Source organism: Vidua chalybeata, chromosome 1, assembly GCF_026979565.1.
Source record: "Vidua chalybeata isolate OUT-0048 chromosome 1, bVidCha1 merged haplotype, whole genome shotgun sequence".
Taxonomy (NCBI): Eukaryota; Metazoa; Chordata; class Aves; order Passeriformes; family Viduidae; genus Vidua; species Vidua chalybeata.
Genome location: NC_071530.1, coordinates 43,123,630 through 43,531,242, shown reverse-complemented (window position 1 = coordinate 43,531,242; position 407,613 = coordinate 43,123,630). Strand labels below are relative to the sequence as shown.

Below are 407,613 nucleotides of genomic sequence, written 5' to 3'. Positions count from 1 at the left end.
CTAGAAGTCTCAATATTTTCAGAGAGCAAGAATGTTCTTGAGCATATCCAGTTCCATCAAAATTTGTTCATGAAGCACAGAGAAGAACAGAGGAAATTATGATCTCATAACTTGCAAGCCAAGCCATTGAAATTATAGCCTTGTGAGAAAGAATGTAAATCAGAAAGAATATTTAATTTTTGGTTTTTTGTTTTTTTTTAAAGCTTCCCATAGTCCAGTAGTACGCTCTTTACCATTTAGAATGACTGCTAGCTGAGAAATGCACACTAACCATTTATGAATTATACAGCTGCAAGGTATTATCACAAAAACTAAAGAATATTTTATTGCCTAATAACATTCCTCACCACTAATTCATCTGTGAACAGATCACTACCAATAACAGCAGCAATGAAAAGGCTTCTGGCTGAAAGATCTAAGTTGCATAATATGCGAAAGCTATGTTGCTTTTATAACAATTTAATCTCAAGCATTATCTATATACCCCCCACCCCAATAATTGCTTAAATGCCCTATATGCATGATGCACAACTGGAACATATTTTCATGGTGGATTTTACAAAAATGTATTTTGGTTTCATAAACATTCTAAAGTACAACAGAATGCAATTATCTGATTGCTGGAAGACAAAAAATTCCATGTTAGTTCAAGAGCTGTTTTATTGAGCTGTGTTCAGTTTTTCAAAGCATTCAGAAGTTTCATTATGAGATTATACCAGGCACCCCTAGCTCCAGCACCATAGCACTGAAAATGGGATGCCTGTCACCTGCTGCTTTCAACATTTTGGATGCTATCCAAATCACTATCATTTAATCCTGTTCTCCAAAGAAACTGTTTACAACTATTTCAAAAGTTAGTGTAGCTTTGTGTGTATGTGGTTTGTAATATTCACATCTTACTAGGCTACTTAAGCTGCTCTCTCCCCACCCCGTGTCCCTTTTTTTGCTATGAAAAACTGGAAATTAACTATAGTGACTTTCCTTTCAGCTCACTTCAGTCAGAATACCTAAAAGTCATCAGTGATGGTATTTCAGCCTATATTCCTATGTGTAGTTTTGCATCTTGGTGTAACTTCCCTCAGGAAAGCGTGGCACACAAAGCCGCCCTGTCCCTGCATGGCAGAGCTGGCATGTCACACACTGATGCACATGATGCGTCTGATTTAATTGACATTTGGACCTGAAACTCCTGATGGAGCCAGGAAAAGCCTTGATTCTGGGAGGTGTGCCTCCTCCTCGATGCAGACAATCTCAGATCTGAGAGGTCATGCACAATTACCCTGGAGTCCTTGACTCTGAATTTCCAAAAAACATTGTGGAGCTCGTGAAGAAAAATGAAGTGATTGAACCCACAGAGGTGGGTGGTATTCCCTATAGGCATATTCTCACCTTTATTGTTCACAGGCAAGAGGTCTCATAATTTGTATAAGATATGTTTTAAACTCTCTGTGCAACATCAGTGATCACTAGTGCTGGTCTGAAGGAGGGTGGGGTATATTCCTAGGCAACACACCCTCTCCTTAGAAGAAGGCTCAGAAGAGATGGGCACAGGTGCTTATAAAGCTTGTGGTATGAGCTATTTAGAGTGATAATCAGATTACATCCACATTAAAAACAGAAGGAGGGTGTAGCATATACTGCAGTAGTGCTAAACTGCATTGCAAGCCATGGACATAGAGAAGCTGATACTTTGCATTTTCCCCATTAGTGAATGACAGCTACAATGCAAGATGGCCGGACACAGTGAGTCATAAAAAGAGCATCTGTCAGCATGATTTTCGGCTCTTTCCCATTTCCTGTAATAAGCAGAAGCAGTACTTTGGAAATTTCTGTTTTCTTTTGAGTTGGTAGATATTTTTTCTTAGATCGTTACAGTTTCACCTTCATTTCCCTCATGCTGTTGCTGGTTTCGTTTTTATGATTATGACCAAATCATTGAGTCCCTTACAAATTTCTCAGTCTTGCAGGGATACTGGTATTTTAGATTCTGGTGATGAAAGAGTATTTCACCCTTAATATCCAGATCACTGGGTCATTTGGCTGAATTGATGGAAACAGAAGTAGATGAATGTGAGAAAGCACAAGCAGCAAGGCAGAAAGTTAACAGGAGTAAGTTAACACCCCTTCTAGCATCCTTTTCAGGCAGTATGCTATCCATATTATCTTCCCACTCTTTTTGCTTTGCTTTGACACAGATCGTGACCATCAAGTGGTATATAAGGCATATGCTGTTGTTTTTAAGCATAAGCATATGGACAGTTATGTAATCTTATTTAGTGCTAGTTTGGTTTTTTTGGCCAAATTCCTCTGAACTTCTGCTGTCCTATTTTTAGTGTATGGTGGAGAGGCATGTAACAAAAGAAGCTCAAATATATTCTTATTTATACAACTTAATTTGTGGAAAATACAAATTATTATTGTACTATACTAAAAACCAGTTTTGGATTATATGATTTAATCAGCTTTTTGATAAATTACTTAACAGTGAAGTGAAATTAGCTAGTGTGCTTATTGAATTAGTTGGTCAGCAAGTAAGTGCCATCCACTCGAGAGGAGGTTAGACTAAGTTTAAAAATGCTTGAACTGTCCTTCAATCAGGGTGATGTTATAACAGCCATGAAAAGAGACATGTTCACTATTATAAAACCACAGAATTGTTTTATTTCTGCTTCTGGTCCAAATTGCAATTTGAGAGGAGGAATATCTTCCACTATAGGAAAGTCAAGAATAAAATTCATTAATATATAAGCCAATTTCATAATTGCGCAAGCTTTTTACTGACGGTTTTCACTCACAATCTCCAAAACAAGTGGTTTGTTAGCAAAAAAGGCACTGAGCCTTTTTTTTTAACTACTGATCATGTTCAAACTGAATCTTTTTATGAAGAGGTAATTATTTTCATAACACCAGATATGCTGATTAATTATTTCAGTGTGAATCTTATCATCAGAAGTGACCTGACCCTTACAAGAAAACTTTTCTCTGCACAAATAAGATTGCAGTCAAGTAATGTATAGAATACTCTATACAGAAATAGACTAAAACTGAATTGTTAGTTTATTTATTTGAATAAACTAACATTTTGGTAGTCATTAAGAGAAAATGAAGCATTTAATTAATTTATTTGCTGTTATTTTCTTATGTAAAAGTGACTAGCAGTTATATCTTTGAATAAATTTTTTTTTTTTCTCTGACCAGTGCTTAGAGAGATGGCATACCCAGTTTTTAGGAAAACTAATGTAGCTTTTGACAGAAGCACAAAGTAATGACTTGGAACATGGCAGACAAAGGACAAACTGTTCAGTTGTGGCCCTAAATTTATTTTAGTTCAACCAGTAAACAGGGACGCAGCATGGACTTTGCTGATTAAAAGCAAAATTAAAAAGCCTGAAGCTGCATTTGACAGTGTTCCAATTTGTAAACAGCTCAACACATGGGATTCTGTTTCCTTCTATTTTGTGGCTTCCGGCATCCCTATGCAGAATATTATTGTTTCATTGTGGGTTTGTGTTATTTTCTTCCCTCTAGGAGAATGTATTTCTTCTTCTCGATTTCCTGGAGAGACTTAATACCCCCTGCCCAAAATTCGAGATATTTGCAGCTTACCGTATTGTTCCTTATTTCACTGCTCCTGCCTTTACCATCTAGAAGGACCTACCTCTTCCAGCCTTTGCTTGGGTGAGTGCTCTCAGTGTGAGGGATCAGAGTCAGTGGAACTATACATGTGTGATGAGTAATCCCACAGGTGAGGATTTCCAGGAGGTGGCTTCCAGGCAAGTGTTTTGCATATCTTCACATTTTCTTTTCTATTTTAATCTCATACATACCCTTGTGTGTCCCTTCTTTGTGTCTTGTCTGAATAGGCTTCAAGCAGCATTGCTCTATACTGCAGGAGGCAACACAAATTAATTAATTTCTCATCATTAACTTAATCTACCTCAAGAAGTGCCTTTTTAAAATGTGAATACTACTATTAAAAGCAATATAAATCTGTTACAACAATAAATTTGCTTACAATATATCACTGTTTTTGTACTTATATTAGTACAAGGTCTTGAAGGAGAATTTGGACGTAGGAATTTCCTTGCCATGAATTATTTCTCAGATTACTAAAGTCTTAGCCATTAATAGCTTGGGGTTTTAAAATTTTTATGTTTTAGATTTTCCCAGAATTAAAAATATACAAAGTTTCAAACTTGCTAGGCCTTGAACATCTGTTTCTAGAACAAACATGTCTTTTCTTGGTTTTGATAGAAGGCTTGTATCTGTGTGTGGCAACAGCATTGGACTTCAGGTAACAAAGTGTTGAAAAATCCCCAGCTGAAATTCCCAGTGTTAGACAAAGTGGCCAAATACAATGGGTTGGATTCATCACTGTAACATCACTGACTCCTCAACAAGAGGTAAGAAAATGCAGGTGGAAAGTCTGTGGTCAGCAGGCAAATTTAATATAGCACAGCTAAGCCTGTAATCAACAGCAAACTGATCAAAGATGTTTTTCCTCTGTTCTTCCATTTAAGGTGTCTGTTGTATTAGCAGGCTATGGGAATTAAGAACAGATCAAGATGAACACAGGCTAAGAGAGGTCAGAAAAACAATCATCTTCTGAAGTTTTGTCATTGATTATGACTGAGTCGAAGTTCTTGTCTGTGAAAAAGAAGACCACGGGTTAATCCCTGAGTGTAGTAGTGAAGTCTGGTATTTTCTGGGTCAGAAAGATCTGTTCATTTGACACTAACTTACTTATCAACTTTCTTCATGTTGTCTAGAAGAAAATTGTTAATAGTCTTTTCTACTCCTTTAAAATAAAAGTTAGTTCTGGAACGGCAGAACTGACCTTTTACCATCCAAGATGTCTTTAGCTTCAGATTCAGAAGCATCAGAGTGGGCTAGATCCGTTTTAAAACAAACTTTCTTATGATTATGAAAACAGGATTTCTTACGATGTGGGAAGCTGCAAACACCAAGATCTTGTCTAAGCAGTAGGTGGCAGACTGCTCCCAGTAATCCTTAGGAAGCTGTGACTCAGCTCTTCTTAATGCCCATGGGGCTGCAGTTAAAGGTGATGAAAAGAGAGATGTAAAGGTGGGGAGACTCCTAGGGTTCAAGCAGTCGGCGTAATTTCACAGAGCATGCCGGGGATACTCAAGTCAGCACTTGCCAGGCGAGGGGATGTTGCTCCCACACTCCCTGTGTTATCAGTTCCTAGCGTAACTGTGGCTGTTACCCTGCCCTGCAGCAGCTGGGTGACCTCGATCTTGTTTTGGAGGATTTGCCACTGTTGACAGAAAGCCAGCGCTGTCATGGCTTTGAACGTCTACACAACAGTCTACCTGTAGATTTGTCACCATTTGGAAATCCCTTTTAACTCCAGAGACCCCAAGGAATTTTTTTAACCAAAATAGAGTTTAACACATGGAATTATATATCTGAGGATGTCTGTGGATACACCACAGCCTCTACTGATTGCTACCTACACAAAGTAGTTTCTGAACAGTACCCAAAAAGACCCAAAAAGCTGGGATCCAGTCTTCTGACAAAACTTTTTTTTTTTTTTTTTTTTTTTTTTTTGCTTACCCCTTACCTAAATGATGTTAAGGTGGAACAAATCTTTTCTCTTTATAGCAGATTTTATTTTGAATTTAAATTCACATTGAGAAGTTTTCCCAATGCCCTGCTGCTAATAATTAATGTATTTAAGGATGCACCTTATGCCTTGCCTTTTGTCTCATGTTTCAAGAGAAGCCTGTGGCGGTTACACAAACTGCCTTCCCCATCACACTTGTTTCTCATACCATTATGTTGCTGACTGTCAGATTCTATGTAGTGTATACCAAGACATTTCATTACCCACCTAGTACTAGGCTCTTGTATCAAAATAGAGGACTGTCCACAGACTGCTGGAAATCACACAATCCAATGGTTGGTAAACACTTGGGGGAGCTGCCCATCCACTCTGCAAAAATGTTGGATCTGATTTATGGAATAATTTGCTTAGCATTCACCAGATTATTTAAAACTTGTTTTGTCACCAGACAGGATTTGAAAGTGAAAGAATTCAAAAAAATAGATTTTCATACTAGGAAAGGCATTATAAAAGTACAAAATAACCAAACATTATGGAATTTATATTTTTATTAAGATTATGCTAATTTAACTGTGTCTATATTTAAGCTAACTCTTGAGACTTTAGGCTCTGCTGATGGTTAGTTGGACATCCCATGGATATGCAGAATCACAGTCCTTTCCTGCTCAGGCTATGTTACATTTCTACTGCATGATTTGGCTAGACTAAGATTATGACATTCATCTTCAAGATGATTTCTCTTGCTTTTATCTTCCCTAAAACATGATGGAATTTCTTTAGAAATCATACATGATGATGAGTTCCTTTCTATGTGTCATGTTAGCTTGCTATCAGTTTTATATTAGTTGCTTAGTGTATAAATGAAAGATTGGTTTGAGAACGGGGTGTTGTCCAGCTATGCACACTTCCCCTCCTTCCTCCCTCCTATGCGCTCTTTCAGACTCGAGGGAAATCAGGAGTGATCTTGTCACAGTAACATTTACAGGGGCTCAGTGATCATGTAAACACAGAGTGGAAAGCAAAAACATCTCTGAGAAGAACAGAAAGAGTAACTTCAGGACTTCTTGACAGAAAAGCCATTTTCAAAATTTTTATATTTTATTATTAGAAATCTCCCAAACCCATACCTATGACCATTCCTATAGTATTTACAGTTTTCTTAGAATTTACTTGAAACAGATAAGAGTCTGTAACATTCTTCTGCTCTGCAATGCAGTTCTTTTAAAGTTTGTCATTGTTACTTCAGGATACGCAGCTCTTTCTTGAATAGTCAAGACCTATCATCATCAAGAGCCTCATATTAGACTTTGTGTTTTCACTGATGACAAATGTAGACTACATTTTAAAAATACATCTTAAACTAGAGAGATACATCATTATAAATAACGCACTTAAGAAGAGTCAGAGGATGTCTGCACTCTCCAAAGTGGCAGTTACTTCATTGAACTAAAGAAGGAAATTTGTTTTGAGTGCTCATTCTGCTTTCATATGGCAAGCTATAGTTATGAAAAATCTCCTAACATTTTGTTCAGAGTTACTAATTTGAAGCATCAGGTGAATAAATATTAAGTAATTGTACTCTGGCCTGCAATTCTTCAGAATATAGTATTCTTCTTAGGGCTCAAGTCAGGCAGTCATTAATGACTACAGCACTTCATAATGAAGAGTGGTCTTTACAGAGGGTTGGCATTCAAACTGTAGTGAAACCTCAACCAGACAACCAGACCAAGCAGCCCAGCTAGTGTTTTTTTTTTAATAATAATAATATTGATATTACTGAATGTATAATCAGAAACGGAAAGAGATAAATCAACAGAGATTATGCTTGGTGCATACACTGAGGTTCAGTGTGGTAGTTAGAATGAGGAGTCAAGGGGATTAATGGCTCATTTGGTTCACATACATGACCAAATATTTTGGTCATTAAAATATGTAAAATTAAGTTTATAGTACTTACTGTATTGTTGTCCTTCACCTCTATCCTATCAGTAACTCAGAGGTGAAAGCAAATAGCTTTACAAGAGAAGACAACTAATTTAGCAAAAGGAGACTTCTATGTGTTTATCTGAAGAGTATTCCAGATTACTGTGCTTTTTCATCTACATCTTCTTTTACCGAGAAAAGAGGAGTCTCTTTGTTGTGGGTAATGGATTGATAAAGCTCTCTTCCACCACCATATTACAGAGGATACAGAAGATTTTAATGTAATGCTGCTTGTATCAGTAGCAAATTATATATACAAGTGTAACATGCTAGGTCTGAATTGTTCATTTGACTGCCCTGGAGGAGTTGGCCTGTACTGTAGAAGTATTTCTGTATATAGATTCTAATAAAACAAGTGAAGAAACTGTTGTACAACAAGTACAACAGTAATTCACTAATCACATCTATTTTAATCTTAAATGCATGTGTTTCAAAAATTATGAACAAGGTGTAGGCTTCAAATCTGCTTCAGCTCTTGCTGCTTCTTGAAGAGCAGCCAGGAGAAACTGTGAGAATGCCTTAGAATGGAAAGAATGAAGGAGCTCCACTTCCAAGAAGTACTGGCACTGTCCTCAGACAGCTCAGTAGTTGTGGGCATTACAGAATTTTGTTAGTCTGCCTGTTATTATTGATCCAAATGTTGTCAACACTTGTATATTAGAGAATGGAGAGCTTACCTGTTTGGACCTTAAATTACAGTCCACATTTATTCTCATCTTTCTAAAGAAAAGACTTCATTATCAGATTGCCTTATACAACTTTTCTTTCCATAGTTTTAGCTTATAGGGTAGATGACCTAGGAGAATTGCTGTGTCCTCTGAAGTCAAGGGCTCACTGTAGGAAGAGAGCAAGAGATTTGGTTGCTGTAAACAGAGCACAAAGAAATTACATTTTTTTGGACATGCACATGACTGCAGCTAAATATATACAGAGATGAAGCCAGGACAATTTCTTTTGCCTCTATCTACTTTGAGCTGATAAATGGCATTATTCTGCTCTCTACAGATTTGTTAAAAGACCACTGGAACCTCCATCTGCAGGATGATAAAAATTGATAATAAACTGAGTCTCAAGAGAAAAGGTAGCTTTCTACAAGAAATATTAACAGAAATTAGCAAAACAGGACTTAGTCTTTTAAACTGTTTTTCCAGCTGACCTGATATCCTACACATGATCTTGCAGGTCTTTCCAGTGCTCTAATCCCTTTGCAGGTGAAGTTGCCTAGTCATAGAAGAGACCATGTAGTGTAATAGTTCAAGTGATACGCTCTTATTTCAATATCAACTCATATTTATCTATCTGAGTATTAATACTTGGCAATTTCTGATGAAGAAGCATTACTGTCTAAATCAATAAAGTTAGCTGTTTATAGGTAAATGTCCATCTTTCATCCCCATCTTTATAAGAAATGTAATAATCACTACAGTAGTTTTAACTCTTCCATGCCAAGAATACAATCCTATGCAGTATTGCCAACACCACCTCGGCATGAGTTTGTGTGGGCCAAGGTTATGTGCCTAAGAATAAGCATGTTTCTACTCTCATCATCACTCTTAAATTCCAGCACAGAAAATCATTAATATTCTTTGTAGAGTAGAAGTTTTAGCTTTTTTTTTTTTTTTTTTTTTTTTTTTTTTTTTTTTTTTTTGTGGAGAAAAATTTGGAAACATAATTCTTGTATTTTGGGATTTAATCCAGACTTAAGAACTTTTGGACTGAATAGATTTTTTTTTTATTCAAATAGACTGCATTTGTCATTCTGCTTTCTTACCACAGGTAAGAAAATACATTACAGTAAGAGGAAATAATGTCATTTGGATCCAATATCTCTGCATTACTGGTACAAATGAACATGAGTGCTCCTGGCTGAGCCAATATTACTCTGGAAGTCAGATGCCTATTCTGTACTGACCCACTGTGGTCAATATTCAGCCCTGTGAAAAAAGAGGTCCCAAATAAAATCAATTCAGTGAGAGGAGGTTGTTGCTGAGTGAGGTGAAAAGTGCTGTGTGTGCACTACTGTCTACCATACGCACCAGAAAACCCTGCTGCAGAGCATCTAGTTGCTACTGTAATTATTGTAGAGACAGATGATGTCACTGCTAGAGGGCAAATTGAAGAACTCCATGCCATCAACTTTATTCATACCAAAGCAGAAGTGCTTTAAAATCTGTTCTTACAGAAGCAACAAATCTGAACATTTACTATTGTTTGGAAATTCTAGAGGTACATTGTTTTTCAATAAGATAAAATGGCAAATGTTGAATTGTTTCTTTCAAGTACTTTATTGCAGTGCCACAAGTTTCTTGGAGACAAGATATTTTCTAATCACAAACAGTCTGCAGATTATACTAAGCAAATTGTAAATATGGCTGAAAAAATAAAAAAAAGCTTTAAACTTGTCTACATGTACAACCTTTTACTCTACTGGAGAAATTTTACTTGATTTAAACACAGCAAGACAAACATCTTTCGTATAAGAGAGATTCAGGGCCTACTTTACTAAGTTATTACATCTTTAATATACCCTCATTAATTCTGAAGTTAAATCATCTGAACCTGTCATTACATTCTCTGTAACCTGTGCTCACTGGATTCTTTCTAAAAGTGCATATGCTTTTTCAAGTATGACTATCTGTTAACAGAAAGGTGTCCCTACAATAAAACTCCTTCCTGACAGCTCCTGCTGCAGTAAGAATTGCCTTATCTTTTGAAATTCATTGTTACAGTTTAAGCTTGGGCAGCATAAACCATAAAAGATGTCTCAGACACTTCACATTTTACTTTCTGTCTGAATCTACTTCTTTTTGTTAGAAGCAGTCTTGGAAAAACATGTCCCATTCTGCTTCTTGAGGAGTGCAATTGACTAATTTTCTAATATTTCAAAACTGGTTCTTACTGTGCTTTATCAGTCGATACATCTTCATTTGTCAAGCATCTGACTTCCTCTAATAAAAAACATAATTTGTCCTTAAGTGAGTTCCAGCAGCATTATGGCTGTGGTAACGTAGAAGTCAGTATCAGGTAACCACTGACTGTATATATATATATATATATATATATATATGTATGTATGTATGCACATACAGGAGCCAGGATGAGATTTGCAGTTTGTTCTGAACTTTTCCCCACCACGAGTACACTTCTAATAGTAACCAAGCCAACTCAGGCTTGTTTCCTAGAGTTGCTTTACAGTTGCTGCAATATTCCTTCAAGTTTTTGCATGGGGATCAAAATGACTAGTTACAGTCTGAAGCTTGTACATCTAAACCATCTGATTTAGGAACAGCCTTTCATCTTTTTGACAGCTTTGCATCAACCTGTTATACAATAAAAATCCTGAACATGGGAGATTCAAATCCACCACTTGATTATGATATTTCCTAAAATAGATGAAATGGAAATGTCATGGATACTACTAAAAGCTTTTTACTGAGTGAGAAATAATTTTCAAAAGCTGGACACTTCAGTAGCTGAAGTTATTACAAGAAATGCAATGTTTGGAATGTGCTATATTCCCACAAGCATTTGTTACTCTGACTTATGCTATTTAATATATGATATTTAATATCACTATATAAAATTATATCACTTTTCAGCTGTAATATTGAGGGCTGATCTCTAGATCACTGTCTCAATGATATCTTACTGAGGCTTCTGGTCTCCATGTTGCAACCCACAGAATGTGAGTGAAAGTCAGTCCAGAAGCAATGTATTCACATTGCTGTGATGCTATGTCTGAGTTAAGAAGCTCCATCCCTCAGCTTTCTCTCTTTCTGAATCTCAGCAGGACACATTCGCTTCAGCACATTATATCTGTTGGGCTGACCCTGCTGCTGCCACCTGTTTGTATGGTTGTCTTGATTTTTCAACAGACTTCTCCAAGGTATTGTAATTCACAGTAACATCTGCAGGACTACAGGATGAAAAAGTCTTGATTCAGTCTTGAAGCATATGACAATAAGTACCATTTTATACAGCAATATTAGTTCTTATTATGCATATAGTTTGTGACACTCAAGAGCAGTTACAGAAACACATTCCCTGACATTAGAAGCTCACAATCTAAACAAAATATGTTGCACAGAAGAGATCAACATACAAAAAGCAGAATCGTTTTTTTACATTTACTGTACATCTTGCTAACATATAGGATTGTGAACGGAGCAAGGAGTTATAGGAGTTACTGTGATTTAAAATAAAAGATAATGAGGAGAGTGATAGCTTGAGGAATTCTTCTAAGAGTGGCTCAAAGAAATGCAGAGCAAAGGATCATTCATGACTGGGAGCTCAGAAAAATAGGAAAACAGTGTAGCAACAGAAAATAGATTTTAATATATTTACTTATTATTTTAATTTATTTACTTATTAATATATATACTTATTGCTGAAGTTACAGACACTGACCAAGATGCTGTTGCACTAAGCATCTTCCTTAATGCCTGGATATGTGACAGAGATTATCCCAGTTCTACTAATTTCAGTAAGAGCTATAGAGATGTAACTGCTTTAAAGAGCAGGCTAAAGACCATTATTAGCTGAAGGCCAAGGTCAAAACTCATGCATAAATTTGCATTAATATGTACAGGAACAGTATGTCCAAATGTTAGTATAAGTCTTTTTCATACAGTAATTGCAACTTCTGCTCACTAAAACTATTTTCCTGTGCATCAACAAAATAGCAATTTATAGGAAGTAAGGCAAATATTACAGAATGCAGTTTTGAAGAAAGACTTGTTGAGCAGCAGAGGGCTAAATGGTAATAGGCAGTATAAAAAAAAAGCATAGGCATTCCTTCACCCCACTGGTTAATGTAAAATTGATTAATAGTAGTAGTAGAATAAAAATATAAATTGGAATAATTCCATCCATCCAGTAGTTCCTAAAATAATGTATTTCTACAGTATTTATCACTGCAGATGTGTAGAATTTTAGGATCTAGGCCACAGATACCTCAGTTGTTCAGATTTATTGAATATGCTTTGGAGATTATTTTGACCACAGCAAACTGATGGATATCAGCAACTTCAAGTATTCCTTGATGTCTAGCTGTTCTTGCTTTCACTTCTTTACCTCGGTTTTAAATATCTTGGTAGTTGTTTCTGCTCCTGCAGCGTCCATAATGATAAAGGAGGTAGAGCAGTACAAGGTTAAAAATGGACAACAAGCCAACTGCAACATTAAATCCGATAAAAATATCTGTGAAGAACAAAAAATAAATGAAAAGGGAGTGAATGAAAGACATGTATGTATACCATTTTATATGCAAAGCTAACAGTCTAATTACATATATGTACAATGGAAATATTTATGGCAAGATCACATTTACTGACATATGCAACATAAGAACATATACTTCAATACTAGAAATTTATAGATTGCTTCCTGTGCATAGGTAAATCTTACTTCCATGTTTCCATGGGGCAGGAGGGCCTATGCGTAGTTAATGAAAAAAGAAAAATAGTTTCATCAGGGATCAGCAAAATGGTGAATACATGCAAGATAGGGGAAATAATGGGACTATTGAAAAGTAACGTGTATTGCCTTGCTCTTCTTCTCCCTCCCAGAAATAATATTCAGGCAGGAAGAGGTTATCAGCTCTCAGCTGTTACTAAATCATGGATTAGCTGCAGTCAGTACAACTGCAGAAATACAGGTGCACAAATCTTACCATGCATTTGCAAGCTATTTTTGCTTTGCATTTGCAGAAAGTCTGATGTATCCAACGTAAACAGGACCCTTGTATAACACCTACATCCATACTTCTCTTATATGTCTTCAACAAGTGGAGATCTAGTTTTGACCATGGCCTTTAGGCAGCACCTTTTGTGAATATGCTAATTTAACTTCTACTGACATTCCTTGTCCATAATAAATCTGGCCCAGACTTAAAGGGAAATCTATTGATTGTGTGAAAGGTACAAAGTTTGAAGCCACTGATAAAATATCTGCCTCCATGTCTTATGTAGAAAATACTGTTACACTACCTTTCATTTTGTCTTTCTTCCCACATTCTTTTGACCAGTTTTCTGTAATCACAGGAGAAACTAGTTCAGCAAACTTCTCAAGTGGACAAGAAGAGGTGCACCCTGGCAAAGTGAGGAGATAAGGATCCTTTGAAGTGTCGTTCCGATAATGCATTTCGATGCTATATTGCCTGATTAACAACATTGAAAAGTTTTTTTAAAAAGGGTTCTTAAATAGAAGGTTTCCTACTTTGAGACAGCATGTTGGAAACAGGCTCTAACATCCTACTCTAGAAGCTGTTCTCCAAGAGTGGAGGCTTTGTGAAAGACATCTGCAAAGCCCACTTTGCCAAAGCTGGTTATTTAACTGCACAGATCAACAATCAGCTGAAAAGGTCTTCCTGCAGGCTCCTTGAGTGGCACCAGCACTGGGCTCTTCTAAGCCAATGGGCTTACTGTGGGAGTTATGTCTTGGAAATGTTCGTGCTATCATCTGAAGAATCAGGAAAATTTATTTTACCATTTTCTTCCCTCTCATAAGGCTTGTTTTACCTCTTCTTTTCTTTCAAAGCATACATGCACATCCGGAAAATGTAATTTTCCCTAGTTTTAATATGACCTTGCACCTATGGGCTGTTAGTGAAGTATCTATTTAAATCAAAATTGTATCTTCTCACAATATTTGAGAGAAAATGGTTTTGGGGAAGAGGGTAGCAAATTCTAAACACTCTTTCTTGCATCAATGAGATACTTGCCCATTGCTTTCTTGGTAGAGTTCAAAAAACTGGCAAGCAGCATATGGTGGCAGTTTTCCATTGAAAATATTGAGAGCAATCTGGAGGGCCCCAACTGTGGTGTCATGCTATTGGAGAAAAAAAAATAATTTCCATCCTTTACAGTCAATTAAGTCAACTAGCATTCATCCAGAGTTACGAGACAAGAGTAGAGAGGGAGTGGAAATCAAGATAAAAGAAAACCTGTGTAAATTTGTATATACCGAATACATAAAAATGCGTTCAGTATATTCACCATTGGGAAAAGCATGTTAACTGATTACTACAGAGAGCAGGAGGCATTTCCAAAGAGTTACTGCAGTATGTGTCTTACACCATCTGGCAGGATTTTGGAGACAGATACTGAGGGAAAGCAAGATATGGTTTGAGTAATAAATCTAGTTTTCAGTCCATTTTCTCATTTCCTTCCTTCAGTAGTGTCTTTTGCTCCAAGGTCAGATTAAGGCAGTGTACAGTATTATCATCTAGGGCATTTCAAGTGAAGGTACAAGTACAGGTAGTATACCAAACAAATAGCTGTGTGCAAAGACTATTCTCCTTTCTTCCATTTCAGAATTTTTTCTATTGTCCCTTCTATTTGGACTCATACAACGAAATCTCAGCTTGGCGTCGATTTTTATGGGATCTATTACCCACCCACATATAGTTTCTTCATATACCCGTTATCCCTGTTTTTGCAGGGATCATAGCAAAAGGAGCTGAAGGCAGGAAGTCCAAACACTTTGGAGTATAAATTTTGCAAGCATCTTTAGGTATGTATATATATATATGCTAGGCCTATTTATATTATAGTCTAGCAGCTATGGTTTAATTATTATTCAGGTTCTGGAATTTTATAGGCTGATCAGTTTCAAAAATAGCAGTATACTTGAACTCAGGGTATTAAAGCAGAAGTGAAAAATGTGGATGTACTGCTCTTTCCTCTTCAAAAAGAACATGATAGTACTAGAAGGAAGGACATAATGTAGGAAGGACAGTGACAAAGATTTGAGGTATCAAGTAGTTTCTATAGGAGAAAAGATTAAATAGGATAGGACTCTGTCTTGGAAAAGGAAATATGGAAGAGTAGTGACAGAAAATAGTAAATTCATTAGAGACCCAGAAAATGTAACTAAAAGAGGAAGTACTTTTTTTCTTTAACACACAAGTCATTGTCACAGGATGTTGCAGACTCCAAAAGTATAAATTAATTAAAAAAGTAATTGGGCAAGTTGATGGAAGACAGACTGTCAAGAGATACTAAACACAGGGACAAAGTCTGTTTCAGGCAGTCCATAAGACACAGATTGCTGGAAGGTTTTATTGCTCTCTGCTGGCTTTATTCTCACATTCATCCCTGCTTTTGGCCCTTTTTAGAGACAGAATAATGAATGAGCTAAGCAGATCTTGGCCTGATGAAAGTGGCCCTCTTCACCCTCTAAAATAAATAAAATAATAATAGTAGTAATAAAAAACAACCCAGAGAGGAGAGGTTTGGAGCACAGCTGAAGTTCTGCTATGTGCCAGTATCTTTGGAGCACTTCAGCAAAGATGCAACTAATAGAAACTGCACCATTAGGTTGTAGGAATAATGAATGATAAAATATATTGTTTTCTTTGCCAAATATAGTTTAACTAAAACTGAGGTGAGATCCATGCCTATACTTCGTTCTTGTACTGATTGGTGTTTAGCTTGTTAGCTGAATTAAACTGTAGTATATTATTCTTTCATTTAACTTTCTTTACTGGTAAAATTAAAGCAAGATTTATGAAAGATGAAAATACTCACTGCAGAGTAGACCTCCATTTTTGTTGGTTTTGAAGAACTGGCAGCTTGTTTAATACTGTTTAAAATAATATTCACAAGGACACCTTAAAAAGATGGGGGAAAAGGAAGTGGAAAATGAAGGTATAATGTTTGAATGGAAATAAAAAAGAAAATATTGTGAGGATCAAATGTAACACATCTACTCAGGCCTCGTACTCATTTTTTAGTTTACTACAATTTTGTAACTACAGAGAAGATATTACAGAGGCCCTGATTCATCATCCAGGTCAAGTGAAGAGGCAGGATTCACAGGAAATCATCTAGAACCATCCTGAGAACTGGTGGTAATGACACTTCCAGTTCTGTTATGCTGAGATCTCTCCATTCTTTTTTGGTTTTTTTGTAGTGTTGGAATAATGACAACTGTGCTGGTCTCTTCCTCTCTACATGCCAAAGAAATATTTTAACTATTTACTTCCAACATGTTACACATTATTGATTCTTTGTCTTTTCCAAAGATCTTTTGTACTTCTTCTCCAGCCCAAAGGTATTCTAAAGCCAATGGTTAAGGGCAGCAGAAATTCCCTGAAGCACAGTTTATATCATTGTAAGGAAAGAGGATGTAACTGGTTTGCCAATGAACATTAAATAGTCCTGACCATGTGATATGGGCATCTGCCAGCTAATAGGATTTACTGCCGATTGGAGCCTGTAATTACTATATATTTGATCCAGTGATGTGTATGCCTAGGTGATGGATCTGCTAATAATTCTTTACCTAGATCTAGGCTGCAGAGTAGGTGCATTAGAAAGCCTAGCTTCAAATGTTCCAGCCTGCAAATATTCAAACTCAATTGTTTGGATTTCCTGCTCATGGATACCTGGGGATCATATGATAAATTTCAGGGTTGTGTCCTGAAGTAGTGTCAGAATGTGCAGCACAGTCTATATGCCCCAGTTTTGGAGCTAAGCAGTAGTTCCCAGTTCTTGTAGTTCTTGCAGTATAGACATTACTGGAATCTCTCAGCTTCTATTCTGATCAGACTGTTTTGGAGCAGCTTTATATCACTTACAGAGCTACAAATGTGTTGCCAGTGTTTTGACACAATGTATAACCAGTACATCAAAGGGGAAAAAGCTACAGTAAACAATTAGAAGAAATGTTGGAGAAACAATTTAATCTAACCTACTATAAGGTAAGTATGACCATAACCATGAGGACCTGATTTATTCCCTTCGTTTTCTATAATATTTCTAAAAAGTCCTAATCCCTTAAAAGATCTGGAAAACCTGAAGTTATTAATTTTTACACCTTGTTGCAGTATTTTATCCATGCAAGTGCCAATGTTCAGCACATATTTGAATACTTAATATGGCATCCAATATCAATAGTTTCAAATCAAGGGTTTGTTTGAATAATTTTGCATCAGTAAAGTGACAGGATGTTGAATTATCTCCTCCTTTCTTAGAGCTATGGAATTTTTTATTTACCTCCTTGTAGTCGTGATTTCTCTTCTGTTTTATAAACCCCAAATAATGAGAGTAAGGACAATTCTGCCAGTTTTTCCATCTTGTTGATTACATCTTCAGTGGCCCATACAGGGAGAGTGTAATTGTGAATACCCTAGTGACAAAGGAAAACAAAAGAATGTTTATAATTCACTGGTTTCCATCATCCTATCATCTACCCTCACACTACTTAATTTAGACTTTCTGAGGCTGTCCTGCAATTCTCTGCACAGTATGGTTTTACTCCAGAACATGCACTGAAACACATTTTGTGGGAATGGGGATTGGCCTGAAGTGAGTGAATGGGCAGAGCAAAAGCACTTGAATGAAGGAGATTCCTTGTAGATATAATGTGTTCTTGCTGTACATGTTTTTGGTGGGAAATATTGCAGACATATGTCTTCTTCTCTTCCTTTCTCTGGGTCTTCAGGTTATAAATATCTAATTTTTTTCTGCCTTCCATACAGTTGTCCAGTTCTATCACTGGGTAACTAGAGACAAGTGTCATTCTCCAGTCACATAACAGTGAGAGTGTCTTATCATGTTTAATTACCTCAGTTTGTAGAGGATATGTTCAAAATCCTTCATGCACTGCTGGTAGTGACTCGGGTCAAATTATCCCATGCTTGGGCTTTTGGGCTTTTTTTAACTGATAGCAATCACTGTCTCAAAAATTTTTAACTGATAGATCTTTCATGATCTCTTGTGTTCAAAATTTTAAGTATTTTGATGTTTACCTGACAATAGTTTAAAGCTAATAATTTAATTTCTCTGTAAAAAGTCACAAATCTATTATAGCCATCATGCTGAGTAATTTTATTGGGAACAGCATATTGGGAAGGGGAAAAAGGGAATAATGGGAATGGTAACAGTTCTTCAAACACAAAATGGAAGTGACAGTCTCCCAAGCTTATAGACGATGTTTTTCAGTTATCTTTTACCAAAGCACTAAAATATAACTTAGATTCAAATTAAACAAACAAACAAAAACCAAAAAAAAAAAAACCAAAAAAAAAAAAAAAAAAAAAAAAGAAAAATAAATGTAGGAGACAATACAACTCATTCCTGTGAAAACACATTGCCATGGTTTAATTGAAGCCCAAAGCTGGAATTGTATTCCTCCACGGCATCTATTGATTTATTATTACCTCACAATGTAGAGTATCATATGTATTCCAGAGCTGGAAATTGTCCAGTATTTTAAGGTGATTTAGTTCAAGCCCTGTGTTAACTGCCATTGTTTGTAAAAAATCCTGTGGAGAAAATGTGAAGAGTAAACCACAAATGCTCAATACATATGGAACATGCATGCAGATAGATTCACTAACATGCAGCCTTTTCCACAGAATTTTCACAGAATCACAGAATAAGCTGAGTTTGAAGGGACCTGTAATGATCATTGAGTCCAACTCCTGCCCCTGCACGTGACATTCCTAAGAATCGCACCATGTGCCTGAGGTCATTGTTCAAATGCTTCTTGAACTCTGTCAGGCTGGTGCTGTGACCACTTCCCTGGGGAGTCTGTTCAATGCCTGACCACCCTCTGGGTGAAGAACCTTTCTCTAATATCTAGCCTTGTGGGTGCAATAGTCTGGTCAGAGAGAGAGAAAGCTAGATAAGCTTTCCCATTAATCGGTCTGGGAAACTCTAGGGAGCTGAAGAGAAAGAATTCTAAACAATCTGCACCTGGTGTTTTGTAATAAGCTGTTTTGCCCATAAGGTTGTTTACAAATGGATGTCTTCTTAATTAGCCTATCATGTGAAATGTATTGATCAAATGACCAATCAGGTCCACCTATATCGGACCAGTGTTTAAAATAAGTGGTTTCAGTAAAGTTGGGGCTTTTGCTACTTTGCCTTCTGATCTGACTTTGTGTCATCTCTGACCCAATGCTGACATAACCTAAACAGGGATTTAATTTTTTTCAATTTGTTGTTGCATTTTAACAAGAGGAAAAAAATGCAATTCTATAACTTCTACAACTTAGTTACCTTCCTTTTTCTCACATCTTGGGTTTGTTTGGATTTTTGTTTGTTTGGGGTTTTTTTCTCTTACCATATATGGTTGTATTCTACTTTGAAATTCTTTTGATGTTTGTGTTTCATGCTGAAGCTCATCAAAACGAGGACAGTTGGGCAGAGGAAAGTTCAACCTCTGAAACATGAAAAGAAAAAGTTAGAATAGTTCTAAAATTATCAACACCCCTCTGTTTTTTCTGTTGCTGAGATTAATGGTGTAATATTTTTTAGACAGATTCATAGTTGTGCTAGACCTACTGAATAATTTTTTCGGTACTTTAATCATGAATTCAGTTGACATAGGTGATAGACTGTGGTAACTTGACTTTTCAATGGCTATTTGTTTCTGTGATAGATTGATTTCCCTCAATTTAACTGATTTTGGCAAAAAGAAATGGCACGTATCTGTCAAGGGATTGCTTTGAGCAATGGGTCAGGGTCCATGATCAGAAATTTTAAAAAGCTACAATTTCCCTCTCATTTTCTGCATTTCCCCAGATGTAACTTAACTCCACCTGGTACTGGAACCTGAATTACCTCTCCATCTACACATCCAGGTCTCATCTCTTAGGAGATATCCAGTGGATTATGTTAAGCATTTTAAGTACCACTTAATAGAACTTGAAACAAGAGTGACAAATTGTTCTCCTGAAATATCAAAAAGCTAGGGGCCTAAGGGCTCTGCTCTTCTTTAGGGAAATGGTTCACTTTTAATTACTCCAAGTGCGTGCATTATGAGGTTACATGATAGTACATATTTGATCTGAACAACATGTAAATACATGCATCCTTCAAACCCTGAGCTCTGGCAAATATGGTTTATATCAATTGCAGAAAGACAAATGATCCCTGATACAGCATAACATGTCAGTGAAAAGCCATGGTGAGCAAAACAAGCTTGTGCTGGATCAGCACTTTCTGTCACATCACTAGAGCATTTTTGACTCAGCACAAGTATTATCCTCTAACATTAACAGACTGCACTTCCACCATGTTTCCAGTGGGACACTGGCAGCAGCCACCAACTGACCCTAGCCCACTTTCACTTGGATAGATTTCCAAGGGTGCAATTTTTCTGTAACAGCAGCACACTGGAGGATGAAAGCTCAAAGTTACAATATGAAACTGGGGAATGTTGTTTAATTGCACAATAACAAATATTTCTCTTGCTGTATGTCTTAATTATCCCTCTCTAGGTGTTATTAATTAAGCCACTCCCTTTGGCTTCATTAAGCAGTACTCAGTACTGTTGCCTGTCAAATCTTGATAGACTCAATGGCTTAAAAATAAACTGTAATTATGTTTTTTTTACAGGACTGTACCTGGCTTCAATTTCCCACTTTGTGTTGCTTGAGGCTTGAAAATACCTTCAAACATCTGCTTGGTTTAACAAGAGAACAGTGTGTTTTTTCCAAGTGCTTTGCATTATAGAAGGCATTTTGTGTTGCTGCAGAGGTGTGTTTGAGAGAAGCATTAATACTCACTCCTGAAGCAGCCACAGAAGTGATGAGGCACTAGAGACTCCTACAAATGAGCTTGCCTTCCTCAAACAGGTTATTTCATTGCACTGTGATTCTCCTAAGGGCTTTGAGGTATTATATGGCCAGAACTCTAACCACTTTGATGGTTTTTTTTTGTCTTCTGGTGAAAGGACTTCCTCTGGTGTCTCGTATTTAAATAACAATGCTTTTCTGCTTAGGAACAGGGTTAAGCTTCTGGCTGAATCACACTTGCCTAATCCAGTTTGTGGGAACCCTTTCTCTCTGTACCTGTTTTCAAGCATGGTCTCCAAGAATGGAGCAACATCAAAGAGAGAGAGGTGTGGCAGCCCCCTAATGAGTGAGTCCATCCTCTGATGTTGGTGACAGGCAGTTATGTAATGGGGGTTTGTACAAATTTTCTTAAAGTCTGTCCTCAAAGCCAGAAGTAAATGAGGCTTTCTGTTATTACACTCACAAGCTTTTTATCCTTGTTGGCCACACTGTTCCTTTACACAGTCCTTGGAACAGGAGTAAGTGAAATGAAAATCAAAACCTGAGCCAGTCAGAGAGAGCTACATGAAGTAAAACTTCTACAGGTCCTATTATTCATGTAGGTCTACTCTTACGATCTGCGAGAGAAGTGCTAGAGTTTCATTAAATGTTTCTATAGCACTGAGCATAAAAGAGCTCTTGTCTGTAATTAGAATGCCTAAGTGCTACCAGAATACGAAGGTAATAATTTTGAGGTCATTAGAGTGGCTGGTAGAAATTCAATTCCTTGAATAAACTATGGAAAAAACTTGCCAAAGGGTTGAGTGGTGATCTGCCTAGTTGAGTGGTGTTTAGAAAAGCACTTGTTTTCTGTAAAGATTTAGGGCAACTTCCCTAGAATATTGTCCAAAAGTGTTTTGGTCAGGAGAAATAACCTTGGAGAAAATGGTTGTGTGTGTGATAATTCAGGTATTCTGCAACTATGGAAGGAGGATTTTCATGTAGCTATTAGAGTTGACCTATGACATACTTGTCAGCCAGTAGCTGCATTTGATATTTTCTATTATATTGAACTCAAAAAGCTTAAAAAATGCTTTTTAGCTATTTTCCTTTTTTCTGTTCTTTTGCTTCTGTGAAAGAGTAAGACTTTATAGAATGCTTCTAGCCAGTACTCACCTGCTCTGCTGTTTTTTGAAAAATGTGGACTGGAATGGGTTGCCAGAGAAGCTCAGGGTTCCAAATTTGGCTGCTAGTTGGTGGAAAGAGGCCAGAAAGATATGATTGGGCACTCATAATGGTGCGATCATAATCTGTACTTTGGATGTAAAACTGAAAATAGAATGACAAAGAATTAAAGACAAAATGGAAACTATAAAATATTAGGGAAATTTTACCCAACTTGTCAGTACTGACATTTTGTTTTCAGTTTTATATTTTTGCATAAAGTCAAAACAGTGAAACCATAACTCAGCTTTCCGGGGCCCTATTGCACTTTCACAAATGGAATTTCCAAGGCATCTTTTAATTTGGAATCTAACCCTCAGACTGAACTGAAAGAATAAGAAAACATTATTTCAAAGAAGGATATTTTCTATCTTTTGAGATTCAGAGGGACATTGATACATGTAGACATGGGGATGTGATTGAAATGAGTATGAAAATGTGCTTTTATAAGTCAATAGTTCTGCTATGCCAGAGAAACCTGGTGCTGATAGATCTACTCTGTACCTCTTTCCGGTTGTATGTGCTGTTCAAGAAGCTGGAATATCGTTTCCTCATGTACTGTCCAAGTTCAAATAGCTGCTGCATTCCAGTCTGTAAGGCAAGCATATGGGTGACTAGTAGATTAAGGTAACTCAAGACTTTTAATGTAAAAGTCTCTCTTTTTTTTTTTTTTTTTTTTTTTTTCTGTGTGTGTGTTCAGCAATCAGCTTTTAAGTGATCATTGTGATCATTAACTGTTTGTATAATGTACTGTTATTGTGGTTTAACCCTAGCTGGCAACTGAACACCACACAACTGCTCGCTCACTCACGCCTGGTGAAACTGGGGAGAGGATCAGAACAGTAAAAGTGGGAAAACTCCAGGGCTTGAAGACCGTTTGATATGAAAAGCAAAAGCCACACATGCCAGCAAAGCAGAACAAGGAATGTATTCACCACTTCCCATGGATAGGAAGATGTTAAGCCTCCAGGAAAGCAGGGCTCCATCCCAGTTACTTGGGAAAACAAACTACATCAAGATGAATGTCTGCCCCTTCCTCTTTCTCCACCCAGTTTTATATGCTGAGCATGGCATCATATGGTACAGCAAATCTCTTTGGTCAGTGGAGACTTGCTGTCCCAGCTGTGTCCCCTCCCTCCTTCTTGTGCACATTTAAACAAACTCAGGGTAGTACAAGAAGCAGAAAAGCCCTTGAATCTGTGTAAGCCCTGCTCAGGAGTAACAAAAACTTCCCTGCATTATCAGCACCATTTTCAGTGCAAATACAAAACAGAGCCCCATACCAGCTCTCAGCCAAAACCAGAGCAACTGTGTATGTTGCAGGTGATCTAGAATTTTTAATAGAAATGTTCACTTATGTCTATGAAGAAATTATATGTTCTGAAATGGCTAAGATTGCAACATCTGCTACAGAAAGGCAATGCCCCTGATTCTATACAAATACTATTTCCACAGATCTGTAGATCTGTAGACACCAATCAACATTGTCCTTGATAATGTATGTCATTTAGTGACAGCTGAGGATGATTGACAGCCTAGTATTTATCATTGTCATTGCTCTGTTATTTGTTCAGCCTTATAAATTTGTAGCTTATATTTCATGCCTTAAGTAGCATTCTTCCCTCTTTGCCTTGATGTGCCTGCTGTTGTCTTACGTTGCACACTGTCTTTTCTGTTATTTCTAAAGCCTGAGCTGAACTTTTTAGCTTCTACCTGTCGAGAAGTACATTCTTACTACTGTTGCTAAAAAGATAGCAAAATAGCAAAAAGCTCTCAAAAAAGTCAATACCAAAGCAGGAACATCCTAGTACATAAGATAGTAATAAGATAGTAATGCATTGTTTCAGTGTGTGAATTTTACAGATCTTTCAAGCCCCCTTCAAACATTAAACACTGAACTATCTCTGCTGCATACTTCTGCACCATGACAAAATGTTATTAGGAAATGCATTGGTTTTCTTTTGCTCCAGAGCTTCATATGTCAAATACAGTCAAAGACCTAAGGCTTGATGTTAAAATGCCCGAGCAACAAGTATCTTCTGTGCATCCTAATGAAACTCTGGACTGTGAGTGTCCTTGTTAGAAGACACATTGTCCCCAGAAGCAACCTTCTCCTGCAAGTCTTCTCTTGTTTTGTGAATTGTTGGTTGTCAGTCCAATGATGAGATGTGGACTTGTCACTTGACTTGGTGGGCAGGTGTCATGTCTTTGCCCTGTCACAGAACTCAGTACTTAACGGTCATTAGAACTTCATCAATGTTAACAGTGCAGTGTATAAACTTGCCATTTGTTTGAAAGCAGACACACTATCAAGAAGTTGCTGCTTTTAGGAAGGTAATTATAAAGCTATGATGAACAAGATTTCAATTTAATAATAGCTAAATGAATAACATTGCAAAAATGTTTATGAGTTACTGGTATTGGTATTTGCTAATAGCCACTATCAGCACCTGGGATTTGCTAATGCTTTTGAGACACACACACAAAAAATATCTTCCCACTTCCTCTTTTAGTAGCATTTTTAAGTTCTTCTAAGAAAGTCAACATACCTTGGTGAGCTGTCCAAATCCCTGGGGCCATTCGCTTTCTTTGTGTAGATCAGTTGGAAAGTTAACAATTGGTGATCGGTCACCGTGTCGGAAAAGCTGACAATGTAAGCAATAAAAACCACTTTAGTTCATCACTCTTAATGCAACTTTCTTATCTAGCTAGAAGTCAAGCATGCATTATACTTCCAATGTCATTTTTCAATTGAAAGTATTGGAGAGTCTGCAGAAACCTGATCAAGTAGGATGTGAATACATTCTTTAAAATCAAGATTATGTATAATTATATAGGAATTAAGTGGGCATAAGCCTGATGATTCTTCCTCCTAGGACATTAAATTAATCACCCAAAATGTTAATGCTGGGACTGTGTTCATAGCTAGGCATCTAGACAGGAAATATGACTGAATTTTGGAAACTCAGTACTTCTGAATATTAAACCAGTTACTGATGTGCTTAGATTCGTATTTAATTACTTTGTCATAGACACTTGAAATTTTTTGGTAACTGTTTTTTCATAGCAGTATCTTTTAAAGTAATTCTATATATATATGGATCTTATGATCAGTTTCTCAATCATCCTAAAATATACAGATGGAAGAATATAAGCATTTACATTGTTAGCTTAATTAATACTTACTTTATTAATACTTTTACATCTATCAAATTCAGTGGGAGTGAAGTTTAGTTGCTTTCCTATCCTGGACACTCCAGCACGGTGAGTATTAGCGTGATGCATATGATTTTTAATCAGAAAAATTAAATGAACCTTTTTGCATTTTTATTCCAGCATACAAAGGAAATTACAGCCCTAGATTAAATGGTTCTGAAAAACTGAATTATCCCCTCCAAACACATGCTGTGTGAGCTTATAAAAATTAAACCCACAGAAGTTTCATATGAAATGAAATGCTGGAATACAAATTCACAGGGCTCCAGACAAACTTCCAGGATGCTGACCCAAATTATTGGAAAAGTTACCTTTGCTTATCAATGTTCCCATCACCAACTTCATTCCCGACTTAGCACAATAAAATGACTATGCAGCATCCTGGTATATTTGTTAATAAAATGACATTTATGCCCTAATACCTCAGTGGTACATAACTTGTTTATAATTAATACTCTCCATTGCCTCATTAAGCCACATCATTCTTGCCCAGACATCAGAGAGGGTTGTACTCACTAGTTAGTTTGCCACTCCCACTGGGAGGTGTTTTTTCATGTTTATATATTTTTCAAAGTAAACACCAGCAGTGTGACTTAATCTTTTAATTACAACACACACCCTTTCCATCAGCCTAGTGCACAGGAACCTGTGCTAGAGCAGGTACTTCAGAGATGGAAAATGCTCTCCATTAAAGGCAAATATAATTGGATTTCTCCCTCTGTTCGCTTTCTACAATAGACAACAAAGTTTGCTAGAGTATAAATTACCATTAGAACATGTAGAAGACTGCTTATTATGCTTTTTGTTTTGCTAGTTGAATTTCACTATGTGGCCAACCTAAAATGAATATTTTGCAACAAATCAAGGAGGCTTTTCACCTTCATCATCGAGTTTGTTGTTTGGGGTTTTTTTCATTATCTGTGCATTTTTTAAATCCTATTTGAATCTATTTTCTTATGATTTGGAATCTCAGTTGGTTCTTTATAACAATTTCTCCATGCACCTATAGTGAACAGGAGACTAAGTAAAGACCTAGATTGTCTGGTGGCTGGTTCAGTTGAGTGCAAGAAAAATGAGTGAGAAGGACTTTTGTACTACTGCTCATTTCCTTATGCTGATGTACATAGGTGTCAGATAGGATTCATTAGTTTTTCTGGACAAGCTGGTACCTGTGTCAAGAATGAAGGTTAAATTCCCAATTACAACATAGCTGCATCCTCTCTTGTTAAATTATCCAGCTTCACAGAAAAGCATTTTTTTGGGAATTGACAATTGTTCAAACTAACTGACATGTTTAAATTACTAATTTTTATGTATATTTTAGGCAATACTTAACAATAGATCAACACTTGGCCAAAAATATGCCCTTTTAATTAGAGAAAAATTACTGACAACGTTTTAGATTTTAAATACTGGTTTGTGATATTTTATGTTCGATGTACAACATAACCCTGAGCATGTCACAACGGTCACTGTCTCAACAGTCAACCCCTAACAGCTTCCAATAAGCCAGAACAGAGTAGCATTTTATCTGAATAGAGGTTAGTGTGCAAAAATATCAAGATCAAAAGAGATAATGAATATATGAGCAGGAGATATAAAGTAAAATATTTTATTTCTTTGTAACCTTAAGAAATTCAAGGAGTGGAGGTGTGCTCTTCTAAAAAGAAGCCTAGTTTCTTTAAGTCCACACAAAATAGGAAATAATTCATACTTGAGCTCCTTGTTCATATTTCTCCACCTTCATTGCGCAGTGTCACATAAATATGATATGAACACTAAACTGGAAGCAGCAAGAAGGGAAGAAACACTTAAAAAAGCAGAACTCCATTTTTAGGAATTGAAGGACAAAGCTTCTTAGCCAACTGGTTTGTATGTGCTCAAACCTCCTTGCTACTTCTGAAAATGACCTTGCTTCAGCTGCAAATGAAACACCATATGAACAACCACTTAACCTGAAAGACTAACTTGTTCACTCACAGTTGCTTCTTAGGAGATTTTTTCTAAAATTTCAAACTATGTTTTTCATTAGAACATCTGATAGGGAAAGAAAGTATCCCTACAGACCTTACTCATCAGTATGTGTTTCTCAACACTTGTAATGTCTACTTTGTTAAAAATGAGTTGATTCTTCAAATTAATTTTTAAAAATGTGTGCTGCAGCATTTATTACTCCTGGCCTACAGATTGCCTTCCTGACCTTTCAGGAGGCACAGAACATGGCAGAATGAGAAAAGAGGAGCAAGGAAGCATCATAAAAAGTGAAAAGACACCAGAAATCAAGAAGGAAGGGATGGTAAGGGGAATGTACACAAGAAGAGCAAAGCAGATCTGTTTGGTATATTAATTTCGGCACTCCTTTTGAAGTGCTTCACCTCAGTTCTCAAAAGCAGTAGATGAATAATTACCAAATTCATTGCCCCCTCCTTCCACTCTGATAAAGCTTGAATCTTATTTCAGATTGTGTCTGGGTTCATTAATTCACTCTTGGTAACTTTGTGGGCATGATCACTTCATATGAAAATGGTCACATGACTCAGACTTTGGCCAGCATTTGCTTCCATTGTTGTCAGGTGAAAAAGTCATATTGGAGACAAACTGATGCAGGGGAGAGGCTGCACTGAGAATATGGCATGTGTAGCATACTCATGTATATATATATATAACATCTTCATTTAGAAATGCCATGAATTACAGTGAAGTATCTGTCTCTGAGTAACAGTGAGCCTCTTGCAGACACTTTTATTGACAGATTTAACTTTAAACAAAAATATCTCTTACTTTGAAGCCAGCAGTAGGAAGGAAGGAACAAAAGTGAAGTGAAACCATCATGCTGCCAGTTCAGGGAAACCAGATGTAGAAATACCCAGCATGTTTAGTCAAGGTTTCAGATGGCTTGGCTTGATTTGAGAAATCACACTCAGAGGTAACATGCTCAGTCAACGCTTCCTATCCTGAGTTACAAGAAGAAAAACATGATGAACCTGCAATGCCTCAGAAACCACACCTCTTTGTATATATGACAGGTGAAATGTGTGTGTGTGTAGAGGCAGAAGGTCCAGGTTGGAACTTCTTTAAACAGAGGCAATAAATCAGTACTTCATTTCAACTTGGGTGCCTGATTGTCCTACATATTTTCTTCTTTATTTAAATTTAAAGTTTATGTTTTTAAATTTAAATTCTGCCTTTAATCTTAAATTCATTGCACAAGACTTATGATAAAAGCTAATGTTTGCATATAAGCAAAGAAATTTAAAAAGCATTTTGACAAATAGGCTTGAATTAGAGCTTTTCAGGGAACAGGGCTTGTGGCCAATAATCAAAATGCACAGAATCAGCACAAAGTTGGAAGCTGTGAGGAGAGAGGGAGACACCTTCCCAGGCACAGCACAATTCTAGAAGTGAGAAAAAGCAAACATTTATCTGTGTTTCTTCACCCCTGCAGGTGTATTTTATATTGTGCAGTTCTGCTAAGAAAGTTTTAAAAAGTCATTATGACATTTTTCACACTGCAGTAATACTCCCAGGTGAAAACATAGTAACTTACAGGACAGCTGGACAATGGCAATTAAAGTATGTCAGAAAGGTGCCTTTCAGATTTACCTTGGCTGTAGCAATACCCTCATTATATCCCATTATATCAGTGATATATTCTGGGGTCAATTCCTGTGCTATACATTTATACTAGCAATTCTGTTTCTGTGAAAATTCAATCAGTGAGTTCAAAAGGCAAAATTCAATAGAGCATATATAAACCATGCCTTGAGAAAAAAAGATGTATATTGTAGTAAGATTTAATCTGTTGTAACGTTTTATGTGATTGGTCAGCCTAAGCAAAAGTAACAGGATTAAAAGGAAGACATCTTAAATGAAATTTACCTACTATTTAATGGTTATTGTGACAAGCTACCCTAGCTTGTTTTTTTTGGTTTTGGTTTTTTTTTTTTTTTTTTGCTAGGTGGCTGCACAGTTATGGTAAGCAGATGATTTTGGATAAGAAGCCTCTCTCTCCATAATGGTAAACATTTCCAGTAACTTTCTGCAAAACCATTGCTTGTCAAAACACAATAACAGCAATTCAATAAAAATCTCATTCCTTTCAAGGAGTTAATGCTCCAAGGCTTGCTGTCTACCTGATTTCATCCAGTTCTCCCTGTTACCATTGAAAAACCATGTAAGTATATTTCTATATACAGAATGTTACTGGAATTAGCGTCAGGCCCCTGCTATGTGTGGTGTCTCAGCAGGAGTAGGAACTGGTTTTTCCTGTGCACTCTGGCCTTCCTCCAAGCCGTGCATGCACAATGCACCCAATGTAGCTATACATTAAGTACTTTATCTACTTTTCTAGAGTCAGAAGATATGTTTTGAACACAGTACTTCTGTCTTGTACCTGTATGCACACATAATGTCTCAAGTAGAGAAAGGCTGAAGAAGATCTTCAATTGCCGGTTTATAAAAGTTCATTCCAATCCCCTCAACTTTGTACAGAAAATTCCTTTGGACTAACTATTCTTTATTATTATACTTTTATTTTAAAAAAGAATGAAAAGGACCATGGCTCAACCTTCATAATCCAAAGTGTTACATTGAATTAATGTCTCTTTTTCTAGAGGTATTTGGGAAAGTGACATTGAAGTAGTGTTTAGCTACTATAAAATAAGAAATGGCCCAGCAAAATAATTATTACACTCTGTTTTCAGCCTAACTGAAGTTAATACAACATGTCTCTCAAATCTCCACTTAAAAATGCCTATTTAGTTTCTCAGTCTACTGCTGTGACAATTCAGTTATTGTGAAATGGAAAAAAATTATTTTGTGTGTTTATGTGTGGTAACTTCTGTTACATGATAAGCTTCAGCTTCCAAGCATAGAAGAGGTAGTCCATAATCACCAGCTCTCACACTATGCATTGGAGTGTCAACTAAACTAAGGAAGAATAGATAAATGTGGACTTTGCATCTCTTAACTGCTCTGCACTATGCATCTACCACAAAGTCAGTTATCTTGAAATAATAATTAGGAGATTAGGAGATGAAAATTTGGAGATGAAATTAGGAGATGAAATAATTAGGAGTTTAGGAGATGAAAATTGTAATAACTAGAGACATTTTTATCTTTCTTTATGTGAGGTCTTTAAACTCAGTCAGCAGAAGGGCAGCAGTACTTATTTCTAAGTTTGAAGACAAGCAAAGAAACTGTACACCTTGTCTGATTCAACAGATATGTAATTCTGTCCCTGTATTCCCCACAACAAAACAGAGAACAAATCTACTTACTACAACCACAAACTTCAGTTCTCGTGCTGCAGTAGTCTGTTGAAGCAGAATGAGAATAATGTGAAAAGAAAAACACAGGATCCTAGACAAGCTGGGAAGCCGTATCACACCCATCCTGACAGAAGAGGAAGGAAAGACTTTGTAGCTCCAGCAGCTGCTCAGTCTGAACTGCAAGACGTCAGGCTGTACCTCCAGAAGGGGTGGAACTGCCGCTGGTGCATTTCAAATCCAAGAGGAATGTTGTGTGACTACGCAACAAATTGCATCGCCCTTTGTTTTCAAATTACTGTTTACATTCTTTTTAATCAAATCATAATTCAGTTCCTTTTTTTCCTGTAATATTTTTCTCTTTTGGAGTGTGAGGATGAAGTTAAAATACAAAGGAATTGCTAAGCATTGCTAATGTTTCAACCTACCTGTTCTGTTTTGACTTTTCCGTGCCTGAAATTTTTCCAAACTATAGCCACGAGGATGAACCATGAGCCAGGCAATACTGTTTCTCTTTGCTGCTCAGCTAGCCCACTTTTCAGCTTCCTTCTCCTCTTTTTTTCCCTCTTCCACATTGTCATTGTAAAATCAGAAAAATTATTTAAAACAACATTTCATGTGGGTTAAAATTGCCAGTCCCTCAGATAAAATACTTGAATAAATTTTGTGACAAATATCTTCTTTAAGATCCTTGCTGGGCAGTTATTTGCTCTTCAATTTGTGTGTGTTATTTTTCTTTTCCCTTGGAGTATTCCTATACTTCCCCTTTGGAACTGCTCATGTCAAGATCTTTTTTGGCCTGAAGTCTTTAAGAAATTTCTTGTGAACAAGTCCTGGATCTCACATTTTTATTATTACTGATTAAAAGCACTCTTTCTGACAGTATCTCAGTGGCTTTGAGAAGATAGCTCAGCTTGTCTCTGCTGACTTCCTCTCTATAAAATAATGAAGAATAATACCTGTAGACTTGATTTCATAAACACTTTTTGAGTAACAAATTAGTTTGCAGAGATCTATGAGTTATTTAAATGCTAAAACCTTAGGTCCTTTGTGATTGTCATTCCATTCCTACTGTGCCCAAACCTGTCTCAGGGTCTTCTGCTGAGCTCTTTGCAGCAGCATTTTCTACAACAGGTGCTTCACCATTTACCAGAAATTACATCTTTAAGGCCCTAAATCCCACTAAGCCTCAGGTATCCTCTCCTCTGAGTTGTGTGAATGTCCTTATGTATCCACATTGTCTGATGGATGGGACCGGATGGGAGAAGTATGACAGCTCCCAAACTTTCCTGTCTGTCTTCTCAGTCCATTCCCAGTTTTCAGCAGTTGGACTTCTTTCTTCCTCCACTGTTACGTCCCCACCCTCCTTTTTGATCTCTCCTGGTGTGATTTTTGCCTATGCAAAAGGTGTATGAGAGTTATCTATACTTCATAAATATATAATATGTTGTCTTTCTGAAAATAAACATAAGCTGATCATCCTCCTCCATTATTTAAGAGTGTAGGTCATAAAACAGACTGTCAGAATACTTTAATATGTCTCAAAACTCAAGAATGGATCTCCTACTTTTTAAATCTATGTAATGGGTGCTTTCTAAGCTATTTGATCAAGGATCACTGTTGGCTCTTGGAATCTTTTCTCATCCTTCTTATGACCTTACCACAAAATTCATAACTGATTAGTTTTTATAAGATTTGCTGGTTTATTGTGTTTAATTGATAAGTGACTATGACCACTGTAGTCTCACTATTATGGAACCATTCTAATGACTTCACTTTAGGACCTGAACTCAATTTTATTGGGGCGAGGAGGGGGATTCTGGATGGCATCATTCAAGAATGATAAAAAATATTTGACAATGTCATTTTATAGAAAATCTTTGCTAATGTCTCTTAAAAATGATACTTCAACACAAGACCAAGGATATGGTAAGTAGTAATGATTTCTGTGGTTTCACTCTTCCCTTGGCATGCATACTTTGTTAGGGGGAGTATTTTGTGCTCAAAATAATAGGTACCACAACAACTTAAGTAAATGTTTACACATTCCAAAATGGAAAAATATCCCCATTTTTGTATCATACTGGTTAACATAGAGTCATGTAGGAATCCTGTGTGCAATCTGTAAGTATGTTGGTAGTATGTATTCAGTTTGGAAATTTCCGTGCATTTCTGGAATTATCTCCATTTCTACTGGGCATTTGGCAGGTATAAACTCAGCATATTCTGCAGTAACTAAATCCTGGCACTTTTCAGGAAAAATTGCTTCAAAATAATAATAATGATAATAATAAAAAATCCTTCTTAATCTATTTATGGTTGCTGAAGCATTATAATGCAAGCAAACCTAAACAATTTAAATCATGTTTATGTTAATTTGGCTTATTGTCATAAGTTCTAATTATGACATTATGGCATTAAGTAGAATTAAACACAATTATCAATTTTAAGTGCATGTACCTATCTTAAGGCTTGCTGAAGCCTTGATTTTCTTTGAAGTGGCTGGTTGCAAAAGAGCCTGTGCTTTATTGTACATGGGGGTTACCTGAGGTAACCACTGCTACTGGTGGAGCACAGCCACAACCCTGAAAGGGTGGAAGTCACTGCAGTCAAAGCACCAGGGATGAAACTGCTGCCAGCACTCATGTACCAGGCTGCTCACGCAGGGAAACAGCTCAGGTCCTGCTACTGACTGCATGTGCACATCAGCATTTAGCAGAGTTTAGATTTATCTCAAATCTATCTTTCCAAGCTGCTTTTTTTTTTTTTTTTTTTTTTTTTTTTTTTTTTTGGCTGAAAAAGGGAAAGAAAAGATTTGGTTTCAGTAAACAAAGTGAAACATTTTCCAAGCACCATTCTGAAACACGTAAATGAGACTGTCTCACAGCCCTGTGAGACACAGCCCTGTTTTCACCCAATTGTGGGGAGTGGGAAGGGACAAGGGAGTTAATTTGTGACACAGAAGGAATTCACTTATTTGTACTGCTGACAGAACATGAACCTATATCATAGACTACAGAGAAAAATGTCCTAAGCCCAAAGTTACTAATCTAAGGTGGGTGGGGGGAAGAAAATGTCTATTCACTGTCTATTCACTGTCTTCTGATAATTTCTTACTTGTCCCAAGTTTGTAATATGCACCTGGTTACAGGGCACTCAGAGAATTTCTTCTTGATCTTATGAGATTAAGATGTTTGCTTGAGACAAGAGAAACCTAATTTGCTGGTTTTGCACAAAACAAAGTGACCAGCAAATAACTAAGAGACATAAAGCACTATTCCTCTTTTCTTTCCCCTCTGAAACTCTGCAGTTTGGTGGTGATTTTATTTTCTGGAAGAGGTGGAGACAATTCCTTTTGCTAAAGGAGGGATTTGAACTTGTGTTTGCTACATCCTGGGTAAGTACTTTGAACATTAAATAAAAAGAAGAAAAACCTACTTTTAGTACTACTAAGTTAGTTGATTAATTTGATCAGAGTATGGGTTGTTTCAGGTTTTTCTTCTTTCATTCATTTTTGATAGTCAGCTCAGTAAATAACCCAAAGAGAAACAGAGGTGATGAAATGAATGAAATGGCTGGCTGTCCAGTGCCACCTTTCCCAGCCAGCACAAAATTACTGTTGCTTTTCTGTTGTTCATTCCCCATTTTGCTGACACTGCTTCAGCATATGAAAGGAAAAATAGTGATCACAAGTTATATCCAGCTATATTACAACATCTATGACTATTCAGGTTATTGAAGCAAGTCTTCTTTAAAATATGACTGTCTGTCTAGGCATTGTTTGTGAAAGAAGAGAGGGAGTTGCATAGCCAGGTGATCCTGCTTTTACAGCATATTTAAAAAATAAATTATCTAAATAATTCCAAAGCTAAACTGCATGGGGTTTTTACTCATTTTGACTCACTTTTTCTTTAAGAGGAACTGAAATGAACCTGTTTATGACTTCATGCCTGCAAAAGACTCTAAGACCGATTTTTCAAATTAAATCAGCTGGTGAAGTTGTAGGAAAACATAATGTAGAGCAGTTTATTATTCATTCACTGGCTTCCCAATTTATATTCCTACAATAGACCTGGGCTTTATGTTCCAGCCTTTATAAACACTGATGCTTATTTTCCCTCTGAGTTAGCAAGGTATAAAGGAAATCTTCCTTTCTGTGTTTCTACAGTGATAGTCTTAAGAACAAAAAACATTACAAAGAATGTGTGTGATGGGGTTTATGTTCAATAGGGATAGGGGAAATAAAATAATTTAGAAATGTCTTAATTTGTAAATTAAATTTGAAATTTATTTTTGCTCAGCAGAAATTAGATTTTCAAGGTATATACATTGGGGCATGTAGCATGGAAGAAGACATTGTCTGAACATGTGATGGAAAAGGGGGACCTTAGATTGCTGTACTGTAAGCAGTGACCTCACATAGGATGTACTTCCATAACTGAACTGAAGTGCTGAGGCCAGGGTCTATTCAGGTCCATGATCCCCCAAACCAGACAAATCTCTGGGATAAAGGGTTTTCATGCAGTTTTGAAAGTTTTTGAGACATGGATTTGGGTTAGGAAGGAGGGGAGGAACTGGGAACTGGAGACTAAAAAGAATAATGAAGAATGTCTCAGGTCTCTATCACATTTTCTATGTAAGCATTGTCCAGTTCAGGAAACTAACAGAAAAGTTACCCTTACCTTTGCTGGGAGAAGCATGAAACTTGCCCTTTAGAGCTCTTGAACTTTCACTTTGAAACATCTGGCAAACAAAACGTTAAAAGCAACTCAAGCACCACAATTTGGCACAAGTTCAAAAAAAAGAAGAAACAGGAACAGGTTGAGAAGAGAAAGTGCCTAAAAATTTGGTTTTGACAGCCAAGGCTACAATCTGTTAGAAGTCTAACACTGATAAAGATGGAGTCTTGGCTTTTCCTTTGTGTTTGCTTTCGTCTAGCAGGTTTTTTTTAATTACTTCTTAGGAAGGGAGGTGTGATGATCAGCATGGTTTTGAGATGAATAACTTAAAGAGCTTGCACTAACTTTCCTGTGAGGGCTGCCAGACCTGGGAAGACTTTCTTCTGGTGTCTATTATGGGACATTAAGGTAACACAGAAAAAACAAGCTTGCTCTTCTTTGCATTAAGAAGCAGGTAGAACTGGTTGTCTCATGTTGTCAGAAAACATTTTTACCATTGTTTGGATGCTATGGTAAAATGGGTTGCATTTTTTGACTGGAAATCTAACTACAGCTTTCCTGGTGAACTATATTTCCTATGGTGGCTTAGGATGAACAGAAATTGGGACCTGCTGAGAAGAGAATAGGGCATTTACAGTGAGAATTCTGAAATTTAGATTCTTTTTGGACAGAAAAGGGACATTTTTATTATTTTGATTCATTTTTATCTTGTAGAGTGGCAGTTATCTGCTTATGCGGTATAGAATATACTTCTCTGATTTAGCATCCATTTTAAAAGCCTGATCTGAGGAAGAGAAACCAGAATGGTGACATTTTCTGCACCTCAGCTGTTGCTCTAATTCTCTTTGAAATTATCTGTGTGCAAAAAGACTGCTGACAGAAGGTCCTGTCCACTGCGAGAAAACAAGCAAAAAAGAAATCCTAGTTCTTCAAGCAAAGACATATCCACTGTTTTGTTTGTTGTTAGAAAACAAATAGTGAAGGATTTCCCAACATGTTCTGCATGTTTTAATGAGCATGCAGGTGGTTTTTTTTTTTTTTTTTTTTTTTTTTGTGTTTTTTTTTTTTTTTTTTTTTTTTTGGTTTTTTTTTTTTTTTTTTTTTGTATTGCCATTTTTTGTTCATGTCAAGAACAGTATCTACTTACAATTTCCCAGGAGAAAAGACTTTATATGATCAGATCAGAATATACAATCATGGTAAGATAACCAAAGGAAGATGTTAAAAAAGCTATTTGAAACCAAAAATTATTTTTCTTCCAAAATTAACACTTGGCTTTACTGTCTTTTTGGAAAGAATATCTGAAAGACTTGTTGGGTCAGCCAGTTGTTGCTAGGTGTTTCATGGTAGCTAGCCTGGCTGGTTTTAGGCCCCTTTTAGGTCTAGATTCACAGTCCAAGTTTTCCACAAGTCTCATCTTCCTTCCATGTAGAGATGGGATATTTGTGCATGTAAAAGGTAGAGAAAAGAAGGAGAAATCTCTTTGATAAGTAAGCAGGCATTATCCTTATTCTTGTGGCTTCTGAGATCTGTTTGTGTAAAATGATTCATTGCTTAATAAGTGAAATAAAGTCTAAGGACAGTGGAATGACTCCTCCTTTTAGGGTCTACATTTGAAGCATTGCTTCTGTCACCAGTTCTGGAAGTTCTTGTCTCATTCTTCAAAAGAGGGCAACACTCCTTCAGAGGTATTTCCCAATTTTGCTGTAAATCAAGGCTATAGCCCTTCAAAACACTCTAACTATCATTGCATAGTTGAATTAGTTCTGACAAAGTCCCATTGTAAAGAATAGGTCTTGAAAAATTCCACTGGTTTCATATTGCACTTGGGTTTTACCAGGTGATAAAGTAAAGCAAATATTCATGAAGAATAAGTCCTTGCTTTCTATAATTTTTGTTTGTAGTATTAAGGAATATTTTCTTTTGGTAGAGATGAGGAGACTCAGTTGATCATGCTAATGGAATTGGAAGAGAAATGTTGGACCACAGTCATATCACAGTGTGGGAAGAGTTCTTTCATAAAGTGAACCACACTGAAAGTAGTGGAGGGAATACCTAAAGATAAGACAAAAAGAGAGACGCATTGTTAGCATATGGCATTCTCCAAAAGCATGGCAAATCTGTTAAAGTACCTCAACAAGTAAGCAGTTCAGACTAAGTGGAGAGGAGTTAACATATTTGTTCCTGTTTTAATGGGACTAGGAAAAATCTGTTGAAATGTTAAGTCAGTCCATGCTGAAATCTTCCTGAGCACCAAAAAAGCACAGGGAGAGCTCACAGTTTTACCTCCTTCCCAAATATGCTGAGCTTTATTCATTTCCTATGTTTCACACTATAGTCATTGAGCTGTGGAGGAATTTAAGTCTGATTTAAACCATCCTCAAATACTGCTATTGTATTGTGTGACCTAGAATAACAATACTGCCTAACCCCTTTATTTCCGGGTAGTGGAGACATAAATCCTCTCCAAAAAACTTAAATTAAGCTTTTTATAGAAACATCTGTATGTTTGCAAACTGGAGTCTCCCTGTAGACTAGCTATTTATATAAATTACAGTTTTGCACTCAGTCACACTCCTGAATTTTATTTAAAAAAAAAATCACATTTCAGGGCTTCATAAAATGCTTTTGTGCATGCATAATCAAATTAATAATATATGCATTAGCAAACAAAAAATAGTTGAGATGATTTTTGACAGAGTTGGAAATAGCTGAAATCAGGGATTTTGCAACTATCTGTGTGTTGAGGTTTGACACTGGCGCAATGCCAGCACCCCTATGAAAATACACTTTCTTAAATAAATGTTGTGAGATGCAATCAGGAACAGAGCAGATCAGATTTAAGCTTAATAGCAAAGGGAAAAAAACCTTATTAAACTACTACTACTATAAAAGACACACACACTAAATATAGGATGAAAACCTTCTAAAACATTTCTCCTCTCCCCACCCAATTCTTACAAAACTATAGTGAGACACAACTTGGACTTTAATCAGGTTCTTACTCTTCAGTTAATCAATACTCAGTCTATAAAGGGAGAGAGGAGCCTCTCCTGTGCCATAGACCCCTCAGGAAACACTGTTGCTACCTCTTGTGTTTTCATGCCACACATGGCAACTGCCTGGAGAAAATCTGCTAGTGTGACACTTTTTTCCATCTTCTTCTTAGTCAGAAGATATAAGAACTGGGAGTTCTTACTTTTAACCCCCTGTGTTCTCACAAGCATGTCCATGCCTTCAGTAGTCACTCTAAATGCTAATATCCAACCCTGACCACTGATTAATTTGACTACAAACTTCCTGAGAAAATTCACTTCTATGTCAAACCATGACACTGTGTCAAGTGTAATTGTGACCTGTAAACTGTGCATCACTCTTCTCCTTAATTTAGCTTCCTGGTGTTAAAAGTCAGCTGTTCCAAGCCGTCCGCATTCATTGAGAATTGGTAGTGCACAGTGGTTTAGCACAGGGTAGTCTGTCAGCGTGCTGCACTGTGCAGCCTGTGGATCAGTGTGTCTTGGCCTTTTCCCAAGTGCCACTCATGCACAGCAGAGAATTTAAAATTGCCTGCAGGAAAAGTGAAATTAATGTTTCCTAAATTAGGCCAAAAAATTAGGATATGGCCCCAACAGTTCCATTCTGAACCAGGATAAAATAGTGGAAAGTGACAAATTTTGATATGACAATATAGAAAACATTTTTATTGGAGTATCAGGTTTGGTTGTAACCTCTTTTGTGGTCCTTTTGTGTTTTCAGCACTCAGGGTTGCTAATAAAAGCAGTGATGCTGGATTTGGTGTAAAATACGTGAACATCATCTAACTTCTACTTCAGCAAAATGTGGCTACTGAAGCAAAGTACAGTCTTTGTGTTAAACTTAAAGGCTAAATATTTGTGCCTTTATAATTGTAAATTTTTGATACATTATAATTTTTTAAAATTTATTTTTCTGACCAGTTACACAGTTTGCTTTGTGAAGAAGGGGGATTAATTTCCACAAAACTTAGATTATTAAGCACTGCAATATAAATATGAAGTATTTATCATTATCTTCCATGACTATGTTAGTAGTGTGGCTGGAAAAAAAAACTCATCAGAAACAACCTCCCCCTTCCTTTGCCAAATTACCTTTTGCAATTAAATGTGGTAATTTCCTGAGAATTTGTGAGCAATGACTATAGTGAAGAAATGTGTTTAGTGAATCATTACTTGCTAATTTTTGTGTATTCTGGCCAGACTATCTCCACTCTATTAATGGATTCAAGATATTTAACAGGAAATTATTTTCAAGGAGATGAGTTGGCTGGTCTGCATTCTTATAATCTCCGACAATTCAAATTCTTCTTGAGATCAGTGATTCAGAAAGCCATATGGGATTTTTTTAATGTTGGGTACAATATTTGAACATTAGAAAAGTGAGGTTTCTTAAGTTTTCATTTCCCTTAAGTAATATAGAGCTAGATAAAAGACAGGCAATGTCATTTTCTGCTTTCTTGTTCCCTCATTCTGCAAAACTAAATATTGTAAGTGGTCAAAATGGAAATTTAAACATCCTGATATGGTGATATAGACAACTTATGAGGGAATGAGTTAGTATACCAATGTGTGTCTGTATACTTTTGACATTCTGGTAAGTACCAATCTGGTATGCTATTCAATATTCATCTGTTTTGATTTCTGAATGCCTGCTAAAATCAAGAGAATACATAATTGTTTACCATTGTTAATCAGCTTGGACAAACATTCTGCATGCAGTTAGAGAAGAAAAGGTGACTGTTTTAAGTCAGTGCCTTTATATGTAGTTCTTCAGTAACTGAAAGTCTTTTTGACTGTACTAAACCAAACCAAAACAAAACACCCCACATGAAAAACAGCACCCTAAAGTCAGATCAGCTTTGATTTCATTTTACTAGAAAGTTGGTCTGCAATAGATAAATGTATTGATGAAGAAGAAATGACAGCCATGGGTACAATTCTCTTTTCCTGGATCTGTGTATTTTTCATTTCAGAACAGACCCTTATGAAAATGATTGTCACTTCAAATGAGCTGTTGGCTCAAGATGTAATCCTGACTTTACTTTTGGGTTCATGTGCCCAAAGCACTTAACTTACCTCTTTTAATGTCCTACATTCTACATTCTCTTGTCCAATAGTGTACGAGGATGGGAGAGACCAGATGAGTAAATCTCTCCAGGGGACAGCGAAATTTGCAGCCAGGGAGGGTGAGGGGATGAGGCTCCCTCAAGGAATTATTCCGGTAGTACATTTCTATGGTGTATTGCCTGTTTCAAAATACAGAGGGGACAAAATAATGTTAGGTGTGCAAAACCACACAGCCTTTCCATGCTGCAGTTATTGTACTTGGGGACAAACTTTTAGCCAGCTCTTTTGTCTGGTTGCTAATATGTTTATGTTTTACTAATATAATTAATACTCTGAAGAGAACATTTTAAGCAAGGGGGGGTCAACACCAATTTGCATGTAGTTTGCTGTCTTTGCTAAGGAGTTAAATAAATAAAAAGCATGGAGTAAAACCTCTCATAATTGTTATATATATATGACAGAACCATATATATATATATATGGTTTTCCGGCTTATTCCGCTACTGACTACTAAACTGAATGCAATTACAATAATTAAAATCAATGTGTAATATTTTCCTGAATAGTGAACCTCAGGTATCCAGTTTAATTAGCCTTAGATATCAGAAAATTCCTTTTTAGAAAAAGTACATGTTAGCAGTATAGCTTACAGATACTTGCCCATTTTTTTCCTGGTAAAGTTCAAAAAAATGGCAGGCACTGTGAGGAGGCAATTTCCCATTGAAGACATTGAGTGCCATCTGTAAGGCAGCAATGGTGGCTGCATGCTGTGAACAGAGGAAACCTGTAATTAAAGGCCTGTTGAAAATGATTACATGAACCTATTATTTAACAATATTTCCTGCACATTATCTGTCCACTCAACATTAACCTCATTAGGACCTCATTAGTACTTGCCCTCTGCACTGTTGAGCAAATACTGTCCCTTTATGGCTATATAAACTGAAGCCCTGCATGTATAAAGTATACATATATGTAAATATTTAAGAAGTCTTGCAGCTCTTACAAAATTAATAGAAGATGTTAAAACTTCTTTTAAAATAACTAGTGGTTTTTCCTGATAAAAGTATTTGAGATCAGATCAGTAAGCTCTTTAGCTGATATAAATCCAATAGGTCATTATATAAATGCAGTTTAGAAACAGGAGCTTTTTAGTGAGGGCAATCCAAAAATTTCCTTCTCCAATGACAGCATTTGTACATTCTAAACAAAAATATAAGATCACAATTGAGTAACTGCCTTCATAAGGCCTTCTAAAATAACTGTAACTTAATTTTTTTTCTTTTTTTTCCCATATGCACTTGAAAAAGATGACTTGCAGGAAGAAGGAGATTTTGTTTTAAATTAACTTTGTGACCCAGGTTTAATATAACATGAGGCATGATTTTTTCAGTTCCCTGCTCAATCAAAACATTATTACAATGAAAAAACCATGACATTCGGTGGAAAGTGGAATGCTTCAGGTTTCAAAGTAGTATCTGTTCATTAAAAATTTTTAAAAATCTGAGGATCTTTAAGGTTAAACAAATAAAAAAAGTGATTGTAGCTGTATTTCATGAAGGAAATAAAATTTCATGGCTTTCACTGCATTTAATAACTGCAGACAGGAAACACAAGAGAAACAGAAAGCACTCACCGTGGAATACAAAACCATTTTTTGATGGTATGAAGGCTTTCTAGCATCTAAGATATGCTTTAGAATAGTTTTTAAAAGAATTCCTGAAAGAAAATGGGGAAGCCGTGAGAATGAAAGAGATGCTTGTGTTAACATCTGTATTGATTGTTGCCATTTTAGCAATCTGTCACTAAGTGCACCAGATTTACTCAATTGACTTAACTGGTAATTTGTGCAGAGAGCCTTGATTAATAGTGACAGTATCTTTCAAATGAACTGTGGGCCTATTTTACTTCTGTGTAAAATGTTTTGGGGATCCCTAATAACCTCAACAGATTCAAACAGTGCATTCACAGTTACTTTGTGCCAGCAGAACAGTGCAAAAAGAGCACAGTAATGAATGCTACCCTGTTGTCTATGTAGCTTGAGTGATTTCCTGCTTTCCAGAGAAAAAAGAAAGAGCATATCCTCTTGACTCTGGGGCTTTTTAAATTGTGTGGTTGTCTGCGTTTTGTTAATGTTAACTGCTGAAAAATTGTAAGACAAACTACTGGACTTAAATCAATGGCTGTGCTAGTATGTTAATACAAGGTTGGCATGTCGACAAGTTAAAACCCTAAAAGTAGAACTGTACCAGCTAGCAAATTAGACAGAATTAGTCTTTAGCTTCTGGCACATTTTTAATAGCAATTGTTAGTAAAACAAGGGCAGAGGTTGAACTTTGTGCAAAGTTTTGCAAGTTGGAGCTTTGAAAAATGCAACAAATTAATTTATGCTTATATGTTCATTTGTCTTCCTAGCTCACAGGACCTGCCTGTACACTGCCCATATAAAACAAAAAGGAGGCTCAAAAGATGACAGTGGATGAATGGAGGAGAATGAATGAAAAAAAAAGGTATAAAATACTTTCAAATTTCTGCCATTGTTTTCTGAGCAGAGTAAGGTTTAGAAGGAGTTTAATAATCTCATTTTAGGATTCTCAGTAATGGAATATGGAGACTTAGGCAACAAAGTCACCATTCTAGACATTACTACAAATAATATTTCTTTAAGTAAGGTACACGTGGAGGCTTACACTAAGTTCAGATTTGATTCAATTCAACAAGAATCTGTATGTTATACTGAATTTCTTATACAGTGTAATCTAAATGATACCTCAATTACAATGTTAGATTAGGATATTCATGATTCATATGCTCACCATCTCCCTCCCCATTAATCAAAATTTTTCAGTGCTGCCCACCAATATCCCCATAATGGCATCTTTCACCATTCTACCATAGAATCAGCAGCATTGTTTGTCATAATACCTTTTCTTCTTTCCCACCCTACTTTTGGTTTTAAATGGGGTAAGAATTCAGCTTACCTCCCTGCAAACGTGATTTTTGTATTTGTTTGTGGAACCCAAATTCCGCCTGCAATAACAATTCTGACAGCTTTATCAGCTTGGTCCTGACACCATGAGTAGCCCAAACAGGTAAAGTGTAATTGTTAATATCCTACAGTGAAGAAAGAAAACATGGTGATTTTCTTACTGATTCCTACTGCTAACTGCTATTTATTCTGGCACAAAATACTTCTCACAACAAATTCTGAATGTTTCACTCCAGTAACATTTTCTCATTGTAATAAAATGATGACTGTATTTTGCATTTAGACAGCTGTAGCATTCCTATTTATAGCATCATAGTGCTTGGAAGAAATTTGAAGGGCAGTTTTCAACAAGAAGTGGAATACTTATTAATAATACTAAAATGATGCAAAAAGCAACTGGCATTTTTTATGTTGTCAGGTGAAAAAAAATCATTATATGGATTTTTTAGTCATGTGCTGGGATATATTTTTACTGAAACAAATCCTATATAAACATCAGGATTTTAAGGGCTGGTATCTCTCAGGTGTGACAGGAATACAAAGATCAAATAGGAACATGTATAGCTGTAGTATGGATGTACCATAGTATGGGGTTAGATATATAAGAATGAGATATAAATGAAATTTGTACCTATTATGGTCTATTAGATACTGTCACAGTCATCAAGCTAAAGTGGAATGGATTAGTCTTTCTTTGGGGATGCAGTCCAAGGTATATTAGTGATCACAGCTGTGAGTAGGGAAGATATGCACAACACTCCTGATTTGCACTACCCTGAATTCCTGTTTAAACAAGGCTGGTAACTTTCCTTTAGAGCAATGTAACCTTTGGACTGAGCTCACCAAAAGGAGTGTTCTTGTAACAAGTGAGCTCAAAGGAAAATGTCAACTACTTCAAGTGTTTGTTTAAACAAGAAAACAATAGAGCATGCTAGGTTAAACCAGCTCAGATCACAATGTTATCAATTTCTCTTTTAATAAGTCTGATTTATGTCTTAGGGAAAGAATTGGATGGTTGCATGCTATTTAAGACAAGCAAACACCTCAGTCTCCAAGTTACCTCAGAGTCAGATAACACTTAGCTGAAAGTAACAAATACAGATGTGTGCTACTGTGGTTTCATGAATTGTATTAAAAAACTGTGTAAGCATGCTCTCTCTGTATGCTTGAAGAATGAGAGAGGCTTTTCTGGCAGATGTCTTAATTTATACCCTCAGAGTCCTCAGTCAGTAGTATCAAAGACCAAGGCTCATCAAATGTAACACTAGAAGGAAAACCACAATTTATTTATTTATTTTTTTTTTAATTCCAGCGTTTAGCTAGATTCTTGATGGGAGATGTGGGTTTTGCTTATTTGTCTGATGACACAGACTCTTGGTATGATTTAACTATTGAAGTAGAAAGTTGTGGTCCTGCATTTGGAAAACATGGAAGGGTGACCTCACTGAAATTACAGTGAGATGTCCCAACATGTTAACATTTCATTTAACTTAAGGCCCTGGCTAACATTCTGATCAAGTCTGCTTTGATCAAAGTTGGACTTTTGCAAAAACTGCAGGAATGAAGGTAAACTCACTAGTATCACACCCTATAAATTATTACATGTTGCTTCTGAAATCCACCTTAAAACTCCCTCACTAATATCCCAGTACTGATGACCAATTTATCATTAATATTTAAGTTTATAAATAGTTATGCATGAAGGTAGCAAAAACTGCCTTAAAAAAAAACTTTTTAACACAAGATTCTGCATTTTTGTGTCAGCTAAGGTAACTCTAGACCTTGAAGTGGGACTTCTTGCTAAATTAAAGGCAGTTAGGATTTTTTCAAATCATGATATTTCCAGACTGTGGAACCAGATACCCATGCCAGTTTAGCACCATAATACCCCTTTTGTTATACAATGCATGCTCTTTTGTGATACCTTTGATTAGAACAAGCTCCCAAACTTGCACAAATAGCAATTTGTGTCATTCCAATGGCTGCTTAATTCCTGAAAATACTCTGTCCACTACTGGCCATGTACAAATAATGGCTTCTCTTGCTTATACAATTTGCATAAAATCTTTGTGGAAGAATGCTTATGTTTCTTTGCCAGCAACATATTTTTATCCCTGTGTATCTCCTAGTGGGGTCTGGGGGAGTTACAAGACAATTTTATCCAAAGGTATGCTTTTGCCTAATTCTCTATATGCAGTCACTGACTGGATCTTGAATATGAATAGGAACACTAGTTTGTGTTCCTTATAGTGGTGGATGACCCAGAGCAGCCTCACACACATAGTGTTTACAGGATTTTCATTTGTAAATTTGACATTAAGTGAGGGTTTCTGAGAAAGAAGCTGAAAACATTCTATGTTTAAAAATTTTAAGAACAGATCTATGACCTTTTTATGACTTACATTAAGAAAATAAACCCAATAAAAATACCAGGTTGAAGGAGGTATAGGAATTTCTATTGCACTCAAAGATCTTAAGGGTCTTTTCCAACCTAAATGATTCTTTGATTCTATTTACCTCATATTGTAAAGTGTCAGAGAGCTTCCAAATCCTTTCACTTGTCAACTTCTTCAATGGATATCCCGTATGACTGGCTAGAAACTTCAAAAAATGCTGGAATACAAAAAAACCCAAACTTGTAGTACTGAGGGCATTTTTACATGACTTCTACACACTGCCATACTAGTACATAGGAATTTTTAGAAAGAAGACAGTCTTTGCACTTCGCACTAAATCAATGAACCATTGCCTAGATGTAAGAGAATTTGGCCTATTCATTTAGACAAGGTTGGTGATTTTAGTTCAGATTTGAAGTATGGTGATTGTTTATGCTTGGTGGAAATGTTTAGAAGGAAGTAGAGGGAACACAGATATATGAAGAAGTCTGGCAGAAATCCAAGAAGTACTTAAAGGAAATGTGATAAACAATTATTCTGATATTGGTACTCAGGAGGAAAGGCATAATGTAAATTTGATAAAATGGGAATTGTGATTTACTTGCATATAATACCCAGATGCAGAGCCACAAATGGATGACTGAGGTCAGTGGTGAAAGATAATAGAAAAACAGGTGAAGTTCATAATGTCCTTTTGAAAACATGTGTGAAGAAGAAGGTTGCAGCAGAATAAACGTGGTTATATAGTCATGCAAAGGTTTTGATGGTGGAGAAAGAAAGGAAAGGATACCATATGGAGACAGACACAAAACATAAGAGAACACCTAAATTAAGATTTTGGGTGGGAAACATGAATAGGTACTTGAGAAAAACACTGAGACTGTTATAGAAATTCTGGGGAATTGAGCTGAGAAAATGTATCTGAACTCACAGACTTATATAGGGAGAGATGTCAGAGGAGTTGCTTTACATGGGAGTAAACAGAGAGAGGTATTGGAATAATTTAAGAGGCATTGACTCTGATTTTGAGTTTCTGTTTTGTCTAGTCTCCCAGAAACTAAGTTTTTGCAAGTAGGTCAATAATTTATCTTTTCTGTGACTTGCCATTTTCAATTGTCGGGAATAGCCCAGTCCAGCTGGATCTGTAATGTTGTAATTGTTTTTTGGGTATGTTGTCTACACCCACTCTGAAGATTAGAGATCTGAAAGGAGCATATTAACTGATATTTTTTAAACCTGTATGTCAGATGATGTTGAAGAAGTGATACACTTTAACTGGATTTCCAGAACTGAAAATACTTCACCTTGTAGTGCTTGAATTGCCTTTGGAAATCCCTAGTTGCAAAGGTTTCTCTCAGAAGCTCCTTGTATTTTGGGCAGTGTGAGAAAGGTAGGTATAGCAACTGAAAAGAAAATTGCAAAATCCTAGTGAGGCAAGGTTCATCTTGTTCTGCAATTCAATATACCCTTGCAGGATTGCTGTTCTGATTGGCTGCACTAGTTAGGACAAGCTGAAAAATAATTTAGCAACGCAGTTTCAAGGATATTCATCTTCAGGACTCTAGGAGTCATACTGATGACTACATACAAAATAATCTTTAAATGTTCAGAGGAGTAATAGCTGCAGTAGTTCAAAGTTAAAGGATTCATTTACACAAGATGAAATTCGTCCTTTGACAGAAGACTAAGACAAACCCTCATGAACTCCTTTGTTCTTAGCTTCTCCAGGGATGATTTCATTCATTGTGTTCAGTCTTTCTTTAAACACACCATCACATTTTTACAAAAAATTACAAAGCAGCAGCTAGACTGAAATAGGAGACTTTGTGCATACTCAGCTGTATTGAGTCTATTTAGCACAGCTTCATTTAGTTCAGCTAAATTGTAGAAACTTGTGAACTTTCTGTAACTCGGTTTTGTCTTTCATTAATCTAAGATATGTGAAGGTTACATATGACTGGAATAAATTAAGAACTTGTTATTTCAATTACATGTATTTATATATGCAATTCAGTTTGTTCTTGTTTTCTGTGTTAAATTTTAAACAAAAATTTAAATTTGACACTGATATTATTAGTGCTTTTCCCTAATGTGTTGTTTTGTCCTTTTCCCAGTAATGTAGCTCCATTTATATAGTCCCAATATTAAAAGAACTTTGAAAAGAACTTGAGAGATTCGAAGGGAAATTAGCTTGGAATGCTTCACAGCAGTTCCTCAATCTTTTTAGAAATACAATCTATGTATTCCACAAGATAGGAAGGTATTTGTGAATTATAGCCATAGGTTCATAAACAGGTATGATTTCACCAATAAATGATGGGCACTTGTTTTGTGTTGTAGGATACGTGTGGTCTCAGGTTTAGCCTGTATAATGAATAAGGATAAATAAAGTTAAAACACAAATAGTTGAAAAAAGCATGAAAATTATGCATATGTTCATGATTTTATGATTTGTTTGAATAAACTTGCTCCCCTAGATGTGAAAGAGGTGCAGCACCTGCTTGCTGAGTTTGCCATCTGTGTTGATACTGGCCAGGTATTCTTGACTGTCTGCTGGGATATGTCACAGGTGGGGACCTGTGACAGTGTCAGAAGCAGCTCCTGACTGTGCCTGGCTGTGTGTGTGAAGAGGAAGACATGTGTCCACACCTTCCTGCTCTGATCACCCTGAGGTGAGAACCATTGCTCCATGACCTATCTGACGTGATTCTCTTATCATCATAGACTGTGTTAACTAGACTTGTAAAGCCCACACAATTTATCTTGCATCACAAGAGCAAGCCTGCTCTCACAAACCGAGACTCATGCTGCACACTCCTGATCTTAACATCTATCATAGATTTTCCACACACAGGAGATTCCAGCTCCCGTCAGCTGCACAGCTTTCCCATATAGGACAAGTATATGCAGGCAGGCTACAGAGCTGCTATCCATAGTATTCCTTACAACTCCAAAGTGAGGATCTGAAGGAAGGGACATGAAAAAATACATTGCCCTATGAATTCATGCTTAAAGCTCTGAGTCCTCCTTCCTTTCCCCTTTTACTTTTCTCACCAATCCTTGAAGTACATGCATTGACCTGCACAGTGCATGAAAAACAATCCTGTAACTCAATTCTCACCATAATGTAAGTCCCAGAATGATTCTTTTGTCTTTTCTGTTGGCTGTGGACTAAGCAATACTGAAGCACTACTGAGATTAAGTATGTTTTTTCTTCTTAAACAAAGAAAGTCATGTTTGTGTTAAATTTAGGACTAATCTACTTCTACAGTGATTTACTCACCTTATAAATTAACTCTTTTACTCTATACCCAGTACTCCCATTTTCCTTCCTCTTTTGTTAAGATCATGTTTCTGATATGCAAATCCATTCCTGTGAAAATACTTGCCAACACTTCTATTCAGCTTATTAGGCCTTTCCACACAATGCTTGTAACAATGTTCTTTTCATTGCCTTTACCATGCATTTTTTGCTGTACCTTCATCTCATATCCTATGCACTGTACTAATGATCAAGTGAAAGCAGATCCCCCTAGTTTATACTCACATTATCCTGTGACAGTGGCATTGTGTGAACTGGAATTGGCTGCCAAAGGATTTTGGGGTTCCAAATCTGATCCTGTGTTGGGGGGTACAGTCCAGCAAGACTTGCCTGAGCACTCATAAGTGTGTGATCACAGTCAGTGCTTTGAACATAAATCTGAAGGAAGAAAAGAAAAAGAAAAAGAAAAATTTTGGATGGTAATTTCTTTCATTAGGTTTACTTTATTGTCTTCGTGGTAGGAAAAAAGGGGGCTGGTACTGGGGAAGTTGTCATTAAAACGGAGTGGCATGAAGAAGGACTTTGAGAAAGAAGGAGGAGGGAGAATGACTGCAGCTGGAAAAATATTTTGCTGGACAGCTGAGCTGCAGCAGGGTAACATCTTAGAAATCCTAGTAGACAGCATGAGTTTGACTCTATTTGACCCTCTAGGCTTTGGGACATCGTATGTGCACTGAAAAGCTGGAACCTAAATAAGAACTGAGTTGTATCTGCATTCCATGTGGAAGTATTTGACATAGATGCTCTCCTATACAGCAGTGAGGGAGCTGAACCTGATGTGCAGTCTAAAAAGCCTTTCATGTGGTTTTCAGTTAACCACCAGGAAAAAAGCTGAACTACAGTTTCAGGGATACTTTGGAATTACATTGACTTCAACTGATATTAAATTTTCTCCAACTGCACCATGTTTAGCCTCTTATGCATCCAGGAAGTCCCATTAACCACCATGAAAGACATCTTCCTGTCCAGATCCAGTACTTGCCTCACACTGCTTGTATACAACGCTCAGGAAATGAGAGTATCTCCTCCTCATGTACTGGCCAAGTTCATACTGTTGTTGTATGCCAAGCTGTAGAGGTAACACAAGAGCATAAGTGGTTAAAGAAATGTGCTATGCATCCATTTCCTACAACCAAAAAAGAATGCAATAATATTTGATATTATTTTAATAAAGATGTTTTTTCTTTTTCAAATTGAATTAGGAAAGAAGACATGAGAAAACAGTAGTGAAGTTGCTGCATGTATGGTATTGGATAACGTTAGATATGACTCCTGGTAGATGCAGTTTTGTATTTTGCTCGGTGGAAAGCTATGTGTATGTTTATCTGAGCTAGTGAGACTTAAAGCAGGCATAGAGATGTTCCAACACCATCTGTCTACTTTCTACTCTATTGCTGTCTCAGAGCTGATTAACTGGGAGTGCAGACAGAACAGCCACCTGTCCATGGAGATACATCCAAGATATGAATCTCATGGAGTATCACCAGCGACTCCTTATGGGGGCTACAGTTTTAGCCTGGGCAAGATCTAGTTTTTCAGAATAGAAGTCTTGAAGTAAAAGTCCTCCAAGCCTTAGGGCATTTTGCTGCAATAGCTAATTATTATCAACAGTCTGAAAGATTTGATTTTTGATTCTCGCCTATGTTCCCAACTTTTAGTTGCTGAATCTTGTTACACTTTCTAATAACATTCACCATCACAGATCTTATTCATGGTTAAATAATAATCCATAAAATGGAATCAAGCCATATTATCTCTGTGTTAAATTAAACTGATGACAATTCTCTACTCTCAAAGCAAAACAGGTTTTCCCAGTCCCAACATTTTAGTAGCTTGTAGCTGAAGATCTTTTCAACTTACCTACATAATTTTAGTGAACACTCACATTGTCAGTGACGTGTGAATCACTGAATCATGAAATCAGTTAGGTTGAAAATGACCTCTGAGATCATTGAGTCCAACTTAGTACCTAATGCTACCATGTCAACTAGGCCATGGAATTAGGCACCATTTCCACTCTTTCCTTAAACACCCCTTGGAGTAGTGACTCCACCATAATCACACACAGTGTCCCTGTAATAGTCTCTATATTGCCATCTTTTTACTTGTACCTGGTGTTTTCTAGCCTATATTTAAATATATTCCAGTTTGTTCATGTAACCATTACTGTACACTGGGATCTCAAGTGTAGTGATTACTCATTGCTTCCTAAAGCAATTTTCTAAGTTGTGGGATCAGGGGATAATTCAGGCTGGAAGGGGCCTCAGGAAGTCTCTAGTCCAACCTCCTGCTCCAAGCCAAGTCAGCTAGGAGTTACTCAGGACCCACTGTGTGTGCATGTGATCACCTCTTTCTCTTGCTGGAATTGTGCATCCAGTTTCCTAGGGTATATGTGTAGTTTAGGCTTCTGCCCCAACTTGCCTAATATGCATGTTGTTAAGTCCTGACTCCTGGGTGTTGAAGTCTTCTATGCCTTGGAGCAAGCTGCATGGATTGCTGAACTTGCATAGCATTTATATGCAATGATTGAGTCATCGCTGAGTTGGGAAGCTGCTCTGTTACTCCCGTTTCTTCAAGGGAATTGACATGAGCAGAAACAGGCCTGATTTTGCTTTGGAGACCAGTTTTGCCTCCTAAGAATAGTGGGGAAGAGGAACCCCTCAGACAGTTTGTTCTATTCTGATTTTGGTGGAGACCTGGCAAGTTCTTTTTAGAGAGGGACCCAGTGGACATAAGGTGTGTGTTCCTAACAGAGAGACACACTTCACAGTCTGCCTCCCTGTGGACTGTAGCCATTTGTCTGGGACAACCAGACTTGTGGCACTTCTAAACTACTTCAGGGAGACTGCCTGGTTCTGAGTGCTGGGCAAATAACTGGCAGCTTTTTCCATCCAAATAACATGTCTTGGGGGAAAAGGAATGAAGCACAAGCACGCAGACAGAGTGGGTCCTGCCAGTGGGAGGGGAGAAACCACCCAGTGTCCAAATAGTGCCTTACAGTCTGATAGTACAGTTCACCTGTGGCTCCATTTGTGAGAGGTGGCAGCTAATAGAAGTTACAGTCAAGGCAAGCACAGTATCTGTCAGATACAGTATCTGTGGTTGCTGCAGCTATTTCTGGTTACTACCAACAGCTGATTCCACAAATGCCTGCACTAAAATAGCTGAGTTTTAAGTCAACTTTCTTGGGCATAGCATAAGAAAAGTTTCTGCTTGTACTGATCTTAACAGTTTATGAGTAAGGAAGCACTCCTATTCAGCAGAGATTGAGGGAGAGTTGTGTCTGTAAGCACGTCCATCACCTTCTGCTACTGGTGGTTAAAGCTTCCTGTATGGTTTCAGGTGAACTGAGATGGTCACCAGTGCCTGGCTCCTCCCAGACTAGAAGATCCTAGTCTGCAGTCGAAAAGCTCTGCTTATGCTGACACTGGACCAGAACAGGCTGACTCAGTTTCATTCAAAATTAGTGAGTGCTGTTGCTGTAGTTTCCTCATAAGTTCCTTGGCTGTCCTTAAGTGGCAACTTAATAAGGGCTTTCCCCAAGTGAAAGCAAAGTTCCAACCCCCAAATATCAACACAACATCTTCCAATATTTCAGTTCTTGGCCCAGGTAAACAAACTCACCTTGGTAAGTTGGCCATATCCCTGTTGTCTTGCAATTTCTTTGTGCTTATCAGTTGGGAAAAACTCCTGTGGGGTATGATCACCATGGCGAAATACCTGATAAAATAGATGAAATTGCTTTTGTGTTACTGGTAATTTTTTGTGATGACTATAACTAATTGGTGTAGTTGCAAGCAATATGCTATGACAGTGAGTACTGTATCTGACAGATGCTAAGTATATTAATGATGCTTGCCTTAAACCTAGATAGCAACATTTCTTGTTTCATTTATTTAGACAAATATAACTGGTTCTTTTTTAGCATTTGAGAATAAATTAGCTTAAATAAATTTTTGCAAGTTATAAAAACTACAGGATACCCTATTATATTTTATAGAGATTTTATGCATTTTAGAAGGTATAGACCATAATATTAAATAAACAGAAAACAAACAGAAGCATGTAGGTAATTTTGTAGAAATATTTGAACATTAGTATTTTGGTATGACTAAGCTGGAATTTAAAAGGGAAAAACCAAAACTATTACACGAAGTAACAGCTCTGTGGATGACTGCTGTGGAGTTCTCTTACTTGGCAGAAATTAGCCTTAAAAAGTCATATGTTGGCTTTTTCATCACAAGAGGTGATAGAAGTGTTATCTAATATGTAAATACAGGCTAAACTGTTGCTCTGAAAACATTGAACCTGTTTACATAAAATAAGTATTTATACAGATACATTGGATTTTTTCATTCATACATATGCTTTGCAGCATAATTCCTGTAGATATGAGCCATATGATTCTAAAATTTTAACACTAGATTTTTTAAAAATTTCTTAATCTAAGCAGGGAGAAATTAAATCAAAAACTGTAGGGAAAAATTATATAAACTATTTATATGTGTGTGTAATGTTCAGAATAAGATTCAAGCTTCCTGCAAACAAATGGTACATCATAATCATTGCAAATAGCATTAGCTTCACAGCACTGGTTTCTGTGCTGCTTGTTCAGTGTCACTGTACACTTGTTTGAGTTTCACATACTGAAATTTACTTTGCATGTTAGTCCATTGAAACCACTGGAAAAATGGAAAGTCTTCCATCGTAAAGAGGGGTTTTGCACAGTTGGTATTTAGTTATGAAATAGTCTTTTACATTTTAAAACAGAATCCTGTGTTATTTTTCTCTTAGTGCTATAAAATAAGCATTCTGCATCCATCCAGAAAGTAACTTCATCTAGGAGTGCACAAAGGAGACAAAATTATATTTTTTTTATTATTTAATCTTATCTAAAATTGAGACCTTATTTAAAATTGAGATTTTTTTTTTTTTTTGGACAATGCAATAATGAATTTTGAATATGGAAGAAACATTTAAATATTTGGAAATGTGCCCCCTCCTCCCTACCCTAGAGTACAAAAAGAGTAGTGAGTGACAGGTTTTGAAGAAATTTCATTTGCCCATACTTACTAGGGACACAAACTTCAGTTTTCTTTTAGCTGTTGTTTGGTGAAGAAAGATGCAGAAAAGACAGAACAGGAAACACAGACTCCAAATTCCACAGACCAGCTGCCTTGCTCTCATCCTGAGGGTAGCTTTCAGCTATTTTGCACACCAAGGTCCCTGGCTGGATATGGTGATACAGTAGATATATGGCTAAGAGGGGTGGAGTCAGTTGTGCTTAGTGAAATCTGAGAGAGGGCTGTGAAGTTTCCTCTCTCCCCTTCTAGGGTTAGTGCTTTTCAGGGAACTCATGAAATTAAAAGTGTATTTCTCATTTATACTCAATTTCCATGTCCCATGGAGTGAAATCTCTGAGCCCTCTAATTCCTGCCCCTGGCAAGGCAGGTGAATGTAAAGAGCTAGAAGTTTCCTTCTATTATTTAACTAGGATTTAGTTATGGATCAGTCAGCCTTCCCAAATATGAAAATGCTGTGGGTATCTTACTGTATGCAAAAGAGCTATTAAACCATCTGCATTCCTAGGGCTCACAGTCTTCGCTGAACACTTTGTACTAGAAGGCAAGGAGTAGTGCTAACAAATGTCATTTTATAAAGTATCTCTGGATTTTCCATGGATTTGGCTGTGGTTTGTAGGAGGAATAAGCAACAGAAGGTTTTATTGCAAAGGAACAGGAATAAGCCTAAATTCATTGCAAAAAATATAAAGATATATGAATGAACTTTCAATCTCTTTAGTAGATTGACTCTGTCTCTAGTGGCAAAGTATGTGACACTGTTTCCTAGAACTATCCCCCAGAATTTCATACAGTTAGTTAAATTTTAAATTTTCAAATTTCTCTTGATGCAAACACTGTCATTGTTATAGTGTGTATATATCAAGAGTTGTTCCTGTCATCTCCCCAGTATATTTTAAATAAGAAAAAAAAAATCTAGCTCAGAGGCACCGTTGTGAGAGACAGGATTGATCTTGCAAGTTATTGATTTATTATTTATTATGTTCAATCCCATTTGTGTGTTAATGAAAGTCCTGTTAGTATGTTAAAATTGAGGGTGATTTCTTACTCATCAAAACCTCTCTGTAAGAATTTGAAAGAAATTACTGAAAAAAAATTACTATGTTGCTACCTAAAAAGGTTATATAATCCCAAACTAGTTTAAGACACATAACAAAACTTTTTGTCTGATAATTAAATATAGACTTCTCTAGGGGGATCAGTTCTCCTTCCTGAGGTAACAATGTTGTATCTTTCACATCTGTCAGAGCTAAAGAGATTCCTCTGTGAAACATCCAAAGGTCATACTTTCATTTCTGCTTTTATCTCTGACAATTTTAAGAGATTCATAAATAGAAAAATGTGATGGGGAGTTACCCACATTTATTGATAAAGAAAATGCTTTTTTTTTTTTTTTTTTTTTTTAATTTGGAGGCACCTGGGGGGAGATATGGGTCAACTGATTAACCTATTCACAGCCTGTACATGTCATACCTCAAAAATTTCTCTGAAGAGTCTGTGTTTTGCTGTTTCTAGAGAACATGGCATCAGACACTACTCCTAAAATACACTACACTGCAAGACAAGATTTTAAAATAGACCGACTCAGAAAAAATAGGCAAGTTTTCAGAATTGCAAGGCTCCATTCAGGTTCTTCATATACTGCAGATATGTCTGGGAAGAACTGCAGATCTACAACAGGAGCATAAAGACTTAACTTTAATCTTTTCAAGCATCCATTGTCTCACACTTTATGTGAGACTTCTGTAACTAGGAAGGTAAAATTACTCTTACTTTGATGATAACAAAATATTAGTGTAAATATTGGTGTAAAAATATTAACAAAATGTGAAAAAATATTAGTGTTAAAGCTGATACTTTCTTCCTTTGACGTGATCTTGATTCTTCTATTTCTGTGAGAAGAGACACGTAAAGGGCTGGAATTGTTTTTAAGTAGACCATATTGATTAATTCTCTTCTTGCTGAAGGTCACAAAGAGAGAATGAAACACTGTGCTGTGCCATGGTGAGAGGTGTGTAAACTCTAGCTGTTCAAAAGTCAAGGTAAACTGCTTCTTTAATATGCTTGCAGCCTGTGTTAAAGCAACAGCTGAAGGTGGAAGAGGAGAAGATAATGATAAATATAATATAAAAAGGTAATAACTGTGCCTCTCTCACTTCCTTGGGAGTACAAAGGACAATATATGAGATGTAGATCACATGCCTTTTTCTTTATATTGATGAAATATTTATGGGATCATGATAACATAATATTACTAAGCAAGTAAAAGTACAGCTTTGTGTTGTGTTCTGTAGTGTGATATCTGAAGACTGTGTTAAGAGATGCTGCTAGATCTTTGACATTGTTGAGGGAATGCAAATGTTCATTAACAATATTCCAGTGCATTAAAATTGTTTGATAGTTTAACTGCTAGTATTGTATTTGAAAGTTTATTAATCCAAAGAACAAAATTTGACCCTCTACCCCCAAATTACAATATGAAGAATCTTTTCCAGGCTGTGATGTTCATCCCTCCCCCCACTTTTAAGTGTAGGGTTAAATCTGCCTGGTAGGTAAATACAGAGTAGGATTGGACTTGCAGCTTGAGATGCTACTTCTTCAATTGACAATGGAGAAGGGTCAGAATTGGTTGAAGATACAGTAATAACTGTGTTAGAAGAAGACTCCAGTGTAGAATTATTGTGGGGAGGAGGCAGGTGGAGGAGGATTTCAACCTGCCCACCCTGCTTCCCCTTCTTAACCCTGCCTGAAACAACCCCTTAGTGGGATTGTTATTCCAGCCTCTGGTGTTGAAGTCATGATTCTATAGCTTCTGCACAGTTTTGATGTCCATGTTTGCTTCCATGACTTTTCCTCATCTTCTTTTCTTAGCTACAGTCAAATCAAGGCTATACGTGTCAAGAGAGTCCAAGGTTTGCTCTGGTTTACCTCTTTGTCTCCTGCTTACATGCTTTGGTTAAATTATGAAGACAAGTGATGGTATCATTTCTTGAGCTGCAATAAACAGTCAGAACAACAAAATAAATCCAGCTCCAAGCCACTGGCTTAATAGGTAAATAGATAGGAATCAGCTGCCTTTATTTGGCTAATGCTTACATAGACTTCTTTGGTCCTTTGTGCTAGGAAAACAAAGGCATGTCATGTCACCATGCCTTGCCTCAGGCACACACTACCCCTGCCTCCACATGAATTCTACCCCAATCAGATACACATTTTCTGTTAATGATTTCAGTGTTGGCATGCAAGAATACTCATTCAATAATACTCTTTTCTGCACATTTTCAGACTGAGTTAGAAGCATGTCCAGCTGCTTTGAGGAGTTGAGTTATGAGGCTTATTATGAATATGAACAAAATGGAGTACCTTTGTCCTGCAAATAAAGTGGTCTTCACTGGTGCCTGGGGATCTTAAGAATTATGCCTGATGTCCTTGTTACTGCTGGTAGAATACATCACTTATTACCCCATATTCTCTGATCCTTCCTTGAATTGCAGCAGAAAAGAGGAGACAGCAGTCAGTGTTGGACTTGTAAGAAATCTGGCTGTGGTTGCTCTCAGGCCATTCAGTGTTCTTGGCAATTGCCTTCTTTTTGGGATCAAAGATGCACTCTTGATGTCATCTAAGACAAAGTACTTTTTTTGCATAGTGGCCAGCTTCTTCTCCATTACATTGATGCAAATATAGAGTAGCTGTTTAGAAGCTGATGAACTTATTCCAGATATATTTTCCTTTTTGTTTGCATAGCTGTTCTTCCAGTAATGATGTTCTCAGAACCTTCATCTGAAGTTTTGCTGGACTGTAAAACTCCCTCCTCTCAAATGTGAGCACTTTTTCTCCAGTTCTTTATGACTCACCAACTTTTGTTCATACAATATACTGACATGGAGGAATTGCCAATTAAGGTGCAGTTTAGTAGTTGTGTTATTGTAATATCAGAACAAAGGGGTTTAGCTGGCAGTATTCCACCGAGTGGTGGTTCTTGTTTTGGTCTTGGGCCACCAGTGAGTCACAAACCTGAATTTTGTACAGTGCAAAATTCCATCATTCTTTTTTTCCCCAAATTCTGTGAGCAAATTCAAGTAACCTTACTTGAGTATAATGGATGGCTGTATCCCATAACCAGACTGCCACTGCAGGAAAGAAGTAAGGGTGGCTAGGAGATGGAGGCCTTTACACTACTGACACTATCTAGTTATTTAGACTTGCTAATGAGTTGTATGGACCAGCAGGATCATGTTGTTTAGACAATGAGAGATGAAATATTACTTGTACTGAAAGAACATTTTGTTCCAGCCAGCCACCGCCACAGCTGTCTAGCTTGGGCACAAAGCACAAGTGTTTCATGCAGGTGCTGACATCAGTCCAAACAACCTCCCTGTGTGTAATCAAGCATCAAGCTATTGTCCTTGTGCACCTTAGAATACCTGAGGGTTTTGGGTTGCTGCTTTCTTTAAATTTTAATAACTATATTTAACTTTGAGAGAGGCTACAATAACTATGATTAAAGCAATTGTTCTGCTCAGCTGGAATGATTTCTGATCATGCCCTAGCACAATGCTGCAAGATTTGAAATGCAAATATGTGGGAGGGAGTAAATGTTCTCTCAATAACTTTTTTATTTCTATTGGAATAAAAACCAAAAAGTCCTTTATAAAAATACCAGCTGAGGTCAAGTATAAGCCAACAATTTCTCATAAATATTGTCTCTTTCTGGTAATCAGTGTCATTGACCCCTGTGAATGATTTACTTTTTGATACTTAAATCCTGAATTAGTAGTGAAGAATTAATAAATTAGCTGTTCCTTCAGAGCTAATTCCTCCCCCTCCTCATTTCTGTTCTGTTCCTGTACTGTTATCATTTTTCAGAGTCTTTGGATTCTTGGAGGTTTTGGTTATATTTGTTCTTCTTCCTTTAAACCAGTAAAGAATTTTATGGTAGGACATAGGCTTGCTTTCATGGCACATTTCAAAACTTTTTTAATCAGATGTTTTCTTGAGAGGCTGGTGATTTATTTAAGTATTGCCACAAAAGTTTTCTGAATGAAACTGTCACAACTGTTAAAATGGATGACTGTGCTTTTATGTCACTACAATGTGTTTGTTAATACTGACTAGACTGGCTGTTGGTGGTGTGTTTCAAAGCTCTCCTTGGCATTTCCAGGGAAATTTGCATTCACTGTCAATATGGCTGCTAGAAACAAACTGTTTATTTTCCCTTTAGGTCATATGTCCAGTTTCTCTCACTTTAAATTGAACTGAAATAAATACTGCATATCAGGGTAATAGATGTTGAAACTTTCCTTTAATTTAGAAGTAAAAATGAGTTTGTTCTGTCAGGTATCTCGATCGGCCTCAACAAAGTACCTTGAATAATGTCCCATTTTCTTGCCTACTATAATCTTGTGTTGTCCATATTTGTCTTCACAGACACATCCATAAAAAGCACAAAAGGCATAAAATTGCCTTTTACAGAAATATGGGACAAACTATCCAGAGGACAATAACTAAGATGGAGAACAGACAAAATGCTACTGGCAATCACTCTGTTGTTTTGTTTTGGGGGGAGTGGTAATAGCTCCAAGGAACCAATTTTTTTTTAAAAAAAGAAGTGCCAGTAAAAGGAAGATGCACCTAACATCATGCAGGGAATTGACCAAGGCCTTTCTGAGCTGCTGCCACTGCTGAGACAGATTAATGTTACCTTCAAATACCAATAATTATTGGAAACAACCAAGCTACTCATTACTTAACAAATTAGTTGTTAATTATAATGTGAGTTTAGTTTTACAAAGTGTAGGTTTATTGGTTTGATTTATAACATGTTGAGCTTTCCAAGGAATTGGGAAAAGCCCTACACAAAGTACATTGCAAAGTACAAAGCTTTGATTTTTTTACCCAAAGTACATTGGGTAACTGTAGCACAATCCAGGCTATTCCAACGCCGTAACAGACTAGGGCTTTGGTGGAAGTTATTTGATTAGGTGAGAGCAAAGAGTGGATAAGCAAATTTATGCTTCAGGTAATGGGAAAAAATGCTACCCAAAGCAATCCTGTGTTTAAAAGGTACATGGTTAGGTTCATGTTCTGATTTACATCAGTAAAAGGAAGATGGTAGCCCACAAAACAAGCTTCCTTTTGATTTACAGTTTGCCAAGCAGAAGAAATTTGGTCAACATTCCACATGTGATTCTTCTCATGCTTTCCACACATGCTGAATCGTGAATAATTTGTAGCATATTTTCAGTTAAACTGCGATCTCTTCTGCCTGGATCAGAGTATTGTTTAAACTTTATTTAAAGGAAACAATGAGAAAATGGAATAGCATGAAATGAGGGTTTATATTAGTGCAAACCAAAGAAAACCTGTATGTCTAAACATACATGAGAACCAAGAAGTAGTACAATAGCTTGAAGAATATTTGCCTTTATCTGCAGGCACCTCAGATAAATATTTTACAAAAGCATATTGCCATCTAGTGTTAAACTCTCTTCTGTTCATGGCACTTTAGGCCGCTGTAGCTGCAGTAGGTTCCTGATGGACACTTTTGTGAGAATCGTTGGAAATCACATAATGTGTTGAGAAATGCAGAACAGCATTACTGTAGCCAGACATTGAGAATACATGGCCACATTTCCAAATTTAAATAAAGATTAATTTCAATCATTTTTCACTCCTATATTCAGGTTTGCTGGCAATATATATGTACCCACCAGAAGTTAAGAGTTTGTTTAAGTCATTGTCTGGTTCTTCTTTCAGCACTGTTAGAAGTGGTTAAAAAACAATGCAGTGATTTTTATATACTTGTGTTATTAACTCTTCAATAATTTTCTCTTTGTATATTTTCATCTGTATTGTTATAGGCGTTCAGCGAGAGAGAAGCTTTTGGATTAATTTTACAAAACGTGAGAATTTGAGTGGTCACAAGGATCAATCTGGGGTAATGTAGTTTCTTCTCTTCCTCTTTTCACATAGTTTGTTGGGGATTTTTCTCCTCTATGCCCCTCAGTTCTTGGTTTTACTTAATGTGAAAGAGAGAAATTCTGTATGTTTTATTATTGATGTTATTCAAAGAAGACATAGCTTTCACATCTCTCTTTCCATACTTTATTTTTGATTTGAACTCATTTGATTCATAGCAATGACTTTCAGATAGTCAGCTGAAGATTAGAACTTTATCAGCTGGCTAGAAACACTTCCTTTTAAAAAGAACTTTTACCTCTATGACATCCTGCTTTATAGTTGTATAAAACTCCAATCGTACTTCAACGATTGAAGCTGTAATTTCCTATTTGTTAAAAAAAAATAGCATTTTCATCCAGAAACATATAAAGAAAGCTCCAGTATATCCAGCAACACTGCCTTCTCTGTTAAGACTTTTTTTTCAGCTGATGAGAGGTAACAGTTTTAAACCATTCAGACTAATGTTTTTGCATGGAACCATTTGCTGAAAGTTGTCAGGTAGGCAAAGAAAAGGAAAAGGGAGAAGTTTACTGTACATTTCCTTTTCAGAAAATGGGAAAATGAGAGACACCTTCAGCAGAGATCATTATGCATTTCTAATTGAGTTACCACCATCTCTAAACCCATGAGACCATCACAATGTTCTAGGACATACCTGTGTTCTGTAATAGCTCCAGATATATTCTGTAAAGTAAATGACATTACTATGGAATTACACCTGTGGAACATTGCAGAATGTGATGCAAGTATTGCAATGTACTTTCAATGCATTTTGACTTGGCTGTTTTGTGCTTTGGATAACTGAATTTCCCCTTCTTTTCTGGTCATCTGTGGGCAGAGATTGTTGCTGCCTTGCTAAAAGTAAGGTAAGAAAAGAGATGCCCAAACTCTCAGTCCCTATGAGCCATAGGCTGAGATTTTCCTATGGCAAAGAGGCAGAAGATGCATATCTAAGAGACTTGAGAGTTCTGAAAGTATTTCAGAGGGAAGGGACAATATCTTCATTCTTAGGATCACACACTTTGCTGGAGGCAAAAGTAGAAGAAATATGGAGCTGTTTCTCAGCACTTTTTGTGCCAGAAGCATTGTTGGTTTGTTTCTTCACATAGTCAAATATTTGGACAAACTTGCACCCTTTATGTTCATTGCTGTTGATTAAAATAAGAAGTTTTGACCTGGGATGTCTTGTTGCTAATAAATATGTTGATTCCTGAGGACCAAAACATTTCCTCCATGTGAACATAGTCCTGCTGCATGAAGAGATGTCAGTCACATCAACAGTGTGAAAGTACATTGGAAACTGTGACATCTCCAACTGTGAGGCTGTGGGGAAAACTGTACCATCTACTCAGGAGAGAAAGATTGTTAAATAAACGGCTATTATAATAGCCAAGGAATTAAGCAAAGGAAAGGTTATTTTAAGCACTTGGTCTTCATAACACTCTGGCCAGATGAATGGCTAAGAGTGTATTTTGGTTAGACAAAATTAAATGGAAATCATAACAGCTGTTTAACAAAATACTGAGTTCCCATAACTCCATTTTCATAGGAAAAACTCCAGCTAAGTGACAAAAAAAAATCAGAACCCTTGAAGTATGAATTTTTATAAAGTATCAATTTATCTGTGAAGACAGCTATAAACTTAGGTTGGATACCAAGACAGAACAGGTGGGATTTGTGTGCTATAAAATTGCTGCATACAGGGAGTTTGTGCAGTACTTGAGATCTTCCTCTTTATATTAGTCAAGGAATTGTTAACAAAAGCTAGATGAGAAGGTAACTCATAAGTCAACTATTCCATCTTACCGTTTATCTGATCTCTGTTATTCATCCTTTCACTAGTTGGTAGTAAAATTAAACTCACCCCAAAAAAGCAGTTTTTGGCTACTTTGCTGTTTGTGACAGCAATCTTTCCTAGAAAAACCAAGGACCTTCTTCGGATAACTAATATGTCATGGAATTGAGGAAGAAAAATACTTGTTGCAGCAAACAGTGCATTTGTTGTACTGTGTCTCCTTCTCAGTGCGTATTTCTAATCCCATCTATGAGCCAGCTGTGATGTCTATAGACACGTGCTGTGCATGCCCACATACACATACACACATGCATCCAAATAATTGGTCTCCAAAAGTTCCAGTGACCTACCTTGCAAGAAATTGTAAATAGTTTTCTATGCTTTATAGTTTTGCTGTGTAAATAGTTTTGCACAGAAACATCTGATGATTACTTGCTTCAGCTCCTGACATCTCTGATCTGTAAAACATGTTTCTTTCTTCTAGGTTTCTCACTCAAGGAAGATCATACTGCCTATAATGTTCTCTTTATGGCTAACCAAAGCCAAGTCAGATTTCTGTTGTTCTTGAATTTCATTGAAAGTGGGGCTGTGCAATATCAAACATGAATCTTCTCTCTTTTTGATAATTACCATGTGTAATACAAAAAAATTCTATTCCATTCATATGTCTTTTTTGAGTCACAAGTTAATTAGCCAATGCATAATTCAGTGAATTAATTTTCAAGTTCTTAAAAATATGCATATTCTGCTGTACTTCCTTAAAGGTATATTTAGGTCTAGAATATCTTCACTGGACACATACAATTATAAAAGCACGTGTATTTCCTGCCATAACAAATGCAACCCATTAACAAAAAGATCTAGTCTAGTTCATCTGATTTTACCCTTTGGTCTTTTATGCTTCACATCATTAAAGTACATGCAGTTGTCTCCTCTTTGCAGTATTAAAAAATACTGCAAAGTCAACGAACTGTTCATGTTTTTAGAATTATTTTCCAGTATTAACATTCAAATAACGAAAAGAAGAGCAAGCAAGCATAGATTTCCTGTCAGTGTTTAAATTACATGAAATATTCTGTACTAATTTATAAAAGATTATATGTGGATCTCAGTGATTAAAGTAATTTAGATAAATTATATAGTGTGCTACTATCTGATCCAAACAGTCTTCTTCTTTTCATGATTTTTAGAGGAAAATATTAGGATTTCAGTTTTGTCCATAATATATGCTTCATATAAATGATGAGGGTTACTCTGGGAGAAAATCTTCCTTTGAATTTGCCAGCATAAAATAGAAGTATGTCTAGGGTAAACTTAGAGGACAGCAAAGTACATACTTGTAGTATAATGTATAACAGTGAGTGTTTGATTGAATGTTTTTAATTTCTTACACAGAGCGGCAGCATGACAACTGTGTTACAGTGCAGGAAATGGAAAAGACTGGTATGAGACAATCTGTGAGGGAGGAGACAATGAAGAACCACATTCTCTAGTAGTGCTGTTTTTTGGATGGAAGACTACTACTAGGATGACATTTTTTTCATCTCCTACTGCATACCAGACTGAAAAGTCCAGATGGCAATAATATTTTGCAAACTGCTTTATGTTGGTCCTATAATTGAACCAGTGTTTCCTTTCTAAGTTATTTCTTTTCTTTTCAAGAATAGTGCCCTTCCTGACTATGGCAGAGTATCTGACAGGTTCTAGCACTATAGAAATTGCTGTTGTATTCTGTTCTCAAATAACAGCAGCCTTCTGTATGGCAAACTACTCAATCCTCGTTCTTTTCACAAAAAAAAAAAACAAAAAAAACCCCAAAAAACTAGCAAGAATGAGAAAGTACAAATCTCTCTTGAGTGCTGCCCCTTTCTGAAGTCCTTTCAATTGTAACCTTTGTGATTTCACGCCATATGTGACCACTTCTCCCTGTGTCAAATGGGAGCCATCCAACAATCTCATCTTTTTCACAGCACCTCTGTAGTAATTTTCAGCTTTTTGTAGCCTATTCTGTGTTAGTACAACTCACATCTCAAAGCACCAGCTCGACCTGTGATTGCTTTTCAGACAAATGTTCTATCAAAATGAAATGTGTAGTTTCCAGAAGGTAAACAAAGTAACATCAGTGGCTGTCTGCTGGACACTTGCATGGACCTTTTATCCACACCAAGACCTACGCACTTTTCACATCAGCTCTGAATTGTGACTGAAAGCAACAAACTTGTGTTTGTGTAACAAAAATTGCACAATATTAGGAAAAGCATCCAAGCTGTTGTTCCTCAAACCATCCCTCTTTTGAAGTCCATTTGATACAAAAGGACCCACCTTTGTAACTTTTGCATTGCCAACTTTCCATTACATACTCTGAAAGATGGAATTGCCTGTACAGTAGCTCTGCAAGCCAGAGTGGTCTGATAAGATTGAATCAGGAGGTTAGTTTTTACAACTCAGTAGCATTACATGGCCAGTCTCTGGTTTTTTGGTGAAAAAAAAAAAATTAAGGAGCAGGTCCTCTCTTCTGTTTAACTACTCTTGGCATGCTCTGTGTTTTACAATCTAATGCAGTGTTGCTTTTGGTTCATGCCTTTGGTTTCACAGCTGATGCACTCAACAGGTAAGGTTTTCACATGAAATGAAGCTAACTATTATTCAACCACAACAGACTGCTCTGAACCACATCAGACACTGTGCCATGGCTCTTTCTCAGCCTTGGAATATAAATTCTCATATCATACCACCTGTGGGGCTATTTCTGGTCAGCAATATTGGTTGATAACTTGAGGGCAGAAAGAATGGATGGAATAGCACTGTGGTATTTTCAGGCAACATTTGATGAGAACCCAGAGAGAGCTGAGGGAATTTTTATTGTCACTCTCCAAGTGGGAATGGAATTACTCAGGGAAACTCAGCCAGAATAACAACAGTTCCTGAAGACTTTTTTTTTTTTTTTAATTTCAGCAAAAAAATGTGAAATGAAGGTACCCAGACAAATAATGAATACAGCACCCAGAAAAGGTGGCCTCCATGACAGATCACAGTCTTTTTTTAAAGCTGGGTAGTCAACACTTTTGGCCAAAGTCTCAAAAGAAAAAAAATATATTTAGTGACTGTAAATGAGCTGAGATTACACAGCTTGGTCTGCTTCAACCTCACAATCCTTACTCCTAAACAATACTGAGTTTTTCTCCCTGTCTAAGTACAACTTTAGCGTCTATTTCTGAGCATCTGCTTCTTTCTTTGTATTCAGAAAAGACACTACAATGCTTCCTAGCTCATGCTCGGCTGCCATCTGGAAATATCTCTGTTCACTGAACTGTTTTATCTGTATTCATCGTTGTTTCAAAGCTTTTTTCTCATTGTTTATTGATCCTATTAGCATATTTTTTCCAGCTGAAAACCATCAAACAATTACTATGTGGAGATTACTGTACTAAAGAAATTGTCTCCTTTTCTAGTGAATTGTAATACACTATTTGTCCTTGGGTGTGAAGCATTAGTTAGCTGGCAAATGGAGTCCCTACAATGTATTTTTCATCAGGTGATACAGTAATGGACATGGAGCTGGGTTTTATGGCCACTGATATAATTTTCAAGCTTCCCAACAGCTACTAACTCAAACTTTCTCTCTTGAGAGCAGAAATAATTAATCCAGGTTGTAAGTAAATACAATTTTAATTTGAAAAAAACACGGTTGGTCCTCCCCCTCATACACCTGTGAGTAGAAGCCCTGGAGGGGGTACAACTGCAGCATTTCTCCAACATTCCCATATTACATTTTAAAAAGCTTTTCAAGTGATGATCACATCAGGATTGTCAAATTCCCATCAGACATGAATCAGTTCCAGTTTCTTCACAAGAAAATGAAGGCAAGAGAAGAGGTGATTTGTTCATGGATTCTCAGGAGATGAATAAAAAAGGTGGGATTTCAAAGCCCACAGTTCTGGCTCTCAGTTCTCTCTCTCGTTATAAAGCCTGTGTTGTGGAAGCTGGTATATTCTTTATACCACATTTTTCCCTTTTAAACCTACCCATATTTTCACTTGCTGGGAACATGACTTGTTTTCAGTCCTTTGATGGCACCAGAGAGAGGCCAAAAAGTTGAGTGATATTTCAATAATGAGATATGTCCACTGCTTTATAGTTATTGTATAATACTCTGAATATGTTACTCATGATTACATCTCATCCATGCTGTATTTTTTAGCTTGGTTACTTTGACTGTCAAACTGGGTAACTGAATTAATTTTTACCCTCTAAACAATGATAACTTCATCCCCCTGAGCGGTTCCTCAGACTGTTTCCAGCTGATCTTGTGGGGTTTCTGTTTGTTGGTTTTGACTTTTACATATATATCTCCACACTGCTCGAGATACAGCTCTTTTGTTTTCTTTTGTATGGCTGAAGTACACCTAGAGTGTCTGTGAACAGTGATATTTTTATCACGTAGGAGATCCACTAATTGTGCTTTTGCAGAAGTTGTATGCAGAGCTCCCCTCATGTCCTCTCACTTTTTTCGAAGACTTTTCAACTCTATACAAATTATATTTCCTACCTGCCTCTTTTAAAATTTCTTTTTGCTTCTACATCCCATCTTTCATTTGTTTCATTGTGTTCTGTTCAGCAGGATGTATTTCAGAAATATTGCTGAGAGTAAAGTACAGCCAGATTAAAATCTAGTAGCGATATGCCTTATTGTCAAATGGCTTGTGTAAAAAATCCAGGGGCAAATCCCACAATCAGACCTATATTAACACAACTTCTTTCAAGACTAGCAACAATTTTTGCTTGGAGAAAGCGGTTTTAACTGTGGTCAGGCAATTTCCAAATTATCCTTCTTTTCTTTTATATTTTCCCCAAAGGACCTACTTCTCTTCACGGTTTCATAACCAGACAGACAGCTAAGGGGATATTTTTTTTGTGTAGTTTTGCTTGCTCTGCCATTGCTCCTTCAGATGTACCCTTGTTTATCCCACTAAATCATCCTAAGACACACAAGTCAAGAAAATGGATCATCTTGGTGCTAAGGAGGCCTGTTTCAGATGGCTGTAATATCCTAACTGGCAATACTCCCGGAAAATGAAGGGGCTCTTTTCTACTGCATATTAATTATTTTTACACAGAAGTGTAGCTTTTCCCATCATCTGTTGTGAATACATCTAAAAATACAATTCTTGCAGTTTAAATTATAAAATATTCTATTGTCAACAAGGTTTGAAATGCTTTACCTAACTTCTGCCACCAGGAAGAATTCCTTCTTCTCCCCTTCTTCTTGACTGCTGAGGTGAGAGCTTTCCAGGCAATAGAAACCAAGAAACATGGTGTGGGATTCTGGACTAAGACATTTTAGTTTCTTTAAGTCAGCTGGTCCAGACCTCTAAAAAGTATTGGTAGAAGATTTGAGGAAGTCATTTAGCAGGGTGGAACTCTGGAACACCAGGGTTTGAGATAGGTTTTTATTTAAGATCAGAAATTCTACAATTCTCACCAAGGCTCCCGAAGTTGCTGCAGCAGGGATGAAGTGCTGACCAAGTTGAAATTGAAGCTTCTGGGTGTTTCAGACACAGCTCTAGCACTACAAGCATTTTCAATACTAGGTAATTCCATTGTACAGTGAAGTTCAATGCACAGTCACAAAGCCAGGGAATCCCACTTTTGGTTTTCCTGAAGTCCAGTGAATCCAGGATATCCTGGCAAAGCACTGCAGTATCATCCCAACATTTTTTTTTTAAATGAAATCCTATTAATTCTATTACATACACACAAAAAGTAACCCTACAACAACTACTATCACTAGTGTTATCATTGGAGAGGATTGTTGTTAATAAATGATGAGGGTTCCAATGCCTACCACAATAAACTAAGAGTGGTAGAGTGATCAGTCCTGCACTACTTTTTTTTTTTTTTTTTTGCTAAGAACTAGAATGCAGTATATATTTTCAGTAGCTAACCCATACTTTCTCAGGATAGCACAGAGTGTCTTCCATACAGGTCTTTTCTGATTGACTTCTATCCTCCCCTGTTATCCTAGTCGCTGTCCATAAGATGTGCATCTATAATTTCACAACCCTTTTAATGCCAAAACCTGTCCAGAATAGTTCAGTGAAGAAGCATATGTTTCTACTGTGTCTGAAATTGGCTTATAACACATTACAGTAATGTCCCTTCAAGAAATAGCTGGTGGAAGACTCTAATTCTTTGTTCTGCTTTGTGGCTCTCCTAATCTCTGACATTAAATTACTCAGGCGAGATGTTTCATTTGAATATCTATGGTATAAATTACCACTGTTGTTCTTCCCTAGCATTTGCTTGACAAAATAATTACCAATAGAGTTTTTTGCAGCCTGTGCATTTGTAAGGCTGTGTAAGGTGGCAGCTGAGGGTTCAGCTTGTATGAATGTGCAATTGACCTTGTATGAAAATGGCACACAGAAGATTCTGAGCCATTGCATTTGGTTGTCGCTATGAAGCACCTGCTCTTTGTATTTCTGATTCAGTCAGTGTAATGGGCAGGATTTTATCTAAGATAATGTGATATCTTACTCTGGGAAGCAGAAGAACTGGAGAAGGGATGTAATACTGGAAGAGACTCTGCCTCAGGTTCCTCCATTACTTGATGCAGATGTGTGGACAGGGCTATAATCCAACTTTATTCCCATAGAGTGCTGGGCTAAATTACATTTTGGAGATGTTAGAACTGGCCTAACTCAGCTGCTGTGGAGAGCTACATGGAGTTATACTAACACTCCACTTGTGAGTGGCACTCACCAGTTGCTGGTACCTGTGAAGCCTCCTTAGCTTTTCTGATATATCTGCCACATAGGAAGGAATCCTTTAGACAAGGAAAATGAGAAAAGGAGAGAGGATGCAATGTACCTCAACATTGGCTCAAGTTCAGAGAGGCATCTTCTTAGCCAACACTCATGATTCATAGATTGTCCAGATACCTCATTGCTTTGCTGAATTAGGACTATCATTTGTCTACCTGTTTCTCAGGAAAAAGAAGTTTGGAAATTGTTGCATATATAGTTTCCCTGCTGTTCTGTTTTTTTAGACTGGGAGAGGGGAAAGTTTTCAAGAATGCTTTTCTTCCCTGCAGGTTTCATCATCTCCTGCTTATTTCTCAGCTGAAAGAATAATCTGTGAAATCAATTGGTTCCTGCAGGAATGATTATGCATCTCAGGATGATTTCAGGTGGGGAATAAATGAAAAGATCAGACACTTCTGAAAAAATAAATAGCTTGTAAAATTTCAGATGTCTTTGGCAAAAATACGTATGTGGCATCATAAAAAAGTATTTTCTGAGTGTAGCACTGCCTTCTAAGTTTTACCCAGAGCAAGAATTACAAATACAAACATAAAAATCATAGAATGCATAAACTTTTACAGTGAGACTTGAAGTGCTGAACACTGCAGAGGCAAAGGGTTTGACTACTCTGACAATATATATTTTTTAATGGAAGTTTCCTAGGTTGCAGCTGGTGTCTACTGCTTCTCCTCTACCCACTGTGTAGCTGTAGAGTCTGACTATCTCTCTACTCTCTCCCATCTGACAGCTGTAGGCAAGGACTCCTCAGGTCTTCTCTTTTTAAGTCTGGACAAAACAGGATCCTGACAGATATCCATCCCACCTACCCCAGTCTAGCCCAGGACTCTCTCTGTTCTAGATTATATTTAACTGATGCTAAAAATTCTCTGTGAGAACTAGTAGACTTTCTTTATTTCAAAGACTGAGCCTAAAGGTGAGAAACTTAATACTCTTTTAATAGTCTCTGTCAGCTATTGTATTAGAATGCCACCTCGGAGAAAGTAGAAGATTTCCATTTACTTCAGACTATTTCCATTCAATACCATAGAAAGTAGCTAAAATTTTGCTGCTGAATTTAGTGGGTCTAGGATTAATCATACATAGTACAGAAAGCTGATCTGGATGTGTTTTATATGTTTCTGAAAGGCTACCAGTGGGTGGCTTGAACTAGAACATTCTCAGATCTAATGCTCATTTGGATCAGGATGTTAGAGTCAAAGTTTAGGTGCTAAGCAAATGTAAATGCTGTGAATTTTGGCATAGATGTTGCTAGTTTGTCCTGATGTGCTACTGCTTATTCATTCTTCTCACAGAAATAAATGGTTTGGGCAATTCTGGGCTGTTAAATCAGCATTGTATCTTCACAATATATGGAAAGCCAAAAACTTTGGGAATTCCAGGTTTTGTATAGAAAACCCATGAAAAACACCAGCTGTGCACTGCTGATTTGTAGCAACCCTTTTGAGTGAATTTCTGTCCAAACAACATGCAAAAATCCTGGAAGAGTAGGCAAAGAAGGTTTGCCAAAGCTAGGTAAATTTGGACAAATGGTAAGTGGTTGTGGGTCAGTCTATCACCAGAGTTTGGATTGTGCTTCAAAATGAGCTTGAAAATAAATGGGGGGTAATATTTCTTCTAGGTGTGTAAATCTAGATTTTTGTATAAACTGAACATGGAGTTCAAGGGAAGAAATACTGTCTGATTTCCATATGAAAGACCATACACAACAGATAAAAGTAAGCCCTTAAAAATCAAGACACATTTTGTGCCCTACTCTCAAAATGCTAATACATGAAAAAGAAATGAAAGGTTGAAGTAAATTACTTTGAGTGTTTGGAAGAAAGCTTTTCTTCTTGTTGTCCTTCTTTGAAGGGTTGTAGTTTTTGTGTCCAGATCTGGACTTTCAAATTGTAAATACATGTGTAGATATATACAGTAATACATACAATGCAGTAATGTGGTACTGTTGAAATGATAGTATGGATCCCAGAGTCAAAAATATGATCCTTATTCTCTGTATCCTGGTGTTTCACCATATAGTTTTTTAAGAAGGTTTTTCTTTTTTCTGAAAACTACATGGAACGCTACCACTGGATGTTTTTAACTTTGTGGCAAGTTGCCAGTAATGATTAGTTATAGGCAAAGAAAAGGCTGGGAGGTTTTAGCATTTGGTAAGTGATGAGAGGATAGAAAATAACATTGGTGTGTCAGGGCAGAGACAGGGAATCATAGCCAGGACTAATGTTCTCAACTGCTCTTTATGTGAGACATCTTAATTACCCCCTTGCTTTCTGCATGATGAATTAACTATCCAGCCCACATCCTCCAGGAGAAGTCTGTGTGGTGACTAGGATGACTCTCTGCCCATAACTTAGCTCCCTTTGAGTTGATGACAACTCTCCCTGAAGCAATTTTGTAACACTGAGATTTTAGGTCTAATACCTGAAACTGGCAATTTTGGTTGGTCAGGAATAGTTATAGATATAGTGTGATACAGTTTGAGTTGGTGATTACAACAGCAGGCCTGGCACAAAGCTGTGGGAATTCTGAATTTGGGCAACAGCCTCTAGAGAGACTGGTTCTGAGGGAAGCATCTTGGGAGAAACCCTCCAGCAGGGTTCTTCCTAAGGAAGTCTATCGATATAAGTAGCCTGAAATAAATCTTTATCCTTCTTAAGAGTTTTGACTGTCTCTAAAAGCCTGATCTAAATGGAAGTCAGTACTGCTGATAGCACATTGCACAAGATGCCACCTGTTTTGTACTATGTCCATCTTGAAGGCTGCAAAGTGATGTTCTCTTAGGGATGTAGGAGTAGTGGTCTACTGTGCATGAATCTCAGCCTGATGTTGCTCACTTTTAAAGATGCTGCTTATTACCAAAAATAGTAACAGTGGTAATGATCAAAATTATAAATGTATAAAGTCCCTTTTCTGTTACAGTCATGATTTGCTGCCATCTGGATTTTGTCACCTGCAGCTTCTCATAAGAATCATGCATTTAACACTAAGCTTGTCCTCAAAATATTTTACCATTGATGTGTTTAATTAAGCCTGGCTGTATCTGCAGTACAGCCTTTACCCATGCAGTGTTTTGCACAAGGATTTTTTTTTTTTTTGCTTCCTGCAGCCATACATAGCCTGCAACCTTTCCTACATGGTATCTTCATTTATCTTTTATTTCTGAAGGTTTATGACTTAGTATTTTAAAGAGTCAGTTGGAGTGCTTGCTCATTTCTGAATTGGCTGTAACAGCTTTTGTTTCTCTTACTAAATTCTATTTAACAATTTGGAAGTTTCAGTTTCTGGCAGCAGTGAATTTAATTAATGTAAATACTTTGATACTTTCCCTTTAGAATTCTTTGTTTTAGTTGGAGCATATAGATGTTGTGTGGCAAAACCACTATGGTTTTGTCAGTGTGTGTTTTTAGCATAGTGTAGAACAAGGAGGTACACAAAGCTATGAAGGTGCATATTTCTCTGTAGAGAAGAGCTATTGAAGACTTTATTTTGAGCTCAACTATTTAGGGAAAAGAATTCCTCCTCACCTTCTCCATTTTTATCTCTATGTTAGGTTTTGTATTGTTACCTAACCTGTCAAGCTAGTTTTGTATTAGAATGAAGAAATGCACTAAAAGGATTGTCATGTCATTCTCCTAACATAGGAAAACAATGTTTAACCACAAAAATTCAAGCATCAAAGGGATCAAAAAGACAGATCAGAAAAAAAGTGTTATATGTTCTCACATTCATGGGCTTCTATTACTGTTCTTTTCTTCTAGTTCCCATGAACATTAATGTCAGAAGTAGGAGTTGCATGGATGGATAACACAGGCTATATTCCAACCCTATGGAAATTTTTTTTTTCTAAAGTGGTACTTGAGAGGATGCGGCTGTTAAGGATATTCCTGTTAGGAAGATGTGTAATGTTTATGACAGGAGGAAAAGGCTGTAAGTTTTTTTTCTGTAGGTATCAATATCAAATATTTCATTTTATTTTTGAGCTAGTATGGCCAAGAATTAATGTTCTGATGAAATATTTGCTGTATTTGTTATATCCCTAAAATGCTATTAAGCTGTCATAGATGACTACAGGATGTCACACAGCCTTTATATTTTACCCACTGGCTTTGGCTGTTTGGGTTTTTTTAATATAGCTTATACTCTTGAATGCTTTTACCTGTCATGGTTCAGAGCTTTGATTTTAAAAAATATTTAGGAGACTAGATGCCTTGACTTAAACTTTTTCAAACTACATTAACAGGAAATAGATCTTTATAAACGTCAGTTTTTTTCAACAAGGACTATTTTGAGTATAGCCTTTTAATATTTCAATACTTTTATCCTGTGGGAAACAGGCATACCAACGTATGTAATACAGTTCACTGTTAAGTTTGGAGAAAAACTTTAGTTTTCACTTTTAAATAATAATTTATGCAATCCATATTCTTTCTGGAAGATTTTTAAAGACATTTTAAATGCTATGTGCCATAGATAAAAATTTGGAGATTGTCACTGCTTCACTCAAATGTAAAAGGAAAAATTATACAGACCACTTTTTGTTTGTTCTTTTAATGTTTCAGCTTATTTCTCCATGTAAAAACAATCTGGAAAAATATTTTGTTAGAATGAAAGTTTTATTGGAATCACCTTTAAAACTTAGACAAGGACCCAGAGTTCTCATGGCCTTTTACCAAAGTCAGATTTGGGACTTTTGTATTTTGCCAGTCACCAAGCAGTAGCCAAAACTGGGGAGCATCTGTGTTTGCTTTTTCTTGCCAATCTTCTGTATTACTGCGGTAGTTAAGGAGAAAAATCTGAAATTGCAAGTGTAACTTACTCTCTGTCTCCAGAGAATTTTACCTTCTGTCCCCCATAAATCAATTTATAGTGACATGTCTTGCAGATGGTCTGTCAGCGGCCAAATATTTAGTGTAGCTGTCCATTTAGCAGACATTTAGGTTGCAGGATATAATGTCCAGTTTTGTTTGCTAGACATTCAAATAGTGGAACCACTGCTTTGATGTATGGTTGCATAATTTTATGGAAAGAGGGAGATCAGTGCCATTGCACTCAGACAAAATATCTCTGTCATTCCAGTTTTAGGGCTGTAGCCAGGTACACAGTGATGTTTAATTTCCCTGGTGTTTAGGAATTAGCACTGTGTATTTCCCTTCTAAGATTATTAACATAACACTGAGGAGGGACTCCCTTGCAAGCTGGGCTGTCAACAAAGGTAATACAGACTGTGACACAAGCTGGAAAGAAACAGCACTTATCACACAAAGAGGGAAAAGGAAAACAAAGTTAACTGCTATTGATCGCTATGGCACAGGCAGATGTTAAACGTACACAGCAGACAATTACAGCACAATTAGAATTATAGAGCTGGCTTCTCACCACAGTTAAAGGGAAACCGGGGCTGAGCAATGTGATAGGAAGGGGAACTGTTCTCTCCTTTTGTCTTGTGAAATGTTCCTTTTGCTGCTTCCATGGATTCTTTAGTTGGGTAATTCATTTGCCTTTAGTAGAGATGTTAATTCTGTGAGAAATTCCATGCTTAAGATGCAGAAAAAGGGTGGACTCTGAAAACTGGGAGAAAATATCAATGTCTCAGTTGCTATTAACTGTTGCAGGTCTTCTGAGTTCAGTATCCTTCTTCAGGCACCCTCCACAAATCTCTCTCTCCCAGTTTTTCAGGAGACTTTCTGGAAGAAGTAGAAAAGACCTGGATTGTACACCTGTGCTGGCTTCTCAAACCACTGCTCGGCTCCTTCCCAAATGAGCTCTGAAGACGGAAATCTAAACTCTTAATGAAGGTACTTAGCAGTACAGAACAGCCGTTTCTAACCACTACCTGAAGACATTTTTATCACTATATTCTGTTATGTGTAGAAATGTGTTTCATTATTTTTAGTACTGAAATATAACCTAATAGATCATCTTGTAACTTCTCATCCCCTTGTCAGTATCACCAGGCAGGATCTGGGTTGCTGACTGTGTGGGTGAAGGGAAGATGAATATTTTTTTCATAAAATTTTAAGACACTGTTGAACCTAGCGTTGAAAATTGAATGAAGATGAAAGAGTCTTGAGAGTGCTTCCTCCAAATTGTCCAACTGACTCCATACTTATGAAATATTGCTATTTGACAGCCAAAGAGTAGTTTCAAATAGTTATTGAACTTAACTCTTTCTTCATATGGTCCTTTTCTAGTTGAGGGTTACTGGAACTTTTCTGTATGAAAGGGCAAGAGCTGGAGTTAATGTAGACCAGAGTTTAAAATATACATATATACATACATACATACATATGTATACACACATGTGCAAGTGGACATATATGTACATACATGTGCAAGTGTACCTTCTAGGTTCCATGAGTAACATTTTCATGAAAAAAAAAAAAATTCACCTCCTTAAACTTGGCATGACCATACTCGCATAAGAAGTTGATGTTAATTAATGTGTGACTGTAGAAGGGGGTACTTCTGTAAGATGGACTGAGATGATCTCTAAACTAAATGTATATGTTAAATATGGCCTCAAAGTCCAAAGAATATGACTAAGGCTGCAATTTCTTCAGCTTTCTATGTTTCTTCAGTTTGGTGTGATGAAATTTTGCAAGGCTGGCTAATTTCATGCATCTTATCTGTTTTCTTCCACCTCTTCTTGCAAGGCCCTTGCAGAGAAATTTTCTTAATTGATTTTAAGGATATGCACTCTTCAGCCCTTGTTGCAAGGGCTGGTTTGTTTTCTGTCTATATGGACTACCAGTGGTTTTGCTTTTTCATGACTTCTGTGTTTGTCCTGATTGGCAGAATGCATTCCTTTGGTGTGTAATAGGAGTGAATAACTGTAAACTGAAGTCAATGAATGATTGTCCTACTCCCTAGGGTAAGCTGGAACCAAAATTACCTGTTTTATCTTTATATGTTCAGTCTTGTTCCTATGGGATACTGCTGAAAACTAATACATAGCTTTGGTTTCAATGGATTTGTTGAGTATGTTTGTTAAAATGAACATTGTTTCATATTCCCATGTTTTACATAAGAATATCTTTATTAATTTGATTTTCTTTAAAAAAATCAATTCTGTTTAATGAAATCTGAATTTCCTTTGGCATAGGGAATTTGAAATATGGGCAAAGTTTCATCAAGATAAATTAGAAACAGATATTCTCCCAAGCTGCAGATCTCCTTCTAATATTGAGACTGCATTAGATTGGTCCTGAGCTACACTGTGTATTTATGAAAAAATCTGTAGGTAGAGGTGGTGTAATATGTACTTTTACTTTAATAAATTTTCAGGGCTCTTATTTGGGCATAGGTGGGCATAGAGGTTTTTTTGCTGAGTTTAATGTGGGGGTTTTGTGGCATTATTTTGTTTCTTAGGATTTTGTGCTTTGGTGGTTTTGTGGTGGTGTTTCTTTTTTTGGGGGGGCAGGGAGTTTGTGTGGGTTTTTTTGTTATTTTGTTTTGTTATTTTATGGACAATTTCACATTCCTGGTATATCATTGAAGTTGAAATAATGAGGACCAGAAAACTCTGCTTATTTACTGCTCAGAGCAGTAATATTAATCTGAGAATCTGCATTATGACACACAGTGATGCAGTGGAAGCTCCATCTGCATTCAGCTTTCTTTAAAAGTTTATGAGGTTGTTCACTGAAATACTGCATCCTTGGAAAAAGAAGCAAATAAATAGATTTGTATGGTTAGCAGGTTTTGATTTTGCAGATAATCTGTCCCAGTCTTAAGTGAACAAAGGTAGAAAAATGAACTCTGGCAGCAACATCTATATCCACAAGACATTCCATGCAAGAGTTTGTAAAGGTCACAAAAGATTTTATGCCCAAGACCAAGTTATTCTTTCTGAAATGCTACTCTGTGTCTGGACTTGACTGACTGAAGAATAATTAAAAAAAAAAAAAAAAGTGAATTTACTTGCTATAATTATATGAAAGAAAAATCCTGCTCAAACTTTGATTTGTAAGATGATGACTCTTATGCAGGTATTCTACTTCTTAACAAGATTATATTCCCCCAAAGCCTGGAATGTGAATATGTCATTCAAATGGATCCTCTTGATTCAAAACAGAAAAGGGATGGTCCTGACATTTAATTTTTAACAAGAGCCATGTATCACATTCACATGGTGATAAACCCCTTTCACAAGCTCTCAGATGGTTGAATTATTTGAGTAGTTTTAAGATAGGAGTGCAAGTCTAGATCCTGATATGAGGATACCAACTTAAACACTTTGGGGATTTCCTGAGGAAAACCAAACACTCCTGTCTGAAGGAATTATAGGGGCTGAAATGCTTTACCCTTGAGATTTTGCACTGCAATTAATCAACAGCATGGGTATATCTCCTCTGCTTTTGTGATGATGAGCCTTGACAGGTAAGACTTCTGTGGACAGAAAAATTTCACTTCTGTACAGTCAGTCTGTCACATTTTGAAGAGCACAAACTTAATTTTTAAAACAAACATCTGGAAATAGAAATGTAGTTTAGAAGAAATAGAAATATAAGGTCAGAGGCAACAACCTTCCCCTAGCAGTCTATTCTGAGAGCCCAAAATTTTTCAAATATTGAGTTCACTCTGACAAGAAAAGCTCCAGATGAATTTTCTGATAAGGTTTTGGGAGGTAGAGACCACACTAATGTGATTCATTGCTTGATCCAGAGTGGCTGGCAAGCTGAGGGTGAAAGTTCATTCTTCTGTAAGTCAGTGTGGAATATGTGGTTTGTAAGGTGACTGGGGCACTCTGCCAAGGCTTTCCTTGGTAGGGGTTAATATCAGTTAATTACTATTAGAGGGCTACATGAAATAATTTCTTAAATGCCTGGAAGTGAAGCTGTGGTTCCCATGAGTCAATGTTACATATGAAGCTTGAGCAGCATCATAGTCCTCTGCCAGAGGGAGGTAGAGTTGCAGGGAGATGAGAATTATTGAAAATAAGAATAGAGGATGTGTTTGTAACAGGATTTGTTTGTAACAATGGCTATGAAGAGCAAATGAGGTTTAGTACTTACATGGGACTGTGCTAAATGTTTGATTTGCTGATGGTCAGAAAAAGATTAGAGTTGCACTAGACAGGAATGAAGACTATTTTCATGTTGTTCTATGAGATTCAGCAGTGAAGACAAGACTGGCATTTCCAGGAGAAAGTGTTGTATCCCCATTATGGTGGTCACTGCTCAAATTAGTTCTGTTCATGGAAAAGGTTTGTGTTTGAAGAAGGAACTGGCAAAACAACCAGCTTACATGGACCTTGTGTGAGTGGTAAGGATGGAAATGCCACCCATCATGCTAAGTTTGTCCAATGCTTTAAGATACAGCAATGAACTTGTAGCTTCTTTTTTCCTCTAAGATGTTCCATGGGACTGCTAATAGGAAAAAGTGAGCACCATCTTTTATATCATTCCAATGAGATAACTGGGCATATCAGGTATAAATTTGGTAATTTTTGTGTCCTAGAAATAATTTATTACACAAGAGTCCAGATATCTGAGAATGGCTGCTAGAAATTTCCAGAACCACAGATCTATCAGATATACTGCCTAAACCAAATGCTTGTGTCACATTTTACTTCAGAACAATTAAAAAGAAATGTTTTATATGTGTATAGGGACTTATGGCAAGATATAGAAGGAACATCGCAGGTGGCTGTTTGATGCTTGCTTACTGAGACAAATTAAGTTTTCACTCACTTTAAAATGATCAGGGATTTGGGGGTATCAAGTAAAAGTACTTTGGACCTTAAAATGATGTGATGCAACTTATTCCTTGCAAGAAAAAGAACCAACAAAGCACTTCCAAATAGATGCTGACTGCTGGTGGGGACTTTGGGAAAAAATGCAGCTCATCACTGCTCAGCCTTTGTCTTCTTGATTTTAGTGAGTAATTAAGTTGGAGAGGCCCTTTTAGTGATCTGAGCTACACATGAGAGATTCATAGCCCAAAATTCAATAGTGTGTGCTCTCCTGCTTCCTGACTAATCCTGTAAGGTACTGTGGGTTGAATAGATGATCTAATAAGAGAACATAACTGCAGTCAGCTAACTCTCCTATAAAAATTAATAATGAAAGCTCACTGAAATAAAGAGAAAGAAACTCATTTATGAAGGAATAATAAAATAAAACAGCTAATGTGGAAAGTTGCCTGTTGGAAAATCAGATTTTATAAGCAATTGTGTGAAGTATAAAGTGTGTGTGCTGGGCTGCATGCGCCTGTGATTGCTGAGTTTCTCATGACTGCTCCACATTGACAGCCTGAGAAGATGGCTTTATGCAGCACATCATTCAGAAAGTTTGAATATAGGAACATTTATAAGCATCTGAGATGCTTCCTCACTGTCCAAGGAAGTTTGCAAAAGAAATTATTACCACATACATACAAAGTATAAACTCTCCTTCTATAGTAGGAAAGGAAAGGTAGATGTAGAATTGCAGAAGCTGGCTTATTGGGTCAGTTACTAAATTGTTCCTCTATAACTTTACACACAGTGAAAAATTTTCAGTCTTCTGTGGGGAAAAGGTACATATAGAAGATACTTTGCAAGCTATGGAACTGACCAAATATATCTATGCCACTCTGGAAATATTTGCAGCCATATATCACTTCTTCACAAAACTTCCACCAATCCTTCCCCTTTGTGTGAAGTGGAAACATCACTTCTACCCCAGCACTTTCTCCTTACTCCAGGACTTAATCCTTTATGCTTTCTCCAGATCTTCTCTCCTACTCCTCTCAGACCCCTAATGCTGTTTCAAGCCAGTACAGAAACAAAAGAAAAAAAATTAATTAAATACAAGTTGCAGGTCATTCCTCACTGCAGCTTCTTTACCTTCTGCTTTGGCAGCAGCATGATGCTGCTCTCCAGCAGCTGGCAGTTTACCATACTGCAGCTCTGCAAAATAAATCAGGGGCCAAGTCTGATCAGCTGCTTTTAAAAAGTTAGGAATTTATTTCCCTGGAAGGAATTTCAGCTAGTCTTGTAGGACTGCCTTGTACCAAGATGCGCCAAGGCATTATGAACTTGGCAACTTCCTAGTAGCAAATTCAACTTATGATATTTTGTTTTGGTGAAGGAGACTGGAAATTTTTGCAGGAAGTTTGCATCTGCAGTCACCCTTCTGGGGTGCATTATAACTTACATGTCCCTTCCACATACCTGTATCTCTTCGGTCCTGTGTTCTCAGTGCATCTGGACCAAGTGCTCTTGCTCTTCCTGGGGAAAATCATGCAGCAAGTAGCTTCCTGAGTTGTGAGGATACCTGGGCAAAATATCAGAGCCTTCTCTCATAATAACTCAGTTTGGGCCACATCTTTAGTGAGGAACAATGACAGAATGAAAACATTTCGCCTAATTCACACTTAAAATCAATTTGGCAAGTATGTCTCCGTTACAGTCATGTGTAACAAAAAAACTGAGTGTGGAGGCATCACTGAAATATTGCTGATTTCTTATTTTAGACTTCAAGGCTTAGGGTAAGGTTTTCCACTATTTTTGAAGTGTCCAACACACAGGAAATTGGATTTGAATATGACAATAAGATCCCCAATGGTACATAAAGAGACACTAGGAAGGCAGAGGGTGGTTCATTTGCTGGGCCAGAAGTCAGTCCTACAGCTATCACCTTTGAAGCAAATTCTCTGCTGTAGTCTCTCTTCTCCCATCAGCTGGATGAAAACCTGTAACTCTGAATACCAAGAAACAGAGAGAAAATAGAAGAATCCTTTGTGGCTGTTGGCCATACTCAGTTCTAGTCATCTGTAGGATGTATTTTTATCCAAAATGGCATCAGACAAGGTCCAGCTTAGTATAATCACATTCTATATGGTAAGGATCAGTTACAGAAATCCAGTCTCTTATGTTTTCAAAACTACAGTGGAGGAGTAATAGGTTCATAATGTTTTGACTCCTGACATTGTTCATATTCAGATTATGGAATATCCCTATGACTTATTTTGCAACTATTTTTTTCTGAAACCCATCCTGTTCAGAAGCAGATTGCTATGCCAGGAAACAGCAGTGTTGGTGTCCCAGAAGGTTTGTAATTTTGTGTGCTTCTTATGGGAGGAGCCCTGATTCATCACTTGCCACCAACCTGGAGCAATTTTTCATCTGATTCCTGGGTTCTATTGGTTTTCCACACAATGGGCAAAACTAATTTTTATTTTAGCTCCAGGGTGTCTGTGAAGGTTTGATTTGGGTTAATTAGGAACAATATATTAACTTCAGCATTCAGAATTGGAGTACTTTGCTAGGTGTCATGTGCCTGCCAAGGCTCATTCTTTTTCTGTCAGAAGAGTCTTTTAGCCAATTGCTTTGTTAAAGGATGAGATTGGAAGGCAGTAGACTTGTTTGTGGTGCAAATGCTCAGTCCTCTAGAAGCCAATCAGCCAATCAGGTCACAGGCAGCTATTTGCTTTCTACAGTCCATCACAGTTTAAACAGGGTTTGAACCAGCACTGTTACTCGGAAGGGCTTTTATGTCATGGGCAGATTCTGCTCTTTCCTTTTACTGAAGAAACTGAGAAGTCTTCAGCCTGTGGCAGCTATTTTTCTCACAGATGTTAACATCCATCTTGTAGTGATATCCTTCTAGGATTTTATTTTATTTTACTAGAAGATTTTACAATCCTATGGGTTGTTTTTGTTTTGTTTGGGGTTTTGTTTTGTTTTGTTTTGTTTTGTTTTGTTTTTAAATTGCAGAATAATTACATTTGTGTGTGCAAAGGGCAAAGCTGAACTTGACTGTCTATTGCATCTGGTCTTAAACAGCAAAGGCAGCGCTGCCATGAACACCTTTGGCACAGTATTAGTTGCCAATCCCAAGACCATTGGGTAGAGAGACTACACTCCTCCTCTACTTCTGTGTGCCCCTGAAAGTCCTTAATACATGTGTTTTCCTTCTTGGTTTATATTAAGATCTGTAACATGAATCACAACACAGTCCTGGTGCCTGTATTATACTCCTACTGCACACACCTACAACTATCTCACCACAAACCAGCTCACAAATTACAGCCTCTCTCTGCTACTTTGTGATACTGATCCTGGTATTAGAATGCTGACTTATTAGCAGACTCCTCTTCTCTCTAATCCACTAACAGCAACCACACTAATAAGCGCATTGCCTGAGGTCTGACTGAACACAGTCAACTCTTCTACTGAATTCAGGGAGGGCAGGAGAAGGTTTAAGGTTGATAAGAAATTAATTTCCTTGGAAAAAAATCAACCATGAAAGATTTTCTTTCTTTTAATTAAATAATGGGTCTTAGGCAGAGACTGTTAAATCATGCTGTTTGACTTGTTTATTTATTGTCACTTCTCTTGATATTTCCCTAAAGACATGCTGTCTGGGGAGAAAAACATGTTCAGTTCATCATCACTGTCTTCCTGTGTGGTAAGGGAAAACAGTCATATTGTATCATCAAAAATAGCATTGCCTGACAACCTTTAAAAATATACATCACACATCACTAGCTATTTTAAATATCTGGCTAAAGGAAGAAAACCTCTCCAACACATCTCAGTTATGAAGTATTGACACATTATCATTTTACATGAAAAAAACAGAGCCTCATTAGCAGAAACTTAAAATGAAGTTACTAAGCATTTTTAGCCATTTTGAACAATAGAATAGGAAGATACATTAGACTACTTAGATACTCTGAGGAGGTAGATTTGGGAAATGCCCACAGAGAAATTATGTGAATCGATACACTGGGTACTCACTCCATCCCCTAGAGAATATTGCCCAGTTATTATATAAGCTCAAAGCTTCCATTAATGACTCAAGATCAGACTGTAACACTAAGCAAAAATCAGTGCTGAAGGGAAACCATACAAATAATGGGTTACAATTCTGGGCCCCAGCATCATTCTGAAGCGCTCTCCTCTAGTCCAGGATAGTTATTTAGCATTTGCACAGAAATGAATTGTAAAAATTGTGCCAGCTCTTGAGGGCAGATTTTGCTTGCTTCAAACTTGTCTGGATTATGGAGCTAGTAGAAGTTTCAGCAGGCAGGATAGCAGTAGGGAATTGAACATTCCTTTTCCTTCCTCTATTCACTCTTCAGAGAACTGACCAAGTTGTGGAGTATGAAAATGTGCTGCACCTTTTCATCAACCACACTAATATCATTTCCATCTCAGGCAGTACAGGACTGTCTGCAGGTCACAGTACTATTACTGGGGGCAACACCTCAATTACTATCTTTTGCTCAACAAGAAGACCCAAAGTGCACTTTAGTCGTGGAAAGGGATCAATTTAAGCACTTCTGTGTTTCCTTTTGAAAAATCTTAAATTTACTGCATTCATTCTTTGCATATCCTTACTTCTAATTTTTGCTCTGATAGGGTAGTGATGAGGTCACCAGCAGTCTGATATTTGTTAACAGGGCAGGGGCATATTCCCTGTGGGCTCTGAGTTCAATTTTACCATCAGTTCCAGGAATGCTTAAAATGTCCCTCAGTGAGGATCTGACATCAGGGATCTTCTGAGGGTGTCCATCTTATCTGCATTGCTCAGAAGACTGAAACATGTTAACAGAAATGTGCCATGGAGTAAGAAATGTAGAGCTTTCACTCTTCTGAACTTTTATTCTCCGTTAAGATTAGTATTTTATCTGTATATTGCCTACTTTTTCTTCAGTTAAACAAAAATATATCTTGTTGATGCTATGTTTACCAGCAGACACATAACGTATGCAGAGTGATTTCTGGTCATCTTGCAACTGCATAGTATGGAATAGTAGAGCTTTTTCAGAGTTCATGACAATAAATTTCTTTTCTGTAGACACTGTAGTCTCTAAAACCCAGATAAGCCCTACACTGTGAATTGGGAAGTTCTGCTATTATTCGTGATGCTTTTGACTTACTGTGAGACCTTGAATCCTCTATGTTACCTTCCCAGATACTTTTTGTCTGTGTCTCTGAAACCTTTGGAACACAAATTGTCCTTAGAAATAAGAAAAAAATTATTAAAAAAGCAAATCTATGTATGTGACAGCTTTGCATTTGCAAGTAATGACATGATGTTGCTTTTTTTCTCATCTTTGAAGTTAATCTGTGGAAGTGAAATAAATAGAATTTACCCTGTATACATTACAGAATATAGGAAAGCCCTCTGAGTTGCATAGCTCCATCCTGGAATTACAATAAGCATTTGTGATGTTGTCATGCCAGTGAATATTGTGAGAGTTTAACGATCTGGTTGACATCAGGTGATTTAAAATTAATGTTCTAAGTAACTTGACTAAACCTTAATAATTTACCAATGAAACAGCCATTTTTCCTTTGGGAATGGCTAAGAAAAGGAGCTTCCTGTTTCAAAAACTGAAATTCCAAAGTAATTGAAACTTTGCATCGTTGTAGAATTAAGAAAAGCATTGTCAATTTGAGAGAAAACATATTCTCTGTGCTTATTCATCCTCCTCTCTGTTTCTGGGAAGTGAAAATTTGCTGTTGTGTCCTGTTGATTTTTGGAGAGCATGCAGCAGAGGTTCACTGTCAGCATGAAAAAGTTTAATAGTGAATAGTAAAACAGCATAACCTAATCATGCTTTACTACTGCTTTGTGTCTCTAGATTTGTTTTCTGGACAGACTCAAAAAGTGCTGATTTTGTGCCAAAGAGCTGATGTGAAAGGTTTTCCACTTGCTAACGGTATCCTACATTTTCTTTCTGTTTGCAGAACTGTGTGATGAGTTTACAGGAGGGTTAAGACCTCCCCAGCAGAACTGGCATAAATTATTCCTTTATAGTAGTACTGGAACGCTGCTGCATGTGAACCCTCCAGATAAATGTTGTAGTATCTCAGAACATCTATTTCCCCACAGAAGGAGAAACATAATGGTTGTGAGAAAGGGGATATGTACTATGAAGTGTTCTGCACACAGAGGTCACCATCCTGAGGTAGCTGTGCCACTGCTGCTCACTTTCACCAGTTAGGCATGCCCCGGGACAATAATAATGTGCAATCAGGGCAGAGCTGTGGGTGTGACAATACCAGTGTGTAAGTCCAGCCAGGAAGAGCTAGCAGATCATTATCTAATGTCATGCGAGGAGATGGGAGACTTGTTACTTCTTCACCAGAAATTTGTCTCTGTGTTGAGTCCTTGTATAGCAACCTTTTCTAGGGTTAAAATTAAGACATGAGGGTTTTCTACTTAGATTTCTGTAGCTCTGAGAATGGGAATTGCTTTATACACTCTGGTCTGAGCGTTATGAATAAGTAAATACTTTGGTTAGTGCTGAAAAAGAAATGTGAAAGTGAGGATGTTTCAGAGTTACCCTGGGGGTCTCTATTCCAGCTCCCATCTGCAGAGTGCATGTTTAAAAGCTCTGTGAGAGCGTGGCAGACACCCGTCCATTCTGACAGCTACAGACAGACCACGGCACATGGTCTCAGCTTTGTTCTTTATACTCTGTTGTGTGTTTTCTTACATTAGTACTTGGTCACATCTTTATTTCTTGGGGAATGTTCTTCCAGATTCCATGTTAGAATGTAAGTATCCTTTTTGCTTGCAGATGACGTGCCTATTGATATGGAGAATGAAAAAGACAATAAATGCACCATCTGGGCAACTGGGAGACTGTGAAGACAAAAGTGTGATACATTTTGAGTTCCTGAAGGGTAATAGTGGTTTGGGTGATTTCTCAATGGCAAGTTGTTTTCGTTTTCTTTCCTGTTGTTACCCTTGTTTGAGAAATTGTGAGGCTTAAAGTATTACTGCCTAAAGTTTTTCAGAAATGCAGAAAGTTGTCCAAGTGTTCCTGCTGAAAACTCAGACTGAAGGGAGTAAACTCTTCCCTTGCTATGCTGTAACTGGTAAATAAAATAAATACAGACCTGTCACCTTTCCAAGTGCTTGGGTTAAGGGTTAGTCATCCTCTGCCCCCAGATTTACACAGCAATTTCTTGTTGTCATGCTTCAGAAGTGAAGGAATTTCTGAAGCAGCATACCTCAACAGAAAAGAATACTTCAGCTGAAAAAAAAAAAGTGTTTGGGTGGCAGTTCATTTGGGTTATGAACTACTTGTGGATAATGAATTAATCTTTCTCTAATAATCAATTTGTGCAACATCCAGGGGAAAAAAAAAAAAGAAGACTGTGGATACCTTCTAACTGTTTTGCCATTTTCCAAGAAATGCTTCTGGCAAGATATCAACAGGAATTAATAAACATTTATAAAACTTGAAAGCAACAGCTAAAAGTGTTTGATTCAGAGGTGGTAAGTACTTGCCTGCTGCCACCCTAACTGGGTGCTCTCCAAGCACAGGCAGGCTGTACAGAGCAGAGAGCCCCCTTCGATGGAAAGCTGTGAGGGACAGCTTTGGCAGGAGTATGGAAGGCTCACCTTTCACAACGTGCTGTGTAACACTGATATAAAATGGCTCCTGTTAGCAGGCCATCAGGCAGGAAGGAAGATCAAAAAGCACGTCTGGCAATGTGACTGATGGGCAGTACACTGGAGATGAAAGACCCTGCAACTCCACTCTCTTGGGAAGAGTCACTGAAAAGAAAGCAAAAGATGGATGGCCTGGGGAGGAGAGCTCCAGCAAAGGTAGGAATGTGCTGCCTTCTGATTTCACACAGCTGTGAGCAGAGCCTGGGATCTCCTGCGTAAACTGCTCATGTTAGTTGTTGGTCAAACTGGAATCCGGAGGGTTCTTAGAGCCGGGGTTGGACATGGTCAGACAAAGTGGGGACTGCATCACAGATGTGGCTGGTGTGGTGAATGCGCTCTTTCCCTCTCATGGACAGAGGGCATGTTCCAGCTGAGGGGTAAATCCTGGATGAATCAGGACAGACAGTGGTCTGGGCTGTTGAACAGTTGTAGCAAACTGTGTTTGAATATTTGCAATTGTAAAAACACCAAATGGTTGATCATCTGATTCTGTAAGGCCTGTCATGGCTCTTACTGAGACCTCTGTCCTGTTGCCCTTGCAGTGAGGAAGAGTGGACTTTAGAGTGCTGGGAGGGAGGCCAAGGTGGAGTCAAGAATAAAAACTTACCCAAACAGGAGCAGAAGAAGAGATGATGGCTGCAGTATCTTCATACTGCTGTTATCCTGGCCCCTTTTATGTCTTCCTGGTGACCCATATTTATTTCTGTCTGTAGCTTGGGCAAATACTTCACTTATTAATTCCCCTCCTTGAACTTCTCTAGTTCTCAACATTCACAAATAGCAGGATTTTTTATTTAGCCTCTCAGTATCAGTGTTACCAACTCTTCCAATGAGTCTGACGTATAAAGATTTTATAGTGGTTACTGTCAGCATGCAGAAATGCCAGATACTCCCTAAAGGACAAGGACCTGAGGGTACTTCCTTCCTAGGGTAGCAGGACAGGAGGGTCCATCCTCCCATGCCAGAAGTGAGGCAGCCCCAGCCCTGGGCATCAGGGATGGGATGGGATGGGATGGGATGGGATGGGATGGGATGGGATGGGATGGGATGGGATGGGATGGGATGGGATGGGATGGGATGGGATGGGATGGGATGTGGGCCCAGCTCAGTGGGGGCCTTGACCAGCCAGAGCTCTGGAATGCCAAATACCAGCTCTGCTGCTTCACTGCTGGGGCAGGGTCTGATAGTCCTGGGCATGCTGGGCAGTGGTCACAGTGAGACAGAGACAGCCAAGGCTGGTGATGGCCTCAGGCCCTGGCTGTTACAGTGGGTGGCCTCCAAGAACCCAGAAAAACTTCAGCAGCTGATGTGAGTGTGTCTAGAGAATGGCATACGAGAAATAACAGGCTCGTTCCTAGCTAATGATGACCCTTGAGGACAGTGTGTGGATAACAGATGATTCAGGATTCCCTCCAGTAAGCAAGTGCAAATCTTTGGACAGCAGCTGCTGAACCCACTTATTCATCACTGATGTATTTGCTATGGGAAATAAACACTGTGCCTAGGTAGGAGTCAGTAAATAGAATCAATAGTGTTCAGTAGTTACTGCATGTCGTAAGCTACATTTTAATGGGAACCTTCCTGGAGAACACTTTTTTTGGAGCTAAGCCAATTTTCTGCTCAGGCACAGGAAAGTAATTATTTTTCTAATTGGCTTCAGCAATACAGCAGATGCATACAAAAGATAGTTAATAAAATTATAAAATATGTCATTAATAATTATTTTGATTGTCCTGAATATTGTCTAGATAGGAAAATAAACCCAAGCCTAAGGCTAGTGAAACAGAGCTGGAAGAGTTTATAGCCAAGGGGGTGAGGAAAGAGACAAACAGAAAAGTGGAAGCCCAGATGATGTGCCAGAGGTAAGATTCATGAAGAGAGGCAGGACACACACACAGAGAAGATAAAAAAGAATCCTAGAAAGGACAAACCCATGAATTTCTGATTTTTTTCAGTCTTCCTGCATAGACCATCAGAACTGTTCTGAGGCAGAGCTGTGCACAAGCCCTTTCCATTTGGTCATGAATTAAAACTTCAGCTAACATTTTTGATTTAAGCAAGGTATTATATAAAAATTATTTTAGAATGTCTTCCCAGGTAACAGTTCAGGTCAGTCAGGGTAAATTCTTGGAAATATTTTGTTAACTTGAAAAAAAAGTTGAAAAGGGACACAACAGGAGATAGCTTGTTCTCATTAAAACTCAGGTATAAATCACAGTGCCCTTGAAGTTCTTCTCATTACCTTTAACCTCCATCTTCAGCAAATATGCAGAAAAATATCAGCTCAGCAGTGTTAGTCACAGTACAAAAGAAAACCTTTCTGTAGAAAATCTAAGGATTCCTCAACCCTTTTATTTATGACGCAAAATGGCTGAAACATTGAAATATCACAGACCCCATTTTTGGAAACCCTGTTATAGGCTGAAAAAAACACGTGCATGCACAGCAGCCTGAAGAGGATGACAATCTTTCTTTTTTTGTTTAATACACTTGTGTGTGAGCTAAAGTCAGTGAGGATAAAAGTCAGCACTTTGGGGAAAACCTTAAACACCAGTGTGTGAGAACTTTTCATGCTGAATCAGACCAATGCTTCATCTTGTTCTGACATCTTATCTTTGTGAAGGCTACCAGTGCCTTGGTGGGCAGGTGATAAATGTAGAATAATCTGTGCATAGGCAGAATTTCTTCCTAATCTTATCAGAGAAGGTTTGGGATTTGCTGAGCTGTATGAAAAGTTGTAGTCTTAAACTATTTTAAAATAGTCATAAGTTCTAAAAAATGCAGTTACAAATATAGTGGGTGGGATTTTTTCAAGTCCTTGTCTTGTAATGTGATTTGTTGTGACTGATCCCTATTGAACTCTGCATTGAATTCATCCTTGTAATCTGACAAGGCAGGAATCTCCCTGTAAGGATCACCTTATTCTGGTTTCACTCAGCATATTTTATTTTCTATTTGAAATTCTGTGGCTCACACTTGTTAAAACACTAATTCTGTTGCTGGGAGAGCAGAAACGAGAGAAAATGGTCTGCATCCTGCTTCACATGTTAGTAGTTAAAATAACTGCAAATAACAGATTTCAAGCATCCTTTTGTGTAAAATGGTTTTGGTGTATATTTTCATCACCCCTGAAGGCCTCTTCCACCCTTCTCCCTGTGGTAATTATTTGTCTTAGCACTAGCCAGAGCAACTGGCAGAATGGTTCAGGCCTCTCTGTTAACATCTGACACCTCCCTCACCCTGCCCTTGCTACAGTTCTTACTAACACATTGTGGAAAATACATTGTGTGCATGCACGTGTTTTTGGTAATTCCCTGCCTCTCTTCTGAAAATCTGGGGTTTATGTCAAGCCAGGTCACTCATATTGCCTGAAATGTTCACTATACACTTCAAAATGTAAAGTTTATCCTTTTCTTGAATAAGGAACAGCTGCTTAATAGTAAATACTTCCCTAGGCTCAAAACCTCTGGGTGAGTTGAGACTGCTTGGCTGTTTGTGGAGTTTTTGTACACCAGGTACTGATCAGGGAAGGTTATTACCAGAAGTTATGGGTCTCCTGTTGGCTCTGACACTGCTCTGTTAACAAATTCTTTCGCGTTTTAATCTGTGCCACTGTTTTCCCTCTCACGTCCACCTTCTGTAGTCATCTTCTTAGACAAAAGTTGCTTATTTTATTCCCGTAAAGCCCCAGCAAAGGGGGCTTCAGTTTCAGCTGGGTTCCCTGGCTTCAGCAATTAATTTTACCAATTTATGCTTTGCAGACGTGGAGCTCGTGTCCAGGCCAACTTCTGCAATAATAAAAAATGAACCTCAAGTTTAGCAGAATTAAATCTGATATTATAAGGGAGGGAAAACTAGTTTTTCATTAGTCTTGAATTTCTCATATAATTCCTTCTAATGCATTTATCTATAAGCTCCTGAAGCTGCCCGTTCAGCAGCTTCTTAATTGGAAATCTGCCTTCTCTTACCTGTTCCTGGACACCTGCAGTCCCTTTAAAAAGTGAGGAGCAAAGAGCTGAAGCATGTGTAATAATAACACTTCAGATGACCAGACTAATACCACTGCACAGTACGGAAATGAAAACTAGACTGTGGCTGCTTCTGGGTCAGCTACTGAAAGAAGCAGGAAATCATGTCATTGTGACTAGTCTGGGAATGCTCCCTGCCAGCCATCAGTGATTTTAGTTCTGATTTGCTAGTTGCAAGGGTTGACGTTAAAATTATGTTCTTCTCTACATTTGTCCCCAGCTGCTTTGCAGGGAATCTCAAAGGCTTTCTAAATATGACAGTGAAAAAGAGAAAATACTGCAGGATATTTGTCCTTCTCTTCCAGTTGAGAAGCCAAATATTTTCCTGTTCAGAGTCCCGTCTTTGTGGCCTGTCTTTGTTTGCCCTGGACATGCCAACTGGCTTTCCATAGCATGAAGATGGAAGCAATGGTTTCCATAATCATTACTGATAAAAAGACGGCATTGCTTAATTGCATGACTAGATGACTAGAAGAGAGTTGTAGGAGAGGTCATTTTGGCCTAGAAAAGCTGCTTTTGATGTTTAAAAAAGAAAAAAAAACCTAAGAGCATGTAGGAACAAGTTAGATAAGTTAACAATTATTTTTCTGTGGTGGAATACTAAAGAATCTCATAAATAAAACTGGAATTCGTCATTAAGGTGCATTAAGGTCTCTCCCTTTTCTATTAAAAGCTGTACAGAGCAATTAGGGGTCTTAGTTTTGCATCAGAAGATACTGAAATTATGTTTTTCCTCTGTTTCTTGCTAAGAGGATACTAAGAGGATATGTGAAGAGGAATTTTCCATTGTGATGGTGAAAAGCTGATTTTTACTTTCATAAAGTACTACCTTATTATAGAGAACAGGCTTAATGATGTCTTTAAATGGTGAAAATAACAAGTTATTTAAGGGCTCTAAATGTACTTCTATTGGTAAATTCCCATTCGGTACAGTACCTCCTTATTCATATTCTCATAAAAGCCAATAAAAATCACCATCTGTAGGATACAGGGAATAAGGGATATTAAATATCATCCATGGTATCAGGGCTTTAAGTGTTGTCAGGAACCATGGCACCTAGCAAAAACCCACCTCTGACCTTGACAGCAGAGACTGTAAAATAGAGATTTTATTACTGAAACACAGATAGTCTCCTGCTGTGTGTGAAACTTCAGCACAAAAGGAGCTGGGTGTTTTTAAGCAAACCATTTGTAACAGAAGATGCTTTTTCTCTCTCATACAATTGTTGAGAGAAAGCAACAGACTCTTACTGTTCAACAAGCTTTAGAGTTTTTTGTTCCAAGGCAAACAGCATGAGGCTGGCATAATCAATTGCTATTTGAGAGAGTGATAGAAATGCACATGCTACACAGTAACTAAAAATCTGTCCATAAACAGCCAGATTGGCAAATAGCCAAGCACATGTGGGCAACAGCATGGCCAAAGTGTAATCCTTACCCTTTATTAACTAATGGACCAAAAAAAACCAGATTAAATTGAATCTTTGTTCTAGGTGAAATTTCATGTTTCATTCAGAAAAAATATTATGATGGACCAATTATTCTCAACTTGGTTTAGGTTGGAACCTTTTCTCATTCTCAGCTATTGTGGACTGCCAAAACACAGAAAAGGCTGGTAACAGGAAAATTATATTAACATATCTTTGCAAAATTATCACTAAAGAATATTAGGTAAGTCCTACTATAATTTGTCCCATTTTCACCATTGCTATAAGGAAAACTTTATCCAATAATGCAATACCATTTTAAAGCATTATGTCTCTCTCTAGATGCTGTGATCTGTTTTCATTTTCCCACAATATTTAGTCAGCTAGGTTACCTTTTTAACTATCTTTTAAATTCCCACACATTAAATTCAGACATGACCAACAAACAGCAAACAGCTTCCTTTTGTACACTGTGAACTTATATCCACCATCCCTTCCCACATTGTGGAAGTTTGGTTGTGGCACCCTGACCAATGCCAGTTTGCAGTGTTGCCAACATCATACTTATGGGATAGGTATTGCACCACCACGCCATTGGCCAGTGAAAGACTATTTTGGCTGCCTGTATTGAGCTTGAAGATCCATGTAGGGGTAAATGGAGCCAAAATCGCGATCCCATAGTGACAGGAAGGAAAAGCCTCCTCTAACTACTTGTCTGATGACATGAAAACTCATGAAATATGGGAGGTGTGGCACTATGGGACTTGCAATTAGGCAAGTCCTTAACATTGTCTATCTGCAATATGCAGTAGCTGCTGCTGAATGTGTTTTGACTATAATTACAGAGCCTATAGAGAAGCTATAGGTCCCCTTCTGTAATGGACTCCTTTCTTTCAGGCAGTACTAAGTCTGAACATGGCCACGAATCCTACAAGTTGTGCAAAGTGAATGGTTGTCTGCTTATTCTGATTTCTGCTGAGCTTCAAAAATTAACCAGCAGGTAAAGCCAGAACCACACAGACAGGTACTGAAATCATAAAGCTTGACATTGCACTTCATTTACAGTTGCATTGCATTGCTACAGGATGCTCTCTGGCATCACTGGTGGCCACTGTCATCAGCCATGAGAAGTCCCCTGTCACTTTTCTGGAGAGGATGAGGGAGGATTCAATTTTCCTTTTTAAAGTTTTGGGCAGTGACAAATGTTTTTATTTGGAGGCAGGATTATTTTTACTGTTTTCTCTGTTGATCAATTTGATGTCACTAAGCAGGACTGTGAGACTGCACAAAAGGGATGAATCCACCAGGGCAGGGAAATAGTACCACCCATGGCAAAATGGCATGAGGTTCCCCTAGCAAGCTGGGTAGGTAAAGGTGAGGTGATTCTGTGTGCTTCAGAATCTTCAACCTTATAACTTTCTTTGATTATTTTCCTTTTTCAATAATTTTTTTCGAGAAGGGAATCTTTTAGAGGAACAAAGATATCTTTGTCTTTTTCACATTCTTTCACTTGGTGTCAATTCCCAGAGATGTCAGATAGCTCAGTAGGTGACACTGGAGATAATATGGTCTTGAAAAGTCACTGGAATCAATTTCTGCATCAGTCATTGCTTATGATTGTCTTGCTTGGGATATCTCTTGTTTCATAGAAGCTGCTGGGCACTACTCAACCAACCACAGTCATGCGATGGCACAAGTGACAGTGACCCAGCAGTGGCAGGCAGCAAGAGATTGTACCACTTAGCTTTCTTTTGCTACAAAGCACAGCCCTGCCTTCAGGCTAATGTGTACTTTGTCTTGTCACGCTACTCAATACCACATCCTAGTGTCAGCAATGGTGCCAGCTTTATTGCTGTTCAGTGCTACAAAGCTGTGCTAAGGGACCACTGGGTGATCATGGATTGAAGCCAAAAGAGCCCAGTGTGAGGGTTCAGATAGTGCCACACATCACACAACTGCCTGAACTATTTCTAAAACCTTTGGGATACGAAGTTAAAGCTGTAGCCCAAGTAGATTTTGTTGTTGTTGTTGTGGGTTTGGTTTTTTTAATATATAATTCCTGTGTCTTTCTCATTTCCTCTAATATGTTTAGTAGCTCTGAATCCTCTAAAGGCAACAATGTGCTGGCAGAGGCTCTTGGGAACTGTTGGTTGAAATACTGCTGCCAACATGGATGAGCGTTTTAGGATAATTTCCTGGACTGGGAGATCAGCCCATCTCTGAATATGATCAAAGCTGCCAATGTGTATCTATTGTGCCTATCTATGACACACATAAGGACCAAATACAAAACTAAGAATAGCATCACTGCTGTCAAGAAATAAACCACTCATTCTCTGTGATGACTATTGTACACACAGACTCATAACTCTAAATCTCATGAGAACAAATCTTGCTTTTTTTTTCAATACTAACTTTGTTTAGAATAAATTAATGGAAGGAAATGGTAAACTGGAATTGATCCTCTATCAGTACAAATCAGAGATGAATTTTAGGGCAATATATGGGATTTCTTTTCTTGGAAATAGCCAGAAAGAACCCAGTTTTTCAGAAGGCAGATGATTTGAACTTCAGAGTTCTTTCACATACCTAAACTTTAATAGACAAAAGGGTCCCACCTCACTAGTTGTAGAGATCAGGTATTCAGTCTCTAATGAAATTAATCCAGGCCTTCTGCAAGCAACAGTGTCAATGAAGTTCCTAAGCAAAATCACATTTTCTGGCAAGAAAGTCTGATGTAAATGTCAGGTGAGCAGATCAATGTTTGCGGCAACAAACACAAACTTAGATAATCTAAAATGTTTTCAAAGCAGAGGAAGGAAAAAAAAGAGACAAAAAAGAAAGAAACATTTTTCCTGATGTATTTTTGAAGGTCATGCTTTCCTCCTTTTACAGCTGATGGTGGCTGCTGGGCACAAGTTGACTAAGGTTGGTTGTGATTATGGTCTCAGGCAGTGCAATTTAGTCATATGGGCAACTGAGCAGTACAAGGCATGATCAAATTCTGAAAAAAATGTATTCTAAAACGAGCACAAGATTCTCTGCAGGTAAGGCAGTCATTTCCTCAGTAGTTAGACCCATAGTACTTGAATGTTTCCAAAATGTATATTGGCTTGGGAGTATACACTGACCTGTCTCAGTGTGATAAGGTCTTTCCAGATCCATATAGGTACTAGAAACAAGCATGACAATTGTAACACAACAGTTTAAAAACACTGAACAACTCTGCTCTGGTTACATCTGTAGCCTTTGTTATCCTGGCTACACTTAACCCTTCTGCATCCTGTTGGGCAACTGTGGTGATTCATTTTTGTTCATCAATTTGTAAATGACTCCTTCAGGCTTACATGAAAAAGTATGAAAGTACTTTTGGTGGTGATAGAGTTCCCATTTTGCTGAAGCTGTAGAAGCTGCGAGTTTAAGCCCTGCGTGTGCATTTTCCTCTTGTGATAACTGTAACCTGTACAGAGCTTGGCTGCGAGGTTTAATAAAGGTTTATTTGTCAGAATTAAAAGGGCTGATGGAGTGATGTTAATTCTTACTACTTTAAATCATTCTTCTAATTTAAAGATCTGCTGATTTATGTGAACTTCTTAGCAGCACTTTCACTGTAATCTTTCTGGCAGTTGGCAAGCAGGAGTATCATCCCTCTCCTCTTTCCTCGGCGTGCCTTGGTCCACTGAAGACATTCTGATGCCACCCGCAGGAGGACTCAGGTACTTTCAGCAGTTCTGTCCTAATTTACAACAGCTCTCTGCCCTTTTAAGGGTGATTTAGCAATACAAGCCGGTAATATTAGCAAGCAGAGGGGACGTCGAGGCATCTAGCTGTGTGGGCACATAACTACAGGGTGATATTCAAAGCCCTTACTTGATCAGTGCCTCAGAATGAGAAGTATTATTTTAGTGCTGGAGTGTAAGATAGAGAACAGAAATCTCCCTCTTCCTGTTCATCTGGACTCAGACAAACACAGATGGAGGTTAGACCCTGCTCCTTCCTTCTCACAGCCCCCTACCCCAGGTTACCCCAGGGGCAGGCTCCAGCCTACAGCTAGACCACAAATATGTTCTGTGAAAGTCCTGCCAAAGCCACAGATGCATGAGGCCTCCCTTATTCCTGCAGGGCATCCTGTGTTTCTGGCTGTTTTCTAGAGAGCTGAGCACAACATCCAGCATCCTGCTGTGCAGGAGGCTGTGTCCCACTACCAGGAAGCAGTGCCAGTGTGCTGTCCTAGCTCCCAGCCGTGACACAGCATGCAGAGTCTGGGAGCCAAGGAGCCTTACCCAGTAGTTATTCTGGGACAGCACAACCTGCCTTTGTATTAATTCACAGAATTTCCCTGGAGGTTTCACCTATGCATATCTGTTCAATATGGTCCTGCTGCTATTAAGCTAAAGACTTGGGAGATCCAAGGAAAATTAAGGGAAATCTTGGCTTCCTGGAGAACTTGAGTACCTTTATGGTTATGCTATTAAGTACTGGTGCATAAGGAAAAAAAAAAAATCACAGCTTTACAAAACAGTAACAGAGAAGAGGTAAGCAGAAAAGACAAGGGAAATCATAATGTTTATTACATTTAGATGAGTTTAGATATATAGTTCTCACTGTACCATAAAAATAAGTTGATTTTTGTGAGTGCAAAAATAGAATGACTTTTGATCTTAATGCTGTGAACAAATTACTGATCAGCGGGATTTTTTTGCATAATATCCTCAGTAAAGTGCAGCTTTTTGTTGCACTTTATCAGCAATATGAAAAAATATCAGGTTTACATTTACTGTGTATAGTTTTAACATTTGCACCAGTATAATGTTGAAGTCTCTAGAGAGTCATGGGGTTCTGACAGAGGACTTCAGCTATACCCCAAGAGGTGTCTCTTAAAATTTTTAATTTAGAAGATTTGCGATGAGTGTTGCTGGTTTGGGCTAGCAAATGTGTTTGCCTGCCTGTTCTGTGTTTCACACCTCACAGTGTCAGGAGCAGTAGGGGTTTGACAGCTCAGCAAAACCTGGCATCAAATTCACAGCACACACTGACTGCTTTCTGTTTCTCACTCCTTTCCTTTCCTGAAAAATTTGCATCCCTGGAGATACCTTCTTTTCAAAATATTTTGTGTTTATATCTTTATGCCTGTTTGGAGGAAAATGGGATGAAACTGCATCATCTATCTCTTAGTGGATATGCTTTGGGAGTGCTGTCATTTTGAAACCATGCCTCAGATAGGTCTTCATCAGATTCTTGTGAGGTAGGGAGGGGGATTTGATAATAGAGATGGGGAGCTATGGCACAAAGATGCCACATTCTGCAAATATTTGGGCACTTGTTTAACTGACAAGTATGAATCCAATTCCCTGCGTAATCTGAGGATTTCTGGGAAGCCAGGCAAACTTTTAACAAGAACTCACTTCGGCATCACCACAGTTGCTTGGTAGATCAAGAACTGAGTGACTGCCATGGGTGGGCAAAGTCAAACAGTGAATCCTGATATCCCAAGTCCTTGTGCTGTGTTTTAACTGTAAGAACTCCCTTTTTCCTTAGTTGAGGCCATCTTATCCCTTCTCCCCGTTAGGACATTAAGGGAGGCACCGCAAAGTCAGCAAGAGCCCCGATACCAGGAGAAGCAATGGTCCCGTAGCAGCCATCCAAGCTTGTTTCACTCAGGCTGGCACTGCTGCCTCCTTGTCTTGTGGGGCCCGATGCATTTTCAATTCTGCCGGCATGTGGATGTTATAGCCCGAGTTTACCACAAGGTTTAACTCACTGGAAACACTGGTTGGACTTACTTACTGGCGGTCCCTCAGCAGTACAAATCTCCTGCCCGGATGTGCTGAAGGGGCTCTGGAGAAGAGCTCGGGGTTCCCCGCACGGAGGGCAGGAGGTGCCCGGGAGCCCCGGAGCGTGCCCAGCGCCGTCGGTGCCCGCCGCTCCCCGCAGGGGGCGCTGCCGGGGCTCGGCGCCTCCGGCGCGGCCGGGGCCGGGGCGGCTCCGCGCGGGGGCAGCGCCGGGCGCGTCCCGCCCTCCCGCCTCCTCCCGCGTCCCCTCCCCTTGGCCGCGCTGGTGGAGCCGCCGGGCTCCCCAGCTCCTCTTCACATGGGGCTTGCCCTGCCGGCGGGACGGCGCTCCTGCTCCCCCGCCGACCGCTGACAGGCACCCGGCGCGGGAGAAGGGGGCTCGTCGCTGCTGCCGCCGGCGGGTAGGTAGGGACGGGCGGCTCACCTGAGGGGAGTCGGGGAGCGGGCGGCGGCGGGACGGGCGCGCCGGGCTCTGTCGCTCCGGCCGGCGCTGCGGGCGCGGAGGTAGCGCACGTGGAGCGGGCGCCTCGCATTCCGCCCGCCTCCCTCCGACCCTCGGTGCCGCCGCTCCGGCAGGGTCTTCCCTGCGCGGTTTCGGGATGCTCGCGGGAACCCCGCCGGTCACTTGCGGGCTCATCGCGGGGGGATTCTCTTCCCGGCTGCCGCGGGGAGCGGCGCAACTTCAGGGAGGAACCCGGGCGGGGACGCTGGTCTTCCCCGTTTGCCCAATGGGGATGGTGTTTAATTAAAGAGCCGCGGATCTCCCTCTGTCTATTCCATCTTTTACCTGTCAGGAGAACAGGTCCGTTATTTGTGAAACTGTTCTATGTCAGTTCAGGTGTTGTTACTTTTTTCCTGTACACTACCAAATACAGTTGGTAGATTAAAACACAGGACGAATTCCTTATGCCGGTAAAGTGAGCGCTATGGGTTTGCCGAGTTCATATAATCTGATGTTCTCATAGCTCAAAATAAACCTTTTCATTAAAAAGGAGAAAACCGGAATCAGTTCTCAGAGCTTTTGATTGATTAGAACTCCCTCGTGGAAATCAGCGGGGAGTTTTGCCTGATTAAGAGCTGTAAAATTGTCCTGAGGTTTGTTACACAACTGACTGTAGTTGTGCAGTATGGGCTCAGTTAGGTAACTTTGCAACTGGATCTTGTTTTCACTGGTACAGCTGAAGTACTTTCAAGTCAAATTTGTTACATTTCTCTGTTTTAAACCCTCTCTGCTCGACGTGTACAAGGTAGGGGGAGGACTGTTTTACCTACCTTAAAGAGTAAACGTGTTAGGTAAACAGGGAAGCTGGTGACATCCTTTGGAGAGATAGCAATTGCAATTTAGAAATGCTCCATGTGTTTTGCTGGCAGTGCCAGGTTAACTGCTTTCATCCTGAATGTGTTTTATTTCACTTGTGTTGCAGTTGAGCCTCAGATGCTCTATTTAATAACCAGGGACTCCGCTGTAACAGAAGGTGTACAGACATGCATGTAATCATAGCCTCTCCAGCAAAGAGCATGCTTTCTGATGTGATTATGCAGAAATGTTACAGAAAACAGAGCATTGCTCCCAGAATAGCTTGGAGGTTTCAATTTCCACACATGTGAGCTGACTATTCAGTTACTGCTGTTCTGTTTTTTCTATGCCGCCGAAATACCTGACAGTAAGCAGTTACAGAATCCAGTCACTTGGTTGTGGAACTTTTCTTCTTGCTGCAACTGCAAGAGTTTCTGTGAAATTATGGTTTTTTTTTTTTTTTTTTTTTTTTTTTTTTTTTTGTTTTTTTTTTTTTTTTTTTTTTTTGTTTTGTTTTTTTTTTTTTTTAAGGCAGGAAAGTAGGTAGAATAAAATGGAAACTTTCTTGACCTTCAATAGCAGCAACATAGGACCAGACTTGGGGAGGGTGGAACAAGTAAAACCCAACATTTTTCTTTGGGGTTGTAACTATTTTCAGATGAGAAAAACTCCTTTGGGATGGCACTTTTCAAGTTTGTTCTTGGTTCCTTGAAATTTCAGGTGATGTAGGTCTGATTGATCTAGCTATTCAAATAAGGAAAAGGTATTATATTGTGGTCTGTGCCGTTCAAATGCACATTACTGGAAAGCTTCAAATAGCCTTAAAATAGTCTTTAGTGGAGCAAGTGTATTTGCTATGTTTGGGACAATTGCATTTCCATTTAAAAGAACGGGGAATGTTTCTGAAACGGCGTAACTCTGTTAGCTTTGGTATTCAGTACTGGTGTTCCCAAACTGAGACCACAATCCAGTATGAATCTTTTGCATGTAAATTCAGTGTCTGCAGATACATGTGTTGGTATTGCTAAGCTAAATTGGAGGTTGGATACCTAATATCTTTAAGGGTAAGTTTATGGAAAAAACTCAGGCATGTGATGAACAGCTTTCCAGAGCTAGGATGATGGAAAACAAATTGTGTATCACTGAAGTTAAAAGTATTCAAGAAAGCTGTTAATAACATTCAAAAGGAGATCCTTAATATGCATATGAAGAGCATTATCAGTTTGTGTAGCTTGGTAGCCAGCATGCAGCTGAGCTATAATGCTTAACTGTCCATCTCATAATCTTTGGGCAGAGATTTTTCTAAATCAGGGTGTTTAAACATACCCCAGTATGAAGCACTGAAGTAAGGTGAATTATGGTGGACTAATTCTGCTCAAGAGATTGGATATTCGCAACTTGAACAGAAAAACTATCTTCTTAGCAGTGTGCCAAAGCCTGGAGCTGTCCGTACACAGAGACTCTAATGGGGTGCACATTGTGCTGTTCCATGTTCAGTGCTGGTTTAAAGGAGACTTTTCTATAAGCTATCACTTATATATCACAATTGTTGATTTGCCTTCACAAGGTGGGCTAAAAAGTGTCGTGGATATGAAGAGATTAAGTGCCTTGCTGAGTTTGAAAGAGCAAAACACTGAGGCCAGATTGAAAAAGGTCTAGACTGGCAGTTCGATCTGGCTTGTCTGCCTTGTTTGCTATAGATTGTTTGAACTGCTCTTTCTAGGTATTGCATTCAGTGGTTGGCTGACAGCATTCTGAAGTGTTTTTCTATTACATTCCTTTCTATCTCTTTGCGTGCACATGATATTTGGTAGGCATTGGTAGTTTATCATGCTGTCATAGCTTCCCTTTTCCTGGGTCTATTATTTTATTGTTTTAAAATCCTCTATTAGACTCCATGCAAAAACAACACCATGTTAATGGATGGTTAGAGTGGTGAAATTTGAATGTGAGATAGCCAGTGGTCAGCATTATGGTTCCTGTGCAACCATTAGTCAGCAACACTTCACATAAATATCCAATCTAAAATTTAATATCAACCGCTGTAGTGAATCTCATCTGAAAGGTGACTTTCGGTAAGCAGGAAGTTCTGACTGGAGGATGAAGGATACATGTCTACAAAGAGCTATGCCAAGGCTGATGTGAAAATGGCAACTGGGGGTTTAAGCATTTGTGACTCAAAAGTGTAAGTCCATTTTTGCTCCTAAAAATTGCAGTGTAAAGCTTTAGGGTGGATAAGTATCTTCAGTCTTTTTGCAAGATGCCTGACAGCAAAACCTGCAAAGTAGCTGGTCTGAGGAGTTCTGCTTTTGTCTGCCCTTGGAACTGAAGTGTCCTTTGCTGGTGCAGTTGCCAACGATGCTAGTTGTTGGTAGAGAGAGGTTTTTATTCAGTTTATATTCACATTTGAGTCGCTAAAGACCCTCACGTTGTCTCCAATTAATCAGCCAGCTGTAGTTGCTGACTTTAAGCAAATGAAGTTGTGTTAATTTGCTCCTGCTTGCCCTTTTATGCTGCAAATGCTACACAGCTGTGAAGTTGCCATCTAGCTTTGACTCGGGACACATTTTTCTTCCAAGTGGTGTGCAATCCTCAAACAGCCTGGATTCTCGGAGAAAGGTAGGTCTAAAAGTGGCATTTGTGGCCCAGAAAAAGTGTTACACAGAGATAAGGGGAGCCACATGCATGCTTAAAGTGCATGCCCAAGTGTTTTGGTGAATAAGCTGGAATGCTTTGCTGAATCACAGCTGTGAGGGTGCAGAAATACTAAACCTCTAGCGTCGGCTGTGGCTGAGTGCAGTGCTTGGAGTGAATTTCAGGGCAGGTGCTTGGTTACCATTCGGACAGTAAAAATTAACCAGGACTGGGACTGTACATTCTACAGACAGGAATGGAAATGTTACATTGTGAGTCACTTTACTGGGAATTTTTACCAGTACTTCTCCCTTTCTCTCTGATACTCAAATGCTGAGTAAAAGCTGGTGCAGTAAAAACCCAATTTCCATTGATTTTTTAAAGAAAATGATTATGTGAAGGGTGTGCCTAAGCAAACTGCCTGGGAAGCTCCACTCTCAGCCTGCGGAAACGGTGGGATTTGCCCAATAATGACGTTTCTGTGTCAGTCCCTGTTAACTGATTCCATACGCGGCACTAGCGCTAAGTATAGAAGTCCCGGTACTGACCCGGTCTTGGTCCCATTAACCCACCCGCGACCTCCGCGGGCGGCGGTGACGCTGCGGGCGGGGAGCGGGGCCGGGGGTCCGGGAGCGGGGCCGGGGGTCCGGGAGCGGGTTCGTGCGCTCCCGGCGCTCCCGTCCCGGCGGGCGGGGCGGAGCCGCCGGGGGGCGCCCGAGGACCGGCGGAGCTCGCGGGGATCCCGGCGCATCCCGAGACACCCGGGCCGCTCCCCCGGTGAGGGGCATCCTCCCCGCGGGATGCCGGAGTGTGTGTGGGGCGGGACGCGCATCCCGAGCCACTTGTTCCGCTCCCCTGTTGAGGCACATCCTGCGCTCCCTCCCGTTCGCAGCGATCGCAGCTTTACGTGGGTCATACTCTGGTGTCCTGCGACATCAAAGCCCTTTCTTTCATTGTGAGCCTCTATGTATAGGAGCTGGTCTGAGCAGAAGGAGATTCCTCTCCTAATTTAACTTGCTGTCCTCCCCCCGCCCTATTGTTTCCACTAACCCTTCCTACTCTGCCAGCCCTGGCTCTCCAAAGCTGGAAATGAAATGTCTGCCAGCTTCTTTGGTAGCCTGACTGAAGGCTGTGCAAGAAGCACCTCGGGATGGGGCACTAAGACGAGTCTTGGCTAGACCAACCTTTTCTGGCTAAGTAGTGATTCTCGGCTGTGAGACTTTGATTTCTCATTTCTTGTCAATATTGTGTGATTGACACAGGGGGAATATCCACAGCCTTATTTGCTAGTGACTGCAAAGTGGCTCAGCAAAGTCTGGAAGTAAGTGGCTGTTACAGAGAGCTGGAGTAGTACTGAGTAAGATTCCCTTTATTTGAACAGGGGACAAATGGAAAGCAGATGAGCCCTAGGTAAGAAAAGTTTGTGTAAAAGACTGAGCTGGGGAACTGTTTGGGCAATTAATCCATGATTTTCTAATCTACTGCCTTCTGTAATTTCCTCCTGTGAACTGATCACTAAAAGTTGCTTGGATTGTCAGTCATCAGGCAGCAAGGTGTGCATCTGGAGAGGGTAAGACACCCTTCTCACAAGGCAAAGGTGGAAAAAGCCAATAATTTGGCTGTAGGTTGCAGCTTGGACAGGGGCAGTCCCAGAATTAATTTCTGACTCTTTTTTGACTGTTTCCTTGAGAAAGTTTCTCCTTTTGCATTATGTTGTCTAGAGCCTTCTGGCAAGACTGTTGCCTTTAGTAATGCTTGCTGCTCTGGCTCAGCGTAATGTGAAGGACTAGGATTGCTAATGTTAGTTGCCATCTAAAAGAACTCTGCCAAAATCAACTGAGTATTGTGAAAAATGCAGAACTGGCTTGTTGAATTAAAAATATCTTGTACAATATCTGCAGCAAGGTAATAAGTGTACCATTATGTGAGGACTGTGACTGGCACTTTGAAGTCATTGCCAGTAAAATCCTCAGAAATGTGGAGAAATGAATAACCTGCAGCTAACAGTGTGCTAAGTAATGCAGTCAGCTGTTTCTTATTTGGTTTTACACTAATTGCTGCTGCTGTTACCATTGCATTTGTGAGTTGATAGAGTTTCACATCATTTGTATACTCCTGGTGCAAATGGTGCCTTGATACATCATGCATTGATAAAAGCAGATGCTTTTATTTGGCTTTTAATTTATGGTGCAAGTTTTATGGGATCATTAGAGTTCACTGAAAAAGATAGAAAATGACATGGGGATCTTGCCAGACATTTGGCCAGGCAGGCTCATCTTTGTATAGTGATCAAAGAAAGGAGGAAGAAAAGAAAATCTGTTAAAATCCTTGAAATTATTTATTTGGAGCGAGTGTGTAGATGAGGGAGGAGAGTTAGTGAAGGGAAAATAGAAAATTTGAATAGCCTGCCTGTCAGAATGTTTTAAGTAGGGTCCAGTCCTCTGTGAGGGATTGCAGGCAGCTTGTAACTGCTTGGGGATGTTCTTTTTAAACTCACAGAAAGATTTTGGTTTTAAGCTTGCATTAAAGATTTGGGCTGAGGCCCAGCTTTACTTGCATGGAAAAAACTGAAAAAAATTGCTGCACTAAAGCTTAATTTTAATTTTTTTTGTGTGTGTGATTTTGGAGATGTATAAAATACAATGTCAGCTCTTTATGTTGGGGATGACAGTATATGCTGGAGGTGGCTACAGTCAAGTAAAAAAAAGATCAAGCAGAAACCTTTAAGGCACCTGTAATTTTCTCTGATTTTAGGAAGAGTCTGTTTGGCCTTTCATCTAAGTTAAGTGGTGCCTGACTATCTGTAATTTTAATTTTGCTTCTCTTTTTGACATAAGCAGTCATGCTGACTTCGCTAGAGATTCCAAATAAATATTTCTGTTAGTTTTGATTTTTATATCTTAAAAGATCATGTGCAACTTATAGGAAAAATGACTGCATCAATCCTTCCTTTTCCTATCCATCAAAATCTTATCTTCTGTAAGAAAAAATTGGGTTAGGACAGCAGAGTAGTCAGAAATGAAGAAATTGGTGAACTGTGTTAGAAAGTCACTTTTTCTTCACATGATCAGGTACTTTTCATCAGTGCATTCATAACCATAGAATTTTTTAAACTATTTAGTGAATTTGGTTGGCAGTGTGGATTGTGTTAGATGGAGCTCCTGTTAACCACCCCCGTGGGAAGAAGTTAATGCATTTTCCAGTAATGTTCCTTTGGCCACTTTGTTCACCCTTTGCTGTGCACAGATACACATAATTTTAAAACTCTTATTTACTGACTGAGAAGTGTGGTAGGTGACTAGCAGCCAGGCAAAGCACTGACATACCATTCTAAGACAGCTGCTTCACAACCTCACAGGACAGCCAAGGTTGGAAGGCACCTCTGGAAGTCATTTGGTCCAATTCCCTTTTTCAAGCATGGCCACTTAGAGCCAGTCACCCAGAACTGTGTCTAGGTGGTTTCTGAATTTCTCCAGGGAGGGAAACTGCAACTTCCCTGGGCAACTTGTGCCAGTGCTCAGTCACCCTCACAGTGTTTCCTGATCCTCAGAAAGAACCACCATGTTTCATGTTGTGCCCATCACATCTGGTCTAGTCACTGGGCATGACTGGAAAGAGGCCAGCTGCAAACTCTGTGTGCCCTCTCTTCAACTATTTGTATATGTTAGTAATTTCCCCCCTGAGCCTTCTGTTCTCAAGGCTGAACAGTCCTGGTTCTCCTTCCTCTTATGTGAGGTGCTCTCATCCCTTCATTATCCTTGTGGCCCTTTGCTGGTCTCTCTCCAGTATGTCCATATTGTTCTTTCACTGAGGAACACAGTTCTCCAGGTGTGGCCACACTCAGCCTGGCACCATTGCTGGCCTGGCAGACATTGGTATTGGGGAAAGTTCACTTCTATTGTGCCTTGGATGGACTGATTTTCAGTATTGCTGTTTTTTTCCCACAGCTTTTGTGTGTCTTTTTTTTTTTTTTTTTTTTTTTTTTTTTTTTTTGAGTCCTTGAACTGTTAACAGCTTAGGATCTTTCAAGGATCTTATGTCTAGCTGCAGATTTACCATTCCTGTCTATCATGGCTCTAGTCTGAATATTGTTGCACAGCTTTCTTGCAAGCTGGCAGTTTTCTTAGTTTCATTCAAGGTTACACAGTTCTGCTATGTCAAAACTAGGCCTTGAATCACAGATAGCTGAACCCCTAGGAGGAGGATTCACACAAAGCTGAGGTGTGAAATCAGTATGAGCTATGCTGTGCCAATTCCCTTAGGGGGACACACAGTGAATAGTAGCTGCAAGGTTATTTGAACTACTTTCAGAATTACTGGATGTTGTCAGGAGAAGCCTTGTAACTTAAGCCTCCTCTGTGCTGGACTTTTACCTGTCAGTGTGATATTGTATGTGTTTTTGACACTAATGTGGTTTGTAATTGGCTCTTTGCCTGATCCTAGACAGAGACAAGTGGTGCTGATGTGGATTGCCTATGGTCAGGAAAACTCTTATTTTTTGTGCCAGGAAAGGTTTATGTTAAATATTAGGAAAGATTTCTTCACTGAAAAGGTTGTCAAGCTCTGGAATAGGCTGCCCAGGGAACTGATGGCATCACCACTCCTGGAAGAATTTAAAAGACTCATAGGTGTGTCACTAAAGTCCGTGGTTTAGTGGTGGACTTGGTAGTGTTAGACTAACTGTTGGACTCAATGATCTTAAAGGTCTTTTTCAATATAGGTTATTCTATACTTCTAAAAAAAAAACCCACGAAAGCTATCAAAAAGAGGAAATAGAGGTGAAGCTCAAGATATTGACAGGAGTTGTAAAGGAGTGATGGACTGAGGGTGAGAATCAGGATATGTGCCTGCTATGTTATATGCAGTAGGTAAAATTAGAAGTTAAAAATAAGAACAAGTTTTATGAAGAGACTAGATGATACTTTTAGTATCTCACAAGGGATAGAAGGATCAAACATTACAAGTGTGTTTTAATGAAAAAACAACTAGTAAAGTTCTCACTTTCTTAAAATGCAAAGCAAAACTTATATTGCATTCACTGGTGCTAGAATTATTCCTGTCTTGAATGTCAGGAAAGGAAGAGAATATTGGGAAAGGAACTAAATATTTTCTTGTATTTGTAAGTTCACTGACTTGGAACTTCTGTTATTTACAGTAGAAAATCAGGTCAAACACTGGGAAAAACTTTCTCATTGGAACAGTAGTGCAACAGAAAAAAATTCTGAAATAATTGAGATTTCATTCAGTTAAAAGTTTGAAGAGTAGAAAGTGTCTACTGTGAAGTTTTCAGATACAGTTAATTCAGTTTTGGGGACAAATGGTATTTCAGCCACACCCTTTATATTTTATGAAATCTTCCAGAAAGTAGACTTTCAGATTTGTTTGATCCTTTCTACACTGGAGACGTAGCTTTCTTAAATTGTTGATATCTATGCAGTACATGAAGGAAGCCAACATGTTTCTGACAGAAAATCACATGAATTAACAAACTTAAAATAATGGGGTTTGTTTTGTTGTTGGTTTTTTCCTTGAACTAAGAGCTCTGATACTATGCAGATGGTAATGGTCCTATTTTGTAAACTGGCTATTTATTAGTGCTTTTTTGATCTATTTGCTGTTGCAATTTAGATATTTGACTACTTGAAGTGGCTTCTATGACTTGCTAATCAAGTGCTAGTTTGACACCTTGGAAAAATGTCACCCACCCCTCTTGCTGCTGGAGATATGTAAAGTGTGATGTGAATGACTTCCCACTGCTCTTTGAGGAGGGACAGATGCTGTGGTAGCTTCCCTGAAGAGATGCCACTTAAAGCTTCAGGCATGGTGGCATAAGCATTCATTAGATGTTATCAAAGTGACTGGCACATCAGTCATCCTCGACTTTCTGCTTTGTTAAGGATTATTTTATGCACTGGAGTGTGGTGGTGATTGTGTGTGGTGTGGGGGGAATTTGTGTGATTTGTTGTTTTATTTTGGTTGTGGGTTGGTTGCTTTTTTTGTGAAGTGTTTCATTTGAGAGCAGTTAAGTTGCAGAAGTTTTTACAGGATGGTTTCTGCTAGTTTTGTTTTTCAAAGCAATCAACTGACTGGATGACAAGACTGTAGGCACACTAAAATTCTCTTTTTCACTAGGATGTAATGCTGAGGAATGACTTTTCCCCATCCATGATCTTTACTTCCTGCTGTAGCAAAACAAAAATTTGCAGGAATTTTTGTATCCAGTTGAAATTTCTTACAGCAGTGTTCTTTCCAGGTGTTTCCCTAATTAGGGGTTGAATTTGTCACCTAAGTAAACTGATTTGGTTGGTTTGTTTAAAAATAGTCAAGAATATCAGATAAATTTGTTTTGAAGTTCTCTAAAACCTCTTTTGAAGCAGCATCCTTTAAACTTTTTGGAGTTAACTGCAAAAAGAAGTGTACTTGAAGACAAGCAGTGACTCTCAGAAGGGTTGACTGGAGGAGATTTAAAAATTAACTATTCTAATCTGCAATGGATATGGATTTGCTTTGAACCAATATTTAACTGGTGCTCACAAAAACTAGTTTCACTGTGAAGATATTTTTTTCCTGCCTTAAACAAATCTTTAATTTCTGCACCTTGATACTTATGATGTTAATATATTGATTTGCTTTCCTGTCCTATCAAATGACGCCGGTCCTTCTTTTACTGGAATAAATACGTTCCTGACAGTTTTCTTTCATAAACACTACCTACATGGCATTAAGAAGGTCCAAACCCCGTTTGTACTGTGTAAGTTTAAGATGAAGCATGATTTTTACAAGTGAAGTCAAATAAAGATATTCTGTAGGAATTTAGGATGATAATGTGCATAAAGCAGAGTTTTGCATGACTTGAATTTTACTACCTTCCTTCCTACTATTCCTTTCACTGTGGGAAGTTAGTCCGTAATAATTCTCGAAAGTGAGTACCCAGAATTAATTTCCTTATGTGCACTTATGTCTTGGTGATGTTTTATTATGGAATAGTTATGCTTAGCTACCCAATTAGCAGGTGAATAATTCTTTCAAGCTGTTGCATCCATTTCACTGTGACCATCTGTCATGCTTTGACATGGAAGTGAATTTTTTTCCAGGAAGTTGGGTCAAACCAATCAGTGGTCAGGTTTGGATATTGGCACCTGGAGTGACCACTGAAAGTATGGACACGCCTCTGAGAACACAGGGGCTTAAAAGCAAGAACTCCCAGCAGAACTGTCTCTTTGGTTCCGCTTGTCAGAGAGTGCAGACTCTCCCCTGCCCAGCCATGGGCTGGGTGGGGGAGGGGAAGCCACGCGGCCTTGTCCAGGTAGGCCGAGGGGCTGAAGGTCTGGAACCGAGCCAGCTCCTGCGGATGGAAGGGTGGAGAGAAGCGGAGATGCCTTTGTCCACCCCCCCCACAGAGGGAAAGTGACAGAGAGCCTGACGGCACCTGGAAATTTGCCAGCAGAGGAGAAGGAGACAGGGGGGGGATGATGCCCAGCGTGGGAGATGGGAATGCTGGGCAGAGATTTCAGCCGTCCAGGGAGTCTGAACTTTTAACCCTTTCTGGGAAATAAGGGCTTTGTAAAATATTACTCCTCCTCGATTTGTAGTGGAAGAGAGACAGTCCGGAACCTGAGATGTTAGAAGAAGAAATATTTAGGTGGGAGGAGATGATGAAGTAGCTTTTGGCTGGACTTTTCTTGTTAGCCATAGACTGAACCAAAATCTCCTGCAATAGAGACTGCATTTTAGGGGGATGCAGTGGTGACCCAAGGAGACCTGCTTCAGCTTCTAACAGCACAGGAATGGCAAGAACAGAGGAAAGCTGAGGAGAGAATGGTGATGCCCTCTGTCTTCAGAAAGAAGATGATCTCTGTTCCTGGACCCTTGGCCCCAGGGGAAAATGGGGGGGACTGTAGTCCCAAGACCAGAAGCTGAACTGTTGTCTCTTTGGGTCTGTGGCAAAGCATCCTTAAAGGAGCCCTATGAGCAGTCTGTCCATGCACGGTGGTGAGAGCACTGTGACATGGAAAGGAGAGTGTCACACTGGCAGATTTTCTCCGGGCGGTTGCCATGTGTGACAGGGAAACACAGGGTGGCAGCTGTGTTTCCTGGGGGGTCTGTGGTGCAAGAGAGACTTCTCTCTCCCTTGATAGACTGAGTATTGATTATCTGAAGGGTGGTAATTTGATCAGGAATCCCGGGTGATGTTTTCATGGTGGGTGTTTGGAAATTAGGAGGAGGATTTAGTCTGGATTTAGTCTGTGTGTCTTGTGTAGTAGTAGTTTAATAAAGTTTTTTTTTTCCTTTGTTATTAAGCTTGGGCCTGCTCTGCTCTGTTCCTCATACCATCTCACAGCATTTATTTGGGAAGGTGTATTTTCATGGGGGCGCTGGCATTGCGCCAGTGTCAAACCATGACACCATCCATTGTCTGATGCAAATTTTTTCAAAGAGTGCTGTTTTTAACTGTGACTGGAGGCTAAGTTGGGGTTGAATGAAATAGCAAAGAGAGAATGTTAAGGATTTGATCAATTTGAAATGGTCCATTTCTCCTGCAGTTCAAGACAATTAGGAAAGATGGATGCAGCAAGTGACTTGCAGTGTAACTGATCTCCTTAAATTCACTGACAAAATAAGGGCAGAAATTTTCACAGTGTGTAGGTTTCCAGCAGAACACACGAGTTCTGTAGAAGTGGCAGTGACCAGTGATTGCTGAAAGATATGGGAAAACAAAGGAGAGAGAAACACTAATGTTTTCATGCAGCTGTTGCCAAGAAACTTCAGTTGAACATAACCTGTTATTGATTGTGGTTTCCTTGGCTTAGTGATGATATATACATTAGACCACAAATTCGGTTTCTCTAAAGTGGCTCTCATGTGACCAATCCCTGGCTCTGTTAATGAAGAATTTTTGTAGTCCGAATTTTGTGTTGGGTTTTTTTTTTGTTTGGTTGGTTGTTGTTTATTTGTTTTAAATTGATTATGGATGCTGTAAGCAGATGGAGAACACCCAGTGGACTTGCAGGTGGAAAATAATGTAGAAGGTCATGTCACTTGTGTTGAAGTGAAGGAAAAATTAGTATGTAGCTAAAAGCTTATGAATGAGCCAGTGATGGGTGTTAAATGCTCTTATTAGCCATGTGTTAGGAGGAAAACAAAGAAGATGACCTCTGTGGAAAAGGTAATTGGCTGTCAGTGTAAAATGTCTTGTGAGCCTTGTAAAGAGTGAAGCAGTCACATTTGGTTTGCTTTGTTTGTAACCCACCAAAGTTTGTAACCCACCAAAGGACAGTGAGCTGCCAGGATTCCTCTGCAGAAGAAATGGTGTGTGAGCAGCAGAAACTTTGGAGCAGAGGAACTCAAAGATGTTGATAACTTTTTTAGTTGATAAGGGTGGAGATGGATGGAGCTGCTGAGCACTTTGCAGGAAGTCCTTCTAGAATTGTCTGTTAATCCCTACTTGCCCGTGCAGTTGGGCTTATGTAGATGATGAACATCTGAAAGGGCCCCTTGTGACAGCTCCCATGGTGAAATCACTTGTGTTACAAGAACGTGATTCATGAGAGCTCATGTCATCCCTTTCCTGTTCAATGATCTCTTTTGCTGGGGTTTCTCTTTAAGTGGTGTGGGTCAATGCTTGGAGCTGTGTGACGATGCTGGTGTGAGGTTCTAGTAATAAGGAAGGCTGGCCATACCTGTTTTAAATAGTTTGCTAAATCATATTTGATGCTTGCAAGCATCCATGTATGTTTTCAGAGATGCACTCGGACTTTAAATAGAGAAGATTAAATAAACTTTGAGCATGAGATAGCAGTGTAGGTTCCTCCAGCTGTCACTTGGCCCTCTCTCTGTGCTGTGCTAGTCACCATCCACATTTTAAGAGAACACAAAGGAAGGCTGTGGGGTCTCAGACCACTGATTTGGTGACTTTTCAGAAAGGAGATGACTGGAACATTTCCCTATTGCAAGTAAGAAGCAAAGATGCTTAAAATCAAATCAATCTCAAGGAAACATTTTGAAGCATTTTTCGTGACAGCTCATGAAGAAGAAACATTAGGCAAAATATTAAGAGCATTTTCTTCATTAATTCTTTCTTGTAGGGTGTGGGGTTTAAGGATTTAATGTGTCTGGGATACTTTGAAAATGGAAAGTGGGATGGGAAACACTATTTTCTAGTATGTTTTTTCACTAGGGGTTTGTTATTACAGAATTACAGCATTTGCAGAGCCCAATTTTGTGACTTTACTGGGGTTTTTTCCATCATAAAAAATGCTCACAAAGCACCAAACAGCACTGAGTTGGGTAGATGAGAAAAGAAAGCAAACCAAACAAACTACAGTGACACAGTTTAATATTTTACATTGATTTGTTATCTTGTTTTCTTGTTAGTGGTGGAAATGAAAAAGCAAGCTGTGATCAGTGTCTCAAAATCAAATGTAAACATCTGAAAATGTTCAGATTTTTTTTGTGTTCTATTTAAACAAATTATGTATAAAGATTTTTGACTGAGTTATTTTCATGTTTTATTCAGATATAAAGAGGATAGGCTTTTAGTACTCCTAAAATATCTAGCTCTTGGTTCTACTCAGCTCTTACTGTTAGGCCTTTCTAAAACGTACTTTAAGGAGTTAGTGGCTCTCTTTAACCTTATTGCTAAGATAAAAAAACTTTTAAAAACCCCCAGAGTTGCTTCTAATTACTTCATATTAGCGTAATAACTCTTATTTTTTCTGATTTTAAAATTATCATAGGATCATAAAATAATATGGATTGGAAGGGACCTTAGACATAACCTAGTTCCAACCTCTCCATAGGCAGGAACATCATCTAGTAGGTCAGATTGCTGAAGTCCCCATCCAGCCTGGTCTTGAACACTTCCAGGGATGGGGCATCCACAGCTTCTCTGGATAACCTGTTCCAGTGCCTCACCACCCTCACAGCAGAGAATTTCTTTCTAATATCTGAAAGAGCAGAGATTTAGGTTAAAAACCTGTCCCCCTTGTCCTACCACTATCTGCCCATGTAAAAAAATTTCTGTCACTCTTTTTTATAAGTCCTCTTTAAGTACTGAAAGGCCACAATTAGGTCTCCACGGAGCTTTCTTTTCCCCAGGCTGAACAACTTGGTTTGCTGAACTTCTTCATGAGGTTCTCTCATGAGGGCCCACTTCTCAGGCTTGTCCAGGTCTTTCTGGATGGCATCCCATCCTTTTCTTTCTCTGTATCAATTGCACCGCTCCACTTGGTGTCATTTCCAAATTTGCTGAGGGTGCATTCAGTCTTGCTGTTTCTGTCATTGATAAAGATGTGATAGGGCTTAGATCCCAAGACAGAGTCCTAAGGAACACCCCTTGCCACCAGCCTCCACTTGGCCATAGAGCCATTGACCACAACTCCGGCTGCATCAGTCCAGCCACTTCTTCATCCAAAAAAGTAGTCCATACTTCAAAGCCATGTTTCTTCAGTTTGGAGATAAGGATGCCATTTAGGGACTCTGTCAAAAGCTTTAAAGAAATCCAGGTAGATTGCAATGATTGGCCTTCCCTTGTGGACTGTTGCCATCACTTCATCACGGAAGGCCATAAGATTGGTCAGGCATGATTTGACCTCAGTAAAAGTGTGCTGGCTGTCTTGGATCACCTATTTGTCTTGTATGTGCCCTGACATTTCTTCAAGGGGATCTGCTCCGTGATCTTCCCACGCACAGAGATGGGTTCACTGGTAGTTTTCTTTCTTCCCTTTTTAAAAGCAGGAGTAGTTTTCCTTTTTCCAGTCACCAGGAGCTTCACCTGAGTGCCATGACTTTTCAAATATGATGGAGAAGGGCTTGGCAACAACACCATCTAGTTCCCCCAGGACTTTGGGATGCGTCTCATCAGGCCCTGGGGACTTGTGTCTATTGAGTTCCATCAAGTGGTCCCAAACCTGCTCTTTGCTTACAGTGGGAGGATCATTGCTACCCCAAGCCCAGCCTAGAGGTTCAGCGACTAGAGAGGTATGAGAAGCTTGAATTATACTTCCAAACCATTGACCTGGATTGAAGCAGATGTGCTTCCTGGCTTTTGTTTGTCAGGAAACATTTGTCTTTGCTTGCAGGGTCAGGTGAATAAAGTATTTGATTTTTAATTGGTCACTGAACCAAGTAATCATGAATGCTTGCTTTGTTCTGACACAAATCTTCATCTAACTTGTTACTTATTTTGAAAGAACAATGATTTTTTTTTTTTTAATTTGGGAGGGTCAAATTAAATATTCCTTTCCTGAAAAAAATAATTTATTTTCTGAAGTAGCTTTCATGGCAGCAGAACATATAGATGGCTTCAAAAGTCAACAGCAAGGATTGCTGGTCCTTAAGTGCATGGGCCAGTGGTTAGAGGACTTTCTGTGGGTAAATGGAAACTTTCCTTTTTCTGTAAAATGTTTGTACTTGGAGCTGGGCCAGAGGACAAGAGAACTGCCTGGATTCCCTGCTCAGCTGGCCATGGCAGGAAGAGGAGATGCAGTGCCTCAGCTTCAGCCTGGTTTCATGTGGTGTTAGAGTACATCTCTGGCAGGTTCACACTGACTGAGGCAGCATCAGTTAGCTGCATTAATAACACTAGTGTTTGGAATAGAATTGTGACTCAATTTTTAGTGGAAGGGATTTAGCAAAGTGAGTGGAAATTATGAATAACTTTGTGTAACAGAGGAACTGAAGCTCTGGGTTATTGGGTTGTTTATCTGAATAAACATTTTTGGTAGCTCTTACCCCATCCTATCCAACTTGTTTGGGAACCTCTTGCAGGGTATTGCCAGCTGTCAAGGGAAGTGGTGACTCTCAGCTTCTTTTGCTTTTGTTCGTGTAGGGTATTCTGGGAAAGCAAGGCTCAGGTATGAGGTACATCTGGGCAGCAATGCCAGGTGACAGATCTCCCTGTCATGGTCTTGCTTACCTGAGGTGTGTATCTGGGAGCTGAATTTAACTCCCTGGGAAGGAAGAGCCAATATGAAAGGTTGAAACGGGAAGAAAAGGAAGGGAAGATGAAAAAGAAAAACTGCCTTTGAAGTCACACTTTGAACCAGCCCCTGAATTCTTACAACCATTGCATAAGTGTGGCTCCTCTGTGCTGTGGTGAATGACTCATAAACATTGCTGCTGCGCCTTTTCAAATCTGTGTAAAGAAGGGAAGTAATGCTGCTCCAGCTCTGCTGACTGGGAGCTGAGGTGCAGCAAGGTTATAGGATTTGTCTGTAAGCATACAGTGAGGCACTAGAAGAGGGATGTCTGGACTTCCAGTCCAGCACACACACTGACACAAAATGCTAAAAAAGCATTTTTCAGTATTTTGTGCATATTGGACAAAAAGAGCAGAAAGCTTGATCTCAAAGTTTTGATTAATTTCTATTCAAACAAATTAAGTGACAGGCAGAAATAGTTGCTTGTGATATATCAGTAGTGCAGGTATTCTTTTAGCCCATGCAGAGGCCTTTGTGGAAAAGTTATTGTTTACAGTGAGATTTAGAGCTATTTCTCTTCCATGAGCTATTTACTACTTCAACTGAACTAACATCTATTAAACATTCATTCTAAGTACAATACCCTCAAGAGTCAATTTAGGTAAACTGCAATACCTCTTTCTAGGCTAAAAATTGCTCTGTATAATGCATGTAGAAAAAAATCCATAAAATTATTTTTCCTGCTCCTCTCAGTCTTTATTATAGTTTGAGATTATTTTTTTATGAGGTAGTAGGGAAGAAAGCTCCTTTGTCAGCTGCATAAAGGGACAGTCAAATCTTTTATGTGTAAGGGGTTTTTGAAATGATGTCTTCAATTTTCTTCTCTTTTGAGTTTTGGATGTTATTATGACTGCAAACTTTCACACTACCATTGTCATGAACAATCCTCTTTAGAGCTTTAGCATCTTCCATCCTGGCAGCCAAATGGATGTGTAGAACAGTGCTGAAGACAGTGACTTAAATCATGTTGCAATACACAGCCTGTGTGGTATTTATTTCAAATACTATATACTATTTTAAAAACATTGTGCCTGCAGCAGTGGATGATGTCTGAAAACTAGCGTTGCATTTGATTACTCTTTGAGAAGATAAGCAGCTGCCTTGGGTTGAAGGTAAGAAAAGATGCTGCTGAGCTGAAAGCTTGTGGGGGTAGGAAGGAGGGTGATGCACGTGAGACCTGCCTGGAGGTGTGGGCCTTGGTGGAAAATGGGAGGGATCGAGCTCATATTCTGGGTTGGGTGTGGGTAGAGAGTATCTGGGGTCTCCTAACCTCACCCCAGTACCATTGTCCCTCTCTCCTAGAATTGAACTTTACTGTTCCTTTGGTGTTACCAGGTGTTAAGGGATAGGTCATTAAGTGGCACAGAGAACTGGTGCATGTCAGACTTGTGGCGATATCAAGGAATGGGACAACAGCCCAGTGAAGTCAGGGAACATTTTTTCCTTAGTCTCTACTGTATTTTTTTATGAGATTATACAAAGATTTTAACAGATTGGGTATTCCCCTGTAGTGTCCTAGCATGTTTTTTTTTATGAGGGTGTTTTAAAGAGACAAAATGAGAAATATAATTTTGGGACTTTGTGCAAGGATTCTTTGTTCTTTTTGCTGCAATAGTTGTCCATTAAATATTTACCTGTACTTTATTTACCTTTACCTGTACTTCAGTGAGTTCCCTCCCACCCTCCTCCTAATCAGCTCTTGCCAAGCACAGGAAGGGGATTCAAGTAACCAATACCAGGATCTAAACTTTGGATCAATGAGGGCTCACAACTTACTGTGAGTCAGGTGAGCCAAACTAAGTCTCCCTGCTTATGCTCTGAACTTCTAACTTGGCTGACTAAACTAACTCCAACTAAAAATCATTGGCTGCAAAACCATTATTCATTTTTGCACTGTTTGAAGTTGATGTCATCTGCCGGTACCTTACCAGCACCATGTTTCTGTACAGGTCTGCAAGCAGAACAGATGTGTTGGATTATGCTAGTCTGCTTCAGTCTATATCTGTTAGACTCATTTAACCTGCTCTACATGGGGAAGTGGGTTTGAGTTAGCTCACTGACTTTGCTGGAAGGAGATTAGGGAGTACTTTTTATCATCAGAGCCATAGGGAAGGGACAATGACAGGAGCACAGCTACCTACAGAAGATAACTTGGTAGAGCCTGTGATTTTTTTGCCAGTTCATGTACCTTGCATCCATACAGGCTGAAGAGGTTAAAATGTGTAAAAGCTCAAGTTGGTCCAAACTCTGCTAACAAGTCTGGTTTGATTTATATCTGTTACAACCATAGTAGAGGAATTTTTAAATTTCCATGTTAAATTTTTAAATGTCCCAGCAAAGTCTTTTCATTGTAGACAAAGGCATAGTGTTGATTGTTCCACTTCATCTAGCTTTGATTATTTTAGAAAGATCTGCTTAATAAGAATCTCCCCTTATCAAGTAATGTAGCTTTAGCTTGCTATTCTGAGTCCAGCTGAACAAGTTTAAAACTGTTTTCAAGCATGCAAATCTATGTAAGATATTTATTTCTGTAAAAAACATCCTACAAGCCCAGCCAAGCCAGTTTGGGACCATAGCTTGAGAAACTGTTAATTGCTGGTGGGTTTCTGTGTAGTATACTGTCCTTGCTGAATTCTGGCAGTCAAACTGCAGATTTTATTTTATTTACTACCTGTTGTTTTCTCACATGATGCTTTTGCCATCTTTCTTTATAAAATACTCAAATTGAACTCTTGGAACTCTGTTTTCCCAGCTTAAAGTAATTTTTTTATCTCAATGGGAATCGCTGGCACAGCATTTAATGCCACATAGGAGTATAGCTGTAAAAGGTTTTTCAATCTTTTTTTTCTTCTTCATCCTCCCCCTTATAAGTATAAATTAATACTTTACTACATTGTAAAACAGCAGCTATTTGGTATGTTTATTTCAAATAATTTCTTAAAATTCCTAGTTGTTTCATAATTTCATTTTTCTATACATGAAATAGATTATTAAAAAAAATAAATTACAGCAAGAAGTGAGAATGATAGATTAATGGAACAAGACTTGAGAAATTAAAATTTCATCTCCCCAACAGAGCTTCAGTTAATCACCCTATCCTATTGGTGGTTTCTGTTTGAGGTTTTTTGTTGCTATGTTTTTTTAATGACCCTGATGATTAAAACCATTGACGAGGGATAAAACACATCCTTCAAGTGACATGTTGAAAAGATGGTTCTTAATTTTGGATCTTCCATTTTGGAGACCACTTATAAGTTTACCAGTTGACCTCTCAGTCAAGTGGTATTTCCCACCCAGTACTGTATGACAACAATAACTTTAGCCACAGTGAGCAATTTTCCAGTTAGTTTTCCGTATGTGTCTATGAAAGGGTGTTAATACAAGTGATGTCTCAGAGACCTTAGAGTGTTTTGCAGTCTTTTGTGTGCATTATATTAATGGAATTTTTTTAATCCTAATGTCCTGGGGTGACATCCATTCTATATCTAATCTAGGAGTTTCAGGATTAATTTTTTTCCATTCTTCACAGTACCAGACAAGATATTCCCCTTCCCCTCCAGAAGCGTGCGCAGCCTCTGTATTGCAGACTCTATTGGGCTGAGAGTGCTGTATTATCTAGTACCGCAAATAAACTTCCCAGGATGACTTTTGCACAGCACTCTACCCCATTCTACAGAGTAATGCAGAGCTGTAAAATCAGCCATATAAGTCAGATCCCTGAGAGGTGCATTACTTTAATACTTCAATTTGCCATGAAAAATTGCCAATGCATATTTCCAGACCTAGTAATTCCTTTAAAAATTGGTTTCTCATTATCTACTTAGCTAAATAGCAATTTTACCCTTTTCTGAATATAGATCATTAAATTAGAATAGGTTTAACATTTACCTCTTCCTGCATCCAAATTCCTTGAGGCTCAGGAGACCAGACCATGCCTGATGGAACAGAGCAATTCGGTAACTTGATTAAAAGGACTGGGCTGCTCAACAAATAGGCCCTGCAAAGGTCCTGTGTTGAGGCTTTCATGTGCCAGCCTTTTAATTTCAGAATGACATTCAATAAGGGCAATAAATTAACTAATCAAAAGGACTTGCATGAGTGAGTTAGAGGTGCCTGAACTTGAACTGAGAAAGCAAGCACATAGAGTGAATAGCAAAGATGATATTCTTGTTCTCCTTTAAAAGGACTCTGTGTGCTGGGATGCCCATCATATCAGCACTTCAGAGGCACCTCTTGTGGAGGGAAACAGGGTTAAAACTAGGACTTTCTAGGAACTTCCTTCTGCTCTAGCATTTTCAAGTATTCACACCAGTATTTCCAGACCCCCATTTTCACATCCCCCAGTTCACGTTTCTAGCTTCTTTCTATTCAAGATGCCCTGATAAAAAGGCTGCAAAGTAACCAGTGCATTGCCAGAGCCAAAAAAAAATCAATTCAAGCATGACCACTTTGCCAATCATGTTACTGTGGGAATTAGAAGCAATTTCCCCATTGTTATTCTAGAGGCAGTGCAATTCCCTAGTATTAGGAACTGTGCATTAGTAACAACATTTACTGGACTAGTCACATAATACTCCATCATCATTATCTAGATATGCCTTAAATGAGAAGGGATGTGATACCAGCACTTGAGGCATTCAGAAAGTGCCATTCAAATACTGCACAGAGCTCAGGAAGGGGTTTTGGACATACAATGGGCATTCATGTTCCATGCTGACAGAGTCATCAGGGATCAACCACTGTTCTTTTGCACCCACCTCTTCTGCTGAACAAGGGAAATAGCAGACCTCCTGGACCATAGGCCAAACAAGAACCAGGGATAAAGGGAAACAGAAATAATTGTGAGGAAACATGGACATTTTTCAGACTTGGAGGAGTAATTTCTGCCTTTTAGTTAGTTGGTTTGGGTTTTTTTTTTAATAAATAGCAAACCCCTACACTTCATGAGTTACTGTGTTTCACTGCAGGATTGCTGAATCGCAGTTCTTTACTGCTCTGCATTGCAGCACCTTCCTGTGTGCCACTGGCTGTCCCACATAACCCCAGTGAAAAGCCCTGGGGGCAGCTGTGTGCCCAACTCTGCCTGCTGACAGCCAACACACGTGCTCCCTGCTGCAGCCTCTTGCACAAATGCACAGGGAGCTCCTGGCACCAGCAAATTCCCTCCAGTGCACAACACTGATGAGCCTTCATGTAAGCATCAGTGACCTGAAGCAGAGCTGTGCCTCGACATTAAAAATTCATCTTGCATGTATTCTGTCTTTTAGAATTAAGCCTTTTAACAGCTTTCCCATCTCCATTTCTGATTCATGAACAGCATCTGACAGGTCTAGGATACTCACCAAAACTGGCAAACTATAATCTTGCAAATTAAAAACAGCCCTTCCTAAAATTGCTTTTTCTTTTTAAAACACCCTCCAGTCATAACATTAATTCAGCTACTACGCGTTGCATACTGTTTGTATTTTACTTATATCCATTAATGTAAAGGAGAATTAAATAATGTACAGGAGAGGCTGGAAAAAACATTCTTTGGACTCCATGCTCTTTTAAACAGCCTTTCCTTACAGATGACAGATTCAGGTCAGGAAAAGTCTAAAATGGGACACTATTGCCACAGATAACACAGTGAACAAGTATTTAGTGCCCTTCTCCACCCTCACCACAACACACCCTCAAGAAGACCTGATTTAAACACATTTGTTTTCATTATGCTTTGGAAACTTTTGACTCCCCGTAGTGTGTGGCACAGACCCGTAAACAAAATGCTGACTCTCAGGTAGTCACTCTTGACTTTCTGTAACCAGAAAAGCAAGGGGAGTGGAGAGGCGTTGCAGAAACCCTTCTGAAGTAAAGCATCTAGAAAACAGGGAGGAAATAGATATATACATTTACATATATCCAAAAATCTCTTGCCACTTTACAAACTATCCAATCATCCTATCCAATTTTCTCTAGACACAGTAACTGGAGATACAGGCTCTTCGATCTGTTTCTATGGCTGCCAGAGATGAGAAAATTAATAGTTGTAGAAGTCTTTTTCTGGTTTCTTATATATCATTGTTACTATATCATCAGATCTTCCTTAGTCTAATACCTAAGCAGTGCCAGGTACTGAGCTTCTCATTCAGCCGCTTCATTTGCTCCCAAGAGCTACAAAAGTCTGGTTTAGCCTGTGAAAAACCAGGAGGCACGTTAATTGCACCAAAATCCAGATATTATTCAACCAGAGGAGTGCAATATAACAAATGTAACACTCAACATGCACAGACTACGCTCCCCCTGAAAAAGACAGCAACTTGAAGTGCTGATCCAGCACCCAGCCCTTGCCTTAAGGACAGAGTAGGTCACTGTATACAAGAAGTTTGTTACTCTGCATCAGAATCTCTGAAGTTTAGAAGTGAGTCTATGATTTATCATTGAGTCAAAGGACAAACTTTTTTAAAAGACAGAAATTATGATACAATTTAAAATGACAAGTCATTGCATCTATAGTAAGTACATCTAAAGGTTACATGCTCTCCCTATTGAAGCAAACACAGTAAGGCTCAGGCTTATTGGGTATTCTCAGCTGTTTATAATCATTTTATAACAGTTCAATATTTTCCTTTTTTGATATACTATGAAGTTGAGATTGTTTTTCCAAGAGATCTACTTAAAAACTTACAGATTTTTATAACGTATTTCATGAATAGAAAAATGAAATTATGAAAGAATTAGGAATTTTAAGAAATTATTTTAAATTAGCATTCCAAATTGCTGCTGCTTTACAATGTGCTTGCAGTACTTCTTAAGGGGGAAGAAAAAGAACAGAAAAAAAAAAGGGGGGGAAGAAAAAGAACAGAAAAAAAAAAAAGTAATTAAAAACCTTTTACAGGTACACTCCTATGTGGCCTTACATACTGTGCCAGTATTCCTGTTGAGATAAAATCTACTTTTAGCTGGGAAAAATAGGGCTCCTAGAGTTCAATTCGAGTATTTTTATAAAGAAAGATAGATGGCAAAAGTGTCATGTGAGAAAACAACAGGTAGAAACTAAAATAAAGTCTGCAGTTTGACTGCCAGTATCCAACAAGCACAGTATAGTGCACAGAGTAGAGAAGAACAACAACAACAAAAAAAAATCCACCAGCTGTTAGTGAAAAGCTAGGCAACCAATAGTTTGAGGCTGTCCCTAACTCTTTAGGTAGTCTTGTCCTTAATTGGAGAAATAAAATAATAATAAAAAAAAGCAGTCACCTGAAGCTGATTGCATCAAACTTCTACCAGCATTGAGGTATTCATCAGTGCACCTTATGCTGTGACCCTAGGAGGAGGTAAGAGGCAGGTACAGGAGCAAAGTACCTTAACTGTAATTTTGACATCCTCTGATAGAAGTTATTTCTTGTTTAACTTGGAGGATGAAAGTGAACAATTGCAAGCAGCACACAGTTTGTCTCCATGGCTCCTTAGAATTGTTTCATCTTGAAGACTGCCATTCTTTTGGGTCACTGTTCCTGTTCTGAAAGGCTTAAAATAGTCTTGAACTTCCAGACATCCCAGATCAGAAAAGGAAAATGAAATTAATTATACCAGGAGATTGTTTTGTGTTGCTGAATACAAAAATCCTTTTAGGAACCCCTCAACAAAAGAACACATAAAACATGGAGGAGCTCTACTTAAACCTGCTGTGGAGTGTACAGTCCTAGCTCTGTGGTCTTGATAGATCAATCAATTAAAGTAATAACTTTTTAACAAGAATTTAATGAATAAAACATCTATATTAATATTTCTATTTAGGCCTACCTAAGCCCTAGTTCTTGCTCATTCTCAGCATGAGTGCACAAGTCACATCCCTCTCTAGAGTACCTTAAACAGAGCTGGCAGAAATCACCTTCCTAATGCCCTTTGTGTGACAAAGGCTTATCATGATTTTCTCAGTTTTTACTGTGAGGTCTGGCAGGAGAGAGCTGGCAGAACAGGAAGAGTATTGCGTCCTGAAAATTAATACCATCATCCTTCCTGAAAATGCTTTTATGTGCAAAATTTGGGGTTTGCTGGTTGTCCAGCAGCCCTTCTTGGATGCAAACACCCAGAGGAACATTATGGCCATCCTAGTTTAATTATTTAACCTAGGACAATAATTAGGCTTTGTGTGCTTTAAAAAATCTCATTTTATACAGACATATGTGACTGAATAATTTATAAGGAAAATAAAAAGGAGACCTCTGCAAATGGTTCCACACAGGGCAAAGACAGAAGTATCTCTCCTGTAGAGACTGTGTAGGATCATTGTCATCTCATGACAACCAGTGCAAAGCTGGTAAAAGCAGGGAAGTACTTAGCTATGTCCTATGTATCAACATACATATTCTCTTCCCAGTGCTTTTTCAGGAATGTGTCTAAGCTTGACTACAGTAAAAGCACTTTTCTCAGTAATGTTGTCTTGATGTGATTTTGTAGCAAAGGGCTGAATATTCCAGTTATTGTTATTTGTAGGTATAATGCATTAAGTGTTTTCCAGGACAATATTAAATTAAATATATGGTGGTCACAGCCTTTGCTTTACATATACTTGTATAATTTCCTTATTACCAGAGGTCAGTTGTCAGCTCCTCCTTGGTGGGAGTAAGACATTGTCATAGGAAATTCAAACACCAGAAAAAGAATCAATAAACTTGTCATATTGTAGTCTGAATTTTTAATAAAAACCACTGGGAGTACTGTGCAGTGCTATGGAACATATTGTGTAGAGAAGCTAGATAAGAAATATTCTTAATTTGAAAGGAACTATTGATCGTTCTGAAGCACACTCATTTCTTGAATGCTGTTCCTTTGAAGACACTGAATTTCTTATTGAAAAACACTTTTGAGGATCATGGCATTTGCTTGATTTTGTTTGCTTTGTTGGGAGTTTTGTTGGGGTTTTTTTGGGTTTTTTTTTAAATACCTTTCCTACTGTCAAATGCATGAGAGATTAAAATTTATAGTGGAATAAGTTAAGGCTGTTAATTAGTGAAATAAGGGGATATAAGGCTGATAATTAAATAAGGGGATGTAAGTCTGGGTAGAGGCCCATAATCAAGAGATGGTGGGAAATGATGAATAATATTGCCAAAGGTTTCCTGAACAGGGCAGGATCAGTTTGAAAGGAGCAATTTTCTAAGCATGTTTTTAAGGGCAAATATTATAAAAAAAGCATGCCATCAGTCACAGACTGTTTCACATTCAAAATTATTCTGAAATTTTAAAACTAGGCTTTTAAGCTTTTAAAATATTCCATCCTTTGGGTCTGACTAGATGACCTCCTGATATCCCTTGAAGTTTTAACTGGCTCTTCACCTTTTTTTCCCACTGGCCAAAACTATTTGTTAAATTTAATTTCAGATAGTTTTGTTTTCCATGAGATTCTGTTCGTGGGGAATATACTGCTTATTTTGAGCAGGTGGTTGCTTTTTCCTCCCTTGTAATAACAACGAGTGTGAATGGAAAGGTGCAAGTTGAAGGAGGACTGCTAAAAACAGTGTCAATACTGGGGGTGTATAGTCAGAAGTTAAGATGAAATAACACTTGCATCAACTATGAACTGTTGTTTGGCACAGCTTTGCTTGAAATCAATGGCAACTACATCAGCATTTTTTTGTCTTTATGGTTTTTCATATTATTTCAATTTATATAACCGACAAATTCACTTAAGTCTAGCAGAAATCTTCTTGTTTTTAGAAAGTACAACTATAGTGCAATCTCCCTAATTTTGTCATTTGTTTTTGTATTAAAAATGTAACCCCACTGTTGACGTGTTATCAAGGTTTCTTCACTTAAAGGTCAGCTCTCCCTGGACTCTCCTTTTGTCTGGAAGATGGCATATATTAAAATTTTATAACAGTTGCCACTAGTTTCAATCCCACAATCTTGGGATCAATGTGGTTGTTCTTCTTCACAGCATATCAAGTGCAACAAATGCCTTATGTGAGCAATAATGAAATTGGAATTAGGCTCTTCTAAGCAAGACTTGTTTGCATAAATGTTTAAACCTGGTCACAGGAGTGCTGGTAAGGCTTCTTTCACTTCAGATGAAAGGAGCTGCCTACACTTTCACATACAAAACAGCTGATTTTTTTGAAATAAGGCAGAGCAAGGATGGGTGCACCTGGGTGCAGGGCTATCATTGTAACCATGATTTTTTTCACTGCTCTTTGCACATAAAGTAAAAAAATAACTAATCTTCTCGTAGTGTAAAAGCCACAGGTGTTAGGAAGGGGATAGAGATCATCCAAGGAAATGCTTTCTTTGATTTGTGTGAGGAGACTGGCCTTGGTAATCTAAGCAAGCTCTGTGTGTTAGCAGTTTGCCAGGAGTGGACTTGAGAGCAGATGCCAGAATCCCACTTGTCCTTCAGCCGCTGTAAAAAGGGTGCAAACAAACACTTCTGGCTGAAAAGCTGGCTTTCAGGTGTTTCCATCAGAAAACTTTAGATAAGGTCAAGGCAATTATTTTTTTTCTATAGACTAACTTCACTGTGACTAACACAATGGCCTGGTGCCTCTGGAGACTATTATGCCCCTGGACATTATTATGTGGATAATAAGATTAGCTTAAAAGCTTGGAGAGTCACTAAATACATATTTTCAGTGTGGGAAAAATTTTTTCTCAAGCAGCATGACTTTTCATAATTGATTGCATATTTTAAAATGTCAGGCAGCGTCCTGCTAAGTTTATTGATGAATGCAATGGCTGAAATGTAATATTAAGGGGAAAAAAATAACACAGCATCTAACAAACAAATCACGTTTTTCTTTTAAATCTCGTCTTGTCACGGGCTCTTTGAAGGATGCTGCAATACATCTTTGAGAACGAATATTACAGCTCATTGAATATTTGTGAAGGATTAAGATGTCTGTCCTCCTGGCCAGCTCTTTAACAGGGAGGATGTTGCCAGGGCCAAACCTCCATGATGAAACTGTTTGGATGAGCTGCTCCCCTTCACCTTTGTAAAGAAGCCAAACTGTCAAATACCTTAACACTAAAAAGATTTGTTGAGATATGCTGTGATTGTGAAGGTTTCAGATAGCTTTTATCACCATCATTTGATCTGATGTGTACCCCACTGGGACTGATTGATCATTTGCTGCTTATCAGTAGAGAGGAGTGTGATCTGGACTGAGTGGTACTGATTGAGCTGCCAGGTGCCATTACAGAAACCTGGGACAATTCCAGCATTAGGTGATCCTGTGGTCTTATACAATGTGATTGCTTGACTGAGTAGGTCAAGTTATTTACCAAGTTATTTTTGGTTTGTTTTGTTTGTTTGTTTGTTTGTTTTTTGTTGTTTTTTTTGTTTTTGTTTTTGTTTGGTTTTTTTTGTGAATGTGTGTGGTTTGACTTTTAGTTAGGGGATGGGAAAAATAGTATATTAACAGCTTTCTCACTTCACACAAGTGTTAAGTTTTCCCAGCAAAATAAGCAAACATGGGCAAGTGACTTCTTTCCAGTCCTTTGCTTCTGTGTTTATACATAATTCTAGACATGCAAGCTTCTGTTTTTGTGGATAAATTATTAATTAAGAAAACCCAGAGAAAGACATGGGCATTGAATTTAGAGGTTCATTTCTTCAGAATATGGAGAACCTTTACAAAGTCCTGTACAAATTGATGAGTCATGTGAAATTATTTCAGTCAGTAATGTTCAGAAGTTCATCTTGGTGGATACTGAAAGCAAGTATAAATGTTATTTTGAAGAATGAAAGCACTGATAAGCTCCAAGAAGTTGGTTTTCTTCTAATATATTGGGTGGTAGAGACAAATGCCTCTCTTAATAAAGGCATAATCTGATGTTAACCTAAAACTTAATTTGTTTTCTTCAGAAAACATTTATGCTTGCCTTGCTGCAGGTTTCACAACACTGTCTTCATCACATAAGATATTAATGAAGCTGGGACACTGTTTTGCATCACTTTACACTAAAGGTACACTAAAGGTACTCAACTTTTATTTGTCCAAGTCTCAGTTTTCTACTTGTCTGTTGTTACCAATTAGTTCAAGTTTGTCTTTTTTGGCAAAAAGGACTGAGAGCTGTGTTTGAGAAGAGAAACTAACAGATTAACTTCTGGGGAAAGGGCAGCTGTACACTAGGCAAGGAAGTGCTAGGCAACATTTTGGTTGTATTTGGAAAGAGCTTGGGTGTGTAGGTGGGAACAAAGGAGAGATTGGTACTGTGGTAAGGATGAGGTCTGAGCTCAAATTCATGAAATAGAGTTCTAAAGAGTTAGATGGGATGATGATCGGGAGCCTCTTGATCAAGATGATTTTGGTGACAGGAGCAAAAGGCAAGGAAGGATTTCTTTTTGAAACAAATCAACCAGTGTGTTGTTCTCCTTCCTCCCAAAACTCCACCCCAAAAAACAAATCAAAAGATCCCCAAACCAAAAGAACTATTGTGGGAGAGAGAGTAGACTGGAAGCTACTTGAAAAAGGAAATTTGGTACAAGGTTGGTGATATTAGCTCAAATAAAGAGCAGAAATGGAAACTGAACTAAGAGTAGAAAGGAGACAGGGTAGGCAACAAACAGGAAGGATGCATAAATGAGCAGAGTATCAGTGCTGCAGTCTGGAATAGGACCTGAGGTTTCTTTTTTTTTTTTTTTTTTTGTATTGCTCTACATCTATAATTTATAGCAGAGCTGCCAATGAACAAATCCTTTGCTAATGAAATGCTTGCTTCCTATCACCTCTGCAGCCCTTGCTGTGCTTTCTGGTTGAAGAGCTGATGCATTAATAGTACTTGCTGCCCAGGTCTGAGTACTGTATGCCCTTGCCAGCAGCCATTGCCTGGGAGTAACTGCTCTCCTGACAGGAACTGAGAGTTGATAGGTAAAGTTCCTTTGTACAGACCCCACTGTCATGGAGTGTGTTTTGGCACAGCCTTTACTTTGCTACGGCCTATAGCAGACAGGAAAGTCTATTGCTGCTGTGAGGTTTCACTTCACTATGAGCAGGAAGTATCTGGGTGATAAAAACCACTCTGTCTTGTTGATGCCTGTGTTTTGAACCAAGTGTTTGTTGGATGGATTGTCTGCTTATGGTTGGCTTTCTGAATAACTCTGGCATATTTCATGTGGTAGCTCCGTGCTTTGAAAAGCAAAGCCAAGCCCTCAAGGGTCAGGAAATGCCAGAACAAAATATGCTATATTAATTATTTAATTTAGCCTTCTAGTTTGTGTGTGTTGTGACTCTGGTTTTTATGAAGTGTTCATATGCCCTTCTGTGACAGTACTGCAACAGGAGAGTCTTTGCCATCTTTGATGGCAATTCTGCCACTCTTTTTGAGAGCAAATGGGTTTGTGGGTGACTCACTCCTTAACTTGCCTGTAGGAAAGGTCAAATGCTGCAAAAGCAAGAGAATACAGGGACTCCTCAGCCTGTGATGTGAATGACATCTTTACGTTGTCTTCAGTAGAGTTTAGAGTGGGCTTCAAATTCAGACAAAATTTGGACTTGAATTTTTTCCTTTTCCAATGACTTCATTGATAGGAAGACACATAAAAAAGGGATTTCAGCACAGCTCCCTTAGTTTCAGAAACTTTTTTCTTGCTTTTTTTTTCAGACACATGGTAATATAAAGCAAAGTTTTATATTAAAATATATTATTTTAAAATCTCATGGTTTTTTTCTTTTTTTAAACATTTGGATGCTTTGTTGTTATTTGATGCAATTATTAGACTTTTCCTTAGGTGAAAAAGCCCCATAAACAGCAAAGATTTATGTTCCAATCTAGTAATGCAATTTAAAGTGATGTAAAGGATCTAAAATTAGGTAAAAAAAAAATCAATTCATTTTATAATCAAGGGAATTGCAAGGAACAAAGCATTTGGTAAGTAGTATAAGCTGTGTGTAATTGTGATGGAAGATTCACAGTACTTAAGCCTTAGGATTTCACTTGAGAAAATGTTCAGGATCTTGGAAGTCTTTGTAGTTTAATTAAAACATTACTGGAGTAAAAAGAAGCATAAAGTTATTCTGAGCTTTTCAAAAACAGTTGCTTCAAGAGAGTCTTTTCTCTGACACGTGCTTACTGCTTCCATATGTGTGTCCAAACTCACTTTAAAGGTCTGATCTGCTTTCTCGGTGTGCAGCAGCTGTCGTGGTTTAACCCCAGATGGCAGCTAAGCACTACACAGCTGCTCACCCCAGTGGGATGGGAGAGAGAATTGGAAGAGTAGAAGTGACTGAAACTCATGGGTTGAGAAGAAGACAGTTTAATTGGTAAAGTGAAAGCTTCACACAGAAGCAAAGCAAAATAAGGAATCCATTTGCCATGGGCAGGCAGGCAGACGTTCGGCCATCCCCAGGAAAGCAGGGCTCCATCACATGTAATGGTTGCTTGGGAAAATGAACCCCATCACTCCAAATGCCTTCACCTTCCTTCTTCTTGCCCCTGCTTTATATGCTGAGCATGATGCCATATGGCATGGGATATCCCTTTGGTCAGTGGAGGTCAGCTGTCCTGGCTGTGTTCCCTCCCACCTCCATGTGAATCCCAGCCCACTCACTGGTGGGATGGTGTGAGGAGCAGAAAAGGCTTTGACTCTGTGTAAACCCTGCTCAGAAAAAAAAAACCAAAAAAGCCCCACAACCTCCGTGTTATTATCAACACTGTTTTTGCAAAACAAAACATAACTCCAACGTGAGGAAAATTAGCTTAATCCCAGCCCAAAAGAGCACAGCACATCTGCTGGGGATAAGGCTCTCACATAAATCACTGGAACACCTTGATGTATGAGGAAAAACTCTGTTTTGGAGAGCAATTAGAATCCTGCAGAAACACTGAAGAAATGCTCCTCCATAGCCATAAAATGATATTAACTGAACAAATAGTTTTGAATGGATACTTTATGTGATGTCTCTCCCTGTGTTTGCATAATATCCATAAAGAAAGTGATAATGTGCTCAGTGTATTTGCTGTTCAATGAAATTTAAGCAGCAAAAAACATTCTTCCATAAACATTGATTTCCATTTTTATTGCATACTTGTGACCAGCCAGTGGGTGTTATTTCTTCTTTCTGGTTTGACCTTATATGGCCAAAATCTCATGGAAAGAGAGTTTTCTCTTAGACTGGCATAGAAAATACTGCTTTTAAGTTCTGTTACTTGCTGCTCTTAAGGGAAAATACGGAGACATTTCTTCTCATTTTTGAGTGAAGACAGATGGGCCTGGTATAATTATGGTTACCTGTAGTAATCATCACCCTTTTTGGAGCAGATGCAGACTCTGTCCAGGGAAATTTACAGAATACATTTGACTCAGCAGTCCAGATCTACTTTCTTATTTGTGTTGGAGAGAGAGAACACTCGGGCCACACTTGTGTATGTGTTCTCTTCATTCCACCTCTCTTCTGGTAAATCATTCTAGACCAGCAGACTCCACTGGCCATAGTTGGCAGTAGGAGTGACATTGCAGTGCTGTCAAAAAAAAGGTTGGGAAGCAGGCCAAGGTGGAGCTGGGACAGAAGGAATGTGATAAGTTTGGCAAAGAAAAATAAATAGAAAAGGAAAGTCAGAGACGGACACTTTCTAAAAGGTTTTAATGAGAAACCATTGCTTACTGTGTTTTTTTGGGGGGAACACTGGCTTTCTGGCTTCTCAAGAGCTTCAATCCTGCATGTTACATGTCTGAGCTCCTTGTAGGGAGGTGTTGGGGACAGTAAAACCTTGCTATATTCTTAACTAATCTCTAATGGTCTGTGTCTTTTTCTTACCTCTCTCATGGCTTTTGTGGTCCTCTTTGACCATGCTCTTGCCACAGTGTCAATAATCCTACTAAATGCTATAGAATAACTGGTCTAGGTGGATTAAAAGGTGCATTTTGGGTAGTTTGTGCTTTTCTAGTACAATATACCTTTGGAAAAATACTGCCTGTATCAGACCTAAGCTTTTGGCTCTGAAGGTGACAAGGATTTTGACTGTGGACTTCCACAGCCACTCCAACCTTACCTTCACTCCAAAAGGAGTTGGTCCCTTTTGATAATTGGCAAGATGACCTGTTGTGCCAAATGCCTCTTTTTTAACCAAAGAGCATGTGGGTACAGCTGCTGTGTTGGCAGTAGAGGATAAAATGAGTATTCCAAATCTTATCCTTGGGAAAGAATATTGGCTACTGGAAAAAGAATAGTTCCTCTTCAATTTCACAGGAGCTTGTTCAGTCACAGCAACTGTGTATTTAGACTTCATATCCTCTCTGAAGATGAGTGTTATGTGGGGTTTTGGTTTGGATCTTTTGTTTTGAGGTAAAAAGGGGAAACTGGCTTTAGCCTTACCTTTTGTGAGGTTTGTAAAGACTGTCCTGTTTTTGAATAGGCAGGGTCATTGTCTATCTTGTGATTACTTGGAGGTCACCTCTGAGTCCCTCAGGCAACAGGTTGATAAGTGAGCTTCATTACTTTGTGTGGGGACTATGTTTTGAATTGGAATTAGTGAAGTAGGATTCAGTGCAGTAATTTGTACCTAAAAATTTGCTCCTCTAAGGTGGAAGAGTATAGGAAATCCTACACATTGTTTGTGTAAGAACAAACTGTGTGAAGGACAATGTGGAACTGGCCTTCCACCTGATGATGTTTTCCCTTATTTTAAAATGTAAGTTGTAGGACAGATGCCTGTCTTGACTCCCCATGATCAGCAGGGAGACAGCTGGCCAGAGGTGCTGCTTGCTCTCTCTGGGTCACTGGTAAACACGGTATTTACAGGCATATTTGTGGTCTGCCTGTAATCAGACCGAGATATGTGGGCATTTGTGAGCTTATCTGAGCAGTGGTAGGAATGAACTGGACAGGCAGAAGTGAGTGCTAATAGTTTTGTAGTGCAACCAAGCACCAGCTAATATGTCTCTTATTTTCCACACCCTTTCCACCATAAATTGCATTACCCAAATGTTTGAATTCTGATAGTCATAGTGCTATATGAAGCCAAAACTTAATTATCTGAGGAATTTGCCTGTCTCTGTGTGGTTTGACCTTGAATGACAGCTGTGTGGGATATTTGAGATGAGTGGTAAAGGAAAATAAAGTGGAAAGCTTACAACTAGGAGGGCAGAGACTAGAATGACATAACAAAATATAGCATCTGGTATAGCAGTGGTTTCCTCAGCCTAGCCTTCCATCAGACCAGGATAGAAGCAGGAACACTCCATCCTTATTAACAGGTAGGAAAAGTGAGGAACAGTGTGGTCTTTGAGTTATTTGCTGTTTGGAAATGTCAGGTCCTTGGACACAGAGGTTGGTGCTTGAGAAACTGAGGTGCAGTTTGGCATTCTGCATTGGGGTAGTTTCAATCAGCTTGCTCTTTGGGTAGTCTCTTTCACCCTCTTAGAACAAAACACATTGTATTATTCAAATGCAAAGTGCTCAGTTTCTCTTGATGTCAGGTTCTGATTTTGCTGACACAGTGGTGACAAGTACTTGCCAGTTCAGTGCTGGGTAAGATCATGTCAGACAGCTGGCTAAGCCAGGCTAGATTGAAATGGTTTCTTCATTTCCTGTGAAGAGTTGGGTTTACTCTCATGGCAGCTGGCTGACTGCTGGCTGTTAGGTAAACAATGCAGTTTTACATAGTCATGTGGTATTTTTACACACTATTGTGTATTTTACTGTAAACAAAGAAGATGTCAGAGTGACAGAACAGGGATGAGTTCCTCCCACTTGGGGTCTGTGCTGTGTCAGCTTAGGAGTTTTCAGCCTGTAGATGCTTGAGGGGCAATATCAAGGGTTCCCTGACTTAAGCGCATTATAAATGAAGGGTGAGCATTTCCTGAAACACACTACTGCAAATGGCACAGCTTAAATAAAATTATTTTATACATGGCAAAAATCGAAATGCCTGAATAGTATGTGAGAAACTGAGTGATATTTGAACAAAATATTTTGAATTTTCATGCAGCCAGATTAAAAAGATGATTTTGTGGCCTTTAACCTTTGGTAGACTAAACATAGCATAATCAGAACTTAAAGCTGGTTTTGAGGTATCATTTTCTATTTTTTTCTTTGACAGAAATCTTTTGTGTGATCCTCTGTCTAATTCTAAGGATAGTATTCTCTGTTTGTAGATGGGGACAACAAAATTAGGTTTTGATGTCTTGGAGCTTTTATCTTAGTGTTAAGGGAGTTTGAGGCTATTGTTTTGAAAAGCACAAAGCATGAAGCAATTTTTAAAGATAAGAAACTGAAGATGAGACTATTGGAAATAAGGCAATAGAAAATACAGCTTCTTCTGTGAGCTGTCTCTTTGGTTATCCCTTTAAATACTGGGGAAAAGGCAAGGACAGCATCCAACAGAAAATACAAAATCCAGCAAAGTTAAAAACTGCTATATCTGTGACAATTAAGAAATCCATTATATAGATAACAGATTAAGAGGCTTTACCAGAGTCTGTTTCAATAAGTTTGTCACCAAACTACTTTTAATAAAATGTTTTCTAGCAGACTGCTAAATTTGACATAATAAGAAATACTAATTGGACTGGACAGCAGATAGATAAGCTGAGGAAACAAAAAAGGTTAGTACCCTTAAAATTGCACAGCAATTTTAGTTAAAACTTTAATTTGAAAATATGGCAAACAGAAATTAGAATCCATTTTGAACAGTCAAGAATTAAAAGCGACTTTTAATATTTCATTTTCTCAGTACAATCTTTGAATAAAATACTGAGGGGGGGGGAAATCTCAAAATACCATTTGTCTGAGTTCAAAATGTGTTCACTGACTGAAAGGACTTATTCAGGAATTTAAAATACCAAGGAGTGAAAGATAAGGTTTTAAACAGTCCTCCCTATTTATCACTGTATTCTATTAAGCCACATTTCTGCTCTGACACATCGTTATAACAACCAGACTAAACTTGAAATAATTTGTATAACCTTTCTTGAATGTCCCTTGAAGGAATGCATGGGAAGTACTACACCCCCATTAAAGATGCTTGTCTCTGTATTAATAGTTACTCTGTAGGCAGTGTGTAAGTGAGGTGTTCAAGAGCTTGCATTTTTTTGGTGGAGTTTGACCAGCCGAAGTTGTCATTGCAAATGGCTTTCTGAAAAGCCAGTTATGGATGCGGGTCCCACTTGGAATATGCTGCTTGTTTAATTGAACTATGGTCTTCTACAACCTGTCTTCTGCCCATACCATGCAGGAAATTGCAGTGATCTTTTTCCTTTTTAGTCCTAAATTATTTTAACTGAGTTAACCAGACTTTCTGACACACTAGCTAACTCAGTCAGTGAAGGGAGTCCTGGAAGGGTCCTATCTTTGTTCAGAGTTAAAAGGTGAAGGCTAAGGGAAAGTGATCTTAATGCTGTCATCTCAGAAGATGCAGCCAGGGTTCTCTTGGAGGAGTAGTGGTAGGATGTTTGGCAGCAGATATAAGCTGTAACAAGGAAAACTAACAATAAATTGTTGTCAAAGATGGTGGTCAAATGCTGGAAGAGAGGCTCAGAGAGGCAGTGGGATCTTCATCGTTGGAGACTGCCAGAGCTCACATGAACAAGATCTGCTTTGAGCTAAGGCTGGTAAATAGAAATTCCCAGAAATCCCTCTCAACCTAAATTACTCTTACTAGACAACTGGCCTGTGTTAACTGTACTGAAGACCCAGTGCAATTTGACTGCAGCACTTGTCAGATGTTGAAGTGACTGAGAATTAAAGAGCTCCTTTGTGGTATCACTGGGGAACATGATGTATATATTCAAACTGATCTGAGAATTTTCTTGGGCAACCTATTTCCCTTGAAAGCATAATCTTGGCAGAGGTCTGAAATGGTCATAGGTTACTTAGCATAGATGGAGAATACATGGCCGCTCGGAAGCTGAAAAACAGAAGGAATGGAAAAAAGCAAGCTGAAACTTCACATATAGAGGTAGCTAAATAAGAAATGTTGCAGTAATCATTTGACTGCAACAGTTTTCTTAGTGTGTTGTAAAATGCCCATGTTCTTGTAAAAGGTAAAATTAAAAGCCAGGACATGTAGGAAAATTAATTCATGTCAGGCTTTCTAGCTAATAGTAAAAATCTCAAGAGAAGAACTGGCATTTTCCTACAGCAAGCATTAAATATTTTCCTGTGTTATTCCTACCTTCAATTAAGTTAATGTTTAAGATGCCTCTATGTGCTTCATTTAATAACATATTACACAAGTGAATCATTTGAAGAATTCTTCAGTGAAATATGGAAATAATTTTCATGTAACATCAGCAAGTTAACATCTTATTTTGATGTACTGCTCTACACTTAATATCCCAGCTCAGTCTTTGTGGATGTATTTACTCCAAAGTTGAAGCAATTTAAAACACTAAATGGTGTGACTGTGCATTCAGTCTCATTACAGACTTAATGCAACAGCAGTCAAGCACCTCATTATTGTATAATCCAATTTTTGTAGAGGGCAGAAATTATAGGTAAAATTTACATGTTGACTTCAGAGCATGAAGAGTGTCATCCATCATTCACTGGGTCAGATCTGAATTGCTGTAATCTTTGTAATTGGAAAAGAATGCTTATGATTGGAACAGCAAAATTCTTGTAAAAGTGCATATCTTTTCAAAATGTTTTAGAAATTTTTAGTGCATCTTTTCCACAGGTATCCAAGGGTGGATTTGATACGATAAAGAAGTTACAAAGGCATCTGTCTCTGAGATTTTGATGGACATGCATTGGGTAGGCTGATTTGTGAGGACATGCATTTACTATAACCCATGTTCTCTATTATTAATTTGTGTGGGTTTTTTGCTTCTTTTCCTCTCCAAGCACCTCTAGCTAACAGGGTTGCTGACACTAGAGAAGAAAATAAAAACCAAATCTTTTACTAGTTAAGAGGAACAAAAATTAAGATCTTTGATTCCATATTTATGAAGGCCTTTTAAATTTCTTAATTTTGGAGTTACCCTATACTTGTGTACACTTTAAAATGTTCATGCATTAGACCAGTAATTATATGAAATTAGTAAATTATAATTCTTTTTAAGTTATGAAAAATATCTCTGTCTATTGGATCTATTTGCACTGCATCAATGCAGATCAAGAGTAAGACATAGCTAAAAGGGCATGGGAAATGCCTTGTATCACTGAAGAATTCAAAGATTGATTTGAATACTCTTTGTTGGTACAGTTGCTTTTGGGTTACTGCCAACATGCATTTTCCTAATTCTAAATACATGCAGGTATAGAAGAGCCCAATGGCTATCCATTCAGAGTTAACAGAGATGTAAATATTTGAGTAAGGAGGATGTTGCTTTGTTCTCTGAGCAACAATCATGTTTTAGCACATTCTAAATTTTGTGGCATCTGTCATGGAATATTTGGGACCCAGTTTAGTTATCAACACTCCTTTTTGGCATGATGGGATATCTACTGAGGCTAGTTCTACTCCTCTGTGCTCTTAGGAAATATCATGGTGACAGCCTTACGATTCCTGATGTTCCTGATGCTTTGCAACTGTCTTTCCACAAACATTGTAAGAGAGTAGATAGGGCAGGTGAAGGAAGGAGTTAAGAGTTTCACAAGTCTGGAGAGAAAGCCTGGAAATGACTTTCCACTCCCAATTCATACAGAACTATGCCTTAGATAATTTGACCACAGTAATTGCATTTGTAAAGTGGAAACATCTGTCTGGGACATCAATACCAGTCTTTTGTGTCTCTTCTCCCTTGAGTGCCATCACTGCTGGCTTATGGGCATTCCTTTCTCTCTGTTAGCAGTGTGTGGTTCATGGACTTTATTGCACTTTGTATAAATTTGTCCTTTAAAGACAGATGAATGTAGGTGAAGTCCTGTGCAATATGCGCCCAAATCTTAGGGGTATTGCTTGCCTAATGTGAATTTCATAAAATGTTCTCCTACTAGGCAATGATGTCAAGACCAGCAGGTCTTCCAGTGTTTTTTGTGTGTGGCAGTAGGATTTCCATCAATATTGGTTATGTGAGTTCATTTTTTATGTGCATCATTTTAGGAACTGAGAACCCCTTCCCTCTGCCTCTAACTCTGCAATCACTATAAGAGATTAATTGTTCATTTTGCCCTTTTTTGTATGCTATCAAAGACTGAAGGGGACTTGCAGATTTCAAAAGGAACACAACTCTTGTGTATACTCACAGCTTCCTTTTAGGAGTGCTTAAGGGACAACCTCATGTCAGACAAAGTTTTATAAAAGACATTCCAAGTATCTTGCTTCTTCTCATCTTTATTGCTGGTTGACAATATAGATATTTCTCACACCTCAAGAATTCCCAAGGGAGAGAACCTCTTGAAAATTCTTGGTGGCTTGGATTTCTAGAGCTTGTTTTTGAAAGTGTTATTTAGCCAAAGTCTTGGCACTGTGTCAGAAGGAAGTAGGTCTCCTATAACATTGCTGACAAAGCTCTGTTGCTTCCAGGGCCCAGGTTAGGATCTCTGTGAGGCTGCGCTGTGTCCTGACGCGTTAGGACCCATCTGTGGTAGCTCAGTAGAGCGCAGATCCTGGGAAGCATGGACACGCCAGCAGAGGAATGGCACGGCACTGGCACCAGCGGTACATTTGGCACTGGTAGGACTTTTTGCTGACAGCATGCTGCAATTCTTTTGTGAATCAATTTGATACCAAAAGTAGCTACTGGCTTATTCAGAGACTGAGTCTATCATGGTATGGTGGTGTTGTGATTACAAAACACTTGCAATATGGAATAAGATATAACTTCCTAGAGGAAAGTCAGAACAAACTAGTAGAAATTAAACTAGGAAAGAAATTAACAGTCCCCATATAAATATAATTTGGCTGTCATGGCTCTTCTCATGCCTGCAGTTGGAGCTGCAATGTGATCGTATCCCTTGTCGATTTAGCTGAGACAGTGGCAACATGTGCTTGGCCTAAGTCTCATGGGTGACTCTTCAAATACTTGATCAAGGATTTTGGAAAGAAAATAGAAAGTAAGTAAATGACAAGAAGGCAGGCAAGGCTCAGAGTCTAACTTAGCTAGTGGTACAAACCCCAGTGTGTTGTCCCTGAACCTCTGTTGCGAAGGGAATGAACTCCGTACTGGCTCCAGCCATCAGGTAAAGGTGTTCATTACCCAGAAACCCCCTGAGGGTGGGCAGGTTGCTCCTCATCTATCAGCATCCTGGGAGGCCATAGGAGTTCTGCTTGTTGCTGAGAGAGGGGTCAAGCATGTTGGAGGAGCAGCTATGAAGCGAGAGAACAGCTGCTTGCAGCACAATCCATTGCTCCCTTACTTCTTCTCCTGCCCTACCTGACGGAGCAACTTGACTTTAAAACTCTGTCCCAGTTTTGAGCTCAATGTGGCCCCAGTGTAATTGATAAATTCAGTTTTTCTCACACTGCTAGGAAACTCTGAGCCAACTTACAGCAGGCATACCTTCTGGTTGTATTGCAAATGCAAAAACTAAACAGTAAATGGGAAGTTTTTCCTCACTGCTCTTCTTGATGTGCCTGTCTTTGGATCAGGAGCAGGAAGCAGCTTCTCTTGTAAAATCAATTTCGTGCTGCAGAAAGAGCCACTATAGCCATCTGTTGAGGAAAATTAGCAGTTTGCAATATGTTACATCTGTAAGCGTATAAACTCTTCCAGGCATTACGTGTGTTTATACACATACTCTGGTGTAATTGAGTATAGCTGAGGAACACAACTTGCTGCTTCATTCCCAAGTAACAAGCCATATGACGAAAGGAAATGGCCCCAAGTTGTACTAGGAGAGGTTTAGAATGAATACTAGGAGAAAAATTATTCACCAAAAGGGTTGTAAGGCATTGGAACAGGCTGCCCAGGAAAGTGGTTGATTCAGCATCCTGGCAGATACTTAAAAGATGTGTAGATGTGGTGCTTAGGGACATGGATTAGTGGTGGACTCAGCAGTGCTGGGTTAATGGCTGGACTCGATCTTAGCGGTCTTTTCAATGTAAACAATTCTGTGATTCTCCTCTAGATGATAGGCAGTATGCTTTTCCAGGGTGGATAAAGGGTAACTTTAATTTCAAATGTATATTATACAAGTGCAGATGATAAGGCAAGGATTAATGTAGTAGAGTATGCATCTATCTTGTTCAGAATTGTCTAACTATTTCGAGAATTATTTTGTCTCAAATGTTCTGAAGGTTCTCAGTTGGATTTATTTGATATCAGAATTTTGACTGCTGCACCTCAGAGTACTGGGATTATTTGATTTTGTTCCAGGCTTATCTTTGTTTGAAGTATAGCAAAATATCCAATTATTTAAGATTCTTGTATAACTATGTTGTAAAGCTTTGTTTCTAAGGTGCTTTTATTTTCCCTCTAATACCAATTGGGAGAATGAATTTTTAAAAAGCAGCAAACATATATCCTTGTAGTGCATATACTTCTGTTCCTGTGTTTCATTTGATATATCACTTAGTGCAAGCAGCAAGCCGAAGTGACAAGCCTAAGAAAATTGTAATGGCTTTTAGTCATAAGCAGTCAAATAAGTATAACATGGTAGTAGCTTTGAAATTGTTGATTAGAGAGATTCAATTACATTTCTCTGATTTTCTAGGCTTACATGTCACTTATATTTGCCAACTGCTTGCATATTGTAGGTTTGGGTATTTATGTGTGTGTGTAACTCCACAGTGTGGTGGTTGAAGTGGATTCAATGGTCCTGAGCTTTTCCATGTATTCATGCTTAATCCCTGCTCTTACAGCTGCCTGTGCTTCAGGTATTCTCTCAAGAGTTGCACAGACTCAAGCCAGAACTCTGAGAACCAATACTCAAACCAGCAGGCAAATAATTTATTAGTGGAACCCTGAATTTTTCTGGGGTTTCATATTATTCAGTCCTGCTTATAAATCATCAGCTCCAGCAGTCATGGTATAGAACAGTGTGAACTTTGCTGGCATTTCTTTCTCTTGCTTTTTAATCATATTTTTAGCTTTTATAATGGTGAGAAAGGACTGTAAAACATCAGTTCTAATTGCTTTGTAAATAGAAATGAAATGAAGAGCAAACCCACTTCTGTTCCTGTTTTTAAGGGAAAATATGCCATTTTCATGATTTGGAGGGAGAACATTGGGACTATTTCATGCTTTTGTTTGACAGTATTGAGTTGCAAGTGAAGGCTTTGGATAGGCCTTCCTTATTTAAGGAAACAATAATGGATAAGAGGACAATTGTGTGTGTTACTGTGTCTAAGCATATAGATGAGCCAGTTTGTTTTCTCTCTAGCTTCTACACTGTTCCAAATAAAATACATTCTGTTATCCTGTTAAACCAACACACTGTCTTAGAAGGTGCCATTTTATAAACAAGACCAAACACACACCCTCTGTGGCCAGCCTGAGAGCCAGCCTTGCTGCAGGAGAGGCAGACTCCTTTGTGACTGGTAAAAACCCAGTGAATGAACCAGCCTTTGGATTCTGTGGGGGAAAAAAAAAAATCTCTGCTGCTTTTCCAGTAAAAAGCATTGAGACTGCTTTCTAGTAGGGGAATTGTCTGCATTTATCCCTAGGAAGGTTATTTTGATCTTGTATTTGTTCAGTCTCCTGTTTTTAGTATTAGTGAATTTTTGATTTCTCTTCCCCTGCATGTTTTACAGCATTGTAAGAAGGAAGACAGTGGTAACTCTTTGTAGTAAGAGGTGACTGATGGCGTTAGCTGCATACTAAAGGAGCCAGGGCAAATCCTAGATTTTCTCTTCCAGTGGAGGATAATAAAATATATGTATTTTAGCACTGACTCCTACAGGTGCTTTGCATTGCACTGAGTCTGACTTCAGTGGGTGCCACTCAGAACATCCAGAACCAGGCACATTTGAGCATCTCCCAGTGCTCCAGTTATTGTGGGGATTTTGCTTCTCTTAACTGAAATGGGGTTATTTGTATAGGTGCAGCACACTTCTTACAGTGTTTTGTCATGCATTAGATGTCTCAATTTCTTTCCAGTGACTTTCACTTTTCCCCTTATAATTGAAACAGCTGGTTCTATGGTAATGAGTCCCTTTGAACTGTCAGTGTGTGTATATTTCCATTTACACTGCTGGCACTTTGTTCTGAACCTTCTCCCCTTCTGTCCAAATAGATTACTTGCATTATCAGATCTGTCTCATCGTTCACAATAGCATTGCTGTGGATTCTCCAGATCCCCCTTCTTTACTGAGTTTATTGCTCATTTTTTAAAGGCCTCTGTCAAACTCTGGTAGGTGTAACTTTAAATGAATCTTCGTTAATAGTTGTCAGATAATCAAAGAGGAGGAGGAAAAATTGTATTTTTAATTGCACAAACTATCCTGTGGAGGGGTCTAGCTAACCTATTGACTTTTCATTACATAATAATTCATATTCAAATTAATTTTGGCAGCTTGCATTTTGTTTGTATTATCTATGATCATTTAAAATTCTGTAGCAATTTATAATATAATTGATGTTGACCAGGATAATTTTTTAATGCAAACAGGAGGGGAGTCTTGTGTAGTGATTTGAGATATGGCTGAAAACCAGAAGTCTAGGAGCGTGGTCCAAGATAAGTAATTGAATGACTCTGTTTTAAGATAGCACTGACTGTTCATGAGCAGTTTCCAGAGATGCACAGAGAAAGGCCAAGGCAATGGCCACAGGATCAACAAAGATTAGACATAATGAAAAAACCTTAATACATATAATAATAAAGATAGGTCTGCTTTCCCTCTCATGCTGGGGTCTCTGTTCAGAACTGGGCAAGCCAAGTGTCTTAGTGAGCTCCTGATTAAGCACATTGAATATTAATTTAATGAACTTGCTGAATCAGGAACTTCTGATGAATTCCCACCTTTCCTCATTTGTACAAAACCTATTTACAGCTGAATGCGAAGGAATGGATTTTCTTTTCACAACCAAGGAAGCCTTGGTGCCAACAGCTGATGCAGTAACTATTAGAGACTGGGAATTCCCAATTACATAAAATTTCTTAAAGAAAAATAATTACTTATCTCAATTACTGTCATTCCCTGAAGGGATCCATGGCCCACATTCTGCTGGAGCTGAACAAGTTACTAGACAGAGGAACTTTAAAAAACTCTTCTACTTGAACACCCAGCATATTTTCAGCCTTTTCTATAAACTTGTTCTTACTGTATTTTGTTTAACTTGATCTGAGTTTTATTAATTTTAAGCTTCTAACTGTACACTTGTTTTTTTAACTTCCTTTTATTAGACTTTAAACCCTGGAAGATCCAGAAACTGTAGTTACGAAGCTTTCTGTCTAGAGAGTTAAACTGTTCATGTGTTTTGAATACTAAATGTCTCTCCCATTTATAATTTATAAGTGTAAATACGTAGGGAGCAGCTAGTGCCACAACATCCAGTGCCTTTAGGGCTGCTCTCTTTTGGAGGCACTTATTCAGAACTCTTATTTCATGTAACTCTACTATCAGTATTTCCCACCATGTGCACATACTGCAAACATAATTTACCTTTCCAGGAACAGACTCTAGCTGTTTACTTCTGTAGAAGCAGACAGATGCTATTAGCTCATTTTCATTTAATGACCAAAGTGGCAGTAAAATAATTCAGACACAGCTCTCAACATATGATGATGGGAAGCCTGCAACCCATAAATTCATTTTGTGTGTATTTTGGTCTGGAGTACAGGTTTCTAAATAACAAGACCTTTCCCTAAATGCAAAGCATGTTGGTTACTGCTTTTAATCTCAGCATCTTTCTCATTTGCTGCTCACTTATTACCTGAACTGAAGGTGAGGCTGAGTGCGAATGTTCCCCTGATTCTTCAGAAGGGCCTGTAGAGAGCAATCTCTTCATTTTTTCACCCAGACAGCTTGCAGAAAAGCTTTTTGGACACTGTGTGTGTGTAGGAGGACAAAATGACACTGTGGGCAAAGGAGTAAACTTGAAATCAGAATTCAGATAGCATCTTAGATTTATTTCATGGTGAATCTAAGGAGCCTTGTTCTGAGTTTGTGGTGAGGTTATGTGGATCACCATTTTGTAACGAGTTGGATCTGGTTGTGTGAGCTGAATTCAAGTCTTTTAGCTCCTGGAGAGAGGCAGGCACTGGTTGTGTTCTGTGTCACAAAGATCCTTACTTCTGCAGGTACTAGACAACTGAACATTTTAAAGCCATTTAGTCCCCCTGAATAGAGAAAGATGTAGCTGTCAAATGTGTAATACTGATTTTCATTGTAATCCAGTTATCTAGGCAGGCACAACTTTCTGAACTCGTGTGCTACTAAAAAGTTTATAATTTCATTCTTTGCTGCTTAGTCACACAGTAGAAGAGGTTGGAAAGGACCTCTGCAGGTCATCCATTCTTAGCCTGCACTCAAAGTAGGTTGCTGAGGGCCATGTCAAAGCAAGTTTTGGATATCTCTAAAGATGAAGACTCTACAAGTTCTCTGAGAAGCATGTTGCAGTGTTGAACCAAACTTATAGTAAAAAAATTCCTTTTTTTCAGTCAGAATTTCCTGAATTTCAGTTTGTGCCAGTTGCCTCTTGTCCTGTCACTGGGAACTACTGACAAGAATTTGGCTTCATGTTTCCCCATCTCATCATATGAATCAGTAAGATCACTTTGACCTGTGAATCTCTTTAAAAAGGTCAAAAGAGCACCTTAATTTCTAGTAAATGAGCTCTAAGTATGCCAGATATAAAACATGTTTGAGAGACTGGAGACAGAGACCTGTCTTCAAGGTTCTCACTTTTTCTTTGTAGCCGACACATTCTTTGGTGGGTTTGGTTTGTTTTAGGGCTTTTTTTATTGTCTTTTGTTTTCCTTTGTTTTTTTGTTGTTTTTTTTTTCCTTTGGTTGTTTGTTTTTTGGGTTTTCTTTGTAGCCTAGTACATTTCAATTTCAGTGTAGTGCAGTTTTATTTTTTTCCAGTTGGTCCTGTTCTCTTGATGTTTCACCATGGAGAGGTGAAAACAGAAGGCCTGTTTTTGCTTCAGTCTAGCACTGGCTAATAAGTTTGTGTGGGAAGCATATGATCCACCACTTTCCTGTTTTCCTGAATGAGAGAGAATGTATGCAATGATGAAATGAAAACTTTACAAATATGTGACTTATCACTTACTTTTTGTATGCGTTCTGTTGCTTTCCTCTACTGGGCACAGCTCTTGTTTAGTGAATATCAAAGCTGTGTGGACATTGAAGGAATAGCAAGGTTCTAATGAACTGAAAAAGGAAGAGTTTGTAGCAAAGAAAAATGAATAATTTTTTTCCTCCATCAATAATGTACATAGTTAATTGACAAAAAACTTCTTATGCAATCTAACTTCTCCATGTTTGTGCAAAACAATACAATTTTTAGCAACTTTCAGTGGGCTCAAAATCTATTTTCCAGGCCTCCAGCTTCCTGGTGATGTGACATCAGCACAACAGCCCAAGCTGGTGATTATATTAAAAGAAGAATATAATGAGACAAAAGAATAAGGCTGTGCCTTGATCTTTTCCATTGATAAATTTAGAACTTGCAAAAGCTGAAATAATAGTTGTAGTGATAAAAAGAAATATAATTTTTATACTTACCTGCTGTTCTGAAAAACCAGTGTATAATTACTGTAGGAGGAAGAAAAATACATCTCTCCCCCTCACTCTGCTACTTTTTCCTCTTCTCTTCAGTGGTGAAATCATCCAGTTTAATTAAATCACCAGCCTATTTCTGCACAAAGGATGACATTTTATTAATGATGTATGATGCGTATGAGACAGAATTAACCCAATTTTCAAATAGATTTCAATTTGGAAAGGGCAACATGTAAAAATGTCTTATAAATGTGTGGGATGAGCTTGTTGAGTAGCTTTCTGAAGGAGATGGGATTACAAAATGATGAATGATTAGACAACAGTCTCTCCAGTCCCTGGCTTTATAACGTAGCCCAGTATCATTACCTTTTCCATGTATTGTTTAGTTTTGCCTATTTTCTCAGTCATGTTTCTTTCCTAGCAGTAAATCCAATGAGCTGTAGTTTAGATGACAATATTTACAAGTAACTTATAAATAGGAGGGGCTGAAGGTGACTGTTTTGATCTTAGGATGTCAGGCACTGTGTTTGTGGTGAGGCTCACATTTCAAATATGCCTGTAGAGCCTGAGGTTCAGAGAATGGTTGGGGTCCACTTCTATCTGAATGGGGTAGTCACAGCAGATAAACGTTCATATAGTAAGTTGTTGTATAGATTTGAAAAATTGTAAGTTGTTAACAAGCTTTTATCCCTTCTGTCAAGGGAGCAGATAATCTGCCTCATCAGACTTACATTCCTGAAACTTGAATGAAACTCTATTGCCAACTCCCCTTACTCTGAATTGAGAAGTACCTTTCTAATTTTACCTTTCTAATTAATAGGAAAACTGGATAGGTGTGATATTGCAGGTTTTGAGTTTATTTTTAACTTAGCAGATTTGGGGAAAAAACTTCACTTTCATTTCCATATCTCTGAAATGTAATTTTTATCAAAACAGTTCTCAAAAATCATTAACCTCTGAGAACAGGGTGTTGTGGAATAGACAGTGAAAAGGATTGAAACAGATGGCTAAAATGTCTTACTGATAAAATGGCAAGACAAATCTGCCTGCTAGAAGTATGAGATTCATTTTTTTTTTGTGGCTCTTATGTATGAGATAAAGTGATGAAGGCACTAATCCATGTATTAGGAAGCAAATTTTTAAAGGGTCAGGCTGTGAAACTTAGAGCAAATATGCAAATTAGAGTGTTCCCATAGTCTTTATTAATGCAAAAATGGTCATATAGGGATTTTTGGTAAGCTCTGTGTTAAAATATTTTTGTTGCTTCAGTTGAGAGAAATCCTTGAGCTACATGATTGGTGGTGGTGTTCATAATGAAGTAAGGGTTGGAGGTCCCTGTAATTCCAGCTATCTGTGCTCATGTAACTCTGATTCCTGACCTGAAAGTGCAAACACTCCACAACAACAAGTCGTGGCAGAATAAATATCCTGCCCTTCTGTATAGAACATCAATCTTGGCTACTTGCTTAGGAATGGAGGCAGGGAAACAGTGAAATGTATTTTGGAATGTAAGGTTGGTATGAAAGGGGCCTTCTATGGCATTTATGCCAAAAGTTTATTTAAGAAGTGTATACTCTTTAGAAGAAATAGAGGGAAATAAAAGCACATTGCAGGAGTGCTGAACAAATTTAATTTACCCTTGTCAACATGTTATCATAATAAATACAGAATTACCATCCTGTCTATCTGTCCTTTGGCCTGGGGAAATGTGGCTCTTATAAGCAGGAGCAGAGCTGGAAGTTGAGATCAAAGTTCACCCCCAGAGTTCAGAGGCATGGTGGAAAATTTCGTTCTGAACTTGGCTTACTTATATGAGATGATTATTTCTTTTTCCTCTAGGTATTCCTTTGATTTTATTCTTTCCCCTCATGCTCTGGTTCTCATTCACTGTTACTGTCTAGAATTGTCTTCTGTGTGGAAGGAAGGGCTGTACCTTGTGTGCACCATCCTTAATAGATCTTTTCTCTCTTTCAGAACAAGGAATGAAGAAAATGAGCAACATCTATGAATCAGCAGCCAATACCCTGGGAATTTTTAACAGCCCATGCCTGACTAAAGTGGAGTTGCGAGTTGCATGCAAAGGCATATCAGACAGGGATGCCCTCTCAAAACCAGATCCTTGTGTCATCCTTAAAATGCAGTCGCATGGCCAGTGGTTTGAGGTGAGTGTTTAATAAAATAAAATTAATTCTTCTGGCACTTTAGGATGGCATAGACAAATGGACGCAAAATTGAAATAGCAAGAGCAGTAAAGAGAAGAGGCAATTTGAAGCCTGTGGCATAATCTTGCAAGAGTGAAGGGAGATTTTCCATTAACCCTAACACAGTTTGAATCAGAAACTTTGAACTTCTCTTTGGAATCTAGATTACAAATCAAGATGAATAAAGAAAGAAGCATCATAAAACTTTTCCCTTCAGGCCTTACTTTTTCATAAAAGCTATATAATAGCACAAATAATGATAGTGACCACGAAGCATTACAATATAAAGAGAAATACTGTGGAAGAGAGGAGCTGGCAAAGGATTTTGTGACAGAGTAGCTTGATTTGCAAATTTTGAGCATTACAATTGGATTCATTGTTGCAATTAGTAAAACTAATGCATTTGCCTTATCAATTTGCCTTGGATTGCAGGTTGCATGTTTGATTAAAATCCTGCTTTGTTTAAAATAATGGAAATAATTTCTTTGATAACTGGAAACATGATGTATTAAAGAAATTCAAATTGTAACTATAAAACATAGAATGGAATGTAATATTTTTAATGACATCTTGTTGGTTATTTTACTTGAAATTATAGTTGAGTGTTTGTGGTTAATCAAGCTAAAAGGTGTGACTTTAAAAAGAGAATAGAAAGTATGTAAGAGAAAATGAGGAATTTATTAAATCCAGTTAATTTTGAGTGCATATTCATCCCTCTCTTTTCAAGAGTTTTAGCATTCAGCATAGGATTGTCTTATCTATGAAAAGATAAATAATAATGGTGAGCATATGTAGAAAGCAAAATCTTAAATTCAGGCTGAAAATATAGCATTTTCAGCCAAGTTTTTCAGACTTTGAGGAGTTTGTTCCATTTATTCCAATCGTTTTGACCTATGAAATTTCTCCATTTCAGACCAGCACAAGCCTAGGAAAGTTTGATGTTTGATGGTATTCTTCTTTTCTTAGTTTGCTCTTGTGGAACCACTAGACATATCCCTGGTAGAAAACCAGACTATAAATAGAAATAAAACTCTCACCATTGTTTCAGTGTTACAAAATCAGTGTGTCCATGTAATTGAAATTTAGGGTGATAAAATAGTTAGCCTAAAAAGGGGTAATTTTAGCTCTCTGTGTAGGAAAAAGAATTTAGCTGCACTGTGTATAATCACACAAATAGTAGAAATTAACCAAGCAATGGATTAAAGGTCAAAATAAGTGAAATGCCCCTGTTTGGAAAGGATCAATGAAAACTTTTATACTGTCTCAGTTCCCTGAATAACTTTGGGTACATTTACATACAGTATGTCTATGGCAGGGTAAGTAGATTTAAATTATATATTCTGATGTAGTAATGGAGATTCCCTTTATTTGATATGTTTTTTAGTTTGGAAAGTGATTGTCTGAATAGAGTAAATCTTGCAGAACAGATCTGCCTGCTGATACGATTCTCATCTTACGTCAGTTGCTCCTACTGTCTAGTGAGAGTCCAATTAATTTTATTATGAAAAAAAACATGTATTAGTTCATGTTCCTATCAGTGCTGCAAAGTGAATGCCACTCTGCCATGATGAGTAGTTTCTGGCCAGCACCTTCTTAACAGAATTTTTAATTAAGTTCCTATTGCTGAGTTAAATTGAGCAGAGTCACTCAGGTATAGCTGGAGGCATAATTTGGCTGGAAGAATCTTCTGCTGATGGCAATCAATGATCCAGCAAGACCTGAAAAAACAGACAAAGTAATAAATAAAAAATAATAAAATCCAGTTACCAATGAAGTGAGTATATTCAACCTAGAAATCGCTAAATGGCAACCCAAAAAAAAGGAGTAGAATGGAGGAATGTGGATGCAGTGCTTTCATAAATTATCTTGAATTTTCAGATACCTTCCAGATACCTTGGAGATCCAAACGTGCTGTAGCAAGATGCAGCATTACTGAAATGTACATACTGGTTGCGTACTCTGGTTGTGTGGAGGTTTTGTCAGCACAGAGTAGCTGAATTGACGGCGTCCAAAATACAGGTTGTGGTCTGTGTAGATTGTGCTCTTGCACATAAGTGCTTTTGAAATCCATGGAAAGTACTGAAGGCTGGCTCCATGGCTGCTCATGGGCCAGATGCAGCTGAAGAATGTGGGCTTAGCCTGATGGAATTGCACTGTGCATGAAGTTAGAGATTCTGGGATATAAGGGAATGGAATGTAATATTTTTAATGACATCTTGTTGGTTATTTTTACTTAAAAGGTATAATTGAGTGTTTGTGGTTAATCAAGCTGAAAGGTATGGCTTTAAAAAGATAATGGAAAGTATGTAAGAGAAAATGAAGAATGTATTAAATCCAGTTAATTTTGAGTGCATATTCATCCCTCTCTTTTCAAGAGTTTTAGCATTCAGCATAGGATTGTCTTATCTAAGAAAAAATAAAAAATAGTAATGGTGAGCATATGCAGAAAGCCACTCTACAGGTGCAGACGATCCCTGAAAGTGAGTGATCTGTGCACATTTGTCTCTGGGAGAATTTTGATAAAATGTCAGCCTGTTGCTGAGGTATTTTTTTTTCAGTTCTGCAGTTCTGTGTGTGTATATGTGTGTGTTTGTGTAAATTATGCCACCCACATATGTAAATATAGAATGAAAATGTGTTGATGCTCTTGTAGAGTGGGTAGGTGCGGTTTCCAGAGATTGGAAATGACGTCTAAGTATTCTATCTTCATTTTTTTTAAAACTGTAGTTTTCCTGTTTTTTTTAGGTTTGGGGGGTTTTATGTGTTTGTTTCCCAGACACAGAATTGGTGAGGTTGGAAGGGACCTCTAGAGGTCACATGGCCCATGTGCTGCTCAGGTGGGGATACCTAGAGCCTGTTGCCCAGGACTGTGTCAGACAGGTTTTGAATGTCTCTAAGGAGGGGGATTCTGCATACTCCCAGGACAACCTGTGCCAGCGCCTGATCACTGTCACAAAGTGAAAAATTATTTCCTGATGTTCCTATGTTTCAACTAGTGCACATTACCTCTGGTTCTGTCACTAGCCACCAGTGAAAAGAAGCCTGACTCAGTTGTCTTTGGTCCTTCCCTTTAGGTATTACATTGATAAGATGCCCCCTGAGTGCTCCAGGTGTGTCACCTACAAACTTGCTGTAGGTACATTCTGTCCCACCATCTAGGTCATTAATGAAGATCTTAAACAGGATCCAGTACTGACCCCTGTGCCCCACTTCTAGTCTCTGGCATCCAACTAGACTTTGTCTCACTGATAACCAGCCTCTGAGCCTGGCCAGCTTTCAATCCACATCACTGTCTGTTCTTCCATTCCCTGAAGCAGCAGCTCCTCTATGAAGAACTTATGGGAGGCAGTGTCAAAGGCATTACTGCAGTCCTGGTAGAAAGTATCTGCTGCTCTTCCCTCATCTATCAGGCCAGGTAGATCTATTTCATCTTAGAAGTTTGTCCAGTTGTTCAGGCATGACTTTTTCTTGGTTGACTACTCGTGATGATTTTCTTATCCTTAATGTGCCTAGGATTAAGTGCTGTACCAACTTCCCAGGAATAGAGGTGAAGTTGGTGGGCCTGTAGTTCCCTAGGTGATTTGATGAGGGACACAAAACTCCTCAGTAGTGAAACCATGGGGAACTTGGGCAAATACTCAAAGAATTCTTGGTGCTGTCCCCCATTCTGGGACAGATAGGCTTCCTGTTTTTTTCTTCTTATCTGGGGAGATGTTTCTCTGTAAACAAGCTGGCACACTCTCAAGTGTGCACACACCCCCCACCCCCTACATTTCCCTCTGTGTGCATGTTGGTGCTGGCTGAAAAGCACTATCTCCACCAAGCTAGAATGTAAATGATCAGCAGTTTACTCCCTCTCACACATGAAGCCTAACATGACAGCGCATGATACAGCATAATCTTAAATTCTGCTGTATTTATGTACTAAAAGCCAATTTGCTGATCCAGGGCTGAATTTTAGCTCTTCTGGCCATAAGGGTGGTGCACATTAGGCAGGTGCACATTGCAGGGTGCCCAAATGTTGTATTTAAACTGTTTTTTTAAGATAATTATTCAACTACTGTTTTTCCGTCTTGATTTGAATGTGTTCAAGGAAGTTTAAATACTGTACAGTTTCAGATGGTGAATGACAGAGGTACACGACGATAAATTCCTTTGTTACAATGATGATTTTACCCACCTAGAGTGTGAATGTCCATGTGTAATAAATGTTAACTGTTAACTAATGTATAGCATTGGAGACTTCAGCTGAGATGTGCTGGCACTGGCATTCTCACTAATCCCTTATTCCTAAGAAAGTAGCTTGGCCCTGTTCAGAGATGACCTGCATATGGCAAATATCCATAGCACATGCTATTTTGAAAACTGAGTAAGTTGCAGAGCTGTGTCTGGTCATACAATGTACATGAGATCAGGAGGTGTCACACAGCCTGACTTAGCCAGATGGAATGTGGTTTCTGGAGCTATGAAAAGAGAAGAGGAGCTTAGGAAGGCAAGTAGTCATGTTTGGGAATCAGGGAGGGCTTCCTGTTCTGGCTTTCAGCAGCAGAACAGAGAGTGTCTGCTGCCTTGTGGATTTGAACAGCCAGCTGGAGGTTTTGTGTTTTACCCAAAGCTTTTATTAAACCTCAGTAACTGCAGAGCAAATAAAGCAGCACCCAAAGATAACTTGCACTTGCTAAAATTCATAATGATGGATTGGGTGAAATCATTAGAATAGATAAGTTTGTCTACTGAAATATTTTTTTTTTTGTTGAAATATTCTCTGAAGTCACAATTTATGGAAAACTTGGTGAGCTTTGATAAAAATATGTTGATTTTCTTAAAATAAAAGTTATTCACTTGTAATTCATCATGATGTTTCAAGGATCAGCTTGGCAGGACTAAACAAACAAACCTGAGTTTTCTATGTTTCCTTTTCCTTTCACATCAACCTGCACATCCATCTGTATTTGCTTTTCCTCTTAGTTCTGCTCTCTCTTTTGTTTCATCTCTGAATTCCAGCATCCTTCTTCTTCTCTGCCTTTTCACGTACCTCAGCTCCCCATTTACGTTCCCAGCACTTGCTGCCATGTTTCCCTCCTCTTTGTATTGGAGACTGGGGGAAATTCCCTGCCCCTTCCTAGCATGGGTGAAGGATCTGAAGAGAAGATCCTGAGGCAGACTTCAGTTATTTGTTTCCATAGATACCCAAAAGTAGCTTTCATGTTATCCATCTGTGGCTGTTACAGCCCACTGCAGAAGCCAACAAGCCATGAAATAGGGGAGTCTGTGGGATGATATATTCTATGACTATACCAAACTGTTCAAAAATAAACACAAAAATACTGTGAAGAGACAAAAATCCCCACAAATGAAAATAAATATAGTTTTTAGTTCATTTTGATGAACAGGTAATACATGAAGCATTTGGATTGAACTGGAAGTTTCAATGATCAGAAAGAAGAACTAGCACCAGCAGCCATACAGAATGAGGCTTGAGGCTGTCTAATCCCATCGTGCATCTAGTTGCTAGTTGGTGACAGTGAAGAAATATGGGATCAGAGAAATGTAAAAGTATTTCTCTAGCTTCTTCTTACAGCTCTCAGAGATCTGCAGCTCAGGGAGTTCTTAAACAGGAGTTTATGCCTTTGTAATTGTAAAAAAAATGTTGGTAGAATAACTTCCATAACTTAGTTCAAATAATTTTAAAAGTTTTGTATGTAAGATTTTAGGATATCCTGGGACATAAGTGTTCAGCAGCTTAAGTGGGAGTTGAATAAAGTAATATTACTTGTATTTTTTGAATTTGCCTCTTGCTGATTATTTCAACTTCCTTTTTCCTGCATTAAAGGAGACACTGAGAAAATCCCTGTTCATTTTCTCAGTGCCATTTGGGATTTTTTTCTTCTGATTTTTCCATGACTGTATAAAAAGGAATCCTTTATTTTGAAGATTCAGCATACATAACCTGTCATGAAACATGGATTTGTTTGGGTAGTTATTTGAACTATGTTTATTTCAGAACATTGCAGAGATGCAATCCAGTGTTCCATTTCCACAGTGATTTCTGAGCAGTGATTTGGGATTTATTCTCTGCTTTAAAGAACTGCAAGGCTTCATGGTGGGCTTATTGGAAGTTTGATGGGTTTGGGTTGGTTTTTTTTTTAATAATTCTCTAAGTGCTAGAGCAGATTCTAGATACTATTTTTCTGACTTCACTCTTAAGATTTCAACTTGGTGAAGAAACATCCTGTATGAAATTAATTGTAAGTAATGGGGTTACAGTAAGATGAACATACCATAATAGGAAGATTTTTCTCTGACAAAGAAAGGAACTTACAAAGTTCTGATGAAATGTTTTATATCAGATTGTGCCAGATTTGGTGGCAAGGAGATGCTTTCACTGAATGGAGATTATGAAATTAGCTCTTCTCTTTGTGAAGGAGCTTCTGATTCATTTGCAGATTTGGGAGTTTTTCTTTTCTGGATGTAGAAGAGGACTGATAATTGGAAATGCTACCTGCAAGTTCTCTGGCCAAAGCTTAGATCAAAGTCTTTAATGAAATACTAGATCTATTATAAAATTGAATTAATGCAGATCATGGTTGATAAAAGCAAATGGGGAAGAATTGAGTCTTTAATTGAAATGATCAAGACTTTCATCAGGAGATAAAGGCAATGGGATTTTTTCTAATTAAGCCACAAGGTGGCCAAGGTCCTACCTTTCCTGACTCAGGGCTGGCAGCCAAGTTGATTGGCTCCTCCTGCCCAGATCATTCAGGCCTTCAGAGCACTTGGTCTTGTATGAGTGTAGGTCTATGCCCTGCACAACTTGCAGGCGATGATCTGTGAGTGCAGCTTTAGATTAGCGAACTTTGGACCTAGAAAGAAATGAGAGCAGTCCTGCTGCATTCACTTCCCAAGGGATGTTCCTAGAAGACGATGCTTAAGAGTTTTTTAGATGCCATTAGACTTATCTTGTTTTCACTCATCACACTGAAAGCTGTGATTTTATTTACACCATAGCATTGTGCCTGTGTATATGCCTTTGTGGTTTATTTCATCCTCATAATTCAATATCATCCTTTTCTTTCTCCTCTTTCATCAAGTCTCTGTTGATGCTAATGAATGTTCCTTTGCTCAAAACTATTTGGTAACCTCTGTTGCTGCCAAGATTTGCTTTTACCTTCTGTTTTCTGTTCCTGGTACATTTCCTTGAAGTCTTTTTGTATGGTGTGACTGTCAAAGACAGCTCATCTTTTTCAAGCACCACTGGAAGTCTGTGGGGTCAGGCTGCAGGCTAATTGAATGTTTTATCTTGGTCCATTCTCAGCCTGAAATCATATAATCAGATATCTTCCTTTCCAAGCCTTAATATTTTGGAAGCACACTTGCTTGCAAGGGTTTGCCTGCTGAAGACCTCCTGTCATTAACTCTTTCTGGAAAAAGAAAAGCTCTCCACACGGAGGGAATCTGCTACGTAGTTTTTCATCATATCCAAGAGAGCATCATTCATAATATTATCTTCATTCCCTGATGCACTTGGTACATTTTTACAAATATATATGAGTAAGCTCAAAACCTGGAACTGTAATTTATATTACCCTTCTTGTTAAAAAGAAAGAGAACTCTCTCCCAGGTCTTTGCAAACTGCTTATGCAAAGTTGGAAGTCTGAAAACTAAAGGCTGTAACTTTCTTGTGTTGGCAAACATTTGATAAGAAGATGGTACTGGGAATTTTTTTCCTCCTGTGCCTAGTTCAGAAATATGAACATCATTAGGTTTGATGGTATTTTCTTTTTAGATCCCAGGTAGGAATGTGTCTATTTATTTGAAATCCATTTTATAATAACTCCCTCTTGGTTTTATCTCATCCATCACTGATGCTTTTTCTTGAGCCTCCTCCTTGTCTCAGCATTTAAAGACAGCCACAGTGCTTTTTTCCTGTCTTTTTTAATCAGCTAGTCTTTCAGCTTGAACTCATTTGAATCAGACAGATTATCTCAACTGAGAACAAATACTGTCATGTTGAGTCAATATATATGAAATATCATATTATTCCACTAGCTCAAACATTGTTTTCTGCCTCTATAGTGCAGTTTGTGAAATGTAATGCATGTGCAAAAGAGAGAAAGTAGATGTCTTTGTTCTTATTGAGAGTGGTCATATTTGAACTGGATGATTCCTCTCTACCAGAGCTGGAAGCTGGCTTCTCTGTCCAGCTAAACCTCTTCAGGTCCCCTGTCTACAAGCTATGGAGAGTGAAGAGTTATTTTCTCATAGTTTACGTAATTGAATAAAACCAAGTGTACTCCTGAGAAGTCAGGAGGGAGTGCTTATGTATGAGAGGTGGTAAAAGCTACATGGGTCTCTCCCTGAACCTGTGGCCTGGAGCATCCTTTCCCAGGAAGATCTTCTTTTGGGGCTGATTCCCAGGAGCCCTCTGCCCAGAAAATCAGCCCTTAGGAGAGCCATGGAAATGAAACGTGGGATCATGTAGTCATTTTTCTATGTTAGGAAATAGCTACAAGCTTAAAAATCAATTCAATACTGCACTAGCTCAGGGGGAAATCTGGATGACCCATACTTGTCTACATCCTATTTCAATGTCCAGAGGATCAGGGATTATGGAAATGTTTGAGGAACTCTGTTCTTTCCTGGTGAACAATTTATTTATAGCCATTCCTGCAGCAGATGTCTTCAGCCAGAGTGTGTCTGTGTTTGCAGGTAGCACTGTGAACTTATCTTGCCTTTTGTACCTGTGGAGGAACCAGGCTGGGTGCTCTGGTGTCAGGTTTCTCTATGGCCTTGCAAACATTCATGTATTGTTGCTGGTAGAAACATTTTGAGCAGTTTTAAGCTATTTGAAAATTTTGCCTTCATCTTAACTTTTGAGTAATTGGATTGCAGACATGAAATACTAAGAGAGAACTGAGAGGACTTCTCAGCTGCTCTTGTATTTATGACATTTAAAATGTTGAAATACTATGGCCAACAAAATATTTTACTCTACATTAGTAAAAGTGCTTTTTTTACCTCATTAACAGGGCAGCTGAGTTATTTCCTCTTCCCGTGCAGTTTTAGATATTTCTTTGCTGTTAATGTACTTTCATCAATGTTTCTAATCATCCTAAGATGTTCTTGTAAATACTGCCTTTAGCCATGCTGTCTATTTGATGGTTCTTAATTCATGCTTCATTAACTTTTCACAACTTTTTCTCAGGACAGTTTTCCATAAAAGCTGTGACTCACACAGCATTCTCAGTTATACACACACACACACACACATATATATACACACATATACATATATATAGATATATACATGCAGTCATATATATATACACCTATGCAATAAAACAAGATTTTTCTAATATTTACTTTTTTTTTAACCACGTCAGGCCTTAGAGTTTTGTTGTATGAGTAGGGTAAGGGAAAAAAAAAGAAAGAAGAGACCATTAAAAATGCTTTCAAGATTATCTAGGGAAAATATCAGGAAAAAGAAGGTTTTACAGTACTCCCACTCCTTCTTAACCCTGAATAACTGTTTTGGTAGGAATGTATACAGGAGGAATTCTATACTGTCAGCAGCTCAACATTAAAAAAAAGAAATTCTTTTGCTCTCTTCCCCTGCAGTTTAATTATCTATCAGATATGTAGTATTTTGAACTTGGATGGAGAGTCTAAGGCTGCTTTTATCATGGGCAGGCAGGTGAACATTTCAGATTGCCTCAGTAATATGCCTTCCTCTCATGAGCTATTTTTTACAGATACACAAACTTCACACATCACCAGGACAGATTTTAAGCCTGGTTTGACTTCAGTAGTCTGACAGACTGTGATAAACCTACAGTAAACAGGAATCTTTGGACCTGCTTTGTAAGTAGATTATTCACTTGATTGATTCAGTACACTGATTCTTAACCTGTAACATCAGAATGGAACTGAGAAATTGTCAGCAGCGTGAGCCTCTTCTGTGTTTACTCTGAGGGGTTTTAGGGTCTAACACAAATTGTTTCCTGAAGGAAAAAGCACTTATGAAACTCTGAGAATAAGTGATTTAGAAAAGCAGTCTGAACTACTGCAATTGTGTTTTGAGAAGACTTCTATTCAAATATTGATTGAGCAGGGATACTAAGTTCATCTAGCTGGTTTGACTTAAAACCATTACATAATAAGGGAATGTGCTGTTGACACAATTTGATGGAGTTCAAGTTTATGTAAAGGAAAGTAAAAGCAATTTTTCTGGAACAGCTGTTTATCATACTCCTTCATGTTTGGTACTGGTTTAAAAATATATTGTACCAGTTATGTTGTAACCAGGCCAGAATACAGACTCCCTGAAATCTGAATTGAAATGTCCAAACTACATTTTTGTATAGATGCACTGACCTCATCTTTTAACAGATATTCCAGGATTTGCCTGATTTTTTTTTTTTTAAACTTTTTTCAAAAATGGGATGGATTGATTTTTTTCTTCCTTGCCTTGAAAACTTTACAATTTTGTATGTAAAAACAGGTAATAAAGCATTGTATCAACTACGAGAATTGTGATTTCTCGTCTTGCTTCTTTGCCACTCTTAGTGTTCTCCAAAAGAAGATCCTAGATGTAAACTAGAAAGACTAGCCTCTGAAGAAGAGGAAGCCACAGGGCTGAAAATATCCCATGCTGGCAGAGGGCTTGGAGTGGCTGCTACCACCACCATGCCATTGCTGCTGACAAAGCAAGGCAAAATTCTACCAACCCTGTCTCTACAAAGGTGTTTATTTGCGAAGAAAATTTTAGGGCACATTGAACAATCCATATAAAGTCCATAATATTTGGGTGTGGATTGTATAGGTGATCTGTATAAATTTACCTGCCTTTTGTTCAAAATGTCACACTTAAAGACAGCAAAATGAAAATATGTGACAAGCCAGCTTGTCTCCTGTTGGTTGAACAGTCTCCTCTAGAAGAACACCTAAGTCATTGGAACTGGAATCATTGCTGTAGCTCCCTATGAATTTTTGTGTTCAAAAGGCCTAGAGTTCAGCCACTTTTTAGTTTGAAATTAATCATAAAGTGTTAACTGCAACTACCTGAGATAAATGTCACAATTTTGTGAGATACTCAGTTTTATTCCACACCACCAACTTGCGATGTTGTGCTTTTGAAGCAGAAAACTGTCCATTGTGGTAATCTGGATTTGACATGATACACTTAATCAGAAGGATCTGAGGTTTGTTTTTCAAGTCGATTTCAATTAAAAAAAGAAGTAAATTAAAAATACTAGGTTTTGAGGCTTTTGTTTTTCAAATATTTGCAAAAACTCATCGCCTAGCTATGGCACCAGCTGGCATGTGTATGCTATTGGTGTGGAACCGGCTGCTGGTGCAGAACCAAGTGATGCACTACATGCCTTCTGTATGCCTCCTCAGAGAAACATTAGGTTGATCATTGTATCTTGTTGTATTTAACTTTAAATGCTGTTTGAGGGCTGATTAGTCTGCTGTTGCCTTTTAAGTGGAGTAAACTTAAAAGCTTATGCTGTGTCACTGCCAAATGAACTGGACTAGCTTCAGCAGCCTTACTCCCCTGGCTGCCCTTCAGGTTCCACATGGATGCAAGAACTGTTCTCACTGACAGCGACATTTGCTGTTTTAAAACTGTATTTGCAATTCTCCAGCTTAGATTGGGCTTTTCAGCTGCCATGTATGTGTCTTCCCTATTCTGCACAGGAATACCCAAGATAAATTCCCGTGCCTTTGTTTCTCTGTTTGAAGTTATTGGCATTATGTTCATTGTCATCTGATGTTTCAGTACTCTTTATACAGTCCCATGTGTGCCTAATTTTGTTGAAGGCCCGGTGCTTGCCTCCTTGCTTCCTTGATTCTTTAATTTAAATACCAAAGTAGATCCTTGACCATCTTTGCACTAGTCTTAATCCTTCTCTTACTAAAGATGCTGTCATTGAATATCCTGAGTTGTAAGGAACCCACAAGGATCACCAAGTCCAACTTCTCACTCTGCACAGAACCTCCCCAAGAGTCACACCATGTGTTCAAATGCATTGTCCAAATGCTTCTTGAACTCAGGCTGGTGCTGGGACCACTTCCCTGGAAGAGCCTGTTCAGTGCCCAACCACCCCTTGAGGTAAAAAATGCTTTTCCTGATATCCAGCCTAAACCTCTCTGGACACAGCTTCATGCAATTTGGTAAGGAGTGTCCATTCTTTCTTCCTTAGGTAGGTAGGACTTACTTGTTTTTTTTGCCATATAAAGCCTTACAGCTCCACAATGATATAATGTCCAAAATATTATAGACAAATTTTCCCTTTTCATATATATAATTTATATTTTTCCCTAGGAATTTATTGAGATTCTCTAATAATATTGGAAAATATTAATGATAACTAACCATGTGGTGGAGAGCGAGATTTATCCTTAACAAGTTAAAATTCTACATGCAACTCTGATTCCACCCAAACCTGTTATTTTTGAATTCAACTTGCTTGTAATGCTATTTTGCAACTTCTGGAGATTTTTGCCCAGCTTTTGATTGGTTTTGAATTTGCTGCAGAACATTGAATTGCTGTATTGACACAAAAAAATAAAGTGTTCACAGGGCTTGCATGCTTGCTTTTCAATTTATACTCTAGACTTGGCTTTTCAAGTTTGATCTGATGTTGTCTTGATTTAAAGTAGCCATGTCCTGATCTTCAGGTGCCCCTGCCTTTTGTGGGAAAGAAGGTGGTTTCAAGTCCCAGTTTTAATGGAAAACAACACACTTAGTGTAACTCTTCCAACTTGGTAATATTTTGGTCTCTGAGTTGTTATGATGGAAACATTTCCAATCACAGAGTTTAAGAATGAAAGAAAACATTATAACACCTTAAGGAACCAATCAAAATTTTTCTTAATAATTTAGAGGAACTGTACATATAATCTCCTAAGCTGGGCATCAGCAATTTATGTTTGTGTTATTTTCAGAAGGGCAATACTATAAGGAATACATGCATCTTTAATTTTGAAACAAGAAAGTCCGTAGTTTTGGATACATTTTAATTGTATCACTTGGGAATATTTTTAAATAAGATTTTGACATAATGATAAAGTTCACAGAGTTTACATTGTGATGCTATGCATCTTTCCATCTGGATATCCTCTTTCAAAGCAGCCACGTGCTCTTATCCATTTAACTGGTGCACAGCTGATGCAGGCTAATTACTTTTTCCTCCTTTTCATTATATCACTCTGCTTTTTCTGCTGATTTCAGTTGGAGTTGGAGGTCAGTCTATTTAAAGAGCCCACACTTTTATCTCGATGTCTCTTGTGAAGCGTTGTATAATTTGGCTACTCCTGGGGATGTTTGTGGTGAGAATACATAATTTACTGACCATCTGCCTGCCTTTCCCTTCATTACAGATGTGGAGAGGAAAAGCTGAAAAGAAGGCAGTGATGCAATACATATGTAGAACTTGGTTACTGACCAAGTTACATACTGTGATTGTCATTCAGAAATCCTCTTTCTGCCAGAAGTTGGTGCTATTATAAGAAATTCAAAGGAGGGCTGCTCTGTGTCACACAGTACTGAAGAGAAGTATTTATGAAGGATTTGTTTATTCTGAAAGCAGTTAGTTGAGGTTTTTCATAATGTTATTGTTGATTTCCTTAGAAATCCATATTGCCTTCAGACTGTATTCAAACCCCAGGCTGCATCTTACTTTGTGACCAGTATTCTTGTGTGACAGCTCTGGGGGTCCTCGTTCTTCCCCAGCAGGGAGCCACTGAAAGTCCTAGATGACCTGGTTGGAAGGGCTCATTAGTTTTGTTTGGGTATGGTATGTATTTTTGAATGTGAGAAAGTGGAGAACAAGACAAGATGGAACAGACACTAATGTAGAATCAAAATGAGATTGTATCTAAAAAACAATAGCATGGAAACTTTAATACAGCTTGGAGAGCAATAGGACGATGTTCCAAGAGAAGCCTAGAGAATAGACTTTTGGATCTGAGATTATTTTATAGGACATCTATGGCTGTGAGGAAGGAAGATTTTGTTCATTTGACTTTTTTATGAATGCTTTAAAATAGTTGCATTAAAGCTTCCTGACTCTAGAGACTCTTAGAAAGCCACTCTGCTCTAGAGAGCAAGTCCTGCGAGGAGGGGCTGAGGGCACTGAATTTGATTAGACTGGAAAGAAGGAGGCTGAGAGGACACCTTATTGTTCTCTACAGCTACCTGAAAGGAGTTTGTAGAGAGTTGAATGTCAGTTTCTTCTCCCAGATAACAAGATGAAATAGCCTCAAGTTACACCAGGAGATGTTTAGGTCAGTTATTAGGAAAAAAAATTTCACTGAAGTGGTCATTGAGCATTGGAATAGGCTGCTCAGGGAAGTGATTGAGTGACCATTCCAGGAGTTATTTAAAAGTTCTTTAGATGTGATGCTTAAGATTATGGTTTAGTGGTAGACTTGGCAGTGCTGGGTTTATGGTTTGACTTGGAGATCTTTAAGGTAATTTCCAAACTAGATGATCCTATGCTTCTATCCTGTTTTCATTCTCAGTGGAATAATCTTATAGGACTCAAGTCTTGGCATATAGATCAGTGGGATCATACTTTACTGAGGTTTATACCTGGATGGATGCTCTCGCTGTTGATCCTTTTTGCCAAAGTGGCAACACCTCCAATCAGTCATGGTGTGTCTGCAGAGAGATGTTTTATGCAGCAGATTGCAGTAGGACAATAGTGACGGACATAGTCTTCACCATCCCTTCTATAAGTGATCTCTTAAACTCTTCAGGGACCTTCTATCTAACTTCACAAATTGCAGCTTTATTCTAAATAATATATGTATGCAAATTCAGACCTTAAGTAGTCCTTTTGCTGAGGTGATGATTTTGTCCCCAGTTTCTTGCCATGCTGTTGTGTGTATTTGTAAATACTTAGCTATGAAGTCTTAGGGGCGGGAAATACATCTTCTATTTTATTTGCAAATAATAGTAAGAACCTTCCCAAAGTCTCTAGGTGCCATTGCAATAAAATAATTATAACAATGGGTCTCTGAGTGGTAGTAAGTCTGATATAGTTGAAATGAACTAGTAACTTACCTTGGAGTGGAAGTTTCTTATTTGAAAAGAAAGCAAAACACTCTTGGTCATTTTTTGTTATCTATTGCTTAGAGAAAATATTAAACACGGCTTACCACTTAACTTGGCTGGGGCTATCTTCATGAAGCTTTTTTTATATTTTATAAGCAATTATCCTGCAAAATGGAGTGTTTTGATTTAGACATGCTTTTAAAAGATCAGCATTCATGGCACATGCAGTGAAGAGCAATTTAAAATTAAAAGGCCGCTTTAGACTTTTAAGAGCACCTGGATCTTATTTTAGAAGCAATTGGAACTCTGGGCCAGCACCTTGTAGGGCAATTTAAATTCTTCTTTCTTATTATTTTATTTGAGTACTTGGTAAGGAATTGATTTGAACAGCATGATGCTGAGCTCTTCAGATTTTGAAGTACTTCCAATTCCCAGTCACATAGAGCTGCACATCATGATCTGCTCTTAGTTCTATAAAGCCAGGCATCTTAAGAATATCACCCAGACAAAGAAGTGAATCTAGACTCTTTTGATTTATAAAACATTTGATTTAATGTATTTTTTTCTTTTTTGCTTATGCAAAAAAGTAGTTCCTTAGGTCAACAGGAAGACACACCTTCACCCTAATGATATTTTTGGATAGCCCTATACAGATAGAGGGATATAGTGGTGCTTTACTCATATAAAGTGACACAAGACAACAGTGTCCTTTCTTAGCTTTATTTTCAAAAGTATGAAAACATGGCAAGATCCATTCTCAGCAAGATGTAGTAGCTCTCCTAAATACAAGAATTAGGGATTTTTGTGCCTGCTCATGGTAACAGATTACAACTAATTGTGGTGGTGCTCAGAGATGGTGTGGGGAGGTGTACACCAGTACAGAAAGGTTTTATAAACTAGAGCTGTGAAACAGTAAGCATGGCATTAAACAGCATCACCCTGTACAGGGTGGATTTCTTGTAAGAGGCTGGAGAAAGCTGATATTTTTTTTAAAAACTCTCAGTGTATTTTTGCTTTGGGTTGAGATAAAGAAATCATAAGATACATTAGAGATTTCACTGGAGTGTGGAGGAGGAGAATGTAAAGTCTGAATATTTTGTTTTCTGTCTGAATCACTAATGTGCTACTAGTCAGTTTAATTAGAATAATTAGTCATGAAATATATAATTGGTGTGAATCTTCCTGCAGATTATATAGAGAGCTTTTGAAGAGGAATGTGGTTATTTGATACTGATCCTGCAAACATTTATGCATGCTCTTAGCTCAGCATGCATGAATCAGTGTCATCCCATTGAGTAGTGAAAGGAAGCTCTCCTTTAGCAAAGGGGCTTTCTGAAATTGAAACCTCAGCAGTGAACAGCATTTCTCTGTGACCATGCAATTTGTGGAATGCCCAGTGTTTTAGGGATGCTTCCTGTGAGGGACTGCTTTCCCCCTTAAGCAGTTGCTTGTTATTGAAGGACAGTAATGATGATTGATCAGGTGGTGGCATGTCCTCTATGGGTCTTTTTGTGTCTTGGTCTCTAAAGGGTTTCTCCTGCTGTGTCCTCTCTGTGAGGTTATTTTGGCACCACTGTGTTGTGTTTCTCCTGCTGTGGAGAAACGACCCAGTTGTAGTAACCACAGGGAAGACTGTGTTCTTGCTTTCTTGTGAACTATGCTGGATTATTTCCTGGAGCAGGTTCAGCCTGTGGCTGTGCATACACCTTTTGAAGGTTGTGAGAAGTGAGGATGGGAAGCTGGTGGAGTTATGTGGAAGAATGGGCCAGGGATGGGTTAGGCTTGCCTGGGTTTAGGTTGCTTTGGTTTTCCCTGTGAAAAAACTTGAAAAAAATTGGGAAGTTATTGTACATACTGACAAATGCTACCATTTGATCCCCCTTTTCCTCCCCAGAAGAGTGGTTTGGTTTTTGCTTGGGTTTTGGGGTGTTTTGTTTTTTATAATAGGTTTTACTGTGGGTTGTTTTGTTGTGGTTTATAATTTAAGTACCTAATGGTACCAGTTTTAGGTTCTTCCAGTTTTTTGAGAAAGTAACACTGGGAGTCTTGTTCTCCTTTCCTTGTTTGTCTCTTGTGTTAAAATTATTTTTTATCCTGAGATTATATGACAGATAGCAAATTTAATGCTAAAGAAGGCCCTGTCAACATATTTAGGCAGCCCTGCTACATGTTTAAAATTTTTTGTAGCACATTCTAATGTGCTTTGGTGTAGTTTGATAGTCTAATTGACTGTAACTGTAGATTCTGTACTGTTCAACTGTTTGCAGTTTTCATTATTCTTGGCCAGAAATAATTGAAAGCTTATGGAGTTTTTTATTATTTTTATTGTACTTTGGTTAATTTCAGATATTTTTTTTTGGCATGCAGTACAGGGTGTAACATAAAAATATATGATTCAGCAAAAGCTGTGGAAGGATTTCTGTTATTGTGGTGTACAGAACTGCAGATACTGCAAAAAAGACTGAAATAAAAATAATGGAATGTGGTATATTTGCAGAGTAGGACTGTGTCACTTCGTGGACTTACAGAATTAACTGTGATGCTCCCTTGAGTATTCTATGTGCACTGGAAAATTTAGTGAAGATATATCAGGTACCCTTTCCTATCCAGAAAAGCAGAAACCATCCACTGTTTGATAAAGTTGCAGCTCTCCTTCGCCATTATCAGGAACTCGGTCCCAGATGACCTTATCATTAGTTCAGCTCAGGGCCTGTTATTTCCCAAGGGCTGGTCTTGCCTATTTGGTGTTAATATCTCTTTTTGCTCCAGTGCATCCCCCAGCGCACCAAAAACCATCCTTGCCTTTGAGACTCGGTCCTGCTTCCAGTTGCCAGTGGCACCTCCAGCACTAGGAGACTGCAGCAGTGATTTGGATCTAAAATAATGACATCAAGAATGTTGTAGATAGACTGAATTGCCAAATACAATCTCTCCTTATTCTGTCACAGAAAAAACCAAAATATTGTTTTTTATTATTCATGTTCTTCTACTATGACATTTTTACTATTAACTGTGTATTCATAACTTATGTAGAGAAAATGTTCCTGAATTGTTGTGTTGTCTTCTGGTTTGGTAGTGCTGGCTCTTGTGCCTTTACATATTTGAAAGTCCCATGGTATTGGCTGCTTTGCAAACTTTTTGTTCTGAATCATGAATTTAGCAAGCAAATATCAGTGAATTTCAGATTAATTAAAACCAGTGTCAGACATGGCTTCAAACTCCTTAAGTGCAACAACAAAAAGCACATTAAGTGATACATCAAATCTGTGTCATGATAAAAATTTTCTGAAGTTCAGCTATTGTCTTAAGGATAGATAGCACAATATTTCTCTTCTGGTGGCCAGAAAGTTTAAGTAGTTCAAATTAGCACTTTTCTCCCAAGTAACAATTGCTAGGACAAGAGGAAATGACCTCAAGTTGCACCCAGGGAGGTTTAGATTGGATAATGTTAAAAAGTTGTTCATCAAAATGCATATTGAGCATTGGAACAGGGTGTCCAGGGAAGTGGTAGAGTCTCTGGAGGTATCAAGGAGACCTGTAGATGTGATGTTTATGGACACAGTTTAGTGGTGAACTTGGCAGTGCTGGGTTAACAGTTGGACTTGATGATCTTGAAGGTCTTTTTGATCCAAAACAATTCAATGGTTATATAAATTTATCTTCTGTATACTCTTTTGGATCCTGATCAGGCAATAAACCTATAAGACTTTGTATTTTAAAAGTCTGTGAATAATATATTGGTTATATGTCAAATAACCATCAGTTACATTCCTGTGCAAACCACGTCTTTTCTGTCCTGACCCTTCTCTACATCTCACCTTTGTTGTCTTTGCATAAAACAAACAAAATTAGCTGGCCAAACTTCTCATATTGTAAGCCTTATACAGTAGTGTCAATTTATTTCCATAAAACACCCTGCATATTTGTGATGTTGTATGTGGTTAAAAAGACCAATTCATAAAAACCAAAACAAAACCAAACAAAACAGAAAAACCCCACAGAGCAGCAAACCCTTTATAAAATTCTAGTAGATCTGACAAGTTCTCTGGGGTTGTCACATTAAAAATTGCTGCACACTACACAGCCCAGACTGTGCTGTAGTACAGAATAAGAGCTTCAGTTCCTTCATTCTGGTGAATGTTGCAAGTCCCATCGCTCAGAACTGTGCATATTTGACTTTGTTAACTGTTTCTTCCAGACAGCTGCTCAGAAACTATGGACAAAGCAGCAAAAAAACCCATGTAGATGTGCAGAAAGGAGAGGGAGCTGTAAGTTTATATCAACTCAAAGAACAAGAAAATAGAGGAGTAGAAAACAGATTTTTTTTTTCCCCTGCATTTCACAAAGCATTAGCAAAATCTCTGAACAGGGGGAGACAGAGACTTGTGAGGAAACTGCTATCTTAAAATATTTGAAGGAAAACTCCAGCAGCCATATGTTATAACATTTTGGCTTGAAGTGTGTTTGACTGTTTTTTATAATTTTATATAAATGTTTGAAAAATGTAATGAGAAAGTTGTCATCTCCCTTTTACAAAAACAAGGCATGCCCCCTCCTGTCTAAGCTTTGGCCAGCTTGTTCTGAACTAATTCCTTCAGCCATTTTAGGGAGGAGGGTAAGCATCACTCCTTTGTACTTGTGGATGAGGAACTGAGAATTAAATAGGATTGAAAATTAAGGCTGGTCGGTGGCAGAGCCTGGACTCTTGAGTTCAGTGCCTTGACCCAGAAGGTTTCTCATTCTGTTTATCTGCCTAGCTTAAGAATCTCTTCATATAACATTTTTTTACAGGTTGATTTATACTTGTACCACTTCTGTTAGGTTTAACAGCATTATTGTGTTCTTTATATAGATGTAGAATCCAAAAACAGGTGACCTAAGTCAATGCCCAAGGTTATACAAATATCTATGGAATAAAAGGGACTGCATAAAACCTACCTAAATCCCAAGTAATAACCTTAACTTTTTAGGCCTTATCCATTTGCTTGTGAGAAAGCCAGAGACAAAAACAGAGGGAAAAGAAAAAGGAAAAAAGAAAAAAAGGAAGGCAGAAAGGAGTTATCTTTTTTTCCCCTGGAAGGCTGGCTTTCTGTTTTGATTTCAGAAGCAAACAGCAGCCTTTTTCAATGCTAATTTTATAAGTGGTACTTTTTTCTGACAGAGAAATTCTCTAATTTCACAGAGGAGTTACATTGAGAAGAAGGAAGAAAAAAAAAAAAAAAGAGATAAAAGGGTGAATGCTATGAATTGGATTCTCCCTCTGTTCCCCAAGAATTTCCTGCTTCCACCTGCAAGTGTTGTGACTTCCTTTTCAGTCCATGGCTTTGAAATTGGCTTAGCAGGATGTCTTTCTAGGGATGGGTGTTGTGTATTCAGTCAGAGAACAAACTCCATGCTGGGAGGCATGGGGGAGCACATAGTGGCATTTCTAGCAATAAGCATGTCAAAATAAACAGTCTCACTTTTAAAATATGTATCTTGAATGTATTGCCTCCTAATGCATATTCATGTCTTAAATGCAAATATCTCCCTTTTCTGCACATATTGTGGATGTTTGCCCTCTCTATTTGGGTTGTATATCATATGGCATGTAAATAAGAGATGACAAGTTGTGTAATAAGTGGAGGAGGGGAGGACGTAAAGGGATTTGATTTAATAAGAAACATGCATAATTTACACACAGCTCTATTCCACTCTGCTTTTGCATATTTTAATAGCAAATCCTGTGGCTTTGTGCCAACAAGTCTTAGAAATAATAGTCTTTTACTAGCCTTAAAGGTAAGATTTCTCAGATGAAGTCCACTTGATAGAATAAGCATCCTGCAGTGGTTTTGCTTTATACTGAAGTTTGTAAGTGCCCTTATTTCTTTGCAAGGTGAAGACTGTTTGGGTAATTACATCTAATAAATACAGTATGAGCAAGAAGATGAATTTCAGGTGCTGTTTTTTTCACACCCACAAGTTAGAAACACAGAGTATTTTAGGATGGATTTATGTCTCTCTGCCCTGTAAATGATCTAAGCTGAAGGCACAAACTAGTATTAATATGCTGTGGTAACCAGATATCCATAGCTGTTTGCCCTTGCAATAGTGGGGGCATAAAACTAGAGGATGTTTTCAGAGTATTTTTTTTAGTTGTTTTTTATAGTCACTCAGGAACTGGACTTGTGAAATGGGTTATTTTGACACTGTGGTTAGAGTCATGAGTGCAAATGCCAGCTAAGCATAGCTTGATTTGGCCTGAAGGAACAGGTAACTCTCACCCTGAAAATTTAGATGTAAATAAACACATGGCTATGAAGAAAGCATCTGCCACAAGAAGCCCAAATGTTGAGTTGCTTTCAAGAGTTTCGGTATGGCTTCTGTACATGTGCGTATCCTTCTGCATATAAGAATCAAAGTGAATGGAAGTCCAAAGTGATTCTGTGAAATGCCTGTGAAATGTCATTTTGAAAAGCTTCACAGTCAGTGAAAGGCTTCATGGAATGCCAAATCCATCCCCACAACACCAGAGGGACTTGTCTTATCATCAAGGAGAAGAGAAAGAGACAAAAGTGCTAGAGAGGTTCTGAGGAGTGGCATGGGGCTATACACAGGGTAGATGAGGTTTCTTCATGGCAAACTTAAGCTACATCTGATTTTTGTGGAGACACCCAGTGCTTGTGAGAGTGCCAAACCATGCACTGCTGTGCTGGCTCCCTGGACCAGCCCTCCTGTGTCATATGCTCTGGAATAGCTTGCCTGTGGCTTAACACCGATGTCTGCCTCTGTTTGTGGGCTTTGTAAGCAGACTCAGAATTTGCAGATTGATTTCCAAAAACCAGAGAAACTGCTCCATAAGCTCATCAAACTTGTCCCAGCATTTCAGGAGCTGCTTCTGACCTGGGTGAAAAATGGATTCTACAGTAATGCAGACCCTAAAGCTTGAATGTGATTTTGGATCCAGATTCTGCAAGCGTTTTTGGATTCATTATCTAATTTTTAACTTTATCTTTAAACACGTACTCAGCTATAATTACTATAAAATTTCTTTTTTTTTTTGTTTCTTAAACCCTATCATATACATGAGTATTTCAGGCAAGTTGCAGAATTCAAAAATATCATTAGGCCACTGAAATGAACAGCAGTGCCTCAAGTTTGTCATGATATGGTGAGTGATACAGCTGAATAAAAGAGCTTTTTACTTGAAGATAGCAGTTCAAGGCATGCACTTCAGTGCACCATTCTGCCACTAAATGAAGAATTATTGGAGGAGTTTCTTTGGCATTGCAGTTCTGACTGGTGCAGGCCTTCATTTTACCTCAGGTGTATGTCAGGTGTCTGGTGCAGTATCCTAAGGCACATTCCCTGTAGTTGTGTCCCCTTTTTATACAGGGTGATGAGGAGGGAGAAAGACAGTTCAATATGTGCTCCCAAACACCTACTTTTATGGGTCCTTGATCCATATATGCTACCTCTGGGTCCTAGGCTGAATCCAAGGCAGATGAGAAAAATCCTGTTGGTTTTTAGAGGCAGTTCAGCCACATTTAGTCTCAGGGAATATTAGATGGGGAGGTTTATTTTGTTGAGATTTTCTGCCCATATTAGTAAAATTTTTCAAAATCCTTGTCTCTTGTGTGAATTCCATTAAAAGTTCTAATAAACTATTTTAATGGGGTGGGGGAATCTTTGGAGGTAGTGTTGTTTCTTTCTTCCCACTCCCCAAACTAGATACTTATGAGCAGAAGGAGAACCAGGCATAAGCAATGAGTAAGGTTTGTCTCCTTCCCATAAATATGCCTTAGTGATGAAGAAGGACAATTCTTGTCAAAAATAAGTCTCTTACGATGCCCATAAAGCTCTTTGCAATGACACAAACCATTTTATGATTTAAATTATTGGGAAAACCAAGATGCCCATTGCTCCAGATACTTTCATTTCCATGCTACTTCTGTAAAGACATTCAGCCTTCAGAGCAGTATGTTGTTTATGTAATTCTCAGCTGGGAATCACTAAACAAACTGAAATGGAAATAATTAGTGGTGATTTTCTCCCCCTCACTCTGTATTACCTTCTCAAAAGAGACTGTGCAAAACAGGCAACAAAGAAATTCTGCTCTCCAAATATGTAACAAGGAACTGGTCTCCTGAAGGCTGTTAAATAAGTATGGAAAAGAGTAAAATTTACTTTTATGAATGATGGAATGGATTTCTGAGCAATGAAATACTACTTGTCTCTCAAAAACATTTTACCAGTTTTTCTGAAAAAATACAGTATGCATGAATACTTATTGGAATTTTATCTTAAAAGTGGAATTAAAATTGGTGTGAATATGCGGGGGTAGTGTTACAAGTGCAAGTAATTGTGTCTTTATCAAGTGTACTGGCTTTCTGTATTTTCTATATTTTAGGGCTTTGTACCACTTGAGTTTCCTAATCATCTGTTTGAATAGATAAAAAAATACTCTGGGAGATACAAAAGCTCTGGTTCTCCGGCTACCTCGCTCCCTCAGCATTAGAGAAAAGTAATCAAACATTAATTTCTGATTCCCAGTGCCAACAGAGCAGAGAGGGACTGGATGCTTTGCAAGAAGTCTAGTCAGTTAAAGGGCAGGATCTGAAATCGGTAGATTTTGCTCTGGAAAAAATTGCAATGCAGAATGGCATTTGGCTTAGGAGGAGGGTGTTCTCCTACTGCTCTCCCATTGTCATTTTGGGAAGGTTTTTACTTAGCAGTAAGTGTGATGGTTCAGAGGTGCTGAAATGCCTCTTGCAGGACAGACAGACATGCAGGAGTGGTCAAGCTCTTCCGTTGCTGGGGGTCTTGTGTCTCTGAACAGTAGTGCAGGATGGCTGCAGATCCTGAGGCCAGGGAGGATCAAGGCCAGCTAACACAACCAGCAGCTATGAGATGTCACCTGTATTGGATAACAACCTCTCTTCTTGCTGCAAGGGTGTTCCCTGTAGAAAAATAACCATCAAGTCCTATGAAAGGTGTATGCTTTGGTACATCAGCACTGTCTGGAGTTAAGCTGATCAACAGGTAAAAATACTGTGGTGTTCACCTAGTGGCATCCACTCTGCTGAAGCCTCTACACAGCTGGGTGCTAGTAAGTGTACAGATGGAATGACCAAAGCAGCCTGGTGTTTGGAATTGCACGGAAAGGCAAATAGTCAGTTAAGCAGTTAATTGGAGCAGCTGATGGTGGCAGACTTGAGCTTCCTGCCCTTTTATTATACTGTACGTATGCTGCTGTGGTTTTTTACCTAGCAACTGGAATTCAGATGGTTCTACAGCCTGATAAAATGTCAGGGACTTTTTTTGTAAATAAATACCCATTTAAACTAAGCTAAGGGAAAATATACAAGTAGTGGGTGAGGTTTTGTGAGGTTCCACAAAGCCAAGTCCAAGGTCCTGCATGTGGATTGGGGCAGCTCCCAGTATCAGCATAAGCTGGGGATGAGCTGGTCGAGAGCAGCCCTGCACAGAAGGACTTGGAATGCTGGGAGATGAGAGGCTGGATATGAGCAAACAGTGTGTGCTCAAGGTGAGGTTCAACAGGACCAAATGTACTCTGGGCTGCACAATAAGAAATGTGGCCAGCAGGGTGAGGGAGGTGACTCTCCCCCTCTGTGTTGCTCTGGTGAGACCCCACCTGGAGTACTGTGTCCAGCTCTGGAGTTCTCAGTACAGGAAGGATATGGACGTGTTTGTGTTTCCCCAGATGCACAGCCCCTTCTTTACCACGTGTGTTATTTAAAATCTTTGGATTACCACAGCCACTGCTCAGACACCGAGGTGCTGGGCGAAGAGATGGGAAGGGAGAGAGTGGAGCAGCTGCCTGCTTCAGTGCAAATCCAGAGCATTACAGCTGCATCTTTTGTGCTGAAAGAGCTTGAGAAAGCAGTTTGTCAAAGATGTATAATCTGTGTGGTGTAAAGTCAGCTGCTTTTGTTTTACAAGGGTAGAGTGCTTCTCTGGACTCCTAGTCTGAGGTTTGGTTTAACCAAGCAGGTTGCAGTAATGTGGGTAGCAAACTTCCCGGCTTCTGGTCCAGTGCCTTGTTGCCATTAGTCACACCATGTGTAGCTCTGCTGTTTAGAAATCCTAACTACTGTTTGGCACAGTGTCTTACCAAGAGGATGCATAAATCTAATAAACTCTCAGTCCCCTAGGAAATGAGACTAATGGATGCTTTACATTTACGTTGCAATATTGGTATTTGTCAAATTGACTCCTGTTTGGCTTTCAAATCCTTAATTTGGGTTTTATACTTGGTTGCTGTTAAATATCCTTTTATCACCCCAGCAACACTGTCAGACTGATTTCTCACTTGTCTCCCTCTTACTGACATGGAAATATAAGTTCATTGATCTATTTATCATTCTTTCTTGAACAGTTTCCCAGGATGTATTCTCTGGAAAACAGCCAATTCATTTTACAATGCTGTAGCTACTGGAATCTAAATGAATATGAAATAAAATTCTACCAGATTATCCTTTCTGCTGCAGGAGATTCCTGCTACAGGTAGAGTTTTAATGGTTCACATTCAAAGACATCTGTGTTTCTAGATCACTGCATCCACTTCAGTTTCAGAAGTTCTATGGCTGAACCTCAGTGCCTGTACCTCTATTCTGAGTTGCTTTGAAACAAATGTGAAGTTCAGAGTTCTATGAAAACAGGCCAGAGGTCAGGAGAAATGGGCTACTAGGTCCTTCTTTCGGTGGATTTAACCACCTTATCACTGTCATATCTAACAGAATGGAAAGGCAAAGGCCAATTTAATAACAAAGGGCAGCTAATGAGGAAAAAGGATGTTTTGAGTCCCACAGGAAAAGATTCCATAAAATAAATTGCTTTTCTTAATGCCCAGCTTTAATTTCCTGACACAATGACTGTCTACTTTCAAAATTATTTTCCTTTCTCCACTTTGTGTGGAGAGAGCAGGAGAGAATATATCCATAAGATCACAAAATAGGGTAAATTTAGAACTGTTGAACAATGTACCTATTCTAAAATAAAAACAAAATCAACAACTCATTATTTTTGAAGCCACCATTACTATTTCAGATTCCAAGGACTGATTTATTCTTTACAGACTAGAGCTTAGTAAGGCAAAGGATGGGCAAATTCAGCTCCTACTTGTCTGGTGTTCTGGTCAAGCAAGATTTAGCAATAGCTGGCATCTTTGCCCAGAACTGACTTTAGCTTTGCCTTTTCATTCTCAGCTGACAGAACATTATGGTTTCCTGTGGGTCACACTTCCCTTTGCCTTTGCTGTTCTCAGTGGCAGCTATTCAATTTCCAATTTGACAAGATGAACGCCACTTGAGTTAGATATCACTGCTTCTGTGCCGAGAAGGCATCACAGTTCAGTTCACCACGGTGCTTTTCACTGTGCTCAGCTCACTGGGAATGCTAACAGCACACTCCTCTGTTAACAAAATCACCACTGGGACTACAAACACCTTCTCATGCTTCCATGCTTAAAGCTTGTTCTCAGCTGCTTACGATTTTGCCAAACTGCTTCTGTTTGTGTTGACATGCTACAAGATAGGTATAAGCCTGCTGGAGAATTATTTCATGTGAAATTTTAGACAGATCCCAAAACCAAAGTTCAGGATCAGACCTGAGCCACACACCATGGAGTTAGCTGCACCAGCCTGAACACAGTGACTTTACCTAGAGCTCTGCTCTCATCAAACCTTCTGCTAGGGAGAACCAGTTATGCAGTATGCGCTGTCCTGCCTGTCTTTGAAGATGCATTTATTTTTTTGGGTAGGGGCAATGCCTCCCACCAGCAGCTTGGTGAAAAGAATGCTCTTTGCTGTCTCTGGGCAAATGTGCCCTTATAAACTAATAAGTAAAACTTATAAGCATGTTCTAAACAGTAAGCTTATGTTTAGTCAAGATTTATTAGATTTTAGTGGATAATCTTGTCACTGATTATAAAGAACATAAATATACAGCTTACAAACTCCCAATAAATTGTTAATGCTGCCTTGAGAACCCAGTTTAAATAATCTACAGTGAATAAGATAAAGGGTCACACATTGAACAACCAGAAGAAAGGAAGAAGACAGCTGTTCATTGAGCATCTTCTATTCTGTGTGCTGAATGTTGCAATGGTTAGGATGTGGACATGTAATTGAGGGCTGTATTATAAAACATGTAGATAAAAGGCCAAAATTAGGGTTGTACAGGCAACCTTGAGAAGCAGAGAAGTCTGTTTCATCTAGTAACTTTAATAATGCTTTCCTAATGCAAGGTTTGTGTGTGTCTAATTAAGCTGTGAGACAGTGCTACATAGCACTTAATATGCAATAACATTATTGCACATCATTAAATGCTGAGCATTATATGTGGTGTGCTCCCATCAATTTTTCCTGCTGTGTGAGGGCAAATATTCATTCTGCATCATATCAAATGGAAATACCAACAAAAAGAAAATAACTAAATAGTTATGTCCCTACTACCCTGGACCTTCAGAGAGCTAATTCAAGTCTTTAATTTTCACCAAACTTGTAGGAAGTCCCTTGGCTTGAAGACTTCTCTTCCTCTTTCAAACTTGGATTAAGCTTACCAGAGTCCTCCAAAGCTGATCAAGAGGCACTTGCAGAAAGGGAGAAGGCTGTGACAGCAGCCAGTGTTGAGTGGCCTTGGGGCTCCTGTGTAGCTGCTGGATGTTCAGGTTTGTTTCTTTTCTGACTGTATTAAACTCTGCTCCTCCCTTGCCCTCTCCAGACCTGGAAGCAAGGAGACACTGATCCATCTCACTCCAAGGGTGTGAGACACACCAGGTGATGGCTCTCTGGCGTCTCCAGAGGAGATGGTTAGAAATCTATCTCTCATGCAAATATTTAATTGAACTATGTTCATTCTCAGGATAAATCCCACCCTGCAAACACAGGATTCCTGACTTCTGTGGCTTGAGGCATCATCTTTGGAATGAAGAACTGAAAAATTACTTTCCGAATGGGTTTAAATTGTTGTATTTTCCCCTTATCTGCTGTATTCTCAGTACCTGATTCAGGAAGATGTGTTCTCTTTTAAGCAAATGTCGCTTATTTCTACACTTCGTAGCATGGTATTTAAAAACACAAAAATAAGAATCTGAAGAATGTGTGATATGATAATGGATGTCTTCTTATTATGTACCTCACACCATCAGCAAACAGACTTTAGTGTAAGGGAGAAAAGAAACTTAATATAATTTTATCTTTCTTCTGATGAGTATTCTCCAACTTCTGTTTTTTTGGGTTTTTTTTTCTTTTTCCATTCAGAAATGGCTTTATTGCTTTAGACATTTAAACACTTAGAAATTGCTTCAGCGCAATTTCCAGGCAGTCATTAAATAGCAATAGAATATCAAATTAACCTTAAAATAGCCCTCAAACTGATTTAGGAAGTCAGGAACTGTTTGAGAGATATGCATTAAAATGCAGTGGCCTTGTGTTTTTGTGGAGAAAAGGAGTATTTCAAGAAACTATATTTTTAGTAAGGTTTTTAAACCTACTTTTTCTGTGTTTTTAATCTGTATCCTTCATATGTACAATTTTTGCAAACTCTTTTATTTCTAATTATTTGGAGTTATTTCTTCAGCATGGTAAGAGAAAGAATGGTATAAACAGAATTAATTTTGTGACTTGAAAGTGAAGGATCTTACCATTTCAGCTGTACAGTCTGACCACCTTTGTGATGCACACAATGGCCTTTCCTTGATTTAAAAACTTAGCTTCTCACACCACATAGCACAGGCTTCCTAAACATCTGAGCTGCTCAGGTGAGTAAAAAATAAGCAGTAAAAATTGAAGTAGCATTTAGGAGAAAGAATTCTTGAGAGCCACAGATGTGACTGGGAAACACCGAGTGTGGTTTTGATTATGTTTTTGAGTTTATGGCATTTTATTGCAGGACATCTTATGGATGCTCTAAGATCTTTTCTTAAAATTAACTAGCTTGAGTCATACCATTTAAATCCTCATTTCATGGTAGGTAACTGAAAGCTGGGATCCACTTGTGAAAGCAATGGTTCATGGCAGGAAAGGGGTAGCCTTTCATTCACTCCTCTTTGATCAGAAATATCACATATCAGAGACTGAGTGCCACTCTCAAAATGCCTTATTTATTGAATGTGGCAATTATTCCCCAGTTATGTACTTAAGGGTTGCCTCTGCATGCTTTGGGAAACAAAGTTTGGTCACTGTAACTGAGCCAGTCGTAGGTTTGTAAAAATCAGCATCAGAAGCAGTGGGGTTAAAACCTTCACAACGTGTCCGCTGGTTTTATCTCACTTCACCTGGTGATGTTCTCACACTGCCGTGCTTGTCCCTCCCCAGCACTGCCAGCAGACTGCTGGATCCTGCACTGCAGCGTTTTCTATTTCCTTATCTTTGTTTTTTGGTGTGGTACTTTTTTACCTACGTTTTGATGACAGTGGTACAATTTGGGTGGTGAATTTTAGTGGTATCTCCTGAATGAATGCAGTACGTTTCATTTTTATGAAAATATTTTCACTGGGATTAACCATCAAGGGCTTAGCCACTTTGGATGTATTGCCTAAACTCTGTGAGAATATTAGATTAAAAAACATAAAAATTGCTGCTTATGGCACAAATGACATACATGGATGAATGTTTTATTCACTCCTTTTCAGTACAGTATCAACCACTTCAGTGTCTTGCATATTCAGCAGGTGTGCTCCGTGACTGATTACTCTCGTACTTCGGAGATTCCTCAGTAGTCTAATGAAAATGTAAATGCACATCATCAGCAGTTTAAACTCGCATAGCTCCCCTGCAGCAAGCAGAGTCAGGCCAATTTCTATCAGCTGAAGAGCAGCCTTGGAATATCAGCAAGTTACAGAGTGGGATGCTTTGTAGTTTTGCTGTTATATGAAGTACATCCATAATGTAATTACTTTCAACTCCAGGTTCCCCAAATGGCTTCATCTCAGAAAATGGAGAGGATGCTGACCATTCTTTTAAACCTCAGCTGGTGAGATTTATTGGTGAAGTCTTGCTTTTGAGCAGAATGCAACTACCTGATTAATTACTGCAACTCTTTATTCATAGATCTGCTCGAGAGGGAAATCAGCAGAAGCTTTGCCTAGCTCCATGATTTTTTCTCATCCAGTAGCCTGCTGAGAGAATTCGGGCTCTTGTCCACTTACTGTCAAAAGCCTTTTCTTCTCTGATAAAATGCATCTTGTGACTTGAAAAGGAAAATTGTCTTTTAAATTTTCTTGAGAAATAATTTAGAAAGAGCAGAGGCACAATGAGAACTTGACCAAAGGGCTGCCTTTTGAGGCTGGAAGTAGATTGCTAATACCTTTAGATCACTGCAGGCAGAAGCTTCTGCACTCTCAGGCAGTGCTGGCTTGCTCAGGCAGCAGAAACAGCAATCCAGCAGATGGTGTGAGCTCCCTGGTAACTGAGTGTTTTGTTCATTCAAATACTCACCTGTTGCCTGTGTCTAATGAAATTTCCCTCTCTGACTGTGTCTGATTCTTAAATGAAACCTAATCTGCCAATCTCTGACACACAAAACGTGCTTTGACTGTAGCAGCAGAAATCACTAAAATACCCAGCACTGCCTGGCTTAGTCTTAGTTGTGTGTTAAAGAAAGCACTTCTCTTTGCATAACTGTTGTGCCTATTCCTTCCACATTCTGGTAAGGACAGAGGGATGTCTAATATCCCCTAGACGTGAGTTTAGTTATGAAACTGAGTAGTTTCTAAAGGTCATCCAGATTTAGTTCTGTTCTGGATACCTTGCAAAGGATCCTTTTGTCTGTCCTTCTCAGAACTTGAAAGGTCCTAAGATCATGTTCATTTTCTGTGCTCTAAAAATCGATGTATCTCTCACCTATTCCTCAGACCTTCCGTGATGGAAATGCCAGAGCTTCCCCGGGCATCCTATTCTAACACTGTTTCTCTTAAAGTTCATTTTATTCTGCTTTCCATTACATTTAACCTTGGGGTTTTCTGTGCAGTTTCAGCACTTAAATCCTCTGAGCATGAAGAACAGAGTGTTTCCTCCTCTTTTTGAAGTAGCTACTGCTCATAAATTTTTGTCAGTCTTTTCCAGACAGTAAGCCCAGATTTTTCAGTCTTTCCTTTTGTCTTCCTGAGCTGTGATCAATCTTCACTATTCTGCCTGTGAGCTTACTTCAGGTGGTCATCCCTACTTTGCAATGCAATGCACCAAACTGAGCAGCGGCTCCAGAACCTTTTTGAATTTGAGTGGAAAGATTTACTTTGTGCGTCTCATAAGCTCTACCTCTCACTGCTGTAAAATTGTTTTAGTCTTCCCAACTGTATGATGAAACAGTTGTCATGTGTACAATTCTGATCTACAGATTGTCTTTCCTGTAGCCATGTGTTTCCTCACTTGCAGTGATATACCTAATTATTTCTGCAGAGGTATAGAACTTTTTGCTCACAACATGTTAGAACATGTTGCTCACAAGCAGCATGTGCAATTCAGCCTATTCTCCAGTTTGCTGAGAAATTTTGAAGTCCTGCTTTGCAATATACTTAAAGTCCCTCACAGCTGAGTCCTATGTAACAAACTTTTTTTTGCCATCCTTCAGTTCATTAAGACAAATGTTCAATTTGTCCACACTTTGTACATTTCCCTGTGGAATATCACTGGATGCATGCATCTCTCTTTACTTTTGATGAGCTAAGTATGTTTTCTTAATCACCTTTTCCAAACATTTATAGAGCATCCTGATATTTCCAGCTTGTTTTAAAGAATTTCACATGAAATCAAAGTCAAAACTATTAATAAAGTAATAGCACAGCTATTGTTTTTCTCGATTCCCCGAAGGCCATTACCTTGTCATAGAAGGAAATTAGATTGGTTTGATGGGTCTTCTTCCTGACAAATTCATGTTGGCTGTTACTCATCTTCTTTTTTACAAGTAGATTGATTATTTATTCTTTTACCGTTCATGGACTTGATGCTAAGGTGTTGGATTTACAAGTTTGTGGCTCCTCCTTTAATTGTTTGCCATTTTGCATTCTTCTGGTGTACCCCGGAGGATTTCCAAGATAAATGCCAGCAGGTCATCTAGCAGCTCTTTAAGTATAGCCAGACCAAACTGAAAATGTCTGGTTTACCAAGGTATTCTTTAATCCTTTTATTTCCTGATTTGAGTCTGACATCTCACCATCTATTGCTGATACTGAGTATGAGAGCTAATTGATTTTAAATAAAAGGATTATGCAAAAAAGGCATTCCAATTTCAGCTTTCTGATATTGCTAAGAAAGGTTCCAGTTCCAATGAGTAGCAGACAGATGCTTTTGTTGACTTTCTTCTTATATTAAAATACTGACACTTTCTTGTTATTCCTGATGTTTTGTTAATTGCATCTATGGCCTTATGTTGCCTGGCTTTGAAAAGTATCAGCTCATACTGTACTTTTTACCTGTCCTCGACAGACTGACCTGGTGCTTTTATAACACCTAAATTAGAGGTACAGCATGTGCTCAATGCACAGACAAATCTGTCCTCTAGCTATGTATGCTATCTTACCTCCACCAAGAGGATGATTTGTATTTCTGCCATTACTGTGCTTTCTCTGAGGAAATGCCACTCTTTACTACCCTTTTCCTTTACACCAGCATTCCTAGGGAGCTGTAGTCACACCTCCCTGTGTGCTGGAACTTGCCTTTCTGAATGTCATTGATTTTTAATTTGCTGGTTCCATCTTCCTAAGCCAAAGATTTTGAACTCTGTTGTAATCACTTATGGCTTTGTTTGAATAAAGAAGAAAACACAAAGGTACAAACATCACCATTTAAGCCAGTGTATTCATATTTTGGAGATATGCTGATTCTCTGTGTCTTTCCTCAGCCTGCCTTCATCTTTGTGGGTTCAAGGGTAAAAATCACTGGTTTGAGCATTAAGGTCAGAACCTAAAACCCCAATAAGGGCCTGTTCATTCAGAGCAGCCAGTGACATCAAGGTGTCCCAAACTGTGAAAACTATTGGGATTACATCCCTAGGAATGCTGTGCTTACCACAGAGTAACTGCTGTGAATATTGGCTACTTTCCTCTTCACTGACATCAAGCCATTTTTAAAATAAAAGCAAAACCCATTAGTTGTCACTTGGATCTTTTCTCAATTAGAGAAGTTAACTTGTCTGTATCCAAAACCACCACAAGCTTGCTTTGAAATTTTGGGAAATGTGTAACTGTAATAACTTAAAAATAGGCTTTGAAATTTCATTTTCTCTTGTGGCAATGTTGGTTGCCATGGAGTTCAAGTAATAGGTTGTGATGTTTAACACTGAATTAATTACTACTTCTCACTCACAGAGAACATCTAATTATACATATTCATGAAGAATGGTGTTTGGCATTCCTGAGAGAGAAAATATCTTTTTTAATATTGTATATGCATACTTTTGTAACCAGATGGGATCTAGTAAAAGCATAATCTTATAGCATTTTTTACCAGTGTTTTTAATTGTTTCCTGGTTTACCAAAATTTGCAGTTTTAAATATTGTCTTGAAATAATTTCCTTGCAATATGAATATTTATATGCAATGAATACAAGCATTTGTACCAAAAAGTTTAAATGCACATATAGATTGAATGAATACCTAGGATAACACACACTTTTTTTTTCCAGTGTTGAACCTGTTTTCTCCTTAGCATAGGTAGTTGCATTTATCTTCAAATAAGTCATGTGAATGACAAATGCAAGTGGAAGGAATGATGAGAATCCTTGCTGTCTTTATTTCATCTGATTTAGCCTTTTCAAGTTCTCCATAGAAAATAATCTGATGCTTAAAGATAGATTTGTTGCTTTTAGATAGCAAGTCACATTTTAGGATGGATGCTGTAGGTATCTTTGGCTTTGGTGGGCTAAACTGAAAATCATCCTAGACAAATTAAATTGATTATCTGCTTCTGTCTGATAAACATCTGAAAAGGCTTTTGTGAAAACTGAACAAATAACGTTAATTAAGTATTACTGATGTTAACAGAACAGAAAGACTGAGGTGTTAAATCACCAGTGTTCTCTTAGCCATCTCTAGTATATTCTGGTTTTTAAGAGTGATCATCTGAGCTGTGCTTTTTTTCAAAGTAAAAACTATGAAAGTGGAGGTTGCATGAGTAACAGTCTTTTTCTTTCTATAAAGCCTCAGTCTTTCACATTCTGGCCATTGGTCTGGTTGAAATTAATGAGATCCATGCTGTCTTTTTTTATACCTCTAGTGGCAATAGTATGCTTATGGTAGGTTTTTTTGAAGACCAAGTACCTTTACTTTTCCACTGAAAAAACAGTGAGGCAGTTGGCTACATTATCAAATGTTAAGGCAATCGACTATACATGAACTTCAACAGGTGCAAGGGAAATGTAATGTGCTGGTGGTGGTTTTACATTCTTTGGACAGTTAGGGTAATTCTGAGTTGGTTTTACTTGTGCAGAGAAGGATTAGGTACCACTGAAGTGTTTTAATACACCAAAACTTGTTTCCTTTTCCATTTTTCTGGCAGGCAAAAGACATTGACAATAAAGTGAGTTAAAATATCAAGAATGAAATAGTGATACATGAAAAATTTTGAAGGATGCTTACATTTACATGAAAACGTCTCCAAGAATTATTTCAAGAGAAAAGAAAATAATAAATGTGCAATAATGAGACAATTAGTACCTTTAAAGTAACTACAATATTTGTGTGTTTGAAACAGCAATTGTCAACAGTTGGCAACCAACCATTTTAGTTTTCCCCATGGCTTCCCATAAAAAACCCTGGAAAAAACCCTTCACAACACAAAAAGATGAGATTGAACTGAGTTTGCTAATCTTATTCTGTTGGCTGCATAAGTTTTATATTGGAACGTCTGATCCCTTGTGTCATCACTGCATGTGACAGTACTTGGACTTTCAGCTAGCCTGGAGTCTGGATTTGATTGCTGTCTAGAAAATCTGACATTCAAAATAGTTTTCCTTCAGAACTGTTGCACCTTCAGCAGTTTTCAGTGACAATAATGAGTAGCATTATACTTTCTTTGGTCTTCTTCACACAGACTAGTTTACTGTCTTGTCTTTGAGTGACAAAGATGAGGCAGAGTCAGAATAATGAGACAGAAACAATGGTTACAACAGAGTACTCCATTACGAAGGTTCAGAGTATGTTTCATCCTCTTGTTGCAAGGAGTGTAGGACTGGGGAGATGAAAATTCAGTACTGCTATGCATGATACTGAAGTTAAGTGTAATGATAGACTAGTGCAGTTTTAGTTGTAACTCACGAACTCCTGAGAAATACAATCTTCTGTTTTGCTCAGGCAAAGAAGCTATATCCATTCTCCAGAAACTGAGGGAAGACTCTACAATCCCCTACAAGTCTGATTATGTATCCAAAGCACAACTTTTATACTGCATTGTAGCACTAAGCAGCACCATCACCTCCAAAGATGGCTTGGATTGGCACAGTATGTGATTAAAATAATAAATATAGAAATGGGTTTTGACTCTGCTAGTCTTAGGATTTCTCATCACTTGCCATTCCCATCCTTCTTGTCTTGCACTGAATGCATTGCACTGTCTGTCGCTGTTGCAGTTTTAGGGCTGTACGTCTTTGGTACCTGATGTTCTGGAAAAAGTAAATCTGTCAGCTGAACATTTTTGATCTGGCCATGTTTCTGTGAAAAAATGTATGCCAAGCTTGCTCTCATGAGTCACACTAGGATTTGTAACAGGAGGCATTTTTCTTCTCTCAGATTTGAAAACTCAGTTCTTTCTGTGTTGGCACTCTAGGAAAAAAACTGTGTTTCAGCTCCTCTTCCCTCCTGGGGTCATGATATGTACATGCTTCCATGGATTTCCCAGACCTTCTGCCCTTTCAGTGTTTCAGTATTGTGTTTTGGCATTAGGTGTTAACACACATGATTCTATTAAAGCAAAGCCCATTTTTTACCTTTTCTTTCAGCCATTCAGAGGAGCTCTGTCCACCCTCTCCTTGCTGCTCCTCTGCTTTTGCACTCTGCTTTTGTGTCCTGGCTCCCACTGTTCAAACTAGTATGGCTCTAAAAAGGAGCTTAATGTCTCCTCAGACTTAACAGCTATTGTGCCACAACTTTAACAATTTTTTTTACGGTTGCTGGTCCACTATTGTCCAACCCACTGAAGTGAATTTGGATCAAAATGGAGTGATTTAAATGGGAAGGTGAGTTGGAAATGTCACTGTTTCCCTAGCAAGAGAGTTGTCAGCAGTTCAAGTGATTATGTACTGCATCCATAATGATGCCTTGGACAACTCCAGTCTTTGTCAGCAATGGGAGCTGACGTTGAAGGTGTGATGTTGGCAATAGCTGTGTGTGGAGCTGCTCCAGGAGTTGGGTGATATGTCTCCCTATGGGAGGACATAACATCCTTCCTCTCTCATAGAGAGCTCCAGGAACTGCCCCACTTTGAGTAGCTTTCAAGGAGTTTCTGGCTTCGATAATAATCGGCAACAAAATTTGCGCTTTAGCCGCTCAGCTTAATCTGTGTTATTCTTTTGTCTCTATAGATTTAGATTCGTCTGCATATTGATACAAATTTTTCACATTTTAAGGTGTGCCTGCACCAACTTTATGAAGCTCATTTCAATCATTGAGATGAATATGCACTGTAAAACTACCCTGATCTTATTAATATTTTAAAGTGATGTCAGATTTCAAATTAAATGTCACTTGGCTGTATTAAAAAGAATGGAATCCAGCCAACCTGAAAGTTGTCATTAGTTTCCAAAATGCTTTTAGGAAGATGAATATATGTTAGAAAATAAAAAGTGTAATTAGAAGAGGAGCTCTGAAAAAGAGAGTAGTATTTAATATTTAAACCAATAAGTAGTATAATAATATTTTCTGCCATGGACATACTTTTACTGCATATTTATGAAATTAAAATTATATCACAGTCAAATAATTTCCTTCCAGCTTTGTACACTTAAAAGCAAGAGCAAATCCTACTGATTAATGCTGGTAAAGGAAAATCTTTGTGTGAAAAGTATTGCAGTAGGGCAAAGTTATGCAATAATGGTGGGTTGTGTTTACCCTGTGCTATTTTACTTTTTGCATCCTTTTCTCTCCCATCCTAGTATTAACTCAACTGGAAGTCTTACTACTAATTTAAAGAGACACTGCAGATAAAAACATTATCTTCCTTAAGGGGATCACGTACCTTTGTATGCGTTTTTTACTGTGCAGTGCAATGCCCCTGGCATCATGTAAATTTTGGCACAAAAGCACAGTTTTTGGGGTAATGCAGCCTTTGCATCTGCCTGGAGTTAGGCTTAGAAATGACAGTCTTGTTTCAGAAAAGCTTTTTGTTTCTCTCAAAGGGAATGCAGTATGAGTCACATTAAAAAGTTATAATTCAGATTGACATTTTCCTCAAATGGGATTTGCCGTAAGCCTTGGGCCTAGGAAATCCCAGGCTTCTTTGGAGCTCTGAGCTTGGGTGATGGGTCTCCACTTGAAGGCCTTCAGCTCCAAAGTACTGTGGCTGGCAGTATGCTTAGTTTTTGTTGCTTTTCTAAGGTAATTTCAGGATAGAACATTTTTAGTTTGCTTTGGGTTTTAGTGATGTCCAGAGTGAAATGAATATGGCAATCTCCAGTGCCAAAACACCATGCTGGACCTTTCCTCACTCTACTTAGATTGTACTGTGAAATTCAGAGACATCCCTACTTTAACCACCCCAAGGGTATTCCAGCTTTTTGTGAATTGCTTGCCTACTGTTTTCACTGTTCCAAAATATTGCTGTAATCAGTCATTTATTAAAAGAAACTTTTTTGCCGTTTCTGAATTCTCCAAATGTCTCCTGATTCTCTCTAGCTCCACTTACCACAAGTGTGCTAGTATATACTCACCAGTTTGTTGCATTCCTAAAAGCATTTATTTTTATAAGAGCCATGCCAGATAGACTTAAATGTTACCTTAGAGGAAGTACAGTTTGGGGAGGGGCCTCCAGTGGGTTTCAACTTCTCCTCTCATTTTGCTGCTAGACAAATGTAAAAGCTGGGATAATTTGCTCCTTTTTCTTGTCTTCTGGTACGTAGCTGCCAGTTCTGTTCAACTAGCCTGTGATAAGGAGACATACAGGTTTAAAACAGATTGGAATAAGAAGCAAGGTAGCCACCCAAGCCAATGAGCTCCAATACATCAGAACAACACTACAGATTTCAGATCTGGGCTATCATACCTGTACACATCTCAGATTGGGTATCCAATAGGTTGGAGGGCGGAGTGTTGGGTCTGTGTACTGCCCTCATTTTCCAGTGTAAATGAGACTCATTTTTCAATCCTACTCTCCCTGACAGCTTTTCTGGCTTAGCAGCAATAGCTTAAATCTGCAGGGAATGACAGGGACTTCAGCATGAAGTAGCAACTCAGACCTGCTCTTGAATTTCTTCTCCATGGTGCTGGTTGTGGCTGCAGGTACAGCTCACTCCATTGCAGTCAGATCTGAGGTGTCATCCTCTCGGAGAGAGAGCTGACCCTCACCCACCTGCCTTGGCTTGTGGAGCTCTATGGCCTGAAAGAGAGGGGAAAAGGAACTGGTAGGATCCTATGATGCGAAGGTTTGTAGAAATCAGTCCCCTGCACAGGCTACTCTTCTCTACAGCTCCTCGGACCCTTTGGACACTTGGAAACTCTTTACTGGTATCGAACCTTAGGTGATCATTGCAGGCTTGAACACTTGGTGCTGCAACCAATGCGTTACAGAAGGACTCCTGACCAGGGCATGGCATGGAATTCTTTTGATCAAAATAATCTTTGAAAGCTGAAGATAAGAGATTTGGCTCTTGAGGCATGCTGGTTTTGCTCATGTCGGGGCTGTGAACCCTTCCCCATCCTGTGGATAAGTTGTCTTAAAACAAAGTCACAACCATTTTGACTTGCCTGCTCTTGAAATCACCAGTGATCTGTGGCATGCTACCATTCAGGGAACATTCACTAAATGTGCTAATACAGTATTTAAATTATTGAGTACTAGAAAGTGCCAGGTCAGAGAGCCTCTGTGACATGAGACAGAAGCTACTCTGAACTGGCTTTATTAGAATTTAATGGAACAGCAGGTGCCACACAGAATAATGCTTATGGTCCATTTGCTTGGAAATGTCCAGTTTTAATGTTGCAAGGCTACAATTTCTGCAGCTTCACCTCCCTGCCAGTTTCTGCCTTCAGGTCTGAGAATACCATATCACCATCCCTTTGAGTCTCAGGTCATCCAGCAGGTATTCAGTGCCACTGACAGCTCTAGGAAAAGATGAAATAAATATTTCATCTTCAATATATTAAAAAGTAATGCAGTTTATAACAGAGTTCTGGAAGGTGCTCAGCCATGCTGGAGTCAAATCTGTGATTCCGAATTAGACTTTTTTTATCGGTTTGATTTGGCTTTTGAGAGGAGAGGAGCTCAGAGAAAACTGTGAGCACCTGTTCTGCACATCTGGCCAAAATTCACACTCCAGAAATATTTTAGCGGTTTTTGTTTGGGATCAGAGATCTTTTTCAGGATATATATTTTTTGATACACCTCTGCTCTTGCTATCTGCAGTGTTTGATTTATGGAATCTCTGCAAAGACAGTTTTATGAGATTCTTAGATTAGAGATTGTTTGAAGGAAAAAAGCATGCAGAGAACTATAAAATTAGGAAACTGATTTAACTTCTATCTGAATGAAAATACCTCATGTTTATATAATAAATATTTTTAATTATTTTGCTCATCGCTATTGATATTAATAAAACTGGAGGTTTTTGTAGCTACTGCTTCTGTAAGCTGCCTCTAAATAACATATATGCCTAATTATATTCATTTAGAAGAGAAATCTATTTCAGCTAATCATCTATATTTAGTAAAAAGATGCACTAACTTTTAACAGCTGCTTTTTAAGCCACACTGATTTCATTTGCACATATCTGTTATTTTGTTTGGACTTATCTATATTATTACCAGGACATAAACATATTACTGAACGCGTGTCGGACTGCATTGCTGAGGAAAGTCACTAAAATGCAAATCAGAAGACTTGTTTAACTGGGGCTTAAGCAGAAGCTGAACTATAGTTGTATGGGATTTTAGAGTGGTTTCTTTCTTGATTTAAGGCTACAATCTTAACAAAATCTAAAGAACTGAAAGCTGCAGTTACTTGCTCATTTTTACATCATCTTTGATTCAAGTGTTTGAAGGCTAATGGGAAGTGTGTGCTGTGAAAACCTAACAAAGAGGTTACATGGCATAAATTTAGCAAGTGAATTTGCTTTAAGAAAACTGGAAAAGTAAAAAGATAAGGGAATGAATGCATATGAAATCTTTCAGGCAATATCTTTCCAGGCTGCCTCAGAAACAATTATTACTAAAGCAAACCAAATAAGATCAATTTAAATTCAAAATGTGACTTGGCTGAACCTTTTATAGCTTGATTTCATTTGTACTCAGTGGTGCTTTGAGAGAGAAGATGCCCAATTGTGTCTTCCTATATAAGGCACTAATCCAGATTTTCATTATGTAGATTGAATGGGGCTGATTTTTTTTTCTCTTTGTTCATGTGGATTATTTTGTTTCCAGCTTTGACCAGAATTTCTTTGTGATTTATCAGATACATCTATCCTCCCCCCCTTTTTTTTTTTTTGCTAAATCCAAGTGAAACTCTGAGCCTTTCCTAATTACTCCTGTGCAGCCCATGTTCTACAATTAAGGCAGTAGAGCTTTAAGAGCACAGCCACTTAGCAGAGATGCAAAGCAGACCTGCCTAAGGTGTTTTTCTGCTGGAGCCTGTATACTTTTTCTTCTGGTATACCAAGGTGACAACAGCTCTTCCTTGAATACACCTAGAAGGGGCTTTTTGATGTTAAAAGCAGTGTGGTTTTTTTCACCATGGTGTTGGCAAATATTGCAATCCAATTCCTGAGAACACAGTCTGAACTGAAGAATAATTCATTTTAGAATTAAATAATGCTTTTCCCCTCAACTTCTTTCATAAAGAATTTAAGTATGTATTTAAATCTCCTGGGTATCAGCTGGGCTTGAATATATGCTGTACAGAATCAAGACAGATTTAGGGGTGTGCTTGAGACTGAACTTACTTGAATAAAGTCCTTGCATGCTGCAATCCTGTACCATTTTGTTAATCAGATTATATACTGTGGAGTGTGCCTAAGTGAGTTTTCTAGTGTATTTGTGGTCTATATCTGTAAATTAAACTGCAGTATAATGCAGTATGGAAGGAATGTGATAGACTTTGCTCATAAAGAAATGGAAGAATGCAAATTATGAGATTAGCTGGTGTAAGTGTTCTAAGTATCCTTGTCATTACACTAAAGTTTCTATGAGTAGGCCATGTAAGTAAGAAAGCAGGCAATTTTAAAATGTTTTCATGTTAAACTAGATAATTTACGAAAGAAAGTGTAACCATTTTGCATTTCTCTTTATGACTGACACTATTCTGAAGGATTTCAGCAAGTCTTCCAGTTTGGTGGGAAGCATCTCTTAGGTGCGTGCTTTTGTTGTACCAACTTTTTTTTGGTGAGAAGTGGGACCCTGCCTTTTTAAAACGGCGTTGTGAGGTACAGAGGAACTTGATGGAGAAGCATGTGTGAAGAGAGAACTGTGTTTATGTTTGCATCTCAGCCGACTGAGAAATCACTTGAACAGAAGAGGCTGCAAAGCCTCATTTTGTTTTCTATTATGTTTCTTTTAAATTTTTAATCTTCTCTGTATTCTCCTGAGAGAGACCTAAGAAGTACAGTTGTGAGAACCTGTTTGACTATGGCAGGCATTTTTTCTTACCTTTTCCACTGTGTTTTATGTGAACCAATTCCTTTTGGCAGTCACAATTACTTCAGCCCAACATCAAGTACCCATGGCTTCCTAGATTTCAAAAGCACAGGTATCCAAAATGTGAAATCTCCATAAGTGTGCACATGCGATTAATGTATGTACATACACAAATCTATGGAGAATTCACAGTTAATTTCCAAGTGTGTCAGTTCTAATATATACCTGTATATGCACTTTATGCTCATGAAACATTTGTATACATAATTTAAAAAAAAAACCCAACAAAAATGAAGTAAGAAATACAATTTAGGCAGGTCATTTATTTTCCTGCAGTGGGATTTTGCAATGGAGAGTGGTGAAAAGCACCTTCCTGAATTTTACAGCCCCAGCTCTCTGTCCCTCCTCTTTCAATTGCTTCCTTGAATTCACATACTATAAATACACTGTTCATTAATTGTCTTTTTCATGGCCTTGGATTAAGTAATGTGTTGTTATGGTTTTTTTAAAATTTGTCTATTCATGTGTGGTTTTGGTTGGCATTGTGCCATTTCACAGCTAGTTTGCCTGCAGTGGCTGCCATATGATGATGGATTTAGCCACCTGTGTAGCGCTGCAAGTGATATTGCTGTAACATATGTTTGCTCTTCACCCCCAGTGAAACCATTTCAAGGCAAAGCAGTGTCAGTAGGGAACAAGCACAGGCCAGATCCATGTAACCTGTGTTTTTCCTGAATAGCTCTACCATCAAACATCTTCCAGAGGGTACAGCTAATGTTGCCCCTTGGCTGGCAAAGCCTATGCAAACCCAGAAAATATCCAAAATTACTTATTAGCAAAGAAGAATTTTGTTGGTAGGACATTATTTGGTGGGACTTGGGCTACATCTGTGTTGCTTGGAGGTGACACCTGATAAGGTTAAATCAGCACAAGGTCAGGGCAAAGACCCATCAACAAAGGATTGAGGGGGGAAGGTCTTAGACAAGAATCAAAATTTCCAGAAAGGTGTATTTAACCTTTTTCACAGAAAGGTTTGAGCAACTCTGTATGTGTCTCAGTCTATGTACACCAACATCCTTGTTCCCTCAACAAATTAAACCGCTATATAGGAATCTAGACCAAGCTGGAAACAGCCACCATCAGCATTCTGTGGTTGCACTCTGTTGACAGCATTGTATGTGTGCCTGTGTAGCAAGAAGCAGCATGCATGGGGAAGGCAGTAATAAACCAAGGGGGGAGATGCTCAGTGGTTAAAAAGATAGCTCTTGGTAGCTGAGATGGCTTGCAATCATGCATTTATGTGGGACTAAAGAAATAAAGTCCAAATGTGTGTGCAGGCAGTAGATGTGCAAGGGGTGTGTGTATGGGATGGGTCTGTGAGACAGGGGAATCCATTCTTGTCAGCTCTGTTGCTGGCTAACACCATAATAGAAACACTGGAACAGACGTTTCAAAGCCAGGAGAAGACTGGAAAGCTCAGCACCACTTGGTGCCCTGATTTCCTGAGTGACCTGGTCCCACCACACCACTACTCCAGGGGACTGAGAACAGTGTGCTGCAGTTTTAGGAAAAGGTTTAAGTTTTGTTGGAAATATCTCCCAACAAAACTGAGACCAAGCACATGTGATCTTACATAACCTCGTGGATACTGCTCCAGGTCACACAAGTAGAACTGAAAGGTCACACCTGGCTATAAATGCATTTGAACCTAAGCCAGAAACTGCTTTATCTGCCAAGCCTATGGTACCTCTCCTCACTAAGAGAAACATGCACATTATCCTGCCAATAAATTTACCCTGAGAGGAAGAGACCTGTAGGCCACAGCTCTTCCTGGTGACTCCACTGAAGCCTTTTGAGTAAGAGGCTCTGTTCATTTGTAAATGCAGTGACATTTTGAGCTTTTGTTCAGCCAAGGGAAGCTCCCTGGGAGGCTTATGGCTGAATGATTTCTTCCTAGAGAGCACTAAATGAGGTTAAATCAATTTCATCCTGCAATGGGAGGTGAATGGAAGGAGGAGGAATAACATTTCTCCCTTTAGCTCTCACAGAAAAGCAGTTTTATTTACAAAACCTTTTAATTATATTTCTTGATTTTGTTTTCCTCAGTCATTCACATTTGCAGAACTGGGAAATCTTTTGTCTTGAAATTTTTCCTCTTGAAATCTCTAGTAACAAATGTAATGCTGACTTTGATAGAACCTAAATACCTACCAAGAATATTTATTTCTCATTAAACCCCTGTTACTGTTACTGAAAAGTCAGCAATCAGTACTTGGAAGTTTGGTAACATGGTGATTTTTAGTATCTTTTATAACAGTCACATATGTGAGATATATTTGACAGCTGATGAAAACACTGTGGGAGTCAGGTAGTACCTTTGCTAGATTGGAAGAGTGAGGACAAATACCTCTCTTCCTCTCCCTGACACCCTGCCTTTGACTCCTTGACACTAAAAAGGTTTATGTATATTTTATTTTACCTTGCTGTTCTTTGCATTCAGCTGTGATGGGGTGGGAGGAGAATATTGTGTAGCTGAAGTCTCACTTCAGACATGGATGTGCCCACATGAGTGGTCATGGTGAACCTGTGATTCCTGTGTATTTTTCCTCCCTCAGTGTGGGATGAGTAAGATGTGAAGAGCGATGAGAGATGAATAATGGCATGGAAAACAATAAGTGAAAACTTCTGAGAATGCTTGGCTCTGCCCCACTCTGTGTTTTGGTTGCTTCTTAATTGTTGTTTAAGCAGATGAATACTTCTCTGAATGAATTTGAAAATTCCTGGAAGTCTTCATGGTGGGATGGTAGCACACTTGAACTATGAAGAGCAGTACCTGGAACCCTGTTGGCATCACATGTCCATTTCTCTGAAATTACCAATGTTGGCTGGTAACCTGCACTCTGTAAGGACCCTGCAGTGAAGTTTGCCCCTGTAAGAAAGAACATAGTTTTGAATAGAAATGTTAAACAGGAGAAAAAAAATTATTAAGTATGGTTTGGTTCAGGGTTACTAGAAGCTTCTTCTTCAATTTCTGATTGAAATGCTCAAGTCCTTTGTAAATAGGACTAAAGTATTTCTAAAAGCATATATATAAATATGGAGATATAATTTTAAGATGTATAAAAAGCCCCACCTCTCAGTTATCATTTGATAAGTACAGACTAGAAAATATCAGTTACTTTCATTAGCTTCCTAGCCCAATAACCATGTAACTGAGTAATACTGAGGCTGTCCTCATTTTTCTTAAAAGAGTCTTGCTTTCCATATTCCATTTTCTCAAAGCTTCCTAAGAAATTCAGGGGTTTTATTTGTATTTCTCCTTGTTCACCAGCAACAGTCCACAGGAAAATTTCTTAGAGGAAAAATATTTCAGGTCAGGAGGAAGGGAAAGTATGGACAGATTCCCTCAAAGGATCTCTACAGTTCTAATGATTCTTGCTTAGTATTTCACAATGTCCTTATGTATGTTTTAAGATTCTGGAGGCAAAATTCTTCATGTGCAGCATGATGGCTCCGTTGCAGAGGAATCAGAAGCTCACAGAAGCTACACCACAAATTTCCTGGAGTATAGCTTATCCACAAGTGTTTTATAACCCTAGAGCAATTCTGGCTTTTGTTTTAATTACTCCATCCAAAATTAAACACCCTGTTTAATACTGGTGCTATCCCTTGATGCCCATGATGTTCATATCTGTATTTAGGTCCAGTTCTTTCCCTACTGAATGATACACATCACAGTAAATCATTGTGGCTAAATTACTTTTGTAAATATTTTTTATCATCTTCCTTAAAGAATAATGAAAGCTATGAGCCATATTTTAAAATTTGTGGAAATTGACTTTATTATGGTATGCTTAATATGTGCATGATTGATTTATTTTCCTCTTTTCCCTATGAGACAAGACATGACACTTAAAGCAGAAAAGAACTTAAACACAGGATTGAACAGAAAGGTCCCTGTTATTGCAATGTCAACCCATTTAAAAAGTAAAACAAATTGGATGGTCTTAGGTTTATTGCAAGTGGGCTATGGAGTTTGGTTTATGCTTACTACCACTTCTTTAGGACAATCATCATCTGCTCTTGAATGTTTTACAGAAAAGTGATGTGGTTTTGTTTCAGCATCTTGCAATGCCACTCTTCCCCTCCTATAGATCCTTCATATTACACAGACACTTCCTAAAGTACATGAGTATCAAGGCAATAGGATGCTCCAACCATAAACAAAAAATGGGAAGAAAATTTCGGTGTTTAGATGCGATGTTAGTAAACAATGTGTATAATTAGCAAGTGTTATATTGGATGGCTAATATCACTTCTGTTAGCAGTTGTTCAGGAAAACATTTCAGAGCAGATTCACACTCAGGAAAGCAGATTTCAGAGCACATTCTACATATGTGAAAATCTAGAGACACATCTAAATAAGCTTCCATGTGCATATGGATTTACAGCAGCTCTTCTGCCTCTCCTTACTTCTCTTTGCTGTTACTTCTTAGAGAGAAGTAGAGCCTGTGGTGTGTGCTCAGAGAACTGTGGTGTGAACAGCCTTGTACACCATTTTGGCTCTGGACTGCCCAAAGCGCCCCAGACCAGTCAGGATATGATAGGATTCTGCATTTCTTTTCCCAAACAGAGTTAGATATGTTTGGATACCACAGCTTTATGCCAATAACAGATCCTACAAAAAGTGACCAGTGTCTGCCCAATGATGGGCCTAGTTCAACTGCTTGTCTCCTACAGAGGCCTGAACAAGAGACAGGGCAAACATTTAGTGGTCCTTTTTTTGTATGGCTTCTCAGCATCCATTCCTTAGGAACTTGTAGGCCCTCTAAGGTAGAGGCTGAATTTCTTGAGGAGAACTGCCGTTTGGCTACCCAGCCTCCTCAGATAAAGTAGCCCAGGTCTTTGTGGCATCCATCACAGGCTGCCCAAGAATCCAGTTCTCTGTTTCACATGAAACTCTTCCATTAGTCATGAGGGATTGAATTTTGGGGGAGCGGGTGGGGATAGTAGTATTTGCACACAGTTTGGAAGTAGCATGAATTAAAAATGTGTTAAGTTGTAAATAGAGGTGTTGACAATACGTTTGGCAATAACAGATGTACTTGACAGAAGGTGTGGGTAGCTGTTTAGTGCTCAGGAGGAGAGTGTTCAGCCCCCCAGCTCTTCAGGAGTTTTATGAAATACTGTCAAAACCAGTCCAGGTTTGAAAAGCACCTTTCTGACTTCATCCAGGAGGACGTACATGCAGGAGAGTGTTTGCTGGATTGAGTACTCTATCACTGAGCCACCCCTGTTGTAATACACATCTGCTGAGAACACGACAGTGCTGTGTGACAGACACTGGTGGTTTGGTTTGCTGTTTGTCACAGGATGCACCTAAAGCCATGTTCAACCAGTCTATTCTTGTAACTGAAGAATGCAACATCAGAGACATCATCTTGCTGCTTGTTGGCCACTTCTGCTAGTGCTTCTGAGAGCCTCCCAACCATATGTGCACTCCTGCACACATTGCTTAAATTTTCCATATGCCACCTGACAAGCTATCCAAGGCACTTTATACCACCTTGAAATAACTCCCACTTCTCTTAACTAAATATGTCATCTGGGAATGTTTTGCCCTTCAGAATATTTCACAAAGGCTTCAGACCTTCTCATGAGATCAACAGTGCCTTTCCTGAAAGATTTGGATTTTCAGGTTTCTGTAGTACACAGTGAGTAGTCTGCCACCATCACAAGCCAACAATATCTTCCAGTCTTTTTGGCCCCTTTGATCTTCTGGGACTTTTTCCATGCTATATTTCCAGCATTTCCATAGGTAACTACAGAAGCAAAAAATCTCTCAGAAGGGACTATGTGGTATCTTACTTGGGCACTGTATTGGTTTCTTGTTTTTCTTGTGACTCTAGGAAGTCTGTCTCAGCAGATAACATCGACATGGTCCTTACCATCTGATTCTCAAGCCTCTGGATGGTTCACCATGACAGTCACTTATGTGATATTGTAGCCAGAGAAATTGGTATTTAATCACCATTTCAACTTAATTTTGAAATCTGTGCACAGGACAGACCCTGTGCAATTTTCCCTAATGGATCCAGGGCTTCATCCAAACATCACCAGCACAAGTTTAGATCTCAGTTTTTAACCCAGGAACATCTCGAAACTGAGTAGCATGACAAAAACACCCACTTCAGAAACTTGCTGATATTTCTAAATATGTTGGGTTTTTTTCCTTTCTTCTTTCATTCTGTGATTGGTCTTATAGCTGAGGAAAACTGCAATGTACACTTTCATTTGGAGCTCTTTACATAAGTTACCTTCTAAAAAATAACCTGACCCCAACCTTTCATTTTCTGAGACTAGCCTTTTACATAGCTGTGCCACACTGTGATATATTGAGAGTTTGAGTGTACAGTGTTGTAGGTTTGTATTGCAGGGGTGAAAAATCCAAGATCATGTTCTAAAGAATTTGTAATTAAGTGAGGATTTTTGACTTTACCTTACAGTAATTCCATGCCACATTACAATTAAGAAATCAATACAATTAAAAATACAAGTGTTCGCTACAGAATATAAGCAAATGAAATCAGTGCCCCTTTTCATTAAGGTGATTGTCATGATTAAGACAGATGCTGAAAGATCTTCTGCCTGGTAAAAATTCCATAGATGGTATTACAGTGTTTTTAGAATACAGGTGAGAGATTTTTAAAGGTTAAAAATTAGATTAAAATTCCTGTTGCCTCCATATGGCGTAGGAACAGATGTCAAGAACCGTAACTTTCTACCACTAATGAAATCTGTGGATTTTTTTCTTGTATACGCAAGTATGTTTATGGAAGTCCTTCAAAAAATGCCAAAAAAGGCATACCTCTACCTGCTGAGAGTATCTAGGTCTTTTTGAGTTTCTCTGCTTCACAGACCATGATAGTTGGAGTGCTGAAGCCAGGGTCCACATACCCTGCCTCGCTGCAGTAGTTTTCAGCCCAAATGATGTGTGAAAATAAACAAAAGCAAAGCTTTCCTGATAGAATGAGCAGTGTTCAAACATTTAGGAAAATACTTCTGCCATTTTTTGTGGAGCTTTACTAAACATAGGCCCAATTATAGCCGTAGCGAACAAAAATAAGCTTGATTTAAACTATTGAAATAACTGTTGGTTTTTTTTAATTTCAGAAAGGTTTTAAAAATTCTACCTAGCAATAGCTAATTAAACAGGATTCATATGCTATTTAAACAGCAGTACTGTAACTGTTAAAAAAGAAGACTTTTAAGAGTTACATTGCTACATAATTAAAGAATTATGAAGTGCTCCAATTCACAAAACGCTTAGGTGCTTCATTACCTTTTTGCAGTCTGCTCGTCCATTAAAATAGGAGAACTCTGAGCCTGCATGAAAGGAGGCACATAAATGCATTATTGAATCAGGGTTAAACTAGCAGCATTACCTACTATGCCATGGAAATTTAGTTTCTGACAAGCCTTGCAAAGTCTGGAGGATTTAATATATACGCCAATAAACAATTTTCATTGAATAAATAGAGCAGGCTATGAATAAAAATAAAGGACATTTTTGGAAAAAAGGCATGACAACAAATCTGCTCTTGTAGTATATGTAGAAACACTGAAAAGCTTAGCAATGATTGAAGACCATCTTTCTGCATTGTGGATTTACATATGTTCTGAATATTCATGTACCAAGCATGGATTTACTGGCAGGGAAGCAGTATTAAACATGTTTAAACAGTTTAGGCCCTATTATAACTGATGTGTGTGATCTACAGTTCCCCATCAGCTGACAAGGGTGCAGCTGCATGGATGTCCTTAAATCTTCCACCCCTGTTATAAGAGTGCCTGTGAGGAAATAATCTGCTCCTGAATTACATTATAGAAACATCCCCACCATATCTTAAAAGAGCCAGTTCTTGCCTTGAAGAGTCTATGAAGACAAAATAAAGGCTGGGATCATGGGAAGAAATGAAGCAACAGATAGAGTTTCTAATTCATGTGTCTTGTTTTATAGTTTTTGATTTAAAATGGGTTGATTTTGTTTTTTGTTTGTTTTTTTTTTTTTTTTAATTTCATAAACAGTGCATATACCAATATTCATTCTGCAGAGTTGTGGATGCAATGTATCTGATTCATCAAAGTTGTTTGCACCATAAGGATTGCAGCTTGTTATCCCTAATGGAATCATGGCTGAAGTATTTTCTTCTCAGCTATTCTCTGTGTTTTGGTATACCTGTCCCTTAAACATTTTATGGCAGGAGCTTGTACAGCCATGTTTCCACAATTTTGTATTAACACTTAGATTTCTCTGGAACATCATTATGTAGTTAATGGAAAAATCCCAACTTTTTTTTAGTGCTGAGCTGGATTAGCAGAAGATTGTCCTTCCTTGCAGCAAGACTTATGCTGAAATTGAGATAAGTGATTTACATTCCAAAAGGTTCATTAACCATCAGACTGCTATGGATTAGATTACTAATGGCATCCTGATGGTTGCATGCAACTTCTAGCAGATTTTTTTGGTAGCTAGCATTAAATCAATTTGAATTATAATGAGGAGTCACTAATACATATGCGTTTTTCAGCAAGGCTCCGTAGCTGTAGTGGCTGCCAGCTCTGTTTTTTAATCTTCACTAATGGTTTTATGCTCATCCAAGAAATTGTAAGTCACAGGACCAAATAGGATGCTATGCTCTGGCAGTTCATGCCAGAGTTTCAAACCTGAGATACCAAAACCTAAAAGCATTAAATCCTTGCCTTATTCCCTAAATGTGACCCAACCAATCATGGCATTACAGCAGGAATTACAAAGTTTGACAAAACCAAGTTCACGCATTTCAGGGCATTGCATCAACTTTCCCAGCTTATGAGATATTTAAAATGAAAAGGATTAAGAAAAATCAATGTTACCTCCATTTTAGTTTTTTGTTATCATCCAATTTTCAAATTACTAGATAATTCTCCTTATAGTTCAGAACTTTTCCCAAAACCACAAAGAAAATAGCTTCAATTAAGAAAACATTAGGTTATTTTTGCAGTGGGGATCTTATGAGAGGTGCCAAAATTCATGATTCTTGCAGTTAGAAACACTGCAGGATGGAGAAAGTTACTCTAAGTTTTCCATGCATTTATCAATTCCCTGGCCTGTCTTCCATCACTCTCAGCAGCCTTCCTGCACAAGTTGGTGTAACTCTCAGGACAAATTTCATGCAATCCTCTTGCTTTTCTAGCCCCCGTGCTCCCCCATGGCTCACAGGAGCTACATTCTCTTGTGGGAAACCTCCAGGCTGGGCTGTGCCTGTCCCACTACTCACCACTTTATATCTGACCTTCAAAAGTGCTGAGTGTTTACAGTCCTTGCTGGAATCAGTTGGAGCACCAGGAACACAGCAGCCTTAAAAACCAGACCGTACAGATCTTGATGGGAAGATGCTAAAACAAAGATGCCTGAAGTGAAAGGCCACTGCTAAATACATTTAGCCCTAAAAACATTGTTTTGTGCAAATGCAGGAAGTGATGTTAGAGACAAAAATCAAATCTGCTAACTAGTAGAAATTTGAAGTCATTCTTTACCAGTAATAAAATAAAAGCAAAACTAGAAGTCTGAAGTAGACAAAGAGGGGTAAAACCACAGGACTTGACCTAAATGAATAATTGATTGGTTGTACTATTTTCTTCCTGTTTTTCAATGTGTCTAGATGAAGAAAGACATTCTCCTTGGACTACTTTCTTCTGAGTAAACAGGAGGATTCTCCTACCAAAAAATTACAGCAGGAATTTATTAAAGGGGGTAGTTCTTGATTTAAAACAAGTTGGCCTTCCGGAGATGCAGAATGTTTGAAGACCACTTCTGTCTCTACTGTATTTGAATACTGACATGGTTTGGCGTGGTTGGTATCTACTGCAGTTGTTCCTCTCTATTTGAAGCTGAAGAGATCAGCATGTCTGTAGTAATTCTTCTTTCATACCGCCATCTTATTATTCTGCAGGAATGCAATAAGATAGCAGGATGAACAATACTCCACTCCTGGTTATATAATGGGAGTTTTCACTTTTCTCTAGCCTTTTTTTTTCCTCTAGCCATGGTAGCTATTCACCTGTTCTTCTCCCCATTGCATGGCACATCACTCTGCTAGATCACTAATGTCACTGCTTCCACCTGGCAGAAACCAAGTCCTGCTTTTGTTTCTCAATGTGCAAGAAGAATGGACTCCATGTTTTAGGCTGAAGTGCTGTGTTGGGATGAGTCATTTAGTGCAGGATGTTTGGGAGTCTTTCAGGGCTGTCACCTGGAGCTCCAAACACATGGCAGATTGATAGGGAATGGATTACAGGCTGGATTTCTTACACATGTAGCTTGCAAGCTCCCTGAATCCCATCAGTGATCAAATTGCCTAAAGGCTGTCTCAGTGATACCGATGTGCAGATTATATTCCTACAGCAATAGGATCAATGCAAGCTGCACCCTGACATGCTACTCCTGGTTTCTACTGCATGGTTCAGCCAAAATCCCTCTTGCACTCAGTTGTTAAAGGGAGAGTTTTCTTTTGACTTTTGCAATCTTTATATGGTGCTGAAGGATTTCCCCCAGCATATCAGAGTGAATCTAACACCAGATTGGTTTGGGTAGGAGGCAGCCTGATGGTGGTTTTCAGAAAAGTACATCCTAGTGATGATACATGCCTGAATCCACCCTTTCCTTGTTTAAGTCTAGCCCTAATAAGCCCAGCCTTGTGGGCTGCACAAGGCTCTGAGCTGAAACTGTTACCAAGAGCATCCTCCAGCCCAGCCTTTACAGTTTTTGGAGTTGGACTGTTCATACAGAAGAATAATAAGTGCATTGCTCTAGGTCTCATAATTTGGAACAGAATGCAAAAGTGTGTTTTCTCCCCAAACATCTACAACAGAAACAATTTTCTACAGTGTTCCAGGTCTAAAGACAAACTTTGTCAAGCTTTATTTACGTTTCTCCTTTCCATATCAGTTTGTTAATAGAAAATCCATGATGTGCAGAGAAGGTATTGAGAAGTATTCTTATCAAAGGGAATTTTAGAGGAGATATGTGGAGAGCGGGTATTAAAGTATCTTTTTTTGTTAATTATGGAAGCATTGGAAAAATTGCCCAAATACACCAATTGAAAAAAGCATGCCTGAAATATATTAGCTATGCTCAAAGGCCAGTTTATAAAATGCCATCTATTTTATGCAAAGAGACAAATTTAACACTACAGATATATAATAGTGCTGCTGATTTCTGTTGCTTTTCATTTCCATTGTTTAGTAAGACATGAAAATACATATTTGAGTTTTGTTGACTTCAATATTACTGGTATCAGGAAAAGACCTCAAATACACAGAGAGAGAACTGAAATCCAATCAAAGCTTTCTGTGGCTTATTACAGTTTTACAGCCCCTAAAAGTGAAAGAGTCTCACTGCCAAATGTGGTAATTCTGTGAGTCAAGCTTAGCATTCTCTTGGGACAAGAATATACACGATCATATTTAGCTACACTAATTTTTTGCTCTTTTTTTAAAAAGGGGATAAAAATCAGGAAATTTTAGCCAAAATGGCTCTTGGTGATGCCTTTGATCCCTGACACAACTCATAGATTTTCAGCAGTGTCAGCAAAATCAAATTTTAGGACCCCATGCATAAAGACCAAATGGCTTATGAATTACTTAGTAACTAATTTGGCACATTCCACTGCAGTGGTCTCCCAGAGCAGAAGGCAGAGGCAGGAACCTGTGAGGGCTGTGAATAGCCTTGGGCAGGACTGACTCCTTCTGAGCCACCAGGTTGTAACCCCAGGTGGGCTGTGCATGCACACTGTGGGAACCGGGATCCTCTTTCATGGTCTGAGCACACTGAACTGCTGGGGTGTGCTGAGTGTTTTGTCTCTATTCTCAGAGTCAGAGGAGCCTGGGCAGTGTTTTCATTTTGAAGCTGTTTTTTTTTATGTCTATGTGTCTGTCCCTAAAGCCATCCTTACACGGCCCTCCAAAGGGAAGCCATGAACTACACATGGACAAATCTCCATCAAAACCTGCCTTGCTACAAGGCTACTTCTTCATAGCTTCAGTCATAGCTCAGTTTTAAAGTCTACCAGGAGGACCAAATCCTGCTGGCACTGCTTATTTATTGTGGCCAGTAGTATGTGGAGTTTCACAGGGCTTCCTGGGATTATCATGGGGTTTGTCTGAAGGGTGCTTAGATCTGACTGTTCTGTGATATCTTTGCTCTAGGTTTCTTGCATATCTGTATTGACCACCCTCCTAGTGGACAGTGTCTTGCACAGGGTGTTGTGCTCTCTTTGTTGGCTGTTCCATTCTAAGTTAAAACCCCTGAGTGCCAGGGCTGAAAGATCTCATGGTGGGATATACAGAAACCGAATCCTGGTGAAGCATGTATAATTTACACCCATAAAACTGTACTTGCAACATGTAGAGCATGATAGTAGGAAACAAGAGTAGATACATGGACTACTTGCACTCAATGGAAGTAATGAATGACTAACACTTGTCTTTTATGATCAAATCTTCTGCTCACTAGTTGAAAAAAAAGTCCACATTTTTCATCCCTGCTGTTGCCAGGAGGTGTACCAGGCTGGATTTGGTATGCTCTGAGCATTTGTACCTCTGCACAACTATGCATATACTAGTCAATTTTATAAATCACAGTGAATTTAAGAGGGACATATTGTGTATGTGTGCTGCATGTGATGTATGTGGACATATTGTTTACAAATAACTCTTGGAAAGTCATAACACTTTCCAGGAGTACCTGAAGCCATTACAGGAAGCAGCTTTAGCTGCTTATTGTCTGTGGTGGTTATGTAGGCAAGTCAGATGTAGTAAAGAAGATCCCTGTATGTAGTGTATCCCAGGCGCCAGTCATTCTCAGGGAAGGGAAATTTGTGGTCATCTCAGATTGAGCTTATGCAATTTTGTATAGCATGCATGTATATGAGGCTTCATTACAATGTTCTTGTTTTTCAGAAACCATTTTGAATTAGATATTACCAGATACTTACAGCAACCTTAACTCACTGAGATCCTTGCAGTACAAACCAAACAGGTCCCAAGTCAGGAGTCTGATAGGATGTTGTCTGCAAGCCTGTAACACAACTCAGCTAAACTTGCTCTCTACTTCTAATTAGCTTTGTACTATTCAATACCAGAATGTGTGCTTGTCAGTATAACTGGGAGAAGAACAATGCCCTACTCTATTTTCCTGGATTTTGCAGTAGTTCACAGAAAGGCTTCCACTGATGTGCCTGCGTAGTGGATCAAGCAGTTGGGAAGCCATGGCTGCAGCAAATGGTAACCCTTTTGAGAAGCTTCAAAAGATCCATGTGTAAAAGAAAGAGTGAGATACTTTATGATAGACTTCAGTTACAACAAATCTGTTATTTTTCTAGGCTGTCATTCGAACACATGGTCCAAATTCCCCAGCTGTCTGTGACAACTCAAACTGGTTTAAATGGACCTTGTAAATTGTTATTTCTGGTATAGGAATTCAGGAAAAACTGGTAAAGCACTGTGTACTTTGTGTAATAGTACATTGCCTTTCTTCTGTAATGACTCCATGATATAATTGATTGAGCAGTTGAAATACAACATTAAAAACAAATTATCAAATCTTTAATTATGAGTGCTTCATTAGAAAATTAATTTTCTAATGCCTGTATCAATTGACATAATTCATTAACCCATCTGAGAATCTATATTAGTTATGCTTAACTTACTTGGGTGTATGAGGCAGGAAATCTTTCTCAAGATAAATAAATTATCAAAATACATTTTATAGTCAGTTAATTAAAGAGGAAATTACTGAAGCAGCATAGACTTCTTATGTAGTATAATGTAGCCCTACTGATACTCAGGAAGCAAAGATCATCCCATCACCTGATGTTTCTCTGTTCTCAATTATGTGTAAATTATGAGAAATTGTATAATGTCAGATTTCTCCCCTGATCAATCCTGTGCCACCATGAACACTTCTCACTTCTAAAGGTCTCTGTGCAGGCTTAACTGCTGTTCAGCAACAGCAAATGTCTGCCCTGCTGTTCCAATGGGCTGACACTAGAACATATTTGTCAATCTGCTAAATCTTTTGTCCTCCAGGACATCAGGAAGAGAAGAAACATGACTGTAAATGCTGCAGAAGACTGGAGCCCTGTATGTGAGATTATCTGTCTGTACTAAAAATTAATTCTAGAAGTTAGTTTTGGAGTAATGAAAGATGGAATTAGCAAATAAATGCTTTGCATCCTGGTTAGAGTAAGTTTAAATTAATTTCTTTGTAGCCTCACGATGTAGCAGAATCTAATTGTGTGAGTACAGTATTCTGTTCATGAATTGAGGATTCCCAAGCAATAGCATTTGAAAAACTCAACCATCAGGTGCTTAGCAAATTTTAAATCATAGTCCATTTTTTGCATTTTTTGTTACTGTCATGCAGGCAAGGTCATCTGTTGTATTGTGAATGAAAATAATATTAAAAACAATTTCATTTTACAGTAAAGAACTTAAAAATTAGCTTATCGAGAGACATTAAAATATCATCTGTAAGGGGGAAAGTAGCTAAGCATTTGACACATAAAAACTCTCCCTTCTTGGACAGAAATAATCAACAAAACTGTGTTTCTCCATAGAAACAGATTTAAAAAGAGTAATCAAATAACAATGAAATTGCTTCAATGAAAACCTGTATTCCCAAGGCTCGCTTTCTAACCTGTGAGGGAAATTGTGTGGAGAAGATATGGCTGAAGAACTTCTAAATGGCTGCATAGTGCTCTGACTTTCAGACAGCTGCCAGGCACTAAACTGCTTGCTAGCAATTCATGGCAAATTAGGAGTGGAGCTAAATGGTAAAATATGTGAGTATTTTTGTTACCACTTCGAAGGACCAGTTTTGTCTTCTGCAGAACGCCTGTGTCCTCAGTGACATGTAAATTAAGATTTGATTAAAGCTCTTAGCATCAAATGAAATTTGTGGAATAGTAAATGGCAATCATCATGGTCTTTGAATAGCTGGGCTGTATCTGGGATATCAAGTAAAGAAAGACTGTGGCTTCAAGGCTCAGCTTGGAGGTGGCATTCAAGAGTTTTCAGTGAAAAAATTAATTTCTCTTCTTTCTTATGCCAGTGTAATCACAGCCGAGTGAATTATATCACCTTATCCCATAAGTTGATGCAGGTCATTATGCACTTGTGCTTGTTAAATATAACTTATGCTTACTTGTAGTTGTTAAATATACAAGGAAGCACAGCACATGGGTATCTCCTGCCACTATGTGATTTCTATTAGGTCCTTCTGTGTTGCTTATGATGGGGTCAGGATGTGTTGAGTACCTCAGAAGATGCATTCTTTCATCCCAAAAATTCTATAGTTGTCAATTTTATGTGATTGTTAAGGCTCAGAAATCTTACCAGAGTAAGATAAAGGGCGTTGGCATAATCATTGCTTGTCTCTATTAAATGACCCTGCAGGAGGTAATCTGGTGCAGGAACTCTTATTGCTACCTGCTGCAAAACACAGCTTGATGCATGGCCATGGTCACTCTGGAAGGTGTGACCTCCAGAATATCAGCTTCTGTAGATGCTGGCCTTGTGCAGAGGGAGTCAAGGAGTTTGCTGGGCTTCCTCACTAGGAAACTGTATGTGCAGATGCTCAAGCTTTTTATAGAAGATTATAAGAGAAACTAGTTATTTGGAAGTAAGCCTAAACTTTTCAGTACCCAAGAGGGTATTGTGTTAGGTCACCTCTTAGTGATAGCTCATAGCTAATTCATAATTCTTCATGGCTTAAGCAGGGATATGGAAAAAAGGGCCCTCTGCTGAGGCATGATCATTACTCTCTAAAGTGATAGTGAGGGCCAAAAGACTGCGACCTCTTAACCCCTGGGGGGAGCCTACCCTGGAGGCTAAATCCTTGTACTGCTTTGCAGGAGCTTCCACTGCTTGTCAAGAAGTTTCCCAAATCTATTATGCATAGCTGATTTGACATTCTCTCTTCAAACTTGTTCTTCTTATCTCTAGCTGGACTCAAAATGTTGCACAAAAGAATTCAGAATTACAAGTGCTCCCCTGTTAAATGTAAGATAATGTAAAATATCTTATGGAAAAAGGCAGTGCTATCTCTCTACCTTATCATGGTCCCTTCACTTTTCAGTCCAGTTAATCATTGTTCATTGGAAAAACCTTAATTGATGCTACATTAATGGTGTGCTCTGAAGAGACACTGTGCTTTTCAGGTTCACTGAGATGTTCTGCAACTGGCTTTTCAAAACTGGCTTGAATATTCACAGTGCAGCAGCTGGTGCATTGTTCTTTATAGTCCAGGGTCATTAGATGGGGAAAAGCTTCATGTTTTACAGTTTTTCCCCCCATGGAAGTTCTGCAGTTGGTCTCAGAGAAGTGGCAGCATTTATGTTTTTCTTCAGTTGAAATGTCCGGGCTGGAGTTCTTTGTTATTCCAGGCTTTATGTCAAATCTAAATTCACGGGAGGCAAAGTAAAGTTGGCTCACATGTTTTCCTCAGCATCCCTGAGCCTGGACTGGCCAGCCCACAAGTTCACCACCCCCTCTGTCCATGGGTGCTTCCCAGCGCAGATCTGGCAGACGGAGCAGAGTCAGAGCGGTGTCGGCAGCTGAGCTGACACAGAGAGAGCCCAAGAGGCCAGGCTGGCTCAGGGGTCAGTCCCTGATGTGTGTGTGTGCCACTGGGGCTCACTGGTAGCCCAGCCCAGCGTGACCCCGAGGCGCTGCTGTGCCGCTGGCCTGGTGTCCCTTCCTGCCCTCACACGCCCTGTGGTGACGCTGGTGTTGTTGGGGCTCGGCCGACATTGCCGCGCCTCCGGTGCTATGGCACTGCATTCATGTGTCAAGAAAACAAAAGCTGTATGTGGCATTTTAAGGCGTTCTTAGCCAGGAAAGTTAAAGTCATGTGGTGGGACATGGTTGCAATGTGTTTCTCTGGGAGATGTAGTATTTTATAATGTATAGAGAAGAGAATGCAGAGGGAGCCATGTGAAATAACCAGTGGCCTGGTGGCTCAGATGGTCCCCAATGGTGTGAGGCATGAAAGTTAGTGTTTCTGGTCTAAATCAGAGCAGACAGAGTCTGGTGTCCAGGAGCAGCCACTGGCTAATTTTCAAACCTTTCTAGGCAAAATTTTTGTCAAACCTCTGTTTAACCTGACTTCTTGTTTAACCCAAGTTCATGTTTGCACTCTTTCCCTGTAATACGCCTTATCATTTCTTTTCTTAAGGGACACAACAACTATGACTCACTCCCTGTGATACAGCTGGAGTCCCAGTAGCCATGTTACCAGAAAAACAGTTAAAAATCCAAGGAAATTACATTAAAGTCCAACAAGATAACAATTTTAATATGTTTGCTTTCATAACAGTCCATACAGTGTCTTAAAATTACCACTCTGGCCCAAAATATTTGGGTTTCATGACATTAAGCTGAGAAGACTTGGTGTTCTCTAACATCCAGAACTATTTGAATGAAATGAAAGTATTCCTTTCCAGAGGAGAGTAAACTAAAATCAGGTAGCTAGATCAGTCACGAACAGTGTGACTGTGCATTAATGCACTAGCAGAGCTCTTGCTTTTTTTCTCTTGTATTTGAACTTTCCAGAAGGACAGTGAGTGGGAGGGATACCTATGCACTTTTCCAGTATTTTTATGCAGCCTAGAAAGCTTAGGCTTACCAAGGAAATCAGTGATGACAACTGCACATGGTCTGAAAACTAAAGGGGACTGCTGTAGCTCCCTCAGAGATCTCTTTTGTTCCAGAAAACCAGTGATTCCCTTGGCACAAGGGCTCTCAACCAATTTCGGTCCTGCTTTCATCATACCGGGGACTGAGCAGCATTCTTTCCAATCCCGTGAAACTCCCCATTCTCTTCCTTAACAATGTCACCACAATTTGCCTGGCACTAGAATTGACCTGTATTGCACCCATGGGGTTTTTTTCATGTTTTCTAGCTGTGAGAGCTTGGAGTTGCTCAGATGAGACCCTGAAACCTGCACGGGCTTCAAGTCTGACAGGGTTCAGTACCGGCCCTCAAGTGCTGGCACTGAGTGACTGTGCAGTGACTGTTAGAGCTATTGTGAATGTTGTTTCTGAGTGAATGAGACAAACCACATGCAAGTACCTATCAACAATCTCATTTCTCTCTTCTTTTAAAAGCTATGAACATGTAAGGCAACTCCATCTGTGAACTTCTGGCAGAATTTTTACTTAGTGTATATAATAAATTATCTGCTTCCTGCTTCAGAGCAATGAGAAGTAACTGAGCAAGTAAAAGTAATCAAGCAGAGGCTGGTCAGTGGCTGTCAGCAGAGAAATGGGCTTTCTTAATGATGAACTTTTCAACTAAGAAATTACAATCCTGGTTTTCCTGTAATTTCAGTTATCTGGGCTGTTTCTATGTATTAGTTTTCCAGTGCTGGAAAGCAGGCCTTCATGGCTCTGACTTAGGGGGTTATAAGCTATCTAATACTTATATAGATACACAAATAAAAGAAATTAATTGCAAATAATTTAAAGGCCGTTCACATTAAATGCTTCTCTTCAAGCCAGCCTGTGGCAAAAGGTTTCTGCTGACATTGAGAAGATTTTGCTCAGGCCTGAACTCTACAGCCTGAAAATAATTAAGGATCTACTAATTTCATTCCACTGTTTTCAATCATCAATTAAACTGAAAATAAGGGCCATAAATTATGGTGACCTTTTCAATAACTTATCATTTGTGGGATAGAAATTTGAAAGCAGTGCTGTGAAAGCAGTGCTGTGAAAGTAGTGCTTGAAAGCAGTGCTGTGAAAGCACTGTGAATAATAAAAAATATATTAATAACTTCCTCGGAAACCAGCAAGCAAAGTGTAAATTGCTTTCTGCTTGGTATCAAATTTTCATGTAAGGTACTGTATCATGGAAATTTTCAGTCTTGTTAAGATTCAGATGACCTAAAAATAATGCTACCACTTCACCTCTGGACTTTTTGTCATCTCAGCTGACAAATGTGATTTTACTAGATTTAATCAGCATTTTATAATGACTTCTGTAGAAAATAGAGCCTGTTGGTTTTCCCTTGTTGGCCTCTAAAATATATAAGGAACAATGGGTCAAATTGTTGGACTAAGAAATTGCTAAAAATGTAACAACCACAAAAAACACATTCTGGTGGCACGCACTTTCTCTATTTAATGGAATTCGCATTTTTATGGCTCTTCAACTAGGTTTTTGCAATAAACACCGAAGGAACTGCAGCACCCATATTAATTTTCAGACCATCATTTTGTAGACCAAAGATCTTCCTTAGTTCATGAAGCAGCTATACCATTTTGTAAGCCTGATTAAAATTTTCCTCCTAAAATTGTCATTTTGGTGAGAACACAGTGAGTTCTTCATGGCCCTTGGCTGCTCTTCACCTCAAAGATGCCGAGAAACAACCAGTGAAGATGTGTTTCTTTTGTGCTAGTTGCATGTCTGCTAGAAATACAGTGGAGAGCAGATAGGTACCAATTATCTATGTGGGACATGGAGTTCTCCACATCACTAATCTGTGCTAAATACTCAAGCATGGCCTCGAGGTGCAGAGCTTTGAGTCCTGTAGACAATTCCCCATTTTCCTGATTTCCAAGAACATAGTGAGAAAGTTGGTTTTTTGATCACTTGAAAGCTCTAGATACCAGGTGACACTAAGCTTCTATGTAATCTTTGTTCATCCTTGTATATGCAATAGCTTAAACTTCATCTAATTTTGATAGAAGATGATTAAAAATCCCCCTTGGGCTAGATCTTTTCCCTTGGCTTCACTTCTCAACTAATGGTGGAAGATGGAGTGGAGATCCCTAGTCGATACTTCAACCATTGAATTACTTCTTTGTCAGTGATTTTTTTTCTAGGATAAAGAACTGCTTCCTCAGTTCTCAGAAGACACCATATTTATCACAGTTTTGCAAAACTCACTGCTTTTCAGCAGCTCACAGAAAAAAAGATATAAACAGCATAAGAAACCTGAATTTTAGTATTTGTTCATCTGTCCTTGTGCCTTCTTTGATTTGGTGCTATCTGACTGCAGGGACAGTTTTGCAGTTCTTCAGCAGTGATGGTAGGCAAACAGGGAAACAGGCAAACATTTCTGACAACTGTCCATCCATGTCAACGGTACAAAGAGAAACCAGCTTTCAAACTCAGCATCCAACTCCCTGCGAGTTTGACAAGAGGATTCAGAAGGCCCGTTTTCTTTCCTATATTTTAATTCCTGCTGTTGAGATGGCACTTTGCACTGTGGATGCCAACTTTGGTGTTTGTATGTCATTCATAGTTCCCCAAGGGGAATCTCACAGGGTGGCTGCATCCAGATGGGCCTGCCAAGTAATCCTGGCTACTCAGCAGGGTGCCACCTTCTGTGAAATGACAAGGACCTAAAGAGATGAAGAGGGAAAGCAGTGTGAGTCCATCCCAGGAGGTGAAGATGCAAGTCCTTTTCTCTGTTTAAATTGTCCTTGAAGGGAAAGTGCAGATGAAGCTGCACCATGAAGCAGATGTTCGGATCGTGGTGTCGGATGAACGCTGCTCTTTTTAAGGTCAGTTTTACCTCTTGAAACAGCCCAAAGGTGCATGTAGCTGTCAATTGTTTCTTTTGAAAATTTGTTCTGCTTCAGTGAGTTGGAGAAATTCCTTGTTCTAGCAAAGTCCCAAAATAACAGATGGCTCATATGTCAGGCATCAGCAAATCCTGAAGTTGTGGGCATGACCCCTGTCCATGTCCTGTTGAAAAATCTGCATCTCGTCAGGATTAGGGTTTTCTGAAACAAGAACAAAAGTGTAAGTTCCACTCACTTACAACATACTGTTGTTGGATTTTAAAGCTGTCTTCTCCAAAAGTAATGGAGATTTAGTGCTCTTCATTATGTTTTAGAAAACATTTATGTGGAGAAATTGTAACTTCCTGAGTGCTGAGTTAATGAGGCTGGGCAAAGCTACACTGTGTTTTCTTTAAGCATTTGAGCCTTCATCATCCATATAAGTGAAAGTGCTGTAAGTGATTTTGGGTGACAGCAGGACTAAGGGCATATGGCTTGAGGCTTACATCTTGTCAGACTGCTATGAACCCATATTTTGGGTCAGCATGGAGGATGACACCATATTTTGATTGAAATTAAACAGGTCCTGCAGGTATTAGGGTAACTTGTAGACAAAACCAGGTCAGATTGTTGTTTTTTTTTTTTTTTCTTTTGTTTTGTTTTGTTTTTGTAAATGTCTGCAGCCCCATAGATCATGAACTTTTTGATAGTTATCAGCATGAAAATGCACTTGGCAATAAATAGTATTTTCACCAGTTTTCATTAAGGTTTCACACTCATCCAGCATTTCTAAAGAGAGGCTTTATGATTGAATATGAGAGCAAGAATACTGAAGAAAGAACAGCCTTTAAAAAGTGACAGGAATCAAATGGACATTAAACCTTGTGTTTATGCAGCATCTCCTAACCAGAGTGTTCCGTGAGAGCTGGGGAATTTTTTGAGCTGTTCTGTTTGCCACTGCTTCTTCATCACGAGTCACTCCAGCAGGTTCTCAGTGTTCAGCCCTGCTGCACAGTAATCAAAGCCAGGGAGTGGAGCTGGGCTTTCCATGCTGAGAATGCTTCCTGACTATCTAGTGAAGGAGTAGCTGTGATGTATGCTGACAAAGCAGACCAGGGCCAAGGTGGTCTAATAGGGGTTAATGCTATAGCTGATGGCTGAGGGAGGCACAAAGAATTTTGTATTGTTTGTGGAGCTGTTGGCATTGCTTCTTTCGATACAGATTTTTCTCATGTAATCTCATGCTCTGACATGTTGGCTTGATGTATCATCTCAATAATGTGGGAAGATGGGGAAATTCAGTAAAATGGCTATATTTCAGTACGATGTCTGTCAAGGGAAGGATGTCCGTCAATCACAGGCTGAAAAAGCAAACAATGTCTTATCTCTGTGTGAGACTAAAATTTTTAATGTCCCTGTGAAGACCTGGGCCTCCATTTTCAGGCACTTTACTCCCTTGAGCAGCCACATATTTAACCTGTGTTGACTGCAAGTGTAAATCTTGATGTGTTTCACAGTGGAGAACCCTTTCCAGCAGAAAGGAAGAGATGAAGTGAAACTAACAGAAACTTCAGTTACTGCCTGAGATCTGCTGGACCAATGAAGCAATTAAAATGATGCTATTGAATTGACAGTTTTTACACAAGGAGTAAGTTTAGGAGATTGCTGTGGCTATGAAAAAGATTTAAAACCATTAATTTAAATATTTTGATTAATGGGTCTGATGGAGCACTAGTTCGTGAGATAAGCATTGTTCTGAAATGAATAAGAACACTTTTCACTTAGGTCTCAGGAATGTCTCAGTGAACTTATTAGTCATCATTATCTAACATAAGAAATATTTCTCTTTGTAGCAGTAATAGTGATTTGGAGTCATACTGATTGCTAGTGGAGATAACAAAACATTTTTTGAGATAGACCAGCATCTGAATGAAGGTGGCTGGTGTCCTTTCCCACCTTATATTACTCTTATTATTCTCTGCATGACTGATGTCAAACCCATAATTTTCAGGTAGTCTATGCAAATTTATTAAGAATGAATATGTAAGTAAGGTTGCTTTCTTTCCTCTTTGTGATGGTCTCATCCTGGCATAGTTAGAGCACATTGACACAGCTGTGTGAGAAGGCAGCAATGGTAACACTGGTTTGCATCTGTTCCTTGAGTGGTAGCATCTGTTTGATGATTAGCTAAAGGATTTCGGCTGTCAGAGCTGTCAATCTGACACCTTTGATGAGCACTAAAATAAATCTGTTCTACCAGGAACTGTTCATTTTTTAACCTGTTTTTGATTTGCTTTACTCTTTGTGTCCTTGCTGATAACTACTAGAAAGGCTAATGCATTATAAACTCTGAAAAGTGAAGCAAGCAGCTGTCATTTTTTTGCCCAACAGATGTTCCTGATCAGGAATCAGACAAAGAATCTCATCACTCTTCCTCTGAGCAATTTAATTTGTCTGTTCCATGGCACACCAGCCACCTCCTATCTAGTCACTGATGTGCCCAAGTCCTACTTAATTTCAGGATCAGTTCCTTTAATCTTACAGAATTATTAAAGTTTTTTTCTGTGCCAGGGCAAAGAGAGTAGAAAAAAGGAAATTGCTTCATTGCTTATGTTGTCATCAATGATGCATCATAATGAAAAATAACAAACACCTATTTCAAAAATAGGAAACCCAACTACTACATCTTAAGAGAACTAGAAAGTAATCTATAAGCACTTTTTTTAAAAGAAATAGCAATATAGATTTAATGATGTTTCTTTACAAGTTTTAAGACTCCAAGGTAGGAATAAACACTGTGTAACCCATCAGATTCTTATGATGTAAATAAGCATGGAAAAATTTATATATTTTTAAGAAAAGCTGTTGCTGTGGATCCAGTTCTCCACTCTTTAATCATGCAAATTGTCTGAAATGAGTAATTACTGACAGTGTTACTCTCTTTTCCATTTACTTTGATGAGACTGTATCACTCTGCTGCTGTTTTGTAGTGATGGATGGGTACTGCTGGAGATGTAAATTCTGTAGTTTATTTCCCAGTTATTCTGCTAAAGACTTGCTGGAAGGGAGAGGCAAGGGAAGGTGGTCTTGTGCTTGTGGTCGGGCCAGCACAGAAAGGGCAGCTGCTGCTGACAGTACAAACAGGACTGTCCATGGCCACAGTCCCAGCTGTCAGTCCTGATAAATGAGCAAAGTGTATTTCAGGTGCTCATGGTTGTCCATCACTGGTAGAAAGAGAAGCAACTCATGTGACTTCTTTTTGACTTGACAGGTTGACAGGACAGAAGTGATTCGAACCTGTATAAATCCTGTCTTCTCCAAGCTGTTCACGGTGGACTTCTATTTTGAAGAGGTGCAGCGATTGCGGTTTGAGGTCCATGACATTAGCAGCAATCACAATGGGCTGAAGGAAGCAGATTTCCTCGGTGGCATGGAGTGCACGCTTGGACAAGTAAGTGTCAGTGCCATTTTCCTCCTTGTTGCTCATTTTTTGTATATATATGAAATATGTTCTTTGTTGAGTGACTGATGGGTGAGATTTGTGGCAAAATTATAAATTGGTGCTTTGAATGGGATAATTGAGAACTTTTGCTGGTTTGTTTTACTGCTGTAGTACAGCTTCAAGTCAGCCAGTGCTTAGAGGAAATGGAAGATCAGTGATTGGCTATGGACACTGAAAGCCCATGCTCGTTGGGCATTGGAAAATAGACTGATTTTGAAGAAAGCTATTGTTCCTAACATTGCATGGGATTTAAAGCAAGTTCCAAGTCCAAGAAACACTTAGAAATACACTTTATTCACAGAGGGTAGTGCCTGGTGATGTGGCAAATAGAGAGATAGGGTTGGATTCATGTCCCTGACTCTCAGTCATCCAAAAGTTAGGTGTCTAGACTAAGTTACTCTTCTGATTTCCATCTTTAGTTCAATGAAGAGAAACAGACAGTTCCAACTGTTGATTCATTCTGCCTGACACCTATCCTAGATTAGGATAAATTGTCTTTAAGAGATACCTGTCTTTCCTCATCAGTTGTCAAGAGAGTCTAGACAGCTGGCTTAGGGGAGATACTTAACTTTTTTGATTACTAAATTTAAGGGTGATGAGTCCTACCCACAAGATCAATATCTAGATATCATCATAGCCAACTCTGTGGTGAATTCCCACACTGCTGACTAGTGGCACACTGCAGTGTCACAGGCATAATTGTTTATTTCAGACTGCCAGAGTTTTTGTCATGCAGGGTTTCATAGCACAGATTTCTGCTCTGTCCATAATGGCAATGCCAAATTTCACTCTGCTGAGTGTAAATTTGTTGTCCATGCTGTGTGCCAAGAGCGGGAAGTGCTTTTGTTTAGATTTTCCTTTGCAGTGCTTCCACATAGATTTGTATTATGAACAGGACAGGGTGTCATGGAAGATGCTGCAAAACTTTGGTTCCCTGTTTTCTCACCTTTTGTTGCTCATCACTCAGCCCCAGCACACAGGAATCACTTTGATCTTCTTCCCACAGCTATTGGGCCAAACATGCTGGATGATGAAAAGTCCTCTCAGCAAGAGAAATAATATTAAATATGTGCATTTGCTAAATTGGAAGCTCAAAATAAAGATGTTGGTATTTAGGATATTTACAGTGCACTAAAAAGTCTGTTCCTTTTGACAGAATTGTTGTGGTCTTGATCAATGAAAATAAGCTATCCTATAACACCAAGGGGAATGGGAAACAAAGCAAAATGTTATTATAATGTTCTTCTTGCTTAATTGGCTTGAAAAAGAAGTGGGGGGGGGAAATGTCACTGCTGCTGCCTGTAGCATAAATATCTTTATAATGATTTGATTGCTATAAATAGCACACACTGGGTTGTTTGCAGTGTAATTTTAATGGTAACCAAGAAAAAATAACAGTGTGAATTCTGTTCACAGTAATATAGCTTGGAGGACTCTGATCTCATATATAGTCTTTTTTTGGTGGTGTTCCTTCTTCCCCCTTTTCTAGTTTTTTGCCTTTATAGAATTTTAAACTGATTTAGGAAATTCCAGAATAGTAGCATTGGAATTGTCATCCAAGTCAAGCCTTTGTGAAGACTCCAAAGTTGACAGTCCTACAGCACAGGCTGTACACATGGAGCTTACACTCTTGCTTAGCTGTATGGTGTAATTACAGCATTCTTTTAATGAAGATAATAGACCCATGGCTTTTCTTGAGACAATTTTGACATGAATTTGTTGTCTACATCATTTTAATCCCTGAATAGAACAAAATGTTTTGTAAGAGTGTGTGTCAGCCTCCCAGCTCACTTTCCCAGTGCAAGTAGGTCTTACTGAGACATCCAGTAAGGCTGTAGATTTTTAGGTATAGTCTGAAAGACTGATGCCCTTCCCACCCCCCATAGAAGTGCCAACCTCTATTACTCTCTTCTAGGTAACAGTTGATGTCTAAGAGATTCAGTGCTACCTGTACCTGTTTGTAGATCATCACTTAGATGTGTGGCAAACCTGCATGTTTACCCAAATCATGTAATTCTTCTATCAAAATCAAAATGAGTATGAATAATAACTGCTGGGAAAGACAATAGCATGGTTATACAGTAAGTTCACAGAGAGGAGTGAATTTTATCTTTATTCTGATCTCAGTCTCACATGTAGCCTATCCAATAGGTACAAGTTTGTCAGAAATTTGGGGTCCTGGATGTGAATGATGAAAAAATGCATTCCTTTGGAAGGTTTCAATAATCTCCTTCCAAATGCTGTAATAAATCTGTGTCTTCCATGAGAGTGATGAGGGCAGTGTCTTATAGGCTGTTAGATCCTGAGACACATACTGTCTAGAGACATCCCACTGGATTTTCTTAGAGATTTATTATTATTTTCTTATAAGATTTATTTATACTGCTCTTGCCAGGACAAGACAGTACTGTGCCTCTACTGGTAAAATACTGTGGTTAGCAACATCCTGGCTTGCAGTCATACCTGGATATGAAGAGCAGATTCATCAACAGGAATTTCTTATGCTGCAACATTTTAAACATGGTAGAACAAATGGTTGTGGGTAGATACCTGATGAATGTAAATACATAAATGTCAACATGCTAAGTAGAAACATTTCCTCAGAGCTATTTGTTTTGTCCATCACACTCAAAAGTTTCCCTTCCAGACAAAACAAGAGCAGATTATCTCTTGAAGGGTTTGACAGGAACAGGCTTAGCATGAGGTGTTTAGGGATTTTTTTGTGTGCGTTTTTAAGAACTAAAAATCTGTTCCTTGCACTGAGAAAGGCTCTTTCTACATTAGTTTCCCAGCTTCTTGAGTTCATGGTAATGTGCAGATTGGCAGAATTTTAACAAATATGTTCTCCACAGTCGGAATGATAACCAGATCAAACAAACCCTAAAATATTAGAGAAGGAAGGAAAGTCGAAAGTGCAAACAAATTTATCCCAGTTAGCAGCATAATCTTAAAATATGGTCTGCAATTACATGTAGTTTATAAAACTGAGTTTTTCAATGAACTTCACATCAAGAGAATATACCATACTCCAAGCAGTTGTTTGTGTTGTACTGTTTAAATAAAGTGACATTGTTAAATGGTAGGTTAAGGTGCATAACTAAAAACTGTAATTTTTTAAAATATGCTATTATTTTAAATTTTTCATTCAATTTCTAATTAAATGCATAAAGCTAATATCTAATAATACCCAGTTTTATAGTCATATGACAGCTATTTAATAAAGGAAACTGTACCATATTTTGCTTGTAACCTCACAAAGATTATTCTTATTTGGGAGCATATTTGTGAAATTAGATTCATAGAATCCCAGCAGGGTTTGGTTGGAGGGGCCCTTAAAGACCATCTAATTCCAACTCCATGGGCAAGGACACCTTCCACTAGACCAGGTTGCTCCAAGCCTCATCCAGCCTGGCATTGAACACTTCTAGCAATGAGGCGTCCATAATTCCTCTGGGCAATCTCTTTAGTGCCTCACTACCCTCATAGTGAAATTACCTCCTAATATCTAGTCTAAATCCACCCTCTTTCAGTTTAAAGACATCAGCCCTTGTCCTGCCACTCCATCCCCTTGTAAAAAGTCCCTCTGCAGCTCTCTTGTAGCTCCCTTTAAGTACAGGAAGGTGCTGGAGGCTCTCCCCAGAACCTTCTCTTCTCCAGGCTGAACCCCAACTGTCTCAGCCTGTCTCCACAAGGAGAGGTGTTCCACCCCTCTGACCCCCTCTTCATGGCCCTCCTCTGGAGACCCAAAACTGGATGCATTGCTCTGGGTAGTGTCTCTGGAGCAAATCCTTAGTGGGCTTTACTTGAAGTGTGACACATGGAAGTGGCATAGCCATTTTGGAGTGTGTGCTCTTCCTGTTCATATCATAAAGTAATTTAAGTGAGGAGGGATCACTGGGGTCTCCAGTTCAATCTGCTGCTCAAAACAGAGCAGGTTGCTCAGGAGCTTCTCCAGTCCAGTCTTGAATGTCTCCAAGGATGGAGTTATCACATCATCTCTGTGATCTCTATCACATCATTGTCTCAGTGTTTGGCACCCTCACAATAGTGATGGCTTCCTGTGCATAAGCAGAGGCATAGTGAACCCTCACTTCCACATCATGTGGAAACATTTACAATTACTTTTAGTAGTCTTCAAATGGCAAAAGAAAGCCTGAATTTGCAAAGTAAAAATAACCAGAGTTGGTATGGCTTAGTTTAAGCTGGTCTTGCTTAGGGAGGAAGGCAGTAATACCAGCCTTCTTGAGCTGCTGCTATAAATGACAGCTTTCAGTTTGGAGTGGGAGTGTTGGGGTAGAGCAGTGGTTTGGCACTGTGTTTTCTGCTTCAACAGAAATGGCTTGGGATGCTCCATGAGGCTGAGCATCTGCCCACTAATCTTCTAACTCTTCTAACACTCTAAATAGTTACTGTTCTTTGCATAGGCACTGGCAAGCAGGGGCACCCATACACAGCTTTGTAGTGATAAGCAGTGAAATCACAACCAGTAGTATTTTAATTGCCATCTTGGGCCACCATTCTATAAAGGTGATCTCTTGTTTTCTTACAGGTGCTTTAGATGCTATGAATCAGTTCATGCGACGTCATGGTTTTACAGATGTCTGTAACTTTGTAGAGTAGATTCTTCCCTCTTTCCACTTCGTTTTTCCCCTTCCCTGTGCCTAGGTAAAGTGTTGAGGCACTCCACTCACCTAAGCTAATAATTTCCAACTGAATCCTCACCAAGTCTCTGAGGGTTTTGTACTTCTGTTGCTTTTTGGTTGCTTACAAAATCTGTAATTGTTTTGCGTGTCAGGAGATAGATTGATTTTTGTTTAATGGGTCAGGGTTTTATGTACGTGAAAAAAAAAGCAATGGGGAAAAATATTAGATTGAAAAGCACAGTCAGAAATTTAACAGTCTGATTTTCATGGTATTCAGCTGGGATAGTGTGGTGGTTTGACCTTGGTTGGGGTGCATGGTATGGAATTAGGATTTGTTTTGGGGGTGAGCTGGCCTCCCAGGATCTTGTCCACCCTCAACTCCTTGATGATGTTGAGAGACAATGCTGATGCTGTGCCCACCCTGCTCAGCAGTCGCCAAACCCTGGTGTGTTATCCACACCTTTCCAGGTACCAATGCACAGCACAGATCTGCTGTTGAAAATGAACCTAAAACAGACAGCAAAACCCCAAATCCAGGTCCTGTTCTGTTTATATGTTAGTGCCTTCATATGTCATGAGCTTCTAAAGCTCTCTTATTGGTATAATTCAGATTTATATTCCATACATTTTATAGAACATTGAAATTGCATCATATAGGACAGTAAGGGCTCAAACCTTCTAATAACCAAAGTTAATTTCTTAACTACACAGTAATTATCAGGTGGTTGGCTTAGAAAGACCTTTTTTCCTTTGAAGTTTCACCCAGAACTTTTAGTCTATTCTTTAAGAGCTCACAAAATCTATTTCAATGAATAACTATTTTCTAATGAGAACTAAACAAACATTGCCAAGACATTTTTAATTACTGCTCAGCTGCACATACAACACCATTAAATTATGGGAACCAGTAAAGTTTTTCTTAAATGCTGCGAACCACCCCAGCTCTGTGAGTTGGGTTATTCTCTGTGACATATTTTGTGGGAATAGCCTTTGTGACTTTTCTTCCATTACTTACTATGGTTGATCTTTGCTATTTTCAAATTTGGGATTTTATCCCTTTTTTGAATGTATAGAATTGATTATGTTAAAATATTGTTACTCCCTTATTTGCTCAACTAGTAGCAGAAGAAAGCTGCAGAGATGTAAATCTTTTCATGTCAAGAACATTTTCAAGGATTATTATGAGATTTAATATTATCCATACACCCAATTTGTGTACAAATTGGATTGAAAATCTTCCTTCTCAGTAATGAATATAATTGTTTCTCATGTGTTTTTCATAATATATGCCATTAGCAGATTATGCACTTGAAAAAGCTGACTGATTATTAGTTCAATTTCAGCCATTGCAAATCCCCTTGCTCTTGAATTAGAGAAAGGCTAAAAGAGTCATGATTGCACCTGAATTAATTAAAACTGAAACAGTTTGCATGAGAATATTTGTTTAATAGACTGTTGACTGCTTCTGTGGTGCAAAAGACATATGACCAGCTTTTTTCAAGGTATTTGAATTCCTAAATCTCATTAGATTTCTGTGTGCCTCCTTAGGTATCTAGGTACCTTTAAATACTTGGCCTTTGATATCCTCCAAATGAAGTTGCTCAATTCATTAGTGGGATGAATAACATACTTTATTAGATGTGAATGTCATTTTCTACCAGTGCTGACTCAGAGCAGAAGGAAATAATGAATGCAGCACTTTCCCTAACTTTGCCTAACCCTTTCAGAACCTCCATTATCCACAGGAAACTCTTGGTTTGCCATTGCAGCATGATCTCTGAAGCTGCAAGATTTTCTAGATGAATCTTGCCATTGTTAATAGAATTTCTTATACAGTTTGTACTGCTTTGTTTTCACATGTTTTATCTTTTTGTATGAATTGCTGTAGCAGTCTTTAGAAGAGTAATTTAGATTTAGTTTGCTATTATAATGAGATATTACTGTGACTAATTCTAAAAGGGCTGCTACTCTACACACTAATTAAATTCAAAGACCTTTTAAGCTATTGATAAGATATTTCCTGTAATAACATTATGCCTCTTGTGATAGGCATATCTCTTTTTCACAGTGTTCTGTTTTGATTGACTATTTTCAGGTACAGGTCTTTAACAAAGACAGGGAGAGGTATAATTCAGCTGTAAATAGACTCTGAGCTGAACAATACTATAGCAAACAAAAGAAATCTTGAAGAGTGATGAGTATGGTACAGAAAGAATCATATGTACAGAAAGGCTGATTATAGCACTAAAACTGGCTCTACGAAGGAGCAAGAATTCTGTGAGCAGTTAGACAGAATGAAACTTTCTTCACTGTGGACCTATACATCTGAACTTGATCACTTGAAGGGATTTCTCAGTATCTGTGACCTATTCCCCAAAACTTTTTTTTTCCATGAGAGTGGAATACAGTCTCTGACATTTACATAACATCTGGTCTCTCTTCGTGTTGAAATGTAGCATGCTTGATGCATCTGCAACTGTGTGCCATCATTCAGGAAAACTATTTGGTGGGTATGAAAACAGCTGGGGGATAGATAGTAAGATAAACACAAACGCATCAGAGTTGTATAAACCTTGCTTCGTCACAAGCCAGGCTGAAGAGGAATGCATGAAGAAGGAGAGAGTTTTTACACTGTGAGGCAGAAATACTTCTGCTGCCTGTTCTTAAAATTGGTCATTCATTATTCACCTACACAAGTGAAATGCCATTAAGGTCTGACATTATATTTGTGAGTGTTTAGAGGCTTACAGTATCTGACTTGAATGGACTAATATTTTAATTTACAAGCTTCAGAATATATTTTACAAGTGTTAAATCTTCAATCATTTGTCTAGTCACTCTAGTTGCATCATTCCACTTACAGCAATATCATGAAGGTATTGCTGTCCTTCATTTGGGAGACTTTGTAGCAGTGAAAAAAGTTCTTTAAAGGTTGTAGTGTTATACCAGAAGAGAAGAGCTTGAGAGAGCATGTAGCATAACTGGCAAATACTTTTGATATGGTTATGTCCCAAGTGTTATGTACCACAGGATCCTTCTTTTGTTGTGCATCAAGGATTAAAAGGATTTTGTGAATACAGTCAAGTTGTTTTGACTGTATATATTAAAATCCCCACTCAAACTTGGCAAGATAGCAGTTGCTAGTTTTAGTAGTTACCTATTAAACTGCTATTGTCTCAACCCGTGAGTTTTTAGCACTTTTACTCTTCTGATTCTCTCTTGTATGTCACTGGGGTGGAGTAAAGCAGTGGCTGTGTGAGGCTTGGCTGCTGGCTGGGGTTAAGCCACAACACAAGGGTTGGTGCAAGATTTGAGACATGTTTTTTTGAAAGAGTATGATTGTTACTTTTCTTTCCTTGATATATCCACATGGTTCTAGAGGATGCTGTTAGAAAAACACTCTGTTTCTATATGTACCACTGCTGTTTGGTGGGAAATTGCTTCTCCAAGCTTGAAGTGTGTTTACCACCAAGGGCTCTGCACTTAAATATATTTGATCATGAAGATTCAGTCTGTGAAAAAGGCATTTGGATAAAGGGAAATTTGCTACTAAACTGTGACTAGGTGCTCTTTGCAGTCCTGAAAAGAGTTAGGTTGGCTAGAAGTTGAGCAACTATGAAAGTATATTTAGCAGGAATAACACATATGGGAGAAGAATTAACACAGAGGTGCTAGGAAATAAAAGTTATTTCTTTGGCTATCCCTGCTAGCAAGGAAGAGATACAAAGACTTCTTCAAGTTACCTTGAAGTTGTGTACTGTTGTGATTGAGGGAAATTTGTGCTTAATCTCTGTGTCAATAACTAAATCTGGGGTTCCTGTAAGAAAGTCCAGTGTGCAGAAAAGGACAGTCCAAATAAAGAATTTGAGACACTTGACCTCTGGTTCACGGTGGCACCTTGCAAAGCTGAATTAATGTTGTTGAAATAACTTGGTTAAAAAGCCGTATTGAAAACTTGTTGTTGGCTCGATTTATGAGCATTGGGAATTCTGCACGATATTATTGAAAGTTATCCCTATATTTGGTTAAGAATAGGGTTAAGAATTTGGTTAAGAAAGGACCACCTAGAAAAAAACATTTTAAAAGTTTCTTAAGTCATTATATTTCACTGCTCATCTTACACAGTGCTGATTAGTCACGACTCAGGCAGAGGAGATAGGAAACCTTCATCAGAGTCCTTGTCTCTGAGTGATTGCTGAGCAATGCTCGGTACACAGCTGGTGTCAGCGCCTTAGTGCTTTTATCTAAAGTCTTGCATCTGTTCATACTTTTAAAATAATGAAGGAAAAAAAAAGTGCAAAGCCTCTTTTAGCTATTTTAAATTGGAAATAGGATCAAATGGAGATGTAAGTCCAGATTTCTCTTCAACAATATTGAGCATCTGTCCTTTACCTGTAAGGGCTTGTATGTAATAAGGAAAATTAAGATCATCTTCAAGGAAATTTCTCAGTCCCGTCTTACCACAGGACTGACATCCCTTATCACTTCAGACCAGAAATCTATCTGAGATGATGTTCTGTTGAGATGATTGCATATCTGATAAATAGGAATAACTTCATGTTCATATGCTCCCTCTCAGAAACATTTCCACCTCATGCAAACATACTAGTATGACATTTGTACTGGACATGTGGTGCTCTTAGGCCAGAACTGGGTAGTAGTTTGTATGTAGCTGAAAATGAACTTGATCTTTTCAAGTCTCACCTTTTATACCTCTGAGTTCTGGCCCTTGTATGAGCCCTCCACACTGAGCACTAAAAAGGATTGTTTTTGTTTAACCGCAGCTGGCAACTAAAGCACCATGCAGCTTCTCGCTTACACCCCCTTTGCCCTGTGCCTGCCACACTGGGGAGGAGAATAGAGAGAAAAGGTGAATGAAGTTCATGGCTTGAGATAAAAGCAGTTTAATAATTAAAACAAAATAAAATTTTGTTGTTATTATTATAACAACATTATAACAGCTGAAATGAAAAGGAGAGAGAAAGAAAAAAATAAAACCCAAGAGAAAAAAGTGATGCATAGTATAATCACCACCTGTTGACTGATGCCCAGCCCCATCCTTTAGCAGCAATCAGCAGCTCTCAGGCAACTCTCCCCAGTTTATATACTGAGCATGGCAGTCTATGGTATGAAATACATTTTTGGCTAGTTCAGGTCAGCCATCCTGGCTATCTTCCCGCCTTGCTTTTTGTGCACCTCCTCTCTGGCAGAGTATGGGAGACTGAAAATCCTTGATACGGAGTAAGCACTACATGGCAACAACCACAACATCAGTGTGTTATCAACATTATTCTCATACTAAATCCAAAACACAGCACTGTACCAGCTACCAAGAAGAAAATTAACTCTATTCCAGCATGAACAAGGACCATTTTCTACATCCATTTGCTGACTGGTAGGTCATGTTTCTAATAAAATGTTTGTGAAAATACATGTTCTTGAAATCTAATGAGGTTTTCTAGGGCTCAACTGGGTTCTACTATTTGTGTTCTAGAATGGAGAAAGACATTTACTTTCTGCACTTCTTCACATGAGTCTTGGAAAAACCCTTTTTTTTCTCTGAAGCAGAAGTTTTAAATTGCAATGTCTTGAAGTCAGAGTCAAGCCACAGACTCCTGACAAATGAAAGGCCGGTAGTCAATTACCTTCTTGTAAGACATTTTGCCAGCTCAGCTATCTCTGTAACTCTGAACTAAGACTAATGCTTGCTAGTCCCTCAACTTATCATTGTTTAGGACTTGCTGTCTGAAAATCAGGTCAGCAAATGCTTTCTATAATAATGCTCAGAAGAAGATTTGCATTAAGACATTAACAAAAATATGATAGGTAATTGATGGCAGGTTCCCTATAAGTGGTTCTTTAAACCAGCGAGACCCCCTACCCACTGTAGGGGATCCATGCCCCCTACAGTGCATGAACAAAAAAGTCAAATTACTGCTATGGGAAACAGACTCCTTTACGGTTATTGCAATTACAATTACAATTTGAGGCAACAATGTTGGCACATTGTTGCCAGATGGAGGATTGGTTTTAGTGGCCGCTTAATTAACAACTGGTAAACATTTGCACCCAAATACACATATTTACATATGCAGAGTGCTTACTGTGTCAGAACGATGCTTCTGGCTTACAGAGAGAGTGTCATTAATGTAGCCTACTAATGAGCATGTCAGAATAAATTATCCTTTCTGGAACTTTGAGCTGTCTATTTGCCACCTGCACAGGAGCTCCCGAGCTGTGCAATGCCTCGTGAAAGCTGTGACCCTTCAGAAAGCAGCAAAGGGAGCTGCAAAAGTTTGGGTAGCTCAGGAGGAGAATTCCTGCTGTCTCTAAAAAGGCTGCTCTAGGACAGGTTCCCACCCAAGTTCTATCTCATACCATGGCTATGTATATGTAAGAAATCTGAAAAGTTTCTGGTGGACAATACCCACAGCTTTCAGTAGAAAAGCTTAATGTACTTTATAAAGTTGCCTGAGCATCTTTGGTCATGGAGATAAATAGGCTCTGCTCCTGAGCTGCCATAATTAATTGTCTGGCTGGTACAGATCCATAGTTTAATTATATATTAAGAATAATCTGTCATATTTCTGTAGTACCTCCTATCTGAGCATCTCAAACAAGATTTTTTTGAATTGTACCTTACAGTTCACAGGAGTGCAATGATTTGTACTTGAACCTATTTAGATGGCAAGAAGATAAATGTAGGAATGACTTAAAGGGTCACCGCAAACAGTATTTCCAAGATTCTAGGGAAGAAAAAGAACGGCCTAAATCCTAGCAATACTGTCATCTTACTTGCAGTCCTGTCTTTTGATGCCACTGACCAACACTAGAGTTGAAATCAAAAAGTTAGTTTGGAAAATTGAATGAGATGTTGGCAACAGAACAGCGTTATGGAAGGCAGCCCAAAAAGGAGAGTTAAATTATTCATTTAAGTAATAGCCAGCTGCAAAAAAATGCAGCTGGCAATCTGAAATGGTCCTATTATGAACATTAGTTAACAGTATCATGGTGTTCTTAAAATAAGGCAAATGTAATTCTGGAGTTTATCAGCCTTGCAATGAGAAGCTCTTGCTTCTCATGGGAAGGACCAAGGCTATTATACCTAATTTTGAGCATTGTTCTAAGAGTGTTTAAGAGCCACTCCATGAAGGCTCATCAGAAAGTAAGGAGAATGGTTTGAAGGCTAGGAAATTTGGTCAAGAAGGAAAAATAGGACAAACTCAGGTTATGTAGTAAAGAAGACTGTGGGGAGTTGATAAGTCTTCAGGTGCAAAGATTGCCTGAAAAAGGGAAAAAGATTGTTTTACCTATTTGTGGAACGTTAGATGGAAATAATGGACTTAAACTGCAGAGAATCTGATTAGCTGTTAGGAAAATATATTGACATTAGAATAATGAATACAATAAATTTCCAGAGGAGAGTGTTTCTCTTTAAGTTCTTTAAGAACTGATTAGAAATTCCCCTGTCAGGTATAACTGCAATAGGAACAAGAAGCTGGTCACAGTGATTCCAGATGTGCTGTCCTGTCATTTGCTGGTTCTCCTGTCTCACATTTAATGCCTTTTTAAAACTTGCTTCTGTCTTGCTGCTTCTATTACAACTGTAGCTGAGGATAATCTGAGGTGCAGCTTTTGATTTTCTGTTCAATTCAGCAAACTGATGAGCAGGACAAACATGTTTCCACCCACTGATGTTAGGCTAAAATGTGCATCCTGTTCACTCCTGTCTCACAGCACATTTTTTGGCTGGCTGTGACTTTGCGTTACTCAGAGCATTTCAGCTCTGGCCATTACCTACTGTTGTGGCTTACTGCTGAAATTTGTATGATGCCCAGGACTCTCATGCAGGGTATGGAACTCTCCTTTTCACTTGGTGACTTCTTTTCTTTTACAATTAATATTTTGGCATATTTGCCAGAGATGTCTATTTGTGGATCATTTAGATCAGCTGTCTGGAAGAAGTTGTCCAAGTGCTGTTAGATGTGGAAAGGTGGAAAGGACTACTTTTGGTATAAAAGCCATATTCAAGAGGTTAGGGTTTTTCTTAAGATACAATCTTTTGCTCACTATCTGCACAGCACAATTGTACTATAGTTTTGTCAGATTACAAATAATACTGTGACTTCTAAGCAGTGTTTTGATTTACCTTTACATTTGTCTACATTTTGAACTTTTCCACTTAATAAATAAATTAATATACCATTAGCTTTACAGGTGACTAATACACTGGAACATCACTGTAGCTTAGCAGTTCTGCATTACTGTAAGGTTCCTTCCTTTTCTAATACTTTTACTGGTCTGCTTTAAAATGTTTCAAAATCATAACGGGATGCTAGTTATTGTTGATATGGCAGATAAAATCTTTTGTCAGTGTCCCTCTGATGCCATTTATTTGAAGTATATTTATAATTTGGTTAATGACAAAGTTCATTTATAATGCTGAGTTCTAGGGGAAATTTGGTATGTGGTAAGAAAAGGAGACAATTTTGGGACTGAAATGTGAGACAGCTTGCTTACTTCTGCCCTGAGTTTAGAGTTGTTGATATTTTGAGGTAAAATAAATTCTTTCTCATTGTAAATGGACTTCAGTTTCCAATAAAATTTAATTAGTTGAGTTTTGGAGATATCTCTGATAGATTTGCTGTTTACAGCTGCCTTCTTATTGTCTTTTTAGTCCAGTTAAACCTTACTTCTGTCCTCTGTCACCATCACTGCAATACTTGAGGAAAATCTACGTGTTTCTCACTATTATGTTCAATGCAGTGAATTGTGTTCTCCCCATTCTGCTCGACCCCAAATGCTCTTTTTGTCCTTCTAGTGCATCCTGTGCAGGCTTCCTGGGGGACCTTTCTTGTTGGTTGTGGTCTTACTGTGTTAATTCTGATCATGGATTGAGAAAGTACCTTGATACAAAAGGAAAAAACAAAAAGAAAGCAACATAAAACTGAAATGACAACAAACCATGTATTTACTACAGATTCTAATTATTTTTCCCTTTGTTTCTATTTTCATGCAGATTGTTTCTCAGAGGAAGCTCTCCAAGTCCTTACTCAAACATGGCAACACAGCAGGAAAGTCATCTATAACAGTAAGTCAGTCTTAAGCATGCTTTTGTTTTCCTGTTATTTGGAAATATCTAAAGTGACTAATTCTCTCTAAAAGCATCCTGCTAAGCCACCAGAGCAACCCTTGACTGAGAAATGTATTTAAATTGTTTATTTGATGATTTGCACTGTTTCTGACAAATGCTTGTTTTAAGGAAATGGCAAAATATAATGTATGATTTGTAAAAAAGACACAATACTTACTATTAACTACTTTTACGGTACTTGGATGACAGCAAGTAACTTCTGCTGCTTGAATACTTTTAGTTGAAGGACTAAAACCTTTAGAAATTAATTTATACCTGCTTTGACACATCTTTCTTTTCCCTTGGGCTTTTTCCAGTTTCTCAGGGAAAAAAAAAAAAAAGTTTGATGAGATTAGTTTTAGATGTGTTGTAATGCAACTAAGGACTGGATTGTCATAGCCCCATGTGTATCTTGAAATTTGAAAATCAGTGTATTACCTCTCTTTCATCTTTCTCTGTGCTGGCTTGCTTGGGAGATCAATCTTGTCTGCATCGAGCCTGGCATGGTTGTGACTTTTGCAGCTCTGCATTAAGATGAAGGCTATAATAAAATACTCTGCTTTGAGGATATCTGCTCTGTTGCCTCATGAGATTGAGAAGGATTTTTTTCCTTAATGTGTGATTTGCCAGATGGTTTTCTTCTGGCTTGATTGTTTGGATTTTATTTTTCTGCCTTCAGACGCGAAAAAGACAGCAGACTCTGAGGTACTTTCTGAGAGCCCAGGGAGTTTGATTTCTTAGATATCTTCCTTTGTGCTTGGCTGGGAATTGATTTGCTTAAATGCATACAGTAAACTTGGTTTTGGTCTGGAGTTGGAAAGGAGTTCCCCACTCATCTGGCTGAATAGAACCAGGAGAGAGTTTTGTTCCCTAAATAACTTGGTATGGTTTGCCTGCTGGGATGATCAGGGCATACCTCATCTCACCCATCCCTGTGGTGTTCTGGACCTCCCTTCTGTTCTTCTTTGAGGAGCACAAAGTAGTTTAGTCTTGTGAAAACACAAATGCTCTAGTACAACTAAAATTATTAGGCTTGTTAGGGGAGTGTTCTGGCAAAAATTAAATCACTGTGAAAAAGAGAAGATGAGAGAAAATTAGTTAATAGTCCCTGCTGGCCTCACACTGGGTGATAACCATGAAATATGGACTTTATTTACATGCTTTGGCTTCTGTTCAGCAGTTCTAAAGAGCAAGTTGACTTGAACAGGAGAAAACTGAACCCAGACAAAAATACTGTGTGAAAAGTTTTTTTTGTCTCAACAGAATAGTTAAAAACTGATTAATTATCATTATTTCTGGACCTGAGAACATACCAGGTGTCTGTCAAGTATGAAAGTCAGAAATTCTAGATTCCTAACTCATTCAGTGTAGTGAATTATGAGTTTTTCAAAGTATTTTGAAAGTTCCTATCTTAGCAAGTTTTGCTGGAATTTTATTTACCTTTTGACTGTGTAATATCTCATCCACACAATCTTATAATATGGCTGTGGGAAGCAAACAGAACATTGTTCTGCTTCTCCAGCTGGAAGTCTGTAAACCTTTAAAGAGCAGGTTCATTATTTTCAGTTAAAAATACTTGTGAAATTTGGTGTGCAAATCCCAGACAGTTTAACCAGGTCTTCTGAACTATCAGACTGCATGGAAGAGAAATGTGTCAGACTCCATGGGTCAAATTTCATCAGCAAGCTGATGTTTGCCTGGAAGATGTGACACACCACATATGTGCCTGTGTGATGGTACTTTAATGACCGGTTAAGCATCTGTGCCCCTGTGTGGCGGCCTGTGAGTGTTTTGTTTGGAGAAACACTAGAGCTCGCTGCTGGGAAGTGTCACAGCCAGAATAGTCTCAACTCAGGGAATTTTACTTAATTTAATGAATTGCCAATCAAAGTAAACTTTTAACTACTGAGAAACAAATAGGACCAAAAAAACTGCTAGGGAAAATACTTTTCCTGCCCCTCCCTGGTACTCAACTGCGGTAAGTGCATTTCTCTCTCTCTCTCAGGATTTTTTTATAGAGGTGTAGAGAGAGAAAGAAAGAGAAAACAATTTCTTTGTTTTTCTCATGTGGATTGTGTTTGGAGAATTATTTACTTAGGGTGATTGCTTGATTGGATTCTGGTGAGGATTGTTTGAGCCTGATGGCCAGTCAAATCCACCTGTGTCTGGATTCTGGCGAAGAGGGTCATGAGTTGTTAGTTAGATATGGTAGTTAGAAAAAGTAGGTTTGTAGTTTTAGTGTCTTCCTTTATATAGTATATTAATGTATTATAGCATAGTTATAATAAAGAAATCATTCAGCCTTCTGAACTGGAGTCAGACATCATCATTCTTCCCACTGGGTTTGCCTGCATTTTACAATACTCAGCTTCTCTTCTAACACCTCTCCTGCCTCCTTCATAGTCTTCAGTCCCTTTGCCTTCACTTCATGTTGTGCTCAGTCCCTTTGATGAAGTGCTGTGTGACACAGGTCAGGATCAGAAAATAGTGGGGTTTTTTCTGCTCTTTGAGGTTTTTTCACTTATTTTCTTAGCTCTGCTCTGGACTTACACACACCCTCTCTGCTTCAGGATGGGTCTTACCTGAGGGTGTACACAGAAGAGCGTCCTCCAGCATGGAGCACCTCCTTCAGAGAATGAATCTCCAGCTGTGTCCCCACAGCATGGCCTTCTCCATGCCTCCTCCTGGATCTTCTTTAGGGTGGCAGTGCAGGCCTCCTAACTCTCCTTCCTTTGTGTCTCTTGCATTTGGCAGCTGCTGCCCTTTCTGAAATAGACTCACAAGATGTGCCTTATGCACCTTTGATGGGTTGATGTTTTGGGGTGCAGTCAGTAGCTGCTGCCAAACCAGTTTGGCAAATTTTTGGGTTTTCTCAGCAGCTTCTCAAGGACTTGAAGTGGTGGAGACAGCTAGAGCCTATCTGGGAAGCTGGCATGGCTGCCTTGTGTGTGGTCATGAACATGAAACACCCAGAAAATAGGTTATTTTGGGAGATTTAATCCATGGGGAGAACATTTACAATGGGGAAAAAGTTTTAAAGCTGTCAAATAGAATATAATGTGGTTTATTTCAAAGAATATTTTTCAGTGAAATATCCCAGGTTTGGTTAGTGCCTTCACCTCGCTGAGGCATTTTAATGGCTTACTTAGGAAACTAGTTTAGTTGGTTCTGTTGGATTTTTTTACAGCATTGCACAGCACAGAGACTGGCATCATTATTGATATAGCTTAGATCATCTGAAAGAATCACACTATAGTATATTAGGATTACTTTCTTCTGACTCTGTCTACAGTAAATTGTTTTGCCAATATGGCTATTGCAGAAAAGCTTTATCAGGAGAGCTCTCCTGCTGTAAATGTGCCTTTCATGGCAGCTAATGACAAGTGACTTCACTCTTTTTTTCATTTATCTTGCCAAATGATGCTGAAGTGACATAAAGATAATTGGGCTTTAGACCCAAGTGATACAACTCTTGTAGAGCATTTTTGTCCCCTTGGACACTGTGAGATTGTGGAATTCTCTGTTTTCCACTCCGAGGAGGAGTACTTGGTCAGAGGAAAGGGATCCCTGGTGGATGTGGATGTCTGCCCATTGGCAGGTGATTGACAAGGCATAGTTGCATGACACAAAGTGATTCAGGTTTGTGGGCTGACTAAGGTGATGTCTTTCCTGATGGCAAAGAGAAACACATTAACTTGTTCCACAATTCAGTTTCCTAAATGGGATCTTCAGTCTTCACACACTGAAAAATGGCATAGTATTCCCCTTCCATTACACCATGCACAACTCAAGTGTAGCTTTCCATTTAGGTAATCGCTGAGGAATTATCTGGCAATGATGACTACGTTGAACTTTCATTCAGTGCACGGAAATTGGATGACAAGGTAAGCTGCTTGATATTAACCTTTCTGAAAGATATAAGAATGCCTGCAAATATAATTTGATGAGATTTTCCATGACAGATATTTTTTACCTTGTGTTATTAAACACATCAGAGTTTTCAGACGAGTGTTCACATTGAGGCTTTCCTCGAGTTGAAAGTAATTAAAAAAAAACTCAAGGGAATCTAATTAAAACCAAGACAAGTTAATTACACTACAACCAAGACAATTTAATTATGCAAAATGCCACAGATCAGAATTGTTTAGAGAAGTGAACTTTCTGTGAGTAGTCAGTGATGTTATCATTGAAGTTTCCTAAAATACAGCTAGAAAACTTCATAACAGCTCAGTCATGATACACATTTTGCTCAACAAAATGTAGCTCGAATGTGAGAAAAAGACTTGCATATTTGTTGAAAACTTTCTCCCTCTCTAGGAAGAAAACTCTTCACTGACTCAAACACTACTCAACATTATAAGGAATACCTCTTTCTGAAAATATGATATTGTTTAGCAATTTACACATAATAAGCATGTCAACTCACAACCCAAGAAAACCTGATGTCTGCTTGTACCACTCTCTGTGATTTCAGTGTAATAGCAGGCATAGAATACTTTGAGGTATATAGTCCCTTCTTGTATATGAAGGTGCTTCTAATTAGAAACATATGGCAGAACTATAAAAAGGCTTAGGATGGTGATGCCCCAAGTGTCTTCTTGTAAACATCTGATGTGAGAGTAGCTTAAAATAAAATCAGTGAGACTACCTTTGGATACATATACATCAGGTTAACAAAATTGGGTTGTAACTTATGAAAAATATTTTCACTTGAAACTACCAGAAAATCTCAGGCAAGCAGAAAGTACACTGAAAGATGAATAGTACTGGCATATAACTTTAAAATAATCTTTATAAAATTTATAAAATTTTACTGTGCTCAGGATCATTAACAATCATAAATGATCAGGACCTGAATTTGCTTCTCATCTGAAAGATAAATTATTTCCTCTTTCAGAGTTGCTGGAGTCTGAGTGGTTTTGAGTTGCATAATTTATTTAGGTGTCAAAATGTAAATTTAACAACCTTTCTTCAGACAGATATCTTTAGAGGTAATTCCCAAACTTGTACACAAGTTTCTCCTGTTCCACATGCTGTCATATCTAGGAAAAGGGAAAGGACATAAAAACATAATAGGACTCTACTTAGTTATTGCATTCCACAAATGCAAAATGTAATCCGCATTAAATATTATGACTGATTCTAGCTCTTGTTGGTATAAATTAAAAGGATCCTGCTGGAGTGCAATTCTGAGCCAGGTCAGTGTTGTCTGGGCAACAGTTTTAGAGAGTGATTGAGGGATAAGGTGAGAAGGATCAGTCTGAAATATTGCAACGGTGTTGTCATTCTTGCCATTTTAACATGTCCAGTCAGGGTGGGCTTCATCTAATAAAGAATTCTTGGATGATGCAGTGTGCAAGTCAAGCAGTGACTCATCATGTCTTATCTGAATCCAAACTCCTGTCTGCAACTGATGAAAATCTCTGGAAATCTATTGCATTGAAAAAGTCTTTCAATTTCCTCTAGCTAAAGATGTAGCTCAATACCTGGCTGAAACTTGATTTACTTCCTCTATAATAAAAGTGTACAGCTTATAATGGACTTTGACATCATTAGATGCAAGGCACTATTAGTAATTATTTTTATTAAGGTTTGAAATTACTTAAATTTCACAGTTCAGCCACTGGTGAAAAAGACTGAGTGCTCTGATGTCACAGAAAGGAAAATAAACATCAAAGAATTGAGAAGAGCTGATTTTGTAAAATCCTAAGCATGGTATTGCATGCCTCTCCTCACTCAGAGAAGTGAGCGCCTGAGTAGAGATGTAACATCAGAGAAACAAAATGAGGGTTGAAACTGGCCTTGGAATCGCCTGAAAAACAGAGGAAGCCTCTGGAAGCAGTCATTTGTGCTCTGCTATGGGGTTACCTTTGTAAGCCCAGGGGTTCCTGCATTGGTAGCTGTGGGAGTGGCAGAAGACAAGTAGAATCCTAATGCCTCACAGCTTGTGGGTAAAGGAAGGGGTGGGGATATAATGTATATGGTCTTTGGATAAAAAGAAAAAGAAATCCTTTCCATCCACTACCATCTTGAATGGACAGGAATATTCTTCCTTCATACCTTAAAGATCTTTGAAAGAGGATCCAGACTGGGGTCTTTAAATATATGTATTTCCTACATTAAGGAAAAACGCTCGAACAACATATTTTTGGAAATTAAACAAAAATTGTTGATAAGATTTAACAGGCAGGATATGTTTGTTGCATGTTTTTTACTCTCTTGACGTAAAACTGCAAGAATTTTAGAGAAGCTACAGAACAAAGCCGAATAATTTTTCCTACTGGAGTGGCTGAAACATTTGGTGAAAAATTATGGATATAAAAGTTTCCTTTAGTTAACTGACTTCTGCAGAAATAATGGTTATATTTTTATTACAGTGCTTATTTGGAAGGTATAACTGCTTTTTCATGTTTTATTGAAGCCCTGTCAGCTCAAATGGCACATCTTTGTTTCAAGAGATCCACTGAGAACACTTCACTGTGGAACAATAACTTTTGGAAAGGTTTTATTGCATTAATAGCTGTGTCACAATTACCATAACAAGCAGCTACATTTTTTATGATAGCTATAATAAATTATGAGCACTGAGGCAGGCAAACTGCTTCTCCTGTTCTGAGAGAAGCAGTTACCATTGTTTGGGAAAGATTATCCAGCAAATATCTGCAAAATACAAGCTAATATTGCTTTTTTATGTAGTTCCCTGGTATTAAACTGCTACCAAAAAAAGCCTCATCAAATGCCCTGTTGAATAGTATTCAAAATTTTAGTCTTTTGACTGCTTCAGCCCTTTTTTAAGGGACTTTTGACTTGATCCCCAAACCTGAATTTTAAAAATTGTTGGGCTCTGAAAATGAATCTACTAAAAATGTGTCAAACTAGGTGCTTAGAAACAGATACATCTAAATTTTTAAAGTTTAGGCCATGTACTTGTGGTAATACTGTATAACTGCTGCAAGAACAATGTGCGTCATACCACCAGCAAATGTATTACATTAATCATTTAAATATTATTAAAATAGCACAATATATTGCAGCTATTCTTCTTTCAGAGGATATTCTTGGGGGATAATGCAAAGCTATTAGATTCAGCATAACAACCAAAAAAAGTTAATTGTGAAAGCAAATGTTTCTTCAACTTACCATTTCTACGTATTGCAAAGCACTTCCAATATAGAAGGATTTTTTTGTTCGTACCTCAATTCTGATAGTAATTAAGCTTTGTTTTTGCCTTGGAGGGGGACTAATATAAACCACCATCCAGCATTAAAATCTTTCCTTTTATGTGGTATTATCTTGGCAGCAAAAACCAGAAATTATTTCCTTTGTGCTGATGTGCTCTTGTACCTTTATGATCCTCAGCTAGGAACAATCTTGTATTTTGAGCCTTAAATGAAATCTTGGCTTCCTTTCTGAATTCTTTTGCACACCAGGGTGTGTTCTTTGGATGTATCATTTTGAGGTACTTTCAAATAACTTATCAAATTTGTGTTTGATAAAGAAACTCTGAACATTAAGCTTTTACCCAGCTTCAATCAGAATGCGTATGTGTGAGAAGAGGCAGCTCAGTCTTTTTTAAGCCTATGCACTCTGGATTTTTGCGTAACCATGATTAAACCAGCACCTTCTATCTGTGCTTGTTCTCTTTGCTATACACTGGTAATCTGGCAGAATTTGATCACCAAAACCCCCCATATCCTAGAAGTTTCAAATTTTGAGTGGCGTCTAGATACTAAATCTACATCAGGACCTTGAGGCAAAATCTAGAGTTACTTAGTTGAATTTTGCACTGGTTTTACAGTTTTACAGGGTTTGACATAAAATGGCATGTTTACCATGTAGCTGGAACAAATAGCCAAACATACAGCTTTGTTGTTCCATGCTCCCCGTGAAAGGATTTAAGAAATAAATCTTCATGTGCTTTGCATCAGCTGTTAAATGAGCCACTAAGTTTTCTCTAGAAAGTAAAGAAGCCGATCAATGACAAAACAACACTCTCAACACAACATTATGTCATTTTTAGGGGATGACAAGATTTTAGGTTTCTTGAACTTGCTTGTGGTCCATAGGGACTCATTTTCTTCTTCAGACATTCAAATTCAGGTGTCCCTTTTCAAAGCCCTGAATTCTTTATTTGGAACTTGTGGAATTATAAAAATGCCCTAAAAATAAATTTTACCAAGCCCAGACTTTGGCTAGCATCTTATCCAAAGTTGTTCCCAAACCAATGGTCTTGCAGCTAATCAAAAATAGGTATGGTGTACATTTGGTGAGGAAAAATTAGTAGAATTATATATATTAGAGTAATTTTTACACTATCATAGAAACACTTGGATACTGAACAGAATTTCTCACTTCCCCAAACTGACATGGGGGTCTGTGGTTTTGGATATGTCCTATACAGAAGAATACTATTCATATGCACAAAGTTAATCACGTGGCTCTTTTGAAGAAGAAAATTAAGAAGGGACTTGAAACTATAGGAAATGGACTTAGTGCTTTTAAACCGTACTCTTTCAGCATAGCACAGTAAGAAATTTGAAGGTTTCTCCCTCCTGGGTTAGCAGCCAGTTACTCTTCTCCCCCACAGCCAGCATGTCCAGAATAAATGAGATGTTGAAACAAAAGAGCCTGTGACAAGTTCAGGGTTGTTAGCTGGATACAAGACTAGGAGAAGGTGTTCTGCAGTGTGTGAATGTGAACCTTGGTGTCTGTCACAGATTTGCCTAGAGATATCCAGTTATTTCCTGCATTACACTGCTCTGTTTGTCATTTTAGCACGGGCCATATTACCACACCCTGAAGAGGGCTTACTTCTCTAACCACCTCTAATCCATTTTGACAGTACTTGTATTAGTTGGTAGCAGCATAATGTCTTGGCCAATTAACTTCTGTTTTGAGAGGGTAGGTGGACAGTGTGAAATTGAATCCCAGTGTGGAATATGCTTCAAAGTGCAATGCGTTAGAAAACTGGTGTCAAAAGACCAAACAGGCGTGGAGACAGAAAGAAACAAGCTAGGTGGATGACAGAGCTAATGCTCAGGAAACTGGGCTGGGTGTCAGAACGGAAGAGGTTGTAAAATGAACTTCTACAGTTTTGCATGCCATGATTAAATAGTCAAACTGAGAACAACAACAGTACCATGGGAATCCTTGTGAGACAAGGACAAGAATGGAGTATTGCTGAGAAACACCAAGAGGTCTCACTAAAACTACTCTGGCTCTTCCTTTTCATTAGCAGTCAGGGAAGAATCTAGTGCATTGTGCCTGAGAAGCTCAAAGAAAAAGAAGTCTCAAGAGTAATGTGTCCTATATTTTATTTTAGGATTTTTTCAGCAAATCTGATCCTTTTCTGGAGATTTTTCGGGTGAATGATGATGCAACCCAACAACTTGTTCACAGGACTGAGGTAAGGAATAGAGTTGAATTAATTTTCCAAGGACATAGATGGGCTGTCAGGAGGCATAGTTTATGTTTCTCATGTCACTAAGGGAAGTGGTTTTAAATGTAGGTGTGCAAACACTCACACTTAAAAACACTTCCTAGTGTTACACTCTAGTGTTGTTAACTAATGGGTATCAGGTCTTGACTTATGCACCTTACAGTAAAGGAAGATGAAGCCAAAGGTCGAAACCTAATTAAGCAGATACTCTGTTGGAAGGTCAGGAGATATAAATACAAGATTTAGCCAAAACCAGGCTATACACTGTATAATATTTTCCCATTAATACTATGTTGCTTCTTCCTCACCTCATCTCAGGGATTGTAATCTGGGTGCTTTACATTTGTTTCCTATCACCCAGTGACATTACTGCTCCATGGTAATGACTGGCACTGTCTTAAAAATGGCATTTAAGTGTACAGGGTGGAGCTGTGGCAGGTGTTAGGGGTTATAAACCTGTTATGGATTCCACAGAGTTTTCCTAGCAAGGCAAACAATGTGCATGTAAATTGATGTTGCCATCCCCATTGCCCAGTCTTTCATTGCTTCCAGTTCAGTTCTACAACCTTTTCCTCATCAATTATCTCCCACTGAGGTGTGGCAGTGCTGGAGCAATATCTGTAGCATCATCTGTGGGTATGTATGGGTCCATTTGCCACTCCTGCTCCTTCTGGGGGTTTTCCAGAGGAAGAGTGTTAGAAACTGCCAGCTGCTCAAGGGCTTATATCTCATTGGATGTAGTTCTGAAAACTCCAGCTGAGGTCTGCTTTCTTTTCTTGCTGGTGAATATACTGTATTGAGAATTGTGCCTCTTGTTAGCATTCTGCTGAGAGACGTGGAAATGTTAAGGGTTCTCTTTCTTCTTTTCACTTACAGGTTGTGATGAATAACTTAAATCCAGCATGGAAGACTTTTAAAGTGTCTGTAAATTCTCTGTGCAGTGGAGACCAGGATCGCAGGCTCAAGGTCAGAAGTAATTCCTGCTTTTTTAATAGTTTTACTCATAGAAAACAAAAGTTGGTCTCTCTTTTTCAACTGTGGATTGCTATTCTGTGCTTCCCTCTTCTTTGATGGAAAAGATGATCACACAGCTGCATTATGATTACCATAATCAAATTAAGGATGCAGAGAAGTGGTAATCCACTGTCATCAGTAGATTAGGCTCTATATTTTTTACAGTAACCTCAAAAAATGATGGGGCTGTTTTTCCCAATCAGTTGGATAATTTAAATCCAGCTTCATTTAACTGGTGAAAGTATACTCAGGGGAAGAGGCAGCCCTACCACAATTTTAACTACTATTTCCTCACTTCTATATCTGGAGGCTTTCTGTAAAAGAAACACTGAAATATGAGATTTTTTTATTATACTTGAAGAATAGGATGGCCACAAAAAGACATGTGCAATAGAAATAGAAGTGTTTCTAGTCAGCAGAAAGACAGATAATTGGGAACCTGGAGCTTTGTGTAGAAAAAATAATCTTCTTCTGGCTAATTTTGCTTAAATCAAATCTTTATCCAATTGTGTTTATCTTCTGACCAAGTTTAAGGCTAATACTAAATTAAAAAACGTCAAACAAAGAGCACTGGTCCCCAGTGTCTATTCAGACTTTTAGACCTGATGAAAGGATATTGGACCCAAAAGTGTGACTAATTTTTTTTCTTACTATACCAAATTACTTAATATAATTTTATTTTGTCCTTACAAACATTTCTTTTTTCATCATTATAGCTGCAAAACCCTGCAGAAGGGGTCTTGTCATTTTTCACTCCTTACTGCAGGATGTACTGTGCAGATGGAAAAAATAAAATGCTGGTGAGGATATGTTACAGTGCACATCACAGATATGATGTGCACTGTAACTATTTTACCCTTTCCACATATCTGTGGAAAGGGTAAAAAAGCAGTCTTATGAATGCTTGGGTTCACAAAATTAGCCCTGTTATTATGGAACAACATATAAATTTGAGTCAAGAGATGGATCAGATTTCTGCTACTGAAATGAAAAGCAGAATTAGCACAGCACTGCCTTCATCACGTTGTGTACATGTGGTCTTTAAATCACTTAGGTGAGAAAACCTAGGAAGAGAAGCAAACAAAATGAAGTCTAGGATGTGAGAACAAGTGGCAAGTCCATAATGGTACAGAAATGAGGTTCCATAGGGAGAAAAATGTGCTTATCTTTGAAACTGAGGTGAGAAGGTATAAGAAAGGCTCAGATTTCAGTGTGGGCAGAAGAAGATGGGTCTGGGAATAAAGGTGGTCTTTTGAGCTATGAGCAGAGATTGTTTGTAGACGTTTTGTTTGTAGACAAGCTGCCAAAAGACAGGCTGAAAAGGGAGAAGTGAAGAGGAACAAGAGTGGTCCCTTAGGACTGCCTGTAGAGAAGATATGGGAAAGTCAGTGAATGAATAGCTGAAGAAAACCACAGCAAGATGGGTCTTATGAACCTACTGAGAATTTTCAAAACAGTCTTTTTTTCCCCTCTTTTTGGGAGAATTTATTGTGGTTTTCATTAGTGTATGCAAATGTTTCCAGCCCTGCTTTAGATATTTGAGTATTTGCCTAAGTCTACAGTTCAGCCATTTGCAGAAAAGCAAAAAGTACTAAGATTTGCATCAGATCATTCATGAGTACAGGAATATTTTAAAACTAATTATGGCTGTAAAATAATAAAAAGGCTTGATACTTATTTCAAATTCAGGCCCTTAATATCTTTTGGTGAGTGTAAGATGAGACTGTTATGGTAGAGCAGCCACCCAAATCACTTGTATTTGAGAGACAGCATGTAATACTTGTCATATAATTATTTGCTTCTTTTATAGATGGTCTATAACCTAGGAATTGGATGGCAACTGTAATAGAAGAGTGAAAATGATAAGAATTCGAGAGATGAAGTGTTTGTGACTGTTATAGCACTGTATGACTGTTCATGCTTTGATTTACTTTGATTGACTAAGCATTCCACTCTTTGCATTACCATATTTTAGAAAATTTGACTTCAGTTGCTTTGTTTCACTTCATAAAGTATATAGCAATATGTTACTGCTAAGTGTTGGAAGAGTTCCCTGTGCCTTATTTAACGTGGGGGAGATTTGGTGTATTCCAGCTGCCTTGCAGAGCACCAGCTTCTTGCCAAGATTGTTTGATCACTGTGAACAGTAATTGCATAAGGCTGGGTAGTTTTGTGTCTCTTCCTGCTGTTAGTTTTTAACATACTCTGAAAGCATAATCGAAGTTAATGCTTAAAGAGGCACCAGAAGGGCTCAGAGGGAGCTATCAGCTTGTGGGAATTCCCAACTGCAGGCACCTTGCAATCATGCTTACTTTTGGTTTACCTCTGTAGGCTATTTGGAAGCCTGAAGTCCTGGCCCTTTATCTCTGCCACTGAATTTACTTGGGTACTGAGCCTAGTGGTCAGATTTTTGTAATGGGGAACGAGGATTAAGATGGGAAAAGTACCCTAAAACAACTCACAGAAAGTCATTCAACGTACAGGAAGTTTGCTCTTCATAAGTCTTGCACAAAAAGCAGTCTTTACACTATCTGAGCATTTGAAACTTTCTGATTTAAACTGACTATTTAGAAAAGAAAGACAAGATGAGCAAGGTCACTAAAATCAAAGCAACAAATAGTTAGTGCTGCCAAAAGTCTTTTGCTAGCATTCTTTACAAAGTCTGTTAATTTTAATTCCTTATGGGCTTTTAAAGAAAAAACTAATTTTGCTTTATTTAACTGTGATGCAGAGAATAATGAACATTTTATTCCTCTCAGGACATCTTGTAAAACTTTATTACAATTATTGCTGCTCTAGGTTTTATTATGAAAAAGATATATTAGATTTATGAACCTATTGAGATTTTCTTCCCAGACACTGAAACCATCCAAGAAGTCTGGTCACACTTCAGTGCCAATCATACCTTCTTTTAATGCTAACAGAACAGGCAATTAGTGTATGCATTGAAGTGAACAAAATACCTCTTTGATCCAAAAGTAGTGCATTGCTTTTCTGATATGTAAAGATTTTCATATCACAACAATATCTACTGACAAATCCGAGTGAGGATTGTACTCCTTCTGAGGACAGATTTATCCTAGTCTGTTCTGCTGAAAGTCCTGTAAATTTTGAAACTTTGGCATTCAAATCTGGTTTCAGCACGTGAATTATGTTGTCGTCAAAAGGTTTATCTGAAATACAAGATTGTATTGTGCCTACTTTCTGGTAGGGATCATCTACTGCCCACTCATTCTAATAGTTGCAGGGTTCTTCTTTCTCTAGAGAAGTCCTGGGAATGTATACAGAAAAATAATCTCTTTTTGTTTTGGTATTAGGTGCTTGGGAAATAAACGCCTAAGAAGGTGCTTATTAGGCAAAGGCCAAACAGGGCATATAACATACAATAATTCTATCTCCTGCTGAGGTTGTATGGAGAACCTCCCCAAAACATGTTATGTTCACAAGGAAAGTAGGAACTGAGGAAAAAAAAATCTGGAATAAAAATGATGCTGAGGTGAACTGATAAGCTACTAGGAGAGTGGGAAGCACATGTCATATCTATATAAAAAGCCCTTTCCATCTTCCACATACATAGGGGAAATTTTCAAAGGAAGCATGCCCATTAGGTATCTTTCTACCTTTCAAAAGTCTATGTTTCAATCATATCATTGCTCTCAGCTTGTTTACTGTTTCATCCCTGCGTGGCCCAGATGATGATCACAGTGAAATTGGTGCAGCTGTGAGTGGGACACGCAGCCATGGTTACCAGGGCTGTTCCATACACTGGGTTATAATGCCTCTCTCTGGGTGTGTGAATGGCTCTTTGCAGCCTGAAGCCCCCAGACAGTACTGTTTCTTTTTTTGGTAGCCATGGGAAGGTTGCCTCTTCCTGTGCACTTCTAATGAGTTTAAAACTTGCTTCTGTCCTTCTTCTCCATTTTCTTTTATGTCCATTTGACTCCCTTGGCTCTGTCCATCTGATCTGTTGGAGTAGCTGTGTCTTAGCACAGGAATTGTTTGGGTTTCTGCCAGGAAGTCTACTTCCATATGCTTGTAAGCCCCAGTGTACCTATGATGCTCCTAGTCCTAGCAAGGTGCACTCAGGACTTTAAAGGTCATTTTCAATTTATTTCCATATTAAGATCTTGATAAATAGATCCCTTTCCAATGTGAATTTTCATAGACTATGAATTTTCTACTTTTTTTTGGTAGGTCATTGTTAACAAGGTCTTCTTGAGAGACCTGCACTTTGCTTAAATTAGTAATCTATGCAGTGCTGTTTCTGCCTTGTTGATACTATCATATAATGTGAATCTCATTACAATATTAATAGAAGAAGCTCCACAGCTTACAAGAAATATCTTAACATTGTTCTAGATGTAAATAGATAATCACTTGATTTTAATTTTATTAATTAATTAATATAATTGCACAAGAATTTGTTATTAATATAACAATCTCTTCCTCAGTGTCTGCTATTGCATTTTTGGGGGTGGAATGTTGAGTCTTCTTCAGACAGTTGTAACCTTCTGTTTCCTTCTGATTTCATAAAAGTGTTGACTCTTTCATGCAAAATGATGGATCATTAGGGGAAGAAATTGCTTCTTATAGATTGCCAGGTCCATTCTGAGTTAAGGAAATGCAAATAGCAGTGGATATTTTGATATTCTCTGAGTTATTGCTGCTGTGTTCTCTAGATCAATAAGTTTTCAGTGACCTTTAATACTTGACTACAGCTCTGCTTATACAGGTGTATTATAAACTATAAAATAAACCCTCAGTATCTCTGAAAGCCACTAGTGAAAGTAACTGAGCAGAACCTGTGAAGGAGACCAAGTAAAGCTTAAAATACAAGGAATAATATAGTCAGACAAATCCATTAGTGTTTTTATTCTTTCACAGTTTAGCTGTCAGAGTGTTTGAAGCACTAGTGTGGAAAGATACAGTTTGTGGTCAACAGCAATAATTTCTGCAGGATTTTAAAAAGCATGTGGCTTAAAAGGCAATTCCAGCAGTGTCAAATGATGATTGGAAAGGCATGAACTGAAGGATTTTATACTGTTCCCTAAGAGAAGGCTCATTTATTGTTGCTGTTTTCTTTGGGCTTTTAATTCCATGTAGAAAGAGACTGGCACCAAGAACAAATTACAGCACAGGCTAGATTTACTGGTTATTTTCTTGATTGGGTGATTTCAGTCATACTTGATTAACTAAGCAGTTCTACATTTTCCCTTCAATTTACTCACCAAATTAATGCCAGTGGAGCCAATCATTCCCTGCTTGCTTACCGTGGTGTTGTTGAAGAGGTATTTGCAAATTGAGTCCTTTTTGTAGAAAATGTTCAAAAATAAAGAAGGGGGACTTAACCTTTACATGCCTTTAGTATGAATCAAAAGATACTTTCAAAGTTCTTTTTCAGTAAGTTGTTTCCTTTTCAGTAGGTCAAAGCATTTTGCTGGAATCGGTAGAATAATTGTCTCTTTCTTGGGGAATGCTGCTCTTTCTTTATACACTGAATAATATTTAATAATAATAATAATGATAATAATAATAATAAATATATTATATAATATATAATATTATATAATATAATATTTTATATATAATTATATATATAATATAATAAAAATAATAATGTTTGTTTGTTTGTTTTATTAGTTGCTTCAATGATGTTATTGTGTTGTGAATTTTCAGCAAAATTCCTCTAGAGCTAACTGGGCAGCTGATAATTTGGGGTAATAAAAAGTTCCTTCTTGGTGCTGAAAAGAAAAAAAATTAGGCTTAAATATTAGGATGAGGTGTATACTTAATAAGCTAAGAAAAATATTTGTTTAAGTGCATACAGCTTCATGAGCATAGGAGTTTTAATACAGTCTTCAGAGAGAATTATGTATTATTTTGAGGATTATTATAAACTTGAACAAAACACTGTGAAAGGCAGTGTCTGAGACCTTCTTGCATAAATACCATCAAACCTTCATTTCAAGTAAATGTTTCTTTTCCTTTTTCTTTCATATTTCCCTTGCTTTCTGTACATGAGGTGAGAGAAGTGCTACCACAGGCACAACAATGATTATTAAAAACTTTAGGTTTTTACACAACTCACCCTGTTGTCTGTTTGGGTTAATCTATAATTTAGCAATCAGTTTATGATATGAGTGCCTCCTGAATTCCCTAATTGTAGCAGTGTGTTTGGAGCCCTAATTTGTCTGAGTGTGTCAAGGACTGATCAATCTTCATAAACTCGATGCAGGTGGAGTGTCAGATTTAAGATGACCCCTAAACCAAAACTGATTAATCTATGTGTGTGTGATCTCAGTTTACAGATTCCTTTTTTTTTTTTTTTTTTTTTCTCTTGTTGTTCCTTAGTTGTATTCTTGATAAAGCAGCTGAAGATGCTGGGGGAGAAAATATCATGTTGCAGTCAAGATTTAGGAGAGAGAAACAGACTCAAGAAATGAGCTTGATCCCATATCTGTTGAAGTCAAGTGAACTCATTCCAATGACTTTAATAGCCACTAGTTTGTTCTCCATTACAGGAATTGCTGGATACATAGAAAATTAATTGTCAGATTAATTAATCTAGATTTGGGTTAATTGATGTTTGTGAAGTGTTTTGAAGATGAAAGAGCTCTCTAAATAACAAGTGTCATTACAATAATTAAGTGTCCAAGTGAATTGCACAAGGAGAGGTCATCTGATACACTGTGGTTTTAAAGAAAAGAGGTGATATTCACATCTCCAAGGGCCTGGGTGCTGAAAAGGGTGGCAGAAGGTGATAGAAGGCTGAAGAGCTGGTATATTTAAATAAAATGGGCAGGGTAGCAAGGGACAGGAGTCTTTCTCCCAACCATTGGATGACTCTGACAGACAAATTTCAGAGTTCACCCTGTGAAAAGAGATTTTTACTTCCCATTCCTTGCCAGAACCACCAGTTGCATGACCTTTTGGGGAGAAATGAAATTTCCCCCTGACACTACAAGGAGAATTCATAGTCTGAAACAAGGGCAGAGAGGACAAAAACAAAACCAAAAAAATTTGTGTGACTATGTTTGTCTGGATTAGGGGATCTGAGGAGTGTTTTCTCTGTTTCTCTTTTGCATATAAGAGGATTGCCTCCAAATAATTTGTACATTGCATTTCTTGTGAGCTTCCTTCAAATTGCCTACTGCCTCCATGGTTCCATCCCAAGACAAATAAATACAGGCTTCTACAGCTTTGCTATGCAAGTCATCAGTATGAGAAACATTTTGAAGGGCTCTTTCTCATTATCTTTGAAACCGAGTTTTAATCCTCTGAAATGAAGCAGAGGCTCCTATAAGTGCTGCTGACTGTAATCCAAATCAGAGGTCTGGTTCCCTCAGAGGGGAATAGCTGATAGAGCACTGGTCCCGTCCCTGGGACCATTTAAAATGAAACAAAGCATAGCTCTGGTAATGAGGACCATTCCATACTGGAGGGTGGGCATATGGGATGCCAATTAATTAAATGACCTCTACATTCTTCCCAATTTTCATATCTCTGTGTTGATAGTGCACTGAACATCCTTATAGATCCCAGAATTAGCTCAGAGCTGTTTACTGTGTAAGTTTAGAAACAAGTGTTACCGTTTTGAATTCAAATAATAGACTGAAGCTCTGCTTTCACTAAAACAGATCAGGATTAGGCACAGCTGTAACCTTGTAAAGCAGCTGAATGCTGTAGTGAGAGAATTTTAAGTCTTGTGTATCTTAAAAATGGAAGTCTAACCAGTTTTTCATATTCTTTTTTTTTTTTTCATTTCTTTCTGTTGAGATTGGAAAACATAGGGAAGGCAATTTCTAGACAATCTCATTTCAGTCTCTTATAAAGTAGCAAAGCCTCACATTGGCTGACATATAATCAACTTACGAAGGCCTTTGGTTTCTCTCCAGATGTATTTTTTACTGTGCAAATTGAAAATGAGACACTCACAGAAATTCTTTCCTTGTTGTTAAGTCTTGTAATAGATGTAATCATTGCAATGGACTACATACTTTAAACAGAAAGATTACCGTAAAATTCTACTTATAAATTGTATTTTATAGTTTATGTGCTAACATACTGCCATGTGAAAATGGCTACATGGTGCAGAAAATAAAATATGTGTATTTTAAATTGTAGTACTCTCAGAGAACCTAGCAGAGTCAAATTTTAGGTAAAATAATACATTTGTTTAAAAATATTAGAAGGAGTATCTTCAGGGGCCTAATTATAAGTTGTTTGTGATATTCAATGCATCACTAGGGCAGAAATAAGTATTAAGTGTGTCTAAATGCAAGTATTTTAGAAGATGTCTTATTACACAGTGGTTACTTGAAAAGTGTGAACTTTGTCTCAAACTGAGGATATGTATTTAGCCCTTCCGTACCCAGGGATCTCATCTAACATGCATTCTGTTAAAATTTAGATCTGCATTTTTAGTTTACCAAAAACTAAAATGTTTTCTCCCAGCTAGATCTTATACACATTTTGTAATGTGTAAGTATATGTGTATAATGTATATACACCTGACATAATTAGTTATGTTTTGCAATAAAAAATGCTTTATCTGCCTTACCAAATCTAAATTAGTTACCCTAAGTTAAGCACGGTTGTCATGTCTGCTGGTTCTCCCAACAATTTTGAAATTGCTCAGTGGCAGTGCTCTACAGGATTCCATGAAAAAAACCTGCACTCCTTGTGGTAATACTAGAAGAAACCACAGCTCTTGGGATCAGAGACTTCAATGTGTTTATGGGTAGATGTTGTTCTGTTAGTGTGTTACAGCTGCTAAAGCACACCAGGAAGTTTTGCCACAGTGTTTGCTTTCATTAGCTCAGAGCTTTGAGCAGGATTTGATGTTAGGATAAGGTTCCTTTGGGACACCTTCATCCCAGTACCCCTCAGACAGAATGAAATCAAGAGCTGCTTGTTCACTAGGGACAGTGGAGTTACTTTAATGACCTGCTCACCAGGAGCAATGCCGCAGCTGTGTCCTTCAGGAAGCCTGGCAGGATGGTGTTCTCTTGGCCCCTCATCTGCTGAGTTGCCGCAGTGTCAGGCCCAGCTCTTGTGCTTTTCAGGGCCCTTCAATGACCAGCCAGCTGAGGTGCAGCCATCCTTTCCCCTTTCCTTTTTGCTGTTTCCACCATACTATTCATAGAAGTTTTGCTCAACAAAATTGCTCAAAGCTCGGTGTATTTAGCTCATTGCTGACACAGAACACCTCAAAGGACTGCAAGCTGCTTTGAGCATAAGACTACTTTGTGATCATAGAGATGTTTTGTGTCCTGAGCATGACAGCCACTGTATCTGCTTTGCCTGAGATTAGCGAAGTGACAGTGTTTCCTTTCACAAACACAGTAATCCTTCCTCTCCTGAAAAGCACATTAATTGCCCATATATCCTTGACTGGAAAAGAAGGTGCTAGAAATCATTTCTCAGTAGTACCAGTAAGGCTGCCGAGTCTTCTAGCCTGCTTTCAGAAGAGATGATATAAAAGGCTGTGGCTGGCCTGCCCCATGCACTCCAAATTGCCTTGGTGTGAAGTTATAATATAGCAACAATATCAGCAGTTGATCTCTTTAGACAACTCTAGATGTCAAATGCCTATGGTTTGTTTAGATCTACTGATCACCTCTTACACTGTTGACCATTACATTACTAGCCTAGAGTTCCTATTGAGTCTCCTTACTGATTTTATTTCTGAGAAATTCCAGGATTTGCTGATAGCAGGCTTTTTTTCTATGGTAGGAAAAGTAAAAGAGGTAGCTCTGAAGTCATGAATGACTTGGGAGAAATCAGGAGGGAATGGTTTGATTATTTGTCCTCAGGGCACATGAATGTGAAAATCACTATGACCAGGCACAAAGGTATTTCTCTTTCTATACAGCACAATTCAGTGATGGGACAGAGATATTTTGTCAAAGGATGTTGGGAGGGCAAAATCTGTCAATATGCTGAAAATTGGGGTAGACAAATTAATGAGTGTTTATTGCATTCTCGCTGGCTTTTAACAGCATCTATTAGATGCCCTTTCCAGCTTCAAAAGAGTGCAAAGTTGTTCACTGCCAATAACTGTGAAAATGTGGTGAAGTAAAGAGGAATATCCCTTTCTCTAGGTGTTCACTAGCATCTGACAGAAAGATGATATTGGTACCATGTACTTTTATTATTTTTTTATGATGAATACTTGTAGCTTTCAAAACGAAATTTAAGCTTTATTTTTCACTGATTTTCATTTGAAGAACCTTTAAATGGTTAGGGCTTCATTATCTGACAAACTGCATATTCATAGCAAGGTGATGTGCATACTGCCAATAGGTCATGCTGCCAGGTTTTTTTTTTCTGCTCCAGTAAAATTTTATGAAAAGGTAAATGGACTATTTAGGGCTGAAGTGTGTCTCGTTTGCTTTGTATAAACACATAGATAAGCCAGATAAGCCGGTCTAGCTCTTTGCTATTTTGTGGCAGCAGCAGTAGAGCATAGGGAATTCTGTGTATGCCTTCAAATACTCATCCTGATTCAAATACTGACCCTGGTTACACATGCACAGCCCTCTGCTGCCTTCCTTTCTTGTACATATCAGCTTATACATTTTTCATAAAAATACTGCCCTTCAACGGAATCCCTGTTTGATATCAGCTACTTCTGTTTTTTTTAATGAATCCATTTCTAGTTGCAAGCAAAACATCTGAGAGTCTGGTGACTAATGTCTGGAAAAGCAGGTTTATTTTTACAGGCTAATTGAGAAGTAGGCTACTAACATTAGGGAGACACAATTGTTCTTTCAGACAGACAACATTGTTTCAGACCCTTGCACTTCAAAATATTGGAAAAAATGCTTTATTAGAGTCGTGCCAGAAATGCGTCCTCAGTTTTTGACTAGGATAAAATATGGGGGGAAAAAATTGCCAATTTTCAGATTTCAAGAGTATTTTTTTCATAATATCACAAGTATTATTCATTAATAAAATGAAACTGGGAAAGGGGGGTTTGTGTGAACATTGCTTCAGATTGATGATAAATGTTATTAATCAGTGAGTTGTGTTGATCTAAGCAGTGCTGAAAGTTATCATCCAAATGTTTCATGATGCTGCCACTGAGAAAGAAAAGTGAAAGAACACAACCAGATTATCTGACAGAGATACCTGTGGGGAAGGTGTGTCCTTCCTCCCGAGGTGTGTGCTCCCCACCTGTTTGAGCTGTCTGGAAGAGTCAGGATCTGGCCATAGGGGACTTCACCTTCTGGTTGTCTTGGGCATGGTAACAAAGCCTAAATGCCTTCCACTTCCTCCTGAGTGTGGGATCCCTGTGCTACAGTTCATACCCCCTCCCTCTCTTGCCTCTTTCCTGAGAGCCTTGGATGCCCCATCTCTGACATTTGGCAGAGGCTGGCTGAGGTGGAGGAAGCAGGAGCGTGGTTTGGCTCCAGCCATTGCCCATGCCATTCTGGGTATGAGGAATTGGGGCACATAAAAGCTTACCAGCCCTGGGGAGGGCAGAGGTGATACAGACTGGGCAGCAGAAGGTGCCACATGTGGTTAGAACTGAGGCTGTGGGAAGGATCAGTCCCCTGTGTCGCTGTGGACATTTGAAACTGTGAGTGTGCTGCAGTGTCATGTCCTGCCCCTGAAACCTTGTCTTATGCTATGCTGAGACTGTGTTAAGAGTGTGAGATAATGGCATTCATCATCAGAATGCAGTGTGTGTTTCTCCAAGCAGACTTATGAATATGCAAAACTTGCACAAAATAATTAAAAATCACTAACTCATACTCATAATCATCTCATGCACATTTTAAAATTTAGAATTGTGATTTTAGTAGCCTAAATTTGTTTGTTCACAGCTCTTGAACCCTTAATCTCCTCAAGAGCTTTAAATTCTCTGCACTACATAGCTTTAAGGTGACCTGCAAAAGTAAAATACAGGATGCTGGTAATGTGATGTTCCCTGCATGCTGTCCTAGCCTGACTTGCTGCCATTTTCCAGGCTGTTCAGAGCATTAAGCATGTACTTGTAAACTTGTTGACATTTGAGTTCTTTCCTTCGATCTTTAATGATACAGAAATAAGAGCCTGATCTGTCTTCTATACAGCTTCTTGTGCTGATTCCTTTGGCTGTTAATTTCCTTCATTCCTACAGAAGGCAAACCATCATTCTGGTCACCACTTTGTCACTGTCACTGCCTTGTGCCCAGGGACAGGCTTGCCACCAAATTTAAGATCAAGATTAGTTGCAGGTTGGATATTCAGAGGAGTTTAGGATGTAAAAGTGAAGTTTGGGGAAAAGAATCAAGCCAAAGAAGGATACTCATTTGTCGGTCTTGTATAGTCTAGCATTCCTTCATAGGCAAAAAGCTGAGTTCTTTTGTACAACCAAGTGTTCTCTCTACATGGTATTACATTTAAGCACTCTTTCATCTTAAAAGGCATGCAGAGGTTTGCCTGTGGTTTCTTTTAGGTTTGGTTTGGTTAGGGTAGGTTTTTTTTTGTTTTTTTGGGGGGGGGGTATTTTTGGGAGGTTTGTTTGGTTGGTTGGTTTGGTTGGTTTTGGTTTTTTGTTTGTTTGTTTCATTTAATTTTTCAACATTTCTGTTTCAAAGGGTGCAGCATTAGCTGAGCCTGGTAGTGGAGTCAGTTCTTCTGGTATTTTGGATGTAGGATATGTGTCCCCCCAATTGTACATGCAGGGATCATTCCCAACCCCAAACACTACAGATTCCAGTGAATTCTGCAAAATGTAGGCATATTTTTCATACTGAGAGCCTTCCTTATTCGTTTGCCAGGACTAAGAAAAATTAAAATATGCACTTTTTGTAAGCACTATTCCATAAACTGTTGCCAGGAAAGACTTCCTTCATCTTCCTTATTCATCTGTCCATTAATTTATGCTGCTCTTGGGATATCTGTTGCTCCAATATCTCAATATTGCACAGGTTTTACTTGTCAAAAACAATCAGAAATACTGATAATTTTTTTTTTAAATACTGCCCTGCATCTTTTAGGAAAGTTTCCACAAAAAACAGTGATGCCAGGATCATTTTGTGATTTTTAGATGTGCATGTTTCCACTTGCTATCCATGGAGAAAGAGAAGCATCTGTGCAAGTCTGCAGTAAGAGTCCTGCAATAGCAATCCCACAAGAGCACTTTGTGAAAAGTCTGTTTATGCCAACATAATGCTCTGCTGAAGGAAAAGCTCAGGATAATAGCAGATTTCTCGCCCATCCTTTTTTCAGATCCCTCTTTCACCCATCCCTCTGCTTATACTGTCTTAATGCTGAAAATACCTCTTGCAAAGCAAGCATAAATACAAAGGGCTAAAGTTGGTCAGAATTTTCTTCTCAACTTTTTTTCCCCAAAACATGCTGCTCAGTTTACATAAAACAATTTGAATCTATCCCAGTTTTAACAGACTATTAATCAAAAGAAGTGCCCCCCAAACAGAATGTTATTTTTTGCTACTCAAGACAGCATTTCATAGATAAATTTTCTTCTCTTAATTTAAATTTTAAAACTGGAATTAAAGCCCATTACTACTACTACTACTACTATTATTAGTATTATTATATTGTTCTTATTATCTTTTTTTATTTATTGTTTTTATCAGTTTTGATCAAACAGTGCAATTTGCTGAAATATACTTTGCAACCTCCAGTCAAAGTAGCACTTTCCACAGTTCTGTTCCAGGAAACTGGATAGTGGTGAGCTCAGGGTGATGGACCTGGGGACAGGCAGTATGAATTCAGTATCTTTGCTGTCCAGGTGCTTGATCCAAGCCCCCTCATGGTTTGCTGAAAACCATATTTTGGAAGAATATATTTCATGTAAGATCTGCACCTCCCAGCTGTCATGTATGAAAAGGAGCCGTTGATTCATCATTTTCATTTTCTACCTTTTATAATTTGCAAATGACGCATCTTGATTATATTCTGGGAATCTTAAAATAACTTGTAAATTTCGAATATTAGTCAAGACGTTACACAGTCATTGGCTTTGTGATAAAATGCTGTTTTCATCTAGAGGAGAGTGTTACTAAAATGAATGTTACAGCACTACAAGGAGCAACTGCATGTTCCATTTACCTTCTTTTCTTGCAATGGAGAAATATAACCATATTTAAGCATGAATGAGTTTATTCAATGAACATGAACAGACTGGTATTGAAATTAATTGTGCTTGCAGTTTATAAAAATGCTTACTTACAAAAATAGATTGTTTCTTTTATACTGTTTTACACTTTGATTTTGTAAAGGCTAAACAAGCTTTCTAAAGCTTCTCCTCCTTGAAAATCAATTTTTCATGTGACAGTGCCATGCTAATATTAATTCCTTAGTGCCTTTTCCTGTTCCAGACCTGAGTGATTATATCTATAAAAAAGATGTAGTAGTTGCTGGAAAAAAAAAAAAACAAAACAACAAGCTATCAACTTATTTTCCCTCTTTCCTCTTTGCCCCAAATAAAAAACATGCTTTTAATTAAAATGGCCACTATTTTTCTTTCATAAGCTTTCTTTCTAGCTTATGACCCATGCCCTGTGCATTGCAATTAATGAAAAGTTGTTCTCATTGACCATGCTAATCTTAAGCATCTCAGAGATGGACATTGGATTCAGAACTCAGGGATATTTCTGATTAAGCCTTGGTTTTAGTCTTTTTAAAATAGAAAATGTGCAAGTCCTCTCACTCTGGACACAGCACCCAAGCAGCAGGCAGTATCCTTGCTCATACTTTCATGTTATTTTCTACTAAATCGAAGTTATTTTACAACTTTGTTTTTGATTTTGTAGTGCTCTTTAGCCTACCTCTTCCTTTGCTCTCCCATACTTAACTCACAGAGACAGAAATAGAGACATTTCAGTGAGACTCCCTTTTTCAAGTTGTTTTTTTTTTTTAAGAGATGATGCAAATCTCCTTTTCCTTTGGCATTTCCATTGCTTCATAGTGATTCCCCAAAAGGGATTAATTGTTTCATACTTTCACGGTTGTTGACAATGCTTATCACACCTCAGGTAACGAAAGACAAGTGAAGTTCAATCTGTCAAGAAACACTTGATTCTAATATCTGTATCTCACCTTATTTCTACATTACCTTGAATTATGTATCAAACCTACTTTAAAGCAAATATATGTCTGAGCATCACTCACTGTTTTATTTCTTTCTCTCCACTGATAACTGAAGAAGGACAATCAGATACCCAAAAAGGATAATATATTGTAATATTCAGGAATAGTACCTTAACTTTTTTCTATCCATTTCTATCCATGTTTCAGTTCTGACATCATGGTTAGCCAGTGTGATATTGTCACTCCTAAAGCATATTTTTTCCTCAAGATTTTATTAACATTGCATATACTTCCAAAGGCCCTTCAGAATTCCTTAGATATTTTATCTACTGCATTAATAGCATGAATAAAGCATATCAGTGGTGTGACTTAAACCATGGAAAGGCTTTCTGAGCTGGGATGAAATTGCAGGTGTTCTTCAGGCCTGGGTTTGTACTGAGTCTTTGGATAATAGACCTCCCTAAGCCTCAGGAGCATCCCCTGGAAAAATGAGGGTAATTATGTGGTCTTCTGTTACCATTTCGAATCTAAGATGCCCATAGATGAATACAAAACTGAAGGAAAATTTACCCTGGGAGGGACCTTAATATTTTTAATTCAAAATATCTTTTAAATAGTATTTCTCTTAGATGAATATGTAGAACTAGAGAATAAACATGAAAGAAGTTTTTGGCTTCGAGCCCTGTCCCTAAACTGGAAGTAAACTGAAACCGTGTGACGTTGAGCCTGATCCAAGTGCTTTTAACTGAAATTCACTGGGGATTTTCGGCTGGGATTTTTAAAATGTACCAATTATTTTTATGTATCTAACCTGAGGCAGTCTAGGAAGATTTGATTTTTCAAAGGGGTTTGTTCTCAGTACTTTTCTCTGAAAAATCCCTTGAAGAGACTTAACTGGAGGAATCAAAATCACAAGTCTGCAATGAAATTTTTTTAAATGAAGTTAGTTCTGTACCTCAACTTTATTATCTATATTATCTATATTATCTTGTCTAGATATATATCTAGGCCCCCTCTGTACTCAACTGTCTGTTAAATTGACTGTTAAATTTTACAAAATAGAGGCAGAGATCGTGTTTCCTGGTAGGGGCCAGTTGATTGTCGTGTTTGATAAATTCCTGTGGTATTTTTCGCTTCTTCTGAAAGACAAGATCTTCTAACACAGTGAAGAGCACTTAAAGAGAACTATGCTAACTGCGTTCAGTTTTGTAACTCTTGCTAGTATGTTGTGGTAATAAATAGCCATTTTTCTGTAAGTGAATGGAAGATTATAGTTATAACCACTGAAAGAAGCTATTCCTCTTCTTTCCTGCTTTCTTGTGCATTCATTAAATGTATTTATTTATTTCACAGTACCAGTGTGTGGAACTAACATATCTTTTCATAATACATTTACTTCATGGGTTTAATATTGAGCATTTATTCAGAGCATTTCTTTGAAAGATTTTGAAACACCCTACAATGAATTATTTTATGTACTTGTGGTGTTGGAGCTGGTTTATAACAATATGACTGCCCTGAGGAGAACTAGAGAAAGCAAAACCTAAACCCTGCGTTTAACTCAGATAACACTGCAAAGCACCACTGTCCAAAAAAATGATTTAGATCTCAGCAAGTTATAGAATTAAAACAAAAGCATAACATTTTAAAATACTATTGCTTACCATATGATCAGGTTCTGAAATTATTTCACATATACAAAGACTCATTTTCATATGTCAGTTGAAATATAGTCATGAAACTCCAGGAGGTCAAGTTTAAAAATGTTACAATACCTGGGACAAGTTGCAGCACATTTCTGGTTTAATGCAGGGACACTGTCACTCAGGTTACATAGCCAAGCAGTTCTGCACCTTAAGTCCATATTTTTCCTAGTTCCAGTGGATGGGAAGAGTGATAATGTGTACAGAAATAGCTTGACTGAGATTTCATCAGTGGTAGAACCAGGGCTCACTGCCACTTGTGCCTAACACTCATGATGGCTGCTAAACATCAATAGATGTTTTCCATAGATGAAGAGAATTTTACCAGAAATGGTTGATTTAACTGCATCTGGAAATTCATGGAAAATCTCCTATTTTGACAAAAATTTTCCTTGAGAAATATTTTAAGCAGGATGGGAAATTCTAGTTGGAATAACAGAGAGAAAGAAAGGGAGGAAGCAATTAGCCCTGCAGGAGTCCCTGGCCCAGAACAGCTGGCTGAGATGTGGAGAAGCCATTTGAATACAAGTCATTCACTTATTGACTAATTGCAAGCTGGCTTTCCCAGTTTTTTCTGTTGAAGCAGATCCACATTGTGTAATTAAAATGGGGGGAGTGAACAAGAGAAAATCTGATGCCATCATATGATATTTAAATGCTTCTCTTTGATGTGGGAAACTCAGGTTCAAAACCTTGCCTTAATAAATATTTAAAGATTTATGCAAAACAAAGCAGCTTCAACAGAGAAGAACAAGAGAGAAGCACAGAGCAGAAGCCTGGAATAATTTCTATAACAGTGGATAAAGCCCATGCCTAAAAAGTGGGGAAAATGATGGAGCAAGAAGTCAAAATGAAAAAGGCCCTTACCCACAGGACAGAAACACTATCTTCTATTCCTTCCCTCCATCCCTAAAAGAATTATTAACAGTCTTGGGTTTATCCTGATACAGGAGGAGAGAGTCTTCTGAAATACTGAAAAACCTCCAGGGAGAGAAAAACATTAGAAAATAATTTCTTATTTCCTAGGACAGGTGTAGCAGGCAGAATCTTAGGATGCAGGAAATCCAGGCTGTTGTCTAAGGACAGGAATTAGAATTATATAGCATGAGAAGCCAAGAAGTCTTAATAAAAATGAATCCCTTTAAGAGGAGCAACAGGTCCTGCTTGGAACCCTCATTAACATATCTGGAAAAAGCACCTAGCCAGCCTGATCATTGGTACTTTGTTTTAACAGTTAAGTGAAACATATCCACAGAAGTTAACTCCTGGCCCAAAATTATTCTAGGAGTTCCAGACATTATTCTAGGAGTTCCAGACATTGTTCCTAAGTCCAGTATGTGCTTAGGTACTTACAGGTAATTTTCAGAATATGAGACATTTTGTACATCTATTTCCCAACTAAATGCAGCAGTATAATGATGAGAATTTAATGATGTGTAACAAGTTGACATATTTCTTCAAATGTCAGCGAGTGCAAGCTCACACTTGCACGGTGCAATACTAAAATGAAATTATGACTTCAAAAATGAGCAAATCCACTTTCAAGTCCGAGATCTGTTTTCAATAATTTGAGTCTCCATTAAGGACCATGCCAACTCTTTAGACACTATTGGAATTAAGCCTAACACTACGCTGTGAGCAGTCAGAAAGCAAAGTGTATGACAAATATTGAAGAAAATTCTATCCTAAATAATGTTAGATTTCCTGGAATACAGATTTGTCTGAGCCTTGAATACTCTCAGGCATATTCATATGAAAGGTTATTTACCAATTGGTCTCTGTATTTCCTGAGAGATTCTACCCTCAATTTCATCTTTCCACTTGTGAATCCCCACCGACTTCTCACCCTCACCAGCAGTATCTTGACTGTTAACTGACTGCTAAGCAAAACTACTTTTTCTGCATCCAGAGGAGGTCTACCAGGGACAGTTTGTGTGGCTTTGGAATAACTGATCAAAACTGGTAGGTGGGGGTTAGTTTACAGGGAGATTGACAGCTATTACTGGCTTAAAAACTCTTCCCCACAGTACTGCAGAAAGACAATGTAGTGAATTGCTGACATGCTGGTGCACACCTAGTGGAAGTGAATGCTTTGGTGGGCTGTACACATTGCATGCTGATCTCCTTGCCAGCAAGAGGTACTTCTTTGAGTGTTCAGCAGAAGTCTTCTGGGAATTAGTGTCTTTGTATACAGCAGAGTCATCAAAAATTGGAACTATTTCTGTGTATGCATGTGAAAGGCAAAGAAAAGTCTTTTCTGTGCAGAGCTTCCATGGTTAGAGCACTATGCTTAGTGGTTTCAATGTAGCCATGGGTATAATGTATTTTTCACATACTTTATAGCACAAAATAAGGTAAGTGGTGTTATGAGTTCCTTCTCTTTCCAAGTAGCTCTGTGAAGCCAATCTCTGGCTTCCTTCTAGATCCACCTCAAGCTTCTTGTTATCTGTTCATAGGAGAGAGTCAACTTCTAGGAAGATGGGAGTTGTGTATCAGATGGGTTCCTGGTACACTGTTACTCCTTTTGTAATACATGAGTATAGAATTTATACAATTTCATCAGGAGAATGTAAGCAACCTTTTTCATTCCAGTAACATTCTTGAAAATATCACAGGTTGATTTTTTCATCGTTATATCTGCTCTTCATTTCATCCAATGCATAGCAGAATTAACTGCAGTGTGGCATCTGCTTTACTCCTGAGCAGCTGCTTTAGAGTTCTCACCCTACTATGCTTGCAGTTTGCATTTTTTCCCTCAGGTGTTCCTTCTGAGGGCCCTATCCAAAGGCCATTGAAGGTCAATGGGACAGTCTCAGCTCGTGTAAATTTTACAGCTCTATTTACTTCAGCTAATGTTGAGAGTGTGCATCAGATGATACCTCCTAATCTTTACCTTAGAGAGAATTGTTTTTCCTGTATGTATATAGGACTTGTATTAGGCTGCATACTTCATATTCACGGACTATGTCACTAATTAGGTTAGAGTAGTCTGTTCTGTCTACCTGTCTCAGAAATAATGTTATTTCATTTCATAATGACATAATGGTGCCACCTGCAGTCCACAGCCGTATACAAGTGGTTTGAGATAATGTGGCTCACAATAATAAAGCACTGAAAAACACAGAAATGGGAAGGATAACAATCACCAGTTATTTGTAGAAGGCACTGCATTTTAAGAAGACATGCTTTATTTCAGCTACCATAATAAGACCTTAAACTTCTCACTATTTTCTTTGGAAATGTGGTCTCTGCACCAGGAATAGTTGCACTGATGACTTGTCAGAGGCATCCAATAAAGGTCAGTTCACTATTCTCTGTAGCTTTTTATGATACCAAGTGCTCTGGAACCTGCTAAGATGCTTCATTGCAAATGTGAGTCCCTGTGCACATATCACCAATAAAGAAAGCTTGTACCCTCTAAACTGAGTTTGAATCTGAGATATTTTTTAATTAGCAGTGTAAAATCAGAATGATTAACTGATTAATATAATTCTCTTGTGTCTTTCTGATCTATTTGGTTTTCTCTTCTCCTGTTTTATAGGGAAACCTATTTCCTAGTACAGAAGAATGCCCAACTACCAAGTATTCTGCTATGAATTCTTTATTATTATTACTTTTAATATGTGGATTTTGACATGGTTTTCAGAGGTTTTTCTTCTACCTCCTTTTAACAGTTGTTAAAAATAGAGTGCATTTGTGCTTTACTTAAATAAATGAAAAAAAAGAAGTGACAACCTGTACAGAGACAATGGGCAAGCATACCACACTGTTTGGGAAAAGTGACATGGTGAAATAGAGAAGATATTAGAAAATCCTTTTATTTCCCGTTGCAGTTATTTCATAGGATGAACTAAGGTATTTATGACTTGAATCTTTTTTTCAATTACTTTGCCTTGTGAATAATCTTCAGAGATTATCTGCAGAGCAGATGGAATAATCACTTCTTTCTGCCTGAATATTCTGCTCTGTGTAGGGTCTCTCTTTCACTGATATGTGATCGTTGTTTAATAGGGTATTGATACAGGCACATGTTTAATTCTACTTCCTTTAATAGTAGTGAGATAAATTACCCACATTAGTAGGAAATAGGGTTTATAATTACATTGAAGTAAATGTTTGATTCCCCTTCTTCTTCCATTGCTAATTATTTTAATGACAGCTTCGTAATTCACCTAGCAGAGTAATGAGAGGATGTCTGCACCTACATGATTTTCCCAAATGCAAAGGAAATTGCACATTAATCTGACATAATGTTAACATTAATGAATGAATTGCCAGCTCAGTTTTAACCAGATCTCTTTTTATTCACCTTCTGTTATTTTTGGTATAATTTTGTAAATTATGCAATCCTGATTGCATATTCAGAGAAGATCCTTACATAGCTGAGCACTGCTACTTCCTACCACTTATTTGGCTTACAAACACAGAGATCAGCTATTCAAAGTCTGGGTTTAGAGTGCCAGCTCCACTCCTTATGGAAGTTCTTGTTTTTCCAAAATGCTGCATTTCTTGGCATTCTGAAAATACAGGAGCCCCCTGCTAAACCCAGGAAACAGGCATTGCTGCTTTTTTCCAAAACTGTTTGCTAGGTTTATATGCTATAAAGTAGTCGAGTATGGTAACCCTACTATTTTTTTGTGTTCTTCAGTCTGGGGTGTGTTAGTGGGTAGTTGTAACTTGAAGCAATCATACTGAAATGTATGGGGTTTATCTTTACAGGAATTTCTCATGGAATCAGACATTTTCTTTCATTTATTCTCATTGCTTCTGGACACCCCGAGAACAGATTTTAAATGCAGAGGAGGAAACTTAATATGGGTGGATATGTACAAATGTTTTCATTTTATCCTTCTATGCTGTCATGCCATGGAAGTATATGCTTTTTAAGTTGCTCTTCAATACTTAGTCATTTTCAATAACAAAAAGGAGCTGGATTTTCTTCAGCTGCTGAGATTTGATGGTGGAACGAGAAGCAGTGATGATGTTAGGTGCTTTCAACACAGTAATTGCAAATTCTTGCACGTGAGCAAGGCTTCACACGCTGCTGCTGGGCAGCCGATTCCGGAATTGACTCTGGCACCTCCTCACTAGCTGGCATAAATGCTCGGCAACACCTCGGGGCAGGAAGCAGCAAATAACTCTGTGCCAGCCTGAACTGCAGGGGTTGTTGAGACGGCAGAAATTTTAATTGCTTGTGCTGGAATCAGGCCAGGAAACAGGGTCAGCTCTCTTGTCCTTTGAAAAAAAGTATTCTGGCACATCACAGATGCAGCAGCAGCAGCACTTAGAGTTGCAGCAGAAAATGTTTGCAGCAAACTTCAAACCCATCATGTACGTAGAGGGTTTTCCCTGAACTGAAGAGCCCACCCTCTAACCAAAGGATTCACCCAAATAAAGTCAGTGTCTGTCTTCACTAATATCTTTTGCCAAAATCCTGTCTATTTGGGCTAGGATGAAGGTATATCTCTGCTACCTCATTCAAATGCCACTGATGATAGCCATGTGTCACTTTCTTTGTTTGCTTATTTTGAAGAAATAAAGTTGGCTGGATATATGTTTATTTTCAAAACTGCCAAATATCTGTTAGAAATCTGATAATTCAATGGAAAAAGAGAAATCCCCAAAATAAACCTGATATTAAACACCATCACTTCTTATTGTCACTGGAAAACATGCCAAGAAACAGAATTTGAATGAGTATTTCCTTCCTGAAAATCTTAATGTTGGACTTCTCATCACTGATTCTGGGCATTTTGGGCTCTTCAGTTTGCTGTGTTGTGATTATATCAGAAATTTGTTGAGGTTTTTTAGTACCAAACTTCAAATCTTCACTTAAGTCACAACATATTACTCTTGAGTGACAAACAGAATAAGCACAGAAACTCTTCAAAATAAAGATATAATTTCACAAAATTGTTGTCTGTTTTTAGACAGTTCAGAAGAGGAAGGGAGACAAAATCAATCAAATTAAACACTGCGCATGCTTTGCTTTGTATATTTGGCAAAAGAAAATCACAATAGTGATTTAAGGCAACTACCTTCTGGAGCACTCTGTGTGCAGCAGACTATTTGTGTCTTAGTAATACTGTTACACTCACAGAAAGCTGTCAGATTCCTTCTTTTAGTTCCAATGTATGTAGCTGAATTTCTTTATGAGTCAGTGTTTAAACAACATCGTGTTTCCTTGATAAAAATCAGAGAAGGACTTATACAAGGCAAGATTAAAATACTATTTTAATTGTTGATTGGGAATACATATATATATTCCATAATGTGTATTATAGAATATATATGCTTTATGTCTATATACATTTATATGTATAAATATATGTATAACATTATATATATTCTAAATATATATACCATATTTGATAAATTAATTATATATTCTTTCATTAATGTAGAATTATATGTTACATAATAATATATATGTATATTTCACAGTGCCTCATCTTCTTCGTAGGGGAAGAATCTGACCTCCCTAGATGCTACAGCAAAGCATTCAATTAGCTCATTAGGCTTAAGCTTTCATCTGATTTCTAGATCACTTCATCCATGTGGAAACCTCAGTGGTTCTATTTTCCACAGCAAATTTTCTGCCACTGTTTTTCTCCTTTCCTTCCATGCCTCTACCCTTATAAAATATTCTTACAGAAGAGACTGCTGTATTCATACATGGCCACACCCTCACGTTTGCCAGTCATGTAGGGTAACCAGGATGCTGAGCACTTGGGGTTTTCAGCCTGTTTCTTCCTGAGGTGTTGGAAACAAATCTGATAGGCAAACGCAAGAACTCCCTGCTCCTGTGCCAGCTTTCCCAGGATGCTCACACTCATGTTCCCACCCCACCATACAACTTGTTTGTTTATACCAAGTGTCATGTCCATTGTTACAGAAAGAGATAAACCTGAAAAGTATACAGCAGCTACTAAGAACTCATAATTATGGAGAACACTTATTAAACACCTGAATGGATGCAAGGGGAATACAAACAGGAAAGGAAGTCTGCATCGATTTAAATAGGTATTCTAATGTACTCTGTTAAAGTGATATTTTCTACTCAGTACAAGAACAAAAATTAGAAACCAGGTTATTAAATGAGTACAAAAATCACACAAAAAAGTGAGCAGTTACCTAAAAATTATTATATTTGTCAAGTGTTGCCATTTCATAGTTTTGGCAGGTTCACGAGCTTCCAAGAAACAGAAAAATATCTGCTCTTTAGCTGATACATGATGTTTTTTGGAAGATCCAGACACCATGTCATGATCTTAATTTAACTCTTTACTGGAAATCTTTAAAAATACATTGCCTTGCATGCTTGCGGCATTGCAGGGATTTAGATTCTTCATGGAGATGCTTTCGGTGTCCATACAGGAGATGAATTCGACACTGAACACAGCATAGGAAATAACATTCCGGACAGAAAACTAAAACAGTGCTGAAAAAGTCTGGTGGTTTTGTTTCTAATTGTGTGTTCTGTGCATTAATTGTGAGGTGTTATATGGAGGCCTCACCTTGAAGCATCAGTGCATCTGTGTGAAAGCACTAACTGAAGCTCAGAACATGAGAAAAACAAAAAGTAAATAAACCAAACAAATGAAAAAGCCACCCCAGAAATGAGGCCCTTTACACTTAGAGATGACTGCTAAAATAAGTGCAAAGTATTCATTAGTAGTTTCACAAGGATTTAAAAAATCAAATGTGTGACTATGAGATAAGGAACTGTGATCTTTATTCTCAGACCTTTACCCTTAAATGAAGCTTAGATTTAACTTTTAACATTGACCCCCTCAGGTTTCTTTAGCCATTTCTGTTATAATGGCCTGTGCTCTGTCTCTACCTATGTCTCTTGATTTTCCATAGGAAACATGGTTTAGAATATTATTTTAATAAACATTTAGAATTGCTTCATGTTTCTCAATAGATTTCTTGTCCACTTTCTACTAAAAACTTGCTATGTTTGAAATCTCTACTGGTCTTCATTTTAGAACTTACTCATAGTTGGGAAGACCTACCTCCACTGTGTTATCATCCACTGAACAGTGTGGCTAGTTCAGGGCCATTAAACCTTTTTGCCAGGTCAATCTTTGGGAATGATATCCAAGAGATGTGTCATTAACTGCCCCACTGACTGACAACAGAACAAACAGTGTAATCAGTTACTTTCTGTAAACACTCATTATTATTACAATTGGTGTTTGGGGACAGGTTGATGCTGCTCTGGTGTGGAAGAGCATTTTGTACTCTTTCTGCCAAGTATCATCATCTTCCTTTCCTGCTTGACATACAAGGCAGTGGCTGATTTTTATCTGCTGCTTTTCAGAGGGCAAGATGAAGCTAATGAGCTTTTTTTAGGAACTGAAAATAGATAGTGGGAACTGGACAAGAATTTTGTTCTGTCTGAGAGCTTTTAGATATGCAGACATGAATTATGGTGAATTTCACTGCTGTGCTTTCAGCTTCTCCAAAAGGTAACACAGAGAGGTCTGCCAATGAGTAATGCCCCTTTTTTGCTATGTAGGGAATTGTTAGTACTTCGACGAGCAGAAATCTCTGATACATCTAATGGGAGGAGGCACTGCTGGGTCAGTACACTAGTTTATCATCTCTCACAAAAGTTTAGAAATATTATTTTGCATAAGGATAGAACAGATTGCAAACTAAAAGAAGGGATATTCATGGAGAAAACTATAGGAGGTATATTGATAATCTCACAACAGGAGCCTCAGGAGGGTATTTGTAGAAGTTTTTGCTCTTGCTACATTTGCGATTTGTTTATCATAATTGAAAAAAATGTTGCACATTATGTTGTGGACTACAAGGCCAAAGACTGTCTCAAAAACTTAAATCTGGTTGATTGACATGGAAAGTCACCATTTTATACTTACTTTAAAAATGCTTCAGCCTGCTCTCTTAGTTGTTGGACAACTAAGTCTTCATGACCAGAAGCAGGATACTAAAAAACTTGCCCAATTTCTGTGTTACATATTAATTTGCTGGGGGTGGTTTTGGATGGACATACCCAAAAAAACTGTTATTAACATGGAATTCTTTAATATAAAGAAAATGTAATACAACTACAGAGATCTGTATGTTAGGTCTCATCTGCAGAAATGGAAATGTACATGCATTTGTGTCCATGCTGAACCTGTTTATTTTCTGTATGATTGCTTGTAAATATACTGAGGATGTTGTTGCATAAACCAGCTGTGACTTAAGTAGAAGCTTATTTATGTTTTCACCATGAAAAACCTAGAGAGTCGTTGAAAATCCAGTTACAAGTTCTCCCTCATATAATTTAACTTATTGTAGCATATTTCTCTGTTTCAGAGAAATATCTGTGGGCTTCATTAGTCACTGAAAGATCTGTGTTTGAGGCTCCTAGGCACCCTTGTAATACAAATAAGGGTAATCAACAAGCTGAGGTTTTAAGTAATTGGTTTTGAAATGACCCTGAAGATTCTTCCGTGCTGTGAGCTGTCAAACAAGGGCAACGTCCAACTGTGAAGATTCCCGTCATTGCTGAGCCATTGCTGAAGTACTTAAACCTCTAGTGCTGGTGTGGAGAGACTGGTTCAGTGAAAGTGGCTCTGTACATGGTCTCTGTTTTTACTTTTCAAGAACTGAAGTAGACTCAGGCAGGTGTCATATCACTGCTGTCAACAAAAATGACTCACTCACTTTGATTTTGAGTCAGAGTAGCTGCCTTGTTTTGTAGAAAAATAAGAATTCTCCTTCCCTTCACTCTTCTCTCCAGGCAAATAATTTTAAAATCAAATTTCCCATGTGTTTATATACACAGGCAGATTATTTTCTTTGTGTTTTGGGTCTGTCTAGGCTGCTATAATAACTGCAGCATGTCAAAGGCAATGCAGAATTTCTTGCCATTAACCAAAAAGAAGCTATCAATTAGTTTGTGTCTCAAGTGTCCTTCAACAGGCAAAGGACCTGAGTCCAGTAGAACGCTATAAATACTATAAACACTATAAACTTTTACCACCATCTATGCACAGGAGGCACAAAGGTATTAATGAAATCTTGGCACTTGTTGGAAAAGTCTCATTGCCTGCAATGGAGCCAGTATTTCACCTAATGTTTAAGGAGCAAACTCAGCTGTGCTGGTGGACTGAACTGGTGTGAGTCCATTCTGGTTCAGAAGAATAGAAGATGTGATTTTCAAAAAAAAAAAGTGGTTCTGTAGTCAAGAAGATGACTTTGAAAGTTGCTTCTACTTCAGCTTAACAGAAACGGCACATATTTTAACAGCATAATGTGTTAACTCTTTTTCCTCCATTAGTTCAGGGAGTTTTGAGTACTTTAGTTTGAAGAATTGAGCTAATCTCTCTGAGAAGAAAAAATTAAAATATTTCATCTGCAGTGCTCTGAAGCAGGCTTTACTTCAGCCAGTGAGAGAAACATTGGTTCATTTCAGCTGCTTCGCTCTATTCTCACTGGAGGCCAACTTCAGAGGAAATTGGAAATGAGACTTTAAAAGTTTATTTTCACTTTCTGGAGAAGCACAACTGCTGAAAAGATCAAACTGTGATGACCAACTTGGATGAAAAAAAGAGTGGAGTGTTTCATATACATCAGAAAAAAACAAATTTCTGTATTGTGATGTTTATAATATAGAATTTGGCTTTGCAACATCACAGCTAGACAAACAGGATAACTTGAAGTGTTTTCTTTTATGCTGAAGGTTTTACGTAGTTTTTCTGATACCCAAGTGGCGAGAATGGGTAAGTAGTGGATAAAGGTCTCCCTACAAAAAAGACACTTTTTGAAATATTCCAAGTCAGGCATGCATAATGTAGGGAGGTACAGTAGGATATTTGCTTCATTATCAAGTAGTAATAACCCTGATGAGAGACAGACTGTTCCAGAAAGATAATTTTGATAATCAAGTAAATTTTTTTCAGAGATTTTTTTTCACCTTCTCTGTCTGGTGGGGGATTTGAAGGGAGGAGGGGGGTGTGGGGTGGTGGTTTGGGTGTTTTTTGCAGGGGTTTTGTGTGTGTGTTGGGGTTTTTGCTAGTTTGGTTAGGGTTGTTTTTTTTAAGTTCTCACTGATACTAGAGGATGAACCAAAGAAGCATTTGCTTGTAGCCTTTTGCCACCAGATACCTCCTGCAGTTCGGAGGGCTACAAGAAGTAGAGCAGGTCACTGATGTTGTCTTAAGACCTCGTTTCTTTGAAACACAGTGTCATATAAACTCAACCTATAAAAATTACTGTGGTGTTATTTTAGTTTCGAGTTAATTGGTAAAAATTTTATGAGTGACTGGGCTGCAATTTTTTCCATTCAAATCCAATAGTGAGCATTCTCCTTCTTGCCCAGCCACAACATATCTTGTTTCACAGAAATGCAAGGAAGAGCCATCCAAGACAGTTTCTGTTCAGAATTTTAGCCACTTTGTTGTGTACTGTTACCCTAACATCTCTCTAGGCACATCAGGCAATTAATGAACAAAGAGAGTTCTTTTTCTTGAAAGGTATCCCTTCCACCCCTTATTGAGTGTCAGGGGACACATACTGAAGTAAAAACACAGAGAAAAGTCTCCTTTTTGATGCAACAATTGAACTAGATTCTCACCTGGGTCAGAGCCAGATCAGGGTAGGGAGCCTCCTATTCAAGAGACTTGACTGTGACTGCTTGAGTCTGCTCTCATTCTGTCTGTCTGGCACTTCTGCTGGCATGGAGCAGCTGGAGAATGGGCCAAGGATTTGGTTTTCCCTCCCACTCAAGCCAGTATCTTTTGGTCACAAGTTATTCAAGTGTTTAAGTTAAGTAAGCTCTTAGGTTGTCAGGAGGGCTAACACTCTTCCTCTCCAACTAAGTAACAAGGTAGTACCAGCACGAGCCACACTAACATTTTGTAATTGGATTTTGAACATACACACACAGAGCTGGAGAAACTCAGGCAGACAAGACCAGGAATTTTCAGGTTTTTTACTGGATTTGTGCATGCTATAATCTGCAGTGTCTGGCTAGCTGAATAGAATAGCCAGACATTGAATAGATTATTTTCAAGAAGTACATTTCCATGGTCTGGCTGTCAGCTGCCTCCTGATAGGATTTAGTCAGGAAACTCACTGCCAGTCTTTTAGAAACTAACCTTCAGAGCATGTTTTGGGCTTGTTCATAAATTGCACTGTTAAGTTCCACATTTCTCCATTACCCATACCCAAAGGTGCTGTATATAGTAGTACTCTCATTGTGAAAATCTAATGGGGACAAATCACTTTAAGCATTTCTCAGAAGCTGTATAGGGAAAATAACCTCAGTATCTGCAGACACACAAACACATGCTTACTGTAGCCAGTCTTTTCTCTTACTTAGTTCTTGTAGTTAAAGCCAGCTAGGATGATGACTATGGGAAGAATTATTTTATGACAAATGTACTGGAATTTTGTTGGCTCTAATATTAAGACTTGGGAAAAGTCTCAATAAAATCAGAAATCATGCAAGTGGGTTCTTGTTCATGCAGAGGTAGCAAGATTAATCTAGCTGTCATCTTCTGGGAAGTGTCTTCTGGAAAATCAGCCAGAGAAGCCTGAGCTGTTTGTAGCTCCAGTGCCAATGCAATCTTTCTTGAATGTCCTTTGTAGTGAGAGTATTGGCAAAATCTAATCTTGGTGAAATTTTTGAAATTAAACCAGGGAAAATTTCCATCAGAATTCACCTGAGATATCTTTTTCTTTTTAAAATGGACCTTTCTCCAGTGAAAGGTTCAATTTCAGCCTGAAAAGAAATTTTTCATTTTGCACTATTTACAAGAAAAGTTGAAGGAATGAAGATGTGGATACCCAGAAGTGATCCTTTGATGTCGTTTTAACTGAGTCTACTGGTTAGCACTAGTAAGGATAGCATAGTGCTCCCTCTCCCTGCACTCAGTGGGTATTTTGAGCAGGAAGATAGGATCATGCAGGGTGATGGAATAGCACTGACTGGAAAGATGTTCTTCATCATTCTGGTCAGTGCTATTCCATCACCATGCAGCATTACCAGAGGTTTTTATTCCCTGTATTTGAGCTTGTAAGCTGTAGGTAGGAGACTGAATTATTTCACCAGTTATCTGAACATTGATTTACCATCATTCAAATTTAGTGTATGGAAAGCCTCCTTAAATTAATAAGACTTTTAATTGAGTGTAGGTATACTGTTAATCATCTAGTTAAGCGACCTCTAGGAGTAGAGACCCAAAGAACACATTAAAGTTTGCCTAAAGATAAAATATGATTTACATTGTGGAGGATTTGATTTTAAGAGAGACCAAAAAGCCCTTTAAAGTATTTCACAGGGAAATAATGCTTTGGTTATCATCTGTGGTCTTTACGTGATTATGGATTATGGATTATTTGCAAAGATCCTGCCCTGCTTATTTGATCTGTCTGGGTGGGTTTTTATCAAAATGTCTGGACCACAATATTTCTGTATTTCAGAAGTGCTTTTCACATACATTTGAAATGCAGGATCATTACTGTGTACAACATGTTTTTCAGACAGTAACAATTCATTTCTATGGCCAGATGTGAGACTTGGGGAAAAAAAAAAAGAAGTCATAATGGATGTACGTGCAGGAATCCCCTTTCTCCCTTAGCTGTAATTGAACAAATGGCAATGAGATAATACTGTGATTGTTTGCCTTTTCCATTAAGCCAATATGAAGATTAAAGTACCATCTGGCTTTCTGAAAACTAAAGTTAGAAAACTTCCAGCTTGAAAGAAAAAGCAGTTAGATTCCTGTTGAGTGGACATTTTAAATGTAATCTAACTTTGCTTGTCTCCACTCAAAGTTCTAACCACAAATAAGCACTCAGAGCTTTTCCCTATTTGTAAGAGTCGGCACCCTAATAGAAATCTTTCAAAGTACCTTTTCCTGGAGGACTCTGATAACCTTGGGTCTGTTCTTGTATTTATGCTCCAATTGAGTTTAAAGACTGAACCTGAAAAGGAAATCTGGTTGGAGAATTTCATAATAAGGGTTCTTTTTTTTTCTCTTTTCTTTGTGAAATAGTAACTTTTTCAAAAACATTGTTTTCAAAGTTCTCAGCATTAATAAAACTACACTTCTTGCACATTCATAGCAATTTTCTATGGCATTTTGACAAATCTTTTTATTTAGTATTACTTCTAAGATCTTAAATAGCTTTTGCAAATATTACAGAAAAAACAATTTTAAGTCATGCTTCACCTGTGAAATCCATTTTATTGACTATTTATAAAGTACTCTCAATAAAAAATAAGCTTTTTATATTATCAAGAAATTTCACAGAAAAAAATAAAATTAAATTTTCAAGCTCTATGAAACAAAACTGGTTTCAGGAATTTTTTTTTGTGAATTAAATTCGTTTTTCTTGGATTTTTTTTTCTTGTTACCAGCTCATCTAAAAATTTCTGTTGATAAGAAACAGACAGTAATTTTTAGGGAAGATTTAATCCAAAAGAATACTCCAGGACTGTTAGTATTGAAAATACTGTGTCTAGTTTTTTTTCCAGGCACTATTACCACTGTCAGAATCAGAAACCCACTTTCATTTGATTGTTCTTTTATGAAATTTAGCCTATAAACAAACACATTAAAAAAAAAAAAAGGAAAGGCAGGTAAAATAGGAAGTGATAGGATGGTCCAAATCTCAAGCTTTCTAGAGTCTTCCCCTCTTCCCTGCACCCTCAAAAGGGAATGTCCACCTACCAGCTTTGACTGGATTTTTCGGGCTGGTTAGAAAGCATAACTGGTGGACAGTTTTAATAAAGTGCTTCTTTGGAATTATTTAAAACTCAAAATCCAGTGGCCGTCCAATGATTTCAGTTTGAATGAACTCACTGCACCTTTGGACCAAGCAAACTTCAATTGGCTTTAGGAGTCTTTGAGGAGCAAACCTTGCTCCTCCTCTTGAGTTGTCTGTCCACCAGTTCTGGGTCAAAAGTACTGAGCCTCACTGAGACAAAGAAGGCGGAGAAAACCCACTGTTGTTACCCTCAGAACAATAGTTCTGAGGGTAACAGGGTATCTCACCTGATAGTGATATAACAGTGCGCTCCTCATGTGACAGGGCAGATGGCTTTGACACATTTCTGCTTTTAAAAAAACTCTAAAAGGTAATTTTTAGCAGGACATTTTCAGTAAAGGCCTCTTGATTCAGTCAGTGTATGTGACCTTTATCTAGAAAGAACATAAGGCTGAATTTGGGATTTTGTTCTTTACAGCTGGGGGTCCCTTTGTTGTCCTTGGAGCAGTTTTAAACTACAATTTAGCAAAGCGTGTTGTTATTGCTATGAGCTTCTTTCTTGGCTAGCTGAATTGTATTTAGCAAAATCCGTAAAATAAAATTCTCAAAGCTAAACTCATTGAGATATTCATCTTTATGCATGAATTTAGGCAAGGCTACCAGTGAGGTTTGGTTTGTGTAGTCACTGTTGAGCAACACTGGGAAACAGCCAAAATATGGGCAGCAAACACTAATGTCTATAATCTCAAAGCCATTTCAAAAAATGATGTCTGTAACTATTGTCTCACCTTCACTGACTGTAAAAATGAGAAAAGTAATGTTTGCCCAAGGCAAACAGGGTTTTGAATATTAATTTGTATTTGTAAAGTACATCAACAAGGTAAGTTGGGACACCATTTAACCATGGAATATGCAAATACACATAATCCTGTATTTTCACACCTAGCAAAATGATGCAGACAAGAAATCCTTTCCTTCTGAAATACATGCTTCATTAGGCAAACTCCATAACACAGAACTATCAGCAGCAAGCTGTGCTGAGATTCCACTTGCCATTTCATTTTGATCAGAACAAAAACAGGGTTTTAATAAGTCCTGTGATTTTGTTTTAGATAAAACACTCCACCCAGTGTACATCATCATTTCTCCTGAAGTGTTTTTCCATAAAATCTCTTTTCTGTCTGAAGAAAAATGTGCTGGTTTGTTCTTTTCCCCTTTGTCTCCCTAGTGTATAGTTTGGGACTGGGATTCCAATGGAAAGCATGACTTCATTGGAGAATTTAGTTCGACTTTCAAGGAAATGCGAGGTGCTATGGAAGGAAGACAGGTAAGTGGAAAACCTGAGCAATCTCAATATGTAATCTTTGTAGAGCAGTGTTCCCCAGACAATCCTGTCATAAAGCAGGTGGCGTTGCCTCATCATTTCCCAGAACTTAGTTGTATTGATCTCTCCCACAGGTTTTACTGTTACCTGGACACAGTAATCTGAAAATGTAAAAGATCATTTGTTCCTGTACGTTCATGCCTGAAATACTTAAGGTTTTTTCCTAGTTCCCATTCCACAGGCTTTTCTTTCTGCTAAGATTTATTTCCTTTGAGTCCAAGCACATGGTTTCCATGAGGTGCTGTGCTGCAAAGCAGATCCCCATTCTGGCTACTCAAAGCATTTCCCTGCTCACCTAAAGGCCTTTATTGGGTGAGGGTCATTCTCGTCTTTCTCCATTTCTCATGTGCTGCATTCATTGCTGCCAGCTTTAACTAGAACCCATCATGACGAACCTGATTGGTTTTCTATGTATTTCATGATTTACAGCCCTCAGGGAAAATGAAATTGTTAGCTTATCAATAATTTCACTTCTTTATGTCATCCTGATCTTTTCAAATTGCAGTTGATAGTAATTACTTAATACTATAAGTGATTTGGCATATCTAATTCCAGAAATTGTCATTTTCTATTATTACTTACTTCTAAATGTGTTAGTTTTGATAAATTCTCTGAGGGGGAGTTAAAAACGTTGATCCTGCAGATAATTTGTATTCATTGTTCCACTGCTGTTGCAATCTCAACCCCAAACACAAATGCCTAATAAGCTTTATCTGGGCTTTATATATATAATGTGTTAGTAAAAATCTAACACAGAATCAGAAGGTGTTTGATAAATGGTAAGCAGTCTCTATGTCATAGGTCAAGAAACATTTATGGCTTTTCTAGATATTTTCTGTTGAAGTTCTTAGAATACACTAAAGTTTGGCAACACTGCTCACATGTGTAAAATACTGCTGATAAGTATCGGTCATATATTAGTTCATTATAAATAACTCCTGAACACAACGTGAGTGTAAGTGAAACCCTGTTTTCTCTCTCAAATCAAGTCAGAGAATCAAAACTTTGGAAATAAGGAGGTAAACAAATCCCAGAATGAGTAACAAGGCCAGTGATGTGACAACACTCCAAATTTGTATACAAATACCTGTGTCTCAGGAAGGGACTGCGTGAGAGTGGTAAAGGGTGTGTATTTTCAAAGTAAATGTCTTAAAACCACATCATGGTCCTTCCCAGGAGACAGCTTGTTGGCCAAAACAAGAGCCTTGTAGTCCAAATGCCAGGAATGGCTCTGCAGGATAAAAGATGGATTCTTTTTTATGATGTAGAAATAGTATGCTTTTTTTCATCCTCAGCTAGCAAAAAGAATGATTACCCTTTCAGAGGCAGGAGAAGTTAATGCAGCCATTTGTCAGTTCTTGTTCTAGGTTGTCACTGCAGTATCATCAGAGTGCTGTCCCAAAATGTTTTAATTTTGCCCTATATTTTAGTGCCTGAATCTTACTCTTGCTATGGGCCTACCATTTGCCATTCTGCAGGTTGTCTTTCACCTTAACCTTTTACCTGCAATCTTCCTCCACCCTAGGAATTGTGCCTTTTTTTCTTCCTTGTCCTTCTCATTCTGTTGTGGCTGTGAAGTTATTCTGTGGGCTTGCATCTGCAAAACCCTGTTGTTGGTATAACTAATTGTCATGGGATACAGTTACCACCAAGGTGGGAATCAGTTTCCTTTCTCCTCTTTTCTAATCCTTGTTTTGTAGCCTATTCTAGAAGAAAACAAGATTGAGTGAATAAGATAATAAGTGTTAGTCATTTAAGTGGCTGATAAATAGTGGTCCAAAAATATAAATGCACAGGCTAGATGGCTTTTGCCCCTGATGAAATCAGGGTTTGGTGAGCACTAATAGCACAACAGACAAGAACAAGCAGTAGGAGTTTGAGCAGGTCCTGGAGATGATGTACTTATGTACTTATGGTGGAGATGATGTACTTATGATGTACTTATGTACTCACAGCACTGTGATCACAGGTTGTACAGGAGAGGTCAGTTGTGTGGGAAGCCACGTCACTTGGCTGGAGCCAGAGTGCAATTTCCCTTTCACTCTCTCCCTCCCTCCCTCATCATATCTCATTTTTCTCTATTCTGTAGAAAGAACTATTGCTGCTAAAGGCAATATTGCATTATCTGTGGACCCCATAAAAACATCTTAGTGCATAGTTTATGTCAACATCCTTTGTGCAACATTAAGTAATGTGATTAGCAGTTGTCAGTTCTTTTCCTTAGTTTTAGCCTCCCTAAAGAAAAAGCACAGTGGTGTGATTACTTTCAATAAAGAGGCTACAGTGCACCTTGAGAAAATTATAGAGAAGGAAGGTGTTTTGCCTTCAAGTAGATGTGTTGCTAGCTATTTCTGATAAGGAAGGCCATATCAGAGAAATGTAATTATATGTGGGTGGGGAGATGAGTAGGTTAAACTTTGTTCCTAGAAGAGACCCTTTCATAGCCTCAGACCAGAAAATATTGTTTTCCATGTAGTACTCCTTTCAGTCAGAGGAATAAAACTACATCCTCCAGCCCCTGGTGTTAACATTCTTTCACATTACATCACAACAGTAAGTGTCGAGTGTCAAAGATGAGGGCCAAAGCCTGGAACTTCATCTCAGTTTCTGTAGAAGCCAGAATAAAGAGTAGGGCTCAGGTCTGGCATCCCTATTTGAGTTGCTAAAGAGATGCAGTGAAGCTTCTTGTTCTGGTTATATTTTCTTTTGTGCAGTAGACTTTACAGCCAGCTACAGTACATTGCTATAGTTCTGTCAAAAGATAATCAAGCGATTGTCGGCCAGGGTTTTTCACTTTCCCAGGAAACTGGAGAGAACTGGAAGGAACATTCATCATTGATAGGGGATCCAGGAACTCTGATTAAGTTTCAGCTGCAAATCTGTGTGGTTTTAAAGGAGACTACACCAGTGGCACAGATCTCCATCTCTGCCCATCAGCAATGTCTGTATTGGCTGGAATCAGCAGCACAAGTTGTCACAGATGCATTAAGCAGTGAGAGTGGGAGTACCACAGTTCGTGCTGGTGAGCAGGATGGACTGTGTGGTATCTGTGAGCTGCTAGTGCTTCTCACCATTTCACCAGCTCACCTCCTCTCTGGAGGGGCTGACAATGATGTTGAAGTTGCCTTTTAATTGTACATAATTCATCCTTCAGAAAGCACAGAGCATTCTGACCCAATCTTCAACCTCCCCCTCTAAAAGTAAAGATATTTTTTTCTTGTAGCCAATCTATCAGCTTCTGCAGAACTGCTTGAGATGGACAAAATGCATATGTGTCAACTGCTTATTTACAGGAGCCAGTGGCGCTTCTAAGACTGTTCCATCCCTAGGCTGTGTACTGATTATCCCCAGTTTTGAATGACAGCCTCAGATGAGCTTACTGGCTTGCCTTGGCTGTGAGATTTCTCAGAAATGTGTGTCTGAGACCAGGCATCATTTAGATAAATGTTGTGAATCTAGCACTGGTGTCTTCTGAGTCGTTGAACCAGTACTCTGTGAAGAGAAAATTTCTTACCTGAATGAGATCACTTGTTTTGATCAGAAGTGGCATAAGTTGTTTATGAATTTCTTTTCTAAATGCGGTATGTCTTGGGTGAGATTTACAAATTTTGAATTATGACTCCTTCAGAGTTTTAGGTGTTCTCCATGGCCAAGAGGACTGAATTCTGAGAAAACTTGCTGGCCTTCTGTTTTAAGAAGACTTTCTGATCATGAACAACCTCAGGATAATAACTTTACGTGTTTCTGTTCCATAAAAATTACATTATGGTTATAGACTGTTATGTTCTGTCACCTAGCCTGCTTTCATACTGACCACCAATAAGAAATGGCACAAAGACATCCTCTTGTTCAAGTGCACATCTTAAGCAGCCCTTGTATGAACTATGGTTTAATGGTGAAATTGGTGGTGTTGGCTTAACAGTTGGACTCAATGATCTTAGAAGTCTTTTCCAACGTGCAATTCTGTGGTTTCATGATCTTCTATTAACACTTTCCACCATTCCAAACTTTATTATTTACTCTTTCACCATAATCTTGACACAAAAAAAAAAAAAAACACAGTAAGAATAACTCTATCCTTATCTTTTTAAGTGAAATACTAATAAATACTCTGAGTTTATTGTGTCTTAGGATTTCTTCCAAGAATACATATATGTTTTTAATATGTGTGTACAGTGGCAGTTTCTCAGGTGTTCTAATATTAATCTATCAAGCATATTTAAACAGGACAAGAAGAAGGTTGAGATTACATAAATGAAAATGCTATTAAAGCTTATCATAGTTGAAAGGAGAAATCCTCTACTGATGAGAACAAAAATCACTTTTTTGGGTTTTTTAATCAAGGCAATAAAGCCAGAGGGAAAAAAGTCAGAGAAATCACCTGGATCCCCATGCAGCAAGGAGTTACATAAGGGAAAAATCTGTTCCTCTATTACATAAAAAATGGACACGTGTGTATTTGCACACACACAAAAGGAGAGAGGAGAAAGAAACTCTGTTGTACTTCTAATCTCCACTGACATTTCCACAAGTTCAAGGTATTATTAGGGAGGGCTTTTCCATCTAGTAGCTCTTCAGATGACTCTGCACCATGAGACTTTAAGCTCTTGGTAATGGACCAAGGTGTTATTGATACCTGTGGACAATTCCAGTTTTATCAGGAGACAGCCCAGTTCACCCAGGACTGTCTGCAACATCAGCAGCTGCCGCTGGCCACAGACAGGGCAGCAGAGGGTGCAGCCACACCAGGCACCTGCCAGATGCCTGTGAGGAGGCAACCATTGGTACAGCCTCAGGAGAGCAGGGGAGCCTGGAGGCTTAGGAGGGGAAACAAGAAATGCTTTAATTTCCACTTCATTCTCTGGGGGCAAGTTTCCAGAGAAAACCTCTGATAGTGATTAAAGGCAGCTCTTCTCTCTTGGTGGATGTATTTCTGGGACAGAAAGAGAAAAAAAAAATTCATAAAATTATCCTGTCCTCTTGCCTAGAGGGATGGCAGGAATAAAGCAGCCCTTCATGTGGGAGGAGATTCAGTTCACATAAAAGAGGTTTGTTTATCTTGAGGCATCAGAAAGAGACAGTGCAGGATATAATGCTGCCTGCTATCGACTGGGGGTTTTGCCCCATCCATTAGACTGCAGTGCCTCCTTTGTCATTCATAAACTGTGCAACTCATTGCAGCAGCTGAACAGGAAGGAAGAAGAGAGAAGTGCAGGGGAGGCAAGAGAACATGTTACTGCCAGCACAAGCTATGCCACAAACATACAATAAGCAATTCAAGCTCTCTAGTCCTTTCCTCACAGGCCTACCCAGTGTCCTGGTGCGCTAGCACTGTCCCAGAGAAAGCATTTGCTATCTGCTATTTGTCTTGCCTTGGGGTACGTGAAACTCTCCTGACACCTTCTGTCCTTTCTCTGAATAGCTTTTGCCACATACTGTCCAAATTTTGCTTCTACAATGGTTGCCTTCATTTAGTCACCTCCACTTCCCTTTGCTGGTGTATGGCAGAAGTGGTTGCATTGTTTGCTTTTCTTTCTCTTCTGAAGGTTTTGTAAGAGAAGGAGTAAGGGTGTTTGGAAAGACAGTATCCTTCAGTGCAGAGTAACATCTCCCATAGAGGGATCTGTGTCTACTCATCACAGGCACAAGAGGATTGGGACCTTCCAAGTGTCAGCATTAGTTCACTGATTCTCATTGAAGAATAGCTGAATGGAGTTTGCTCAGAAATTCTCCACACAGTGGTTTAAATTTAGGCATATAAAAGAAACACCAGCACAGTATAGTCTTGGGAGTCCATTGCCAACATTTTCAACATTACTTAAATTAACAGTAGATAGTTTAAAACCAGGTTGCTTTCTGTTTCAGATTCTCTGTGTTGTTTGATAGGAAAAGAGCTTGCACAGCCCAGAGCTGTCAGGCATTTGGAGGAAATGCTAAGTGACTTTCAGAATGACGAATCCAAACTTCACAATGTTTACCATTAGTGTCAGATTGAGACTATTGCATTAGTTTCCTCTCAACTGAAAAGTTAATTTAAGAGCAAAAATGGATCAATAAAAACAATGTCAGATACCAAATCAATACTGGGAATGTAGGAACAGACTGGAAATTGAGGTTGGCCTCAACAGTGCAAGCAAAATATTGGAGAATTGTTTCTTGTTATTACTTACCTGCTTAGAGCTGTATTCTGAACTCTGTTCTCATTATAAAAGTTGGATAAACAGTAAGACCTGTATAGGGAATTTCCCTCAAATGATGCTTGTTACATCTTTAGCTTCAACTGTGGGAATTGCCAAGGATCCAGAACTGGATCTTGGTGGGTAAGTGAGGACTTAGCTTTGTGTAAAACAGTCTTACTGGCTTTTTTAACCCTATGAACTGGGAAATGTCTTCTCTCTCCTCTCTTATTCCCTATCTTTTGTTATATTATCATCAATTTGCACTTTAATAAGTGCAAAATTGTTCTTTCCTTTTGTTTTCCTACTTTCTGTAAATTTTCTAGTCTGTTCCATCCTTTGCTGTTTTATCCACATAAGCCAATAATGTTAGTGACTTGCACATAGAGTATTTTGATGAGCTTTAGGTAGTTACTGAGAATTGTTATCCATACATCTCAAAATGCTTTGCAAAGTAGATGAACATTCATAATTGCATTTTACACTTAGCAAAGGGAACCTGAAATATTCTTTTCTCTCTTCAAGTTATGTTCTATGCCACTTTGGTCCTTATTTACTATGAACTTCTTCCATAAAAATACCACGGAATTTTCTTTTTTCAGGCTTAAATAATCCTTTTCCTAAGAAGAGAAATTATGTGCATAGTATATGGCTTCATATAGGTCAGGCCTTGTTTAAATATCCACATTGAAAAAATATTTATGTTGGAGGATGCTAAAATTAAGGATGTTCACCTTGGATGTTCAGGGGAAAGCTACTGCACCTCTCCAGTGTACTTCAGTGTCAAAGGGAGGAATGCAAATCCTGTCTCCTATTTTTTCTTTCTATTTGATATATTGCAGTTTATGTAAGAAATACAGACAGCATGATTTCTCTGTAGAAATGCTTTAAGTGTGGAGACAACTGTGTTTTAAACCATTTTGTCTGACAGCAACCTATCAAGATTGGGCAGTGCTTTTGCCTTGCTTTCAGACCCAAATATGAGCTTATTGCACTCCAGTGTTGTGTTGCAGAGCACTCTCTTTGCTGGGAGACAAGGGATTTTATTTCTTGAGCCTGACTGCTTCTCTTGAGTAGAGAAAAAATGTTTATGGAGGATTTCCCCTGAACATGAGGGCCTGTATCTGCCTGTCTTCTCAGTTGGAAAATTTGTTTCACAAGACAAATAACTGAGCTGTAGGCTAGCTGGGAGAGCAAGCAGATGTTCTTCCTGCAGTTGGAACAGTTCTTTTGTCTTTTCCTATTCTTCACTCTGTCACCTGTCTCCATTTCACAGTGATGAATATACCCCTCCTCCCCTGTGCAGAAATGGTCTCATATTTCTCCAAAGCCATATGTTTTGCCTTCCCTTTTTTTTGATGTTTGACAAAATCTCTACATCTGAATACTTCAGAGACATCCAAATAATTGATGTTAGACAGTGGTTTGAATCTCGATGAAATTTCTGGGGCTGAGCACAAAGTAAAAATAGTTTTTGGTGCTCTAACACTTTGCTAAGACATATCACATATGTACCTCACTGAATTATAACACTCAAAGTATCGTACCTCAAAGTATTATAACACTTAGGCAGGTTTTCATTGTAGGCAAAACACTGTAACACTTAAGACATGTTTAATTTCAAAATGTCATCATAGAGATTTTTAGATAATAGATCATTCTGGTTCCTTTTGGAATTGTATTTCTTTCTGTTATCAAGCATCACACGTTTTGAATCCACGCTTGAAAACAGCTCCCTGGAGGGAAATAGTCATGCTATTAAACATACTAGCAGCATATTACAGATAAAAATCTGTATACACAAATGCCAATAGACAATTGCATGTACACATGTATATTTTACTCCCACAGTAAAAGGCATGAATAATACTGTAAACATTAGAGGTGAGGGTCTGAAAGCTTGGCCTTATCTGTCTGCCTAAAACTAGAGGAAGGCAGAACATTTCAAGTGGAAATTATTAAGAACCTGGGAGATATGATAAGAACAAGGAGATGTATTTCAGTAACAAGGTAGGACTGTTGTGCTGTAAAATCGACTATTTGTAAATAAAACTATAAAATAAAATTCAAAAAGGGATCTTAATATATTCTTAGGGATAAATTTCAAATGTATCATTAGTTAGCTGCATCTTTGTGAACATTTTACTGATTTTCTTAACTTTATATTTTGCTATCAGACTTAAAGGGAAAGGGAGATGATTGCTGACCAGAATTTTTCTAATCATGAGTTTAATACAAAACTCAGCATTACTGTGACAACAGTTTTGTAGTTAATACAATGCATCAGGTTACTCTCTCCAGTATTTTCATTTGTATTAAGTTCCTTCTTTTTTTGTCCTCTTAAATGATCTCAAAAGATCCTCAATCTTGCTTATGTAACACCTCAAACTACACTACTGGAAGATGACAACAAATGAATCTGGATGTCTCCCTCAGTGCCACATCCACATGTATATGTTCAAAGACTGATGTTTGCCCTGGTCCTTTTTCTATTAACTATTCTCTGCATAGTTAACAGTTTTCATTTTTTTTCCTCTCTGTGCACCATTATCTGTAATGATTTAGTCAACTGTGGAAATTGGGCAGTGCAGTTTTTGATAATTATGCAATCTGTACATAAAATTTTCCTGCAGAGAATGACTGCTATTTTTTTCACAGGTACAATGGGAATGCATTAACCCCAAGTACAAAGCAAAGAAGAAGAACTACAAGAACTCAGGCATTGTCATCCTTAACCAATGCAAGGTAAATATATGTTTTGCTCTTTGACAATTTCTTCACTAAGCTCTCAGTGATGTATTTTAATGGTACTTGGAACAAAGTGGAACTGCCTGTAGAATAGCAAAGGAAATTATTCCCTACAAAAAGTAAAGGCAAAGACTTGAATCTCAAAAACAAGTTGACCGTCCTCAACTCTTGTTTCATTTCTCTTGCCCTATTCCTGCTCTTGAACAATGGAAAAGACAATACTAAATTCTAACACCTAAATACTCTCCAAATTTGTGTGTATCCCTTCCATTATATCTACAATATTGCTCTTGTTTCTCTTAAACAGCAAAATTTCCTCTGACTTCCCATTGAGATGTTGGTTCTACTTTTTTGTTTTCCTTTCTGTAGGTTTAGAATTTTGATTTTTCTGTTTATAGTTTTGTTTCTGTCTCAAAGTGTATTTAATGATTCTTCCTTTACCTTATTTTCAGTTGGTCCCTCTCCTCCTTCCAATTTATCATTTTTCCAGGCAGTTCTCCTATGTTTTATCAGTACATAGCTAAGTTGAATGTCTTGCTTTCTTGTCTGCAGATACACAAGATGCATTCTTTCTTAGATTATATCATGGGAGGCTGCCAAATACAGTTTACAGTAAGTGTCTTACTTCTCTAACTTATTTTGAAGAAAAGGAATCCCCTTAGATGCCAATTCATTACTTTCAGAGAAATGATTCTTACTTGCCATTCCTTTGTAAATTATTACATTCTTTTGCAAAATGTACTAAGGGCCAGCCTTCCTTTCCAGAATGAGTCCTCTGTTAAAGCAAGTTGTTTCCCCTGAAACAGTGTCATACTGAAAGTCACACACACAAAGATCCAGCCAGGGACTTTTCTCTGTCAGCCTGGGGTAAATGCTGGTGTTTCATATCTCATCCATAGCTACCAAGTAAGATGGCACTACAGGGGGACACAGTTCTAATTTAGAGTGTACTCAGAAGCCATTCAGTTCAAGGAACAGGGTGTAAAAGGATTTGTGGGGCTCTTCAAATACAGAAATACAGTTTTCTGTATTTCCAGTTAATAAAATTAGAAAGATTTAATGATGTGTGGGTTTCATATTTTTTTTGTATCATGTATCTAAAAATTAATATACTTAATATAATGTAGTATGATATATCAGTTTTTCCCACAGCATAGGAATACAGATTGTGGCTCAGTTCCAATCTGGTTTATGTGATTTTTAATTTACACCAACTAAAGGGCTAAAATCTAATGCACAAAGGTAATATTCTTCCTCTGGAGATCTTTTCTTTTCCTATAGCATCCTGCCCTATTTCTGCTCCTACATAAAAAGTAGCAGACATTGGATGCTACTGACATGTTCCATTTCACATTTTCCAGTCAAGCCTTCATTTTCCAAAAAGATTTGACAAAAAAGAAAGATTTTTTTTAATATTACCAGAAAGTTCTAGCAGCAGCTACAGACAGTTGTGGATTGTCTTCTTGTGTACAGATCAGCTTTTTGAAGTGTTAAACATGGACTTTGACCATACTCATTGCAAACTCATTGGATAGCACCCAGAACTGAGGACTCTGTTTTGGTTTTGAAGGAAATACCTTTTGCAGTGGACAAAGATCTTCGTAATTGTCTTCTTTCATGTAAAGCATACTGTGTAATTACTTCTCTGCCTTACCTGGCTACTTTTTTTTTTATCCCCACATACCAGCAATGTGCATTTCTCCTTCAAGTCTGAAACTTGGCAGTCACTGGAAACCTCTTTAATTTATCTTTTCTGACATTTCCTCCCTAAAATATGACTGGAAGAACTCAATTACCAAATGTATTCAAGGTCATTATCAGAAGGACGTTAATGCTTTCATGTTATATTTGAAAGCCTTTTCTAATAAGGGCATGTGGTTAGGCACATGCAAGACCAGTTTGTATGCATTTCCCACAACTCCAGCTCAAGAACAGGAGCACCACCGCCATTAGAAAGTATCTAGGGATTTACATATTAAGTTACAGCTTTTCAAACTCTGATTCTTCATAACTGTTTTCCAATGGAAGAGCAAGTTCTTAGGGCAAGGAAGGGTTATGGCAATTTGCTTGCCTTTTATTTACTTGTCACAGATTTCCTATTAGTAGGCTGCAAAACACAAGTTTGAAAGTGGTAGGGCAAGTGGGTTAAAGTGGGTAATGGCTTCTACTGTGTTTTTCTGTATTTTATTTTACTAAAATGAAACAAACAATTGGTTAGAGAAAGCTCATTTTCAAGGATGGGCAATGAGGACATAAAGGAAATAAAAGATTTGTTATACTGTCAACCACAGGGATCCCTGAATTACTGTTGCCCTTAATGGTGAATCCACAGTATTGTGTAAGCTCATCAGTATCAAATTTCAACCTGCAAGGACTCAGGGTAAGCCATTGTGACATCTCTGTACCTATGGCTGTCTGCATGCATAACCCAGTGGTTCTACTCAACATCGTCACAAACTGGCTCTCCACATATTTTCCTCCACTCTTCTTCCAGCAGTCCTCAGCACAGAGCGGTTGTGAGATGTGTTGTTGTTTTCCAAAATTAATTCTCCAGTGGTCACTGAAACAAAAGGATGCAGCCTGCTGGGGAGATATTCCATTCTCCCTTATTTTCTGCATGCATCATATAATCTCCTCTTCACATAGTCCTAATGTGATTAATTCAGACCACTGAATCAGAGGAGGCCTATTTCTTGGACTTTCCCAGATTTCCATTTTTTCTAACTGTAGTGGTTTTGGGATTGTTTGAAACTCTCCTGATAGGTGTATTGTTGCTGTCGTCCTAATATTAATGACGTTTCTGCTGAGCTCATGCTGTGTACAGGCAGTATGATACAACTGTGATTTGAAAGGGCACTTGCTGAGGGAGGGAAACTGGGATGCTAGGCACACATTTGGTAACAAAAAGCTGCAGTGTGATGTACCTGCTAATTTAAGGCACTAATGGAAGCCTTGGTAACATCATGCTGTGCATTCTTTGTATCTTGATTGTAGAAACATGGTTTGTAGTTAGAAAGAATGTCTTGGAAAAATGAAAGTAAACTTTTCCTTCGCTTAACAACCAGTTATTAAGAAGCTTTCATCTATAGAGATCAATAGTGCTGATTCCAGCCCTCTATTTTTATGCCCAGCTTATTGCCAAACACTGGATCTCTTATCAGACAGTGTACCCTGCTGCAGAAGAAGTGTTCAGAGGTTGGCAGTGCAAATGGGTCTGTAGTCAGAAGACATTTTCATCACTTCAGGAAGTACAGCAGAAAGGATGTGTAACATGCATAAAAGGAGTTGTAATAGAAAGATATATTGGACAGATACTCTCTTAGGCAGGTCACAGTGTTGGGCAGCCTGATTTGTTGCTGACAGATCTAGCAGGAGGTCCCAGCTATGTAGGATGTTTTGAGTGAAGTGAAAATCACCCTTTTACAAGTGTGAGGATAAAAAAAGAAGCTGGTACTGGGTGTAGTTATTGCCCTGTTATGCTCTTACTTAACTGAGGGAAGATGACTGCTACACTGGAACGGATACATTTAAAGATAAGCAGATAAAATCAAGTGCACGCACAATAAGAAAGATTCCTACTTTACTACCCAAAAGATAAGCTCAATTGTGATATTAACATAACTTTTGTCATATATTAACTTATTTTCACAAATCCTTATCCAATGTATTTGCACAAGACCTTGGTCCTGCTGGGTAATGCTAAAGGAGCAGAGCTCTGCATTGTTATTTTGAAATCATGGCAATTTACAGCGGTCATCTTTTTTATAAGTCCTCCCTGTGGGAGTCAAACAGAGATTTGGATCAAATTCAAGAAGCATGCTGCATCCAAGTACAAATATTCATAAATTCTTCATCACAGGAAATTAGGATATTTTTTTACTTTTCAGCAGACCTCTACTGCAAAGACCATTTCCAAAAGGAAGCTTGTTCCAGGAAGTTTTTTTTTTTTTTTGCTTTCACAAACACTAAGCACAGGCTTTTTTCCAAGCTCATGAAACTCACTCCTTATTCCTACTCCATATTCTTGATTTAACTTCCAAAGCAGTTAGCCATAAAGAGAGATTTGTCCAGATCTGTTTGAGGTGTCACTAAAGTCTTTTTAATGTGTTTTAGTGTTTTGGGATTGTCAGTAAAAACACCTACTTTAAACAATTTTACTGGAATCCCCTTCGCTTCCCTATCACACACAGTGGCATTTTTGTGCCTTCTGTAATCAAATTAAGGTTGAATTATTATCAGAGAAAATATACTTATTTTTAAGAAAATATGCATACCTTAAATAAGATTTTTTACATGGAATTCTCTTGGGTTTCACAAACCACTAGTGTTGCTTTCTTTCTCAGTTAAATATGTGTAATGTTTCCTCAGTTATGTGCCCTCACAAATGAAGTCATGGGAGGTTCTCCGTTGATTTATTCAAGTTAAATCCAGATATCATTTTTGGAAAAAGATCTATGTGGAAAACAAACTCAGTGCTTCGGTGCCTGAACAGTGAGTAGGAAGCAGAGGTGAAAGATTACTCTGACTTGCAAGCCAAAAAGCTCATCTCTCTTCTGACTAAATGTGGTGAGGTGCCAGAGGTTCATGCATTATCAAGGCAAAGAAGGGATTTCCAAGGCTACTAGAGGTTAGTTTCTTCAGCTAAAAGATAGAGATGAAAAATCAGAACCAGTGGAGGAAAGCCAACTCGGGTTGACCTAGTATGATATTTCCCTTTAAATTTTTAGCAACAAAAACAAGTTTCAGAAGGACTGTGCATTTTTTTAAGGAAGCATGAAAATGTCATGTTTCATTTTCATTTTGAAGCTGCATAAAGTAATGTTCCCTGTGCCAAGCTGAGGCTGCAGCTGGGGAAGCTGAACATTTGCAAAAGCAAACTGTGCCTTCAGAGTTCTTTTTGCAGTCTTTAGCAATACTCTTTCTTACCTTTCAGCTACACTTTAAAACTGAAATCTGAACTTGCTGCATTTGTCTATTGAATATTCAGGTGTAATGGGTGTTTTAAAGAAATAGGTTATTGGACACATGGACATTTTATAAATTGCTTTGTTCCCTCTGTAAGACCCTTGGGATTCTTGTTGCTCCTCTTAGGAATTCTTAAACAGCATTCAGCAGAGGACTTTCTGATCCATAACAAAGGAAGATGCATGCCAGAGCCTACCTTCAGTGAGAAATATAAAGAGTATTTTAAAAGGGAGAAATTAATTTTAATGTGATTCATTAATACTTGCTTTTTTCATTGACTACTGCCCACAATCTTCTCTAAGGTCTTTCAAAAACGACAACAAAAAATCTTTGCAGGATTCAAGCTTTATTTTTTTACCCTGCAGCTCATGTTTAAGCTTGCTATCAACTGTGAAATTGGGACGGTTAATTTTTAATGCTTAGATGTTTTGAAGAGAAAAAATACCAGACAAGCAATATCTACTACTACAGCCACAGCAACGATTAAAATAGCTAAGAAACGTCCCTAACTGGAATTCTACTTTATAGTTTTAGTAGGACTTGTAACTCTCTACAGACATTTTTGCTGCAAAGCTTTTATGTCCTGAATGTCACCTGAGCTGGAATAATTTAATTAAATATGAGAAGCTAGAGATAGTTAATTTGATTCATTTGTATTAGAACATCATTTTCCCCATAGAATAGCAATGCAGGTAATTTTTTACCTAATTATGCCATTTTAGTTTTATTACCTCTTATGTTATAAACTGTAATTTGCTTCTACATATATTTACCAGTACAAACCTAATTCCAGTTTGATTAAGTACACTGTAAAATTGTTGTGAGGCTGCTGTCTCTTTGCTGCAGCAGATTACTTCTGGTAAAGATATATAGTTGATGTAGGTGTGTTTATGCTCAGAAGAGCTCTGCAGCACATTGACTCCTCTTCTTTTCCAGGTAGCTATAGATTTCACTGCATCGAACGGTGACCCTAGGAACAGCTGCTCGCTGCACTACATCCACCCCTATCAGCCCAATGAGTACCTGAAAGCTTTGGTGGCTGTTGGGGAGATTTGCCAAGACTATGACAGGTAAATAACCACGTTTGATTACAGAGTTGTCTTTAGAAAGTGTTTTCACAGTGTGAAATTAATGACTGCCTGTAGCTGGCTGCAGAGGCTCCATGTTTAGGCACTTATAAAGAATGACAGAAAGATTAGTCTACCGTAACCTGCTTTTGAGAGTGACACTGGGTTTAGATTAGTTTCATGATAAAGAAAGGCACAATTCTTGGCTGTTTGCCTGATTTGTGTGTTCAGTTTTAGGTTTGTATTCTCATGTTAAAATTACACGTTAGAGTGGATTTTTCATGCGTTCAAGATTAACAACTTGGAGCCAGTTTTGCAGATGCTGGCAGCATCCTTTCTGATACACTTGGGAGTCTGTGCCCTATTCTACTGAAAAGTGTTCCTGAGACATTGACTTTGAAACTGAATTTGTAGTTACCTAAACTGCTTATTGATGATGTCTATTTTTAGAAGTAAACCCATGGTCTTTTCCACTGGTCTCCTGGCCTGTCGAACATTGCACTCCCTTCTAAAATAAATGTAGAAAGGTAGTGTGTGTACACAACATGCCTTTAAATAAATAAACAAATGCAAGTTATTGGACCAAATATGCTTTGATTACATTATGTACTTCTGTTGCTTTCAAATACGCTGCCTGCTTCTATCAAATTAATTGCCCATTATTAATTTAATTACCAAGTGCGTTTCCTTTAAATGTTCTTTCTCTGGTGGTGAGACACAGTATCTTACACAGCTGTTCTTTCTAATATTTGCACATATGATAGATATCTACCCACCACTTTGCCATATGTAAACACCAGATCTTAAGAAAACAATTGTCTTTCCAGTCAAATTTGAGTTAAACTTTCTGTATAAATTGTGGAGTGACTCCAGACTATGGTTTGCATGTTACATGTTGCATATACCAACTAGCCTGCTCAGAGGCACTTCCATTTGCATGGTAATGAAATGTCTTCTCAAAGAATGACAAAAATACTGTTCTGATATGAGTTCTGTAAGAATTTGATGGTCAGATTTAGTCAAAGAGTCTGAGAAAATTAATATTTTATTGTAAGTGAGCTGAGAATTCCCCAGTGATTATGCAGTAATTTAATAATTACTGGCAATAACTCAGAACATTAATGAACTTCAAAAAATAGGGAAAGGAGTAAAAAGGGCTGGTTTATGCACACAGAATTTTTGATTTCACCATTTAAATTGTATTTTTTTTAGAAAATTAAGTAGTTAAGTGGCCCAGTCCCTTCTATACGGAAACACTAACTCCAAATCAGGATTTTTTTCTCAATAAGTATATTTCAATCAGTACCAAAAAAATAGCCAGTAATTTTGTAAATGAAATCATCAGCATCATTCTGTTCTATTGTGCTGCAAAAAATGCCTATTGATGCTAATCAGCACAACTGAGGGTCTATGAGCTATCATCTAGGGCTGAACAAAAGCCAGTTGTTTTCCCATGAAGATGTCACCTTTTGGGCATGAGTTTGACCTGTGCATGTTCTCAAGCTGTAACAGTATCAGTATATTCCCATGGACAAGTTGATTCAACATGGTCAGTGCTTTCTGATCAAAATGTCAAGTGAGGACCTTTTCCTTATACTTGCACATTTTGAATCCAGTAAATTGGAAAAGAGAATTTTAAATTTTTCAAAAGAAGGAAAGGAATTAGGAGGAGCAAGCCTTCACTCAACATGACCTACAGGTTCTGTATAGACCTTTTTTGTGTTGAGTTGCAGCCTTTGTATATCTGAGCAAATATAACCTACAAAGCAAATCTTCTGTGTATACACTTAAAAAAAAATACAAATTCAGTAAAAATCTGAAACATGGCACGCATCCATAACTGCTCCAGTGAGTCCACTTGTGCTTCAGATAATGGAGCAGGACATCTGTTTCCAGATTAAGACAATCCAGAGGTAAAAAGAAACAAACTTGCTAAACCTATGCAACCTAAGGGCTGTTTAGAGCCAGAGTGTCATCATTTGCTTGGAGGCATGTATTTATTAAGATTAGAATATGAGATCACACAATAGTAGTGCTCTTATGTGAAGTTTTATAGTTTGTACCCATCAATTATCTCAAATAGGCAGAACTGGCTGATTTCAGTCCAAACCAAGAAAAATAGAGTGATTTTACCTCGGTCTCAGGATTAATTGCATTAAATTAAAGAATAGATGCATTTGCATCTATTTCAATCTAGATTGTATTTGCATCAAATGAAAGAATAGATGAGTAATGTAAAATCTGTTGTTTGCAATACTTTTTGCATTCCAATAGTAGAGCCGTAGAATTCTATGTACTTTTGCTACTTATATAAGCAGACTGGTTTTTATTAATTGTAAAAAAACCACCCTGTATGGTTATTAATTAAAATACTTCCTTCATTAGAAACATTCAAATTTATTTATGTTGTAGGAGGAATTGGATTGGCAAGTAATAACATAGAGAGACTACACTCAAAATGCAAAATTTTCTTTTATAAACTCTAGCTAGTTTGATCAATTAAGCCAAATCTTCTCATAATCTAGGTTTCTGTACATAACAACCTAACATAATGCATCTGTAAGCAATTAATGCTCCAAATTAAGTGTTACCTCACATCTCTAGGTACAGTAGAATAAACCCTGATCATCCAAGAGCACTTTTATCCATATGATTCAGATATTCCTGAAACAGTTAAATGAGCAGCACTGTTTTGCATAGTAAAGCGTGAAAGAATGAGATTCGTTCTTTTATCAGCAATATTCAGAGAATGAGAGAGACAGTGATTATTATCCTGATTGTAGAATTGCTGCAGTCCTGTAGGAATAGCCCAATCTGATAATGATAAGGGAAATGGAAGAGCTATTCACCTGCACAAAATACTTAATACTTTATCTATATGGTAGCATTGTTTCAGGCTATAAAAACGTTTTTCATAAGAGTGAAGACAGAGTATGCAGGTGATATAACCAGTGGCTAAGCAACAGCAGCAGTGGATCATAGAGGAAGGAGAACTATTCATTAGTTTAAAGGAATTAGGTTCTAAAATGCAGTTAGAAATACTGGAAAGGGGGAAACACATTAAAAACTTGAAAATAAGCAGACAGCTTCATGGAGAATAATTTATTTTAAGATAAATGACTCACGAATATTTAAAAACAACCTCACGAAGTAATAAGTGAGAAATATGTATTTCTGTTTAAATATTTTCAGACACTTTCTTTTACATTAAAAGTTACATAACTGGTGCAATTTTACCTTGAAATTGTGCAAGTCCAGTCCACCTTTTTTAGCACAGAGAAACAGGGGAAAATGATGAAAAATCACTGGGCACTAAAGTGCTTAATATTAAAAGATCTGCTTCTGTATCGTTTCATGTTTATTGTTTTACCTCAGTAATTTCTGTATTGAGTTCTCTGTATCAGAAGTCAAATAAAATGGTTTCTGGTGACCAGCAATACCAGCCTAGCCAGGATCCTGAAAAATCAGTTGCTCACCACTGTAAATATGTATATTCCCTCTACATGTTTTGCACAATGAGTTAGCAAGTTTACTTAAGGCAGTTAGGGTAAATCAAACTCTCTGTGCTGGCTTAGGTCTTCTAAGCTTCAACAACTCTGATTGAACAATAGTTTTGGTCACCCATTTGTTTTGGAGCCTGGTGGAGATCCCTGCAAGAGAATGCTGTTTTCCAAGGGTAGGTGGCAGGTGTGTTGTTGCTTGTTGAATACCCAGATATGAGGAAAGGCAAACTCATTCAACAATTGAAATAAAGGATCTGTGACTAAAATCTTATAAAAGCCATGAAGCTCTCTTAAGTTCTATAAAAATTTTGAATGTGTCTTGTTCTGCATGGCAGCTCCTCCCCAAAGCTTTTCAATTTGTATCATAAAACTGCACCCTGATTGGCATGCAACAACAACACCATTTTGGAAGCCAGAGAAGCTTATGGCTAAACTGGGGAATCAGGGAACATTTGCTTTCCCCTTTTGTCCCAGCATAACGTCTGGCCATGTCCTGACTGCAAGTCAGGACCTGAACTACCTCTTTGTATATAAAACTAGAGTTCTACTCGTGTGTACACTAATATATAGATATGCATATAACATAGAGCTATTAAATATACTTATGTATGTACAATACTTAGTGTTAATACAGAGCCATTCAGTAAAAAAAAAAAAAAATTGATTTCTCTTTTGTGCTGTTTACATCTTCCCTTTGTGCAGAACAAAGCCATGAGCCACAATAACAGTGCTCACAGTTTATTAAAATGGCTGGTGCTTTGATCTTAATGATTTGTTTTACCGGTGCTGGAATGCAAGCAAGTAGCCATGAGTGTAGCTCATCTTTCATTCTGCAGTGATTGCTGTTTCTATCAAAGGAAAAATGGGCTGGAATGGGACTGCAAATAGCTTGTTTGCAAGGATAAATGTTTTCCTTGTACACAATGCTAAAGGCTGAAACACTTCCTAAATGATCTTACATTATTGCAGGTTTTAATGATGTTATTGTGGGTGAAGCCCATGGCAGGTCTTGCAAATCTGCTCCTCACTTTTAAATCTGATTTCTGCAGTTCGTAGTTTTTCTTTTGCTTGTGCTTATTAAGAATCTCATTAAATTACATTAAATATTTATCTTTGCATTAAAACTTCTGTTCTGAATCAGCAAGACACTAGAGCTTATTATCTAATCCCATTGAATTCAGTCTGACTCAAGCAAATCCTGAGGTATTATGCAAAGTATAGCTGGCACTACATGGAATTAAGAGTTTTACTGAATTTGAACTTGAATTGTTTGCCTCCCACACAAATGTCCACTGTCTCCCATTTACCTGGCTGATTTTTTTGATTTTTTTTTTCCTACACTTAGTTTTACATTTGTGCATACATTCAGATTCTTCATTGGATTAATAAAAAGCATTCACAAACAAGTAGGAGAATTTGGTTTTGTGTGGTCAAATCAATACTCATTCATTGAAAAAGACAAGATTAGATGTACTTTATCAAATGCTTTTACTGCATTATCAAATGCAAAAGCATTTACTGCATTGGATATTTGTGGAACTTCCTATTCTTGATGGGCCATCCCCATTCTTATCTAGGCACTCAATGCATGATTCCATGTATTTGACCACATAGTTTTGTAAAATCCTGTCAAATTTATCTTCGTTTCATTCAAAATTTGTTTCAAAATAGTCTTAGTTCTTAATTATTTTAAATATCTCTGTTAATTCATTCACTTTTAAAGATACTGCAGATTTTTCTTCACTTTCAAGAACCTTTGAAACATGTGGAAGATAAACTTCTCTTTCCTGACACTAATGTTTTCTTTTCATTTAGGCAAATAGTCTCCTTAACTCTAAATCCTCAAGTAGCTCCTTGAAAATGACATTCACACTGAGATTGTATGTTAACAAATAAACTGCTTGTGTAAAACATACTTGACTAGCAACCTCCCCAAAGGCCATTAATGAGCAAAGAGCACATTATTCCTGCAAAGGGCAGAAATTATTTATGTGTAGAGCTCTACAAAATACTTAAGAATGAAAATTTAGAAGCTAGACCACATTCCACAAAAGACACAAAGCTCCTGAAGTCAGTCTGAGTTGCATCATTGCCTTCTGCAAACAATGAATGGCAGCAGTTGCTGATTAAATGCAAAAAATGCTCTTTATAGTTTCTTTTTCATATTTTAGGCCTGAGCAAGTATGTTCACTATGATTGAAAACTGTATATAAGCCCTTCCTTCTCTGTAAACTGCACTTCAAATTTTAGAAGGGAAAAAAAAGGAAAGGAGAAAATAAAAGGACCGGAGTTCCCAGCCCAGCATGTTGCTTTTGGTGTAGATCTAAGAAGTGAAAAAAATATCAGCCTGAGGAGTTCCAACTGTCCCAGAAATATTTTTTCCTGAGGTACCAGCAGAGGGCAGTTGGGGAGGGGAAAGAGAACAAGGGATTTGTAACACAGTATCTGTTATGGAAATAATATATAAATCAATGCAATTACTCCCAAATACAAATATCAATCCATACTTAAATTCTGTGGTTTCAATTAAGGCTTTAAGTGGAGAGATATCCCAGAGTTTGCACCTTTCTTTAGTAATCAGAAGCTTATGTCCAAGAATCACTTAACAGGTCACTTCATCCTGAAGCTCTGTCTGGGTTTGTGGATGAAGACTCAGAAAGCTACCTTGACTGGAAGGATCTGTCTTAAGTACCTTGAAGTAATTTTGCCAGACACAAAGAGAAAAACAGAAACTTGCTTTGATTGTGATAGTAGTACAATAGTAGTTCATTAAAACTGAAGCAAAAGAATGATGCCTAGAATTACTGGCACTATATCTGACATTAAATATTTCATGAACTTCCTACATAGAGCTGTAGATGTTAAAATTTTATCTACTCATGTAGATCAATAAATAAAAATATGCTTAATTATTAAGCATCTCTCTTTATCACTTTAATTACAGAAACAACCTTTCTGGAGGCTGTTTAGCAAAAAAGCTGATTAGCATATCTAAACAAGTTTAAAAATCTTCAGGGAAAAGACATGTATCTTTTTATTTAGTGCTTTAAAAGGACCAAATTTGCATAGACATACAACAAAAGAAGAATTGAGAAACAGTAACTTGTACAGAAAAACTTGTAGCTTATGTTTGTCAACAAGCTGAGGTGTGGGTAAACATGTTCTGAAGTGTTTGGATAACCCAGGTCTAGAACTGCACTGGCCAAAAGGAATCACTCATAGTTTCCATTTTCAAACTGCAGCGAAAATCCTTGGATTTAACAGCTGAGGACCTAGACTGGCACCATTACATAATGAATACAAACATATTCAGTATTTGACCTTGTAGAACCTGTCATTTGTAGACTGCTGCCACATAAGGGTTCCCACATCACCAAGGGGTTTCCACAATCACCACTTTTTATCCCAAGAATCAGTACAGGAGAATTAGTCTCATACACCAGCTGTGTTGGGAAGATGACTTCATAATGGCTTCTTTTGCAAATGTACATACATACAAACATTTGCGGGTGTGTGCATGTATTTAAACACATGCATACACATTTATACACATCTATGCAGGCCCTTATCTAGGCAGATCCTGTCAATTCTTACAGCTCTGCCTTTTCTATTGCCAAGTGTTCAGCTTTGTGTCTTCTTTGTGCCTTTTCTCCCTTCTCCCAGGAACTCAATTCCTATGCACCAACCACAAGCAGTCCCTTCCAAGTTTCTTTTGTTAAGAAACTGCTTAGCTGCAGCTTTCTCCAAATGCTTTTCAGACCTCTGCTGCATTCTGTCAGCTGGTAGAAACCTGAAAATCTGAATCTTCTACATGGCTTTTCTGTGCAGTCTGTACTATTTCTCAGTTTAGCTTGAAACCTTCTCTGAAGAGCATTGGTCAGTGCAGTACTTGACACTTTTCTGCAACTGTGCAAACTGGTACTGTAGGGATTCCACTGTCAAAAGTCCTTTCTGAAGAAAACTACATGACATGTAAATCCCTGCAAAAATTGCATTCCACCTACTGCTGTAGAAACCATACATCTGTGTAAACAAGAAGTAAATACGCATAAGTAAAGGAGCAATTTCTGTTGTCATTTTCACTGATGCCATTTGATACTTATCTAGTGCACCTTTAGTCAATGCAATCATTTCCACAATTTCAGAAGCATTACTTTCCTCCTTGCATTGTTAAGGATATAACTAGTTTAGTCAACCATTCCATTATAGTGGGGTATAGCTGAGAATTATTCACATTTGGAAACCCATCTGTGGGGTAAATGAACACCATGCCTAAGTTGACCTTGAGAGGTTTATGTATCTAATTGCTCTCAGTTAAAGCTAGACAATTCTTGTGAATTAGGTTGCATTTATTATCTTACTATCACCCCCAAATTACTGTGAAATTGACCTTGGTCAGAGATCCCAAATTATCAGATGAACAGAAGATAGTAGCCTGTTTCCTCCTGCATATTCAGTGATGCCTAGCTGAATGTGTGTAGTCACCAATACACTTCAATTATGGTATTGCTCTAACTTCTTTTGTTAGTGTTCTTCATTTTGACTTAATTTCATTCCAATTTTGGTAAAATTACCAAGTGATCATTTGATCACTTTAAGTCACTGTATCATCTCTATAAAGGTTTTATCCTGCTCATCCTAGAAAGTTCATTTGTACTTTGAGAGCATTTGATGAGAATTCCTCTCCCATCAGCCCTCTCTATATATATATGTATATGTCAATGCAGTCCTGTTATCCCCTCTTCCCAGCACACCCCTTATGGACAGATATTTTCTGATATAAAGTTGCTGCAGAGCAAGATCTTTTACCAACCCTTTTCAAAGTAATTTGTAAAAAGGACAGAATTATGTGCATATGTGGTAGCAAATCTTTTGTTCTTGTGGTTGCCTAGTGCAGTACACACTTGTGGTTTAGGAGGGCTGGGCCCCATCACTGTTCAGTCTGGGGTTCTTCACAAGCTGTACCATACCTGATGGAATTCAGCCTCCTGCCTGCAGTGTAGCCTTCAAGACATGTTGGATTTTAAACATCTGAGATTACAGTTTGTGTGAGAATTACCTTTTCAGCGATGGTACAGTTTTCTATTCATAATCCCACAGAAAAGCCAAATCACTATATATAGAATTAGTGTTTTGGAAGGTTTAGAGACATATGCCAATCCCTCAAAATAAAAGACTGTCTGAAAACTGCCGAGTTTGAGAAGTTAAAGACAACTCGTTGTAGCTTCTTGCAGCATCTCCTTTCCTAGTTTATTCCCAGTTGTAGAGTCCCATTTCTTTTTCAAGATGCATTTTACTGAATTGGGTCATTCATGTAGGCATAAATCAGGTCATTGCAATTTATTTGTTATCTTGCAGGGAAGCTTGACATTTTGTCTCACCTTCCTGAGTATGTTATTTTATTAGGCTAGCCTTCTAGCAAGTGATAGATCTCGCTGCCATTTCCTTTTGCTTAACCTACTCCTCCCTAAAGCTCTAGTGACTTTTTCTGTGTGTATTCCACAGCCTATGAATTTCTGAGTTTACTTGGCATTTTTGCCCTGCAGAGCTTCTTTTGCAATTCTTTTAATGTTAACAAGGGGAAGTTTAAATCCATTGTACCTGGATTTGGCTTTGTTAGTTATTTCATGAGTTGATGCCTTTTGGTGGTTAGCTTCAGGGAATCTGTATTCCCCTGCTTCATTAACTATTTCTCCCTCAGGTGAGACAAGCTTGCTTCATATTTTTGAAACACAATTACATGACAGCATGTATTCAGCAGATTCCAGCTCCCCTAAGGTGCCTGAGACCTGTAATTAAAGATAATGAGTGAATTTTAATGTCAGGATTTCGCACCCAATGACGTAGCATCTCTGTGACAGTCCAGATGATGATGTACTGTTGCAGTGATTTACCATTTATTTGCATGCTCCCAGACCTCTTTTGTGACTAAGATGTATGATAATCATCCTTGCTACTCCACTGGAACTCCCTGTGCATTATGGACTGAACGCCAAGCTGTGTTAGGCACAGGGCAAGCTTGATGCAACACACAGTAACCTGGCCAAAACCAGGGATGTGGTTGTATTAAACCAGACATAACCACACAGTGAAAATGTGGTGACAGAGAAGCAATCCCTTAGGGAAGAATCCAGGTCAGTGGGTGAAAACACTGCTACTGCTGAACTCCGAACTGGTCTTTCTGAATCTGACTGGGGCAGGCTGAGAGCTGGACCACAGCCTGGCTCTGCATCCTGGAGGAGCACAGGTGCAAGACTGCAAGTGGTGAAATGGATGGGCTCTGGTTCCTTCAACTGAAATGGTTTTATTTAGCCCTATTTGATCACAGAATCATGGGATGGCGTGGGTTGCAAGGGACCTTAAGGATCATCCCCATGCCAGATCATGTCCTTTATTTGCCTAGGTCTGCTTGGAAAGCGGGAGCTGAAAATGTTTAAATATTTCAAATTATTTCTGTATTTTCTTTGGAACTGCTGTTAATCCCTGTAAGCTGTTATGATTCAGAATTTGCTGGCATCAAGCCCTTGTCAGATAAGTACTAAATAATATACTCAGAACATGATTCATTCATATGCTTTAGAAAAGAAACAATTCAGCTTGTCGTCTTCCAGTTCATTCCCTGTACATGAAAGATTACAATTTTAATTGAGTTTACAGATAGCTCTATTTTGTTTGTGGTGTTTGCTGTTTTCTCTTCTGTCTTTTTCCTTTACCTTTTCCGAGCTGTTCTCCTCCTTCCTCTTTCTGTGCCCCTTTCCCCTCCTTCTTTCTCTCCTCATAGTCACACCTTTTTCAATTACATGTGTAACACACCTCCCTTTTTAATTTTGCCAATTTGAAATTTCTTACTAACAGAGGAAAATTATCTGATTTCATAATGAAAAAAGTATGTCATGCAGAGAGGATCCACAGTTTATTCTTTTAAGACTGGAATTGAAAATGAAAGGCAAAATAATTGATTTTGCTGCCTCCAGTACTTTTAAAATATCTCCCTGGTAGTTCTGATCTGACCTAAGACCAAAATTACAAGTGACAGCTTAATATCCAGGGATTCTAGTCTGGTATTCTCCTTGCAAGCTGTAAATTTCAGCTTGTCAGGTATCTGTGAGATTACATCCCCATATTGAGCAAGGTCGAATAAGGAAAAGTTTGGAAAACCTGAAGACAAAAATCTAAAATCCCACCATGTTTATACCACCTAGCCAGATTTTGAGAACAGTGAAATTGGAAAGCATCCGGTTTATGCTTTTATTTTTCTTATTTGTTTCTACTAAAAGTGAGCTCTTACTGTTTTTCACTCCTCACTCCGTGTTTTTTCCTTCCCCCCACTCACTGCATCATCAGTACTGTTTGTGCTACTGTGTTGCTCTAGCATAAAGTGAGCAGGTTTTCATGCTATGGTCTCCAAGGTCAGTAAAGTAGCATCCATACAAATGCTGTATTGAATTCAGGAGAATTAACTTAAGAACAGCTATAGCTACATACCAAGGGGCTTTAATGGGAACCAATAAAATCAGTCCCGAACAAGTTGTGTAAGTGGCTAGCTAGGAGTTAATCTTTCAGAGTTAATAAATTCAGAATTAATATAGAATGGCTTGAGCCTTTTTTTCTCCATACAATTAAGAACCCAGATTCCAAATTTCAGTCTTTAAAAGCAACTGATCTTCAGAGAGCATAGTCTTGACAACCTTTTTGAATACAGGTATTGCTGCACTGCTGAATAGCTGAAGCATCATCTGACCTGAGGCTTCTGAGGAGGTTGCAAAATGTCTTTAATGTCTGACTAATTAATTTTACCTACCTCCATCTCATTAATAGGAATAGCAAATCCTTTTCAGAATAAATGTAATACCCTGGTTTCAATGATACCCCATGTCAGAAGGCACCAGGGGTTAATGAGACAGGATTTTGAAATGTTCATTATTTTGTCTCTTTATAATAGGCATATTTCTTTCCTTCCAGTAGCACTAGGCTTCCTAGTGAAATAGAAAACAGGATCATTATCTGTATCACTTCTACCAATTTACAAAACTGTAGTATTACCTCTATTCATCTCTTTTCCTGTATGTGCAGTACACCTCAGTGATATCTTTCTTCTCTCTGCCCCTGTTAGTGTTTTGATTTGTCATTGCTCTTGCTCTGCTTCCACTAGATAGCTTGAAAGATGGGTATTTAAAACTGAGCAATGTCCCAAAAGGACAATATGGGATATTTTCAGATATTATTTTCTGCTAAGTGTTATAACCTCTGCTATGAGGTTACTGACAAACATTTTTCTAAGTGGTTGTATTTCTGTTCAGAAGACTGCAGTCTTGGAGCCCTGACAATTAATTTCTGTATGCATTAATTTACATTGATCAATATGAACACTGAACCTGAACCCTCTCCCTGATTTTTCTTTCAGGGTATAACATAGATATGCTCAGTCTTGGGTATCTTTCAGTAATATACGCATGTTTGACTGAAAAAGTATCAGAAGTCACATACATCTATGCTTGCATGACGACTCATGGTCCTTAAATAACCGGGTATAAAATTCAGAGTCTGATGCTTTTGCTTTTTTGATCTTCATGTCAAGTACTTCAGCTTTTTAAAAGTTATGCCACATTTAAATTTTCAAGGGAACCTATGTAAAACAAAGAAAATATAAAAGGTGAAGTAGACCTGATGGAGTAATTTTGTAAACATTCTGCCAAGTCACAGTCCTCTTTTTCTTACTCGATTCTGTAAGTTTCAGGTTCTAGAGAACCAGTTTTATTTTTCCAGTTGCATGTTTCTCTGCCATCCTTTACCAATCTTTATCAGCAGGACAGTGCAGGCAGTCTCCTCTTATGTGCCAAGGACACTGGCCATCTTTAAACAAAACAAGTCAAAGGTCCTGAGGTTACTTGAGGCCAAGGACATGACACTGCCCATGTCCTTGTGTCTCAGCTTTCTTCCTCCCAGTACAAACTGGTGATGCCCAAACTGAATTGGAAGCAGTGTCAGTCACAGCTGGACCTGATGCCTTGTGAAGGCTGACCTAGAACAGAGGCTAGACAGAGTTAAAGAATAAAGCAGGTATTTATTAAAAGGCCTCAATGGATACACCTTGGGCAGTAGAAGAGCCCAGTGAAGGCTACACCCAAGATGAACCCAAAATGGTCACAAAATGGATGACAGGTCATGAGGTCTCTCACTTTCCTAAGTTCTGGTCCATTTGCATATTGGAGTTAAGTGTCCAGTTATAGCTTTAGATTATGAAGTCCCATCCTTCTTGTTTTTCTCTCTTCATTCCACCATTGTTTATGCTCTTGGGCCTGAGATTTGGATTGGTTGTCCTTGGTCCCCAGCTAGAGAAGGAATTGTTTTGTCTACCCACTCTGCAAAGAGAGCTTACCATCCCCCAGCATGAAGCTCAGAACTACACACCAAAGCAGCACAGAATCTGAAAAATACAAACCCTGAGGTTTGGTCTGAGGCCATCAGACCCAGCACTGTCCCTGGGAAGTCTCTAAGGGTGCTGGTTGGCAGGAGCCAGTGCTGCACCAGCGAGGGTGCTCACAGATCATATCTGTGGCTATGTCCCATTGCTTCAGCCAGGGTCACAGGCCTATTTCCTGCTATAAATGACACCCAAATGTCTGAGCAAGCACTATGAAGAAAAAGAAAACTGGTTCTCACTTTTCTTCTTTCAAGTGAGTTTAAATTACAAAGAAAAGCCATTAGAGCAGATCCCTTTCCTACTGAAATGCCAGGCTGGGAAATAGGGCTGGAGTCTCTGATGCATGTGATTCACCCCTGAGGCAGAAGAAAACCTTCTTTTCATTTTCTGACTGTAGTTTAAGCCCCTGGATGGCCTAACCCTTGACATAGCTTCCCGAAGCTGGGAAGCTGCTCTGCTTTCTTCTGCATGCTGCCCTGATAGCCCTGGGTCCTTTAGAGCAGCTCTGTCACACCATTAAAAGGATTTTCCTGGGAGTGAGAGAGTTCTTGTCTGAGCTTCTGGGTCACCTTTTCCCTGCTGTGTCTCAGTCGTGCAGGACAAGCAGAATGAGGGCAGCAGGTTCAGCTGGTGGATTTGTTTCTCATGTGATCAAGTGAAGAGTGGAAGGGAAGACTATTGGGGGTTATATTGTAAAAAAACCGCTGAGCCATTAAACTGCTCATTTACTAAAGAGTGAGACCTTTGTATTAGCTAAACATTTTGTTTTGTGTGATAGCACAAAGTGGAAAGTATTCCATACATTTAAATTTTATTTTTATTCTGAAAGCTATCAGCTGCAATTTCTGAGATGTGGTCAGGGGATGACATGGTGATCTTTTTTATGCAAGGGATGTCATGAGTGTCAAAAGTTTCCCTTCTTACCTTAAAAATCAAGTTCAAATATCACATGAGAGTTGATTCATTTGTCCTAGCAACTTAAATAAGATTACCAGAGGTATGGGTTAAATTCTGGTTACCTAATGAGAGTGTGGAGCTATTCTGGCTGAGACAACAGAAAGTACTAAGAACAGAAGACCCCAGGACACCCCTCCTCTCTTAGAGCTCATGTACTTCCCTCTAAAAACAGCCATATGGAACCCCATCCTGAGGGGGTACATGATCCTGCTTCACTCTTTCACAATGTAATGGTTGCACTTTCTCAAAAAGGAGATGTGGGAGATTTTAACATAAAGACAAGTGTCCTGACTGTGGAGGTAAGGTATTCTGGGTGCAGAATAACAGTGGGGGCTGTGCCACTGTGTGACTGGGAATGTGGGAGTCTTGCCACCAGAAGGAGAATCCAGGCTGCTGGAGGAATGACTTATTGCTGTCTCTGAATTGCTGCAGAGCAGAAGATGGAGCTGTAGATACAAGAGTGCCTACACTTGTCTACACTCCAGAAACACTGCAGTAGAATTCAGGCACTGGATGGGTTCAGGCATCTCCCAGTTGTATAACTGCTGCCAACATTGAACTTAGACACTTATGTTCTACCTAAGTAAAATTCTAAGTGAAATTCTTTTTTAGTCTTTGTTTGTTCTTGCCCCAAATCAATTAACTGCAGCTCCACAGAGTTTGATTTTCTAATCCAGCCATCAATTAATCATTTATGTAAAACAAGATTTCCCCCCCGCCCTCAGATTCTTTTCTAATGGTTTCTTGTTTCTTGCCCTCAAAGTGTGTGCCAGAATTCCCTGCATCCATTTGTAAGGGCTTTCCCACTTCCAGAAGTGTTTAATCAAAGAGAATGCTATCAGCAGGTGGTTAGCATCGAATGTCAGCAGCTACTTCATTTCTGACATCTCTTGGGGAAAAAAAATGTTTCATTACCATGCAAATGATGTTAGTCTTCCTTTCCAAGATCCATTGTCACATGGCATAACATATGGTACACAGAACTGTGCTCCCAAGATTTATGCAGCAGTGGGGACACAGTTCTGCTTTAAGTTTTTCTTTAGCTTGTATCAGAAATATCATGGTGCCTTTAACAGCCTATGCCAGACAAAAGAACCGAGCAGCTTTAATGGGTGGTATTATCTTTTTGGAATATATCTGGGATGTGAATTATTCAGTTGATACTTGGAGTGGCCATCTCTTGAACTACACCAAAAATATTGAAGCTGCTGGCCTTTCCTGGGAAATTTTAAAAGTTCCAATCATGGTAGTTGGAACTCAACTTTTCCAAGGGCTGTGAAACCCTGTAATTAAATTAGGGTAAACTTAGTCTGATTCATCAGAGGACTGGAGTACAGTTCAGTGACATCAGTGAGACTTCAGGATATGTCTGGAATTAAGCATATGTTTGAGTGAATTGTTAACCTCAAGTGTACGATCAAGTGCTTTGCCGACTCAGGGACAAGACATTCCTTGCAGGTTGTTGTTTTCCACTTTGCCATCTGGGAAGAGGCAGCTTGACAGCATGTGGGCTGTGTGAGACATTATTGCATTTCTGAAAGGGTATTAACAGCCTTGAAGTTTCCAGGTTCTCTGAATCAGGTATTTTTTCTCTTGCAGATCTAACTGGGTAGAATAACCTCACTGTAGTCTCTGAAAGCAAACTGACCATGCCAAGGCATTTTGGCAGGTTATCAGTCAATCTACGCCTAATTAAAATAATCTCATGTTTTAGAGGAACTGCTAAAGATGCAGGTGGAAAGTTTTACAGAACTTGTAGGTTTGGGAACATGAAATTGCCCCTTTCAGATATTTTAGGAATTCCTCTTTGAGCAACTGGAAAACTGTAAGAACCCAAATTTGTAAACACTTTTAATCTGAGTCATATCTTCGCTAGACCCATTTTCTGAGCTGGGGGAGCACATCCATATTGATATGAAATAAATGTTGTTACAGGCTGTCCAGTCAACAAACTCTCTTGCTTCAGCCTGGTAATGCAAAAGAGTGGGTTATACAGACTGGTTATTGTATTTGTGCGGGAAGTACAAGGCATCCTGATCTCAGTATTCTCCAAGTGATTTTAGCTGCCCAAAAGTACTAGGACCTCACCTGAGAAATCTTCCATAACACCCCCCCTACTATCTGTGATCAGCACACAACCCTACTTCTCCAATCAGTACTCTTCCAGTCTGCCATCACTTGACTTAAAAGCCATTTCTGTGCTATTGTGCTGCTTTGCCTTTCCAATGAATGCATACAGAGGAATAAATGTTTATTGTAATGACATTTCTCTATGGGTACTCATACATTTTTTTTCATTCTTTTCCAGTGACAAAATGTTTCCAGCCTTTGGATTTGGAGCAAGAATACCCCCAGAATACAAAGTAGGTGCCTAAGTGTAATTTTCTCATTTCCTTGAGTTACAAGGCACAAAATAAGGGAGAAATGGTGAAAGGCAAGGCAGCCGCAAACAGGAACAGTTCCTCTGCTTGTTTTCTTCCATCTGGCTTTCTCACCCAGTGATACCTCGCTGAAACCAGAAATCAGGCAAGGCTAGACTTAAAATAATTGTTTGACAACACCCAAAATATTTTATGGTATTGGCAAAACTTTGTTAGTGGATGCTAAGAGGAGAAATGATGTTTTGAGCATCCCTTGTTAAACTTCTTCCTGAAAATAAAGACTTGAAAAGATTTTTGCTCTGCGGCAAATTTCTGTGTCATGGTGGACACAGTCAATACCAGGAAGAGAAGTACAAAAGCATGTAGCCGTGCTAGAGAGAAGTGATATTTATAAACAAAACAAAACAAACAAACAAAACAAAACCAAGCAAAACCCAAAACAAAACAAAAAGAGAGTGATGCTGCAATTGTGAGCATAAATATGCCATCTGGTAGGCTTGGAGTGAAAACAGTGAAGTAAAAGAAGGAGCATCCAACAGAGAAATGCCCAAGAAGAAATAAATAGAAATTCAAATCTTTTGTTTTACAGAGGTTGTGTGGTCAGAAGAGTAGTTCTGCATTGATAAGTAACCAAAATCTAGATGGGCACTCTGCAACTCAGATACTATCTGGAAAGGAGAAGTATTAGCATCTAATCATGCAGACTCCATCCAGCCCTGCTCTGGGTTGTGTCTCTGGGCTGTAGCTGAGGTAGGGAGGTGAACACAAGCCAGGTAAGAATTTCTGAGAGGGATTGTGTGCATTAGCCTTGTAAGGCATGAATCAGCAGATGAAAAAAAATGGGCTTGGGCTTCTTGGAATCACTTGCATTTCTGAGAACTAGAACAGTGTGTTCCTCACAGCTTGTAGGTTTGATACCTGCAGAAGAATAACAGTAGTGATGTACAGCAAAGTTGATACATGTCATGCAAACAGATGTCTAAGGTTTTAACAACACTGCTTTCTCAGCTTGCCTGTGCCTGGCAAGGTGTTTTGCCTTGCTTTGTTCCTCAAGGGTAACACCAGTGTTAGTGCTTTCCAAAGTCAGAGATGGCTTCCAGAGCTTTGATATACATTTTAATGTGGTATTAAGAGCTCAGAACATCTGTGTCTGTTGTATGTTTGTTCCAACTGGAGCAGCTGACAACCATCACTGTTATTTAAGGTGGTGTGTCAGAGCCTGGTTGTTCCATCATCTGTGAGGTGACCACTGGTGCATGGGGGAAAATTTACAACTTTTCCAGTCATAGAGAGCCATCCTTATCTAAGGACTGCTTGAAGGAAGGTGTTACTGTGTCAGCTGCAATGGTTTCCTGGTGACAGATAAAGATCCCAGCACAAAGCTGCTCTTCTCAGCCAAAATAATCAGCTGGTAGCACTGATGCTTCAGGTCACATGAGCCTACTGGCAACATACCAGTTTTGTTAGACTCCAGTATCATCCTTCTCACCTGATTGTGAGACCATATTTCAAGCTGGAAAACAGATGTCTTGCCAGAAAGTAACTTCAGGGGTCTGTGTAACCAATTGTTCCTGCAATCACCAACACCATTTGATTTTCCACTTTGGCAAAATTAGTGTTTGGATATTTTCCTGACAAATGGCCTTAAGAAACTCAGAGACTTGCATTGAATTTAGTAGTCCATGCATGAAAGAAGAGTCTTATCCTGTACCATGAGCTCTCCTGAACAGTTTGTCTGTTGCTAACTTCTCAAAGCAAGAAAATGAACATGACTCAGGACCTTCAGACTTTGCAGAGTTCAGGAAAAGTAAGAGTAAACTTCAGAAGATGAGGCTGCTTGCTTGTGGATTACATATGTGTGACTAAATAAAACAAGTCCCAAAGTAAATGGAGATGCAGGTGAAGGCCAGAACAACATCTTGAATCTCTGCTCTGGAAACCTGTGTCAGGAAGTGACAAAGACAAAATGACACGACATCAGCTCACAAACATAATAAAACTTTGAAGAAGACAAGAACCACATTACAGGTTCTTGTCTAAGAACCTGCTTGTCTAACTCTTCTGTGCCACAGATGAGGACAAATAATCAGCTTGGTGTCTGTCATGGGCACGTCCAGCTGGAGCTGCATGAGGAGTTAACAATCATCTGTGCTATTGTTCAGTCCCTCCCTGTGATATTCTACTCTAGTCCATAAAAGTATCTGGCTTCTTAAAATAAAGTATATCAATACTTTAGGGGCCTGCTTGGTTTTGACTGCACTTCTGAATTGAAAGGTATGTCCTTCAACAGTGAAGAGTCACCTTCATCAAGATGCATTATTAAGTAAGTCTGTAAACCTGAAAATCCTTCAGTAATTTAGTCTAACCTGGTATAAACTTAATTCAAAGCCAACAACAATTAGTTTTGTGATAGCAAAGATGCATAGGACATATTGAAGCAGCAGATAAAATTTAAAGTAACAAGGACTGTAGGAAAAAAGTGCTCCCGAGTTTCTTCCTCAACTTCTTATTTCCTGCTGCAAAAATATGGTAAACGTGCTAGACACCACAGCAACAGTGCAGATCTCATGCTATTCAAATGATCTTTTCATGTTTTCAGTCACAGGTATTACAGGCCATACATACCATACATTTGTTTTACTAAAGGAGAGCAGTGCCACTACTGTAACAATTTTACATCTTCAAATTTAGGTTGAATCATTATGAGAACTTCTAAGTTCTGACCCTATCATTTGGATAAATTAGCTTCTCATTAATTTAGAGTGTCTGTTTTCAAGCTTCCAGTCCTAATGAAGTGATCTAACCTGCTCATAGCATGTTAGTCTCTGCACTCCAGCATCTGGTCTTTTATTTCTTTCAGTAGACAGCAAATTGCTTGGGCTATGGAGGAAATTACTCCCACTGCCAAGGGTACCTAAGTAACCATGGAACCCCCATACAACCTAAATAACACAGCTTCCATCCTCAACTATGTCAGTGCCTATCTCTGCAGGCTCCTTATAAATCTCTTGATGTTCTACCCCTTTAAATCTTGTTTTTATTTATGTTTTCTTAAAAATTTCCATTTCAAGAGCACACTGCTATGTTGTGTTGACTTTATTTTCCCTCAGCTCACCTCCAAATGACACACTTCAGCTGTTAGTAGAAAACCAGCAGTTTCTTAGTGGCATAAGGAATCTGTGAAAGTGAAGGAAGCAAGACATACCTTATATATCATTCTTCATCAGTCTAGAGATCTTTCATCTAATATTCAACAATATGATCTTCTTCCACCAAGACCTCACATCACCCTGCTCCTTGATCTAAGTAAATCTCTGAGAGAAATATTTCCCTTGTGGGTATCTATCACACAAAACTTTCAGAATGTTTGTTTGTTTGTTTGTTTTGGTGTTTTGATTTTTGGGGGGTTTTTTTTGGGGTTTTTTTGTGGGTTTTTTGTGGGGTTTTTTTTGTTTGTTTGTTTTTTGGTTTTTTTTTTTCAATGAAAGGGAGCATCTGAGAAGTCTGATGTAAAGTGAAGAGGTGGTAGATAATATGGACTCAGACAGAGCTGTGAAAGGTCACAGTGAAGAGGAGGAAAGAAAGCAAACCATATACACTGACTTTTTAGCAGGCAGGACTCAAAGGAGATGAAAAAGCACACAGCAGCACAAAACTTACTGTTAAAATGAAAAGCAAGTTCAAATTGTGTCAGCCCCATGACAGGTGGATTGCCATTAATGAAGGCCTGTTTCCTAAAGGAGAATTGCAGCTGACATCCAAATAGGTACTAAACAACTTGCAGTTTGTTTTAAGATAGTCCTGGTTATTTCTGTATTTTTAGTGAAAGCTTCCTTCCCTGCTTTTGCTGTGAATGTGTGCTGGAGACAAACTCACTGCAGTTACAGACACAGGGCACCATCTTTACAACCCTAACCTGCACTGGTTTGTTGGACAGGTGAGAGACTTAAGAAGTGCTGTGGTCTTTATGATTCCTGCACTTTTCAGGAGATTGATGGTTAAAATATGTGCAAACCTGACAAAAAAAAAGGACGTGTAGCGACCAAGGGACAAAACAGAATTAGTCTCCTTATCCATGCAAGTTGAATTTAGACTTGGAAACTTGGGCAGCATGTACAAAAATGAAGTATAAAGGGAAATAAATGGCCCAGCTTTGCCAAGCAGAAATATGTACAATGTATCCTAGTGAGAAACACAAGCTTTCCAGCTCCCAAGCTATTTGATTAATGAGCATTCTGAAAATAATAGCTTTTGACTAAAAGTACTTGAAATTCATTAGTGTCTTAAGCTTTTGCAAAATATGCAGGCATTTCATATTTAGTTTTCTGAATGACAGTAGCTTAATAGCGTTCAATTTATTCACTGATAAGAGTCCAACATAGTGCATTTTGGCATTTACACTTGTATGCATCTCTTGTTCATGGATTTTTGACAATCTCTATTTAAATTATTGAGAAAGCATTCCTAAAAATCTGAATTTGTCAGGTTGTTTGTCAAATAATCCTAGTACTATCACCATAGAGAAAAGCTGGAGCTGTTTGAGACATGAAGGTTAATTTCAATTAATTCAACAATCTAGAGAAGGAGAAAAAAGGATTATTAATTTCCAGAATTCAGGCATCCATATTCAGCATTTGAAAATAAAACCCATAGGTTCTTATTAAAAAAAAATGGAAACTCAGTTAAAGGGGTTTAAAAAATGTGTAGGTCAAACTAGAATAACAAGTTTCAATGAAACTTAAATAAAATGCCTTTGCACAGTTCAAAAGCTTTCCAGCAATTTGCTTTATCAATGTTGGAGGATTTATTATTTTTCATATTCCAATTTAGGATTTTTGTTTGTGATTTGAGTTTTCTATCTGAATTCATAAATTTTTTTTTTAAGAAATCTCAAAAATTCTCATCAACTAGGAAATTCTCCTTTCCTTTCAGCCTAAATTAGAAATATTTTTAGCAAGGGCCATACTATGAGGATGAATTTCATCACATCCCAATAAGAGGGAAATAAGTTACCTGCTATGTTAAATCAATGTGATTTTTCTACAAAAGTGGCCATAAGCATATGGAAGTATCGTTATGATTCTTCCAAGAGTCTTATGGGTGCCATCACATTGATGGAAAACTGCAGGTGCTTGTCACTGTATATGTACAGATAGCGGAGGAGGCATTGTACAGTGGTAAAAAAACATTTCTATAGCCTGTCTTAGCAAAAATATTCTGTACTGTTTATTTAATTGTCATATCCTCAGAAATGTTGTCACTGTAATCTATATATAATGTATGGTAGAGCTATTAATTTGCTTGTTAAAAACCTTGAAGGAATTATCTGTGAAATAGTACATTCCTGGTGTAGGAAGTTCCTGTAGTTTAATAATGCCACATCCATGATGGTATCTGCTAAAAATGTATCTGGAGCCCTGCAGAGGGAAAAGATTAATTAATATAAGTGCAACTGACTGTCTTTAGCTACAGGCTTTCACTGCAGTTCTGTGCAGCAGCCCAAGTAACACCAGGCTGATCCCATGTAATCACCTCTCTCCTTCCCTTTTATGCATTGATTTTATGGATTGATGTTAAAGAGAAGGGCTGAACAAAGGGTCAGCTTCATGTTTGAAACTTAGTCCAGGGTTACAAAAACTTAGTCCAATCACAAAACACTCAGGGTTTTGTGAGAACATTCCTTAATGTGAGGCTGACTTCCACCACAGACTGTGGTCTGCAGTTCTTGGCAAAATTCTCTGTGCCAGCTACTGATGTAAAGCAGCCATTCTGTATTTGTGTGACTTGACACATTCCAGGGTTTCCTGACTGTTAGATCAATCCACAATACAAAGCACCCTGGTAAATTATATAAACATGCCTGCTTCTGAACAGCCCAGTGTCTTCTTGTTCCCCCTGAGAATTTCTCAGTCTTCAGTATCTTAGGTTCAGAATTTTGCCTCCTTTTTCTCATTAGTTTATCAGTTCTGGGGTAATCAGTCATTCAAGGGCTGTGTCATTCAATATCGAAAGATACCATTGAGTATACCAGCTTTTGGTTCTCTGTCATCAGCATGGTTTGCCCTTCAGTCACAAAGCCCTTGCAGGTTTAATTAGAAAAAGAGAAAAAAAGGAAAAAAAAAAAAGAAAAAAATGAGGGAAATTCATCACCTTGCACTGTTTGGAAAGCAAAAGCATTGAATGTCTGATCCAAACCACATTTTGACATGGATGAGCTTTATATGGAGTCCTATTAGGTAGCAGCCCAAGTTTAATAAGGCCTTCAGTATGTGGTACAAGTCTGAAGTCTCTGCTGGTTTGGACAGTCTTGAGTTCTGGCCACTATAGGAAAGGCAGCAAAGGGGCAGGTTGAAGCACACTTGGCTTTGCTTAACGGAGTGGAGGATGAGTTCTGAGCATTTGGAGAAACTCTGCTTAAAAAATATCTTCTGTTGCCTTGCCTTGAGTGATGATTTCCTGTTTGTGAACCATCACTGTGCTGCTCAAAGAATTTCTCTCCTTCACATTATACTTAAATCTTGTTTAAATTGTGATATATTACTCAGAGAGCATAGGAAACAAGCCAATGCTTCTGCACATTCATTGTGTTTCCTGTGCTGCCTTCAGGGTACATTTTAACACTGCTCTGTGAATCAGGATGACAATGTATGAGGGCCATTTGCTTTAGGAGGATAGCAGCCAATGCTCAGACAGTATTATTTTTTGGATCATTGTGCACACTGAGTAGACTTGGGCTTTCCTTATTCGCCTGAACTGTTGTCTATTAAATAATAGCCTGGGTGCCATAGCTCTGAACCAGATAAATTGTTTGCATTATGTGATTCTTGAAGAGGTATGGCAACAAAAGCATCCAAATCATGCTTGCATATGAGATTAAAATACTGTTTTCATAGCTTTTGAAAAGATTTGTGTTTTCCTTTAGGTATAATTTCAAATGCATTTGGAATAAAGAAATAAAATCACTGAAGAGGTATAGTGTTGGAAGAATCAGCCTGCAATACATAAACATGCATTGCCATCCTTCTTGCATTTCCAACACAGTTAATGCAAAATACAAAACCCTAAAGGAAAGAGAAAAGCTAATGAACAACAACAAAAAATATCAATGAGCGAAAACTCTCGTAACAGTTCTTGACAGACGCAATTACCTTTGGCCTGCAGTTGGTCATGAGACTGGCAAATACCAACTAGGCAAAATGCACTGAGAGACATTCAGAGCAGCCATGCAGAAGGGCTCTGGAGCACCTCTGAAGTGTATCTGGAAGCCCTGATCTTCTGTGCTGCTCAGTGAGGAACAGAAATAGTGACTTCCTGCATTATCTTCCATGGCCAAGTAGGATAGACTGAATGGACCATGTATAACCCTCTCTAAGACTGATGCTTGGTGTAGGCATGTTGAATGCCTGGCTGGGCTAAGGCAACTGCAGACTTCTCAGTGAGGTTTTGCTTCAGTCCTTTCCCATAATGGTAGAAGTACTGCTTTATTTAACCTCTTAATGGTGGCAGGCATCACTGTGGTAAGCAAGACTAGCACATGATGGGGAAATTCCATTGCTCTATGAAGAACTCTCTTTGGCAGTAATTAGCCAATTTACACCACTTCACTTTCACAGAAGCTTCTCTGCAGTCACATATTTCATCTATGGGACCGTTAGTCATAGACCAATTTCCATACATTGCTGTGGAAACATCTAAACTAGCAAATGAAATAGCAACATCCAACAAATAAATCTCTTCCTGCAAATAATCCTGGTTCCATTGTACATTTCTTTCCATATCACCAGGACTGTTGGCACTTTTGAAGAGCCTACAGAGATTTATAAAGCTTTAAATGTGTATAATTGCAGTTATATAAATGCCTTCTTAAATCTGGGATGATACACTTAAATTCAACTTTAGATTATGCAAATTACCTGCTAAACTCTCGGCCACTTTTTGCAAGTCAAATATACATATGCATATACATATACATATATATATATATATACATATATATATATATATACATATATGTATATTCACACATTATGCATTGTGAGACAAAATCTGAGCTTTTCTCATTCAAGAAAAATTAAGACAAACAGAATTAAGAGACTGGGCTTCAGACCCAAAGAGATTAAAAGGAATCAAGACTTTTCAGTGATCAAAGAAAGAAGTGAAAAGGAATCCGAAAAAAAAAATGCAGGCAAGAATAAACCTTAAAGAAGAATTCTGGAACTGGAGACTTACAGTGTCTAACATTATTTAAGCATATAAAAGACAAAATATTTTGTTTCATTAGAAAAATCAGCTACTTTGTTGTATTCATGGTGAGTTCTTTTAGAAAACAGCTCTGTAGGATTTAATAATAGACAGATTGAGAGACACAAAGAGAGAGAGAGATTGGAATATTCACCACATGCAAGGAAAACCAAGAGTGTTCAGGATTTTTTTTTTAATTTATTACCCCCTAGAGTGCTCTAACATTTTAACCAACTTAGACTCCAATACTTCTTACACTACTATTGCACAGTGGATCCTTGATTTCTCTGTAGAATTACTTTCCCAGTACTCCTTGGCGTTAGATGAGGAACTGTTCACTCCGAGAGGTCAGGATGCACAAGTGAGCTGAGTTTCTGCAGTCACTGCTGTATCACAACATGCTTTCTCTCTCCTGCAGTCTGAGATGCTGTGCTAGGGAGAGCTGGCATTTAAATGGCCTCAGCAATAGATTCCTCTTCTGTGCCCAGCATTGATAACCCAATCCTGACACCATGTTTATATGACTTTTTAATGTATTTGGATGGGTTTTCTTTGTGCTTTTGTTTTGTTTTGTTTTGTTTTGTTTTGTTTTGTTTTGTTTTGTTTTGTTGTTATTGACAAGTTTGATTCCAGTTTTGCTTCTTTGGTTCTACAGAGAGCTCCAGCTGGGACTGTATTTCACACTTAATGGCTGAAAGCTTGAAAGGTCTCCGGTTTACCACAGAAGAAATGTCAAGAGTGTTTAACCAAGTGTTAACAAGTCTTCTTGGAATAATTTTTCTGACAACCGTCTTCTTTTCTTTCCATTTATCTGTAGGTCTCTCATGACTTTGCAATCAATTTCAATGAAGACAATCCAGAATGTGCAGGTAACGCTCACAGTAGGACAGACTGCCATAGTTTTGCTGTGTGCAAAATATGCTTTTTTTATTGCATCACCTGAGTATTATTCAAAGTGGTTTTATTAAAGAGGGCAGCTAGGATTTGGGGACCTGATATGCTCCAAACCATTGAGCTTAGCTTTAGAAATCTTGCAAAGTACCATACAATAATTTCCTGAAAAGTAGGTGGACATTCAGCACTTGGGCTTCTTGGAATCACTTGCATTTCTGAGAACTAGATTAATTTAAAATCTTCAGCTGCCTCAACACCATAGGTTGTGCTGCTAAGAAGGTCAGGATATTAAAAAGCAGGCTGTGAACCTCTGTGATCAAAAACTTCCTCAGTTTAGAGCCAGTTCTTTGACCAGACCTATAGCCTGCTGCAAGTCAAGGGCAGGGAAGCAGCTGATTACTATTGTGGTAGAAAGAAACCTACTTTCCTGAGAGCAAATACAGCAGGAGGCTACAGAGTAAGATACTGGTATGTTCTATCAACAGTCATTAATCCTTGGTAATCAGAGGCCAGATTTATGTAGCAGATGTTGCTCTATGTCTTATATTTGCAAGTGAGATCTGCAGTGACTGATGCTCTTTTTTTAAAATCTGCTGCCACAATTCAAACATTTTGTAAAAGACAATAACAGGAAAATGACCTCTAAACCCAGTAACAGTTAACAGTCTTGCTCAGGTGATCATTGCTGTCTAAAATCCACAGGTTGTTATTCGCCCTTATCCTTCTGCTTCCATCCAGATACTGAACTGGATATTTCAAAATGCTCTTCCTGTTCAAAATTTTGTAGCTGCTCCTTTTAGGCCTTCTCAGGCTTATTAGTGGCTTTCTTTTGGGCATGGGCAGAAGACATGTTCAGATGAGAGCTAAGATGCAGAGAAATGAAGTGAGGAAAAGAAGAGAGGACAAGCAATTCAAGGGAAAGACATTAAAGAAATTTGGAGTTCATGCATCTTAAGTGCAAGACCTGTTTTTGGTTCAGTGGGCATTCCTGCTTTGTTGTTGCACTTGAATTGTTGGACTGCCCCAACCTTTGCAGGTCATATGCTTGAAATGCAATTGGGCATAAGTCCTACAGCTGCCTGGTGTGCTCACACAGCTTTTTCCATTGCTTTTAAGGAGTTGAAAGAAGCATAAGTTACATGCATGCATCTAGAAGTGCCTATAAGCTTGTAAGCCAGCTTGATGTTGAGACTCCAGTGTGGGGATGGGGTGGGGAAGCAAAAGAGATCTCAGAATTCCATCTGGACCATCATATTTAATAATGTGTCATTAAAACAGTTATCAGTGGTCAGCATTAGGTGATAACATATTTTTATGCATGTAGTGTTCAAATAGAGCTTTGTTTCTCAATCCAGCTGCAGGATATTTGTGACCCTCTGCAAACTACAGAGAAAAGCTCTATCAGTCCATGCAAAGAACACTTATTTTTATCCCCTACCCTTGCTGCTTCTTTTGAGTTCAAGGCTAATTCTTTTATCACACTGGCATTGTTATATAATAATTTTTATTGATTGAAAAGGCTGCCACACCTAGTTGGTGCCAGGAGCAGAGTTTGGACAGACAAACCCTCTGTAAGTAAGGGATTTACTATCCAAACCACACTCTGTGTGCAAAACTAAATATAACAATGGAAATGAAAGGGGGTAAAAAAAAAAAAAAAACAGGAAGGAGCTGCTCTATGAAGCTTGGCTTATGTCACTTAATAATTTAAACTTTATTTGTATCTTGGAATAAGACTCAGTTATCTGATAAGCTAGCCCATCACCTGAAAGGAGTTCTAGGCCTAAGAAAACATTAAAAAAATCATTGCAGCATGAAAGAATGCCAGGGAAGAAATTTTGCAGTATTTACACGTGTATCTACAAGATATTAAAAGCACTTGTTTGTCTTAAAGGATACCTTTTAAAATAATACCCACCTGAGTGAAAGCAAGAAGAGGAGACAAACCAGAAAATGTGTTGTTTAATCCTCTGCTGCAGCTTGCTCATCTGGTGATGGGTGTCTCATGCCTGTCATGGGTGCTTGTTTGTTCTGTGATGTTTTCTAGATGCTTTCACTGTATTAGGTGTCACAGGGAGCAGTAACATCAGCAAGTCATGTGGAGAAAGGATGCAAGAGTGAGAACGAGATAAAGTGCTTAGTGATTACACTATTTTACCTTGTAATATCTAGCATACTTGCCAGAAAATAAAGTAAAATTGCTTAAGAGTGTCTTGTTTTAAACAAAGAAAGAGCGGTTGGATGTGATATAAAAAGTATGTGTCTATTTTGCCTTTGAGGAATGAAGTCCTTCTCTCTGTGGAAGCAGAGCTTTTGCTGGCACAAGGTAGTGTGAAGCACCACTCTACATACAGGGACTGTATATTGAGATGAAGAGCACTGGAATTCATAAAATAGGGATATCCTCACCTGTTACCATTTCCATTCTTGAAAATTTTAGTATTTATAGTATATATTTAGTGTATTTATAGTATTTTATTTTTATAGTCTTGTAATTAACACTTAGTTTATTATCTGAGGAAGAAAGTAGGGAAAAAACTCTAGTCTGAATGAGTGTTTCTACACATCTGTCTTAAACTCATATATGTATGCATACACTGTATTTCATTGGAGATGCTGAAAGTGGATTCCAAATAAAAATGCAAAGAGTTGAATTGTGAAAAAAAAAATGCACATGTGCCTAAGATAAAGGAGTACAAGAACATGAAGCTACAAAGTTTCATATCCTGTTGAGTTGGGATTGGATGGATAGTAGATATTTCTAAAATATATTAATCTGAGAAAGCAAATAAGAAATTATGTTTCTCAAACATGTCTCTTTCTAAGATGAGAGCAACTTTCTGACATGAACAACACTAAATCTCTGTGGAATGCAGGGAGTAAGGTTTATCTTACATTATTTTACTGCATAAGAAGAAAAGTACAGTGTATCTTGTCATCATCTTAGGGAAGATTTATGACGCCTTCATGCAACATCATTAAGTATATGTAATGAAATCCTTACCAAGTTTAAAACTGGGAGTTAAAAAAAGGTCAGTTTTGCAATATGTAATTTAGTCACTGGAATTACCAAGGGACATTTTGTAACACTACTTTACATTCACAGCTATAATTGGAGCGAGTTCTTTTGTTTGTTGGCACTGCAATGGAAAAATATATCTGTGGCTGTCTCTAAAGAGAGAAAACTGTGTTCTCCAACACTTTTTCATAGGAGTGTATGTGTGTCATTGTAAAACAATTACAACTCCCTGTCATTTGTTAGTAGTAAGTCTGCACCCATCTATCCTGTAAATATGGTTGGGTAAAAAATCTGACGAGTGAGCGAGTCTCCTTGCAAATTAAAACTGGCTTAGGATCTTACCAAAGCCATTTCATTCTTCAGCATCCTTTGCAGAGCTTTTCAGTCTATCGCCTTCTTTCCAACATTAGACCTCTAATCCTTTAGGTCTGGTAAGCTGGGAGTTCTGAATGGGGATGTTAATGTGCATCACTTCAAGAAATCCTTCTTCTCAATGATTGAAAATACCAATTTCCACTCTGTGATCTGTCAAGTGTGTGAGCAAAGAAGTCTTTGCTCCCTGGTCTGACTATACATCCTGAAATGAAAAAGCCAAAAATAGCTAGTTCTCCATCAAAATTTCTCATCTAAAGCATATTTTTCTGTAGGCTGCAAAGCATCCTGCTGTTTCTTCCAAGGTCTCACAGCTTTTGGTCATAGTCAAATTCAACCAATGAGTGATTATGCAAATTAACCCTGAAAAATTATTTTCTTAGCACAGGAGAGTGAAAGGATGTTTTGAATTCCTTAACAGCTTTAGGGCATAAGTACAAAGGACAAATTTGTTGGCAACTGCCATGATAAACAAAAATATTTATCTGAAAAAGATAAAGAATTGTTGAAGTGTTTCCTAATGTGTGTCTAGCCTTTCACCATGAATCTTAGTTGTTAATCAGGAAGCTATCATACCTTAAACTGAGAAGAATGGAAGCAATGGCATTGCAAGCTCATAGCTGAAAATTAGACATTAAAAGCTGCTGGGAAGGAGAAGCATGGTAGAATGAATTATATATTACAAACTAGATTCCAAGCAGCTAGAGACAGATTCCTGGAAATTATCTGAAGTTGCTAGTCCTTGCTTATTGTGTAGTATTTTTGATATTTTCATTAAGAACTCACCTTTCATTTACATTTTGAACAAGCTTGATATTGGCAATGTGCTTCACTTCTTTTTTTTTTGTTTTTTTTTGGGGTTTTTTTTTGGGTTTGTTTGTTTGTTTGTTTGTTTTTTGTTTTGTTTTGTTTTGTTTTGTTTTTCATGCCAGGAATACAAGGTGTTGTGGAAGCTTATCAGAGTTGCCTTCCCAAGCTGCAGCTGTACGGACCAACAAACATTGCTCCCATCATCCAGAAAGTGGCAAAATCTGCATCAGAGGAGACCAACACCAAGGAGGCCTCGGTAAGGGGAAAAAAAAAACTGTGTTTGCATTTTTTTCTTGCCTTATGATGGATCTTTTGTAGGCCATCAAAACAAGGCCTTTTAATGAAGATTGTGCCTTCACAGTTTTTATTAACTGCCTTCACAGAAGGCAGCTTAAACCTGTGTCAGCTGGAACAGAGTATCCAGTCTTTCTAGCTTTGATTGTCACTGCTTTAAACTCCTTCCCATTGAGCTATTTCCTGCTTTTAGGGCTGTTTCATTGTAGCATACCCAGTTCTTCACTGTGGAAATAGAAATGGCACTACTAAAGTTTCAAAAATTGAGCATTGAAGCCCTAAAAGTTTTGGTTGTACCAGGAGATGAGTTCAAATGATTCCCTACTCAGACTACCCAATTTCATGTCTCGGGCACAGGCTGTACTAAAATTTTTCTAGTTCACCTAGAGAACTTTTCCAACTCTTCATTTGAAAATTGTAAGGATACAGTTTTCAGCTTGTTATTAATGATGAAGTCATTTGTGTCTTTCAGAAACTGGACGACAAATCTGTTAGCCTGCACCTGATAAAAACCCCAGGACAGATTTCTTGGGCTAAAAGACTTACATAGAAATAATGTTTTAAATGTACACCCTTGAGATGCATTAAGTTTATTTTGATCCTACCTTGAAGACAGAATGGGAGAAAGGGAGAGCGAGAGAAATGGAGGGAATATGTGAGCGAGTAGATCTGAGCCATTTACAAGAGCAGTGCTGTAAAGGAGTAAAGGATGTAAGAGAGACACTGTGTACTGCAGCATGAAAAGTGACTAAGTACAGAACAGAATAGAGCTGTGCCTCATCACCTGGCCCAGATCACCTTTCCCTAAGCTTTCTTCATGTGCTGGGCCTTTTTTAAGTCCTATTAGGGCAGCAGTTATGAAATATTTCTCTTCATGAGTCTGGGCTTGTGACTGATATTTACAAGAGCATGCAGTGACAGAACGAAGGGTAATGGCTTCAAACTGAAAGGGAACAACATTAGATTAGGTATTAGGAAAAAAATCTTTACTGTGAGAGTGGTGAGGCACTGGAGGTTGCCTGGAAAAGCTAAGATTACCCCCTCCCTGGAAGTGTTCAAGGACAGGCTGGATGGAGCTCTGAGCAACCTGGTCTAGTGGAACGTGTCCCTGCTTCATCATCTGTTCAGCCTAGATGATCTTTAAGGTCCCTTCCAATCCAAACCATTCTATGATTCTGTGATTCCACTGTTGTTTCCAGAACCTTGATAGTACTTAGGGTCCCAGTCCTAAAATGGGGAATTGCTATGTTTGAATTTCCATAGCCACCTAATCCTAAAGGTGGGTTAAGGTCCTATAAGGTGGCTTACTCTATTCCCAGTGCTGTTTCTGATCTAATATGCCTTACTGAATAAGTTCCTTCATTCTATACCTAAATTTCCCTCTTTCTATCTGAAAAACAATTTATAGTATGAATGTTCAAGATGAAGTTTTCTCCCTGCATGTTTTGTTTTATTTGTGGCAGGACAAGAGGATAGGAACACTTTGAGTTTATACCGCTGTATATACATAAATATTATTAATGTTTCGTGTGTTGGTATTGCTCATGCAAAATGACCAAATCCTATGATTTGTTCATTTTTCTTATTAATGCACTATAAATTTCTTATAAATGACTCCAGCTGTCCAGCAATTAATAAAGGGTCCAAGTAAGGGCCACTCTTCACCATTACCAAGTGAAGATATGTCATAGCTCATGATCCCAGTTCAGTGGGCTTTGGAGATTTGGGAGAGAAATGACAAGCTCACCAAATTGCTTGCTCTCCACTAGAGAATGAGAAAACCTCTCTTTGGGGCTCTGTATGAAGAATATGAAGATGGATATATTCCTGCCTTGCTCTCCTCAGGGACCCCATTACCCTGCAGAGGAGAAATTAGTAGCTGAGGAACTTGCAATGGAAAATTCTGTATAGTCAATATAAAGGTTCTTTTCTCTTTAAAAAGGTCCATGAGTGAGTTACCAGAAACACTTTTATACTTTTTAACTTAATAGGTTAAGCAGCTTTGGACTATTAACAAATGACATAATTTTTCACTTCTTGTCCAACTACTTCAGCAATACTTCATCCTGCTGATCCTGACGGATGGCGTCATCACAGACATGGCTGACACCAGAGAGGCCATCGTCCACGCCTCCCACCTCCCCATGTCAGTCATCATCGTCGGGGTGGGCAACGCTGATTTTAGTGACATGCAGATGCTGGACGGTGATGACGGCATCCTGAGGTCTCCCAAGGGCGAGCCTGTGCTTCGAGACATTGTCCAGTTTGTGCCATTTAGGAACTTCAAACATGTAAGCTGGCTTTTCCATCCTTGCCACAGAAGGATGAATGGGTACAGTGAATGATTCAGGAGGCTGGGCTTAACTTTGCATATGCATGAAGTGTTGAGTAAGTCCGTGGCATTATTGTGTCAGAAACAGTAAAAAAAAGGAATCAGAATGTGCTCCATCAGTGAGTTGGTGAGGGTGGGAAAGGAAGAGATGAGACACAATCCCTGTGTTTTTTTGTGGTGCCAGTCCTTGTTTCCACTTCCTGCCTGATTTAATTTGGCTACTTTCCCTGCCTTATATTTCATGATGTCTGTTTTCCATTCTCTTTTGCATCTGTTCTATTACGACTACTGTATTCTGCTTTCCATCCCTTCATTTCCACAGGCAGATTAAATGGCTTTGAATTTGTCCTCACAGTGTTCCCCAGAAGACTGTTTCTTTATTGAGATTTGGTCCCCGAGCTCTCGAATGCAGGATAATCCACCCACAGCATCCTGGTTGCCTTCAAACCCTTTCCCAAATTCTGTACAAGAACACAGGCAAGAAAGTGGCATTATTGAGAGCTTCCCTCTGCCCTCAGCTAGCTGTTCCTGACTGAGGCCAGTGTGGTGTAGAAGACACTTTGTAGGAAAGAAAGGAACAGAACCGGCATTAAATTGCCAAATCTAAAGTAAAGCTTTGGTCATGAACTTTTCTTCTCAGTCACCTGTCCTACACTGTACCACCTGTTCCAGGGACTTTTCAGCAGCAGGATAGGCACAGCATTCACCAGCAGAAGGGGCTTTCCACACCCAGAGGAGTTTTTCAGAGCTCTTTTCCTCCATATGGAGACATGCATTGTGTTCCTCTGCAACGCTGATCCCATCCCTTTCCTACCCTTTTTCCATCTTTCTCTCCCTTCTTTCCTCTCACTTCTATTACATTTATTTGGTTCTCAAGGCAGTTTTTTTGCTCTGTCTAGGAAGGATAGCCTCCATATTTGATTTGAGAATTTCTTTACCTCACAGTACAACTGACTCATTCTCCACATGAGATTGCTCTTTTCAGTCTGCTCCCATACACTACAGATCCTTAGATTTGGACATGTAACAGCCAAGTTCTCAACTCTAGGCTGGTTTTCACACTGCTTACATTTCTTTTTTAATTTAGTTTCTCTCTTAGTTTTTCTGGGATTTTTGTCACCACATGAGCTTTTTTTTTCTGTTTGCTACTTCCAAAATACCTTCATTTTTCTCTTTACAAGGGTTGTTCTTTTTTTCTCATTTCAAAATGCAATTTTGCAATATTTGCCTTAGATCTAGACACACTTCTTACTTTCACAAACTCTGCTGAGGAGCAAGAGAAACAAACTTGTTCCTCTTTTCCTTCTGGCTTTATGTAAGCCATGGATACACACAGGAGGGAAAACTCACCTTATGCTATTAGTTTGGTGCCACCATGCCAAATAGCTGCAGATTGTCTGAGTTGCAGACAAACACATTTCTGTGCTGACAGGGGCACACAGCCACCTACCTGCTGAGTCAAAGTATGAGCACAACCACCTCAGAGCTTGTGATTCCTTCAGCACATAATCACAAGTGTGTAGTGCTGCACTGTAGTCATTGGAAAAGTGTCCAGAGCTGAGTTATTTATGGGCTAGTGGGAGAGCTACTTTTAATTAGGTGAAAACATGTTTCTGCAAGGAACTGGCAAAGCCAGCTACATTTGTTATTTTTAGTTTCACTCTGTTTTTTTCAATGAAGCTAAAATAATCCTGGATTTAGTAGATTAATGCTGACAGTTGCAGTTCTGGGCTCTAAATATATTGTGCCCCTGGTGTTAACTTGTGACTGAATCTGTGGCAGTGTTACTGCCAGCACTGGTCAAATGACAAGCATATATTCTTTTTAGCTGATTTAGATTAACTTCCCCAGTATTGGGAGAGGAATGCAATCTTTATGTATTCTTTTTGTTAAATAGTGATATTTTTCTCCCTCTTTCAGTAGCAAAGATAATACAGGTATAGAGATAGATTTGTATTTGCTCTATCAGAAAAGTTAATATATTTCATGCAACCTGATATTTAGTCTGTTTATTGTGATCTTTCAGCTTTTCAACAAATGTCAGCGTAATGGATGAGTGCTTATAAAAATAGTCACTTCTGGTTGAATTTCTTTATTGTCATATCCCAAATAATCTCTCTCTCTCAACAAAGTGACATTCACATCTTCCTTGCTTATTTAGCACTAACAAAAGACCATATATCAGCTAGTGCAATAATTTTTCATGGGAGAAATGAGTGTGATGTTTTGATTCAAATTTATTTTTCCCCACAGAGGAAATGCAGATTTAACACATTTGGGAGATTTTTGTCAGATCAGTTCTGACCAAACACAAGAATTTACATACATCAGCATATTACTTTTGAAAACTTTAAGCAAAATACATATTTAGGTAAAAAACCCATTCCTTTTGTCAATGTACCTTGTGTTAATTAATTAAGTAGAAAAAAAAGTTGAAAGATCTTTTTAGAAAGATTAAAAATCAAATTGTATAAGGTTTATAGGTTTTTCTGATAAATCAAGTATTTACTTATTGCTAAATCCATATTATATCTATTAATGACAGAAGAAGAGAATAAAATGTTATGCGTGAGCATTTATTTTTTTGTTTTGCTGGAAGAGTAAACCAAAATTCCCTTGGAGTCAACCCAAGCAATATTTTTTTTTTTCATTACTTGTAATCTCAGATCAGCTTGGAACTCAAAATCTCATATCTATCCAAAGAGATAAAAAATAATCTGTGCAAAACCTTCCCCTTTGAGAAAATGGAAGGGGGGGAGAAGGAAGTTATGAAAATAACCTATAGAACTAATCCCTTTTATTTTATAAGTTTGACTTCAGAGAAGGTTCTGAGCCTGCACAGCACTCACAGAGGCATTTGACACCTTTCAATTAGTTATTCACGTACCTAAAATCTTATACCCACATCAATGTTTTACTGGCTTAAGAGTCAGTGTAGACTCTATTCAGCAGGCTCTATTATAGGGGTTTAATCTCCTATGCAATCCAGTGCAGCAGAAGTACTTCAATAAAACATCTAAGATCTTTCTCTCTCTTTAAGAAATATCTTTGAAGCCATCAAAATAATAATAGCAACTGTAGTGAGTCTTGGCAAATCCTGTAGTTTTAGAGGCTTGATAAAATCAAGGTAACCATTAACACTTAAAACATGTCCCATTTTATGGTGGGTGACATATGCCATTTGCTAAAGGGGAACATAACAAACAAAGGAAACATATTTTTCCTGAATCCAAGTGACATTTTTCTCTCTATAATCATCACCACCCCAGTAATGTGAGTGTCCTTCACCTGAAACTGTAAAACAGTGATGCTCCATCATGGAAACGCACTTGAAGAAAATCACCTGCCTCAATGCATTCACAGTTATATTTTAAGAAATTAAATTTTCTGCCTTTGGGATGTATGATATATTAATCTGATGCTACAGGTAGATTGTATTCCATTCTGCATTGTATTTAATCACAAAGGTTAACAGCTGTGACTTAATAACACATCACAAAAGAGTATGGAAATCACAGCTCATAACCACTGCAAGGAGCAATGTTTTGCACTATGCATTATAGTTAAAGCTATATTGTGAAGCTATAAAACTGAATCAACAGTCATTGGTAGTACACACCAATTATGGAATCATAGGGGATTACTTTCCTGCTGCTGACTGATCTGACTGTTGTGTATCAGCTATCAAATGATAACTATTCATCTTGAGGTGCTTATTGCTAGAATGCTCTTTAAGCAGTCAAGAAAATGTTACAGTAAAACATTAATTTAATGTCCCATCTGTGGTAAAGACCCAGCAAAGGCAATCTTTACACAACACTGATGAACTGGGTCTGTGTTTTAGCTTAGAAGTTACTGAGCGTAATTCTCACTAATAAAAATGCTGCTTTGCACCATCTGATCCGAAAATGAGAGTGCTTTAACACCACAAAAATTATGTAAGGTACAGGTGGTACAAATTATCAGAGAAGAAACCAACCTCAAGCCTGTTTTTGGGACATTCCCTGCTAGAAAGAGCACCAGGACCAAGTGACATCATTGGCATGATGAAACTCAGTAAAACAACAGCTGCCCATGCTCAGACTGAAGTACAGGTAAAGCCAGCTACCCCAGGGCAATCCTGCATGGGGCACATATTGCCTGTGAGCCTGTGGGCACAGTAAATATTTTTGCCTAAACCTCAATGAAAGGCTTTTCACTTGAGGACTCCTGAAGTGGCAGTGATTCAGCTGTACATCTGAGCCCTGCCAGAGCCTGTCCTGAAGGGCTGACCCTTCGTTCAGGAGGAATGGATGTGGCTTCAGAAGAGAGAAGTAGCAGAGGGAGGATGATGCACAGCAGTGAGTGCTGTTGGCCCAAAGTTCAGAACATGTGAACTACACAGATCCAGAGAAGCTGATGCCAATGCTCCTGCCCAGCATTTTTAAAGACAGAGCAGACTGAAGTTTCCAGATTGCTACAGCTTATGTGTGCAGTGCTGGCTCAGGGCTCTTCCCCCACTCCCTGTTTTTACCTCTGTGTAGGGTTGTATTTTTGGTAAGGTAGCACAGAGGTAGGCTAAGGTATGTACAGCTTTGACACACTGGGAAGGAGTGAAACACTAATTTTCAATAGCATTGTAGAAATCAGCCATTTGTGTGATTCCAAGAGGTATTTTCTGATTGTTTTAGCTGGAACTAGATGAACTTTAAGGTCCCTTCAAACCCAAATCATTTAATTATTCTATAAAACAGGTTCAGGCAAGAATAGGGCAACTCTGGAAAACCATGCATTTCCATTTTCAGGATTAAAGTGAATGGGTTCTGTTACTGTGTAACACTTTAGAACACTTGCTGCACTGTCACATAAAGTATGCTCTATGCTTTGCCAATTTGTTCATACAGAAATGTTCCAAGCTTTTTTGGCTGCACAGATATTTTGGTATAAATGTCACAGTCGGGAAATACCAGTTAATTTTGTTACTAATCCCATACATGAGTCAAAATACAAAAACACAGGAAAAAAACCCCAACTGTTTCTGATTTTGCCAACATTATCTTTGTATTTGCAGTATTATAATATTTGATACTGGAATTTCTAGTAGCCTGAAGTTTTCTTCACCCTTGGATTAGCATGCCTACAAATAGATAACAATTTACATTCTATGTCAACCAAATTTTAAGACTCTGTGAGGATAAGGATGCCACCCCATGAAAAAGAGTAGGTTAAGAAACAGTCAATATAACTGCTTTGTGACCTGGTAGTTTTGCAACTTGGCTGATAACACTACAGACAGCGAGGAGGAAAGTGTTCATTAATTTGGGAAAAAGTACTTGGTGTGCAGAAGAAATATGATCCAGCCAATGGCTGAGTTCCCATGCATCATCTGAAATGCAGTCTGCACTCTCTGGAGATAAATACATCAATTTAAACCTCACAAAATGACATTTAAGTGTTTGCATTTTTACTGCATTTCTGCGGTGGGCTCAAAGGGAACACGTCCAAGAAGGCTGGCTCCAGAGGACTTGGAACCAGCTCTACCCAAACACTTAGTAACAAGAAAATCCAAAACATGGGGCAAGAGGGTGCATGGGAGAATGAGTCCAGCTTTGTCACTGCTGACTTCAGAGGCTGAGGAATATCCATGCAGCACACGCAGGTAATGGTTGCCCACAAAACATCTACAGGCCTCTCTGCTTAAAATGAAGCATTATCAGGGTGTGAGGCAGAACTTTTTGTGGTTGATGGAGGGCAGGGTTTCTCACTGCACTGAGGGAGAGCCCTCCTCCCTGCCTGGGGTGAAAGCCAGTGGCCATCTCTATATCTGTCCCTACCTTTCACGATCATCAGCTCTTAGTCTGGTGGACACTTGCCAATATTACATTGCAGGAAGAGCTTTAAAGCCTCCACCAAGCCGAGGATAGAAGCTTTCTTGTAACCATGGTTTAATTCCAATAAACACAAAGTATTTTTTACTGACTTAAAAACTTTCCCAGCCATTAAAACACCATGCCAGATTCTGAGGAGCAGAATGGTGATGAAGGCCTCCCTTTCACAGCGTTGTCCATTCATGTTCAGCTTGGAGCTCTGAACACTGATGAATGAAGTCTTTGCAGCTTTTTATTGTGATATGGGGCTCTCCCAGAGTGCAGGGAAGTTCAGTTACCCTGAACTTAAATTAGTCCAAATGGACCTGAAGTCACACAGAACATTTTTGCCTTTAGTATACTTTTGAGGCAGCTACAGCTCCATACCTAAACTGACTCATAAAATGAGTTTCCAGCAATAGTGTGATTCACTTTAAGTCTTTTTTGCCTTCCATCTCTGTATCATACTTCCTCCCTTGATATCATGGCACCAATGCCTCTAAAACCCATGGCACTTCTAGCAGAGAGCCAGGTTAATGCTTGTGTTTTCTACCATTTCCTGCAGGCATCCCCAGCTGCTCTAGCAAAAAGCGTTTTGGCTGAAGTTCCAAACCAAGTCGTGGACTATTACAATGGCAAAGGGATAAAACCAAAATGTATGTCAGAGTACGAGTCTTCCAGGACACTAGCTCCATGAAACTGCCTGCACTCTTTTACAAAATTTAAAAAGAGAAATGCTACTGTCTACAACTACTGTATTTAAAAATGAAACAAAAAAAAAATAGCACGTTTTGGTGATTTTTAACTAAAATACCTTTTTTTTTTTTTGCATGTGTAGCCTAAAGGCTTAAATCTGTTAAGCAGTTGTATTGTTGAAAACTTTTTATGAGAAAAAAAATCCAGAAAAAAAAGTGAACTCTTTACATTACAGCATGTTGCCTTGAAATAAAAAAGTTATCTGTATCTGGTTTTTATACAGGTTTGTTGAAATTTTGCTAAATTTCTTATATTTACACTGTAAAGCATTTTGAAATATTTATTGAGAGTCGATAGCCAAAATGTCTTTGGTCTAATCTGCTATGAACTGAGAGATTTTTCAAAATGGCAGATGCATGAACTGTATTTTGCATGTTTAAAATAAAAACAACACAGTTTTGCAGTTGTCTTTATTTCTCTCTCTGCCACAAGGCTGCCTGCTTTCAATTTCCATGTTCCAAGGGAAGGGTAATAGAGTGTTTCAAGAGATACCTGACATGAAGCACGGGCATTTCTAATGTTAGCACCTTATAACATGGATACCCAAACAAGCCCGCTCAATCTGTGTAGTAGTAACTTTTCAAAAGCCTGACAAATCCAGCTGTTACAAAGTGTTCAGACCATAGCTGTAAAGAGATCTGGCTTGGAGAGCATGATCCATCAGGACTGCATGTCTTAAAACATGCCAACTTAATCCAAACAGTCTGGCTGGCTTTCAAACAGCCATATATTTTGGCTATCCAATTTTATAACCTCTTCTGTATGGGAATTCTTATTTTGTTTCATTTGTGTTTTTAAATCTCACATGCAGTATCCAACTCTATGTGGCACATTTTCCAAATGAAATTTTGAATGGCCTGATTTTGTGACAAGCAGTGATTTGTAATTTCATCCTTACACAGATCACCTGTGTGTGATAGAAGAACTGGTTTTTACCAAAAGAATATTGAAGCCACTTTAAAAAAAAAAAAAATTAAAAAAGAGGGGAAAGAACAGAATGGTGATGGATTGCATTTTCCATTGAAATATTTATATCTGTAAATGAAGAAATTAGATTAATATTTTTTGTGTTTGAAGGATGTGACTTGTTAAAAACTAAGGAGAAAATTTGACAAAAAATAATCTATGTGAGATTGTCCAAAAGGCACAACTTTGGATGAGTTGTACTCCCACTGAATTAAAAACATTCTTGTTGCTAGTTCCTGAAGAAGCTGTTTGGGGCCAGTGCTGAATATTTCGGCAACCATCCCCTGTAAGCAAGGGGTTTTGGTTAAGAAAAACATATTTTTAAATACGTATTTAGGCAGGTAACGTAGTAATCAAGCTCCCTGATTCTCCTTTAGAGGTAACTTCAATAGGATCAGCTTTGATTGATGATTTGGTACTCTTAAATGAAGCAGTGGGATAGCCAAGATGCATGGGGCATGCATGTGCATTCCCAGCACATTCAGTTCTGCCCCATCTCTATCCTGCAGTGCCATCATTCACACTCGCTTGTAAGGATTTCTTCAGCTGATCAGATACTGAGCAGCAGCCAGTATTACTTGGTCATGGGTATAAATTGTCTGGAGATGTCCAAACTGATAAATCTCAAATCCACATTTCCATGTAATGGCTGACACTTCATTTGAGAGCTTACCCTGTCAGGCTGCACATCTCTCCCTCTGTGGGTGTATTTCATCTGGAAGCTACTGTGATCTCCCCTTACATGTCAAAACCATTCTGCCAATTACTCTTAATTCTTATATACAGCACCTCTAGTTTCATATTCCCGTTTCCCCCCTATTTTCTTTCCTTCCCTATTCTCAGGAGGAGAATTTTCTAGCTGTTAAAGCACAGGACTGAAAAATCAATGACTCCGTGTTCTTTCCTCCTCCAGTATCTCATTTTGTTTTCTTGCCCAAGATTTTTCAATGTTCTGCACCTCAGATTCCTTCTCTGTAAAATGAAGGTTACTGTCATGTATCATAAATATCTCACAGTAGTACTGGGGGACTTTATTACTTGAAAAGTGATTTGAGATCCTTCCTCAGAGGCATGATGGTCTCTCACCATGTAAAGAGTATTACATTACCCTGGGACCTGCATTAAGGGATGTCATGTACAGTTGAGAAGAAGTTCAGCCTTTTCTTTATCGTTTGCCAGACTGAATAAAAGAAAGCTTTCATCAAGAAAAATTAGGAATCAGAAAAATTGTTCTTCTGGTACATGTGATCTTTGACTAAACTAATTTTTGAAGTGTTTAAGGTTACATAGAATTGGGCAGTTACAGCTTTTCATTTCCAGAGGTGTTACAAGGTGCTTCTATAATGTGGCATCATGTAAAATGCAGAGATCAACAGGCTATTGTATGCTGAGCTATATAAACCATCTGTCATTTTCATGTGTGTACATGGTCTATCTAAGTGTCTTTAGAACCCCAGCTGCTGCAGATCTTTCTGTTTACTTCACATAATCCAGATTATAAATGCTCTCTACTTAAAAACAAATCGCTATCAGTGGTTGATATAAGTCAGCAATGCTGTAGCAGCCCTTAAGTACTTGGAAAGATACCTTCATGGTATTGAAAAATCAATTGGAAATCTCCTTCAGAATGTACAGATCTCAGCACGTAAGACAAACACATAACAGTGTGGTGAGTTGGTGTAGGATGCACAGAAGACAAAACTGGCCATATGGTAAAAGCTTTCTAATGAGGCTTTGGATGTTATTCTCATTGCTCCAAGCTACTCTCTGCAATAAAATACTGTGGACTTTGTGCAGGGTAACCTCATTAAATGAATGAATATGTCTATGAAATGGGATTTTTTTTCCTCCTGTTTTATCTACTTAGGGTTTTAGCAAGGCCATTCTGCCTTTAGGCTGAACTGCCATCAATTTCTCCTGCAGATTTTTTATGCAAATTTAAACTTCTACTGCCTTTTGATGGATCATTTTAAATTCTGAAAAGTGCTTTAAAATAAATTACATCTTGTCCTTCTGAGATAACCAATGATCTAAAATACATTCTCTGCCAACTACAACCCTGCCTTCCTTTTTATCTCAAATCCAATTCAAAAACCAAAAAAGTCACAGAAAACTCCTATTAGCCCAAAATACATTAACATCTATAATTCTTGAGCCAGATACTGGGATGAGTTGCATTTTTAGTTTGTAGGAGAAACTAAATCCACAAGTGATTTGAAAAAAGCACTAATACACTGCTAGGTGCTTATTACCCTAAGGTAAAACCTTTCCATATAAAGATTTTACCAGGATGAACAATGTAGTGTCCTACTTTTTTTTTTTTTTTTTTTTTGGTTGGTTGGTTTTTGGTTGTGTTTGGTTTTTTTGGGGTTTTTTTGGGGTTTTTTTGTTTGTTTTGTTTTTTGTGGTTTTTTTGAGGTTTTGGTTTGGTTTGGGGTTTTTTTTGTTTGTTTGTTTGTTTTTTGTGGGGTGTTTTTTTGGGAAGAATGAGCTGGAAGATTCCTAGGATAAGTTTACACTTTTCACGTTATTTTTTTTTTTCTTTTATTTACAGAAAGTGCCATTTTTGCCACAAGAAAAATAAGAGCTTATAGGACCACCTGTCCTCCTTCACACAAAGGTCTTATTTGTATCTGCAGTCCTGAGCTGAGAAGCTGCACTATACCAGAGACAATTTCAGCAGTTAGAGAGCAGTATGAATGATAATTGTCAGCCCAGCTGCATGTTTGCTTGCAGCATTCATTGCAAACCATCAGCTGGCTGCACTCCCACCCCCTCTTTTTTGTTTTTTCCAATTTCCAATTTTGTTTTCTCCAATTTTTCAAAGTTGGAGAGATCCTCCAAACTGATCAGGTGAAACCCAGGTGACCTCTCCTGTGAAGGCTGACAGTCCAAAAGTGGTTTCCACTTCCTGCAGTTCTCAGGACTACCCAAGGCAGCAGACTTTTTGTAACGGGTGCCTTTCCTTTCCTCCAAAAAAAGTGGCAGCCATTTCCACTGCCGTGCAGAAAGCCTTCTATTGCTGTGTTCAGGAGGCACTTGAACTCTTGTCCCACTGATTAGAGCAGGCAGTTTGCCATCTGATTGCATTCAGAGCAGTTCATGCCTCTTTAGCACCATGACAAGCTGCATGAAACTAAAAAAAAACAAAGCAAAAAAAAAAAAAACCCACAAAAACAACTAAACACAAACAAAAAGAAAGGTTGATTTTGCATCATGATTAAAAAAGGGAAAAGTACAGAACTGAAACTTTTCTCTCAGAAATCTGTGCCCCCGTGTATTACTTCCAAGTTCTGGTGCAGGAAATCCTGTGTCACCTCAGCTGTGCAGGATGCTACATGAGAAAAGCATCATGCTGTGGCAACAAGGGTCACTAGGATCAAGGGTGCCCTCTTTTCATGGCTTGGGAAGTTACTTGACCTTGCAATGTGCCTTGATTCCAGATCTCTAAAATGGGGGCAAATAGAATTCTGCCACTTCCTGGGGACTTTTGGTCAGGTTAGCACCACTGTAGGGTTGCCACAGTGCTCAGAAATTGGGACACAAAACCTTTATCATTTTTAGACCCTTTATTTCTCCTGCTGTAAAGGTCTCTGTCAGAGCAGCAGCATAAGCTACCAATGGACCCCATTAGAAAACACATTTGTATGAAATTTAGCAACATCCCTGATGCTGTTCTTGATGCCAGGGAGTGAGCAAAAAGATGCAGTGATCGCTGTGATAGCAGAGATGACTGCCCAGCTTCAGAGAGGGAATATCAGTTGGACTGTGAACTTGGGAGATGCATTTCTGGACACACTATGTGGCTTAAAAGGACAAGAAGTAAATTCAGGACAAGGAATGTGTGTGAAAGCTACTGGTAAGTTTCTGGATCACAGTTTTGGGTGTGAACACCAAAATAGCCCAGTTACAAGCCTCAAGTGCAACACCCCGACACACACACATACCAAAGTGGGGGAGAAGATGGAGCAGTGGGGTAAAGAAAAACAAGGACAGATTCCAGCTGACCACGCTGAAAGCTCACGTGTCTTTACAAAAAGGGATTTCTGCTGAAACCACAAGGGAATCTTGGGTGCATAACCCTTCGCTACCCTAACTAGTGCACTTTTACCTGTACTGGTTCCCTGCCCAGAAAAGGAAAAAAGGAGTGAGTCAATCCTGAGTACTGATGAAAGCCAGACCACACCACAGCTAGAGTGTCACAGGTACCATCCCTGTGTCAGGCTGCCCAGAACCCTCTGTCTGACCCACCCATTTTAATTTTACCAGGAACCTTCCCTGGTTACACTATTAAATACACTTCCCATGAATGCTTCCACTCGCTTGCTGTCACACGGCCCAGCCACTCGCTCGGAGCACACAATCATAGAGTCACGGGATCATTGAGGGTGGGAAAGGCCTCTAAGATCATCGATTCCACCCACTATCCCAGCAGTGCCAGGGCCATCACACCCCCCGTCCTTAAGTGCCACACCTACATGTTTTGGTGAACGCTGCAGGGGCAGTGATCCCGCCGCTTTCCCTGGGCAGCCTGTTCCAATGCTTAAACCACCTTTTCCGAGAAGAAATTTCTCCCAGTATCCGATCTAAACTGCCTCTGGCACGACTTGAGGCCTTTTCCTCTCGTCCAGTCGCTCATTTCCATGGAAGCAAAGCCCTGAAGTGGTTAAGCCCCGCACCCCGGGGAAGTTTGACACAGCGGAGTCGCTTCTTCCCAGACACCAGCACACCACCGAGGGCACCTGCTCAACACCTGTAGGAAGGTTTTGAGTCCATTGTCCCGCAACCCTGTGTGCCTAAGGGGTGCTTGCCAGCGATAAAACCCGCCAGCCGCTGGCATTTTCCCGTTTTAGACACGCGTGTGGTGGATTTCACTGCCTCGCACCTGCAACGGAGGCAGAGGAGCGATGGCAGGAATGGAAGGGCTGCGGGGGGAAAGGGGCTCGTGGCTACTTCTGCACGCCCTCGCCCCTGGGTGAGGTGTTCCTCCCGGGTCAGAGTAGCTCCATCGGCCACAGGTGCTGCAGCCCACACCCACGACTTTGGGGTGATTCGGGAATTTTTTTGTCACTCTTGAGCTCGCCGCCCGCGAGGCGGAACTCTGTGTCCGGGGCAGCACGGAAGGTTTCCAGCGGCGGACGCGGCGGGGCCGGAAGGCGGCGGCGGCTCCGCCGGGGTGGCGGCATGGCGGGCTGGGGGCGGCTGGCCCGGCTCGGCGGGCGCCTCTGGGCGGCGGCAGGGCTGGCTCCCGGACACAGGTAGCGGTGCGGCTGCGAGGGGAAGGGGCTGCTCCGGGGTACGGGAGGGGAAGAAGAAGCGGCAGGAACAGCGGGGAGCAGAGCGTGGCTCGGCCCCTATCGCCGCCCCGAGGTCGTAGAATCTTAGAATGGCCTGGCTTGGAAGGGGACCTTGAAGATAATCTAGTTCCACCCCCCGTTGCTGTGGGAAGGGACGCCTTCAGCTAGAGCAGGTTGCTCAGAGCTGCATCCAACGTTGCTTTGAACGCTGCCAGGGATGGGGCATCCAGAGCTTCTCTGGGCAGCAGTTCCAGTGCCTCACAGCCTTCACAGCAATGAATTTCTTCCGAATATCTAATCTAAGCCTACTGTCATTCAGTTTGAACCCATTCCCCCTTGTCATGTCACTAGAGGCTCTTGTAAGTAGTTTTGCCTGGTCTTCCCTGTAAGCTCCCTGCAGGTACTGGAAGGTGAGCGGCACCTGAGCTGCCCTCTCCCCGCGGCGGCCTCTCCCCGCCCCTGGGCGCCGTCTCTGCCCGCCGCCCTTTGGAGAGGCCTCTGTGTGCAGCCTGCTGGCAGCGCCTGGAAGCTTTGTTCGTGGTGCCAGGGGTTACTGCTGGGGCATTCCAGCCTTAGAAATAGCCCCAGCCTGCGTTGGAGTTTTGGCAGGACAGGCACGTTCGCGTCCAAAGCATCTTTGCAGCACAGTGAGCGACTTGACCTGCCGTGTTTTGGGTCACCTTGGCCCGCTGGCCACGTGCATTCACTGCCTGTACTATCAAATACTGTTTTGTTGACATTGCAGAGGACTGGGGAGCATTCAAGCCTTTTTCAGCTCTCATAACGTTTATGGCAGGACACTGAGCTGTTCAGCAGTATTTGTAGAATCAGAGAGTTGTTGGGGTTGGAAGGGAGCTGAGGAGCCAAGTTCTAAGCTGAGGTCTAAGTTCTTCCTCACAATGTGACCAGCCCTGAGGTCAGACTAGGTTGCTCAGGGCTTTGTGGTTTTGAGTTTTGAAAGCCTCTAAGGACTGAAATTGCACAGTCCCACTGTTTGGACCCCAGTGCCAGTATTTGATTGTCTTCAGGCTGAACATGTTTTTTTCCTTAGGGCAAATTTGAATCCCTCTTTTCAGTTTATAGCACTTCTCTAACTCTCCTGGTGTGCACCTCATTGACATGGCCTACCTTGGTCTTGTCAGTAGCTTTCTCACAAATTATCCCGTGCCACTTGTGGATGGGACTGTGCGTTTCTCCTTTATGAATTTCACTCGGTTCCTTGTTGGCTTGTCCCTCTGGCTGGCAGAGGGACACCCTTGGGCATCATCAACTGCTCCCTTCCAGCTTAAGAACAGTGCACTCATCCTTTCTCAGAGGCCACTGAAAAAGATATTGAACAGGACAAGTTCCTGAATAGACTCTTGAGCAACTCTGCTTGTAACTTGCCTTCTAGTAGAGTCCAAACCATCAGCCGTGACTCCTTCAGCTGACGATCCAGCCAGGTTTTTGCTCAGCTGATAGCCCACCCATCCATACCATAACATCCCATCTTGGATAGAAGGATGCCACAACAGATTGTTTTTAAAAGTCTTGCTAAAGTTAAGTTAAACAGTACCTACTGTTATCTCTTTGTTCATGGATCTAGCTGGAGGGTTTTTTTTTTGTGTTAAAAGGAGTGGTTGGTTGGTTGGTTGGTTTGTTGTTGCTTGCTCTCCTTTGGTATAATTCAGAATGTTTAGTCAAATGACAGATAATTAGGTGTTTTATAAATTAGATGTAATATACATGTTATGAGGCATTTTTTGTACTGATAAAGACACTCAAAACCTTTTCCCACCTCTGGAAAGGGATCAGCTGGGCTTTGTAGTCAGACACATCAACAGTTCAACATGGTGGCACGAGCATCTTTCTGAAGAGAATGTGGAGTTCCTCAAGAAGATAACTGCAGAGGAGTACAAAGCTCAGACAGCCAGCAAGCTGTGCCCTCTGAAAGATGAGCCATGGCCACTGAATAAGTGGACACCAGGTGAAAAATTATCTCTTCTGAAATACCTGTTCAAGCTGAAATTATTATTGTTGTTGTGTTGTTGCATTCAGTAACATCAGGATTGTGTCTTGTGAAGTATTCTCCTTTTGGCTTTCACATCAGTCACTCAATAAATCTCCTGGTAGATAAGTAAATGTAATACATCTGTTTTCTAAAAAGCATTTTAAATATTACAAGATGTTAAGAACCTTTTAAGAACTTTTAGTTCTTAAGGATAGTTTTTAGTCCAGCTCTTGGCCTATCCCACTGCTGTACAGCAAGATAATAAATTAAGAATTTGTCAAAAAAGTCTCCTTAGAATATAAAGTCTATGAAGTTGAAAATGTTTTTGTTAATATTGCTGGGCTCTGAAGAAAAAGTGTAGTATATAATACATCCCACTTCTGGTCTGTGATTACAGTTTCCTATGGACTAGAACACAGAATTTAGTTTTTGAGCTTTCAAAAGGGTCACATCATTTGTGTGGCATACTTGACAGGTTGCCATTGCAGAGATTGGGGTGGGAAGAACCTCCTACAGCAAACTTCTCAATAGTTAGTTTGGCTCTAATACATGGGCATTGTATTTTGGAAAAGAAGAACAAACCAAAAATAGTTGCATTTTCTATCAAACACAACTGAAACAGATAGAACTTTACTGCTGGTGGGGTTAAATAACCTGCAAGGATTTAGTGGTGTTTTCTCTTCTTCACCTCCTTAGGAAAGATCAGAGTTAATGGGACTTGGCAGATTATTAGATGAACTCTTTCAATTATTAAGTGTGAAGGTGTATCCATGTTCTGTTTTGATCTACAGATTCCATCAGAGTTGGTGTTGTTGCAGTAAAACTGGGAATGATGCCAATATGGACCAAATCAGGAGAAAAACATGCTGTCACACTACTTAAGGTGAAATAAACCATAATGAATTTAATCTCCTATTCTGTATTCATATTGTAAACGACCTGTTTCAAGGAAAAGTGAAACTTACTACTTGCACACAGCAGGAAATCCTGAAAGAAAGTGAAGATTTCTTTCACTCCTGTATAATAGTATACCACCCCCATTCTGTTTATATCCATACTTTCTAGGAGTGTTCTGCCCTGCCGCCTCAGCTATTCAAATGCTGCAGAGCTATGAGTGGTGTAACCTAGGTGATGCAACAAAGCTGGGGTTAACTGTCCCACTTCTTTTATTTTTCCACCTGCAGGCATGTTTGGATTAGTTTCACCTTGGTTTCTGAGCCTTTGTAGCTCTGAAGCTGCTTCTTCATATTCTCCAGCAGCTGCTCTTGTGATGAAGCCTTTTGCTGACTGGCTGCTTCCACAAGAGGAGCATGAAGGCCATCAGGTTTACAGGGCAAAGGAGCAGGAGTCTAAAATGGGGGCCCTTACTGTGTGCTTTGTGTGCTTACAATAGGGGTTTTGCAGATCTTGTGTGGAAAAGGTGATTACAATTTCTAGAGCATTTATGAAATTAGTTTGCATTCTACCAATTTTTTTGGCTGAAATAAGCCTTCAGTTCATTGGAAAAGCAATGTCAGTGGTAAAAACTTAACACACTGTCTTACTTGTAGGCTGCATCTTCTGTTATGAAACCCAGACTGACTTTGGTGTTTTGTTGTCTTAATGTATACACATCTGCTTATGCTCAAACAGTTTTTCTTTTCTCTAGGTTCAAGATTGCCATGTTTTAAGATATGTTTCAAAGGAAGAGTCGGGTGGAAAAACAGCTAAGCTGCTTGTTGGAGGCAAAAATGTATCTCCTTTTTCTGTAAGTGAAGCACTTTGGGTGTCACTGCTGGAATAGTTGTTTCTGTTGTGATTACAATTTAAAAGTAGCATAAATAGACTTCTCTGAAAGATTTATTGGCAGACAAGCGTACTTTGCAATTGATCTTTTGTCACATTCACCTCTGCCATTTCCTAAGCGAGTGTAAATTCTTGATTAAGAGAATAGCAGGAAGAACGTTTTGAAAGTTTTGCCTCTTAATTCTCTAGGAAAGCTGTGGGTTTATGAATTTGCTTTGGGATGCAGTGTCCCGTGCTGGTGAAAGGGTTTGAAGGACCACTAGCAGTGGAGAAATGTGTGTTCTTCGTGTCTGCGGAGATTCAGTTGAGATGAGGACTGCAAGATACACACTTCAGGAGCCTGTTGTATAGTTATTCAGCTTCATCAGCTGTTTACAACTTAGTGCTCTGGCTTACTCTTCTGTACTGTCTTTTTTGCTATAGTTCAACTTTTTCCCCAGGTCTATTGACATTGTTTAGTTTGCCTATAGTTCTGCTGCTAAGTAACTTCAAGACTTATCCTTTCAAGAAGATAGCTTCATGATTGTAACTCATCAACAGCCGTATCAAAACCGATCACTTGTTCAGACATCCCAGTTGCTTGATGTGGAATTCCCAGATATCTCTAGTGGCTGAGGTTGTCTGGCAGAGCTATCATTCCCCAGGATGAGTTATAGATCAAGCAGGAAGAAAGCATTCCCTCAAAGGATGTTTCTGTAAAATATATTTTTTCAATTCTTGCAATATCCTGATACTCATTTGTCTGATTTGGGCAGGTGAAAAAATCCCAGGGCTCATGACTACTAAGCAGATTATCTCAGTTCATGATTGTAGCTTTTTGAGGGCATAGATTTCCATTTTTTTCAAACAGATGGTTATCCCAGGGCCTCAGAATTAATCTGTGTATTTGTTTCTGCTTTAGTGGAGGTAAGAGAAGAAGGAGAAGAGAAGATAGATCTGTTGGCTTTTTTAGTATATTGTGCTGATTTTGAACAGGCTTATACTTCAAGGTACCATTCATTTATTCAGTTGGTTTATGCCATGTTTGACTAGTACAGCTTGCACTCTTCAGGTGTCTATTCTGTCACTTCAGTCCGTTTCTACTTTCCAGGTATGACATTTTCCCAGAAAAATGTCAGCTGTGCTTTTTTCTTTCCTGTTACTTTGGTCTAAGACATGCAAGAGTCATGGGAATAATAATTTTCAAGTTGTGTTTTGCTCATTAGACTCCTTAGAGTCGATCTTTTCATGAAGATGATGTTACTAGTAAATCCAGTATGTTGTCAGAGTAAAAGCATGCCAGAAGTAAGGAGGTATGAAGAAAACTTCTTTTTAAACAGCTCCTATGAAAATTTCTTCAAAGCAGAACTACGTAAAATGTTAACTCAAGGACTTCTTAGAAGTGTGAGTTATGTTCAAGAACTTTCTTTGGGCATAACTTTTCCCAAGTTAGTGTCTTTTAATTTGGTTGAACTTAGACTCATTTTAATAAAGAATTTAATTAAATATTATTTGAGCAATCTTTGGTGAGGTCCTGGCCTGAGACTGAACTGTGTATTATTATTATTCTGAGCTCTGTATTACTACTTTTGACATCAACAATGTATAAACTACATGATTCCTAAGGAGGAATTTGGCATGCTGATTCTGGGCAGATTTACTTGTTAAGGTACTAACAAGTGATGTATTTCTGTGGATTAGCTGCGAGTTTGGATCATTGTTTTCCTATGTTTGTCAGCCTTCTTATGTGTTTCTTTTCTCTCTGTAGTGAGAATTAAAAGAAAACTGAATGATACTGTCTTGTATTAACATAAGCAATTTCTCTTTTGTTAATTCCTCATAGGAACATCTGTCTTCCTCAGATTCCTCACAGCTATTAGTTTTTAATGAGTTCAACCAAAAGATTCCTTCAGTAATTTTTCTAACAAAGTATTTCCTGTATTTCTTTGGAGTGTCAAATTGCTTTAAAATTGATAAGGGGTATTGTATTTTTAGCAAGATTAATTTTTCCTTTTTAGCTTGATGTATGTCACTCTGTTATAAGTGAACAGATTCTTCATGATTTTTTAATTAATGCAACCGTAAGTTCTGTCAGTGCTCAGACTTTTTTTTTGTCAAAAATATTTTATGTGCTTCCTATAAGTGAGGGCATATCAATAAATTTCCTATAATACTGGAAGGTATTGTTGGTGTTTTTAAAAATAAGGAACATCTGAGAATCCACTCAGTGTTCCCTCTTCAATATTGCTTTTTAGGAAGGGTTTGTAAACACTGAAGTGTTTTGTTTGTAAAAATACATCTCTGACTTGGCTGTTTGAAGAGGAGGTGCTGTTACAGTAGAACAGTGCAAGGCTACAACTTAGAGTAGGACTCTTGAGATACAAGTGAATTTTACCCTTTGACTTCACCATGCTGTTCTTAAGCTGTGGCAGGTCTTTCCAGCCACCCATGCTGAGCACAGGGCTCTCCTTGCTCTAGCTTATGGCAGCAGTTTTACATAGCTGGAAATAAAGGATTGATATACAGGCACTTAGTAGGAAGTCCATATCTTTATTTTTCATTCTCACATATAGTTCTGCAGATTAATACAGGTGCTCCACTGATCCCTCAAATATTTATGGTCTCAGGAGAGATTTTGTATGTAGTTGGTTATGGTTTTTTAAAGATATTTGAAGTATTTTGTAATGTGACCTCAAGTTAACAAATCTCTCAAGAAATATTTTTCACTCTCAAAGATGGATTCATAAACTTAGAATTTCTGTTTTTTTTCTAAATCAGAGATCCTCATCATCTTGCTTCTTCATTCTTCATAAAAATTCCTTTGTTCTAACACTTTTCAACAAATGTTTGAAAACAAAAGGGCAACATGCAGATTTTCAAAACCTTTTAAAACATTGTATTTTCAAATACACTAACATTTTTAAAGTTGTGCACGTTACTTGCTCTTAAAATACTCAAAATAATTTTTGAGAGAGAGAGAGCTGCGCAGGAGTTTTGAGAAGCAAACCTCAGAGATGAGATTATCCAAGTGTGACAGTATTGTTAGATGTTTAAATTGCTTTCTACCAGAAATCATTTGAAGGAAAGTCAGCTGCATCTCTTTTTTTTTTTTTTTTTTTTTTTTTTTTTTTTTTTTTTTTTTTTCCTATGGCCACAATTTTCCTGCATCACTGTTTCTGTTGCTTGGTTTTGTCTCAGTGGTCTGCTGTTCTGTGAGATGTCTTGCTTAAAACAGCTGAGAATAATTTTAAGTACTTTTAAATCTGTCAGACTCATCTGAAAACAGAATCCCTGCTTTAGTAAGTCAGCAGTAGTTTGACACTGAGTGTACTTGCTATATCTTAAAAATACATGGATCATAAACTTGTTGTTATTAATTTTTCTTTTTTTTTTGCCCAGAGACTCAAAATTTTCTTCTGTGGAAATTTAAGCATTTCTAGAAGTTTCTGCAAGACGAGAATTTATTTCTATGGTTTTGTTAGTTAATAACAATTTGGTTTTGCTAGTTAATAAATTACATTTATTGTGGTGTGGAACTAAGTCATCAGAAGCTTTGAAAAAGAGAACCTACTTCTAAATTGCTACAAAACTCCTTGTAAACCATGAAAAAAAAGGTAGCATCTGTCAGGTACATTCTAAATGATTTGTTTCCCTCTTCTGATCTTCAATATCCTCATATATCTCTCATTTATATTAGATAGCTGTAGGGTAACTACTTGACAGAAAATAAAAGGCAGACATTTATTTATTTTTAAATAAACTTTATGTGCAGATAAAATGCAAACCTCAAGATGAAATTCTAGTATGATGTATCTGTTTCTCTGAGTGATGTTGACAGTCTTAATAGTTTTCTGTGCTGGGTTGATTCTTGGGTATTTTAAGATGACTTCTTTTTTATGGCTGCTTTTTGTTGCAGAAACCAGAGTCTGCACATGAAATTTTTAAAGAAGCTGGAGTGCCACGGAAGCAGAAAGTTACAACATTTAATGTAACAGATGATGCCATAATTAAGCCAGGTAATTTTTTTGAGCTACTGAGTATTATGTGCATATAGTCATTTAGCATCTGCCACTTGTAGACCTAAATGAAGTTATGATGTGTATTTCAGTGTTGTTTTTCATAGAAAATGCTGAATTCTTTGTCATTAAGCGCAAGCAAACTTTATTCATAGGGAAATTTAAAAGATGGGTTTTACTTTTTAGTTGATGAGATGTAAGTTTTTTGCTTTTTCCAGGATACTATGTTTCCACCTATAAGAAAATAAATCCAATCCAAATTTACTCTGAACGTTGAGTTAAGAAGTAAATGCCTGTAACCTTGACTCACTTATTGGGCATAAATATGGGTACAGTTACAGGAAGTTCTGTGTTTATCCTTATGAAAGGGACACAGTTTTGTGGTGATGTTTCCCAGGACCCTGAAATAGCAGTTTGAGTTTTGTTCCTTCTTGCTGCATTCAAAAGTAGGACGAAGGCTGCTTTTTCTGTTTTACAGCTTGCAAAGTAAAACATACTAAATCATGTTTATAACAAACATTCTCACTAAAAATCAGTATTGGAAGTTTGGAGATAAAATGAAAAGTTTTAAGTTTCTGAGGTTTTATTAGGTAGTGTATTTAGGCTGCATTTATTTTGTGGGTTTTGGCAGTTACAGGTATTTTCTGAAGAATTATATAGGGTAGGAAATTCTAATGTATTGCATCTTCAGTGCCATTAGTGGAGCTTTTTAAGCTTTTTTAGCAAGACCTTTTTAAGACAGTGCAGTAACTGATAAAAATCAAATCTGACATGAAGTCTGGACTGATAAATGGAAGCAATAGCTTGAGAAAAGCAGAATTCCAAGTTTTTGATAAGCCGGTTTTGCAGTGTGTGTATTTTGTACATAACATCCTTTATGTGTATGATTTTGTGTCAGTTGGCAGTTATCCAAATGTGTGGATTATGTAAATGTAACATGAAATAATATAAAAGTTTTTATGCTTGAGACTTATGAGAGGTTTACATCATTTTAGTTTGCATTCATACAGATTTGAGAAAGCATGGAAACAATTGAAAAAACGTGAAGCAATTAAAATTTCTTTTTTTTAATGGATGTATAACAAACTGCAAACTGAAATATGCAGCCACATGGATCTTCAGATTAAAGTTAGTTTATAAAGAACTGAGTTATCAGTTTTGCGTTGTTGGTTTTTTTTAAGCTGCTAATGAAAGATTTGCACTTGGATGAAAAAAAATCACTGAAGACAAAACAAATTGGAAATTAATATTTTGATACTGCAAGAACTTAAGGAATTAGTATAATTACAGCGAGGTGAGTGATGTCACTGACCTACGGTAGCACTGTTTCTGCTAAAGGTTAGCATGTAGACAATTCCCCAGTGGAGGAAGCTGTACTTCTGCCACAGACTTTAGTTTGGAAACACTGTGTCTCAATAGAGGAAGCATTGCAAAAATTTTTTTAAACCCTATTTTTTTCTAGTAAATGAGTTTTTGCAGTTTGTTTGGATTTTTGGTTTGATTTTTTTTTTGTTAAACCCTCCACCTTCTTAAGTCCTAGTAGTTCCAAGTGCAGCATATTCTGTTTTCTTGCTAAGCATATGTAGTATGAGTCTTAACTAATTAGGCACTTAGGGCTTTGGCAGTGTGGGAAGGGCAAAGCCTTGTAAGAGTAAAACCTTGACTCTTCCTTCCTGCTCATCTGAAATGAGGTTATATTCTAAGAAATGTGCTTAAATAGTAAATACAAAGCATCTATTTCAGTCCGTGAGGTTGATAAAGAAGGACAAATAAGATGTAAATAACAAGTTCTGTTTCCTTTCCTGTGACTGCAACCTACCCTGGAGGATAACTGTGTAGTGGTTTGAGGATTTCAGCACTAAGTGGAACATGATCTCTCCTCTTCTTCTGCAGGTACTCCTTTATATGCTGCTCACTTCCGCCCCGGGCAGTTTGTGGATGTTACTGCAAAAACGTAGGTGCCTGGGGATTTATCATGTCTTAAATCTTTCTCAAAGAGAATGGCTAATTGTTTTTCCCTCTTAATTTGTCTTGAACCCATGGCTCACAAAAGCTGAAATACAATTGCAGTGGTAGTGACAGGAAATTGATGTCCGTTCACTCATTGGGTCAGGAATACCAAGTTATGTTTCTTGATGAGGCGTACTCTTGCTTTTGAACAAGGCAGGTAGACTATTACAGTATTAAGGCTGATGTCTGCCTGTGCTGTCTCTCACATACCCATGATTAGCATGGGCAAAGAGATACTTTAATGCAGTATCTCTAGTATGTAAAAATGGAGAGAATGCTGAGAGGTATTGGTTCCCAAAAAGACTCCTTAATTTTAATTTGGTGAAGAGATGGAAAGAGATATGTGGACTGAAAGGATAGCAAAAAGATAGTGAGTACATTTAGCAGTACAACAGAGCTATCAACTTTTTTGTTTGTTTGTTTTCTCTCACATTCCAGCTCATGTCCTTACCAGCAGTGGCTAAAGATCTTTTACTTTAGTGTGGGAGGAGGTTCCTCTCAGACCACTGTGAATGCCAAATGAGAGCTCAAGTTATAGAGGGTGTTCAAAAGAAAAACTGGCATCCTGTGGCAAAGAGTGATCCTGGCTCTTGTACAACTGTGATATCCCCTGACCGAGAGAACTCCTGTCTGCATACTTCGGTGTCATGATACAAAGATAATATTTGCCATTACAGATTTTATTTTCTCTGCATTGGAGATAGTACCCAGCTGCATGTCTCACATGTAGGGTCTAATACCTATCAATGTCCAATGCTGTTCACAGGATTTTGTATATATGGGGAAATTGGCCATATCGACAGAACTGAGTATGCAATTCTAATAGAACTACACCTCCCTACATTTGTGAGGGTACTCTATTGAGAAAAACAGTTTAAGGAATTGACTGGAATTAGTATTTTTCCATGTCAGACTTTCTTATACAATACTTAGATCTGGCATATTATTCATTCTGCTTGTAAATTGCATTCAGTGAGCATCCTATAAGAGACCATAGGTTGTTTGCAAAACAAAGTGCATGATCATTAGGAATACAGTCAGTTAATGGAGATAAAGTGTCCATCTTTGTTAATGCAGAAAAGCTTTGTTTTTTTAGGAGTTTTTCCAAGAACTAGGAAAGAGATTTTTTTACCAGTGTAGAAGATATTGGTAAACAGCCAAAGGGTATTGATTTATATCTTGCTTTTAGTATTTGAAAATACTAGCATCAACTTCTTGGTCCTGTTCAGTGAATCCATCCTAGATTGGAATTAAGTATTTCTAACATGTTTTCTCTAGATATTTTTATGATCCCATTTCAGAAATCAGCTGTGTGTTTGTACTGCTGATTTGGTAGCATATTTCTTGTCATCCTTCTGTAAAGGTGAAGGAAATGTTCTTTAACTAAAGAGAAAGCTGAAATGGGTTTTCTGTCAGTGTGATTCTCTAATCATTCCAGTCTTCCTGTATCAAAAAATTTTAACCTTTTTCTGTGGCTTGCTCACATTCTGATTTCTGCTTCTTTGGAATACTTCATTTATCATGTTCCCTTAACTTCTGGGCAAGAATTAAGTTATGTTACTGCATTTCAGTTTTTCTTCTATTCTTTCCGTTTTTTCCATGCAATTTCATCCAGCAAAGTCCCACCCAAGCTGGGGAAGGACATGGAGGGAGGACCTGGGTCTTTCTGTTTCAAACCATTATGGACTTGAAAAACAGTAATTCCTAAAATGTGCTGTCAAGTTTTTAGAAATATATTTACATGAATATGTACTTTACATTTTTGAGTTTGACAGTAATTTTGCTTTAATTGGAGGAAACACCAGAGTGTACAGTGTTAGAAATCATGTGGATGAAAATAGCAGTGCTGTTGATAATAGCATGATTAATTGTAGTAAGTCCTTTAAAAAGGAAAGAAAGAAAACAAATGTTGCCTCAATGAGGAGATTATATAGTGGAATAGCAAGGATATTTTAATCTTTTACCAACTTCTAATTGTTCAGATGAGCAAGATATCCTTTTGTATGCTTCCTTCTGCCAAAATGTAAATAAAAAATATGCTCCTTACAAGTAAGCAAACTTCAAATTTCATTTCAGAAGTCTTGGGTTAGTCTCTTCATTTGGTTACCAAAATGTAGGGGATTTTTTATGACTGTCTTCTTTTAATCTTCCCTGCAAATGTTCTTGAAATGTTGTGATTCATTTATACCTTTATAAACAAAAACAATTTCACAGGAATGAGAGGGTTCGGTTAAAGATTTATGTATGCACTTTTATTTCAAATCTCATGGTCGTTCACCATGGTATGAGTGGCTTTTAGAGCACTGAGAGTAGGCAGTGTGTCTGTATGCTGTAAATCTTCTATAGTGCTGAAATATTTTCCTTAGTACTCATTTTTAGTAATTTAAAAGCTCAATCCTGAAGTTTAGCCCTGCTAAGCTGGGAGCTAAAATGCACAACAGCATCCAGATACATCTCTCTCACCAGCTGCAGCTCTGTCACCCCACCTTTAGTACTGCATCCAGCTCTGTGGTCCCCTCTAGGGATGGAGCACCTCCCCTGTGAGAAAAGGCTAAGGGAATTGGGATTGTTCAGCCTGGAGAAGAGAAGGCTTCAGGGTGACCTAATTGCAGCCTTCAAGTACCTGAAGAGAGCCTGTAAGATGGAGAAAGACTATTTGCAAAAGTACGTGGTGACAGGACAAATGGCTTCAAACTGAGGGTCGGTTTAGATTAAATATTGGGAAGAAATTCTTTACTGTGAGGGTGATGAGGAACATCAGAAATGTTGTCAATCTCAAGAAAAAGCTAACAGTAGATTTGTTGGAAATGGGCTAGAATTAAGTGGCGAGTTTGGAGTGTTTATGGTTTATTTAAGTTTTGCTCAATTAACAGTGTAATCTGAGCCTGAATCAGAACTCTCCATTTGCCCAAAGTTATCTGAGTAAGTAGTTGGAATACTTTTCCCCTGCAGCATCAAAATAATGCTCTTTTAAATTAACTACATTTGAAGAGTTACTAGCAGAGTAAATTGTTGCTTTATTAAAGTGCTTTATTCCAGTAGCTTTCTAAATGAAAGTTTTCCTTTTATTTAACTCTTGCATGTCCTAGTTTTTCATATCATCATTGCTCCCTGTGATTACTTTCTGGGAATCAGGTAATGCTTCACTCAGTGAAGCCAAGTGAACTAAGTCACTATATTGCATCTGTAGAAGAAAAGGGGCATTCTGCAATTCAAATCTAATTTTATAAGTTTCATGCATGTGGGGTTCATGCATGTTTTATGTTCAGATATGGTGTCTAATGTTACTGTTAGAACATTAAAAATTTATAGCCCTTGATTCAAACCAAGACAACAGGTAGAAGATGCCTTAGCATGATATCACAAGGGGGTAAGTAGGATGTCAAACATTCTACTTCAGTATAACTTTTTGGTTATCATATTTCAGATACTGTAGCAAAATCAATTCTTTCTAAGTGGATCCTAGTAATTTATTCTGTTAAGTTAATATATAGTACTGGATTAGCATCCTACTTTGACAGACCTTAATATTTCTTAAAAATCTCAGCTGGCTTAGGTTAAATTTGAATAATTATTTTTCTTTTATCGGTGATACTTGCTGAATGTATTCACACCTAGTAATTTTTAAGGAGGGCAAAGAGGGTAATTAAACAATTTGAAATTAAATGAGTAATATTAATAGCTGACACCCGGTGTCTGTTCAGAAATCGACAAGAATATAATCTTGCATAATATTCATTATTTTTGTCAGAATAAAAAGTTTAAGAAGACTGTACAATACACTGTATAAACCGTTCTCTGATTTTCCATAATATGTCTTGAACAGCAAGCATCTGAAGTTCTCTTCCTTGTTTATATAAGATAAATATTTAGTTTCAAAAGCATGTTGCATTTCATACAGTTGGAAGAATGTAAAATCTTTGCATTAGAATACAGATAAATCGTGAGTCATGGAAAATGTACTCATTACATATTTTTTTTCATATAGTGGAGAAATCCACCACTTCTCTGAAAACAGATCTTATTCACATCAACTTAGGCTTTAGAATGCTTGAGGTATATTGCCTGAGCTACTAACTGCCTAGTTGACCAGTTCTAAATTTTATTATAAACTAGATGTTAGTAGTCCCTTGCTTTATTTTAAACTTTACATTCAGTCTAGATAATCTTATTCTATTCTTATTGTGATTCCAGCTTTATTTCAGATAGAACATGAGTCAAATAAAATATACCCTGTGTAATTGTTTGTCTTCTTGACATGTGTTTAAAAAACATTACATATTGTTTATTCTTTTTTAAGGTAAAAAACTCAAAAATTAAAAAAAAAACGCTATAGCTGCTCCTTATTTCATTATTTCAATCTCGATGGCTGTGTCATATTGAATAGAAAATTAATGTCAGAAAGTAATGAGGTAAAGTGTCCTTTTAGGTAATTGGGTGATTTTTACAAATAAAAAAGGAAACTAATCTGAAACATTATTGTACTAATATGATGAAAAAGCCTTGATTGATAGTGAAGCATTGTACATAATACTCTTTTAATTTCAGCATTTTTATATCTTTCCTTGACTTTAGGCAGAATATTTCAGAGGCTGAAGGTTTGTTTTCATATTCCAGATCAACAGGTGTAAGAGGACTTTCAGGTTTACTAGAGTACTCTTTTTTTCAGTCTGATCACACTTTCTATAAATTTCATAAGGCTTCAGTAGTGTAAAATTTGAGTCTTTGTTCACAGAAAATACACGTGTAATTGGAAGGACCAAAAAGCAACCAGTCATTCTCTATTGCATGAATCGTTTAACACTAGCAACTCTATCTTGTGATATAATCACTTTTTTTAAAGATATCTTATAATATTTGATCTTTTAAAAAATACATCTCTTGCATGTATTAAGTATTAATGTTTTAAATTTTTTAAATCACAGTTGACAGTATTCGAAATTGGTCATGTTAAAAAATAAGTAAGTTGAATGAAATGTTGAAGTGGTTTCATGACATCAGAGATTTATTCTTCTTGGCTAAGTTTGACAGTAGTGTTTACTCTTGAAATGGTAGCTTTCTATGGTTGTGTGGTTTTCTCTGAATTACAAGGGCATTTCTGCAGCTAAAGAATTTATCATTTAAAGAGAGAATTTATCTGCTCACTCTGTTGACTGCACAGCTGCAACACACTTGCTGTTGGTTTTGGAGACTTTGCTAAGTCCATCTTCCAGCTAGAGATGCCAGAAGTAATCTGCTTGGAAAACATGGCCAGTAATAGGTAGTTTAAAATTTAAAAAAATAGCATTTTGGCAGAACAGATATGAGTTTTCCTATAGCTTAGTTTCTGCATATATTTCATAGTTACTGCTCCCTAGCCATATAAAAACAGAAAAACACAAGTTTTGAGCCTCTCTTAAAGTGTATTTTTCAAACCATTTTTCACTACTATTACTACTGCAGGCTTTTAAAATTAGCTGATTCTATCAGAAAGTGGTGTTACAAAGCCTTGCATCCTTTGGATTCCTGCCCTGTGATCCTGATCCCAGGTAACCCAGCTCCTCCCTCCCACAGGTGCTTTCATTCAGCTTCCTCTCTTGGCCCTCACCCCCTTCATACCTTCATGTCCCACCACTGTCTGCTGGCCTGAAAGGACTTGTCTTGCTGGTGACAACCACTTGCATGACCGGCCAGCTGGCAGGTCAGAGGAAGATATCACTGTTTTAACTAAGCTTTAGCTTTTCCTTAGCTGTAGGTAAGGAGCAAAAAAAAGTCAGAAGCTTCTAACCAGTAATTTTTATATTCAAACAATTACACGTGTTTCTTTGCCAGATTTAACTGGGATTGTCCCATAGGTTCTGAGCAGGGAAGGGGAGACAGACACCGTGATTGCACAGCTCATGTTCCATTACAGTTCTGTAGCTTCAGAGAGTCTTTCTTTATGGCTGTTTTTGACTGTGGTTTGATGTGTTCAAGGCAACCAGGACAGCAGTTAGAGGAAAGTTGAATCAAATGGGAAGAGGAAAGAATCTAGTTTTCATTAATGTTGATGGTTTCTGTGTTTGTGTGTTCACTAGTTTTTCATGGCAGCGCTGTGCAGGGAGTCAGCCAAGTGCAGTTCCTGCTTAGAGCGTGCTCTGTGCATGCTCATACCCACTTTTATTTTAGATGCAAAGTGCCTATATATTTTTATTTTTAATGTGAAGTGTATTAGCAGAGAAAGGATTTCTGTAAATCAGAGGAAAAAGATTCTCTTGCAAAATCATAGAATCCCAGGATATTTGAAGTAGGAAGAGACCCACAAGGATCACAGGGCCCAGCTCTTTAAGTGAAAGGCCCTTACAGGGATGGAACCCACAACCTTGGCATTAGTAGCACCATGCTCTGACCAAAAGAGCCAATTTCAGGTTAAATTTAATAATCAGTGCAGCCATAAACACTGTGGTCAGACTTCTGCTTTTGGACACAGACAATGACAGTTTAACACACAATTTATTCAGCTTTTACTTTGTGCAGTGGTAAGGTGATTTTTCCTGTTGAATCTATCCCTGCGGTAAATAGAGAATTCCAAAGCCAGTAATACTGTCACGTGGCTCAAAGATGAAGGACATGGACTCTGAAAATACATTTTATTTGGTATTGTGTTTTAGAACTTATTTGTTGGACGAGTACGGATCAAGGGAATTATGTGTCACTATACACAAAGCTGTTCTCAAGAGATGAGTTTATTGTATGGAAATGTTCCTCCTAAGCAGCCATCTTTCCTCTCTCGATGCTTAGGCCTGACATTAAGTTGTGGTATATGGTATTATTTGGGGTTTTTACAGGGTTTTTGTTTGTTTGTTTGTTATGGTGCCCATGTGACAGATTCATTATGGTAACTTTTATTGAGGACAATCACAGCAAGGAGCATTTTGTGTTAGTCTTCTTGCCTGTTTGACTCTCTTCTAGTGCTTCTTATTCTGTAAAGCAATCTTTAAGCATTGTGCTAAAATATGTTTATGGTATAAAATACAGATTTTTATACCATGTTAAAGTATATTCTTCCCCAAGATGAGTGTTGTTAAAGGGAAAAAAACCCATGAGCCTGACTGAAATTGTTGGTTATTGCTAGAAACCTTATGTCTGATTAACCCAGGTTTGTTCCTTAATTATTTTTGTTTTCAGAATTGGTAAAGGATTTCAAGGTGTCATGAAAAGGTGGGGATTTAAAGGTCAGCCTGCAAGCCATGGCCAGACAAAAACTCACAGACGACCTGGAGCAATATCTACCAATGTGAGGATTCTCATTTCCCATTAAAACATTCTTCAGTGTTTTTAGAACAGCTTACTAAAACTGAACAAATGTACAGTAGCTAGCTGCCACATGTACTCTGTGCTAGCAGGGAATCCCAGCAGCAAAGGAAGTTCGGAATCCTGTATAAGGAGAAATGCTGTTCTTTAGACCTCGATTTATGAATATTCTGTATTGCTGGTAAATGCACGTATTTTAACTGAGCTAATTGGCACATTTTGTAATATAGTGAGAGGAATAGTCTTAATACTTCAAAGAGAGTTCTAAGAAGCTTTTATCACAGCATTTATAGATTGGAATGGATTTGCCTGTTATTTTATCCTGTAGATATTGTATTGTTCTTTGGAACCCTGGTTCCTTTTATCACCTTGCCTAGCATCTGCAGCTGCTTAATGAACTGATCTCCATAATTTAGTAGGGAATTATTCCCAGAAGTGTGTAAGCTTCTATGCATTTCTAAGCAGAGTACAGAATCATATCTTTACATTTCAAACTATAAATAATATTAGTATAAAAACTCTTTGAAGAGGTTAATTTTAGGCTTTGTCTTATAAAAAACTGTACAATATTTAAACTGAACTAAGGAGTATTTTGCAAACTAATTAAAATCAAGTGAGTCAGTAGTGAACACGAACTGTCTAAATTTCTTAGAGAAATTGAAATATAAAAAAGGATTAATAATGCTCAAGAGAACAGTAAAAGCAAAAAGGCAACAGTCAATGAAGTTTGAGTAATTGAGACTGTAAAAGCATGCGTTACTGATTTATAGTTCTCAGTTTCAGCTGGCAAAAGAATTCTACATCTGGCACTTGTTTTCATTGAAGAATGTAAATATTTTTGCAGAATGTAAATATTTTAGCAGATGGTATTCATCACTGCAAAATAACCCCTCTTTAAATTAGAATTTCGTAAGCAGTAATGCTGCATGTAATTTCACAAAGTATATAGAATGAAAAATGGTATTGGAAGTATGTATGGTGGGAAGGAAACAAAGTGAAAGGATGCAACAGGGGAAAAACAATGCCTTGATAGTACTTTCCCATCTATGCTTGACCATCTCAGACGTTTTTGTAATCCAGGACTGTTCAGTAGAGAATCTTCTCCCTAGAACTGCATTGCAACTGATTTCACAAGAATTAAGAAATACCCCAAGAAACATTATTAATGAATAACAGAGAGGTGCAGGAAACAAATCCCTTGATAACAGTGTAGAATTGAAAATGGTTGCACTTATTCCTGCCTTTTTTTCCCCACCTTTGTTGTCCAGTTTATGCCCAGACAATCAAAATTTGGTACAGAAACTAAGGAATATTTGGGGAATGGAATTAAAAATTCCACTCTCAAGAATACACACATTAAAAAAGATCCGATTGACATCAGTATAAAAACTTTTTGATGAGGGGAGAAGTTACAATGTGTGTGTGTGTGTGTGTGTATATATATATATAAAAATCTTGTGATTGTGGTCAAGTATTTCAGAACACTTGTAGAGTAAAACCTAACCTCTGGCAGGAGGTATTTAAATTGCTTATCAGGATTTAATTTTTTTGATACTATGTATTTTCAGCCTTGGAAATACCAGCATATTCTCTCTGGTGCACCTCTTGAGTTTGTAAGTGTACTTCTTGCAGTTAACATAGTGATTTTGGCCTTGTTTTTATCTAGAAAGCTGCCAAAGTTTATCGTGGCAAGAAAATGCCTGGTAAAATGGGTAACATCTACAGGACATCTTTTGGATTAAAGGTGAGTTCTGGGTATACCAGTGTGTGGATAAGGTGGTGGCATTGCCAGGCAATGGTGTCTTGTCCGCCATCTCTGCAAGAATCCAGACAGCAGCATCTTGAAGTAAGCAAGCTGGAAAGACCAGAGCAGCAAATGCATTCTCCTGTTCTCTTGTGGGTTACAAATAACTTATCTGAACATCCTTTGTGCTTGTGGTACCCTGGGAACTGGGATTTCGGGTGATGCTTCCACATTCAGTGTGTTTTTCACTATGTCCCTTGACTTCTGCCTTTGAAGAGGAAAAACAATCAGGCTTTTGGTGATTTCAGTTAATGTCTCCATGCCTATTCCATTGTTCATACCCAACCCAAATCTGAGTTGTTTGAAGCTCTGACTTGATCATGGCCTTTGACTTTCATGTGCAAAAAGGGGGTTATAGTTTCTGTCCCAATTCTGATTTGTGCGTAGCTACAGCAGCTGCTGAGCTATTAAAGCTACTCTGTCTCTGAAGGCAACCTCTGTAGTTTGCACAAAAAGCATTTTGACCTCTAGTTTGCCAAAAAGTGCTGCTGTTGTTCTCAGTTTACTACAACTAATTATTTGTAGCAGAAAATGTGTGTGTTCAGTTGAGCACCTGATTGAGTTAAGAAATCAACATACGGTAACAGGAACATTTTCATGAGGACATTTGTTTTACTTTGTCACCTGTGATGTTTTTCATGTTTTTCAACATGTTGCTGTTAGAGGGAAAAGAGACCTAGGAGCTTTGGTTGGTGTTACACTGATCAAAGAGCTACTTCACCAAATACAGCCTGATCACCAGCCCTTTAAAACTGTTTCAGCCTCTTGCATTTGGAAGCTTTGCACCCAAAGTGGCATGTGAGTGAATTCTGTGGCAAGTTTAGGCCTGTGCAGAACATTTTTCTTCCCCAGGGTATCACAGCCAATTACTCCGTTTGGGCTTTGCTGGACTTTTGTTTGTAAAACTGGAAATAGTCTCTAAACAGAACTCAGTGTTTGATTTTTTTTTTTTTTTTCCTGTCTCCTAGGTGTGGAGGATCAATACAAAACACGACATTATTTATGTAAATGGGTCTGTTCCAGGTCACACCAATTGTCTGGTGAAGGTATGTTTGCTAGTTTCAATACTGGTATTTGTGACTCCTAAGCTCTCTACAAATCAATTTACAAATGGAAAAACACTGGTAGGGTGCACTTTTCATTTCTTCTGAGATACCTTGTACTGTTGAATCAAAGGGCAGTGGAATCAGTTCTGTGGAAGTGTGTAGTCAGCAGGGGCAGTGGGCACTTTGAATAGCTCAGTAGGGCTCTCTAAATGGCTCCTTCTTAGATCTTATGGTACACCAGCACAGTTGCTGAACGCTGTGGTGTCTCCAGGCTGTGTCCATCCCCTTTGAATGCTAACATGAGCCTGTAACATGGTGGTGAGATTTCCAGAATGTTATTTAAGTGTTATATTCATGAACAGAGATACACTGCAAATCCTGCTTTAGAGATTATTTAAAGCATTCCCGTACTCAGTAGCAGTTAACTTTCCAAGAAGCAGTTGAGGTACAGGAAGAGACAGCTGGACTTCACAATAAAGATCTGAGTTCCCTTTGGAATCAGTATAAATGTGTCAGTGGTATTTTCTCTGGCAGTCTTCAGGATTAATTTCAAATTTTTTGGAGACTGTTTCAGTTTTCAGTAGACAATCTTGAAACAATAGAGTCTAGTAAGTGTTCTTATGATATAAATAATTTGCATCAAAGCAAGAAAAGTATTTTTAAGGATAGTTTTCAAAGTAGATTTTTCTTTCTAATTAGGTATATTTCACACGCCTGCAAACACCACTTATGTGGAAGTTGTTTCATTCTGAATAAATAGAGTGCAGGGTATCAAATGTCTTTGCTGTGAAGGACTATGAAGAGTTTGGTATGCATGTACCTTCCTGTCCTCAGAAGTATTGCAGGGATTTAAATGGTTCAGGACTTGAAAAGTTGAGGAGTTCATCAAATTCAGATGTTTTCAAATAGTTCATTATCTTCTTCTGTTTTACTGTGAACTGCCAGATTTTGTCTCTTACTTGTGGAGCAAAACTCTACAGCTACTGGGTCTTATGTACAGCAACTTTGCCTTCAAATAGGTGTTTTACCCGTAGAAAAATGATGTTTCTCTCACTGCAAATAAGGCCTTTTTTCCTGGGCAAGGTATCTCTAAACTGTTTTTATTTTAATGTCCAGCCCAAGCCTGGGGAATACATTACACATTTCTCTTCCAATATAGTGAAAATTGGTTAAGAGATGTCCAGGAAAAGTAGTTTTCAGGACAACTTCTGCAAAATTACTGGGCATGACATCAGTTACATAGAATTAAGAGTGTTGTTCAGCTGGCTTTTCATCTGTATATTGAACTGAATGACCTTTTCTTAACTGTGTTCAAAGTATTTTCTTCTAATCCTGAGGCATGAACCTGGTTGCTCAATGTCAGTCTGAAATTTAATTAAGTGGGAATTTATTTTAGGATGTTAGTTTTAAATTGTAATGTATGCATACAAGCAGCATAATGTAGCTGAAAAATTGAGAAATGTTTGCTTGGACTGTATTCTTTGATCTTTACAGTTCTCTTAAACAAGAGTTAATTGTTAAAAAATATTGTCCATCTTGTTACCTAGTCATGCTGTTAAAATCCACACTTGATGGCAAATGCAGGTACATATCTTTCATGTTCTATCTGTAAGGATGCAACATCTTATGAAGTCACTGAATACAGTACCTGTTTTTACCAGATTATAACTTTTATTCTAACTAGACTCAATAATCTAATTTTTATTTCTGATTTTAAGTGAGTTAAGAAAACAAACATATATTACACACCTGTAATATAAATTGTTTTTCAAAACAAAGCTGTGTGTGTTAATACTGCACATTCTTATGTACATCATGAAGATCTCATTCAAACAAATCATTCTTCTCTTGCTGATCAGACACTGCACACTCTGCTTGGAGAAGAACATGCATGGGAAGAATGAGGCTTTTCTTCCCTTAGAGCTCCTTGCTTAAGATAATAGAGTGTATGAAAGATCTTGACCAAAGTGCTCCAGACTCAAGCTTTGATGATATTTAATAATAAGTAACACTGTTTGAGGTAAAGACACAGCAGTAGGTATTATTGCTATTAAGAAACAGGTTTCCAAAAATTGCTTCCAGTCTTATTTGGAGATTGAAGGCAGTATTTAGTAAGCAATATTTCATTCCAGTTCCTTGAGCTGGTGGATCCATTCTGTGGCTTTTCCCTTACATGAGCCATATGAAATACATTACATTCATTTTTTTTCCCTTATTTTTTTCAAATACATCTGTGAAGAGTAGAAAAGGCTTTAATTATAAAATCAGATAAAGCAATACTATTTGATTCTCTGATTTCTGGGTTGTTTTTTTTTTTCTTCATTAATCTTGCTGCACTCATCTGTGGTGTTTTTAGCTTGCCTTTTGCCTTTCTTCCAGGGTGTTTTCTTGTTTGCTTATAGACATCGACTTCCAATATATTGTTGTATATTTGTTTGGATCTGTAGTTGGGGAGAGGAATTATATTACTGTTCATTCCACTAAATACCTGCCTGTAATTAAGTAGGAATAATGTCTAGGGAATTAGAATCCATCTGTCTTTGAGCTCCAGAGTGAAATATTGTGAAATAACACTTTCTTCTTTGTGTGCCTCCAAGGGGAAAGCATTTGTGTTCAGTACCCACTCTGTGTTGCTTAGTAACCATTAAAACCACAGTGCACCTTTAAAGCATATATTTGTTTCATATGTTGTATTTTTGGAAACTTCGTGCATCAGCACTCTATTCAGACAAAGATAAAGCACTTGAATTTTTCAAGTTTTGTTTTCAGCAGAATAAAATTGGAGGATACTAGGATTGATGGATTTCTGGTTTTAATTAAAATCAGCTTTCATTTGATATTGCATACTGAAGTATGCAGGTAAATAACTGATATCAGTAATGTTTCTAGCTAACTGGGAAACTAATGAAAAAAGCTTACTTCAGCATGGATTTCTTTCTCAGTTGCAAAGACTGATAAAATTAAGCAACTTTAGGAGTGTGCTGAAATGCGCAGAGTTCCTGTTACAAGAGTAACATCGCAGAGTAAGCAATTGTAAAATTTGTATGTTGGACCTATCAAGATTGCCTACCTCAGGAAACATCTGTTTCTTTCTGGGGTATCTTCTTAGATCCCAGGGCCTGTAGTTACCATCTGTAACAGCTTTCTTTTTCTAAAGGTTATTACTAAAGAGTTCTCTTTTGTCATTCAAGAGAGATGCACGAGACTTAACTCCCCTTTTAAGTAGATGCCTTATAGTGGAGGGTAATATAGTATGTTGTAATTCAACGATGTTTTACTTTGTCTTGGATAGTGTTTTATACCGCCCTAATTTTAAGGCACCTGATTTTCTTAGGATATTCAGAGTTGATCACTTTGAATATATCACTTGTAGTGCAGGCAGAAATTCTGGCAAGTGCTGTAGCCCATAGGAGTTGCTTTGCAAGTCAGTGCTGAATTGACCTGTTTGTATGCTAGACCTGAGTTAAATTAAAGTATACAAGTTGCTTTAGTATGATGCTCCACTTGAGCTAGTAACTTGAGATTACTTATTTTTGTAGGGGGGTTTTTTTTGTCTGGTTTTTGGGGGGGTTTTTTGGTTCTTTTTTTTTTTTTTTTTTTTTTTTTTTTTTTTTTTGTTGTTGTTGTTGTTTTGTGGTGGGTTTTTTGTTTTCTTTTTTTTTAAGAGAGGTATGTAGTGATTTGCATCCTACTTATTTTGTATCACACTTCCCAATGTTACTGTGCTGTGTTTCTAGTTGTTGATGCCTGGGTAGGGTGCACTCTGCTCAAGTTGAGGACATGCAGGGATAGTGTGATGCTTTCGATTATTTCATGTTCTCTGTCCTGTGCCTTGGGCCTCATTCACAGAGTTGTGTGGAGGTTTGGGGGGGATTTGTATGGTTGGGTTATTTTTTAAGACAAAATAAGACTGGTAAGAAATGGATATAATTCTTGGGTTCAATTTTTATGTCTAGCTTCAAAAATAGCAGGGAAGCTGACTTAGGTGATGTATGACACCTTGGGAGCTTATTTCTAATAATTTTCTATATTTAAACACATTTTATTACACAAATAGCTTGCATTCTTTGCTGTGGTTGCTATACAGCCTGAAGCCCTGTTAAACTACAGATGTGAGTTGTGACTTAAGCATCAGTTTTTAATGCTTGTTTAAGACCACATTAAGCCTTTTGTGGTGATAGATTTCTGAGTTTGTTTATACTACCCATTACACTGTCAATACAGGGAACATACACAAGTGCAGTTTATTAATTGTCTGCAAAACCCTTTATGACTGTTCTAAAGATTTAGTGACAAAAACCCAACCAGCTCCAATTTCAGCTTTCTCTAGTATTTTTCTAGCTAAAATGACCTGTCGGAGAATGCACTGTAGTAGTTATACCATCATCTGTATATAGCAGCTATCTATAGTATAGTCTACTGTAATATATAGTACTATTAAAACAGCAGTTGAGTAAGCCAAGCATTTATTATTTGAGGTATACAGCAAATGCTTTTATGGATTGCAGTAACAGTTTGGACTATGAGCTTCATTCCTTCTGTGAATGAGAGGCAAATTCACGGAATTGTAGTAACACAGCATGAAAACTTACTCCTTTGTTAGGAATGTTCTCAGAAGGTTACTAGGAGAGCAGGAAGAGCTGTGCTGGGTCACCTGCACTTCTTTTGTGTGTACATGCTTATACAGACAAGTGTAGCTGCTGCTGCTCCACACCAATGAACCCCTTTATACTGTTGTGAAATTATTGTTCAGTAATCTGAGGTAAGAGATACGGGAAACCTTTGGAATGCTGGGCCCTTCATAAATGTAAAGGGAGTAATTAAGTAATTCTCTTGAGAAGACAGATAAATCATACCATGTTTTAGCTGGTAATCAATACTTTCAGGTGTAAAATGAAGTTGAGTTCTTCCTTTAAATAGGAATGATAATGATAATACCTGGTAATAGAATAACATGTAACTTTTTTAAATTTCAAGGACTAACTTTCATTTAGTTTGGAAGTAATGCTCTAAGATAGCAGGTTTTTGCTTTAAATTGCATTTGAAAGCTATGAATGTAGAAAATGATGGAAAAAGAGCAGTAGTTTCACCAGTCAAAAGAAACACTGCATCAATTATACTAATCAAAAAAAAGAGCATATCAGAAGAAAACTGTTTTAACATCAGATGTGGCCTGTGCTTCTGGGATCTGTCAAGTTTCTGAGGAGTTTGGAAGGGGCAAAATGAAACAGTGTTGTACTCCTCTGGGAGCAATAGTGGTCTGTTGGAGATGTTTCATGAGACTCTTAAAACTATTTTAAGAATTCTCCATATCACACTGGAGATACTCTGTCCAAAATGCCCCTTGGCATTAATATGTAATTCATACAATGTTAAGTCTGGGCAGAATTCTTAAATTTATTTAGGTAAACTAATGCAGGACTAAGATTAGACTCTTGGATTTGCCTTCAGTTAAGAGCAGATGTCTTACTACGAAATCCTGTCATAAGAAATTGTTTCAAGAAGAAATGGAAAAAAAAAATAGGAAAACAAACATTTCGGTTCCTTTCATTTTCCGGGTGTCCAGAACTGCTGGCAATGACACAGCCCATATGTAACAGCATGTACTATTTCATTATGAAAATAATCAAAAATAACAAAAACTAGGCATGAAAAACATTTAAATAAGGTATACATGAAATGAATAAGTTATCATAAGTTATCATAAGTTATCATTTATTCTATTCTTTCTAATACTAACTCATGTAGGGATCATGAGGGCTTTTGCTGTTGACAGAGAAAGCTTTTGTTCTTTAATAGGACTAGAGAGTAAAGGAGAAATTAGCAAGGGAAAAATAATAGATAACCAGTGAAGCAATTAAAATGTGGTTTCATATACTAAAAGAAACAGCCACAGCGTATTGAATTGGAAAGATGACATCTCTGAAGATGTCATCCTTCAGGTGGCATTGCTGAAGCTCTCTAAACTTACTGTTTCTTCTAAACTTACTGGTGCTGGAACTACAGCAAAGGTCTGTGGACTTGGACCTCAGTCTAGTTCATTCCAGTTAGATGTGCAATGTAAGTTGGGAACTACAGGGCTGGCAGTTCATAAGGCTGTAGAGAACACTTCTGGTAGAAGAGGAATTTATTGTACGTGCCATCTGCAGGAATCCTCATGGATTTTGGGAAAGGTTCAAGTAATAGTAGATATGGATTTGGTAAATACAGTGTTGTCAGAACAGAGCATTAAGTGGGCATAGATTTTTAAAATTTAATTTCTGGCATAAATCAGAATTGCCCTACAGGAGGTCTTTGTCCAACCAAGTAAGAACAAGCATCCCATTCTTTAAAAGCCCACCAAAAACTAAGAGGAAGAGCTTATCTTCTCTCTACTAAAATTTTGTCTAATCTATTTGCACTTTTTTTTTAATCCACTTGAGTATAGTGCCTGAAGGGGATTATTACAGCTCAGGAGAAAGATGATATGTAACAATATAAAAGAAGAATTAAATTTTAAATCAAATTTAAGAATTTGTAGCTCCTTTTTTTTATTCAGCGATACCAGCCTTCTGTCTGCTACTGCAGACAAACTGCTTTTTGCTGATAATTCTAGCTACTAATTTTCTTCAGAGACTGGCGTTTCAGGGGCTAGATTTTAAATCTTTCCACATGTAGAGAGGTCAGTAAAGGAATTTCTCTGTGGCACCATTCTTCTTGCAAATAAGCTGTCTTAGAGGCTCATGTTCAACAAACTTAGGTACTGATTCCTGAGTGGAGAATTTTAGATGTTTAACTCTGTAGTCACTGAGCAGCTGTGCAATAGCCAGAGGGATTCAGTACAGCACATGCACATATCTTTGCAAAATTAGTTGCCATAATTAGTTTGCATCACACACACAAACACGTGTCTTGTTTGTTGAAGAGGTGATTACACTGCATAATAGAACTTGGAATGTCATATAGGAACATACTGTGAGAAATAAGCACTGTTTAAACAAGTTATACTTCTATTTTTAATAGCATTTTAAAATACTGAGCAATGAATTCAAATGACTGGGTTTTGATCCACTGTAATGACAAATTCTCTTAGGATTTTTTGTTTGTTTGTTTGTTTAGTTTTGCTGATTTTTAAAATCTCTTTATGGATGAGTACAAAATGTTAAATTCAATACCTAGGGTTGATATTAAAGTTACTGATGATTATACCTGGAATTCTTTAAACAAGTGGAATGTGAATGCTGTTGGGTTTTTCTTATGCGTGCAAGCTGAGTTCTTTAAATTCTAGCGTATCACTGTCTAAAAATTTTCTGTAAGATTTATTAACCCTACTCTCCCTCCCCCTGTCTGCTTTTCAGGTCAGAGATAGCAAATTGCCTACTTACAAGGATTGCAATAAAAACCCTCCATTCCCTACATTTTTTGCTGATGGAGATGAAGAACTGCCAGAAGACCTTTTTGATGAGGAGATTTTCCAGTTCACAGATCCATCTGTCACATTCGCATAATGTTCCTCACATCTTTGAAAACACAGTTTTGTTATTTTCATGTACATTGTAACATTTTATAAAAGTACGCCTATGAATTGCAGTCTGGCCAACTGACTTAAACGCTTCAGGTATTGCCATTTTGGTCAGGTAGTCAGGTCACTCTCAAACCTGTACTTAAAGCAGCAGGTGAGTCTGAGGGACAGGTTGTAATGCACAGCAAACTGTGTGTCTTCAGTGACCTTTTGTCCTGTGCCCCAGGCTGTGAAAACCTACACAATCCTGAAAAACTGTTGTTTTGAAGATGGTTCCAGTTCATTTTCTGAATGTGAACAAATTCTGTTTCTCTTTTGTGTAAAGTATGCTGGGCAACTCTGATCAATCAGAAAAAGGTTCCAAATCTGCCTTGGCATCTGAGGTGGGGAGGATCCATGAAGAGCAATCCAAAATAAAACAAGAACATGCGTGAGCATTGTTTTGCAGAATGAGCTTGTTTTGCTTCCTTCTTTTATCCAGATCTCTTTCTCCCCTTTTGCCCTTGTGTTGTTTAATGTAACAGATGCCCAACAGATTTTCCAGAGGGAGGGTGATGGTGGCCATGTGTAGGGTGAGGGAGTGTTTGGGTGGGAAACATTTGGTAACAAAGCAGCACTAGGACTGCCTGTTTGTTGCCTTTGCTAAACAGCTTGTTCTGAACTTCACAGAGGGTCCCTTGAATGCTCTCTGGAGAAGTCTCTGTGCATCTACCATGGTCTTTGTATTGGGTTCTTACGCTGTTACAGGAGAGCTATTTCCAAGGAAAGAGGCCAAATGTGAGGCATTTGTCTTTATGATAGTGCTCTTCTTACTCTTCTGAGTAAAGAGGGGAATTTGAGTTGAGAATGCCAGGCTGAATTTATTTCAAGGAGCAAAATTGTTCATAAGTGTAATGACACCAAATGCTTTAAGCCCACCTACAGTTTGTTCTTAGAAAAGGTTAAGAATGTTTAATTAACTATTTTTAAACATTATCAAAGGTGTTGAAGCTGAATATTTATTCTTCATTGTGGCTAAAGGTAGTGGCTAATGGAGATGTGCTTTTAAGCTTCAGATAAAAGACAAAATTAGGCAAATATCAAGTCTGCATGTCTTAGATGAGCCAACAGTTCTTATGGAAAAGGATGTGTTAATTTTTGTGAAAAGGCAGACCAAGGGCTCTGTTGCAAGTAGAGGTATCTGTGTGTTTTGTTGCTGTTCTGAGTAATGACAGTGTAGAGCCATCAGGCCACATTTTCTCAGGCAAGCAACAACAGCGACAAAAATAAGTTCTTACTCCATATTACATGTAGTTATTTAAGAAGAAGGAGCTGAACATTACCAGGGGTCTGAATCCTGTAGGACAACATCCTGCCCAATATTGGGAGCTGTTATGCTGCCCAAGGAGGAAATCACTGGCAAGCTCTGCTACCAGTGCCATAACTTGAGAAGGTTGCTACCAGGTCTTCCAAGGTCTTCTCCTTTCCAGGCTGACCAACCCCAGCTCTCTCAGCCTGTCTTCATAGGGGAGGTGCTCCAGCATTTGATCACCTTTGTGGCCTTTTTATGGAGTCAGTTTAGGAGTTAATTCTGTGCCCTTGTGCTGTGGGCAAGGCACTGATCTGGGGTTTGCATATCCAGGAGCTTGTTAACCCTCTCTTTATGCTGTTGTGTCTTTTTGGGTAGGTGGGGTGTTTTTAACATCAGGAACATGTTGTTCTGGAGGAGGATATAGGGTTAAGCTTTAGCTGCATCTGTGGCTTCATGGTGTGACTGCTTTGAAAAATAAATACTCTTCAATAATAACCCTTCTCAGTGGTTCTGTAATAGTACGTGAATAAACAGTGTCAAGCTTACAATATAACTTGAAGGTAAAAAGACAGCAGGAAGAGCAAATCAAAACACTCATGTATCACTTGACAACATAATTGCAGCCATTGATAATAAACAAGGAGAGTTTATTTCTCTTGAAATACCATACTTTCAAATATGATTGCTCTGTCATTATGTGAGACTGATAAACATTTTCATTTGCTATTTTCACTTCATGTGGAAAAATGTGGTTTGCTTTGTTAGTGTTTAACAAATATTATTCTAGTAAACTGAAGGGGTGACAAGATCTTATGTGTAAAATTCCACCTTCTTTATTGTTTCCTTGCTGATTTCTAGAACTTATAGAGGATTTCGTTGATCCTGGAGGCCTTTGCCAACCTTGAAGACTCTGTGATTGAAAGAAAAGAAAACTGATTGGGATGTGAACTGTGAGGGAGCTGATGTGCATAACCCAAACCCCAATCAGAGGCTTCCCACTGGCAGCCTGGTGCCAGCCCCATGCTTGTGAGCTCCAGCACACAGGCTCCCCTGGAATGCCCAGGTGAATACTATTCAAAGGAAGTTGCTGGCCCGTCCTAGGGTACTTCATAAAATCTGTCTAATAGAGGGGCCCAGTAGCCACAGTGATGGGGTTCATTAATTTTAGGATTGCTGTGTCTGTAGCTATGGCTTAGCTTGGATCATTCTGATTTATGTCATTCACCCTCTCCTTGAGATTTTGCATGGGAATGCCTTGGTTTCATAACTGTAAACATTATTTGTACACAGTGTTTTCCAATAATTACCTCCTCTGCCCTTCTGTGCACAGGTAGTGCTTATTAATTGCATTTAATGAGCATCTCTCTCCTGCAGCATATTGCCCCGCTCTGTTGCACACCTTAGCATGTAGCATAGCTTAGTATGATTTATTCATATAACATGCTTGAAGGCGCTTAACATCTGTAAGAACATGCAGGAATGCTGACCTTGGCCTTGGGTGTTTATTGGTTTTGGAGGCAGCATGCAGTTTCTGGGGGAGGAATTTAAATTGATCACACATAGCCTTAATGTTATCACACCAGAAAAAGAATTCATTTCAATGGGTGCAGCTCTGCTGTGTCTGAAGTGTGGCAGCAAAGCAGACAGATGGCAGTTTTTCCAGAGGAATGTGCACAGCCAAGTTGTGGTGTCAGGTAGGAAGGGGGTACCTCAGGACTGGTAGCCTCCAAATTAAAGCAGCCTGCTGACTTCTACCTCATGAAGTACCCCAAAAACATGTGGGATGTGAACTGTAAAGACTGTTCCAGTACCCTGCCCTTGTGTTAGTGCATCTTCCGTGCATCGTTTCACAGAAGTGTGTGCATGGTAAGTGGGAATGTGGCACTGGAGTGGGCCGCAAAGAAGGATTTCCAGCAGCGTCAGTGTCCATAATAATGTCCTAGTTTTCCCTCATTCCATTAAGGTATTACATATGGTGTCCCACCTTTATGCATGGGTTGTTACTGCCTAGAATAATTTCTGTTGGAAAACCAAAGACCTGAGCTGTGATCTTACTTTTGTATCCAAGTGGTACCCTCTGCCCATGAATTGAAAATCAGTGTTTGGGAATAATTCTTTTTGGGGGTTAAATTAGTATTCACTGTCGTGACAGTAACTTTGAACACTATGATGGAACCCAGAAGAGAAAATCAGCTGAAAAAAAGAGTGCAGTTTTTAGTGTGAACACGGAAAATGATGAATTATTTGCTGTAGTGTAATGAGTATATGCTAGAGATGGGGTCCTCTGTGCTGTGGTGCTTCCTGCTGCTTCTCAAATTCATATGTGTAAAATCTGGCATAAGATGTACATATTGAAGTCAAGTTATGCACAAATCCAGATTTGGGGTTTTGGAAGAGTCAGGATTGCAAGGTGAGGTTGTTAGCAAAAAATTGACTTAAACCAATTTCATATCAATCAAGTTGTGCTATATAATTTGCTTCACATTTCCCTGGGTGACACAGTCTTCCAGTCTGCTAAATCAACCTTTCATTTCTCTGTTTTCATCTCCTTCCTCACTTCCTTTCTAAGTAGTAGAAAACCTTTAAAAATGTGGTTTTTTTCAGGCACTCAATACCTTGAAGAAGGTCCCTTGGCAAGTTGATTCTCTATTGAAAAGCAGAATGACTCATCATTCATAGGCAAGAGTCATTTTATAAAAGTTTCTTTTTTTTATTTCTAAAAGATCAAGAGGAAAGATCAAGATTTCTGAAACAGTCTTTTCTGCACATGGACTCTCTTGAAGTGATGTTCCACAAATTCCCACTATATCCCACCTGAACTCTTTTCTTGCTCCATGCAATAGTGAGCTTCCAGCACAAATTACAGTTTTTGTGCCTCAGTTTTGCTTAATAAACATCCGCCCAGCACCACACAAAATAAGCATGAAAATTTGGCAGAGGGGAATGAGAGATTTACTACATGGTACGTATTTCACAATCACCGTTCCTTTCTCTCCAGCAAGAAAGGCATTTTAGTCCACTGGTTTGTTCTCAAATTGCACCGTCTCTTTCCAAAGGGAGATTTTTCTCTGGAGTTACCATGTTCTTCCTTAGGCTAGCTTGAAATTTTCCTTTATTAGAATATTTCCTTTATTTTAGAGCTGCATGTGAAAAATAGCTTGATAGAAAAGAAACGTTTTATTTCGTTTCCCTCATCTTTCATTTCCCTTGATCACAAGTTGAGAGAGAAATGCTTTCCCTATATGGCACTTAAAGAGAAAATCAATTGTTTTCTGTGAAATTGCCAGTTAGTTTCTAACCTGCTACTTCACCCCCTCAGACCCAGGTGCCGTGAAATGTCCTTCGGCTCTTTGTCACGCAGTCTTGGATCCATACAGCCATGGCTGTGAGCCCAAAGGCTATCATCCTGCAGGAACAGCAAGCACCAGAGACAGAATGTTTCAAGCCTTGTTATTTGAAGCTGTTGGACCCTTTAATGGTGTGGCTGCTGAATCCTGCCTGTTATGGGCTGTGCTGAGGGCACTGACCCACCCCCATCATACACACACCATGGAAGGAGTTTCAGGGAGGCTTTGTCTTCTCATGCTACTGAGAAGCCAAGGAGTGCTTTTGGAAGCACAGTTTGCTGAGTGGCTGTTAAAACCATGAACTATTACCCACTCTGAGTTAGGAGCTGAATAACCCAAGCACCACAGTGTATAAACTGTGTTTGTAGGTGCCTGTCCTCCAGCACTCGCTGTATGTTATTTCTGATCAGGAGTCTCAGTGACAGCCTTTCAAGCTTCACCTGTTTACAGTTCAGTACAACTGCTCCAGCTGGTGAAACAGTCTGTTCTCTGCACTCTTTGAAAAAAACTCAAATGGAGTCCTGAAACTTCAGTGTAAACACAAACATGTTGGCCTGCTCCCCTATTGTGCATCCCCCTAGTCAGATCTACCATGTTTACCGATGTCCAAAATATATGCTTTGATGTGAACACAAAGCTTGCTCTCATCTGAAATGCAGATGGTATCAGAAATACCAGGTGCTGTCAGATTAAGCCAGTGCTTTAAGTGGTCATCTTCTATTAATCACTTAATAAGCTTTATTGTGGATGATTAAAAGTAACTGCATGTTTTCAAATGCAGAGAGATTTTGACAAAATAATTTCATAATTATTAATCATCAGGTGAAAATTGCTGTTTTAAAAATGTGGAAGTATCTTATCTGTAAATTCACGTGTAAGAAACCTAATGCATTACTAGTGTCTAGTTCTTTACTTACAAAGTATTTTTCAAATGAGACTCATACCTTTCCAAATTCTATTTATGTGCAGTTATATTTATACTAGTAGGTAGTGGCTTCAAGAAAGCACAAGATATCTGAGATACCAGTTTACCACAAAATTCATCCCAAAGACTGTCGACTTTAAATTAAACTGGACTCAGAACAAGTGTGTGTGAGGTCCTGGAGAAGCAGGGACTCCTCTAAAAGGGCTTTGAAGGAGAAGAAACACCTTACAGCTGAGGACTGGGCACTTTGTGAGAGCTGTGCTGCACTGAGGGCAATACCTGAAAACTGACAGAGAGAGAGGAACGATGAGGGAGTGAGGAGGAAGATGTGTGTAAGGAGTGTGAGCAGCTCAGCACTGCAGGCACTGGGCGCATGGTTTGGAAATGAGCAACTGTGGAAGGAGGCACTGAAGAATTTGGAGAGAAGCAGTTCTGACAGTTCTGACAGGAGAGACATGGCTTTGTGCTGCATGTTGGTGGGAACAAGGGAACAGGCTGCAAAACCAGGATGGATGTGGGTAACCTAGGAAGTGTTTGTAGCTAACGACTGCATTGAAAGGATCCAGCTTGGGCATCATCTGGGAAGTCAACCTGACAAAATCAGATAGATGAACTCTCAGGAGAGCAAGGTTGGAGGGAGATGGGGAAGATAAAGCAGGCTCACACACTTGGTGAGCCTGCTTTAACCCAGTTGAAAAGATAAGCAACCCTTTTGAAATGAGAAATTCAGGCACATAATCTTCAGAAGAGGAATCCAGGCACTGAATTATTTCCTGAGGAAAGCGCCTGCCTGTTGCCTGTAGGTAGGCTTTCATTCCCTGATTAAGGGCAGGATTTAAATTTAAGCCCCATCCTTAGCTGGCTTAAGTAATCCCCTGCTTGCTGTGCCTGCTGCTGTGCACTCTTGGTACCAAGATTATTTTGTAAGGGGCCAGCAGGATGTACAGACCTCACGTTTTGAAATGCGAGGACAATCTACACCGAGGAGTCCACCAACCTCTGCCTCTCTGTTCTCCTTTCATCTGTCTCTGTTTGCCTCCCTGTGGCAGTGGCTGCCAGTCATTTAATGACAAACTGAATTCCTGCCAGTGACTTGTTGGGTGTGTTGTGGCCGGTGAACTTAATGCAACATCTGGCAAGCAGCAGAGAAATGGGGTTCAACACATTACATTGGTGGAGGAAGAGAAAGTTTTGTGGAAAGAATTACACAGAGAAAAGACTTCATCCTGCATCTGGTATGTACCCAAAAGTAGCTACAGTGAAATATTGGAGGTTCACTTGGAATTTAACGTGTGCTTGACAGGCTCTGTGCCTGATCACATCTGTGCCTTCCTGGCAGTTCTTATCCAGCACAGGCTGTGTTAACATCTCCAGAAAGCTGTTGACAGACAAAATCCTAAAAGGTGATAATATCTCGAAAACAGCCCAGCTTTCTTCTCTCTTCTTTTTTTTCTTTTTTTTTTAACTCCTCCCTTGTTTTAATAATTTTTCCTTTTTTTGGTTCTTTTTCCTTTCTTTTTTTTTTTTTTTTTTTTTTTTTTTTTCTCTTCAGTACCTCACTCTAACAGCCAGCCAGGTCAGTAATCCCTGATCAGCTGTTGTCAGGCACTGCAGATTTGGTGTGACAGCAGTGGTGCTTGGGCTCTGTTCTGCACATGGAATTCTGGCATCTTTCCTCCTGTGAAAAGTAAAAGAAGCTTGGCTACTTCTTTGTAATGCTGGAAAATAGATTTTATTTCACATAAATGTAACCTGCTTGTCCTCAGTTGCCTTTTTGCCACTTTACTTTGTCCAGTTTTACTTTGTGTTTAAAATAGGAAACAGCAGGGCAGGATCTGACCATTTTTTCACCTTGAAGTTTTCAAAAGCCAAACTTAGACTGATCAGCCTTGGAGGATTTTACATGCTAGGGATAGGATCTCATAAAGTCTAGTTCCAGGTCAACAGACTAAGTAACCATAGTCAAAGTTAACTAAAATTTACCTTTTAGACATAATTTCTAATTTCTTATAGTATCAGTGCAAAGTCACACTTTAAAAAAAAAAAATCCCTGAATATACCTTTTTGCATGTTCTTCTGCATAATCAGACCAAGCAAACCTGCATGAAAGGGTTGAATGTGGATGTACCATCTCCACAGCAACAGTAATGCAAAGGGAAGTGGAAGGCAGGCTTGTCCAAGGCAGCTCTTCACCTGAGGGACTGGGATAACTGGGGGTGACTGGGAAAGCAGTGACTGTAAGATATGGCTTGTACTGGAGGACTGCAGGGCCACATGTTCTTCCAGCTCCAGAGAATGTGTGCTCTTCTCCAGCCAAACACTTTCCTGTCACCAGGAGGTGACAGCAGAGTTGTGCTTTCAGCCTCAAAACTGATCCCAGTGCAACCTGGGGTGAGCCCTCCAGACACAAATGTCTCACATCCTGGAAGGGCCTCCCTGCTGCAGCGCAGGAAAGCCTTTGGACCTAAATACCATCAGACTGGCACCTGTCACTGGTGGGGTTCCACAGGGCTCCATCTTAGGCCCTGTGCTTTTCAACATCATCACAACTGACTTGGATGCAGGAATAGTAGGGATAATAAGTTTGGAGATGATAAAAAATTTGGATGATGTGTCAATTGCCTTGAGGCCCTGCAGAGACACCTTGACAATTTAGAGATGGGCAATCACCAACTGTATGAAGTTTAACAAGGGAAAGTGCCACATTCTGCACCTGGCTTGGGGCAACCCTGAAAGTACAGACAGACTGGGGAATGGGAGGCTGGAGAGGAGTGTGGAGTGTTGTGCAAAGGGACCTGGGGGTCCTGGTTGATGGCAAGTTGAATGTGAGTCAGCAGTGCCCTGGCAGCCAGGAGGGCCAAGTGTGTCCTGGGGGCATCAGGGAGCCGGGCAAGGGAGGGGATTGTCCTGCTCTGCACGGGGGGACAAGGAAGAAAGAAGGAAAGAAAAAGAAAGAAAGAGAGAGAGTTTGTTTTTCTGATAATATATTACTAACAAAAGCATGAGACCATGAACTGCATGGACAGATGCAGTTCAGCTCTCCTTTGTGCGCTAAGGCAATGTAGTTTTCAAATGAGTTGCAGTGGCACAGACTGCAAAGCAACAAGGCCAAACCAGTCCTAAGGGACTTAAAATTACTATTCAGAAAGTCAGAGGAAGCTATTCTTCAGTGCCAAAAAATTTCAGGTCATCTAATTATGGGGTGTGCACCACAGGCAGTGTCAGTAGGAAAACAAGTGCTTGTTGGAAAATTTTCCTCACCTCTGTTTTAACCTTCAAGATGAGTGTATCTTACCCAGTGCTTCAGCATGTGATGATTCAGGTGGGATGTGCAGGAGTTGGTATCAGCTCTGCTGCCGCAGCAGTGAAGCTGCTGCCAGTTATTGACTTTATAGGGAGTGCTGACAGCTCTTTCCTGAACTCAGAGCTGTTTCCCATTCCTCACAGCCCACAAATGGCTCCCACTGCCACGTGAGCTCTGTCAAGGTTTGCTGGCACCATCTTATTCACTAGCTCCATTAAACAAACAGGTGTGTGGCAACCAATCCATTTAGGCTGTTCAAAGACGTTTCTGTGCTGCAGGTCCAGGCCAGAACTGGAAGCTGGTGCTCCCTGTGAACACAGCAGCTCACCCTGCACTGCCTGTGTTTGTGAGGGCTTGTGTTGTCTGTATTCATGCCCTGGATCCAAATTCCTTCAGCAGAGCAGGGAGTGATGCAGTCTCTTGGTACAAGGAAAACCTAATAGATTTTTGCTGATGCCATAACAGAACCACATCACTGGAGCTACAATAGACTTTCATAAGGAGATACACTTGAGTCTTTGAAAGAACCAGAAAGCAAAAGTTTGTTTGTTTGTTTGTTTTTAAAGTAAATTGTTAGCAGCTTCTCACCATCTTTCCCTTTAATTAATGTCATGTTTGCACAACACTGTGAAATCCAAACAGAATATGAAGTATCTTGTTAAATGCAACTGGTATCCAATCCTAGTACCACAGTCCCATGAATGTCCCAGGCAAGAAAATGAGAGTGGAAAACAAGCTATATTTGCAATTTTCATTACCACAACAAATCTAAATAATCAATCCATTCCTTTTCATTGCAGTTTGACCACACTTTTTTCTTTCTTATCACCTCTGTCTAATTGGGGTGCAAAACGATGTGCAAAGGCTGGCCCTCGACTTAAAGGTATTCATTTTTCATACATCATCTGTTATTTAGGTTGAATGGGCTTCCCTTACCCAGGGATACCCCTGCCTTTTGGGCTTTTAAGCTAATTTGACCATCTGCTCATTGTTTGTTGTGGGTCTTCTCTGGAAGTCCTTATTCTGAGCCTAATATTACTATTACTTTAATCAATAATTGCAGCTGCAGCATCAATAATGACTGCAAAATGGCCCTTTCCTTCACTGTACTTCTGGGGTGGACTTTGCCTGGAATTTGTTGTACTTCTGGGATGATATTTGTCTGGAAATGCTGCACAAGACTGCAAGAGAGGAGCTACAGTTGTGCCTCTTTGCTGTTCAGCCCCTCAGTGTGAAGCTAACTGAGCTGAACCACTGGTCACTGAAGGAGGATCCCAAAGGCTGGTGGCTCCCATGGAAGAACTGCATTCTCCAAGTCCTGATGTTAAACCTATATGAATTTTGGGATCAATGAAGCAAACCAACGAAGTTGAACTACTGAACAATGTGAAACTGATGAAAATTAGAACCCTGACTGTACTTCATATTCTACTTGTAATGAATTTGCAGAAAGAACCTATATTTAGTCTCCTATATTCAGTTTTGCCTACTTTCCAACTATGGACATCTCACTAGGTGTTTAAATGATTTCACCTCTTACTTAGGTACATAAAATTTAGATGTAAGAAATTTAAGACAGTCTTGAAAAAATGTTCTGACTTGCTGTATTAGATCTTTGCATTCTGCTCCTCAGACTCTTGTCTGAGCTGGGATAATGTCCACAAATTGTGGCATAAGAGGTTCAGATTAGACATTAGGAAGAAATTACTCCACGCTGGAAGAGGTTACTGAGAAGCTGTAGATGAAGTGTCCAGTTTAGACCAGTATCTGAGGGAGAGTCAGAGATGTGGAACTGCTGCATGTTGGCACTAGTGGTGCTCAGCCAACATTTCTGAGATTCTGAAAACTACCCTAGACTGTCTGTATTTCAAATATAGGCAGGAAGCTGATCTTAATAGCTATGAAATGGCCAGAAAGAAACAACACAAAAACTTGTACTATGTACTATGTACTCAGAAAAGAATGGGATTTATTTTGATTTTTAATGAAATGTGCTATCAAATCCTTGCTGTGCATTGTTCATCCCCAACAAGCCAATCTTGCTGCTCCTGACTAGAGCTGCAGCTTAATCACTTGTTATGTTTCTTACTGGAGCAAGCCATGTTGTATAATCATATTTTCAAATATAGACTCAGTCTGAAATTTAGCTTTGTTTTAGCCAATAATCTTCAGCAGCACTTGATGGATCTACCTGTTTCACTGAGTTCTCATTAGTCTTTTACAGGTTTTCCTTGGTCTTTCTCCAACCAGGCTTTCATTGATGTGTGAGTGAAAGGAAGCAGTGCTGCTGCTGTGAGTTCCTGCTCTGAGCATGGGGGACATGTGTACAGGTTGGGGCAACCCCTAAGGGGTTTTACACCTGTAGAATTCCCAAGGTGTGTGATTCTTTGCTAGATACCATATGTCCCTGGAAAAGTTACTGAGAGCTTATTTCCTGTGATAGTCCCTGATAAGCTGTCACCTCTGAGCTGCCAGGTATGTGTTGAGATGTGAGATGTGTTAAGACTCCAAAATGTTTGGTTCAAGACACCGCACCAGCTTCTTCCCCCAGGGAGAGCAGTTGTTTTTTCCCCATGTGAATAGGGCCTGACAGCCCTCATGAACAGTCCTGCTGCACTGTACAGAGTGAGGCTGGATGGCAAAGCCTGGGCTGCTGGGAATTGTTGGGATACACCTGTAGCCAACCAGTATTTTCCTAGCTCCGGTAACATCTCCAAGTACGTGTCCTGTGACAGGGCTCCCATCCCCAGACATTCACCTCTGCCTCTTAGTGTAGTGTCAGCACCCTGGTCCACCTTCTCTACTTTCCCTCCTCACTCCAAATGTTTACTTACATATGTTTCCTCTCCCAATAAACCACTTCAGCTTAACATACAGAGGCTGGAGATTCCTTCTCTGATTTTCACCCATAATTGGCTGTGAACTATTTATAGCATCAGTTGAAGTCCATTTTTCCCACCCTTTTATACTCATGACTTAAGCAGAGTTCAAATGCATGTCTGCATGAGAGGTGTGGGAGGCTTTAAAGAGATGAAAATAACAGGAAGGCAGCTGCTGCTTGTTGGCTCCGTTGGTGCAGCTCAGCACTCCCCTGTCTGTTGGCGGACGGATCGACTCACATTAATCAAAATACAGTTAATATTAAAAAAAGAAAACTCTTCTGCCTGGGTGCTAAATTTCTATTCATTCTGCAGTTTAGCTTCCTCCACAGGCTCATCAGAAAACAGAAATCACCATTGTGCTGGTGATTGCTGGAATTCTTCTTAGAGAAGCAGAAGAGGGAGAATGCAATATAATTTAGGCTTTACAATCTGGAGATGCAGAGAGAGAAGTCTCAATTGTTGCTGTGCCTATTATTACCAAAGCCACTTCCAAAGTTTCTGTAAAAACCTGCCTTGCCAGGTGGGGGCTGGGGGTGCTGAGGTGCCAATCCCCACAGCTTGTCTGCAGAGTCCAAAGAAACTATTCAGTGTGGGGCTGGTTTTTGGCCTTGCAGAGCAGACTTGGGCAGCCCTGGAGGATGCTGTGGGAAAGATCCTGCAGGCTGAGTGCCACAGTGCACCCATTGCCCTGAAGCACAGCAAAATGTCATGCCCTGGTGAGAGGACACTGGTTTCCCCTTAGAAAATCTCAGCCAGCTTCAGCAGACAGTTTGTGTACTCCCACTAAAGCCATAAACACTTTGGGTGGGTGTGTTTTCATCCTTGGTTGTTTGTAAAAGCCCTCTGCAGTTTGGCTGCTCTGTAAATAGCAATTACTTTTAGTTCCTGATGAGAAATGTCCATGGTACAAAGTCCTACAGGAAAATGCACTTCCTGCCAAGTCCAGATGGAGGGTTTGGAAGGGAGCTGCAGCTCCCCATGTGTTACACGAGGCCTAAACGAAGCTCTGAGGGAGCATAAAGGATTTGTGCCAAGTGGGATGGACACCTCAGGTGAAGGTGTCAGGCAGATAGATACCTGGTGTGGCTCTGTGGAATGAAGTCTCTTCCTGGCTCTGCTCTGCTGACCCCTCCATCCATCATCACTCTCCAGCAGTCTGATTGGACTGGGAGGTCAGCTTGGTCACTGGAGGCAGCCGCCCACCCCAGATCTTCTTGATGGTTGTGTTTGCCCCAGGGAAGAGTGGCCAAAGCCTGGGAAATGTTCTACTCTTATAGGCTTGTCCCTGAACCTCAAGCATGCAGTACAACCTCACAATGCTCAGCCGTGCAGAATTATCAGTTGGAATCCAGGTGGAATGGAGAGGAAAGTCTGGCTGTGCCTAAGGAGACATGCTGTGAGGCCACCCAGGGCTGGCTCTCTGAAGTGTCCTGTGTCAGGGCTGGTGTGTGCCCTGGGTGCCATTTTACTCCAGACACTGCATGGGTGAGATCATGGAGCTGATGGTCCCTCTTCCTCCTCTTCCCGCACTCAAATACTCTTGATTTGCTATGTCTACACTACTGCCAGGCCTTTTATTAGCACTAGATGAGAGGGGGACATATGACTAAATGGTCTAATTTTGCACAGCACAGAAACACTGATGAGCAAGAGGCTTATCAAAACATAATAAAAACACAGATGATTTATGCCTCCTCACTGACCTGGCATGGTAAAACAGCGACTTCTCTATGTGTTGTGCAACCTTAGATCAATAACAGGTAATAAATTTGTAGTAAACTATGGCTGTATTCAAAGCTTGATCCTAAAATCATTTTTGCTGCATGGATTAGTTGGAAATTGCACTGCAAAGAACTTTCTGAAGAGACATCTTTAATTTTCTCTGTTGCTTTAGTCATTGCTAGTAAGTACCCTGCTTAATTATGAATGCTTCATGGTCTCCCCAGGATTTCATCCTTTCCTCTTCTCCCATCAGGAACCACCTTCTTCTGTGAATGTCTCAAGATGCCTTAAAGGAAGAAATGCTCTGTGGGATCTGTGCAAGGTTTTTGCCAGGCTCCTTTAGGTGAGAGTGGGGTTTCACTCATCTATCCCAAAACAGGCAACTGCCATCCTTGTGCACTGTAAATGCCTAAAATCTATCCATTGTCAGTGGAGGGCTCCAGATGCAGATGTACCTTGGGAAGTCGCCTATGGGGTGTCTGCTGCAATGGATTATGTTCCCATATTTCACTGGGATCTGCTTGGTGTGAGGATTGACTACCACATCCTTTAATGGCATCCTTCCTTTAAATCAGTCTAGCTTGTGATCAGAGCTGAAACTGGAGCCACGTTGTGACATTTGAAAACGCTGTAGTGAAAACCCTTTAAATGGTACCAGGTCACTGAGAAAGGACAGAATTGGTGTCGGTGCAGATGCAGCAGTTTAAGGAGCTCAAATGTTTCTGTATAGGCTTCTGCCCTCTTTTTCCCCTTTTACAAATGGCATTTGATCCTGCTTATGTGGAGACAGCTGGGAAAACACACTTGAAGGAGAGCTATAAAGATGTCTTTCCCAGAGCCCTGTTGTAGGAACACACCCATTCAGGACAGAAGTTCAGAGAAACTCACTTTGCTGAAGAGGCTCATCTAGATGGGGATGAAGACAGACCAATGGCCACTGGGCTGAAGGCTTGTCTTTAAGAGAGTTCTGTTGTATGGGGCTGTGGTTCAAGGACCATATTAAGCCCCACAACAGCTCTGAAGATAGTAGGGTAGTGTTTCCATCTTGTTTTTATGCATTTCTTACTTTTTTTTTTTTTTTTTTTTGTGAGGATGTAGATTTGGAGGCTGTTGTGTGTCATATCCCCCATCCACCCCCTACCCTCTGCAAAAAATAGACATGATACTATTTTTCACAAAGAGTAACAGCATTTTTTTCCTTCAGGATTTGAGATAACTGTTTATTTCTGCTATTTCTAAACTCTCTCTGGCTAGTTTTTTCATGCATCAGTTTTAGGGTTGTATACAAAAATAATTGAGAATTATGTCTGCCTCATGCTCTTGTTTTTTATTCATGTCACTAATAATAGCACAGGTTCTGATCACAGTGGCTCAGCATTTAGAGTCAGCCATGTCAGATAATGTGCACCTTTTTTTCCTTTAAAAAAGTACTTTTCTTTGTCTAAAGTAATTGGATCAAATGAAAAATGTATTATCTTATGATCCTCAGTGTCTCTGCCTTCCTCTCATTAGTCAGTAAACATTTCCCTCTGTTTCCTGGAGCCTTTGCATTAGGCCATTACCGAGAACAGGACTTCTTGAAACAAAATATATTTTTCCATTCTCATAACAGTCACAAACTTTTTGGATTTGATCATCAGTTGTTTTGAAGCCAGTTCCAAGAAGAGCAGTTCCCAGATTCACACAATTGTGTTTGGTTTGTAGTTTTTTTTTGGTTTGTTTTTTTTTTTTTTAATTTCATGATGATGTATTCATCAAGGCAAGGTTTGTTTTCACTCTGGAGTGAAAACAACATTCAGCAGTGATCCTTGTAGAAGTGACCTAACTGCACAGACAACCCATGGACCACCTTAGAGGAAAAGAGGCTTCAGGAATACAGATGAGTCAGAGAGGTATGTATTCATCATCTGACTGGGGTCACCAACTGCATTGGACCACAATATGTGAAAGGGTGATTTGCAGCAGCTGATGTTAACCTTGGTGAAACAAAGCCCTCCTATTTGCCTTGTTCTCCCTGGCATCCTCAGAGTCCCCAGATCTTTGTGCCTTCATTTGACCTAGGTTATTCACAAAATGAGAAGAGTCTGAGATTCATTATGCTCATGACAAGGATTTGTCATGTTCTGGCTTGATAAAGAGACGTGATTAAATCAGAAGTAGCAAAGATGTTTCCCTGCAGTGTGTGTCTCAAAGACCAGAAACATGGGACAAATGAAGGCAGAGTGGGGCAGAAATCCACTGAGATGCTCTGCCAGGGCTGTAGGCCACAGCAGCTCCTTTGGCAGCTCTAAGCCACAGCCAGGCTTGGCTCAGGGCTAGAGGGACTCATCCAGTTCCCTCTCCACTGCTCTTGGCCACCCTTTGTGCTCGGCAGGCACACACGAGCACTGAGCCTGCATGAAATGACAGAGGATTGCGCTGCTCACCAGCCTGGGACAGCATGTTAACAAACCCAGGCACGTTAAAGGAAAGGCTCAACATATTCCTGGGGAGCACTGAAATTCAAGCAATTGCTTTTAGGTAGTCCTTTTCAGAGAGCCCAGATGGGAAGACCACCTCCTGCCTTCCCTGGTCCATTGTGATAAGATGGCAAACTATCTTGGAGCGCCTCCCCGCTGCAGGTGGCTGCTCAGCTGGGTCCTCCACAAGGCTTTTGATGTGTTGGGCAATCAAAGGGAGAGACACAAAGAATAGGCAGAAGTCATACATATGAATGTGCACATACATAGACAGTACCCTTTCCTCCTCTGATTACCCTGGCAATAAATGCTTGTGACATCAATACTTTGTGATTACGAACCTGTGCTGTTACCAAGCGCTGCTTTGGAATTGCAGGTGGGGGAAGAGGAATTAATCACCTCAGTGTAAGATAGCTTAGTTGACAGCTCAACTTCTATAAAGTTACAGAAGTTGGAATGAACAAACACCATACAGATAAGCCATTAGTTCTGCATGAAGTTTCGTGTAATGCCTGAATTTTTTATGTGGCTCCTCCTGGCTGGGCATTCTGCTTCATACAATATAGCACCACAAAGCACTTCTGTATGTTTATGTGTTTGTGTGTGTGTGTATGCACACGTGTGCACACATTTGTATGTCATATATGTTTACTATGCATTTTACATGTACAAATATGCACCATTATATATACATTTATATATGCACAGACTGCAAAAGTGCTAAGTTGAAGTGCTAGGGTGTTTTAACACTCACAGCTATTTTTAGTTGAGTAAATAAAAGCAGGAAACATTTCTAGTGTCTGAGTTCCTGCCAGTTGTTAAGATCTAGCCAAGAGCAAGAGGTGTGCATAAGTATTGAAAATAGAATCATTAACGTCATATTTTTACTCCTGAATTATGACTGATTTTTCCACTCTTCTACATTTCATGCCTTACAGTAAGATTTGGCTTCCAAAGCCTGGCGTATTTTCTGCAGCTCTGATTGTGGTGTTGAAGATGCAGTTCAGTGGATGCAGGTGTAGACGAGGCCACAAGGACCAAGAGAGGGATAGAGACATTGCTGTAGATGAGAAGAAGGGCCCTTTTAGGGTAAATATGCTTATTGTCTAGCACTTAGTGCCAGAAGGTGAGGAAATAATTACCAGGAAATAAACATGGGATTAAGATGGCCAGGCATAAATTTTAGCCTGAAAAAGGTGTAAAGGAGTAGACTAAAGCATTTGTCAGTTTTAACGCACGATTTCTTTAGGTCATGAAGCCCACTTGGCCATGTGCAACACCTACCAGGGCTATGCAGTCACTTCCCAAAATGCATTCACAGATAACCAATGTGGTATAAATGATAGGGATTTAGCATATCAAAACATTAAAAAGCTGAGAAGGAGATGGCGTCATATAGAGAACGTGATGAAATCAAAACACAGAGCTTGGGACTCTCTGGGCTCTCTTAGGAAGGGAAAATACCATCAGCTCCTGAGACCATTTTAGATTTGACTGGTTGCCCAGATGTAGAATCATACAACGATTTGGGTTGAAAAGGACCTTAAAGATCATCTAGTTCCAACCCCTCCATCATGGACAGGAGCATCTTCCACTAGACCAGGTTGCTCAGGGCCCCATCCAACATAGCCTTGAACACTTTCAGGGATGGAGCATCCACAAGTTCTCTGGGAAGAGTGTACTTTCTTTACACTGCCAAAGAAGATGTTGTCTTTCAAAACTGTGTGGTATATAATTTCTCTGAAGCTGGAGAGTCTCTGCAAGGGAAGATCTTATGTTTTAAAAAAGGGCAATTGATCAGTTTGAAAAGAATCAAAACTGAATATCAGATGACCATTAAGAAAATCTCCTTAAAGTCCTTAGAAGGGTGGAGCGACTGAAGGTTTTCTCATTGAGCATGAAACATCCCTGGCCTTCGTTACAGCAGATCCCAGGCCAATTATCCTCTGCTATCAGTTTGAACTAGAGGCTTTAAAAATCTTCCCCTCTGTCAGCTGCTGGGAGAGCACAGGGTCCTTCCCCCACAGCTGTGGCCCTGCTTGTACAGGCTCCTCAGTTTGGGGCAGCGGTCTCTAAAGCTGCTCCCAGTCCCGCTTGTGGTCAGCAGAGAAGCCCCTGAGCTGTGGGAAGCTCAGACAGGCAGGATCTGCCAGTGGTGCCATCACAGGCAGCAGCTGCAGAGCACAGGGCTGCCCCGAGCACCAGGCAGGCTGAGGAGGGATTCACCATGGGCCCAGATTATCCGAAATCCTTCCCACTGAGGGGAAAAGAGACCCCCTGGCACTTGGGCTGTCTGCCAAAAAGTGCAATGCTCCATCTAGTGAAAATGAGTCCAGCCAAAGGGTTTGGAGGAGGGGGGAGCTCTGGGATTGTTGTTAGGTATTGCACAAAACTATAAATACTACATTTAAATTAATCATCATCATCACCTGCAATAAGGAAGCAATTGGGAGAGTTGCTGAGTTGTGTTTACAAAAAAACCCCAACCTTTAAAGATATTCATTAATAAATATACTCATTAATAACATGATTTATTCCAATATTTATATAAAGCAGTTAACAGAACAGTTCTTGAGTAATGTGCTGTAAAGAAGCAGGTACAGAGAAAGATTTGGAGCAGCAAAGACACAAGACACGTTGTATTGTGCAGTATTACATTTAAATGATCTTAACCCTGGGAGAGGAAAGAGAGCAGGAACTCAAAGCAATAGCAATAAAATATTAAAGATTTGAGAGAGAATGTTGTAGGCAGTAGTCATTGCTATCAAAAGATAGACAGTGAACTCTGGAAAAAAAATCTGTTTGGCTGTGATGAAATGCCAGGTAATTGTCTGTCAATTTTAGCTGAGGAAATTAGCAAATGACTCACGGGCTGCAAGCGGTGGGGAGCAGGGGGAGCCTCATCCATCATCTCCAGGGCAGCCTTCACTTTCACACACTCTCTGCTGTTGTTTAACTGAAGGACCATGTGAAGAGAAATGCATAAGATCATAAACAAAATGTTTCAGGAAGGTAGAGCTTTAACCCAAGCAGTTGCAGCCATGTGTGATGCTAATGGTTTGAGGGATTTTTGTTATGGCTGATATTCAGAAAGGATTTCCTGAAGGCTTGGTCCCTGGCACAGGGCTAGAGAGGCTTGGCAGGGTGGGAGTTGCAGCCAGTCAAGCAGAAGGAGTCTGTGCAGACAAGCATCAAACAGGACTGAGCTCCAGGGAGCTCAGGGGATTGTCTCTGCTTCCAGAGCAGTGAGAGTTAGGTACATAATTAATGGAGATGGCACTATAATGTCAGCTGAGGATTTCCTTGCATTTTAGGTGAAAAACTAAGGCCTGAACATCCCAGCCAAATGCTTTGTACTAAGAAATATGTGGCAGGGTGTTGGCTAGATTTTGGAAGAGACGTGAGCCGTTGCTTTTGTTAAGATGCAAACCACTCTTACCCAGGCTAGTATGGGGCATATCCTGGACTGGAGAAGGGCAGGGAGGGATGTAGAATACCCCAAATGACAGAATTTTATTAGCTAGAGGGAGTGGAAAAAAATGTTAGTTAGTACTACACTATAACAAGCTTTTATAAAACCAATGCTGTTCTGTTGCAGCTCCATTGATGAAACAGAGTGTAGGTGGACTGGTGAATCAAACCTTGTGTTTATTTGTAAAAACAAAAAAATGATAAAATATTTTTCCTGGCAAAGTAACTAATATAGATTCAATCTCTGGAACTGTGACCATCTCTGTTTATAGGAAATATAACAGTTAGATGAAGCAAGGGCCCTTTTGAACCCTCACACCCTGTAAATGCAGAAAAGAAACAGTCAAAATAACTCTTATTCACTTTCTCATAAAATAACAAGTTGGTATGAAATTAATGGTATCATTTGCTACCAAAGAATTTTCCAAGTATAAATAGACAGGCAGTCAGGTAAATGCAGTCTCAGATATCATGGCAGCAACTCCTATATGAATGGTATAGTAGCTTAGCAATGTTGAAAACTGCAGTTGAAAAGAACAGTTTTTCAACTAAATTCCCTCAAGAAAAACAGCCCCAAATTTGCTTCAAATTATCACCTTTTCTTACAAACCAGCAGCAATTATTCTGTTTCACACCAAGGCTGATACTCCTGTAAAGGGGGTAAAAAAACCTCACCAAACCTCACTCAAAAAATGTGCCAGAGACAACTCCTTTGATAGCAGGCTGTCAGGCTGTTTTTTTGTTGTTTTGTTTTGGTTTTCTTGTTTGGTTGTTTTTGGGGTTTTTTTGGGGTTTTTTTTGGTTTTTTTTTTTGTTTGTTTGGTTTTTTTTTCTGCAAAAGATGTAAATGTTATGTTGTCTTCTGAAATGACTGCTAAAGTAGCAGGAAAATGTCTGGATGCCTGTGCATCAGCTTTCCAAATAACCAACATCCATCTTTTTTATATTTTGTCTCTTGTGTTTCTTATTTGTGCCCTTAAACTATGGTCAAACCTCTGAGTAAGAAGTTTATAGATCTTTGGTAGGGAAAGAAAAGTGATTATGGGAAAACCAGTACTTCCCATTTCTCACAGATGATACCCTCCTTGTCCTTTTCACAGAAAACAGTTTTTACAGTGGATTTACATTACATTAAAGTCCCCCAAATCAGAGGTAAAGATGAAAGCACATTAGTATGAGACCTAACAGTAGAAGCACAAATGTTGCATGAATCCTGTTGATCCAGAATATCTATAATGTGCTTTCTCAGTTCTCTGCCCAGAGCACAATCCACAGTTATTTTACAAAACCTCATTGATTTTCCTCTCTTCTCAGCACTCTTCAAAGACAGGAAAGAAAGCCAAGCACAGAGTAGATGGTACGAGGCCAGGGTCAGCCTGATGCAGAGGGAGTTGCTGAGAGTGCATTGCGTGCTGCCGCCCTAAAGATGTCCTCCCTTGTTGGAAGAAGGAGACTTTCAGACAGGCAGTGTTTAATCCCCGGGTGAGAAACTTGGGATCCATTTAACATGGAGAACAGTAGGTGGTCAGGTCATGGTACAAGGCTGGTTAAGTCAGTACTGGGAGGAACAGGCTGCTCCTGGTGAGGCCAGGCCCACTACCCTTGCTGGAACTGTGCCAAGCTGGCAAGGCTGGGCTCGGCTCCCCCATCTTCTGGGACAAACACTTTGGCCAGCTACTGTCTCCTCTCAGATATGATTGTGGTGGCTGAATCAGGTAAAAACAGGACAAATAGTAAGTGGCAGTGAGATATGGGTGCAGTCAGTCATGCCAGTGTGGACACCACCCAGCAGCATTCAGAGACCTCTTGTGTCCCTTATCCTCAGCCAGCAACCAATCAGTGCCACATCAATTGTAGAATCAATTAATTTGGTGAAGACTTCTAAGACCATCAAGTCCAGCCATTAACCCAGCACTGCCAAGTTCACCAAGTCCAGCTGTGTCCCTAAGCACCACATCCACAGGTCTGTTAAACAGTTCCAGGGTTGGTGACTTAGCATCGACATGACCTCCCTTCCCTGTGCCCCAGGGCTGCATCACTCCCTTCCAGCCCAAGCACCAGTCTGACTTGCCAGAGCTCTCAGGGCTGTCATTCCCTCTGGCCACCTGCAATAATCTCATCTCATGCCCCTTGCAGTAGTTCCTCAGATTGCTCAGGTTGGGGGAAAAGACACAGAACAAGTGTAGGTCAAAAAGGTGACACATGGTAGAAGGTGGGAGTAAAGCTTTCTTCAGAGAGGCTGAAAACACCTTCTTTGGTGAACATAATCCTGCCAGCCTGATTTAAGGAACCTGAGCAACACCTTTTCCAAGGCCAGGTAGGCTCTTGGATAGCTGCAAACCCCAAGACATACATTGCTTACCGAAACTCAACTTTCTCTCTTGGCCATAAAGCACTTCCTTGGAGCTACCAACAGGACAGAGAGCATATGGATGTGTCCAGTGGGTTGCATTCTCCTGGGATGGGTGTAATTTCTTGCAACCTGCAGGTGGTCACGTGGTGATTTTTCAAAAGCAGAACATGGATGTTATTTGGTAAGTGGAGGCAAGAACACTGCCAGCTGGAAGGAGGTGCTTGGAAATTACTGTAAACACAAAGTGATGAACAAGTGTAAAAAATGCTCATGAGACTCTGGGAGGAGTAAGAAATTCACACCTGACCCCACGGTGGGGGTGAATGAGTAATTCCAGAGCAGTGGGGCATGAGTCAGGTGGCAGGAGATGTATTGTGCTCTTTCTTTCCAGACTCTTCTGACTCAGGATCAGCCTGCTGCTGCCCAGGGACCATTCTTTAAAAGGCATTGCCTTTGGGCAATCACTCTTCTCTGAGTGAAACAAGTCACAGTGTTTTTCTAACACTGTCAAAAATTCAAAGCAGGTACTGTAAGTCAACAAAATGCTAATTCCCCAAAGGTTAATTAAACTGAGCAGGACTTGTAGATGAAATGCAGTGGCTGACTGCTGCAATTAACTCTGGCATCATGGTTAGCATTAGGTGGCATTCCAGTGAAGGGGAGCTCCTCAGATGAGTTATTTTGGCACTTACTCCCTTGAGGGGGTGGGGTGGGGGAGCTCCTGTACGTATCAGTCATTTTGTTCTTGCCTGGCTTCAGGAGATGGAAATTAGTGACACCCAATTCAGTCAACTGAGGAAAGAAAATGTGTTGCTTCTCTTCAACCTCTCAGAACGGGCACTCATAAACACTGAGTTATAAAGTATGAAGCTCAATTTAAAGTCAGTTTTCTAACCTAGATGCAACAGGTAAATCCTGTATTTTACTGCCTGACCTTGCAGGTGAAGCTGGAGACAGCAGATTGTTTTGTGGGCTTGGGGAGGCTGAAGACAAAAGAGGGCTTTGCACACAGCAACAGGGAACACAGAGGAGGGTGGGGGTTTTGCCCTTAAGATATTAACTTTTGGTTCCAACATGAGTGTTCCATGTTGTCTTCCACAGCAAAGAACTGGAGGATGTAACTTCCTGAGCTTTGAGCTGCCTTTTGGGGGCCTGTTGAGACCAGATGAATAACTATTGTCCCCAGGAGGTACCTACCGCATAATAAAATCCAAAAAAATCTTTCATTTACTGCTTTTTAATACAAATTTGAAATATAGAAATAAAATATTTTTTAGAAACATGTGGAACAATTACATAACAACTGCATGCTATTACTACATTGGATGATGTGACATTTCATAATAAAAGACATAATATGATTTTAGAGGTATATCAGGAAAAAAAATTCTCTTAAAATACAAAATTTAAACTCATGAGTTCAAAACACATACATACCCCTGCCCTCCTTCCCCTTCTTTTTTTTTTTTTTTTTTTTTTTGGGCCGAATTTCCTTTTAAAATACAGGCAATGGTTGATTTTTCAATGCAGGTCACACCAGTTTTTGGCCATCTGGAGAAAAATGGATTTAAAAACAAAACCAAAAAAAGAAAGGAATAAGTAATCTCATGAGCAAAAGTATGAAGCCTGTACAAAACCTTGTGCTTTGAAGTAAAGACCTCTCTTCTCTAGGATGAACAGAGAGTTTAGCTGGCAGCCAAGAACAGCCAGGGGCAAAAGTTTTTCCATTCCTATTTCATCACCAAACAAGGTTCTTTATGGTTTGTAGGTTTCCTTCATCATCAGGGCTTGTCCCCTTGAAAAACATTTCTCCATGATTCCGATGTATGTTTTTGTGCTCTCTTTCTGGCCTTCATTCATTCATTCCTGGTGTACAGTCAGACTGTCCTGAAGTGGTCTTATCATGAGGGAAAGGGATGATTAGCATGGGGAAAGGGAGGTGCCTGGCTGGAGGAGTGAGAATGAAGTTTTTATAACCACAGAAGACTACTCTGATTCCTCTGACATTTAACTGGACAAAAGGAGAGCCATTTCTGTGCCTTTCATAGCCCATCAGTCCATGAAAAGTACCACAAGCTCCCAAGTCCTCAACTCTGATGCTTTTTACATAAGCTCTGTACTGTGGTCACCATGAGCAGCTATCATTGAGATGATCAAATGGGAACAGGGACCAGTCTTCATAAAAGCCTGATTCCCACAAATGTCATTACAATGTTCAAGATCCCCTGCCTCGCCCCTGCACCAGGCCTGCCATATGGATCAGTGTGGAGACCGACCAGACCTCTCCAGGAACCTGTGCACCTCTTTCCTTGGATCTTAAAAAGACATCAGGTCACAGACTCAATAACCATCACTCCAGCCTCTCCTGCTAATCTTTCTCCTTCAGCATAGCTAGGCAAGGATGCAAATAAAGATGCAACCTTCTTGAGAAGATGGCCTGAGAAAGCTGATCTAGACTCTCCAGCTTGTAATTAACTCTCTGCTCTGACATCCAGCAGTTTGTTTTGCTCAGCCAAAGGCCTGGAAGGTCATGAGATCCCAACAAACAACCTTCAGCGGTTTGTTTTCTGCATTTAATTTGCTCTTTGGCATCATATTTCCCTTGAATAATATCTTCCTTTGGGCAGATCTTGTTCTGAAAAAAATCTGTAATTGCTCTTATCTTCCTAGGGAAAGCAGGGCAAGGGCAGGTATAGGATGTCAAAGAGGTGCCATCAAACTTATTCTATTCATTTTCCCTAGAAAAAGGTAACTCAGTGTCTGCATTCCTGAATGGCCTCCCAAAGACCCATAGATTTCCATTTCAGCCAACTTATGTCCATGTGTCTTCCTGTGGTTGTGGTCTGATGTTTTTATTAGCCAAACGTATTCAGGTCCTGATTGAGAAAGCTTAGTAAGTTAATAAATAATGTACTCTTTATTTTTAGATCTATCTGTTAACACTCTTCATAGTTCAAATGGCATAAGGATGCCCAAGAGTACAAAACATTCATAAGCCCTATTCCTCTGCTTTTTGATAATCCCATTTCCTCCTGCTGAGAACATTTTCATCCTTGTGATTGCTTTTATGTGGCCCCATTCTCTTGCACAAAAGCAAATACCACAAACAGTATTTGAGGAGGCTGAAGGACCAGTGATGTGAAAATTGCTTCAGTGTTAATTCTGTTTTCTAAATAAAGGCACATTTTTTCCTGAACACAAGGACAAGATAGCAGAAGGTGAGTGGTACTAATGCTTTTATTCTTTTGCAACAGCTTCTTCAGTACATACCTGGAACTGGGAGACAGATTTTTATGTCATGAAGCTTCATGTATAGGCATTTTACCTATAGGTCATTTCACCTTTCTTGATGGTGGGGAAAGAAATAATGAGTGTTTACATATATAGGGACGTGAAGAGAGAAAGAGAAAGGGATACATGCATACTTTGCACTGCAAAAGGAAATATTTTTAAAAAGCACATGGCTTTGGTGCTCCTGAATATGTACCTCCTGTCTTATCAGAAGAAAGGCTTGTTTTGGGCAAGAGGCATGATGCTTATTATCATCCCTCTGTCATGTCCTAATCCTATTTGTATCCCCAGGTGGTCTTTCTCAGGTTATTCTTACAGTCAAGTGGCACTGACTTGCTGCTGCTGTATTTCAGTGTATAGCAATGATGTCATTGCTGTCATTCATTATTATTTTTATTTATTTATTTGATACAGTATCTGTTAATATGGAAACTCTGTGTCTCTGTGTACTTGATAAATACATCTACTGTCACCAAGTTTTCCATGCCAGGATGCAAGATGCATTTTGATAACCCCTCCTTTGCATGCCATGGTCTGATGGATGGAACAACCTCTGCATTTTGATGTGGGCAAGAAATAAATCTGCCTGGGGGAAAAGGAAACGCAAATGAGAGCTCATAATGTAACACCACTGCCAAAATTCTAACGCTACTTCCCAGTATGCATGGAGATGAATTACAGGTAAAACCAAAGGGCTGTGTTGTCATTTCTGTAGACTCTTAGCAATAATTTTTGAAACTTGAAAAGCATTTTAAAGGAAACTTGAACAATGGTTTACAAAACTCTAACAATGTTTTGACATTTTCCTTTTAGAGTCTCTGCAAGAACCAGTCTTGTCCATAACACACCCACATAGGTCTACATCTTACTAAAATCTGGGAGGGAGGAGTGTTGTAGTCCTTTTAGGTGCTGGTAAGCATTGCATGTAACCCTCTCTTTTAGGTTGCTCTGCTTCCCCTTTCATCCTAGTTTTCTCTCTTCTCTGCTCATGTCATGACTTGGAGACACCATAGTCCTTCAGGAACAAGATTGTCATGGATAAAAGATCCCACCACCCTCATGCAAGGTCATCGAGGAGCTTGGAGTTCAGACACTTGGACTGAAACTCTTGAGTTGGGTAGTACAAAGTCCTATTAGGAAAGGCAAGAATTCTTGTAAGACCCAAAAATGGGGAAGTATCCTGGCTCCATGAAGAAATCTTCACTGTATGGTAAATCCAATGGGCTAAAATCTAGCACAAGTTAACTCTTTGAGCTTTCTCGTTCGAGTCATAATGTTCCTGAAAATATTGGTTTAAGATGAAGATAACAGTTGGAGTTCATGAGATGGGAGAAAATAGTCCCTGGGCCTTGGAGAAAGGAAATTGTGAGGAGGGGTTGAGAGGAAAAGTGAACCATACTGAAAAAGTCGCTGTGTGATATCTAAATGAGTATCTCTTTGACCACTGCATCCTGATTTCCTGTGGCATATAACCGCTTTCCTATAACTTCCTTGTAACTTTCTTCTCTGGAGAGTCAAATGTTTAAAAAAGTGACAGTAGGTTTGGACAGAAGAAGGAAGGAAAGTAGGAAGGAAACTTTGCAGGCTAAGTGGTTCTGTGTTTTTTCCAACTACATGAACTGATTTACTGACAAAAGGACCTTACTTTACCTATTTTCCTGATTATTTTCTGTCTCTTTTAATGCACCCTGTAAAAAGTTAATGTTAGACTTTCTGAACAGCTATCAAATCTGTTGGACACACACACACACACCATTAAAAGTTATCAAAGGGGCCAGACTGAGCACAATTGTGCAAAACTTCATTTGGAAGCCAAATAAAAATCATTTAAATCAGGACAGAAGATCTCAGAGTTTTCTGACCCAACAGATTTAATATTACAGAAGAAGAGGTGATTCTGGCTGAAACACTCCAAAAATGCTTATATAGTGTGTCAGTTCTTAGTGCACGTCATCTTGGCTCCCTCAAGTGGCTGGTCCCTGAGAGTGGACACTTTCCTCCTGTTCCACAGCATGCCTGTGTTTGTCACAGCACAGGGATTTGAGGTCTCTGCTGCAGAGACCAGAGCATCAGGCCCTGCTGAAGGCTGGTGTGTGCTTGTGTGCAGTCATGGTGTATAAAAAATTGGTACTCACCATAGTTTTCTGGTCTAATCATCCAAGAAAAGACTGAAGGGAGCAGGACAGTTTATGTGTTTTTTCATGTCCTTTTTCTCTTTCTTGACATCCTCTAGAGGACTGCCTTGGTGTTAGCGCTTTGCTCTAAATTCAAAGACAGGTCCTAATGGTTTTGCTGCCGATTGTGGTAAGCTTTCATTAGCTATACTAGCTGAGGTCTGCTCTAAAAAAGGTTGGGTGGGGAACCCATGAGACCACATCCTGGCAGTAACCTCCTGAAGCTGAGCAAAAACAGATGCAAAATCCTCACCTTCAGACAGTCCTGGGGCTGGGGCTGGGGCTGATTGTGAGAAGCAGGTCTGTAGTATGGGAGCAGATGAATCAAGGCACAGGCTGTATTGAGACATATTTTGGACAGTGGAAGAAAAAAAATTCACCATGAGAAAGGTCAAGTGCTGGAGCATGGATTTTACAGTAACTGTCCAGAGTGTTCCACTCTTTGACTGACTTTGGTTACCCTTGCTATGGATTGAAATGGGACCAGATGATTCCAAGCTTTCTGACCTCTGTTATTCTATAACCCATGAAACATGTGCAGGGGTCTGAATTTTTCTGTTGTTCACTGTAGTCACATACCTTGGTGCAGACCCTAACACCCAGCCAGCCAACAGCCAGCCTCAACCCTGTTCTTGACCTCTCTCCTTCCCTCCCTTCTATGTCATGCTGTGCAAGCCTTATCCTAAGTTCTTCTGCCAGGTTTTGACCAAAAACACACCCAACTTCCAGTGGCTGAGGCCACAGAGTTTTGCCTTATCATCTCAATATTCAACTGCTTTTAGTCCCATGGATCTTAGACTGCACTGACTCCTCAGCACTGTCCCCACTGCTCAGGCTGGCTGTGCTGTCCCCATTGCACGAGAGGTGCTGGAGCACTGGACAGCACCAAGTTCTCAGGAGATGCTGCCACAGCACAAACCACACTGGTCAAAACAGTCCAGGGGTGTTTTGTCACATGAAGAGTGAGGACACAAGGTAAATTCACAAGGGCATGAGCCTAGGTTTTTTAGCAGGAAGTTCTAGGAAAAAGAAGATAGAGGTGGCTTACCTCTGCCCTGGTAAGCAGGAAGGCTCTTTGTGTTCCCTGGTACACACAGTTCTGGTGAGACAGACCTCTGAATTCATCTCCTTTTGAAAAGAAAACTTTAGTATGTCGCCTTTAATTTATTAGGCCTTTCCTCAAAGAGAGGCCTCATCCTATAGCCCTTTGTCAGCCACAGCCTTGTCTCTGTTTTAAGTTTTCCGTGTCCCTATAGGCAGAGGTTTTCTGCATTTCTTCAAGGACTTATAGAGATTTCTCATCAATGCAATATGTGTTTCTTTAGTCTCATGAAATAGGAATGCAGCTTCACCTGTTCAGTTTGAAGATCAGATGGATGGTAACAGGAATAGGTACATAAAACAAGGAGAAAACTGTAATACAAATGCTAAACCTGAACTTAATTTGCGCTTTTCGGATCATACAGTAAGACTTCCTGAGCATTTATTAAATAGCCATACTTTTAAGCTAAAAAAACCCTAGCACAGCTTATCCCTGCTCATGCAGTGTCACAACAAGCTCCAGGACTTTAGCATGTGATTTCACATGTGCACAACCCACCAAGAGCTTTTTAAGAAGTGGCTTCCCACTTCATTAAGAAAAGGCAGGAGATGCTGCAACAGATACTGAACAGACTTGTGAGTTTTCTCTTTTGTCACTTTTTTTTTGCTGCATATATAGACTGAAAATATGTGATGTGCTTCTTTAATCAGTGTGGGAGTTGTCCTGCTTTGGTTCAAATTCTAGCTCAAATCAGCAGTGAAATTTGAAAGCAAATATCCTGATCCTCTTCAGTTCCTATGCATTGCTTTGCATCATGGCATGACTACATGTGTAGTGCACAAACTGAAATTTTTTCAGATGAAAGTAAACTGGAAGATGTGGGGATGTCCCTCACAAGTTCCAACCTCTATTGATGTGACCAGACTGGACCTCTTCCAAAGTAAAGTAATCTGGTGGATGGTTTGGAACTCTTCCAAAGTAAAGTAATCTGATGGATGGTCTGCTCTTTGTCCACTGAATTTCTCTTTTCAGCTCCTTGTGCACAGCAGGATAGCTGTGACAAGCTGGATAGCATCTTACTCAAATAGTAAAGACTAAAGGTTTTATATAATCTTTTATCTCTCTACTCTTAGGATACAGGTGTGTCATGAATGTGAGTGGGAGCTTCAGACAAAGTTTATTAGAGAAGCCCTGCCACTGAGTCACAAAGTGCAGAAAGGACCTCCCTTGCTTTCTAAACTTCACCTGTCTGGATGCAGCTGGATCCCATTTTAGCCCCAGACTTTGTCAGCAGTTTAAATTACTTAATCCAGAAGGATTAAGCTTGCCAAATCAGATATATTTATATAAAGTGAATTATTGATTATTACTAATGATTAGACAAAAAGATATCAGTCAGAATTATTTACTGCACAGCTAAAACTACTAATAGTGTAGGATAGGATAATGCACTATACCAAAGCCATTATATTAAAGTAATTATGTTAAAGCAGGCAATAAACAATTTTTGAAATAGAGATCAACGTAACACACCCATACCAAAAACTGTGCACTTATTCTCTTTCACTCAGCCTTGAGGGTTATCCTTGGGGAGCATGCTCTACCCAAGGGAGGAATCTCCACACACTCCAAGAAGGAACATGTTGGAAGAACCAAACCATATGAGAGTGGACTGGACTTTTATAGTATAAAGTGATTGACTGCCAGTCTCATATCTCTGGTTGCCTCACTAGCAGGATGTTGATTTGGGGTTGGTGAGTGAGACAGGTTTCAGCATAATTCAACACCAAAAGCAGCACATGATGCCCCCTCTCAGCTACCACTGGTAGCTTCCAAACCAGGGCATTTTTGAGTTGTTTGACCACAATGCAAGGACAAAGAGCCCTGCTGCAATATGCTTATAGACCAGTTGGATTATAAATGGAATGAAGTAACTCAGGTCCTGCACTTTTAAAGAAATTAGGTGATAAAACCAGGATATTTTCAGATGTAAATCTAGGCTCTTGTACATTTTGAGACCTCTCATAAAAGTGACTTGGTATTATTTCAATCCATTAACTGTGGGGAGTTGTTTTGCTGAGGACTTGCACTACCAGTGTCATATGTTGAATTTGCAATGCTCAGCCATTTGGAATGTATAAAGAAATAAAATTGGTTTGCCCCAGACACTTGGCTTTGGGTTTTGGTCTCTGGCTTTAGATTTCTAAAGGAAAAACACCGGTCAGCACCCCTGTAGTCTTCCCTTGGTCTCTGTGTGCAATGCACCAAAACAGAATAATGCATGTAAAGCCTGGGACTGGGCTCTGCCACTGTAAGGAAGATGAGGGACATTTTATTCCCAAGCCTTGGACAAGCCTGCTTGGGACAGAATGGCCCCACAGTTCCATGCTGCAGCCTGGGCTCATGTGTCCAGCAGATTTCTGTGTTACCTGCAGTGGAGTGTGATGGCCCCCATCAACAAAAGTGTCCCATGAGCCTGCGAGTGCTGCAGAGAATTTTCTCCAGGCTTTGCAGGTGCAGAGGCTAACCAGCCACCTGCCCAATCCACTTCATCATTGCTAATTAATCAGTTAAAAATCACTTTTCTACTCTCTAAAATGTGATCAAATTTCTGTGGACAAACACTCCTGACTCCCTAGAAAGACCAAAGACAGACTCTAATGTTGCCAGCAGCCTTGACTTGCCTGGATGGGGGTTTAAAGTCTTTCTTGAGAAATCAGAAGATCATCATGGTTATCCTCTGACAACACCTGCCCAGCCAAAGTCATTGCAAAAGGCAGCCCATGAGGAAGAGGCTGAGCATGTAGCTGAGCGCTGTCATGCAGGAGGATAAAGTCAGATTACATGTATAAAGCAGCTTAATATTACTCTTGTATTTGTCATGAGAATAAATTCCTGCCATTTCTCCCCCCATTTGCATCTTTGTGGTGAGAACAAAACAAAGATCAGACCCCACTCTGCTCAGTAAGTCTTGCAGGTTTTTGCATGGGAATAAGCAAGTGTGTATATCTTTGCTTTGTTTGAAATGCCATCTCAGTTATCTATTTCTGAATGTCTCCTTTTTTATTACATTCTCCCTATTCCAACATGGAAAGAACTAATTTACCTCTTCAGCTGTTCCCATCACTGTGGTGAAAGGACAGCTGGTTGTTCAATCGTCTTGCTAATGCCACCAGGCAGACCATGCTCTGCTCTGTTTTGGTAGGTCAAAAGGAATTTATTATTTTCAAAAGTGGTCAGCACATGGGCTAGCAGAAGGTCCCTCCAGACATTCTTCCAATGCATAAAAACATGAATGCTGGAGATCCCATCAAGTCCACGCAGACCTACTGTGCAGCAGTAGCTTTTGACAGTGAACAGAACACAAAACAAGTAAGACCGTACATGAGAGAAATGCCTACATTTCTGACCTGCTGAAAACTCAGTTGTGGCTTATTCCCAAAACCATTTAACCACCTTAGACTTGAATGGGCTCCTCAGTACACATCTGCGACATCTGGAACAATTGCTGATATCAGGAAAAAGAAGGAGAGCAACAAAGGTGCAAAAGTGCACCCAGGATCCCAGGGGAGAGAAAGGCTGGCTGCAGTGGAGGCTGGGGGATGAGGTGTGGGAGAGGCAAGATCTGTTTTGGAGTGTAAGCATACGAACCCTCCAGTGCACAGCTGGAGTGGCAGGAAGGGTTGCTGGGGATGCCTGTATTGTATAAAATACTGATGGTGGGATATTGGATATGAGAGCAGAGAACTGGTCACCATGATGACCTGAGAGGCAAAATCAAGAAGCAAAAAATAAAAATATAAACTTAGTAAAGCAGTCCAATTAAAGTGGAAAGCCACAGCACTTGCCACTACAGTCACATGGTACAGTTCTGTGAAGCCCTGTGAGAATCAGGGTGCCCTGAAGCCTGGGGAATAATCCAATATCCCCTGTGATACAGACACAGGTGGAGCTTAGCTCCTCACAGGATGGCAGACAGCTTTGGGTTTTATCCCCTCCATGCATGTGGGTCCTTCTTGTCCCCATCCTTGAGAGACTAAAAGACAGGGACTGAGCAAAGAAGTTAAAATTGCAACCAGTGTTCCTGAGAGCAGGGCTGGAGAGAACAGGCCCCAGGGCCAGTCAATAATAAAAAATTGCTGAAAGATATCCAGAGTCTGTATAAAACCTCCTGGAAGCAGAGTCAGTCCAAATTACAAATCCTTGTCTCCCCATTATAAACAAGAATATCAATATTTCTGCTGCAAATGCAAATTCCTGAGTCCACAGCAGAAGGAAAACAGTAGATCTTTGCAATGTGCCAAAACCCATTTTTCTTACAACATAAATATATTACTTTCTTCAGTGGAGTGTCAGATGGAAGCAGAGCCTGGCCCAGGCCTGGCACATGTAAAGAGCCAAGTCTCATTCAAATGCACACTGGGTACAATTAAACAATATTGATGTTAATGTGGTACCTGGGATTTTAGGCAGACTCTCTCTTCATCTGAGGAGCTTGTCCTAAATTCCCTGTGCACATACCTTGAGTGGTTGTGGGAGCCTGGGAGAAAGGCACGTTGCCTTCCTGCAAAGCAGCACTGGGACTGTGCCTCGTGCCTTACATGCTAAAACATGAAGGCAGTAGGATTGCAAATACCCTGCTACAACCATTACCAACCCTCATTAAAAGCTGAACTGTGAAAATGGAACAGTTTAGTGCAACAGCATGAGTAGAGCTTAGAGATGTTAGCATCAGGGAATGAAAAAGGAGGAGGAAATGCCCTTCATCAAAAGGCTGGTAAGAGTATTTTTAGGAAAAGCAGATCAAGGTTGAGATGCACATAAAAGTTACATAAATGCAGAACTAGCCAAGCTTCCATGTGGATAAGAGGGCATAAATGCACTTTATTAAGCTGTTTCTAAAATTAGAGTAGATGAGATGAGCCTTGAAGGAGGCACTCATTTAAGATTGATGTGGAGTAAGTGCAGAGAGATAGCTGTTGAAAGGACTGCCATAAACCAGTTCTCCAAGTTGTCACTCACTGACACTTCCCAGTGTTTTCTAATAAAAATAATCTGTTTAAATCAGACTCTGAAGACAGCTTGTCTTTGGCTGCCAGTGTAATTTCTCACAATTATTTCACAATTGCTTTTGGAATAAGTCAGGGATTGTTTGAAGAAGAGACAACTTTGAGGCAGACTTTTAGGTTACCGTTATTTATACTGGCAAAGAACTTTATACTGGTTTAAAACAGAAAAAAATGCCACAAGGAAGTTACAACCAGCTGGTTAGCACCATTACTGATAGATAGTCCTTCCACAGAGGTATTTGCAGTACCATACGGCTGTGGAGAGACGTTGCCTCGTGCTTGCATGGGGTTACATCGGTCCTGGAGACAATGAAAGGGTAATAAGCCCACACTATAAACCAACAACTGCAAAGTCCTGTGCAGGCCTGATGGCAGCACACTGCAAAAGTCCGTACTGACACAATTAAGGTGAACTTTACTACCTAGGGCAATGAAGGCTCCATTGAGCAGGAGCAGGTAGAGACCATGGGCAGCCTGGCTGACATAGAAGTCATCTTTAACTCTTTCACATTAGTCACGATTTTGACTTTTTCTAAGCCCTCTTCCTGCCTTTCTTAACCTTGAAATGATTGCCAGCAGGGTTCACCTGCAAGAATACTTTCAGCTGTAGAACCGTGCAACAACCATCTTTACTAAAAACAAAAAAGAAATACTAATATTTTTATAAGGTTAATATAAACCACATTTCAGCTATCTGGAAATAATTCTGCTGTTTTTCACTAAGGAAAAATGCTCATCATCTATGAAAATATTGTGGTCAATGCTAAATGAACCTTTTAGGTGCTTCCACAAAGTGCAGTATGTTGCCTTGTTGCACTTTGCCGAGGGACTTGTTCATTATGAGCCATTCTCAGCAGCTGCAGGATGCACTGGCTAATGCAGCTCCAGCTGCTGCTGCAGGACCTGAGAGGTGTGAGGCTACTTCAGACCAGTGTACACCCTAAAAGCTAAAAGAAGGTAAAGGACAGCCTGGATACCCTTTGCTTGGGGATTCCCCTTGGAGAGAGGGAGGGCCTGTGTGAGTCAGCCAGCAGGAATTCACTTCTATAAATTTCCAAGTGGTCTGCAGGCTTGTGTTCCAATTATTAAGTGGCTGTCTATGGACAGACTATGGGTACCCAGGTGTGGATCATGCATCTCTAACAGGAGACATCCATGCCTCCAAGCCACAGACGCTCCAGGACCTGCTTTCCCAACAATTTCTTTGTCCCAAACTTTTCGTGGACTTATCTTTTGTATGACCCATGTGATGTTTGCAATGTGCTTTTTCTGGATGAAAAGGAGCTATATAAATGCAAATTTAATGTATTCATTTATTCTATACTGAAGGTTGTTCTGAAGGCCAGGTAAATTACACCCACGGCATCTGCCAGTCAGCTCTTAATGTCATCCACTTCAGGAACAACAACTTCCCATAGAATTTGTTAAACGTGATTTTCTTTTTTTAGCCCTTGCAGACTATTTTTAATCAAATTACACTTCTCCAGATGTTTTCCATCTGGCTGGACCCACTAGCTGCTGAATTCAAGGACTCTGATTCATTACTACCTGCGTCATTTGCCTGACCTTGCCAGGAGACCAGAGTGGCAGCATAACAAGGTCCGTCCGTCTAGCGCAGCCCCCGCTCCTCACGGCTCATTGCTGAGATCCCTGGGAGCTGAATCCTTGCCCTGAAACTTTAACAATTTGCAACAAGAGCAAGTCCCTCATCACTCACTCTGGTTTTACCCAGAGTCCCTTCATTATTTCTTTTATTCCCTCTAAAGTGTAAGGCTGTCCCCAGCATTGCTCTCATTATCCCTCTGTGAACACTGGAACAAGAACGTATTTACATTTCCTGACGTGCTTAGTATTCCTGTCATCGCTGTCTCCCTGAGCCTGCCCTGACCTTTGCAATGACATTTGCAACAACTCTATTCCCAACACTTTTTCTTTGCTGCTATTTCCTGTGCAATTTTGGCTTCATTTTTCCTGCTCTATTTTTGTTATTTCCTTCTTTGTTCTTTTATGCTGTCCTGTATATATCCCTGGCCATAGTGATGGCCTAGTGGCCCTTCCAGACACCACTTGCTCCCTGCCACAAGCCTCACTGTGGCCTGTAATGCTGCTGGGTACTGAATACAGCCAAATTAGGATCTGCTATGAGTGAGCCTCAGCACTGGAAGGAAGTTTGACTTGTGTAACGTGGGAGAGTTCAGCTATTCCACTGCTGGGATGTATGTGCCACTGGCCTCATGCAGGGATGGGATGACAAGAGAAAGACTAAGCTTTCAACTGCTGGCATCACTAACACTGTTTTGGCCTCAGGCTAAACCCAGCTGTGAGATTTAAAGCAATGTGCACCTGTGTCCCCTCAGCTTGTCACACCTCTGTGCTTCTGTGTCCCAAGGCCTCCAGCGCTGCACACACTTCAGACCCCCAGGGAGCCTATGAGATGCAGGAATACAGTTTCCTTTAGGCTATTTGGGAAAAATCATTTGCACTGGTTGTGAACCTCTGATTTTGTTTTGAGGCTCAAACTCTCAAACCTTGTCAGGTCCTTGTATGGATTTGTCTGTTGAGTCAGTATGTGGTGGAGTCAGACCTTCAGTTGCCATAAAAAAGTAAACCTTCAGTGAGGCCAGTGAATTTGCAGTGATTGACATTGGCATAGCTGACAGTGTACAAGAAGAAAGTTTATTGTATTCCTGAGAATGAGAGATGCATCCTCTGGAAAGCAGATAGAAAACCTACCAGTTACTTACTAGGACATCCTTGTCACCACAGTTTTTCAGTCATCCCTCCTCCTTTACCAGCGTAACAGAACTGATGTAGTTCAGGATAGCACTTATTCATTAGTTTCATTATCTATTTTCCCCTCTTTTTCTTTTTCCCTAGCAGGCATTTTTTAACAAGCAGTGCTGCTGGAGAAATTGGTACTCTGGATATGTACCCTCAGTGAGCGAGTTCCTCATGGCTCAGAAAGAACAAATGCTACTCTTGCAAAGGTCCCTCCAAATCCCCAAAAGAGACACCCTTAATCTCTGGGAGCATCTTGGAGAATCAGCCCAAGAAAGACAGATGCAGAACAATGCAGTTAACAGCCTCACTACAGCAAGGGGGGACCCAGCTAAGTACCTTGGCTAAAGCAGCACAAGGGTTACAGTGAGGAAGAGTGAGGAGAGCAGGAACAATATAATTTCACCTAGGCAAGCTGAACAGCAAAGGTTGTTCCATTGCTGAAAGCTGATATTATGGTGATACAGCTAAAGGGACAAGCCATTTCTCCCCTGAAACCAAACAAATTGCTTTTGATTTCTGATGATTTTTGTAGCCTCACAACTTATTCTGTTTTCAGGAGTAGATGGAGTGCAACAATGCTAGCAGCAGCAGTTCATACATCTATCTGCTGCTACGGAGGGAAAGGGGTTGAAGGACAGGGAATTTGCCAAACAGTTCCTTGGAAAAGAGACATGGCAAACAGATCAAATAAATCCAACAGAAATAATGCACCCACCTAAGAGTATGGTGCCATCCTGCCCAAGCACTTTGTCTTTAATTGTGACTGCTTTTATCTCAATGCAAATCTCCCTCTGGATTAGAGAGGGAGGTTTGTGCTGGCCATGTACCAGTGTCCACACGTGGCTGCCACACACAGATCACACACTTCACACCAGCATGGTTTGGTGAGATCTCTTCAGCTTTCCACATCAACTCCAGTCTGGCATCACCATTCCTTCCAAACGTTCCCTTCTCCAGAGCTCCCTGGGGAGAAAAGATTGAAAAAGTGCCTGTTGATATCTGCTCAAGCAGAGAGGGATGCCTGAGAATGAACAGCAAACAGCCTTGGGACATACTTTGCCCAGGGTGGACTGACCAAATAGAGGGATGCTGGCAAAGCAAGGAACAGCTGACAGAGTCAAGTTGCACAGGTCAGTACAGGTCTTGCAACTCAACAGAGTGAATCTTATTTTCTTCATCTAGATTAGTGCAAGGAAGCAGAGGGAACCCAACCTCTGTCCTATGAGCTGCTTCACCAAAAGATAATATAGTAAAAATTGTTTAAATTCTAGCTCTACCTTAGAAAATAGTTGCAATGGTTACTGCTTACCTATCTTGCTAGCAATTTGTTGTCCCCTTTAACAAAATATTAATTCAGCTATCTGTTTTTTCTTTGCAAGTGGAGAATAAAACTCACCAAGTAATAAATCTTTTCCTTGTTTCTGGCTCATTCTGTTAGGTTTGAGTGCAGCCCTTGTTGCTGCCAGTTGAATTCTGGCAGGTGGGTTACACTTGGAAAGTGAGGTTTCCAGGACTGAGCAGCAGCTGAAGTAGGAGTGTGATTAGGAATCAGGCAGTAAATCTTTTGTAAACTGTCACCCTTGAAGATTGCTTATTTTTTTAATGGAGCAGTGCAAGAAGCTGCAAATGTGCTGCTGTTTCCTGGAGACCACACACAGAGCACTTCCTCTGCCCAGCTGGCCAAATCCAAGCAGAAGGTGCTATAGGCTTCTTAAAGCTTGGTTAGATGAACTAAAAGCTCCAAGGCTTTATGGAGCTGTATTTTCAGCTTCCCTTTCCAGTTGCCTGTTACTCAGCTACAAGAGACCCCAGCAGCACAGCTATGGAAAGCAGACCTGCTTGCTGGGTGTGCTCAGCAATCCATTGATCTACTGTAATAAGAATATGAGAACCAGGGCATGCACTGCCATGCCAAGGAAGACTTGCCGAGAGAGCTCTAAGAGTCCTAGAATAGATACAGTTTTGCTAATTCTGGGTAATCTAGACAATGTGTGAGTACCACACCTCTGTGGACAAGTGAAAGTATCAGCAGTGAAGTATAGCAATTTGCACGGTTGCTCCAATAGACCCGTGGCAAAAAGCTGCTGCATCTACAGTGTATTTGCGTCAGTACCTCAACAAGTCCTTCCCAGGGTCTGTGACCAGTGTGGCAGTCAAGCAGTGCCACTGCTGCAGTGCTCTCAGATTTCCTATCCTATCCTATCCTATCCTATCCTATCCTATCCTATCCTATCCTATCCTATCCTATCCTATCCTATCCTATCCTATCCTATCCTATCCCATCCTATCCTATCCTATCCTATCCTATCCTATCCTATCCTATCCTATCCTATCCTATCCCATCCCATCCCATCCCATCCCATCCCATCCTATCCTATCCTATCCTATCCTATCCTATCCTATCCTATCCTATCCTATCCTATCCTATCCCATCCTATCCTATCCTACCCCATCCTATCCCATCCTATCCTATCCCAATGAAGCTGTAACTATGTTTCTTTTCAACCCTGGTTTATAGTCTCATGAAAACAAAGTAAAAGAGCAAGCAGCAGGATTTAACACTTCCCAATTCTGCAGTCTGAAACAAGACGGGACAGTAGATAACTTGGTGGGCTGCACACCTGCTTTCATGAGTCATTTTGCTTTTCTCAGAGGAAGTTATAGATGTGCTGCCTCAAATCCAGATATAAGTGTGGGGAGGGATGTTTGTAGTATTTACAAAGAGCCTCTTTGCTTGGGCTGCCAGGAAAGAGTGCCTGTTGCCTTTTCCTGGACAAGAACGCTGGAGCTGAGAAGGGGCTGAAATGTCATGGTTCAAGAAAGAGCAGATAACAAGAAGGAGCCTGGTCTGGGCTGCCTCCAGTAGCCTGATGTACATATGGAGTACAGATAACAAATGTTTGCAATGTTTAAGGTATAATTTCCAGGCACTGTTCACATCCCACATATCCCTCTTTGATCTGGTAGTCTTTATCTCTGGCTTTAGAAGATGCTCAACATGTGCTGGGAGTTAGCAACAACTTCAGCTCCCAAAACCTGGTCAAGACCTTATCTCAAGGAATGGCCATGAAATGTGGATGGACTTAGAGCTTTTCAGCTTGCCTGTGAGCAGTGGGTGTATTCTGGCAAGCTATTGTAAGTAACTATTGTGGCCTCCACAGTGGATGCTCCATCCATTGCTTCTGTAAGGAGCCAGGAAGAGTTATAGATAGTATCTGGTCTGAATTAGTGGAACTAAGACATCAGAAGAAACACTGTCTTAATCTGAATAGGCTCAATCTAATTAGTCAATACAAATCAATTCAAGCAGATAATTAAAAGAAGTAATAAGAAAGTAATAGGAACAGTAAATCTGAATCAGGTTTGTGGCTCTGAAATGCTTTTCAAAGTCATGCACACTGTTGAGATACTAGAGATACTGTAGTTAGCAAGGGAACTCTGTCTGACAGCTTGTCAGGGGGCAGCTACTGAGAAGCCTTTCTGCATTCACCAGCTGAGACCCACCTGCCTCGCTCCTTGGTTCTGCTCAAGCTCACACACATCTTCCTGCCCCAGCTGGGAATTGCTCTTCTCCAGGGTATCTGCATCTCTGTGGAATCACATTGTCGCGTGCTGTCACCTGTGCATGCCCTCCCTTCCTGACATGACTTGAGGCTTGAATGCTCCTCAGCATGTGGGCCTCTCAGGAGAGGGGACCTGCATGCAGGGATGCTGAAGTGAAGGAGAAGGAGGAAACACTTCCTTGCACCACTGTCATTTCAACTTTGAAAACTTCTTCTGAGTCTTAGTCTCTGGGGAATGGAGCCAATTAAACAGCAATCTGGAAAACCTAGCAAGCATCTCCTTTCAATGGAAGTCCTTCTCTGAGTGACATGAGCTGAGTGAGGAAAGACTAAACAGACAGGAGCAGCAGCAAATTGTTTCTAACTGAATAACTTCAGCGCTTCATATTTTGGTGCACTGTCATTGAAATGCAATCAATTCTTCAGAAGCAAATACACTGAAACTAGAGGAGACTTTTATTTCTACTTCTGCAATCAAATTTGGCAACACCTTTGAACATATTTTTCCCTGATTAACTAAAGGACACTGTAGCAGAATTCAGAAATATAGTCAGTCTGTATCTTTTTGCTTGGAAAAGATGGGCAGTCACTTAGTTGACACTGTCAGTGGGATATTCCTTAGGAGTACACCTCTTCAATCAACTAACATTCACCCAAGCACTTTCAAACACAGAAAATACCCTGCTGATGAAAATAACTGCTTCTTGCTTGTGTTGCTGCATTAAAAACATACCTGCAGAGCTGCCTGGGAAGCCAGAAAGAATACTACAGACTGGTGCTGTGATATACAGGTTATCCTGTACAGATCCTTTTATTTCACCTACCGAGCTCTGCTCTGAGTCAAGTGACTGGAACTTTGTAGCTGCCACGATTCATACTCATACCAGTGGAAGGCTAGAGGCTGTTTGCCAAGTTTTGCTTTTCAGAGCAGCAGAGGCTTAGAATCAATGTCTTCTCTGGTCCCTGTGGTTAAACATGCCAACCTGAACATGTCTGGAGACTTTGTCAGCTGTAGGTTTTGTTACATGCTTTATCTCTAATTCCTTCATTAGCACTTTATGTTCTTGCCTTCTCTCCCTACTGATGAGAGCAGTCACATTTGTCTGATTGTCCAGCCAGCACCTTTAACTTTCTCAATTGTCAGCACCCCTTTTCTGACTCCCCAGCCTCTTCAAACTTGTGCACTAATTGCTGCCATGCAATAGCAGTTCAGTGCTTCTCTGGGAGATGAGTGATGCATGTGAGCTTACCTGTCCTGATGTATCCTGCTGGTTTGCCCTCTTGTCACATCACTTCTTGTTCATTATGGACATTTTACCACCTGTCATAAATTGTTTTTTCAACTCCACACCCTTTGGAGATAGTTCTGCTGCCAAACAGGTACAGCCTCTGGGTAAAGCAAAGCTTATTTAATGAGAATAACATCTCAGAGCACACTGTTTATCCATGGTGCCTTTTTTTCTAATTTCCATTAATGAAGGAGTTGATATTTCATTGACAATTATTTGCTGAAGAACTCACACTGAAGCTTCACCCTCATACTGGCAAACCTAAAAACAAAAGAGTCATTCAAACAGCCCTACAGTCAGCCTGCTGCCAGATCAGGGGCTTTATTCTGAATTCAGTTCAAATTCCTCGTGGTGCTAATATAATAGAAGGCACTTGGCTTATTAAAATGAAAAGAGTCATCCCTACTTCAGTATCTTATTATCCTGGGAAGGGAATTCAGGCAGTCTGCTCCATTATGTTTGATGGCTGATATCAAACTCGTCACATCCAGCATAAACTCAGACTCATTTAGCAATACTCAGATATTAAAGAAGGGCTGACTCTGTGAAATCTCTTACTCACATTTGATTTGCTGAGTAGGATGAGGAAAATCACTTTCTCTCCAGTGTTTTCCTGTGCCTTGCTTTGGCTAAAATCAGATGACTTAAAGTATGGCCCTAGTGCCAACAGCTATCAGAAACAGGAGGTCAGTCACATCAGCCCTCTCTGAATTTAGAGAGGCTGGCATGTTTATGGTATTATTGATACTCAAAAGATTTGATTGCTGTTTTATTTGAAAGAGAACTTTAAACATTGACATACACCCACAGGGATAGCAGGACTCTCTTCTCTTTTCAGAAATGTGTCTCAGGAGTCCCTACCTGCTCAAGAGATATATCCTCATTTATGAGGCAGGGTTTAAGGTCTATAATTCTCTTCAAGGCATTTTGCCTCTTCCCCTCTTTATCTTCTGCACATCTGGAGTTTCTGCCTCTCTCTTCATGCATTCCATTCCAATAAACAGTTTCCTAATACATCTTTACCCACAATGTCTTTGGAAATACAACCATCTACTGAGCCATGGGGGGGCTGGGCTGTGTGGTCCAAGTGGAATGAAGCATTCTTTCCCATGCAACCCACCACAGACACAGACAGAGCTGTGGCATGGCCAGCAGCAGTGACTGAGAAGTCACTGCTTTATCTGGACAGTCACAAATCACAAATCCAAGAGTGAAAGCTCTTTCTGAGAATAAAACTCACCACCAAATGAGGTCTTGTCTTGTTTTCACAATGAATGTTGAGGACAGTGGGTTTAAGTGGGTGTTTAAAGGCCACACTGGGTAGACAATGGCACATGGTGTGCTGCTTTCAGGCCTCTGTACCTGCAGCCTAATAGTGCAAGGCCAGCTCCCACTAGGAGCACACACATGTATCCAGCAGGACTGCTGTTCTGGTTCCTGAACAATGAGCCAGGAGAGAAGCCAGTCTGCTGACACACAAAACAAAATTGGAGACCCTCAGCCTAGCTGTTTGCTCGTTAATCAAGACAGATTCACAATGTACCCAGTTCCTTCTGCCTCTCCTAGTCTATAATTAGCAACTTGTGCCTAGGTAGCAGCCCCAGCAAATTACTTCCCCTCTTTGGTGACAGTAACTCATATCTGAGAGAAGGATATGACAAAGGGAAAAGGAAAAGGGAGAAATGGCCACAATAAGGCAGAAACCATAAGCACTAAGCAACAATAACATTTCACATCTTAGTACTGGCTCTGTCTTCGTTTGTATGACTCTCTGGTGCCTTGCTGGAATTATGGACAGATGTTAGCAGTGGGAATGCAGACTCCTTTTACACCATAGCACCAACTTTGAGGTTTTACCCTTTGGAAAAAGCCTGAAAACTGCTGGGGTAGCCCTGGACCATGGTGGTGGGCTGCACAGACCAGATCAGGGCTGTCTGGCAGCGGTCCACCCCATCCTCACCATCTAAAACTGTGTGCTTGACTGTCCTTGCTCTGTGATCCAACAAAATCACACCACCTGCACCCTTGGGGACATATTTCTCTTGATCATCTCCTTTCACTGACTCTGCAATGAGACATCCTGGCAGAAACAGGATCATGTTCTGCCTCAGGAGCACTGCCAGTGTAGCATTGCCCATGTGAGGTCCAACCACAGCATCTGCAGTTCTTACAGATGGAGGTGGGACTGAGACTCTGCTTTTGGCCTAAGATTCTGTTGTTACACATCCTGACCAGGTTCCATCATCTTGAACCTGAGATGTGGTCCACACAAGGAGTTTTGTAACTCTTCTAGTTAGTGACTGTCCAAGGAATAATATCTTCCTGCTCTTGGGCAATTTTAAATGAGTTGATGCTGTACTGTGGGGAAATGGAAATGTTCACAGGTGTGAGAACCACTCATTATAATTCATGGGAATTGTCATTAAATCAACACATCCTCAGATTCTGCAATTCCCTGAATCTGTTGCTGCAAAAGAAAAAGTCAAATCTGTCTAGGCTTTTTGACTGCAAATGAGTACATTGAAAGCGTACTTCCTTCTCTGAGAAATCAAAGCCTCTTTGATTGAAGCTCATTTTCACACAATCAGCTGATGCAGCTCGCACTTCAGACATTTTCAAATTCTTTTTACTTTCCTAGAAAAATACATAAATCTCGAAGAAAATTGTTTTTCTTCAAAGTCATCTGTCCAGGCTTTTAGTCTCTTACATTTTTTGCTGCCAAACTTAGATTAGTAAGATGAAAAAAATGTGTATTTTCCCAGATGACAATAATGGGATGACCTTTCTCCTGTTTCTTTTGACTGTAAACGCAATAATAAAAAAGTGGTTTTATGTCAGGGAATTAGATTCTTGTCCTGATAATACTAAAATACTTTAGATTTTTTGGTAAGAATAATGCCTAAATTATGCTTCTCATTTTTCTTATTGCGCTCCAGATATTTCATTTCATAGCAAGAATTCTGATAACCTGTCCTTTCTTTTGGTGGCTGAAAAAGCTTGGTTTTTATGACTTGTCTCTCTGATGTTTGGCTTTGCAGAGTCTCTTTACTCAGAAGGGTGGTTTTGTCTTGCCATGAAGTATTGCTTGATGTTCACCCATCATTCCTAGGCAGAATCTTGACAGTAATTATTTCAAAAGCTCAAAACTAAATTAGAATGGAGGGAACGCTGGAAAGCGTAAGGGAGAAGTTCAGCCCTTATAAAAGGGAAGGAAAGCAAAAAGAAGGGATGTGACAGAAATATAGTTCTGGTGTCTTTTAAGAGGAGGCTGCTACCAAATACGTAGAGAGTGTAACAATTGATCCAAAGCATCAGGATAATTTTACTTATAAGCTTTATGCCTGTCAGGAATTTGAGGGGAGAATTTTCTAAGATGTTACAGGGATGAAGACACACAGAATGCACTTAGAAGAAAGATTCTTAGAGTCAAATGCAGAGAGAAAAAGAGAGGGAGGGAGGGAGAGTGGGAGAGAAAGAGAAAGAAAAAGAGAAAAAGAAAGAGAAAAAGAAAGAGAAAAAGAAAGAGAAAAAGAAAGAGAAAAAGAAAGAGAAAAAGAAAGAGTTTTCGTTTTGAAAACATTGGAGTACAAAATGTTTCACTAAGAGTTACCATAAACTCCAGCAGAGCAGAAGCCAAAAGAGAAGCTGCACAAGAGCGACCTGTCATATTAGTGCCTGGTGACAAAATGTGTGGCGTGGAAAGAGAAAGAGAGAAACAAAAGGCTAGAATTAGAGACATCAATATCTGACCAGAATTTTCCATTGGTTCAGGTTAAAGTATCTCACAAATGCACACCTTTCAGAGCTGAAAAGTGTAATTATGCAAGTTTCTCCTCAAAACCATAATTTCTGTCATTTAGCTCTTGTTATAGGAACCTATTTGATCTATGTACATTTTAATTAAATTTATCTTTTGATTATATAAATCTATCTTAATTTATTTCAGCTGATTGGACCACCGGGCTGAGGCACCATCTCAGTGGTTGGAGGTCTTCTCAGACTTCTGAATGTGTGTAGCTTCAAAGGTGGGCTTGCAGCTCTGAAGAGCTACCCCTTTTATGAATAAGTCCCTGTGCTGTGTTTTGCCCTTTACTACAACCCAGTGCTCCCTGTTTCCCTGGCAATTGTGCAGCAGTGAGGCTGGCATTCACAGCTAAGCACATGTTTAAATGCTTGATGGATTTAGGGCTCATTTGGTGTACTCTCAATTGGGCTTTTCTGCTGTTGACTGCTCAAAGTAATGCACATTCACTCAATGCAATCAAAAATAGTCTGTGCAGACATCAGAAAGAGCACAGTGCTAAAGAGCAACCTCTGAAAAGTCCATCTGCACTGACCTGGTGATGTGGACTGGATTTTCCATGAAGTAGTAATTAACCAATATTTATTGATTTAATAAAATCCATAAGCTTAGTTACAGCACTGATACCAAATAATAATAATCTATTTTTCTGCTAGATCATGCTGAAAACAACTTCAGTTTTTAGCAGCTGTAAAAATCCAAAGAGGTGGCAGGCACACAGCAGTGCTGGTTCCTCTCATCACATTATTCTTGTGGTCTTTTCCACAAATGACTCGGTGTCTCTTAGGTATTACTTTTTAATCATCTACCCTCATTACATGTAGTGTTTGCTCCTTTTTCATTTTCTAGCACAAAGCCAGAAAGAAGGCAATTAAATTCAATAATGGTGCAGTGCTTAGACACTCATTAAGTAATTATTAGGTAGTCTGGAGACTCACTGTCTTTACAAGAGTTTGCTCTCCATGAATCTCCTCTCTGCAGTATTAGGTCAAAACACCAAAAACGACCTGAGCGTGAATCCAGAGAGTCCTCAACTCTCCTGGCCCGCCTGGAATGCAGCAAACCCGAGGGGCTCCTCCATCAGCACCAGGGAGATGCTCAGGCTTGGGGCTGCTCTGTCTGCCTCCACTCCCACTGTGCTACCTGGAAGTGATTCCTGTTATCCTCGGGCAATAGAAAGATCATTTCAACACCCTTGCTTACACTTGTTGGAATACCACCCCCTCCCAGAAACAGAGTCCTCAGTTGCCAAACAGTTTGTAGAAGGGCACACATGAGTAACTGGCAAAATTAGACCTCTAGGGAGTCAGGAGCATTCACTGTCATCCTCAGGAGCCAAGCTCCTGCCAAAAGAGCATTCAAAACAAGCAGGCTTCGTTTTGGGGTGGGGGAAAAAACAACTCACTCACAGAGACAGGATGGCAAAAGTATGCCACTGATTGTCAGATGCCTAAAGGTATCAATAAAATAATGCTCACACTCAAAAACTGTCTTACAAAACAAGAGAAACAGCCTCTCTTGATTTAAAGGATTGCCTCTGGACATTAAATAACAGCATCTATTCTACACACTCTGAGCACCTTGAGTTTGCTTTGCTTTCTCTCCTTGAGGATCTGGGGAGGAAAGAGGACAAGACAACTGAGAAAGTTCAAGCTAGGAAGATTCCATGGCAGTTCTATGGAGTATTTCCCCAGAACTCACTGAGAGCAGAGGGAGAAAACTCCAATGCATTATTTAAGACCACTCTCACACTGCTGACCCTTTATAGACACAGATCAATAGAGCAGCCTCCATCAGAAAGAGACTTCCATATGAAAAAGTCTGAAACAGAACTCATATTAGAGATGCTGAGTGGAAATAACACAGCCCAAGGGAATATTTGCCATGGTACAATAAGGCAGTTTCTGAGGGATCAGCAGAGGCAATGGAGAGAGGAGAGCAATTCACAGATTCCCAGCTTCTTCATAGCACTCGGTCACATCTAGGGCATAAAGTTCTGGCAGAGAATCACCTCATCAGCAGTCCATCAAACACACACACTTCCATGCACAGTCACAGAGTCATATTTCATTAAATACTGGCTTTCTGTATTAAAATTCATTTCACAACACTGCATCCTCCTTTATGCCTTGCCTTGCCCTGGTAGCCACAAGCCACAGGCTGACTGCCTGGCACAACATCAGGTGAAGATCAGGAGAAGTGCTCACCTTGGTTGGCTTCCTGTTGCACTTTGCCACACAAGCTCAGGTTACTTCTCTGAACCATCTTCCTTCATATTCCTGCGGGACAATTCAGCTGGGAGGCCTGGGAGGTTGGGATTGCCTTGGAGCTCTTTTGTACAGTGCCTGGTGCAGGACCTGATCAAAACATTCAGGTTTTTTTCTGCTCAAGGTGGATTCAGCTGTGTATTTACCTGCTATAAAGAATTTTTTGGAGCAGCTGGCAGATATTTTGTTTATCAGGAGAGAAAACGTATTCTTGAAGGTTTGGTGACATGCTGTGCATCAGGATCTATACATGACCATATGTATATAAATATGTTTGTGTGTGCATGCCTAGATGTAAAGGGAGATGACTGTTGGATAGACAGTTCACGAGAGAGTCACAATTCATTTCTCTGTGTAGATACATGTACATAAATACAAGATTCTCAGGCTCCCTAAGACAGACTGCAGTTCTGGATGTTAAAATGTATCAATACACAGGACAGTTAACTAGTACAAAGCAGTAATCTTCTTTCATTTGCCATTTTTCTTCAGAGGTATTTTTTCTTATTGTTTGCACACCACTGCCTTTGTACTTTGATTACAGCTACACATGTAATAATAAAAATGACAACAAAGCCAAGCCCATTTCATCTACGGGATGATAATCACAGTGTGTTTATTTCTGGCACATTGCAAAACATTGGAAATCCCTGGCCTGGTGTCATCAAGTGGAATGGAAAATATTTACACAAGGGGTGTACTTTTAAACCAGCTGACTAAATGTCTGTTTTCCTCAACTGCTCTTTCTGCTGGAAGTTTTCTCAGGACCTGTTTTCTGCTTTCTGACCTGATGGGGAAGGGACCAACTGCATAGTGTGAGAATACTGGAAGTCAGGAGGCTGTAGTTAACCATTCATGAGCAACTGAGAATTGAAACCTGTCTGCAGAGCTAACAGGGAAAATTATCTGTAAATACTAACTTCCCAGCCATACTAGCCATATTCCAACCCAGACAAAAGAAAACTGGACCCATAGTTCTATGGAATCAGAAGTATTTGCATGGTCTTCTCTTGCTGTGACCACTGACATCAAGGTTTCCTGTTAGGTTTTAATTCTTTGTCTCATTTTTGGATAATTCAGTGGCTTTCAGAAAAGGCCATTCACTGTCCCTTTATTCCCCCAACCATAAAAAAGTGACAAAAAAAAGTAGGACTGTGGTAACTAAGTATATGAGGAGAAGGCGTAAGAGGAAGGAACCTACAACCCTCTTCATCCTATTCCATCCCTTGCCTACCCTCTGTGCCTGACCAATCTGTACATAAATACGTCTGCCTTTGCTGTTAACCAGCTCTTCTTATGTGCATGTATGCAGCACATCTGGATAGTTATTACCAAAGCAGTCATATTCCTGAACAGGAATAATCATCAGCTAAATCACCATCTGGAGACTGCATTTTCATTAGACTTCTACTTACTACCAATAATCACACACAGAAACTTTCTGCTGGACTTCTCCCTCCTGAAAAACAAGATTATGGAGACAGGCTAAGGAGTTTTCAAGTTAGGCTGTGCTGTGCACAAATATTACAAACAAGATATGAAAGATAAATGTGCCTCCATGCATATTGATCCTGTTTCCAAACAAATCTCCTGTTTGAGCCTTTCTTCTCTTGCCCACTAAATCCCCTCAGATAACAACAGTTGCACCTACAGGTCAGTCTGAACTGACTTATACCACAGATGAAAGGTCAGCCTTTGCATTATCCATATGGCCACTTTGCTGCCTCCTGCCCTTTTTTTCACCTGTGTATCTGCTTGATGCTCCATTGCTCTGGTTATGTGTGGAGCTAGAGATCCAGCAGCAGCCAGGGTGAGCTCCTGCTGTGCCAGGTGGAGGTTTGTGGTTTGGCTGTGAGAGCACCTCTGAGCTGGTCATCACAGGGCAACAGTCACAAAGCCAGGTCCACGAGGGAGGAAGGTCCTTTCCTGCAGGCAGGATTTTCAGGCATGGGAACCTCTATTTCATCTTGCAGAGAGGGGATTCTGATGCTTTCTAGAAATTTTCCATCAGAACAATCACCTCTAAGAAAGGGTTTCCTTTTTGTTTGCTTTGAAAAATAGAATTGGTTTGCCTCCTAATCCAGCTGTCGACAAGAAACTGACAGTTATACCTCTTATCAGAAAATTCAGATGTTGTTTTTCCCTTTATAGTTCAAACACCTTTATACTAGGTTTAAGGCCTCAAAGCATGAAAAAAAATACTCACCCCACTTCCTTTGTTTTCAATATCTCTTCATCAAGCAATTCATCTTGTAACATTTTTAAGAGAATCAATAAAAAAGGCAGCAAGGTTGCCTCATGCTTGCAAAGCTTTTGGTATAAATATGTAGGTTAAATGGGACTTTTTATGAAGATTTATGCCCAGCAACTCAATGCCTTTACATTTATTTCCTCACATTTTCTTCCAGCAGTTCTGTTGCTTTTTTGTTACTGAAGATCTATGATATCAACAATCCTCCTCCTTACTTTTAGATTTCTACTAATGACCACCAGCAATGGGATTTTGCAAGTCAAACAGTAATGTAAAATTTTCTGTCAAATCCATGGGATGTACTTCTGTGTTTTTTCCACAGCTCAAGGGCAAAATTTTCCTGCTGTGTGTACTGTGTGCACTACATTGGCTAATTGTGGTATGATTCATGTAAAAAACCCACAAAATGAAACAAAGTATGGTTTAAAGCATACAAGCTGTAAACCAGAACCTCCAGATCCTCACCTGCCTTTGAAGGTCATTCCCTGCAGAGAGCAGAAAGCAACTAAGTAAGTGTAAAAGGCACTGTGAATTCTTTTTCCTGTGTAACAAATGAAAAAAAAAATACTGCTCATCAGAGAGCAACCATTTCCATGAAGTCAATCTGATTGACTAAACCATGTTTTTCAGGTTTTAAAGGTTTCCCTTTAATGATCATGTGAG

The 407,613-nt window shown here is 38.8% G+C and overlaps 4 protein-coding genes and 1 long non-coding RNA gene across 10 annotated transcripts; 3 read left to right on the top strand and 2 right to left on the bottom strand.

Annotated features, from left to right (window-relative positions):
• Positions 1 to 9,684: 9,684 nt before the first annotated feature.
• LOC128793016 (prostatic acid phosphatase-like) lies at positions 9,685 to 30,910 on the bottom strand. Of its 3 annotated transcripts, none has more exons than XM_053951969.1 (12): positions 30,797 to 30,910; positions 24,851 to 24,946; positions 22,806 to 22,892; positions 22,254 to 22,406; positions 19,643 to 19,741; positions 18,735 to 18,839; positions 17,569 to 17,701; positions 16,099 to 16,181; positions 14,292 to 14,398; positions 13,558 to 13,727; positions 12,644 to 12,769; positions 9,685 to 11,486 (listed from the first exon to the last, which is right to left on the bottom strand). In XM_053951969.1, exons 1-11 carry the CDS (start codon positions 30,908 to 30,910, stop codon positions 12,651 to 12,653), a joined length of 1,266 nt encoding a protein of 421 aa, XP_053807944.1. In that variant the 3' UTR covers positions 9,685 to 11,486; positions 12,644 to 12,650. The 3 variants fall into 3 exon arrangements, with proteins under 3 accessions (XP_053807944.1, XP_053807950.1, XP_053807937.1); XM_053951975.1 differs by adding an exon at positions 28,299 to 28,471 and having other exon boundaries at positions 9,685 to 12,769; positions 30,797 to 30,875; XM_053951962.1 differs by having other exon boundaries at positions 9,685 to 12,769.
• A 9,677-nt stretch (positions 30,911 to 40,587) lies between these two features.
• Positions 40,588 to 54,459, bottom strand: LOC128784559 (prostatic acid phosphatase-like). The gene is made up of 10 exons (XM_053936327.1): positions 54,346 to 54,459; positions 52,897 to 52,992; positions 50,255 to 50,341; positions 49,498 to 49,650; positions 47,255 to 47,353; positions 46,072 to 46,167; positions 43,547 to 43,679; positions 42,202 to 42,284; positions 41,226 to 41,332; positions 40,588 to 40,744 (listed from the first exon to the last, which is right to left on the bottom strand). The coding sequence occupies exons 1-10, from the start codon at positions 54,457 to 54,459 to the stop codon at positions 40,588 to 40,590; spliced, it is 1,125 nt and encodes a 374-aa protein (XP_053792302.1).
• Positions 54,460 to 56,425: 1,966 nt separating this feature from the next.
• On the top strand, positions 56,426 to 87,071 carry LOC128793035 (uncharacterized). Its single transcript, XR_008432642.1, has 5 exons — positions 56,426 to 56,487; positions 61,214 to 61,290; positions 70,202 to 70,297; positions 75,601 to 75,727; positions 86,454 to 87,071. It is a non-coding gene; the product is annotated as an uncharacterized LOC128793035 (long non-coding RNA).
• Positions 87,072 to 98,847: 11,776 nt separating this feature from the next.
• On the top strand, positions 98,848 to 324,414 carry CPNE4 (copine 4). 4 transcript variants are annotated; one of them, XM_053958977.1, is made up of 17 exons: positions 98,848 to 98,982; positions 137,879 to 138,028; positions 146,938 to 147,125; positions 212,886 to 213,065; positions 226,779 to 226,850; positions 230,702 to 230,776; positions 236,215 to 236,298; positions 237,208 to 237,297; positions 270,061 to 270,159; positions 279,051 to 279,137; positions 279,693 to 279,752; positions 285,042 to 285,175; positions 301,365 to 301,419; positions 310,496 to 310,547; positions 314,896 to 315,029; positions 317,122 to 317,358; positions 323,811 to 324,414. In XM_053958977.1, the coding sequence occupies exons 2-17, from the start codon at positions 137,971 to 137,973 to the stop codon at positions 323,940 to 323,942; spliced, it is 1,737 nt and encodes a 578-aa protein (XP_053814952.1). In that variant the 5' UTR covers positions 98,848 to 98,982; positions 137,879 to 137,970; the 3' UTR covers positions 323,943 to 324,414. The 4 variants fall into 4 exon arrangements, with proteins under 4 accessions (XP_053814952.1, XP_053814955.1, XP_053814974.1 ...); XM_053958980.1 differs by lacking the exon at positions 137,879 to 138,028; XM_053958999.1 differs by lacking the exon at positions 270,061 to 270,159.
• Positions 324,415 to 330,120: 5,706 nt separating this feature from the next.
• On the top strand, positions 330,121 to 358,117 carry MRPL3 (mitochondrial ribosomal protein L3). The gene is made up of 10 exons (XM_053962628.1): positions 330,121 to 330,225; positions 332,052 to 332,230; positions 333,046 to 333,137; positions 333,903 to 334,001; positions 337,935 to 338,034; positions 339,928 to 339,988; positions 347,191 to 347,299; positions 348,983 to 349,060; positions 350,089 to 350,166; positions 357,504 to 358,117. The coding sequence occupies exons 1-10, from the start codon at positions 330,152 to 330,154 to the stop codon at positions 357,651 to 357,653; spliced, it is 1,020 nt and encodes a 339-aa protein (XP_053818603.1). The 5' UTR covers positions 330,121 to 330,151; the 3' UTR covers positions 357,654 to 358,117.
• The last annotated feature ends 49,496 nt before the right edge of the window (positions 358,118 to 407,613 follow it).

What these genes read in the sequence shown, in the direction of transcription:
- LOC128784559 (XM_053936327.1), bottom strand. Translation starts at nt 54,459, where the DNA reads ATGAGAGCAAGGCAGCTGGTCTGTGGAATTTGGAGTCTGTGTTTCCTG. An exon ending in GGCAATTCAAGCACTACAAG is followed by an intron (nt 46,168 to 47,254) that starts GTGAAGTATTTT and finishes TTTGTATTCCAG; the next exon opens with CATTTTTTGAAGTTTCTAGC. An exon ending in CTTTACCAGGAAAAAAATGG is followed by an intron (nt 40,745 to 41,225) that starts GCAAGTATCTGT and finishes ATTTTGAAACAG; the next exon opens with GCAATACACCATAGAAATGT.
- LOC128793016 (XM_053951962.1), bottom strand. Translation starts at nt 30,910, where the DNA reads ATGGGTGTGATACGGCTTCCCAGCTTGTCTAGGATCCTGTGTTTTTCT. An exon ending in GATTTGGACAGCTCACCAAG is followed by an intron (nt 22,893 to 24,850) that starts GTATGTTGACTT and finishes CTTGCCTTACAG; the next exon opens with ACTGGAATGCAGCAGCTATT. An exon ending in TTCAAAAAACAGCAGAGCAG is followed by an intron (nt 19,742 to 22,253) that starts GTGAGTACTGGC and finishes TTCATGTTTCAG; the next exon opens with AGGTTGAACTTTCCTCTGCC.
- MRPL3 (XM_053962628.1), top strand. Translation starts at nt 330,152, where the DNA reads ATGGCGGGCTGGGGGCGGCTGGCCCGGCTCGGCGGGCGCCTCTGGGCG. An exon ending in TGATGCCATAATTAAGCCAG is followed by an intron (nt 338,035 to 339,927) that starts GTAATTTTTTTG and finishes CTTCTTCTGCAG; the next exon opens with GTACTCCTTTATATGCTGCT. An exon ending in GTGGATGTTACTGCAAAAAC is followed by an intron (nt 339,989 to 347,190) that starts GTAGGTGCCTGG and finishes TTTTGTTTTCAG; the next exon opens with AATTGGTAAAGGATTTCAAG.
- CPNE4 (XM_053958977.1), top strand. Translation starts at nt 137,971, where the DNA reads ATGGACACGCCAGCAGAGGAATGGCACGGCACTGGCACCAGCGGTACA. An exon ending in CACGGAAATTGGATGACAAG is followed by an intron (nt 230,777 to 236,214) that starts GTAAGCTGCTTG and finishes ATTTTATTTTAG; the next exon opens with GATTTTTTCAGCAAATCTGA. An exon ending in GCTGCCAAATACAGTTTACA is followed by an intron (nt 279,753 to 285,041) that starts GTAAGTGTCTTA and finishes CTTCTTTTCCAG; the next exon opens with GTAGCTATAGATTTCACTGC.